At 35.1% G+C, this 497,308-nt stretch overlaps 89 protein-coding genes, 8 long non-coding RNA genes and 4 other non-coding genes across 148 annotated transcripts; 41 read left to right on the top strand and 60 right to left on the bottom strand.

The window, feature by feature from the left end:
• Window positions 1-5,204: 5,204 nt before the first annotated feature.
• On the bottom strand, window positions 5,205-6,786 carry LOC108862984 (putative F-box protein At3g17620). Its single transcript, XM_018637270.2, has one exon. The coding sequence runs from the start codon at window positions 6,669-6,671 to the stop codon at window positions 5,505-5,507; it is 1,167 nt and encodes a 388-aa protein (XP_018492772.2). The 5' UTR covers window positions 6,672-6,786; the 3' UTR covers window positions 5,205-5,504.
• A 932-nt stretch (window positions 6,787-7,718) lies between these two features.
• Window positions 7,719-9,264, top strand: LOC108863112 (uncharacterized). The gene is made up of 8 exons (XM_018637427.2): window positions 7,719-7,937; window positions 8,063-8,175; window positions 8,266-8,337; window positions 8,417-8,452; window positions 8,533-8,578; window positions 8,650-8,737; window positions 8,839-8,896; window positions 8,997-9,264. The coding sequence occupies exons 1-8, from the start codon at window positions 7,859-7,861 to the stop codon at window positions 9,045-9,047; spliced, it is 543 nt and encodes a 180-aa protein (XP_018492929.1). The 5' UTR covers window positions 7,719-7,858; the 3' UTR covers window positions 9,048-9,264.
• Window positions 9,141-11,528, bottom strand: LOC108863110 (O-fucosyltransferase 13). 2 transcript variants are annotated; one of them, XM_018637424.2, is made up of 6 exons: window positions 11,221-11,528; window positions 10,898-10,974; window positions 10,604-10,674; window positions 10,440-10,528; window positions 10,131-10,352; window positions 9,141-10,048 (listed from the first exon to the last, which is right to left on the bottom strand). In XM_018637424.2, exons 1-6 carry the CDS (start codon window positions 11,343-11,345, stop codon window positions 9,316-9,318), a joined length of 1,317 nt encoding a protein of 438 aa, XP_018492926.1. In that variant the 5' UTR covers window positions 11,346-11,528; the 3' UTR covers window positions 9,141-9,315. The 2 variants fall into 2 exon arrangements, with proteins under 2 accessions (XP_018492926.1, XP_018492927.1); XM_018637425.2 differs by having other exon boundaries at window positions 10,604-10,699; window positions 11,221-11,285.
• A 160-nt stretch (window positions 11,529-11,688) lies between these two features.
• Window positions 11,689-13,961, bottom strand: LOC108863111 (uncharacterized). The gene is made up of 11 exons (XM_018637426.2): window positions 13,811-13,961; window positions 13,395-13,599; window positions 13,287-13,300; window positions 13,140-13,190; window positions 12,896-12,965; window positions 12,743-12,809; window positions 12,586-12,653; window positions 12,376-12,499; window positions 12,211-12,250; window positions 12,053-12,120; window positions 11,689-11,948 (listed from the first exon to the last, which is right to left on the bottom strand). Exons 2-11 carry the CDS (start codon window positions 13,585-13,587, stop codon window positions 11,936-11,938), a joined length of 708 nt encoding a protein of 235 aa, XP_018492928.1. The 5' UTR covers window positions 13,588-13,599; window positions 13,811-13,961; the 3' UTR covers window positions 11,689-11,935.
• Window positions 13,962-24,659: 10,698 nt separating this feature from the next.
• On the bottom strand, window positions 24,660-26,930 carry LOC108856975 (uncharacterized). The gene is made up of 9 exons (XM_018630892.2): window positions 26,734-26,930; window positions 26,200-26,394; window positions 25,985-26,061; window positions 25,802-25,861; window positions 25,457-25,666; window positions 25,291-25,353; window positions 25,147-25,215; window positions 25,012-25,057; window positions 24,660-24,928 (listed from the first exon to the last, which is right to left on the bottom strand). Exons 1-9 carry the CDS (start codon window positions 26,741-26,743, stop codon window positions 24,858-24,860), a joined length of 801 nt encoding a protein of 266 aa, XP_018486394.1. The 5' UTR covers window positions 26,744-26,930; the 3' UTR covers window positions 24,660-24,857.
• A 4,446-nt stretch (window positions 26,931-31,376) lies between these two features.
• LOC108858053 (uncharacterized) lies at window positions 31,377-31,814 on the bottom strand. Its single transcript, XM_018632039.1, has one exon. It carries the CDS (start codon window positions 31,812-31,814, stop codon window positions 31,377-31,379), a length of 438 nt encoding a protein of 145 aa, XP_018487541.1.
• A 205-nt stretch (window positions 31,815-32,019) lies between these two features.
• Window positions 32,020-33,227, top strand: LOC130512805 (uncharacterized). Its single transcript, XR_008946410.1, has 4 exons — window positions 32,020-32,219; window positions 32,310-32,486; window positions 32,665-32,803; window positions 32,940-33,227. It is a non-coding gene; the product is annotated as an uncharacterized LOC130512805 (long non-coding RNA).
• Window positions 33,228-38,981: 5,754 nt separating this feature from the next.
• LOC108860928 (late embryogenesis abundant protein 29) lies at window positions 38,982-40,102 on the top strand. The gene is made up of 2 exons (XM_018634769.2): window positions 38,982-39,111; window positions 39,251-40,102. The coding sequence occupies exons 1-2, from the start codon at window positions 39,058-39,060 to the stop codon at window positions 39,851-39,853; spliced, it is 657 nt and encodes a 218-aa protein (XP_018490271.1). The 5' UTR covers window positions 38,982-39,057; the 3' UTR covers window positions 39,854-40,102.
• An 11,701-nt stretch (window positions 40,103-51,803) lies between these two features.
• LOC108805427 (monothiol glutaredoxin-S15, mitochondrial) lies at window positions 51,804-55,358 on the top strand. Of its 3 annotated transcripts, none has more exons than XM_018577475.2 (7): window positions 51,805-52,018; window positions 52,176-52,269; window positions 54,437-54,580; window positions 54,655-54,754; window positions 54,786-54,843; window positions 55,001-55,079; window positions 55,170-55,358. In XM_018577475.2, the coding sequence occupies exons 1-7, from the start codon at window positions 51,825-51,827 to the stop codon at window positions 55,224-55,226; spliced, it is 726 nt and encodes a 241-aa protein (XP_018432977.1). In that variant the 5' UTR covers window positions 51,805-51,824; the 3' UTR covers window positions 55,227-55,358. The 3 variants fall into 3 exon arrangements, with proteins under 3 accessions (XP_018432975.1, XP_018432977.1, XP_018432976.2); XM_018577474.2 differs by having other exon boundaries at window positions 51,809-52,018; window positions 54,655-54,712; XM_018577473.2 differs by lacking the exon at window positions 54,786-54,843 and having other exon boundaries at window positions 51,804-52,018.
• LOC108805426 (uncharacterized) lies at window positions 55,303-57,178 on the bottom strand. Its single transcript, XM_018577472.2, has 9 exons — window positions 57,024-57,178; window positions 56,772-56,883; window positions 56,614-56,650; window positions 56,471-56,540; window positions 56,275-56,379; window positions 56,024-56,174; window positions 55,856-55,938; window positions 55,683-55,776; window positions 55,303-55,601 (listed from the first exon to the last, which is right to left on the bottom strand). Exons 1-9 carry the CDS (start codon window positions 57,052-57,054, stop codon window positions 55,517-55,519), a joined length of 768 nt encoding a protein of 255 aa, XP_018432974.1. The 5' UTR covers window positions 57,055-57,178; the 3' UTR covers window positions 55,303-55,516.
• A 6,520-nt stretch (window positions 57,179-63,698) lies between these two features.
• LOC108863094 (cytochrome c oxidase subunit 5b-1, mitochondrial) lies at window positions 63,699-66,130 on the bottom strand. Its single transcript, XM_018637406.2, has 6 exons — window positions 65,824-66,130; window positions 65,472-65,560; window positions 65,241-65,291; window positions 64,353-64,419; window positions 64,124-64,203; window positions 63,699-63,982 (listed from the first exon to the last, which is right to left on the bottom strand). Exons 1-6 carry the CDS (start codon window positions 65,987-65,989, stop codon window positions 63,914-63,916), a joined length of 522 nt encoding a protein of 173 aa, XP_018492908.1. The 5' UTR covers window positions 65,990-66,130; the 3' UTR covers window positions 63,699-63,913.
• A 169-nt stretch (window positions 66,131-66,299) lies between these two features.
• LOC108863093 (cytochrome c oxidase subunit 5b-1, mitochondrial) lies at window positions 66,300-68,187 on the bottom strand. 2 transcript variants are annotated; one of them, XM_018637404.2, is made up of 6 exons: window positions 67,858-68,187; window positions 67,502-67,584; window positions 67,359-67,409; window positions 66,812-66,878; window positions 66,629-66,708; window positions 66,300-66,518 (listed from the first exon to the last, which is right to left on the bottom strand). In XM_018637404.2, the coding sequence occupies exons 1-6, from the start codon at window positions 68,027-68,029 to the stop codon at window positions 66,450-66,452; spliced, it is 522 nt and encodes a 173-aa protein (XP_018492906.1). In that variant the 5' UTR covers window positions 68,030-68,187; the 3' UTR covers window positions 66,300-66,449. The 2 variants fall into 2 exon arrangements, with proteins under 2 accessions (XP_018492906.1, XP_018492905.1); XM_018637403.2 differs by having other exon boundaries at window positions 67,502-67,587; window positions 67,858-68,186.
• A 962-nt stretch (window positions 68,188-69,149) lies between these two features.
• LOC108858052 (protein ANTI-SILENCING 1) lies at window positions 69,150-73,056 on the bottom strand. Of its 3 annotated transcripts, XM_057010540.1 has the most exons (12): window positions 72,848-73,056; window positions 71,999-72,371; window positions 71,755-71,923; window positions 71,516-71,671; window positions 71,173-71,423; window positions 70,974-71,000; window positions 70,665-70,757; window positions 70,183-70,261; window positions 69,974-70,064; window positions 69,790-69,892; window positions 69,560-69,676; window positions 69,150-69,480 (listed from the first exon to the last, which is right to left on the bottom strand). In XM_057010540.1, the coding sequence occupies exons 2-12, from the start codon at window positions 72,350-72,352 to the stop codon at window positions 69,418-69,420; spliced, it is 1,503 nt and encodes a 500-aa protein (XP_056866520.1). In that variant the 5' UTR covers window positions 72,353-72,371; window positions 72,848-73,056; the 3' UTR covers window positions 69,150-69,417. The 3 variants fall into 3 exon arrangements, 2 of the variants coding, with proteins under 2 accessions (XP_056866520.1, XP_056866519.1); XR_008946026.1 differs by lacking the exon at window positions 72,848-73,056 and having other exon boundaries at window positions 69,785-69,892; window positions 71,999-72,836; XM_057010539.1 differs by lacking the exon at window positions 72,848-73,056 and having other exon boundaries at window positions 71,999-72,836.
• A 448-nt stretch (window positions 73,057-73,504) lies between these two features.
• On the top strand, window positions 73,505-76,005 carry LOC108856624 (pentatricopeptide repeat-containing protein At3g15590, mitochondrial). The gene is made up of 3 exons (XM_018630474.2): window positions 73,505-73,622; window positions 73,788-73,835; window positions 73,974-76,005. Exons 2-3 carry the CDS (start codon window positions 73,807-73,809, stop codon window positions 75,775-75,777), a joined length of 1,833 nt encoding a protein of 610 aa, XP_018485976.2. The 5' UTR covers window positions 73,505-73,622; window positions 73,788-73,806; the 3' UTR covers window positions 75,778-76,005.
• A 1,840-nt stretch (window positions 76,006-77,845) lies between these two features.
• On the bottom strand, window positions 77,846-77,917 carry TRNAF-GAA (transfer RNA phenylalanine (anticodon GAA)). Its single transcript has one exon. It is a non-coding gene; the product is annotated as a tRNA-Phe (tRNA).
• A 46-nt stretch (window positions 77,918-77,963) lies between these two features.
• LOC108859200 (autophagy-related protein 8i) lies at window positions 77,964-79,014 on the top strand. The gene is made up of 5 exons (XM_018633074.2): window positions 77,964-78,100; window positions 78,204-78,259; window positions 78,376-78,428; window positions 78,530-78,648; window positions 78,737-79,014. The coding sequence occupies exons 1-5, from the start codon at window positions 78,064-78,066 to the stop codon at window positions 78,823-78,825; spliced, it is 354 nt and encodes a 117-aa protein (XP_018488576.1). The 5' UTR covers window positions 77,964-78,063; the 3' UTR covers window positions 78,826-79,014.
• A 1,788-nt stretch (window positions 79,015-80,802) lies between these two features.
• Window positions 80,803-82,986, top strand: LOC108863412 (coleoptile phototropism protein 1). The gene is made up of 2 exons (XM_018637832.2): window positions 80,803-81,736; window positions 82,294-82,986. The coding sequence occupies exons 1-2, from the start codon at window positions 80,966-80,968 to the stop codon at window positions 82,861-82,863; spliced, it is 1,341 nt and encodes a 446-aa protein (XP_018493334.2). The 5' UTR covers window positions 80,803-80,965; the 3' UTR covers window positions 82,864-82,986.
• On the bottom strand, window positions 82,825-85,642 carry LOC108863411 (uncharacterized). The gene is made up of 6 exons (XM_018637829.2): window positions 85,342-85,642; window positions 85,135-85,250; window positions 84,942-85,060; window positions 84,490-84,861; window positions 84,028-84,346; window positions 82,825-83,947 (listed from the first exon to the last, which is right to left on the bottom strand). The coding sequence occupies exons 1-6, from the start codon at window positions 85,498-85,500 to the stop codon at window positions 82,981-82,983; spliced, it is 2,052 nt and encodes a 683-aa protein (XP_018493331.1). The 5' UTR covers window positions 85,501-85,642; the 3' UTR covers window positions 82,825-82,980.
• Window positions 85,643-90,634: 4,992 nt separating this feature from the next.
• LOC108858049 (histone chaperone ASF1-like) lies at window positions 90,635-91,156 on the top strand. The gene has a single exon (XM_018632035.1). The coding sequence runs from the start codon at window positions 90,635-90,637 to the stop codon at window positions 91,154-91,156; it is 522 nt and encodes a 173-aa protein (XP_018487537.1).
• Window positions 91,157-91,541: 385 nt separating this feature from the next.
• On the bottom strand, window positions 91,542-92,060 carry LOC108858048 (uncharacterized). The gene has a single exon (XM_018632034.1). It carries the CDS (start codon window positions 92,058-92,060, stop codon window positions 91,542-91,544), a length of 519 nt encoding a protein of 172 aa, XP_018487536.1.
• A 4,056-nt stretch (window positions 92,061-96,116) lies between these two features.
• On the top strand, window positions 96,117-97,704 carry LOC108860859 (probable 2-oxoglutarate-dependent dioxygenase AOP1). Its single transcript, XM_018634710.2, has 3 exons — window positions 96,117-96,548; window positions 96,937-97,270; window positions 97,362-97,704. The coding sequence occupies exons 1-3, from the start codon at window positions 96,160-96,162 to the stop codon at window positions 97,608-97,610; spliced, it is 972 nt and encodes a 323-aa protein (XP_018490212.1). The 5' UTR covers window positions 96,117-96,159; the 3' UTR covers window positions 97,611-97,704.
• A 1,390-nt stretch (window positions 97,705-99,094) lies between these two features.
• LOC108859452 (auxin-responsive protein IAA19) lies at window positions 99,095-100,580 on the bottom strand. Of its 2 annotated transcripts, none has more exons than XM_018633356.2 (3): window positions 100,076-100,580; window positions 99,479-99,569; window positions 99,095-99,378 (listed from the first exon to the last, which is right to left on the bottom strand). In XM_018633356.2, the coding sequence occupies exons 1-3, from the start codon at window positions 100,476-100,478 to the stop codon at window positions 99,288-99,290; spliced, it is 585 nt and encodes a 194-aa protein (XP_018488858.1). In that variant the 5' UTR covers window positions 100,479-100,580; the 3' UTR covers window positions 99,095-99,287. The 2 variants fall into 2 exon arrangements, with proteins under 2 accessions (XP_018488858.1, XP_018488857.1); XM_018633355.2 differs by having other exon boundaries at window positions 99,479-99,572; window positions 100,076-100,579.
• A 6,683-nt stretch (window positions 100,581-107,263) lies between these two features.
• LOC130512646 (uncharacterized) lies at window positions 107,264-108,122 on the bottom strand. Its single transcript, XM_057010838.1, has 3 exons — window positions 107,937-108,122; window positions 107,512-107,582; window positions 107,264-107,426 (listed from the first exon to the last, which is right to left on the bottom strand). The coding sequence occupies exons 1-3, from the start codon at window positions 108,120-108,122 to the stop codon at window positions 107,264-107,266; spliced, it is 420 nt and encodes a 139-aa protein (XP_056866818.1).
• On the bottom strand, window positions 107,719-108,994 carry LOC130494706 (putative zinc finger CCCH domain-containing protein 9). 2 transcript variants are annotated; one of them, XM_057010256.1, is made up of 3 exons: window positions 108,688-108,994; window positions 108,403-108,498; window positions 107,719-108,352 (listed from the first exon to the last, which is right to left on the bottom strand). In XM_057010256.1, the coding sequence occupies exons 1-3, from the start codon at window positions 108,775-108,777 to the stop codon at window positions 108,287-108,289; spliced, it is 252 nt and encodes an 83-aa protein (XP_056866236.1). In that variant the 5' UTR covers window positions 108,778-108,994; the 3' UTR covers window positions 107,719-108,286. The 2 variants fall into 2 exon arrangements, with proteins under 2 accessions (XP_056866236.1, XP_056866235.1); XM_057010255.1 differs by having other exon boundaries at window positions 107,719-108,332.
• Window positions 108,995-111,798: 2,804 nt separating this feature from the next.
• LOC130512645 (uncharacterized) lies at window positions 111,799-112,269 on the bottom strand. Its single transcript, XM_057010836.1, has one exon. The coding sequence runs from the start codon at window positions 112,267-112,269 to the stop codon at window positions 111,799-111,801; it is 471 nt and encodes a 156-aa protein (XP_056866816.1).
• A 7,036-nt stretch (window positions 112,270-119,305) lies between these two features.
• On the bottom strand, window positions 119,306-119,815 carry LOC108860321 (uncharacterized). The gene has a single exon (XM_018634222.2). The coding sequence runs from the start codon at window positions 119,623-119,625 to the stop codon at window positions 119,419-119,421; it is 207 nt and encodes a 68-aa protein (XP_018489724.1). The 5' UTR covers window positions 119,626-119,815; the 3' UTR covers window positions 119,306-119,418.
• An 11,799-nt stretch (window positions 119,816-131,614) lies between these two features.
• Window positions 131,615-133,061, top strand: LOC108863086 (uncharacterized). Its single transcript, XM_018637393.2, has 2 exons — window positions 131,615-132,335; window positions 132,415-133,061. Exons 1-2 carry the CDS (start codon window positions 131,846-131,848, stop codon window positions 132,792-132,794), a joined length of 870 nt encoding a protein of 289 aa, XP_018492895.1. The 5' UTR covers window positions 131,615-131,845; the 3' UTR covers window positions 132,795-133,061.
• Window positions 133,062-133,537: 476 nt separating this feature from the next.
• Window positions 133,538-136,093, top strand: LOC108863084 (peptidyl-prolyl cis-trans isomerase CYP37, chloroplastic). Its single transcript, XM_018637391.2, has 11 exons — window positions 133,538-133,740; window positions 133,878-134,129; window positions 134,213-134,302; window positions 134,395-134,490; window positions 134,677-134,784; window positions 134,878-134,927; window positions 135,012-135,168; window positions 135,271-135,429; window positions 135,515-135,637; window positions 135,722-135,771; window positions 135,837-136,093. The coding sequence occupies exons 1-11, from the start codon at window positions 133,591-133,593 to the stop codon at window positions 135,964-135,966; spliced, it is 1,365 nt and encodes a 454-aa protein (XP_018492893.1). The 5' UTR covers window positions 133,538-133,590; the 3' UTR covers window positions 135,967-136,093.
• On the bottom strand, window positions 136,056-136,629 carry LOC108863087 (uncharacterized). Its single transcript, XM_018637394.2, has one exon. It carries the CDS (start codon window positions 136,454-136,456, stop codon window positions 136,136-136,138), a length of 321 nt encoding a protein of 106 aa, XP_018492896.1. The 5' UTR covers window positions 136,457-136,629; the 3' UTR covers window positions 136,056-136,135.
• Window positions 136,630-150,877: 14,248 nt separating this feature from the next.
• On the bottom strand, window positions 150,878-152,840 carry LOC108861541 (NAC transcription factor 56). Its single transcript, XM_018635424.2, is given in 4 exon segments — window positions 150,878-151,667; window positions 151,670-151,838; window positions 151,931-152,238; window positions 152,484-152,840. Coding segments are annotated over 4 exon segments (1,071 nt in total). The 5' UTR covers window positions 152,677-152,840; the 3' UTR covers window positions 150,878-151,266.
• A 6,492-nt stretch (window positions 152,841-159,332) lies between these two features.
• LOC130512616 (uncharacterized) lies at window positions 159,333-160,548 on the top strand. Its single transcript, XR_008946186.1, has 4 exons — window positions 159,333-159,585; window positions 159,700-159,759; window positions 160,100-160,128; window positions 160,266-160,548. It is a non-coding gene; the product is annotated as an uncharacterized LOC130512616 (long non-coding RNA).
• A 13,612-nt stretch (window positions 160,549-174,160) lies between these two features.
• Window positions 174,161-175,677, bottom strand: LOC108857458 (NAC domain-containing protein 55). Its single transcript, XM_018631445.2, has 3 exons — window positions 175,410-175,677; window positions 175,046-175,314; window positions 174,161-174,947 (listed from the first exon to the last, which is right to left on the bottom strand). Exons 1-3 carry the CDS (start codon window positions 175,588-175,590, stop codon window positions 174,396-174,398), a joined length of 1,002 nt encoding a protein of 333 aa, XP_018486947.1. The 5' UTR covers window positions 175,591-175,677; the 3' UTR covers window positions 174,161-174,395.
• Window positions 175,678-186,289: 10,612 nt separating this feature from the next.
• Window positions 186,290-187,628, bottom strand: LOC108860788 (uncharacterized). The gene is made up of 4 exons (XM_018634639.2): window positions 187,469-187,628; window positions 187,249-187,381; window positions 186,992-187,095; window positions 186,290-186,904 (listed from the first exon to the last, which is right to left on the bottom strand). The coding sequence occupies exons 1-4, from the start codon at window positions 187,558-187,560 to the stop codon at window positions 186,532-186,534; spliced, it is 702 nt and encodes a 233-aa protein (XP_018490141.2). The 5' UTR covers window positions 187,561-187,628; the 3' UTR covers window positions 186,290-186,531.
• Window positions 187,629-189,496: 1,868 nt separating this feature from the next.
• LOC108856822 (uncharacterized) lies at window positions 189,497-190,925 on the top strand. Its single transcript, XM_018630716.2, has 3 exons — window positions 189,497-189,824; window positions 190,127-190,332; window positions 190,418-190,925. The coding sequence occupies exons 1-3, from the start codon at window positions 189,735-189,737 to the stop codon at window positions 190,647-190,649; spliced, it is 528 nt and encodes a 175-aa protein (XP_018486218.2). The 5' UTR covers window positions 189,497-189,734; the 3' UTR covers window positions 190,650-190,925.
• Window positions 190,926-194,030: 3,105 nt separating this feature from the next.
• On the bottom strand, window positions 194,031-197,634 carry LOC108859437 (uncharacterized). 18 transcript variants are annotated; one of them, XR_008934359.1, is made up of 10 exons: window positions 197,289-197,632; window positions 196,835-197,127; window positions 196,653-196,728; window positions 196,089-196,119; window positions 195,907-196,010; window positions 195,728-195,821; window positions 195,555-195,613; window positions 195,012-195,115; window positions 194,415-194,925; window positions 194,031-194,300 (listed from the first exon to the last, which is right to left on the bottom strand). It is a non-coding gene; the product is annotated as an uncharacterized LOC108859437 (long non-coding RNA). The 18 variants fall into 18 exon arrangements; XR_008934354.1 differs by having other exon boundaries at window positions 195,907-195,996; XR_008934360.1 differs by having other exon boundaries at window positions 195,907-195,996; window positions 196,885-197,127.
• A 6,116-nt stretch (window positions 197,635-203,750) lies between these two features.
• On the top strand, window positions 203,751-207,207 carry LOC108861692 (uncharacterized). The gene is made up of 6 exons (XM_056986521.1): window positions 203,751-205,718; window positions 205,802-205,959; window positions 206,057-206,108; window positions 206,182-206,264; window positions 206,373-206,466; window positions 206,548-207,207. Exons 1-6 carry the CDS (start codon window positions 204,104-204,106, stop codon window positions 207,138-207,140), a joined length of 2,595 nt encoding a protein of 864 aa, XP_056842501.1. The 5' UTR covers window positions 203,751-204,103; the 3' UTR covers window positions 207,141-207,207.
• Window positions 207,208-207,482: 275 nt separating this feature from the next.
• On the top strand, window positions 207,483-209,418 carry LOC108861693 (ribosome biogenesis protein BRX1 homolog 1). The gene is made up of 8 exons (XM_018635623.2): window positions 207,483-207,763; window positions 207,848-207,989; window positions 208,203-208,281; window positions 208,362-208,486; window positions 208,573-208,674; window positions 208,784-208,852; window positions 208,942-209,040; window positions 209,155-209,418. The coding sequence occupies exons 1-8, from the start codon at window positions 207,552-207,554 to the stop codon at window positions 209,290-209,292; spliced, it is 966 nt and encodes a 321-aa protein (XP_018491125.1). The 5' UTR covers window positions 207,483-207,551; the 3' UTR covers window positions 209,293-209,418.
• A 689-nt stretch (window positions 209,419-210,107) lies between these two features.
• Window positions 210,108-211,157, bottom strand: LOC108861694 (stem-specific protein TSJT1). Its single transcript, XM_018635625.2, has 2 exons — window positions 210,511-211,157; window positions 210,108-210,417 (listed from the first exon to the last, which is right to left on the bottom strand). Exons 1-2 carry the CDS (start codon window positions 211,088-211,090, stop codon window positions 210,227-210,229), a joined length of 771 nt encoding a protein of 256 aa, XP_018491127.1. The 5' UTR covers window positions 211,091-211,157; the 3' UTR covers window positions 210,108-210,226.
• A 2,319-nt stretch (window positions 211,158-213,476) lies between these two features.
• Window positions 213,477-216,203, bottom strand: LOC108861571 (ultraviolet-B receptor UVR8). 2 transcript variants are annotated; one of them, XM_057011092.1, is made up of 6 exons: window positions 215,972-216,203; window positions 215,214-215,861; window positions 214,859-215,068; window positions 214,287-214,766; window positions 214,107-214,214; window positions 213,477-214,002 (listed from the first exon to the last, which is right to left on the bottom strand). In XM_057011092.1, the coding sequence occupies exons 2-6, from the start codon at window positions 215,550-215,552 to the stop codon at window positions 213,673-213,675; spliced, it is 1,467 nt and encodes a 488-aa protein (XP_056867072.1). In that variant the 5' UTR covers window positions 215,553-215,861; window positions 215,972-216,203; the 3' UTR covers window positions 213,477-213,672. The 2 variants fall into 2 exon arrangements, with proteins under 2 accessions (XP_056867072.1, XP_018490974.1); XM_018635472.2 differs by lacking the exon at window positions 215,972-216,203 and having other exon boundaries at window positions 215,214-215,964.
• Window positions 216,204-216,345: 142 nt separating this feature from the next.
• On the bottom strand, window positions 216,346-220,538 carry LOC108861570 (plant intracellular Ras-group-related LRR protein 6). Its single transcript, XM_018635471.2, has 21 exons — window positions 220,381-220,538; window positions 220,109-220,172; window positions 219,872-220,008; window positions 219,718-219,804; window positions 219,564-219,639; window positions 219,393-219,467; window positions 219,160-219,229; window positions 218,989-219,066; window positions 218,818-218,878; window positions 218,636-218,714; window positions 218,448-218,538; window positions 218,259-218,319; window positions 218,096-218,163; window positions 217,949-218,019; window positions 217,703-217,840; window positions 217,483-217,587; window positions 217,252-217,382; window positions 217,074-217,170; window positions 216,893-216,967; window positions 216,758-216,813; window positions 216,346-216,651 (listed from the first exon to the last, which is right to left on the bottom strand). Exons 1-21 carry the CDS (start codon window positions 220,443-220,445, stop codon window positions 216,579-216,581), a joined length of 1,758 nt encoding a protein of 585 aa, XP_018490973.1. The 5' UTR covers window positions 220,446-220,538; the 3' UTR covers window positions 216,346-216,578.
• A 150-nt stretch (window positions 220,539-220,688) lies between these two features.
• On the top strand, window positions 220,689-222,385 carry LOC130512779 (uncharacterized). Of its 2 annotated transcripts, XR_008946359.1 has the most exons (4): window positions 220,689-221,247; window positions 221,369-221,568; window positions 221,949-222,003; window positions 222,088-222,385. It is a non-coding gene; the product is annotated as an uncharacterized LOC130512779 (long non-coding RNA). The 2 variants fall into 2 exon arrangements; XR_008946360.1 differs by having other exon boundaries at window positions 220,689-221,568.
• Window positions 222,386-226,200: 3,815 nt separating this feature from the next.
• Window positions 226,201-227,631, bottom strand: LOC130494371 (uncharacterized). The gene has a single exon (XM_057011093.1). It carries the CDS (start codon window positions 227,607-227,609, stop codon window positions 226,392-226,394), a length of 1,218 nt encoding a protein of 405 aa, XP_056867073.1. The 5' UTR covers window positions 227,610-227,631; the 3' UTR covers window positions 226,201-226,391.
• Window positions 227,632-227,769: 138 nt separating this feature from the next.
• LOC108861572 (uncharacterized) lies at window positions 227,770-228,560 on the bottom strand. The gene is made up of 3 exons (XM_018635473.2): window positions 228,405-228,560; window positions 228,182-228,268; window positions 227,770-228,086 (listed from the first exon to the last, which is right to left on the bottom strand). Exons 2-3 carry the CDS (start codon window positions 228,258-228,260, stop codon window positions 227,977-227,979), a joined length of 189 nt encoding a protein of 62 aa, XP_018490975.2. The 5' UTR covers window positions 228,261-228,268; window positions 228,405-228,560; the 3' UTR covers window positions 227,770-227,976.
• Window positions 228,561-228,942: 382 nt separating this feature from the next.
• Window positions 228,943-232,983, top strand: LOC108861430 (putative nuclear RNA export factor SDE5). 5 transcript variants are annotated; one of them, XM_018635292.2, is made up of 12 exons: window positions 228,943-229,201; window positions 229,913-230,498; window positions 230,612-230,637; window positions 231,218-231,286; window positions 231,391-231,467; window positions 231,563-231,804; window positions 231,898-231,980; window positions 232,058-232,114; window positions 232,197-232,264; window positions 232,371-232,492; window positions 232,579-232,640; window positions 232,706-232,983. In XM_018635292.2, the coding sequence occupies exons 2-12, from the start codon at window positions 229,925-229,927 to the stop codon at window positions 232,829-232,831; spliced, it is 1,506 nt and encodes a 501-aa protein (XP_018490794.2). In that variant the 5' UTR covers window positions 228,943-229,201; window positions 229,913-229,924; the 3' UTR covers window positions 232,832-232,983. The 5 variants fall into 5 exon arrangements, with proteins under 5 accessions (XP_018490794.2, XP_018490795.2, XP_056867070.1 ...); XM_018635293.2 differs by having other exon boundaries at window positions 228,944-229,198; XM_057011090.1 differs by having other exon boundaries at window positions 228,946-229,198; window positions 229,913-231,133.
• LOC108861429 (choline transporter protein 1) lies at window positions 232,931-235,946 on the bottom strand. The gene is made up of 8 exons (XM_018635289.2): window positions 235,584-235,946; window positions 235,130-235,488; window positions 234,909-235,054; window positions 234,648-234,831; window positions 234,500-234,573; window positions 233,677-234,414; window positions 233,366-233,593; window positions 232,931-233,287 (listed from the first exon to the last, which is right to left on the bottom strand). The coding sequence occupies exons 1-8, from the start codon at window positions 235,763-235,765 to the stop codon at window positions 233,099-233,101; spliced, it is 2,100 nt and encodes a 699-aa protein (XP_018490791.2). The 5' UTR covers window positions 235,766-235,946; the 3' UTR covers window positions 232,931-233,098.
• Window positions 235,947-236,856: 910 nt separating this feature from the next.
• On the bottom strand, window positions 236,857-238,159 carry LOC108860557 (expansin-A12). The gene is made up of 3 exons (XM_018634423.2): window positions 237,975-238,159; window positions 237,576-237,885; window positions 236,857-237,394 (listed from the first exon to the last, which is right to left on the bottom strand). The coding sequence occupies exons 1-3, from the start codon at window positions 238,105-238,107 to the stop codon at window positions 237,082-237,084; spliced, it is 756 nt and encodes a 251-aa protein (XP_018489925.1). The 5' UTR covers window positions 238,108-238,159; the 3' UTR covers window positions 236,857-237,081.
• A 1,122-nt stretch (window positions 238,160-239,281) lies between these two features.
• Window positions 239,282-240,384, bottom strand: LOC108857039 (thioredoxin M4, chloroplastic). The gene is made up of 2 exons (XM_018630958.2): window positions 240,041-240,384; window positions 239,282-239,680 (listed from the first exon to the last, which is right to left on the bottom strand). The coding sequence occupies exons 1-2, from the start codon at window positions 240,288-240,290 to the stop codon at window positions 239,361-239,363; spliced, it is 570 nt and encodes a 189-aa protein (XP_018486460.2). The 5' UTR covers window positions 240,291-240,384; the 3' UTR covers window positions 239,282-239,360.
• A 642-nt stretch (window positions 240,385-241,026) lies between these two features.
• Window positions 241,027-243,204, bottom strand: LOC108859927 (uncharacterized). Its single transcript, XM_018633828.2, has 3 exons — window positions 242,827-243,204; window positions 242,229-242,491; window positions 241,027-242,155 (listed from the first exon to the last, which is right to left on the bottom strand). The coding sequence occupies exon 3, from the start codon at window positions 241,602-241,604 to the stop codon at window positions 241,140-241,142; it is 465 nt and encodes a 154-aa protein (XP_018489330.2). The 5' UTR covers window positions 241,605-242,155; window positions 242,229-242,491; window positions 242,827-243,204; the 3' UTR covers window positions 241,027-241,139.
• Window positions 243,205-243,488: 284 nt separating this feature from the next.
• Window positions 243,489-251,318, bottom strand: LOC108861432 (probable ubiquitin-conjugating enzyme E2 25). 2 transcript variants are annotated; one of them, XM_018635297.2, is made up of 8 exons: window positions 246,399-246,456; window positions 246,231-246,309; window positions 245,526-245,675; window positions 244,787-245,461; window positions 244,632-244,695; window positions 244,403-244,542; window positions 244,012-244,323; window positions 243,489-243,913 (listed from the first exon to the last, which is right to left on the bottom strand). In XM_018635297.2, exons 2-8 carry the CDS (start codon window positions 246,288-246,290, stop codon window positions 243,656-243,658), a joined length of 1,659 nt encoding a protein of 552 aa, XP_018490799.1. In that variant the 5' UTR covers window positions 246,291-246,309; window positions 246,399-246,456; the 3' UTR covers window positions 243,489-243,655. The 2 variants fall into 2 exon arrangements, with proteins under 2 accessions (XP_018490799.1, XP_056866928.1); XM_057010948.1 differs by lacking the exons at window positions 246,231-246,309; window positions 246,399-246,456 and adding an exon at window positions 251,071-251,318.
• Window positions 251,319-255,345: 4,027 nt separating this feature from the next.
• On the top strand, window positions 255,346-256,337 carry LOC108861422 (uncharacterized). Its single transcript, XM_018635283.2, has one exon. It carries the CDS (start codon window positions 255,401-255,403, stop codon window positions 256,220-256,222), a length of 822 nt encoding a protein of 273 aa, XP_018490785.1. The 5' UTR covers window positions 255,346-255,400; the 3' UTR covers window positions 256,223-256,337.
• Window positions 256,144-257,214, bottom strand: LOC108837378 (uncharacterized). 2 transcript variants are annotated; one of them, XM_057010949.1, is made up of 3 exons: window positions 256,959-257,214; window positions 256,410-256,848; window positions 256,144-256,280 (listed from the first exon to the last, which is right to left on the bottom strand). In XM_057010949.1, exons 2-3 carry the CDS (start codon window positions 256,832-256,834, stop codon window positions 256,277-256,279), a joined length of 429 nt encoding a protein of 142 aa, XP_056866929.1. In that variant the 5' UTR covers window positions 256,835-256,848; window positions 256,959-257,214; the 3' UTR covers window positions 256,144-256,276. The 2 variants fall into 2 exon arrangements, with proteins under 2 accessions (XP_056866929.1, XP_018465935.2); XM_018610433.2 differs by lacking the exon at window positions 256,144-256,280 and having other exon boundaries at window positions 256,306-256,848; window positions 256,959-257,213.
• A 5,041-nt stretch (window positions 257,215-262,255) lies between these two features.
• Window positions 262,256-262,327, bottom strand: TRNAK-UUU (transfer RNA lysine (anticodon UUU)). The gene has a single exon. It is a non-coding gene; the product is annotated as a tRNA-Lys (tRNA).
• Window positions 262,328-262,776: 449 nt separating this feature from the next.
• On the top strand, window positions 262,777-263,823 carry LOC108860299 (lectin-like protein At3g16530). Its single transcript, XM_018634197.2, has one exon. The coding sequence runs from the start codon at window positions 262,851-262,853 to the stop codon at window positions 263,679-263,681; it is 831 nt and encodes a 276-aa protein (XP_018489699.2). The 5' UTR covers window positions 262,777-262,850; the 3' UTR covers window positions 263,682-263,823.
• Window positions 263,824-266,238: 2,415 nt separating this feature from the next.
• LOC108857704 (lectin-like protein At3g16530) lies at window positions 266,239-267,276 on the top strand. Its single transcript, XM_018631715.2, has one exon. The coding sequence runs from the start codon at window positions 266,301-266,303 to the stop codon at window positions 267,129-267,131; it is 831 nt and encodes a 276-aa protein (XP_018487217.1). The 5' UTR covers window positions 266,239-266,300; the 3' UTR covers window positions 267,132-267,276.
• Window positions 267,277-269,659: 2,383 nt separating this feature from the next.
• LOC108857102 (lectin-like protein At3g16530) lies at window positions 269,660-270,696 on the top strand. The gene has a single exon (XM_018631033.2). It carries the CDS (start codon window positions 269,725-269,727, stop codon window positions 270,553-270,555), a length of 831 nt encoding a protein of 276 aa, XP_018486535.1. The 5' UTR covers window positions 269,660-269,724; the 3' UTR covers window positions 270,556-270,696.
• Window positions 270,697-285,851: 15,155 nt separating this feature from the next.
• On the top strand, window positions 285,852-289,628 carry LOC108862043 (protein SPA1-RELATED 3). Of its 2 annotated transcripts, XM_018636064.2 has the most exons (7): window positions 285,853-286,916; window positions 286,988-287,145; window positions 287,215-288,154; window positions 288,449-288,595; window positions 288,713-289,024; window positions 289,103-289,162; window positions 289,250-289,628. In XM_018636064.2, exons 1-7 carry the CDS (start codon window positions 286,302-286,304, stop codon window positions 289,439-289,441), a joined length of 2,424 nt encoding a protein of 807 aa, XP_018491566.1. In that variant the 5' UTR covers window positions 285,853-286,301; the 3' UTR covers window positions 289,442-289,628. The 2 variants fall into 2 exon arrangements, with proteins under 2 accessions (XP_018491567.1, XP_018491566.1); XM_018636065.2 differs by lacking the exons at window positions 289,103-289,162; window positions 289,250-289,628 and having other exon boundaries at window positions 285,852-286,916; window positions 288,449-288,613; window positions 288,713-288,851.
• On the bottom strand, window positions 289,603-292,562 carry LOC108862044 (beta-glucuronosyltransferase GlcAT14A). 2 transcript variants are annotated; one of them, XM_057010156.1, is made up of 6 exons: window positions 292,440-292,562; window positions 292,226-292,335; window positions 290,940-291,668; window positions 290,774-290,849; window positions 290,436-290,551; window positions 289,603-290,360 (listed from the first exon to the last, which is right to left on the bottom strand). In XM_057010156.1, the coding sequence occupies exons 3-6, from the start codon at window positions 291,517-291,519 to the stop codon at window positions 289,852-289,854; spliced, it is 1,281 nt and encodes a 426-aa protein (XP_056866136.1). In that variant the 5' UTR covers window positions 291,520-291,668; window positions 292,226-292,335; window positions 292,440-292,562; the 3' UTR covers window positions 289,603-289,851. The 2 variants fall into 2 exon arrangements, with proteins under 2 accessions (XP_056866136.1, XP_056866135.1); XM_057010155.1 differs by lacking the exon at window positions 292,440-292,562 and having other exon boundaries at window positions 292,226-292,381.
• A 5,798-nt stretch (window positions 292,563-298,360) lies between these two features.
• LOC108856743 (proton pump-interactor 2) lies at window positions 298,361-301,470 on the top strand. Of its 4 annotated transcripts, none has more exons than XM_018630619.2 (8): window positions 298,362-298,575; window positions 298,916-299,264; window positions 299,347-299,514; window positions 299,585-299,722; window positions 299,826-300,020; window positions 300,111-300,209; window positions 300,294-300,815; window positions 300,885-301,470. In XM_018630619.2, the coding sequence occupies exons 2-8, from the start codon at window positions 298,923-298,925 to the stop codon at window positions 301,179-301,181; spliced, it is 1,761 nt and encodes a 586-aa protein (XP_018486121.2). In that variant the 5' UTR covers window positions 298,362-298,575; window positions 298,916-298,922; the 3' UTR covers window positions 301,182-301,470. The 4 variants fall into 4 exon arrangements, with proteins under 4 accessions (XP_018486117.2, XP_018486121.2, XP_018486122.2 ...); XM_018630620.2 differs by having other exon boundaries at window positions 298,365-298,575; window positions 300,294-300,809; XM_018630615.2 differs by having other exon boundaries at window positions 298,361-298,575; window positions 300,294-301,470.
• A 7,761-nt stretch (window positions 301,471-309,231) lies between these two features.
• LOC130512470 (uncharacterized) lies at window positions 309,232-310,487 on the top strand. The gene is made up of 4 exons (XR_008946004.1): window positions 309,232-309,515; window positions 309,634-309,687; window positions 309,819-309,924; window positions 310,245-310,487. It is a non-coding gene; the product is annotated as an uncharacterized LOC130512470 (long non-coding RNA).
• A 5,511-nt stretch (window positions 310,488-315,998) lies between these two features.
• Window positions 315,999-316,991, top strand: LOC108857451 (VQ motif-containing protein 19). Its single transcript, XM_018631439.2, has one exon. It carries the CDS (start codon window positions 316,135-316,137, stop codon window positions 316,795-316,797), a length of 663 nt encoding a protein of 220 aa, XP_018486941.1. The 5' UTR covers window positions 315,999-316,134; the 3' UTR covers window positions 316,798-316,991.
• Window positions 316,992-317,810: 819 nt separating this feature from the next.
• Window positions 317,811-319,292, bottom strand: LOC108856791 (uncharacterized). Its single transcript, XM_018630677.2, has 4 exons — window positions 319,052-319,292; window positions 318,624-318,845; window positions 318,417-318,529; window positions 317,811-318,349 (listed from the first exon to the last, which is right to left on the bottom strand). The coding sequence occupies exons 1-4, from the start codon at window positions 319,235-319,237 to the stop codon at window positions 317,986-317,988; spliced, it is 885 nt and encodes a 294-aa protein (XP_018486179.1). The 5' UTR covers window positions 319,238-319,292; the 3' UTR covers window positions 317,811-317,985.
• A 145-nt stretch (window positions 319,293-319,437) lies between these two features.
• On the top strand, window positions 319,438-320,369 carry LOC108860151 (uncharacterized). Its single transcript, XM_018634057.2, has 2 exons — window positions 319,438-319,761; window positions 319,885-320,369. The coding sequence occupies exons 1-2, from the start codon at window positions 319,624-319,626 to the stop codon at window positions 320,209-320,211; spliced, it is 465 nt and encodes a 154-aa protein (XP_018489559.1). The 5' UTR covers window positions 319,438-319,623; the 3' UTR covers window positions 320,212-320,369.
• Window positions 320,370-321,583: 1,214 nt separating this feature from the next.
• LOC108861403 (probable protein phosphatase 2C 39) lies at window positions 321,584-325,482 on the bottom strand. The gene is made up of 6 exons (XM_018635258.2): window positions 325,324-325,482; window positions 324,794-325,048; window positions 324,421-324,697; window positions 324,189-324,343; window positions 323,960-324,109; window positions 321,584-321,834 (listed from the first exon to the last, which is right to left on the bottom strand). The coding sequence occupies exons 1-5, from the start codon at window positions 325,369-325,371 to the stop codon at window positions 323,972-323,974; spliced, it is 873 nt and encodes a 290-aa protein (XP_018490760.1). The 5' UTR covers window positions 325,372-325,482; the 3' UTR covers window positions 321,584-321,834; window positions 323,960-323,971.
• LOC108861404 (squamosa promoter-binding-like protein 5) lies at window positions 322,786-323,909 on the top strand. The gene is made up of 2 exons (XM_018635260.2): window positions 322,786-323,301; window positions 323,390-323,909. Exons 1-2 carry the CDS (start codon window positions 322,976-322,978, stop codon window positions 323,601-323,603), a joined length of 540 nt encoding a protein of 179 aa, XP_018490762.2. The 5' UTR covers window positions 322,786-322,975; the 3' UTR covers window positions 323,604-323,909.
• A 1,104-nt stretch (window positions 325,483-326,586) lies between the features above and the next one.
• Window positions 326,587-327,412, top strand: LOC108858047 (uncharacterized). The gene has a single exon (XM_018632033.2). The coding sequence runs from the start codon at window positions 326,597-326,599 to the stop codon at window positions 327,236-327,238; it is 642 nt and encodes a 213-aa protein (XP_018487535.2). The 5' UTR covers window positions 326,587-326,596; the 3' UTR covers window positions 327,239-327,412.
• A 632-nt stretch (window positions 327,413-328,044) lies between these two features.
• Window positions 328,045-330,531, bottom strand: LOC108859809 (protein RICE SALT SENSITIVE 3). Its single transcript, XM_018633719.2, has 7 exons — window positions 330,241-330,531; window positions 330,105-330,158; window positions 329,391-329,525; window positions 329,108-329,213; window positions 328,963-329,004; window positions 328,814-328,870; window positions 328,045-328,732 (listed from the first exon to the last, which is right to left on the bottom strand). Exons 1-7 carry the CDS (start codon window positions 330,417-330,419, stop codon window positions 328,208-328,210), a joined length of 1,098 nt encoding a protein of 365 aa, XP_018489221.1. The 5' UTR covers window positions 330,420-330,531; the 3' UTR covers window positions 328,045-328,207.
• Window positions 330,532-333,355: 2,824 nt separating this feature from the next.
• Window positions 333,356-338,769, top strand: LOC108856541 (uncharacterized). 3 transcript variants are annotated; one of them, XM_018630370.2, is made up of 21 exons: window positions 333,356-333,515; window positions 333,976-334,121; window positions 334,283-334,339; window positions 334,529-334,556; window positions 334,644-334,766; window positions 334,903-335,014; window positions 335,093-335,130; window positions 335,228-335,281; window positions 335,646-335,714; window positions 335,825-335,941; window positions 336,038-336,106; window positions 336,204-336,283; window positions 336,478-336,606; window positions 336,681-336,903; window positions 337,069-337,161; window positions 337,258-337,422; window positions 337,587-337,717; window positions 337,796-337,928; window positions 338,009-338,133; window positions 338,239-338,394; window positions 338,494-338,769. In XM_018630370.2, exons 2-21 carry the CDS (start codon window positions 334,027-334,029, stop codon window positions 338,522-338,524), a joined length of 2,028 nt encoding a protein of 675 aa, XP_018485872.2. In that variant the 5' UTR covers window positions 333,356-333,515; window positions 333,976-334,026; the 3' UTR covers window positions 338,525-338,769. The 3 variants fall into 3 exon arrangements, with proteins under 3 accessions (XP_018485872.2, XP_018485873.2, XP_018485874.2); XM_018630371.2 differs by having other exon boundaries at window positions 333,359-333,515; window positions 333,971-334,121; XM_018630372.2 differs by lacking the exon at window positions 333,356-333,515 and having other exon boundaries at window positions 334,534-334,556.
• A 2,032-nt stretch (window positions 338,770-340,801) lies between these two features.
• Window positions 340,802-341,912, bottom strand: LOC130512707 (ethylene-responsive transcription factor 4). The gene has a single exon (XM_057010952.1). It carries the CDS (start codon window positions 341,778-341,780, stop codon window positions 341,121-341,123), a length of 660 nt encoding a protein of 219 aa, XP_056866932.1. The 5' UTR covers window positions 341,781-341,912; the 3' UTR covers window positions 340,802-341,120.
• Window positions 341,913-345,947: 4,035 nt separating this feature from the next.
• LOC108862582 (putative pentatricopeptide repeat-containing protein At3g15200) lies at window positions 345,948-347,656 on the top strand. Its single transcript, XM_018636755.2, has one exon. The coding sequence runs from the start codon at window positions 346,011-346,013 to the stop codon at window positions 347,577-347,579; it is 1,569 nt and encodes a 522-aa protein (XP_018492257.1). The 5' UTR covers window positions 345,948-346,010; the 3' UTR covers window positions 347,580-347,656.
• Window positions 347,508-348,891, bottom strand: LOC108863344 (30S ribosomal protein S20, chloroplastic). The gene is made up of 3 exons (XM_018637737.2): window positions 348,620-348,891; window positions 348,388-348,548; window positions 347,508-347,923 (listed from the first exon to the last, which is right to left on the bottom strand). The coding sequence occupies exons 1-3, from the start codon at window positions 348,819-348,821 to the stop codon at window positions 347,666-347,668; spliced, it is 621 nt and encodes a 206-aa protein (XP_018493239.2). The 5' UTR covers window positions 348,822-348,891; the 3' UTR covers window positions 347,508-347,665.
• Window positions 348,892-349,060: 169 nt separating this feature from the next.
• LOC108863342 (uncharacterized) lies at window positions 349,061-352,960 on the bottom strand. Its single transcript, XM_018637736.2, has 17 exons — window positions 352,816-352,960; window positions 352,666-352,729; window positions 352,379-352,487; window positions 352,242-352,304; window positions 352,067-352,170; window positions 351,750-351,816; window positions 351,590-351,661; window positions 351,347-351,508; window positions 351,165-351,238; window positions 350,961-351,058; window positions 350,734-350,841; window positions 350,453-350,553; window positions 350,140-350,277; window positions 349,994-350,041; window positions 349,634-349,748; window positions 349,424-349,521; window positions 349,061-349,321 (listed from the first exon to the last, which is right to left on the bottom strand). Exons 1-17 carry the CDS (start codon window positions 352,868-352,870, stop codon window positions 349,235-349,237), a joined length of 1,563 nt encoding a protein of 520 aa, XP_018493238.2. The 5' UTR covers window positions 352,871-352,960; the 3' UTR covers window positions 349,061-349,234.
• Window positions 352,961-353,253: 293 nt separating this feature from the next.
• LOC108860434 (protein CUP-SHAPED COTYLEDON 1) lies at window positions 353,254-355,094 on the bottom strand. Its single transcript, XM_018634318.2, has 3 exons — window positions 354,728-355,094; window positions 354,001-354,284; window positions 353,254-353,865 (listed from the first exon to the last, which is right to left on the bottom strand). The coding sequence occupies exons 1-3, from the start codon at window positions 354,924-354,926 to the stop codon at window positions 353,431-353,433; spliced, it is 918 nt and encodes a 305-aa protein (XP_018489820.2). The 5' UTR covers window positions 354,927-355,094; the 3' UTR covers window positions 353,254-353,430.
• A 1,353-nt stretch (window positions 355,095-356,447) lies between these two features.
• LOC108862586 (E3 SUMO-protein ligase MMS21) lies at window positions 356,448-358,310 on the top strand. Its single transcript, XM_018636760.2, has 7 exons — window positions 356,448-356,612; window positions 356,889-356,960; window positions 357,061-357,171; window positions 357,261-357,371; window positions 357,501-357,640; window positions 357,764-357,846; window positions 357,941-358,310. Exons 1-7 carry the CDS (start codon window positions 356,523-356,525, stop codon window positions 358,081-358,083), a joined length of 750 nt encoding a protein of 249 aa, XP_018492262.2. The 5' UTR covers window positions 356,448-356,522; the 3' UTR covers window positions 358,084-358,310.
• Window positions 358,311-358,401: 91 nt separating this feature from the next.
• On the top strand, window positions 358,402-360,499 carry LOC108859440 (uncharacterized exonuclease domain-containing protein At3g15140). The gene is made up of 6 exons (XM_018633343.2): window positions 358,402-358,716; window positions 359,008-359,210; window positions 359,365-359,445; window positions 359,681-359,806; window positions 359,900-360,023; window positions 360,103-360,499. The coding sequence occupies exons 1-6, from the start codon at window positions 358,471-358,473 to the stop codon at window positions 360,301-360,303; spliced, it is 981 nt and encodes a 326-aa protein (XP_018488845.1). The 5' UTR covers window positions 358,402-358,470; the 3' UTR covers window positions 360,304-360,499.
• An 838-nt stretch (window positions 360,500-361,337) lies between these two features.
• LOC108859664 (uncharacterized) lies at window positions 361,338-362,702 on the top strand. Its single transcript, XM_018633573.2, has 2 exons — window positions 361,338-362,090; window positions 362,225-362,702. Exons 1-2 carry the CDS (start codon window positions 361,482-361,484, stop codon window positions 362,567-362,569), a joined length of 954 nt encoding a protein of 317 aa, XP_018489075.1. The 5' UTR covers window positions 361,338-361,481; the 3' UTR covers window positions 362,570-362,702.
• A 2,380-nt stretch (window positions 362,703-365,082) lies between these two features.
• Window positions 365,083-366,621, top strand: LOC108862826 (uncharacterized). The gene is made up of 4 exons (XM_018637076.2): window positions 365,083-365,504; window positions 365,586-365,816; window positions 366,235-366,260; window positions 366,335-366,621. Exons 1-4 carry the CDS (start codon window positions 365,121-365,123, stop codon window positions 366,540-366,542), a joined length of 849 nt encoding a protein of 282 aa, XP_018492578.1. The 5' UTR covers window positions 365,083-365,120; the 3' UTR covers window positions 366,543-366,621.
• A 91-nt stretch (window positions 366,622-366,712) lies between these two features.
• Window positions 366,713-369,030, bottom strand: LOC108862825 (uncharacterized). Its single transcript, XM_018637075.2, has one exon. The coding sequence runs from the start codon at window positions 368,887-368,889 to the stop codon at window positions 366,889-366,891; it is 2,001 nt and encodes a 666-aa protein (XP_018492577.1). The 5' UTR covers window positions 368,890-369,030; the 3' UTR covers window positions 366,713-366,888.
• A 4,262-nt stretch (window positions 369,031-373,292) lies between these two features.
• LOC108857711 (uncharacterized) lies at window positions 373,293-375,701 on the bottom strand. The gene is made up of 7 exons (XM_018631724.2): window positions 375,112-375,701; window positions 374,707-374,934; window positions 374,553-374,626; window positions 374,309-374,465; window positions 374,090-374,209; window positions 373,887-373,995; window positions 373,293-373,743 (listed from the first exon to the last, which is right to left on the bottom strand). Exons 1-7 carry the CDS (start codon window positions 375,343-375,345, stop codon window positions 373,565-373,567), a joined length of 1,101 nt encoding a protein of 366 aa, XP_018487226.1. The 5' UTR covers window positions 375,346-375,701; the 3' UTR covers window positions 373,293-373,564.
• Window positions 375,702-376,034: 333 nt separating this feature from the next.
• LOC108859486 (uncharacterized) lies at window positions 376,035-378,025 on the bottom strand. Its single transcript, XM_018633391.2, has 9 exons — window positions 377,912-378,025; window positions 377,739-377,820; window positions 377,580-377,658; window positions 377,307-377,388; window positions 377,060-377,168; window positions 376,856-376,944; window positions 376,706-376,770; window positions 376,540-376,618; window positions 376,035-376,447 (listed from the first exon to the last, which is right to left on the bottom strand). The coding sequence occupies exons 1-9, from the start codon at window positions 377,996-377,998 to the stop codon at window positions 376,295-376,297; spliced, it is 825 nt and encodes a 274-aa protein (XP_018488893.1). The 5' UTR covers window positions 377,999-378,025; the 3' UTR covers window positions 376,035-376,294.
• Window positions 378,026-379,433: 1,408 nt separating this feature from the next.
• On the bottom strand, window positions 379,434-381,146 carry LOC130512438 (uncharacterized). The gene is made up of 3 exons (XR_008945961.1): window positions 380,488-381,146; window positions 380,102-380,201; window positions 379,434-380,030 (listed from the first exon to the last, which is right to left on the bottom strand). It is a non-coding gene; the product is annotated as an uncharacterized LOC130512438 (long non-coding RNA).
• Window positions 379,805-379,878, top strand: TRNAI-UAU (transfer RNA isoleucine (anticodon UAU)). The gene has a single exon. It is a non-coding gene; the product is annotated as a tRNA-Ile (tRNA).
• Window positions 381,147-381,229: 83 nt separating the features above from the next.
• LOC108857377 (protein S40-7) lies at window positions 381,230-382,571 on the top strand. The gene is made up of 2 exons (XM_018631362.2): window positions 381,230-381,391; window positions 381,744-382,571. Exon 2 carries the CDS (start codon window positions 381,755-381,757, stop codon window positions 382,415-382,417), a length of 663 nt encoding a protein of 220 aa, XP_018486864.1. The 5' UTR covers window positions 381,230-381,391; window positions 381,744-381,754; the 3' UTR covers window positions 382,418-382,571.
• A 1,402-nt stretch (window positions 382,572-383,973) lies between these two features.
• LOC108856631 (transcription factor TCP4) lies at window positions 383,974-386,124 on the bottom strand. Its single transcript, XM_018630481.2, has 2 exons — window positions 384,458-386,124; window positions 383,974-384,365 (listed from the first exon to the last, which is right to left on the bottom strand). Exon 1 carries the CDS (start codon window positions 385,702-385,704, stop codon window positions 384,487-384,489), a length of 1,218 nt encoding a protein of 405 aa, XP_018485983.1. The 5' UTR covers window positions 385,705-386,124; the 3' UTR covers window positions 383,974-384,365; window positions 384,458-384,486.
• Window positions 386,125-394,262: 8,138 nt separating this feature from the next.
• On the bottom strand, window positions 394,263-396,305 carry LOC108862008 (multiple organellar RNA editing factor 8, chloroplastic/mitochondrial). The gene is made up of 4 exons (XM_018636012.2): window positions 395,865-396,305; window positions 395,604-395,701; window positions 395,445-395,510; window positions 394,263-395,111 (listed from the first exon to the last, which is right to left on the bottom strand). The coding sequence occupies exons 1-4, from the start codon at window positions 396,260-396,262 to the stop codon at window positions 394,492-394,494; spliced, it is 1,182 nt and encodes a 393-aa protein (XP_018491514.2). The 5' UTR covers window positions 396,263-396,305; the 3' UTR covers window positions 394,263-394,491.
• Window positions 396,306-400,066: 3,761 nt separating this feature from the next.
• LOC108835883 (protein DJ-1 homolog A) lies at window positions 400,067-402,459 on the bottom strand. Its single transcript, XM_018609106.2, has 8 exons — window positions 402,303-402,459; window positions 402,013-402,213; window positions 401,635-401,784; window positions 401,362-401,547; window positions 401,113-401,193; window positions 400,745-400,945; window positions 400,529-400,669; window positions 400,067-400,447 (listed from the first exon to the last, which is right to left on the bottom strand). Exons 1-8 carry the CDS (start codon window positions 402,321-402,323, stop codon window positions 400,250-400,252), a joined length of 1,179 nt encoding a protein of 392 aa, XP_018464608.1. The 5' UTR covers window positions 402,324-402,459; the 3' UTR covers window positions 400,067-400,249.
• Window positions 402,460-413,239: 10,780 nt separating this feature from the next.
• Window positions 413,240-418,196, top strand: LOC108863549 (increased DNA methylation 1). The gene is made up of 8 exons (XM_018638011.2): window positions 413,240-413,684; window positions 414,108-416,291; window positions 416,374-416,497; window positions 416,699-416,781; window positions 416,891-417,132; window positions 417,233-417,319; window positions 417,399-417,498; window positions 417,592-418,196. The coding sequence occupies exons 2-8, from the start codon at window positions 414,171-414,173 to the stop codon at window positions 418,150-418,152; spliced, it is 3,318 nt and encodes a 1,105-aa protein (XP_018493513.2). The 5' UTR covers window positions 413,240-413,684; window positions 414,108-414,170; the 3' UTR covers window positions 418,153-418,196.
• A 463-nt stretch (window positions 418,197-418,659) lies between these two features.
• LOC108857492 (probable beta-1,3-galactosyltransferase 14) lies at window positions 418,660-420,995 on the top strand. Its single transcript, XM_018631481.2, has 7 exons — window positions 418,660-419,192; window positions 419,398-419,550; window positions 419,661-419,743; window positions 419,840-419,939; window positions 420,053-420,166; window positions 420,344-420,486; window positions 420,585-420,995. Exons 1-7 carry the CDS (start codon window positions 418,846-418,848, stop codon window positions 420,671-420,673), a joined length of 1,029 nt encoding a protein of 342 aa, XP_018486983.1. The 5' UTR covers window positions 418,660-418,845; the 3' UTR covers window positions 420,674-420,995.
• Window positions 420,996-424,111: 3,116 nt separating this feature from the next.
• On the top strand, window positions 424,112-427,342 carry LOC108831928 (TPR repeat-containing thioredoxin TTL2). Its single transcript, XM_018605428.2, has 7 exons — window positions 424,112-425,473; window positions 425,548-425,743; window positions 425,817-426,001; window positions 426,069-426,402; window positions 426,479-426,683; window positions 426,762-426,868; window positions 426,946-427,342. Exons 1-7 carry the CDS (start codon window positions 424,431-424,433, stop codon window positions 427,096-427,098), a joined length of 2,223 nt encoding a protein of 740 aa, XP_018460930.2. The 5' UTR covers window positions 424,112-424,430; the 3' UTR covers window positions 427,099-427,342.
• A 395-nt stretch (window positions 427,343-427,737) lies between these two features.
• On the bottom strand, window positions 427,738-431,989 carry LOC108831926 (phosphoenolpyruvate carboxylase 3). Its single transcript, XM_056985607.1, has 11 exons — window positions 431,859-431,989; window positions 431,458-431,666; window positions 430,979-431,373; window positions 430,811-430,895; window positions 430,513-430,735; window positions 430,323-430,426; window positions 430,147-430,237; window positions 429,915-430,069; window positions 428,821-429,819; window positions 428,361-428,747; window positions 427,738-428,268 (listed from the first exon to the last, which is right to left on the bottom strand). Exons 2-11 carry the CDS (start codon window positions 431,623-431,625, stop codon window positions 427,972-427,974), a joined length of 2,904 nt encoding a protein of 967 aa, XP_056841587.1. The 5' UTR covers window positions 431,626-431,666; window positions 431,859-431,989; the 3' UTR covers window positions 427,738-427,971.
• Window positions 431,990-440,842: 8,853 nt separating this feature from the next.
• Window positions 440,843-442,897, bottom strand: LOC108856315 (uroporphyrinogen decarboxylase 1, chloroplastic). The gene is made up of 6 exons (XM_018630089.2): window positions 442,751-442,897; window positions 442,503-442,666; window positions 441,737-442,404; window positions 441,430-441,665; window positions 441,154-441,347; window positions 440,843-441,079 (listed from the first exon to the last, which is right to left on the bottom strand). The coding sequence occupies exons 1-5, from the start codon at window positions 442,771-442,773 to the stop codon at window positions 441,179-441,181; spliced, it is 1,260 nt and encodes a 419-aa protein (XP_018485591.1). The 5' UTR covers window positions 442,774-442,897; the 3' UTR covers window positions 440,843-441,079; window positions 441,154-441,178.
• A 2,049-nt stretch (window positions 442,898-444,946) lies between these two features.
• On the bottom strand, window positions 444,947-447,258 carry LOC108857110 (uncharacterized). Its single transcript, XM_018631042.2, has 8 exons — window positions 446,775-447,258; window positions 446,449-446,583; window positions 446,173-446,370; window positions 446,049-446,110; window positions 445,810-445,970; window positions 445,580-445,728; window positions 445,366-445,506; window positions 444,947-445,271 (listed from the first exon to the last, which is right to left on the bottom strand). The coding sequence occupies exons 1-8, from the start codon at window positions 447,117-447,119 to the stop codon at window positions 445,089-445,091; spliced, it is 1,374 nt and encodes a 457-aa protein (XP_018486544.1). The 5' UTR covers window positions 447,120-447,258; the 3' UTR covers window positions 444,947-445,088.
• Window positions 447,259-447,298: 40 nt separating this feature from the next.
• Window positions 447,299-449,427, top strand: LOC108862972 (uncharacterized). Its single transcript, XM_018637253.2, has one exon. It carries the CDS (start codon window positions 447,442-447,444, stop codon window positions 449,278-449,280), a length of 1,839 nt encoding a protein of 612 aa, XP_018492755.1. The 5' UTR covers window positions 447,299-447,441; the 3' UTR covers window positions 449,281-449,427.
• A 64-nt stretch (window positions 449,428-449,491) lies between these two features.
• On the bottom strand, window positions 449,492-453,927 carry LOC108862971 (polynucleotide 3'-phosphatase ZDP). The gene is given in 19 exon segments (XM_018637251.2): window positions 449,492-449,715; window positions 449,805-449,874; window positions 449,980-450,104; window positions 450,307-450,423; window positions 450,519-450,600; window positions 450,726-450,802; window positions 450,901-450,957; window positions 451,106-451,189; window positions 451,291-451,359; window positions 451,447-451,524; window positions 451,637-451,693; window positions 451,987-452,283; window positions 452,393-452,467; window positions 452,555-452,617; window positions 452,848-453,156; window positions 453,241-453,300; window positions 453,442-453,779; window positions 453,782-453,846; window positions 453,848-453,927. Coding segments are annotated over 19 exon segments (2,136 nt in total). The 5' UTR covers window positions 453,913-453,927; the 3' UTR covers window positions 449,492-449,667.
• Window positions 453,928-456,008: 2,081 nt separating this feature from the next.
• Window positions 456,009-457,376, bottom strand: LOC108860430 (protein DELAY OF GERMINATION 1). 2 transcript variants are annotated; one of them, XM_018634312.2, is made up of 2 exons: window positions 456,929-457,376; window positions 456,009-456,493 (listed from the first exon to the last, which is right to left on the bottom strand). In XM_018634312.2, the coding sequence occupies exons 1-2, from the start codon at window positions 457,333-457,335 to the stop codon at window positions 456,166-456,168; spliced, it is 735 nt and encodes a 244-aa protein (XP_018489814.1). In that variant the 5' UTR covers window positions 457,336-457,376; the 3' UTR covers window positions 456,009-456,165. The 2 variants fall into 2 exon arrangements, with proteins under 2 accessions (XP_018489814.1, XP_018489815.1); XM_018634313.2 differs by having other exon boundaries at window positions 456,009-456,472.
• Window positions 457,377-458,081: 705 nt separating this feature from the next.
• LOC108856184 (protein GRAVITROPIC IN THE LIGHT 1) lies at window positions 458,082-461,446 on the bottom strand. Of its 3 annotated transcripts, none has more exons than XM_018629927.2 (2): window positions 461,210-461,446; window positions 458,082-459,693 (listed from the first exon to the last, which is right to left on the bottom strand). In XM_018629927.2, the coding sequence occupies exon 2, from the start codon at window positions 459,691-459,693 to the stop codon at window positions 458,365-458,367; it is 1,329 nt and encodes a 442-aa protein (XP_018485429.1). In that variant the 5' UTR covers window positions 461,210-461,446; the 3' UTR covers window positions 458,082-458,364. The 3 variants fall into 3 exon arrangements, with proteins under 3 accessions (XP_018485429.1, XP_018485427.1, XP_018485428.1); XM_018629925.2 differs by lacking the exon at window positions 461,210-461,446 and adding an exon at window positions 459,824-461,182; XM_018629926.2 differs by lacking the exon at window positions 461,210-461,446 and adding an exon at window positions 459,841-461,182.
• Window positions 461,447-462,897: 1,451 nt separating this feature from the next.
• Window positions 462,898-466,000, top strand: LOC108862572 (uncharacterized). Of its 5 annotated transcripts, none has more exons than XR_008946278.1 (4): window positions 462,898-463,164; window positions 463,493-463,910; window positions 464,219-464,279; window positions 465,179-466,000. It is a non-coding gene; the product is annotated as an uncharacterized LOC108862572 (long non-coding RNA). The 5 variants fall into 5 exon arrangements; XR_008946277.1 differs by having other exon boundaries at window positions 463,375-463,910; XR_008946276.1 differs by lacking the exon at window positions 462,898-463,164 and adding an exon at window positions 463,171-463,447 and having other exon boundaries at window positions 463,547-463,910.
• On the bottom strand, window positions 464,390-464,461 carry TRNAC-GCA (transfer RNA cysteine (anticodon GCA)). Its single transcript has one exon. It is a non-coding gene; the product is annotated as a tRNA-Cys (tRNA).
• A 1,636-nt stretch (window positions 466,001-467,636) lies between the features above and the next one.
• LOC108862570 (protein trichome birefringence-like 41) lies at window positions 467,637-469,267 on the bottom strand. The gene is made up of 5 exons (XM_018636743.2): window positions 468,874-469,267; window positions 468,502-468,673; window positions 468,235-468,398; window positions 468,001-468,159; window positions 467,637-467,925 (listed from the first exon to the last, which is right to left on the bottom strand). Exons 1-5 carry the CDS (start codon window positions 469,119-469,121, stop codon window positions 467,637-467,639), a joined length of 1,032 nt encoding a protein of 343 aa, XP_018492245.1. The 5' UTR covers window positions 469,122-469,267.
• Window positions 469,268-469,947: 680 nt separating this feature from the next.
• LOC108862568 (probable leucine-rich repeat receptor-like serine/threonine-protein kinase At3g14840) lies at window positions 469,948-479,240 on the bottom strand. The gene is made up of 24 exons (XM_018636742.2): window positions 479,017-479,240; window positions 478,784-478,937; window positions 474,784-474,855; window positions 474,605-474,673; window positions 474,449-474,520; window positions 474,268-474,339; window positions 474,112-474,183; window positions 473,950-474,021; window positions 473,781-473,852; window positions 473,610-473,681; window positions 473,445-473,516; window positions 473,285-473,356; window positions 473,121-473,186; window positions 472,959-473,021; window positions 472,840-472,881; window positions 472,616-472,656; window positions 472,169-472,542; window positions 471,907-472,102; window positions 471,657-471,815; window positions 471,461-471,579; window positions 471,096-471,306; window positions 470,779-471,016; window positions 470,557-470,707; window positions 469,948-470,495 (listed from the first exon to the last, which is right to left on the bottom strand). Exons 1-24 carry the CDS (start codon window positions 479,105-479,107, stop codon window positions 470,079-470,081), a joined length of 3,039 nt encoding a protein of 1,012 aa, XP_018492244.1. The 5' UTR covers window positions 479,108-479,240; the 3' UTR covers window positions 469,948-470,078.
• Window positions 476,300-478,777, bottom strand: LOC130494813 (uncharacterized). Its single transcript, XR_008934252.1, has 2 exons — window positions 476,655-478,777; window positions 476,300-476,572 (listed from the first exon to the last, which is right to left on the bottom strand). It is a non-coding gene; the product is annotated as an uncharacterized LOC130494813 (long non-coding RNA).
• A 5,563-nt stretch (window positions 479,241-484,803) lies between the features above and the next one.
• Window positions 484,804-495,677, bottom strand: LOC108862571 (probable leucine-rich repeat receptor-like serine/threonine-protein kinase At3g14840). Its single transcript, XM_057011268.1, has 24 exons — window positions 495,457-495,677; window positions 495,191-495,365; window positions 492,819-492,890; window positions 492,645-492,713; window positions 492,487-492,558; window positions 492,294-492,365; window positions 492,136-492,207; window positions 491,979-492,050; window positions 489,907-489,978; window positions 489,735-489,806; window positions 489,586-489,657; window positions 488,911-488,982; window positions 488,616-488,681; window positions 488,467-488,529; window positions 488,357-488,398; window positions 487,711-487,751; window positions 487,252-487,625; window positions 486,721-486,916; window positions 486,459-486,626; window positions 486,257-486,375; window positions 485,967-486,177; window positions 485,655-485,892; window positions 485,430-485,580; window positions 484,804-485,335 (listed from the first exon to the last, which is right to left on the bottom strand). Exons 1-24 carry the CDS (start codon window positions 495,545-495,547, stop codon window positions 484,958-484,960), a joined length of 3,030 nt encoding a protein of 1,009 aa, XP_056867248.1. The 5' UTR covers window positions 495,548-495,677; the 3' UTR covers window positions 484,804-484,957.
• Between the last annotated feature and the right edge of the window lie 1,631 nt (window positions 495,678-497,308).

The raw sequence follows: 497,308 nt of genomic DNA, 5'->3' as shown, positions 1-497,308 counted from the left end.
TTTATGTGAAATGAAAAATAAACAATTTAAATTTTAAAATTTACTATATTTTTAAACATGTTTTTTCTTTTATTTTTGATATTGATATATTTATATCGTTTTACAAAAATATATATAAAATATTACTGATTCGTCCTTCTATTAAATTAGAAATATGACATATTGATATATAAATTTAGTCTAAATATTTTAATACAATTACTTAAATTTTTTACTGATCACAACACACCAATATGAAAATTATTTTTTTGTCTAATTTTTATGAGCCATAGACTGCTTCGTTGACTCTTAACCCTTTCTTATCTATTTCTCAGACACACACATGATCAAACTCTTAGAGACAGCTTTTCTCAGTTGGGATAAACCTTCACCAATACCGTGAGAGTCTGAGAAAAACGTGTCCCAACATCTTCTTCGCATTCTCCTCTCGCTTCTTTTCATAGTTTTTCCTAATCCCATTTCCGCCGCTCCAATTATCCATAAATTCACAGAACCCCCCACAGTTTTACAATTCTGCTGACTGCCCCATAATCGATCCCGGAGCTGACGACGATGACTTGTCGACCAAGCCAATATTCTGATCTCGTCGAGCTGTCCACGTGGCCATAAAACTCGACGCCGCCTACATTCGCGGCTCAGTCGCCGCCGCCCTCTCCGTCCTCCAACACTCCTCTTGCCTTGAAAACGTCATCTTCTACTTCGTAGCCTCTGCTTTCACCGACGCATCGTCTGTACGGTCCACCGTATCTGCCTCGTTCAGAGTCTACGTCTTCAACGTCTCCACCGTGATTTTCTGAGTTCCAAGCCACCTCACTTCTCCCAAAGGACAAAAACAAATCTCGGGAATGTATCTCATAATAGAAGTAACAGATCAAGCAAATAATTTGTGTAATCAATGAGTAAGAGAAAAAACATTACGAAAAAGAAGAAGGAAATCAAATCTTACAAATATAGAGAGGATATACATAGCTTATAAGGCCGTATGTGTAGTCATGGCAGAAACGTAACGCTTGCAATTTATGGAGAACATTCAAATTCTAAATTTTTAATCAGGAAACAACAAAAAATCCAAGCTTTGTTAAGATCTTAACAAAAATATTCTTTTGTTAGTTACACAATTGAAGGGGAACGATTTTTTAAAATAAATTGGCATTGCATTAAAAGAAAATTTAGAAAATACATAGTTTAATAAAAATCATAGCTTAAAAATATACCAGTGGCAGAATTTTGTAAATACTGTTGAAACAAAAGGGCACCTCAAAAAAGGGTTTTATGTTTTAATAGTATAGATTTTGTTCAGCTAAATAATATTAAAAACGTGGTTACACAAACCATATGTATGTGTATGCAGTTTAGTATGAAAATCTTTTGCAGAAAACAAAAAATATACATGTATATATTATTAAATTTCTTGATCAAAATACATATAATTGAAGTACATGCTAGGTTAGTATTAGATGAAATATGGTGGACTTGGTATATGATAATTTTGATGTCATATATTTGACCAACATGGTTTATATAATAGCAATCTACGTCATTGGATATATTGGATCTACTACAAAAAGATGCCATTGTATTTTTTGGTATGATAACACGAACTATAGAAGAACAAAACAAAGACATACATATAACAAGCAAGCTTGTTTATCTTGTTGCCCTACATTTCCCAATCGTTCCGGCCACTGTTATATATAAAATATAATACCAGTTCATGTAATGAAATCAATAATTATTTGATGCATACAAAACACTGTAACAATTATATATAAATATATCTAAATGTATCATGTAAATTTACGTATAAAATGACATATAATTTCATTTCTTAAACGAAAAATATAAATTTCATATTTATCTACTCTGGAAAAATGAATCTGAACTATTGAAGAAGAATCTTTTTGTTGATTCATTCTGTGTAAAAATATTTCTTCATAATATATTAAAAGCATCCATTTATTTAAGACTAAGGAATTAGCCAAATTAGGTGAAGAAATAACACAAAATAAGTTTTGGATATATCATTTTCCTAGATTTACCACAAAACTATATCCAAATTTTATAGGTTTAGATGTTATGCAATTTCATAGTAAAAATGAACTATAACAAAAATCTTTTAAACAATTTAGCTTATTAAAGATAGTAATATGTTGAAGAAAAGAAAAACAAAATAAAGATATTATGAATTCTTTTTTGGAAAAAGAATTAATATATTACAAAATTATAGATACAAAGGCAAACCTAGTGTAAGAATGATGAGAGAAGTTAGAACATTAAATGAAAATATAAGTGAACTTTTCATCCTTAGAAATTAAATGACTTGATTATGATTTTTTTTATCAGAAAATTGGTTGTGTTTCAATAATAGAAAAAACAAGAAAATATTGATATATATATAAGAAGTGAAATGTATCCTATATTACAATATATCTATTTTAAGCTATTTACCTCCTTTAATTTCGATTAAAGGAAGTGGTTTTGCATAATTCTAGATTCTTTTTCTTCTTTGATATTTTGATATGTTAATGAATTAGAATCGCTCATATTTTTCCAAAAATAGATATCTAGTTCATAATATACATAAGGCCGGGTAAAAATTAAGAAACATAAATATGATTTCTGTGAGGAAATGTTATTAATAAGAAAACAATTAAAATTCTTCTATATGTTAGGGTTAAAGTAGAAAGTTTTATAATATTACAGAAACATGAAGTAAATCAGGAATAAAATATTAAACATAGTGTTTTATTGAAAATTACTGCAGAAATATATTGTAGTACAAATCATAGTTTTAACTGCATGTTTGTGTGTCGAAAGCAGAAATATGTTTTTATTCTAATTAATTTTTTAGATTTTTTAGTTTTTTCAAAAATAAAAAGATTGTATGATAATGAATCTATTAACAAGGCTAGTTGTTGTAGTTTGGTATTATTATTATTTTTATCGATAATCTGTTACAATTATATGATTTACTTTTGGCTTATTATGGATTAAAATTTTTAATTTTATCATTCACATTAGAAAATTAAATACTTAAAGATTTTAAGTCTTAATATATTTTTATTATATGTTATAACTCTTAACTTGTTAGAAAAATTATTTTTTTTGTGTAAAAAACTTGAGAGAAATTGTTTCTTTTTTGTCAGGAACTTAAACATGTTCATATAAACTCTGCAAATCAAACTGGTAGCTCCACATTCATATGAACAATAAACATAAGTTATTTTCTTGCACTGAGTGCGAGACTGTTCACCTTTTAAATCTGCGTTGGTGGTATATAAATGAGCTATGCGCTGTTAAAACTTTTCTTCAAGATCTTTATGTCTTCTAAATAACTTGCAAATACCGGACATTCTTCTGGTCCTGAAACCATCTTCATCAACTGAAAACAATCCGTTGTAAAAGTAACAGTTAACTGTCTTAGATTTTTCATACATTTCATTTCCAAAATGAGAGTCTCTATTTCCGAGTGAAATGGCGACTGGCTCGCTCTTGTATTCCTCTCTCCCATTAAACCATCAAAATTTCTTAGTGCTGAGATATTGCATATTGGTTGAAACACAGCCACATTCATGATAATATTGAAAGTAATGTAAGTGAATAGTATAATCTTGCTTGTGTCTTGGTTCAGTGATTCACATATAATGGTATTAACATAACTTTTGTGAGATTTTTATTTCTCGTGCACACTTAACTTTTGTGATTGTTTACTAGTTTTATAGAATGGATTCCTAAACACTTGAAACAATAGCAGTTCTTAGTGCTGAGAATGTTAGGACATTACCGTTTGGGAATAGCTACTTCGACTTGATGATCTTTTGTGCACACAATGTTATAATTTGATAATTATGTAAACATTCTATGGTGTTGAACCCGTCATCCCAGCACTTGAGCCAAGCGCATGGGCGCTCTGAGTTCTTATGGATGTGTTCTTTCGGATTGTGTGGTGGTACCGAAGTGCTAAGTGTGGAGTTGTGGCTGATTCTCACCCTGTTTTTGTGCAGGTCATTGGCGTGTGGCTCTTAGGAGGCTTTTGCATCTGAATAAATGCTCGGTCTTGTTGATGCGGGCTTACTTGGCATCTTCAGTGGCTGTTGGTGGATGCTCAGGAAGTCTACCTCGAACTGTTTTCGGTTGATCCAATCATTAAAAGCGGATTATCGGGGAGGCTAAATTCTGACTTTTTAACTGTGTTTCTTCTTTTTGCGGTAATCGGTTGTGCATATTAGTTGAGACCTCCGGATAACGGCTTCTACTTGTTGTGTCTGTCAATATATTTGTCAAGATCGAGTGTGTATTTAGATTTTATTTTCTTTATATGTTCCTTATTACCATTGTAATTCTGTCAAAAATTGAAAAATTGGTGATAAAATCTTTAACTTTTTTAATAAAAAAACATTATATGGTGTTAAAAGTGGTTAGATTTAGTTTATTACTTTAACTATTTGTTTTGACTGGATAATCATGTAATAGACTAATGACCTTAAAGCTTATATAAACTTATGTTGATGTCATTGATGGATGTGAACTGTTGTTAAACTATTTTCTTTTTGTATTAATCAAGAAAGCTATAATAAACATAAAATTACTGCAAATTTACAACATATGTAAATTAAAAATGAACATATGTAAGAAATATGATTGAAAAATAATTAGTCATAAGCGAAACCTCTATAAATTAATAATGTTGGGACTACAACCGAACTATAATTTTTTATTAATTTATCGATATACTAATTGAATCAAAAGCTCAATTTGGAACTACGAAATCATATTAATTTTAAAAAAATTTAGTGTATATTAGTTTATCGAGTATTAATTTGAAGAAGTTATACTAGTCCCAACATTATTAATTTATAGAGGTTTCACTGTATTACAAAACTGATTTAAATTTTCTTAAAAGGTAAAATTGATTTAATTAGATATATTTTCTTTAAAAGGTATCCGCGAGTAATCTTAAAATTGTCAGGTTTTGTTTAAGTTCCGCATATTTGATATATGGTTTGTTTTGGGTTTTTCAAATTCAGCGTTTTTTTCTGGACGGTTATTTTCGGGTTCAGATCATTTTATCCATGACAGGATCCCTATGTAGCAAACACAAACAACTCGAAACAAAATGGTCTCCAAATCTTATAATTCTAAATCCCATCTTAAGCAAGATACACAAATTACAAATAAGCTACAAGAGAAATTAAGATACTAAATTGTCTAAAATACCATACATCAAGCCATTTATTCAGCAGGAGCATAGAGCACGAGTGTTTTGTTCTAAAAGATCCAGTCATACAAGAGAAAAATATACAAGCCAGACCCATTGGGATTGAGTCAAAAGATGAAACGTAAAAGCTAAGGATGTGGCATCGATCTCACCAATCTCTCAAGTCTTATCAAAGCATAGATTATAATACACACTGCTTTCCACTAAAATTAGTTTTGACAAACCATATATGCATTCGAAGATAATTAGAAGAGATCAAAAATATACTTGACTTCAACAAACCAGATCAATCTATGCCATTGGTTCTCATGAAGTTTGGTTTGATTTGCACTGAACTTGGAACATAGGAGCACGCATGCGGAAAGCCCTCTTTCCCTGTTGTAATCTTCCCGAGATCAACCTCTCCGAAGTAACTACTCTCTCCAAATCCAACGATGTAAGCAGTATTGCGAGTCGGTTTCTCCACATTTTTATCTTCATCAAAGACAACCACAGCTGCATTCTCCTCGTCTATGACGAAACTCCCACCAGTTGAAAAACGAAAACCACTCAATGGCGCCATATCAACCGCAGAGAACATGCTCCAAGACACAGCATTAGGCTCAACCTTAGTCGTAACCCAAACCTCCATCTCAAACGTCTCGCGATGCTGAAACAAAACCGCAAGCTTATCTTCCCCTTCCCCAACACTAGACATAATCACAGCATCGTCGGAGAAAGACTCAAACGGCAGAGGCAGACGCGGTCCGAATCTCTCTCTCGTAAAATCGAAACAGAGCAAGAAACCTACTCCTGCTGCCCTAGCATACCAGTACGTGTTTCCTTTCAATGAAACACCATGGTTATCGTAATCTATGTACCAGTCTGGACTAACATCAAGAACCCTCCAAGAACCAGAGTTCAACGCATAGATTTCGTGCACAAGACCAGCGAATCTCAAGATCTTATAGACGCGGTGGCACGACTTGCCTACCTCCTCGTACCCGAGAGCATGAGAGTACCAAAGCTTTCTGTGGCGAACAGATACAGGCTCAACGCAAATCCGATGTGTTTGGCCCGTGAAAGGGTTCCAAAGAGCGAGCCAAGAGTAGGCTTCGGTTGTGCATAGCAACAAACCGTCGCAGTGACACACTCGAGACACAACGACTTGGTATGAATCGTCAACGCTAATAAGCTTACCGGTAGTGTTTACCGTTGGATCAAGTCCTCTTTGGAGTTTGACCCTCATCAGATGAAGACTACAGTTCATCATCACGACCGTCAAAATCTCGCCTTTACTTGTTGATGCTGCTGCTGCTGTTCTCTGAGCAAGATGCTTGTTTGTAAAGGTTATGTTTTTGCATATAGTGTTCCAGTTTCTGCAAGTGCATCGGACTGATCTCATAGATGTCATCGGGACCCTTGAGAGAATCTCCTCAACTAGCTCCGTGGAAAGCTTGGACATCATCGTCATCGTGTCTTAAGATTGATGTTAACGCAGATTAAAGTTAGGTTTAATCTTAAGATTGCTCCCTTTTTGCTCTGCTTTTCCTCTGTTACAGATTCCTCTGCCGGCTGTTAATGAAACTGGGCCAATGATGGGCCTATCTGCTGTTGTGCCTGCTTACTAGTTACTGCTAACCTATCTGCTATTATGCTTACTACTAATCCTGCATTTCATGCCAGGACAAAATGTTATTTACACAATGAGATGATTGAAAGCAGAGCAGTTGCTTAGAAACCAGGGAAGTAACAACCATTTATTATTACATAAAGATAGGAAACAGATTATTAATTGGGGTAAATCATGTTCAAAGAGCGAGCCATGATGATGACAGAAGAAACCAAACCAAACCAAACCAAATAAAAATAGGTTGTACGGAAATAAACTATAGAGATTTTTTATCAACACAATCGCCAGATAGTCATCTTCCCTTGCTGTTGCTTGATCAGCTTCTTTAAAAACGTCCCATCTTTGGATAAAATGTTCCATTTTTTTGCAAGTAGATCGGATATTTGTCATTGCTCTTCAACTTTCTACAATGATTTTGATGTAACGCCCAAAATTAGAAAAGGGTTAACCTTTTCCACAAGGTATCGGATTTCCCGTATAATACTGGCCCAGTTATGGGCTTTAAATGGGCCAAAACAAAATATATACAACAACAAAAATATTGAGTGAGAAATGAATGTTCTGCATAGGCTGATCATGTTTAAACTTTGATTTGAACCAGATTTGTTTAAGTAAAAAACAATTGTCTGATTTATTTCCCTCAAGAACGGTAGCAGTAATAATGTTTCACAAGATCCTGCTTGATCTTTAGAAACAGTAGTTCAAGTCCGGACAAACCGGTTTGGTAAAAAAAGGTATAGATAGTCAAAGATCTAAACATTTTTAATAACTAAACCGGTTTGACTGCAATAAAGGTAGTAGTGAAAGATCTAAACACTTTTAATAACTAAACCGGTTTGACTGCAATGGTAAACCGATATATAAACCGATTTACTTCCAAAAACGCTCGTAAAGGAATCTGTTTCCGTTGTCCAAAAAAAAAAAAGGAATCTGTTTCCTTCTTCTCAACTGAAACTTCTTCAGCGGATCTGAATCATTTCGACTCAACATTTGAAGGGAAGGGAAGGGAAGGGAAAGAAGAATCAATCATGGGTTGGATCGGAGAAACAATGGATTCCATCAAATCAATCAAGATCCGTCAGCTTCTCACTCAGGCCGTCACCCTCGGTTCGTTCCCATATCTGCGTTTGAATTCTAGATCGTGATACATTGTTTTTGGATATGATGGTACATTGTTGTTGTCTTGATATGATGAATAAAGGGCGTTTACCTTTTTTAATTGGTGGTTGTAGGTATGATAGTGACGTCGGCATTGATAATATGGAAGGGGTTGATGTGTGTGACTGGCACTGAATCTCCAGTTGTTGTTGTTCTCTCTGGAAGCATGGAACCTGGCTTTCAGAGAGTTAGTGTTTGCTTCTTTTTTATTCCTTGCTATTGAAATTAATTTTTTTTTTTTTGTAATCAGTTTTGAGGGCAAAAATGTATGTGACAGGGGGATATATTGTTCTTGACCATGACCAAAGAGCCCATTAGAACAGGCGAGATTGTTGTTTTCAAAATTGATGTAAGTGGTGGGCGCTGCTTTGTGTTCGTGTGTGTGTGTGTGTTTGCCTCTCCTAATTGGTTTATGTTTCTTCTTTCAGGGTCGTGATATACCCATCGTCCATCGTGCAATCGAAGTAATGTTTTGTTTTTTTTTTCTCATTATCATCTCTGGAGACAAAAGTATTAAAGATATACTCCTTATGACACATTACAGGTTCATGAGAGGAAAACTACTGGAGCAGTTGATGTTCTAACAAAAGGTGCTACTTTTGTTACTACCCATTTACAGTAAACTGTGTATATTTCATGGATTAACCTTTGGATTTTCCAGGTGACAACAATGAGGTGGATGACATCGGTCTCTATGCTGATGGACAAATGTGGCTTCATCGTCACCATATAATGGGCAGAGCTGTTGCGTAAGTATACTCTAAAAAAGAAACCGCATGATCTCACACTGATGATGGTAGGATAAGGGCAATAGTAGTAAATGGTTTTCCTTTTTGTATTTTTTTTTCAGGTTCTTGCCTTATGTTGGATGGGTTACTATTATCATGACAGAAAAGCCTATCATCAAGGTACAATCTTCTTACACAGGCCTCTGCGATTATGTAATGTTTATGGTTTTTGATTAGAGATATGTATATATAATCTCTTGTTTATGTTCTCTTCTTTCAGTATATACTCATCGGTGCATTGGGTCTGCTCGTTATAACATCCAAAGACTGAGACAACAATACATAAAGACGGGTCTATGGTGTGGGGAAGTGGCTCCTGCAAGTGCAACCCTCGTCATCTTTTGAACTCATTCCTTAAACCAAAGAAACAAAACCAATTTTATGATTGAATTTTAGAATCTTATAACCCAAATTTAATAAATGTATTAAGTTTTGGTAAATTAGCAAAACGCTTTTATAACAATTCTTTTAAACAACATTGCCTGTGACTTCCCTTCCACTCAGTGCCCAAAAAAAAAACTATAACTTGTGTCTGAAAATTACAGCCTGAATTCACAGAAACAGTCAGGCAATGCAGACCCTCTGCCACTTTCAAAATCACTCTTGTGAACCTCCAAGAGACCTTTCTTCAGCTCTTCCTCTTCAAGTCCCTGAGAAGTCAGCTCAGCAAACGCCTTCCTACTCAGGAACAGAGTTTTATGCATCCCTCCATAAGCTCGCATCGCTGCAACCATCTTATCCATGTTTCCAAAGTAAGTAGCTACATAGGCATCGCTGTTGATGGAAACATAATAATCCAACGCAGCTTTTGTGTTCCCATGCATTCTCGTGAAATCTTCACGGTTCAGCAGAGCAGACTTGGTGAACACTTTTGTGTAAACGGATGTGAAACCTTCCATCTCCATCAGACCGTCTCCAGCTGCTAAGTATATGTTTGTGGCTGTTGGGATTCTCAGCGACTGAAACATCAAGGCGGTTTCGTTAGGAGTCAGAGGACACTTGCCTCGCTTTCTCCAGCTCTGAGCTAAATCTCCTGTCCATGGTTTTTTGTCTAGTCCAGCAGCTTTGATAGCGGCAAGCGAGGAAGGAGATAGGTTTGGGTATTCACAACGGCTGTATGCTACCATGTCAGGCTCAAACCTAAGGTGAAGTGACAGAAAAGGTTTGGGTATGGCATCTAAAAGCTCGAGAGCCTTCTTCTCCAAGGAGCTAGTGAGACGTAGAGCTGAGTAACAAGCTTGACAGAGCGTGGCTTTTGCGTATTGAGGGTACCTGAAACGTAACAAAACCAATGCTGAGAATAAGAAAGTATAAAAATTCCACAAAACGGAGACCACACCCCCATCCATGTTACCTGTCTCTGCGCTGGCTCATTGCAGGTGTTAAAGAAATGTAATGATGTTTTAATAACAGTGGGAGAATGCTTTCTCTGTAATCGAATTGACCTTTCCTTTTGCTGCAGTCTACTCTGAACGGCTCTTTGGATGCTACATCTGCAGGAAGATCCTTGGCAACTTTGATGAAGCCATTCATCTTTTGAATGAAGTAGTCTACATCAAACACATCTCCAAATCCACTGCATAAAAAAAATATCAATTTGTTAACAAGAGAGTAAGTAGACTAAAGACAAACTTAAAAAGATGTTAAGAGGTTATATACTTACCTTGACTCGTTCCAATAGGCAGCAACCTCAAATTTGGGTAAAACAAGTGTGGCATTTAATATACGGGCTATTCCAACACCATCACACAACTGCAAGAATCAATGAATACTTATGATGATAAAGTAAGAAATAACAGTTAAAAGTATATTGGTTCAAGAACTTACATCGCGTCGCATCTGATTGAGGCCGCCAAAGCAATCAATGCGGATGTATCCATTGGTTTTCGCAGGTAGAGCTGAACAAAAAACCAAAGCAGAGGTCTGCAATGAAAGCCGTTCAAAAGTATTCTTTTGGACTCAGAATAAAGAAACAGAGAAGTTCAGCCAAAAAAACAACAAGCAATGCCTTCCTTATATCTGAACAAAACCATCTAAAGCTACTACTAGTATATATTCACATTCAAGATCTAACACAGGAGTCGCTGCTACTTAAAAGGATAGAGAAAAAGGGAACCATACGAGTGAGATGAGCTTGTAACCACCATTTGCAAGGACGCCACTCTGCTAACCTCTTGACACTCCATATATCAAAATCACTGAAGCACAAGACATATATTCAAGTTATATATCTTCTACAAAAAAGATAAAACAGAGCCAAGAAAGCCACAAGTTCGAATATTTTTGGTCCTGTATCTGAATAAAGCTGGAAACTTTAAAGCTAGTTTTAGTATCATCCTGTACTACGCCTATCTAGATTCCGGATCCAATGATACACCCAGCTAAATATCTAACATTTCGAATTGATCTAAGCGTTTGTTGATCCAAGACCACGAGCCGCTTACAGCAAAGAAGCAGAGGAGATTGGAGTATTCACGAACTGAGGCGACGGAGATAGCAGGATCACGGCGAGGAGGAGAGAGAAAGTCAAGACCACGACGAAGAGTGGCTTCACTGGAAACGAAACCATTTGTTTTGATGCTTCGATATGACAAGACAAAGGAAGTTTTTTTTTTCAATTATGAAGTTTTGATTCGCCGTGTTCAAAAAAAAAAAGTTTGATTCGTTTTATTTTTGGTTATTTCAGTTGCTGTTTTGCAATGAGGTACAAACGCTACACAACCAAATCTGTCGGTAACCACAAGCTTCGATTTAGAAGATTTGGGCAACACAACACGACAATGGAGAGATGCTCCTTCTCCTTACAACCCACTTCAGGTTTTATTTTTTGAAATCTTAAATATCTTATATGCTTCTTCAAATTCTGAGACAATGACTGTGACTGAGAGTTTGCCATTGATCACATATCTAAGTTTTGATCAAAGCCCTCGCTTTTATTGAAAGACAGTAAGACACACATGTTTTAAGAGAAGCTGTAAAACTTATCCCTCACTTTGTAAATCTCTATATAGAATTTGTAACACCTTAATCAATGGAGGTGTTCACAGATTATGAGAACTTGAATAACATTTATAATAGCATCCTAATCTTTCTTTGAAACGCTTGTCAACATGATCCAATTTTAGCTTCTTCCTCCATAGAAGGCAGCATTTGATTATTTCATTTGTTGTCCCTGTAATAAAAAAAAAAAAGAAAGAAGAAGAGGACTGTGAAGCAAAGCTTATATAACCATCTGACATTTTATATATATATATATAAGGAGTTGGCTTTACTTACCTCTTGACAAAAGAATCATCCTCGGTGTTTATCACAATCTTTTCCCCTGCCTCCAGATAAGATGGTACCTAAGGAACCCAATGGCAGTTAGAGCTATCATAAAATAAAAGAATATGAATTGCTGCCTGCAACTTCTAAAAGGAAAGAGAGATTTATACTTGAATAGTAGAACCATTATCCAGGAGAGCTCTCTTGTAACTTCAGTTTGGAGAGAAAGACAATGGTACATTAACTTGTGAGAAATCAGTAAATATGTAAAGAGACATATACCAGAAAAAAAAGTGAAAAGCCTTTCCTGATCTTAAAGAAAAAAAAAAACATACCGAGGAGCTGAGGTCAAGCCTTTCATGGGAAGTTGTGTTTCTTGGATTGTGCATGTGACATGCTTAGGGACAGATGCAGATAAAGCTCTTCCATCATACAGCTGCAACTGTACTCTCATTTCCTCTGTCAAACATATGTTTAGCCACTATATAACATGCAAATGTTTTCTAGCAAAAAAAAAAAAAGTAGACTGATGTTGCTACACCAACCTTTCAAATATACAGCAGCTTTGCCAAATATGTCCAAGGGCACCTCAACTTGCTCAAACGTATCGGGCCTGTCGAATAAAAATTCATATTTTACAACTCATGGCCCTAAAAAAAATGTATAAAGTCTTCAAAACAGGTAAGGAGATTGCACACTTACTCAATCAGAAATGCAGTATCTCCTTCTGTATATAAACATGTGAAAGATTTCTCCTGAACAAAAACCTCTGCAGTAAATAATAGATTGATGCAAAAATCAATATCATATATAGTTATGCTAGGCTTTGAATGTTAACGGAATAAGCAAACATACTTTCAACGGACTCCTCAGCTCCAAACCGCAGGTTAAGTTTGCTCCCGTTGTCAACATCGCGAAGCTCTACCTGTTTCTCCGATACATCAAACTCTTGGTAAAATGGAACAAGTCGAGTAGCAAAGTCTAAGAAACAGAAAAAAAAAAAAAAACTAAAGAAACTATATCAAACACTAAGCCACACGCCTAATCAGCATGACATGTTCAACATGATAAAATGAGAACCATAGGGATACACACACACCTGTATGGAGGCTCCTCCTCTGCCTTGTTGTTTATGCTCTGATTCTACAACCTATAAAATAAAACACGAACAAAGATATATATAGATAATTCGTGGTGTTTCTCAATGCTTGTAAACATGATGAAACAATGTCCAAGCGAGACTAACCCGGAAAGTACGTCCTGTAAGTCCAACGTTCCATTCATTTAAAAACGAGTTAGATCACACCTATCAATAAACGTTCGGATGTTGTATAACGGGAAGAAAAAAAACAACCTGTTCGTTCAATAACGTTCCCTGGCCTTAACTGAATGGCGTTAACTTTAACGCCGCGGCTCTGAAGAGCAGACCACAGAGAACCAAGCGCAGGTGTGCATCCACCTGATGTCTCCACTGTGACCCCGTGACGGGCGCGTGATAACAGCGATCGTGTCAAATAATAAAGTGATCGACTCGATATCCCTCGCATTTTCCGTTATACCTGCAACAACAAAAAAAGAAACAAGCTTTCGTTTCAGACCAGTGTCTGGTTATAAACAACACTAAGCACAGAGTTTTGCAGTTTTTTTAGAAAGCTAAAAAAAAAAAGTAAAGCTTTTTTTCTTTCTCATAACCCTTTTTAGACTCGATAAGCTATTGAACTGAGAAAAGGAGAGAATAAGGCTCGGAAAAAGAGAGGATTTCTTTTTTACCAGTGGGAGAGGAAGATACAGATCAGTGAAGCGATGGAAATGCGAAACACGATTTGAGTTGAGGGAGACGGACGGCGGTGGAACTTGTAAACCGGAATAAACCCTCTCTTTGTTTGGGCAGAGAAAGCTCAAAGATGCAAACTTGTGTTACTGTGGGCGAGGCTTACATTTTTGGGCCGGAACGGGCTGAGCCAGCCCGAATTGACGCCCATGAAATGATTGTCAGGAGACTCGGGATAAACTTATTGAGGAAAAGTTTCGTTTTGTATTTCATTTTTTTTATTCTTTAACCGAAAAAGTTTGGCTCTCGTGTACATATTTATTTAGGAGTCGTTCTTGGGTTCACCCTTAGAGTAAACCTATAGATTCATACCCAACCAATAAAAATCATTCATTTCACAATTGATATCTTTTAAAAAAGAAAATAAAATATTGTCAAGTTATATTATGTTTTTAAAATAAATAAAATGAAAAAAAAAAAAATAATAGTAGTTAAAAAATGATTTAAAAAAAAATATTTTTAACATCATCAAAAAAAAAACCCTAAACCCTAAATCATAAACCCTAAACCCTTAAGTATACCCTAAATCTTTGGGTATACGCTAACCCTTGGGTATACATTAAACCCTTGTATAATCTTAAACTCTAAACCATAAACTCTAGTATATACAAAAAAATTAGATATTTTAATGCCATCATCGAAATACTAAACCCTAAACTCTAAACCTTAAACCCTTAGATAAATCATAAACACTTGGATAATCCTAAATTTTAAATAAAAAAACTAAACACTAAAACAATAAATCTTAAAAATACTAAAACCTTAATCTTAATTCTTAAACTCTTTTTAGGATTAAAGGTTTGGTATTTTTAAGATTTAGTGTTTAATTTTTTTAGTTTAGAGTTTAGAGTTTACGGTTTAGTGTTTTGATGACGGAATTAAAATATTTTAATTTTTTTTGTTGCATATATTACTATTTTTATTTATTTTTAACATTTTTTATTTTAAAAATATAATATAACTTGATAATATTTTGTTTCCTTTTATAAAAGATATCAATTGTGAAATGAGTGATTCCTATTGGTTGGGTGAACCTCTAGGTTCACTCTAGGGGTGAACCCAAGAATAAGTCTTTATTTAGGGACAAGACTTCGATTCACCCCTATGGTGAACCTTCAAATTCACCATCTCTCTAGTAACCAATCAAAGTGCCAACTAGATTAATGATTAAAAATATTAAATAATTTTTTCAAAAAACAAAATAATTAAAAAAACAAATAGTGTCAATTTTAATAATGCTAATATCACTATCTAATCTATAAACTCAAACTTTATACCCTAAATCCAAATTTTAAACTCTAAATTCTAAATTATAAACCCAAACTCTATACCGTAAACCCAAATTCTATACCCTAAACCCAAACTATAAATCATAAACCCAAAAACCTGAACTCTAAATCCAAAACGTAAATACAAAATCCAAACCCTATACCCTAAATATTTGGATTAATATTGATGTTGTTTTTTTGAAATTTAAGGTTAAGAATTAAATTTTGGATTTAGAGTTCATGGTTTGGGTTACGGTCTAGGGTTTGGGTTTAGGGTTTATGGTTTGGTTTTAGAGTGTAGGATTTGGGTTTAGGGTCTATGGTTTGAGTTTAGGATATAATTTTGGGTTTAAAGTTTAGATTTCTTGGTTTATGATTTATGGTTTGGGTTTAAGGTTTAAGATTTTTGTTTAGGGTATAGAGTTTGGGTTTAGGATATAGAGTTTGGGTTTATAATTTAAAATTTAGGGTTTAGAATTTGGATTTATGGTATATAGTTTGAGTTTATGGATTAAATAGTGACATTAGCATTATTAGATGTGATATTATTTATTTTTTTAATTATTTTATTATTAGTCTAGTTGACATTTTGATTGGTTATTATGAAGGTGGTGAATTTGAAGGTTCAGCATAAGGAGTGAACCCAAGTCTTGTCCAGTCAAGATCTAGTATTATGTTTAAATCAATATAAACTGACCTTCTATAACCCTAATCAGAAAGCCTAAAAATAATTTAACATCACAACTAGTTGTTGGTTTCGTCTGATCCTCTGAGATCATGCCGATTCCATGAACCCTAAACCGGTTGCTTGGAATAGAATCCCCTCTCAAATTGAATATGGGATTCAAGTCGATTTCTCATTGTCGATACTATATATATTGGAGTGTGGAAAACAACCATGCGGTGCAAACAGAAAACTTTCTTATTTTACCTAATAAACTTAAGTAAAGTTTTTCATCATCTAAATTGCCAATTTCAGTTTAGGTTATTAACAAAGTTGATTAGTACACCTTATTGAGTGTAGTTTTAAACTGGTGATCTATATGGTAAGGAACTAAGGATGGTTTCTAATGCTTTTTTATCTAAATCCTTAACCCTATGATTTAGTTCATATTGTGTGTGCTTTTTAACCATTCCGTGTTCTTGCTTAGTAATAAATTGCTTATTGTGTTACTTTGACATCTTTGCATCTTTACTTGTGTGCTTATTTTCTTTACGTATTTGGTCTCCATAAAATGAACGAAAATATACTGTATCACTGTTCGGCCCTGATTTTAAAATCTCGTAATGAATTTTGTTGGTCGCTGGTATATCATTTTCAAACTGTGCACTTCACCGTGCATTTTCACACTCATTAGTTACTAGAGTTTTAAAACTCTATTTCATCAGTTACAAATAATAAATAGGATTATGATAGTGTAAATTATGTTATGAACGTATGAGGCATGGATATAATGTACTGATGGTACACTACCAATCAAATAATATGTTATTAACCCATTGTATCTTAAAATGAAATTAATTTGATGAAGACAGTAATGAAATGATACCAGCTTTGCCAGCATTTGTGTCTTTAATCTTCAAATATATACATACCATGGAAGCTTTGTTTGCAAGGGATCACTCGCTCACATTTGTCTAGTTTGAAATATAAATGAAAGATTCGTGTGATCTAATAAAACAACTCTTCACACAAATAAAATAATAAGATACTTAAGATACTATGTAGTAAAAGTCAAGTTTTAGTGAGTTCTTATAAACTTTTTTCATACGAAGAATCATTCTTATTCTGTGTCCTTCAATTTGATTGTTCTTATGGTTTTAGTGTTTATGGTCTTTCTAATTTTTAAGTTCCATGTAATATTAATTTATTAAGTTAATTTAAAGAACATGTGAAAGGGATGTAATTTGTGTGCATAATAATTAATGAGATATGAAGAGTAAAAATCAAAACTTTGGTGCAATAAAAGCATCAAATTGATTGTTCATAGTGGTTGGTCTATTGATGGAAATGATAATATTGTCAATACTTGGTGAAGATGAGAATGATAAGGTAAAAATATCATTTTCAAAAAAAAAATTAATAACATTTTCGTGAATAATTTGAACTTCTAGAATGAATAAAGAAAATAAAATTTCAAAAAAACATGGGTTATTTTTGTATTTGACTTAAAATTTTAAGTCATATTTGAAAAAAAAACATTTTTTAATTTTATATATTATAAATACAAATGTTCTAGTAAAAGTTTCATATGAAAGCATTGAGTAAAAAGCATTTAGAGAACATTTGCATCTTCTAAATGCATCTTCTAAATGGTTTTCTAAATGCTAATCTAAATGTTTTTATAGTAATTGTTGATTGGTTTACTATTCTAATAGTGTGTCAAGTTATAGACCATGCGATCCGCAGACGAGCATATGAAATACATCATGTTACCAAGACTACTATTTTGGAAGCTTAATCGACAATCTTAGACGTTTTTGGTTTCATTAATTATAATGGTCAACATTAATTTGCAAGTTTAAATTATTTGATATGCTTTTGTGTAATTACCTTACTTTTCGACACCGAATGCTCATCGGACCATAAGTTTAGTTAGTCTGTATTTAGCCTATTACCTTATTTATCACACAAAAAATTTATAAATACTACACTTTGGCTCATTGAGTCTCTAGATCCAAAAAATGAATCATCTCACTATTTTTATGTTAGTTCTTGCTATGTATTCTTGTTTTAAAGAAAGTTCTGGATGTGCTCCAGGCACTACTCCAAACACTTTACGATTTAGAAACAAACTTGGACCTGCACATGTACTCAATGTACAATGCTGGTCTAACAGAGGCGAAAGCAAAGGTAGCAATTCTGTATTATTCAATGGCGAATACAGCTTTTCCGGTTGAGGAGAAAGGAAAAGGGAGAATAGTATGGAAATGTCAATTTAGGGATATAAAGAGTATGACTCGTGTTGTAATATGGAGAGCATATCGAGGAGCTGCCAATGTTCGATGTGGCGAGATACGCGAATATATAGCTGAACTTAAAGGCATTTCCTTAATGAAAAATAATAAACCTGCCAAAGAATTCTTTACCTGGGGTAAATAGTACATTTTTCTTATTCTTTTTTTTTTTTTCCCTCAAGTTTTTATTTAATAATAAAAAGGTCTAGCCCAAATGGCCGAAGCCCAAATACAACATAAACCAACAGAAAGCCCATAAACAGAGGGGCCAAGGACACTAACAAACGACCCATCGGCCCATTAAACCAAACCCGACGACGCTGGCTCGTTAAGATGACAAGGAGGCTGGATGTTGCCACGTGGATAGATCTGCAACGTAAGATTGCACGCGGTGCTCCGCCTCCACTTGAACATTCGTAACCCAATCAGCCGCCGGAAGGACCCACCAGAACCCTCGTTTCGCCGTAACTCAAAAGCCCGCAGAGTTCCCACCGAAACCAACTCTATTCATCCAACTCTCTTGCTTCATGTCGGAGAGCATCATCGTTCCTTGAGATCTCATCCGACACGGCGAAGCTTCCAAACCCTCGAGAGATAACTAGGAATCTCTCCCGCACCAAACCATAAACGAAACCTAAACGTTTTATTCTAAAAGGATACCTTAGCCGGCGACGTAAGACTATGGGAGTCTTCACTTCCCGGAAGCTAGATCCGACGTCGGTGAAGCTGAATAAACTTCCACCTCGCGGCGACAAGAACCGGCGGCGGCGGAGCTGTCAGAGCCTCCCCCTCCCGGATAGACGAGCAAACAAAAACAGACGATCCACTTCATCGCGACACCATCTCTATACGGCCGCGTCTTCCCTCCAGCAACAGAACCACCGCGTACAGTGACTGGTCAGAGCTCGGACAAGGCGACAGGACAGAGGAGACGGAGAAGGGAACAGATGTAGACGACTTGGATGGAAGGACAAGGGGCTCCGGCGGCGGCACGCACGCTCACGCGCCGGCCGCGCGCCGGACCCGAGGTTAGATCTCGATCTCTCTTCTCTCTCTTCTCTCTCTTCCCAGCACTACATTTTTCTTATTCATCTTCCTCTTTTAAGACTAGTATTTACAGTGTTCAAGAAAGCGCTAGGCGCTAAGCGGGCGGCGACCTAACGCCTAGCGCCTAGAACGACTAAGCGGATGCCTAAATTATTAGTTAAGCGGTCTAGGCGTGTATAAATTATAGCAATATATTAAATATATGTAATATTTTATATTTAATAATAGTAAAAACTATTATTTATATATGATAAAAATTATTTTCATAAGAATATATCTTATAATATATTAATTATTATAAATTATGAATAATAAATTATATATTATTTATTATTACAATATTATAATTATTTAGGCGGTTTAAAGAGTAATCGCCACGGTCTTATAACGCCTAGAACACTTATTACTTAGACTTGTGGTTTTAGATATATATATATATATATATATATATATATATATATATATATATATATATATATATATATATATATATATATATAATGTCTAGTCGGCATGGTTATTCTTGAATTGCATCTACTTGTTGAATTTCAACTATATTAATAGATTAAGTTATGATTAACTTTTTTATTTCATTTTTTGTTTGTTAAATTATTTGTCAAAATATTAAAATAAATACCCAAAATTTTTTTTGGGAAATACTTTTGAGAAATCATGTTATATAAGTAAAATATTAAGTTACTTTTAAAATTTATATATATTAAATTTATATAGTTTAATAAAAATATAAAAAGACTGTAAATGAAAATTATAATATAATAAAAATATTTTGCAAGAAAATAAGTAATATACTCAATATTCAGTAATATTAATTAAAAAGTATTTTTAGTTTATTAAAGATATTTTGATTTATGTTATCCAAATGATTTTTAATCATCTAAGAAAATAGATTGATATAAATAAAAATACTGCTTTTATAATATATATTATGAATGATATATATATATATTAGTTTTAAAATTTATAATGTATATTTTAATAACTTTTCATTATTGGAAAGGATATAAAGAAAAAAAGGAAACTTATTTTTTATATAATAGTTTTAATTTATTAAAGATAATTATGTAATTAACTATAGTAAGAATCAACATGAGCATGACAAGTTGGAAAATTATTTTTCAATTAAATATTACTAGATTTTTTTTTCATGCTGATTGATTCATGGATATAAATATTAATAAATTAAATGTATTATGTAACTGATTACAATTTTAATTTCAGATCATTTTTAATTCATATTAATAAAATTATTTGTTTTAATTAGATTGATCAATTTCATATTATATTGCATTTACTTATCCAAATTTATTTACAATATTATTTTTGTTCTATTTAAATATTGATTAATTTTGTTATTTGTATTTAAGTTGGCTGTTCTCTTAGATAAATAGGGTTTTTTTTATTTCTCTTCGCTCTTTTACACCACAATACAAGGAGAGGATGAGTACAAGCAAGAACAGAGCGTTGTTGGAGACGGAAGAGAGAGTTGCTAGTGACAGACGCCATCTATGAGTGTGTATCCAGAAAGGGTGCTGAGCGGTTTTGTGAGGCCTGAAAGTTATAAGAAATGGCGGGTTAGGACTTTAAGAGCCGGGTTTAAGCCGGAGGTGATAAGTAAAGATTTTTTGACTGTTAGTGATAATTATTGGATGTTTCAGGGATGGAAGAGAAGAGTTATCTATGCTTTCTCTTGCTTGGAAAACTGCAAGATAAGCTAACAGATAATCGTTTGAAAAATTGTTACTTGGCTTCATTTTTGTTTGCCAATGGTATTGTAGTAATTTGTTTGATCACATGAATGGTATTTGTAGTAATATTAATTGAAAGACAAAACTATTTCATCATATATCTGGAGCTAAAGAACACAAGCATAAAACAACCACCAACACCACCATGTGAATGATGATACAGACATGATTTACTAAAACATGTGAACTAAGGTTGCTGCTGCGCTTAGCTAATATTTGGTTTGAGGTTTTGGTGGCTTCAAAGAGCTCCAGTCCGCCTCCCTGTTCTTGGGTTTCTTGAAACCATCGCCTTGTCTGTTGCTCGGTGACGGTTTGTCACTGCTCCTCGCGGACTTGCTTGGATGGTTTGTTCCACATGCTGTTTCCTTTTCAAGTCACCACCATTTGTTTTCTAACCAAGGTCACTTTCTAACTAAAAATCTAACTAAATGACTTTACAGCCAAAAAAATTACGCTAACTAATATAATATATGTCATTTTTTGGTAGGATTTAACCCCAACCATTCATTTTATTTGTAGATTTAATGGTCAAAAATCAGAAGAAAAAAATAGGTCCCTCTATCTTTCTTCTTCGTTTTCTTTCTCCCAAATTCTCCATTTTCTAAAAAACTCAAATCTGTTTCTTCAGTTATTTTGTTCAAGTAAACTTTTATTAAATCACTATTTCCATTTCTCGATCTATCTTTTGAAATATGTCAAGGTGCATCTCCGATGGTGGTATGTATATGATGGCGATGTAAACAGCGAGATGGTGGCAACTTTGATATAAACGACAACAGAGACGTAAACGATGGCGAAGACGATGCAGAAGGCCAATTATCCACCATGAATTAGATTGTGAAAAATAAACACAAAGATAGTTCGAAAAAGGTTGTTTAGGCAAAATTGTTGTTTTTGATAGTTGAGACATATATTGTTCAGACATACATCCATGTAAATGTTTGTAAAAAGTATCTATGTAGATGTTTTGTAACTGGTGTACAAGTTGTGTACACGTGAACAGTCAATCATGTACACATAAATGTTAATGAATTCATTATCTATTGCAATGCCAAAATATTATTCATCTTTGTTTGTACACCGGTTCTTAGTATCCATGTAAATGTAGTGTAATTTGTGTACAAGTTATTTTTTAAACCAATGTACATGTAGAGCAAGATCATGTACATGCGGACAGTCAATTATGTACACATAAATATTAATAAATTTTATTATATATTGTGTCGCAAAAACACTATTCATCTTTGTTTGTACACCGGTTCTTAATGTCAATCTTTAAATTTTATGCACACCAAAACTATCCACCTATAATATATGTACAATTTCACAACAAACTTTAATGGGTTCATCACTTATCACATACAACTACTATTTTTTAATTCACCAACGATGTATATCAATGTACACATGTACAAATCACATGGTGTACACAACCAAACTGCTCACAAACACTATTCTTTCTACAAGGAAGCATGCTTTTATATTGAAAGAGATTATTGGATAACTTTTTATCATGTGTACACATGTAAAATTTTGTTTATTTTTTTATTTAGTTTATTTTTAATGTTTGAATACAAATTATAAATAGTATTTATTATATGTACATAATATCCGTAACAAAACTGTATGTAAAATAATTGTATATATAGACAGTGAAATACATGTGTACACATTGGCGGTGTTTGTAGTTCTAATATTTTGCTTCCATCTTGATCCAAATAAAGGTCTAGTTGTGAGTATTTCTGGTTTGTAAGGTGACCTCTATCTCTTGTGTCGAAGATATCTTGGTCCAATGTGACTTTTCCGTTGTTTTCGTAGAATACTTATACAAGTCTTATCTCATTATGTACAAAGATAATGAAGAAAACAAATCAAAGAACCATGGAGAAATTGCTCAAATGATGTATTAAATTTGCTGTTTTTTGTTAAACATGGGAGCATGCTTTCATCACTACTAGCTGCACAATATCATATATAATAGTATACATACATGTTATTATCCATGTGTACACCCATGAGCGTGTACATGCCATGTTTATTTTCAAATTTTTAGTAAGTGGCATTTTGGTAAATATGTCTTCGTCTTTCCCAAATTTTTAGAGTTTTCTGCAATAATTTTTGCGGCCGCCATTGATTTCTTTCTCTTTATCTTCCATTCTCTTACATTTTAATTGTATGGTACACTTCCAAATCGTAGTTTTATCATGTATAAAAAGATTCTTGACTTCATATTTCAAAAATAGTGAGTTTTTGTGAGATTTAGTCATTGTTGTTTGAGTTTAATTGTGCAACTAAAACACGGCCACCATGGCGGGATTTCGAACATCATAACCACCACGAGCTACTGTCACAACACAAGGGAGATGGATTGAAGAGCACGGTGTGTTGATTTCACGAAGAAAGAGAAGACGAACTGTGATGATTTTGCGATCGAGCTCGGAGGGTTATCGGCGGTCACGGAAGAGGACCAGGAAACACACCAAAAAGGAGTTGCGGCATAGATGATCTGAGATCGAGAAGTTGAAGAGTGAGATATGAAGAAGAAGCTTTTGAAACTTTTTGATTTTAAAATTTTGTTTGTCTACTTTTGAGAAGAAAAAGGTAATAAAATTTATAAAATTGTATGACCACTCTAGTTAGATAAAAAGATTCTAGTTGATAATAGTTGGTTTCTAGTCACAAAAACTATCTCATGAACATAAACTGCCCTAGAATGTTATTAAAATTTTAAAATTGATTTGGAGTGTAAAAAAAAACTCTTTATTTAGGATGGATGATTTCTATTTTACACTATATAGAGGACACATGGATTAATCTGTTTGGCCTTTCATTTCGTTATTCTTGATCTTAAATATTTCCTGAAGCATATATGTTTGACTAAATGAAGAGTTAGGCAGCTGTTTAGGCATAATTGTATTCTTTCATATGACTATCAAACTCATCTAAAAAGAAGATTATTCATAAGATATTAGATATAATAGGATGTCTTCATCACGGCAAATACTTTATATCTTATGTTGTCTTCATCACGGCACATAATCTAATCTTCTCGAGACTTCAAATTATCAGCTAAAGATTAAGACTAGTGTGACAATGAAGAAAAAGCACCTGAAATATAATCTTATAACTTTTAACAAAATGTTTTCAAAGAAAAACTAAAGACTAAGATTTCAAAAGTAGAATATAATTATACAGATAAATTAACGTGTTCTACAGAAACACATGCGTATCTTAGGTTTAGCATTATACATTAATGATTATCCTAATCCAAAAAGCTTATTCTATCAAACGTTCACTGTATCTAGAGCCATCTTCACACACACTTTATATAAGATATACACACACATACATATCTATATATAATGTTCATATGACTTATCATTTGAGTAAAACAAATAATAAGAACACAAGTCTTATTGCTGTAGAAACACCAGCAAGAAGCAAGCAACGTTTTACTCTCATCTAATGTCTACGTCTTACATATCATCAACCTACGAGCCAAGGAAAGCCGGAGAACATCCAAAGAGAGCGGGGGTGGTGGAGAATATTCCGGCGGCGAGGAAGCGGGCAGTGAAAGAACATGACATCAACGAAAGTGCCGAGGCATTTATAAAGAAATTCAGAAAGCAGCTTCTTCTCCAAACGGTTGGAATCAACTGTCAGTAACAGAATTGCTAGTAGAAATCATTGAACTATCTGTATCGTGTGTGTGTGTGTGTGTGGTGGCTATGTATTAAGAAAGAAAGAAAAAGTATCATATTGTTTTTTGTTTATATAAAAAAAAAAAGAAGAGAATAAAACAGTGTCTTGAGAAAGAACTTTCAGACAAGTAAAAAGACAAACAGAAACATGGGGACATGAATGAAGTTTTATTTGTTCTAAAGAAAAAACATACACAAGGCACAGTTTCACAACTCAAAAAACCAGCTCAGGTCTGGTTCTTAGTACTACTGAAGCTTCTTGATCCCAGGGAAGGAAGGAAGGATCGAGATGAGAGCATCATTGTATCCTACAGGCTCTGTTTTTGAATGAGTAAACAAGAAAAATTAATTAGGCAGAGAGTATTAGAAGAAGAAAGGTTAAAGAAGAAGAAAGACTTGCCTCCATCCTCTCGGAGTATTTTGACAACCTCGCCAGTAACATCAGACTGGAAGATTAACCAAGAAACAGAGTGAAGCAATGTTAACAGACTTGGTGAAAAGCAAAGAGATATAGATGATCAGAAATTCAAATAACCTCGATAGGGAATTGGCCACCGAGTTGTTCAATGTAGCAAAGAACTTGACCTTCTTTCACTTGGTCTTTCTGTCAAATGTAAACAAAAAGAGTAATGAGCGATTTCCCCATAAAACCAAACACTCTCTTTTTGCTCAATCTTACCTCTTTACATGACGAAGGAGTACGTTTACCCTTTATGGTTTTGGATCTCCTAAAGAACCCTACCTGCATATTATTACCACACACACCATTTAGAATTTAGGGCAGAGTTGTGACTGAAACTCACCTCTTTCATTTATTCAGCCTTTCAAGTTGTGTGGTCTCTTACTTTTGGAGATTGGAGAACCACCAAACCCTGATCAGCAGCTGAGGATGTTGGTTTTATGATAGCCAGTGAAGTAGAGGAAGCTGATCCATTCGAATCAACACTCTCCGTGGTTGCATTTGCAGAAACGGCAGCAGGAATGGGCTGAGGTTGTGGTGGGCTACTGTTGTTGTCAGCTAAGTTCCTTGCTACATATAGGCGGAAACCTCCTAGCTATTAGCATATGCAAATGAAAGACGTACAAGATATTAGATAAGAATCTTTTAAAAGAAGTTAGCTGAGACTTACTAATCAAAAAAAAAAGCAATAACATATCTACAGTTCAACTGAATGAGTAGAAGCCCTTACTTTCAGTTCAAACTCTGCAATTGATAAGGAGTCGCATATTTCAGTTACAAGAGCTTCCACCTACAAATTCGAATAAAGAAATTAAAACCAAATGTTTTTATTGTGCAAGTACATTCACATGTTCTACTAGCTCATCTCATCAAGATGTCATCTTAAAATTCACTGAAAAAAGCAAAATCCCACCTCAGAGGGCTTGGGAACGAGCTGAGCGTTCAACGGAGATGGCTTCGCCGTCTCAGCATCTTCTAATTCAACAGTAGCTGTGGATATAAGAATGCTAAATCAGAAAACATTAAAGGAGAAATATAAGGCACCCTCTATGCACAATGTGAGACACATCAACAAAGATAAAATGTGCATCTATCATAGAAGAAAGAGATAAAGATCATAAAACGTACCTGTAGATTCAGCAGGTGTGACAGTAGACACTTGGACAGCTTTCACAGATCCAAGAGTTGTCCTGAGACTCAAGTACTTAGCCGGCCTTTGACCAATCAACACTCTTTGATTGCATGGTATCTGTAAGCTTCCAGATCTTCTTACTCTACTGAGGTCTACTGCTGAGATTTTAATCTTAGGAACTCCTAGGCTACCTGAAATAGACACACACGCCAAAGATCTTTGAAATAATATTTAACAACACAAATCTCATGGCGGTGTTGCCTAACAAGTGTATTGATGGGATTTATAAGAAACGAAATTTGTCATTATTTAAATTACGTTACAGAGAGTGCAAATGACATTAATCAAATTAGATTAAAGGTAGCAACTTTGGATCACAATTCACACAACAGCATAATCAAATCTAATTTTACACGATGAAATTATTCATTCTAAGAGAACAGAAAACTATGAAGATCATCCGCAGTTTTGAATGTGAGAAACAAGAACTTGGTCTCGTGTTTAGACAAGACAGCAAAAGACAAACTTACAGGAAGCCATGGAGGCAATGGATTCGAGACAGAGAATGTAAGGCAGAGAGGGATTGAGATTATGAAACCGATGCCGATAACGATACGAACGAGGGAGTGATGAGAGAATGACAATCAAATCAAATCAAAACAAAATTGAGTTGAACGCCTCTGGTTGGTTTGGTTGGTTGGTTGGGTTCGCTCGTTCGATACAACCAGAGAGTGGTCTTTGACTCTTTGTACAGCTAAACACGAAAGACTAAACTTTTTGTTTTATTTGGGCTTTTCTAGCCCATCATAGCCCATGAATATTGTTTGTTTAAAAAAAAAAGCATCTATTCTATTAATTTTGCAGTGTGCCCTATTGATATATGTTGTGTCCATTTAAAAAAAAAACAAGAAAAACTATATATAACTGCTTAACATGTGCTTAACGTATCACGCTTCGTGGTGGTCATTGCTAAACGGGACCATATATGTATATCATATATATATCTACTTCTCCATGATTTAACCTAAAACTCCATTATTATTTCAGCTGTAGTCTTCCTTTGCCATCTAAGATCACCATCTCTCTCCCTCTCCATCATAAGCCGTGCACTCTGGAGGAGACATAGCGTAACCACCAAAGCACTAGAGAAACCATTCATCACTTCTGGTCACCGTCTTGATTTGGAGAGACACCCACTGCCGGAGAGGAAGCTTGCGCCACCAGAGACATCACGTCGTTTCAGAGACTAGCCTTTAGCATTGGATCTCCATGTTTGTTACTTTATATGGGACTCGGTTGGACTTGGAATTAGATTGGGAGAAGCGTGGAGATGTGTCAAGCGGAATTGGATCTAGAGATGCCGTATCTCTTCACCTCCACCGGCACCAATCCACCGACATGGCAGTTCAATAACCCACTACCTCCTATTTTTAAGGGCTACAGATATTGCAACCAAAACTTTAGAAAAAAATATTAATAACTGTTTAGAAATAAAGTTCAAAAATTAAATTGTAAAATGGTTATGGTGTAAGCAATGTTTTGAAACCAGATTGTTAAATTGCTAAATTAATTAATTTTGTTATATAATAATATATTAACAATTAAAAATACAATAAATATTTTATGATTCGGAAAACATCTCGAAAATATGCAACTTTAGTTTTCTTTAGCAACCTAAAGTTCTGTCCATATAAATATAATTGCTTAATCTTTAACTTTAACTTTATTGTAACTGCTTTTATATGCCTGTTATATATATATATATATATATATATATATATATATATAATTGCTTAACTTTTAACCTTATTGTAACTGCTTTTATATGTCCATATAAATATAATTGTTTAACCTTTGACTTTATTTAAAAAACACGCCAACAACTAACTGGTCGAAAAGAGTATTATTTGTTGTTTGTTGTTGGTTACCGTCTGAATTTTATAAAAATTATATTTCTTAAATATATAAAACAAAAATTTACCTATTCTTTTAAGTATGGATCATAAATTTGGTCCAACTATTTGAAAAATCGATTTGCGGGTGCGGTTTATGAATATTTTATGCGGGGTGAGTATGGGTTGGTGAATTTTGGATCGCGGCTACCCGTCGATCCGCAAACTATTTTTTAAATACAGGAATTTAATTTTTTAAATACAGGAATTTATAAATAATAACTTAAAATACCCAAAACGAAAATAAAAATTTGTTCCATAAATCATGTATAAATTTTTAATATAAATATATTTTATAATAATTAAATTAAATAATGATTTTTAAAATATATATAACCCGCAGATAACCGCAAAATTAAGCGGAGCGGGTGCCAATACAAAATTATTTGTTTGCGGGTTGTGTGGGATATAATTTTTAAACAAAACAAAACTGAAAACTCACGGGTTAGTGGGTCAGCATAGGCGAGTTCGACCCGCAATCCAGCCTTAACCGTGCGTATACAAGATCAATTTTTAAATTGCTATTATTTAATAAAATATATTTTGACTAAAATTTATACACAAATATGATTATAAAAAAATACAAACATAGTCAAAAAGAAAAAACAAATATCAAAGATTAAATTTAAAACAAAAAAAAAAGTACCCGCCCTTTTAAGGGCGGGTCAAAATCTAGTATATTCTAATTCTCCAGTATGATCTATTGATAAAAGGTTTTGTCCAACTTTTTTTTAGAATACTGATTTTTATCAACTGCATCTATTATATTAACACTAACCACGTTTTCTTTTTCTCTATAACGATTTTTTTTTCTATAAAAAACAGTTACTTTTCTTCCTGCATAAACCAGTTGGATTATTGGGTTTTGATCCTACAGATGATTTTTCATGATCATCCGATATAGAAACAAAAATATGATAACTTGGTGAATATAAATCGCACTGCTATACAGTATTTTTTATTGTTAACCATGGTTGTTTCTCTAAATCGTAATCATCAAAAAAAAATCTTTCTTTTTTTGGTTTCTAGAATTAAAATCCAGTATTATATGTTAAACCTGCAAGATTTAAACATAAAAATAAAAGAAAAACGTATAACAATCACAGATGAGTAGAACAAAAACAATGACGACTGTGAAATTATGTTCTGCAAAACCTAATTGGACTGGGAAGAAGATAAAAAATTTACATTAATGCCATTAGTAAAAAAAAAAAAAACAAGTTGAAAGTTTCGAACCCGTGAACTGTGAACGGGTGGGTGTATTGTTCCCACTAGGCCGCCAAAATTTTTACAGTTTGTGTTCCTAACTGGTTATAATATATATATATATATATATATATATATACATATTAATCATAATTTTTAAAAAAGCACTCAAAATTAATCGAGCAATGTCCAATTTTATATAGGAAACTGTTGACTTTATATATTTATGCAAATATGATGGTGGATAAAATTTATCCTATTTAACCTATTTAGTAGAATATAAAATCATGCACAAGTACAAAATTTATTATTATCAACCAAATTTAACCTATTTAGCATAAACAAATATTTTTTTAAAAAATTACATGCATCTCCTCATTTTGTAAACTATATCTTATTAAAGTTTCAAATGATATTGTAAGTACTTATAAACATCTACTAAATATATATTTTATAACCAGGTTTATTGGTTCAATCACGGGTCTTGATCAAGTATGAAAATTATATCTAATTCGTTTATAAACTACATATATACTCCACTAAAAAGAATTAATGTGTGAAAATGGCTATGAATAGTTATGCATCATCACAAATTTAATACAATTATCAAAATTTATTACTAATAATTAATATAAAAAAATTACACAAATACGATTACAAAGAAAAATACATATATGATAATTAAATTTATTTTTAAAAATGTAACACAAAAAATATATATGTCATTTTAAAAACGGGTCAGAATCACATCAATACTATTAAAACTAGATCATTTCCAATTGATAAATGTATGGTCCAATTATTTACAATTCACATTTTTTAATAATCAACTGACAGTATTTAACATATACAGTACATAATCTAGATTGATTTTGAATGATATTTAAATATAAAAATTATTTTTTTTCAAAAAAAACAAAAAAATATACCCGCCTTTTTAAAGGCGGGTCAAAATCTAGTAAATTATTAAATTTCCGCTTACCTCTTGAGTTTTTCAATCTTCTGTTTTTTTTTTCTTACCTTTTGTAACCAATTCTTTGTTAGATTAAATTTGGACGAAAATCTTAAACTAAAATTTCCAGAAGTTCATATAGCAAAGATATTAACACATGTTTTAGAACATTTTATCCAACGTTGTTTAAAAATATATATATGTAATATATTTATACTAAAGTCTAAATACACTTGGATGCATGCAAGAACGGAGAACCTTCATGCTAATTCTATCGAAAACAAATTTGAAGTCGGATTGTTTAATTACTTTTCTATAACATATTTGGTTGTATATATAAAATTCTACTTACTATTGCACATTACCACTCAATATAAGGTTGACAACTTGTAATAATATGACATCTTTTCATTCAAAAAAATAATATGACATCTAAGAGCATCATTATCTATTGTCCCTAAAAAAGTCTTTAGATTTTTTTTTTTTTTAGTTTTCTGTTTTTAAAAAAAAAAAAAAATGAACTATTCGTGGGCCACCACGTGTCGTGGGGCCCACAGAATAGTGCAGGGACACAATAAGGACACGTCTTAGCTAGCGATTTCTCATCTCTTTTTTTCTTGGTTCTTGTGTTTTTTGTGGGACCTACAACCTAAGAATTGCACTAAGAAGTACCGATAATCTTGGTTTAAAGTCTATTAACATATCTTTTTTAAAAAAGTGTACTAACATGAGAAACTCAGGTGATTGACTGATTGATATAGTATAGCGTAATATACAGTATTACCAGTCACCTGTTTTGACAAAATATATATAATATATATTACATATATACTATAGTCTACGTAGAAAAAGCTACACAACAAAAAGAACAAAAATGACAAGAAAAAGCAGCAACTCAAGCATGAAAATTCCAAACCTAAAACACTAATATAGTATCAAAATCATATTATTTTAATGTGATTTCAACACTAAAAAAGTTTCATCTTCGAAACACTATTTTTTTTTGGGTCAACTGCGAATTTTATAAAAGAGAAAGCAAAGAGGTTCAAGCCCAATACAAAGACTAGCCCAAAGAAATAAAGAAAGCAAGAGAGGCCTTAAGGGCCCGTTTAGCTAAGAAGTCAGCCTCTCTATTCTGAGAACGAGGGATTTGCTGAAAGTTGATAGAGACAAAGAAAGATGAGAGGCTCTTGATGTCCTGGAGAACGCCATAGAGTTCCGATATCTGACTTTTTGTTGAAATTACTCTGATGAGCGTTGCACAATCGGATCGGAGGGTGATGGAGGCCAACCCTAGATCCTTCGCTTTTTTGATTCCTTCATAGAGAGCAAGGGCTTCCGCCATAAGAGGGGAAGCGACATCCTCTATAACACCGGTTCCTGTTAGTGGGAAAGCCGAGTTCTCGTCTCTGATGATCCATGCGAAGCCTGCTCGTCGCGTTGTTGCATCCCACGCTGCATCGGTTGAGCCTGATGGAGACAGTGAAGCGGTTTCTGCCATTCGGTTACTGCCTCTGATTGATGAGGTGGGATTCTGGTTCGGTGGAGTCTGTTCTTGAGCGTGATCCCATTCCAAAGCTGCAGCGATCCCTTTCGTGACTACCTCCGAGGGAGGTGAAGTCTTATCCTCGAAAATTAGTTTGTTCCTAGCCGACCACAGAGCCCAACAGATTCAAGGAAGGATCGGGATTCTTATCCAGGCAAACCGAATCTCTGACGAGGGATATGATAGCTTTGACGTCTGTCTCGTTTGCAAGATGGAGTTGTGCGCGTAGTGGAATCCTACTCCAGACTTCCTTTGCGAATGGGAAATGAAAAAACATATGTAGTGGAGATTCAAGTTGCTTGCAGCGTGGACAAGGAGCAGCTGAGACCATTCCTCGACGTTGAAGTTCCGACCCCACCGGTAAGGCTCCTTGTATTAAAGCCCATAGGAATAGCTTAAGCTTTGGAGCCGTTTTAACAGCCCAAACCTCTTTTATCCAATTGAATTCAGGGGCGTTGGTGTTAATGATTGTTCCAGCTGGTGGGTGCGGGGGAAGATCACTCTGTGTCAGAGCTTTATAGCCAGACTTGGTGGTGTAGATACCTGACTGGAGGGGCAGCCAAATATAGGAGTCGTCAGCTCCTTCCTTACTTGGTTTGATGCAGCGGATTTGAGTAGTAAGCTCAGGTAGGAACTTGTTGATTCTACTTGTGTTCCATTTTAGATCATCAGTTAGGAGGTCTGAGACTCTCAAGTTTAGGGCCGCTTCATGGATTGGGCCATAGGGTTTTAGAGGGCTGGTTGTTGATATCCAAGAATCTCTCCAGACTCTTGTGTTCTGACCATTCCCTATGGCCTTTCCCAGGTTCTCTTTGAGCAAGTCTCGACCATGAAGAATGCTTCTCCAGCCGTGAGAGCAGACTGAAGGGACAAGAGCATCGAGAAAAGCCTTCTTGTGGCAGTACTTTCCGGTGAGGACGCGAGCTAGGAGGCAACCAGGTGAGGTAAGGATGCGCCAAGCAATCTTAGCTAAGAGTGCTTGATTGAACAGATGTATATCCCTCAGACCAAGTCCTCCACATGACTTTGGTTTTTTCAGTTTATCCCACGATAACCAACACATGTCCTTTTTGTCTGCAGATTTATCCCACCATAAGCGAGTGAGACAAGATTGTATCCTCTTGCAGAGGCTTCCTGGCAATTGAAAGCAAGACATAGCATAGGTGGGGATAGCTGTTAGAACCGCTTTCATCATCGTGAGCTTCCCTGCTCTTGATAAGAATCGAGTAGACCAGTTAGCAGCTCGTTGACGGATCCTATCGACTATAGAGGTAAATAAATCTTTCTTCTTTCTCCCAAAGTGTTCGGGGAGGCCTAAGTACTTCCCCACTCCTCCTTCTTTCTGTATTCCCAATATATCTTTTGCAATAGTCTTGATCTCTTGTGGTGTTTTTATAGAGAAAGTGATAGACGATTTGGAGATATTGACTTTCTGTCCGGAAGCTTTCTCGTAGTCTTTGAGGATTTGGATCAGTGAGTGGCAGCTAGTAGCAGAGGAATTACAAAACATCATGGTGTCATCGGCGAACAACAGATGATTGACTCGGGGACTGCCCCTCGCTACACGAACACCCTGAAGAGAGCCATCCAGTTCAGCTCTCCTGCATAACCCCGAAGAGAGCCATCTCTGAAACACTATTTAATTGTGACCGTTATGATATCACATGTAGTGGCGTCACTCAAAAACGTATGTGGTAGTATATACTTTTAGGAAAGCATTATATCATACTATCATCATTTGATTCAACGTGGTCAAGTATTTTCATTGGCTAGTTGTCACACGTATAACAAGGCTAAGTATATGTGGAGCTGAGTGCATAGTTCAAGGACTAAACCTCGAAGTTGTCCGATATTTCTATAAAATATTCAAAATTTTGATCAGCGAACTGGTAAAGAGTATTTTTATTGTATGTTTGATTGTTTTGTTGTGGATAATCTTGAAGCTTACTTGGATCCTAAGTTATAGGAAAGTGGAGATAGTTTAAGAGATAAGGACTCCGGTTCGGAGTTATCTAAATAGGTTTTCCTATTCTAATTGTGTTTGTGTTTATCCAATCTCTATATAAGATATGCAAGTGTGTTTGCATTCATTGTGAGATTTAGAGATTTGGTTTTGTGAGAGTTCAAGTTTTGAGTTAGTTTCTTGAGCTAATAAGAAGAAGGTTTTCTTAAAGTCTTTAAGTTTTATCGTGAGGTTACAACAATATTTGGTATCAGAGCCAAAGCGATTTGCAGATTCTGTCAACCATGGGAGACCTTTCAACCATAGTTAACAAACCAAAGGTACCTTCGTCTTCGACCATTAACTGTCCGATGCTGTCTGCAACAAACTATACGGTGTGGTCTATTAGGATGAAGATACTCCTTAAATTTCATGAAGTTTGGGAACTTGTAGAAACAGAGTCAGATGATAATAAGAAAAATAACATGGCGATAGCATTGATTTTTCAATCAGTCCCTGAGGTGCTTATTCTACAAGTAGGAGAGCTCGACACGGCGAAGAAAGTATGGGAGGCCATTAAATCCAGACATGTAGGAGCTGAGAGGGTGAGAGAAGCAAGATTGCAAACCTTAAGTGAAGAGTTTGATCGATTAAAGATGAAGGACAGTGATAAAATCGATGACTTTGTTGGCAAGTTATCAGAATTATCTTCTCGATCAGTCGCTCTAGGAGAAGCCATAGATGAAACAAAGCTGGTGAAGAAGTTTCTCAAGAGTTTACCGAGGAAGAAGTACATACATATGGTAGTTTCACTAGAGCAACTCCTCAACCTAAAAGAGACTAAGTTTGAGGATATAGTTGGGAGGATGAAAGCGTATGAGGAGAGAATTAGTGAAGAAGAAGAGGTCACACAAAGTGATCAAACTAAGCTAATGTACGCTAATTCTGATTCAGAAAGCACTCAGTCCTATGGAGAATATAGAGGCAGAGGTCGTGGAGGAAGGTATGGTAGAGGACGAGGTCGTGGAAGATTTGGAAGAGAAGTTGACTATTCAAAGATTACTTGTTTTCGGTGTGACAAAGTGGGTCACTTTGCAACGACTTGTCCTGACAGGCTCTTGAAACTGCAAGAAGCATATGAGGCAAAGAACGACGAGACACAAGAAGCTGATAAACTACTGCTTCACGAGATGGTTTTTCTAAACGAAAATAATGTGAAGCCGAAGGAGTTTGAATGTGATGGTGACAGTATCCGTGTGTGGTATCTTGATAATGGGGCAAGCAACCATATGACTGGTATAAGGGACTATTTCAAGTCATTGGATGAAAGTGTTACTGGAAAAGTTCGGTTCGGAGATGACTCGAGGGTTGATATCAAGGGCAAAGGCTCAATACTATTTGTGAGTCAGAACGGAGGACAGAAGATACTTGCTGATGTTTACTACATACCGGACTTAAAAAGTAACATCATTAGCCTTGGTCAAGCCACTGAAGCTGGATGTGAAGTAAGAATGAAAGAGGGAGATCTTACACTTCATGACAAAGAAGGAAATCTCATTGTCAAAGCTAAAAGATCAATGAATCGGTTATATAAGGTGCCAATGGATATTGTTCCCACTATTTGTTTTCAAGCTTCAGTTCTGAATGACTACAGCAGATGGCACGCACGCTTGGGACACTTAGGAGTAAACACATTGAAGACTATGATAAAGCATCAACTAACTATTGGTATACCTGAGTTGAGTATTGATAAAGAAACCTGCACTGCTTGTTTACTTGGGAAACAGACGAGACAGCCCTTCCCGAATGCAACATCTTACCGAGCAGAGAAAATACTTGAACTTGTTCATGGAGACATATGTGGTCCTATCACGCAACCAACTGCAGGAGGGTGTCGATACATATTTGTTTTAATTGATGATCATAGTCGCTATATGTGGTCTATCTTGCTGCAGGAAAAGAGTGAGGCGTTTGAGAAATTTAAAAGATTCAAAGTTGTCATAGAAGGAGAAACAAAAGAGAAAATCAGAACGTTCAGAACTGATAGAGGAGGAGATTCACTTCCAATGAGTTCAAGCAGTTCTGGCGAAATCTCAGGGATCACTCGACACCTCACTGCACCTTATTCTCCTCAGCATAATGGCGTGGTGGAACGTAGGAATAGGACCCTGCTAGAGATGATCATAAGCATTCTTAAGCACATGTCAGTTCCAAATTATCTGTGGGGAGAAGTTGCTCGACATTCAACATATTTGATCAACAGAATCTCTACTAGAAGCTTAGTATCACAGACGCCATACGAAGCATTCAAAGGAAAGAAGCCTAATGTTGATCATCTAAGAGTGTTTGGATGTTTAGGATTCGCAAAGCCTGCAAAGCAAAAGCACCTACGAAAGCTTGATGATCGTAGCAGAGTGCTTGTGAACCTAGGAACTGAACCTGGCTCTAAGGCCTATAGACTGATGGATCCTACGTCTCGGAAGGTAGTGGTGAGTCGTGATGTTGTTTTCGATGAGAGCAGAGGCTGGAAGTGGAAAACAACCGAAAACGAAGTAGTTGAGCAACCAGGGATGTTTAAAATCAGCTTTGGAGTCTATGGTAACAATGGTATTGAACGAGAAGAAGAAGTAATAACAGAAGAAGAACACAGAAAAAAAAAGTCGTCACAGGGGAAACAGAGGAAACAGAGGAAGACAATACAGAATTGCCTCTATCAGATACAGAGCAGGTACATGATTTACTGAGGCGATCAACAAGAGTCAGTAGGCCACCTAGCTACTTGGATGACTACATTTATATGGCTGAAGTAGAGGGTGAAAAGTTGCTTCTTCTTATCAACGATGAACCTTGGGACTTCAAGGAGGCTATTCAAGAACAAGTTTGGATTGATGCATGTGAGGCCGAGATTGACTCCATCGTAAGAAACAACACATGGGAGCTAGTTGAGTTGCCGGAAGGAGCAAAAGCCATTGGTCTTAAGTGGGTGTTTAAGATTAAAAGGAACTCTGATGGTACAACAAATAAACACAAATCAAGGCTTGTTGCAAAGGGATATATCCAGAGGCATGGAGTTGATTATGAAGAAGTATTTGCTCCTGTGGCACGTATTGAGACAGTGAGGTTCATCATTGGTTTAGCTGCGTCAAGAGGGTGGCAAGTTCATCATTTAGATGTCAAGACAGCGTTCTTGAACGGTGATCTCAAGGAGTGTGTTTATGTAACACAACCAGAGGGGTTCGTTATCAAAGGGAGCGAGAGTAAGGTCTACAAATTGAGAAAAGCACTTTACGGTTTAAAGCAGGCACCGCGTGCTTGAAATGAGAAGTTAAATAAAGTGCTTAAGGAGCTAGAGTTTTTCAAGTGCAGCAAGGAACCATCTTTGTATAGGATAAGAGAGAATCATGATTTACTGCTAGTGGCGGTATATGTAGACGACTTGCTCATCACCGGGTCCAAACTAGAGATGATAGAAGAGTTCAAAGCAGGAATGGCATCAAAGTTTGATATGAGTGATCTTGGCTTGCTTACCTATTATTTGGGAATCAAAGTCATACAGTTTGATGGAGGAATTACATTGAAACAAGAAAGCTACGCTAAGAGGATTTTGGAGGAAACAGGCATGACAGAGTGTAACTCTGTACAGATTCCTATGGATGCTGGCTTGAACTTTTCCAAAGCTCAGGAAGAAGGAATGTAGATGATAAGGAGTACAAAAGAGTAATTGGGTGTCTACGATATCTCTTACATACTCGTCCAGATATGGCATTCTCCGTTGGTGTTTTGAGCAGGTATATGCACGAACCTAAGGAGAGCCACAGTGCAGCATTGAAGCAGGTACTTCGGTATCTCAAGGGGACGTGTTCTTTTGGACTCACTTTCTTACGGACAGGCTGCTCTGAGTTGATCGGTTATTCAGACAGTTCACACAATGTGGACAAAGATGATGGACGAAGCACAACTGGTCACATGTTCTACTTGAACAACTGCCTGATTACTTGGTGCTCAGCAAAACAGGAGACTGTTGCTCTATCATCGTGCGAGGCTGAGTTCATGGCGGCTACTGAAGCGGCTAAACAGGCCATCTGGTTGCAGGAACTACTAGAGGAGGTAATCGAGACGCCAAGCAAGAAAGTGGTGATACGGTTGGATAACAAATCTGCAATTGCTCTTACAAAGAACCATGTGTTCCACGGACGGAGCAAGCATATACACAAGAGATACCATTTCATCAGGGAGTGCGTGGACAATGGACAGATACTAGTAGAACACATCGCTGGAACACTGCAGAAAGCCGACATCTTGACGAAAGCTTTGGTAGGATCAAGTTCAAGGAGATGCGTGAGCTTGTTGGTGTTCAAGACGTGAAGAACACTCACTTCAAGATTAAAGGGGTGAATGTTGTGGATAATCTTGAAGCTTACTTGGATCCTAAGTTAAAGGAAAGTGGAGATAGTTTAAGAGATAAGGACTCCAGTTCGGAGTTATCTAAATAGGTTTTCCTATTCTAATTGTGTTTGTGTTTATCCAATCTCTATATAAGATATGCAAGTGTGTTTGCATTCATTGTGAGATTTAGAGATTTAGTTTTGTGAAAATTCAAGTTTTGAGTTAGTTTCTTGAGCTAATAAGAAGAAGGTTTTTTTAAAGTCTTTAAGTTTTATCGTGAGGTTACAACATTATGTTTGACAAGACCTCAGAACATGCATGTGACAACTGATTGGCGGATCTAAAAAATATTTTAAATAAAGACAGATTATCATGTAGATTTGAATCTGGGTTGAGTGGGGGCAAATAATGATTTTTAGCTGATCTTGAATAACCTTATGCAGCTCTTGTTGTGTAACGTACATGTACACATCCGTCAGGGGATACAAATGATCAAACTGAACATAGCCATAATGATATTATACATGCGGCGCCACACTTATGGTATTGACACGTAGCAAGCATCTTTCAACTAACCATAACGTGTCGCAACCATACAGGATAACACGTACAAGATCGAGAAACCGCATACTAAACACTCGCAAAGTACAACACCCATACTCCTAATTTAATAGCTTTTAATCTCTACACACCACGCAGCTATACACGTATCTTCTATGCCAACACGTACCTTGTTCTCAAACCGACCAAGACACACTATAAATGTCTCGATGGTTTGAGGAGACAATACACAGTTTTTACACAGCAAACAACACTTAGAGAAAAAGCTTTAACTTTCATTTCATATTTGCACATTTGAAGAAAAGAAAAATGGCGTCTAACCAACAAAGCTACAAAGCTGGTGAAACAAGAGGCAAGACTCAGGTAATAAGAAGATATAATACGTCTACATGTCTGATCTATATATATATATATATATATATATATATATATATATATATATATATATATATATCTCATTCTCTTTACAAGTTCTAAAGATGATTTGGTTGTGTAATAATAGGAGAAGACAGGACAAGCTATGGGAGCGATGAGGGACAAGGCTGAGGAAGGCAAGGACAAGACATCTCAAACGGCCCAAACAGGCCAACAAAAGACTCACGAGACAGCCCAGGCAGCGAAAGACAAGACATCTCAAGCTGCCGAAACGACCCAGCAGAAGGGTCATGAGACAGCCCAGGCAGCGAAAGAGAAGACATCTCAAGCTGCCCAAACAACCCAGCAAAAGGCTCATGAGACGACCCAAGCAGCAAAAGACAAGACATCTCAAGCTGCCCAGACGGCCCAAGAAAAAGCCCGGGACACGAAGGATAAGACGGGGAGTTACATGTCCGAGACAGGAGAAGCCATAAAGCAGAAGGCTCAAGACGCTGCTCAGTACACGAAAGAGACGGCTGAAGCCGGTAGAGACAAGACCGGTGGGTTCTTGAGCCAGACCGGTGAGCATGTGAAGCAGGCGGCTATGGGTGCAGCTGATGCGGTGAAGCACACTTTTGGGATGGCTACGGAGGAAGAAGATAGAGAACATCATCCAGGCACGGCTACGACAACTACTGGTACTACTCGGACCACTGATCCCACTCATCATACTTATCAGAGGAAGTGAGAACAACAGGAGAACTATGTATGTGTTTTCTTTTGTTTCTATAATGTCATGTTTGGTCTTTTGAATTCACCTGTATTGGTTTGTAACTTATGTCGTGTCCTTGTGTGCTGTGATTCCGTTATGTATTATTTCTTTGTTGTAAAGGTGATCCTGTAGACTCTTCCAGCCAATAAGTTTAAATTTGATCCCATTAGAACTTTTGTGTCGTCCAATTTGTATTTTTGTTTTAATAAACAGTTATTAATACCGTACCACACTCCACTTTTATATAATGGAGCTCAAGCATTAGTAATGTAATGAAGCTAAAACTAATCAGTTCTACTAATCTTAGAAATTTCGGCACTTATTATATATCGTTCGATTTGTATGATTTGTTCGTTTCTTATTTTATACCAGAGTTTTTACCGCGTTCTTTGCCCATAAAATATATCTAATTTTAATATTAATTTAAAATGTTAAAAAAAGAAGATAACTCAATCTTGTTGATAAATAAATAAAAAGATTAACTCAATCCTTATAGTTTAAAATAAAGTAGTTAAGTTTATTTTGTGTTTATATTACATCATTTATTTGTTTTGATATTTATATCATTTTTGTTTTGATATAATATTTGATAAATTAGAGTGAAAGTTTTGTGAAAAATTATAAAATTCTGTTAGCTAGGAATATCAAAATTTTCTATTTAATATATTTTATATGTAGATTTTAGTAACCATATTAAAAATTAAATCTCAAATACATTATAATTTCTATTATTTACGTATATCAAATATTTTTTCATACATCAAACATCATCTGTTACTTTAAAAAAAAAAAAAAAATTCAAGAATAGGTAAATAACCTTCATTTCGTATAAATACATATATTTTCATAAACGGGTAATCATCTTAAATACTAAATCTGTAAATTTTGATGGTTAATAAAAGAGAAATTGCACCATATAGACAAACAAAAAACACCAATTAGGTAAATAACCAAAATTTTCTTCTCTCTATATTTCTCTTCCTATCTCTCTCTACTCTCATTCTAGAAATCTAATTATGATTTTTTTAGCTATTTCACAAATTCTCCCTTAATGAAAACTATTCAATAAATTTTAAACTTTTGAAACTGTAATTTATTTTCAATATTAAAATTTGTTAGGTATTTATTATCTTATAAATAGTTATTTATTTTAAAAATATAAAACTCGTAAGAGATACAGTATGAACGATTCCATGTTTAGGTTTAGATCATACTACACAAAATACTTTGGATAGATTGTATTACACATATGCATATATATTAGTCAATGGTATTGTGTAAAAAAGTTATAACCTTGCAATATTGTTTGTATGTAGAGTAGAAACTTTTTCATTATTCTTAAGTTAATTATTGAACAAATTTAAGATGAGTTGGAATAGGTAGAAACAAAATTGACAAAAAAAGAAGAAGAAGCTAGAAGGCCATTGGGAAAATTCCTTAAAAATACACAGACTGAATTTCTTTTGCTGAAAAAATACACGAACTTTTTTGGCTTCCCAAAAAATACACAAACTAATTTTGATTGTCCATAAAATACACGAACTTTTGAATTTTGAAGGTTTCACACCTCGATTTTAACGGTGTAAACAGTGACTAACAGAATAGTAAGACGTCGTTAGACGCCGTTAACTCTGATTAAAAAGTTCATGTATTTTATGGACAACCAAAATTAGTTCGTGTATTTTTCGGGAAGCCTAAAAAGTTCATGTATTTTTCAGCAAAGGAAATTTAGTATGTGTATTTTTAAGGAATTTTCAAATAGAGTTTGGATATTTCATATACTATTCAGAGGCTAAATATATGGACCCAATACATATCCAAAATTTTATATTTGTAAACTTTCGATTTGGTTTTGGACCAGATATTTTCGATCTGAAAAATCCAGATCCGGAAAAAACGGCCCAAACCCGATCCAAAGACCTGAAAAAAACACATTCTCTATCACATGATACAGGTCCGAGATTTTATATTTGTAAACTTTCGGTTTGATTTTGGACCGAATATTTTCAGGTCAGTTCTGATTCAAGTTTTTGAATCCGGCTAGACATTTTAGCCGGATTCAAAAACTTGAATCGGAACTGACCCAAAAATATTCTTGTCGGATTGAATCTATTCGTGTCGATTTTATTAGGCCCAGGTCTATTCAGATCATTTCTTTTTTGTTTCAATTCTTTCAAGTAGAAGAGTTTTGGATCCAACAAATATTTGTAAACTTTCGGTTTGGTTTTGGACCGAATATTTTCGGGTCAGTTTGAATCCAAGTTTTTGAATCCGGCTAAAATGTCAAGATTAGGTCTAGATATTTTAGCCGGATTCAAAAACTTGGATCGAAACTGATCCGAAAATATTCGGTCCAAAACCAAACCGAAAGTTTACAAATATAAAATTTTGGATCTGTATTGGGTCCAGATATTTAGCATCTGAATAGGATATAAAATATCCAAACTCCATTTGAAAATTTCTTAAAAATACATATACTAAATTTCCTTTGCTGAAAAAATACACGAACTTTTTAGACTTCCCAAAAAATACATAAACTAATTTTGGTTGTCCATAAAATACATGAACTTTTTATTCAGAGTTAACGGCGTCTAACGGCGTCTTAATATTCTGTTAGTCACTGTTTACACCGTTAAAATCGAGGTGTGAAACCTTTAAAATTCAAAAGTTCGTGTATTTTATGGACAATCAAAATTAGTTTATGTATTTTTTGGGAAGCCAAAAAAATTCGTGTATTCTTTCAGCAAAAGAAATTTAGTTTGTGTATTTTTAAGGAATTTTCCCAAGCCCATTAGAAATTTTTCAGAAATGGTAAAGACTTCTCAAAATGCATCAATTTGTATTCTCTGATCAATTTGTGATTCTCTAACGTAAACTGATTTTTATACAAACTTATTTTATAAAAGATTATTATAAATAAATGATAGGCAAATCTAAACAGTATATTGATAGACTAGGGGTAACAATTAAAAAAAAATCTTTGTAATACGATTTACTAAGCGTAATCACAATTCACAAGCTTTATACAATTTATTAAATTCATCATTTTTCATCTAATTATTTTTAATAAAAATATATTTATGCTGATTTCTATTTTTGGTTGACAGATATGATTTTTTAAGAATTTTTTGCTTTTAAAATTTAATGTTTTTCTTCATGGTAGTTAAATTATTATGTTGATTTACATAATATCATTCTAAATATCAGTTTATTACCTTATAGATATTTTTAATTTTGATAATTTAGATATTTATTTTCATTTTGTTTTAAACTATATGGAAGTTTTACTATTTCTAATATATAACTAAAATATTTTCATGTTAAATTTTTAAAGAGGTACATAAATAAATATCAATCTAACTTTTAGTTCACTTTTATCATATTAGTCTTTTCTACTAATTTATATTTTATTTGAGAAATATGATTGCTTAAAGATTTATGTCTTTCTAAGACACCATCTTCTCTTTTAGTTGTTTTTTTAATTCTTAAATTAATTTTATTTATACGGAAATTTGTTATATTTTAATATTTAAAATATTTCAGCAATAAGCTTTTTTAGTATTGTTAGGTATCTTATCTTTACCCAAAACGTTATGTTGAAAACCATCATTGTATATATTATGAAGGTTATGGACTAATGATAGAAAAATATATAAAATAAAAAAGTACGTTTTGTTTTATATACGAATGGAAGATTTTCAAAAAAAAAAAAAAAAAACTAAACAATCTGTTGAAGAAAAATTTAGCATTTTTCATAAGATCCATCAAATAGCAGGATTCGGTCCATTAACATTAAGAACCCAGTCAGAATCAGTTGGCTAACAGATTGATCGGCTTGAAGACTCATATTAGGGTTGGGCAAATAAACCGAACCCGAAAATCTGAACCAAATCCGATCCGATAAAAATGAATCCGAACCGATCTGAACCCGACATAAAAACCGAATGGATCTTGTTTTATAGTATTACGGGTTATGGGTATTATCCGAACCGAACCTGAATCTAAATGGATATCCGATAGAACCCGAAATATTCAAAACCCCAAAAAGATCTTGTACCAAATATGATCTCAATTCCTAATATGTATTCAAAATACATTAATATATGTTGAATATTTAAAATAATTATCTATTACATGAAGGTTGATGAGACTATTACATGAAGATTGATGGTTAAATGTGGCTATTGAATCTTGAAATATTTAGATTTAGATTTTGTTTTCACTAAACAATATTTTTCATGAGAACGTTGTTTTTCGTTTTATGCTTTCGTTTATTTGGTTTTCTTTTTATCAATAAATATGTTTCCTTTTTGTTTGATTTTGAATGATCACGGTTGATGTTCATTTCTTATTTTTAAATCGATTTTACTTATGTTTTGGTTACAAAAAGTTACAAATTAGGTATTTCAAACCCGGAGAACCGAATTTTTTTATGTTTTGGTTACAAAATAAGTAAAAATTAGATATTTTTAAACCGAAGACCCGATTGGGACCCAACCCCGAAAGTACATTGGGTTGTACCGGTTCTTGGAAGATTTACTAACCCCGACCCGAACCCGATAAAACCCGAACCGGTCCCGAACCGAATTTTTAAATAATCCGAATGGGGCTGATTTTGATAAACCCAAATAACCGAAACCCGATTGGATAAAACCGAAATCCGATTGGGACCCCGAATGCCCATACCTAACTCATATGATCAGTTTGGCTTTGCGTTCGATCAACCGATTGCATTAACATCGGTTCAACAAACTTTCATTTGGCTCAAAAGCTTATCAAAAGCTCATCAAGCACATAATAAGGCATAGATCTCTAAGGCGAGTTAGTCTTAGGGCGAACGAAGATTAGAAGAATCGAAGCTATAAAAATGACACAATAGAAAAAAGAATGAATCCGCAATTAGACACTAAAACACTGACGGCAAAGTCTAAAATTTAATCGATTAATCGATTTTTTTTTGTGTTTTCGCCAGTGCTTTGAACAAAGCTCCCGGATTTTTTTTCTTTTCCTTAATCACTTTGTAATCACATTTGTTATCACATACTGAACAAGAAAACGTCTTTATAAAAAACCACAATTGAATTTAGTTTCCTTTCATTTGATCTATCTAAACTCGGATTCAACTCAAGCAACTTTCAATAATCTTAGAAAATTCAATGATATTGTGTTCATCAAAGATCGTAACCTCCGTAAAACAATATTTTGATTATTTTCCAACTGATACATCCATCTCTATTATTAAAAGAGAAGTACACTTAGGAAATGTCCCTGAATTTTCAATGTTAATTACACTTACATGCCACTGAATCTATTAATAACATTCCTAAAAAATGCTTGTCTTAACCAGTTTATTAAATGCGTCTGTTTTACCTCTTTTTCAATAATGTTTGTCTTTTTCCCTTAATATTTTCCTTAAATAATTACACCTAATGACCAAAACAAACAATGGAAGTAATAAAGTTTACTTTCCCACCAAACCATTTGTCCTCTAATATCGACATCAAACCATATTTTATATTATGCTAATCCTGTCCTTTAGTTTATTTAACCTGCACCAACAGCAAAGTTATGTAAACTAAATGGATAACTAGAGTTTGACCCGCCCTTTCAAAGGGCAGATAAGATTTTTTTTTTATCATCATCCTATGTATTGATCTTCTTCGTTTGTTAAATGTTTGAGATTGGTCTAGTCAACAAATTTATTAACCCGTCTTTTTATTCATCAATATGTTTATATATAATGTTTGTTTTTTGATTTTGGTTTTAGGTTGTTTTACTTTTTGGATATCGAGTTCAGTTTGATTATAGTTTTTTCTTTTTTTGGTTCAAGAGATATATAAACCGTTCAGTTATTTATAAAAATAACTTAATATAATTATACTTGTGTTTACCCGACCCGGATCTATGGGCTTAGTTTTTTTTCCAAAGGTTTATTTACTGAAAATTAGAAATTTCATACATGTATTTTTATTAAAATTGTTTTTATAGATACATAAATTAAAATTAATAAATATAATTTGTTTAAAATAAAATAACTCATTTACAAAACCCGTCATTATTAATTTTACTTATATTTAAAACTGTAAATTATAGTAAAAAAATATTTTTAATTTTTATATTGATCAAAATTTATTTTATTATTATATAAATAAAATATAACTTCATTCAACCCGTATCATACTATATCGAATAATTTTTAATACTCAATTTAAATATGTAATTATTTCTTATTTTATATATCTTACTTTAATATTTTATTTTTAATACGTTGAAGTATGTGATAAATTCATGAATGTATGTTATTCTTTAATTTTATGATTTATAAAATAATAAATTTATTAAGTTACTTTATATTTATAGTTGATGTATTAATTTAATTATAAATATAAACATTATGGAATATATATTTTTATTCTATAGTGAAGAATTAATATTTGTTAATAATTTATTTAATATAAATTACGAATTTTATTATTTAAAAATAAATATAAAAAGAGTTTATGTTTACATCTTAAATAAAAAGACATTAAAATATTTTTTATAATAAAATCTTAGAAAAAGATACTTGACAATATCTTTTTAGATATCTTATTTTGAAAATATTATTTAGTTAGTTGTAAGAGAAAAATAGGAAGTTAAATCAATTCTATTTTACCAATCTTGAAATATTAATAGATATCTTTTAGAGTAGAAAAATATTATATGATAATAACTAATGAAATTATTTTAGTTGGACTGTTATGACTTTTTTTATAGTCCAAAAAATAGTCGATAAAAGTTTTCATGTTTTAATAGTATTGACTAGATTCTGATCCGCCCTTCAGAGTGCGGGTATATTTTTGTTTTTATTTTTTTTTAACAATTTAATTTTTATATTTGTATTCTAATCATATCTGTGTTTTTTTGTGTAATCATATTTGTGTATACTTTTTAAAAAATATATTAGTAAGAAGTTTTGATAATTGTATTGAATTTGTGATGTTGCATAACTATACACTTTACCAATTTTTGTTTAAATCGGATCTGGATCTGCAGTTAAACTGATAAACCAACAATCCGGTTTGTAATTTGTTTGTGTTTTAGAAAAAAAATATTAATTAATAATCCAGTATAACTCAAAACCGGTTGCCAGTTGAACAACTGGTTGAACTAATAAGTACTAGATTTTGACCCGCGCTTTCGAAGCGCGGAATATTTTACAATGAAAATTTCACTAATAACTTAACAAATATTTTGTAATTTAAAAAGTTGTATTTAAAATATTTTTGCATTTAAATCAGTGTTTTTAAATTCGACCCGATTGTGATTATACCGGTTAATCCAGAGATCTGACAATTCAATTTAGGTTTTTAAAATATTCATATTAAAAAATCACTAAAACCCGAGACTAACCGATTGAACTGATGAATGACCGATATGTAATCTAATTGGATTTAAATTGTAATAGTTTCATAATTTGTAGTCTTATAATCCAAATTTTATAGTTCATTATTTGCGATTTATGAAATTATAACGTTTCTACAAATTTTAAAGAGAAAATGATAGATATAAAATAACTAAGATTAATTATTGTATTGTTTGAAAACATTGATAGTAGTATAAAAATATATTTTGGAAACATTGATAGTAGTATAAAGAAATAAGTATATTGTTTGGAAACATGGATAGTAGTATAAGAAAAGTAACATTAGTGATTTAATGTAGGTTTAACTATAAAATATTAAATGTGTATTTAATTTAAAAACTTACAAAATAAATGTTAGGTCCAACAGAATGTTTCTGTTTTAATAAGATAGATTTTTTATTATTAACGCATATAATTTTTAGTTGTATTATTAGAATGTGTTTGTATTCTAATTTGGAAGTTATGCTTTTATTTTTGATAAAATAAGATTATACAATCTTGTGGATCATGAATCTATTAACAAAGTTAACTGTTGTGATTTGGCATTGGTTTATTTCGTTATCAATTATCTATTATAATATTATGTTTTATATTTAGATTATTTTAGATTTAAAATTTATTTTCTTATTCACATTAGACATTAATAATACTTAAAGATTTTCAGTTTATAATATAACTCGTAAACTGAAATTTTATACTGCTTGTTTAGGATATAACTCGTAAACACATAAGATGTTGCTAGATTTTGAAAGCGTGGGATTATTTTCAAAACATTTCAAAATTTATTTAATATAAATATGTATTCTTATACATTTAGATTTATAAATGAAACATTATATTGAGTATTTTAAAATCCGATCCGGCCCGCAGTTAAATTGACAAATTGTGTGGTCTCGTATGTAGTTTGGTTTAGTTTTCAAAAAAAAATATTATTTAAAAATCCTATAAAACCCGTAAAACAACTAAAACCCGGATCTGGCTACCGGTTGAACTGATATATGATCCAATATGAAATTGGTTTGAATTAAAATTATTTATAATAAATTAAATTTTCATCTTGTTATAAGGGTAACTAGATCTTGACCCGTGCGACCGCACGGGTATTTATTTTATGTTTTAAATTTTTTTTTGTATTAAATGATATATTTATATATTGATCATAAATTTAGATCGAAAACTAATTTTTTGCAGTTATAAGAAAAAAAAAATTTTAATAAAATGTTCTTATATAAGTTCAATTATCATAATTAAAATAGTATAGGTGTGGATCATAATGCTTTCGAATTCCAAATATTTGTTAAGAAAATAATCTCACTCGGTATTTAATTTTAAATTTTAATATGTGTGTACTAAATGTTATATTTGTAAATCATATTTTAATAATTTTGTGTTTAACGTAAAATGTATCACCGACACTGGAGATCACCTAAACAAATCTAAGATATATAGCAAACAAAGTTTTTGAATGATAAATATGATGCATTAGTTATAAAATTTGTAAGAAAAAAATAATTTTTAGACTTTTAACAAATTTGTGACATATAAAAATTAAGATTAAAATTGGTAAGAAAATGAAATGTAATATAATATTATATTTGATCTAACTGCTAATTTATTATAAATGAGATTACGTGTTCAATATTTTCAGATTGGATTTTGACAATTAGTTTTATAATTACTGTAGACTAATGAGAAAGTCAATGGAGAATATTTTTCGAAAATAAATAAGGTGATTATGTTTCTATATCTCGTAGTAGGGATGGGAGTTCGGATGTCCATTCGGGTTTGATTCAGGTCTCTTTGGGTTTTAGGTTTTCAGGGTAAAAGGTCTTAGCCTTGTTTGGGTATTTATAATTTCGGTTCATGTTCTGGTTCAGATAACTCATTTAAATTGTTTAAAAAATTAAAATTATTAAAATATAAAGTAAAATATATATAAAAAAATTGAATAATGTATGCCAAAAACTTAAACTTAATATAAAAATTGGTTTGGTTCGAATATTAAAAGATAGTGATGGCACAATAATTTTTCTACCATACCATATGCGATTTTTATTATCATTAAATGTGTTAAATTTAGAATTAGAAAATGTATTTATTAAACTGAAAAGACAGCAATTAATAAAACTATAAATAATTTCGAAATTGATTTAATAGAGAAGGAAAGTTAAATTTATATTTTGGACAACACATTAACTCAACTGAAAAAGACAAACATTAAAATAGGTAACTTAATTTATATTAGGACATCACATTAATTCAACTGAAAAACAAGCATTAAAATAGGTAGCTTATTTAATTTTCAGTGGCATAGTAGTGTAAATAACTTTGAAAACTTAGGGGCAATTTATAAGGGTACTTCTCTTTTAATAATATAGATAGATTAATATTCGAGAGAATGCATACTAAAAAGAAATATATTTGAGCATCAATAATTTGAATATGTTTATTACAATTTAATGGTTTATGTTTGTAAATATAATTTTCATTTATTTAGTTAGTTTACTTTTGTTATTCACATGTTATTAGATTTTTTGATGTTTTGTTTATGACTTATTTTAAATTTTAATTTAATTTCATTATTCGCATTAGAAATGTAAATATTTAGTATTCTTAATCTTTATATATATATATATATAATTATGTTTTACAACTAATTAAACCATTGATTCATACTCTCTTGCATCAACTTATGTTAATGTAATATTTTATGATATAATTGTGTTAATATATTTGTTGAATTAGTTAATATTTGATAAATATATTATATGTGTTTGAATAACCCGTAAAATATATTAATCCAAATGCAAAAAAAAAAACAATTTCTTCAAAACCGTCACTAAATACATAAAAATATAATTCTTATTAAATTAGATATACATATACATAAATATATATATATATATATAATAATATATTATTATATCTAATTTAATAAGAATTATATTTTTATGTATTTAGTGAGGGTTTGAAGAAATTGTTTTTTTTTTGCATTTGGATTAATATAGTTGTATATAAACGAATTAATAGACATATATAACTATTTACTACATTAATAAATAAAATATAATTTATTTTTATTGAAATTTCGTATTTATATAAATTAAATTCATTAATTTTAAAAAATAGATTAGTTAATTAATTCCTTAATTTTAGGCATGTTGTATATTTAATTGCAATTAATTTAGATATATGAATAGAAGTAATAGGAAATATAATTAAATTTTATATATGTATATATAAGAGGAATAATAGGACCAACCTAGACTTTTTTTGATAGTCCAAAAGTAGTTGATAAATATTGCTCATGTTTTAATAGTATTGATTTAACTCATCGAAAACAGATAAACTAACAAACATTTTTCATGACCATGCCAACGATATGAATAAGATCTTAATTCTTTCTTCCAATGTGACAAACTATTATATGCTAATTATTCTATTTCATATGTTATATTCTTTATTTATGTATATTTTCTCGCCACCAAAAATCTTCTTCAATGAATTCGAATTACACCTACAATCAAGGAACAATTAGTATATAATCTTAGCCTTTCCAGTTTCTAATCATATATAACCACTAAGTTTTAAATTAAATACAAATATATGATTAAACACAAAATTCAAACTAACAACTAGCAAATCTTGTGCCTTCCTATTTTTTTTTGGTTTTAATCATAACACACATTAAACAAAATCTTCTACTTAAAAATCCCAAATTTATTATTACATATAAATAAATATAAAATAATTTATTAATAAATTATTACTATATTGCTTTCATAATATAAGTCCAATTAATTGTAAATATTGGATTTTTTATGATGCACTGCGATATAATAGACGATTAAATCACAAAATATAATTACTCAAAGTAATAAATAAAAATTTAATTTTAAAATGTGATAGTAACAATTATGTAATACATTTTAATTTACACAAATATATATATATATATATATATATATATATATATATTATACTATTTTTACAAAGAAAAAATTTAAAGTGAAAACAAATATTTAGACGGTCTCGGGTTAAACTCTAGAAATAAACAATAACATTGCAAAATTATTTTTCTTTAACAAATTTATTTTAATATAAAATATAATTCCAAATATGTTTATATACTTTATGTGTATATAAATTTACTTAATTTTTTTAAGGATGCTAAGATTTTGGAAGTGGAAAAGATTATGATCTACCCCTATATTGTTTAGTTAGAAAATTTAAAATATCAGAATATTTTATTAAAATTTTAATTTTAATTTTTATTAAAACTGCATAAATTAAAATTCCAATCTTTATTTATGTTTAATATTACAAATATATCAATTAATATAAATAAAAACTAAGAATATAAAATAAATATCCGGTCGGGCGGGTCAAGGTCTAGTATACAGTTTTTATATTACAAAACCAGACAAAGTTTATTTGCCGTAAATCCGATAATGAATTTTGCTTAACCGGAGAAAACCGAACTAAAAACCACGATAGACGACACACCGTACTAGAAAACTGAAAACCTTAGGATTGTGAGTGATGACACGTGATCGTTTCGGTTCGGTTCACCCGAGTAAGAAGCGGTCCCGACACTTGCATAGAGCTGTTATTCCGAGACAGTGTAGCCAATTCTCGAGAGCCAGCAATTCCCTAAAAAGAGTAAAAAACTATCTTCTTCTCTGCTCCGTCCGTTCTCGTCGTCGTCGCAAGCTACGATTCTCCATTGCCAGTAGGTAAGATAAGCCTCCTCACGGTTCTCTTCCATCTTCTGAAAATTATGGTGAAAGTCATTAGCTTTCCTCTCTGACTTCTTCCCTTTCCCACCGTTGTTGATATTTTATCAGATCAAAAGCTCGCAACTTTTATTTTTTTTATTGTTGTGAATTGAAGAAATCTCTGCTTAGATTTAGAGATGGCGGCTGCTTTGTCCAGCAAGTTTCTTAAAGGAATCGCTAGCCTTCACTCTCTTCGTTCTACCAGATTGGTTAGTTTCTCTTTTCAAAACTCTTTCTTTCGATGTTATGTATCTGATGATGTTGCTCAATCGGGTTTCTCTTTTACAATCTCAAAATCCACTAAAAGGTTGTTTCTTTTTGTATGTTCTGCCTGTTTTGATTTTGGGGTTTTCAATTGATTTTACATGATAGTTGAATTTTACAAGGATATTCAAAGGTTTTGTTCATATGGTTTCTGTTTTTTTTTTTTTTAATCAATGTAAAATTTTATTCAAACAAAAACTTTTTTACAACTAGTGCAACATAAATGAAATTTCCAAAGACAAACAAAATTAAGGGTCTAACTGGTGACCACCTCGGGAATAATAGGAACAAAAAGGAAAAGAATTGATGGGAATAAAATTATGGGAATGATGAGGAACGGTTATTCCATATCAAATTTGGTGAGGAATAAATTTGTTCTTTAATTCTCTACAATAAAAGGAATGAGAAGGAATGAAAATGAATGACTATTCCTAATGAATGGTAAAATTTGTTAGGAACATTAAGGAATGCATTATTCCTCTTCATTCCTTGGTCACCAGTTAGACCCTAAAACTAACACTTTTTCTTCTCATCTTGCTAATCTCTTTAAAAGTCAATTACTTCAAACTTCAATTTTCCCTCTCAAGCTTGACCATATGAAACAAGTCAAGCTTGGAAATGCCATGGAGTTCTCTTCATTAAAACCCTCATTAGAGAAAACCCTATTGGGACAAAACTCTAATGGGAGGAGGGGGGGGGGGGAAAGAGTAAGAACCCCATGGCTAGGGAACAAATTGAAGTTATCCATAAAAGACTTTTAACCTTCAAAACTCTTATTGGAACCCATTCCAAATAACTCTCTTCAAGATTGCTCCAAATAAAACAGATGCTAGCTTGAATCCTCTTCTTTCTTGACACAAAACGAATCATGAGTTTTGCTGCGCACCAAACCAAGTCATCAGACCTTCCTCAAAATAGTCTCCTCTCCCCTTTAGTGATAGAAGCTTCAATCTCATGTTCTTGTCCACAATCTTTATCAGACACTCTGTATCTCTCGGTTTCTCTCCATGCCTGCGCGCATTTCTCTCCCACCAGATTACATATACTGTAGCTTGCAGTATATAGCGGAGAATAAAAGTCTTTATGGGTGATATCCATGATTTCGAAACTATAGTTATCAACTCACTCCATTCCACAGTGAACTCAGCTCTCATAAGCCCCTCCATCAGCTTTCTCCAAACCATCTCTGAGTATTTACACCCGAAGAAGAGATGAATACATGACTCCGAAGCTTCATTGCAAAGGACACAGTTTGTATTTATTGTGCTATTCCACTGCTGCATTCTATCTGCAGTTTGCAGTCTGCCTTTAATAGCCACCCACATAGTGAAAGCATATTTAAGTGTGGCTTGAGGAAACCAAATTCCCTTGTGCCACGTACAACTCTGTTTCACATTGCGAATCTGATTCCAAGTTTTGCTTGTTGAGAAATTATTCCTGAACTTCCCTTCCGCATGCTTCCATAACACAATGTCTTCATCATTTTCAGTTTCAAGCCTTCTGATTTCTTCTTCTATTTGGTTTAAGATATCAACTCTGTGATTTCTTCTTCTTCTCATTTTCTTTACTTCTGCAACTGAGTAATGATCAGGAACACCGAAATCAAGTGGACCTCTCTCTCCAAGTAAATCTTTTAAGATACCAAATTTGGACCATCTATCATACCAAAATGATGTATCTTCTCCATTGTGCACCTCCTTTTTTAGATACTGCTTTGCAAGATCTCTTAGCTTTAGTAACTTTCTCCATACCCAAGAACCTGAACTGGTATCTCCTTTAATAGACCAGAAAGAGCTTTTCCTTATCAAGTAGCACTGAACCCAACTAACCCACAAAGATTTCTCTGCCGTTAATCTCCATATGAGCTTCAGGCCATAAACTTTATTTAGTTCCTTCAAAGGGCGAAGTCCTAACCCTCCTTCTTCTTTTGGGAAACATATATCATGCCAACTTACTTTTGCTTTTGTTGTTTTAAGATCAGGCCCTGACCAAAGATAAGCTGAGCAAAGACTTTCAATCTCTTTCAAACAACTACTAGGTAGTCTAAAGGCTGCCATCCAGAAGTTTGCTAAGCTTGTAATGACGGATTTAACATATGGTTTCTGTTTGCAGGCATCTGCATCATATGTCAACCAAAATGGGATGATGAGATACTCCACTACAGTGCCCAGCGATTCAGACACGCATGATGATTTCAAGCCTACACAGAAAGTCCCTTCTGGTTCTACAGACTCGCTAAAGGATATCGTTGAAAATGTAAGCTGTGTGTTGTTTTGCAGCTGGTTAGAGTTGTTTGCTGATGGTGTTTTAGCTTTTTGGGTGTGTATTAGGATGTGAAGGAGAATCCTGTTATGATCTACATGAAAGGAGTTCCGGAAGCTCCTCAGTGTGGGTTTAGCTCATTAGCCGTTAGGGTTCTTCAACAATATAGTAAGTTTTTGATGTCTACTTTGTTTTGTAGATGAAAACAGAAACATTCTTGAAGATCAAGAATTGAAAAACGCTGTGAAATCCTTCAGGTAAGGGATTATGCTTCGTAATGAGAGAGCTGTATTTGCCATATTTGTTCTTCTGATAGTTACCTTCTTGTTCTGTCATGTGTTGTTCCTTAAAGCTTTGGCTAAAGCATTTCTTTACTAGTCCTGAATCTGATCCGTGAAACTTTCTTCTGTGCAGCCATTGGCCTACGTTTCCACAGATCTTTATCAAGGGAGAGTTTATTGGAGGCTCAGACATCATCCTTAACATGCACAAGGTAAACTAGTTTCACCAAGAGCATAATAATACCCTTATGTCTTATTGTATTTCCCCATTGTGTTTTCTTATGATCTCAAGTCAATTCCAGGAAGGTGAACTGGAGGAGAAGCTTAAAGATGTCTCTGGAAGCCAAAAGTCTCAATAAACTTCTAGAGGTTTTGATTTGATTTGACTTGAATGAAATTAATTTATGTTTTTGTGTTTGATGGACGGCAATAATGTCATAAGAAACTCATAATCTTTTGAATCTTGGTATGACCAAACCTTTATTCCATTATTTATAACCATGAATAGAAAAGCAGAAAACCCAGAAAACCAAAAAATAAATCACAAAACAGTTAAAACAGAAAGTGCCGTATACCCCAAGAAACCCATCCATTATATATAATATTTTCTAACACCATGTATAAATAGATATAGAGATGCTTTTGAAGCTTAACGCCATCCCTCAAGACCAAGCCTTGAAGCGAGCCAGTGAACCACCTCGTCCATTTCCTTTGGAACCGTGTAGTGACCTAGCCTATACAATCAAAATGAACCTCACAATCTCAGACCAAAATTGTAAAGCAGACTAAACTGATAACTTTGGTATACAAGTTACCCTTCATATGGTTTGAACACAACTTGTCTGAATCCAGCCATGGCAAGTGAATGCGCTGACTTTTCTCCAAATCTGTAAGGAACTACATCATCCGCTGCAACCAAAGAACATAACAAGAGGAAGTAAATTAGATTCCATCGAACTTAATATTGCAGAATGATGTGTGTACATACAAGTTCCATGAGCAAGTATAACTGGTATTGATGCAGCACGCCTTATAGCCTCATTAGAACATTCAATTTTGCTCCTTAAGCTTCTGCATTGTTATGTTAGGTTTTCAATATCTAGTCTATGTATAAACTAGTGACATGAAGGGGTTGAAGAGAATATCTAATAAATACCTCCAACCAGGAAGCCAACCACTAAGTCCTACAGTAGCTCTTAGGTTTATGGTATAAGGATGTCCGGATCCATAACGTCCAAGAGCATAGCACGTCGTGGAGTAGAGAGCTATTGCTGCACCCATACTGAAACCTCCAATCCCAACTTTGACTGAAACAAACAACATATAGCATTTTCAAGTTAAGCTAAAGACTGTGGATGGACTGTATTGAGGCTGGTGAGAGATATTTATCACTCTTGGTTGGCTTACCATCTGTTGGTTCAGTTGATAAGAGGTTAGCAATATGTGCAGCTGAAGCATCTAAGCCTTCTATATCATCATGAAGATCCTCAGAAATTTCCCCAACGTCGAACCCTGAGAAGCAAAGAGTTTGGTTGCTATCGTTTTCAGCCATCCCTTATAAAGAATGTTTTCTTGAAGTTTAATACAAGTTGAATGATCTTACATGCAGTGCAAGGGAAGCCGCCAAGAAGAGAAACAGGACGCGAAGGAGCAGTTGGACAGATCCATTTTATCTGTGACCATTCAATGAGAGTTCAATAATACAGAAAATTAACTTCCAAAATGTTGTTTTCATGGATCACTTACGTTTGGAAGAGGCAGGCTCTCCAAGAGCTGAGACGAGCTACATAGAGAACAGAGACAAAGTGAGATTCTGTTTATCAGAGGGACATTTTGTTTTGACCATAATGATCTGCCTCAAGAAACGGGCATTGATACAAGGCAAGTGAGAGAGTACTATATACCTTGAGCCATTGTCTCCAAGGCCGTGCAGCCAAACAATAGTAGCTTGGTGTTTTCCTTTAGGCCTTACAACATAGGTCCTTCCAAACTCATATCCTCTTGCACTTCTACTACCTACAAAGATTTTGCCAGAAACATATTAAAACTAAGTAATCACAAAAACAGAGGTTTTACTAGCACATAGTAATAAGCACTTCATAACTCAGCACCAGACACAACATAAACATAGAGTAAACAAGAAGTAGAAAACAAACCAGAACCCATGCTTTGATTAGAATAGCTCATTGTTGTTCAATAGACTCTTTTGTTTAACACTCAGGTTTGGAGACTTTGTACTAGTTTTTAGTGGAGAGTTTTTCAAATATCACAAAACACACACAAAATGATGGAAAATATAAGAGATGGTAAGGGAAGGGAAATACCTATTTATAGAGAAGTTTTGAGGTGATGTTGAGAGGAGAAGAGAAGGAATAAAAAGAAAAGATATGTGAATCTGAATCATTCACTGTAGGATGTTAAATGTGTACACCAGCTACACAAAAACTACTACTCATAGGGTAAGCATACATGCAAAATTTCTTTCTTTATATATTAAAAACAAAAGAAACAAATCTTTTTGGGAACAGAAGGAATCAAAATAAAAACCAGAGCAGAGGTAGCTGCAAAAAGAGAGAATCAATGCCTACTTGTGGGCAGTGGAGGAAAAATAAACTCTACCCCGTAAAAGAATATTAATTCTATATATTTAACATAAGTATATTACTAGATACATGAGGGTATAATCCAAAACTGAAAAAGAGAGAAGAAAAGGTAAAAGAAAAATCTTCTTGTTCAATCATTTGTTTAATGAAAGTGAGAAAATTGATGGATACCCATTAACCAGAAAGCTGAAACTTTCTCAGATAAAAGGATTAAAATTTCACAGTGGGACGAAGAGATTACATTTAAGGTTTTTTTAGGGTTCTTGGATTTGTAAAATCCAAAAGCACTGAGTGTCATGATGATGCGAAGGAAACATCAGTGACCAACCTGGACTTCATGTGCGGGAAGCAGTAAAATCAAAAAGCCTGTGGTCTTTTCTCATATCATTCAACGCTTCTTTCATTACCCTCTTTTGTTTGACACTGTAGAGGTATCATGGCCAACTATGTTCACCCACAGTCATTTTTCTTACTGTATAGATAAAACGATTTTATTTGACAACAGTTTAATGTTATACTAGATGCATTTGATAACCTAAACATTTACATATATATATGTGTGTGTAAATGGTTTATATATATGGCCGGCTCTTCTAATATAGTACTTGTACTTTTATAGGTTTAAACATGGGTTAAACATTTACATTTGTTGTTAACAAGTTTTTTCAATAACATGCACATGGCAGGAGACCCTAATGAAAACATTTGTTTTTAACTCCCAAAAATTTTGAAAAGTTATTCTTACGTAGATGGTTTCAAATTCTTAAAAATGTTTATAATCCCCAGAATTTCAGATCTGATCCTAAACATGCATCACAGATCGCATGCGTGTTTGAATATTGGACGGATAACACGTCAACGATAATAACATTACATTGATTTTGTTAAGAGTTTTTTCTTTTGTTAAAACTCAAAAAATATTGTTAAAAGTTTCTTCATCTCTTTAGTTAGCAATAATATAGCTGTTTATTTTATAAACCCGATCCGGTCAGTTACGAGAGGAACATATTTAATGCTACAGAGATGATTGGTTTCTATACTGTCTGATCCGAATTTGAAATATTTTCTGATTGATGTTAAGAGATAAACCTATAATTTTTTACAATCAATTATGTAAAACCACTTGGGACAAAACCCAGATCTAGACTGATCAAATAATGATAATTTAATTTTTTTAAAGAATTGAATCCATTATTGATGTTGGTACATGATAGGCTCCAAGAGATTGCCAAATTCAGCTGTTTTTAGACATTGCATTTTCTCTGTTTAGTAAGTTTGGTCCACTTGAATTATTTAGCGTTTAGTTTTCTGATCAGTGGGAATTTTCAAGGGTTGGAAATTTATTAAAATTTGCATTTTACACACGTGTTCTATTTTGGGTGAGGTTAATTAGTATTTGCATTCGTTTTATTAAGAAAAATAAATCAAAAAAAAAGAAAAACAACTTTAGTGGGAGTGACCTACTAGATGATAAAATCCCAATGGGTCTGACCGCCTGAGACTCTGAGCAATTCAATATATTTGAAACAGTGTAGCCGATCATATTCGAAATACTGTTTTATATTGCGATGAAACTGCCCACTGACTAAAAATCATGTATCAAAAAAAAAGAAGAAGACCTTGTCATATATAAAAAAGGTAGAATAGTGAACACTGAAAATGGACATGGTCAGATGGATATTGGATACGTCACGTAGCATACGCGTAACAATTGACTTTTGTCTCAGTTTCCATCTCTACCACAAAGATCTTCATAGATTTCATGGTATGATTACTATGTATCTTTCGTAAAGAAAATACCAACTGTTACCACTTAACGAATTATTAATTTTTAAATTGAATAGTATAATTTTATATTTCTGTTAAAGTGCACGCAAGTGTTTTATTTGAAACTTTAGTTAAACATTTACAACTTATTTAACAATTAAACATAATACGCGAATAATGCTCTTGGAGTTATGCATTAGTTAATTACGTTTGAACTGTTACTTCACATATTTCTTTGTAGTGACGGCATCAAATTACAAAACTTTTAACAAAGGTCAACTTTTGTAAGCAAACCATATTCTTGCGATCTTTTTTTCACTTGTATTTAGCTTTTGGTTAGTCAACTTTTAGTGACCCACCGCTTTCATTAAGAAAACAACTTCAATTGGTGGTGAATAGTCAACCAATATTAAAAAGTTGATTTAAAAGCATTTACATTACGATTTTCTTTATATATTGACATAATACAATGCAACGGATGCTTCCAGCACTACTATGAAGTTTGATCATTTTAAAATTAAGGAATATATACTGTGAAACTTAAAATCCTATTTTATTTTCATTTTTAAGTCTTTTTCTGAAACAATTAATTTGTAACAGCATGTTTTTCAGATAATTTTTGTATCACTTTCCCTTCATCAGTTATTATATAATTTATATGTACCAATTTAAATATTCCATTTCCTGTTAAAGTACAAATATTAATTATTATTATTGAGCACATCGACCAAAAAGACTTCATATATTCTTAAGGTCCGAATGTAAACAATGGTGGAATAACTACATCATAGTTTTAACAGTAACAGAAAAAAGAAATTGTTACTAACCGCAGTGAGCAGTAGTGCTGTATGTAAACATTCCAAGTCTTGATATTATTCGATCAGTTACAGTAAATGCCTGTGAGACGCGAGATGCCTTACTATAGGAGAATAGTTCTCTAAACAAAAAATTTAGGAGAATAGTATTTGTTACAAATATAGGAGGAAAGTTTGCATAGGTGTATATATATATATATATATATATAATCCAAACTGATTAGAAAGATAAAACTGAATGGTCCAAACTAGAACGCCTCAAAAGAAGATCTAGAAAAACTGCGACTTCAACTGCGATCCTGCCGTCTGATTAAACCCTAACTCCGGTCCGGCTGTTGCCGGTGCCGGAGGTCAATCTGTTCCTCTTTTTCCCTTTTTCCTTTGCTCTCTTCTCCCCTACCTTCCTCGTTGTCGATATGCAAGCGGTTCTGGGTGAGCGAAGACCTAAACGGAGATGCGATTGGTGCGTGACGGAGTCGGTCTTCGACTTCATCTGGAGCAGCGGCGAGGCTCACGAGGCGGTGGATGTTGAGGGAGTCGGCTCTTAGAGAGGTTGGATAAGTTGGATCTGGTTTTCAAGTTTCAGATTCCCGACGAATCAATCTCGACTACGACGCGTGGTTCAACAAGACGCCTCCTCCACTCTTGTTCTCATTACCATCTCGAAGGTGAGAGACTCGGAGGAGAAGACTGATGGCGAGTGGCCCAACCGGTGATTCCACATCCGTTGAATCAAAAATCAAGCTCTGGTTTGCGTTTTGGAGTTGAGATCTATCCTTCTTTTTGTTCTTGTCTATTCGTTTTGTGTGTCTAGGGAGTGAATCATAGATACTGAAGGTCCTGAGTTGGTTGTGGGTATGTGCCGCTGGTGTTGTTTGGGATTAACACACCTAGGCGTTGGTACCGTTTCCTTGGATTGTGTGGTTATCTATTGGTGATAAACGGTTGTGGTCAAAGGCTATGGGGTTGGTGGTTGACATATTCAATTGTAGTCTTATCTTCCAGTTGATGTGGGTGCTGTGATCTCTCGTCGGTTTGGTGTGTTACTGATTGCATTTGTTTTGGGAATCGGCGAGGCTTGTTTGAGGAGAGGTGTTTGACAGGCTTCTAATAAGGGGTAAAATGGGTGTGAGTGCGCTCTTACCATATCCGAAAGTTGTGTCGATCGTGAAACGGTCTCTCTTGTCGGGTTATGAAGTCTTGGTTCTTGGTTACTAGTGGGGTGATATCGTTCGGCAGGCCATAGGCGGCAGCGATATACCCGAGTTGAGAAGACAAAGGGTCTTCGGTTCTAGAAGTGGAAGGTATTGTTGGTTGGCCGAGGGCAACTTCGATATATCCAGATCACTGCATTTGCTATGTTGGAAGGTCTTCTACATTGGATTGTCCTATGTTGGTTTTTAGTTTGTCGTTTTTAATTGTCTTTTCTTAGTTCTAATTCGTGTGTTGGGTTCGTAAGTCGCCCCGATGTGGGTTCGTAAGTCGCCCCGATGTGGGTTTTGGTTGCCGCTTCCTATGGGCTCTTGATTCTGGGGCTATTTCGTTGTGCCGCCAGCTTTGTATGAATATTTGTGTTTAGTATGAATGAATTTCAATTTGGGAAAAAAAAAAATTAATCCAAACTGATTTCTGACTGGATGCACAAAGTGTAATTATTATTGACAATATTTGTGTATATGAAATTAGACTAAAACACACTATTTTGAAAAATATTATGGGAGCATGCGACACCCTCTCTCCTTACTAGCTTCTCCCATGTGTGTGTTCTGTGTACATTCCGAGTTACTGGATATCATAATCACTTATATAAACCGGGCTTCGTAGCCTGGTGGTAATGGAACCTCGGCTGAGGTGTCCGCCACCCAGCTTCGAAACCCGGCCACAGCGATTTAACATCCTTACTGCTGGGGCGCTGGACCCCTTCGGGGGATATTTGGGAAAGTGGCTGCCCAGACACCAGAGATATCAAAAAAAAAAAATAATCACTTATATAAACGTATGTGCATCGTCCTTAATAAGTTAATATGTTTTGCTTAGTAAAAACTAAAAACTAAAAAGCCTTCTCAATCAGGTAATAGCAACTAGCAGGTGAAAGGATTAGTGAAGGATGAAATGTCATGTTGCTGTATGGATAAGACATCGAATATGTTAACTGTAGGAGATAAAGTATTTTGACATAATTAATCATATTGCATTTATCTTTTTGCAGGCAAGTTACAAATTTTATAATTCTATAATTGGGGACAAATGGCATCTGATATCGTTACGATGGTGTAATTATATCCGCAAATAGTACTAGCCATAACTTTTCAGCACTTGCGATGTTATAAAATAAAGTAAGCGTCCAATAAACGGGTAGTCCTGTCTTGCTCCACAAATTTAACACTAGACTATGATGTATTATTGGTACTATTAATCACTATGATATTCAAATATAAAAACTACGTCGACAATTCTCCTTTTGTGATATTTATCTTTACTTTTGTTTAAAGACAATAATCTATCATGTACAACTCTTGAAATTTAACTATCCAGTATGCCAGTCTCCATCCATATAACAACAATTAACAATAGTATAAATATGAAAGGAATACTAAACACGTGTATATTAGTCAGCAAACAAAATATACGTGTTTAATTATTATTTAATTTGTTGAAAGCCCTTAAATGGAAAGGGAGCGAAATCGTCACATAATTGAATTCTAAAGGCATAATATGAATTTTCCACCATAGTAAATTAGTAATTTTACACAAGAAACTCTAATTTATATACAGAACACCTATAGTATGTAGAGTGTGCATGCTAAACTAAAAGCATATATGGATGTATATACTATACATGCATGCTGCATGCAGGTCTGACTCTGAAGAGGAGAGGGTTCGTAGCGAGGGCAACTGTGTCGAACATCAATATATCAATATATATAACTGTTATTTGGTGATTAGAAACGAATCTCAGAACTCCAACGTTCTTGTTTCTTTATAGTTTTTTTTTGTAAAAATTGTTTCTTTATAGTTTGTTTCCATTTTTAAAATATATATTCAAAAGACTCTTTTGAACAAACAAAACTAGAATATATTCCTCGGGCATTTTCCGAAAACTTTGTCCTTTTGTGGTTTTTATTTCTATTTTATAGCTATCTAGTGTTGTTTAGGTTCCTGCTTGGTCTTTTCATTGTGAACATATAATGATACGACAAAAAAACGGGGAAAGGCATATGAAATGAATAAGAACTGATGCAATTTTCAAATATCAACAATCTGCATATTTTCACTTTCGGTAAATCGAGTTCAATTAATTTGGTTTGGTATTTGTTTTTTCAGCCATTGAGAAGATAACTTAAGAAGAAAACGTTAGGAAATAATTCACAGATAGATGATTACAAAGAATATAAGAAATCGACAGATAGCTACCTAGCGAGAGAATAAAAGCGGCCTTGATGTTAACCTCCACCGGCCACCGCTCTTGCCCGCCGCATTTTTCAAATTTTTTTTATGTATAAAATAAAAAGTAACACGTAGGTGCATTGTATGAGTAATTAGCGTTAAACCAATTAATCAACAAGGTTGGAAGAATAAGGACAGGATCAAAACGTCCAATATGAAAAGACATGGAACCATAAAATTAAAAGGTGAAGAGTAAATATAATATGCAAAAGGCAAGAATGATTCTGATTCAAGAATTCTTACAAAAGTAAAACAACGGTGGTGAGAGTTTTGGCATTTCCGATAACGAAGTGCTGTTCCCAAGGGATCAAAAACAATTTCAACTGTGTTTCACCAGCAGCAATATGTTTTTTATTCCAGTCAAAAAATACTAAAAACAAAAAGCAAAACTCAGCCGCAAGGGAGAAGCCGGAATCAGTGGTGGTGCTCATCGTCTTCATCACCGTGACCATCAGGAGGCCCACCTGGACCAACCACTTCCAGCTGCAGCACATACATTTTAAACCAATTCAATAGTCAATCTAAAACGAGTTCTTGCTCTTAAATCATACATTTTACAGATTCGTCTGAGCTATGACTATTTATTTTACCATCTAGAGAAAGCTGATACGAGTTTTAGCTTACCTCAAAGTACTGAGTGCAGACCGGGCATTCAAAAGACTTTCCTTTCTCCAGCCAGAACCACACAACGTCGTGCTCATCCTCTGCAGTTGATCAGACCAAGTCAATGGTTAATAGATGTTTCAAACAATGAAAATCTTACACCATCAAAATTTTGCAACGAGGCAATAATAATAAAATGATAAAATCATCCACGTCATGATAATAAAGAGTGGAGGATGGATGAACATACCGCCTTCACCACCAGGGCATCCCACAATACGCTTGTCATAGTAAGACTTCACGATAGCAGGAGATTCCTGATGTAATACAATTTGGTAAGTGTGTATGTATCAGTAAGATGTATCAAATGGTAGCCAACCGAGATTGAATGCTGCTCACTCAAAAATGTAAAATGACATGGAAATAATAATAAATAAAAAGATCAAATGTCTCAATTGTGTTATTCAGCTATACAGATTGTGCAATCACCAGTCGTATAATCCTATGATTTTCAGTTACTCCAAGGAAGGATTCTTACGAACTAAGCTTCCATGATCCAAAAACACCATCAACATAAATTTTCATGATATGCAAAATTTTCGTCATCATCATCAACATAAGCATCATGGGCAGTTGACAATGGTAAACTAACAAACACAGCTTAAAGATTTGTTGAATGCACATTCAAATCCCATATATGATCCAAATCTACGCTAATGCCGTCACCCAGGGAACTAATACTAATTACACTAACAAAAAAAATCATGAAAACATGACAAGATAAATAAAAAGAGCTTGGTGTGACAACTAGAGATGATGAAAGCGAGTATCCTTAGTGCAAGTTGAATAATATAGGTGAGTAAACCAGCGGAACTCAGTTTAATTGGGATGAGAGATAAGTCACGAAGTATTTGATGATCTGGCTATTTGAGGTCAGTGAAACAACTAAAACCGGAGTTATATAGCCATTCATAACACTAGACTTAAGTGAAATGTTCTTGGTTTGTTTCAGTTATACAGCGGGCTCTGATGATGAGCGTAAACTCCTAAACTAAGGTGAAAATATTCAAAGTGAAAGTTACAGAGATATATTAAACAACTACCAAGTAGATTGGTTTTAATTATATACTAAACAAACCTTAGTTCCAAAAGGACCTTCAGGGAAGTCAATGTCGAGCAGCCTCCTCCCCTGCATCCAAGAAAACAATGAAAAAGGTAAAATTTGATTTAGTCAAAACTGAAGAGCACTATCGTAATGCCAGAAACATTCCAGTAGTCAAACATGATCACAGGTGTATTTGTGTCATAGTGTCACACTCATGTACATATGTGAAAATGCTTAGAGAGGCAAAACAGGAGGTATCATCACCTCAAGTTCAGCTTGAAGCTCCTCCTTTTCATGACCAGTTGCGATGGGCATAACATCCTCCACCTTCTTCTTCGCAACAACGGTCTCAACTGCAAAAGTACATGAGTCATTAAACTGTTCAATAGCAAATTAGGTAGACAGAGTCCAATACTAGAAGAGATCAGAAACTTTTAATGAGAGAGTATTAATTAAAACAAACCTACTTGCTTCTGTTTTGCAAATTCGCATTAATAATCTCAAGAGGTTTTATATATATATCCTTTAAATCTACGGCACACACACGAGGAAGAGATAACAGCGAGAATCTGAGTTTAAAGCTGAGATCTGAAATAAAAAAACAACGATTTATCACCTGATTCGGAGCTGAAATGGCGAGGGATAAGGGAAGAAGAAGCGGGATTGGCTGATCGGTAGAAGCCAACGGGTCTCACGGTGGTGGCTATAGATCGGCGAGGAGAAGCGGCGGCGACATCGGAAGCTAGGGTTTTGAGACCAGAGGAGACGATTCTTCTCCACATGATGATGATTGTGTGTTTGTGTCGTGAATCTCAGGTCACCCCTCCAACTCCAAGGATTAGCGAATCTCGAATCTCTTCTCACCGATGCTCTTTTTCTCAGTTGACCTCTGGGACAAACAAAATAATAATCTCCTCTCACTCTTTATCTCGTACGTGAGAAACTACGCACGTGTCAATCGCTTTTTCATGTTCGGTATAAATGGTAATGCTGCCTAGCCAGGGTTCGAACGTGAGAACCTTAATTAGGCATCTTCAATGTGTCAGCCTTTTTTTTTTTTTTATGATCTTAAACATAAATAGGCTATTGGACTTGTTCTCAAAGGAGTCGTTGCATTAAGTGTTGTTCTAAAACGATCAAAAACATTTTTCACCAACGGTGGAATTTTTTTATTCCAGTAAAAAATTGTAAAAATATATGAAACAGAAAGTAAAACACGCGGCTAAGTGAGAAGCTGTGGAATCAGTGGTGATGCTCATTTTCTTCATCACCGTGACCATCGGGAGGCCCACCTGGACCAACCACTTCTAGCTGCAACACATACATTTTAACCAATTCAATAATACTTCATAAATGGCTTTTGTCTCAGCCATGACTCTGTGTTTACCATTTAGAGAAAGCTGATACGAGTTTTAACTTACCTCAAAGTACTGAGTGCAGACCGGGCATTCAAAAGACTTCCCTTTCTCCAGCCAGAACCACACAACATCGTGTTCATCCTCTGCAGTTTCCAGTAGGAATGTCGATCAGACAACTCAGTCGTAGATAGTGTATCATTTGGTTTATTAGATACATGTATAATTCAATCAATGAGTTGAACTTACCGCCTTCACCACCAGGGCATCCCACAATTCGCTTGTCATAGTAGGACTTTACTATAGCAGGAGCTTCCTAAGGTAAGGTAAAATACAATTAGGTATCAATAAGATTTGACAAAATCTCAAGTGGTAGCCAAAACGACAAATGAATGCTACACTCTCAAGAGACGAATGACATGAAAATGTCAATTGTCTGATGCAGTATGAAAAATTACTACGCACTCATATACACCTAAATGATTTTAGTAATTCAGAAAAAGATACTGAGGAATGCTAAGCAATTGATTTTCACTATCTACCGACACTTGCACACGTTTCATGTGATGCAAATTTTCGTCACCGTCGATGGATATAAGCATCATAGGTAGTGGACCAAGGTAAACTGACAAACACACCAAACCCCATATACGATTCAAATCCAATAAAGAGCTTTATCCAATTACATTGTTCACAAGAATAAATATGACAAAAGTAATATCAAAACTAAGATTAAGAATAAGATAGACACAGTGACAGTCGCAAAGAATGTCTTATAAATAGAAATATAACTAACCTTAGTCCCAAAAGGACCTTCTGGGAAGTCAATGTCAAGCAGCCTCTTCCCCTGTTTTCAATATACGATTTATTCAACTAAATAATACAATATGTATCACAGTTTCTAACTCATAGAGAAAAAAAAAAAAGACGAGGAAGCACCTCAAGTTCAGCTAGAAGCTCCTCCTTCTCGTGTCCAGTTGCAATGGGCATAACATCCTCCACCTTCTTCTTCGCTATTGTCTCTACTGCAAAGTAAAAAAGGGTAATTAATTAACAGTCACTCACCACACCACGCTCTTGCACAGCTTCAATGGTATAAGAGAACAACAAAATCGACAAAGACGTCATAGTAATGACAGAATCTTTGGAGTAACAAGGACGTAAGCATTAGGAGAGAACAGTGAATCGATTGATACGATAATACGGCGAGAATTGCATCTAAATTCAGCATAAACTGAATCAGGAGGTGAGATCTGAAAACGTAGAGAAACTATAGGGCAATGATATATACCCACCTGATTCAGAGCTGAAACAGCGAGGGATGACGGAAGAAGAAGCGGGATTGGCGGCGTGATGGAAGCCAACGTGTTGTCTCGCGGTAGTGGTGGTTATGGATCGACGAGGAGAAGCAGCGGCGACATCGGCGGCTAGGGTTTTGAGATGAGAGGTGACGATTCTTCTCCACATGGTGTGATGAATGGTCGAGTAGGAGATTGTTTGTTTCGTGATCTCAGGTCACACCTCCGAGGATCCCGCTAACGCTTTTTTTTCTTGTTCTTATTCTTCGAGTCTCTTCCGCCGATGATTGGCTGCCTTTTTAGTGGCCGGCACTTTGGGAGAAATTGGAACTGGTCACTGTTACTTATCTTAACGCGTATACACATTACGCACGTGTCAAACAGTCAAACGACACATGATACGTTTTTTTTTGGCAACAACACATGATACGTATACAGTAATAGTGATGATTTTTATATATCCTAAATTAATGATCTAAATTATTATTCAAGAATTTTTTTTTTTACAAATTGTTTATATGCTACAACCTATACGAAAATAAAGTAACAAATTCAGTCTGAATTCATATTTAAAATAAATTATATGCTTAATAAACCACTAATAAAATAAAATTTATTGGTATATTCTAAGATATAATATTAAAATTAATTTTTTTTTTAACTTACACAGTTTAATTTATAAGATAACCAAATTTTGGGTGATATATATATGCTTATATGATTATGGTACTGTTATAGCAATTGATAATTGTAAGAGAAAATGTGGTAGTTTAAGATTTGGGTGTAGTTATACTTTCTTTTATATATGTATTAAAATATTTTTTTCAACAACAATGCATGAAAATATTCTACTGGTAAAAGATTTACGGATGTGAGTTTCGCTAGTTGGATTCAAATCATGGGCAATGAAAAATTTATATGCGCCAATTCTATCATCTGAGACTGAGACGGATGACCTTTCACGGTGATCCACATAGTGACCAGCGCAAGATAGATCTTTGGTCGCTTCGGTTTCTCGTCTGGACTAGGACACTCGGTTTCAAAAAAAAATGTATGAAAATATTTCATCATTAGACATATTATGATTATTTTCTTTAATCCTTCTTTCGCAATAAACTTCAGTATCCAATCTACTGTAGTATAAATTTTATTGTTTAACTTTAAACTTAACGTGTTTGTTTTCTCTCATTTTGATTGTTTTGGGTGTTTCATGATCAACGTTTGTTGGGTGTGTTCATATTAAAACAGCCAGAAAAGAAGAAAAAAACAATTTCAGAGGGGACTTGACTCATTAACTAACTATTTGCAAAGGTGGATGGTGGATATACTCAGGTTGTGTTTTCCTTTTGGCAATATACGACATCAAAAAGCTGCCAAATCGTTATGTACCCCCTATGTCCTAATTCCGAGATCAGCATCAGAGCTGGTGAGACTACTAAGTTAATGCCACCTAAAGACACAAAAGGGCATTAACTTAGGTTCCAAAAAACTTAACCCAAATTCGAACATATGATCTCTTTAATTATGCTGCTGAGACAATGGACTTGCATCTTACTCCTATCCTCTGACGCTCTTAGGGTGTTTTCTTCTGAAGATGATGTTAATTTCCTTGTCTTGTTCCTGTAATGGATGAAGAAAGAAACTAAAAAAGATTGTAATTGATGAAAGAACATGTGTGAAAAGAGAAGAAAGAAAATACCTCTAGTAACCTCTTCCACTTCCCTTCTGACTTTGCATGCAGAGCTTTCCATTCCACGGCTAACTCGTGTACAATGTGGTTTGGCTGCGTGCAGTGTGCTGTAGAAACGGCATTTCTCTTTTTAAACAAAAACAAAACTGTGTGAAGACCATGGTTTGCTACTTAGGAGTTTGGACAATGTTCGAAAAGAAAGAAAAAAAACGTTTGACAAGACTATTGCAACACCTTACTTTCGAAATTGACATCAGAGCCCTATCCACCAGCCTCTGATGTCCAGTAAAGCTTCCACATTCTCCGACTTCCTTTGGGAAATCTCTGCTACACACTAGAGGCCTGCACAAAAGTATCATATAAGTGAAGAAAAGGATTGATGAAGTTTTCACATCTGTGAGAGATAGAACATGACATAGTAACCTCTGATCATCTAACATCAGGCACCCTCTGGTTAACCGAGATATGGCATTATCAGCTGCCTTTTTGGTGTCAAATATCACGAGAGCTCTCCCTAATATGAAAATGCAGTTAGCTTTCTTGTCCTTGCCACTTATTTTTCTTTTTCTTTTTTAAATAATGTTGGAACTTACTTAATATACAGCAAAAAGGTAGGTTTGAAGCAGACATACCAATATGTGGGTTAGAGACAAGACTTGCTGGGATCATCTGGGCATCAACTCGTTCCTTGAAAGCGTACCTACAAAGATTCTGCACGTAACAATATAATCAAACGGCGATGAGTGTGTCACTGTATTTTGTAGTCTTTCATAATTATTTTGCTAAAACCATAATTTGATCTACAAGTTGATGGGATTGTGTTCTCAAAATTGTCTAGGATGCTGAAACAATAGTTCTCAAATATCATTCTAGAAAATATGGCAACAAATGCATACTATCGAGATTTCTATCTCAAAAGTCAAAACTAATTGATCGAGTGAGATTCCTAGTAAGCCACATCAAGATGAAAGCTCTTTTAGCAACATTCATCATGAACTAAATAACAATGGAATCATTTACATACCCATTTTTTCAGATCAACCTAAGATCATGGATGTAGTGATGTCATTTATATAATAGATCATGTCCTTATTTTCAATGTAGGATCACATACCTCCACCTCCATCGATGTGTATGATGGTTCCAGATTTTCAAACAAGACCAACCTTTCTGTTTCAATAGCTCCTTTTAGTTCCTCCTCAAAATTCTGGGTTATATGTATATAGCAGTGATAAATGAAAAAACCAGTGTTTAGTATATAGTTTTCTGTGAACTTCAATATTTCCTTGCCCTGGTTTCGTGTGATGAAAGCCATCAGCTTGTAAAACATTGTTTCAGATTCTTCTTAGACGCAAAAACATTATTGTAATACAGCTGGCCAACATAAGAGGAAAAGCCATAGTTAAGGTGTCAAAGAACTTACCGGTTTCTTGTACCAGCTGGTTCTACCCTGTAAGTCGGATAAAAGAAGAAAATAAATGTCACAAGTGAATACTAACTAAATTCAGACTATGAACAATCTATGTCATAAGAAGAAGTAACTAGTTCATTTAACAAAAGTGTGTTATGTACATTGTTAACGTTTCTCTTAGCTAATCCACTGAAACAGAGACAATTCTTACAATTGTCTGAGTTGGTGGAGCTTTGTCTACAAGAGGTGGATTTTTGGTGAATTTATTCTCTCTTGGTTCAGGGCAATAATCTGAATCTGGAGTATTGAGTAGAAGCTTCCTCCTTTTAGGTTTGTGATCACCTGATGAACCTGAAACAAGTGGACTCCCTGATGGTGTGGTTTTATTTTTCAGACCTCTTGACGTAATATCAGTACTGACAGGAGGGTATTTCTTCACATGTACACGATCAGCCAACAATTCTGGCAGAATGAAAGTTTAGTGTCAATCTGTTCTGTCTAATGCCCAACACATTAAGAGGCCAGAAAAGATAGTAAAAAAAAAAAGGAGCAACCTTTCTTAACTGGGCTTGTTCTACACGTCAGCTTTCCATCTCTGTCATAGTTTTTACCTAACCGCGACTCTGAACGAAAAGATTTCACCGGAGCTGCGCTTGAGTTTAGGCGTTTCTGAGGGTCCTTAGGTATTCTCTTGTTGAAGAAACTCTCCACTGCATTATTAGAGGCAGTTGTAAGTTAAAATTAGTTGTTGAACAACAAAGCTACGTAAGATCTTTTTTGTTCTAATCCAAACCTTTAATTCCAGCTATTGCATCAGCAAAATCCGCTGATATAATTTTCAGTTTTGTATCGAAGGTGCGGGAGAATACATAGCGAGCATCCCTAAGCTCCCTTCTTCCTGGTATTGGGTTCCTTCGGTCATCTGATAAGCACACAACACTGCATTTCCCCAAGATTGTATCCTTGCACACAAACAAAAACAGTCAAGACGCCTTTAGATATAGAGTAAAACCATATCATCAAATTCAAACTCTAACCACATCGTTGATATTGTAAACCCCAGGGTCATCACCACAAGCGAGAAACAACTCATCCCACTGCGGCACGTAATCTCTCAAGTAGCTACGGATGTCCATAGGTCGGAAAAACCAAAGGACCTTGACTTTCTTCTCACCAGCTGAAGTCTCGTACATCCTGATAAGCTTCCCGACGGAGGTCTCGCACTGACCTTGGATTTGGAAATAAGCACAGTCGAAGAGGCGGTACTCGATGTCCTCAAAGGTGAAGGATTCGTAAAAGCTGACGCTTTTATCCGTCCGTCCCACCGCTTTCTTAAGGCCCCACTTGAAGTCAGGGTGGTGTTCTCCACCCTCACCGTTTGGTTGCAGCATAGAGAGACAATCAATCCTCCTAGAGAGAAGACACTTAAACAAAGTTAGATACAACAAAAGTAAAATCAGAGAGTGCAAGTCCACGAAATAAACAATCATAAGGAACGGAACACTCAGCAACATTAAATCCTTAACTAAGGAAAAAAATAAACTTTTTACGAATTGATTTCGCAACACTCAAAAACGTTTCTCCCTACTAAAACCCTAGCCCCACGTTGATGAGCTGAACGGTACCCTCCGAAAGACACAGATTCTACAGCTCTACAAGATAACAATGTCGCAGAAATTGAAATCGGCTATTCTGCAGCCAAGCCGGCTCGATCAGGAAGCAGGATTCGACCTAGAAACCAAAATCTGTAAACAGTGACGGAGCAAGGAGATGGAACAGTGACGCAAAATCAGTAAAAGCATTGCGTGTGTACTGTACGGAAACAGCTAAAAGTTTCTTAAAAATCCACAGAGAAGCAGCGATTTCAAGAAGGAAGAGCTCCTCACCGGGAAGTTGGTGAGCGCCGATCAAAGTGAGATTGTGGAAAACGACGTGAAAACTAGGTAGATGAGCTTGGATAACCGTTTATTCCGGCGATTTTAGGTCACCGGAGAGACGACCGTTAAGGAGGAGGAGGAGGAGGAGAGAGCAAACATGGTTTTTTGGAGGTTTTGTTATGTACTGAGTGAGAGATATAAAAGAAAAAAAAAGCAGTGTGTGTTAGAGCGAAGGATGGTTCATGGAAATTTCTGGAATTACTTAATTACTAATTAATTTTCTGTAATTAGTAAGTTTTAATCCTCTTTCCAGAAACTCTGCAGCGTCTCTGTCTTTCCTTATATAAACATGGAGGAAGCTAAGCTATTTTGTTTGTTTTATTTAACTTTAACTAATCTCTTACTAATATATAGTACATAATTTATTAGCTCTACTTATGGATAATCTCCCCAAAGCTTGGCTTGATATTTTTTAAAAACCCACACACACAGAGAAGACCATTGGGTAATATGCATGACCTCTGTTTGAATAATTTCAACGAATATCATTCATTTGGTTACACTTTATTTCAAACATTTTTGTACATATAAGATTTTGGCACCAAAGATGCGCTTATTGGATTTGACCAATATGCCCTTTAACTACCTCACACGTTTGGAAAGGAAAATGAGCAACACTCAAAAGGGCTATAAACCCTAGCTGGCTAACTGGCATTAAACCCTAAAGTTTTTTTTGTCATATTACCACCGCTTCTCTCTCCGCCGGCTAAAACTCCGTCGTACTGTAAGCTAACCCCTCTCTCTCAAACGCCGTTTCCATTTCCGCGTTTCGCGTATCAGCCTCGATTTTAATTCACCAAGTTCTCTCTTTTTTTGTCGTTTAGTGTTTACTCTTCGAGAAATGGGTTTTTTAGATTTTTAGAGCTAACAGTGTCGAATTGTTTCTCAGGGTTGGTTGAAGGGAAGTTATGTATTCGATTTCGAAGATCCTGCAAAGGTAATAAAAATCTTCGTTTCTGTTTTTTTTTTTTTTTTACGAGTTTTTGTGTTCACCAGCTTTGTTTCTTTCTTTATTGTGTGATTTGATTGAAAGGTTTTATTTTTTGTTTTGTTTCTCTTAATTGTGTGTTTTTAGGAGCTCAAGATTTAGTCTTGCGCCTTCTTCGTTTGGTGCTGTTAGTAAGCTAGAGATATCAGTAGGTGACAAAGGAAGTGCTTCCAAATCACCTGGATTGATTTTTAGTAATGAATCACAACGTTTAATCAGTCGCTATTCCGCGAGAGATATGTTCTCGCGCTTCATCGGCATCAACAAGCTCTCTTCGGTTTCTGATGTTAAAGAAGAAAAGGAATCTGAACCAGAGGAGGCATTTCCTGTTTCTGGGGATGATGTAGCAGAGGGAGTTGTTGATGATGATGATGATGATTCTGTGTTCGATTCTGAGCTTGGTTGTGACATAGATGCGTGTGATGATGATGGTCTTGAAGTTGAAGTGGAGGATTCAAACAAGGGGAAAGCTAAAAAGACAAGAGCACGATGCGAGTTGTACGACTCCATTGTTGCTTATAAATCAGTTAGACATGTTCTTCAACAGTGGGTCAAAGAAGGCAAAGATCTGAGTCAATCCGAGGTTTCTCTCGCTGTTCACAACCTGCGTAAACGCAGATCCTACGCTATGTGTTTGCAGCTGTGGGAGTGGTTGCGAGCTAACACGCAGTTTGAGTTCACAGAGGCAAACTACGCCTCTCAACTGGATTTGGTGGCCAAGGTGCATAGTTTACAAAAAGCTGAAGCCTTTCTGAATGATATTCCAGAGTCTTTCAGAGGGGAAGTGGTGTACAGAACGCTCCTTGCGAATTGCGTGCTTAAACTCCACGTGAAAAGAGCCGAGGACCTTTTCGACAAGATGAGAGAGCTGAAGTTCCCAACGAGCGTGTTCGCCTGCAACCAGCTGCTTCTCCTCTACAGCAAGCACGACAGGAAGAAGATACCTGATGTTTTGTTACTGATGGAGAAAGAAAAGATCAAGCCAACTCGGGGAACTTATCAGTTCCTGATCAACAGCAAAGGTTTATCCGGGGACATAGCTGGAATGGACAAGCTAGTGGAGACGATGAAGGAAGAAGGTATTGTGCTAGATCCGGAGATACAGGCTACACTGGCTAGGTACTACATAAGTGCTGGGCTTAAAGAGCGAGCAGAGGTGGTTATGAAGGAGATAGAAGGGGAAGGGTTGAACCAAACTCCATGGGTGTGCCGTTCGTTGCTCCCTCTTTATGCAGACATAGGAGACAAGGAGAACGTGAGAAGGTTGAGTAGGTTTGTTGAGCAGACGTTGAGGTATGATAACTGCATCGCTGCTATCAAAGCGTGGGGAAAGCTGAAGGAGTTCGAAGAAGCAGAGTCTGTGTTTGATAAACTTGTGGAGAAGTACAAACTCGTCCCTATGCTGCCCTACTTTTCGCTCATGGAGATATACACCGAGAACAAGATGCTGACGAAAGGCAAAAACCTGGTTAAAAGAGTGGCGAGTGCAGGGGTCAAGATTGGCCCGTCGACGTGGCACGCGCTCGTGAAGCTATACATCAAAGCTGGAGAGGTTGGAAAAGCTGAGATGATACTGAGCAAGGCGACGAAGGATAACAAGATGAGGCCTTTGTTTATTTCGTACATGGCGATACTTGAGGAGTACGGGAGAAGAGGGGATGTTCATAACGCGGAGAAGGTTTTCATGAGGATGAAGAGAGCGGGGTATGCAGCTCAGCTGATGCAGTATGAGACTGTGCTCTTGGCTTATATCAATGCTAAAACTCCTGCTTATGGGATGAGTGAGAGGATGAAGGTGGATAATGTGTTCCCGAACAAGAGTCTGGCTGCGAAACTGGTTCGGGTTGATCCATTCAGAAAGAGTCCAGTGTCTGTTTTACTTGATGAATGAATGACCCTTAGCTAGTTATCTTGTGTTAAATTGAGCTTTGCTGAGTGTTTTTTTTTTAAAATTAATTATGCGAAGCTTAGGGGATAAGAAACAGAGGATTCGTTTTCCTTGAAATCAAAATTTCTTATCAAGTTGTGTTTGTGTAATTTATGTTTTGTGTTAATTGTATTCAAGACAACAAAAATTTAAGTCCTTGAAGACTGGTTCGTTGTTACTATCATCCTGGTTCATCGTTCTCTCTATTACTTTCTTTTGAATGCTTATGCACCTAGTGGTGGCTCTTCTTGTTTCGTTTGTTGCTTAATCCCCACGTCGTTTTGACTGGAAACTGAATTTTAATTTCTTTAATGACAAAAAAAAACAACAAAAATTAGAGATGTCGGAGTGTTCACGAGTTTGGAAAGAAGAGATTGACAGGAACTGGGCTGCTAAATATCTAAATATCTAATCTATTAATTTAGGGATTATCTACTATTCGAAATTCTCATTTAAATTTTGGACTCTTTCATAATTGTTGCTAGAATATATGATGTTTCCTATACAATGCAACCTACCAACTTAAATTAAACCAAATCTTAACCAACATAGATTAGTTAAACCTAACCAGTAATACTTTTATAATATTTTTGGTTAATCTCTTAATATAATTAGATCGGGTTTAGGTTCAGTCCATTCGGGTTTCGGGTTTTCGGGGTCAAAGATTTCAGCTCCATTCGGATATTTTTAAATTTCGGTTCGGGTTCGGTTCGGATCTTTACGGGTTCTGTTCGGGTTCGGATAACCCATTTAAAATGTTTTTAAATTTTCAAAATTTATTATATACTTTAAATTTTCAAAATCTATAAGAAAGATAATATATTACATATAAATTTTCATAACATATATGCCAAAATACCTTAATTTAACACATAAATTAGTTTTCTTTGAATATTTGGATAAAGAATCAATAGATATTTAACTATTTTGGTGTTTTCAGTATATTTTAGCTATTTTAAACATTTACTTTTGACTATTTGCATATATTTTCCGAGTATTTTGGAAAATTAAAAGGTATCTTATATATTTTTAATATTTTTAATATACATTATATATAAAAATAATGTATGTATTCAAGTATATAAATTTATTTCGGATACTTCAAAATATTTCGGTTTGGATAGGGTTCGGTTTCGGTTCTTTAAATACCGAAATTTTGAATCCGTTCGGATATTTAATCAATTTTGGTTCGGGTTCGGTGCTACTTTTTTGGATCGGGTTCGGTTCGGTTTTTCGGGTTCGAATTTTTTGCCCAGCCCTAATTAGATCATATAAAACTGAACCACTCTTAAATCAACGAGTTCTATATCATTCCAGACATAAGAGAAAAAATATCTGACTCATTTACAACGTAAACATACAAAGACCGTGTATGCTTATGCTCATTGATCTTCCAAAAACCAAATAATTGTGGCATAGACCAACATAGGCTCATGTTCGTATCACTAACTTTACTTACATATATTTACTCTTCACCTACATCATATCACAATATACACAGTTATACAAGAACATGATTTTTTTTTGTTCAAACAACCAAACAATGGTGGCATATGGTCAGTAGATTTTTTAAATATGTTTTTTTTATATATTACATTTTACGAGACTATGTGTATAAGTTTTTTTTTTGAAAAAAGACATAACTATGTGTATAAGTTAAAAGGTAAAAGGTGTGACAAGGCAAATTATTATACTAAAAATAAAAGAAGATTAAATACAAACTAATAACAAGTACAACACAAATTATAACATTATTAAATTCTATATATATTTAATAAAATATTATATATATGTCTAACCTATGTATATATATATAAATGTTACACAAAATATATATAATATTATATACACATATTATATATACCATATATTATTAATTGAAATTTGACAAATCAATTTCCGCTTTTTAGGGCGGGTCCTAATCTAGTTTAGATTTTTAATATTGAGAAGCAAACCAAATCGAATCAACTGAAACCAGCGTAACCTAAATAGAAAACCGGTTCAAAATTTTTTTTTAAAAAAATAGGCAATTTGCGGTGAGCGTGAACGAACACGCGACCTTCAGATCTTCAGTCTGACGCTCTCCCAACTGAGCTATCCCCGCTTTGATGTTTGCTTATAATGGTCGCTAAAATATATTTAAATTTTAAAACTTTTTAATCGTGTTGACTTTGTCTCTATCGATAAAAGGGTAAAACGCTGAAGCGGAACGAGGAAGAAATCGGTGTCCGCGGTGGTGTAGAGTGGAAGATGAAGATGAAATCATTCAAGGAAGAATTGACGTTGGGTTCGTGGCTATTTTATTCACGATCGATCTCGATCTGCTAATGGATTCTTCCTGGTTTATTGAAAATTACTAAATCGACCCCATCTCTATATTATCGTTGCAGATGAAAGGCTCGCGGAATCGAGGGAGATCATCGCCAAGTACCCTACTCGGATTCCTGTAAGTCTTATTCTAACCTTCTCGTCACTTATTCCGAAGATATTTATTTATTCATCATTCAATCCAATTCAATTAATCCTCTGAAATTATTTTTGGAATTCAAATGTTTTTTGCAGGTGATTGCTGAGAAGTATTCTAAAACCGATCTGCCTGCAATCGAGAAAAAGAAGTAAATTAATTTCAAATATGAACACTGTTTTTTTTTTTTTTTTTTTAATGTTGTGGTAGAGATGAGATGATGTTGGAGTGGTTTGTGTTTGAACTGTTTAGGTTTCTGGTTCCACGAGATATGTCGGTTGGACAATTCATATACATCTTGAGTGCTAGGTTGCACTTGTCTCCTGGCAAAGCCTTGTTCGTCTTCGTCAACAACACTCTCCCTCAAACTGGTGAGCGAGCGTTTCTTGCTTTCTCCTAAGGCTTTAGTTGTTATTTTATTAACCATCTCTCTCTCTCTCTCTCTCTCTCTATCTGCAGCTGCTCTGATGGACTCCGTCTACGAAACTTACAAAGACGAAGATGGATTCGTTTACATGTGCTACAGCAGTGAGAAAACCTTTGGTTGATTTGATACACCAAACCATGCTTGTACATATACACTTCTTTCTTCATAAGCTGTTCTTGTTTCACTACTTCATACGAGCTTGTAAGCTTATGTTGTTGAGTACTGCTTGTTTTTACCCCTTGAGACTTGGTTCATCTGTAAACAATTTCTACCATAATCGCAATTCCAATAAAGTATTTTTCCACCAAAACGCTCTCTTTGTCATCACTCTTCTTTTGTGTTCCCAGGGGAAGAGTTTTTGCACTTACCTTTGGAGTTCGTTAGTATGTTCTTGTCAGGCTTTCATTTTACATACATAAGAGTTTAAAAGATTTTGGTTTTCTAATGTAAAAGACTTGAGATGGTTCATGAAACTATGAACAAAAATAGGAAGAAGATGATAAAACACTGTGGAAGAAGGCAAGTGTAATTACTAGTATCAATCTTGTTCATGTTACATGAAACCAAAGCTCAAGGTACAGATTAACACTTCTTATCACCCAAGTCCAGGTCTCTCGTATGGTTCTATTTTCTGACCATGAATTCATGTGAGATGATCACACACACTCGCAAATCCCTAGCCTGAACAAGTACTCATCCTATCTTTTGGGCGATTTCTCTGACATTATTTGGGACAACTACGATAATGATCACAATGAGCTTGTACATTTTTTAACAATTATGGCTGAGGTTTTTCTGCCTAGATCCGACACCCCAGTCAGTCCATCCCTACCGCATCTTGCTGGCTTCAGCATACTCTTATTGTAGCAACTGCATACGTGAGTGCCCTGCAGAACATCTTCACTAAGGTGTCGCCAGGTAGGCAAGTACAGCTTGTTTGGTCCTTGCAAATATATTGTATCCCATTAGATGACTGCACAATGGTATCACCTTTACTATATATACATTGTTCAAGCCTTCAAAGTCTCACATTTATCATCATGGTTAATGCTTGTATATTTCTCTGTCGGGAATCCCAGCATTTGAACAACTACTTTGTAACAAACAAGTAAGTCAAGTTAGTGGGCCAAACCCCAAAGAACATCAAAGCCCAGACCATTCAACGAGACAAATCGGTCGGTGTGTCATCACAATCGTAATGTGAGTGTGCAATGAGAACAAAAAGAAAAGCTAGATAGAAAGAATCTTATTTCGCCATGTACGTATGGTTGCGATAAGACAAGCTGCATTATCACGATTATTCGAAAACGGGACCATTCATAAACCACATGGAGAGAAAGATACTACAATACAAAAGATCGAAACAGAGAGACTATGATTTATTTGTCCTTTTTAGCTCAATACATACTATAAGCTTATCTCGTTAGTTTCTTTTCACAGTCAAACTTGCAGTCATTCACGAATGTACTTCATGTGTTATAAACTGTTGAGTTCCTTTTTCACATACCCAAAACCGTAACTGTCTAAAAATTCGTTAAACAATGATCCCTTATAAAGTAATTCTCCACCAAACTTAATTTAAACGTTGAAGTTTAGTTGACACTAAAGCCGAAACCAAACAAATACTGTGAAAATCGTTTACTGTACCTGGTAATATATCGACATCACTAGCATACAATTACCATTATCGTCGTAGAGACACATCTATGCATTGATTATATTCCCTTTGTACTATATATTACATTATATATAATATATATATAATATCTGAGGCAAATCAAGAGGGGTTGATTTTGTCTTCATCCTTCTCTTATCTCTATCTTCCTCCACAGGCTCTCAATCCTCTAAACATAAGATCATGTACGTACTTTATCTTGCCGACCCAAAAAGAAAATACTTTTACAAAACTTTTTATCATTTTTAAATCATGTTTGATTTGTCGTGGGTTCCTTATGCATATACAATAGTAATTAGTGAATCAATATTAAAAAATGCAAAGTAATGGTACATTAATCCTTTATTTTTGTAACACTGGTACATTAATCCAAAACTTTGTTTTTTATTTAGGAGTCTTGCGCCAAGTCATGATTACGCTCTGTGAAGAGAGCCTTTCGAGCAAAAAAAAAACGAAAAATCATAGGAAAATGTAAAAAGACCATTCAATCAAACACTTTCTTGGAACTATTATATGGTCCCTTTTATAAGAAACCATTCTACCACAGTGAACTTCGAGCTCACGGTGGAACAGAACACGAATCTAAATGAAGAAATCCCCTTCGCCTGAACCCGTCACCATCTCCGGCAACCAACCGTCGCATCATGACCAAGAAAAGTTCACCGGAGAAGACATGGAGTACTACTCTTGTTTCGACGAAGCTTGTATCCAAGACATGAACTACTTCGTCAAGACCATCACCGGCATCAAATCCAAAGGCATCCGACCAGACCTCATCGGCTCCATCATCGCTCACTACGCTTCCAAATGGCTCCCCGATCTCTCCGGCAACGTCTCCGCCATCACCACACCACCACCACCACCACCACCACAGACGGAAAGCGTCACGGCCTCTGTAATGAAGAAACGTTTTTTCGTCGAAACCCTAATCGGAATCCTCCCGCCGGAGAAAGACTCCGTTCCCTGCAACTTCCTCCTCCGTCTCCTCAGGACGGCGAAGATGGTCGGAGCGAATCCTAACTACTTGACGGAGCTCGAGAACAGAGTGGCGTGGCAGCTGGACCAGGCCTCGCTCAAGGAGCTCATGATACCTTCCTTCAGCCACACGTCTAAGACTTTGCTCGACGTTGGGCTCGTGACTCGTCTCGTAAAGAAGTTCGTTGGATTGGATAGTGAAGGTGTTAAAACCGGTGCGGCTTTAGTTAAAGTGGCTAAGCTTGTTGACTCTTACTTGGCTGAAGCCGCCCTTGACGGTGGCTTGACTCTACCGGAGTTTGTTTCACTTATTGAAGCTCTCCCTAGCTATGCTCGTACCACGGAGGATGGCTTGTACCGTGCCATTGACACATACCTCAAGGTACTAGCATTAAGAAAAAATCAATTTAATAGCAGAAAATCAAAATTTTAATGACAAAATTAACATACACGAGAAACAAATTTCCAAATTAGTACTCCCTCTGTTTCATGATGTGTATGATGTTTTGGGTTAAAGCATCTCAAAGAAAAATCATCTTTCACTTAATCAATTACAAAAAGAAATTGCAAAATCTAACAGGTTAAACGGTTTTCTAAAGTTAAAAATTATATCGATTAGTCAAAATATCTTACATTTTGAAGAAACAAAAACATTATGAAAATGTTTATTAAAGATTAAAAAAACAAATATATATTTTATATTTGGATTTGGGTTTAAAGTTTAATATTTAGGCGCTGTGACTGAGATTATGTTTAAGAGTTAGAGTAATTTATTATTTTTTCTCTAATTAGATGGATGCCATTTTGGGACTTTTTTATCATTGGGTGCTAACTTTGAAAATTTTCAAAAGATTTATTTTAGAAATTTGCCATAGTATTTGAAGCTTTAAACTATGGAATGGAGATTAATTTCTTGAGACTCACTCAATTGAATGACAGGCTCATCCTCAGGTGTTGAAGCAAGAAAGGAAGGAACTCTGCAGACTCATTGATAGCAGAAAGCTCTCACCAGAAGCAGCTCTCCACGCAGCACAGAACGATCGTCTACCGGTGAGAGCAATCATCAGAGTGCTGTTCACCGAGCAGACAAAGCTAAGCCGTCACGTTGACTGGAGTGGTAGCTTGACGAGGAGTCCAACGAACCCTTCTGGCTCACATTACTTTGAGCAAGGCTCTGCAGGAGGAGCGAGGTGCTTGTCCAAACGCGAGATGAACGTTCAGCAAGCAGAGATAAAGAGGCTCAGAGAGGATGTGGCGAGGCTGCAGAGCGAGTGCAGTGCAATGCATCTGCAGGTTGAGAGGCTTTTGGAGAAGAAGAGTGGTGGGAGTAAAGGGTTTTTCAGGTGGAAGAGGCTAGGGTTAGCTCCTTCTATTAGAGGAAGTGTTAGCGTTGAAGAGATGAGGAACTGTGAGAATGGTGAAGGGTTTGAACCTCAGACTCCAGGGAATATGAAGACAAGGCTTGTCAAAGGAAGGACACCTTCTAGGTGGAGAAAATCAATGTCTTGAAAACTGAAAACAACACAACAAGCTGTTATTAATTATTATTACACATAGAGGAAGGAAGGAAGTCTTTTTTTTGTACACAAACCAAAACAAATCCATGTAATGAAAAAAAATGTTGGTTTAGAATTTGACAGCTCGTTTGATTGTTTGGAGAGATGACTTGATGAAGTTGTTCTTAACGAGGTATTCATTCTCATCGTCATGACCTGAAACAACTGGCTTCTTATTAAGTCCCATTTTCATTCCAAAGATGAGTGATGGAGATGATGGAATCCTTCTGAAAGCTCGTGCACTCTCTGATCTCTTCACCACTTTATCTCTGCCACTCTTCTTCTCTGGCGTTGTGTTCTTCAGATCAAAACTCATTCTGCTTCTACGTGAGCTTTCAGTTCTTGTTTCCTCCTCCACAGCATCTTCTTCATTGACTTTGTTAAGCAGAGGGAACTTGTGGTCTAGTCTCTCTATCATTTCATCAATCTTCTTGTTTCTTTCAGCTTGAAGATCCTGTGGATTGGTTTTGTTGTTGTTGTCAAGTAATATGTGGAGCCATTTCTCAACGTTTCCTTTCCCTCGCTCTCTCCTGCTTTCCTCATCTTCCTCAATCTCTTGTTCCTTGAAAACAGGAAATGCTCTGAAGCTTCTTCTGCTGCCTCTCTTCTCTTCCAACGCAACCAGAGACCTCTCAGACACCTCTTGAATCTTCTGCTCCTCTTCCACCTCTTCTATCTCCCCATGCTTCTTCTGAGTTTCAGCCTCAGAAGCTGCTGCTTTATGTTCTTCTCCAGAGCAAACTCTCAACTCCAAAGACGTTTCTTCGCTTGTTCCAGGAAGATGTAAAGACAACTTACTGTCTCTATCTTCTAGCAGCAAGTCATCTTCATCTTTCAGCAAAAATCTTGATCTTTTCCTTGCTTTCTCAAGTTCAGGCCTCACCTGATTCTGATTCTCCAGCTCCTCTCTTTCTTTAAACTTCTTGTGAAGTTCTTTCTCCGAACCATCACAAATCGCCTTCTGCGCCTCTAACCTCGCCATAAGTGCACTACTTGCAGCCTGGTTTAACCTCACTTGTTCCTTATACACAACACTCCTTCAAAAACAAAACAAAAGTTAAATAACAACACTAAGAAGCTAAACATATAGAGTAGAAGATCAAGAATCTCTTCTTACTGGTGCATGGCATCACGGATCATCTTCTCAAGTGTATTCCTATACGAGCATTGAGCTTCTGCCAATCTCCTTCCCTTTTCAGCTCTTCTTCTCCGCTTAATCAGCTCACTCTCCAGCTCCTGTATGGTTACCTGCTCTTCGCTGTTCTTTCTTTTCAAATCATTCATCTCTTCATCTAACTTCTTCATCTCAGCTCTCATATTCTGTGCTTCCTCTCGGTGTCTCAGTGAGTCCCTAGCAGCAACAATTGCTTGATACGGATTCTTCATCAAGTCTGGAGTCTCATTCTCTTTCATTGCACCCACTCTCATCTTCCTTGCTGCAGTTTAGCAATAAAGAACTAAGTATTTAAATATCTATAACCGGAAAAACCGAAAGCAATAGTATACTATTATTTGCGAAGTAATTTTTTAAAAGTCCCGCTAAATCACTTTGCAAATAATATATTATAGTACTACTAACCAGGTGTTTGACGATTGGGATCGAGAGACCTCAACACTAGTGAAGGGTCATAAGGTTCTCTTCTTGAAACAACAACCGCAGCTGAAGCAAGTCCACACTTCTCTTTTGATTCAACAAAATGCTGTGGGAAACTATGCGAGTCAACAGTTTGCGAGCCGTTAAGTTCCTCGCTTTCACCTTGTTTGAACAAGAATGAAAACGCTCTCCTCTTGAAATCGGAACTCGAAGCTGCGAAAATAGACAGGAACTGATTCACTGAGATGCCAACTTGAAGATCCCACCATGGTACTAGGAACTCGAGTTTGCCTTTTTTGTTCTTGCGTGCTTGCCATTGGACTATCCTTAAGTTGCTTGGTACTGTTAAACCTCCTCCTAGAAAAATTCAAAAAGCTTTTTTTAATTAATCAATCAGACAACAAAACAATAACCTTAAAAGATATAAAAATGTTTACTTGAGAGAGGGAACCAATGATCAAAACCCCAAGCGAGAGGAGAAGCTGAGTCAGCGTGGAAGTAAAGAACATTCCCATACGGATCAATCCGAATAACAGCCGGATCAAACCCAGCATTGCTACAAAAACAATATGACTCTAATGTTACTCATTGCAATTTGGTTCAATGTGTGATGAGAGACTAAGACCTTACCCTAGATGATTAAGTTGTTTCCATAGGAGACTTAAGAAGATCTTAGGTTTCGTTGTTGGTCTTGCTTTCGGATCAATTACAGGGAACATCTGATCTACTTCTCTGCATCTTGAACTCTTCAGAACAAATAGTACACACATCATTCGCATAACGGATAAGAGTTTATTTTCTGTTTTGGCTAATATGTATTGATTCGGATCATATTACCTCGTTGTGTTGCAGAATGTACGGCGTGAAGGTGAAAGGAGGACCGTTTCTGTACGGAGAAGCATCGAAGTCGCGACAGAGCTTTGCGTAAGATATCGGGTAGCCCTGAGCTTCCTCGATTACCATGTCTTCCTCCGTTATACCATAATCGCTCAACATCGTCGTTGCAAAGAGAGGACGAGATTAACTGTTTCTCTCTAGGGTTTGTGTTTTGACCCTAAAAGAAAGAAAGCAAAAAAAAAAACGGAAGCTTTTTGGGAATGTGAGTTCTGTTTCAGACAAGAAGAAGTATAAACTCAAACAACGGTCGGATTTTCTGTCCGTGAATTTTGATGACGACCGGTTACTTTTTTTTTATATTATTATTTGTTATATAAAATAATAAATTAGCTGTGAGAAAAGAGAAAATTTTAAAAAGGTCGTGCCAGGTAAACATGGGAACGGCTTGTGATTAACGGCTATATGCCACGTCGGATCCACGCTCCTCCTCTTTAATGTAACAAGCATATATGTTGTTGTTGGCTCTTTTATGACGTTGATGATGATGATGATGATATATCGCGTGAAAAAACGAAATTCAATAGTTTCACACCTACGGATCTTTTTGAGAATTTTAAGAAGATGAAATGAAAAGATGAAGTAGTTATTACATCTTTTAGTAATTTTACAACAAGTGGGAGTTCAAAAGAAAGGGCTTGTTTTGTCATAGGATTTAGCTTTGTATTAGCCACTTGTAGTTTTGATATAGTTGGCCCATTAAGGATGTGCACTTTATGTATTCAAGACCCCAAGTCTCTAATCAGTATCCATTGCCTAAGACCATGTAGAGTTGAAACTCATACAATGAGGATGTTGATAAATTGTGTTAATCTAAAGTGGTTTCAACATATGTGGTAAAGTTTCAACATGTTGATAAAATTTTATGTGGGCCAGTTTTGCCACATGTTGCAAATTGATTGGACATAAATATTGTGCAAATTTATTTGGTTTTTATTTTCACCTAACGAAAACTTATTTATTATATAATATTTTTATTTTTAAATAATAAAATTATATCAAAATTCTTAATTTTTTACAATCTATAAATAGAGACTACTCTTATTTTATTTGGATACAGAAAAACGTTATTTTTAGTATTCTTTAATGTTATAATTTTTTTTGTTAAATAAATCCTAATAATAACTTTTTTGAAAATTCAAAATTCTTCTTATTAAAAATTAGATTATTTTAATTTTTAAGTTAATTAGAATTAAAAATAGTATTAATATATTGGTATTATATTATAAAGATAAAAGTGTGAACTAAAAATGGTGGGGTAGGATGTTGAATTTTTTTAAACAAACTAATGTAGATGCTTAAAATGAAGTGGATGTTAAATAAATGAGGTGGAAGAAAGAAAAACTGATGTGGTAGTCAAAAAGAGAAAATAAGGGTGTTGATAATGAAAGTTGAAACCATTGTACATGGTCCAAGTGATAACTGTCATGTTTAGAAGATGTATTTTTTTGGTAATGCTTATGAAACCTATGGGACCACCCTTCTAGCAAAACTTATGTGGCTAATATGAATCTCAGTAGTCCTCAATACGCTTATTTATTAGAACATATACATGAGTTTTGCTTCTTAAACCAACAAGAGTAAGAAATATTGTGAAACTAAAAAAAAAGGGGGCATTTTGCTTAAATAAGTTAAGCATCAAAATTTGGTGAAGTGTCAGCCAGATAACAATGGAGTAAACGGAAACTAAGTAAACAAAAATAAAATTTAGACACTTTTAATTATTACTTTTAGTTATACAAGAGTATTCTGTTCTCCATCGAAATAGGTCCAGACTAACTTTGTGTTATCAATTTACATTTTGGTCCGTATGTTGATTATCTGTCTCTAGCGATACCAAAATTTTAATTCTCCAGTAGTCTAAATTCAAACCCTAATAGTTTCAGCATATTAAGCTTTGTCCTTAAATTAATAACCATTAACAAATGCACCGGTTAAACACTTTTAATTAATTTATACTAATTCCGAGTGATGAATGCCTTATTTTAGATAGTTATCTCTTAAGCACCGCATTTATACACTTATAAAAGGGCATTTTGCTTAAATGAATTAAGCATAAAAATGTGTTCAAATGTCAGCCAGATAAGAATGAAATAGACAGAAACTAAGTAAACAAAAATAAAATTTAAACACCTTCTAGTTTATTTGAATTATTTTTAACACATTACACGTTCGATCTTGTAAAAAAACCTATATATAGAAGTTTTTTTTTAAGATCAACTATATATAGAAGTTATAAGCGATTTAGCTTCTGTCACTTAACTTTGCGGATCGTGCACTTTTTCTAGGTATCATGCCTATCTATCAGCAGTTCGGCTGCACGGCAAAGAGATCGAACCGTGTGTTTTTGATAATAGCGTTAGCCATCGCTGGCCATGTGAGACGACTTGTATCCCATGTGCGGTGTACCGTTGTTTATTTTGTTTATATTCCACTTTGATCGAATCATCCACTTATTCTAATGAATACCACAATTTACACAAGGAGACATTATAATCTAAACAATGAAGGGACCTTTCCTTTATAATAAATAGAGTATTCAATTATTGACAAAACAAATTGATTTCATGACAGAAAGTTTAGGTAATTCAGTAGCTGTCCTAATGCGACAAAATCAGATAACAATGAAATACATATAATTAAAAAAAACAATACGTACTATTTTAAATTGGAATGAGGCAATGACATAAATATTTCACTAAAGAATAAAATAAAACATGGTATAAAAGTTTACAATATTTAATACTAATGATAATTCATATTGTTGTCATTTAAAATTCTCTAAAATAGCACTAAATTTTTTTATCACAAATATAGTACAGAAAGATAAAATGACCAAAATCTATTTTATTAAAAGAGAAAAAGTTTAAATAAATCTATCTATGAAAATTGTTTTGGACTCTTTCATTTAACTAATAGATACACTAGTTTACCTATTATTTCGACTAGCCTATTAAATCGATCTTTTTATGGACTGAAACAACGAAGACGTATGTGGTATAATCGTCTAATTGAGTATTTGTTGAAAGAAGGCTATAAAAACGATCCCATCAGTCTATGCATCTTTATAAAGAGATTTGAAAAAGGATATATTATAATTGCAATGTATGTTGATGATCTGAACATTATTGGAACTCCTGAAGAGATTTCACATACAATAGAATACTTGAAGAAAGATTTTGAGATGAAAAATCTAGAAAAAACAAAATTTTGTTTAGAACTACAAATTGAACACCTCAAGAATGAAATCTTAGTGCATCAAGAAACTTACACAGAAAAGGTGGTTAAACGATTTTCTATGGATCAAGCACATCTTTTGAGTAGTCCAATGGTTGTAAGATCACTCGATGTGAATAAAGATCTCTTCCACCCTAGAGAAAAGGATGAAGAAGTTCTTGGTCCTAAAGTACCATACTTAAGTGCAATAGGGGCATTAATGCACCTTGCCAATCATACGAGACCTGATATACCATTTGCAGTGAATCTATTGGCAAAGTTTAGTTCATGCTCAACTTGTAGGCATTGAAATGGGATAAAACATATACTTCGTTACCTCCAAGGTATGAAAGACATGGGTATATTCTTTCCTAAACCATCAACAGAAGATTTGATTAGTTTTGCAGATGTTGGGTACATGTCTGATCCACACAATGCTAGATCACAAAGAGGATGTGTTTACTTGTGGTGGAACTGCTATTTCTTGGCGTTCGATGAAGCAAACGATTGCAGCTACTTCTTCCAACCACGCAGAGATTTTAGCCATTCATGAAGCTAGTCGCGAGTGTGTATGGTTAAGATCAGTCATTCAACATATACGAGAAGATTGTGGTCTATCTACAGGGAAAGTAGCCCAACAGTCATGTATGAGGACAATGCTGCATGTATCGCTCTACTCAAAGATGAATACATCAAAGGAGACAGGATAAAGCATATTGTAACGAAATTCTTTTTCACTCATGATCTACAGAAGAATGGTGATGTTTGTGTCGTTCAAGTTCGTTCAAGCGACAATCTGGCTGACTTATTCACCAAGGCGTTATCCACTGCTACTTTCAAGAAGTTAGTTCATTTTATCAGATTACGTCGTCTCAAGGATCTTGACGTCTGTACATATGAGGGGAAGTAATTGCGCGTTGCACTCTTTTTCTCTTAACCATGGTTTTTGCTATTGGGTTTTTCTAGTGAGGTTTTTAATAAGGCAGCATCTTACAGCGCATAATAAACATCAAGGAAAAGTGTTATAATTACATTTATTGTGATGTCGATTATAGGAAGTCTTGCTCAAAAAGATTTACTTGTACTTGGTCTCTAAACTAAACCCTCATATTGTATCATTATATAAGGAGTACATTATTCATGGAATAAGACATTAATTCCTCTCTTCTCTTCTCTTCTATTTTTTACTCGAACAGGAAAATATACTTTTTGACTTTTTCTAGTTATGAAGAAGAATCCCATGAATTGGACCCTTTAGCAAATAACATGTGGCTAATACAAAGCTCCATAGTCATAATACTTATTTATTAGAAGAGAGAAGAGATACATAAATTTTGCAGTTAACCCAGAAAGGGTAACCGATGCAATATCTAAATAGGAAAAATCGTATTTTAAACCCTGAAGGTGACACATTCTAGCAGTTTAAACACTGAACCTTTTTCACTAGCACTTTAATACCTCAAACTAGAAAATTTGTCGAAACAAACCCTGAAGTCGTATCTCGTGATTTTTCTGGTTACCCTACTTGACGACACTGTTCACGGCGTTTACCTAGGCAAAATGCATGTCGTTTTGTTGATTAAAAATGACACCCTTGAAAACACAAAATAAAACAGGGTTTTCTAAATCAATTTGGGGATTAGGGTTCTAACGATTTTCGCAGAGAAGAACCCAAAATTGATGAGATCGAAGGAAAATGGAGTAAGTTTGTATTGATTCTTTACCTCTTCTACATCGTTTTTTTTTTCACTTCTTCTACTTCATTCTTTATCTCTTGGAAATTGCTAAAGACTCATTTTTTTATAACAGGGACTCTCAAGAAATCGAATTGAAGATTCATTATGGTGGTTCGATGAAGAAGATTGGTGAAGATTATGAGTATTTAGGTGAATTAGGGAGCAAAAACGTGGAATGAAAGATCGATGACATTGTGTGGGATATGTTTGTCGGTTTTTGCAGAGAAGAAGCGCTACTTATGGCACCACTTAGCTTGATTTGGTACAAAACAGAAAAATAGGAGATGAAGGAACTGCGGTATGTATATGATAGATACGATGAGGAGATGTGTCAGCTACGGTCTGCGAGCAAGTCAGGGATAGATGTTGTGGAAGTGTTTGTTGAACATGAATGCTCAGAACACATATCTGGTGTGATTGAGCTTAAGGACAACAAACAAGATGATGCAGAATGTCGTGATGAAGAGGAAGAACACAGTGAGAATGATGAAGTCGATAGACCTAAAGAAGACGACGAGCCAGAAGAATCAGAAGATGAGAATCCGGCTGAAAAAGAAACGGGTGAAGAAGATAATCCGACTGTGAATCCTCTTGACAATGAAGCTGGCAGTAACGAAAATTTGAATGATAATGACGAAGCTGGTGATGAAGTTGTCGTTGATGTAATAGATGGTGCTAGAGATGTTAGGTTTCTGTCTGTCTTTGAGGAAGGACAAAAAATAGTGCCAGATAAAGAAGCATATGGAAATGGTCTACAAGAAGAAGAAAAAGATGATGATAGTGAAGATGAGAGGGCACCAGAGTGATCTCATGACTTTGCTTGTCTTTTATTGGTTCAAAGACTTGATGTAGTTTATCTGTTTTTTTTTTCAAACGTTAAGGAACTCTGCTCTTTTGTTACTTGGAGCTTGTCTTTTGTTGTTTCAAAACGTAATGGAGCTTGACTATTGTTGTTTGGATTTTCATCACCTATGAAGTTTGTCTTTTGTTTTCTACTGTTTTTATTGTGACATATGTTTATTAGGTCATGAAACAAGCTAAAATAGATCATAAAGTAGTCTTAAATCTTGATAAGAAAACATGAAAAAGACTTGCACATGCATACAACAGTCTTAGCAACATGAAAGAAACTTACATAGTCTTACATAAAACTAAACAGTCTTAGCAACATGAAAGAAGATAACACAGACTTCAAATAACAACAATAGCCTTCTTCCACTTCGAGATGCCCATGAACACACCAATAACCACAGTGACTCCAATTGACGACGCGATAAGAGCATTACGATACACCATTCTCCTCTCGTTTAGAACCAAGACCTCTTTTTCCAGTGCTTCAACCTTCCTTTTATGAGCTTCACATGCTTCACATTCGAGGTCTGGAGTGAGGCCAATGCCTTCATTCTCAAGGCTGAGTGCTCTTACTTGGTTTCTCAGGTCCCTAATCTCATCTCTCTGTTGGTTCATGACATCTCTAGCAGCCAACAATGCAGTGTATTGCCACCCGTGTGGAGTCTTAACATCATACCAACGGAAGAAGTCACAAGACTCGTATCCAGTAGAAACCTTACGCCCTACGCATGTATAGAACCTCCTTCCAGGGTTGGTATCAGTCCAAGCTTGAATCACCTTTGTTTTACGGTTACAGTGACACAACACAATTTTTTCTCTTTTGTTGCCAATGGTAGAGGAACTTGAGCTTTGAGCCATCTACAAGATATATAACACCAATACAAACATGAATCTCACACTATCTGCCAAACATGAACGATTTCACACAATTTGGTGACTTGAGGAGCAGCTTAAGAATTTTCGAAATCAAAAAATTACAGAAACGTCTTACTGTTTTTGAACTTAGATACTTGATGAGATTACAGAAACGATTTACTGTTTTCGACTAGAGGATGAATCGAGGTAGAAAATCGTCTTTCACTTTTACTTCTTCTGGTTTCGTAAATTTATGAAATCCTAAATCCCCAAATCGATTTGGAAAGAAGAAAGGGACTGGTTAATTTTTTTTTACGGGTCCGTTTTTTAATAAACAAAACAGCACATCTTTTTATACAGTAAACGCCGTGAACAGTGTCGTCAAGTAGGGTAACCAGAAAAATCACGGGATATGACTTTGGGGTTTGTTTCGACAAATTTTCTAGTTTGAAGTATTAAAGTGCTAATGAAAAAGGTTCAGTGTTTAAACTGCTAGAATGTGTCACCTTCAGGGTTTAAAATGCGATTTTCCCTGTCTAAATATAATATTGTGACCGATGCAATATCTCTAGAGCTAAAGACACTACTGTGAAACTATGGAAAGTTGCTAAGGTTGGCTTACACAAGTGAGTCGGCAACACGTTGCATAAATAGGGCATTAAGAGCCGGGTGCGATGTGAGATGGTGGACCATTGTTTACTTCATCTAAATAGTCAACGTCTAATTGGTCGCCTGATTGGCCAGTTTTTCTTTTGATTGGCCACTCTTTTAGTCTTTACACAGCTAGACATTTTATTTAAATAAGTTAAGCAATTGCCACTTATCTAATTTCATTTTTTTCACTGGTTTCTGCTTAATTAACTCTTAGTTTAGTTGTATGTTTAATAGAACCCGTGGTTCATGGCATTTGACAATTACAAACTATGGCGTTGTACGTGTAGCCCATAAATTAAGTTAACTCTAAGAATTTCTCTCTAAACAATAGCGAAAAGCACGTCTTCTAAATCTTCATAATGTTCACATAAGACAAACACAAACTATACTCTTAGGGGGGGTTATTGGTAAAAGAATTTCAGAGAAGTTATTAAATTTTGAGATTCCATTGTTATTGGTTTATGAATTTTTAAAATCTGAGTAGAATCCATTGTTATTGGGGTAATGATTTTTAAATTTCACTCAAAATCCTTTGTTATTGGAAAAGTTTAGTTTTCATTGATTTTGATATTCTATTAAAATCTATTGTTATTGGGATGCAAATTTTCTTTGTTTTAACTCATAAGACTCAACTTTGAGAATATCATCTATACCCATAAGATTTTTGAAATCAATGTAATAAAATACACTCACATACAAAAACATACAAAATTAAAGAATGAAATAATACAAATCACAACTTTAGCATAATACAAATCACAACTTTAAAAAATAGAAAATAAATATTAAAATTTTTAAAAAAGTAAAAAAAATTAAAGTAGTTTTATTAAAACGTATTTTTAATTTCAAAATGAATTGAAAAAAAACAATTTGAAAAAAAATCATAACCTTTTATATAAAAAGTTAAAATTTTAAAAATATATTTCAAAATTATATTTCAAAATTATAAAAAAACATTTTATTTATTTATTATTTTGTATTATTTATATATTAAGAGGATATAATAGCATTTTGCCTCTTTAATGATTGAAATGATTATTTTCACTTTTTTGTACCACCATTAATTTATTACCTTAAAAGTTTAACAATCAATGGGATTCTATACACAAATTATGAAAATCTATGTGTAAAATTTATTAAATCTTGTTAACTTGTAAAATCCTCTCAACTATTAAAATCATCAAAATCCACAAAAAATCATGTTCCAATAACCCCCCCTTAATTGTTAGACGAAAATCCGTTACTCGATAGTTTGACTGAATATTTATTAATTAATTCTAATATACTAGAAGGTTTGGGTTTTGAAACTTGAAAAACGACTTATACAAATCAATGGAAAAATTTCTTATTAAGATGGTGATTCTATAAAATGAACGAAACCAACATCTGATGATATTTTCACCATGTTATTTTTTTTTGAGATCATCAGATGTTAGTTTCATTCATGTTTTACATATGAAAAAAATTATACAAACAAATATTTTAATACAGTTTACTAAGGTTCATTTTAAAATAATACCTAAATACAAATAAACCAACAATATTGGCAAAATATTTAGTATAAAAAAACTTGGATAGTGCCCACGTTTATGCCCTGGATGACATCAAAGTTTTATATTGGTTTATCGTCAGATGTTCAGCAGTCAAGCCATTGAGAATTAGGAGTAGGTATAACTTTCGGTACAATGCATCGTATTTTACGGATATCTAATTTTTTAATTTGTTTTGTTTCGAAAAAATAAAAATAGCTAGTATCCGGATATACAGAAAATTTACAGATATTTGTGAATATATTTATGGATATTTATGGATGTTTTATTCATTTTATAAATACAAATAAATTTGAAAAAACCATATAAATCTGTCTTCAAAAAAAATCTTTAACATATTACATAATATAAAATAAAGATTAGTGAAACTATATGTTTCATAAATTTTTAAAATTAATTAATTATCCTTATAAAACATAAAATTTTAGAAGATTATAGTTTTAATAAAGATTTTATATTCATTTTTAAATTTAATACTTTATTAGTAATTTTATAAGTAAAACTAATAAATTTACATGTTAAAATAATAGTTATATAAAACTATACATTTACATTTCTATATTTAATTATACATATATGTATATTTGTACAAAAGTCAGAGTGAATCGCATATCCAATTCTGAAATTTTTAATATTTTGTGTGTTTTTAATAGATATTGATATTTTATATTTTCTTTGATTCAAAATTTTATAGATATCCAGATTTTTCGGATCCAATCATAACTAATAACGAATCAGAATTAAGGAATAAAATTGCGTATTTAACAAACCGGTGTGGTTTAGTAGTATTAGGCATTGCTGTCCATGTGGGATGAATTGTGTCCCATGGGCGTTGTACCATTGTTTATTTTGTCTATATTCCACTCTCTTTTTGGTGTAATCTATATTCCACTTTGATAGGATTATCCACTAATTCTAATGAATACCACAAGCACAAGGAGACATTATAATCTAATTTATAAAGGGCATATTCTTAAAACAAAATGAGCATTTATTGACAAAGACAAATCGATTTCATGTCTGAACAAGTTTATGTAGCTAGCTGCCTAGCTGTAGCAGTTGTGACAGATAAAAAATACATTTAATAAAAAAGCTAGTTAAATTTCACTCAAGAATAAAATCAAAAATTGTAGAAAAGTTCACACCTTTTAATATTGATAACTTCGTTGTCATTTACTTGAATTTCGGCATGCTCATTGTTATCCTAATAAATAGAAATCAGTTGTAGGGTACCCTTGACTATACACTCTCCTTTTCTAAAAGATATATATTTTAAAGAAAAATTGTATTTTAAAAATCTATTTTTTGCATTTTCAGTGTATATTTTATTAAATAATTGTAAATTTTTAAAAACTTAGTTGCATTTATTTGATTTTTGTTAACTTAAAATTGTGGAAAGATATAATCACAAAAAACTTAAATTTAACGTGTTTTCTTAATATCTACTCCCTCCGTTCCTAAATATAAGATGTTTTAGATAAAACACGGTTATTAAGAAAATCACTTTTTATCTAAGAACTATTATTAAAGTTATAAATTAAAAATTATCTGACCAACTACAAAATAGAACTATTAAATTTGATTGGTTACACAGTTTTTGATAAAGTTAAAGTTACCTAGAAATATGAGAACATTTTACATATTGGAACAAAAAAATTATTCTAAACATCTTATATTTAGGAACAGAGGGAGTATGAAAATTCAAAAAATTTAGAAACGGGGAGAGTATTATCTAACAAGACCCGAGGTTCATGACATAAGAAAAACAACGGGTTGTACTCCATTGATTTGACTTTCTGTCTCTATATAACACGAAGCGAGTCTTTAAACCTGGACATATACAAAAGACAACATATACTATTAAAGAAAGATAATCACGATAAAAAGAAAAGAGGATAATGACGATACGTTCAAAACCCCAATGTCTTCCCGTTTCTCTCCCGGTCATTGACTTCTCGGTTCCAAACCTCAAACCGGAAACTCCCCAATGGGACTCGGTTAGAGCCCAAGTCCGAAAAGCGCTAGAAGATTTCGGATGTTTCGAGGCCTTGTTCGATGGAGCTTCAGTGGAGCTGCGTAAGGCTGTGTTCGAGGTCTCGCAGGAAGTTTTTGATTTGCCATTGAAGACCAAAATGAGTGCAAAGTCAGAGAATCGTAACACTGGATACTCTGGTCAGGTTCCGGGTATGCCTTTATTCGAAGGCATGGGATTTGACGACGTAGAAAATCCTGAGGTTGTCAATGACTTGACTCGCAAGGTTTGGCCTCAAGGGAACATCACATTCAGGTTCTCTTCTTTTTTTTTGGACAACTCAAGTTTATTTTTTTTGGACAACTCAGGTTCTCTTCTTATATAATCTTATCACCACTTTAATGCTTCCGAAGTTTTATCACAATTTAACATTCATTTACGGTAATATTTTTGAAAAGGTAAGTATAAATTAATTAATAAATAGATGACGTACAGAAAATATGTTGAAACTAAGTAATAAATAATGTCGACATATGGCATGGGTATATAATTGTTTATAAACTATATATATGTTGTTTTCATTTATACTTGTAAGAATATATATATATTATACATGTGATTTTCTTGATAATTTTAATCTTGTCAATACAGTTGTATTGTATTGATTCCTGATAAAGATACTTAAGTTTGCGATATATTTCAGCAATTCTGTTCATTCGTTTGCGGAGAAGTTAATTGAACTAAACGTGAAGGTGAGGACAATGGTCCTGGAAAGTTTCGGGCTCGAGAAATACGTAGAGGAGCATCTCAACTCAGCAAAGAACCGCTTTCAATTATTTAAATACAAAGGACTTGACGATAATACAGACGAGGATATAGGTATTGACACACACATCGATAGACATTTCCTCACCATACTTTGCCAAAATGACGTAGTAGATGGCTTGGAGATCAGAACAAAAGATGGGGAAGAATGGATCAAATCTAAGCCATCTCAAGACTCCTCTTTCATTGTTATGATTGGAGCTTCTCTTCATGTAAAACAATGTTTCCTTGACTCACAAGTTTCATCCGCTATAGTCGGTTTAATTATGTGATCAACACGTATATAACTTATACGAATTGCAGGTACTGTTGAATGGTAGGGTACATCCTCCGCTTCACCATGTGATTATAACCGGGAAAAAAGATCGGTATGTGGCTGGACTGTTCTTGCGTCCTAAAGAAGGACTTATCATAAATGCCCCTGAGGAGATTGTTGATGATGAACATCCTCGTCTTTATAAGCCTTTTAATTTTGAGGATTACTTTGAGTTTGCCTACAAAGACACCAAGAAGAGAGATCTGTCTGCTCTCAAGGCTTACTGTGCCCTTTAAAACTCCATTTGATCATTGTGCACTTGTTGATGTGCTCTTGAGTTGGCCTGTTGTTACCTTTACTTTGCCATGTTGACTCTTGTGATTGTAATAAACCCTAACTTTCAGAAATTCCATTATTATTATTTTTCAATCGGTTACATGAGAAGAAGAAATTTTAACATGATCCACCATATATTGCGAGAGTGGGTTGTGGACCACAACTTGTGGTCTAGTGGTATTTGGGACTCACTAATTAACTTTATTCTCTAGCTCTGAGCACCGATACAGATGTTGGTCTAGTTGTATTTGCTCTTGAGGATTTTTGAGCATTAGGACTTCCATTAAGGTGTTACTCACATTCCCAAAAGTTGGAGTGAGAGACTCAGACACGCCAAATCTGAATCTGAGATCACATAACACAATAGTCGAGGTAATGATATTCGGTGAAAGATGTATATATGCGAGCTGTTGATGAGTTGGAATGTGTTTTGGTCTCAATGAGTCCTAATGCAACTTGTTCTATTATGTAGAGAGGTATTATGCATAAAAATTAGAGGAATTAAAATGTATGGATCGATTATGGAAAGCCGGATTGTAGAGTGGCTTGTTTCTGAAATATGAAAGGTCACGGAGGGGAAATGAAACCCACTTGATTTTAGACTCTTTTAACTGACCAAGAAATCAGATTGGAGCTAAGTAGCAAGCATAAGTCAGTGGGAAAAAATGACGCATTTCCTTACAGTCAGTTCAATCATTGTCGCAATATGCTTCAACTAATCAGATGGACATACTAGTTTGGGCCCAAACAAAAGAGAAAATTGGGAGGGATGGGCTGATTTTCTTTTTGCTGTTTCTGGTATGCAGTGCACATGGCATTACCAATCAAAAACACAGATAGGTCATAGTTGTAAGTTGTAAGAGCACCTCCATCGGTAAGGATGGAGGCATTATCCAAAAAAATGTTAAATAAGAAAAAGTTGAAGTGAGAGAGAGTAAAAGGTTCTTTTCCACCAAATTTTCAGAAGCTCTCTGTATATCAGTAATGTCAAATTATTAGTAGTTGAGTTTTTCAAATAAAAATAAAATTAATTACATAAATAAAGTTTAGTTAGAATAATAATATAGAAGCTGTAAGAAGTTGCGGTGGAGCTCCAAACCCTACGGATTCGTCTCAGAATCTAAATATCATAATCATAAGTTTCTACAAGTCTTGAGTATATACTTTCTACAGAAAGACAATCAAAAAAAAAGAAAGAAAAAGGGTCACATGTCGACGTTGGGTATCATAGGCAAGCGAGTGGATCTTTTAATAGTTTTTTTTGGTAGAAACAGTTACAAATAAGAACAAGTTTAAACTAAAAATTAACAAATCTTAACTTTAAATGTGAATGCTTATAATTATATCAAGAAAAACGATAAAATGGAAACTGAAACGTAATATAAGCAGCCTGAACATAAGTTTGTTTCCTACATATAGATGGATCCGAAAATCCGAATAACGGTGAATTTCAAACAGAATAATCTCTTAATTCATAATCAAGAAACAAGTATTGTATATATATAGCTGTCTTTCTGAATATAATTATACAAACCAAAACATATATAACATGAATAGGAAAAATGTTCTAGAGGATCTTGATACTTAAAAAGGATAAATAATTAATCAGGTACTTGCTTCTTGTTCAGGACATCGTATCACTCGCCAACACCTCTAGGCTGCAGCCCAAACCCGGTAGCATCCGATCTTTTCATAATCCTCAACCTCTTGCATGACTCTATGAACATTCTGCAAAAATCAAAATATCCGAACTCATATAAATTTAAATTGTGACATATATAAGTTGTAATGAGATAGAATCTAAGTTAAAAGATATAAACATATATACCCCCATGGTACATCTCCCGCCAGCATCCAATCTCCATCTTTGTCTTCGTATATGGTAACGTAGTCGCAGTTATCACCATCTCTCAAGGTCACTGCTGCAAGTATAAATGTAAAATTTCATTGTGTTGTCCAATTTTCTAGTGTAAAATCTCTAGTTTGAGATTTGATTTTAACCCAAAACTAGAGTGAAATGTAAATGAATATATATTATCTGAAAACCTTGTATATATATATAACGGGTTTGGAGTTAAAGTCAAAAGCTGAAATTCACCAACAGAGATTTCTAGGACCATTCTCAGCTTAATCTGAAACTCTCATGATATAGTCATATAGAGGAGTTCAGCAACATTGGTAACACAACATATTAATTAACCTAGTTATTATAGTTTTTTGGTTATAAAAGATGTAACCTAGTTAAAATATGAAATTAACCTAGTTATAATAGTTACATCCCCACCTGTGTGCCTCCTTAATTATTTCTTGCATTAGTATGAAAACACTTTAGTTCCTAATCCGATCTCACGTAATATTTTTTGTTTCCTTCCACATAATCTAACCACTCAACTTTAAGTGAAAAAGAGATCATTAATTTACTAACCAATGCCACGGACACCAAAGAGCTTATCGAGAGCAAATGCTAAGTCATCATAGCCTTGGCTCGAACCAAGATCCATCTTCCTTAAGTAAGGCACACCATCCATGCTCACTTTCACATATCCTAACCCCACTTTTGTCGTCGACGCTTCCTTACAGTTATTCTTCCTCCGGTAAGAACAAACCGGCGGCCATCCCACCACCTGACTTTTCGCCGCGGGTGACTCATTAATTTTCTCCACGTCACCACCTGATGAAACGACACCGCTTTCATCACTGTTACTTCCAGAAGACGTCATTATCATCTCCGTGAAGCCTCTCTTCTTCAGCATCTTCTCCGTCACATCTCTACCCGGAAGACCCAATCTCAGCTCCGTTATCTCATGCTCAAATCCACCTTTTTCCATTTTTTACCTTCTATTTTTATTATACGTTATAATATAACTTGGATATATGAGAACTTTCTTCTCATACACACTTCTATTGTTGTAGTAATGGTTACTAGCGAGTAGCGAGTCGTGCTTTATATGTTGCTTCGTTGGTTCACACGATCAAACCGATAGAAACCAATCAGAGATCAACAGGTGGTGTCCTTTGATATCTAAAGTCTTCTTTTTCAGTTTTTGTGGGGAGACAAAGTGGGGCAAAGACAGGTCAACCGAGGATGCGGTGGTCGGTCACATGAGAGACATAAGCTTGGTGCTGTTTTATATTTTTCTACAAAATTAATTAAGACCGGCATTACAAAGTGGTTAAGGGAACAGATCCTACGGTTGTGAAATTTCTTGTGATTTTTCTCTGACCGTTGGATTGTTCGAAACCGAGTCAACATACCATGTGTGTTCCTTTTGTGAAGATTCTCGTTCTAACTAGTAAATCACAACTACTGTATAGTTTTTAAAATAAGTTGGTTATTTTATTGTGGAAAAGAATCATAAAGTTTAGTCTATTTATTCACATTCCTAATAAGAGCATAGAAATATTAAATTAAATCCTACCATTTTGGGATATGTTCGTTATATCTCCTTACTTTTTATTAACGACATTTAGCTTCATTATAACTAACTATAAGGTATTTCAGCAATGACTTTTATTGGTCACCGCTCGCATAAATCTCACATGTGGAGAGCCTAAACCAAATCACCAAATATACTTTCTATGCAATATATATACCAAATATAGTACGAGTTTAGTTTGTGTTTTTAGACTAGACTTAAGTAAACTGAATCTATTGGATTAGATCCGTTCAGTTAATACATATTTTGAACATCTATTGCAAATCTTGTTTGTCATCTGCATGTAAAATTTTTAAGACAACGACCATGTGTATTAACTTTGAGTTCATGCCATACCATTCTAAAGTTAGTCGCAAACCAATGACTTTGAGCGGAGTAAACTAGTTTAGGAATGAGTTCAAACTTAGCTAGACCCGCATTGTTGGGTCTAACTATCTTTAGCTCACCATACCAATAAGACACAAGCAGTAATGATGGGGTTTAGAGATGTAGGGACACGAGCAAAGAAAAGAATTGATCGACCGTGTGTATGTGTGTGGTTTCCCTCTTGTCTAGAAACTTTGATTGATTGATGAACAGCAACAGGTTGGGCCACGTGAAATTATATGAAATACAACCACATAAAGAGAGAGAGAGATGAGTCAATATTCCCATATTTCTAGTTTGTCTAGTTTAATGTTTCCAATGACTAACAAACGACATTTTGTATCACCAAGTTATTATTATAGATTTAGCATTGAGTATCCAAGTTCTATCGAAGTGAATTCAGCGGTGAACATGCCACTTCGTAAAGAGTTTTCTGCAAGGCCGACCACACTGGAGCACCCAAATCGGACTCCAATTGACGCATACACAAAAATTCACACAGCAAAATCTAACCTAAATATGTAGCGCGTTCACACAATTGGCCATGTAACAAGTTACACAGCACGGCCAAACATGCGGTTTTGTAGCATCAATGTGAACCCTTTTTTTTTTGGATAAAGCATCAATGTGATGTATGATGCTTTATTTCCCCCCGGACTCGAGAAACACCACCGCTTGCAATCTGGAAGTTTGCCACTCAACTTGGAGTGGAGTATATAACAAAAATAATGCTGTTAATATTAAAAATTCAAGTATATAATATAAATGTCTACTCGAGTTTTGATTGGAAAACTTTTATAGTGATTGTGACCTGTCTCATGTTTCTTATACGTTAGGTCATTATCCACGATAAATATTCTGTTGCTTATGTTTTCGGTTACTTAATATAATATCACAGTCTCAAGAGTCATAATTGTGTTCTAAATCTCTTATACACTCATAGCGTATCTTCCAACATATATATTAAGAGAGGTATAGTTTTGATTAAATGGACGACCAAAATAGAAAATAAATTGCAAGTATGTTCCCACGTCGATTAGCAGCGTAAGCTAAATTATGAAACCGCAAACGCTTTTCTGATTGTCAGTATTTTTATTACTTCAGTTCATATAAAGCTGACAAAATATAAATTACATGTCTACATTTAGGATCAGGAGATGTTTGGTTGAAAAGCATGAAGGGAGATTAAAAACACTTCACCATAATAAAATTTCAGGTAATAATTTAAGTAAGATATGACATAACAAATTAAAGGCAGGTATACTAATACTAGCAGGGCTGAATACTAGTAGTGCTAATGTTGATAAATTGATTCAGATAATCATCAGGCATTAAATCAAATTATCAAAACTTTGGAACTATATTAGTAAGTTTTAAGGAAGTTTCATCGGCAGTCTCTAAAAGAAAAGAGGAAAGAGACTGAATCGTTTCTCACGTACAGAAAGACTTACGAATAATTGAGATGTTTTTCATCTCTTTATTGATCCAAAAGTTTATTTTTTGTGAAAAATAGTTAAACATGTATCTATTAGACCTAACTTTCAGGTGGAAGATATACCATGCGAATAGACCATTTCATAGATATTCAAATGATGAGTCGAAAGTAATAATACATATATGTGTGGCTAAGGGGATTCAAACTTCAGATTCACTGTATCAGACTTTTTCTTAAGTGTCTCTGGCCTGATCCAATTCTTTTACTTTAAAAAAGTAATAATAAGATTAAAACGTGTGAGATACACTCTCAAGTCTGTCACGGATGCTTTTATAATTTCATTAAAAATATAAAACTTTAGTTTTCCATTAAAGTAGTTAAATGGAAGAATTGCTAATAGAAAGACTCCATCTTCAAAAATATCTATCATTTTGAAGTTCAAAAAAATATTATTCTTACAGTATCACTAAAAATGAAGTAAATTCATCAAATATAAAATGATCAGAAACCCTTTTTAAATATAAACACTGTCCGACAAATGGGCAACATGCTATAAAAGGAAAGCACGAGTGTTTAGCGGACGCTAGGCTCTACAATCGACCAGATATTTAATTAACTCAAATCTTATATTTTATTTTACGAATAGTCGTCGGATACTATGGAGGAAAAATATGTATTGCTAAGATATGTTACAATATTTCCATCCATAGTAGTATATTACTAAAGCGTATTTACCCAGAGAGAAAAACATTGAACGGCGTAGGATATAGAAAACTAGGGTTGGCCCGCCCTACGGGCGGGAAGTTATAACAAAAATATTTTATAATATACATTAATTTTTGAAATATTTAAAAAATCAGTGTAAATTGAAAACGATATTATGATATCATAAAAGAACACATAATGTTTAGAATTCTGAAACCATATTGTTATTTTTAATAAAATGTTTGTTCTATACGTTAGTTATTTCGGTGATATTTGTTTTTAGTTTTAGTTATCCCCTAGACTATATTTGAGAAGTGATTTTGCCACATGTCATCTCTACAATCAGTTTCACAAAAAAAATATGACATGGCTACTACAATTGATGACATGGCTTCCGAAAAATATGACATGGATTATTTCATTTAATGTTGATTTATATTTTTGGTAAACTTTTTAAAATATGGTAATAACTCATACCTTACATTTAATATTGATATTTATTTTTGGTAAACTTCTTTAAATAAGGTAATATCACATACATCATCTCTAAAATAAATATATTCATATATAACATTAAAATTTCGAAATTATATTTTATTTTATTTTCTATAATTATACAATTTGTATTGCCACATGTCCTTTCTACAATCAGTTTCATAAAAAAAATATGACATGGCTAATAAAATTGATGTCATGGCTTCCGAAAAATATGACATGGATTAATGTTGATTTATATTTTTGGTAAACTTTTTAGAATATGGTAATAACTCATACCTTACATTTAATATTGATATTTATTTTTGGTAAACTTCTTTAAATATGGTAATATCGCATACATCATCTCTAAAATAAATATATTCATATATAATATTAAAATTTCGAAATTATGGTTTATTTTATTTTCTATAATTATACAATTTGTATTGCCACATGTCCTCTCTACAATCAGTTTCACAAAAAAAATATGACATGGCTACTAAAATTGATGACATGGCTTCCGAAAAATATGACATGGATTATTTCATTTAATGTTGATTTATATTTTTGATTAACTTTTTAGAATTGGTAATAACTCATACCTTACATTTAATATTGATATTTATTTTTGGTAAACTTCTTTAAATATGGTAATATCGCATAAATCATCTCTAAAATAAATATATTCATATATAACATTAAAATTTCGAAATTATATTTTATTTTATTTTCTATAATTATACAATTTGTATCACTAAATCTTTAAAAAATTGCTACAATTTTTTAAAAAAATTGATTTCTAATCGTAAAATCATTAGATTCTTATATATCTACAGATTCTATAAATATTGTTAGTTCAAATTTTTGATAATTATACAATATATTTTTAAATAAAAAATCATTTTATTTTAATTTAATATTTAAATAAATAAAATCTATATTTAAATATCGGTAAAAATAATAAAATCTATAATATTTAATAAACTTTATTTTAAATATAAATTAATTGAAAACAATTTTACTGCACATGGTGCAGGAAAACACCTAGTATTGTTTGATTATATGTGTGAATTATAAATTTTCATGGGATCTTTGCAGAATGTAAGGAAATTGAATCTTAGAATCGTTGCATTTGGCTAAATTTATATATGGTACTTAAAATGGTTTGAAAGAAAGCAGTGTTCAGTTTTGATTTATGCTGGTAAGATAATTTTATTTGTTTCTTTTACTTTACGTTATAAATAATCATGTTTCATTTATGTATTTTTTGTCTTGTTGCTGTATTTTTTTTCTTTTTACCGAGTTCTTCCTAACTATGCAAATATTGATCTTTTTACTTCCATTTTTATAAAAGAATTATGGTAGAGTTCTTTTTCCCAATTATTATACTGTATAGATAAATGTCAACGTCATACAAAAATTATTGATGCTTGGCGAGATATTGTATCTACATGTCCGTGTTGTTATAATGTTTAGTTGCTCTTATTTTCTTGCTATAGGTTGTTTTTTTTGTTGCTTAATAGATTGTAGTAACTGAGCTAGTTATTGCTTAACCTACTATATATTTATTTTACAATTCATTCACTATGTTTGTGTACTTAACAGTGCTTTAGGGTGTGGGTTGTCAGTTGTTCTTTGATGGAGTGTTTTCAATGAGAAGTCTGTATTGGTGAATTACACGTCTATGGAATAAATTGTTTGATAATAAATTAATAACTTTTGCATATTTGAGTTTGATAATAAATTGTTTCAAAAATTTGCACCTAACGAAATCTATGGATATTTAATGAACATAGAACTGTAAAAGAAATTTGGAGAAAATGACGTGAAAAGTAATAGTTTGAGAACTCAGACATTGCTAGAATAACTATTTGCATTTAGGAATAGTTTGAAAATGACGTGAAAAATAATAGATCGATATTTACATTCTTAGCCAAAAATAATAATAGATTGAGAACTCAAACTTTCTTTTTGTTGCTTGAGTTGGGTTGTTTCTTTGTTTCTTTCAATTTCCAGTTGTAATAAGTTGCTTGCAACACTCAAAAGTTCAAAATGGTATAAATTTTAACATTTTACAAAAAAACACTCGAACATTGCTAGAAGGGAAAAAACTCTTGTTTAGCTACTTGGCTGTCTTTCTTTTGATGTTGGGCGAGAAGTTCTTTTATTTTTTTGGACTTTGTAGTTAACCAAGCAGCTAAGTCTGCAAACTTGTAACTCCCGTTATGAAACTCGAATTTCAAAAAAAAATTAGTTGCATTTAACAAAGTAAAAGAGTTTGTCTAGCTACCCGGTTTTCAGAAGTTTGGACACTACAACTTTGGGAACTTTCAAATTTCTCATTTCTCTGTGGAACTACAGCATGTGTCCAAACACGTTACTTAAAGGCTTTCTATCATGGAAACTTTATATACGAAGTGTACTTGAATCCAGAGATTAGGAACATGATTCCAAACCTGCAACTTGTCCATTTTTTAGTGTTGTGGTAAATGGGTTGTAATATATTTATCTTTTAACCATCGCCTTTTGCTCCATAGCCTTTGAAACAATAAAACATGGAGAACACAGAGAATCTTAGCTAAAGTGTTTGTGTATGTGTTTACTGAAGAAGTGGTTCAATAGCTCCCTCTATCTTCGCAAACCGTGAAGGTCCCGCTGACACATTCATGGATTGTTGCTCGTGTCGTGTAATTACTCTTTGTGGAAGGGTTGTCCGCTGTTAATTCTCTTCTCTTTTCTTTTTGTTCATCATCTCAAACAAAAGGCTGCACTGTGTTTGAGGCCAGACGTTGTTTGAGTTGTTCTCAGCTCTAGTCTGGGTGATGACTCTTGATATTAGCAACTGTTCTAATTTTTTATGAAGGTGATCTGCAGCATAATCAAATTCACTCTCACATCAACCGTATCCATGCAGAGTTGTAACAGTTTATAATTAGCTAAACTCCATTGACTAACCCAGAAATACAAACTTAAAACTTTGAAACCAAAGAATTTGGCTACCGTACCCGTGAAGTTGGATTGCAACTATTACACGCCTGATACTCATCTGCATGATTAATTTTAAACAAATGGTGACTCGGGAGGCGATAATTTCCATCCCAAAAAGTTAAAGATTAATAAAAACATGAGAAGTATGACAAATCCAGCAAGTCAACGTTTGTATTAGCTAAATCCATTAGCTGAACCTAAACTGCTAAGTCGGGATAAAGGCTGTTGTATCAGTAAGCTGGACAAACTTGATCTGTTCGTCAAAGCGAATAGAACCTGGTGATGCCAAAAGTTTGACGTGGCTATTGCTTCTTACGACATCAAATACGCTCAGTTCATTGACCCTCTGAACCAACGTCGACTGATAACTAAAAACCGATTCTCAGGTGGCTACTTTCGGAAAATGAATCACTAATAGACTTAAATTAACGAATGAATTTACAGAATAGTTACCTTTTCATCGAGGAAACCCGATCTACACCCATGAGCTCTCCACCCTTTTCACATTTGTAGCTTCCCAAAACCTAAGAATACGTGTTACGACGGTCTCTTATTGCAATGACCAACCTTCAGACCTGATAATTGGATCTTAGTGATCGCCATTCCTGGATATTTTCTGCTTGATATTTTGCACAACTATGATTTCACGAAGATTGTGAATTTGCTCTAGGATCTAGACATCTTATTATATAGTCAAATCACTTGATAGTGGATGTGAAAAATACGCATTGAAGAACATGTAGTGGAGTGAATTGATTGCCACCATGCATTAGGGAAAACTATGTGTATTTTTCACATCATCAATAAACCATCCATTAAGGAGACTGAAACTTATACTCAGCAAAAAGTGTAGATAATTTGCTTTCTTTCTTTCTTACCGGTGCATGAGGATGGTTGAATCGGCACTTAGGTCCATAGCTACACCGCCGAGTTTGTAGATATTGTCTACAATCTCTTGCACCTGGATAGGGACTCGGTTGCACCATTTCATGTCTCATCTGACTACTCTCAGGAAGATGTGGAGAAACTGGATAGGGACTCGGTTGCACCATGCCATATCTCATCTGATTTCGATGTACTAAAGAAAATAGACAACAGAGGATATCTTGAAACTAATAAGACACAGTAAAGTAATCTTTCTTTGTGTTTCCACTCACCGGTGGATGGTTGAATCTGCAACTTAGTCTAAAGCCACAACGACCGTTTTTTAGGTAATAGTAACTATCTCCTACACCGGTGCGAGCTGGATATTCACTCGTCTGAGTTGCATTCTCCTGAGAAAACCGTGTCGACACTTTTTTATCATAATGATAAAGAACAGAGCAGTGAGTTCTTGATCAGTACCTTTACCATCTTTTCTCCCGAGGATCTTGGATCTCTTTCTCGTCTCCGATCAGTCCTTCCATAAGATTCCCTCGTCCTCAAATCCGTAGCGTGTCCCTGAGAATCGAAATTAATAACAAATCATCAACCTTCGCAAGATGTAGATAGTTCAACTTTGTTTCCTTGGTGACTTTTACTTCTTCTATCATCGAATCTTTCTCTATATTACTATTATGAGGACTAACACCGAGTTCATTCATCGTATCAAAGAAGAGAGCAGATTATCGTTTAGATTCTTTATCTTACCTCTGTTTCTTCTATGGATGTCGACTCTGTTCTTGTATCAGTTTTTTTAGCCTCTTCGATTTCCATCACCGAGTTCTCTCCATCGCTCATTTCTGTTCTTTTCTATTGTCTCTGGAAATCAAATCGAAGAATGGGGGTGGGGGGGGGGGTTTGATTCTTTAAATCCAAGATTGTTTCCTTATTAACTTCATTTGTTTTTTTTTGTTTGACATCACTATGCGTTACTCTGCCAAACTAATTGCAGAGAAACAGATCCGTCGAGGGTGACGCCTGGTTTCACAAAAGAAAAAGTAACGCAGATTGTTGGTGGGCCCAGGGAAAACCCAGCATAAACAAAACTTACAATCTATTTCTCAAAGACACATATAGCTCAAGATACAGAGTTTCATTTAATCCTATGTGTCACGTTTGTAGAGCTTCAGTTTATGACCTGGCATCCCATGTGGACATCCCAGGAGAGATTAAAACTCTCTTTTATATATAAAGATGTATTTAAAGGACCAAACGAAAAGGGGGCTCTCTTCTTTTCGGTATGAACCAAAAGGAGGGCTTGCCTTGGCATATAAACCAAAGTTGATTTTGCCGACACATGTGCCGTTTCTGCTGTTATAGTTTTGATTACATCGTTGCCAAAAAAAAAGTTTTGATTACATAACTGTTCTATCTCTAACTATAGACATTGAGAAGACTATATATAATATAATATATATGAACATAGCATAATAGTCATCTATTGCAGAAAATACGAATCAAAGTACTCTTGTTTTCATCGAACCCGATACGAAGTAACGCAGTTCCTGATTCAAAAGCTTTATCGAGCCATTCCTTTGTCGTGTAACCTAAAGCAAAAAAAAGAAGGATATACATATTAGAGCAGCTGCAATGGCAGTCTCATGGGGCTCAGAATCATAGGTAATTTTTTAGAATTTTTTATTATTTTTTGTCCATTTTATTTAAAAAAACGGAACCAATCACGAATCACCATGTATTATAAGATCCGTGAATAGTGTGAGGATTCAGTAACAATTAATCTTTAATTAGGGATTTTATGGACACAATCTTAATAAAACATGGATCCCACCACATATCTTAATATTGTTTTGCTAAGGACTCTCCTCTAAAAGCCTCCATTGGAGCTGCCATTAAAGATTTCTGGTTTATACACACACACAAAAAATGAATGGTAGTTCAAGTCAATGTTTACATATTCAGTGGTTAAAATTTGTTACTCACCTCGCTGTTTATTTGCGATTTCCCACCAGATTTTGAACACACTGATCAATAGAAACACGGTCATAAATACAAAATACAAGAGTGTATTAGCCATTAATTAGCTGAATGTATGTCTTGCAGAAACCTTAGTGTATGTCTTCACTAATTACAACATTATTATCGATGATGCGTCGACCATATCAAAACTAATGTTTTTCTTACATTTGCCCCTCATTACACGATACAAAGACTTACTTTTTTGTACAAAGACTTCCTTATGTCTCACGTTGACGATGGAAACATAATTTTAGTTTTTTGTCCAGTGGACCTAATTTCAATTCTGCCAATAGCGTTGTCTTTGTCGGCCTACCAATGGCGTTTGAGAGAAAAATCGATATACATAAAAAGATAGATGTTTAAGAAGATTAATGTGAAATGATTTTATCATACTGATAGTTAATTGTAGGGGTGAACAAAAAGCTCAAACCGAACCGAACCGAACTGATCCAACCCAACAAAAGTTAAACCAAACTAAACCAAAACGTATTTTTTACATAAATCAATTGATTCATGTTTTACTCAACACAAATAGTTTAGTTTGGTTTTAAACCAAACCAAAACGATAATCCAAAAAGAAATTTATCCATTAATAAATACTATATATATAAAGTTTAGTTTTCCTTTTTTCTTAACTCCTATATTTTTTAAGTTCCCACATATGATGCAAATAGTATTATTATATATATATATATATATATATATATATTCTCTAATTTTTATTCTAATAAGTTCATCTGGAATTAATAAAGACCAAGGTAAAAATAAGTGCAAATAGTATTTTAGACTTAGTGAAAATCTGTTTTTAGTTGAACCATATTTATAAAAGAGATAAACTTAATATACATATTTTTAGGTTTTAGATCAATTGTTTTAGTAATAGATTTTTAGCTAACAAAGTTTTTATTTCACCCCTACTTTTTAGCTAATAAATTTTATAACCAAATCGAATCAAACCATAATAAAGTAAATCAAAATGAACTAAACCAAAACAAACTAAACCCAAACAAAACCCAAATCAAAAGTACTTCGATTTTGATTAGGTTGAGTTTTATAAAACTCAAATTAAACCGAATGTAAACCGAAATCAAAACTAAACCGATATGCCCACTCCTAGTTAATTGCTCGCTACTTTCACACATATGAATGACTTTAGATGAAATTGGGTTTCTTAAATAATTTTAGGGGGAATTAGTGGGAGTAGTATTTTTTTAGAGTTGGTTGATTCTAGAAGTCAAACGATTTATTAAATTTGTAAAGACTTCTAAAGAGTTTTTCATATTTTAAAAGTTTATGAAAATAATCTAGTTCAGAGATTTTAGAAATCTAAAATAAATATGCAAGATTCTTGAAGTTTTGTTTATAAGTAAAATATGTAAAATTCAATTCCCAGTAACATTATATTTGATGGATACTTAAAATTATTAAAAACTAAACTTTTTGAATAATAAAAAATTTTGTAAATCATTAGATAATCATCAAACCAATAACATTTGATTTGATTAAAATTCTTAGAATCCACCAACCAATAACAATAAAATTTGAGGATTTTAACAATTACTACAAATTCATATCCTACTAACAGCTCCTCACATTCGATTTGACGTTGTATGTGAAACGATATTTTAATTAAAAACTGAAACTATCATTCTTTTACTTATCTTTTTTAGTTGTAGTACATAAACAAATAACTTTAAACTTTATACTTGAGGCAATTAAATAAATAAAAAACTGTATAACGCGAAAGTAGTATATGCATAGTTTTCGTGTTTTTTTTTTTTTTTTGAAACACAACATATATTAATTCAAACTTGCAAGAGTTAGTTGATGGGCATTAAAGCCTCACCTACAACAAGACCCTGTTTTTGCTAAGCCATCAGCAGTAGAGTTCTTTTCTCTAGGAATCCAAACAAAGACAATAACTTCAAAAAGAGAGGATAAATCTAAAATGTCGGCCACAATGCCGTAAATCTCCAATGGAGCATCGCTGCCGTTGAGAGCTTTGATTAATTGGGTTGAATCAGACTCACACACCATTCTTCTACAACCCAAGATCGAGCTCTCCCTTACAGCATGTCTCATCGCCATAGCTTCTGCTATTAAAGCAGAGCTCACCACGTCACCTGTCGAGAACCTAGCAACACTCGTCGCCTCTGTTTTTATGATCCAGCCGAACCCCGCTAGTTGAGTAGAAGCTCTCCACGCAGCATCTGATTGCAGAGAATCACAGTTTTCAGGTACGATGGTCCTTGAGGGGATCTTTGTCTGTGTCTTTTGCGGTTTGTCTTGGGCGTTAGTCCATTCCTTTGCCATACGAATAGCCTTAGAGATAACTTCTTCCTCTGTACTCTATTTATCATTGAAACAGAGGCCATTTCTTGCGATCCACATTTGCCACAATATCTAAGGGGCCAAAGGTCCTGCTGCTAGACCCGTAGGCGGCAGACACATTTTATTGCACAAACTCGTCCATACTTCCGATAAATCTATTGATCCACTCACATCCACTACCGGAGCCACAGGGAGAGCTTCCCAGATTCTCCGAGCAAAAGGGCAGTGAAGGAAGAGATGATTTATAGATTCTGGTGGAAATCTATAAATCTTTCTTTCCTAGCTTCTCGTTCTGTTGGATCAGCGCTTTTAGTATATTAAACCATATATTCTCTCAATTCTACTCTTGCTTCATTAAGAACGTCCTCCGGGATGGGTACTTGGACGTTTTGTAGGGGAATCCCCCTGTCAGCAGAGTCCTGGAGGTTCTTTGATGCGCTTGAAGCTTCTTCTCTTATTTCTGGTGGTATCCTTCCCACCTCACGGTAATAGCTTCTAGATTTAGACTCAGAGACGTGGTGAGATATGGAGTTATCGCGGGTGGGTCGCGAAGCTTGGCCCTGATCATATCTTGCCCTCTCTTTTGCTTGAGATACTTGGCGATAAGAGCTTCTTTCTTGCCATACTTTGGATTGGTATCTGGGTGGTCTTTGAAAATTTGGGTCTCTACCCTCACGCTGATACCTTTGATTGTGTTTCCTCCCGATTCGAGGCTGAAAAACGGAAAGCTCCCTGGTTCTGTTCTGCTTCAGAGTAGGCATGTTTGCTTCTGTTTTCTTCATCTCTATGACCGATTGACCCTGCTCTTTCAGCTGTCTCTTCTAGTTTTGCCTTAGCTGCTCGATCCTCTGCTCTAGCCACTAGACATTCCTTAATTTCGTGGTTTAGTTTGAGACATTTAGTACAATGCTTGTCGAGTCGTTCATAGACTAAGGTAGTAGTTACTTCATCTCCGCTTGGAAATTCAACTACCGAAGTTTTTATGAGTGGCAGAAGTCCATCAATATGAACTCTCATTCTAACAGAATGATCGGAAATCTCCGATTTTTCATATCTCCCAATGTCTGCTCCTATACACTTAACAGTTGATTCAGTCCATAGGTGAACTGGGAGCCCTTGTACCTTAATTCAGAAGGGGATTAAGTATGGGAATCTTGGGGAAGTTGTTGGTTCCCATCTCTGTAAAATCACTAGCCAGTGGGCGTAGTGGTAAGGGCGTTGATCCAACACCGCTAGGAGATCTGACTCAAGCTCGAATTGAAATTGAAACAACCCGTTACCCAAGTCCGAACCAACTGGTTTGAACTCTGTCTTCCAATGTTTTGTGAAGAAAGAAATCAGAGACCACACTTTTTGAGCAGATCGGTTGGTTACTCGTCCAATGAGAGTAAGGGAATGTTTGCGGAGCATGTCTGAATTGTCAGGAAGTGGAACCTTTACACGAGCAGTTCGCGGAGGTTCCTGGAGCTCTAGGTCCAAACCTTTTCCTTTTTCGGAAGATGACAGTCTACGATGCGCCATTCTTGTTGAAAAATCTTTCTTCAGTATCACTCAACATGGAGTGGGACTAACTGGAATCTATGGAAATCAAATTTTCTTTTGCTTTAGGGAATTCCCCGAAGTCAGAAGAAAAGATTATGTGGATGTTGAGATGAAAGATTCGTCTGAGATTTTCTGTAGCAATCGCAGTGACCAGGATTCCCTAGTGAAAAGTTGAATCTTGAAAGTTTGAAGAAATACAAACACCAGAGGTCTGTTCTTCTTATTTGAGACGGTATTGTTCTGGTTGCAGGAGTAGTGAAGACCAGAAGGACCGGTTCTCTTCAAACTAGTATCATCGTCGGCCGGCGGAGAGCTGAAACGGCGGTCCCTCCGACGAAGTCGGGGGAAGAACCTGGCGTGTAATACTTCAAGACGACGTTTGGACCGGTGGATTCTTCTAAAAAGGGAAAACAATTCGGATTTGCTGCTCTGCTACTGGCTAGAGGACAGAAAGCAGGGAAAGTTGATCCTTGGAACTAGCGGGTAATATATTTTCTCGAACCTAGTGCCTGAAAGAGAAAAATGTCTGGATATCCGTAGTTCAGGGGAATTTTTTCACAATCATTCTCTTAACTTTCTGCGCATAGTTTTCGTGTTAAAAACTAAAGAGTACAAACTTGAACGGACTAGGCCAGAAAAAAAAGGAAGAAAGAGCCCAAAAATGCAACCAATTCCTCAAAAACGTGTGTTGGGTTTCTTTTCTCCTCATTTTCATGAGGATCAATGAAAACAATAAACTACAAAACCATTCAATAGTTTCTTTATCACAAAAAATTCAGTGTGTTAGGTTTGACACAAATATTGTCACCAGCCCAAAATCATTATGCCACATGTTATGTCTTGGTCAACTATTTAATTGTTAAAAAAAAAAAGCTTTTTAACATCGATTGTGATTGGTAAACTTTGGGAGTAAAGGAGAGTAAGTAAAATGGTGGAAATGAGAGGAAAAATAAAAAGGTGGAAAGAGAAAAGAAAAAAGAAAAAAATCAAAGTAAAATTATGTTACTCTTGTAAAATCTAGAGTAAAATTTTTCTGTTTGTTTACAGTAAGAAAAGTAAATAATAAAAGTATATTCTACTTGATTGGTAACTTTGGCACTAAAGATGTGATTGTATGGTTAATATAAAGTAAATATCTATGCTAATTTGAAGTTATTTTATGCGTCACTGAAACATCACCAATCAAGAGTTGAAAAATTGTTTTCTACTCTTTACTCTAGTTATTGATTTAGCTGAGAAAAATACACATTAACTTTTACTCTTTTTTTTTGCAGAGTAATGTATAATAATAGTTCATTGCTAACTGAATAGTTTTTATAAATGATAACTGAATATATATTAATGTATAATAATAGTTAATTGCTAATTACGAAATTAGTTGAAATATTTACATAATTTTTTTAAAAATTAAGATATTGTTAAAATATTTTTCAGCAGATTTTGTTAAAATAAATATTTATATTTACAATGAAAAGATATTATGATTAAAGTATCTTATATTATTAGATTTAATATTTACAATGAAAAGATATTATGATTAAAATATCTTATATATTAGATTTAATGAAATACATAAATAAGAAAATAAAATATAATTTATCATATTTAGCTCTATATAATAAATTTTATTACAATGATTGATCATGATTATACAATAGATTAAATAAGATTAAATTTCTATTTTGAATTTTATAAAATATATTAATGTATAATAATATTTAATAACTAATTCCGAAATTAGTGAAAATATTTACATATAATATTTGAAAACTAAGATCTTGTTAGAATCTTTTAAAAAGATCTGTTATGATTTTTAAAATATATATTTATATTTAAAATGAAAAGATATCACAGATATTATGTGATTAAAGTAGTTAAAAGATTATATATACTACTAGTTTTAATAAAATACATTTAATAGAAATTAAAAGATGTCCAAACTAAAAAATCACACATGAAAAAATCATGACTTATGTTTTAAAATATAAAAATTAATCTATTAATTTAAAATCATATCTAAGTGATGTGGGTCTTGCCTGTACAGGCGTTTGGTGTGGGTCTTGTACCGGCGTTTGGTGTGAGTCTTGCCTTTTTGTTTTAGATCCAAACCCCATTGCTATTTTTGAAACCTGAGAAGAGTATTCTCATTATGTTTAGACGTTTGCTTGATTTTGCTAATTCTTTATCACATTTTTGAAACCTTAGCTATTCTTTTAGCTTTAAGTTTTGGTAAAGCTGTTGGTTGTTGTTCCTGTTCAAAGGTTTTTACAACTTATAAGGATAACTAGAATTTGATCCGTGTCCTCGTACGGATGTTTGATTTAACTTGTGTTCAATGTAAATTCATAAACAGTTGGTTTTATAAATAAAAAATCTCATCTATATTTTTTATGTTTTGTAATTTACATGTAGAGTAAAATATATTAATTTATAATATAGATGTTTGATAATAATTTTTTATTTGTACATAATGTTATATTAAAATTTTATAATTTGATGCAATTTGATGTAATTGTACTATTTATATATTAACTTGTTCTTTTTAATTTATTTTAAAATGAAATAATATACTAAATTTTAAATTTTGTATTAATTTTCTATGAATTATTATTAGTTTTATGATATTTTGCTTTCTTGAAAATTGAATTCTCTATGTTTTTATATTTGACTAAAATAAATAAGGTAATACTATATTTAAACTTTTTTATAATATATATACTATATATTTCAGTTTGTATATTTATTTTCACCAACAACATCCATTGTAATTAATTAATTTAAATTGATTTTAAATGCAGTGATAATATTTTAACATATAATAAATACAAAAAGAAGTATTTAACTTATTGCGAATACAATGACTAAATGTATAAATAAAAAGAGTATTTAATCTGCTAATCATATTTCCAAATAATTCTCATTTATTTGTTATCCATGTTTAAAACAGTATAAAAATGTACTTTAATTTTAATAATATAAATAGATGTAAAATATTTTTTATGTTCATACGATTGTAGACTACGATGTAAAATAAAATTGAATCCTTTTAGTATGTAACAACTTTCATTGCGAATATGAGTAGCAATCTAATAAATTACCTGGCAACATATTTTCTGATGCATTTGCAGTCCGTTTCCGAATAGTTTCCTCTTCGAAAAACTTTTTTAATAGTTTGTGTCCCTTGTTGGAATTTAGTGAGCTCATGTCTAATTATATATTATCTGATTATTATGATATTATCCATTTTGGGTTTTAAAGGCAAAGTCCGCATAGATTTATTTTTGGACTTCATCCTAAAAGGCTTCGTACTAATTAGAGTTAGATATCTCTTTATGTATTAGACACTCATTGTCTAAGGACTACATTCATCTCGTGTCATCTTCTCTAGCGAATTTAGGATGCTTCATTTCCACAACATCACAGGTTACATGATTTCATGACTCGTTTCTGCCATAGACCTCATCTTCCACCTTGAAGGGTTCCGTTCCTACTCGAATGATATTTTGGTCTTCTTACAAATATTCGTCAAACCGTTCTAATACCAATTGTTGGGGTTTGTGAAAGTCCATGTCAAACTCTATATTAGTACAATATTGTTTACTTTATGCTTTAGAGGCAAAGCCCACATAGATCTATTTTTGGACTTCATCCAAAAAATTTCGTACTAATTAGAATTAGACATTTTTTATATATTAGATACTTTTTGTTTAATTCTCCAATCTGGGGCTTAGATTGCATTTCTCACCCCTTGCGACTCTTACAATTTTAATTTTTTTTGTATATTGTCTCTAACCTATATTGGCAATGTATTGATGCTCAAGATCAGACTCATGCTGTTTCTTTGTCTAGAACTGTGTGCTTTACGTTTACAGTTGAGTGGAACGAGGTGTTTTTTTAGGATCAAGAGAAGCACCCAGCTGAAGAAGTTTATGCTTGTGATTTGAAGTCATTCAAAGACCTCTTGCGGTTTATGCTTTATAAGTTATACTCAAGTCTCATGCTCCTCAAAAGAATAAGCTTCACGCTACTTCTCCTCCTTTTGTTGCTGATTCTTCTCAGCAGAAAAGATCAGACAAGTTTATGTATGAAGAAAAGCAATGGCATAGGAATTAGTCAGTTCAGAGATACAACAATTATAGTATTGTGGCAGCTAATTGGGAAGTAAAAGTCTGTCAATTTCAGTGAAATCTGACCACCTTAAACTATAGTATAAAACAATGTTTTTATATTGAAACACCTTATAGTTGTTTTTCTGTCAAACTTTATAGTTATTATATTTGTTAATGAATAAACACACAAAATATTATCGGCTGAATATGTATATATAGTAGTAAACAATACAATTTTATATATTATAATATTATGCTAGAAAAAGTGTACGTACTCCCAAATCTTTAACTAAAATAGAATATTATGTTTTAATAATTTAAAAGGTTACTTATTATTAATTTCAAAATCAAAGGAATATCCCTGCACTGACACAGACCAAACTCTAAATCCAGAAAATATAACCGAAGATACTATCCAAATCAATATCAAAATCAGAATTTTATATCCTTTTCAGATCTACGCGTTCCAGTTAAACATGAAATTTTATCGGATTCCTAACATTATTATTTGAACCAATCCAAAATTTTAAAATAACTATATTCAAACTAAACTCAAATTTATAAATAATCAAATGGTTATTATATTTCTTAAATCGAAAACCAAAACTTACAATCAAACCAAAACCAAACCAAAAAAATAAAATACAATTCAGACAAAACAAAATTTATAAAATGTTATCAAATGATAAAATTTTAATTAAACATAAATTATAAATATAAATTAGAGGTTGGTCCGTTCACCAGCAAGGGTATTTACTTTAATAAAATAGACATATAATATTTTTTAAAGAAAATTATATCTTGTATGTGAAATGAAATAATAATTTACATGAATTTGTGACTTTTAAATTTTGTATGTCACATTTTAAAAATCTGTTTAATTTTATTGTAAATTTGGTTAGAAAATAATTGTAACTTTGATAATTAATATAGTTATTAATTCGGTAACATAAATTTTAATCATTAAAAAATAAATGTCATTATAAAAATATAACAGTTTTAATAAAATAAATTTGTTACTCCTAGCTAAGATATGAGTTTGACTCAAAACTCATACCTATCTGACATCTATTGAGTTAGGGAATTTTAAATTTATAATATATATTGATATTTAGTTATTAAAGCATAATGTTGTTAAAATATTTTCGTGATCGCAGTGTTCAAAAAATAATCTTTTCATGCTTTTGGTAGATATTTTAGAAAATCAAGTTAGTTTTTAAAGTTATTGTGTTTATAGAATATTTTCTTAATTAGTTTGTTTTTGTTTTGGTAAAAAAGCCAATGACATAAGTTGTAACATTATTACAAAATTAAAGGGAAGTTCAAAAGTGTACTTCAGTTTTGATAGAAAAGATAATTTTTCGCAGTTGAGTGGATCAAATCTAATTACCATTATACGGCGGAATAAGCCCATTGTAAAAACCAGGCCAACAGACATTAAAACTGGAAAGAGGGATATAAAAAAGGTGTAAACACAATATCAACGGTAGGATTTAAGAACAGAGCCGCAAAAGCTGCAGACGATGGCTCTCCAAGATCTGCAATAAATAGGTATTAGACAAAACCTCGTTGAAGTCTTCATGTCAGCGATTCTTGCACCACGACCGCACCGAGAACACATTCCCGCCGCTGGTTTGCTTGCTTTCACCTTCCTCTTCTGGTCCACCAAGAAACAAAAACACACCATTCTCTTTCCTTCTTCAAATACTGAAATCAAAGACAGTGGATCTTGTAATCACACCGGTTTGTGATTAATCGGTCCTAAAAAGTTGTTGGTGTTTCTGAATGATCAGTTAGGTTGGAGATGTACAAAAAACGACATGATATTGCTTTAGTGATGCACACGTGTTTGGCCTAGAAGTTAGTATTTAAGAGTATGCGTCGGGACATTATATTATATAGAGAATTTGTATGATATTTTAACGAGTTTTGACGTGCGTACACATATGTACAACCCCCAACTCCTAACCGATTTCATCATTTTATTTTGTTATGCTTTATTATTTAATTTTGGGAGTGCTTCAGGCCTATAAAAAAACCTAGACTAATCTCCAAAACGTGATGCAATCCACTGATGGATTTCACTCTATGTATTTAGATGAGTCATAAAATAAATCTATATCCGCGTGATCATAAGGTGAAATGTAATGGATGCTTCAAATCCGGATTGTTTAGCAATTCCAAAGTTCGCCTATAAGTAGACCACCATCTCGTGGTTTTTATTTTATTATGTTTTTTGTTCAGATTATTATTAATTCCTATTTGCAATGAGTAATGAATTCTCTATATATATAGTTTTTGATTCTAACATATGATTGTGTACTTCGAAATAAAAAGAGTTGAATACTTCAATTATGCATCACTGAAGTATCATTGAGAAGAATCGAAAAATGATGCCTCACTGAATTGATTTATGTTGTTACGTGAATGTGAAGGCAGTATACGTCTCTGATGAATCAGTGGACTCTCGGCGCGTGGAAAAATATAGTTGGAAGTTGAGTATGTTCTTTTTTTTTTGAAACTTCAGGGTACGAAAAAGTTGAGTATGTCAGTTGTTTGCCTTCCATACCGGAAATTAAATATGGGCCGTGAGGAAGATATAAGTGGGCCTAAAATATATTCAACTTGAATTCTTTTAAAGTTGGGCTAGATTATAGTAAGCCCAAAGTCTTAGTTTTGCAATCACCGAATATGTAATTTCAAGGTTATGACACTTGCATCGTTTAAAGTCAAACGGATTGAACATAGTAAAACGATAGAACAAATATGTAAATTTATAATGTGTCAATGTTTTGTAGGTCTGCCCTACACTATTATAATTAGGAGCCTAATTATGTACTTAAATGCACGATACGATAAAATAAAATGAGCACGCTCTTGAAGCAAAATCACAACTCACAAGTAATTATGTACTAATGTGCACGATTAATCAAAACATAATGGTCACTTGTATAGTTGTATTTGACTATTGGATAATTTTGACGTCAAGACAAAAAAGCAGTGTTTTAAAAACTGGATTGGACCGGCCGGTCGAACCGGTCCGACCGTGACTTGCTGAAGAAGCCGAGTCCGGTTCGGTTTAAAACCCAGATTTGATAAAAACCAGTAAAATCGGCTGAAACCCGGTAAAACCGGTGACCTGGTTTAATTTTAAAACCCGGTTCTTAAAAATTAACATATAATTAAGTGTTTTTAATTATTACTAACTAAAATTTAATATTTTATAATTAGTGTTCAACTATCACTATTTAATTGATTTTTTATTTTTCTAAGGAAAAATGTGAAAAATATATTTTTGACTCTCATATACTATTTTTATTTTACCATATTCTTAAAATTTGAAATGTTTGTTGTAAAAATAAATAAATATTATTGTTTAACTGTAAATCATTTGTTTTTTTTTATTTTTAGTTTACATAGTAATTAGATTTATGTTTGTTGTTTATTTTGAGTTAATAAAAAAAATAGAGAAAGTATTATATGTATAAGTAAAATTTATATAGTATAAATATATAATTATATACATTTTTATATAAATAAAAAACCTGGTTCGACCGGTTGAACCGGTCTAACCAGTCAACCAGTAACTTCACCGAATCGGTGTCCGGTATGGTTTTCAAAACATTTTGTGTTAGGTAGTACTAAATCATAGTATACAAATGACAGAAATGATTAGATAAGTTGAGAGAGAGTAGAGCTACAAGTCAACGACGTGTTAGGTCGCGCTGCTTGCGTCCACCAACTAATCAGGTTGCAACTTCGTTAACTATTCTCTTGAAGACTTTTTAGATTATAATGTTTAGAATTTATAACGAATTAGTTTACACTTACAATATTATAGAGCCTAGAGCTGAGACTTATTATCTTGAGATCCGGATTTCAGATTGAAATCCGTCGAATCTGGAATTGGATCTTTGGATCCAAGTATCTGGATTTTTAAGTTCTAATATTCAGATATGATTAGAAATCGTTTCTGAAGTAGAAATATCTAAAATGTCTGAATCTAGATCTAAATAGTAAAATGTTGAATTTTTCCAATCTAAATTCAAATATGTTCATTTTTAAGAAGAAAAGAATGATTTTAGTAATCTCCCACGCTTTAACATTACAGATTGTTGCAAGATAAGAAAAATAGGTACGATAGAATTCCATCTTTTTGACAAAAGGATAATAGAGCTTAATCTATTTCAGTTTTCATATTTCTTTTTTATCACTGAGCAAAATAAAATATTTATTTTAGTACATATCTTAAAGAAAACTGAATATATCGAAAATATCATACTGAAGTATTGAACCCAAAAAAGGTTGATGTTAAATGGTGCAATACGAATCTATTTCATTCAAAAAAATATGAAACTATAGTTCTGGAAATTGTTATCCCTAGATATAAAAGAGTTCTTTTTCGGTCGAGATAATGTTGCACATTATATACAAAGTTACAAACCAAAAAGAAATGTCATTGACATTTTGATATGATTTAAGAAAATAACTTCACTAGGATATGAGGCATCCTGCATATGTGAACACAGAACACCGACACTTTGTCAATGGCGATCTTTTTATTTAAATATTCTTAGTATATCACCGCACTCCAGGATTAGTCCCGAGTTCCCCCGCACACCGCCGAACTATTTTCTCTTCAGAATTATTATTGTTTCTTTTTAATTAGCTTCAATTTCAACTGTTGAAACTTAAAACATTTAAACTGTTCGATGTATTCTGACAACCTCGTTGGCGAAAACAAAAATATACAAAATGAAAAGAAAAAAGGACCATCATGCACTTAATTAACTTAGTTTATAATGGATCATGAAACGTATGATATCTATAGTTTGACGTTAGTCTTTATACCATTGATATAAGTTCTTCCAAACTTATTTTCATGGACTCCGTTGGTTCAGCTGCTCTATAGCAGTTTGATTACTACGTCTCGGTGCATAATTTGTAATTCATACGAAGATCGCTGAGAGAACTTTAACCTGGTTTCTTTAGCCAAATCAACCAATTCCAGTTTTAGTCTTGTTAGTTATCACGGGAATCGATAATGATCTAGAGAAACATAAACGTCTCATGAACTCTCGTTAGTTATCACCTAAATAAACAATGACAAATGTAAATGTAAACTGATCGGCTCTGCCTAATTCAGCATCCGTGTTGCTGACTATTATATTTAGCTAAAGTTCGAATAGTGGGCACTTGTACGTGTGACAATAACAGTACGTACAAAGGTCCATACCGCAATTGTTTTTTTTTCTTTTATTTCTTTTACCTCTTCCAAAGAGAAGTACTGTTTTAAAACATACAATAGAAAAAGCTACGACAATCTGATATGAGCTAAAAAGAAGGAAACAAGAAACACATGTGAAGCAAACAATTTGGTGAGAGGGAGTTGAAGGCGAGAAGTCGAGACTCAAGCATCAAACAAACGAAACCAGAGCTGAAGATATGTTGCCGATCGATTAGAGGCAGGCTGAAGGAGGCGAGGGGTGACGAGAAGAATGATCACGATCATGACCTATTAACTTGGCCTTCAAAAGTGTTTTAACATCCTTAATGAGCATCTTAGCAGGCTTCCTGGCTGAAGTATGTAACCGTGAGTTTCTTTTTCGCCATAAGACATATGCTACTGCTTGGACTAAAAGATGACAGATGGTACGAACCCTGGGAATAGCTGACGGAGAAGGGAGCCAAGTGACAATTGCCTCAAAGTCTTGCGGAATAGAAATAAAAGCTTGGTTGAAAAAGAAGGAGAATATACCGCAATTGTTTTATATTGCATTGTCCTTTCTATTGATTTATATTTGTATTTTTAATGAAAAAATAACTCTAAGAATACCTCCAATAATAAGTTCTAACTCTAAGATTCTAAAAATACATATATGTATATATTATACATGTGTGTAATTTTTTTTTTTGATAACCGTGGGGGTTCTCAGGCGGTAAACTCAGACTAATCCCCACGAAGCCTTCTATCCAGACACACACAGTTATAGGCAGGAAGGTGGCCAAAACGACTCGAACCCAGGGCGGGTACTCCAGCTGGAGTTCCATTACTACTAGGCCAAGAACTCTTCGTTACATGTGTGTAATCATGGGTTGGAATTTCTGTAAATTTTATAAGTCCGTAATTATATACACATGTATAATATACATAGGTTTTAGATATTTTGAATTGAGTTTTTCGTAAAATTTAGAAACTTATAATTATATATATATATATACACACACATAGAACTTCTGATTAGGGAAGACTTGTTATCCAGAAAGAGCATTCAATAAAGCCAGTGGGGTAATGCTTCTCCCTTCTGTTTCCCATAGGACAAGACTTAGGTTCACCCCCTATGGTGAATCTTTAAATTCACCACCTTCCTAATAACGGGAGAATGACTTATTCCCCTACGAATTAGTTGCTCCCGGTTTTTTCACACACAAACTTTTAAGCCATGCCAAAAACCACACGAACAACGGAAATATTTCTTATTCCCTTATAAACTATTTATTTCCAGCTTTTTCACTCACAAAATTTTTAAACTTCGCCAAAAACCACATGAACTACGCTATTTTTTGAATTACATACACAAACTATCAATTTTAAGCTAATTCCCCCTTAAATCGTAAACTATGTTATTCAAACATTAACTTAGTTTATGACAGGTGTATAGCCGATTTAATTTAGGTTGATAAAAAAGATAATACATCATTTTGTTCTTTTTTGTCAACTGCTCTTCTTTTTCAAAAATCGTTTTACTCTTCATCATCAATTGAGAATAAAATTTATATATGTTGTAGAAGATAATGTTTTACATGATGCATAAAGAAAGAAGAGCAGCAATTACTAGTTTACCAATCCACTATGTTACTGCTCTTATTTCTTTATGCATCATGTAAAACGTTTAATCTTCTACAAAATAATAAATTTTATCCCCAATTGATGATGAAGAGTAAAACGATTTGAAGAAGAAGAGCATTTGAAAAAAAACGAAAAGAAAAAGAAAAAACCGATGTATTATCCTTTTTATCAACCCATATTAAACCGACTATCCATATGTCATAAACTAAGTTAATTTTTGAATAACACAATTTTACGATTTTAGAGAAATTAGCTTAAATTGATAGTTTGTGTATGTAATTCAAAAAATAGCGTAGTTCATGTGGTTTTTGGCAAAGTTTAAAAAAATGTATGTGAAAAAGCTGGAAATAATTAGTTAATAAGGGAATAAGCAATATTTCCGTTGTCTGTGTGGTTTTTGGCATGGCTTAAAAGTTCGTGTGTGAAAAAGCCGGGAACAACTAATTTGTAGGGGAATAAGCCATTTTCCCTCCTAATAACCAACCAAATTGTCAACTAGATTAATAATAAAAAAATTAAAAAATAAATAATATCATATTTAATAATGATAATGTCACTATTTAATCCATGAACTCAAATTCTATACCCTAAATCCAAATTCTAAATCCTAAATTTTAACTTATAAACCCAAACACTATACCCTCAACCCAAATCTTAAACCCTAAATCCAAACCATAAATCATAAACCAAAAAATCTAAACTCTAAACCCAAAACTATACCCTAAACTCAAACCCTAGACCCTAAACCCAAATCTTAGACTCTAAACCCAAACCATAAACCCTAAACCCAAACCGTAGACCCTAAACCCAAACCCTAGACTGTAACCCAAACCATGAACTCTAAATCCAAACTTTAATTCTTAACCTTAAATTTCAAAAGAACAACATCAATATTAATCTAAAATATTTAGGATATAGGGTTTGGGTTTTGTATTTATGTTTTGGGTTTAGAGTCTAGGATTTGGGTTTAGGGTATAGGTTTGGGTTTAGAGTTCAGGTTTTTGGGTTTATAATTTATGGTTTGGGTTTAGGGTATAGAGTTTGGGTTTATAATTTAGAATTTAGGATTTAGAATTTGGATTTAGGGTATAGAGTTTGAGTTTATGGATTAGATAGTGATATTAGCATTATTAAAATTGACACTATTTTTTTTTTTTGGTTTTGAAAAAATTATTTAATATTTTTTAATCATTAATCTAGTTGGCATTTTGGTTGGTTATTAAGGAGGTGGTGAATTTAAAGATTCACCATAGAGGGTGAACCCAAGTCTTGTCCTTTCCCATACTCATATTACGTTTGCTTACTATTCGTCAAACCATTGGACCCCAAATTTTAAAGTTTCATTTTTTTTTCTCCCTTACTTTTGCATAATATCTTCTGTAAGTGTGGCCATTGTAGACAAAATTCGTCAGAGAGCTATCAGCTACTCCTCAAGACAACTCTCATCTGCGGGCAAGCTTACTCTCCTCAAAAGTGTCCTTTCGGCAATGCCTAACCACACAATGAGCTGCTTCAAGCTACCCGTCAGCCTCTGCAAACGAATCCAGTCAACCCTCACCCGCTTCTGGTGGGACGATAAACCTGATGAGAGGAAAATGTCATGGGTCTCATGGAAAACTATGATCAAAGCAAAAAAAGACGGAGGACTTGGACTTCGAGATATACAATGCTTTAATGACGCAATGCTGGCAAAGCTCAGCTGGAAAATCCTTGTCTCCCCCGACTGTCTCCTTGCGCGAGTACTTAGAGGGAAGTACTTCCCTGATACAAACTTCCTTCAAGTAACTGTCGCTTCAAGCTCCTCCCATGGTTGGCGTGGAATCCTCATTGGAAGAGAACTCATCAAAAACCACATTGGCTGGGCAATTGGAAATGGAGAGGAAGTTAATGTGTGGAACGAGCCTTGGCTATCCACTTCAGAGTGGGAATCCCCTATTGGCCCGCCTACCAGTGAAGCACAATTCATAAAAGTGGCCTCGCTCTTCCTCCCAAACGAAAGAGACTGGGACTCAGGCAAAGTCCAACGCCTTCTCCCCCACCTGCATGACAAAATCTTAAGCATCAAAACAAGTAAACAGGGAGGCAAGGACAAGCGCATCTGGCTAAAGAAGAACACGGGAATCTACTCTACTAAGACGGGATACTATACAGCACTAGAAACTAAAAGGCAACAGGAAGGCTTCCCAACAATACCCAATCAAACGTGGCTGAGCGACGTATGGAAACTCTCCATCCCCCCAAAAATCAAGATGTTTCTATGGAAGCTTAAGCATGAGGCAATCCCCGTGAATGCAAGGCTTCACGCCAGACAAATCATACCATCTCCAAAATGCACTTTCTGTGATGAGGATGAAACTATACTGCATTTATTCTTTTGGTGCCCTTTTGCGAGACAAATTTGGCAGGAATCTCCCTTCACATCGAACCCGGTGATCGATCCCATCGGGAGCATTGGAGCTGGAATACAAGCAGTAATGAAGGCTATCCCGCTTCCACCAACAGGAGTCTCCTCTACCCATCTGGGAGCCTGGGTAATCTGGCTGATATGGATCTCGCGCAACCAAAAAATATTCCAGGATCGCATCTTCACAGCACCAGAAACAACCCTCAAGATCTTAACCAGAGCAAAGGAATGGCAAGAGGCCCAGAGAATCGAGACCCTCCTCAAACAACCTCGACCTCCTCCTCTGTTTATCCCCCCAAGCGATGCGATAATAACCAGATCTGATGCGGCTTGGAAGCCTGGAGTTTCTACCGCCGGTATAGCGTGGAGCTTCTACCACACAAATGGAGAGATTATTTCATCTCACACTAAAACCATCCCCTTCGTGATTTCGTCCCTTGTGGCAGAGGGACTAGCTTTGCGGGAAGCCATGGAACATGCATGGTCCATTGGATTGACGACCTTGATCTTTGAAACCGATTCTAAGCAGCTGGTGTCAGCAGTTGAAGGTGAATCGAACTTCTCCGATCTCCACGGAATCGTCTCCGACATTATCTCTCTATCAAATTCCTTTTTCTCTGTTTCTTTCAAGTATCGTAACCGTAGAAATCTTGGTCTTGAGGATAGCCTCGCCAAGCAATCTCTCGGTCTAGCTGTTCCTTTGGTTTAGTTGTACCAACTACATTTATTTCCCTTTAATGCAATTCCCCCCTTGACAAAAAAAAAATCTTCTGTAAGTGTGTGAATTATCAGCGGGAAGTATGCTTAAAAACACTCGCCAGTGATTTTCGTCAAACCATTGGACCCTAATTTTAGAAGTTTATTTTTTCCTTCTTTGCATAATAGCAGTATATGTTAATAATCAGCGGGATGCATGTTTGAAAACACTCACCGATGATTATATCTTACTTTTTATCCTTTTAAGACAATTAGTGCGTCGTCTATAATTACATCAAGATAAAAATATAAACATACTTTTGGATGGTTCTATTTTGAATTCGGTTCCAACTTACCTTTGGGTAATCTTGGTTTTGGAACATTTGAAACAAAAATAAGGTCGGTTCAATGTACGAGATTCGTTGATGACCCAGTCTGGAACTGAATCAATCTGTCATGTCAGCGATATTATCATATGATTTTTCCTGGTTTGTGTTCTTAAAAGGGCATGTGGAAAAAATATGATATGGAAAAAGAATCTCTAGTTGCTGCGTGATCGTAACAACAAGGGGTCTTTTCACGTAACAATGCCACGATTAACGGAGAATCAAATATTGACAAATCACACGTGCAGTGGCGGACTTACACTGTAGTTAGGGGGTGCAATTGACACCCCTAAAATATTGAAAATTTAAAAATTTGTATGTAAAAGATAGATAATAAACATATTTGACTATGTATGACCCCTCTAAATCTTAAAGTTATGGTGTAAATGACCCCTCTTTTTATGTCTAAATAACTATTTTCTGTATTTTAAATATATATTTTTGGAAATTTTATTTTGACCCCAGTAAAACAAAATCCTGGATCCGCCACTGCACACGTGTTGACCGGCAAGTGATGAGAGTGCCAAATGTATGGTTATATTTGATGATTGAATCTTACCATTAATCCTCAAAATCTCACGGATGGATGTTCTCTAGAAAGAAAATAAGTTCTGTAAGATCGTCGACAGTCTATCTAACACTGTCACATTCCCATATTATCCATTTTCGCACGACTTCGCAAAATGTATAAAATACTAATAACATGTGACTGAAAGTGTCCGAAGATATATATATATATTTATATTAAGATATTTGAATGTAAAAGAACAAATACAAAATATTTGTTGTTGTTATAATCTACCATAAATAAATATAAAAATAAAACTAAAATAAGAAAATATTTTTCGTTGAATTTCAAAGTACAACTAAAATAAGAAAATATATTTTATGTGATTAAAATTTTAAATTTTGATTTTTCTTTAACGAAAATAGTTATTTAGTTAATTTTTTAAAAAAATATTTTCTTTCTAAAAATAAATATAATATTTTTATAAATTTTTAATAGGATCTCGAAAAATTCATGACTGGTTCTAGTTTTAGTACTTAAAAATATAATTTTATATCTTTAGTATTGTTATTAGGGTTTTCTGTTTAGACTTATGAGTTTCTTCCTTCTATATTTGTATTGCAGATGCTTATATTCATACGTTTAATAGACTAATAAATACCATGTGAACATTTATATAATATAGTTTCAGTTATTAACCTATAAAACATGTAATTCTGTCATTTTCCAACTATACTGATTTACAATATATTGTCAATAATGGAACAAAGGAAAGAATATCATCAACAAGTCAAAACATACTGTCTGGTTGTTTTGAAGTTTCATCTGGTAGGTATATTAACACATCACTAACTAGCTAATGAACTTCTTTAACCTTTGAAATTTATATACTATATTAGATCCTATATACTATATTAGATCCTATCTACTAACACCGAGACAGACATTTAAATTTCTTTTTTCCCTTGCAAAAAAAAAGAGACATTGATAAATTTCGTTTATCAAAAAACGACATTTAAATTCCTTAAAAGGAACAAGAGTCCATGTACATAGAACAAGCGCGTCCGAGCTTTAAGATGAGAATTAGGGAAGGAGACAAAGTTTAAAGTATGTATGCTTCAAGATAATGTTTTTATTCTGTATATACAAATATTTCACTCTTATTAAATTGTAAGAATTTTTTTTTTTTTTTTTTAATTGTAAGAATTCTGACAGAGATTAAAAAAGATTTGTTATAAGATACGACGTGAGATTGGAATTCTAGTAGATATGTTTCTTATCATGCATGCACTGCGTTCCGAGATTCCAGATCGACTGCTGCAATGTTTCTCATAAAACTAATATCTAATCCTCTGAAAGCCAGATCTAATGCTTTTCAAGATATTTATATTTAAACTTCTCAAAATTCTAATATATACTGCAATCCGGAAAATTACTATAACTTTTTATTTCAACTTTCGTTTATTAAATAAATAAAAACTGTTGACAAAAATCATGAACCAACTCGTATGCGAAGATATGTTTATATCTGACAACTGTGATTAACGTTTTTAACTCTCGTGTCATAAGGTATTTTATTTACAAAATGAAGACGCAAAAATATTTTTTTTTGGGTTTATCCTTATGATGAACCTGGGTTCGTTACTACAATTATAACAATTAAAAACTTTTAAAATCATATTTTATTTATGAAAAAAAAATTGATCTTTCAAAACTTTAAACTCTAAATCTTAAACTCAAAATATTAAAACCTAAATTCCAAATCCCAAAATCATATATTTTAGGATTTAATATTTAATGTTTAGAGTTTAAATTCTAAGATATAGATTTTAGGATTTTGCTAACGATGTTTAAGATTTATGGTTTAAGATTTTGCTAATAGAATTAACAACATATTTTTTTAGTTTTTCAGCAATTAATACTTTTTTATTATTTATTACTTTTCACAAACAAAATATAATTTGACAACTTTTTATTCTCTGTTATTTTAGTAGTCAATTCATCATAGGGGTAAACACACAAAAAAACTATATCTAACGAAATTTTGCCAACAAAAATCTAGTGAGATAGGTTAATGAAACAATGATTTTAATGAGAAAATCTAAAGAGAAATTGCCAAAAATACCATTTTCATACTACCACTTTTCATGTTTACACTAATCACTTTTACCACTACTTTTAATGAAGTGTCTAGATTTAAAGGTTTAGGATTTAGGGTTTAGATTTGATGTTTTAGGGTTTAAGGTATATAGTTTAGAGTTTAGAGTTTAAGATTTAGGGTTTAGAGGTAAGGATTTAGGGTTTATAGTTTAGACTTTAGGGTTTAGGGTTTAGGATATTGAATTTAGGGTATATAGTTTAGGGTTTAGGGTTTAGAGTTGAAGATTTTGGGTTTAGGGTTTAGAATTGGAGGTTTAGGAATTAGAATTTGGGATTAGAATTTTGAAAAACATATAAAAACAAAGATATAAGAGTCTTTACCATTTTAATAAATAAGGTATTATTGAAAATGTGTCTTTAGTGGTGGTAAAGATGAATAATGATATCTTGAAAATGGTATTTTTGAAAATTCCCCAAATCTAAACTAGTACTAGTAAATAACAATAAACACTACATTCGAATATTGAAAGATCTACGTGCATTAGCAACATCCAAATTAAAAAAAGAAGCCTGGACTTATGGGGTTTCTGAAAATTCTGAATGAGAACCATGGTTTGAAAATGCAGAAACCGACAAGCACAGAGTGAAAAGAAAGCGCGTGAATATGGTAAAAAAGAACCAAAAAGTTTTTAAAAAATCCTTTCCATAATTCCTATTTATTTTTCTTCTTCCTCTGCTACATAAGCTCACTCTCCCACCATGTTATTGTGACGATACTCTTCCCACTTACCCTACATCATATCTTCATCGTCCTTGATCTCATTTACCACAGGAACTTCAAGATTTCTTTTAATTTAAATTCAAAAGTTTAAGACTCAAACTCCTGAGATCTGTTTGTTTCCGTTAAAGACAACTTGTTTTCATCGTTGTCTGATCATATCGGAATCTGGTAATTATATCAAAATGGGTAAAACCGCGGCGAACAGAGACTGGACCCAGATCTACGCCATATACGGCATTCAGCAGTGGCAGACGCTCGTCTTCCTCCTCTTCCACGCCTTCTTCTTCTCCCTCCTCTCCCTCCTCTTCCTCATCTACTTCGACCAGATTTGCTTCTTCCTCGACTCCTCCTTCTTCCCCTCCGGCGCCTCCAGGTTCACCGCCGGTTTCACCGGAGCCGTCACCGCTCTCTCCGCCGTCTGCCTCCTCTTCGCCGCCGCTAACTTCGTCTACTCCGACGTCCCGCTCCAGTACGAGATGGCTCAGCGCATGGTCGGCTCCGTCGGCGACTGGTCCTGCGTCAAAACGGCGTTAGATCTCGGCTGCGGACGCGGCATCTTGCTCAACGCCGTCGCGACGCAGCTTAAGAAAACCGGTAGCTCGGGTCGGGTCGTCGGGTTAGACCGCTCCAAACGCACCACTCTCTCCACTCTCCGCACCGCTAAACTCGAAGGTAAGTTAATTCTCTTTTTAACCTAAAGTTAATTAATGATTTTTACACTTTTACCGATTCGTATGTGTAATTTTTATAGGTGTGCAAGAGTATGTGACGTGCAGGGAAGGAGATGTCAGAACGCTGCCGTTTGGGGATAACTACTTCGACGTGGTGGTCTCGTCGGTGTTCGTGCACACGGTGGGGAAGGAGCACGGTCAGAAGTCGGTGGAGGCGGCGGCGGAGAGGATGAGGGTGCTAGGGGAGATAGTGAGAGTCGTGAAGCCAGGAGGTCTGTGCGTGGTTTGGGATCTCTTGCACGTGCCTGAGTACGTGCGGCGTCTCCAGGAGCTGAAGATGGAGGATATCCGAGTCTCTGAGCGAGTCACGGCGTTTATGGCCGGTAGCCACATCGTGACGTTCAGGAAACCGAGCGAACTCGTCGCTGGTCCACGTGAAGTTCGCCTCGATTGGAGATGATGACGTGGCTTTTTAAAAACGGCTTTGTGTCGATTCGTTTATATAGAAGACGGGACGTAGTTCAAGACCGGAAGGTCGAAACAGATAACTGTGATATATATTAATTGCGACTCTAATATAGAAAATCAAAAATGTGCTGAGTTAGCGTCTGGGGAGGCGAAGCGGAACCAGATGCTTCTTGTAGAGGCAGAAACGCTAAACGCGGTGTTTGCGTTTTGATCTTGTATTTATATACAATAATCCTAGTAATATATTTTGATGCTCTAATTTCTGCGTTAGCGTTTCAGACGCTGGTCAGTCAGTGGTCCGTTCAACGCCGTGGAGGGAAGTACCTAACTAATTAATGTACAATGAAAAAAGAAGAAAAGAAAAATCGACCATGTTGAATGTTGAGTGATTATCAAGAATGTCGTCTTGTTAATATATAGTTGGGGCATTAAATGTCTTGTCCTTTTATTTCACGTCGATGTGATCTCTATATCGGTCCCCTCCATATTATTTCAAATTTAAATCTAATAAATCCAGTTGGGCCACGATTGGGCCAAGCCTCTACTTTCCTTAAGTTCACGGCAAAGCGTACAACCATAAAAACGTCGAGCTGTTCAATTACCATGCAAAGGATCAGTGCCGTCTGTACTCTGAATAGTAGAACAACACGCCGTTTCTTGAATTTCAGTCAAGACCACGTGTATCCACACACATATCTCCACGTAAGCGTCTAGAAGATGAGGCGCGCCAAGTAAAAAAGCTCATCGTTTCTTCTTCCCCTATCCTTCCTTCTCTCTGTCATCCATCAATGGCTTCTCCGTTGTCTTCTACCGTCGTCTCACACCGGATTTTAGCTTTCCACCCTCCGCCTCTTAACCGCAGCTTTCTCTTCGTAAAACCCAAACTACCCTTCAGCCGCATGCGCCTGCATTCTCAAACCAGGAACTATGTCGATAAGGTCGGGTTCATAGCTCTAGAAAGATGTCACATTTAGGGTTTCTTTTTACTCTTCTCCATCTATGCCCTAGCATTATTGATGGGTTTGTGAGAAAGTTCCAAACTTTGGTTTCTGAATACTCTTTTTCAGCAGTGCAGGAACTTATACCTTCTTCGATTGATTCGAATTTGAACCCCTTTGAAGCCGGTTCAAAGAACCTCGAGAAACTGGTTGCGACGGTCCTGATACTCGGTCAAGTCTGGTCTCCGTTGCCCTTGTTTGGTCTAGACTCTGCTTACATCTCACCTGCAGAGGCCGTTCTTTATTCTCCGGACACGAAAGTTCCAAGAAGTGGGGAACTTGCACTGAGAAGAGCTATTCCTGCTAATCCCAACATGAAGACTATACAGGCTTGTCACTATTACTAGTAGACTCTTCACATTCTGTTATTTGTGGTGATTTGATTGATTTTGTTGTGCTGTGGTTTTCTTAGGCTTCGTTGGAAGATATATCTTATCTTCTGAGAATCCCTCAAAGAAAGCCATATGGTACCATGGAGAGCAATGTGAAGAAAGCTCTAAAGGTAAACTTTGTTACTCTTGTTGTTGTCTATTTTAGCTTTCTGTTTGGCACTGATTGGTTGCAAGTTTGAACTCCTTCACAAATATGTTTCAGGTGGCTATAGACGATAAGGATTCAATATTGGCTAGTATACCAGCAGAGTTGAGAGACAAGGGCTCAGAGCTGTATGCATCTCTGGTTGACGGCAAGGTAAACCGTTCTCAAGTTGATGGACTCTAATCTCTGTAGTTTCATTATTTTTTTTGGTGGAAAGATGATCTGATGGTGTTATAGACAAAACTAACTCATTGCAAATAAACTGTTCTTATGTTCTATAGCTTCATTTGGTTTTACTGTAAATAAGTATAAACCGTGTGTTGTTTTGTTTTTTGATAGGGTGGACTTCAAGCACTTATAGAATCAATTAGGTATCAAGATCCTGATAAAGTGTCCATTCGCCTGGCATCATCACTAGACACTGTTGCGGAGATGGAGTTATTGCAAGTATATACAATTTTCTGGCATATCTTCTGAGTAAGGTTGAAACGGCATTTAGCACAAGATTTAAGTTCCTGATGCTGAAAAGTGTTGTTGCAGGCATCTGGATTGTCATTTTTGCTTCCCCAGCAATACATGAACTACCCTAGGTGTGTCTCATTTTCTGTCTCCCTGAGTGAAAAATCCCTCTTATGAGCTGCAAATTAAACAGTTCTTTTATGTGGAAACTGTAGGTTAGCAGGAAGAGGGACTGTGGAAATCACCATTGAGAAACCTGATGGTTCCACATTTCAAGCTGAAGCTGGGGGAGATCAGAGAAAGAGTGCTACAATCCAGGTTGTTATAGATGGCTATTCAGCTCCATTAACAGCAGGGAATTTCGCTAAACTGGTAAGGTAGTTTCCTCTAACTTCAATCTTTAGTTAGCTACACACATCTTAAAACCTAAGAGACTGTACTCTTTTAGATCTTGAGAAACAAGCTGTTATTCAGGTAACAAGTGGTGCATATGATGGAACCAAACTCAACACGGTGAACCAAGCTGTTATTACAGAGGATGGGAGTGGTAAGGTGGAGAGTGTTAGTGTTCCATTGGAAGTTATGCCTTCTGGACAGTTCGAACCTCTCTACAGAACTCCATTGAGTGTCCAGGTATTTACAAAAATACCACATATCTATTCCCAAATTAAAACCCAAAAAGCTGACTTTTTTCTTTTTGCATTTTGACATTTGGAAGGATGGGGAGCTGCCAGTTCTTCCTTTATCAGTTTATGGAGCTGTTGCAATGGCTCACAGTGAAAACTCAGAGGATTACTCATCTCCTTACCAATTCTTCTTCTACCTATACGATAAAAGAAACGTAGGGATCTCACTCTTTAATCCCATCTGAGACTAAAGACAGTTAGCTTCTTTTTTTTTTAAAATCGTTTACTTTCTTGTGCAGTCTGGCTTAGGAGGTTTATCATTCGACGAAGGGCAGTTCTCGGTGTTCGGGTATGTGTTTTAAACCGTTTCTTATTCGATTTTGAAGTTGCTTATGTTTGGTACAAACTCTGCAGGTACACAACAGCAGGAAGAGACATTCTTGGGCAGATCAAGACAGGAGATATCATCAAATCCGCTAAACTAATCGAAGGCCAAGATCGTCTTATTTTGCCTGCTCAGAACAACAACAGTCCATCCACTTGATTCTTCTTCCTTTTAAGACTACAAACATGTTCTAAATACTTTCTTGTCCCATATCAGAGTTACAAGTTCCTTCTTTTACCGGATTGACATTACTGTAATAAAAAAAGTTCTCATTTTTATTTACAAATTACAATCAAACCCAAAAGAAAAAAAGATTCAATTTTTATGATCAAAGGAAAGACATTTTACAGAGACGGCTAGGTGTTGGCCGGAAATTCAACCACCGGAGATTCATCCGCCGGATAGGAGGCGTCAACGCTCTCCTAACCACCTCTCTGTTTCCGTCGCTCGCCTTCCGCATAAGCTTCTCATCGGTTGGCACCACAAACCCGTGGCGCACGCACTTGGCAGAGCCAGGCCGTCCTGAACACGTGCAAGGTTGTCGAACTCTCAGACTCGACACGTGACTCTTACGTCTGACCCGTGTCGTCTCTGATCTCTCGCGCATCTCTGCACCTTCTCCTGATGGAATCCTTCTCACAACCTGCATCACTTACTATTTACTAATGATATGATTATGATCTCTCTTACTTGCAGAAAACTGTGTGTTAATTTGTTATATGAAATTGTGTGTGTGAATGAGAGTTTTCTTCTGTGTTTTATATACTTTACGTGGAGTTGGGAGAAAACTATACACCATTGACTTTGTTACATTTTTTTGTGTGATGGATGGAGAGGTTGGTCTACTTTTCAAATTCTGCATGCTCCTCAATTTGTTCAAGTTTGACCAAATCAATTTCACCCAACAGGTCAACGGAAGAATACTTTTGAGAAAATTCAATACTTCATAGAAACATGCTTTTTGCCTAATTCTACTTATTTAATTATTTATTATTACTCCAAGTCCTAACTTGCATACTCTCTCACAAACGCCAAAAAGCTTTGCAATTTGATTTTTTGGGTTCATTCCACTCTCGACCACACTTAGAAGTTTTGTGAGGTCCATAAAGTTTCCAAACTCCCGCAAGAGGGTCCATGTGGTTTTGATAATTGATATTGTAACTTCTATCATTACTTGATGCAAAATGGGCCTTTGTACATCTTTGATCTTTGGATCTCTCTATAGTTTTTGTTTTCTTCCAAATGGTACAATTTTGTGGGTCATTCTAATTTAAGGTATTTGCATCCGTCTGTTCAGGGCAGTGGTAGGGGCAGAATGCAATTGTATAGATATCATTTGCAATTTTAGATGAATGCTAATTTTAATACAAATAAAACAAAAATAAAAGAAAACGCCTCTATATATTCGAATGTAATAGTTTTTTATTCAACATCTTGTTAAATATGTTAAACTAGTCGGACTAGTCGGACGGATGATTGAGTGGATTGGTCCATCCATATCTTAGATATTGTTTAGGATATTTTCCAATTTTTAAAATACATTTATTTTTAATGCGCATGGTTGAACTGTTTAGATCGGATTCTGATACCATATTAAGCTAAATAGACTTTCAATATGAAATTGATTGGTGATAAGTAGGTTGGTGATACAGCCTGGAAATCAGACTATATGAATTGATGAACTGAGGTTCAACCTGAAAACAAGAAGATAGATTTTTATGAGTTTTTATTAGTTTTTATGAAGCAAAACTGAAACAAATGGAAGATGAATAAGATGCTAATGATATGAAGAATAAATCAGAGTAAATAATCAAAGATAAAGGATAGATATGGTGGAATCAAGCTGCTGGATGTGTATCACTCTCAGCTTGATCAAATGATGGACTGAAGTGGATTTGCGGATGAAGGTTTGATTGAATCTCTCAACCAGATGGATGATGGACGAAATGGATTGAACAGACACCACAAAGCTCTGTGAAAGGAGACTTTGATAAGCCTGGTTGCTCAAGAGATGCTTCTCACAAACTCAAAAGACTTCAAACAATAGTTTTAAGAAAACTAGAAAACTTCATTTTCATTCATAAAATTCAAGGGTGATTTCTACAATGGACGTCTATGAGCTTATATAATGCTCAGATACAATGGTGATAAAGGTCTAAGAAGAAAAGAAAGGAAACAAATCAAAGACAAAGCAATAAATTGAAAAACTAGCCGTTGGAGCCTTTTGTGGGATTTTGGCTCCAAGTAAGAGATGTGTCTTTGCTTGAACCTGGACGGTTTGAGGGGATAAGAGAGCATTCTTGGGACCTTCTTGGATGCTGGTAAAGTGCTGATTTCGTGCCTGGTCTGAAGAGAAAAGAGCTGTTGGACATTAATGTCGGTTTTCTCCAAATAAGGCAAAATGGTGTAAATGAGGATCCTCCTGATCCAATGGGGGCTGGTGCATGGAATGAGCTCATAGAACTCCTTTGGCTTGTGCATAATATCTTCTGGATGCCTTGGTTTAGTCTGGTTGTCTTCTGGTCGGAATTGATTGGCTTGGAAATGATCAAACCGAAAGTTTGTCCAATCTTTCCATAAATAGCTCCGGTTTGATTTAAGTGAGTCTTCATTGAACCAATTGATCTCCTGGGTTCTGGTGTAGCTAAGGACTCCTGGAATACTTTCTGATTGGTTGGAATGATCTCCTGGACGCCAATGTCTGGTTTGAAGCTGATTGAACCGGTTAGCTTCCAATTGAGGCAAGTGTAGAACTGGTTTGACCGGTTCTGGCAAAGTGGGCATAACTCCTAATTTCCGTGGCCATTTCTCCTGATATTGGGCTTTCTGGAAAGATGAGAGATCCCTCTTGAATCCTATGATTGGCTTTGGTTCAGGCCGCTTCTTCATTGGGCTTGAATCTCCTTCAAAAGTCGGGTACTCGCAGATGGATGGGCTGGAGAACCTCCAGTTTGTAAAATCCATAACTCCTTGGTCCGATAAGATTTTCTGGAAATTCCAATTGGACTGGACTCCTTCTTGAGTGTAGAGTCCATTAAAATTTGTTTCACTCCAAAACTCCTTTTGGTTGTCGAGATATACGCCGTGGACTGGACCTATGTCGCTGGTATCTCCAAAGTGGCCGGTTTGGACTGCTTGGTTGACCTCTGGTTCAACCACTGGTTTGATGGCCGCATCATTCCCTCCCCCTTGTGAAGGTTTTGACCTCAAAACTGGATAACCTGATACACCACAATAGAGCAAGTCAGGTTTCATTCTCATTTGGGAGTTTAGAACCTTACCTTGATGATACAATTTTGGTTTGGTGTGGCATGATGCATCTGGTGGCTCTTCTTTGGACAGATAGGAAAGGATCACGCTTCTGCTATGTTTCTGGTCATTGCATCTCTTCTGGAGTGGATGGTCCTTCAGATTATTAGGGGCCATGTTTCTGGTCCTTCTTGGAGTTGATCTTCCTAGCAACACAAGATAATCTGGTGGGATATCTTTGAAGCTTTCTTCTTTGCAACCTGAAAATTTCTCAACTTTCTGGACAAAAAGCAAGTGCATTATATATGTGTTTGGACACTGATAAAAATAATTTGAAATTTCCAGACTTACTTTGATAGCTTCCACAAGTTGAAAAACGATTTTCTTCTTTGGGCAACATGTGTTGGCTTGCTGCCTTCTTTGCACCTTTTGTGTTTGGCTGATGTGAACTTCTACTTCTCTTATTCCTGGATCAAAATTTCTTGGCAAAAGCAAGTGCATCACATCTGGAAAATCAAGTGATAAAGACATTTTAAAATTGAGAATACTTTCCTTACCCATGCTGACTTTGAATGGCATTTGTTCAACATCTCTTTGAACTAGTTTCTGGACAGCATCTATTGACATCATGGTTAAGGCTTCTTCTTGCAAGATTTTACCACGATTTGGAGTGCCTTTTTCTTTGCTTATACCTGGGTCAAAACATCTTGGCAAAGACAAGTGTATTATACCAAAGTATTGGAATTTATAAACTGTTGAAAACCAAGAACAAAGAACCTTACTTTCATCTGTGGCAGCAAGAAATTGTATTTCTTTGTTTGGCTTGCTCTCACCTTGGTCTCCTGTACCTATTTCACTTTCCCTTGGACAAGACAAGTGCATTAATCTTATCATGGAAATAATAATAGCATTCTGATCCATAGTGAATTTTACCTCAGGTTTTGGCACTTGAACAATTCTTTGTTCAGATTTTGGTTTCCACTTGTGGTGTGGATTTTGATTGAGCTCATGGCCTGGCTCGGCCCTTGGCACTTCAGTAAGCACAGAGCTCTCATCTGGTATCCCTGTACCAAGAATATAAAAATTTAAACCAGTATCTAAAGGTGTTGTTAAACACTTACCTTGGTTTGATACTTTGATTACTGGTTTTGCTTCTTTAAGCAACAAATCATTTCTTCCAGCCTCACTTATGGCTTCCTCCTCTTTAGCAATGCCATGCTGGTAGACTAGATCTTCTCTTTTAAGTTCTTGCTCCTTAATTCCTGATACAATACCTTTTGACAAAGACAAGTGCATTATACAAGAATTTGGAAACAACAAATCAGATTGAACAAAACTATCACTCATTTTAAACAATTCAGTTTTAGTTTCTAGTGATGTTTCTTTCAATGCTTGTTTAGTGGGGCAAGTCACAGCAAAGTGTCCTCTTTTATGACATTTATAACATGTCTGATCTTTTAAATTTTTAAAGTTAGAAGACTTACCTTGGGTTGATGCCTCTTCTTTCTTTTGGTTTGGAATCTCCATTTTTCTTGGAAATAAATCATGGACAACTCTTGATTCCAACAAGGGTGTGGGGGTCATGTCTTTCTGGACCTCAAGACCTGTCTTAATATCCTTGGACAAAGACAAGTGACTCATACCAGTGGGAGATGATATATAAACCAATTTATCAAGTATAGGACTTACCATAGCCTTTACTTGAAGTACTGGTTTGTTTAGCTCTTCTTTGGGTCTGTTCAAGCTGTCTTGGCTGACGTTTTTACTTACCTCCATTACCTTTAGGATGTCACTTTTCTGGCCTAAGCAATGGACAATGGCGTGCCCCTGGTTTGGCTGAAAGTTGGTTTGTTGAGGTAAGCTTCTTTGATCCTCTTTGTGGACAGCTTCTCTTGCTTCTTGGGAACCATGAGTTGGATACCTCCTTGGGTACTGCTCCTTGATCTGAGATCTTGTATAACCTGGTGCAAACTCATACCTCATGGCTTTCTTAAGTGTTCCCCACGTTTTGATAGTTGGCTCCTTGTAAAACCATCTATCATCTACTTCTTGAACCCACCATTTAAAGGCATCTCCTTTTAGATGTTCAATGGCATAAGCTAGCCTTTCTTCCTTCAAGATGTTGTTGTAGTGAAACCATTCATCAAGGTTCCTCTCCCATCTAAGATAACCTCTTTTTCCTGAAAATTTAAAGAGTTCAACATTATTAGCAAAAGAGTTATAATCAAAATGAGAATTAACAACATTAAGTTTGGGGGTTTTAGAATTTGGATTTTTATTGATCCTTGAAGGATCTGGTGGCTTTGGCTCGACATAGACAGCCTCTGGTGCATCTCCAAATCTTCTTTCTCCTGGCTGTGGAAGTTGGCCTTGTGCCTTTCTTCTTTTCCTCAACTGAGCAAGATGTTCAACCTCTTGCAAAGCTGTCAAATGTTGGCTCTTCTTGGCCATCTGACTTGGTCCGTGTGTTCCTCCTACCATGGCTTCCTGAAAACACTCTCAAAGATCAAGTGAAGGATAGGGAAGTTCTGGTTTAGCAAAATAACAATGCAGCAATGCAAACTAATTTAAACAAAACCGATAAATATGCAAATATGAACCGAAATGAAATCAACTATGCAAAAATTATTTTTCTTTTGGTTTTCTGGATGCAATCTCGAAATAAAACAAATATGGAATGCTAATAACACAATGAAAGAAAAAAAAAATGGAAATAGAAACTAACAATGATTTTTTTGAATTTTCTTTGATATGCAACAATTAAAATGCAGATTTTTTTTTTGACTTTTTCAAATGGAAACAAATAAATGCAAACACCTTTTTCTTTTTTTTTTTTATAAACGCAAATATCAAAATGATGAAACAAATATGATATGAAACAATAACTAGGATGATTTTTTTTTTGAATTTTCAGATTTATATGCAATGCAAGAAGATATGGAAACAACTTAAAATGCAGATTTTTATTTTTTTTTTGAAATGAATGCACAAAATCTAAAAATGGCAAGGGGAGCTGGGCAATGAATGCAAACAAGCTAATGAAAAAAAATTGAATCCTAGATGATCTACACGAAAATAAACTTGTCTTCCTCTTTTTATAAAATTTTTTTTTGAATGCAACAAGAACACAAAAATGCAGAAACTGTTTTTATGGCTTTTGATTTATAAATGAAAAACAAATGCAAGCAAATATGAAATGCAAGGATAGATATCACCTTAGTGAGGAGCTTGAGCTCTGATACCAAATGATACAGCCTGGAAATCAGACTATATGAATTGATGAACTGAGGTTCAACCTGAAAACAAGAAGATAGATTTTTATGAGTTTTTATTAGTTTTTATGAAGCAAAACTGAAACAAATGGAAGATGAATAAGATGCTAATGATATGAAGAATAAATCAGAGTAAATAATCAAAGATAAAGGATAGATATGGTGGAATCAAGCTGCTGGATGTGTATCACTCTCAGCTTGATCAAATGATGGACTGAAGTGGATTTGCGGATGAAGGTTTGATTGAATCTCTCAACCAGATGGATGATGGACGAAATGGATTGAACAGACACCACAAAGCTCTGTGAAAGGAGACTTTGATAAGCCTGGTTGCTCAAGAGATGCTTCTCACAAACTCAAAAGACTTCAAACAATAGTTTTAAGAAAACTAGAAAACTTCATTTTCATTCATAAAATTCAAGGGTGATTTCTACAATGGACGTCTATGAGCTTATATAATGCTCAGATACAATGGTGATAAAGGTCTAAGAAGAAAAGAAAGGAAACAAATCAAAGACAAAGCAATAAATTGAAAAACTAGCAGTTGGAGCCTTTTGTGGGATTTTGGCTCCAAGTAAGAGATGTGTCTTTGCTTGAACCTGGACGGTTTGAGGGGATAAGAGAGCATTCTTGGGACCTTCTTGGATGCTGGTAAAGTGCTGATTTCGTGCCTGGTCTGAAGAGAAAAGAGCTGTTGGACATTAATGTCGGTTTTCTCCAAATAAGGCAAAATGGTGTAAATGAGGATCCTCCTGATCCAATGGGGGCTGGTGCATGGAATGAGCTCATAGAACTCCTTTGGCTTGTGCATAATATCTCCTGGATGCCTTGGTTTAGTCTGGTTGTCTTCTGGTCGGAATTGATTGGCTTGGAAATGATCAAACCGAAAGTTTGTCCAATCTTTCCATAAATAGCTCCGGTTTGATTTAAGTGAGTCTTCATTGAACCAATTGATCTCCTGGGTTCTGGTGTAGCTAAGGACTCCTGGAATACCTCTTGATTGGTTGGAATGATCTCCTGGACGCCAATGTCTGGTTTTAAGCTGATTGAACCGGTTAGCTTCCAATTGAGGCAAGTGTAGAACTGGTTTGACCGGTTCTGGCAAAGTGGGCATAACTCCTAATTTCCGTGGCCATTTCTCCTGATATTGGGCTTTCTGGAAAGATGAGAGATCCCTCTTGAATCCTATGATTGGCTTTGGTTCAGGCCGCTTCTTCATTGGGCTTGAATCTCCTTCAAAAGTCGGGTACTCGCAGATGGATGGGCTGGAGAACCTCCAGTTTGTAAAATCCATAACTCCTTGGTCCGGTAAGATTTTCTGGAAATTCCAATTGGACTGGACTCCTTCTTGAGTGTAGAGTCCATTAAAATTTGTTTCACTCCAAAACTCCTTTTGGTTGTCGAGATATACGCCGTGGACTGGACCTATGTCGCTGGTATCTCCAAAGTGGCCGGTTTGGACTGCTTGGTTGACCTCTGGTTCAACCACTGGTTTGATGGCCGCATCAGTTGGTTCATCTATTTTTTATATTGCTTAAGATTCTTTGCTATTTTTAATGTGAGATATTTATTTATCCATAATAAAATACAGCTGAAATTGCGAACAGAATAAGTGTTTTGTTATCCTACCATACGATAATAAATGATTCTATTAAATATGATTTTGGAGAGTCTAAAAATCCACTCCTGTCGTATCCAATAAAGAGTTGAAGACAGCGTTAGTTCATATTCCCCGATCTGTCCATATTTCATCCTTCCATTCATCTACACCAACCAAGCCTTATTTATCTTCATTAATATCTTATCCTTACTTTTTTAATCTACAAGTTTAATGTAACTAATCCACGTAAAAACTTCTAATCCACACATATATTTGTTTTTTGGTGTGGCGGTAGTAAAAATATCACAATTGTGTTTATGAAATCAATTACACTAATAAGATAATGCTGCTACTTTAATTAGTACTCTTTTGTCTTCACTTTTTATACTTTTTGCAAATGTTTTCAAACTGTTCTAGTTGTGTTTTCTTTTTGGTGAAATATATATATATATATATTGAATAACTAAGAGGTGATCCGGGTCTTAGACCCGATTAATTTCCTTTTTGATTGTTATGGTTGATTTTCATCTATGTTCAACCAGTCGAGCTTTGTAAAAAATCATGTTCCAAACAGCTAAATTTTCTGTCCCATATATTTAACCAACTCGTGTGGTTCCAATATAGCTTTGATAGTAATTGTTGGGTTTCTTAGATCGGGTACAACAGTTGGTAATAATGAAACATAGCGTAAACCCATCCTCTCAACGGAAATCGAACTAGGAGCATAACAGAACCGACTTCGAGTGGTTCCTAATGCACTGTTGGTTAAGGTGTGCAATTTGTTTTCCCATTGTAAACGCATTATAACAAAATGTATTTATTGGATTTGAGTTAATCTTGTAACGGCTGTTTTTCTTTTCTATAGATAGCTGTCTCCGATCTTCATTGTGCATTTTTCTTGCCTCTTACTTTTCCATCTTTCTCTCTTTTTCAGTTTTTTTTTTGTTTTTTTGAAACTAACTCTTTTTCAGTTTCTTACACAATCGTTTTTCTTTAAGAACCCATATGATGTGTGGAAGCAACGAGATATTGTTCATTGTTTCCCATGGAGATATAAGATAGGTATCTCAACTTTTCAACTGAGCATGAACGAAACTTTAGAAAAACAAAAGAGTATGGAAATGTATGGGAATTGGGAAGTGTAACCTGAAATAAATATTGTACTGTATGTTTTCCAAAATTAAATGCTAATGATGTCAAAATATCTGAAAGGCGGTTTGTACTTATTATCTAGAAGAGAATGTAATTAAAGGCGTTTTTAATTTCTTGGTTTAAAGATAATGATTTATTTTGCTGATGTAGAAGAATATGGTCCATCGGTGGCCCTTTCTTCTAGTAATCTTTTATGCATACAGCGGATACTCTTTTTCCATATCTATTCGTTCTCTTTTTCTTAAATACCCAATTTCTTGCTTTTTTTTAGAGTTCGTGGACGACTTGTTCTACGAAAAGGAAATGTAACAACTGTTATCTTCTAATCAATACGATCTTTGTTTGGTTTTAAAGCATATATCATATAGAAATTTTATAAAAGTGATTTTCTTCGTCTCCGAACTAAACAACTTTTAGTATACAAAGTTATTTTTTAAAATCAGAATATCTGTGGAAATTCCCTTAATCTAATGGTTTGACTAAATATTCATCAATGATTTTACATCCGGAAGTAGGGCGGTTCAATATGACAAAACCGAACCGTACCGAACCGAACCGAACCAAAATAGACATTATGGTTTGAAATTGGTACATACCATACAAACCGAATAGATGTAATTTTTTTCTAAAAACCGTAGGATTTGGATATAATTTGGTATATAACCGATAAAACCGAATAAACCGAATAAAACCGATCAAAAATAGAAACATGTAAATATGTATATATTTTATAACGACGTATGAAAATCATAAGTTAATTTGTTTGCTAATAACTATTACCGTATTTTTACAGTAATAAAGAAGTCATGATTTGTAAAACATTTGAAGTATAATTAAATAACAATTCATCGCAACCGATGCTTCTTATTTTTTAGTCTTTTTTTTGATTTTTTTGCTTTATTTTAGCATTGACTAAATTGAAATAAAGATTATAAATTTGATGGACAACAATTAGTAGAAATTCTTCACAACTTTTTTAATCTGTAAATGAACAGAGGTTTGTGTTCATTCGAAGAAACATGAATTTGATGAACGCTAAATATGGAAGTATAGAAAAACTTTCTTTAGTGCTTCGTGCTTAATCTGTTTTGTTTTTAGTTTTTTACTTTTATTCAAAATTTTGAGCTTTGATTTTAATTCTACATTTGATTATTTTATTAGATGGTATAAGCGTTTTTTATTTTTTGTTCTTTTATTTAAACATATAATATTTTTTTAATAAATGACTGTATTGACAACATGACTCTAAAATTCATATAATATGATCACAAAATAAAGAATTATGTTTTTTGGTATAAAACCGAATAAGCCGAAAACCGACAGTATATAAACCGAACCGAACCGAAGTAAACATGGATTTAGAATGGTAGTTGTATTTTACTAACCGAAATACTGAAAAACCGAAAAAACCAAACCGAAACCGAACCGATATCCGGATTGAACACCCCTATCCGGAAGTCTAGGATTCAAATCCTAGGTGTATCATCGAACATGGATCTCATTGGACGGTTCGGTATAACGCAGTCAAACGTGTATTATCATATGGTATGGTAGTAGAATTGTCGGCTGTAAAATTGCATATGTAATATTTTTCAGCATTGTAATAGTATAATTAATCAGATGTTAAAAAATCATAATATCTAAAAAATAATTTTGATTTTGAATTATGAAACCAAGATCCGGAATTTACCCAATTAAAAACATTTTATGAATGTATGTACATATAAGTTTTTGGATGTTTTTTATTGTGAATTCTTTTTTTATTGTAAATAAAACTCTCAAACTGCCATACTTCTATCTTACAAATATATAATTTAGTATGTATAGTTATTTTTTTGTTAATTGTTAATATTGTCTAATGTGATTGAAGCTAGCTCATTAGAACCAAGATATAAGTTTGGTTAAATGGATGTTGACGACATAAACAAAAGATTTGGACGGTATCTTCTTCAAATGGGCTTGATTTGGTGGTTTTGCCTTGGTAGTTTTTTCTCGTTTCGTACGCGTGCCATGAAACACTTTACGAGGACCACATGAGTCACGAGGTGCATTGCTTGAGAGAAAGACACCATTGCTCTGAAACAATATCGAACCTAGCAGCTGTATGCACCAGCCCACATAATGTGTGTATTAGGTTTGCCAGCTACGTGACGTCCGGATAAAAATCCGACCAATATTCCCCACGAATGTCAGGTTGCAGATATACACCTAAACTTGGATACGATCATTAAAGTAAGCCCTATATACCTTCATTCAGATATTAAGTTCAAAGGAGAGGGCTTGTGATCCTTAGAGACAATAACCCGCTATATAATATTTGTATGCTAATTACATCCTTAAACGTTGAAAGATCTTTAAAAGACATATTGTACATGTGTCCCGGCCGTAACTTGAAATTCCTTTTCCCAAGGATGTAGATTTCCTTACTCCTCAAGGGTCAAAAGGTTTACAAGAACTCAAAACGTAATCTCTAAATAAAGATGTCAATAATCATGTCCAAAGAAGACATTTTTAGAGCAATTTCCAAAGAATACTTACTGCTAATTAGCCATTATAATTGCATTTACAAAAAAAAGCTTTAAATCAAAACCTTTGATCAGTCATGACCTTTCCTGTATGGCATGCGGTTAATGGATTATAGTTGGCGATGTCTAACCAAAATCTAAGTCTAGCTAGGTTGATAAAAGAAAAAGTTGTGAGCAGAAGAAAATGACACCCATAATGTTCAAAAAAAAAACACTCACACCTGAACATATCTGGAAACAATCTTAACTAGGGGGTTGTTTGTTCAAATCATATTATTAATTATGATTCAGTAAACTACTACAGTTGACGTAAGATGAATATATCATTATCATAAGCTAGCTATCTTATAGTTATAGGTTATTTTTATTTACGTTTTAGACGTGATAGAAGCCTTTTAAGAATTAATGACAAGTATCGTAAGGAAAGAAAGTTACTAGAAAGTTTACAAAAAAAAGTTATTAGAAGGTTACTAGCTAACTAACTAGAGGTCACTAAAAATGACTCTAGCCGTTGTGTCAAGGATGTATATTTCGAATGATCGCCGGAATAAAACTAATATTATATACTAGGTCTGTTCGTTTTTCTGATGCGGCGTCAGTGTCTGCGGCCAATAATTAACAAAGAGGCGAGAAATTTTCTAACTGTGTTGTTGTATAGTTGTCGCCGTCGACTGCAATTGCTCATATTTTCCGTGTTTCTATTGCCGCTGCAAATTGCAGCGTCTCCCACTCAGGCATTACGTGTCGCTGGCGTCCAATTATTGCATTTTCTAATTCTCTAATTTTATTGGTTGCTGAGCTGTCATTAAAACTCCTTTGCATTTTCTGATCATCGTTGTTGACGCAATGCGTCCTGGAAACGAATGTGGTTTTGGGTTTAGACTATCATTATTGGAGGGACGAAGGGTAAGTCCCTTAACTAAGGACTTTTTATTTTTTTTTTCGGTAAAAAGTAAAGGCTGACTTTTAAATAAAGGTTTTTCCATTTTTTTTTCTATTCGGTCCAGCGTTTTCCCCCTTAAGGGCTTTGCCAAGGACCCTCTAATAATGATGGTCTAATACCTTCAGCCCGAACCTCTTGATAATTAAAAAAAAAACTAGCTAGCTAGATTATTAACATAACACATAAGCAACTTTTCTGTTTTAAGACAATATACTTAATCACGGGCTGACAATACAGTTTCTTACAAAACTGAGTATTCGTTTGGTGTGAATTTATTGATACACAATATATATATATATATATGTATATATATATATAGAAAATGAGAAGAAAAATCACAATCAACGTGAGATGGCCATTGTATAAACTATATTATATTTATAGCTTTACAAGCAATTATTGAAATTCCTTATCTACACTATGTAGTTGATGCTTATCATTACTTTTTATTAGTTCAGCAAGTTCAGGATGTTTCCAAATAAGATTGGTCTTCACTGTTTTTAATAATATAATGTATATGAATGTTGATATTTTTAATGTACACATTCATGGCCATTGGGTCGTTTCAAAAGAGTTGGATATAATTTATAAAGCAAATCATGGGCTTGACATAATAGATAAGTCTAGACAAACCACCAGGGTAATAATTGGTCTATATTATTAAAATAGAAGTACATTTTGAAAATGCCCATAAGTTTTTGAAGTTATTTATATTTGAATGCCACTGAGTAATAAATTAACTCCCCTTAATCATAGTTGTCTTTTCTGATTTATAAATGCATTTTCCTTAATTATAGTTGTCTTTATTGAACCTCTATTTAAATATGTTTGTCATTTTCCTATTTAAATAATTGATTTAAGAATTTAATGTATTTTCTTAATTTAAATAATAGATCTTCTTAATCAAATCTTTACGATAATAGATTTTGCCAATATACTTCGTTTTAACATATTAAATATTTTTAATATTTATTAGTATAAATAATAAAATAAAAAATCACACATCATAATCAATTTATATAACATATAAATAAAATATAAAATAATTAATCTATATATTATTTGTATAGTGGTTTCATAATATAAGTCTAATTAGTTATAGATATTGGATTTGTTTATATGATACAGTGTGATATGATAGACGATCAAAATCACAAAATACAATTATTCAACGTAATAAATAAAATTGTTATGTTTTAAAATGTTCTATTAATAATTATGTAATACATTTGAATTTACACATATAAATATATATATATATATATATATATATATATATATATATATATATATATATATATATATGTATATTATACCATTAGTACAAATAAAAAATTTAAAATGAAAGCAAATATCTATACGGTCACGGATCAAGTTCTAGAAATAAACAACAACAACGTTAAATTATTTTTCTTGAACAAATTTATTTTGATAAAAATTATAGTTCCAAATATATTTATATATCTCATGTATTTATAAATTTATTTTATTTGGGATGCTAAGATTTAAGAATTGGAAAAAATATGATTCACCTCTATATTATTTTAATTAAAAAAATTAATATTTTATATCATAATATTTTATTAACTTTTTAATTTTAATTTTTATTATAACTGCAAAAGTTAATTTTCAATCTGGATTTATGTGTAAATATTAAAAATTCATCATTTAATATAAACAAAAAACTAAAAACAGAAAATAAATACCCGCTTGATCGGGCGGGTCAAGATCTAGTTAAATTTTAAAATAACAAGTTTAAAAGTATATCATATCTTTCTCTAAAAGGATATCTAAAATACCATCTTCAAAATCTACATGCAAAATGACAACTAAAAATACATCATATATTTATCTAAAATGAAGAAGGAAACTGTTAAGTTCTTCAATTTAAATAGATTCATATAGATTTCGTAAACTAATGTGGTATCTCCGGATTTTATATGGACTCCGCATCTATTTGAAACTGTTAAATTCAAATAAATAAATAAAGAAAAAGAAATTTTTTTAAAAAAAGTTACATATAAAAACTTTATAATTTAGGGAGGGTTTTCATTTTGTTCGGTAAATATACAGTTCTTATATTTCTTTATCACCAATGTTTTAGTAAAGCTGATGAATAAATTAGTGACCGACTTAAATAGCGATAAATAATTCATTTTTAATTCTAATAATAGCTAATAAGAAATCTTCACTCAACATAAAATATATCTAATATTCTAATCTTCAAATCTGGTACTATTTTAAAAAAAAACAATTTTTATAAATATCTTAAATTTCTTTTGAAAAGATAACATTTAGAGACTCTTAAATTTATAAAACACAATCCACATGAAAAGTACACAGTTACACAGCTATTTTTATTTATTTTTTATGGTTTCCTTTTACAAAGAGAATACAATCTCAAATATAATTGAGATGACTAAATGCATCTATACAATATATTATTTAAACATCTAAGTATGTATATTTTTACATTTCAACATTTAAATCAAGAGAACAGTATACTCTTTCAATAATCCTATGTATGTATAAGATTTTTTGCCTCACATCTCCCCCTCTCTAAATGCCCTAGCTATGACCAATTAGTTAACCCAAAATATATACACAAATCTCAAACTACACAATGCAAATGACCCCACCAATCATAAAAACCGTACTCTGCAATTCGTCACTGTCACCGTAAATTTTTTTCACACCGGCGGCGAAACACATATTGATTTAAGATGAGTAAAAGTTTAAACCAGGTAATTGGTACGACGTCGTTCCGAATAACCCATCTCCTAACACACCAACTTGTTGTTGCATCAACGGTGGTGTCTCTTCCATCATCGAAGAAGACATGTTCGAACATTCTCCTCCTCCTGCTCCGCCATGAAAACGTTTTCTCTGAGATAAATCATGTTCCTCCTCCGCTAAAGGCCAAAAAGGCACCGGAAGAGCTCGTTTCAGGTTCGCCATCATCATCGGTCCAGAGGAGGAAGCAGGATTCAAACAGTTACCGACGGCGTCAGGATCACCATTAACAGAGCCAGCACCGTTGCTGCGGACTGCCATGTTGTTGTTGATCATGCCACTTCCTTCGTACAGACCGTGATGGCCGTCGGAGAAAATTCCGTAACCGCCGGGAAGAAGCTCGCTGATCTTGAGACATTATGGTGAAGTCCCGCCATAGATAACGGTGGAGGGATTTTCCTGAAGATGTAATCAATCATATCATGATCCTTATCGTTATCCACATGTCGACCGGAGTTGTTTTTCTTGTAGATGCGACATAGCACCCAATCATCAAGCTAATATAAGAATATTCCACAAAAAAATAATTAAAAATAAAATCATAAAGACAACATTAAGAAGAGTACACTAGTATGTTATTATTACATACCCGGAGGGAGTTTTTCTTGTTACCGAAGTCACAACCTGGTGGTCTGTTGTTTGGTTTGTTGTCTATGAGACGATACTCGTGCATGATCCAATCACTTTTAATACCTTTTGGAGGTTTGCCACTGTAGAAGACCAGTGCCTTCTTCACGCCGACCTTCTGGTTCCCGTCCGAGGCTAGCACCGGTTTGTCAGTACCCGTCGCTTTCCAGTACCCTGACGTCGCCGCTCTGTTCGGCCTAGCTCCGTTTGGATACTTCCGATCTCTAGGACTGAAGAAGTACCATTCTTGCTCACCAAACGATGCCTTGGCTATAAGAACAAACCAAACCAAAACAAAACAAAAAAGTTAGATCACACGTCAAAGAGAAATGATCTCCGGGGGAAGGAAGAAAAAACTCATATAAAAAGTTTTAGAATAAAAAGATGTAGAAACTTGGATGATGATTTATGATCGCTTATATGAAACTAATATTACATATTGTGATTTAAGGTTTGAAAAATTATAACCTCTTTGTATTAAAAAAACAATAAATAATGATGATGATCATACATACCTGGAAGTTCCCATGGATCAAATTTGTAGAGATCAACTTCAGCGATGATGGCGACAGGTAAAGGGGCGGAGGCGGCTTTGCGTTTGAGGTAGTGAACGACGAGCTCTTCATCGGTTGGATGAAACCGAAATCCTGGAGGAAGGTTAGGCTGAGGTGGTGGTGGAGGACCACCGGAAGAATCGGTGCTCTCCATGGCGAGTTCGTTCTCCGTTGTTAGTCTAGCACCGTGATCGGATGATTTGGTTGTGATGGTAGGAGAAGCTCATATAATATTTACTCTGAGATTCTTCCTCTCTTTTTTCTGTTAGATATTTTATTTTTGTGGGATAGGTGTGCTGAAAAATGCTTCACAGAGTCAGCGTTACCATTCTTTTAAATGGCCACATAAAACGCTAATTTGTGGGTTCTAATCGTATGTTTTTTCTTACATACACCCGCGGAGATTAGGGTAAAAAAACTAAAAATGCAAAGAAAACTTATATTTTGAAGAGTTTTACATTGATTCTTTGGTGAAAGATTTTTATCCAAAATATCTGATTTTTTATTTTTAAAAGTATTTTAAATATATATACCATCATATCCTTTAAAATGCATGTCTTAGTTTAACGCCAAAAATCAATTGATACATTAACAGATAGTTTTTGTAATTATGTTAAAGAGTTTCACATTAAAAGCCATATTATTTCATGTATATATATATCTTCGTGTTAAATTTACTATTATTAACACGATGCATGTACATAAATTTAGTTATTTGTTAAAAAATTCATGGAAGGATTGAGTATAAAGATTTATAGCCCATGCAAACGTTATGTAAATTTTTATGATGTATCATGAATCTAAAATACTGTAGCAATATGTGTTAATGTAGATAAGAAGTATGAAAAATCATCAATGATTTCATACAAAGGTATATACAATACAACTTAGTAATTAAACATAATTTTTTTTTTTTGAAACTGGCTTCAATTAAACATAATTAAGGCAATTGTATTAACACAATAGCAGGAGAATTTTTTTTTTTAACATTACCATACCTTAACTAGTTACTGAAATAATTTAGAGTCACATAATTCATGTTAGCGATGATCAAAAAGTACAATATTCCCCATATTTCAGCCGATTTTAGTGTGCTTTGGTTGCACTAAAGAATCTTAATGTGCGACAATGCGACACATATACAAAGCCTGACTAATCATGTCGAATCTGTGTAATTACAAGATTAACCAAATACTGAGGACATATTAGTCATTAGACTATATGATAACTATAATGTATCCCTATAATCTAAACATAGATATTTTGGCTGTGTTTAATATATGCTCGACATGGACGAACTACGACAATGGAGAGGAAGCTGTAATTAACGTCGAAAAACGAAATATGTTGCTATTTTCATTTTATATATAGTATCTGGTGACAAAAATTAATATATATTGATATACAAAAGATAGCAAGATTTATCGCTTTCTTCGTTAGTTGATGACAAATTACAATAACACATCAAAGTCCAATAATCGCTATATCTTGCTGTAATAAATAGTTATTTACGATAAAGTAATATCAAAAATGAAGAAAAATTGAAGAATTTTCTAATTTCATTTGTAAGCTGTAATAAAATTAGGTTAGTTTACCAAAAAAGGTTAGTTTATTTATTTTTCTGTGGCCTCCGTTACTTATTATTGTTCCAATGAAAATTCGACACGTGTGATTCCTAGTGGAAGAAATATACACACGTGGCAACCGAGACATGGGACCCATATTATCGCCACAAAAGGTAACAAATTAGTGACGTGGAAATAGATGGCCGGGTGGGTGTGGGGAAAAAGCTTTACGTTTCAGATGTCATATGTCACGCTTTTGATATTGAGATAATCGTTCAACCAGAAAAAAATAACAAAATTTAAATTTTAGGAAACAAACAAATCGACCCATTTCATGTGGTTTTTAGTTTCAATTATTTTATTGTTACTTTATTGAATATTTTCTTGATGTTTTAACGTCACATAAAATAGTTATAACTATGAATAGTTTGGTGGCGTGTAGTAACAAAGTCTGTCAATTTAACTTCTCTCTCTAGTATCCTCTAACTTCTCTCTAAGAGTTTTCAAAAAAAAAAATTGGGGTTAGAGGCCGGTGGTTCACCACCGCCGGTCACCTACTTTCTTTTGCTTTTTGTTTCTTTTGTGTAAATATTTCATGGCTCTTCGGCTTAGTCCGATCCTCCTTTCCGTCTGCGGACTGTTTCTTCGGTGTTATCCGATTTGAACTTTGCATGGCGATGTCTTTTGTATTGTTTTAAATAAACTTCACATACTCTCCAGACTAAATTCAGATTTCGGCTGTTTCTTTGGCCTTTCATCTTCTCCAATGGTCATCTTCAACCTCTATTACTTGATGAAATCTATCTTTGTTGTCATAGATCTAAGCAAAGTATTCAGAAGGGTTAGAGATTTGAGTTTTGCAGATTAACCTTCCTGGTTTTGATTCAACTTATGAAAAGCCGAAGTTTGCTTCAAGCAAATATTTTGGCAATAGTTGGTTCTAAATCAATCGAAGGTATTTGGAGTTCTTCATATCCAAAGGAAGAGATTGGAGATCGAAGGAGTAGAGGTGCGAAGGAGAGTATGGTCTCAGGTTCATTGAAAAGGTGTTTGATACAGAAAAGAGTTGAGAGAACATAGTCTTTTCGGTGGCCTCCGGTGAACGGCGTCGGCAGATAGTGGTTCACGGCATCGACGACCTCTTTCTGCATGAAAGACACGTGTTAACACACATAGCACTTAGATGAAGCTGCTAGAGTTTTCTAGAATTTGGGCTGTTCTTTCTATTGGGCTTTAAATATTATGTTTCTTTTGTTGGAGCCTTTCAATGTAACTGAAACCTTGTAAAAGTCTGCCGGCTCTTTCAAATGAATGAAAGTTTGTTGACAAAAAAAAAACTATGAATAGTTTTTTTAAAGATAACTATGTACATACTTGTTAGTTTCAAACTCCAATAATTGATTTATCAGATTCCTAAGAAGGGTTTTCGTATGACTTTTCTGTTTTGACATCTGACCCTGAGATTCTCACAAGATATATTTTTGGTAATAGTAGTAGACTAATAGTGCTCCTACTCCTCATGGTGTATCAAATTTGATTTACTTCCTCTATTTTTTTATAATCGTAGGGATCCGGCGACCGAGATCAACCGACTAATTTCACGAGACCCACATCAACCATATATTTTTACCATTTAAGGCAGCTTAGGTGGCCAGTAGGGATCGAACCGCAGATTCGCCGTATTAGAGTTATCCCTCAAACACCACTGACCTCCTCTGTTTTTGTTAATGAATGTTTAATGAAAATTATTTAACAAAGTTCTAATATTTTACATTTATTTATGTTATAGTTTACATATATCAAGTGAAGATTTATATAGGAAAATTAATTTTACAAATGAGGCCACCTTTAGTATCACAAACATTATTATAATTTTCAAAAATCCAAATTTTATAACTTATTGAGTCCCAAAGTAAATGTAATAATGTCATAAGTTTTAAAATCTTCAATAAAGATTATTTTATATATTTTTCTATAAACATTGCTATATAATTTCCTAAACAAAACAAAATATTACAAATATATGGTTGACTGAAAGGTATTACTATGTTATTTACGTCTACATGTTCACGTAGATGTTTTAAAAAAAATCTAAATACTTTTGCTAAAAATTTGATGTATATATTCAACAAATCTGTTATATTTTAAAAAATAATTAAGTGATAACATTAAATGGTGGTATTGGCTCTTTGGATACAAATTTTTAATTTGTCTCACAATCATTTTCTAATCAAACAAAGACAATCATATATCCCCCACTTTTGTCTTTTGGAGCACTTCGATTTAAAAATGAAAAATAAATAAACGAAAAATGTTCATCAAAGAAAACGAGAAATGTGATCACTTAATTAACAAATACGCGAAACTATTTCCAAGTGTTATCAACATATAACAATTTTGATGATAAAGATGCGAGATTTTTAACGATTTTATCGTCCAAGCACAATAACTTAAAAATGTACATGATAGGCATATATAAGACTGAAACGATGGATAGGACGAAAACACATGTTCAAACCCCTAATAAGTGAGATGCTAGGATGATTCGGACAAACGAGATTATTTCAAGAACATGTGTAGGTTGGTAAATTTCACCCTTCTATACGGTTTTTAATAAGGGTAAACCTAACTTAAAAATTTATTATGTCTTATGCTTTCCCCATTAAGAAAAACTATATGCAGAATAACGACCTACTTTCAAATGATCCAATGTGTAAGCTTTTGTAAAAATAGCTTTCAGTTCATCATGTGGTACAATACTTTTATGCCAGTTACAAAAATATCTACACCAACTTAAATTCCATATTTATACGGTCATATGTTACGTGACATGCCCAAACATCGACAATTATCAAACATTTTGATACTATTTTACCTTGCTTAAAATTAAAATATATATATTAGGTCATGTGATTTCAAGACTTCAAGTATTAGCTGACACTCTGCCAATGGTTTCACTTCCATAAACATATCTTATATAATAAAGTATATTTTTTTATCTCCATAAGGGGAAAAATGTCATGTGTCATCATCATTTAATTTTTTTTATATTGAGTCATTAAAATTATTTATATGCAAATTTATTTAATTAAGATGTTGAGACCCAATTCCAAAATTTTTGACAACCAACCCCAATATTTTACATACTTCTTTTTTTACTGTTATCGTGTATTCATATCAATGTTCCACCTGCAAAACTTTTACTGAATTATAACGTTCCGTGTCACTGAAACATGTTCATCAAGTCTGGCCATTAACTCTTTCATTGAAGATATCTCTCATGACGTTGATTTTAAAAACTTTTTCCCTAATTTCATAGATGCTAATAAATAGGAAAGCAAATAATTAAATTTTCCTGCTTCACCAGATTCAACCTTCTGCTTCTTTACACACATATACCGCCACAATGGTTTCATCCTACATCCTTCTTTCTAAGTTGAAGTTCGGTTGTTGCTTTCAGATGGTGGTTACACGTCTTTTCCGTCTCTGGAAAACATGCAATCTTAAGAAAGTAGAGGAGTTATGGGAGTTCACAAATACCATCAAGAAATCTTATAACGAATGCCAATAAAAATCTTACAAAAATGCAATTCATATAAAAAATATTCAACAACAAATAAAATATTTATATTCAAATAAAAAATAAAATACAATTTATAACGTTAAACTGTTAATCTTAAAACAACAAATGCAAAGTTATTGAAATTTAATATGTTTTACATCAGAGACTTTACTATTATATACAAAACATATTATTGAAAAACACAAACACAAAATATATTAACCTATAACCTATTACGATATAACATAATAAAACATTAAATAATGTTCTTAACAAATAGAGATGACCACATAATTACATCATCCAAAAAAATTTACTCAACAACAATAAATATCAAAAAAAAATTTAAAATTTAATACTAAGATTTAGGATTAAAAATACACTGTACCAACTTCGAATGTATCTTTACGATCAATATACATCTGATTGGTTAAATCGATATAGTCACAACTTCTTAATTTTGACAAATCCAGAGCGAGAAGAAACTAGCGGTTAATATAACACCTGTGATTATTTGAAATTATCATCATAAGCACCGCTCACAAAATATAATTCATAGAAATCAACCTAGAAAAGTCCAAAGCATCAAACTATTATAACACCTCCCCATCATCCCAATATACAAAACTAGGTCTGGGCATAAATCTCAAACCCGAACCCGATCCGAAGTAAGAATATCGGTTCAGTTATGGATCTAGCCAAAAACAAGATCAATTTCATTTACTTTGGGTTATCGGTTTGGTTCCATTTTAGCCGATAACTGAAGAGTAACCCAAGTTGAACTGAACAAATACAAAGCTGATAGTATAAAACGTGACAAAAAAATCATCTTATTCCAAATGAGATGACGCAAAATAAAAGATAAATAAAAATGCAGTTTATATAACTAGCATAGATTTATCAATTTAAGTTTTTAGACATCTTTACTATCATATCTAATTATTGATATATATATATATATATATATATATATATATAATGTGAAAAGTAATATTTTCACAACATAATATATATATGTATATATACATATAAATATATATGTATAAAGTCTAATTTAATATAATCATTGTAAGATGAAGTCCACATTTATACATTTTCTAAATCATAATTTAAATTAATAAGTTTCAATTAAATAATAAACAATTCAGCTATTACACTTTCGAACTCTCATGCATATATTTAAACTTAAATTTCTTTCATGGTAACTTTGAAAAGACTACAATCAAATTAATAAATTCCATAAAATCATATACATATTTTGTTTTCTAAAATACTGTTGAGAAATGTTCTAAATAATAAAACTATAGTCTAATCATAACAAAATTAGCAAAACCGGCGCGTAGCGCCGGCAAACCCGTAGTAGACATATACTATGCAGTTTTGTATTGTATTTACTGTCCTCTGTTTTTTACACTCATTAAAACTATACGGTTAGTATGTGCTGATGTCTTCTACTGTAATTAGATAGATCTATATGATGCCATCTTAGCGGAGCCAGCCAATGAGCCAAGACGCGCGATATCTAGACTCTCAATCGTTAACTACACCTTTTGAAATATATTTTTTGATACGAATTAGGTTTCTAGTCAATGGTCACTTAATATGTCTTAGACACATGCATCTAAACTATTAAAACTGAAGTACATTTAATACTTAACCCTGATTTTTCCTAAATATTTACCATTCTATGCTATTGGATTATCATTATACACAGTCGTTTTTAACTAAGGAAACTCTACCTAATAAATTAAACGTGTTCTTAAAGGGAGAGAAGCAATTACATTAAGGGTACTTTAGTACTTTGATTACATTAACCTAATATACTCTTATTTGATAGAACCTTGGCGATTAAAGGGAGAGAGGTGAGTGATGAAGATCGTGTTGTTTCCATTAACGGCGTCCTTATGTTCATCATCTTGCGGTTGGAGTCTTGGAGGTATCATAATGTTATTTTTTTGTTGATCCTAAGGAGGTGATTGCTGTCCCTTTTGTTGATGTTAAAGCTCATTAGTTTTCTGTTTGTCTTATCTCTGTTTGGTGTGTGTTGTAGCTTCTAAGACACTGGAAGAGATTAGACTCTGGAGATTTTTCCAATCTAGAACAATTTGAGGTACTTCTTTTACTGCGACTCCTCCATGCTTTTTAGCTCTGAAATTTCTATGCAAGTTTGAGTTTGCACCTCTTTTGCTTTGTCCTATGTTAAGGTTTCTTTGGTAGCAACATAAAGTTTTGTTACTTGGCATCCTATTGATTCTGGAAGACTAATGCTTCGTGTTGTTGTGTGCATGTTATATTTAGTGTAGGGTGCAGATATAAGTCTCTTTCAAAAGCTTTGTTCAACTTGAAGTAACTATATATTAGTCTGGTCAAACTCGTGTGGATATTGGCGTTTGAACAACACTTTTGTCATTTTCTGATAAATTTTGCTTTTCCTCCATGTTCTTTTACAGTGAAGGGGATGTGTTTTAAAAATGTAAAGGTGCGATGGAATACAATTCAGCAAACTTTGCATACTATCAACATTCAACAGTGTGCCATTTTAACTCAATTCTTTCTCTCTTTTGATATACCATTCCATGTTTCCGAAATAGTGTTCATTTTTGCTTGTAAGCACAGGTACGAGAAGAACTTGCGAAAAAGGATTTCGAAAATTTAAAGCAAGACAGTGCTGATATAGAACCACAAAACCATCCACAACAATAGCAGCCAAAAGTTTTCAGAAAACGCTTATAGCAGTTAACAACTTCAATCAGCTTTGAATGACCGTACTACTGAAATTTCAGCTAATGCGCTATCTTTGACAAATAGCTGTAATAAATTTTTAGTGCTTAAAGAAAAAGAAAAAGTTTTTAGTGCTTTGCTAAAAAAATATTTAATAAAATAGTTAAATATAAAACATATATAAACAATTACAAAAATGAGAAAAAACTTGCGCGGATCGATATAGTGGTCAAAATCTAATGGATATTGAAACAATTTTATATAGTCTTTAATAACTTGGTAAATGAATGTAGAATGTGTTTTTGCTTAAATTAATTTAGTTAAGAGCATTTTTTTTTTGCTAACTGCAAAAGCATTGTTTTAAAATAAATACTATCATTGTTGGTCAAAATTAAATGTAATAAAGTGGAAGGTTTTGTATAGTTGTAAACATGTCTTTTTATCTGGATTTAGTTTATGGTTCCAACATAAAAATACAATTAGCAAACCTATCACTTATATTTAAAAATTTTATGCAGTAAAAAAATAATTAGTTTATACATTTATTGTCAAAAATAATTTAAAATCAGTTATGAGTCAAATACAATACAAAATTTTGAAACAAATTTAAACCTCTACATATAAAAGTAAATAAATACTATTAATTATATGATTATTTATATGATGGACCAATGCAATTAATTATATGATGACATATATATGATACATAATAGTGATTAGGGCTGGGCGTTCAGAGATCCATTCCGGTTCGTTTCGGATCTATTTGGGTTTCGAGTTTTCGGAGTCAAAGATTTCAGCCCATTCATATATTTCTAAATTTCAGTTCAAGTTATGATTAGGATTAGGCGTTCAAGTATCCATTCAGATTCGTTTCGGATCTGTTTGAGTTTTGGGTTTCCGGGGTCAAAGATTTCAGTTCCATTCAGATATTTCTAAACTTCAGTTCGAATTATATTCGGATCTTTGCGGATTCAGTTCGGATTTGGATAACCCATTTAAATTATTTTTTAAAGTCATTATATTTTGAATTTCTTAAAATAAATAAACAAAATAATATATTGTATATAAATCTGAATAACATATGTCAAAATACCTAAACTTAACATATAAATTGATTTGGTTTAAATTTTGGATAAAAATCAATAATTATTTAAAATATTTTTGGTGTTTTCAGTGTACTTCCACTATGTTAGATATTTATATTTGAATATTTTAATATATTTTCAAGTATTTAAACCAACCTAAAAGTATCATATATATTCTGGATGTTTTTATATATATTAAAACTAAAAAATAATTAACATATATATTAGTATATAAATCTTTTCGAATACATTTTGATATCCAAAATATTTCGGTTCCTATTGGTTATGGTTTCAGTTGTCTAAATATCAAAATTTGAATAATTTGGATATTTAATCAATTTTGGTTCGAGTTTGGTATTATTCTTTCTGATCGTGATTGGTTCGGTTTTTCAAATTTGAATTTTTTTTATCCAACTTTGATATTGACATGAAAAATAAGTAGCAATATATTTTTGAAATATACACCCGCACGGGCGTGCGGGTCAAAATCTAGTGGTTCTTAAAACCTAACTCGAATGCTTTAAATGTTTTTATTTTCAACGTTTTGTTTAATTTGGATCCTATTTTCAAAAATCAAAAGGATATACTCTCGATCTGATTTGGATCCTATTTTCAAAAATCTAAAGGGTATACTCTCGATCTGATTTGGATCTTTGTTGTACTAATATATGAGGACAATTAGTCTGGTAAATGAGAATCTTCAAAGATAAATATATATAACGAGGCATATATCATAAATATTTTTCCGGTATATATTTTTTTTAACTGCTTGTACATGTAATTAAAGTGAACTTAGAGACTTTGTTATGGCAAAAGTATCGTTCTATAAGTGGGTTATGGTTCCTTCGGCTTTTGAAATGGTAAACCATTTTCCAAAAAGAGAATGTGAAAGTTTCGGTGACCACGCGTTGTGGAAATTTGGTGTGGTGCGGATTTGAACTTAGGTCTCTTGGAGATCCACATAATGCCTTGATTATCCGAGCACAGGCGCGTAGTTCCTTCAGTTTTTATAAAAGATATAATATTCTTTTAAGATTCTTTTCTTTCTTAATTCAGCGTTAACATTTGTTTTTATTCGTTTGTAAATTCACAAGAATAAAGTATAACAAGTGTAGAAAAAAAAAGGAGAATATACTAGAAAAAATAGGAGGTTAAATGAAGAATTACTAAAAATTGGGATAAATTTATTCAATCAACTTCCACACTATACGATAAAGGAGAGATATCTAAGCTTTCGATGGGGAAGGCTAAAGTTCTTCATCACCACACTGTACGTGTACGTTCAAATGAAGTAGAGATCATTGAATAGTCTCTGATTAGTTGTAGTTTAAGAAAAAAACAAATCGAATCATTAAATAAGTCAATATGAATCAACCACAAGACAAAAGAGATATACAGTAAACCCAATGTGCTTTAGATAAACCCGGCGTCCCCTTGAATGTTTCACCCAAAATCCCAACGTCGTGGTCCTGTTTTATCGTCTCACGCATACTTTCTTTTTGTCACGCATACATATAACAAATATTATCAATCAGTGTAAATAATTTTCTCCTAATAAATATATGCGTCTAGTTCTTACGATCAATATATAGAAAGTACATTTTCCCTGCATATATCTAAAGTATATGTTAAGCTTTTTTAATTAAAAACCCAAAACATTTTTTAAAAAAAATTAAAAATTAAACCCGAGTCTAAAACGCGGATGCCCAACTGATTTTTCAGCCGCCTAGGCACTCTACACAGGGGTTCCACAGTGAATAAACCCAAATCACGTATTTATTCGGACCCCAATAAATCGGTCGGTTAAACTGATTAATCGGTACTGTACCAATTTTTAACCATTTTATAACTGATTAATAAGCCAAAAATTTTAACTTTTCGCCAAGATTTTGGGTTCTTAAAGAAACCCAACTTGTAATATTACACACACAAACACAACTGTGAGTCTATTTATAAATCATCTAAGCAACATTTTTGCTTACGTTAGTCGATCTGGGAATTTAACCTTTTTAGATTTTTTGTATTTTTATTTATAAAGCATTGTGAACAAAATTACTTTTTTTATTGGCAGTTCAAAAAACATAAAGCGTGTTTTTTTTTGTTTGATTAGACCGTTGACAAAAAAAATTTGGTTCATTTCTTACCGATGAAATAAATATTTCTAACAAATCTGAGATGCGTGGTTTTGATGATACAATATATATATGAAATATTAGTTTAGTTTTTGTATTTGATTATTCGTAACTAGATAATATAAATTAATTTTAGAAATGATTTTCTTGTTAAAATTAAATATCTATACAGTTTTTAATAATAATATATAAACAAATTATCACACTATAATATGTTTTTACATTATATATTTAATTTTAAATATAAAATAAAATAATAATAACTAATCTCCAAGTATTTTTTAAATTATCTTCAATTTTTTGATAAATCGCTAGATTCATATAGAACGCGTTGCCTAACACATTTTAGAACTTGGCGTATAACTGATGTAAATCATACATTAACATTAGTTGACGTTAGATTAGCATATATTAATGGCCATGATTAATTATGCCTAAAGATAGAATCAATCAAGTTGATTAAGACATTGATCTGATGAGACTTTTCTTTAATTTTTTTCTATTTTTTGTTTGTAAGCTCAATAAGGAAAGTGATTAAGGACCTCCACAATTTTCTGTTTTGTTAAATATGATTAATGATCTTTTCAATACACCGGAAGGTCACAAAATCAACGGTTGGAACACTTTGAAAAGTTGTCTAGGTTTGATGTATATTATCTCAAATGTCATTGTTAAATATATAAGATATTGCATTGTAAAATTGCATGTACTTGATAATCTGAACTATTCTGAAGTGATGTGAGATTTTGAACAAGAATTTATCAAATTTAACTACTTAAATAATTTTAAGTTTAAGTAAAATTATATTTGGATTAAAACTGTACTTTTATCATTCCATTATTTTTATAAAAGCTTTATATACTTTGCTAAACAAATGATGGCGCATATGTCTGAAATTATATTTACTTTTTTTGAAAACGATAAACATGTATATAAATATTCCATAAATTTGAGAATATTAAATTTATAATTAAGACAATATCCTAATTTCTTTTTGTTCATTAAATATTTTTAGTGTCATTTTTTTCATCAATTCTATTTAAAAGATTACTTTAAAATAAAATTTAAAAAATTGTCACTTTGATAAGATTTTTAAAAAGAAAAACATTCTATTTTATAAATCTATTTATTTAGAATTTGAAAAAGAAAATAAAAATACTATCAGATATTTTTTTACGTTATTTGTTTAGGGGTTTAGAAAAGGAAAATTAATATCATAGAATCTTTAACAATTATCTTCTGTGTAGAAATTCCTAAAAACTAAATTAATAACAAATAGTTTTAAAATTAATATTTTTACAATTTGTATCACTACAATTCTTACAATTCATTTTTAATAATAAATTTTAATATCATGTTATATTCACATCCGTTTAAAAAATATTATTAAATATTTTTTTTACAATTCTCTTTACTTAGGACTTAAAACATATGATACAATTTTTTTTGTTTAGGATTTGTTTTAAATAAAACTACTATCAAACATTATTTTAAATTTTATTAAGATTTTAGAAAATAAAAATGAATATTTCAAATCTATATTTAGGTTTAAGCTTCCACATATTAATTTTACAAAACATAATAGTATTTACATGAAAAATAATATACGAGTATTTTCTTTTAATTTATTAATACAACTCAATTTTATATTATCTTTGGTACATCTTATAATGCTAACATAAATTTTTAATTATGATATTGTTGTCCTACATGTATGTGTGCATATGATGAATATGTGTTTGTATGTGTAATACAAAACATATAATTAATTAAACAGAATTTTTTTTATAAAAAACTAAGTTAGTTGTATAATTTTTCTAAAGAAAAACTAACTATAAAATAAGTATTTTCCTTTTTAAAAGTCAAAATAAAATAAAACTGTAAAAGTAATCATATTGTTCTTATAATTAACTAACTTTACTTTTTAATAGATAATTTGTGTTAAAAGATTATAAACAAAAAATAACATCAAATATTTCATCCAAAATTATTGTGACATGGGTCAATTAAAACAAAATTTGTGAATATGTCAATAAAACCTGTCATTATGTGAAAATAACTTCTTTTTTACTAAAAACCCTAAATAAAATATATTTGTAAAATATTTTATTCCTTTTTAATCTTAACTAAATAAGATTTCTTTTTATTTTTATTTTTAAATCCCGACCAGAGAGAATTTTATAGTAATTTAAAAATTTGATGATAAACATCATACTAAAAGTTATTGAATTAAATTTAAAAATTTATTTAATTAACAATAAAAACTGTAAAAATATTAGTGATATTGAAAAAATGAATTTTGAAAATGGCAACACTGAAAAATAGTTAATATTAACTGGAAATAATTATTTGATACTAATTTTATTTTCTAAATCCTAGACAAAATATAGTTGTAAAAGGTTATGTAATATTAATTTGTAAAAGAATATTTGATAATTGTTTTGCTTTTAAAAATATCCTAAACAAAAGAGATTTGTGTCATAGTTTTTTAAGTCCTAACCAAAAGAAAATTGTAAAAAGTTATCTGATAATATTTTTAAGATGAGAATTTGATGATAAACATGATACAAAAAGTTGTTTAACTAAAAAATAAGTTTAAAAATAGTGTTAATACAAATTGTCAAAATAGTAATTTTTTAAAAACAATTATTAGTAACTAGAGATAATTATTTAATAGCAATATAACTTTTCTGAACTTCTAAATAGAAGATAACTATAGAAGGTTATATGACAGTAATTTTCTTTTTCTAAAATCCTAAACAAAAATGTAAATGCGTGTTAATAGTATTTTATTTTTAATTGTACATAAAAAGGTGATTTATAAAATAGAATGTTTTTTTAAAAAAAAATCTAGTAAAAATAGAAAATTTAAAATTTATTTAATAAAACATTAACTTAGTACATAAGAAAGTGTAGTGTTTGTCATTGACTCAGATCGTTATTTAACTTTCAATTTTTTGTTTTATTCTAATTCTTATTTCGGATTGGATTCAATTTAAACTTTTAAGTATAGTATTTTCTCTATTTTTTGGTATAAAATTGATAACAATTCATCTATTTACCATAATTATACAATACAAATTTGAATTTGAATTTATGTGTGAAAATGAGTTTTTAATTATTAAATAAATTCTACACAGTATATAAAAATAATCATAAAACTATGATAAATAATTTATTAAAATAAAAAATCAAACAAAACTCATTGTAACGCATAGACTCATTTGGTAAATGGATTCCATAAACTTGAATCATAAGTCTACTTTTGGCCCACAGCCTAATACTGGTCCAATAAATTCCATAAACTTGAACAGTTTCTCATCAATAAAGGTTATTACTAATGTAAAATATATAGGGAAAATCGCTTAATACTGGTCTAATTAATTACTTTTTTCTTGTGAAACAACTAAATAACTTGTTCTTATCAAACAACTAAACACATATTTATAAGGATTTGACTGGTTTCTCCGCTACCACCCGTAAACACATATTTTGTGGTTAGTAGCAGTTGACAGCGTTTCAAAACAATCGTATAAACCGTTAAAAATTGCTTCAAATCGCTCCGAACCTCTTAAAATCAAAAGTTGGTTCCAATTAGCTTTTACGGTTGCAGGCGATTCTGGTTGGATAAATAAATATAAAATTATTTTTTTAAAAAAATAAATTAAAAAAATAGAATGTTATAAATAACAATATATCCACATTTTATATATTAATTTAAATTTACAAACAGTACCATAAATATTTTTTATAAAAACTTTAAACTAGCTTTTCATTAGAACTTTAAAATTAATATACTTATAAATATAAAGATATACACATATAAAATGAAACAAAATATTCTTTTAAAAATTTTAATATAATTTTCAAAAAAAATTATTACAATTATAACTTTCAACTTATTTTTTTGTCATCAACTTTCAACTGATTAAAAAAACAAATAAATAAACAAAATATTATTATTTATTATTATTATATTTTATCACAATGGTATATTTTTTATATTTTATAATGTTATAATATATTTATATTGGTAATTTATTATTAAACCGTTGTAACATTTCATAATCAACCTGTAACGCCCCGACCCGCCTACGGCTAATGGGCCACCCACGCCCGCTCTCTCGGCGTGGGTCCCATCCCATCCGACGGTCGGTCGTTAATTTCCCAAGGCTCGAAATCATTGTTTACTGACCCTGCAATCACCACCCGACCTTTTCTCGTGCTTTGGCCTCACTTACACGGTATCGCGAATCACTTCCCGATAGGTCACCCATCCTTCCACTACTCCAGCCCAAGCACGCTTAACACTGGAGTTCTAAACGGATGTGTGACGGAAAAGGTAAGTTAACTTTGATGACATAGGTAGCCAAATCAATTCTCTTAAGCCTTTCCGTATATCACAACTCGGGATGTTACAATTCACCCCCTCTCAAAGAACGCAACGTCCTCGTTGTGCCCTACGACAGGTCTCAAGACGCCTCTCAGTTCAGAACTGAGACGGCTAACCAGCTCTGATACCACTTGTAACGCCCCGACCCGCCTACGGCTAATGGGCCACCCACGCCCGCTCTCTCGGCCCGTGGGTCTCATCCCATCCGACGGTCGGTCGTTAATTTTCCATGGCTCGAAATCATTGTTTACTGACCCTACAATCACCACCCGACCTTTTCCCGTGCTTTGGCTTCACTTACACGGTATCGCGAATCACTTCCCGATAGGTCATCCATCCTTCCATTACTCCAGCCCAAGCACGCTTAACTCTGGAGTTCTAAACAGATGTGTGACGGAAAATGTAAGTCAACTTTTATGACATATGTAGCCAAATCAATTCTCTTAAGCCTTTCCGTATATCACAACTCGGGATGTTACACAACCAGTCACAAATATCTTTCAAATACAACAATTTTCAAACATTATACTAATCATACAAAATGCTAAATAATGCTAGAAACTGCAACTACTCGCATCCGCAAACTTTCGCAACTAGGGCTGGGCGTTCGGGTACCCATTCGGGTTTCGGTTCAGTCCATTCGGGTTTCGGGTTTTCGGGGTCAAAGATTTCAGCCCCATTCGGATATTTCTAAATTTCGGTTCGGGTTCGGTTCGGATCTTTGCGGGTTCGATTCGGGTTCGGATAACCCATTTAAAATGTTTTTAAATTTTTTAAATTCATTATATACTTTAAATTTTCAAAATCTATAAGAAAGATAATATATTACATATAAATTTTCATAACATATATGTCAAAATACCTTAATTTAACATATAAATTGATTTTCTTTGAATATTTGGATAAAGAATCAATAGATATTTAACTATTTTGGTGTTTTCAGTATACTTTAGCTATTTTAAACATTTACTTTTGACTATTTGCATATATTTTCCGAGTATTTTGGAAAACTTAAAGGTATCTTATATATTTTAATATTTTTAATATACATTATATATATAAATAATGTATATATTTAAGTATATAAATTTATTTCGGATACATTCGGATACCCAAAATATTTCGGTTCGGATCGGGTTTGGTTTCGGTTCTTTAAATACCGAAATTTTGAACCCGTTCGGATATTTAATCAATTTCGGTTCGGGTTCAGTGCTACTTTTTCGGATCGGATTCGGTTCGATTTTTCGGGTTCGGATTTTTTGCCCAGCCCTACTCGCAACAACAACCGCAACCACTGCGTTTGAACGAGTCGGGGCCTGATTAGTAATTATATGTGGCAGTGGTCGAACGAATGGTTGGTTGAACGGGCGAAAAAATCTTGAATTTGGACCATAAGTCGTTTCAAAGCAAAACAGATACAAAGTATTATACTCAAAAACTTTCGCTTTCAGGTGTATATACGATAGAATATGCTCTTCCAATAGGTTGCGTAGAGCTTCATCCAATAAAAGTCATACGATTTCTCTTTAATAATTTTCCCTTCAGAACTAAAAATAAACATTTAGCAGGAAAAAAAAAAACTAAAACTAAACCACTTCCAAAAATAGTAACAGATACCTTAATCCTCAAATGCCAATGAATTTTGATATCTTTATAATATTATTCGAAAAATCAGTTTTTTACGTGGCGTTCTTAAGTTGATTCTAAAATGGTTAATTATATATATAACCTTTAAAAGTTAGAAGTATTTCCTATATATGTCAATATTATGAGGTTTTGTTATATTCCTTTTTCTTAATAATATTTTCAATTTTAAATTTAGTTTATTATTTATCACAATTCATATAAAGATAAAATAGAAATATATTAAAAATTTTGAAATATAGAATATATATTACATGAATTCAAGCGAAAAATTAACAAACATATATATATATATATATATAACAAAAGAGCTAATTTCACCCATAATATAATTAATTTACTAAATAATCTTAAAACCGATCATATATCATTAAACATATCAAACTGATATAAATTCTAACACTCCAAATTAGAAGTTTAATTGAGTTGATAACATAGTATTATTTAATTTATATTTAGTTGTTATACATGTAAATTACAAAATGTTTTAAATTTATACATTAAGAGCATAAAATTAATCTAATATTATAAATTTCAGATCCATATATTTAAAAAAATTATTGGTTATCTGTTGTATAATCTCAAACCAAGGAAAACTTCATTTTTCTATTTGTTTTCTAAGACTACATATATAAAAGTATACATAAATTATAAATATATGTAAAAAACTTTTAACTAAATACAATTAACAAAATTAATCAAATATAGAATCAAGAAATTATGATTTAGTTCAAAATGAAAATATAAAATTTAGTTTACCTAAAATAACTAAACAAATCCAATTTTTATATCATAGTCATATGTTTAATTAAGATAATAACATAAATTAATCAAAATATTTTTTACTTATTTTTCCTACATGTGTATTCTAAACCAATCTAATTATAAAACTAAAGTAAAATATTAGAAAGTTATAATTTCTTTATATTAATTATAAACATTTATATGTGCATAGGCGTGGGAGAGTCACCTAGTATAAACTATATATAAGGACTACTATACATCAACCGTAATTATTATTATGTTAATTTTACATTTTTTTGTTAGCCATGTCGTGGTGGTCTAGTGTATCCACTAAAAGACAAATTGTCCTTACTTTAGATCAGGGATCGATTCTCCGCTAGTGTGAAATTATTAATTCTATATGTGGTCACGTAAATATAGATTTATTGCTTACAGTCCATATAAATAGTCGGAGAGATGGTCCATCTGTAGGTTGCACTTCACATTAGATATTAGCATGAGCTATTCCTTGGACGAGAGATAACCTCAAATTAATTAGAAAAAACTCTATTTGTTGTATTGATTTTGCCACCTTGATAATGAATTTGTGGATATAATTAAATTAGTTTGTGAATTAAGCTTAAACCTATTTATTCAAAAGACATGTACAGTAAAAATATAAATTAATAATATTGGAATTTTTTTTTAAAAAATTATATATTCCAAATATGTTTTATATATGTAAAATAAGAAAACTATTTAACTTTATAGAATATTTATTACTTAAATTTTATAGATAAAAATTTTATGTTTAAAATTTAATTTTAAAAATTTATAGAAGTATGAATTAAAAATGTCAATACATTTTTAGGTGCAATTTGAGAAATGTTTTGAAATATATTGATTTGGATACTAATTTTCAAAAATACAGTCAATCAAAAATATCCAAATTCTTCTAATGTTTAGATTTAGGGATTAGTAATTAATGTTTAAGTTTTACTATGAGAAATTAATTAAAATACCCTAAATTATCTACAACTTTTAAAAATACACTCAATCAAAAATACCATATATTTGCATTTAGGGTTTACTGATTATTGTTTAATGTTTACGTGTATAAATATTTTTAAAATTATTCTTAAACATTTGTAAATGAATAAATAGAGTCAATTGGATCTTTTAGTCATAAATTTAGGCTATTTATATAAATATATATTCTTTTAAGATAAATTTGAAAAGTGGTATCAAATTTATGGTAAAATTGAAATTCACCCGTTTAGTATTGAGAAATTGTTTAAAACCCTAATTTGTTTACCACCTTTTAAAATACATCCAATCAAAAATACTCTTTAACATTTGAATTCATGGTTTAATGATTATTTTAGAGTTTAGTATATAAAGGTGTGGTTAGATTTATAAACTTATAAAATGTTTATAATTTATTTTAATTATTTATAAATGATTTACCAGAATTCATTTAATTTTAAATCATAAATTTTTGAGGTATTCACGAAAATGGTTTTCTTTAAGAGTAAATTTGGAAAATAATATCGAACTTATAGTAAAATTGAAATTCATCTTTTAGTATTTAGGTATGAGGTGGTTTATAAACTTATATAAATAATTCTTAGACATTTATAAATGATTTAGAATGGTCATTTTTATATTTTCATAATAAATTTAAGGTATTTATGAAAATAATTTTCATTTAAAAGTAAATTTGAAAATGTGTCAAATTTGAGGTAAAGTTAGTATTCCCCCTTAAAATTAATACATTTGGAAATATCATAAAATTTAAAGAAAAACATTTCGCTGTTAAAAAACCTATACAATATATATTATATTTATATAGACTTTATATACATGAATTATTAATTTAGAATTATATCGATACAATATATCTAATTAAGTTTTCAAAAGTACATTTTTATTATTTTGTTGAACTGTGTTGTATTTTACAATAATTCATTGGAAATTTTCTATTTTCAATTTTCTTTTGGTACCATTTTTTCATGTTTACTTTTCATAGATGGATATTTTCACAAATACCTAAAGTACGAGGTTTCATTAAAGATGTAAAGGACCATTTTACCATATTTATCAATATATAAATATAAATAATAAAAATATTTTTCAATAGTTTTTGAATTACACGTTTTTAAATTTGAAATTTTGTAAATTGTTTTTAGGAATTTCTTTGTTTCATTTTTTTCTGTTTTGAATTATTTTTTGTAAAAATTGTTTTAGGAATTTTTTTGTTTCTTTTTTTAATTCTTTTTGAAATTCAAAATTTAATTTTGCAGCTATTTAAAATTTTAATTTTAATTTTTAAGTATTTATTTATTAAAATCCTAAATTCCACCCTTCGAAATCTCAATCCTCAAATCTAAATCCTAAGTCTAGATTAGTTAATTTTAGAGTTATAAGTGTTTATTTACTTCTTTAAAACTAAAAGTAAATTTGGTTAAGGTAAACATGAAAAATGATATGATATTTTAAACACCTTTTCTAATTTAATTTGGGACTTATGAAATTGATAAATTTATCAATTATTAGCTTATGGAGTTTTTACTATGCAATAGTTATTGATGATTTAAGAAGTGTTACAATAAATTGTATTCAACTATTCAAAGTCCACGAATTATTCAAGATTATATTCAACTTACTGGATATTCACAAGTGATTTTGTTGAATAGTATTTTTCATCTTTCACTAAATGTCCACTATTTTTAAACAAAAAATATATATATTAAGGAAAACACCCCTAGATTCATAAATTACCCTATTTCCATAAATTATAAATACTAGATAATTCACTATGAAAATGAGAAATCTGCTCAGAGGAGTAAAAAGCGCTGCTGTGTTTGAAACTTGTACGGTATGAATTGTTACTATTTTAGGAAAGAAATGATCCCAAACTGGTCAAATAAGCTGCACATGTTGATCCACACATGCAATTTCGGGAAACCCCTATCGTTCCAATCTTATCTCCATAATCCAATTGGTCTTTTAAATTTTCTTTTTAATTATATGGTCATCTAATAATTATAATCTGTAACCATCACTTTCCTATTCCTATTAAATAATACACATCCATTTAGACATTATTCAGTTTATCTAACAAATTTTGACACCTTTTAGTCTTTTCGATTACAGGCTACAGCTGTAACATGACAGTTTCAAGCATTGCGTCATGGTATATGTCATCATACATAAACGAGGGGAGGTAGAAAAAGAATCTACCGAGATCAAAATTTTACATATGCGAAATCACTCAACTAATAAAGGGGGCCAGGGACCGTTAGAATTTTTTTTTTTTGAAAATCAGGGACCATTAGAATTTAAACAATATTTTTTGGTAAAATGAATTTAAGCAATTAATCAATATATATATATAACAATTATTTCGATCAAAAAAAATATAACAATTATATACATATATTATATCAAATTCAAAAATTTACAGGGGTCAACTGACCCATGTGATCCTTCATCCTTCGCCACTGTGCACAACTATCTCGTGCGATATTGCATTAGGCCATATGCTTATATACACAAACTATACCAGTACTGGACTTTAGGCTATAACAACATCATCATTGATGAAACAAATAAATTTGGTCATGTACTTTGATATTTTGATATTTTGCTTACATATAGTTTATGTTGTCGACGTTAATAGTAAACGATGAACGGTATCGTTCTAACCCATGTTTGTTTTTAGTTACCGGTTCAATAATACATGTTATTATGCCGGGGGATATTATTGTTGTTTGTCATCAATGCATGATTACAAAGGGAAGAAACCAAATGTAGCAAAATCCTAATTTTATTATAAAAATATCAATTAATTAATAGTTTAATACAAATGATGAGAATCCAGCTAAAAAGTTTGCAAAAATGTATCTTTGAGGACAAATGACGACCAATATACAAGTGGAACCTAAGCTAACCCCCATGATTTCCAATTACACGCTATTAATCAATTAATCTGATTCGCACAAAAAAAAATATGTTTCTTTTTTGTTATTGCGTCACCATTACACAATCACATAAACCCGAAACCACCAGGTTGTTGACCCGAGTACCCGAACCCGTTAACCGGGTCAACATGGAAACCCTGATCAGGAGCCAACACGCCTGAGTTATTAAACCGAGGAATCCCCTCAGCATGTTGTTGCTTCGTCTTATCTTCTTCTTCGTTTGTCTTCACACCGTGTAAATAACCACCACCGTCGCCGTAACGGAGGCTTGGAACGTTATGACTCCGTCTAAGTTCCGGGACCGTGTTGTGTCCACCAAAATTAGTCCAGTCATAACTTGGCTCCCTTGCTAAATTAAGAAACCCGGTTTTCTGTTCGGTTAAAGCCGGTCTATGACTATAATGAGGAACCGCGTTTGATGAACCGGCGGCGTAACCCAAACTTCGGTTGTCTATCTCATGCAAGGACTCAAGAACGTCGTCGTAATGGTGAGATGAAGTTGAAGTCGACGAACCATTGTTGCTATATTCACTTGTAGTTGTCATTAGATTACCGTAAGCTTGTCTTTGCGCGCTTGATTGCTTCTTGTATATTCGGCATAGGACCCAATCATCAAGCTGGACAGTTAAAAAATGATCATTATAAAAAAATGTTCTTAATTTGGAATTAACAAAAAAAAAAATGCAATAAATTATTGTACTTTTATTTAGTTTACCTTGGTGCTTCCATTTCTGCGAGAGGGTTCGATAAGACGGTACTCATGCATGATCCAATTAGTTTTGGTGCCTTTTGGTGCTTTTCCAATGTAAAACACCAAAGCTTTCTTGATACCGACTCTTCTTCCCTCGGTCGAGATAACCTTATCCGTGCCGGTGGCTTTCCAATAACCCGATCCAGCAACCCTGTTGGGCCTCGACCCATTCGGATACTTCCTATCCCTAGGGCTGAAGAAATACCATTCTTTCTCCCCGAATAACGCCTTGCCTAAAATCAAACAACACAACTTAATTAGTTACTATAATACATCTAGGGAAACTATCTCTGTTTTAAACATAACCGAGCCGGTTAAGGTAACTTACTTGGTAAAACCCACGCGTCGAATTTGTAGAGATCAATCTCGGCTATGAGCTGGAGAGAGAAGTCGTGACCGGCGGCTTTTCTGCATAGATAATCAACCATCAGCTCTTCGTCCGTCGGGTAAAACCGGAAACCCGGTGGTAAGCTTAGCTGGGCTAACGGGTCAAGTTCTTGAATACCCATTTTTTAATATTTATCTTCCTCTAGTATAATAATATATCTTCACTTTCTTGATATTTTGTTGAACTTTTGAACCTCTGCTACTTGTGTCTGCGTATGTATATATATACACAAGGAGGTACAGAAGAGTCCAGCATCGCCGCCCAATCTTCGTTAACGTGCGGCCTCAATATGGGTCCCACCTTTGAGCTTATCATGACACGTGGAACAATTAGGGCGTCGTGATTTATGCGATCACTTGGGTTCGTTGAACCTATGCAAGAAAGTTGATTATACAATATTGGTTATTTAATTTAATACTTTCTGTGACTGTATAGTACCTCTGATATTTACAGTTTTCTTAAAATGTTTTTGTCAAAGGTTTCCCAATTATAGGTATATCAGTATTCGCACAAACTCCGAGTTATTGTACGTTCAAAAAATCAAAATTAGGTGATTGTTTAAGACTCGTGGTTTTCCTGTTATTTTACGCGGTAAATTTCTTTGAATGAGTCGCATAATACATCAATACGCCAATATATGAAAATTATCTAAACAATATTCTGCAAATAAAAAATACTATTCGTTTTTAATGGGTACGAGCCAATTTTTTTTTCAAGAAGTAAAGACACGTGTAAGTGAATGATGGGTGAGTTCACGGTAAACCTTTGTTCAATGAAGAAACAACTATCACAAAAAGGCACGTGTCTCTTGTTAATGGGATAAGTTAGGCAGGACATTTTCCTAGTCAAAAAGCGTTACAAATGAGAGAAAGACAGGAACAAAGACGAGCTGATGATTGATGATAATGCATAATCTCGATTTTTTCTATTAAATATTCAGAACTAATTAAACCAGATTGACTGTAAGTTTTATAGGCTGCACTGCAACAACAGATCACTTTGTGTATCTTCAACACGAGAGTATATATACTGCAAGTCTGCAGCAATTATCAAATAAGAAAATATTATATGCTTTTGTCGTGAGAAATGAAAATATAGGATTCAAACTACCTCTCTCTCTCTGATTTCCTTGCACGTGGTTTAAGAACACTTTTATCAGTTCCATTGATATTTTAATATGTGTATGTGGAAGTTGAAACATAAACTGTAACTATCAAAGTTTTATTTTAATTGATATCTTGTATTCACAAGTACATGATGCTGTAAATGATTCTAGGCTAATAAAGAATTAAGACTACCTCCATTGGGGTTCTTAATATATATATATATATATATATATATATATATATATATATATATATTATATGTATAAATAATTATAGGGTCCACAATTATTGTGAAACCCCATAAATAAGGGTTTTTATTGATTCTTAATTAAAGCTCTTTTTAAGAATTTTATCTTTAGGGTTCTACAAAATTTATGGACCCTACAATTGCTTATACATATATAATATATACATACATATACAATAAACCTCTATAAATTAATAATGTTGGGACTACACCAAAACTATATCTTTTTATTAATTTATAGAGATTATTAATTTATCGAGATACTAATTGAACCAAAAACTCAATTTAGGACTATGAAATTATATTAATTTATAGAGATATTAATCTATCGATTATTAATTTAAAGAGGTTATACTGTATATACATAACACATATATTAAAAACCTCAATGGAGAAAACTCCCAATAAAAGTAGTCTAAGAAACTGGGGTTTCTTTCACTCAATAGCTTTCGTGTCACGGGGCATCTAGTGTTAATTAACTGCATTGTATAGTTGCTCTTCAAATAAACATCTAATGGGTTGGTCAAAGTTGTTTTAGACTTTGTTATTCTCCTTTTCGCGATGAAGTCATGCATATATCATAACGTGTGTGTCATGCATATATCTTAATGTGTACACCCGGAAAATTAGGCCCAAAGAGAAAGTTGTACAAAAGACTTTGGTGACGTGGATTTCAACCTTTTACATGTGGGTTTAAGTAATGTTTGGTTGGATAAACAATTACAACACCAATATTCTGTGCGTTAATTTGTCAAAAAATTCCATACTTTTTACAATGCTCCAGTAAATATGAGTTGAATCTTGTTAGAGTATATAGAGATATACAGATATACCCTGTATATGATTAGGGTATTACTTGTATATCTCTATATAGTCTAACAAATCTATGATCGATGTTCTTTTTGTCAAGTAATTGGATCTGCGATGCTGCTTTACGTTTTTTTTCTACTATATAGAACTAGCTTATCTGAAACATGATATATGAGCTCCATCTATAATCACAATCCATGTTACACAATAGATGAGGAAATCCTGATGATAAAAACGATGAACGATTTTAAATCAAATCAGCCTAATCTGATGGCTTTAGCAAGTAATTACTCTAATATATAGTTAAGCTAAACAAAGAATCTCGTAAGATTACATGATTAAAATAACCTGTAAAATGTTCCATAATACTTTTCCACTATCATTTAAAACGCTAAGTATGATTTGACGAAAATGTTTTGGAGCTGGACCGATTTATGAAAAATTGTAATCCAAAATGAATTTATAAGGTTACAAAAGCAAAAATATTATACTGCTCAGTCCATATAATATTTCTTTCTAGGCTAGGGCTAGTTACAATGTAACCTTAAACTTGTATGTTTGATCACTATCTACTAAACTGTATGACTTGAAAAAATAATAGCTATACATTTTGTTTCTGTGTTTTAATAGCAAGCCTTTCTTTTAAAACAGAATTAAAACTAGTGTAGTACGCATGAAATTCACATTATTAGCCTGTGATAACAAACAACAAAGATTAATCAAAATTTTGATATATAGAAAAGGTAGTCCGATAAGAACATCAATTTAATATTCTATGCCCTATAAAGCTAATTAATATTCTCGTCAATTTGAAGATACATCTATCATATTGAGTACCAACTTGTGCATATTATACGTCTTTTCATATTCTTAAAAGAGAATAGAAACGAAAAAAGGAATCCGAAGATGAACATGAAGATGAATATTAGGTATCAACACTATCTTATATAAAACATGACTTTAAAATATAATTTTTGGAAAGGAAAAAATTATACAAACGTATATATAAGTTTTCACTAAGGAATATTGTAGGGTAGTGGTGATTTTAAATACTAGAAACCTATTTTATAACGCGAATTGGTTTTGTCAGGCAACGATGTCTTTTAGAAAGAAAGAGAAAGGTCTTTCAATAACATTTATATATATTGTTATTGGTTATGCTAATAGTGAAGGATTTGAAGCAACGAAATCTCATGTTTACTGATATGTGTAAGACATGTGGTGATAACAATAGTAGCTTTGAGCTGACAAAGGACGGCCCACGTTGTTCAATAACATCCGTTACGATACACATCAAAATCAAGCTGGAGGCTCCTGGAAAAGTATAGATAAGAAAAAAACGAAACATAGAATCTTTGACAGTTACTTTTATCAGATTCCTATTTTGGGGGAGTTAGAGATTACACGTCACTTGTTTATTTTTATTTTATTAGTGTCTTCTTCAAGTTTATATTTTGTAAAATATGGGCACTTAATAATTAGCAATATATATACTCCTATAAAGTATAAACGCCGTTGACATCTCGGATGCGGTGTTTGATATTAGTCTGGGAGGTGTCTATAGATTTTGAAGACCAGAAAAAATTACTCAACCCAGTATACTTTCAGGCCCTTTAGTTTGAATCAGCTGTTTTCAAATACAATTATCTATTATAGAGATTTGAAGTTCAAACTTTTAAAGAACATTTTATTGGCATTTGCATACCTAGGCCTGGGCATAAAATCCGGAATCCGAAATCCGAACCGAACCCGAACCAAAAAACCCGACCCGTTATCCGACCCGAAATATAAAAATATCCGAACGGGTCTTGTAAGATGGTATAAAAAATATCTGAACCCGAAGTGTTATTAACCGAACCCGAATGGATAACCCGAAACTAATAGTTAATATAAATATTTTGAAATATATATATATATATTAGTTATTAAATTTAATATGATATATAATAATAAATATTAACAATATTAAAAATGTTTTAAGTACACAATTAGTTATAAATAAGTAATTTATAATTTGTTCATTGGAATAACAAGTTTACTCTCTATAATATAATGTATATTGTTTACAAATAATGTTAGTTTTCATGCCTGATTTAACATTTTATTGTTATTTAGCAATTTTATATGTGATAGATTAGTTTTTATTAATTTAGTTGTTTTTTCTTTATGTTTTTCTTTAATTTTTTGTTTTTTTACTTTGGTTATATCCGAACCGAACCGATATAACCGAACGAACCCGAATGATATATGGTTACTTTATGGGTTTTAGGACGCAATATAATTTTTAACCGAACCCGAAGTGTTATTATCCGAACCCGACCCGTACTAATGAAAATTTTACTATGGGACCTAGGAGCGTAAACCCGAAAACCCGAAAATCCGAAAAATCCGACTCGAACGCCAACGGGTACCTGAACACCCAGGCCTACTGCATACCGCAGGTCTCTTTTTTTTTTTTTTTTTTTTTGAAACACATACCGCAGGTCTCTACAATTGGAATTTTATGGATGTTTAAATAATATAAAATGATATTGTACAATGTTACAAATATAATATGTGATGGCTCGCATGGGTTTAATGGCTCGCTTGAGTGGCCGTTTAGGGTTATAATATGTAGTTACAAGTTCAAACTTAATATCCCCTATATATTAAAGGAGAAGCATTTTAAGGCTTTCCTTAAACGATTTTGCATTTTTTAGACTTTCCTTAAACGATTTTGGTGAGAAATGCATGAGAAGGCTCGGATCCACGTGTCACTCTGTGAGGGAGTTTAAGAAAAATGGAACATTTAATTCTTTGCTTTGTTTCTTATTTGGATCCATAAGAAGAAACATAACCCATTTTTTTTTTCATTCATGCGAAACATTGTCAATGGATCCCGAGCAGCACATTGCCAATGGATCCGATTCATTCTTGCTGTCTTCTGCCAATGTTTTCATGCGAAACACTTTGAGGATTCTTGTGTGTCATTGCCAATGATTGAGTTTGTGTTTCATTGCCAATGGTTTCATGCGAAACACTTTGAGGATCCTTCAATCTCGACGATTCAAGGATCCGAGTCTTTCTTGTCGTCTTCTGTCGCGTCTTCTTGAGTTCGAGATCGATGAGGCAGCCCTTAGCGTAGACGAGGATGACAAAAGTTAGGGAGAACATACAACTGGCTTGAACTTCAGTTGTGAAGGCGAAATCGTATGAGTTTGCCGTTTGTAAACAGGGAGAGCTAAGGGACGAGCAAACAAGGAGAGCTATGAGAGAGCTAAGGGACGAGCAAACATCAGTCCGAGTATATTATATAAGTTGCGTTAAAGGACGAGCAAACAAGGAGAGCTATGGGAGAGCTAAGGGACGAGCAAACATCAGTCCCGAGTATATTATATAAGTTGCGTTAAGGGACGAGCAAACAAGGAGAGCTATGGGAGAGCTAAGGGACGAGCAAACATCAGTCCCGAGTATATTATATAAGTTGCGTTAAGGGTCGACGTATCTTAAACTCCATAAAAAAAATAAAACCCTTAGACATTTGATAATGCCGACGACGGTCTCATAATTTGACAAGGTGATTGCTCTGAAACTGGTAAAACGATCTTGAAAATAAGATATTACTCGGGTTTCAGTTTTCATTATATCTTACAAGACTATACTCGGGTTCGTTTGCTGCGTTGGTGATAAGCCATACGCGATTCAAAGGAAGTCTTGCATTGTGATCAAACATTTGCTGCTATGGTATAACAATAGTTTTGCGTTGTGCATGTAAAGTTGCTTGCGTTCAAAGGAAGGCTTGCGTTATGCATGTAACGTTGTATGCATCGAATTGAATCAGTAAAAAAAATATAAATTTTTGTTCTTGCTTACCATATTTACCTACTAAATATTTTTCTTGCTTACCAAGTCTCAAATATGTAAAAAAAGTTAAATATCTAAACTTCGACCTTATAAGATATCTATTTAACATAATCTAATTTTGCATTTACTTTCGTATTTCCTTTCTTATTAGCAATAATATTGCAACTATATAAACTAAAACACTATAATTACTTTATTAAAAACAGAGAGAGATGAAGCCGAGAGAGAGAGAGAGAGAGAGAGAGAGAGAGAGAGAGATTTGGTGTTTACGTTATACCAAAAGTTTACAGTTTAGTGTTTAGGATTTACCCAAAGGTTTAGGGTATATCCAAGAATTTAGGGTTTAGTGTTTGGATTTTTACCCCAAGGGTTTAAGCTTTGTCCAAAGGTTTAGGGTATAGTGTTTAGTGTTTATGATTTAATTTTTTCTGACGGTTTTAAAATTGTTAAAAAAATTTCATCTTTTGGCAGCTACTAATATTTTTCATTTATTTTAAAAACTTCACAAATTATTATTATTTATTTATTATATTTAAAAAAAACTGTACATTAATTGGCAAACTATGATTAGTTGGTAAAATCAACCTAAGAAAAATTCATGATAAAATATTAAACTAGATCCTATATAAATCAAAATTGTGGTAGCTAAAAGATAATCAATGAATTAAAAGAATGTTTACATTTTTATTTTCTCAAAAAAAAAAGGTTTACGATGAAGGGGATACCGAGAGAGAGAGAGAGAGAGAGAGAGAGAGAGAGAGAGAGAGAGAGAGAGAGAGGAGAGAGAGAGAGAGAGAGAGAGAGAGAGAGAGAGAGAGAGAGAGAGATTTAGTGTTTAGGGTATACCCAAGAGTTTACAGTTTAGTGTTTAGGATTTACCCAAGGGTTTAGGATATATCCAAGAATTTAGGGTTTAGTGTTTGGATTTTTACCCAAGGGTTTAAGTTTTGTCCAAGGGTTTAGGGTATAGTGTTTAATGTTTATGATTTACTCTTTTGTGACGATTTTAAATTGTTAAAAAAAATTCATCTTTTTGGCAGCTACTAATATTTTTCATTTATTTTAAAAACTTAACACAAATTATTATTATTTTATTTATTATATTTTATAAAACTGTACATTAATTGGCAAACTATGATTAGTTGGTAATTCACGCCAAGAAAAATTTCATGATAAAATATTAAAGTAGGAAACATTCCCATATAAAACAAATTGTGGTAGTTAAAAGATAATCGATGAATTAAAAGAATGTTTACATTTTTATATTTCTAAAAAAAAAAAGGTTTACGATGAGGGGATACCGAGAGAGAGAGAGAGAGAGAGAGAGAGAGAGAGAGAGAGAGAGAGAGAGAGAGAGAGAGAGAGATTTGGTGTTTACGTTATACCTAAAAATTTACAGTTTAGTGTTTAGGATTTACCCAAGGGTTTAGGGTATATCCAAGAATTTAGGGTTTAGTGTTTGGATTTTTACCCAAGGGTTTAAGCTTTGTCCAAAGGTTTAGGGTATAGTGTTTAGTGTTTATGATTTAATTTTTTCTGACGGTTTTAAAATTGTTAAAAAAATTCATCTTTTGGCAGCTACTAATATTTTTCATTTATTTTAAAAACTTCACAAATTATTATTATTTTATTTATTATATTTAAAAAAAACTGTACATTAATTGGCAAACTATGATTAGTTGGTAAATCACCTAAGAAAAATTCATGATAAAATATTAAACTAGATCCTATATAAATCAAAATTGTGGTAGCTAAAAGATAATCAATGAATTAAAAGAATGTTTACATTTTTATTTTTCTCAGAAAAAAAGGTTTACGATGAAGGGGATACCGAGAGAGAGAGAGAGAAGAGAGAGAGAGAGAGAGAGAGAGAGAGAGAGAGAGAGAGAGAGAGAGAGAGAGAGAGAGAGAGAGAGAGAGAGAGATTTAGTGTTTAGGGTATACCCAAGAGTTTACAGTTTAGTGTTTAGGATTTACCCAAGGGTTTAGGGTATATCCAAGAATTTAGGGTTTAGTGTTTGGATTTTTACCCAAGGGTTTAAGTTTTGTCCAAGGGTTTAGGGTATAGTGTTTAATGTTTATGATTTACTCTTTTGTGACGATTTTAAAATTGTTAAAAAAAATTCATCTTTTGGCAGCTACTAATATTTTTCATTTATTTAAAAACTTAACACAAATATTATTATTTTATTTATTATATTTTTATAAAACTGTACATTAATTGGCAAACTATGATTAGTTGGTAATTCACCCCAAGAAAAATTCATGATAAAATATTAAAGTAGGAAACATTCCCATATAAAACAAAATTGTGGTAGTTAAAGATAATCGATGAATTAAAAGAATGTTTACATTTTTATATTTCTAAAAAAAAAAGGTTTACGATGAGGGATACCGAGAGAGAGAGAGAGAGAGAGAGAGAGAGAGAGAGAGAGAGAGAGAAGAGAGAGAGAGAGAAAGAGAGAGAGAGAGAGAGAGAGAGAGAGAGAGAGAGATTTGGTGTTTACGTTATACCCAAAAATTTACAATTTAGTGTTTAGGATTTACCCAAGGGTTTAGGGTATATCCAAGAATTTAGGTTTTAGTGTTTGGATTTTTACCCAAGGGTTTAAGCTTTGTCCAAAGGTTTAGGGTATAGTGTTTAGTGTTTATGATTTAATTTTTCTGACGGTTTTAAAATTGTTAAAAAAATTTCATCTTTTGGCAGCTACTAATATTTTTCATTTATTTTAAAAACTTCACAAATTATTATTATTTTATTTATTATATTTAAAAAAATTGTACATTAATTGGCAAACTATGATTAGTTGGTAAATCACCTAAGAAAAATTCATGATAAAATATTAAACTAGATCCTATATAAATTAAATTGTGGTAGCTAAAAGATAATCAATGAATTAAAAGAATGTTTACATTTTTATTTTTCTCAAAAAAAAAAAGGTTTACGATGAAGGGGATACCGAGGAGAGAGAGAGAGAGAGAGAGAGAGAGAGAGAGAAGAGAGAGAGAGAGAGAGAGAGAGATTTAGTGTTTAGGGTATACCCAAGAGTTTACAGTTTAGTGTTTAGGATTTACCCAAGGGTTTAGGGTATATCCAAGAATTTAGGGTTTAGTGTTTGGATTTTTACCCAAGGGTTTAAGTTTTGTCCAAGGGTTTAGGGTATAGTGTTTAATGTTTATGATTTACTCTTTTGTGACGATTTTAAAATTGTTAAAAAAATTCATCTTTTGGCAGCTACTAATATTTTTTCATTTATTTTAAAACTTAACACAAATTATATATTATTTTATTTATTATATTTTATAAAACTGTACATTAATTGGCAAACTATGATTAGTTGGTAATTCACCCAAGAAAAATTCATGATAAAAATTAAGTAGGAAACATTCCCATATAAAAAAAATTGTGGTAGTTAAAAGATAATCGATGAATTAAAAGAATGTTTACATTTTTATATTTCTAAAAAAAAAGGTTTACGATGAGGGGATACCGAGAGAGAGAGAGAGAGAGAGAGAGAGAGAGAGAGAGAGAGAGAGAGAAGGAGAGAGAGAGAGAAGAGAGAGAGAGGAGAGAGAGAGAGAGAGAGAGAGAGAGAGAGAGAGAGATATACTACGATCCACTTATGCACTTATAATAATAAACATAACATGTAGTTATATGAAATTAGACATAATGATACATAGAGATTAAGAAAGAATTACAATCTACTTATATTTATACTAATAGCTAGACGGGTAATATATGAATCATATGAATGCCCGCACGCATGATATGATCGTAATTACCTTTTTATCCTTTTCAAAAAACTAAAATGTTTATCATGAGAGAGAAAGAGACTTATATGTGAATAAACCTAAATGAGTAAGATACAAAGATACAACGTGTGAGAAGTGATATAAGAGTGAAATATAATTATGATCCACTTAGCACTAATAATAATAGCTTATACATGCAAATATATAAATCATATCGATGCCCCGCACATGCATGATTATTATTTCATATTTCAAAGTATATGATAATAATTTAAAACCTCAAAGTATATTGAATTAAGTAATGTCTAAAATGCTTATAGTTTTGAACCACAAAAACTGAATGGAGAACAAAATTTAGTTTTAGTAATACATAAACATATGAATTGTATTTGAATAATACATATATTATATTAAATAATACATAAAACATCTGAAGACCCAAATTTAGTTTTAATAATACATAAAACATTTGATTAGAATATTAAATAATATTTATACATAAAACATAAGAATCGTATTAATGCCCGTGTGCGGGCATTAATACGATTCGTATGTTTTAAATAAAAATATGTTAAAATCTTTAATCTTATTTTTTAAAAACACTCATCAATACTGAAAATCTGAGAGAGAGAGAGAGAGAGAGAGAGAGAGAGAGAGAGAGAGAGAGAGAGAGAGAGAGAGAGAGAGAGAGAGAGAGAGAGAGAGAGAGAGAGAGAGAGAGAGAGAGACATAGAGAGAGAGAGCCATAGAGAGAGAGAGAGAGCCATAGAGAGAGAGAGAGCCATAGAGAGATAAACAAATTGAGTTCGAGAGTAAGATAAACACACAAAACCCAAATTCCAAACTATATATATATACTTTCTAATATTTTCGAAAAATTGCTTATCTAACCATCTCATTCCGCGCAAGGCGCGGGTTACTACCTAGTTACAATAGTATTTACAATGACAAACCAAATACCTTTTCAACACAATAATACATATACACACTGGCACACTGCGTCATCATACTTCTTATACGTTTAATCAGCAATAGCCACAAAATTTATGTCAAAGAAATCTTTCAACTCAATAGTTTCACTCGCAATAAGAACAAAAGATGATTCTAAATATAAACAATGTATGATATCGCCAGATAAGTTAAGCAAGACAGCATACTAGAGTTTTAGTGGAAACATCAAAACAAAACCACAAACACAATCAACCTTTTATCTCATGAAGGATGACTGATCTTTTCCTTTAGACTCTCTACGATTTGCGTGCAGAAACTTGTGATCATCCTTCATAACTCTCTTTTCTCCTTACAAACGTTTTTCGTTTCTCTTGCTTCGCCGATCAGAATCCGCAATGCCATGATTAGTACGTGGAGCTGAACCTTCCGTTATTAAATCCACGGATGTAATGAAGTTGGTTTGGTACTTTTGTGAAATACCCATTATGATCTCTGGACTAATTGCATCTTGCGGCATATTTGTGTCTAGAATCTTAACTATTTCTGAACTCACTAGGTTTCCTGGACGCAAATCTACAGAGTCTTTGTCAAACTTCTGCCCAAATCTTTGAACAAACAGGCTCCTTATGATTTGAAGCTCCTTAAGCTCGCCGATTCTTGATGCGGCAAATATCAGTCCGGCCATTGCTTCTTTCGTTTCATCCGCTAAGAGATGAACATCGCTGGCGAGAGAGAAACATAAGTAACGTTAGGTTCTGGAACTATTAAACTTTTTAAAAGAAACAGTGTGGTTATCAAGAACAAATTACCTTTGATGGATTAGAGGAGAAAAACTCTGTAGTATGGTTGTGCACAAGTACTTGACCTGATCATATGCCAATAGCCTTCTCTCATCTTCATAGAATTGCTTCGCCTACGATTTCAATTTTAAATTTTTTTTTTAAAAACAAGATATATTTAAGGGAACTTTAACAAAGAAGGCAAGTAGCGATCATCGAGATTATTCTCATACTGCTGTGTATATTGTGAAATAAGCAAATTTACATGGCGAGTAAGATTATATTACCTTAGGAAGTGCTTCACGAAAGCGGCCGTAAGGAACGAGTTGAGCTATATCGGACCGGGACTGTCGAGCCATACACTCTGTTCGTGTCCGTTGCACCTTGACAGAACATAGCAGATTCTGGATATGGAGTTTGCTACAAATAAGACATCATATTAGTTAAGGACTTGAACCAAAATCATATAATCATTACCTTGTAACGCAAGTAAACTTTGTTTCTTACCACTTTGAAGCTTTTTGCCATTTTGAAGAGCGAAACCAAACAGCAAAAACATTGCAATAGCATCCCGGTTCTGTGTTCTTGGCAAACATCATTCTTTTCCTCGTTGTGGAAGCTGAAGAGAGTCCTTCAAGAAAGATCGAGTAATGAGATGTTAATATCCTTAAAAGAAAATATATTATATATATATTACCCTTAAAAAGTGGTAATTAAAAAACCATTAGTATTAGGATATACTTGTGGTATTAAATCTGATGAGACCCGTCTTGTTTTCCAAAAGGGAATATGAAAATCCAAATGGATTTAATAAGGTTCCATGTTTAAAACTTTTAATAGATGATCCATCGACATTCGTAACTTCACTGATAAGAGGAACTCAAAAAGCATACCATGAGTTTCATCTACCTGCGGCAATTCAATCGTCGTTTGTTTGTTTTTTTCTCTTAAAATGAAGATATCAAATTTTAATTAGACGAATTAAAAAAAAAAATTAGACGAATTAATGAAATCTAACAATCGTCATAATCATATGATATACATCTATTCTATGATTTCTATCCAATTAAAAAGGAAACTAAATCAATCTACTCTTCAAAACAAACAAAAAGATTAAAGACTGTAGAAAACAAAATTTATTGACTGTATCTAAATCTTAACAGTTATAGAAACTAATGGTCCGATAGATGTATACATAGTAAGTTTTCTTTGTTTGGGTAAGCAAAATGGCTCCGATTGGTGATATGTTGAATTAGAGTTGAGTTACAATAAAAGTTATGATCTGATGTAATTCGCAGTAAAAATTATGTGGTATAAACGGTAGATTTATGTAGTGAGTTCGCAGTAAAAATATGAGTTATTATAATTTTAAAAATTTTGATTGGTAACATTTTTGATGTATAAATTGTAGTATGTATAATTTTACAAATAATGAATACAATAATAATAACGTTTTTTATAAATTTGATAAACTAATTTACAAAAACAAAATATATTATATTAAAAATGAAGGAAATATACTTTTTGTATATTCTAAAAATACCTATATATTTATATATAAAATTTTATGTTTGTAAATTTTTAGCCATTAAACAGAATTAGCAACTAAAATAATATGAATATTTTTGTTTTACTAATTCAAATAGAAATAATTGTTTATAAACATCTTTTGACTAGTGAGTAAATAAGTATTTAGGTTTTTTGAAAACATTTTATGAATTCCAACACCTTAACGTGAGATAGTGGGTGCATTAAAAAAATTTAAATTGTTAAAAACTAAAATAAACGTAGGATAACTAACATAACACAAAAAATTTCTTAACTCAACTTCTAATACATTGAATTTTGTTTGATGTTGAATTAAGAGTTGAGTTATCATCTTTTTCAAAGGGGTAAGTCAAAATTGTAACTCAATAATAACACACTCTAACTCAAGCATTAACTCAGAAAATTAAAACTAACTCATGATTGGTAACATTTTTGAGTTACACTCCTAAATCAAACTTAATCAACTCTAACTCATGTCACCAATCAAAGCCTAACTCATGATTGGTAACATTTTTGAGTTACACTCCTAAATCAAACTTAATCAACTCTAACTCATGTCACCAATCAAAGCCAATATAACTCTTTTTCTTTTCCTCAAGAGATATGAATTTTCTATTCGTGATCAGAGAGGCAAGCCCAATTATCGTAGCAATATGGGCCTTATATGAAGTATTATAAACCAATGCTATATCACAGAGTAAGAATATAAAAAAGGATGAAGATTAATGCGTGAAAAGGCTATCAATACTATTTAAGGGTGCTTAAAACCATAAGGAAGAAGACAAAGATCATCATTATGCGTGCAGTGACTAATTTAATTGCAAAGCGGAAGCGTATCGACCAACCAGCAATCTTTGTTGGTCTATATATTTATTGGCCATATTATCTGAAAAGACAACCGACAAACCGGAAGTACCAGTTGCCGGTAAAACCGACGCGTAGTATACAGCAGTCGCCAGCTGAGGCGGGTTAGATGTAAACCACTCAATTTTTTCTCGGTGAAAGAGACTGCGACCTCTTAACTAATCCATAGTATAATTTTTCTAAAACGTTACAAATCTTGCCGACTTTTCATTCTCTAATCATTCTTATAACTCCATTTGTTTTACTAAACAAACAACATTTATTGTCAATCTTGGTTGCTACCTTCAAAAGAAAGAAAGAAAGATCAACTCATCAGAAAGCTACTTTGAGAGAAAGAGAGTGAGCTCTGAGAAAATCACCAATGGCTTCGAAGCTTGTAGTCATAATTGTGTTCATCCTCGATCTCGTCGCCGTTGGTTTAGCCATTGCCGCCGAGCAGAGAAGAAGTGTCGTAAGTCCCATACCCTCTCTTCTTCGCACCTTACTTGATAGGTTGTGGTTTAGCTCATCTTGATTATTTCTCGACTAAGTAGTTCTTGAAACTTCACAGCCTTTGTTCGTTCCCTATTCAAGAAAGCGTTAAATGCCAAGTGTAATAGAGAACTGTATCATTTTTAGATGAATGATTTTAATTCATGACCTAGAATTTTCTGCAGAACTTAAAAATTCTTAATAGTATGAATTGGCGCTGCGGAGTTTTCTTGATGTTCTTTAACGCGGTTTATAAAAGAAAATAGGGCATTGTTTTGACAGGGGAAGGTTGTAACGGACACTGAGAAGACATATGAGTACTGCGTGTACGGCACGGACATTGCTACGAGCTATGGAGCTGGTGCATTCCTTCTCCTCTTTATAAGCCAAGTCCTTATTATGAGTGCTAGCCGCTGCTTCTGCTGTGGGAGGTCCCTAAACCCCGGCGGTTCAAGAGCTTGTGCCCTCCTTCTCTTCCTCATTTGCTGGTACCAACAAGTCTTCCCAATAGATAAAGTCTTTTACATTCAGATTGTGGTTTGATCATTTTTTATTACTGTTGTGTTGCTGCAGGGTATTCTTCCTGGTCGCTGAGGTATGTTTGCTTGCGGCATCAATCAGAAACGCGTACCACACGAAATACAGGAAGATGTGGAACATCGATAACCCGCCGAGCTGTGAAGTTATAAGGAAAGGAGTGTTTGCAGCCGGTGCTGCTTTTACCCTCTTCACCGCCATCGTCTCTCAGTTCTATTACGTTTGCTACTCTCGTGCTAGAGATGCTTACCAGAATCCGTCCTACTAAAAACATGTCATACTTTCACAGCAAGATACGTTTAGGCTTCGAGAGTTGGAAACCATATTCATGTGGGCAGTTGTGAGTTTGTTTAGTTTCAAGTGATACTACTTATCCGATGTGATGTTAAAAATTTGATGGTTTGTCTTGAGGATGATACATTGAGAAGTGATTGTTTCTTGTGACGTAGGTATATTTGTCGTGCGTCTCGTATAATGTATAAGGAGTAAAAAACATGCTTTTATATTTAAACAAAAAAACAGAGAAAACATGCTTTGTGAATCATTGTTTTTCTTATGGTAATGAGTAGTCGTTCTGGTTTTGCTTGTTTTAGGAATTGAACAAGGAATGAGATGTTTCAATTGGTGGAAGTAATGAGATTCATATCAGTCAAATCTTCTGCAGCTATCAATGCTTAATCTTTTTCTTCTTCTAATCTGTCTTATTTAATTCACTCATTTTTTTCTCATTATAAAGCTTTTGATATATTTGTTCTTCATTGATGCAAATACTTATCGGAATCTCCCTAGTGGAGGGAACTATCATGATGTCATTAGTGAAAAAGTGAACAGAATGTTTCGTTTGATAATCTTTTTCTACAAATCCCATTAGTTTCACCTTTTATTTACACTAGAGTCTTTGTAAATAATTTATGTTTAAGATGAGGTATTATAATAATATTAAGAATTATTTGGTACGTTTAATTAAGTTTTGATTGGATGTAGATCTTTTCAAAAGTTTTTTCGTAATTGGATATATAATTCTTTTAAAGAAATAGGTGAAAATAGATTTGGATGCACTTATTAATGCCGAATCATAATACATTATGTGGTGGGACAGGAAGAAAAGGAAAAGACAGACGTTGGATTTTTTTTTCTCAATAGCTTTGATTTGTCTTCATATTTTTTGTTTCGTTGAATAGGTAAAACTGCGGTTGAGATAATTCTTTGGTTGACACTGTATTCGTCTTTTGAAATGCTTGACGTATTTGATTAAATTGTCAAAGTAAAATCTCACTGTTAGAGATTCTCATCGTGCTATGCGCAGTTTATATATTTTAAAATTTGATATTTTTATGTCTAGGTGAAATGTTGCATTTTATATTATACTTAATTTTGTTTTTTAGTATAATTAATTTGAAATGTTTTTATTTTGGATGTGGATTAAATCATCTTGATTGGAAAATATATATCGTATCATAAATAAATGAATAGGAAGAAAATAATTCTCTAATAATGCACTGAAATATCATTAAAGATCATGTTATTAATGCGAATGTTCCGATAGAAAGATTATGTTATTAATGTAAAATCAATTTCTCAATACTGGAATAGATACTGTTTAATATGATTGCTGGTGTAAAATTGAATTTAGTAAACTTAATTTTAATAATCTGTAACATAAAATGAATTCCAAGTATATAAACTAAAATGTGGAGGTAGTTGACAAAAAAGAATAAGGGATTGGTCAAGCAAACCAAACTAAACATTGTTCTGATTTTTTTGTTTTAATTAAATTTTTCGGGCTACAGGTATATTTCAGTTTTAGTTTGGTTAAAATCATATAAATCAAAAAGTATACGATGGTTCTTGGTTTGTTTTTAGTTAAAGCAAAGTAAAAATAAATTAAAGATAGTAATGAGAAATTCTGATATGAGAATATAGATATTAAAATATGAGAATATTAAGTAAAAATTAAATAAAAAATAGTATATAAATAAAAATATTAAATTCTATTAACATAATATTTGATGTTATATTTCTTTGGATTCTTTATTTATCATATGGAAATGTTAACTTATGATTGGTTAATTTTTTGATATTGATACCATCGTCTTTCGCATAAAAGTTTGACATAAAAATTTGACATATCTGTTAGGACAAAATAGGGATTGTTTGATTTATTGTTGTTTCTTCCTTTTTTACTTTAGGATATTTTCTGTTTACTAAAATGAAAATGTTTTTTTATATATTATTATTCCTCAAATGCTATGTGATCATTTTTTAGTATTCTGCACATATTACTCATTATTCATGTTTTTTTCTATTTAAATTATTTCATAAACTTTTTCGTATTTGTGGTTTATGTTTGATTTGTGGTTAGTTTTTCAATTTTTGATGTTTTTTTGCCTAATGTTATCTTTTATAGATTCTAGTTTATTATGAATGAATGCTGAAAAACGATATATAGAAGTGGTGCGCTATTGATTATTTTTTTTGTTTTGTCTATAGTTAATTAATTTTAGGGAGTGTATTATTTTGATAGATATTAAGTGTATTAATTATTTTTCTTCAAATTTGTTTTTAAGGAACTGATACAACTATTAAACACAATTTAATTTGTTCAACTTTTATTTTAATTATTATTTAAATGGTTTGGTTTTAACTTTTATTTAGTTGTATTTTTATATTTTTAAGAAAATTTAATTTCCCCCAATTTTATTCTAATATTTCAATTCTTTTCTACATTATTTTCTCAATTTTATTACTTTCTAATTTTTAAATCAAGATAGCGAAAATTTATGCTATTTAAAAATAGTATTAAATAGTCATTCAGCTGAAGAAGACAAAAATACGTTAGAATAGGCTTTCTTCTCTTTGTCGTTAAACTCCTACTTTTTTATCTAGAATGATGTAATACTGTTTTCGTAATTAAAATTTTTGAAATGTGTTTTGTATTTTAATATGTCTTTTATCTAACTACACACAGAAGTTATATATATGTTATATGTCGTAAATATTAAATAGCGAATCCAAAATATTGGGAAGTAAATTTTGATTTATTTAAAAATTATATAATTAATATTTTAATTTAAAATATTAAAATTTTCAAGTTGTGATATTTTCTGGTAGAGAAAATAATTTAAAAATGAATTGTAGCTATACCATTAGAAACTTTGTTTTATATAATAGTCCAACATAGAAGCATTATAATATGATTATGGGATAAGAATTATAAATTAACACTATAGACATTTCTAAATTAAAATTATTATTTAATTGATGTTTATTTTATTAAGTTTGTGTATTACATAATTATATATATGGTTGTTTTTACATTAAAAACTATTATATTATTCAACCTAGAAATAGTCTAAAAATACAGATCGAAATATAACAACCAACAAATATTAAATTTCTATATATGTTATATTTCATAAATATAATGCATATCACAATATAATTTATTATTATTCTGAAATTTTGTTGCCTTCTTAATCTCCAAATATTTATAATATTATTTCTAAAATTTCACATACATGTACCTTAAAGAGAAACTTTTGTTATTCAAAGAGTTGGTCACATATATATTCAATTTTTTCTTACAACATGGTTCGTTAACGATCAAATAACTACAAACTTTCGGCTGTGTTTTATCAAACTTTGGCTGTAAAGAAAATGCATCTGTGTTTGATTATCAATATTTACTCTGCATACACACTTATTGGGGTGTGGGCAAAAGCAAAACTTTGTGTTTGATACATGATTTTAGGAATTTCTATTTGGCTAAAGGGCTATGCTCATCAGGCTATAGCAGAGGCAACAACATAGCAAAGCCGGATACAGCCACAGGTTAAACTATCGAGCTTATGCACCATTACAAAGAACGACATGCTGAGGCCTGCTGGGACCAGTTTTCGGGAAGATGCCAAGCGAAACCCTGCAAGAAAGTCGTAGAAAAAACAGCAAATTATGTCCGATGGAATTAGATTTTGACACACTTTTGGACATATACATGAAAGACAGCGTTATCTTCTTCCCAAGGGGAGCTTACCAAAGACCAAAGAGAAAAGAAAGGCAGAGCCAAGTCCTATGGTATCGCCAAGAACTCTCGTCTTTGGTGATTTAGTAAGGAAGTAGGCCAACATAGGTTTTCAGTTTAGAATCTTGTGTATCATGTGATCAATAACTTACAGGCGAAGAGGCAGCCTCCTAGAAGAAGAACAGCTGTTGGGACCGTGATAGATGATTTTAAATAGCTTAAAGCCATTCACAGCATTGCGATTTGTTAGTAGAATCAATTAGTTCGACTTAAAAATATTCCAGACTGTAATGTTGATACCATAACTTTTAATCAAATACTTTGACAAAACCCAGGAGACCTAGTAATAGAAATAAGATGGAACTCACGATATCAAATGAAGTATCAGAATGATGGCGACGGTGATGATGATGTTCATTTGAGTTTTTTTTCTCCTTACCTTTAGTTAGATCAAGCACTCGGCCTGTATTGTCCTTCTCTGGATCTCTTCCTTCATAGTTAGTCTTCTCTGTGCAAACTTTCCCTATAGTGAATAAGCAGTCGATTTTATAAAAGCTTTAGTTTGATACCATGTGTGTTTCAGTTAAAGGTTCTTCAGGGATTACTTACTGCCCAACTCCGGAAAACTCAATTGCTTTCGCCGAATTAGGTTGAACTGAGGGCGAGATCGTCTGGACATGAAGACAGAATCGATCTAGTCTGTCTATTGTTCCCTGTGATCAACAAAATATCAGAGCAGCCTCATAACAGTAGAAATAAATGTTCTCCTCTAATGCCTACCACATAGAAATATATGTCAAATATCTCGTGAAGTAAACTATGGCAACCTAAGTTCAACATTAGCATACAACATTAACTTTGAGAAACTCTCTAAAATTGTTTGCCTTCTCAGAGAAAAAAACGGTTTACAGCATGTGAGAGCTCAGAAAACTCACAGAAAGCGGTTGAATATATCATGAAATTTGTTTAAGCTCTAATGCATCACCAGACTATCATTTATGCATCGCTTCAATCATTGGTGTCCATAGCCAAACTCATTAACAAAACAAAATCAAAACTTGAATTTTGTCAAGAACCAGAAAACCACTCAAATCAAAGCGACCCCAAAGAATGAGTCAACAACAAAAGTGTCATCTAGCCTTCTTGTGTTACCTTTTTTCGGTAGCCATGTCTGCTTCGCAAGCCTGATTTTGGCTGGTTCCTTTGGATATCTGGGAAAATATTGAGATGGTTATTAATTAAGCAAATAAAATCAAGAAGGATGTCTCTTGATCAACACTTACAGATGAAGTACATAATTAAAAGAAAAAGATTGTTATTTGTACCTTGGAACCTTCTAGACCCTGGAGAGATTTTACTTTAAGAACAATATATTAGAAAATCAATATAACACAGCAAGTTAATAGACATCGAGCTCTCCTGAAACAACAACAACACAATGATACATGATATTTTTCTTCCATGTGCAAAAAGTAAAGCTCACGGGAGATGAAGAAAAACAAACCTCGTAGTGCAAGGAACTTGTCTCACACAGAGATAACTCTGCTTCTTCTAGCTCACTGCAATGGATAAATCTGAACTTACATTGTAGTCCCTGCATACACCAAGCTAGGATCGGTTGTCTTCTTCATCCTAAAGTATTATTTGTTCACTGGAACACAAATACTTCATCCTCATCTTACTTACTTTGTCTTTAGATCCGTCTTCCATAAATAACCTATCACATAAATAATTATTATGAAACATTTTAAATAAGATTTTGATGAAACACGTAAAGGATTGACTACAGAAATCTCAGAAAATCAATAAACAAAAGGATCATGCTACAAAGAGCAGAGAATTAATGTAAGAAAGTAAATCAAGTGGTTCATGTATCTGAAAGAAAGCGTCACATGTGAGAAAGTAAATCAAGTGGTTCATGTTACATGTAAAAGTGTAATGATAAATAGTTATTGGAAGGTAAATATAAGAATTTGTTTAAGTGAGAAAAATGAAGAAATTAAGAAGGGGTTGTTCAATGACCAACAACGAACTATATGCATGTCACAAGTAAAGGAAATACATTTTGACAAAGCAAGAGGTGTTTATTTCTATCAAATCCAATATAACCCGATTGCATATGGTGCCTACAAATATGCAGGTCTGATCATATACTAACCTGAGGATTCATGGCCGAGGGAAGCTAAGATTTTGCTCAGATCCAAATCAGAAGACCAAAAGGAAATAAAAACAGAGGAAAGAGGGTCTTACGGAGTGGGGAAGATGGGGGGAGACGTATACTCCGACGATTGGAGGACCACAGAATCCACCGCCACCATGACTTGACCTGTTGCACGGGATCAAAAGAATTTATACAATGAATTTCATATACTGATTTTACAGAACCCATACCTGCAACTTATAAGATAATAATCACATTATTAAGCTTTTACCTTATCAATTATAACAAAATAAGATAGGGAGAAGGGGAAGGCAAGATTACGTAGCTGTACTAAGCATCTGAGAGACTCAGAATAATCTTTATCCAGTTTCTGCAGCTCACATGTTTAGTACCAACCAGTTCCAACGAAAGCATGATTAAAAAAAATTGGGTTCAGATTGAAAGGAAGTTCGTGAATGAGAAAGATATGGAACCTGGTGGTGAAAAGCTTGACGGATTGATTCCAATACTTGATTGATTTCAACTAATCTCACAGGATCCAGTTCGAGATCTCTTTGTTAGACACTGTAAGAAGACATGGATCAAATATAAGAGAGAGAGTCAGGAATAATCTTACCATGTTTCTGCAACTCTGAACCTACTAAACAGCTCCAACGAATGCATCATAAATCTTCATGAGGGAAGATGCACGATATTGAGAGAGAGGAAACAAAAAGAGATGGAACCTGAATGATTAGGGGATGCGCATAGAAGCTTGCACACATGCTGATCCCAAATCCAGTGCTTTGTTTCTTCGCACTGATCGAATCCTTACGGATTAGCATGGAGCTGGAGGAAGAGAAAGGAAGCTGCTTGGCACGTTGGCTTGGTGATTAAATCTCAAACTTTTGCAAATCACTGGATCTATGTTGAATCGAAAAGAAGAAGAAAATTGCATGGGGAGGAAATGAAGAGATCAGTTAAAAATTGTTTATAGGGTAGGAAGAAGAAGAAGATTGACGGTGCAAATAAAAATTGATGGTTGGGTTTCTGTAACACTTTTTTTTAGAGAAGCGATGGATGTTGAGACGTTGATGTTTTTGATTTTGATTAATATTTAACAAAAATGACATGGCAGATTGAAGCTCCCTAATTGCATGATTTAATTTGCTGAGTTGGACACTCTCTCCTTTAAAAGTATTTGCCTTTTAGTATAGTATAGATTATAATATTATATTCACGAGCTTTTGATTTTTCAGTTTCAGCTACCATTTCAAACTTTTGAATTCGAACTTCCGGTAAATGGGTTTATTTTCAGGTTCATGATGGGTTGGGCTTTTATACCCATGAAAACATCTCTTTCTGGGTATCAAATGTGAAGTTTCAGCACTATTATGGGCCCAACTTGTAAGAGTAATTGCTGACTATCAAAGTAAATAGTGTATTGACATTTAGCAGCAAGGCGTTAAGCCTTAGGAATTAGGATATAGTTTTTCCTCTTTTTTTTTTTGTTGTTTAAATAAGATTTAGTTTCTCTTGGATTAGGATAGTATTACCATGCGAAATAAATAAAACAAAAAACAAATGTGGCACAACAACAATAATCCAACACATGCGTCATCATAGCACATGACACAAGTACATTGTGATATAGGATACCAATCTACCAACGTTATCAATAGCGTGTATTTAAAGTAATATAAGCGATTTTTTTTGTATACGCTAAAATTTTTGAATTATAACGGCCACGAGTAAATTTCAAACTTTTAGTTAACAAAAAGTAAAACCTTCTTTGGGGTGGGGGTTATATAAACTTATAACCATAATCTATCTATACATGCCTCCAAGCACAAACTCAATACTTACACATGCACGTTCGCATACATATTCACATCTAATCGTACGCTACATTGTGTGTATTTATCGCTTGTATCCACACATTACACGTACGTGGTTACGTATGTTTGTCATGTGGGAAAATGCGTTTTGCATTCTTTTATTGGTTAAATTTTAATTTTCAGAGGATCACCAGAGAGAAACTTAATGATTGCTCACACCCATTTGTCCTTTACGGAGTAGATCTCAGATACTTTCAAGCCACATTTTCCTCTGTACTTCCTCTTGATTTTATAATCAGTTTAACATCTTAAAACTGACGTAAGTGTCTTCTCGTATACTTGAGTAGTCACCTCCAAGTAATTTTAAAAACGACAATCCATTACCGTGACTTGTTAATTTAATGAACTGCCATATATTAAAAAAAAATACTGTAAACAATATAGCCACCAGAAGCCTCTTTGATGAGAAGGTGTAAACTGCATGTCGGTATATGTTTTTTCTCTGGATTGTCTTAATAAACAAATCAAAGCATATGTCGTATATATCCTGGATTGTATAGAGAAGGCTCGAAGCTCTTTTATATCCTCTAAAAGTTTTAAGTGATTCTGCATTACTCTTTTGTGATTTTGTAGGTACGTTAGACTATAGAGTCTTAATGCTTTAAAATTCACGTAAAAATCACATTTTGTATCCCCCATTATATATGCTTGCTGATTTCCACTTGGGTACAAATTTCAGTCATTGTAGAGGCCAAGCACAATATCAAGATTCTAGATATGATTTATAAGACCACACTCGAATCGTTTCGGAAATTAAGATAAGAAACATTATATGAAGTTTTATCTTATAAATGTAAGAAAATCAAAACCACTATATCATAATAGCATGTCTCTAGACAAGAAGTTAGACGTGTGCGTCTATTTCTATCCAAACAAGAAATATATGGTCAAATCCTACTTTTGCCCCAACACAACAAATTATACCATAAAGGGAATTATCTACGCAATTTTACATTTGTATCCGGTAAGAACACAAAAAGTCATTGAAATTTCGGACAATTGCAAAAAATAAGTAAAAAGAAAGTACGATAATTTTTGCTTGGTCATGATTTGTCTTCCCGTTTGTTAATAGTTAGGAGTGACCTCAACAATATTTGTGAAGGGCTTGGCTTTCACAAATATAGACACGTATTGAAAATATTTGCGAATGGCCTTGAGAATTCTATAGAGAACCCACAAGCTGCTATTGATCAGTCTATATATTGTTACGTGTGGATTTGTCCAAAAAAAATGTTACGTGGGGGAAAATAAACACATTTGAAATAGTGTAATTTAAAATGAATAATATATATAATGTTGATTAATTACACTCCATATGTTTCAACTTACGACAAGGAATGAATAAAGTTATGCCAACGAGCTCTAAACAGAGGTTGGTGGGTGAGAATGATTCGGACCATTTAATTCCTAACGGTTTTGCGTATCTTTATTGATAATAATTTTATGTTATTATTTTAACATAAATTAGTAAGACACCTCTTTACAAATTACAAAAGATAATAAGTTGTCGACTTTATTATCGTCTTTTCCTTTTCTTCGATAAGATGTGCCTGTAACCTATAATCTATGTGTAGTTTTTATCCTCCGAAGCTACTTGGATAGCTGAGCCTGTTTCTTTTTCTTTTACGAGAATATGTGAACGTGTTAAGTTCAGAAACACATAGTTCGATTCTCATTCGATTTAAAGTAGCCATATAGCATATATAAGTTTCCGTTTAAATTCAAACAAATTCGAGGAACAAACTTACCCAAATATATAATTTGTTTATAACGTTATCTGCCGGAAAACAGTCGTTTACAACGTTGTCATTAGGAAATCTTGTGTACTATAAGAGAATGATTATGTTTTACTAATTAAGTTTCGATAGCTAAAAGTATTATAAGTGAGGATCAAAGACAATCAATCATATGTGATTTCAGGTTTATTTTTTTTTGTTTCAAAGTAGTATTACTGCGATGTAATACTCGAGGGTTTGGGTTCTCTTTGACTATAAATGATCATAGGTATTTGGGTTATTTGAAACAACTCTCGGTTACAAACTTACAATACAAGTATTACTCAGTGGAAGAACAAAATAATAAGAAAATTAGCAGCTCAGTCAACAATCTACAACCTATGGAGACAGCGGAACAACTTCATCCACAACTAAGGCTTACTTCTTCCTGTCATGTTGCATAAGCTTATTGACAAGGAAGTAAGAAACTCGATCACTGCAAGAAAACACAGGAAGCAGTTTGGAAATCTGATGTCTTTGTGGCTTAGATAATGGTCCACCCCTTTGTCTATGTTCTTGTTTCACCTTGTTTTTATTCTTTTTTGCCAAGGTGTCTCAGTTTCTTTGATTTACAACTCTTGTAAAATCAAACTTTCATTTTTAATGATATTAACAGTTATGCAAAAAAAAAAAGAACAAAATAATAGGGAGAGGAAGAGGGACGTGGCTGATCTGAAGACACTGACAAGTTTTACTCTCTTCTTTTTGTGCACAAATATTTTTGTTGCTAATTTTTATTTCTTTACAATATCACCCTAATTATTTTTTTATTCAATTAATTATTTATCTATTGTCATGCCAGTTCCAGCTTTTGAATTTGACCCAAAGAAATGTCTCACTTTAACCACATCTATACAAACCAACAAGAATAGTTTTAGTTCTCTTTATCACCCTTAAAAATATCGATTTTTTCCTTTTACTTTGTTTTTTTCTCTTCAAATTTTATATAAAAATGTTGATAATGTTCTCGTAATGATGTATGGCCGAGAAGGTACTTTGTGACTGATTTGAAGTATGAAATGCTATGGCTTCAATGGCTGCCGGGATGAATCAGTCACAATTACAACTAATTTATCTACCAAGTAAGATAGTTCGAGATATTATTTAAATGTTGCACCTTCTATAGACTAAAAATGCTGCACCGAAGGTGAAAATGATTAAAACCTTAGTTTTGATGCAATTATATTTTATGGACCAATCACGCTGTTTACAATGGTTTCTATCGGTTATTTACCTGCACAAATTGTAGATCAGCAGATCTACAAAATTTGTAATGAATTAGTAAAAAAATGTAATTAAGGGTTTAGTAGGAAGTGGTAGATTTTTAGTAGTCAATAACCTTTTTTAGCTGATTTCGCTGCAATGAATGTGTACTATCAGAATTAACGCAACAGCATTCTGACTCTTTTACATTATCTTCTTAATGTTATGTCACTCGTTAGCTTTGATTTTTTCTGACATACCTATCCAGTTTGCCCGTTATTTAACTAATTTATCGAAGGTGTGCAGTTACTAAAAATAAATAATGTGAAACAATGTTGTAAATGTGTTAAACCAAGGGTCTGATTGGTACATGAGGGCAATTCAGAATAAAAATTAAAGGTAAAAAAGTGGAAAACAAGTTTACAAAAAAAAAGAGTGGAAAACAAAATGGTGGAGAAGAAAAAAACTTAAGTGATGTTATTTTAACAAAACAAAACTAATAAAACTATGAAAGACACAGTCGCGAGATGATCGCTAGGAGTCTTTTTTTGTGATTTGTTTATTTTTTGTTCACTTTTTTTGTGATTTGTTGTAAGTTGTAACCACGTTTTTCACCACTAACCTTTTTTGGTCTATAGACATAGTGCAACTCTACTACAAACATAAACACTGTAATGTAACATACTAGGGTCATTAGCATAAATAAAGTTGTGAAATTTCATAAAACGATCACATGCTTCACGTCAAATCTTCATACTGTTACTAATGTGATCGTATGAAATGATTTGGTGTCACAACAAACAAAATCATTTGATGTTTGTAGAACAAGATCTAAAATAAAAGTAAATCTGCTGGACATATATTGCTAAAGAGAAAAGGAAAACTAAACTAAACTAAACTAATAAGCCAGTAAGATCTAGGATTCCAATAAACCTCCACAACAAATCTACTCTCTCTCTCTCTCTCTCTAGTTTTTGTCGTTCACAGCTAAAGTTTAAACCCATAATAGAAAAATAATAATAATTACAGCTCGTGATTTGATATTTTTATGTCTATGTGTCTTAAACATGTTTATACTCGTGGTCGGTATATCATTAGTTGTCATATGTTTTTTTGTTTCTTTTTGTTAACGTTTGCTAAATGTTTAATCTCTTGGATTAGCATTCTATAAAATATTAATCAGTAAACCCACAAAAATGGTCCCGGGAGAGAGAGAGAGAGAGAAGAAACGGGATGTAATGTAAATAACGGTGGGACGGGAAATGTAGAGTAGGGAAGGGGCATGTGATTAGCTGTCCTCTCCTCTCTGCATTTACTCTTTGTGGGCCTTAGGCCCATTTCTCTTCCCTCACTCTTGTTTTTCACTATTTTTCTCATTTTAAATTATAATGTTCCAGTTTGTGAAAATAAACAAAGTTATAAAAACCTCGTATTATCACTAAAAAAATCAACTTTAAGCGTTGCTTATAGTTGTTATTTCATTGTATACTTTTGTGGGCCTCTGAAGCGAAAGATGTATAGATTGTGTTAATCATCATCTTCTTGAAAGTTTATGTGATTTGATATGTTGGATGGTTAAATCGGTTAATTGATGGTTTGGTTTTGTGATGTGATGCTCACACTTTGTAAGAGCTTTTATACTGTTTTATATACTACATCGATTTATTTAATATTAAAAACTCGAAAGTACTAGTCGTGATGCTTCATGTATGTAAATGTAACTAGATGGCCCTGTAAATCTGTGGGTTCAAAAATAATCCAGGAACATAACTGTAATAATTTTCTGAAGAATGTTTTCGACTTTAAACTTGCTTTTACGAGCTATCACAGTAACTATGTTGTGATTTAAGTTGCTAATTCACTAGTCTTCACAAACAGTTTACGCATATCAATAAAATAATAAAATATTTGTATAAAAACAAAAGAAATTATCTGAACCAGAAAACCAGCAAAACTAGTGTCGGCATTTTATCAGAATTGTTTTCTTTAAGAACACTTGCCGTATCATACATAAAAAAAATGTAATGAAAACACAATATTAAAATTTCTGTTAATAAATTGATGATCAAGGAAAACTTGAACAATGGCAGTATGCTACACGCCTTTCTTTTATTTAAACAGAAACTCTAAAACCAAATTTCAATTTATTATATGGTCTCTAAGCAAAAACATATGGCCACTAAAAGAATGTCAATTTAGAAATCATATATACCTTCTATATTGTCGGAAATTAAAATTATTAAATACCGAAAATCTAATCAAAAAAATTAATTAAACGAGTTTTCAGCGCCTACAAAGTGCAAAGAGGCAAACGAAATTAAAACAGAGAGAAGTGAGGAAAAAAAAAGTGAAAAAAAAAAAAAAAAACAAAAACAAAAGTTTGTTCTCTCTCTCTCTCCATTGATTTCTACACACAGCCATCTCCGAACCTCCAACACACCTCTCTCTCTCTCCCTTTGTTTGCCTTTCATCGGATCTGACTTCTTCCCGAAAACCCACAATCTGATTTCTTCGAATCCTTCAAAAACACGCTTTAATCTCCCCACCAACACACAAAGTTTCCATCTTTGACTTGACAAATTGTTATTAATTCCCCCCCAAAAAGTCCGCCGTTTCTGTTTGATCGAATCACCGGCGGAGGAATTTTCCGATGGGAATGCCTTCGCTGGCGTCTTCTTCAACACCATGAGCAACCGCCAAGAGGAAGAGGATGAAGAGGAGGAGCCCTTGTTCCACGACTCTCTTGATCGCTTACTCTCTTCCTCTTCTTGCTCTCCTTCCAACTCCGATTACGATTACGATTACGACTCCGAATCCTCCCCTCCGATCTCCTCCCATACTGACCCCCGCCACCCATTCCCCGTCCCTCGCTTTCCAATGACCGCTGCTTCAAGCCTCGACCTTTGGATCTCCGAGCCCGCTTCCGTCTCCGAGAGGCGTTCTAACCTCCTCACCGAAATGGGCCTCTCCCGCGAACCGGTTCGCTCCCGGTTAAAACCCGGTTCCAAAGAAGCCTCCTCCTCTGACATTTCTCGATCCATCTCGTGTAATCACCTGGTTCCCCGAGATCACCACGGAGACTGCTCGGAAACTGTCGGCGGCTCCTCCTCCGTCGCGAGATCGAAGTCGGATAATTCCATTAGCCAATGTAGTAGTCGTTATCCTCCGGGTAATAATAATTCATGTTCTTGTTTAGACAACGCTAAGCTTTCACATTCAGAGATGAGTTTAACAACAAGTTGCTCCAATGTGGGAACTAATCTAACTCATCCTCCCTTGCGGTTACAAGGAAGTAGTGAAACTGAGGAAGTTGAAGTGGAAGTGTGTTGTACTATTAAGAATCTAGACAACGGGAAACAGTTTGTGGTGAACGAGGTTCAACAAGACGGTGGTAGTACATGGAAACAGGTGAAAGAAGTGGGGACCGACACGCAGATGACAATGGAGGAGTTCGACATCTCTGTGGGACACTCTCCCATTGTTCAGGAGCTTATGAGAAGACAGAACGTGGAGGATTCTCATAACAACAACAACAACAACTGCGCATCAAATCAAACCAAGGATGATGAAGAAGAGAGTAAGGATGATAATAATAATAATACATCAAAGTCCTCCAAGAAGAAAGGAAGCTGGTTCAAGAGCATAAAGAGTGTTGTGACTGGTGGTGGTCACAGCAAAGAGAGGCGAAGCAGCGACGATAAAGACACGTCGTCAGAGCGAGGTGGTCGGAGGTCGAGCTCAGCTACGGATGATTCTCAGGAATCTTCTTTCCACGGGCCGGAGAGAGTCAGGGTTAGGCAGTATGGGAAATCGTCCAAGGAGCTCACGGCGATGTACAAGACGCAGGAGATTCAAGCGCATAACGGATCTGTCTGGAGCATTAAGTTTAGTTTGGACGGTAAGTATCTCGCCAGCGCTGGTGAGGATTGCATCATTCATGTTTGGCAAGTGGTTGAGGCTGAGAAGAGAGGAGAGTTGTTGCTGGATAGACCGGAGCTGTTGCTTTTGGCTAGTAGTAATGGATCTCCTGAACCAACTACTATGTTGTCACCGAGGAGAAGAGGGGGGAGGAGTTCCGTGAGTAGAAAGTCGTTGAGCTTAGAGAACATATATGTTCCGGATTCTGTTTTTGGTCTCTCGGACAAACCGTTTTGTTCCTTTCATGGACATCTGGATGATGTGCTTGACCTTGCTTGGTCCAAGTCTCAGGATTTGCTGTCTGCATCAATGGATAAAACAGTTCGTTTGTGGAGCTTGTCTAGTCAGACTTGCTTGAAAGTGTTCTCGCACAGTGATTACGGTTAGTATGTTTGCAACAATTACTGTTGGTTGCGTATCAATAATAACAATTTGATTGTTTGATCTTCTTATTGATTGGGACAGTGACTTGCATTCAATTCAATCCGGTTGATGATAGATACTTCATCAGCGGGTCGTTAGATGCAAAAGTTCGAGTATGGAGCATTCCGGATCGGCAAGTAGTAGACTGGTATGATCTTCATGAGATGGTCACTTCTGCTTGCTACACTCCAGACGGCCAGGTAAAACTATAGTATCTGCCAAGTAAATGGTTTGTAGTCAGTTTGGCTTTAAACAGTTCCCCTAATTTTCTAAAAAAATATTTACTGAAACTTGAAGGGCGCATTGGTTGGTTCATACAAAGGTAGCTGTCGTCTTTACAGTGCATCAGGTAAATGTGATTTTGTTTTCTTGCTGTTTCCTAACATTAAGTGACGGTTTGTTTTTTTTCTTCTTGTCACCAGATAACAAGCTGCAACAGAAAAGCCAGATAAATTTACAAAACAAGAAGAAGAAAGCTCATCAGAAAAAGATAACTGGTTTCCAGGTAATGACTAATGAGAGAGTCTCACTTCTTCAGGAGCACAAAAAAAAAAAAAAAAAAACTAGGGCACACTAAAAATTGCTTGCTTTTGTTTCATTTCGTTTACCATAGTTTGTGCCTGGAAGCTCATCTGAAGTGCTTGTCACATCATCCGACTCTCGGATCCGCGTTGTTGATGGGACTGATCTAGTCACCAAATTCAAAGGTTCAAGCTTTGTCTTCTGTTACTTCATGCGCAAGCAAAAGTATCATTCTTTTTTTTTGTTTTCCACTATTGATTTGACAGGGTTTCGAAACACGAGCAGCCAGATCTCTGCCTCAATCACAGCAGATGGGAAGTACGTAGTGTCAGCGAGCGAGGATTCAAACGTGTACATATGGAAGTACGAATCCCCTGCTTCTCGACCAAGCAAGAGCAACAACAACAAGAACAACGTCACAGTTACAAACTCGTACGAGCATTTCCACAGCCAAGACGTCTCTGCAGCCATCTCATGGCCCGGGATGGCGGCCTCAACAGCAGAGCCTTGGGGAACAACAACAAGAAACACCAACAACAACTTAGACGAAGTCTCCACAGCTAACCATCCACCCACACCTGTAGACCAGCCAGGGACTAGTACTCTGGACCGACTCAACAGTCCAAGAAACGGGATCATTTCGAGCGCGACGAACGGTTACTTCTTCGATAGAATGTCAGCGACTTGGCCTGAGGAGAAACTGATGTTTGGGAGGAACAGAAGTGGGAACCGTCTGAGTACGGATTTGTCTAATAACTCGGGGAACGTGTCGGCTTCTTGGGGGATGGTGATAGTCACTGCTGGTCTGAGAGGAGAGATTAGAGCGTTTCAGAACTTTGGTTTGCCCATAAGGATTTGATATTATTAAACAAAACAAAAAGTGTACAGAGTGGTAAAGAAAAAAAAATCGAGTGAGGTTTGTAATATTACTAGCGAGCTTCTTTTTTTTTCTTCATTCGATTTTTTTTTTTTAAACAGATTCGTTATCAAGAACATCGAGAGAGAAAGTATACTGATCTTTTGTAGAGTTTTACAGATACGAACAGGGAAGCTGTTTTTCTTTTCTTTTTGTCGTTAAATCTCAGGCCCATTGTAGACAAAAAAATCTCAGGCCCATTAAGGAAAGTTAGGCCCATCTTGTATTAGCGAAACGATGTCGTTTTCGTGATCGTGAAGTGAGTTAAAGGCAAGCTTGTCTTTTAGGTTTGACTCTGTCCTAAAACCCTAGAAAGAGTTTTAGCGCTGTTTCTGTTATAGAGAAAAAAAAAGAATGGGGAGGAAGAGAAAGCATAGCGAAGCAGAAGCGGCGGCGCCGGTGAAGGACGATTCTGCTCCAGAAAGACCTAAGAGAACTCTTTTGGGTTGGAAAGATAAGAAAGAAGATGTGGAGGAAGCTAAGGAAGCGGCTGCGTCTGTGTCTGTGCCTGGATTCAGGAATAAAGAGAAGGTTCTCGTTACTTGTTCCCGTCGGATTAGTTTCAGGTAAAGCGAGTTCTGATTTGATTTGTGTTTACTCGTTTGATGGTGTAGAAGAATCATAAAGTATCTGTTTTTTTGTTTGTGAAGGTACCGACATCTGATGTTGAACATAGTGTCACTTCTGCCTCATTGTAAGAAGGATAGTAAGGTTGAAGCTAAGAGCAGTAAAGGCGCGACCCTTAATGAGCTTGTTGAGCTTAAGGGCTCTTCTTCCTGCTTGTTCTTCGAGGTAAAGTTTCCATCTTTTTTTTTGGTAGTCTGATCTTCTTAAGAGGCTTTTATAATCAAGTTGGATACTTAGTAGATGGAACTGTCTAATCAAATTGGGTTCCCTTGTCCCTCTGCTCTTAACGTCAGTATGAATGGATTTGGTTGTATAGAATACTTAACTATAAAAAAAACTGAAGTTGTTGGTATATGTTTATTTTGTTTTGATGTTCAGTGTAGGAAGCATAAAGATCTTTACATGTGGATGGTCAAGTCTCCTAGTGGACCCTCTGTTAAGTTCTTGGTTAATGCTGGTAAATTTCTCAGAACTTAGCTTGTGGAGCTTATATCTTCTTGTTTGTCTTCGTTTTTATTAATTTTCCGTATGGTGAAGTTCACACAATGGAGGAGCTGAAACTCACTGGAAATCATCTGAAAGGGTCACGTCCTCTCTTGACCTTCTCATCTAACTTCGATAAAGATGTACACTGGAAACTCTTGAAAGAGATGTTAACACAGGTCATTATCCCATTTTTCATTCCCTTACGCTCCTTACTGGTTAGTTTTGGTTTTGTACATCATGACTAAATAGCTTTCTCTTACAGGTTTTTGGAATCCCCAAGGAGCACAGGAAGTCTAAACCTTACCATGACCATGTTTTTGCTTTCTCTATCGTCGATGACCATATCTGGTTCCGTAATTACCAGGTTGGTTCAAAGTCATCATCTCAGAGATCAAACTACATGACTTGCAGACTATATATATATATATATAATAATCCTTAGTCTATGTTTGTTTTTATCTTCTGTTTTGCAGATATCAGTACCTCATAATGAGGCAGACAAGGTTGCTCGTGGTGGTCTTGATAAAATGACCCTTGTCGAGGTCTGCCTATGACTGACTATTAGTAATAAAATAATTTGCGTGATTATTGATTAGTTAGTGTTTGATTGAAATAGAATTTTGTATGACAGGTTGGTCCAAGGTTTTGTTTAAACCCGATTAAGATCTTTGGAGGAAGCTTTGGAGGTCCAACCCTTTACGAGAACCCATTCTACGTATCTCCAAACCAGGTACTAGTGTGTTCTTTGTTCAGCTATGATGAGAACACATCTGCTTGATTCACATCTTATGATTTTTTTTGGGTCTGTGTCTTAATTTTTGTTTTCAATGTTATCCCACCTCAGATCCGAGCCTTGGAGAAAAGAAATAAAGCAGGGAAATTTGCAAAGAAGATCAAAGCAAAAACAAGGAGAAAGATGCATGAGCTTTCAAACCCGTTGGAGCCTGATGAATTTGCAGACATGTGGAAGGATGATGAATGATCAAGTTCCGTTGAGTTTTTCTTGTTGTAAACCCCTTCCAAATTCACAGAACGCTCACATTTTTATCTTTGTACTACTGTTCTCGACTCTGTTTTTCTCTCTCTTTTTATGGATCAAAAGGTAATATTTTTCTTGCAAATTAAAGAATTTTTAACAAGCAAAAAGAGTCCATCCAAAGCTCTTTGCAAAAACAGTAGCAAAATTATATGCGTATGATGAAACATCAAAAATCCACAGAAAAAAACATTTCCATGTCTTCACTGTTTCTTAATTCATATCGCATGAAAGTCAAATTCACAGAATCATCAACACATCGTCTTTTATACTGTTAGTGCTCAATAGTCTTACAAAAAGCTTATCAGCCTCCATACATAAATTCGATCATATGCACAATAGAACACAGCTTACCGACAATGGACCACGTAACAATGGACCGGACGTAATGTCAGACAATATACTTAAACGTAGCAGTCTCTTTTTACTATTCTATCTGCAACTTTGTTTTTACTTCTGTGATAGTAAACCAGTCCGAACTCACTGTGTCCTGCCAATGATGCATGGATCTCTTGAATTATGGGTTTCATTCTTGGCCAGATCTTCTCCTCTCCACTGATCATCTTCTTCATCACCAAAAAAAAAAAAAAAAAAAAATCTTCATCACCAGATAATCTGTTTCAAAATTTACATTTTTATAATCTTTCCTACTGTTGTTTTCGTCTGTCCCTCTTATGCCTCAAAAATTAATTATCTTTTTGTTTGGTTCTTTATCTATTTTTCTTGCAAATTGACAAGATGATTTGTAGCTCTTTGCAATGTAAGATGCAATTTAGTTTCTTTATTGATATGGCATCAAAGGTCTAATAATTACATAAAACAAAGCAGGTAAAAAGAAAGTGAGCAGAACAACTCAAGAGCTACAATCATAAGAAGAAAGTTAACGAGAGTTAGCAAGAGCCCAGTTAGCTTCACTTCCTCTCCTAGGAATGCCATTAACCTTAGAACAAGCATCCACTTTGAAATTAGCACCACACAACACACCTTCACTATCAATCCTCGGCATCGCCTTCATCTCGTTCCTCGGATGTTCAAAGCTCTTAAGCCCTGTCTCACTGTGAAACATACACCCTGCAAACACACAACAAACATCAACAAAACACTTCAGATCTCACATCTAATCTCAAATCTTGTTTCTTTAGTGTCTTTTTTTTTTTGACTCACCAGTAGGGAAAGGAGCAAACGATTTAGCACATCCTTGCTTTATGATCTTCACATCATCAGACATCACAACAGACCCATCACCGGAGATCCCCCAGTAAAGGCTCTCCCCTCCATCTGAGCTCAGAGCCGAGAAAACAGAGGAGCTCTGAGTATCGTACACCACGAAGGCGAAGCTTCCTTCTAAACCTCTGAGGACTTGATCAGCAGGGTAAGGACCACGGTCGCGGAGAGTTCGGTAGGCTTCGATCACGAACATGGCCTCGCTCGTGTTCTTCCCAGTGAGCCCGTACTGCCGGTTCAGCGTGCAGAGGTTGGTTAGCGTGCCGAGGAAGGTACAGTAGATCCCGTCTATCCCGCAGAACAGCCTCTTGCGGAGAGAGTTGCCGTGGGGGCGGGAGTAGGCTAAGACGGCGGAGGAGGAGTCGCCGAAGGTCATGGAGAAAGCGGTGTCCTCGTGGAGGGAGAGGAAGTCGGAGAGGGTTTCTCCGGGGAGTTTTGGGGATTTGCCGGTGGAGTGAGACGCCGGACTGTTGAGCTCTTCCGGTGGGTGAGCAAATGCTTTCTGGAATATTGCCAACATTTTGTTTCTGTTTGAATGTTTTGTTTCTTGTGATTGTGTTTTGTTGGTGAGGTGAGGAGATAGTGTTTGATGTAAGAGAATACTTATAGGAGGTGGATTACACGTGATGATGACTTGGATTTTTTTAGATTTGAGATAAGACTATCTTCCGACATGTCCGACGTGTTCTTATCCATTTCTTCCGCTTTTTATAAAATTATTCTGTATTTTACCATTTTGTCAAAATCTAGTAAATAAACAACTTGATTAAATCCAACGACTTATAGTCAATAAACAACTTCATAAACTCCAACGACTAATTGATTCGAACCTATCTTTGTAAATTGTAATGACGTGCCACGTTAGAAAAAAGTACTAATTTCTTATTTTTCGTTAACGTTAGAGAAGAAAAGAGTAGGCATGTTTTGATATATATATATATATTTCTGTTACACATTGTTTGTTATTGTAGTTAGGGGTAGACAAAAAATCCAAACCGAACGAAAACAAATCCGACCAAACCGAAGTTAAACTGACCTAAACCAAACCGTATTCTTTATATAACGGGTATAATTCATATTTTACTCGATCCGGATGGTTTGGTTTGGTTTGGGTTTAAACCGAACCAAACCGATAACCCAATATATTTTTATCTATGATATATATATTAGTTAAAGTTTTGTTTTTCGTCTTTTAACTTCCATATATTTTTAAAAATTCCAAATATGATTCAAATAATACTGTTGTGTATATTCTCTAATCCTAATATCTAAAAATTATACACAGAATAAAACCTAAAAATTATAAGCATCTAAATCGTAATTGTTTCGTTCTTTTTCAATATCCATTCTCTAAAATTAAAATTATGTAACAAAGTTATTGTTTGTTATTTTTAATTTTTAGATTCATTGTTTTTTGATTTTTAGTAATGGATTTTTTAGCTAATAAAATTTATATTCCCACTCTAGTAGTTCGCATACGCAAACTACACCAAACCAAACTAAACCATAATAAAATAAACCGAATTAAATCTAAACCAAAACGAACTAAACCCAAACCAAACTAAACCAAAGCTACTTGATTTTCATTGAGTTGAATTTTATAAAATCTAAATTAACCAAATCAAACTGAATCCAAAACTAAACTGATATGCCCGCCCTTAATTGTAGTCGTAGATTGATCTATTTTAAAATTTTCTCTATAGCAAACATATCAAGTAAGTATACTGTGTTTGTTATTGGCAACTAGCATTATTTTAAGTTTCAAATCATCCCTTTTATAGTACATATTTTTTTTTTAAATGTGTTATGAGAAATTATGTTTCTGTATAGAAGTAACGTTGAAAAGAAAAACAAACTGAAAGTGATAAAACTAAACGTATAAGTAGTCTAACATAATCAAAAGATTTAATGTGATTTATACTAATTGCATCCTCAATAACTCCCCTTTCCTTTTATGTATTTCGCCGCTGTAACGTCACCGACACAATTTATTATGAAGGGAATTTTTTTTTTTTTTTTTCACTTTGAAACACATTTGATTGAAACAAAGATGGATACAAAGCCAGAAAGGAAAATTAATCAATGTCTTGTGGATGTAAGGTTGGATCCACGTCATTCCCATCAATTACTCTTTTTTAGACTGCTCTTTGGAATTTTCCTTTTATTTTTTTGAATTTTCCATTTTAACACATCCAGAAGATTCCAAACAAAAAATATCTATTATGATACACAGCGAACTAGAACTACGAACCAAACCGAAATATTCTTCGACTACAAACATCAAATATCACCCGGTTTTGATCCGGTTCATACAAAAGCGAGCTAATTTATTTACCTACCTAACCTTGGATCAACAATGTCGACTATGAGAACGGCCACAATTGAGGAACATTCGAAATTCCAAGCAACCATCCACGGAGTGAGTCATGATCAAGCACCCGAAAAAATGCGACCACGTTGAGCGATCACAATCATACAAACATGAGCTAACTCGAGAAACATAGTGTGGTTCAACCGGTCCAGAGCACACTACTTTGTTCTGTTTTTAACATCAATTGAGAAACAGTGATCATCACCCTTCCATCCGATAACTTTTTGTTGTGTTTGCGCTATCATCAAGGATACAATAACCGCTAAACTATTCCGTTACTAGTCCCTAAGCCGAGCATAACTCTTTGTAACGGAGCTTCCAAAACACAGTACAATAAAACCTACTGGTCCACCGACGATTTTGGTAACCGACACTTTTTATTTTGATTTTTTTTTAGGAAATCGGCTTTATTATCTCATCTACCCATTTTCAACTCCTACAGCATATATTTAATGTAGGATTCGTATTTATGACATCCTCAGTTTATTGGACTATGTATTGTATGGAGGTAAAATTAAATCCATGCCATTCCTAATCAATCAACATTTGCACTCTATATTATTCATACTGGTATCTTCGATACACCAAACCGGAAATATCTTTGATACAGTCATGGACTTAAAAGAAAAGAAAAATCATCAAACAGATACAAATCATACAAAATACACTAACCGGTTAATCCGATCTAAATCCGGTTCATACAAACAGGCTTTGTTTATCCACCATTTGGATCAGCAAAGTCTGCTACGAGAACGGCCACAATGGAGAAAGATCTCAGTAGGTTCTAAGCATCCACGGAGCGAGTCGTGACCAAGCTGAGCTCTTTCGTTATCCCCAAACCCGAATATGCGACCACCTTGAGTCACCACAATGGTGTGATACAACCCTGTGCTTACTTGACACACACGGTGTGGCTTCAGACACTCCAACACTCTTGGCCTCAGGACTTTGTCGGAAACTCCCCTGTCCGGGAACCCAAGGCTTCCAAATCCCATCCACCCGAAACCATACAACAATCCACCTTCCACTAATACAAAAGTCTTCCTCTTTCTTGCACACACCTGCAAAAGCCGAAGTAGAGCCAATGATCACATATCAGTTCCTTCTCAAGAACTCTTAGAACACAGGAACAATCGTTGTGTTGTTTTACACGAAATGATCTAACCTGGACAGCGAGGCAGTTGTTGAGACTGACCAAAGCCTGAGGAATGATCTTATCGTTTTCATCTCCATGGCCTAGAGCACCACAGTAACCTTTCCCCCATGTGTATACCTAAGGGTTCAAAGATCAATCAAAACTAGTTTCTTCTGATTTCTCAAAGAGGGATGGAAACAAATAACTTACACGGCCATTGGAATCAAGTGCGACAGCGTGTTCATCGCCTGCAGAGACGCGGAGTATATGAATACCTTTTCTTTTAAAAGCCTGAACGACACGAGGCTGGTGCTCGTCCTGTTGCTCCCCATGACCTAGACAGAAACTAGATCCAGAGCCAAACGAGTACACCGAGCCATCTTGTGTTACAGCTAAAACATAGCTCGGTCCCGTTGAGATTTGCACCACAGGGCCAACGCTTTGAAGAAACTCAACAGCTTTGGGTACTGGTCTGTCCAAGGTATCGCCGTGACCAAGCTGCCCATGTGTGTTTGATCCGCATGTAAACACACGGCCATCCCTTGATAGAAACACAGTGAAATGCAGCCCAGCAGCCACCTGCTTACAAGGAGTTCCCTTCAAAGCCTCCACAAGCTTAGGCCTAAATATTGGACGGCTAATATCTAAATGACCACAGCAATGCGATGAATTATCCCCACATGTAAGAACCTGTGCAGAGGATTACAAGTGAGTATCACAAGCAAAAAAAAAACATACTCAACCGAACAGTTTTTTTTCTAATATAAAGAGAAGCAACCAACCTCTCCAGATTGCAATACAAAAGCAGAATGGTTCTGTGTGGCAGAGACTTGAGCCACTTGAGCAGAGAAGGGGAACTCCACAGGGGTAAACGCAACGCATTGAGTAGTTTCTGGGCCATGAGCAAGAACACCAGACAAACTCGAACCACAAGAGTAAACCTTTGAGTTGTGGATAAGCAACGTGTGATACCTTCCTGTTGTAACTTGCATCTGCACAAAGCATAGAAAGAAATGCATTTGTAACCTCCTAACTCTTAAAACCAAATCAACCCTGGAGTCCTATATACCACAAGCTATACACTCCTATCAGTTTCTCAACTATCACTAAGAGGCTAAGACTCAAATGGAAACTTACATGGCCTGCAGAGGTTTCAACCATATCTGAGGATTGCTCAACAGACTGTAAGAACCTCAAGAGACGCTTCCAGTTCCCCTCACAGTTCGCAAAGAGCTCCTTCTGAGTAGCCAAACCCATTCCCACGTAGACAGGATGCGCAGAGCAAAGCTGAGACGCGGCGTAATCAGCAAGCGACCTGAACTTCAAAGGGTACAATCCAAAGCTCCCTCCGAAGAGCTTAGAGGTGAGCTCCAGGCTGAGCAGATCAAACGCGTTAAGCCTTCCAGATGTCAACACCTCCAAGATCAAATGACAAGGAAGATCCTCAAACGAAACCACCCAGTTTCCGCCAGCCATAGTTTTTTCAAATCGAACGTATTAAAAGGACGAGACTTTATGAGAGAGAGGAGGATTCAAGCTATAAGGAACGTAAAGGTTGAGACTTTATTAAAGATTATAACAAAAGGTCAGATTTTGAGACGAAATCTAGAGCAGTTGAAGTAGCGTATGAAGAAGACGTTGGATGGTAGGAAGAGATAGGAGATCGAGTAGGAGAAGGGAGTTTTGGATGAGTGTTTCGCAGTTGGTCTATTCGAAGATCGAAAACTAATCATGAGAAAGGGGTCGGTCAGATGGCAAAGGGAATCAAATCCACCAGAATTATACCTGCAAAAAAACAGAGTACCAAAAACAGAGCAAATCCCTAATTCAACAAGAAAGGAGAAACAAACATTTGATGGAGAGAAGAAGAATGATGTGAATGCGTGAGAGCTTACCTGGAACGCAAAAGCTCTTGACTTTATTGCCACTAATAATAATCAACAAATGGAAACCAAAAAGTCTAAAAGGAGCTTTTTTATAGAAGAATGATGAAAGACGTGTGAAGGGGAATAATAGAAAAATCAGTGTCTTGCTTCTTAAGCTTCTTCTTTTGTGGCGATGCTTCCTCTCTGTCTGTCGTGGAGATAGATAGTTTGCAGAATCTTTTGGGGCTTTAATAACTCCTCGTCCTTGTACTGTTTTATTTGTTGGGAGTCTTGTCTAGTTTGTGGTTGAAAATCAGACGCCACATAAAAAACAGTTGAACATGTTGCCAAAAACTCTCAAGTTTACGAGGTTAGCATTTGACAATGAGGTTTGGAGAAATCAATAACCAACCAAGTCTTTTTCTATTGAAGTCACTGGAGACAAGAAGTACTTAAGGTTGTTGCACACCAAACAAAAGCAAAATCTCTTAAACACAAGTGGGTATCATTTCTCACCAACAAGAATCAATATCTCCCGGATGAATAGTATGGAGTTGGTTGGTCACACAAACATAAATGTTACAAACAATGAAACAACATTATATGAATATTGCCATGTTAATGTTGTAGAATTTTACTAAACTGGAATTCTGTCTTTCAGGTAGTTCAAGACTGCTTTTGTTCCTCTTTCTAGAATCGGTCTCCTGATGCTGTTTCAATAATGTTGGTGAAAAAGGAAAAAGAAAAGATAAATCAAACTGTTTTTTTTTTGGGTCTTATGTTGACTTTTTATGTTTAGTGAATAGAAGAAAATACCTTCTTAATGGGTTCCCATCAAGCCTTAGAACCTCAAGTGTTGGCTCAAGCAAACCCTAAGAAACAACACATGATTTTTTAATCAGTAATTTTTAATGCAGTTTTTATGTTCCAGATAAAAGAAAGGCGGTTTACTAGTTCTGGAGGAAGACTTGAAATGTTGTTGTTGGATATGTCCAGATGTTTGAGTGAAGTCATTTTCTTGACATCCTGCTTGAGAAAAAACAGAGCCAATGCAAAATAACATACATTATAAGAAGACATTGGTTAATTATCAAACTACAGATTCACAGAGAAGAGCTTATAGCAAATATACCTTGGGAATCGATTGAAGTGAGTTCTGGCTCAAGTCAAGGATAAGCAGGTTAGATAAGTTGAGGATATCCTCAGGGACTTCAGCCAGCTGGACTCGGCTGTCAAGTGAAGTATATCATCTTAAACTAGTGAACAGTACTAGATGGGCGATGCATAATGTAACGTATAAATAACCAAACCTCAAATAAAGCTCTTGTAGTAGTGGCAAGTAGGAAAACTTGGGATATTCTCCGATGCCAAAGGAAGCTGCATTACCACTTAGGTCGAGAATCTGAAGCCCGGAGACTGCTTGAAACCCATCCAGTGGAATCTTACAAGCAAATGAAAAAAAAGGAAGGTGATGGGTTAACGTCATCTTGGTGGAAGCTACAATCAACTCTTTTAAATCTTCTCTAGAAACATCACTATACCTGCTTCAGGGGATTATTATCCAACTTCAAGCACACAAGACCAGGAAGTGACTTTAAGACTGCACCGGGCCAGTCTTTCATCTTGTTCCTTGACAAAATTAAAGTCTGCAATTTACAGCGATAATATGAAATCTTTAGCAGCCAAGACAGGTTTTATGGCAGAGGCACATGTAGCATCTTATTTGTATATAGAATTAGTGTTTATGGAAAACCCATTTACCTGAAGGGAAACAGATGAAGAAAGCTGAGCAGGCAATTCCTCGATAGAGTTTTTAGAAAGATTAACTTTTGTGATTTCACCAGATTCCCAAACTTGTGAAGGGACAGCAGTCAAGTTGAGACTTTCCAGAGAAAGTTCCTGGAGTTGTGTGTAGCGTCAATTGATTAAGATCATGAATTGCTTGTTAATCTATTATGAACATGGAACTCGTGTTAGGATGGTGCTCAGATCTGTAATTTCACTTACCTTTGAAGATATGGACATCCGAGCTGCTGAAGCGATTACATTTTCCTTCGTCGGAGTGCTTGCACTGGCTTCTACAAATGGACAAACCTTTAACAGTTAGCCATAACACCTCTTAGATGAGAGAGAGTGATGGTTGGACCAAAGTACCTTCAGCATTAGAAAGACGGCTCCTAAGATACTTTAACAGAGCAGCTGTAGGACCATTTACTAACGTGCTGAAAGAGCCAAAAAACAAAAGAAATATCGGTCTCTTGAAGTAGCAAGCAATCAAACTAAGACCAAGGAAGCAAGAAACATGAGTAAAGAATACCTTCTAAGGGTTCTCAAAGGATTGCCAACAAGCACAAGCTTTTTCAGAGTAGTCATGTTTCCTATAAGAAAATGAGAGGACAAAAAGCATGATTGCTAATTGCTATTTCAATGCCGTCAAAAATGTTAAATTTTATTAACAAGCAGTGAATGCAAAAATTCACTAGTATAGTTTGTTTCCTTGTCGTACCGAGCTCAGGATGCAATCCTGTCAATGAATTATTTGAGAGATCAAGGTACGAGAGCTTCAATTTACATCCTCCAACTGGATATTCCTTGAGCTGAAAATCAGGAGTAACCACAGGGAGTGATTGTCACTAGATAAAGGATTAGAAAAATATATATAAAATGTCAGAAAACAAGAAATGAGGAGAATACCTGATTAGAACGAAGATCCAGTGTTCCTAGACGTGATAGATCTCCAATCTCTGCTGGTAGTGTAGATAGTGAGTTCATTCTGGAATAAAAGTACAGAGAGAGAGAGAGAGGAACGTAAGTAGTGAAAGTCTCTAATTAGATACCAAGCAAATCATTCTTAAAAAACAGTAGTAGAGAATGACCCCAAATAGAACTCCACGAGAGAGGAGCAACCGCCTATTGATGGTGGGACTGACGAGATTTCTGCATGAATCGAATAAGAAAACAACTCAGCAGCTACATAGAAGGACTAAGTTTGATTAATATTTGCTGCAACAAAAACAGAAACGTTTATATTCTCAGATTTTATTTACTGTTCTGATGAAGGTCAAGCCGGATAAGACGTGAAAGGCTTCCGATATTTTGTGGCAGATCAACCAACATATTCTTAGCTGCAGAGTGACAAGAATATTAATTAACATGTGCCCCCCACAATTTTTCCCCATGTGTAAGAAACGCAGAATAAAAACTGAAATATCATTTACATGCATTAAGTTCTGTAAGCATGGTCCACGATGCTATCTGCCTCTCAGCGAGAGCAGTGAGCTTGTTTCCCTGCAAATAGGTATAAAATTAAAAATTGGTAAAATCATCTTTCTCTACCCAAACATAGCCTTGAACGAAGTTGCGTTCTCATTATTTCACACTGCAATTGGATAACAGTGAAAGTGGAAAAAGATGCTAATCTAGAGAGAAGAAAACGACACCACACTCATACCTCCACATCAAGCTTGGATAATTTTGAACAGTTGGCCATGTCTTCATGCAAACTGGATATTTGATTATTTGAGGCCTGTGGATTGGATTATAGGAAGCACAATCATTGCCATAAAAAAAAACATATATAAGAGTAAAGGTAAAAGAAACATCAACTGATCCAAAAAGCAACCTTCAAATCTGATAAGTCTAAACATCTTCCAAGAGACTCTGGAAGTTCTTTAAGTCGATTGCTTGAACAGTCGAGTCTGAAGCAATCACAAGGGGAATTTTTAAATCAATTTATGAGCTGTGACTGCCCCCCTAATCTAATTACGATAACCTACTTGACAAGAGAAGTTGCAGAACCGATTTGCTCAGGAAGTTCTGAGATGGAGTTGAAGGACACATCCAACGACTTCATCGCCGTAAGCCTACGAATGAGAGCGTATTATTATCAAAAGCGAACACAATGAAGAAAGCTAAAGAAAAAACACTCACTCCCCAATGGCAGCAGGAAGATGAGAGAGTTTGTTGTGACTGACATTTAACACAACCAAACAAGCAAGGTTCTTAAGATCTTCTCTTAAGACCTCAATATCATTATGTGCCAAAATAAGCTTCTGTAAATCAACCGCCTGGAAAGGTGCAAGATGATGGAGGATACGTTAACATTTTCAAGAAATTTGATGACATAACAAAGAATGCATTAAAAAAGGATTTAAAAATTGATATCACCTCCCACCAGTTCTCTCCTTCTCCGGTTGTTTCCAGACATTGATACACCTCTGTAGGTACCTCCCTGAAAATATTGAAACCATCCTCTCATATCAATAAAAAAAGTGGTGAAAGGAAAAGACTTTGCAGCAGCTCTCATACACAAAAAGGGATCTCGTGACCGTACAAGATCTGATCCTTAAGCAACAGAGAGGATCAAAACCTTTTGAATTACAAAAGTACTCACAAGCCAAAAGAAAAGAAGAAAAACAATCGAAGCTAGTGGATCTAACCGGAGAGATCGATTGGAAAGGTTGAGCGAACCGGATGTTCGAGCTGCCTTGAGAATACGATCCATCACCAGACACACTCACCACTCTCTCTCTTTCTCTGATGTTCGTCTGTCTTTTTGTTTTTTTTTCGTCTCCGTCGCTAATGGATTTTATGAAACAGAGATCTAAAACGTTGTCGTTTTGAGAAGCTTAATTAAAATTAATAGTATGCTTTTTTTTTTGTGTCAACTAATAGTATGCTTTTTAATAAAACAAAATTCACAATATAATTCGTATTTTTCACTAGAATACAGCTTAGCTTGATTTATGGGCCGGCCAAAAAGACTAAACAAAAAGTATTGGTATCGTGAAGCCAAGTCATGTCTTTTGTAGTTTTGCTATAGTTGCTATAATGATGATGCCGAGAATGGTTGATCATCATGACCATGGCACGAGCGATGATCTTGCACTCACACTATATATCAATATTTGGCAATTCAGTTACAGTTTGCTTTCTTTAATTCTTAAGCAAATTTCACTTATTTAGAACTTTATATTTTGGTAACATTGGATTATTCAAAACCAAAATAGTGATATATCCTTATGAGTGATTTTACTAAACTTTGTGTTTCCATGGGACACTGAAAGCTTAGACGTTCATCTCGTTTGAAGTGGGAGCAAGAGCTTCTTCGGTCATGGTTCCTTTATCTGACATGTGATTGTCTTGTCCTGAAGTGAAAGGTTGACAATGGGTACAGCTTGGTGGTTGTTGGTATGTAGGTCGGTGGTAATATGGTTCGCTTGGGGTGCAACCACCGGTTTGTCTTCTGTCTTTTGTTGTTGAAGTCTGAGAAAGTTTAGTGCTGTTTGGTATTGGCGTATTCTTAGGTTATCTGATACGGACATTTGCTACTTTTTTGTCACTTCACACTTGTTTTTTTCTAATGCTAATAAGTTGTAGTCGGAAATATTGATTTGATGATTAACGTAGGGATTTTCTTGACTGCAGCTTTCTTAGGTTGTCTTTTTGGATTGATTGGTGTCCACTGATGATAAAGAAAATATGTTTCTGATCCTTATATGCTGAATTTCACCAGTATTAATATTGTTCGGAATTGGAATTTGAGGGAGCGAAAACAGCAGATTGGTTCCAGGAATTGTATGATGCTAGGTTCAGATGCAAGTGAAGTCCCTTGGAACCACAATAAGGTACTTAGGTGTCTAACCTGAAGTCCTTGAGCAAATAGTATTGTTGACTTGTATGATCCTTACATTAGAAATTCAAGAATCATACTACACTACTTGGTGATTCGTTGGACTTTGTATGATGCTTGCATCATACTACACTACACTGCACAGCAGATTGGTTCCAGGACTTGTATGATGCTTGCATTGCTATTGCTAGGTTATTAATGGTTTCGTTTGTATGTGAAATTTTAAACATGTAACTTTTTTTTACAACAAACATGAAACTAAAATTTAAATTATACTAATAGTTAACCAATTAGGCAAGGATGTTTTAAAATTTGAAATTACATTAAAAATAGTTAAACGAGTTTTGCTAATGACATCATGACATTTGCCTGTAGCAATTATTTTTATTTCATTGTGAAGTCGCCTAATGTTGTCAAGTTTGAACTCCAGGTTAATCCTCTTCTTCATCTCATTGTATAACTGAAATTGTTTGTTTTTTGTTACTGATGTTTGTTGTCGGGTGGTTTGAAACAGTTGTATCAAACTCGAGACGACAAGTAACTGTTGGATCTGCAGAGGGTACAAGGTCCTCAGTTCTTGTTCTTGAATCAATGTGCTGCCTTCCTTGCTCAACTCCGAGTCCTCTGAATAATTCAGTCCATCAGTAGACCTCTTCAAGAATAATCTTCCCACTTTTTTTTTCTCCTTCGTCTAAGAAATATTCAGAAAAAAATGAAAAGTGAACTTCTTTTACTATTTCTCTTTCTTTAGTATTCTATTTCGGTGCTCTACTATAAAACTCTTCTTTAAACTTAAATGTAAGAACGATGAACTCAATATATTGTATCTTTTGTATCTAGTACACAAACAGATAGATTATAGCATTGTATCTAGTAAGAACAATGAACTCAATATATTGTATCTAGTACACAAAAAAAAATATGGAGCAACTTTGTACATAACTTGTAGTTCATTCTTCGCTCCAGCCCATGCGAACCCGCTTGCCGGAGCCGTGGCTTGAGATAGAGCAGTATACGGAAACTCGCTTCGAGTCGTCGCTTGAGATGTCTCTGATGGCGTCGTCTGACATGAGTTCTGTCTCGGCTTCCTTCTTCGTTTCCTGCAAAAACAAAAGAACCAAATTACGAATAAAGAACCTAGATTGGTTGGTCACTTCACTTGTTAAAATCTTTACCTGTTGGGTTGGTAACTTGGAAGAGGCTCTTTGATTGTTCTACGTGATTTTCTCGTTTTCTTGGATACCAAGTTATCTTGTTTCTTTATAGTTGCTCTTCTCCTGTAAATCAAATATGTTAAAATTTTCAAAACACGTACGTAGTGACACACACATATATAGAAAGAGTTTGTGAAAATCGATTGATTGTAAACATTCGTTGCAGTTCTTCACGGTACTTGGCATCCGTTTCTTTGTTAGGAGGGTACTTAGGTAACGTAGATGGATCACAAGCGTAAGGTTTTGTATTCAAGTACTGGAATAACACATACGATCAAGTTGTGTCAGTTTTAAATCTATACATGTGTAATTAATAACATTCAATTTTGATTAACGTTTAGGTTTTTTTATTTTATTTCTCACCTCTGACATGAGAGCAGAGGAGGCAGTTCCTCGTTTCTCCGGATCAATAGAAAATAGATTCTCTGTTTTCGGAAACTCGTCAAATGTTTCTTTCAGATAACCTTCATATTGATTTTGTTGTCCAAACATCTTAGTTTGAGGATGAAGCTTGTTCTTTCTCCAAAGTTCTTCATCTGGTGATACACATAGTTTATAAATCTTTTGAAAGTCAGTAAAATGGATATGGAATAAGTAAGTTAGATCTATCTCTTTGGTCCAATTTTTGTGCAGGTTTTGTGCAGGTTTCTGCAGGTTTCGAAAATACCTTTGTCTTGCTAGTCTACATTTTTGGAAAGTCCTGCTTTGGGAGGTTCCCGCAAGAAGAAAGAGTTAACCATCCAAAGCCATTAAACTCGCTGGGAAAGAGGATGGTGCAAGTTAGCTCAGCATATTACCACACCGTATTCTTGTCTAGAGAGGGAAGACTCTATGGCTTTGGTGCTTGTGGAAATGGCGAACTTGGTCATGAAGCCCTTCGCAGCTCAGATTTCCAACAGTTACCAATTGACTTTGCTCTGAATTCTTATCCTCCGATTTGATCTGCTAGTGGAAATGGTCACGAAGCCCTTGGCTCAGAGTTCCAACACTTACAATTTGAATTTTCACTGAATTCTTCTTATACTATCTGCTAGTGTATTTTGGCTCCATTCTCATTTTCACATTGTAATAAATAAGCGTTGGATATTCTTTTTGAGAAACAATAAGCAGAGTTTATGAAACCACTTATAACCCTTAGTAAAACTCGTTTTTATAAAGTTTATAAATGAGTAATAAGAGGTTATAGATAGGCAAATGTTTATAAATTTCTTGAGTTATGTAGTAGATATTGCCAGAGGGCCCCCATGATCTAGAGAAATTGAAGAAGCTTGTGAAAAAATCAAAGTCTTGTTTGTAAAAATCAATCAATATCCTCCGGATTGGTCAATACATATGGAATTGGTCACACAAATAACAAATGTTACAAACATCTATATTCCCATGTTAATGTTTTAGAATCTACTAAACTGGAGGTTTGTCTTTAAGGTAGTTCAAGACTGCTTTTGTTCGTTCCTCTTTCCAGAATTGGTCTCCTGATGCTGTTTCAATAATTTTGGTGAAAAGGAAAAAGAAAATCAAACTTGTTGTTTGTATGATGAATGAATTGAGTTTTCATTTTTTAGTAGATAGAAGAAGAATACCTTCTTAATGGGTTCCCATCAAGCCTTAGAACCTCAAGTGTTGGCTCAAGTAGTCAAGAATAAGCAGGTTAGATAAGTTGAGGATATCTTCAGGGACTTCAGGCAGCTGGACTCGGCTGTCAAGTTAAGTATATCATCTTAAACTAGCGAACAGTAGTATTAGATGGGCAATGAATAATGTGACGTATAAAAACCAAACCTCAAATAAAGCTCTTGTAGAAGTGGCAAGTAGGAAAACTTGGGATGCTCTCCGATGCCCAAGGAAGCTGCATTACCACTTAGGTCGAGAATCTGAAGCCCAGAGACTGCTTGAAACCCATCCAGTGGAATCTTACAAGCAAATGAAAAAAAAAAAGAAGGAAGGTGATGGGTTAGCGTCAAGGTTTTATATCAAAGGCACATGTAGCATCATATTAGTGTTTATGGGAAACCCATTTACCTAAAGGGAAGCAGATGAAGAAAGCTGAGCAGGCAATTCCTCGATAGAGTTTTTAGAAAGATAACTTTCCTGATTTCACCAGACTCCCAAACTTGTGAAGGGACAGCAGTCAAGTTGAGACCTTCCAGAGAAAGTTCCTGGAGTTGTGTGTAGCGTCAATCGATTAAGCTCATGAATTGCTGTTATCTATTATGAACATGGATGGTTCTCAAATCTGTGATTTCACTAACCTTTGAAGATATGGACATACTAGCTGCTGAAGCGATTACATTTTCCTTGGTCGGAGTGCTTGCACTGGCTTCTACAAATGGAAACCTTTAACAGTTAGCCATGACACCTTTTAGATGAGAGTGAAAGAGAGAGTGTGATGGTTGGACCCGAGTACCTTCACCATTAGAAAGACGGCTCCTAAGATATACTTTAATAGAGCAGCTGTAGGACCATTTACTCAGGATGCAATCCTGTCAGTGAATTATTTGAGAGATCAAGGTACGTGAGCTTCAATTTACATCCTCCAACTGGATATTCCTTGAGCTTCAATTCACAATATAATTCGTACTAGATCTTGACCCGCGCTTTGGAAGCGCAAAATATTTTACGATGAAAAATTTCACTAATAACTTAACAAATATTTTGGTAATTTTTAAAAGTGTGTATTTAAAATATTTTTGTATTTAAATCAGTGTTTTTAAATTCAACCCGATTGTGATTATACCGGTTAATTCGGAGATCTGACAATTCAATTTAGGTTTTCAAAATATTCATATTAAAAAAATTACTAAAACCCGAGACTAACCGATAGAACTGTTGGATGACCGATATGTAATCTAATTTGATTTCAATTGGAATAATTTCATAATTTGTAATCTTATACTCCAAATTTTAAAGTTCATTATTTTACATTTTATGAAATTATGACGTTTCTACAAAATTTTAAAAAGAAAATGATAGATATAACATAAATAAGATTAATTATTGTATTATTTGGAAACATTGATAGTAGTATAAAAAATATATTGTTTGAAAACATTGATAATAGTATAAAGAAATAAATATATTGTTTGGAAACATAGATAGTAGTATAAAGAAAGAAATATTAATGATTTAATATAAGTTTAACTATAAAGTATAAAGGTGTATTTAATTTAAAAACTTACAAAATAAATGTTAGGTCCAATAGAATGTTTCTGTTTTAATAAGATAGATTTTTCCATTAGATTACAGCTTTAATTTGATTTAGTGGCCGGCCTAGTTAAACCAGAGAGGCAATCAAAAGACTAAACAAAAAGTATTGGTGTCGTGAAGCCAAGTCATGTCTTTTGTACTTTTGCTATAGTTGCTGTAATGATGATGCGGAGAATGGTTGATCATCATGACCATGGCACGAGCGATGATCTTGTACTCACACTATATATTAGGCAATTCAATTACATTTACAGTTGCTTCTTCTTTAATTCTTAAGTAAACTTCACTTATTTAAAACTTTACATTTCGGTAACATTAGATTATTCAAAGCCAAAATAGTGATATATATCCTTATGAGTGGTTTTATTAAACTTTGTGTTTCCATGGGACACTGAAAAGCTTAGACGTTCATCTCGTTTGGAGTGGGAGCAAGAGCTTCTTCGGTCATGGTTCCTTTGTCTGACATATGCTTGTCTTGCCCCGAAGTGAAAGGTTGACAATGGGTACAGCTTGGTGGTTGTTGGTATATAGGTGGGCGGTAATATGGTACGCTAGGGGTGCAACCACCGGTTTGGCATCCCCCAGAACCATAGCCAGGATTAACCCTGACTCCTGGAATCACAAAACCGGGAATCTGCGTGCCTGGAACCGTTATGGGAGGGATTGATATGCTTGGGACAACTACACTTGGCACACTACCACTAGAGCCACCTCCTATACCGATACCAATCCCTTCGCCTGAGCCACTACCCTCTCCAATGCCTTCACCATATCCGCTACCTGGAGCTCCAGTGATAGGACCGCAGTTCGGTTGGCCATACCCGGATCCTCTTCCTTCTCCATAGCCACTGCCTCCACTAGAGCCGATGCCTTCTCCATAGCCACCGCCACTTCCATAGCCCCTACCTACACCATACCCCATTGGCTTAACTGTGTGGTCAGGATCTTCTGGTTCACCCGGTTCGCCCGGCATGGACTGCTTTACATTGTGATCCAGCATTTTTTTAGGATCAGGTTCTTCTAGCTCACCCCACATGGATTGCAGTTTATGATCAGGCATGAACTTGGCCTCAGGCTCCTCTGGTTCACCCTGCATGGATTGCATTTTATGATCAGGCATGATCTTGTCCTCAGGCTCCTCTGGTTCACCAGGCATGGACTGCAGCTTACGGTCAGGCTTGACCTTGTCCTCAGGCTCTTCTGGTTCACCCGGCATGGACTGCAGCTTATGGTCAGGCATGACCTTGTCGTCAGGCTCTTCCGGTTCACCCGGCATGGACTGCAGCTTATGGTCAGGTTCTTCAGGCTCTTCTGGTATACCCGGCATGGACTGCAGCGTATGCGGCGTATGGTCAGGTTCTTCAGGCTCTTCTGGTACACCCGGCATGGACTGCAGCGTATGGCCAGGCTTGACTTTGTTCTCAGTTTCTACATTGAACAACGCATGATCTTGCTCCCTCAAACTAACCATCCCAGGCTTCACTACATGGTTCAGCTCTAGCTTGCTTGCCTCCATCATGGAGAGATCCTTAAGAACCCTGCGTGCCAAAGTTGAACTTAAAAAGAAGCATAGTAATAGGACGAATCCAAAGCATCTGCCTTGGTGTCCCTTTGCCATATTATTATTATTTTTTGTTTATCGTATGAAATAAACTGATCCTGCAGTATATTTTACAAATAGAGAATCTCTCATGGTTTTATAGGATGTTGATATTTTGAAGGAAAACACATAACGTGAAAGCAAAACAACATGAAAAAAGTGATACACAAACATAGCATGAGTCCAAGTAAGAGGCTTTATTCGATAACACAGATTGTATGTTGTTCAGGCAACTTAAACTCTTACAAGTTTTGAATTCGTTTCAGGAATTATTTGCCAACAAGAAATCGAATCAACAAAAAGATCTTTGGAGCAAGATGTTGTTATATAGCAATCTAAAAGAAAGAAGAAGGAAAAAAAAAAAACAACGCTCAGCTGAGAGGACTCAGAGAGTATCAGCAGCATCACCAGCTTGTGATTCAGCAGCTCTTAAACCTTCAGCCAAGGCACGTGCTCTGTTCTGAGTTTGTCTTTCCACAGCAACCATGTATAAACCTAAAAACAATATCATAAGGGGGCTGTCTCAAAACTCAAAAGCACTTCCGAGTTTGAGAAAAAACAAATGCAAAGGTGTAAGAAGGACACTATACCGACTGCACTTCCGAGAGCACAGCCCCAGAGAATCCTCATTGACCACTTGTCGCTGATTATTCCTCTCGACCCCATCATACTTTGCTCTGCAATAAACCCCACGTCAAAAAAGCTAATTTAAAAAAAAAAAGACTGAAACTTTATGACAGCAAAATATCAAAAGGAGCAGTTTTTCAGGTTGGGGGAACACTATGATGTATCGGACATTTTAGAGATAATTACTCGAAACGTAGATCTATAAAACTATTTTTGGGGGGACCAGAATTCGTCAGGCGAGCGGAGGAGTAAGAACGGATGAGAAGACGATCGATTTGACGGTGGGAGGAGGAAGGAAAATGAAACGAGAGGGGCTGATTTGTCAATACAAGACAAATATGTGCTTATTTTGATAATAATAAAACTACGGAGGATTACTCCATAATAAATAAAAACATAAAGGACTAGACTACATACTCATGCTTGAGAAAAATCACATTTTCGTCAATAATAACAACATCTCACATGTAAATGATACTTCTTTTGTGGTTGAATGAATGTATTATATGATATTTTTGACCGAATGTTTTACTTTTATCGTTATTGACAAAAATTATGAAACTCAAATGATTCTTTACTTTTTTTTAAATTCCACTCTATGAAAAGTGAAAAACTTCATTAATAATGTGTGAATCTCAAAAATATTTGAATTAAATTCTATTGGTGATTTGATTTTACAAATCATTGGGAAACATTAAACACGTATCTAATGGGAGTTTAATGTGTTAGTCAAGTTTCGGGGAAAAAGCTTTGACAACACTCCTCCTCTCATGCACTGGTCTACTTAAACATCGCTGGCAAACTTATCGCTCTAGTCTCTTCTTCTTCTTCTTCCCTTCTCTCCTCTCCAGTCCACTTCACAAGTATCGGTCTTAACCAATTGAGTTTGTCGATTGAATAGCCCTCTCTCTCTCCTCCCTTACGTCTCCGGCGGCTCAAAACCTTCCTCCGACCACCATCGATTCCTTGTGTTTCATCAGGTGGTAAGCGAGAACTCTTTACATTCTACTCTTTTCTCTTCGTATTGCTGATTGCTGCTTCAAAATGGATTGTCTCTGTAGCCTCCAAACTAATTCAGATTTGCTTCTCTATTAAAAAAATATATATATTCTTTTATTCCCTTCTTCTTCTCAATGTGCTGCTTTATGCTGTTTTTTTTTTCTTTTTTTTTTTTTTTAAAGTTTTCACATTCTTGGCTTTCTTACTTCTATGCGAAGTTTCCTTCTCATCTAATTTGCGCTGTGGTTACAGATGATAACGGAGTAAAAAAAAATCGTGTTTTTATTTTGTCCTGATATGTTTTGTCGTCACTGTGCCATTGATTTTTGCTTCGCCTGTGTTACATTACTTTAAAGCAGGTTTCTTTTCTTTTTTTTCCTACTTTGGTCGGAGAACATTATGCCCCTGCCAGGTGTTTGTTCGTCCAATGCAATTTTTTTTGGGTATTTCGAGCCAAGCGTATATTCAAAGTTTTCTTCTTTTTTTCTTGTTTCGGACATAATGACAAACCATGTTCTGCTTTTTAGTTACCCATTCAAAGCCGGTTATTAGGAACATAACTGAAACTGCATTATGTTTTTTGTGATGTTATGTAGACAACATTTATTTTTACTCAGCATTCTGCAATCATTACTACTATTGTTTTTACTTTTTTTTATATTAACGGAGCCATTCCTTTTGGGTATTTGAATTAGGAGGAGGAGACAATGTCGATGATTGCAAGCTCTTCCCACAGCGATCCAGATTCAAGAAGCTTGCAGGTCCTTCTCGATGCTTTTGGTTCTCGTTTCTCTCTCGATGACATTGCTGCTGCCTACTGCCAAGCTAGCCAGAATGTCCATGAAGCTGGCGAGATTCTCTTTGCCATGACTACTACCAAAGAGACGCCTCCTCGAAGTGACCAAGTCAAAACGAACGGAGCAACCTCAAAGCCAACTCATCATGTCTATGTTCCCAAGAAAGCTCAACCACAAGATGATACCAAAGCCAAAGTATGGAGGCCGAAGAAAAATACTGTCTCGGTTGGTACTGTTTCAAGTGTTATTGGAAAGGAGTATGCTAGAAGAACCGAGCCTACATCAAACGCTCGCCAAGAAGCAACTAAACCGATGAAGATAGACGCAAGGGATATTCCTGAAACTGAGATATGGAGTGAAGAAGAATTGCCAAAAAGCAATAAGGGAAAAGTAAGCAGAGCACCAACTGATGTTGAGGAATTTATTGCTAGTATGCTCGGAGAAGGCTTCCAAGCTAGCCCAGAGGTTATTCAACAGATTCTTGGTTAGCATTCTCCACTCTTCTTCTTTTTTTTTTACTTTTTAATGCTCGACATCAAATGGTACTTATGATCTTAAGCTGCTAAAATTTTATCTGACTTTTCACCAAACTATCAGGCGTTTGCGGATATGATGTGGTCAAGGTAAGCCAGTTCCCTTAGCTCTGAAGCAAGTAGTGTTTTTTTGTTTCTTTAATTTGCTTTTTCATTAGATACCTTCTGTCTTTATCTTTAATATTTGGTCAATTCTCTCGAATAAACCATTTTTTGTGTGTCTTAATACTATTTGCTGACTAAAGTTGGAGATAACATTGACTTTTCACTCTGATAAGAATTATTATTGAACTCTTCTAACTAAGAGATTTTGGTGTTGTTTTACTTTATGAATTAGACTGTTTTAGATTTTTTTTTCCTTTTTTGTAGGATTTAATAGATAGTTTAAGATTTATTTTTACATTAGGTTTATGATGTCCATAAAATAACCTTAACTTTTTAACTGGGGTTTAAAGGAAGCATAGCGTTACATCTTTCTTCTCTTTCTCCTCCGGAGACAAAAGCGCATTCACATTCCTACTGTCTCCAAATTTTATTCAACTTAATTGTTAGTAGTATCTCTAGAGCTCTTGAAAATATGGCTCCTGTAAGTTTTTAATAGGTCCTGCCTTATCTTTGTGCTGTAACTTCTTGAGTTGGCATCCGCTCTATATTCTTAACGATATTGCAGAGTACGGAGAAACTACTAGACTTGTCTGATACCAAGAAGCATGCTGATATTGGAATCTCTAATGAAGTTGTGAGCTTTTCTAATGACTTTCTGTTTGGTCTTTCTTATAGAATACCGTCTTCTTCTAAATATGACTCTGATTGGTTACTTGGTTTGTTCCTATGTTCTTAAAGACGTCAAAGGTTGATCCTCAAAGACATGAATCCATGCCCTGCAACCAAGTGGAAGAGCTGCAAGATTTTTCTCAGAGGTACACTTTTTCTAGTCAAATGTTTGTACAAAGCCCTTCCATTGCCGATCCTTTTGATATTTTTCCTCCTCAAACTTCTCTCTTTGATGATGCAGTGGTGAAGCAAGAGCCCTAACAGGTTCACAGCACGGAGGCAAGAACAATAACGGTCTTGAAAAGGAAGTCTTAGAAGCTTGGTTCTCTGGTGCTGAAAAACATGAAGAAGTACCAAAAATAACTAGGCGAATTAGAGAGAGGAGAGCAAGAGTTGCTGGTCCTCCTGTTTTTGAACCTCTGGAAGACCCTTTACAAGAGAGAGTAGTTACTGTGATACAATCGTCTAATACAGCTAAAGAAGGTAACCGTGACAGGAGTCTTTCATGTACGGTTTACCTCTCTCCTTCCTCGAGAGCTCGGCTATAAACTATCTACGTTTCTCTCTCTTTGATAGATGAAGATGACGAAAATGAATACAAGGCACATCGTAAAGCAGTGCACGAGAATTTGCAGGAGATGAAAGAATACTACGGAGCTGTAAGTCTTTTAGATAACAAGAATGTGGTTGCCATGATGTGATGGTTTGCATAACTAAAAGTCTTTCTCTTTGGCAGGCTGTAGAAGCATTCTCCAAAGGAGAACCCGAGCGAGCACACAGGCTCGTGGAGAAGGTACAATGTGGACAAGTGAAAGTGATCAATGTCTTCTTGGCGTTGTATATACTAACTCTGTGATATCTTCCACAATACATAGGGACACTTTTTCGGACAAAAAGCTAGGGAGGCAGATGACAAATCCATGGCAAAGATGCTTGAAGTCAAGTCAGTTAATTTCACAACTATTCATTTTCAGGCTTGTATTGTAATGTTATCTGCTCTTTACTCCATTGGAAAAGAAGTGTTGAGAAAATTCAAAACCATGCTGTAGGGAAGACGATGGTTCGGCTTACAAGGAAGACGAGGTCGTGACAGTAAATGTGAATGAACATGAACCAAGGGAAGCTCTTCGTCTTCTCAAGCTCCAACTTAGGAACTTCTCTGGCATTCCATGTAAGCCTTTAAAAATCCATTTCTCTAAACCTACTTTGTCTCTAACTGAAATGAATCTGGTCTGTTCTGTCTGTTTATTGATTCAGCTATCAAGTACCTCAGAGTCAAGTTGGGTGACAACAAGGAAGATTCCAAATGCAAACGAAGGGTAACTATCTTTTCTCATCTCTGAATAGAACTTTGAACTGATTCTGGTTTACTTTGTTTTCTTAGCTTACGGCAATTGCCAAGTTGCTTGCGGGAGAATCCATTGCTTGGTCTGAAGAAGATAATGGCCTCGTGATGATGATTCGTGTTGATGAGGTTATCGCTGAGAAGTTGAGTTTTGCCAAGAAATAAGAACACACCCATTAGTTCTAAATCTTTTGCTTCATTCTATCAAAATTTTGAGTGCTGTTTCAAACACTCCATTCGTTATGTAACCAAAACAAAGAAGCATTTTGGCAGAAATTTAATATTTTGGTTTCAGAATAGAAGAATCCTCAAAGCCATCTGACATTACAATATATGCTTATAATGTTTTTAGAGAGTAGAGATTCCATTCTTTAAAACCAATATAAACCGGCAACCCCCAAAGAAACAAAACTTATACAGTAAGGATCTCTATCAGTGGGTGAGTCTCTGAACCTCTTCCTCATTATTATCTAACGTTTCAAGTAGAAGTGATGGAGCGTGCTGAGCATTCCCTTGATTCTCCTCTGAGTCTTGACAGAAGGAGAGTATGATTGTGTCTATCGACATCTCAACCACCGCAAAGAACAGTGTAGCCACAACATACCCCAGAGCCCAACATGCCTGTTCATAGAGATGGAAAGTCATAATGAGTCTTTTTGTAACTACAATGAGTCTAGAGCGAGAAGAAAAGGTCTTTACCAAAACGGGTAGTAGAGGGGAGGAGACTTTGTTGTGAGAAGACCGATACTTGTGAGAATCCAACATGAGAAAGCCAAAGAGAGCACTGAAGAGACTCACACAAAGCTTCCCTAGAAACAATATAACATCTCCTATCACATTAACCTTGCCTATCCTCATAATGTTGTTTATGATCAGCTCTGTTGCTATTGCAGATGATTTACAGAAGCTTTTCCCTGTTATAGCAATCTGAAACAAAGACACCAATCAATCAAGAAATGAACTCTGTTTTGTTAAAAATGAAAAAAAAAAGATTTATGTTACCAACTTACCATTATGTAGGCATTGCGGTTAACCGATTTAATAGTCCACTCAACGCTTTTAAGACACCCACGCGATGTGTAATGACCCACTCTCCCAAGCCAGTGATCAGGTGTGGTCCCTCTTACTTTCGTTCTACGACGAATAGCTTCGAGTATGAACCGAACAGACTCCACAAAAGAGACAACCAGCGAACCAAGAGCCACAGATCCTAAGTTGTAGCGTGCAAGCCGCTTCATCGAGGCAAAAACAGGAAGAAAAGGTATCTCCGGCGACGCTGCTTCCCCTTGAGCCCAATAATAAGAAGCAACAGAGCCAGCAATCACCGTAGCAGAAGAAGCAACGAAGAACTGCGTGGCCCAGTAGCAACCAAACAGGTGGAAGAATATAGCGATGGTGATGTGAGGAGTGTAACGTATGCTGTAACCGCAGCAACGGTCACAGTTGACTTTCTTTAAAACGAGATCGTACGCGCAGCAGTTGGTGTTACTGCAGTTGTTCTGAACCACCTGACCGGAGCTGAAGAGATGGAGAGCTGCTGATAGCCAGAACATGTAGAATACGGCGAGCATTGCGTAGGGTATAGCAGGGAATATGATCAGAGCTTGCACTTCTCCTATTACTTTAGCAGCTACCTTGAGGACTGATGTTGCCATGAGGATACGGCGGATGATGGCGATTGAAGTGAGGATAGCAACAACTGAGATGAATGTCATCAGAATAGCGACTCCTCTGACATGAGTCAGCTCCTGCCAACAAGCAAAAGGTAAAATAAGTCTAGAGAAGTGGGACTAACGGTCTCATGATTTTAATGAACTTGAAAAGCAAACTTACTCGACCATATACATGAAAGTATGGGTCATGTTCACCGATGATAGGTGTAACAGCATCATTCCCAATCCATCCAGCTACAAAAAGAATACACACATGTTTGAGTCCATCCACATGACTTTTGAAACAACAGTAAGATAGTTGAACCAACCTTTCAAGTAATAGAAGATGGTGACCGATATTAAAAGCATGTTGAAGAGGACAACAGTTATCCACGGCATGGCGGCGACAAAATGCCTAATAAGGAGAAGCCAGACGATGGATAGAAACAGCGGGACAAGGCCTCCACACACAATCAATACTGGCCATGACTTGCCTATATCAGCTACATAACGCTGCGAGTTGAACCACCAAGAAACGATTTAGAACATTCTACATGTCAAGAGAGAAGAGGAATGAATCATTCTCTAACCTTTAGAACGGAGGCACGAGAGTTCAATGACCTTCTGATGGACTTGTCTATGATCATATCCTCTTGAATATTCACACCACCCATCTGCTGCCAGTGACGCAGTGATGAATTTGAAGCACGAGCTATATACTGACAGCTCCAATACACTACAAAGTTTAAAAGATTACAAACTCGTTACAAAACAGTAACAGAGAAAGACTGAAACTTTGTGCACTCTTTACCATTGACACTAGGGAAAATAATAGGGTAACAAGGACCCTGAAGCTGAAGAGAAGAGTTCCTCATCTCAGGAGTAAGAAACTCAAAGTAATCATAGTTCCTGTCCACCCAATCACCCATCTTGAGACGAATCTCGCCGTCAGGGTAGTCACAGACCCAGTTGAGAGTATCATCCGAAGGCGCAGGACAGTCCAAGAGACAGATACTCCTAGCGTTACCCAGCTTATGCTCCCCATCTTTCAACCCACTCTCATAAACTTGGTTTGGGTTTAACCAATATCTAAGCTCAAGTTTGGTTAGGTCACGGTGACGGTGCTTGCTACCACACACATTCCCTTCGTAGTCCAATCCATATGTGAGTCTGCAACATCACAAATCAAGAGATCATCATGCATATACCAAATCTACAAAGACAGAAGCTTTTGGCTGTGATGAAAAAAGGTGAAGTCTTTTTACCTTAATGGGTTACCTTGGTTGAAGCCAAAGCTGGAATTGACAATCATTGAGACCCAAAAGGCAATGAAGACGATGAGAAACGTTATGTCTCTGCACTTTCTGTTGTGTTTGATGATCCCATCCTTTTCACTCCCATCACTTGTAGTGTATCTTCCAATCACTGCTCCCAGAGGTCCTCTCATCTTTTTTTCTCTTCACTGTCTGAAAACTATCTAAGACCAAGAGATGGAATTTCGGAGAGAACAATACAGAGACAGAGAGAGAAAGACCTTTTACTAAAGACTAAAAGAGTGTCCTTCTCTCTCTTCTTCTTTCTTTCTCTCTCTTCTTCTTTCTTTCTCTCTCTGTGTTCATTGTTCAAGAAGAGTGTGAAAGCGTTGGAAGGGTATTGATGTCTTTTTGTTAAAAAGTTGTTTTCATTTTTTTAATGGCTCTTCTGTTCAATCTATCATATCCGTGGAACATGAAAAGAATCCATGTCTGATGGGCTTTGCATGTTTTTTGACCATTTTAAAAATCTTTGTTCTTCTGCTTTTTTGTGTAGATTTAAAACATACTTTTTTGTTCTTATTCCACACTGTGAGATCTGCAAACTGCAATTGTAACGTCAGTCGTTTGATTAAAGAATAATTCGTTCAGCTTTTTAGTTGTTTATAATAACAAGGTTAATGTTATTATGTTAATAAATTGATGGCAAAACAAAAGCTATGTGTAGAAGAACTTTACAGATATTTGGTTTTCACTTTCTTTGTAGATTATCATTCTTAAAAGCTTAATATAATCTGATGATGATAAGGAAAAAGTACAGGATATGGCTAAACGGTCATCTAATCTAATTATGTGAGATTAGTTAATTATTAAACACACAGAAAGCATATACAAATACAAGTTACAAAGAAAATGCAACATAAACAAAAGTTGATTTTACTGACTTTCTAACAAGTACTATTATTGATTTTGTATTTGAAAAATCAACTCCTCGAAAATGAGAAAAGGAGCAGAAAAAAAGCATGGGCCGGCTCATTGTTTTTTCCAAATTCGTATCGTATATTTATTTCTCTCTGTAATTGTATAAAATATCTCTGTTTTTTTATTTGTATACTTTTATAGGAAAAGAGTTATTTCTTTACCATCCCACATTTTTACTTGCTCTTCTCGTTTGTTTTGGTGAAGGTATCTAATTGTATTTAATTTATCAATGATCTTTTTGTCATCAAATTGGAAACCAATTAAAATGTTATTTCCATTAATATAGTTTCGGCAAAACTCTTGAAACCTTTTTGAGTAATGCTCATACATAGATAACAAACCAATACAAAAAAAATTAAGCATGTAATTATTTATTAGTAGTAATAAAAACCAAGATCAAAGGAACATTGCCCCAAAAAAAATCAAAGGGCAAAGCTCATAAATAAGCAAATAGTTGAAAATTAGCTCCACATTCGTTACAAAGATGAAAGAGCAACCAATAGGACATTGTCTTCACGAGGAGTTGCATTCAGAGAAACTGGCCTCGACCAGAGAAGGTTTGGCCGAACCACCAAGATGGAGGAACAACGTTTAGAAACGTCATCGTTTTGCGGTCAAGAAGAGTAACTCTGAATGAGAGTCTCTGTCCACGGAGATCGCCGGAGCTCTGCCAGTTGGCACCCCAATTACGAGTCATCTGAACCCAAGTCTTTGCCCTTGAGCCTCTCACAGCAACCGCTTTCACCGCACCGCTGCCGCCAACGTTTGAGAGTATTACCATGTTGAAGTTCCCTTGGCCTCTCATTGTGAACCTCACACCTCCTCTTCTTTTGCACCCAACACTATATAATTGTAAAAACAAAACCGAAATCTTTAAGAGATGTTGATATATTATTAGATATAAAATAATATCACATGATGTTATATTGTTTAAGTTTTATATGTTGCGAATATTATGTTGATATACAAACACAACATTATAATTTATCAAACATATTATACTAACATAACACAATATGTTACCGGCGGTAGAAGACGGGGACGATGCCCTCGTTGCCGCGACGAGCTATGCGGAAGAAAGCAGGCATGGACATATCGAAGTGGTGGCGAGGGAGATTGCACCAACCTCCATTGTTGTTCGAAGGACAGAAGTTTGTAGCCGTCACCGTCACGGCTGCTCCTCGGAGACACCACTTAGGATCCGCCCAATAGTCGCACCTCACTTGGTAGCAACCACCGCACGACTCGCCGTTTCTGAATAGCGCACCGCTTAGCGCCGCCGTATGGGCTCCGAATCCAGCGTGGTACGGATTGTCATACCCACAAGCTCCTCCTATACATCGAAATGAAGTTGTTTAGAGAAAAAGACTTTGATATACAAAACAAAAAGTAACAAACAAAAGTATATAATGGACTCTTTACCAAGTGAAGCAGGGCTATCATTAACACCATAATACGTTGCATGCGCCCTAATCCAACCATTAGAACACATCCCCACACTTAACGTACCAACCAATAAAATAACCGTTACCAAATATTTCCCCTTCATTTCCATGTATATTTTAGTAGATTGAGACAAAGAGAGATCGAAAGAAAATGTTTTAATTCAGAAGTGATTGCTTGATGGAGAAGGAAGCCTTTTGGACTCGTTTTATAAGGGATCGACTGGAAACTAACGCGTTTTGTCGGTGATTATTACGAGTTATTTCACTTACATGCACCACAATCTCATGCATGTGTTCGTTATCTTTCTTAGTTGGATACTTAATTTTTATATTACTCTTGAAAATTCTCTAATAATTGAATATAGGTCTAAACGCATGACAAATAATGCGTCTCCTTATTAAAAAAAAAAGAAGAAGCTAATTTCGTATATTGTGGTCAGTTTTGCTTATTTTGCTGAGCTAGTTTTGGTAACGTACGTCGATATATTCATAGATACAACGTATGTTATGTAACAATATTTTAGTTTTTACTACAGGATACCAATATGCGTAATACTGCAATATGTGTGAACGATTGGCACAGTTGGTTAGGATCTTTCAGAAAAGAGAAAAACATGTGTTAATGAAATATTAGATTAGCATAGCTGATGATCATATATGAGATCTAGCTAGCTGTATATTTAGATATTTTCAGGATTCAATTTCAATTGTCAACTGCTATCAGAGTTTTTCAGATCTAATTATTTAATTCAAATCATATTTTCCAACGCTTTAGTCTCTTATTTTTTTGGTCAGACGTTTTAGTCTATTGATTCAATTAATGCAAGTTCGCGAATTTCTGATATAAGATGACGTGTGAATATGTGATATCCAAAAGATGCATCCAGTTGATATATCATGCAGAAAACAAACGCGTCTTATCATCACCGTTTACTATATATAATACACATGTCATTGCACATAGTATACAAACTTACATAATTGGATTGATTAGAAATCGAAAATCAATCACACATAATATATTATGGACGTAAACCCGCGTGGCAATACTATAATGTCCTACGCAGTACACAGAATGAAACAGTACGGAAGCCTTACAAACTCAAACATATTTATGTATGTATAGGTTGTACGGTGAACTAGAGCAAAGGAAGAACAATGGCATGTGGTTGCACATGGAGTTGTGCTTCTCATCCGTTAAAGGCGTCGGTGGAGTAATTATTGTTCGTTATTCTTTTTTTTTTATAATACTAAACAAGACAAGTGTGCAAATGGAAACATAAATAGTCAAAAGAGACCTTATGAAGAATTATACAACACAGAAGACATGAGTGAAATTTGTTTTTTTTTTTGTTTTGTTTAGTTACTCGACCACGAATCTTTCTATAGTTTTCTCCAACGTCTCTTTAGGGACAGCTCCGATGATACTATCTTTCTTCTCACCGTCTTTGAATATGATCACCGTGGGAACGCTGCGTATACCGTAACGGTTGGCTGTGTTTGGGCACTCGTCGGTGTTGATTTTGTAGAATTTGAACTTGCCTGCGAAATCTTTGGCCAGTTGGTCAACAATGGGGTGAATCATACGGCAAGGTCCACACCACGGTGCCCAAAACTCGACCAGTACTGGTACGTCTGACTCGAGAACCTGTGTTTGCCATTCTGAATCAGAGATGTTTGGTACTGCACCACCAAAAACAAACCGGTTAAGTTAGGTATCATGGACATAGATAAGTAAAACAAAATTATAAGAGGGATTCAAAATTGTTTAAAACAAAATTTTGTTAAAATTATTATTAAATTGCATATAGCTTCCCAAATCTAATTATTTTTTTTTTTATTAAATTATAATCCCAAAATCTTAGGACAGCCATGGATTCAATCATGTGTTCGAAGAAGTTCAACTAGTTCGTGTAATAACGTAATAGTTATAGATTCACCATCAGTTTATTACCAAACAGCTTCAGATTATATTATATTACAAACGGTGAATTTTTTTTTAACACAGAATAAGAGGAGGTTAAAAAGTTAATAGTTGTATACCTTCGACGGCTGCGGCAGTGGTGTCCTGAGCCTCGCAGACGATTCTACCACCACGAGCAAATCGGGATCCGAGATTCGTAACAAAGCTAGCTGACTGAGTCACCGAACTCCGTCGGGAAGCTTTCAAACCTCTGAATTCCGGAATCCGCAGAGCGGAAACTGAGGGAGCCTTTGAAGCAGACGAAATCGAGGAAGTGATCGGGAGAGAAAACACGCGGGTAACGGTGACTGAATCGAGCAAGGAAGCCATTGAAAGCAGCGAGAGAGAAATTTGAGTGGTGGAGAGAGAGAGATGTTTAGTTTTTGTTGGCTGTTTGATATGAATGACCCCCGAGAAACCGATAGATAGCACACACATATGCCATGTGTTTGTTGATAATTTCTTTTTACGATTTTGTTTTTTTTCCGTCACGTCATTCTTGGTCCTATGTTATAACGACACCGTTTTTATAGGACTAAGTGACTAAGCATCGATTTTTCGACCGGCTATTTTAAAAAACCGATTCCGGTTAAAACAACATGTACCAAACCGGTTTTGGCATGAGCTTCAATTTTTTTGTTCTTTTTTCTGTTCAAAGCTTTCATAATACAGGTTTCTTTTGCTTTCGCGCACTTTTTAACTTTAGCACAACTTCGTTACTGCCGAAGATGCTAAAAGAAACTGTAAAGAATAAGAGATGTAATCGATGTTCGTAGCCAACCAAGAACTATATATGGACTTGAATGATGTGCATAGCTCCACCATATCTGGTGGCAGCAGTTGGTTCGACAATCGAACCATGAATAAACCTCGTTTTCTTCTCGGCACTCACTAAGAGCATTTAACATCTCAAAAGACCGTTTGTTGTAGTAGTTTCCGGTTAACAATATACAAGTACACACAAACCAGAAAAAACAGAGAACATGGCATCACAACTGAAGAAATCAGTCTTTTCTCTTTTTTTTTTTCTTTTCATTTCGCTAAAAAGAATGAAATCGTTATTTTTAAACGGAAATCTTTATTTCATCAAAAACATATAATTATTTTGCAAGTCTAACACATTAATCTCATAAAAAAAAGAAACAGATAAACATTTCGCAAATAATTGAGGGGCTTTTTTTACTTCTTCTTCTTGAATAGAACGGCCTTCTCTTCCTCATCACCATCATCATCATCTTCTTCGTCAGTATCGTCAAACTCCTCATCATCATCGTCCATATCAATATCATCAAACTCTTCCTCAACAAAATCTGTCTCCTGCTCCTCCTCCGAGGAAGAGCTGCCCTCGTTGTTGTTCACCACTCGCTTTCCCTGACCCGCTTCCATTTTCCCTCTTCTCACCACCGACACTGCCTCCTCATGAGTGAAGTAGGAACCGAAACCGGGTTGCATAACCGGAAATGGTTCAGCGAAAACCGGGTGTTGACTAGGCAGCCTCTGGTTTAACAGAAGCAGAGACCGAATGGCCGGTCCAGTGTTCTCCGTGAGATTGGCGGAGGAGGCACATCCACGGAAGAGTAAACTCGCCACTGATTTTCCGTCGCGGATGAGTAATCTCGCCGCTGATGATGAAGCTGAAGCCATGTTTGATCGTAGTTGGTTTGTTTGTAGTACGTGTGTGACTGTGAGTTTTCAGTGAAAAGGACGGCTAGTAATTATACACAGAGTGAAGGGTTTAGGGTTTTTCGTAGACTACACGTGGATGGTCCGATGAAGCTGATCCAGAAAATTATTCGCATAGACCGACACGTGTAGGTTACTTAGAGCAGCCTTAGAGCAACTCCATTGGTGAACCTCTTATATGTGATTCTTAGCATTTTATTTTAATTAATTTTGAAAAGTTAAGGAATTTTAATTTTTTGGGTGTCCATTGGTGAACTCCCAAAAAAAAACAAGCACCACGAGAACTCCCAAAAAATCATCTTACGGTCATCTCCTTGTTCTGAACACAAGTCACAAGAACCGCAACAAAGACTACGAACACAAGAAGCGATTTACATGGATCACCACTATTCTGTTTCTCCTGTCCAACAGTCACAATCCCTTCTGGTCTTTCACTTCCTTTTCCAAATTGAAGCATTGGACAAGTGAAGTACCCGTACACGATCCCAGCTACAAGTGCTCCCAGATTTGTCCTGTCATGGCTCACATGTTAGAACCAAAAAACACAGTACCTTTTTTTGATAAGATGAAATATTGGAAGCATACCAATCATCTATAGGACCGAAATGGCTTAATATGAGACCAATCCCTGTCATTACAATGGCCTTCTGAAACAAGTCCTCGTACTCATCTCCTTTGATCATCTCCTTGTTCTGAGATTGGTCCACAAGCCAAGCTCCTATTGTCCTTGCAGAGGAAAACATTTGTCCTGTTTCTATTCCCTGTTGAAGTTCTATGCTGAAAGACATGATCTTTACATGGGAATTCATGGTGAAGAGGGAACAGCGCCATCATAAAAAGCTCCAAATCTGTGTCATCATCATATCACAACATTCCCAAAAGAGAACTGAGTTGGTTTTAAACAAAAGATTGCACTTTTTAACACAAAGACGAGAAGAGCAGTTGAAAAAGCCTATATTGGATTCAAGAAAGGCTGTGATGAAGTAATATCTCACTTGGGCATTTAATCAAACAACATAAGGGCATAACTTTATTATTATTACTATTAGAGCAACAAGTACCAAAACCAGTTCTTAGAAATAAGAAATCGCTTCTCTTTCCGATAATTTTTTAAGATTACAAAGTCGAGAGAGGAACCATCGGGAAGAACCACAATTACAATCCAAGAAAGTGAAGGATTTACCTTGGGAGAGAAGAAAAGAAGAAGAAAGCTGAGCTTCTATTTGTGTTGCGCAGATCGTAAGATGATTGTGGTAGCTAGGAGGAATAAAAATTACGGGAGTTTCATTGGTGGACTCCCAAAAAAGAAGCTCCAGCAGTTGATTTAAACAGAGCCACACAAGAACAAGCACCAAGAGCTGATAAGATCATCTTCAAGATCAGAATCTTAGGAGAAGATGGAGTGATCGAGATGGGAGGAGGAAGAAAAACGATTGATTTCACCGACGAAGGAGAGAGAAAGGGCCTTCATTTCAACGTGCCACGTCATCTAGGACTCACCCCTTAAAGTTGTTAATTAAGAGGCACCTCTAACCATCCCAATTAATTATATTGTTTTTTTAATCAAAACTTGGTAAGAGGCTGGGCTATAAACCCTTTAAAAGCCAGCGATGGAGATGATCTTATCCCACAAACCCCAAGTGGGTTTCTAATTTCTCAAATTTTTTTATTTGGAATCCGCAAACAGTGCTTAAAATCCATCCAATTGTTTCTTCTCCTGCGTTTTTTTTGCTTGGTTTCTCCATTTTTTCTGGATCCTACATGTTAAAATCCCTTTACAAAAACTGCAATAATTCTGCCCTTAAAAACAGTTTTAAGTATCTTCATGTCTTGATTACGAAAATGAGTCTTGAAAGTTAGCATAATTATCTAATAAAAGTAACTATACAAATGAAATTGTATAAAAGTGACTTATCGATAAAGACATGTCAACTAAGTCCTCTGTTCTGATAAAGGGAAGAAAAAAAAAATGGAGCACAATATGAAAAAAACTCTACTCTCTTTGGTCTCTGCTACTGCTGCTCTTCTTCTTGTTCCGGTTCGAGACCAAGGACGCCTAGAAGAATGAACTCCTTTAACAGAAGCGTGTCCACAAAGTCACCCACATCTTTCATAAACCACTCAGAGCATCTCTCGCTACTCTCTTCCCCTTCTTTCACCTTTCCCCTCACCAAAGAGGCTACCGGAGCTCCGTTTCTATAAGCATAACACGCTTTCAACACGTCGTGAGCACAGCTGAGGAAATGCCCATACGAGAAGTCTTCAAAATACTGTCAATCAATTGAATTCAAAACCCACCACCACAACAGTTAATCTCGAGTTCTTTTTGTGTGAACAGTTGTAAAAAACGGATGAGTTTTTAGTTTACCTTGGGTGGTCTTCTCATGTTGTAAACCATAGTCTTCAGAGAAAGTAAGAATGTCTTCTCGCTGTAAGTTTTAGACCGGCTCTCCCCTGCTTGAGAACCCGCACTTCCCTCGTAGCCAGGTTCGTTGAAGTAAGGTTTTTGATTCAAGATTAGTCCTTGGATTGAGACAAGAACCTGTAGCATTGTAGACTCGTTGGGGATCCACTTCTCCGTCTGAACACCAGTCCAAGTGCCGAGAAGACTCAGGCACACTTTCCCACAGTCGTACAGATTTGGGTTGATTCTTAGCCCACCAGAGTGGTAATGAACCATCTGTTGTAATACCAAAAAGCAAAAAAAAAAACACATAAGAGAAGAAATATAGGTGACAACAAAAGTTAAATGGACTTACCGGTGGCACAGAAGGGTATGCATCAGGGAAGAAGATATCGAAAAAGAAGAGACCGTCATGGTAGGGAGTTCCATCAGCTCCAACAATTACAGCCCTCAAAAGATCCATCCTCGACTCATAAGCTCTGACAAATATCATCTCTGTTGTAGTAATAAACAAAAGAGAGAGTGTAAGGAAGTTGCTAACATCAAGCACTATAATAAGATAGTGTGTATAATATTACACTAACCTGGCAAATCATTCTCAAGAATTTTCCACTCTTCTTGGATCCTTTTGGCCCATTCCTTTGTATGCTGAAAGTAGGGACAAAAAAAATACTCAGTTCTTGAATTAAGAAAACGAAACAACATTAATTTGGTTAACTTATAGTTCATTGGTAGCAACCTGTTTGGAACTTGCTCCCTTAGCAGCATAATGGTGGTCCACCAAATCTTCCACGATGTCAAATTTCTTGAAAAACAAGTACTTGCCAAGATAATCCTCCATGTTTCTCTTAACTGTGGAAGTATTTGGAGCTGAGATAACCTCTTCCACTAGAGGCCGAGTGCTAGCAAAACCCAAATACCCTGAAGGTTTTTTCAACATCTGAAGCGATAAACCAGAAGAAGCTGAAGCTGGAGCTGGAGATGGAACCGGGGCCTCTCCCAATACGGTACCAGGAGTCTTAGGCCCAAGCTGAATGGAAGGATACTTCAAACCTGGTCCAGCGTATTTGAACCCATGGATTTTATGTGGCACTATTCCGTAAGCAGTGTTTGGAGTTAAATGGATTCCACTTCGTTTGCTGCCACTGCTGCTGCTGGTGGTAGCTATTGGTTTGCTGCTTCCACTTGGTTTAGCATCAGCTTCCGAGTTTGGAAGCCAGTCCATTGTCACTTCCACACCAGCTGGGATTTCCTTCTCCTTGGCATCAAAAAGGGCTTGGTACTTGGATACGTATTCATCAGCATGATCATCCTCTATCTCGTAGGCATAATGATCAAAATAGTCATCGTCGTCGTCTTGGTAGATCAAAGAATCAGGGTCTAGCAAACTATTTGATAATGGAGAGGATGATCCCTAAGGGAAACAATGTCAGCATTTAGGAGTTCGGACACTAACGAATCAAAAAAAAACAAGTTACCTCAAGCTGCTCATCGTCGTCAGATTGTATAGCCTTCCCTTTGTTCTTCTTATCAACATCGTTGTTGTTATTAACACCACCACCACCACCACCGTTTTGCATTTCGAATAGCTCCTCCTCCACACCATTATTGTCATCTGGAGTTGTGGCCTACAAGATAGTGAATGGTTCCACAAAACAAAAAATCAATTGAATAGCAAAGGCCTTTTTGATCACAAGATGAGAGATACGCTCAATTATTTGAGGAATTGCAGAGACAATTGCAAAATATACATTCCCAAAGGGAATCCATGTGAGTATAAAACATATGGTCACGGAAGAATAAAACACAAGTGTCACATTACAGAACAACAACTTAGTGACGGTTACAAGTGATCAGAACAGTAAACGACAAAAACACGATCCTTCCGAAAAAAAAAAAACCTCAAAATCAACGATCAGCAGAACCAATCCAACAGCCAATAGAAACCGCAAAACAGTGAATAATGCACGTGACTATAGTAAAAAAAAAAACTAAGGCGATGATGATCGCACATCACCCAGAGTCAGAGAGAATACACACTTGCCCAAATCAATTAAACTTCTTTTGGCATGAGAATTACGTAAACCAGTGAATTAGGGGTACACAGTTAAAAACAGATTTTACCATCTAGACAACCGAGATAAATCGGTGAAAAATTCAATTTGATAAAAGCATTCATTCACCTTGTTCGGCGTTATAGTTATCGAGCATGAAGCAACAGGATGAGCGATCTCGGGCTCCATTGAACACAATTGAGTTTGCCTCACAAAAACGGAAAACGAGAGAGAATTATCCTCCAACTTAGTGAAGAAGAAAGCGATCAGAGAATGAGAAAAGAGTTTTTTTTTTACCTTGGCGCCGCCGTATTATATACCAACACAGTCGGATTGCTCTCTCTAAAAGTTTTTACCAATCCTAATTAATAAAAAAATACCTAATTAAAAGCCTTTTTAATTGCTTATTTATTGTACGTTTTTCTTCAACAAGTCAATATAGAAAGTCTACGAATATAGGACCCACATTTAATCGGACGGTTATAATCTTATTTAGTACTGACAAGGATATGTTAACAGTGATAACCGATATTACACAAAACAACTCGGTTCATGACTTGGACCAAGGCTATGAATTTACAGTCGTGGGATGTAACGTTAAGAAAAAAGAAGCTTAGGTGAATCCAACAGACAGGAATTCTTCTACTGATTTCCAATTTATTGACTCAATTACAGAATAATAATTATTAATCATAGCAAATCAAATGGGTAGATTTTATAGTAAATATTTTGGGAAGAAATTATAATCTAGAGTTCTAGTCTTCTAGATACATAGAAGAGAAATCAATTATTGGATCATTATCTTTAAAGTTATAAAGTATACTAATCTATCGTCTTGCCGATGGATTAGCTAACTATGCGTTTTCTTTACAGTTTGGTTTTCATTATTTTGGGACTGTTCCCGAGCATGTTGCTCCTATTATGTCAGAGAGTTTGAATGCGGTTGTGAGACCTTGGCAAAATGGCCTCTTGTGTTTTTGATTTATGAATAAAAAGTAGGAGATGTTTCCCCTGCCGCCTACCAAAAAAAAATAAAGTATACTAGATCTTGACCCGCACTTTGAAATCGCGGAATATTTTACGATGAAAAATTTCACTAATAACTTAACAAATATTTTGGTAATTTTTAAAAGTGTGTATTTAAAATATTTTTGCATTTAAATCAGCATTTTTAAATTCAACCCGATTGTGATTATACCGGTTAATTCGGAGATCTGACAATTCAATTTAGGTTTTTAAAATATTCATATTAAAAAAATTACTAAAACCCGAGATTAACCGATTGAACTGTTGGATGACCGATATGTAATCTAATTTGATTTAAATTGTAATAATTTCATAATTTGTAATCTTATACTCCAAATTTTAAAGTTCATTATTTTACAATTTATGAAATTATGACGTTTCTACAAAATTTTAAAAAGAAAATGATAGATATAACATAACTAAGATTAATTATTGTATTGTTTGGAAACATTGATAGTAGTATAAAGAATATATTGTTTGGAAACATTGATAGTAGTATAAAGAAATAAATATATTGTTTGGAAACATAGATAGTAGTATAAAGAAAGAAACATTAATGATTTAATGTAAGTTTAACTATAAAGTATAAAGGTGTATTTAATTTAAAAACTTACAAAATAAATGTTAGGTCCAATAGAATGTTTCTGTTTTAATAAGATAGATATACTTATTTTGATTTTAGAAAAGAAGTAAGATAAATACTAAAGTATCATTAATTTAATTTTTTCACAGTAATAAAACCAGTAAATTCTTAATTGATAAAACCACTAATAGAAAGTTGTAATAAATGCTTTGACCAAAAAAAAAAAAAGAAAGTTGTAATAATAAATAATAAAACATGCTATTAACTAAAATATTAATATTTGTATGACATGTTATTATTTTTAAATGAATTTATGTTTATTTATATCATAACATCTCTTAAATAATAGATTTGGAATATATTTTATTGATCAGAAACAAAAGGCAAAACTAAATTTTGATAAAACTAAATTCTGATTTTTTAAAAAAATTTAAAGAGGGCAAAGGGTTATAGAAACTAAGACTTGTGTGGAGTTTTAGAATTTTACAAATTAAGAGGTTTTTTTAAGTTGAGTAGATTTGATAAATTGGTACCAAAGATTTTGTATAAATTATCATTGATTGTTATTAATTATTATGAATTTCCATATATAATTTTTTCTCCAAAGTTTTTATGCTAACATAATATATAGATATATAGATGTGTGTGTGTTTTCTAAAAAAAATATTCATGAAATATAGTTATTTGATTCTAAAATAGTTTTTTGATTTTAACAATGATTGTCTTAATCTTGTCTTGCTTGAATTTTGTTTATATTCTTATGTTTAATACAGAACTATGAATATTCTCATAAAGTGGTCTTAGTAATTTTGTTATAAGTTTCTTTTTATTATCATTCACTTAAAAATAAAATGTAATACAAAATTTTCATGTTTGTGTGTATGTGTGATTTTATTTCATAAATTTTAAGAATCTTATGAATATACATGGTATTTTTAAAGTTGACTATTATGAGTAAAACTAAGAAGGCTAAACTTTAATATAATTACAAAATCAATGAAATCTAAACTTTTGAATAACAAAAAATTTACATCAAATTTAAAAGTACATAAACCAATGACAAATGATTTTAATAACTTTTAAATTCCATATAAACCAATAATAATGGAACCTCTAAATTTTATAAATCAGTTAAAATTCATAAACTAATAATAATGAAATCTCTAAATTCTCTTAAAAATTATTGGGCTTTTGAAAAGAAGTTGGGCCTGAACAGATTACTTTACTTTATCGATAATCTAACGACGACCAGAAACGATGAGGCCCATTTATGAAGGAGCTCATAACTTAATAGAAATAGTAGAAGTTCTTTTGGATCATAAATAAACATGTGATGGTCTAAAATGCTTTCTCATCCAGTTAGAAGTAAGTTCTATTCTAGTTTTAACTTTTGACATACGTTGCCCAAAAAAAAAGTCTTTTAACATACAAAGAAACCCCCTAAACGATCTTATTCGTTCCTGTATCATTAGATAAATCGACCTCTAATGATTGTATTTGAGTACTATCAGGGGAAAAGATGAATTTGAGCACCACTTTCAAACCATACATATCCTTTTGGAATCTTTCGTTTTTTATGAATATTTCATTCAACCAGACAAATGATACTGATACCAATTAACTTCAACTCCAACTACGTAAGCTGGTGAATATATGTAGCTGTTTTACAACGCAAGCTAGATTGTATCAAATTAACATTGTTTGGAGATTTTATTTTATACATTACAAATAGAATAGTAAAACTGTAAAACCCTTAACAATCAAAATCTCAGCCACGGAGCTTACTGCAATACGGACCTGATTAGCATTTCATTCGCCAGCTCTTTCAATCTGGTTGCCTTCCACGTTTCTTCTGGGCATAACTAGTTGAAGCATTGACAAAGCCTCTGCCTAGACAAGATTGATTGGTCGATCAGCTTTCCGGGCATAAGTAAAATTCTGTACAATCACACATGTATCTTGGCTATCTCTTCATATCCCGTGATCTTTGGAAGTGTTCAGTTATATCCCCCGTGTATATCGCAATATCTTATCACGTACTCGTTCCAACAACTCATGCAGTGAAACGCTATTCTCTACAACAACATACAGTAAAGTTGTAACTAATGAAATATTTTATAGGAAAATTAATGTTAGTTTGATTATTTGTTCATCCATTATTCCAAATTGTTAAAAAGAAAAATAAGGAAATGGAGGAATAATGGAATAAATATAGTGGGGAAAAGTGTGAAATGGACACGAGAGGTCGGCAATGAAAGGCTTCTCTTCTCCATAACCCACAAAGATTCGGTTTTCACCATGATTGGAAGCGATTCTCCACTCTTCACCCGTCTATAAATTACATAGCAACCAAAGCTCTAATCACAAAGCAAAACAACAAAAAACACACACACAAGAAAAGAACTCAATTCAAGCTTTTTTTTTCAAGATCAAATCATGTCTACGTGCGGAAACTGCGACTGTGCTGACAAGACCCAGTGCGTGTAAGTTTCCTCTCTTTCTTCACGTCCCTGGAGAAAACTCTCAATATTTGTTTTATTACGACGGAAAATTCTAATCTTTCTCTTATGTTTCATTATTATTCTCTAGAATTAACATATGTTTTCTATATATTTCTGTAAACTGCAGGAAGAAGGGAACCAGCTACACCTTCGACATCGTCGAGACTCAGGAGAGGTAAAATTGTAGATGATGGACTTTTGGTGATGGTTATGCTTATGATTATTTTGATTTTGATTTTGTGTTGCAGCTACAAGGAAGCCATGATCATGGACGTTAATGATGCAGAAGAGAACGGGTGCCAATGCAAGTGTGGCTCCAGCTGCAGCTGCGTCAACTGCACTTGCTACCCTAATTAAAAAAAGCTCCTCCTACACACACATTTTAAAAGGGGCCATTTCTCTTTTCTTTTCCTCCTAAATGTAATATGAATAAAAGTTGATGTGATCACATCTATTGAGCTCGTATCTCTCTAATTACTATCCAGCATGGTGTGTGATGTAATGGTTTTGTGGTCCCTTATCCTCTAATACATCGTATTATCTACATATTACTTTCAGTTTTCTTGCCTCCATGCCCATAAATACTTAAAAAGAGTATATAGATACCAATCCAACAGCCAATAGAAACCGCAAAACAGTGAATAATGCACGTGATTATAGTAAAAAAACTAAGGCGATGATGATCGCACATCACCCAGTGAGAGAGAATACACAGTTGCCCAAATCAATTCAACTTCTTTCGGCATGAGAATTACGTAAACAAGTGAATTAGGGGTACACAGTTAAAACAGATTTTACCATCTAGACAACCGAGATAAATCGGTGAAAAAAATTCAATTTGATAAAAGCATTCATTCACCTTGTTCGGCGTTAGAGTTATCGAGCATGAAGCAACAGGATGAACAATCTCGGGCTCCATTGAACACAATTGAGTTTGCCTCACAAAAACGGAAAACGAGAGAGAATTTTCCTCCAACTTAGTGAAGAAGAAAGCGATCAGAGAATGAAAAAAGAAAAGAGTTTTTTACCTTGGCGCCGCCGTATTATATACCAACACAAAGTCGGATTTGCTCTCTCTCAAAGCTTTTACCAATCCTAATTAATAAAAAAGACCTAATTAAAAGCCTTTTTAATTGCTTATTTATTGTACGTTTCTTTTTTTGGTGTTTCAACAAGTCAATATAGAAAGTCTACGAATATGGGACCCACATTTAATCGGACGGTTATAGTCTTATTTTATACTGACAAAGATATGTTAACAACAGTGATAACCGAGATTACACAACACAACTCGGTTGATGACTTGGACGAAGGCTATGAATTTACAGTCGTGGGATGTAACGTTAAAAAAAAAAAAGCTTTAGGGTGAATCCAACAGACAGGAATTCTTCTACTGATTTCCAATTTATTGACTCAATTACAGAATAACACTCATTTCGTTTCATATCAATGTTTTGCCTTTATACATAAAGATTAAAAAAACTACATTTTTCTAAAAACGTATTTTAAAAATATAATTTTTAAATTAGTTAACCAATAATAAAAAAGACTTTACAATCTAATTAGTTAAACAGTTTCCAATAAAGTTAAAATTAATTTTAAAATCTTAAAACTTCGTATAATTTGAAACAAAATAATCTTTCTCAAACATCATATATTGAAACGGAGTGAGTAATTATTAATCATAGCAAATCAAATGAGTAGATTTTATAGTAATTATTTTGGAAAGAAATCATAATCTAGAGTTCTAGTCTTCTAGATACATAGAAAAGAAATCAATTATTGGATCATTATCTTTAAAATTATAAAGTATATATACTTATTTTGATTTTAGAAAAGAAGTAAGATAAATACTAAAGTATCATTAATTTAATTTTTCACTGTAATAAAACCAGTAAATTCTTAATTGATAAAACCACTAATAGGAAGTTGTAATAAATGCTTTGACCAAAAAGAAAAGAAAAGAAAGTTGTAATAAATGATAAAACATGCTATTAACTAAAATATTAATGTTTTTATGACATGTTATTATTTTAAATTGAATTTATGTTTATTTATATCATAACATCTCTTAAACAATAGATTTGGAATATATTTTATTGATCAGACACAAAAGGCAAAACTAAATTTTGATAAACCTAAATTCTGATTTCTTTTTAAGAGGTTTTTTAAGTTGAGTAGATTTGATAAACTGGTACCAAAGATTTTGTATAAATTATCATTGATTGTTATTAATTATTATGAATTTTCCATATATAATTTTATCTCCAAATTTCTTATTCTAACATACATATATATATATATATATATGTGTGTGTGTGTGTGTGTGTTTCTAAAAAAAAAACCTTTTCGTGAAATATACTTATTTGATTCTAAAATAATTTTTTGCTTTTTAATAATGATTGTCTTAATCTTGTCTTGCTTGATTTTGTTTATATTCTTATGTTTAATACAAAACTATGAATTTTCTCATAATGGGGTCTCTAGTAATTTTGTTATAAGTTTCTTTTTTTATCATTCACTTAAAAATAAAAATGTAATACAAAATTTTCATGTATGTGTGTATGTGTGCTTTTATTTCATAAATTTTAAGAATCTTATGAATATACATGGTATTTCTAAAGTTGACTATTATGAGTAAAACTAAGAAAGCTAAACTTTAATATAGTTACAAAATCAATGAAAGCTAAACTTTTTGAATAACAAAAAATTTACATAGAGTTTAAAAGTACATAAACCAATGACAAATGATTTTAATAAGACTTTTAAATTCCATAAACCAGTAATAATGGAACCTCTAAATTTTATAAATCAGTTAAAATTCATAAACTAATAATAATGAAATCTCTAAATTCTCCTAAAAAAAATGTATCGGGCTTTTGAAAAGAAGTTGGGCCTGAATAGATTACTTTACTTTATCGATAATCTAGCGACGAGCAGAAACGATGAGGCCCATTTATGAAGGAGCTCATAACTTGATAGAAATAGTAAGTTCTTTTGGATCATAAATAAACATAAGATGGTCTTTTTCTTTTCTGAACAAGAGATGATTTAAAATGCTTTTCTCATCCAGTTGGAAGTAAGTTCTATTCTACTTTTAACTTTTGACATCGTTGCCCAAAAAAAAAGCCTTTAACATACAAAGAAACCCCTAAAATTATCTTATTTGTTCCTGTATCGTTAGATAAATCGACCTCCAATGATTGTATTTGAGTACTCTTGGGGGAAAAGTTGAATTTGAGCACCACTTTTCAAACCATACATATCCTTTTGGAATCTTTCGTTTTTTTTTTAATGAATATTTCATTCAACCAGACAAATGATACTGATACTAATTAACTTCGACTCCAACTACGTAAGCTGGTGAATATATGTAGCTGTTTTACAACGCAAGCTAGATTGTATCAAATTAACATTGTTTGGAGATTTTCTTTTATACATTACAAATAGAATAGTAAAAGGGTAAAACCCTTAACAATCAAAATCTCAGCCACGGAGCTTACTGCAATGCTGACTTGATTAGCATTTCATTCGCCAGCTCTTTCAATCTGGTTGCCTTCCACGTTTCTTCTGGACATAACTAGTTGAAGCATTGACAAAGCCTCTGCCTAGACAAGATTGATTGGTCGATCAGCTTTCCGGGGATAAGTAAAATTCTGTACAATTACACATGTATCTTGGCAGTTTCTCTTCATATCCCGTGATCTTTGGAAGTATTCAATTATATCCCCCGTGTATATCGCAATATCTTATCATGTACTCGTTCCAACTCATGCAGTGAAACGCTATATTCTCTACATCAACATACAGTAAAAAGTTGTAACTAATGAAAGATTTTATAGGAAAATTAATGTTAGTTTGATTATTTGTTCATCCATTATTCCAAATTGTTAAAATGAAAAATAAGGAAATGGAGGAATAATGGAATAAATATAGTGGGGAAAAGTGTGAAATGGACACGAGAGGTCGGTAATGAAAGGCTTCTCTTCTCCATAACCCACAAAGATTCGGTTTTCACCATAATTGGAAGCGATTCTCCACTCTTTACCCATCTATAAATTACATAGCAACCAAAGCTCTAATCACAAAGCAAAACAACAAAAAAACACACACACAAGAAAAGAACTCAAAAACCTCTCAAGCTTTTTTTCCAAGATCAAATCATGTCTACGTGCGGAAACTGCGACTGTGCTGACAAGACCCAGTGCGTGTAAGTTTCCTCTCTTTCTTCACGTCACTCAAGAAAACTCTCAATATTTGTTTTATTACGACGGAAAATTCTAAACTTCCTTTGGTGGTCTTATTTGTTTCATTATTATTCTCTAGATCTTGATTAACATATGCTTTCTATTTCTGCATAAACTGCAGGAAGAAGGGAACCAGCTACACCTTGGACGTCGTCGAGACTCAGGAGAGGTAATTCTAGATGATGGTGTTACGGTTATGCACTTCTGGGTGATGGTTATGTTGATGATGATTTTGATTTTGCTTTGCAGCTACAAGGAAGCCATGGTCATGGACGTTGGTGCAGAAGAGAACGGGTGCCAATGCAAGTGTGGCTCTAGCTGCAGCTGCGTCAACTGCACTTGCTGCCCCAACTAAAAAAATAAAGCTCCTAAAATACACATTTAAAAGGGGACCATGTCTCTCTTTTCTCCTCCTTTTAACTAAAATGTAATATGAATAAAAGTTGATGTGAGCTCATATCTCTCTTATTACTTACTTTCTGGCATGGTGTGTGATGTAATGGTTCTATGTCCCCTTATCCTCTAATACATCATGTTATCTACATATTACTTTCAGTTTTCTTGCCTCCATGCCCATAAATACTTAAAAGAGTATAGATGCCATCTTGCTCCAAAAATTGAGGTTAGCTCATCTATATGAGCTCTTACGGTTGGCTTATCTAGTCCCTAGTATGATGTCATGTAATTAGTTTTAACCTCTATCATGTTATCATACATCACATGTATCTAGTAACACCTACAAGGGTGACAAGATACATTACACAGTACAAACACACAAACATCAAACTGAGTTATGGACTCATTTTTTTTCTAAATGGGCCCCAGGCCCATTATATATCTTTTCAAACGAAATCATCATAAGTGAAGAAAGGGTCGGGTCATCCCATTAATTCGACGACGCTGCGGCTGAGGAGGTGGTGGTGAGTCTATTGAAACCGCCGTATGAGAATCGCTGTGATGTTGTCTTCTCTGATTCCTCTACAACTTCCATCTCGGATGCAAACTCATCTCTGGTATATACTACCAAACGAAGTGAAGAGCGAGTCTCTACTAAAACACTACTCTGAGCTTCTCTCACAACCAGAGAAAGACCATGTCTTTCGGATGCAGAGCGATGACCTTAAGAAGAAGAATGCATTGCTTGCTCGTACCTTGGTCCGAACCACAGTTGCAAGATACCAGACAAACAACAACACAGTGGTTGATCCAAGATCCTTGAAGTTCAAGAAGAATGTGTACGGTAAGCCTGAAGTAGATTGGGATGTTCATGATCCAAAACTGCAATTCAACATCTCACACACGGATTCACTGATAGCCTGTGGAGTTACAGCGAACGTCCCCGTTGGTATTGATGTAGAAGACAAGACGAGGAAGATGAGACACGATGTGTTATCACTTGCAAAAAGATTTTACTCGTCTGAAGAAGTTAAGTTTCTGTCAAGTATAGCAGACACCGAGGCTCAGCGTGAGGAGTTTATTAAGCTATGGACTCTCAAAGAAGCTTATGTGAAAGCATCAGGGAAAGGCTTCTCTGCTTCACCTTTTAATACTTTCTCAATCACCAGGTCTGACGCTGGAAGCTACAGTCTTTGCGGCAAAGCAGAGGGATGGAAGTTTATGCTTCTGGACTTGGCTGCTTCGTCTCATTACGCTGCAATCTGCATTGGAGGAGAAGATAAAGACGAAGAAGGTATGAATGTGATTGTCCACAGAACCATCCCATTCGTTGAAGATGAACTTATATCCGACTGGAAACTGCTCTAGTTTACCGGGGCTTCTAGCTCTGGTGGTAAATGAGTTCCGTCACCTGGATTCGAATTATCTGTATAATTCAAAAAAAGAAACTGTAAGTGTTTTCACAACAAATTTATTTACAGAATCCAAATTTTTCACAATGGTTTTGATCTAAAGATTTCACTAAACAAACAAACAAAACACCAATCAATCATACTTCTCCCTCCAAGTATAAACAAGGAAGAAAACCCAAGAGACAGCCAAAGCAATATCTCCAAGAGCCTGCTTGGGGCATTCAAAGGCGAGATCTTCAATCTTCCACTCGAAGACAACTCTCCACAGAGCCATCAGCAGGTAGAGAATCACGGAGCCTCCGGCGAAGAAGCTGTGAAAGTCTCTGTCTTTCACGAATGAGACCATGAAAAGCACCAGACCGATGGCGAAGAGAAGCAGACCGGAGAAGGACTGGGAGATCTGGATAAGGAGCTCGTCGTGAGGGGTCGAGCCTTTGAGCTTGTTAGCTATGTCGCTTCCGTGGCCGAAGATGGAAGCTTTCTCTGCGTAGAACATCATCAGGGTTCCGCTCGTGAGTGCGATTACCGAGTGGAGTATACAAATTACGCGGAAGAGATGGGAGTTCATCGGTGTTTTCGAACCTGCGGAGATTAGTCAAACTTCATTAATAAGACATAGATGAAACTTAACAAAAATTGAATCTTTAGACAAGGGAACTAGGGAAGAGCTAAAAGGAACACGCTTCACTTGCATATAAAAGGTTTAATTTAAGCTTTGTCGGAAAATCAGTTGAGGAAAGCTACGGTTCTTGTGAGAGAGAGAGGTTTGGTCTGAATCAGAGATATTGAATCTGATAGTTTCTTCCACGATAAGGGAGCTTCTAGGAATTGTGTTTTTGATAAACCCTAATTTCGTGTTGATGCAAAAGAAGATGATTGACTTGATCTCTTTTTTGTCAGCGTTCTCTTTTTTTGTTCAACAGAAATTCAAACCCACCGTTTAAAGATTGCTTTCCGATTATAAATGGGAGATTATTATTTTTAATTAAATTTCTTTTAAAGAATTGCCCGGATTACAACAAAACTAAATAGACAGTAGAATTAATAAAAGAGAATCTCTTTATCAAATAATTCATATTAGTAATATTTTTATAAAAAATATACATGTTGCAAGTGAAATGTTTGTTAGAATATGATACAGATAAATTATAGCTATTGTGAATCCTACGAAATATATAAAGACATATGTTCAATTTTTATCATTATAATTATTTATTTTTTTATAATAAAATACTTCAGATTGCCAAGAAACAATAGAATAAAATATCAATAATATTTTTTTGAACTACTTTGTCAATAATTTCACTCGTTTATGATAAACCTTATCCATGACTCTTTTTTGGTAAAACTTGAATAATATTAATCACTAGAATCAACATCCTAGAACAAACAATAAAATATCGTTTACGAGAAGAAACAAGGGAATTACCTGATTTTAATCACAATCAAGGATAGTGACTTCTTAACATACAAGAACCAATGGATCTTTTCAACATTTCAACATTGTTCTTTTTTTGGGTATTAATGTCAGGAGTTTTACTTGACTTACGGTTTGTATTTTGACGTCACTGACGATCTGATAATCTCTAAAGGAATGCTATCAGCAAGAGCCCCAAGTTCGGATATATTAATAGTCTTCTCCTTTGCTAAGCTATTCAGTTTCTTATTCAAACTCCAATTTCTTTTCATCTATCTACACGGTGTAAGTGCAAAGACGACACAAACAATAGTACTGCAGAAGATAAATCAAGAGAGACAATACACAAGCAAACACCAATTGCTCTTATTAGAAATCGCCTTGTAAACCCTATTACAAGCTATGCTTAATCAGCTTTACACGTCTAGTGTTACACCCTAACACACGCCACTGAACAATTCCTAAGCAACCCTAGCTTATGTCTCTCCTCCGTCAAGTACTTCAGCCACTGCTTCAGCACGACCCAGAACCCTTCCAAGAGCTTCTCTCTCTCTATAAGATCAGCCCCCATGTCTCTGTCTCTCTACAGACGACTACATAGCTATCTTATACTAACTCCACGTTCCCGAAACCCTAGTCTCCAAGGAACCACAATATGGACATCTTCTATATCAATAAGTGCAACTTTCCTTTTCTTGGAATGCACTTATTCCTCTTCCTTTAAGTCATAAACTTGCTCCTCAAGTTTATTCCTCATTGCCTTTTCTCCAAGATATTCACTTGCTCTCCAAGTCTACACGACTCCAGCTCAGCACATTGACTCCACATGGTCTTCACCACTCACTACGACGTCTGCTTCAGCAACTACGTCAGCGACTACTTCAGGGCGGACATCTTTACATCAACAATCTCCCCCTTTTAGTTTTGTGTGCCGATCAAACACAACCTTCTTCTAGTTCAACAACCACGTTCCCCACCTGGAAACTTCCACGCTTATTGTGCTCTTCTCCCCACGAGATGTGCACCACACCATGCTTTTCTCCCCCATGAGACAAGCATCATCTACTTCAGGACGTCCATCACTATGCTCTTCTCCCCCATGAGATATGCACTCCTTGGACCAGAACGTCACCATTCTCCCCCTGCTTGATCGCATACTAAGCTAAAACAGATGCTTAGATGTCAAGCCTTACAGACAAACCCGTCTGCTACTCCATGCGTAATCATGATACAGCCTCTGCTGCAGCGGAATAGATTACACGTACTGCATCACGATCTGATGCACTTGTCGAGCTACCTCTCGACCAACTTCTGTTGAGGACCAGGCTTCCTTCATGCGTCGTCTCCTTGACCATGAACCTCTTCTCAACCACCCCGAGTGCCCTCTGCACTCGTTGCTATAGCCTTGGAGTGATTTCGCTATCACCCTCCTGAAGATTCTCTCGCATCATTTCCTGACGCACTTCAATCTCTTTCCCCTTTGTGCTACGGACAACTCTGTGTCCTAGCTCCAGACTTGATGCTTCTTGATCTTCCTCAAGATCACTCCTACCAGAGCTGCATCTATCTTCTGATGTCTTCTCCTTGATCTCATCAAGTAAGCCACTCTTGGCTACATACACCTCTTCAACCCTCTTGGGTTTAGTGAACGCCTTGTTCACCCTCTTGGCCATGTTTCTGCTTTTCTCACGAGCAAAACACTCCACCTTCTTGTGTCCAACCTTCCCACAGAACCAACAGCACACCCGATGTTGCTTCTTCTTTGGCTGACACAGTTGCTGATGCACCTATCAGCCTCCTTTCTCGTACCAGCTGCACGCCCATGCTTCAGACCCTCCTGTCTGGACTTCATGTTGCTGCATTGATGTACCACTTTCGGCTTGTTACCCACAGCTCCGCGCTGTAGTACTTCCTGCCGTACTCCTTGTCGCACGTCCCGACGTACTTCCTGACAAGCTTCTTTGGTTCCACTTTTTGATGTGCTCCCATGCACGAAATGTGACAGCCCCTTCTGTTGTACTTCTCCAGTAGCAACTTTCTTCACCTTGCTAACCTTCTGCTCAAGAGACTCATATTTCTCATTCACAGCCGCAAGTTCTTCACGAAGTTCTTCAAGCAGCTCGTTCTGCTTCAGAACCATATCCTCCAATCTCAGATTCTGATCCTTGACCCTCAACTACTTGTTAAGCAGCACGTGATACTTCTCATCAACTGTACTGAGATCTGAATCAGAGGATTTACTAGATCCCACCTTGCGTGCACCAAACGCAACCATATTCTTCAACACATTTTCATCTTCTTCAGACTCTGACTCATCAGACGACTGCGATGAAACTCTTTTTCCCTTTTTTGAGTTTGGACATTCACGCCGTGTGTGTCCAACACCTCTACACTCAGAGCACTTTAGCTCTCTTCGGCGTACCACCGGACAGTCAGCCCTTATATGACCAAATCCTTCACACACATAGCATCTGAGATTTCCTCTCCTTATGCCATTCCCACGATCACCTCCCTGGCGACCATATTGTTTCATCTCCTCAGGGTGATTCATCCTCTTTCCAAGAATCCTGACTATCCACCCCAAGGCATCTTCAACCTTCCGAAGTCTATCAACTTCTTTGTCAGCTACAAGGGCTATACTCCCTGGCGTACCTCCTGATGTAGACACCGAGCCACTGCTTATCTCCATCCCTTCCGCCTTCAGCATACCCACAACCTTGTCAAACTTGAGCTCATCCGTGTTTGCAGTCATATTTAGGACCGCCTTCTGAGCTCCAAACCTTGCTGGAAGACAGCGTAGCAACTTCTTCACCAGCTTCTTCTCCTTGTACTTCTTTCCAAGTACACATGCTTCATGCGCCATAGCACTGAGTTTGGCACTGAAGCTCGCCACCGTATCCGCATCTGACCACTTCAGATTCTCAAACTGCGACCCAAGATGATCCAGACTTGTCCTCTTGACACTGTCATCTCCTTCAAACGAATTCAGCAGGATCTCCCACACCTCTTTAGCTGAAGTACTCCCCTGAATCAGCTGGAACTGCTCTACTTCAACAGCTCCGAAAATCGTCGAAAGCGCCTTTGCATTAAATTTTGATGCATTGCGCTCTGCCTCTGACCAATCCTCCTTTCGCTTAGGCTTATTCCCATTTGCTGTGACTATGGTGGGCTCCTCCCAACCAGTCTCCATAGCTGTCCACGCATCTTCATTGATTCCTCGAATCAACTGCTTCATGAGCCTTCCAATGACTATACTGGTCCGCTTTCAACACGATTGCCTTCTGCACAGAAATAACCGTGTCCATCTTCACCTCTAGGATCACACCTGTAACTTAGGTGACCCGCTCTGATATCACTTGTAAGTGCAAAGACGACACAAACAATAGTACTGCAGAAGATAAATCAAGAGAGACAATACACAAGCAAACACCAATTGCTCTTATTAGAAATCGCCTTGTAAACCCTATTACAAGCTATGCTTAATCAGCTTTACACGTCTAGTGTTACACCCTAACACACGCCACTGAACAATTCCTAAGCAACCCTAGCTTATGTCTCTCCTCCGTCAAGTACTTCAGCCACTGCTTCAGCACGATCCAGAGCACCTCCAAGAGCTTCTCTCTCTCTCTATAAGATCAGCCTATGTGTCTCTGTCTCTCTACAGACGACTACATAGCTATCTTATACTAACTCCACGTTCCCGAAATCCTAGTCTCCAAGGAACAACAATATGGACATCTTCCATATCAATAAGTGCAACTTTCCTTTTCTTGGAATGCACTTATTCCTCTTCGTTTAAGTCATAAACTTGCTCCTCAAGTTTATTCCTCATTGCCTTTTCTCCAAGATACTCCCTTGCTCTCTAAGTCTACACGACTCCAGCTCAGCACCTTGACTCCACATGGTCTTCACCACTCACTACGACGTCTGCTTCAGCAACTACGTCAGCGACTACTTCAGGGCGGACATCTTTACATCAACACACGGTAACAAGTAGACCCCTTCTCTCATGAGACTAATAAGTAAGTACATCAATCATTAAAGAAGGTACCAAAATCGTAGAGAAGACAAACCTTTCTATAGCATCCATTGTACGCACATCATGAAAAGGGACTGCTAGCAAAAAGGTCAGCTCCTGGGAGCATCATCCACGAGAGTTCTTTTTTTTTCCTTTGAACTGGAGTCATAGATGGAATCCACACCTCTAACAAACTTCCTGAACCACAGGTTGGGTTGACCGGTTGAGCTCCCCCTTCATTATGGAACTGAAAAAGAGAAGGAACGCTAGTCTTAGTTGTCGAGCTCCTCTTCCTAATTCTCAAACTTGTTCAGTTAATTAATATTTGATGTCTTAGAATATCTCTAACCCATAACTATTTTTTGCACTATAATTCTCACAAAAATAGAGAATTTCTATTATAGAGTGAATAATTGGAACAAAACTTACTCTAAAACAGAATTATTCTATTTTGTGAGAATTATAGAGTAAAAAATAGGTTTGAATTGGAGATGGTCTTAGTTAAATGTATTTCTTCTTCTCTTTAATTTTGAAAAAAAAGTACAGATACAAACCGCCGTCTGTGGGGATCAAACCCACGGCCACGGGATTAAAAGTCACGCGCTCTACCACTGAGCTAAGACGGCCTCAGACGATTAGAGTTTCTTGTTAAATGTTCATAATAGTTGATATCACCAAATAAACTCTTGTATGAGGTATCCACGTACTGGAAAAGATACATCACGCATCAATCAAACAGGCGAAGAGTAATAATGAACAAGATGTCAATATCTTAGATTTATACATGAGTCATGAATTCACACAATGTTTCGTAGAGAAAGGGGACAAGAAAACTACGTAATAAAATCAATTATTACCAAAAAAACAATGACTATAATTAGCAAAAGGATAATGATGGTTCATTGATTGAAAGGCATCTTAGTAGGTCCAACTTCACTGCTAGGCCCTTGTGGCGGCGTCTGCAACGCGTCCACTTGGCTTAGTTTATTTGACCATTTTCGAACATTGCTTCCTTCAAGTTTGATTATTCAAACTCGATGGCTTACGTAAACTATTATATAAACACATTACCACCCTGAGATCTTTCATCATCAATCAATCAATCAATCTTCTCTCCACTTCAGTCTAATACAAAAAAAAACAAACACAATGCAGATTCACAAACTCTGTTTTATTGCTCTGTTCTTAGCTCAAGCAGCCTTTGCCGTTAAGTTCAACTTCAAAACCTTCGATGGAGACAACTTGATGTTCCTCGGAGACGCAGAGCTTGGTCCTGCCTCCGACGGTATAAACCGATCCGGAGCCTGGTCCATGACCCGTGACGAGAACCCATTCTCTCACGGCAAAGGTCTCTACATCAACCCCATCCCTTTCAAGCCTTCCAACGACTCTGCCCCTTACTCATTCGAAACCTCTTTCACTTTCTCCATCACTCCTCGCACCAAACCAAACTCCGGCCAAGGCCTCGCCTTCATCGTCGTCCCAACCGCCGATAACTCCGGCGCCTCAGGCGGTGGATTCCTCGGAATGCTCAACAGAACCAACAACGGGAACGCGGAGAACCACCTCTTCGCCGTCGAGTTCGACACTTTCCAGAACAAAGAGTTCCAAGACATTAGTGGCAACCACGTCGGGCTCAACATCAACTCCATGACTTCTAACGTCGCGGAGAAAGCTGGTTACTGGGTTCAGACAAGAGTCGGGAAGAGGAAAGTTTGGTCTTTTAAAGATGTGAACCTGAGTAGCGGAGAGAGGTTCACGGCTTGGGTTGAGTTCAGAAACAAAGACAACAGGATTACTATTACGCTCGCGCCTGAGAACATGAAGAAGCCTAAGAGACCTTTGATCCAAGGTCCGAGAGAGCTCAATGATGTTGTTCTTCAAAACAGTTACGTCGGTTTTGCTGGTTCAATGGGACGTGCCCCTGAGCGTCACGACATCTGGAGCTGGTCTTTCGAAAACGCCGCCAAGAACAACTAAACCGGTTTTGGCCATGAATAATTAAGGTTTACAACTTTAAACAAATAAAAAAGCCAAATCTGTGGCTTATTCTGTATTGTATTTTTTTCATGTTATTTGTACGTACTCTGAGATTATGAATAAAATAAACTTTATTTTTAAACTCATTTGTGTATAACTGGATGATCTTTCTTTGAAGCCTACCACCCTCAAAGCTCTTAACACAATGCCTTTTTAGGGATGAATTGTATACTATATATGCTTGAAGTCATGCCTAAAGATTTTGTTTGCCATAAACCAAACAATTTTTTCTATAATTTGAACTTTTATAATAATAATCATGAAGTTTAAGAATATAACGAACAAAATCATTTGTTGATTTATAGTTTAATCACTATAGAAATTTAAATATAGTTATAAACTATATTTGTATAAAAATTGATGTGCTTGGGAAATTGCCAAATAATCATAGTAAAATAATAGATAAAAATAAATTTATAAGAGAAATAGATTAAAATGAATAGATTATGTAAAGAAAATAATACATTGCTAAGTTTGCTAAACAATGTATTAGCATAATAAAATTGGTTATGCATATCCATTGCTAATTTTGCTAGACAATGAATTTATATGTGCTTGGAAAATTTTATTTAAAATGGTTTATTGGTTACAAATTTATTGGTTTTTAGCGGCCGGGAGCATGAGTTCAGAAACACAAATTGCAGAAACATAAGCAAACTTAGCAAAAACAAAAGCATTTCTTAGATCAATAAACCACAAATTCAAAACATTGTAAATATGCCATTTCCTTAGGTTTGATTTTAAATAAAGATGCTCTGAGCGAATGTGTCTGTTTTCCTTCAAGTAGGCGCAGCACTGCTTGAAGCCATATATTCAATTTCAATTTTTTTTTTTGTAAACTGTATATTCAGTTTCAAACTAAAATATAAATATAATAAACGGCGAATAATATAATATGCTTTCCCATGCAGGAGACTACAAACGTGGAGTGTCGTAGATACACGAGGTACGAATTTAAAAGTTGTTCCATTAAGAAATGGGACAAGAAATATAGATAACGAGATCAATTATTACCCCAACCCAATTATATAAGATAAACCACGTCCCTTGAAACACAGTAGGTCCGTTTCTTCGCAAGCCATGGTGCTGGTGGCATCTCTGCATCTTTAATTTGACAATTTGTTTGTTCTTTGAAAATTCGAGTTCGATGTCTTGCTATTAAACAGTTGCAATTTACAAAACTCTGTTTTACTTTTACTACTTTGTTTTTGAGCTATATCCGGGTTGGTTTGGTTTGGTTTGTTAGAGAGTGTTAAACCGAACCAAATCTTATATATATAATCTTTCTAGATTCATTGTTCGAATCTGGTAATCTTGTGTTCCACGTAAATATGGTCGGTTCTGGACCAACCCTAATAAAACATTTGCTTCAAACTGAAAAAAAATATATAGATGTAAATTTCCAAATTTAGAAAAAAAGATTAGGCCTCTAAATTATTTCTTTTAACTTGTTTACAGCCCTAAAATTTGAAAACCGGCCGTGCACATAAAAAACTTATTTGTATCTTTTATTATTGGATATCTGAGAAAAAGAGTTGTCGTTGGAAGCAAGAGCTCTATAAAACAAAAATATATTTTTTTAACCATGCGAGTGGTATGCGTTTCTTCCTGTTATCTGTAAATTCGAAGGTTCGAAATTACTTTTCGCAGATTTGTGGTGATTATTTTGAAGGATTTTTAGATCTAATACGGAGAAGCCTAGATCTACTGTTCGTGACCACTGATGACTTAACATGAGATGATCACAAATTCCTCTGGACACCTTCAGCGGGTACTCTGCCGAATAATACTCAGATTTTTGAAACGTTCATTAGGCGCTAGTCGAATTCTTAAATCTTGTGGGTTGTATACTCCATGCGCCATACAATATCTTTTTTTCTGTAAAAACACAACAAATCAACAATACAATAACTATATTACTTTTTCAAAAAAAAAAAGAATTCAAAAAAGTAACTATATTACTTATAAACAAAGTCAAACATATACTAACCGAAAACAACTATAAATGTTATAAACTAAAATAGTCATCAAAGTGTAGTTCTATTTATAGCATAAATCAAATCCAAACCTCAAATTTACGTATAAAATCATCTAATATTAAGAAAACTGTTTACAAAACGAAATTTAACAAACTATTGTATCCACGTACCGGAAAAAGACACATCCGAGGCGAAGAACAATGATCAACATGTCAACAGATGCATTAATGTTTCGTAGAGAAAGGAGACAATAATTCACGTAACAGAATCTGGTTATTACTACATACAAAACAATTACCAACATTAGCAAAACGAAAAGGATGGTTCACTGAAAGACATCTATCTAGTAGCCAAGTAGGCCAACTTCACTGTTAGGCCTTTGTGGCGGCGTTTGTGACGCGTCCACTTGGCTTAATTTATTTGACCATTTTCGAACATTGCTTCCTTCAAGTTTGATTATTCAAACTCGATGGCTTACGTAAACTATTATATAAACACATTACCACCCTGAGATCTTTCATCATCAATCAATCAATCAATCTTCTCTCCACTTCAGTCTAATACAAAAAAGGCACACACAATGCAGATTCACAAACTCTGTTTTCTTGCTCTGTTCTTAGCACAAGCAGCTTTCGCCGTTAAGTTCAACTTCAAAACCTTCGATGGAGACAACTTGATGTTCCTCGGAGACGCAGAGCTTGGTCCCTCCTCCGACGGTATAAACCGATCCGGAGCCTGGTCCATGACCCGTGACGAGAACCCATTCTCTCACGGCAAAGGTCTCTACATCAACCCCATCCCTTTCAAGCCTTCCAACGACTCTGCCCCTTACTCATTCGAAACCTCTTTCACTTTCTCCATCACTCCTCGCACCAAACCAAACTCCGGCCAAGGCCTCGCCTTCATCGTCGTCCCAACCGCCGATAACTCCGGCGCCTCAGGCGGTGGATTCCTCGGAATGCTCAACAAAACCAACAACGGGAATGCGGAAAACCACCTCTTCGCCGTCGAGTTCGACACTTTCCAGAACAAAGAGTTCCAAGACATTAGTGGTAACCACGTCGGGCTCAACATCAACTCCATGACTTCGAACGTCGCGGAGACAGCTGGTTACTGGGTACAGACGAGGGTCGGGAAGAGGAAGGTTTGGTCCTTTAAAGATGTGAACCTGAGTAGTGGAGAGAGGTTCACGGCTTGGGTTGAGTTCAGAAACAAAGACAATAGGATTACTATTACGCTCGCTCCTGAGAACATGAAGAAGCCTAAGAGACCTTTGATCCAAGGTCCCAGAGAGCTCAATGATGTTGTTCTCCAAAACAGTTACGTCGGTTTTGCTGGTTCCATGGGACGTGCCCCTGAGCGTCACGACATCTGGAGCTGGTCTTTCGAAAATGCCGCCAAAAACAACTAAACCGGTTTTGGCCATGAATAATTAAGGTTTACAACTTTAAACAAATAAAAAAGCCAAATCTATGGCTTACTCTGTATTGTATTTTTTTTCATGTTATTTGTACGTACTCTGAGATTATGAATAAAATAAACTTTATTTTTAAACTCATTTGTGTATAACTGGATGATCTTTCTTTGAAGCCTACCACCCTCAAAGCTCTTAACACAATGCCTTTTTAGGGATGAATTGTATACTATATATGCTTGAAGTCATGCCTAAAGATTTTGTTTGCCATAAACCAAACAATTTTTTCTATAATTTGAACTTTTATAATAATAATCATGAAGTTTAAGAATATAACGAACAAAATCATTTGTTGATTTATAGTTTAATCACTATAGAAATTTAAATATAGTTATAAACTATATTTGTATAAAAAATTGATGTGCTTGGGAAATTGTCAAATAATCATAGTAAAATAATAGATAAAAATAAATTTATAAGAGAAATAGATTAAAATGAATAGATTATGTAAAGAAAATAATACATTGCTAAGTTTGCTAAACAATGTATTAGCATAATAAAATTGGTTATGCATATCCATTGCTAATTTTGCTAGACAATGAATTTATATGTGCTTGGAAAATTTTATTTAAAATGGTTTATTGGTTACAAGTTTATTGGTTTTTAGCGGCCGGGAGCATGAGTTCAGAAACACAAATTGCAGAAACATAAGCAAACTTAGCAAAAACAAAAGCATTTCTTAGATCAATAAACCACAAATTCAAAACATTGTAAATATGCCATTTCCTTAGGTTTGATTTTAAATAAAGATGCTCTGAGCGAATGTGTCTGTTTTCCTTCAAGTAGGCGCAGCACTGCTTGAAGCCATATATTCAATTTCAAACTAAAATATAAATATAATAAACGGCGAATAATATAATATGCTTTCCCATGCAGGAGACTACAAACGTGGAGTGTCGTAGATACACGAGGTACGAATTTAAAAGTTGTTCCATTAAGAAATGGGACAAGAAATATAGATAACGAGATCAATTATTACCCCAACCCAATTATATAAGATAAACCACGTCCCTTGAAACACAATAGGTCCGTTTCTTCGCAAGCCATGGTGCTGGTGGCATCTCTGCATCTTTAATTTGACAATTTGTTTGTTCTTTGAAAATTCGAGTTCTATGTATTGCTATTAAACAGTTGCAAATTTACAAAACTCTGTTTTACTTTTACTACTTTGTTTTTGAGCTATATTCGGGTTGGTTTGGTTTGGTTTGTTAGTGAGTGTTAAACCGAACCAAATCTTATATATATAATCTTTCGAGATTCATTGTTCGAATCTGGTAATCTTGTGTTCCACGTAAATATGGTCGGTTCTGGACCAAACCTAATAAAACATTTGCTTCAAACTGAAAAAAAAATATATAGATGTAAATTTCCAAATTTATAAAAAAAGATTAGGCCTCTAAATTATTAAATTATTTCTTTTAACTTGTTTACAGCCCTAAAATTTGAAAACCGGCCATGCACATAAAAAACTTATTTGTATCTTTTATTATTGGATATCTGAGAAAAAGAGTTGTCGTTGGAAGCAAGAGCTCTATAAAACAAAAATATGTTTTTTAACCACGCGAGTGGTATGTGTTTCTTCCTGTTATCTGTAAGTTCGAGGGTTCGAAATTATTTTTCGCAGATTTGTGATGATTATTTTGAAAGACTTTTAGATCTAATACGGAGAAACCCAGATCTACTGTTCGTGATCACTGATGACTTAACATGGGATGATCACAAATTCCTCTGGATATCTTCAGCGGGTACTCTGCCGAATAATGCTCAGATTTTCGAAGCGGTCATTAGACGCTAGTCGAATTCATAAATCTTGTGGGTTGTATACTCCATGCGCCATACAATATCTTTTTTTCTGTAAAAAAAACAACAAATCAACAATACAATAACTATATTACTTTTAAAAAAAAAAGAATTCAAAAAAAGTAACTATATTACTTATAAACAAAGTCAAACATATACTAACCGAAAACAACTATAAATGTTATAAACTAAAATAGTCATCAAAGTGTAGTTCTATTTATAGCATAAATCAAATCCAAACCTCAAATTTACGTATAAAATCATCTAATATTAAGAAAACTGTTTACAAAACAAAATTTAACAAACTATTGTATCCACGTACCGGAAAAAGACACATCCGAGGCGAAGAACAATGATCAACATGTCAGATGCATTAATGTTTCGTAGAGAAAGGAGACAAGAATTCACGTAACAGAATCAGGTTATTACTACATACAAAACAATTACCAACATTAGCAAAACGATAAGGATGGTTCACTGAAAGACATCTATCTAGTAGCCAAGTAGGCCAACTTCACTGTTAGGCCTTTGTGGCGGCGTTTGTGACGCGTCCACTTGGCTTAATTTATTTGACCATTGTCGAACATTGCTTCCTTCAAGTTTGATTATTCAAACTCGATGGCTTACGTAAACTATTATATAAACACATTACCACCCTGAGATCTTTCATCATCAATCAATCAATCAATCTTTCTCTCCACTTCAGTCTAATACAAAAAAGGCACACACAATGCAGATTCACAAACTCTGTTTTCTTGCTCTGTTCTTAGCACAAGCAGCTTTCGCCGTTAAGTTCAACTTCAAAACCTTCGATGGAGACAACTTGATGTTCCTCGGAGACGCAGAGCTTGGTCCTGCCTCCGACGGTATAAACCGATCCGGAGCATGGTCCATGACCCGTGACGAGAACCCATTCTCTTACGGCAAAGGTCTCTACATCAACCCCATCCCTTTCAAGCCTTCCAACGACTCTGCCCCTTACTCATTCGAAACCTCTTTCACTTTCTCCATCACTCCTCGCACCAAACCAAACTCCGGCCAAGGCCTCGCCTTCATCGTCGTCCCGACCGCCGACAACTCCGGCGCTTCAGGCGGTGGATTCCTCGGAATACTCAACAAAACCAACAACGGGAATGCGGAGAACCACCTCTTCGCCGTCGAGTTCGACACTTTCCAGAACAAAGAGTTCCAAGACATTAGTGGCAACCACGTCGGGCTCAACATCAACTCCATGACTTCGAACGTCGCGGAGAAAGCTGGTTACTGGGTTCAGACAAGAGTCGGGAAGAGGAAAGTTTGGTCCTTTATAGATGTGAACCTGAGTAGTGGAGAGAGGTTCACGGCTTGGGTTGAGTTCAGAAACAGAGACAATAGGATTACTATTACCCTCGCGCCTGAGAACATGAAGAAGCCTAAGAGACCTTTGATCCAAGGTCCGAGAGAGCTCAATGATGTTGTTCTTCAAAACAGTTACGTCGGTTTTGCCGGTTCCATGGGACGTGCCCCTGAGCGTCACGACATCTGGAGCTGGTCTTTCGAAAACGCCGCCAAAAACAACTAACCGGTTTTGGCCATGAATAATTAAGGTTTTCAACTTTAAATAAATAAAAAAGCCAAATCTATGGCTTACTCTGTATTGTGTTTTTTTCATGTTATTTGTACGTACTCCAAGATTATGAATAAAATAAACTTTCTTTTTAAACTCATTTGTGTATAAACTGAGCCTACCACCCTCAATGCTCTTAACACAATGCCTTTTTAGGGATGAATTGTATACCGTATATGCTTGAAGTCATGCCCAAAGATTTTGTTTGCCATAAACCCTACAATTTTTTCTATAATTTAAACTTTTATAATTGTAATAATAATCATGAAGTTTAAGAATATAACGAACAAAATCATTTGTGTTATAATATCCATTATGTGGATGGACCATAACCAAGTACTTAACCAAGTACTAGACAAGTCCAACAAGTACAAGAGGAAGTGCAAGGAGGTTTACATCCGGTCTACATCGGTTCATCTACAAACCCGTCCGGGATCAGAAGACTCAGTCAACTTTGGAATCATCACCTTGACCAAGTCTTCTCTATGACATCAACGTAGTTAATGTAATTAATGTATTGATTTACTTCCTTGTAAAGCATTTGTAAACCCTTGTACAAACCACTATATAATGTGGTGTTTGCTAATGAGAAATACACACAACATTCCTCACAATTCACTCTCCACATTTCACACAGATTACAACACGTTATCAGCACGAATGTGCTCTCCACCTGAGAAGTTTCTCTCCACCGGAGCTCTCTTTTCCAGCCACAAAATTCTAAATCCAGGTGCAACTTTAAACCCCCGTATCTCTCAAACCCTGTGGAACCAGACGACGTTCCACCTATCAATCTGAAGCCCAAGACGAGAAGAATCCGTTGCCGAAGACGGCTTGTCGATCCGATCTCTGACGCGTCTTCAATCGCATAATCAATCCGCGCCGCCGACTCATGGTTTTTCCGGCGAGCTCCTCCACCGCTCTCTCAACTAGCTCATCCGTGGATCAGCTCTCTCTCATGGTGGTCCATTCAGATTCTTGTGGTGTAAAATGGTAAACTAATCTATCCAGAAAATCTAAGAACACCATTATATTTGAAAAGAAATCTAAGGATCTATATGAATCCATAATATTAATCTTGTTTCTATGATCCATTGATCCATAAGAAACTTGATTCTGAATTATGTTGAATCCATAAAAGTTATAATTCTCTAAAGGTTCTAAGTATCTCAAAAACATATTAAAATATCTAAAGATCTATATGAATCTTGATTATAAAATTCTTATAAAATAAAAAGTGAAATCCTAAATCCCCTTCCTGGTTTGCAAGCCATAAATCGGCTCTACCTTTCTTCTATATGATCCGGCCTTAAATCCGGATTTGTCTAAAGGATTGAAACCAATAATCAAACCTTTGTTCATTCGCATCACCAGCTGTTCCAGCAGGTTGTATAAGTCGTTTATCAATACCATCAAAACCCTTAAACCTCTTGCTTGGTTTTTCAACCAGCAAAATCGAAAATCCAAAGATCAAAACCATGAATCCAGTCAAACTCAAAATAAAATCGAAATTAAATCCCTTCATTGCATATCTTTGATATTGATGTTTACTTTGTAACTGTTAAAATTTTTATGATTTTTATAAATGCATATTTGATTTTAATAAATGCATATCTTTGACTGAAAATATTTATAAAAGTTTTATAACATATAGTCTTGTTTTTTAAAAAAATTGATATGTCATAAGATAGAATAAATATGCATGAAATCATTTGATCATATAGGTTGATAGCTAAATAATTGAACCAACCTTGAATAGATTTCATACTGAATATTGATCACATAATTTGATAGTTAATATTGATCTTTTATATGCTTGAAACTGATGATTAAATTATATAGTAATCTTGTTGCATACTTGATAGCATAAGTTTAGTAAAAAAAAATTGAATCATCTTGAACCAACTTTGAATGCAATTGTCATATTGGTTAAAATCTGACCATGCATAATTGTCATATTACTAAGACTGATTTTATGTTTGCATATCATTGAAAATCCTGATAATAGTTCATATAAATTAAAATGATTCATATTGCTTGCATCTAAATGGTTCACACTGCTTGCATATAATTAGACCAAATCGGTTTTCTTTTAAACTTAGCATGTTTGCTTTGATTGAAATTATAATCCTGTTTTAATCCGATCAAACATGGATAAGTAAGTTGTTAGATCATTCCCATATCATGAACTGATCATTTTCCATGCATCTTCTTGTCATATAGTTTTATTAAGAATTAAGCATGCTTGCTTTTATTAAAATATAAACCTTCCTTGAAACCAATTGATTGAAAATATAATTGAATTTGGTTTAGACGTTTGCTGAAAATTATAAATTTTCTTGTCTTGGTTTACCCGGTAAAGGGGGAAGGAATCAATTATTATTTTATGATCTTTGAAATCCAAATATTCTTCGGTTTTAGTTTCATTTTATGAAAATCAAGTATCCTCTTGCATTAAGAATCACATTTATATTATTTTGGTCCAATGCTTAGGACAGAACATCCGATTAGTTCTTGATCCATGCATTTATCTTTTGACCATTGTGATCCTGCTTGATCCTATAATAATGATTGATCCTTATTCAAAATTCTAAAGGACTTGGAAACCCTATATGAAATTATATACATATATATAATCAATCCAAATATAATTAAAAGGATCACTAGATGCAGTGATCAATTGATCATTGTCATACTAGAAAATGCTTAAAGCAAATAGATTATATGATTTGGGGGGAAGCATTATTGAAAATCATATACATTTGCTTGCATAAATTCTTGATGCTTGAAAGCAATGTTAAATATTCAGATATTGAAAATCATCTTGAAATCTAAATCATGGTGATTGAATCTAAAATTCTCACTTTTGAGATAGATACAAGGCGATTTTTTTAATCATACGCCATCACCTTACTGAAAGTCTCAATGATCATCTCACTATTGAGAATCCTCTGGACCTTTGGATAGAACTGAAATCCAGATATGATCACCATATAATGGTACTCTTACCAAAGGCCCTATATGATTTGAGGGACCTAAAGTCCCAAGACTATAAGTCTGTGGATGAGTATAACTCGGCTCTATTCATGATAGTCTCAAAGTTGAAACTGTGTGGAGAGACTATCACATATGCTGACATGTTAGAGAAGAAATTCTCTACATTCCACAAGCAATGTTTTGCTTCAGCAATAATACCGAGAAAAGGGTTCCTCAACATATGCAAATTTAATCTCTTGATTGTTGCTTGCTAAGCAAAACAATGAGTTACTCATGAGGAATAGTGAGATGAGGCCTCCTGGATTTTACGGCATTGCCTAAGGCATATACGGCCACAGAGCCATATGAAAGAGTCAAACCATGGCCATGTGAAAGGCCATGGAAGATGGCAAGGGTGTGCGTGGATATCACCCACAGTCACAACATTAGTCGAGGCCGAGGCCAAGGTTATCAACCTAGCCGTGGGTATAAGTCCGTGGAAATAAGTCCGAGTTTAAAAACCCAGGCCTCGACCAAACCTGCTTATCATCAGTATGGGATGAATAATCATTGGGCCAACCGATGTAAAACTCCCAAACACCTTATTGAACTCTACCAGGAGAGCATAAAGGGATAAAACCCTATGACCCATTGGGTCCATCTAGATGGTGCGAATAATTTCGACCATAAGAATAATGATCAACTAGAATACGAGACTTCATATTGCCTTAATAAAGGCCAATTAGATTTCAACATCATTTTACTTTGTCTTTGTTCTCTATAGTGGACCAAGCCACATTACATTAATAGACAAAAGATAATTTTCAAGGTCATGGCTAGTCCAACCTCATGATGCTTAAAGGCACACATCTAAAAATCTCTGATGCATTACATTCCACATAAATCAAAGTGGAATTTATCAAAGTTTCAAAGACATTTATATGAATGTTCTACATATTGAAACTATGGGCAAAGGAAAGAAAGAATTCCTTATGATTTATGAAAATGCCCAAGGCCAAAGGAAAAGTCCTAGAGACTACCTACTATATCTATAGGCCTTCTTTGAGCCAAGATAAATATGATTGTGGGTTAATACCCCAAATCACTTTCCAAAGAGTTCAGAGAAGCCGTTATAAGTATGGCACGACACGCTCGGCCATCTAGGCTCTATTATGATGCATAAAATACTCTTGAACTCAACTGGACATTCCTTGAAAGAAAGGAAAAGAAGTCCGACCAAGGCTTTGCCTAAAAGGCATTATATTCACCCTGTAAGACCCATTGAATTAAGAAGAAAATATGGTTTCCAACAATGGGCAAAAAAGAATAAGAGTACCTAAAATCGCCTACATGGTCGAGACTACATTCCCTATTGATCTAATGATCAATATGATAATAGGCAAATAGCCATGGCAATCATAATCATGTTTGATTGACCCACGAAACTTATCACTTAGATGGCATTACCATACATAGCCATCTGAATTATGATGCAAAGATTTTAAAGGGCACAAAAGCTATCCCATACGATCTCACGTTTGTGCAATTTATATCTATGCACAAGGAAATTTATTGTCCCAAGCACCACGAATTAGAGTATGTTCATGAGGGGGAGTGAGGACAAATCCCATGATACATGACCATACTAAAATTCGTGAAACATGGTACACAACCATATTTCATATTGGTTGAATTTATGATATTATGACCATTACCTATAAGGTTCAAAAGTCCATATGCTTGGGGACATCATGAGTTATAAAAGATTAACTTGCATCAGGCCATAGATATTATAGATGGCCATATAAGTGATAATTAACTTGCATCATTCCCACCTCAGACTAATACGGGTCATGAGTCCAGACATATATCATATTAAGATATTATGAATAAATCCACCACAAATATATGTGCCATCTAAGATCATATTATCTTAGAATCTCATAAGGAGGATTGGGAATATATGTTGGATATATATTATGAATATACTTTCTCCATAAAAGAAACCTTGAGCCAAATGGGTGATTTAATCATAGGCCAAGGAACAAGGATTACATAAAGTTTATGAATCCTAATATCCAACATTTGAAAGGAGAGAAGTAGTAAGCTGGTAAAGAATGGTATCAACCATCATTGTCTTGGCAAAGATCCTCGGATTAGAAAACATTTATAGACGTCCATATGCTACAATGATAGCAATATAAAATGCCAGACACATTGACCCGAGAAAGAATGACTATGTCATCCCAGCTTAGCACCACACGGTTTTGATGTCTTAAAGACACAACCAAGTTGCTACTGAGTTTATGACACGCCTGAAGCGTGGTAGACCAAAGATAAAAGACCTCGGAAATTAAAGAAAGGTGCAAAAAAGAAACCGAGGTCATAGACTTTCCAGACAAGGCCAAAATGGCTATGCCGACAGTATCAACTATGGGGGTTCGGGACGCCGGGTCTCATGGTACTGAAGGCATTGATAATGATGAGATCTCGTGAATTATTTGATGTCTGGAAGGAAACCATATATATATAAATGTGTCGACACATACATTCATAGAAAAAGCGCGAATATGTAGCACATGAATAATGAATCGAGGATCATGAACCCACACAAGAGTACTCATAATAATGAATAAAGAAAGAAACGTGGGGTTTCTAAAAGTGACTTAGAAAAGGCGTATTGAATTGGCCATGAATATGTAAACGCCATATGATGCCCAGTGAATAAATAAATCCTGAAAGAAGGATAAAATCGTGAGACAGACCAAGGGAGGTCTATATAATCCAAAGTGGTGGATAATACTACATATGTCACTACATATAATGCCTGGAAGAAATTCAAAAGATGTAGTATGTTATATATGACTCACTGGATGATAATAATATTATTGGTACCTAAAAGGTTTACCAAATATACTGAGCTCAGAATCATAAGATGAGAAAAGAAGTTCTCATGAACAGCATTTTCCTAAAGCTGTCAATGGACTGAATTAAATTGCTACATGTAAGCAAATAAAGAGTTCTATAAGAACAATTCAAATCAGTCCATAGAGGAATTTTAAATTCCTTGTGATATACTAACCAGCCTAAGATAGGTTAAATGGTTATTCATCAAACCTTAAAAGGTTATAGACCATCACCACCAATTAGCCAAATTTGGTAATACTTATGGTTGGTCAAAATTCTCAGCATGAACCAACCAAGCTGTGGTATGAATGAATAAGCTATCATAAAGATAAGCTATAAGATCAAAGTTCATTTTTGAACAAAAGGTGTAGGACCGCATTATGCATCCATATGCGACCCAACGGGTCCGACCATATTATAAGTTTGGTCCATGATAAAGCTGTAGTTCATGGATGTCATTAGACATAAATTTGAGGATCAATTAGATCAATTCTATGTCATGACCGTGTCCAGCCTAGATCAGTCCAATCGTCCATATATATATGTGTACGAATTGCCGGCACACTAAGATTGCCATTGTCTCAGATCAATCATTGATCATCTATGGACATATGTAAATAAGGATCATGATCTAACCGACATGACCTATGTATAAGGTTGTCTATGGCAAATAATATTATACTCATAAAGCTAAGGCATGTCCATAAGAGCTAAGTAGCTCATACTTGATATAATGATGATCCATATTATATAAAGGATCTAAAGTACTAGCTAACCAATATTATGGAAAGGCATATAAGAGTGATTTGGTCAAGGACCATAATCAAACGACCAGAGTATAAAATAGTACATTTTATCTAAAGTACTAAAGTGGTCAATATCAAAGAGGTACATTTTCTAAAGTACCATCAGGATTCTGAGAGACATGATATGTCCGAACAATACAAGATTGTTCAAGTAAGAATCCATGAACATCTATTCAGCAAGTGATGTTCAAATCAGGGGGAGTAGTATGTGTTGTACTCTTTTTCCTTAACTATGGTTTTATCCCAATGGGTTTTCCTAGTAAGGTTTTAATGAGGCAACATTAAGCATATTACGAACTCATATGGTTATGGCATCCAAGGGGGAGTGTTATAATATTCATTATGTGGATGGACCATAACCAAGTACTTAACCAAGTACTAGACAAGTCCAACAAGTACAAGAGGAAATGCAAGGAGGTTTACATCCGGTCTACATCGGTTCATCTACAAACCGGTCCGGGATCAGAAGACTCCGTCAACCTTGGAATTGATATTGGAAGTTTTCAATGCTCCCAAGTCAAATGATAGTATATAAAGGTTGTCGAACCACAGAGAACTAGTGATCTATAGCACCAAGAATACACAAACTATCTTAATCTAAGCATATATGAAGATGGATGATGGTAACAAGCTAAGATCCTAGAATATAAACAAAGGTGATCTCAAATCCTATCAAGAAATAAGTGCAAGAACTAAACTTTCAATCAAATGCTAAGGTAGAATCCATGGGACTAGGAACTTGACTTTGGGTGACTAAGATCCAAGCTAGAGTGGCAAGCTAACAATCAAACACTTCCTTAAGTCTAGAACACTCAAATAAACAAGCTCTATGGTCAAGAAGAATGTTCATTTGCTTTAATCAACTAGACACCAAAGGTCTTTGAGCCTAAAAGATCTAAGCAATCATTAGGGATGAGTCTATTAACTATCTAAACTCCCTTAACACAATGGTCTTTGTGTAAGGCAAGTTTAGAGCAAGCTCTACTTGGTTCAGACATTTCATCAAACACCTTGTGGGTGGGAAATGTCTAGAGCTCTAAATCAAAGAGGCCAACTTTAATCTAGCATTAAGGATAGTAGACAAGCAAGGAAACAATAGATCTAACACTAAACACCCTAGATCTTCACTTAATCACCCTAATCACCCTAGCCCATGAATTCAATGTGTGTCTACTCTCTAATCTCCATGGGAAACCTTAACTCTATGTGAGATTCAAGGCTAATCATGTTTATGAGAAGGAGAAACAAGATTTAAGATGAAGAACTTCCTTAAAATGATTAAAAGGTTCAAGCTTTTACAAGATGAAATAAAGTCTTGAGAGAAAATGAGATACATTAGGATTTTTGGGATCTAAAACTATATATAGAAAAGCAAATTTCGAGCTGGTTTAGTAAGATTAAACCGGAGTCAACCAAAGTCAACCGGACTAAACCGGGTCAACATTTCAAAATCTCGTGCACAGCGGTCTTCGCGTCCTCTCCACTTTGCCGCTGCAAAGTTCGCCATATTCCCAGCGGTTACCTTTGATCGCTGCATCATGTCGATATTAGACAGGGGCTTGGAGATAGAGCTCGCTGTGTTCTCTGTCAATTCCCAAGTCTCAGCTCGTGGTCGTCATGTTCGCCTTCATCGTCGTGGCCTGATCCGTACCGACTTCGTCTCTGTTCGTTGCTCCAATCATCAATCCCGACCGCCTCAGCTCTGCTCCAAGCCGCGACAGCACTACCTCGTCATCAATCTGAGCTCCGGTGATGGCATCAAGCTGCGTTCATCATTAAGTCACCGTACCTCCTCCGTCTTTCTCTACTCCGATTCCGTGCTCGGACTTACATGCCATGGTCTGCTCCACGAAGCCGTGGCCGTGCTCAATTCTGTCCGTGTGGTGCTCACAAAGGCTCGCCGTCATCAACCAGTCCGGCCAGAAGAAAGCTCGAGGAGAATCAATGGCCAACTCTTGGCTTTTTGCAACCAAGTCCCTGAAGTCTTGATTTATTTGTATACTGCCCTGAACTTTCATAACTGCAGAATAGACCTCTTGATTTGGCCCTAAACTTCCAATTGTGCACTTTAAACCCTGTGATATGCAAATGAACAATCTAATGCAATATATACTCCTAATATGCAACTCCATGACTATAATAAGCTAAAATGTGAATCTAAAAACCTATAAAAACATGAGATATCAACTCCCCCACACTAGTCCTTTACTTGTCCTCAAGTAAATTTTCAAAAACAATCAAGGAGAAGAGATATGAAAGTGGGAGCTCATCACCAAAAGAAACTCTTCTTAGCCATCAACATGATATCCTTATATAATCATACCAAATAGCAAGAGCAAAAGCTTTTTCTAACTTTAACTTCTCAAGGCCTATCCTACCTCCTTTGATCTCTACATTTTATCATCAAGTATCCACATACACACCAATCAACCAACTCTCACATTCATTAACCAAAATCATAAGTGAATTCTTGCAAATGGTCAAATGGTCCAAATCATTTGGTTAGGTAAGGAAAGACTTTAGTGAAAAATGAAACAAGAGGTTTAAAATGATCTTTCAAGGTGGTTTACTCTCAAAACAAAGTAGCTTTGACATTGCACATAATATATCTAAGAAAGGGATCAACTCATGCATACAATGCTCAATCTCCATTGTTCTACCCTTTTCCCAAACATAAAAATTACACCCTTATTCCCAATGCCAAACTCCATTCTCTTCACTCACCCAAAGATTCCCCAAAACACTCAAGAACACTTTCTTACTTAGAACTCTTTCTTTCTATTGATGTCTACTAGGGAATTTAACTCTTTTAAACACTTAATAGCTCATACTAACTTTTGCTAGCCCACTTTCTTTATTCTTTTTTTTTTCTTTTATTTATTATTATTTTTTTTTTAATTTGGGGGCCAAGACTTTCTTTACAAACTTGAGCTAGAACTTTCTTTTACTTATCCCTAGTGCCTTAATCTCTTTTGAGTTCTTAGAGTCTACCCTTTCTTTCACCACTTTTCACACTCTCAAGATCAAACTTTACAACACTCTCGTCCCATCCTAGAAGCTAGACAACATGAGTCTTAAAGCTAGCAAATAATGGAGACCAAGCATTGTCAATCCCAATACTCTCAACATTATGCACATGTAAAGCTTTCCAAAAAGACCTCACTCAACAATCAATGATGGTTTGAAAGGAGGGAAGGGTTTTAGGGAATGGACTACCACTTGAGTTTGTCAAAAAGATTGGCAAAATAGGTGAGACAACTCAAGTGTGTATAGCCATGACTTAGTACACAAAAGACCATAAGCAAGAAGCATTAAGTTCATTCAAGTCAAATAAGATTGGAGTTGGTTTCAAAGATGAGAAGTTTCAACAATCAATGAGTTTCAAGAGGAGTTTCAAGGCTCGAAGTCTACAAGTTTTCAAAAGAGTGCTCAAGCTACTTGCCATGATTACAAAGGGTATCAAATTGAGTACTTAGCATGAGCTCTTTACAAGGTTGACTCCCAATGCATGAATGCAACCTATATGCTTCTAGACTCAATCCTAAAGATGCAAATGATGCAACTGAATGCTTCTTAATTTTTTTTTTTAATGCAAATAAGAATGCAATGCATGAGACTCATGACAAGAAAACAAAACAGAAAACAATGTGAGATAGTAGACTCTCCCCCAAACTTACTTCACACAGTCCCTTGTGTGATAGTAAGCTCAAAGAAGAGATCTAAGAGAAAGAAATAAGCATGATAACTAAATATGTACAAGGTTGGAGTGGCACATACTTGGAGTTATAAGCTGAATTGGGTGGTAGAGGACCCTTGGCCTCAGAGTTGTTTCGCCGGTAGACATGGGCTGAAGTGGAAATGAAGATTTCTCTTATCTAGAGATAGACCCAACCTGAACAACCTCAACAATACTTATTAAACAACTTAAAAAGAAAGAAAGATAAAGAAATATATACAATGGATAAACATGGGATTTCCTCCCAAGTGAGCTTGTTTTAAGTCTCGAGCTTGACTTTGTGTGCATGCTAATCATAGGTATCAAAAGGCTGAGCCAATGCACCTTTGGTCCTTCTCCTACAAGAACAAGAAACCAAGTGCGCAGAGGAGCACACTACTGTCCATAGATAATAGACAGATTTTTCATCAAAGAGCTTCACTAAAGATGCATCATGAATCATGAGATGCTCTTTGAGGTTCAAATGGTCATGAGAATCAAATGCATTTGGTGGAAAGACAAAGTCAACTACAGGTTCAAACGAGGTCTTAACAAAGTAGTCAACTCTATCTCCATCAACTGAATAAAACACAATGTTCTCATTCTCATGAATGCTTTTAACAAGGGGATTTTCTATCTCAAGCAAAAGCTTGTCAACATCAAGCTCATCCCCTAAATCAGCTATCTCAAGAAGAGGTCTAGATTCATCAAACATAAAAAACTCAGATTCGAGATCAAATGAAGCACATAGATAGCTCTTGTCAAAACAAACTTCAATAAGATCTCGAGCAAGCTTTTCTATTCTCAACTCATCTAGTTTCCTAGTTTCACATATCATATCAAGACATTCATTGATGAGCACAAGAGAATCATGATCATGGGCAATGTTTTCACCACAAGGCAAGCATATTTTCTCAAATTGAAGTTCTAAAATGGAAATTTCTATACCTTCCAGCTGGAGTGGTGGAGCCCAATCCATTACCTCTTTAAGGTCATAGGCAACATTAAACTCATACTTTGTAACCTCCCTTCCTTCAAGCTCTGCTCGATCCTTAATAAGCTCCAACCGGATCCTTCGTGCTAGGGATGTCTTTGCCGAACCTGGGTACTCCTTCTGAAGCTCATATAACATCACAAGTTGTGCTGGTGTGAGTATACTTGCATCAAAGTCATCTTCAATGTGATATTCGAATGTGTCTTCCTCTTCTTGTGGCTCCTCATGGTAGCTTGAAGCCATCTCTACAGATAACAAAAGCTAGAAGAAAAGGTTAGTAACTGTACAAAAGCAAAACAAAGCAAGAAAATAAAGCTTAGTCTCAAGAAAGATTGAAATCTTAATGATAAATCTACTAGTTCCCCGGCAACGGCGCCAATTTGATATTGGAAGTTTTCAATGCTCCCAAGTCAAATGATAGTATATAAAGGTTGTCGAACCACAGAGAACTAGTGATCTATAGCACCAAGAATACACAAACTATCTTAATCTAAGCATATATGAAGATGGATGATGGTAACAAGCTAAGATCCTAGAATATAAACAAAGGTGATCTCAAATCCTATCAAGAAATAAGTGCAAGAACTAAACTTTCAATCAAATGCTAAGGTAGAATCCATGGGACTAGGAACTTGACTTTGGGTGACTAAGATCCAAGCTAGAGTGGCAAGCTAACAATCAAACACTTCCTTAAGTCTAGAACACTCAAATAAACAAGCTCTATGGTCAAGAAGAATGTTCATTTGCTTTAATCAACTAGACACCAAAGGTCTTTGAGCCTAAAAGATCTAAGCAATCATTAGGGATGAGTCTATTAACTATCTAAACTCCCTTAACACAATGGTCTTTGTGTAAGGCAAGTTTAGAGCAAGCTCTACTTGGTTCAGACATTTCATCAAACACCTTGTGGGTGGGAAATGTCTAGAGCTCTAAATCAAAGAGGCCAACTTTAATCTAGCATTAAGGATAGTAGACAAGCAAGGAAACAATAGATCTAACACTAAACACCCTAGATCTTCACTTAATCACCCTAATCACCCTAGCCCATGAATTCAATGTGTGTCTACTCTCTAATCTCCATGGGAAACCTTAACTCTATGTGAGATTCAAGGCTAATCATGTTTATGAGAAGGAGAAACAAGATTTAAGATGAAGAACTTCCTTAAAATGATTAAAAGGTTCAAGCTTTTACAAGATGAAATAAAGTCTTGAGAGAAAATGAGATACATTAGGATTTTTGGGATCTAAAACTATATATAGAAAAGCAAATTTCGAGCTGGTTTAGTAAGATTAAACCGGAGTCAACCAAAGTCAACCGGACTAAACCGGGTCAACATTTCAAAATCTCGTGCACAGCGGTCTTCGCGTCCTCTCCACTTTGCCGCTGCAAAGTTCGCCATATTCCCAGCGGTTACCTTTGATCGCTGCATCATGTCGATATTAGACAGGGGCTTGGAGATAGAGCTCGCTGTGTTCTCTGTCAATTCCCAAGTCTCAGCTCGTGGTCGTCATGTTCGCCTTCATCGTCGTGGCCTGATCCGTACCGACTTCGTCTCTGTTCGTTGCTCCAATCATCAATCCCGACCGCCTCAGCTCTGCTCCAAGCCGCGACAGCACTACCTCGTCATCAATCTGAGCTCCGGTGATGGCATCAAGCTGCGTTCATCATTAAGTCACCGTACCTCCTCCGTCTTTCTCTACTCCGATTCCGTGCTCGGACTTACATGCCATGGTCTGCTCCACGAAGCCGTGGCCGTGCTCAATTCTGTCCGTGTGGTGCTCACAAAGGCTCGCCGTCATCAACCAGTCCGGCCAGAAGAAAGCTCGAGGAGAATCAATGGCCAACTCTTGGCTTTTTGCAACCAAGTCCCTGAAGTCTTGATTTATTTGTATACTGCCCCGAACTTTCATAACTGCAGAATAGACCTCTTGATTTGGCCCTAAACTTCCAATTGTGCACTTTAAACCCTGTGATATGCAAATGAACAATCTAATGCAATATATACTCCTAATATGCAACTCCATGACTATAATAAGCTAAAATGTGAATCTAAAAACCTATAAAAACATGAGATATCAGGAATCATCACCTTGACCAAGTCTTCTCTATGACATCAATGTAGTCAATGTAATTAATGTATTGATTTACTTCCTTGTAAAACATTTGTAAACCCTTGTACAAACCACTATATAATGTGGTGTTTGCTAATGAGAAATACACACAACATTTCTCACAATTCACTCTCTACATTTCACACAGATTACAACAATTTGTTGATTTATAGTTTAATTACTATAGAAATTTAAATATAGTTATAAACTATATTTGTATAAAAAAATTTATGTGTTTGGAAAATTGTCAAATAAGCATAATAAAATAATAGATAAAGATAAATTTATAAGAGAAATAGATTAAAAATGAATAGATTATGTAAAGAAAATAATAGATTGCTAAGCTTACTAAACAATGTATTAGCATAATAAATTTGGTTATGCGTATCCATTTCTAATTTTGCTAGACAATGTATTTATGTGCTTGGATAATTTTATTTAAAATGGTTTATTGGTTACAAGTTTATTGGTTTTTTTGCGGCCGGAAGCATGAGTTCAGAAACACAAATTACAAAATAAGCAAAGTTAGCAAAAACAAAAGCATTTCTTATACCAATAAACCACAAATTTAAAACATTGTAAATATGCCATTTCCTTAGGTTTGGTTTTAAGTAAAGATGCTCTGAGCGAATGTGTGTTTTTTCCTTCAAGTAGGCACAGCACTGCTTGAAGCCATATATTCAATTTCAAACTAAAATATAAATATAATAAACGGCGAATTATAATATGCTTTCCCATGCAGAAGACTACAAACGTGGAGTGTCGTAGATACACGAGATATGAATTTAAAAGTTGTTCCATTAAGAAATGGGACAAGAAATATAGATAACGAGATCAATTATTCCCCAACCCAATTGTATAAGATAAACCACGTCCCTTGAAACACAGTAGGTCCGTTTCTTCGCAAGCCATGGTGCTGGTGGCATCTCCGCATCTGTAATTTGACAATTCGTTTTTTCTTTAAAAATTCGAGCTCGATGTCTTGCTCTTAAACAGTTGCAAATTTACGAAACTCTGTTTACTACTTTGTTTTGGGCTATATCCGGGTTGGTTTGGTTTGGTTTGTTAGCGAGTGTTAAACCGAGCCAAATCTATATACATAGTCTTTGGAGATTCATTGCTCTTTAAAAATCTGGTAATCTTGTGTTCTACATAAACATGGTCGGCTCTGGACCAAACCTTTATAAAACATTTGACTCAAATTGAAAAAAATTATATGGATATAAATTTCTAAATTCGTAAAAAATTAAGCTTCTAGATTATTAAATTCTCTTGTTAACTTGTTTTCAGTCCCAAATTTTCTCAGTCTTATCTTTTATTATTGGATATCAGAGAAAAAGAGTTGCCGTTGGAAGAAATAACCCTATAAGACCAAAAAAATATGTTTCTTTATTCCAGAGCAAAAGTTTGAAGATTTGACCCCCAATGTTTGCCTATATTTATACATTTCCCCCCAAGTAAATGTTCTCCTCCCTTTTTTTCTGTTATGTGATTCGTAAGGCCCTAGAGTAACCACGTTGCTTGCGTGTAAAGAGAGGATTATCAAAATCGAAAGAAAACCTGAGCACGAGAGAGAGATATCCCATTATTAAAAATATTTAAACAGCAACTCGACGACAACAGTGAATCGTTTCTTTCAGCAGTACTTTTTTGTTTTTATTCTAAAAGGCCGAGACTTTTTTATGAGGCCGAGAGAGAGAGAGAGAGTGTTTATAGCGTGGCTGCTTCTTGCTTTTCTCGAGTTAAAAACAGGAGAAGGAATTTAAAAAAAAAAAAACAGTGTTCGGTGTAGTATTGTAATGTGTGGTTCTGTTTCAATCTCGAAAAGATCATTTCTGGTTGGTTGGCCTCTCTCAGGTTCTTCTTATCTTCTCTCCTTCTCACTTTAGCTTTGCGGTACAGAAGCTTCCTTCCTTTTTTGGCCCTTTTTTTTATATGATCAAAAGTCTGCATTTTTATTTTGGTTATTTATATCTTTTGGTTGTTTTCCTCAAATGGGTTGAGTGTTCTTCCTTTTATTAGTCTTTTGTGGTTGGGATCACTCCAAAAGTGGCTTTGCATTCTCAGAGTCTTTTAAAGTTCTTTAAGCGATGAGCTTCTGAAACCGACATGGTTCCAGTTAGAGTTGAGAATCCAGACAACTCATTGGCTACTTGTCGGTTTCTAGTTAGTAGCTTTCCGTGGATGATAGATGGAAGGCTCTTCAAACTCCAACTCTAGAGGCTTCTTCAATACCTCTGGCGTTTCAGACAGGAACTCACCACCTACATCTCGTTCCAAGCCTTCTTCATATCATCATGTTGATGATGATTCTTTAGGGATCGATGACGACCCTTTTGTTAGATCCTTGGAATGGGGCGATGTCAGCTTGAGACAGTGGCTGGACAAGCCCGAACGCTCAGTGGACGTTTACGAGTGCTTGCACGTTTTCAGACAGATCGTGGAGATCGTGAGCGCGGCTCACTCTCAAGGCTTTGTTGTTCATAACGTTAGACCATCTTGCTTCGTCATGTCTTCGTTTAACCACGTCTCTTTCATCGAGTCCGCTTCTTGCTCTGACTCCGGGTCTGAGGACGGTCCTGTTAGCCACCAGAAGAAGAAGGAAGAGAAAGTATCCTACGACAAGATCTTGGAGAGACAGATCGAGAAGCTGGAGGAAGAAGAAGAGAAGAAGCAGAAGCAACGTTTCCCGATGAAACATGTGTTAGCGATGGAGACGAGTTGGTATACAAGCCCTGAAGAGGAGTTTGGTTCTCCGAGTACTTGTGCTTCGGATGTCTACCGTCTTGGGGTTCTTCTTTTCGAGGTTTGTGACATTGTTTTCTAACCAAATTATTAGAATAGAAATTCAAAGTCTCTGGTCTCTCTCTCTTGTAGCTGTTCTGTCCTGTGCCTTCGAGAGAAGAGAAGTCAAGAACTATGTCTAGTTTAAGACATCGTGTACTTCCGCCTCAGATACTGCTCAAATGTCCTAAAGAAGCTTCTTTCTGCTTGTGGCTACTTCATCCCGAGCCAAGTTGTCGACCATCAATGAGGTTTTGTTTTTGTGTGTTTTAGTCTCTGTCATCTTTTACTAAACGAGAAGATGTCTTTGTGGTGTGCAGTGACTTGATGCAGAGTGAGTTCATGACCGAACCAAGAGATAACCTGGAAGAACGTGAAGCAGCGATAGAGCTTAGGGACAAAATCGAGGAACAAGAGTCGTTGCTCGAGTTCTTGCTAATGATTCAACAGAGAAAGCAGGAGTCTGCGTATAGATTGCGCGACACCGTTTCACTTCTTTCTTCGGACATCGAGCAAGTTTCCAAGAGACAGTTGGTTTTGAAGAAAAAGGGAAGCTCACACTCTGATCTCAGCAGAGATCAGAGTTTGCTGAGCTTCCCTGAAGAGCCTACTAGTATGACGTTACTGGCTTCAAGAAAAAGGTTTAGACAAGTGAAGACTCCACCAGAGGAAACCGGCGCCAAAGCTGATGATGAGGAGAGTAGTCAAGGAAGAAGCACGTTTCTCGAAAGCTCCCGGTTGATGAGGAACTTCAAGAAGCTAGAAACTGTCTACTTTCTCACGAGGCGCAGGCAGCTGAAAGCTTCTGCTGCTGCTTCAGGGAAGTCGTTAACTAGACATTCACCGTTGAGTAGCGAAAATAGAAGCTCGGTAAGCAACCCTGCAGCAGCAGCACCCAAAGATTTCAACAGTAATGATAATTCGAGACAAGGCGGGTGGATAGATCCATTCCTTGAGGGTCTGTGCAGATACTTATCGTTCAGTAAGCTCAGAGTGAAAGCAGATTTGAAGCAAGGAGACTTGTTGAACTCTACCAACCTTGTTTGCTCCCTTGCGTTTGACCGAGATGGAGAGTTTTTCGCCACTGCTGGTGTCAACAAGAAGATCAAGATATTCGAGTGTGACTCCATCGTAAACAATAACCGGGACATTCACTATCCGGTTGCGGAGTTGGCTAGCCGGTCAAAGCTGAGCAGTGTGTGTTGGAACAGCTACATAAAGAGTCAGATTGCATCAAGTAACTTTGAAGGCGTGGTTCAGGTTAGTCTTTTTAGATTCAGCTTATTGTTTTTCAAGAACTTCGAGATCATGGCCGGTTTTGAGATTTTCCGGTCTTGAGATTTTGGGGGCTTGTGTCAATGTCTATGTAAAATTTCTTTTTTGCAAATTTTGGGTCTAAAAGTTTTTTTTTGGGGGGGGGGGGGGGAGGAGGGGGATTATTATATGTATGTAATTTTTTTCAAAAATTTTGAAAGCTTGTTGCAAATGTTTCACTTAGCATGGTTCAGAGCCGGTCTTGTTCAAGATTCATATGACAGCAGTTTGGTTTTTTAGATATGGGATGTTGCAAGAAGCCAATTGGTTACAGAGATGAAGGAGCACAAGAAGAGAGTATGGTCCATTGATATTTCATCAGCAGACCCTACTTTGCTGGCTAGTGGAAGCGATGATGGAACCGTTAAGCTATGGAGTATCAATCAGGCAATTCTATTTTGAAATGTCGGCTATTTGAAAACTGAACCTAGTTCATGTTTTAGTCCCTCTGGACATTATGATTTTAAGAGTTTTTTTTTTTGGTTTTGTAAAATTGTTTTTCAGGGCGTTAGCATTGGAACCATCAAGACAAAGGCTAATGTATGTTGTGTCCAGTTTCCATCAGACTCAGGACGGTCTTTAGCATTCGGTTCTGCAGATCACAAAGTGTATTACTATGATCTTAGGAACCCCAAGATTCCTCTGAGCACAATGATTGGTCATAGTAAGACAGTGAGTTATGTCAAGTTTGTGGATTCATCTACTCTTGTGTCTTCTTCTACTGATAACACACTAAAGCTTTGGGACTTATCCATGTCTGCCTCTGGTGTTAATGAAACCCCTCTTCATTCATTTGCTGGACACACTAATCTAAAGGTAACATTTGTTCAAAATGTGCTATCTAGACTCTTTTAGTCTCCAGTTTCTGAGGTATGTTCTTGGTATATGTTGCAGAACTTTGTTGGCTTATCGGTCTCTGATGGGTATATAGCTACTGGCTCAGAGACTAACGAGGTAAATGGTTAATGCCAAAACAGGACTTTTGACCGACATTGTCACTTTAAACTTGATTTTTTTCTTGTTGTGGTGGATCCATGGCAGGTTTTCGTGTACCACAAGGCATTCCCGATGCCGGTTATGTCGTACATGTTCAGCAACACTGACTCTACTTCTGGTCTAGAAGTTGATGATGCATCACAGTTCATATCGTCCATCTGCTGGCGAGGACAGTCGTCCACGTTAGTCGCTGCTAACTCCAATGGCAACATCAAGATTCTGGAAATGGTGACATGAAGAAGTCTCTGGTAAGAGATCTGTTTTGTTTGGAGTACTTACTATAGGATAAAACAAATTGTTACCAAAAAAAGAATAGGATTTGTGTATAGAAAGGGAGGATACAAATATTGAATCTTTGTATTTGTATACTTATGTTTATACAATGAAACACATCTCAATAAGAAAAAAAAGATTATAATTTTTATTTAGTTTGTGAAAAATGGCTTCAAACAATGGAAAAACTAATCTCCAATATGAGACTAGTAAGTTGTCGTGGTATACAAGGCATCCATCTACTCAATCAGAAAAACAATGTCTAAATAGTCTTTTTCTAAACCGAACTAAAGATTCTCTGGAACCCTATATGTGTATATATAATTATATATCGTAAGAAACAATCTCACTCTCGATTCCCATCCCCCTCGGATCTATTTACACTGATTAAGTCCTGTTTTAGCCTCGTTGACTAACCTGTCCACAAGTCCCTGAAGCCTCTGAGCTCCAGCACCAGGCTTAACGTTAGCCACATCACCGACCTGGGAGCACTTTGGTTTTTTCCCACCGCACCACCCACCTGGAGTAAACCCATCTTCACCGTTCCTCCTTCCCAGCAGCTCCTTATCTATCATGTCAAGCACTTGGTCGTCTCTTTTGAACTTCCTAGCGAAGGCAGCGCCGCTGGATATCATCTGAGACGTGTCGTTGAGCGACAGCACGTGAGGATGCTGCTGCGGGGGAGTGTCCCAGGAGATGTAGTGGAGGTCATGGTTGAGCGGGGTTTTCGAGAACTCGGGGACGTTGCAGATCACGGTTTGGAAGTAACCTTCGGGTGATGAGACGAAGTTGGTGTAGTACATTAGGAGAGTTCGTGGTAAGTTGTCCCATCCCCATATGCAGTACTCTACAAAGGGACGTGATAGAGCCATCCAAGCAGATCCTGTGACAACAAGAAGAGTTAGGAATCTCAACAGCAAACAATGGGAGGTTCAAAGACAGTTTTAGAGGGACTGACCGGTGAATAATTTAAACGCAGTTGGCAAACTTCGACGAGGTGTGACCCAGTATATATCTGATTTGTTCAACATGTAGAGTCCAGGATCGATCATTACTGGCATTGCTCGCTTCTCCCTTCACAAGTAAAACAAAACAACTCAGAACATTAAAGATAGGAATTACCATTTCGGCATCAGGACAGTGGATCAACACGCGGTAACACATGACTAGTCAACAGTGGATCAACACGCGGTAACACGTGGCTAGTCTTAACCACTTCTGTGGACCAGGATACCCTGTATAATTCAAAAAAAAAACAAAAGATAGGAAACTAAAGAAGGTGAAAAAAGAACTTACTCTTTCCAACCAAGATCGCTTGTGTGTTCGATAAAGTTGAGGTTCCGGTCCAGAGTCGAAAACGTATGAAGTAGATCTTCAAACACACACAGAGAGAAGGTTAATCAAAACACAAGACTCATTAATAAACAGAGAAACAAAAGCTTATTATTATTATTATTATTACCATCTTGGGTCACCAGGGGATAATCTGAAGCACTAAGATTAATAAACCAATCCCAGTTAGCGCTTCTCTTAAGCAAAACAGCACAGGCGTGAAGTGTGTTGGCCACCATGGTGGGTCCTCTATACGTGACAAGATTAGCCTTGGTGATCATAAAGACATTCCCGGTTCTAGTATACATAGGATCCTTATTAATCCGAGAAGCCAGGTCTAGTCTCTCATCAACGGGGGATTCAAGATCCAAGTGAACAACGTAGTGGTTCCTCGGATGGTACACCGCTCTGAGCGTTCTCCAGAGCTTCTCCACGTCCCCTTTGGACCCGGAGACGAGGTACGCGAAACGAGGAAGCTTGTCTTCAGGACGGTTTTTTTGTTGTTTAGCGACTTTGGACTCTGCGAAGTAGTCGAGTCTGGTTTGGTTCCTGGAGAGAGAGGAGGAAGGGATGAGGGAGAAGATGCCGTTGAATTTGCGGAGGGAAGAGACGAGGCCCATGTTGAAAGAGGTTGCGAGGAGAAAAACGCAGACGAGAGATGTGATGACGAGAGGGAACACCCATCTCTTCTCCACGTTTACGTACCCCATTGCAGTAGTGAACCTGTGATCATGAGACGACTAACAAGCCCTTCTGCAGAGAGAGAGAGACTAAGTGTGTATTTGATTCACAGCTCTTCTGGAAAGTCTGAATCTTTCAGAATAAGCAAACAAGGTTGAGTTCAGGAACGATCAGACACCTATCAGACAAAGACAGAGAGAGTGAAAAACCTTAGTAGAGTTTTTCAGAGCCACATAAATAGAAATAAGAAGATTTTACTAAAACACGCACACACATTTAAGGTTGCCAGATTCTCACGCATCATCAAAGATAATTTAATTAAGACGACAAGGCTCTCCACCCCATAAAAACATCTTCGGACCAAGGATTCATCATCAACCAATCAATCAATACCCCAATAGGACATCTCAGCAGCTAGATTAACCTCATATTAAGCAACTTTAAACAGCTATTTAAACCTCTCAAAAGTGACATTACTGATTTACAAAAAAAGGAATATTTTTAAAAACCCTTTTGTCGTAGATTATCCCTAATAGATCAAGTTTTTATTATCCATCGAACATTAAAGAAAAACTCACAAACCACCGACACCATCAGAATCTCGAAGCTGCGATTTAGATCTATTACACTACAGAACATACTTAACTCTCATCCCCACCAATAACAACACCATAAACAAATCTAGAGATTCAGAGATCGAGAAACGATAGAGAGATTAAATAAGATGAAAGAAACCTGTTTTGTTGCGTAGATGATGCTCTGTTTTAATCTCGATTCAGAGGAAGCTCTTTTAATGCGCTTTTGTTGTTGATGCTATACTTGTCCTCGAGAACACGGGAACACTACTGTGTGTGTGTAGTAAAGTTAATATAGGAAGCGATGAAGAGAGACAGTGAGAGATCTCAATAAACAAAAGAATAGAAAAATCAATCTTTACGATTTTTCTAACCTGGAAATTCGACGACGACCGTGTGTGATACTCTCATTCGTTGAAATATTCAATTTTTTTTAAGAATAAAAAAAAACAGAGAATTTTGCTTATTTAGCACTAAGTTTCGTTACTTTTGTCTCTGTTCCTTTATTAATGGAATCTAAACGATTTTTAAGTTTTTTTTAGTTTGATTAATTAAAAACGCAGAGAAGAAAAAGAAACCGTCTTTATTTATTCTCTACATCTCACTTATTTACACTGAGACCGTACGATTTTAAGCTAATCAAAGGATGACACGTAACCAGTCCCGCCAGCTCCAGTTGAAGAATTGGATAGTGTTGTGGATGTGCGCGTAGACGATTAGTCCTCTTGCCCTTTTTGTGACAAACATATATTTATTGCGTAGCCAGTGTAACAGACACGTATGGTGAGTGATAGCAACCCTAGCTTTCTTTATTTATACTTGAGAGTATCTAGTAACGAATTAATTGATATTTACCTATTTAACGTAATTATTTCCACTTAGTCTGATAAAGTTTTTTTTTCTTTGGAGTGAAATTTTCCATTAAATATTTACTAATATAAGAAAATATAAATAAAACAGTGTAAGTCGGAAAAAAAAATAAAAAATAAAACAGTGTAATATTCAAAGAAAATTGTTAACACAAGAATAGTTGCTTTTTAAGTAGGGACCAGAGCAAAAGTCTCCAGAAGTTTTTGCTTTCACATGTATAGCTGAATCATTTTTATTTTTTTTGGCATTTGAATGCGACATTTTTATAATAAAAAGTTAATGTATGTTTGTTGCGCTAATTACGTGGTAACGAGTAACGCGCTTAACTAATATCGCCAGGCGCGTAGAGTGGTCACGAGATCGTTAAGTCTCAATGGGCTTCTAGCAACTTAGAGTCCATGTACATTTCGACGTGGACTAAGGCCCATCTATTCAAAATCAATCGAGCATTCATTTTCAATCCATATTTTACGGGTTTCTTTTTGTCAACCTGACGGGATACTTTTGTCAAGAGAGGTTGAATTGTTTGCGCTGGTTCGTCCACTAGAAAGTATTTTTAATGAGCAAACGGAAACACATGTATAAGTCTTTTTCTTTTAATGTTAAATTTCAAACAAAAAGTGTTTTTACAATCAATGTAACTTCAGTACTACGAGTTTACAACAAAGGAGTTGAACTATTCTCAAGTGAAGCATTCCTCCAAGCCTCTGTCATAACTCATAAGTATGGCCATTCATACCCCGTAGTGACGTTAAGAGTTTCTTCAAGTCACAGAAAAGAGATTCATTGACGTTGTTTGTTTGTTAATGCACCTTTTTCCAGGCAAAAGCGATGGATGCAGTTTGTTTTGTTGAAATGAAGATGATAAGAGTTTGATGTGTGTTCGGTGAGAGAAAAACTATGTGCGATAGGATCTGCGAATTTCTCCAAAGGAAAAGATGACGCAGCTCTGAAAGAAACTTAACACACCAATGTCTACCGTTGTTGTCGTTTGTACAGCTTGTAAATAAGCGAATTCAAAGTACACGGACGATCATTTATATAAGGCAATTGTGTTGATCTCGTCCGTGTTTCTCTTAGGAGATGAGCATAAGATTACTATATATAGAGATAATAATCTTATTCAAAACATGAATTCTTCATTTTTAGGGCTACATTTAAAATTTATGATTATTCATCTTTGGTTTAAAAATTGCGATTATTGGAGAACTTTAAGGAGTTACAATACTAGTTGACTATCTATATTATTAAAAGAAGTAGAAAATAAAAATACCTATTAGTTTTACCACTTATTTAGATTAGAATGTCATTGAAATATTTATTAAACATATATATAAAGATGTTTGCTTTTCTAATTTAAATAATAGATTTAAGCATCTAATGTTTTTTTAAATAGTAGTTTTCACTAATCGAATATTAACCAAAATAAAATTCCAATATATTTTTACTAACAAATTAAATTTTCAATATTTTTTAGTAATAAATAATAAATTAAATTCACACATCATAAATAATTTATATAATATATACATAAAAATTGAATAATATATTCACAAAGTATAGGTATAATGTTTTCATATATATATATATATATATATATATATATATATATATATATATATATATAAGTCCAATTAGTTATAAGATTTTTTATATGATGCACTGTAATAGACGATTAAGTCACAAAATATGATTATTCAAAGTAATAAATAAAAAAATTATGTTTTAAAATGTTTTATTAACAATTATGTAATACATTTAAAATTTAAAATATATATTATATCAGTTAGTACAAACAAATTAAAGTGAAAACAAACATTTAGATGGTCATGGATAAAATTCTAGAAATACAAAATAACCGTGCATGATTATTTTTCTTTGAAAATATTTTAACAGAAATCATAATTCCAAATCTTTTTATATATTTTAAGAATTAATAAATGTATTTTATTTATTTTTAACGGGTGCTAAATTTTTTGAAGAGAATTATGATCCAACCCTTATACTATGTTAATTATGATAACTGAAATTTATATCAGAATATTTTATTAAATTTTAAATTTTTATTATAACTGTAAAATATAATTTTGATATAAATTTATACTTAAATATTACAAATACATCATTCAGTATAAAATTAAGAACATAAAATAAATATACGTACGATCACGCGGATCAAGATTTAGTTTCGTTTTAGGGCATCTCTAACCCCACTCTATTTTCTACACTAAACTCCATTATATAGTAAAATCTTCTCCAATTCCACTTTATTTCTCACTCTAAAGTAGTGCAATTCTATTTCTTACTCTATATTTCTATATTTGGAGTAACTCTATTTCTTACTCTATTATAGAGTGAAACTTTTTTATTTATATTTTAGTCCTTTTATTTTTCAATATTTTTATTCTGTAACTCTATTTATTTAATTTAGTTATGCTAATAACACATAAGTATGTTTAAAACATTATATATACATATAAACATTTAAAATTTATTATTATTAGCCAAAGAAAAAAGCACTAAAATTAAAAATAATTTTATAAGATAAAAACTCATTTCACAATCTGAAATTCGTTAATGATCATTTGTGAGAAAAATACACTAATGGAGATATTTAAGTTAAAATGTATTATGCTATTAGTATAATGTAACGGAATTGTTAATATAATAAATATTTGATATAGGTATATAATTTATTAAAACTGTGAAAAATAAAATGTAAAAGGTCAATTTGTATGTTTTATAAGTAAAAGCTATTAATCATAAAATTAGAAAAGAATATATTTAAAAATATTCCTTTTAGTATCAAATATAAAGTAAACAATTGGAGAATAATTCTATTTTATTTTAGAGTAACATTATTTTAGAGTGAAAACTATCCTAAAAATAATGTAAACAATTGGAGATGGTCTTATAGAGTTATACTTGACTTCTCTGCGTAAAAGATTTAGTTTTGTTTTATAGCGTTATACTTAATATCTCTGCGTAAAAGATTTAGTTTTGTTTTATAGCTTAACTTCTCTGCGTAACGTATGTATAGTTGTCCACTAAAAGACTGTAACCGATGACCAAAGACCACATAACTACAGGCTAAAACTCCTTTTGTTTTGTCCTTTATCCAAATACGATTAAATACTGTAACTAATATAGCAAATGAGACTGACTTTGCCTATGGATCCCATCAATAGAATAAGCACCAGAAGATTGGTTTATCAACCTTACTTAAAATGACAATATGAAATTTTGAATTCAATTATAAGCATTGAAAACATTACTGGTTTTGGTATGCGATAATGCAAGCAACCCATACAGACCAGTTAATGTTCTTTACTTGAAATGATTTTAAGAACCGAAATGAAAGCAATCACGTCATCGTAGTGAATCATCAGAAAACATCTAATCTATTAAAACAAAAATCTAAACTATTAAAACAGAAATACATATCAAAGTTAACCCTAACTTTTCTTTAATATTTACAATCTCATACCATGGAAAATAATAATGCTCATTCAATCGATCATTAAAGTTCTTTTCCACCTTTTTTTAATTTACATTCACAAATAAAATGCTCATTCCATATATATGATGATCTTAATAATTATTTGTTCATTTTTAAATTAGCTAATTCCTTAAACAGGTCCAATAATAAATTTGTGTACTCGGTTTAATATCCTGCTACGGCCATAATTTTCTTCATCTACATAGAAGGCAATGATTAATAATTTCACTGTTGTGTATATGTAATCACACGAAATGCAAAAAACATGAAATCGAAACAACACGGGATTCATTTGTGATTACATTCCAATGTACTATAGAACCTACAGAACGAACAATATCAAATAATTAATTTGAATTCGGTCTTGTGTATAGTAATAGAGTATTTACATATAATTATTAACCAAACCAAACCAAGACAAAAGTTATATACTAACCAAACCAAACAATCGTTTGGGAAAATAAAAATATATATCTAGAATCTTAATAGCTCAACCAAAAAATCATACTAAATTAACATTTTTTCTCAAAATATAAAGAACGTCATCATAACTAAATTTTTACATATTAACCATAATAATTTGACATATTTGAATAAAAAATTTCTATTTGTGACAAGAATCCAAAATAGTAAAAAAAGTTTTTATTTGTTTCTATAATCAATTAGACATAGACAATAGGATATCTTTTTAGTTAGAATTATTTTTCTCGGTATCAGATTTTTGGGGTTTTGAAATTATGTTTTATTCGGATATTATAAATTTTCATGTCGTTTCGAGTAGGGTCTTTCAAAGTCTAGATGAATTCGATTTTAATGTATAAAAACTTAGAAATATCCAAAAACGAATGTATCTGAAACAATATTGGATATTTATACTAAAATTAACCATATCGACTGATTCAATTCAAATATTTTGAATTCAAACTTCAAATAATTTTAAAATAACCATATTACATGATTTGATAGGGGTTTGATTCATATTTATAAGAACCTAAAAATATGTAAATATTTCCACAATTAATTATACGCTGACACATATAAAATATATAACATTAATCATAAAAAAATAAAAGATCAATTTATAAAAAAAATAACATCCCCACGGATGTGTGGATCATGCTCTAGTTGTATATAAGACCATCTTATTTATGTCAAGTGATGGTTAAAAACCCATGCTTTGTTAGCATTTATATTTATGATCCATAAGTTATTAGTGTAAGTAAATTATTTTCTAGTTAATAAAGAAAATACTGCTTCATAAGGAATGTTATTTGAGATTCTTACACATATTGAAAATTATTCAAAAGGTCAACTTTACTCTTTATTTATGCACCAAATATTTTTCTCTGATTAACTAAAAGTAAAAGGTAAACATTTAATTAAAAAATTTTATTTGAATATAACAGGACACTTTTTATAAAAAAATTAATTAGATATTTTTTTGGTGCACCAAACATAAATAAGATCTTTAAACTAATTATCTGTGTAATAGAAGGAAAACAATTTATATTGATAAAAGTCAACTCTCTTTCTTTTTCTTGCCAGAAATCTGATTGATAAGAATTCATGCAATATTTAGGACTTAGAAACAGTTAATGCCATATAAAGCAGTCAATAGTCAATTTATGTAATAAAAGTTGACTTCGGACTATCCAAAATCCTAACCACTACAGGGACAGATTTTTCTCTCTTTTTTTTTCTTCTTGTCACAATGTCATTAAAACTTACTAAATTGCCGGTCGAGAACAAATCACTTTAGTAAACGAAATCAATTAAAAAAGAACATATAAAGAAATATGAAAAGGTCTAAAACATTAAAACGTTTTACAAAATTGGTTAAGAATACAACAAAGAAACAAAATAAAAGAGAGAGAATCTATCTACATTTTCTTAAAATGAATTTAATAGGGTGAGCAAGAAAATCTTTATTTAAACAGAGTCATCAGAAGATAGAGTTTTGAAAGAAATAGCGAAAAGAGATATCTGTCTGATCTTCTTCTCTCTCCATTGACGACAGATAAAAGAACACAGAAGGAGGACTCGTCTCTTCTCTCCCTAAAAACTCAGATTCTTTTTCCTCTTCAGCCAAAACCCTGAGATTTTCTGGAAAATCTGTTCTTACACTCGTTTTCTTTTCTAAGGTAAATCCCCAAAACCTTTTTTTCGGTTAAAGTATTAAAGATTGATTTTTTTCTTAAATAGTCTTAAATATTTTTCCTCAATTCTACGCGTTTTTTTTTCTTTTATAAAAAAAATATCAGAGCTGAAAAATAATAATAATCTTGTGGAAATCTGATTTAGAGGACATATCTTCGTTGTGGATTGGGTGATTCACATCCTTTTATCTGATTCTCGTATGTTCTTTAAATCTTCTTTTACTTTGTTCTTTTGTCTGAAAAGATCTTTTTAAAAAGTTGTTTTTGTCGTGACAATGTGTCACACTTGTTCTTTATAGTGACTTTCCCTGTTCTTGTCTTTAAGGAAACAAATGGGTGCGCAAATTATATACTGTGATGGCTTCGAGGTGGTTCCTCCTCCTCCAGAGATGAACGACCTAATACTCTTCGGAAGCGACCAATCTGGTGGTGGTGGTGGTGGTGGCGATTCAAACTGCGGTGAATCAACAGTCACCACCGAAGAAGACTGTACTGTTTTCTCCGGCGATAGTTCAACGGGATGGCCTGAAACTAAGCTTTTCTCCTTCTACTTCGTCAAGCAACCGGTTTACGATGATCCCGACGTCAAATCCAAGATCAATGAAGCTGATTCCGAGATTTATCACTGTAATAAACGGAGAATGAATGTCTACAGTGCTCAGAAAACTCAAAGGGTAATAAAGACTTTTTTGTGATTTGTGTGGATATGATTATGTTTCCAAGTTTTTAATTTTTTTTTTTTTTTTGGGTTTGTAGGCTGAGGTTGCGTCTTTATATGCTCAAATGGAGAGCTTGGTTGCTAAATCGCAAGGATGTAAAGTGGTTTTGGAAGATAAGAAGAAGGAGTTTGATTCTCTGGTGGAAGGTCTACGGTGCTCTAGCAGTGAACATCTTTGCTTTTCAAAGGAGGAGCTTGACCATCTTGTAATGCACACTGTTTTCTTTTAAACCCATTCCTTGTAAATTGCTGATTGTTTCATTTTTGTGGATGTAGATATACACAGCACATCGCGTGATGGAACATGGAAGCATTGGTGTGGAGGAAGAAAATTGGCTGCTTAAAGAGACCGAGGAGACAATTAGAAGTGAGGACTCTCTTGCGCAGAAAGAAGCTTCCATACAACGTCTCAAGGTAAATCTCTAACGGAAGCTAACAAACTTTAAAGGGCTTTTTACCATGTAGTATATTCTAGTGATGTTAGAGTTTTTTATTTTATTTGTTGTTGTCGCATCAGTTATTGGCTGTGGAAATGAATGAAGTAAAGAAGGAGGCTGAAGCGATTACAAGGAACATTCAGCAGTTGAATGACAAAATAGGAAAGATTCAGAACAAGATCATGGTTTTGGATGCAGAAATGGGATACATACTTGAACAGAGAGACAAATCATTTGATAAGATTAAGATGCTGAGGATACAACGAGACAAAGGGGTAAAGATTTTTTTTTTTTTTTTTTGGTCTCTCTCTGTTAGTTGTGCTATCTCAAAGATCTAACAACATTGAGTTATGTTTGTTGGTTAGAATGCTGTGTTTTTCCAGAGCCTTGCTGCTATGAGGAAAGCTAAAGAACTGGCTGCTTCTGGAAATGTTAGAGACCTTGAACTGTACTCTAGCTCTGAGGTTTGTTTGTTTTTTTCAGGTTAATTGATTCCATGTATGAGACTTGAGAGAATCTAATCTTGTTTCTGTTTTTTTTATTTAAAGGTTGATAAATTCATGACTCGTTGGAACGATGACAAGGATTATAGAGATGACTACGTGAAAAGAACCTCGCACTCACTCGGTGAAAGAGAGCTCAGCCGAGATGGGAGGACGAGAGATACTGAAGGTGAAGCTCAGGCTGTTGTGGTTAAGACTAGAAAAGAAGGTATGGCTGTTCACAAGTCGAACAAAGAAGATTCAAGCTCAAACTCGTCTCGAGATGGAGATGTAATCACTGATAAACAAAGGAAAGAAGCGAGGAAGAAGAAGGCGATGGAGTTCAACAAGTCAAGTGCTGAGGAGAGTGATGTTATAGACTCGGAGTTCCCGGTGTACGAGAATCCCAAAAAGAAAGAAGAAGAAGAAGAAGAGGTGGATGAAGTAACATTGAAGGAGAGGAAACGAGAGGAGCAGCTAGAGAAAGCTCGGTCAGCTATGGAAAGGAAAAGGAAGCTGCAAGAGAAAGCTGCCGCTAAAGCTGCTATAAGGGCTCAAAAGGAAGCTGAAAAGAAGCTCAAGGCAAATGTTACGTTGTGTCATCATCACTTCTTGTTTCATTGGTCTCTTTCTAAATTCTTCGTTTTGTTTTGGCAGGAGTGTGAGAAGAAGGCGAAGAAGAGAGCTTCTGCGTCAAACTCTTCTGCTCTCCTCCAATCACAAGAGGCAATCAATGAGCTGGAGAAGGTTAGTACTATAGCAGTCTCAGGGAAAGAGAAACAGAAATCGATGTTTCCAAAGAGGAGTTTCAGGTACAAACACCGTGGAAGAGGAACCGAAGCTCTCCCTAAAGCTATCCTAAACCGTAGAAAGGCTCACAGATACTGGGTTTGGGGACTTTCATCTGCTGCACTTGCTCTTTCGCTCTTCCTCGGGTTTTTACTTTTACGGTGAAAATGAGCAAGGAAAGAGACAGTAAAAAAAGGGGTTTTTTACTTTTATCTAATTGGAGAATGATAGATATAGTGAGTGAAGGAGAAGCTTATTCGGGACTTTGGAAGGTAGTTTATAGTTCTTTTGAGCTTCATAACCTTAGATGTTGGTTAATATGTTTGTCTGTTTAGAGAGCTGTCTGAAAAAAAAAAAACATCCTATTTGTTAGTAGGAGCTTGTGAGCGTCCATGGAGACCTCCAGCTGTCTTTTTTAAGTGAATGGTTACATCTGTCAGCAAAGTTTAATCAAGTCCCTTCCAATAATAATATGTTTCAAATTTTTCAAAACTATATGGATAAATGAAAAAAAAATATTTGAAAAAAGGCAGAAATCAACATCAATCCTTTATCAACAACTTGTCGTCCTTTGAATCTAACTCTTCTTTGACTGCACAGTTAAAGAATCCATCGTGAACTTCCTCGAAGAGTTTTAGAAGATTCGCTCACCTTCCTCTCTTAGTATGATGGTCACACCTCGTTGGTTATGCCAGGGTGTTTGAAGCTGTGGTACTTAGTTTCTCTTGTGATGAGCCAAACATCAACAGTCTCGATGTCGTCCAGAGTCATGCATTAAAGCCTACATGAAAATAGTTTATTCTGTAATTATTAGGATAGTTGTTAGAGACACCGATTATCCCGTTGAGGTCTAATTCTGTATATTCAAAATCAGAGAATATACGAGGAAGCTTTAGGACTTCTTCTGATGTTTTACATTCTAAGACCACCCACAACGCGGAGTTCCTAACATCAAATCCCTAAAAAAATATATTAAATTATTGGCTTTTGTTGGTTTCCGTGCTGTTACTGATCCAAAAATCTGTAAATAAGGATTCATCTCAACTGTGGTTCGTCACTGTTTTATAGGCCATGTCGCACGTGGCGGTCTACAATTAGCTCTCTTTTATATTTTTTTTTAATGGGATGGAAAAAAATTAATAAAATAATAAAAAAATATTTGAAGGATTCCACGAACGATTTACCGTTGTGGATGCTCTAAGATGAGGAAGAGAATATTGCTTCAGAGAACTTTTATTTAGTTAGCTAAATGGTTTGGGTCTTTAATTCAAAATTAGTTGGCCATCTTCAATATGATTTTTTTTAAAAAAAATTGCCCATATGCTTAAGAAAAAATATATATTTTGTATAATGATGATTTTTAGCTGAATTTTTTTGAGCCGCGGAAGATAATTTCTTTGGCTTGCGTTTTTATGGCTAACGTTTCTCAGATAATCTCTCAAGAGTCTTTGTAGAAAGACAAAACGAACATATAATTGTGGCATAGCATATCAAATTTATTAGTCAACTAATAACTTGAATGTCTTTAGTCAGAATTATCTTTAGTCTTCTGATGGAAGCATATGGGGTTTAAATTAGGGAAAGTGCACTCTGGGATTAACAGATATTATATTTCATTCTGTAATCAAATGCCCTAGCATACTTTTATACAATGTGAATTTTCTGTATAATTCCATTTCTATCTTCCTGAACAATCGGCACAACCTACCGTAAAAAAAATTAAAAGTAATAATTATGAGAGTTCCAAAAGTAGTAGTGTAATCATTAGAGCGACACACATCTCAAAGTAACTTCTTCTCTATAATTTTTGAAGAAGGTGAAAAGTTTGCGGCCGAGATTTTGCAACCGCTATATCACGCCGGAGATCCCAGCTTCTTTTCAGTTTTCGTCACACCATCAACACCGGCTTTTGTTTCTGTTTCTGTTAGCTACGCATCACTCATTCCAGAAGCAACATGCAACTCCAAGAGTTTCGTCGAAGTTTTTTCCAATCATAGTGTGAGCATCTGTGAACAGAACTTCATAACCTTCTTGTAAGTTCTGTTTCGTCGATTCGTTTACCTCACTCCAAAATTGCATGTATTCCTCATTCTTTCTGCCCACTTGTTGAGAAGATATGGATAAGTCCGACTATTATGGAGATAGACTTGTATAGTTACTAGGAATATCTTGTGTATATCTCTATCTCGTGTATATCTCTAACGCATGTATATATAGATGGCGATTGCCAATGAATAAGATAACACAATTTACATAAAGCTTCTGCGTACTTTACATGGTATCAGAGCCTCTCTAGATTACAGTTTTTTCTTTTCCATCAGTGATGGCCCCAAAAGTTCATTCCCCATATGATTTAGCTTCGTCTGATAACCCTGGTGTCGCTATCTCCCCGGTGCAACTTACGGGAGAAAACTATGCTGAATGGGCCTTCGAGTTGGAGAACGCTCTTCGTGCCAAGAGAAAATCGGGTTTCATCGATGGTTCTCTAACCAAACCAGCGGAAGATTCGGCCGACTTGGAAGCATGGAATACGGTGAATTCCATGATTGTGGGGTGGATAATGACGTCGATCTCACCCACCGTGCGTTCAACCGTGACGTTTACATCGGATGCTCACAAGTTGTGGGAACAACTACGCCAACGGTTCTCGATTGGGAACTCTGTTCGTGCACATCAACTCCGTGCAGAACTGTCTGCGTGTAAACAAGACGGCATGAGCGTCTTGGAGTATTTTGGAAAGCTGTCTGCTCGATGGGAGGAGTTACTCACGTACAAACCGCTACCCAAGTGCACATGTTCTGCGATGACACAAATCACCAAGGAACATGAAGAAGGACGAGTACACCAGTTCCTCATGGGTCTCGATGAGGCATGGTTTGGCAACGTGGTGACAAATATCATCGCGATGGAGCCATTACCTGATCTTAACAATGTGTATCAACGTGTGGTGCGAGAGGAGCGACGATTGACTACTTCTCGATCAGAGACTAAGCAAGACACGGTTGGTTTCAGTGCCAAGACAGAAACAACTCCCTCGGTTGAGAGTGGTTTCAATGCAGCAGTGATGGCTAATCATCAGGCACTGAGTTGTTCTCATTGCAATCGCAGTGGCCATGAAAAGAAAGATTGCTGGCAGATCGTTGGGTTCCCGGAGTGGTGGCTAGAAAAGAATCAAGGTGACAGAGGAAACAGAGGTAACTCTCGAGGAAGAGGAGGTTCCTATCAAAGTCGTGGACGTGGACGAGGAGGTTCTTCTTATCAACAACCACGTTCCAATGCAGCTCAGGCAGCCACAACTTCTCCTTTTCCCAACTTCACTCCGGAACAGTGGGCGTCTCTGACTCAACTACTGGAGCAACAAAAGACAACACCCATTCCAGATCGTCTGAACAGTAATATTCAAACAGGAGAAGTGATACTCGATTCAGGAGCGTCGCACCACATGACTGGCGACATGTATATTCTTGAATCGATGATCACGATCCCTCCTTGTCCTATACATTTTGCTGATGGAAGCGTAGTATACGCTACCAAGTCTGGAAAGCTTTGTTTATCAAAGAAACTGGTTCTTGAGAATGTTCTTTATGTTCCAAACTTGAACTGCACGTTATTATCTGTTGCGAAGATATTAAAGCAAACTGGTTGCTTTGCTATGTTTACTGACACATTGTGTATCTTGCAGGACCGTTTTACGAGGACCCTGATTGGAGCCGGTGAGGTTCGTAATGGTGTGTATGTTTATCGGGATGTCACAGTAGTCAGAAGTCATCGTGTACGAGCTGCAGAAGATCAGGCATTATGGCACAGACGTCTAGGTCATCCGCTTATGGTGTTTTGGATTTTTTACCTTTCATTGTTGGTGTTAAGCACACTCCAGAGAAATTTGGTGGTTGTGAAATTTGTTTTAAGTCTAAACAGACTCGTGAGATTTTTTATGAAAGTTCTAATAAAGCATCAGAAGTTTTTGGTTTGATACACGTTGATCTATGGGGTCCTTATCGGATTCCTTCCTCTTGCGGTGCAACTTATTTTTTCACAATCGTTGATGATTTCTCTAGAGCAGTATGGATATACTTGTTGCTTGAGAAAAATGAAGTACGTACTGTTTTACCAAATTTATGTGCTCTGGTTCAGCGACAATTTAACAAGTTGGTCAACGTTGTTCGCTCAGACAATGGATCGGAGTTCATGTGTCTCTCTAAATACTTCAGTGAGAAGGGTATTATTTATCAAACATCATGTGTTGCGACGCCACAACAAAATGGAAGGGTTGAGAGGAAGCATAGACACATACTCAATGTGTCAAGATCTCTATTGTTTCAAGCAAAGCTACCCACAAAGTTCTGGGGAGAAAGTGTTCTCGCGGCTGCTCATGTTATCAATAGGACACATTCAAGTGTTCTAAAAGGCAAAACTCCTTATGAAAGTCTCTTTGGCGAGCCTCCATCTTATCACAGTATCAAGACCTTCGGCTGCCTCTGTTTTGCGCATCGATACACAAGGAAGAAAGATAAATTTGGTGAACTGAGCAGAAAATGCATCTTCCTTGGTTACCCATACGGCAAGAAGGGTTGGCAGCTTTATGATCTTCAAACAAAGGAAACGTTTATCTCACGCGATGTGGTGTTCGATGAGACTTGTTTTCCTTATGATGATGCGGCTACATAACAGCCCAGTCGTCTCCCTGTTCCTGCTCCTATTCACGCCGATGATGATAGTGTTGTTGATCACAACATATTACCAGAAGAACATATATCACCAGCTTCGGTTGCACAAGTTACTGACCAGCCTACCACCCAACCTGCTGCAGAAACCGAGTTACTTGGACGAGGTCATCGTCAGAAACAGCAGTCAGTTAAACTTAAGGATTTTGTCTCTTATAATGCGGTTGCTTCCCCCGATAAACATACCACGGACACACCTCTCATCGGCCCCATCTCAGTGGATTCTCCTACGGTCCAAGGTAACATCTTATATCCCATCCACTACTACACTTGTGATGATGTTTTCTCTGCCTATCACCATGTCTTCCTCACAGCTGTTCTTGCTGGTAAAGAACCCAAATCTTTTAAAGAAGCAATGGAAGATGAAAGATGGAGAAACTCGATGGGCCTAGAAATGACGTCTCTTGAAGAAAACCGGACCTGGGATGTAACGAATCTACCTCCAGGCAAGACAGCTCTCTCCTGCAAATGGATCCACAAAATTAAATATAATGCGGATGGTACAGAAGAGCGTCTTAAGTCAAGACTGGTTGTCTGCGGTAATCGTCAGGTTGAAGGGGAGGATTACGACGAGACGTTTGCCCCCGTTGTCAAGATAGCCACAGTTCGTGCCCTCTTTAAAGTTGTTGCTGTTAGAGGCTGGGAAGTGCATCAAATGGACGTACAAAATGCTTTTCTTCATGGAGATTTGGAAGAGGAGGTTTATATGAAGATGCCTCCAGGCTTTAAGGCAGATGATCCATCGAAAGTGTGCAAGCTTAGGAAGTCTCTTTACGGTCTAAAACAGGCTCCGCGGTGTTGGTTTGCCAAGCTTAGCAACGCTCTGTTACAGTTCGGGTTTGTACAGTCTCGTTCTGATTCATCACTGTTTACTTTTATCAAAGGTGATGACAGTTTGCGGGTCCTGATATATGTCGATGATCTCATCATCAGTTGCAGTAATCTAGATATGCTTGTCAAATTCAAAAAATATCTCGGTGAGTGTTTTAAGATGAAGGACCTTGGCAAAGCAAAGTACTTTCTTGGCATTGAAGTATCAAGAGGAAAGTCTGGCATTTTTCTTTCTCAAAGAAAATATGATTTGGACATTATTACTGACGCATGACTACTTGGGTGTCAACCGTTGTCTATTCCGATGGAACAACATCATTCTCTGTTATCAGACAAAGGACCATTGTATGAGCATCCTTATCAGTTCAGAAGACTAGTTGGTCGGCTTGTTTACCTCACAATTACTCGTCCATAATTGTGCTATGCAGTGCATGTTTTGTCTCAGGTGATGCACAAACCTACCAAGGCACACTGGGATGCTGCAGTCCGCGTTGTTCGTTATCTTAAGGGTACGCCTGGTCAAGGAATTATGCTTCATGCAGAAGGTCACTTGCGAACTCAAATTTACTGTGATGCTGCTTGGCAGTCTTGTCCTCTCACGCGTCGTTCCTTGTCTGCGTATGTTGTTCATCTTGGTGGTTCTCCGGTGGATTGGAAGACTAAGAAACAGGACACAGTTTCACACTCCTCCGCTGAAGCAGAATATAGGGCAATGGCAGATGGTCTCAAAGAGTTGCAATGGATGAAACGTTTACTGGTAGACTTGGGAGTACAACAAGATAGTCCGATGGACATGTTCTGTGATAATAAAGCAGCAATGCACATAGCCAAGAACCCAGTATTCCATGAGCGCACGAAACACATAGAGTCCGATTGTCATGCCGTAAGAGATGCAGTTCTGAGTCGTTTGATTGCTACAAAGTATGTCAGCACCACAGAGCAGCTAGCAGATATACTAACAAAGGCATTGGGTCGGGGAAGCTTCGATTACTTGTTGTCCAAGTTGGGTGTTTGCGACTTGCACTCACCAATTTGAAGGGGAGTGTTGAGAAGATATGGATAAGTCCGACTATTATGGAGATAGACTTGTATAGTTACTATTAATATCTTGTGTATATCTCTATCTCGTGTATATCTCTAACGCATGTATATATAGATGGCGATTGCCAATGAATAAGATAACACAGTTTACATAAAGCTTCTGCGTACTTTACACCACTTGTTGGACTATTATTCTCTGCACGCAATTGAAAGATTCATGCATTTGGAATTTACTATTCACCCACAAATTACTATTCTTTGTGATATCTTTTATTCTATTTCGTTTTCCGTATGATTTACTTTGTTCCTGATTTACTATTTTATTAGCATCTATGTTATTCCATTTTTATTTTTCTTATATCTGATTTGCTTCGTTTTCTAGTTTCCATTTTCTTCTTCTATGTTCTCTGCTCCATTCTATATTAATTTTACCTCTGATGCTATATATTCGTCGACAAGTTTACATGTTGTGATTTCCTTTAATATCAGGTTACAAATAAAAGATTAATTAAGCTGCCAAGTAGATTATTCGAAATTGGATTTGAGCCATTTGATTATATTTTCATTTATATGTAATGGTGTAATGTGTATATAAATGGAATAGATCGTACATATGAAATGGAATGTATGATCTTTACTATTTATGAAATAGAATGTATGATCTTTACTATTTATTTTATTCTATTCTTTTTGTGGAAAATCGAATAGAAATATGATTTTACAATTCATAAGCATACATTATTTTTTGTTGTATCATTGATATGAATCTTAGTTTATGCGTATTGATCTAAACTAAGCATTTAAAACTCAATTTTATCATTTCGTTAACCACATCCACATAAGTAAAGATCATACATTCCATTTCATATGCATTATAGACATTTCATAATTCACCACTATGTATTATATTATTTATTTTGTTTCATTCTATCTGGATTGAGTATTTATATTTGGGCTTAGGATTTGGTGATCATGGTTTAAGGTTTAATATTTAGAAGGTGGATAAGGTAAGGTTGGGGGTCATCATTAACTTTTTACATGATATTATAGACATTTCATAATTTCAGGAGTATGTAATATATTATTTATTTTGTTCCATTTTATTCGGGTTAGTTTATATTTGATTTTAGATTTTAGATTTGAGTTTTGGATTCAGTGATTATGATTTAGTATTTATAAGTTTTATGGTGAGATTGTGATAGGGATTTTTTAACACAATTGTGAGAGGGTTTGTTATTGAAAAGCTGGTATAATTTGTTATTTTGATGATATGAAATAGAACACTCTTGAACTTTCATATCATGTGTCTTTATTTTGATGATATGAAATTTTCAAATCATGTGCTAATGCATTCTTAGACTTGATATATATATGGGTCCCTATATATATATGTAAAGATATTTAACGCTTGGATTTAGATTTATGGATTTGGATTTATGATCTAGTATTTATGGATTTGAGGTGATTGGTTTACGATTTAGTATTTTGAGTTAGAGGTTTGTTAGAGCATCATTAACCGGGGCGCTTAACCAAAGTGCTTAGATTAATTTTGATTAAAAAAATAAGAAAATGAAGTTTAAAGAGAAAAGTCGACGCTTAATTAAGCCACAGAAACAACGACGCTTAGGGACACGCGTCATAACGACGATGTCTCTCTCTCTCTCATCTCTTTCTCTCTTTCGTATTCTTTCTCTCATCTCTATCGCTCTCACCAAAGGAAGAAGACGAAGGAGATCGATTTCGAAGGGGGTAGGTGTGTGAGAGGACAGAGAGGGGGATCGATAAGGCGGCAGCCGATGGGGAGCTAAGAGTATTCATCGTCTCTGGCGATAACATCGGCTCTCGTCTTATGTTCTCCCTCAAAAAGCTCTCTCCTTTACTCCTCTGTTTCCATAGTTGGAGGGTAAGCATCTGTGATTGAAGGAAACTGAAATCTCGTATATTTACTTCTAACAAAATTGTTTTTTTATACTGTAAGATTAGTGATGTGAAAATTTGTTTTTTTTTTGTTTCCCATGGAGGATTTGGCTGTAATGGGTTTGTGGGAGCTTTTGCCGCATCTTTATAAGTTCCGTGTGAGATGTTAAACTAAACTATAAGTTCCATGGAGGATTTGTCTGTAATGGATTTTGCTGTAATGGGTTTGTGGGAGCTTTTGCCGCATCTTTTGATTCTTTTATTTACTTCTCTGGTTTTGAGATTGCAGGTGAAGTTGAAGGAGACTATTGATGCTGCAGCTATGTTTAAGCCACACGTTGTTGTGACTGTTGATTGAAAGGGCTTCTCTTTTCGTCTACTTAAAGAGTTGAGAGGTAAACAACACTAAATTATTCTTTTTACGCTTGTAAGAGAGAATCAACGAGGTTTAAGCGAACACGGTCTGTTCAATAATGCTTTGCAATGAATTGTCTCTCTTATCATATCAGTATTAGAAAAACACGATTTGTTGAATTTTAACAAGTTTTACTCATGGTAAGCTTAATCCGACCGTAGTCTCTAGTATAATGCCCTTGTTGAAATCAAAATAATCAGCTTATTGTAAACATGATAATTAAAATATGTAATAACATGTGACTGTTCTCGTTTTCTTCGTCTCAAGTTTTTTCAAAACTGATTCATCTTCGTGTTTCAGGGCAAGACAGAATTAAAGAATGGAGCATTGGGAGTTTTCTTGTGTCACGGAGTGGAGGAAGTCTTGTAGTTTTCTGTCTTGTTGTCTTGTAGCATTGGGAGTAAACTAATAGTTTTCTGTCGTGGAGGAAGTCTTGTAGTTTCCAGTCACGTTTGATCACACACATATTCTCTCATTCTCAACCAACTGAGATCATCTTGTTTAAACATGTTTTTCATAAAATGTTTAATTCTTTTTTAAGAACTCTAAACTAAGCGACTTGCATTGGAGGTGGTAAATTTTAAAATCTCTTAGCTATGTCTCTTAACTCACTTTACTACTTAAAAACTATTAAAAAAATAGCTAAGCCACTCTAATAAGAGCTTTGGGATAATGATGCTCTTAGGATTCTCTTTATGTTTATAGTATTATACTATATTGATGGGATGAAGTAGAACAGTTAATTATCAAAGTTAAATCATACATGATAAGAATGCTGTTATGACCACGTGACATAAATCTTTATCCACATACGCGGAGTTTGGACATCATCTCTTTATCATTTATCACATATATATTAGAGTGACGTTGCTCTCTTCTCTTTCATTACATATGAACAGTTCACACAAATTATGGGTCAAGTAAGTTGGTCTCGATGTTATCTCTTTATCATTTTGTCACCGGTAACTTCAAGCAATAAAAGACAAAATCGGTAAAAATCAGAGCGCTAAGAGCATCTCCAAAAGATACTCTATAACTTCAAATACGAAGTTTTTTACTTTCCAAAAAAAAACTTCAAAACTTCAAATTTGAAGTTTTGGGCAGTGAAACTTCAAATATAGAGTGTCACTACTCAAAACTTTAAATTTGAAGTTTCATATTTTTATTTGTATTTTAGTCGTTATAATTACATATTACATTTATGATTCTTAAATATTTTGTCAATTAAATCATTTTAATCCTTAAAAAAATTATAACTCATAAATATTTCAAATTTTCCTTTACAATTTAAATTTTACACATAAAATTAAATAAAAACTTTAAAATAAAGACATAATTTTTAAAACTAGATTTACAAAACAACAATATTACAAAAAAAACTTAACAAATGCACTTATTAATCATATATAAAAATATTACAGAAAATAGTTTTTAGGATAATGTGATATTTTACTTGTACTTTGATATTTAATTGTGTATTCTATGTAAAATTTTATATAGTGTAACATTTTATGAATTAATATTTCTATAATATTTTAACATAAGTGATATTTATTTTTAAAGTTGTATGAATTTAAATTAAGTATGATAAACATAAGGACTTTAACATAAAATAACAATTATAGGGATCATAGTGCAAAATACAAAGAATTTTAAAGTTAGGTTTGAAGTTTTGCTTTTGGAGAATAACACTTAGAAACTTCAAATTTAGAGTTTTGCAAACTCTAAAATAGGGTGTCCTTTTGGAGATGCTCTAAATATTACCAATTTAGCTACGTCAAATTCAGAGCCATTCTCTTTTTTTTTTTTCGCCATCATATATTATTAAAGACACAAAAACCATATAGTAAACATACAAAGCCCAACAAGGCAACTCATAAACATAAAAACAACAAAGACCAACAAAGGCCAACAAGTATTCCAAGCCCAAAGAAGAGAATGAGCCCATCTCAACCACTCATCAACCACGTGTTTACACACGAAACAGAAAAAAGAGGCACGTGTCCAAGGGTTGAAACATCATCATCTCTTTCGTCTTGTCTCGCCGCCGGGACCTCAAGTCGGCACACCACCGGCATCGCAACAGAACACGAGCTACCATCGTCGTCATCAACAACACCTGACCAAAGAGAGTATGGACCACCGGAGAAAGCTGGGAACTTGACCACATCCACCGAAAAACCACATCCACCAACAATTAATGGAGTTTAGGAGATTCAGCAACTACCACATAAACATCTGATCTTTGGAGAGCTGCACTCAATTTGAAACGAGATCTCATCCACAGTCAGATCACCCACCACGAGAACTAAAACGACACACCGCTCGAGCACTTCCGAAGATACGATAGCCGGCGACCACAACTGAAAAAAAAAACAGCACGGCCCCAGAGACGAGAGCCAGTCATCCATCCTATGATAGGTGCGATACTGGAGCAAAAAAACGGACATGCAGCTCCAACGAGAGTACGGAGCCACCGATGACGAAACAGAAAATACATGACACGAAACGATATAAAACTATACAGACAAACAAGATAAAAGACAAATCCGGACCGACGACGTGTCTTAAGGAGCCCACCGTCGTCGGCCGGAAGCTGAACCAATTCGCTTTACTTCTCTGTCTGTAATTCTCTCTCAGCTCTCTCACTAGACTTCCTTAGTCGTCCGTCTTTTCAGAGCCATTCTCTTAGTTACACTTCAGATTTTAGCCATTTCACAAATTTTCCTTTTAAATTATCGTATTGTCGACAGTTTTTTTTTGTTTAGAAAAAAGTATTTAACTATGGGGAAATTTGGTCACGTAATCAACTCCATCCTCCTGCTTAATCCAAAATACATCACATTTTATTCCTAAGTTACTTACTTTTGTTTCAATATAATATTTCTTTTCTCAGTTCTCACTTGGCAATACTACAGGACATTTTACTATAGTGCTACTTGAGAAGTCATGCTGTTCATGCTTGAGTTGTCTCACACCGAAATCTATGCAAGCCTCGCACGTGTGCTGACGGCAGATGTACCACTAAACTCGGTTAGAGTCACATTCCCGTCAAGCTTGCTTGTATACTCTAATGTGTCAAAAACATGAAATTAACTTTTCTTTTCGGTATGAATTAACTTGGTATAAAATTTTATCCATAAAACAAAGAGAGTATACTCTAATGTTTTCACTCTACAGTGTCGTTCACTTCTCAGTTCTCACTTCCACCTCCTCCACAGACTCATTGCTTTACTTGAAGCATTACGGTGGCTAGTTGCTAAACCGCGTTGATCGGAAATTTCATCGAGCATGCATGATTAATAAAAATTCTTTAGAACGTGAAGAAATTTTCGTTATTTGAAGAAAAATACAAGTTATGTACTGTTAAATTGATCCAAGACAATGCGCACATGATATCTGGTAACTCTATATACAGTCTGTAGCCTAGATGCTATAGCTTCACTCTCGTGTTCTGATCTCGAGTTATTTATTTATTTCCTCACTTAATTAAACTATCAATAGTAGTACTACTATTACGGAGAAATATAGGGGTTACCATCCACTAGAGGGTCAGGAAAATATCCTTATGGGTCAGATTGGCCCAAAATGAAAATGCGACCAAGTTTATATCAAACAATTACAATAAGCTCGTATGTCTTTTTATTGTTTAGCTCGTATGTCTTTTATATACGAGTGGATATGCAAGAAATTGTTTTGCTTAATTGCTTTTCGTTTGTTAATGTTTGAACTTTAATTGACAACCCTATGCAGCTCTTGACCAAGTGGAAAATCCGACTGTGAATTCTGAGATGTTAACATGTTCTCGTTTGTCTTCTCTGTTTCATTAAACTAATATTTTCGTGTGGAAAAAGAAACTACATACTTTTTTTAAAAAAAAAGAAGGCTTCAAAGAAACTACATACTTTATCAATTGTTTTTGTGTGTTTAATTACTATTACAGACGGTTAAAATTGCTTGTAGACACTTGTGCTTGGATCTTTTTCATGCAGTGAACGATGGTGAATAGTTAAACATCACCAAACATCATCTATCAGACCCGAAAAAGAGATCAGAATCATTTATATAGATGCTCATACTCGTATGTTATTCTTTTGTAGCGGAATTTAGGTAAAATGGGATCATATTTATATATAGATGCTCTACTTGTATGTTATTCTTTTGTAGCGGAATTTAGGTAAAATGGGAACATATATGGTTTGAATGAAATGTGACGATGGTTTAACCTAGATATCCTGAAAATATGTTTTATTAGGTAGAATCTAACTACTTAATGATAATGACAATAAAACATTTCTTAGCCACTAATATAAGGCATCGTTAGCTTACCATGAAAACTTTGAATTTTACCTTTTCAGTTAATGGTGGATGAATGGTTAATTAATATAGTTAGTATTACGAATTCAATTTGAAGTGGTATGAATATATTCGAAAGCACATTAGCAACCAAAATAAGTAAAAGGAAAGAAAGTGGGAAACCAACTGTGGGTTAAGCAGCAAAGATACATCACCTTCTTTAATGTTTACTTATTTACATGAGCTCGTTTCTCGCTTTCATAGATAACACTAATTAATTATTGTCCCACCGTCTGATTATTGCAATTGACTTTCAACCACAGCTATGATAAAATATGATTTGCCTACATTGTTACCAAAAAAAGAATGTATCAATATAATCACAAATCTCGTTAACACTAGTTAATTCAGTAAGCAGACTAGAGAAGAGAAAAAGCTTTATTGAAAACGAACCAAACCGGTACTTCTACGAAATAAAACTGTGCCCAGACACGGTATGTACTACTATTTTCTATCAACATATATTATGCTTCTTATAGACAACTATATACTACTAATATTTAAAGTTCCGACCGGCCAAACCGAAGTTTACTCGTTCAACTAAGAGAAATAAACCGACGGTCAGACGACTTTTAGTTTATATACTTATCATTAGGGTTTGCGGCTCAATACATGCACGCCTATCGCATCTTTCTTTTTTCTTTGTTTCTAGAAAAAGCCAGTCTAAACTGAAACTTGCACAAAAGATTTTTGTTAGAATTAGGAAAAAATATTGACTAGAGTTATTCTAATCATAATGAATAAATACTAAATAAGTTTTTTCCTCTAATTTAGCCAAACGTCTAATTATGTGAACGAGTCGTAAGAGGAAGAAAAAAACAAATTCCAAATAATTGTTCCGTATATGTTTATGTATACGTTATTCAAACTTCGACTAGTTCATTATTTATTTATTTTTTACTTAAGCTATAATATCTCTATCTTTTCTTGTTGATTGATTGTATCATGGTCTTGTATATCTACCATATTTTTTAGTTGAAAAAGGTCTGCAATATGGCACACATATAAATTGTCCACTAAGAGAAAGAACTCGAAGTTTCTTTCATTTGTAATCACAAATCAAAAATTGATACGTCGATGTCACACTCACACGCATGACGCATACATTATGCGCAAACACAATATAGGTTATGTGTACTACTTTGATTGGTATATGGAACATTTCCTAGATACGATAGTCCTATATATTCACATATGTATCATGTATGGCATGCACATAAAGATATAACTCTGATAATTACGTCAGCCGAGAGGAACACTATGAATGAATATCTCCTTTTTATTTTGCAAAAAGAAAAGGCATTTATGTTGTCAACTTTTTCACACTTTTTTCATCTTGAAACTTTTGTAACATATATCAAATATAATTTGTTGCTCGATAAAGTTGAATTTCTAATAATACTTTTCAAAGTTATGCGAGCACTCTCTTAATAATGTGTAAATTATAATATCAGAGCCTAATAAAGACAAAGTTCTCTTCTTTTATCTAATTCACAATTTTTTTCCCTTTGTGCACTATGGTCTATGGCAGACAAATTCAAAGTAAGAATTAAAAAAACTGCCTAATAAAACATATTTTGATTCCCTGGACACAAATCCTCATGTCAACTTTTATCTGTCTATATTTTGTTGCAATAGTTTTATTTTTTTTAATAAAGAAAGATTCCAAAATTAAACAAAACAACCAATCCAACTTCTTTTATAATCCCAAAACCTCAAGAGGAGACCCTCCTCCATTTTTTAATTTCATCATTATCTTCTCTTTCACTCAAAACTCACACAGAAGACTTCTAGTTATATAGACTTTGGTGTGAGTTCTAAAGAGAAAACATAAATGGAGACAAAACCAGGAGATTCAAGAAACCCATCTTCCACTACTTCCTCTTCCATCATCAACGGATCTTTACATCACCACATCATAACCAGATCTGATCACTACCCAACAACCTTTGTCCAAGCAGACACTTCCTCTTTCAAACAAGTCGTCCAGATGCTCACCGGAAGCTCCTCCCCGAGATCCCCGGACTCGCCGCGTCCTCCTCCGTCTCCTTCCGGCAAGAGTACTTTCGTGATTCCGCCGATCAAAACGACACAGCCGAAGAAACAACACTCGGGAAACAAACTCTACGAGAGGAGATCGAACAGCAACAGCCTCATGATCAATACGCTCATGATCGGCGGCCGCGGTGGAAACGGCGCCGGAAGCCCAAGATTCTCGCCGAGAAACCAGGAGATTCTGTCGCCTAGCTGTCTCGACTTCCCGAAGCTCGCGCTTAACAGTCCCGTGACGCCGCTGAAGCACGGTGGCGACGGTCACGATCCGTTCGACAGGATGTCGCCATTGTCGGAGGAAGAGAGAGCGATCTCAGAGAAAGGTTATTACTTGCATAAGTCGCCCATTTCAACTCCGAGGGAAACGGAGCCGCAGCTTTTGCCGCTGTTTCCTGTTACTTCTCCGAGAGTATCGGCAGCTTCACCGGATAATTCAACTTCTTGAGGAGAGAGAGAGAGAGAGAGAAAGAGAGAGAGAGAGAGAGAGAGAGAGAGAGAGAGAGAGAATGTTTATAATTTTTACTACCACTGTAATTTTCATTTTTAACCCTGCTCTGCTTTTTAGTCCTTGCTTTTTTTACTGTTATCATGTCAATTAAAATTTCAAATAAAGAGAATATGAGAGGTCAAAGATAAGAAGATGCTCACGCATCACTATTAAAAATATAAAACATACGCAAGATTTACAATTAGATTTTTAAAATATAGTTCCTAATAAAAAAGAAAAACTATTAACGGACAATCTCAGAAGCAACCTATTGATAAACCTTTGAAGGGAGTTACCATTGAAGTTTGGTTTAAGATAGTAATAAACTAATGTAAAGGGTTTGTCATTTGCTATATTTGTTTTGTCAACTTAGATTTGTCTCTTTAGCTATAATTCATTGCATCATCAACATATATACAGTATATACTAAGTTATCATGTGTTTCTTTTCTATCATCTCTCCTAAACTGTCTACCAGTGGAAATTAACAATTTATACACAAAATAATTTCATTTTAGGTGGGGGAATGGTCCTGAAGACCGAAGATGGGATGACGACTTATGGTTCATTTGATAGTAACCGAGTCTTAATCCCCCTACATGCAGAGTTCCAAACTTTGCTGTGGGCCATGAAATCCTCCATTCAGCTGGACCATAGTTCTATAACTTTCGAGACTGACTGCCTCTAGCTTGTCAAACTACTCGAAGAAGATGAAGAAGACAAATGGCCATCTTTGTTGGCTGAATTTGATGAATTCCATCTTATTCATTCTATGTTTACTTTTTGCTCCATGTCTTTTATTCTTCGTTCTCTAAACTTCCGAGCCGATTGCCTTGTAAAAGAAGCTCGTGCTCGTGGTCACTCTTTCTCCCATGTAAACCCTCAACTATCAACCTGGATGGCTCTAACGGCCAACCCATTGGTAGTTTCTTAATAAAATATGGAGCTTTCGTTGTAAAAAAAAAAAAAAAATTCATTTTAGGTAACCCTTTATTATTCTTTCAATCTAAATTCGAGTATGCTGGACGCGATGACCAAGAAACATAAAAAGGAAAAAAAGAAAGAAACCAAACACAGTCGAGTAAAGCATTTACTGTTGCCAAATGTATCTTCATCATCTTTATTACAGATTTTGTGCTTTGCTTTATCAAAGCCGAGGAGATGGAGTAACAGGCTTCTTACGGTAGTCATAAACACCCATTCCTCGTTTCCTACCTAATCTTCCAGCATCAACGTACTGAACAAGAAGTGGACACGGTGCGTATTTCGAGTCCCCAAGCCCCTGGTGCAACACTTTCATTATCGACAAGCACACGTCTAGACCGATTAAATCCGCCAACTCCAGAGGCCCCATCGGCTGGTTTGTGCCGTGTTTCATCCCGCTGTCAATGTCTTCCTTAGTAGCCACCCCTGTGTAAAGTGTGTGGAACGCTTCGTTGATCATCGGCATGAGGATCCGGTTCACGATGAAGCCCGCGTAGTCCTGTGAACACACTGTTGTCTTGCCAAACCTGCAGTTAAGTTAGCTAGCTGTTAGTTAGTTACCGGTTTTATTATTATTAAAAAAAAAATCAAAACCTTTCAGCCAGAGATTTTGTAGCAACAAACGTCTCCTCTGAGGTATCCGCGCCGCGAATGATCTCAACCAGTTTCATTATAGGAGGAGGGTTCATAAAGTGCATTCCAATGACCTATATACGAAGAAGAAACACACACTATTTGAAAATGTTTGGACCTGATGATACTTATGAACAAGAACAAAGAGTATTATTTATTGTGACACACCTGGCTAGGTCTTTGTGTTGCGGAAGCAAGACGAGTAATGGAGATGGAACTTGTGTTGGAAGCTAGAATCGCAGAGCTCTTGGCTATACCATCTAAATCCTTGAACAGTTTCTTCTTAATCTCTTCCGACTCCAAAATGGCTTCCACGATGATATCAGCAGACCGCAAATCTTGGAGGTTTGATGTTAAACGTAGGCGACGCATAGCATCATCACCTACTTCCTGCCAATGTTACAAAACCACCCGACCCATTTTTAACTGTCCTAAATCCTGAAACACACTTTTGTCTGAAATCATAAGAAGAACTACAGAGAGTCTACTCCACATGATCGTTAATTAGCCCTAAGAAGCTAATATGCGTGATCTAAAATCAATGAAGCAACAATCTTTAATTGTGAAATCTAGATTCTAAGGAGGAAAGTTCTTGCCTTGGAGATTAGGCTTTTGGAGACGAGACGATTGATGGAGGAGGAGATAGCTGCGGTGGCTCGAGAGAGCGCGTCGCGATCAGCGTCCATGAGCCAGACGTCGAGGCCGTTCGTGGCGGCGAGCTGCGCGATTCCTGAACCCATCTGACCAGCACCCACTACTCCGACACACTTTATCTCCCCCATTTTCTCCGGGGCGATCGTTAGTCTCTTTGCAAACTCCAATGAAAGAGATAAAACTTTTGAGTGCCAGCTTTGATTGATTTCGTGAGAACTCTCTAATGGGCCACAATTAGAACGGCCCATTAGTATGGACAAGCCCATTAGAACGGCCCATTAAGATGGACAAGCTTTTTAGTCTTTTGTGAGTGGGTGTGCCGTTATGAGCGCGTGTCGAGACACGACGCATCAAGGTAGTAAAACGTGTCGTACTTTTTGTTTACGTGTCCTTGGCCTAGTCCTCCACCGTTCCGCAAGCTTTGGATCTTCACTAAGTTAAGTACTTCTTCATAAAGCAGTTTGAGGTAATGTGGGGAAAAGCAACAGATTAAGTGAGATCAAGAAAATTAACTATGCCGATTAGGCTTTCGATGAAGAGACTCACGACGCTGACCATTTCAAAAACTCATGGCGGAGATATCTCCGGTTATGTCCTCCGACACGCTACCACCCGGTTCGACCGCCTCTTCACCGCATTTAGGCAAACAGAGGTAAGTCCACAACTAGTATGATATATCATTTTGGGTTTCCACGTTGATAATGTATAGATCATTTTTATTTCTCGTTATAACTTTCATTGATACTAATTAAGACTCTTTTTTGTTGTTGTATAGAGCATGAGAGACCGTCACGACGATAGGTCCACAGCGAGTTACGTGACAGATAAGGCAAAGGAAGGGGTGAAGAAAGCGACGGATGCAGCTGTGAACGCAGGAGATAACATGAAGGATGCGATGGACGGGGCCTGGAAAGCGGCTAAGGAAACGGGTCAGAACATCAGCGAAGCCGTTGCGGGAGATGATGACAACGGCGACAGGATTCAAGAGGACAAGGTCGCGGTCGAGCTGAAGGATGTGAGGCAGCCTGTTGACACCACGGAGTATAGAGGTGTGGAGGATCTACATCATCAGCAAACCGACGGCGAGAATAAATCACCGTGAGAGAATGCGTGAGGGTGTCTATTGTCTTCTTCTTTTTTTCTTTTCTTATCGTTGTTGTTTGTTTCAATTATGAAGGAACCCGTTACTAGATTTGATTACATTTTGTTCTTATCAGTTAAAACGGGAAAATAACAAATCGTTTTGAAGTTTTGGGCAAAGTTTTTGCGCGGCATATCTCCAAAAACTGCATATATGTACAAAGATTAAATCATAATCTGTACATTTTTATTCATGAAGGGATAATAACGTGGGGTAGATGCGTGCAAGCAATGATAAAATTAAGTGTGTACGTAAACTGACAAATTTATAAACTGCAAAGTGATTAATGTTTGACACAGCTGGATAGCATAAATGGAGAAACAGATTCCCATATATGGAGAGACAAATTCCCTAGGTTCAACATCGCTATAACAAGTTGCCTACTGTTTACTCAAATAGTACTTTTAACAGTTTCAACTCTTCAAAAAAATGATCATGACACTTGTGTATCATTTATTTGTACACTAGATATAATTATCTCGCTTTCAATTATTTAAAATCGAGAAGACAGATTGCATTTTTTTTTGACATACTAGCACTATTGAGTTTACTAAATATTATCTACATTGTTTCAACCTTTCATAGTTTTCTAAGAGTATTTTTATGTTAAATCCTTCATACTATCATCTCGAGTTTTGGCATCTGTGGCAAATAAACAGAACTAATTCCCTTGGATATTTAGAAGACAAGTGGAACCGAAAACGAAATGAGGCATCTCTGATTATCTAGTGTTTTAGTAGTGGCTTAACGGATAGCTACTTGCGTTTTGTTTCCTAACGTCGAAGTGACAAAAATGCGGAGCTAGAGAAATTCGCCATGACTGAGAATGAAATATTCTCCACTTTCTTGGATTAATATAATAGCATCTCCTTTTTTCCTAAGGTTCGATTTTAGGAAATTATCTAATCCTTTGTAGGGGCCAAAACTTGAATTTGGCGCCCATCAGAAAGAGACGAGCATTAACTTATCATATTCGACCCTTTGTTCACTTTGTTCTTCACAACACTTAAAAAGAATCACATCTTGCTCACACAATAGCTTACAAAACGTTAGCAAAAACCATATAAAGTTCATCTATATATCATATTCTTTTAGTGTGTGCTAGAACATGTTTAATTTTGAGGACGGAGTAGAGAATAAAAGGGAGAGATGTGAGAAAGAAAAGGGACCTATTTTGTTATCTAAAAACAAGTGCAACCTTGCAAAATTCCCCCAAAAGCTCAGATGATAGATTCAAGACATGAGTACAGTTTAGCATGTGAAACCTTTTATGTCTTGTCTCTTTCACTACCCACTATTTTTAACTATTTATCTTTCGTACACTGCAGTAATGTATAGTAAAAAAAAGATACAATACAAAGAGAAGCAGAGAAAGCCTCAATTGTTGATTTTTATTCCCACAAAGAAACAGACAAAGGAGTCACAAAGTTTGCAAAAGAAAAGGAGTAAATAGAAGTAGTGATGATGACTGTATTTTACAGAGTAGGAAACGCCCATGCTTTGTTTCCTGTTTTGATTCCTTAGCTGTTCCAAACTACTCTTTACTTGTTTCAGTGACCAGTAAAGACATATGATCAATGGAATCTGCAGAGGTAAAAAACAAAACAAGGTAAGAGAAAAAAGGGTAAAAAGGATTTTTTCACTTTAGGGTCATAATTATTATGTGAAGAAAATCTATGTTGAGCAGCTAAACTTTAAACCTTAAACATCACAGATATCTATCAAAAATAATTCCAAGTGTCGTTGGAATTGACCTCCTATCTAAAGTGACATCACATATTTAATTTCCATCTTTTAATTTGTTATTTTACCCTCCCACAAAATAGAACCTTTGTAGGTGACAATGATAAAGAGAAAGTGTGCAAGCATCAACTAATTACGTTCATATAACATGGTCCAGGACATACATAATATTCATGCTGCCAACATCAAATACCAAGACGAGGCAAGTTACACCAAACACAAACTAGCATGTAGCAAAAAAAAAAGACAAATGTTTAAACTGAACAAAACCATCTTTTTCTCCAGTCCTAAGCTAATCTTAAATGCCTTGTCTATACGAGTCCAAACAACAGATGACCACTAGGGTTGCAAGCAGATGAATCCAATAGGCTACATCCACCACAAAGTATGTCACCATTTATTGGGATCTTTGTCTGTTTCTAGAGATAAAAAATAAAAGTTACATGGGAGGACCATGTGTAAATTATGATAATCCAGCTCTTCTATGTACTATATGTTCCACAGTTGCACAGCACTGGTCAGTAAGGATCATCCTTCATTACTAGAAGAACATCAATGCTATCTTAGAAGAAATTAATGGTTCCCAGTTAAAAGTCAAATAAATAAAGTGAAGTACAATAGATAGGTTGTACCAATTATTCATTTAATGAGAACAGGCCAAAATCACATAAGACCTTTTCACTGGTAATAACAAATTTTCCAATCAAAACTCTCAACTCTCTATTCTTTTGGGGGGGGGGGGAGGGGGGGGGGGGAGGGGGGGGGGAGGGGAGGAGTAAGCACATCACTGTATCAAGTACTTATTCTACCAGAGAAGCATCTAAGGACACAGTGGTCCATCTCCCAACTTTTCTTCCCCTTTTTAAACACTTCAACAAACACATTCATTCTAAACCCCAAGCCCATACATCAACACTGCTTAGTCTTAACCATAGCTTCAGCACCATCTTCTCAACATCACAGCTTAAAATCTTTACTAGAGATGGAGGGTCAGAGATCACGACAGTGGGGTTACTTGAAAGACAAGGCTATAGCCACCAACCTTGCTGAAGAAGAAATGGAGAATGGCATGGATGGAGAAGAGAATGATGGAGGTGATGAAGACAAAAGGAAGAGAGTGATGGAGAGAGCTAGAGGTCCTAGCACAGACCGTGTTCCCTTGCGGCTGTGCCTGGTCGATAGGTGCACGGCTAACCTAACTGAGGCCAAGCAGTATTACCGCAGACACAGAGTCTGTGAAGTTCATGCAAAGGCATCTTCTGCAACTGTTGCAGGAGTCAAGCAACGTTTTTGCCAACAATGCAGCAGGTACCATTCTTCCCTTCAAAATTATTTTCTACAAGTTAATCAAAGAAGTAGTCTGTTTTTCAAATTGATAGTTTTGGGGTTTAAGCAGGTTTCATGAGCTAGCAGAGTTTGATGAAACTAAAAGAAGTTGCCGGAGGCGCTTAGCTGGACACAATGAGAGGAGGAGGAAGATATCTGGTGACAGTTTCGGAGAAGGGTCAGGCCGGAGCGGGATTAGCTTGACCCAGACTCAAGAAAGAAGAAGGATAGACATGAAACTTCCTATGACCAACTCATCATTCAAGCGACCACAGATCAGATAAACAACACCAACACACCTGCCCGCTCCCTCTCTTCTGTCATCTACTTATGCTCTATATCTACAGTTCTCTTGTTATCCAAATAATGACATCTAAGTACCATGTCAAGAGAAGTGAATCGTGGTATTGAATCCTAGACAAATATTTAACTGCAAAATTCTAGTACCCTTTATGTTATCATGTTAAGGATGCCTATCCACAAACTCTTTTTTTTTTCTTGGTAAAATCTATCCACAAACTCTTGTATCCTCTAATTATGTTTATTTGTCTTGTATGATCCAATAAATGATTATGATGTGTTCTTTTACTCTCAAGTGATACAAGTCAACCCAAAAGAAGCAGAGAAGATTATAACTAACCTTAAACCGAGCTCACTGAAATTTAACTACGACCACTGAGATATCATCTGAGCTTTTTCTTGCCACAGCCTCTTCTGAGAGGTGCTTTGATGCAGATTTTGCATCTTTTATTCCCTTAATCGAATCAACCGCTTCTTGGTTCGACATGACCTATAAGATTTTGAATAATAAGTAATAACCATATATACAAGTGCCAAATGTTGAGAGTTGAGTATGATAGAACTAAAACCTTCCAAAGCCCATCACTTGCTAGGATAAGGAACTCTGCATCATCTTCAATGATCTCTACCGTAACATATGGTTCTGAACTCAAATGCATCTTCAAACTCTTATCACCAAAGGCCCTTGCCACAGCCAGTTGACCATCAACTCGAGGAACGTCCCCTGAGCTCAAGCATACACATGATCTAACATGAAGATCATCACATAATAATAACATAAAATGCATTCAAATTAGATACCAGGGAAGTTGGAAACGAATCCGCCTCTGTTCTCAATTTCATCCTTCTCCATGTTGGGCTCGTGATCAACTGAGAGTGGCTTGGCAACACCAGCTGTGCAAAGAACAGCTCTCGAGTCACCAACATTAGCAACCACCAGCTTCTGACAATTGATTAATATAGCTGTCACAGCAGTGGAACCACCTTTACCCAAATCAGATGCCTTGTCCAAAATCGTCGTGTCCGTTATGTAATAAGCTTTCTTGATCGCTTTCTCTGGTTCTTGCCAGAAATTTGGCTACAAGAAGAACATATATATATATATATATATATAAGTTTGAAAACGAGACTTGTTGTAGGCAGTTTTAGAGGAAACTATCAAATGCGTTAATACCTCGTTCAAGATGTTGTCAAACAAATGGGAGCATAAGTAGTCAGGGATCTCGTGGCTAAGGTGGCCATCGAAGATAGCGAAAAGGCCAAGCTCATTGTCATCAACTTGTTTGAATTTGGCAACCACGTAATCCTCCATCTCGTGAAAAGCTTTCCCTTTGACCAAGTGGAAACCATGCGTGATCTGCTTCGACATCTTGCTCTTGCCTTTCCCTGAATCTGCAGAAGTAGCAGACGCACCAAGCCCAACTTTCTCCTAGAGGTAATATAACAGAGACGAAGTTTCATATTAATTAGCAAACACATGTTTTTCCTCTGTTATCACTTTTAGTGTATCGTATCGGGATCAAAAACCTAACTCGACGTCATATAGAGACCATAATCATATTCCAACAAGCCTAAGTATATAACGGATACAGCGTTACATGCTACGTTCTGTACCAAAGCCATCATGTGACATGATCCGAGAAGAAGTATACTCAAATATAATGGCTAATATTATCGAATGTCGAAGTAACAACGAATCGATACCTTGACGGATTCCTTCATCTTGTGGAAAATTTCCTTACCGGCGGCCATGGCTCCAAGATGAAAACACGATTATATGATAATGTAATATGCAAAGAACAGGAGAAGCTATCTTTGTTTTGCGAGCGTAAGAGAGAGATAAGAGGGAGAGAGATAGTAAAACTGTGAGAGTAGCTGGGAAGATGACACGCAAGCCATTTGTTGCACTTGCATCGTCACCTTTCTCCGCCGCTTTGTTTGCGGCTATCATTGACGTCTTCGCGCCACGTATGACTTGTCCTTCTTTTTTTTTTTACCTAATAATAAACGGCGGAATAATGTTTCTAAATTCTTTTACAAAAAAAAAGTTTCTAAATGGGCTGATGAAAGCCCAAGGTTAGAGTGGACTTTTACTTTCATAACTATATACAGTATATCAATAAAATATAGCCTATAGTTTTAAATAATAAGAGAATAATCACTAGTGAATATAGTTTTCATAAAATATGATTAGCACTGAGATTAATGATGACAGGTACTGTTCTTTAATTAGGTCATGGTGTCTTAAAGAGTAAAGAGAACACTAAACAATTGGCTAATGGGAGACAAAAGCCACAGTGCGAGCTCTTTGTCGTTTATATGTGTTCTTTAGTTCTTCTGGTCTTTTAATTAAATCCTATCGGATAACTTATTAATCTCTGCAATTTTAAATGGTTTATCGTGTTATGTTACCAACAGTCACAGAGAATCTTTTTTATAGTCTGATTGGTGATAATGACTTCATTTCATAAGGTTGCATTGCTTTTGCTTTAACCCCCAAGCGTGTCTTTGGGAGACTTGTATCCGCTGCGTAAAACATGTGAGTGAGTGAGCTTTTATTATAAGGATAGCAAAGAAATTTATCAATTAAAAACAATTATACGACGTATAGTTAATTGTTTTTACAACGCAATTAGGTAACTTTAATAAACAAACATAAACTGATAAACAAATAGAAACGTTGATCGTTACTTTTTTTATTGTCGGCAATTAACCTGATGGTCACTTCAAATCTAGCATCGTTGAAAACTTAAAATATAGCGTCCAGGCTTTAATTTATCCGTGATCTGGTCGACAGACCTAGACAAGATCATTACAAACACCATCGCTTGACTTTGCTACTTCTATTCAAACTCTGACCTGGCAAGATCATATGATTCTCACTCCCCCCCCCCTTTTTTTTTACCACGTGTGTCTTCCCCTCTATTTAAACAAGTACACGATCATCACATACATCATACACACACACACCACCATAATGGAGAATCACGGGAGAGCCATTATAAACTCCAACGAGCAGCCACCGGAGTTCGAGTTCGGATCATTCACTCCATCTTCTCCATCACAAGACTCGTTCACGGAAAACTCTCCCGCCGATCACCTCTTCTTCAACGGCCGTCTCTTGCCACACGTTTTTCCAGCACCAAGCAATAACACCAAGTGGTCAATCTCGCGTATAACCAGTGAACACATCTCCCGGAGCACTAGCACGAATAGCCGGAGTAGTTTTGGTAGCAGTAGTAGTAGTAACAGCAGCTCAACTTCTTACTCTCCGAGAACGAGCAGCTTCAACGGTAACAACAACAACAGTACCATAAACCACAGGTCGTTGGATTTGAAACCTCCGACTAGTATATACGGAGAAACCGTAAACACGACGAAGATGGTGAAAACGTCTCTATACAGGTCGTATTCATCACAGCGGTGGCAGTATCTAACTCCTGCGCCGGTGAAAAGAAGTGGAGGGATAAGAGTTGGTGGCCGGAAGAAGAAAAAGGCGGCGAGGATTAGGAAGAAGGCGGAAGAGAGAAGAGGGAGTAGGGTGATGAAGTGGTGGAGAAGAATTTTAATGGCGGCGATTTTTACCTGTAGAGAGTGCCATGCATTGGAGGGAGCCTGAGAAAAGACTTGTGAAATTAAAACGTGTTTATTGGAAGCAAAGTATATCGAATGTTCAGGAATAAAATCTATATATTTGGGTTGTGTAGCTAATATTTTGGTTTGATATCACTAATTATGATGTATAAACAAAACTACAATCTATCTTTTAGTTCTTTGTAATTTATAACTTACGTACACATCATCGATCATCTAAACAACGCCCTCTTAGATTTTACAAAACCAATATTTTGTAGTAAGCCGTAAGAGTTATTCTTGGGTTCACCCCCTAGGGTGAACCTTTAGATTCACCAACCAATAGGATTCAAGTATTTTACATTTAATATCTTTTCAAAAAGTAAATAAAATATTGTTAAATTATATTATATTTTCAAATAAATAGCTAAAAATAAATAAAAATAGTTGTAGTTGCAAATTTTTTTTTTAACAAAAACTCTAAACCCAAAATACTAAACCCTAAACCCTAAATACTAAACCCTAAATCCTTGGGAAACCCTAAACCCTTGGGTAAATACTAAACCGTTGGATGAATCATAGTTTTAAAAATTAAAAAAACTTTTTTTTAATTATTACTGTTTTTGTTTATTTTTAGTTATTTATTTTAAAAACATAATATAATTTAACAAGATTTTGTTTCTTTTTTTTTAAAAGATATTAAATAAGAAATACTTGAATCCTATTGGTTGGTGAACCCAAGAATAAGTCGCCGTAAGCGTAGTTTTAAAACTAAATCTACCATCTCTCAACAAAATATGGTGATTTAAAATCATATATTATTTTAGAAATTGAAATGGTCAAGAAAGCTTTAAGAAATAAAAATGCAAACTGCTGAAAATAACTAAATAAAATAGTAGATTGTTTGAAAAAGGAGAGTAAACAACTATGTCCAACACAAGTGACAAAACCATAAAAACAAAAACATATAAAAGAAGCAAACTAAGTTCCTTACGAGAGTCATACACGAATATCATCACTCCAAGTAACTCATGTTTCGGTGGTGGCTATCAAGGCTCAAGAACTCACTCGGATTCGCATGACTCTCAGCGTTGCTCTGTTCCTGGCTCTGGTCCTGGTGGCTCTGATGCTCTGGTTTGTCACCTAAACCCTCCGAATCAAAGAGAAGCTTAGCGTTGACGTTGTTAGTCAATGCATTGAAGAAAGATAGCCCGGTGGGCCATTTCACGTCGGAGTCTTGTTCTTTGTTTTGATGTGGCATCACAGGGAAAGGCATGTGAGGCTGGTAGGCAGGCATAGAGGATTGAGCCATCATTGGTCGTTGGCTCGAGCCACTCCAGTTGTAGAGAGGAAGCTGAGAGGGTTGTAGTTGTTGTGTCTGCGGAGGAAGTATAGGGTGGTTCGAGCCCATGAGGGATGTATTTGAAGAAGAAGGGCTGCGGTTTGAGGAGAAGAGCTGAGAGAGGTAAAAGCCGGACTGGTAACCGAGTGATTCAAAGGTGTGTCTCATCCGAAGTACAAAGTGCAGATCTTCAGGTATCTGAGTAAAAACAGGCCGGTTTAGAGAACATTACCGATATACATCAAGTAAGAACTTTAGTTTACTGTGAATTATACTTACAATCTTGCAAGAACCTAGTTGTAGAAGGCCATGTCCAGCTTGGATAACAGCTATGGTCTGAATGTGCAATCAGAAACATCAAAAAAGATTACTTGAGGAACAAGAAACCAAATAACATTATACTATATGATTAGTGTACTTTATCTTACCTGGATTCCAGATTCAAACTGATCATTCCACTCTGAAGGAATCTGCATATTTGTAGAGATGGATCTCGCTAGGGTTACAAAATCTACAGATCCAAGTCTTAAGATACATAAATGTTCATTAATTGTATTTTTAAAATATACGTACAGCATCGAAGGAGCTTTGCCAGTAACTAGAGGCATTAGATTCTGATTCGGTTTGTTCCTTGAAAACCCATTTGTGGCATTTATCAGAAGCAACCTTCCCCATTAACCTGTTAACCAGCAAATATGATAGGAAAACCGGAGGATAAATACTTTCTACGTTTTGGTAAATAAAATAGTTTCTACTTTCTACATTTTGGTAAATTTGTTTGCAGTGATAATTAAGGTCAATATTTTTGTACATTCACACATCCAAATATGTAATTAAGGACCTACCAAATACCCACCCTTCGCCATAATTATATAACTGGATTGACATTTTGCTGAAAGATTTACGAACAGGATCTTCTCCTTCCATCTCTCCGTAGCAATCTCCTGATCCTCCTCTTCCTCTGCAGTATCCATCCTCCCACATCAACATCCTGCAGCCCCAGATGTCATTATACATAAAGCATATATATGCGTCTACATTTATTGGTCATATAATTAATTCATGTAGTTCATTCGCTAAAAAAAACTGTGTTATCAGACAAGATCGTCCTCTTTATATATAACCTATAGCTATGTCTTTTCTGCAGATCAATTACTCTTTTTTCTTCTAATTAAAGAGATCATATCTAAATAGTAAGTAAGAAAAGAAAAAGATAATACCAAAAAGAAAAAAAAAACATAAGGAAAGGTCACCAACATAACTGGAAAAGTTATATAGAGTCGCAAACATAACTACGTTATATATCATGTCTACATTAAATCTTGATGCAGCAACTTTTGGATTTTTTTTTTGAAAACTCGAGCCTATGGTAATGATGGTCTTATCTAGTTTCTTGTCGGATAATAGGTTTGTGAGAAAAGCTTCCGGCGACTAATTAAAACCGATAAACCACAAGTGGGAAACGTTGACCTAATTTTAATCATGTTCCAGAAAAGACTTAATTAACTAAATGTCTGCAAAGTCTTGACCATTGATTAATATAAATAAAACTATAACAAGTGTAACTTACAAGCTTCCATTGTCGTCGCCGACCTTGCAGCCGTTGCCACCGCCTCGAACTCTCCTGAGGAGCAAAACGTCATCGTTAAGAAAGAGAGAAGAGAAGAGAAGAGAAAAAAGTGAGAAGCAGATAAAGAAACACTTACGGACGGGGACGAATGGACCAGAAGACAGAATAAGTCCAGTCGGTGTTGAGACAAACGGTTCTTAGGGCTTCGTGTAGAGCCACCATCCCCAAAGCTTCTTTGCTCCTTTGTTGCTGCTGCTGATGGTTTTGATTATGATGATGATGATGATGCTGGTGATGAGGTTCCGAGCCCACCATCTATGTAATAAATATGTCGATTTGTATTATATGTGTGTGTTAAGTTTCTCCTCTCACTGAACTTTTTGTTCTTCTTTCTTACTTTTGCTCAAGCTCCAGACCGTGGGGATACTCTTTTATGTTTTATGTTCTAGTTTAAATTTTTTTAATTAAACTATTTATCTGATTTCCAAAAACCAACATGATGTTGTATTATTTTAGTTCTGACCACTTTGTTAGTATAATCTTTAATCTTGTGGCAACAAGATACGAATTTTTTGGAGTTTGGTATAGTTTACAACAAAATAATATATGATTAATTATTGATAACCAATTGAACTCAATGTTAAAGTTTCTTTGCATGAAAAAGTTTTTATCTCTTAGGCCAAGAAAGTCAAAATTACGTGAAATGTCTTCTTAGTGAAATCATTTTAATTCGCTTTATATTTCCTTTAATGGAATCCAATTATCAACAGCTGATTAATATAATTAACTAATGTATTGCTTTTCTGAAAGAGAAATAATCATATGGTTTTTGGAGTGGACAAACTGTTGTTGTTATGATTAAACTTGCAAACCAACCAAACAGAGCGAGTGCGTCTCTCTCTAAAATCGCTCCGACCTCTATCTAGAAAAAGAGAACCACTTCCGCCGCGATTGTGTTTTCCGGCCGACAGGTGGGCTTCCACAGCCACCGTCGGTCCGGCTTCTCTGTTTTTCTTTTTGTTTTTTCTTTTCTTCTCTCCGCCGTATCTTTTGGTGGATTGTTCTCCGGTCCCGGCGTCGTACTGTGTCTTGCGGTGGATGGCCGGCTTTTTGCCTCCGACGTGGCATCTACCTTTTGGTGAACGGTCGGCTATCGGTGCATGCGTCGTACGGTTTTTCATCTTCCGACGACGGTTTTAGTGGAGTTTTCCGGTGTTCCGGTTATGTTTAGGTAGTAGATGTGGCTTCACTTCCGGCTGAGAACTCGATGGATCGATGGGTCTCTTCGGGGAAGGAAGCGATGGGGTAGATGATGGCGACTTCGGTGGCTCTGGAAGAGATCTCGGGATTGTCCCCGACGACGCTCTCCGACGAAAAGAGTCCACGCGAAGATGGTGAAGGCGAAGGAGTCGGGTTTCTCGTTTCCGGCGTTCTTCGGTGTCCCGGTGAAGCGACGGTTAGCTCTCTCCGGTGGGGAATTTTGGCGGTGCAGACGTGGATAGATGCGCGACGCGTGGCCTCGTTTTGTGGAGGTTTCAACACGTGTCCCCTCAGTTCTTTTGTCTTGCCGCGTGTTTAGTACGCGTGATCTCAGGCTGCGTAGTGACCGCTTAGGGTTCGATCTTGGGTTGTTGTTGGGTTAGAATGCATTTGGGCCAATGTTTGGGCCTTTCTGGTTTTTTAATATATGGGATGTATGTTTGGATTCTATTTTATGGGCTTGATGTAATATGGGCTTAGTCCCTAAATAATATTTATAGACGGCAAAAAAAAAAAAACTTGCAAACCACACGACATTTTTGCTCGCTAAAAATTATAAAATGTTTTGTGTATACAGATAAAGTGATACTGATCAGTTTTCAATTTTCAAAAATAACAAACCATTCAACGATACTATTAAAGATACATTTTGGTTCTTTTCAAAGCCTGAAGAGAAAAGCTTTCAACCAATGCGTGTTGGCCCAGTGGTAAAGGAATTCCGGTTGGAGTGTCTGTTATGGGTTCGATCCGCATTGGCCATGAGAGAATTTATATGGGCTTCTTTCGTTCTCCAGACCACTTCGCGTAACCAGAGGTCACTAAGTGAACGTTTAAAAATTCCTGTAATTGTATGGGCATAAGCCCGGTGGACTAGTCGATCACGCTTAGTGGTCGGATACTGGGTTATAAAAAAAAAAAAGAGAAAAGCTTTCATTTTCGCTGTCGTCAAACTTGGGATTTGATTTAGGACCAATATTCATTTTACTCATATGTATGACACGCACGCAGATTAAGGGGGGAGAAGCACGACAAAGAGAATATATAGGAAGAAGAGATTTAAGAGTCACGTGCGCACGTGCTCATGTGTAAGAAGACCAAGAATGGTTTTGTCATCAATAATGGACCTGCGTTTGGTGAAGCGTGTGCATTATACGCATAATCGCATGTGGACAACAAAGACAAAGAAGGAGTAAAAACCGAAGTGCGTGAAAACTACACACCAGGTGATAGACGCGTGAGAAGTGTGAGTGATTGAAACTAAAAAAAATAGGAAACTCAAAACAGAGAGTTGGTCTGGTTTGCATCAGTCTGAACTTCTGACGAGTCTTTGCTCCGCATTGACCGGCCTTGTTCTTTACCATCTCTCTTTTCGTGCGACCCTTTTTTTTTTGCTAGGAATGGATTTACTGAATCTGTCAAATGATAGATGAGCGGTGATTAAAATATTTTATGGCGTTGAAAAAAATTAGATTTGTCATTTTAAAAACAAATCTGAAGGGATGAAATTTTTTTCCTGCTCAACTCCTTTTATGTTCCAATTTCTATTTAACTATATATATAATTCACACAAAATAAATAACATTTAACAAATTAATATACATTAGTTCGATAAATATTATATCTTTAGCTTAAACTTATATAACACAATTAATAAAATAATAAAATTAAGAATATATTATCACTAATATCATAAATTTATAATTATTTATAAGTTTTATATAAATGTAACTAAAGTTATATATTGTTTGGTTTATCTGAAATAAAATTATTTGTATTTTTTACTCCAAGCTTTCTTTCGGCTGGAATGAAGGACTCTTTACATGGGCCTGATTATCTAATGAATAAATGATTCCCAGGAAGTAAATGGGCTTTATTTGGACTTTTTTACGCTTTTAATTTGGGCCTCATTGTTACAATTGGCTGGACCCTGAGATGGGTCGATTCATGTGAATGAATTCTGGAAAAGAAAAAAAAACAGGAAGGAAAAATCAAAAACGAGAAATTATTATCAAATCAAGGAAGCTTCCTCTGACAGCCAGCCAACAAACAGTTTCTCTCGATCTCTTTCTTGTTGCTGCTCTCTGGAGAATAGAAAACGAAAGGTGAAAAGAGATCTGTAGTATTCGCCAGCCGTCTCTGTCGAATTATCAGGTAATTTGGATCGATCCTAAACTTTTTAAGAGAATTTTGATAAATGTAATCGAGGAAATTTTGTTCGGTATCGAATCAGTGACGATGTCACAACATTGCGTGTATGTTGCTGCTTTACAGTTTATTAGAGTAACGAATATAAGATTACTTGCGAAATGTTTGTCAGTCTCTTGGTCAGCTGTCACTTTGGTCCAATACCACCTAACGGCCGGAGCTTTGCGGGTTTTGTATGTCACCCCCTACATATATATATATATATATTATAATCTTTCTGTTTGCTTGGAGTAAAAGGTATATTCAGATTTTATTCAGGTTTACATAAAGATTTGTGTGTGTGTTGCTTTCTTTTGGTGGGTACTTGGAGAAGTTCTTGTGTGATGGAGTGGAAGCTAGTTGTAGGGTTGACTTTTTTTTGGGGGAGGGTTTAGCTGATTTGTGGGTATTTATTTTCTAAGTATAGTGTTTGCTGGAGGGTGGGGGAGAGAGGTTGCTTTCCTTGTATGTGGAGAAGATGGACGATGTTGTGGGTTTACAAGAGGCAGCTGGAGCCAGATTTAGCCAGGTTGAGTTAATCGGAAGAGGATCTTTTGGTGATGTCTATAAAGCGTAAGTTTCTATTACCGCTTTCAGTTTTTATGTAACTCCGGTTTGCAAAGCATTTTCATGCTTTCAAAAAAAAATCAAGAATTGGGTGCCAATATTAGTTTCTAAAGATTATTGAGGCTGCTATCTTATTTGTATGCTGAGCTGCTGTTGCTTCTTACCAGGTTTGATAAGGACCTCAACAAAGAAGTTGCAATCAAAGTTATCGACCTGGAAGAATCGTGAGTTCATTTTCCATTTTACTACTTTCCCTTTGTATTATCTATATGCATTTAAGCTTTTGGGTATTATAATGTTCAAAGATTATAGGACGATACTATTTCTCCAGCTTTCAATAGAAAAACAGATTTAGTATGTTTTCTATTCTCAGTGATCTTTCCTTACTAACCTTCTTAATTGATATCTGGCAGAGAAGATGAAATCGAAGATATCCAGAAGGTATCTTCTTGATTGACGTCAGTTTCTGTGGTTTAACATTTGTGCACAAAGATCTTCGTCCTCATTTTTTCTGTTTTTGACCCCCAGGAAATTTCGGTATTGTCACAATGTCGTTGCCCATATATTACCGAATACTATGGGTCTTACCTTCATCAGACCAAACTGTGGATCATCATGGAATATATGGCCGGTGGTTCTGTTGCTGATCTTGTATGTCAACTCGTTTCTTTGCAAATTGTAGTCAGGATTCTATTAATTAGGAAATATAGTTCTGTGTGATGATGCATGCACTGTGGAGAATCTTGTTCTCTACTTATAATCCTCAAAAGCAATCTCTCTTGTGCAGCTTCAGTCTGGTCACCCGTTGGATGAAACATCAATCGCTTGTATCACACGTGATCTGCTTCATGCTGTTGAATATCTGCATAGTGAGGGAAAGATCCACAGAGACATCAAAGGTCTTGTCTTGTGTTTATCATGTCTTCTGGTTTTCTGTGATCAAATGTGTTTTTAACTTTTTTTTCCTATCGTTGCAGCTGCTAATATTTTATTGACCGAGAATGGCGATGTTAAGGTGTTTCGTTTTAGCATTTTTTCATGACATTAAAATCTTCCATATGAGACTTTGCACGAACAGGGTCGTCAACTTGTTTTTTTTCACTCTGTATCAGGTCGCGGACTTTGGTGTGTCTGCACAACTAACACGGACAATATCAAGAAGGAAGGTGCTTACTTTATTATGCCATGATCTCTCTTAATTTTGTATATCTTTTATATTCCCACTATATGAAGGCCGGTAATGAAGATTCTGGTCTCCTTGTTTATGTTGCTGCTTGCATTGTGCGGTTTATATTCAGTCTATTTGCAAATTCCATTCCAGTAACTTATGTATAGCCTCGTATAGTAGAATCATGTGCATGTTTTATTGTGGGGAAGATGTAATGGTATAAGCAATGGTTCTGAAAGATGGGAAATGACAAAAATGCTCCTCTGGTAGTTTGTGCAAAGATCTTATCTATAGTTCTTGATGACTTAGAGTTTTCGCTCTTGATCTGGGGTTGCTTGCGCTAATATGTTAAAGAATGACAGACTTTTGTAGGAACACCATTTTGGATGGCACCAGAAGTGATTCAGAACTCAGAAGGATACAATGAGAAGGTATCGTGCCTTCACTTCTCCTAACTTGACATGTCTTTTGTATCTGTAGATGCTATATACTTGTTTCCTAGCATGTCTAGAATTGTTTCTGATGCTGGGACTGTTTTTAGGCAGATATATGGTCGCTCGGAATAACAGTTATCGAGATGGCAAAAGGAGAACCTCCCCTAGCTGACCTTCATCCAATGAGAGTGCTTTTTATCATTCCTCGGGAAAATCCTCCTCAGGTCACACATTTTTCTTCATAAATACGATAAAAATTTAATCAAGATTATCACTGCGGTTTCTCGATTGTGAAGTAACCTTCTTCCTATTCTATGCAGTTAGATGAGCATTTTTCCCGTCCGGTGAAGGAGTTTGTTTCATTATGCTTGAAAAAAGTCCCTGCTGAGGTACTTGCTAGCAATCCTGTAATCTTTGCTTTTTTTTATTTATTTCCCAGCAGTGGTAATATTTCAAGATCTCTTATACAAGACTTAACTCTTTCAGAGACCGAGTGCCAAAGAACTTATTAAACACAGATTTATTAAGAATGCTAAGAAAAGCCCTAAACTTCTTGAGAGGATAAGGTTTGTGTTTTTTTCTCTCTCTTCAACAGCTCTTCTTGCCTGTGGTTCAGTTTTGCTACTTTTCTTTTGTGATCGTATGTCAAAAGTAATGTTTAGATGGTTTTACCCGTACGTTTGTTTTGATCTTTTATATGCCAAAAGCAAATTCAGAATAAGCGCGATTGTTATTCTGTCTTTTTTTTTTCTCTTTGAAGAGAGCGACCAAAGTACCAAGTAAAAGAGGATGTAGAGACTCCTCGGAATGGTCCTAAAGCTCCATTTGAATCATCCGGTACTGTTAGAGTGGCTAGAGATGAGAGAAGCCAAGGAATATCTGGATCTAGGTTGGATGAAATCTGCCCTCGGGTTTTTTTTCGGTTTCTTGTTTTATAAAATATGTATTAACTTGTAGCTACAGTTTTCAGGGGAAAACTGTCAAAAACTCTGGGTGGGACTTCAGTATTGGGGGCTCTCAGGGTATTGGAACAGTTCGTGCTCTAAAACCTCCTCATGCAAGGGAGAGGCGCCAAGAAGTTCCTTCGACTCAGACTTCGCAAAGAGCAACAAGAGCTAGTGGTAGTCAGTTTTCACCCACTTCTGGTAGTACAGTTAACGACCATGAAGACGGCTTCCACGATGAGGTAAAGATCATTTGCTTCTTGTGTGCCAGATGCAGCCTGTCTCTATTTTTTTTGCTGTTACCACTGCACCTGGAAATTATTTTCTAAAGCATTCACATTAATGCATGTTTCATGTCATTTGATTAAATTTATTCTTATCAGTAGTATTTACGCTTCTAAATTCAGGAAGATTCATCGCTCAGTGGATCCGGAACTGTTGTCATAAGAACCCCAAAACGTTCTCAATCATCTTCAATATTCCGTGAACAAATCTCTGCGGTATAAAATCTCTGGCAGCCTTTGATACATCTTCTACAGAAATTCTGTTTTTTTTCAAGACAACTCGTATGAATGATTACCGGTTCTGCCTTGCAGTCTAGCAGCGGGTATGCATCTTTGGATGATGCTTCAACAAGTGGAACTGTTGTTGTCCGTGGACAGCACGATGACTATGCATCACCTCGTACCCCAAAATCTAGGCTAGGGAATCAAGAGAGAACTTCGAGTGCCTCAGAAGATAGCATTGCAAATCTCGCTGAGGTTGGTGAACTACTTTAACCTTATTATCCCTATGGGTTGTCTTATGTGAATCGTACTGGCTTTGGCCTTTGTCTTATGTAATGAATTTACATGCACCTTTGCACTGCTTTAGATATCTTCTTCTGGTCATCTGAATTATCATAGTTAATCAATTCTTCTCTCAGGCAAAGGCGGCACTTGACGCAGGTTTCAGAAGGGGAAATGCTAGAGAAAGACTTGGAATGAGGAGTAACAATAAGGATGCGAATGTTAACCGAAGAAGGGAACAGATGACAGAAGATTCTGACTATTCAAGGTACATCTTGATCATAGCGTATGCTTGTCACAGCATTTTTTCGTGGTCATTCCTAACATGAAGCTATAACCTATGCAGAAATTCCGGCGATAAGTCTGGTAAACAAAAAGCGATTCCAAAATCACAAGTGAGTGATGAAGAAGAAGAAGACCCCATATGGGATTCATTGCCTGCATCGTTGTCAGTTTTGCTCATACCGTCCCTAAAAGAGGTATTCATCGGTATTAGTTAAGATATAGGAGAAGACGCATATTATTCAAGAAGATCATGTATTCTGGTTTGTGGTGGTAGGCTCTTGGTGACGATTCAAAAGGGTCTATAGGACATGCAGTGTCGAGATCCCTCGTGGCAATGGAACGTGAAAACCCTGGTTCTTGTGAAGCTTTTGTTGCCAAGCTGATTGAACTTTTGGGAAGGTACACAAAACTTTATAAAAGACCACGGACACAAACACATGTTTTGTCATCTGATTGTGTATTATTATTACTACTTGAACTGATGACTCCTTAATTTATAAACAGTTCAAAAGAAGCCTCGGTGAAGGACTTGCAGGACATGGCGGTCCGTGTTTTCTCCAAGAGCGCACCCGTTGATGCGGAGAACAAAAGAAAACCAGCTAACAAGGAGTTTAGTTCCAACACAAATGTTAGCCCACTAGGCAGATTCTTACTCTCAAGGTTTGTTCGATGGATAATGATGATGTTGCATGAACAATGTCTTGGTGAAGATATGATTTTAAAGTTTGAATACTGGTTTCTTTGTGTTTGTCTCTGCAGATGGATAAGCCAGTCATCTCGTGATCTTTAATCTCCCATCCTGAGACTCAACAGCATATTATATAATTGAAATCATTGGTTTGTGTTTTTTTATTTTTTTTTCCTCATTCATTGATTTTAGTTATTTATGTGCATAATTTGGTTTAAAAGATGTATTTATAAGTTCTTTTTTCTTTCTTTCGTGTTTTACTTTTTATGTTTTAGTGATTTCGCAATGTTCTTTTCCGTGTTTTGAGGAGGAAGCACATATATATGGGTTTGCCTTTGTTGTTGTTATATTTTTCCGTTTCATTTTAGCTCTTGTTTTAGGTTAAATATACGGATTAAGAAAAATTTAACTTTTTATAATTCTAAAATAAAAACATTATTATCTTTATCTAATTATGTTTTAACCAATAAAAATAAATATAAAATATTGGTTATAAATTTTGTATTTTTCTTTTTTAAAAACATACTTATTTTGAAACAAAAAAAATTATTCTACAACTAAAATGCAACTGGACGAGTATTATTTATTTGAATGAATAGCTTTCAAGTTTGGCAAGTTATTAAAATTATAACAAAAATTGTATTATTCAATAGAAACATATTCCTTTCGTTTCAAAATGATACATATTCTAGAAAACAAATTTGTTTTTAAAAAATACATTTTTTATTTTTTCAATGTATTATTTAATGAAAAATTATCAATTTTAAAAAATTTAATAGTATTTATTAAATTTTTATTGGTTAAATTGTTTAATAAACATCACTAATTTTTTTTAACCAGAATTTGTAATCTGGTGGTGATTAACTTGAAGGCAAAATCTAAATACGGTGAAGCCACCATGATTCGAGTCTTGGCCACATAGAAATTAATATTTTGGCATCGCCAGAGACAAAAAACCGATACGTGGTAATACGTGCTAGTGTGAACCACTTCGGTGTGGCTATTATATCTCTATATAAAAATCAAATTTTGATATATAAGTGAGGAGTATGTATTACTAGTAGACATCATATTATTATACACACTTGCTGGTTACTAGGCTAACAAATTGCTCATTGCAAGGCTGGTGTAATAACGTGCTTCAACTTGATTAGAATGTTAATAACTAGTTTAGCAGATAATACAGTGGGTCTCTTTAATAATAGTTTGGGCCTTTGCCGGAGCCCACATTTATAAAAGCAAATGGCACCAAAACAACCCGTATGTACAACCCTACAAATGGCACCAAAGAGTCACGACCTGAACTGAATCTTACCTAAAGAAAAGAAAGTTGTCTGGTTTCTTCTTTCGAAACTTAAATAAGACATTCGCCTTTTTGTATTGTATACTTCCAAGTCATTATAATTAATTAACAACTTCGAAAAATCTATAATTATAAGCGGTTTCGTACTACATACAGATATTAAAGCGAGTATGAAATGTGAACAGAGTGTGAAGGACGGCGTCATTGTAAATGTCAAAAGTGGCCACCTGAAGCCTAATAACTCTCTTCCAAGTTTTATGAGAAATACGACAGTTCAGTCAGCTGACGTGACACATCACCCAACATGCCGTGGTTAACGGCGATTTAACGGTAACGGTAACCTTCTAAATTACGCTTTTCCTGTAATATATAATACGACTGTTGAATAAACCGTTTTAATTCCGTTTTTTTTATTAGTAAGTGAAACACAAATGGGGTGAACAATGCTTTTTCAGAAAACTTAAAAAATTAGTACTACGTCATAATAGACACTGACTTCCAAAAATTTTTAGTCGATGATTATGAAAGAAAGAAATAATTATGTTGACAAAAGGAAAAAAAAAAGAAAGAAAGAAATACTAGTTAAAAGGAGACACGAGTGCGTGTTACAGTTTGTATAAAAACTAAGATACGTAAAAGGAATAAGTGGTCCTCTGTTTGGTTGCAGAGTTCTAATAAGGTGTTTTCTATAAAGCACAACTAGCGACGTAAGTGAGTTGAGATTTCAAATATACGCTGCAGAAAAATGGGGCCAAATACAGCCGGCTGCGTGCCTGCTTAAACCTTCCACCCATTGTAAGAAACTCAGCTCTCTTTTTAATAATAGTCCTGCTTTTAATTTAGTTTCTTGCCTTTCAATTTCTTTCTTGTTTTATCATATTTCAACTGCCATTAGTATTTTGCAATTTTCACTAAACCACTGTCATAAGAAAACGACGCAATTGTAAACCTTAAATTTTTATTTTAATTTAACAACACAAAAAAGGCCAATAAAAGATGCTGGCTGGTTGATTAGATAGTACTTTGTAGTTCCAACTTCCAGGCAGTGATAATTTATCTATGAAATTAGATGAACATTACGAAGATTACCAAATTAATAATTGAAAATTTGGAATACAAATAACAAAAGAAAAACAAACTGGAGAGAAACAACATGGTGAAAAAACCAAGTCGCAAAAAAGCACACAACAAAAGTTCAGATCTTCGGTCATGTACATAACGATACATGTCAGCTAACATTATATATTTTCTCCCTCGACTAATATATTTTTCTTCTAAAAACCGATATAATTATTTTAGAGTGAGACGAAAAAAACTACGTGAAATTATTATCACAGCTGCAACGCAAAAAAAAAAAGCAGGCGCGTCGCAAATGATACAAAAACCGCCAAAAGCTCAGACCTGTTCCGCCGGAGGGAGCAAGTTTAGATCTAGATATAATGGCTGAGATCTCCTCTCCATGCCACCTTCGGAATCGACGACTGACGACGAATCAGAATCGCTATGGGCACCACAAGCCATCTTCGTAGATACATGCATCACCGGCGACCTAAACGCCGACGACAAAGGAAGCTGACCACGAACTCCGTTTCCGATTCCCATAAGGTCCAAAAAGTAGAGGGGACGCGCCGTCGGGATATGGTAACACGCGCCGCCGCCAAGACTAAGCTCAAGTTGCGGCTGAACAATCCCATCAGTCGCCGGTGTAACTGCCGCCGGAGGAGAAGCGTAGTCGAGGGTGCTGCTCTGGCTAGGGCTCCGCGCGAAACCGCCACCACCGGAGGTCAATTTCTCGTTCAGCTCAAGAAAATTCGGGAAATTAGTTTTCGCCTTTGCACCACGGAAATCACGCGCCGCCTTATCGTAAGCACGCGCCGCCTCCTCAGCGGTGTCGAAGGTACCAAGCCAGACGCGGGTTTTCTTACCGGGATCTCGGATCTCGGCGGCGTAACGGCCCCAAGGACGCTTCCTTACGCCTCTATAACGAATCTCCTTTGCATTATTGTGGATCGGGTTAGGAGTAACCGGGTCGGGTTTCAAACAAATCTTGGCCATAACGTAATAATCAGAGAGGGATAGAGAAAGAGAGAGGATGGATGGTGTGATAATTGAAGGTGGAAGGTTATTGTTTATATATAGATGAAGAGAGAGTAAAAGCGACGCTCCTTTTGGGGCGCTTTGTTGTGAACAGTCAAAGCCACAAATGCTTTTAGCGGCTTCTCTTACAGACAACAGCGGTTTTCATGGTTTTTCTTTCTAACCTCCACTTATCCTATGCCAGGTGTATGTGTGTCTGTTTCCTCCTTCGAGGACTATTGTTTTTTTTTACTGTCAACCCTTCGTTTTGTTTTTAGATTATTTTTTTTTTACCACCTAGCGTTTTAACATATTTTAGGAATTGGTAATTTGCTATTCAACATTTAAATGCCTTCTTTGAAAATAAAAGATATACTCTCAAAATTGCAGTGACTGAAATATCAATATTTTATATACATATTGTCACTATATCTTTTTATTTATTTGATGAGTATTAAACATTGATGCAATTAAACTATTCTGTTTCTGAAATCAAAACACTCTGTCTTTCTAAAAAAAACATTATATGTAACAATGTTTAATAGAAAACAGATTTTAATATAAATATATATGAAATTTACACATTTCAAGTATTCATAACGTAGTGTAATCTAGTTATTGAAAATCCTTTGTTTGTTTTTAATATTTTAAAATATAAGAGTAACATGTTTTTTAAAAATAAATAAATATAAGAGTTACATTCTTCGTTTTTGCTAAATTATGTGTAAGTTAATATATTGTTAACCTATATGATGCTATAAAAAGATACAAGGGTGATGGAATATATCAGAAGAAACCTGGACAATATATTACGCATTTAGTGGATATATGCGTTTGCTGCATTGCCACACAATAAATTCCCATATATATATATATATATATTGAAACTGTAAATTCCCTTATAATGCTCAGATTTTTCTGTTTTTGTTTTATATTTTGATCAAATGAATTGATATCTTGCTCCCATAGCAGAATTTGGGTCTGTGTAATTAAATAATCCTATATCGTGAACAGGAAATAATTAATATTGTTGATATATAATATGCAAAACAAAAAGATGATTCAAATCAAAGCTTAGAAATACTACTTTTTTTTGTCAACAGCTTAGAAATACTATCAAAGTTCACTACTCCCTCCGTTTCATAATAGTTGATGTTTTAGAATGATAATTTTGTTTCAAATTAGTTGAAGTTTTGAGATTTTAAGGTTACTTTAAAATGTTCAACCAATTAGATTTCACAGTCTTTTTTATTATTGGTTAATTGATATTAAAATTATATCTTTAAAATATTTTTTATTAAAAAATACAATTTTCTTAATTTTTGTGCACTATGGTAAAACATTAAGTATTATGAAACGGAGGGAGTATATAGCAAGCATAATATAAACAATAATAAATTTCTAAAACTTGGAAATAAATCAGAAACAGCACCTAAATAAACAGAGAAAAACATAACATGGCAACAACTCGACGACGCGCGGCGCAGCTTATAATCTGCGTTATGTACGTACGTGAATCTCACTGCTAGACGCAAGCTGATGGCGATCGCGTGTAAGAGCGTTTTATGTGTGACTTCTTCGACTCGGCTCCAATTCAAACTTGAGTTTGACTGCTTTTTACTTTTCATAAAAGATGTATAGCCGCCCCCCTCTGCCAAAAATATGTTTTTAGTAAACCAATCAGGCCCACCTGAGCACCAATTAAATAAAATAATTAATAAAAGCTGATTTGTTTTATGTAAGATCTGTATTGCCACGTGGTCAATACGAACGCGTGGAGAATGATCCAGAAAGGAGACAAAGAGGGAGAGTGTATGCGTCTGTTCATGGAGATTCTAACGGTGGTGGGGCCGCCGTTTGTTTTGTTTCCTAAAAGATGGTAATAACATTGACGGCAGGGAGACGTGTGACTAAGATTAAAGATTACTCACTTAATTAAATGTTAATTGTATTCTATGTTTTTTATTTAGAGACATCACGTATGTCGGCAGACAGACCATGGATAAAGGATTAAGTTTTTTTCGGGCCACATAATCTGCTGGATCTATATTCCTAAGCTCATTTACAACCCTACTTAATAATTTACACAAAAAAATACGATAATTTCATAACATTTTTAGTTTATATGAAATAAACATGAATTAAATTTATAAATATGGTATTCTTTTATTTATTACATTTGTTACTCAATTTTTCACTTACAAAATTAGAGTAAATTTAGTTTTACTAAAATTTATCTTATCTTAAAAAAAATAAAGTCTTACATTAAAGATGTTTTAAGAGCTAAAAAAGTATGGATACGATTTATTATCCGAGATTCTGATTCGATGAAAGATCTGATTTGAATCCGTTCCGAAAATTCGGATATCTATAGTGGCCGGATCCGAATCCGGATAGTAAAATGTTGGATCCATTTAAACCGAATCTGAATCCGAATTTCTTGATTTTTTAGTTCGGATATCCGGGTTCATAATCTTTATTGATAATTATTTTAAAAACATGAATATATATGTAAAAAATTAATTTTATTTATTATATTTTTATTTCTATACTAATATATATAAATTTTGTAATACTCCCTCCGTTTCAATATAGATGATGTTTTAGAAGAATTGTTTTGTTTCAATTTACATGAAGTTTTGAGATTTTAAGGTTACTTTAACTTTATTGGAAATTGTTCAACCAATTAGATTAATCTATTTTTTTTTAATAATTGGTCAACTGACTTTAAAATTATATATATAAAATACTTTTTTAGAGAAAAATAATTTTCTTAATCTTTGTGCATTGAGGCATAACATCAAGTATTATGAAACAGAGGGAGTAGTAAACATAGATATAATATAACTAAAAAATATTATATACTTTTATTTAAAATTATTGTTAATATTTTATATATTTAATATTATTTTTATTTATTTTAAGTATCCAAATCCGGATCCGGATATTCGCCAAATATTATAATTTTTAAGAGGATATTTGATATCCGGATATCCGAAAATCCCAAATCCAGATAAAGATAATAAAAACATGGATACGTCGGATAAGGATCTGAATCAGGATACCTTAAAATATCCTTGATATCCGATCCGCACTAAAAACCACTTTTTTCCTCCTTTTCATTTAAGTTATTTTTGTAGAGTAATTTTTTATGTCAAAATAAATGTTGTCGTTTTATAACATAAATGCAAAATTTATTAATTTTATATAGTATATGAGTTTCATATTTTCCTAATTTATCTTTTTATCAGTTAGAATATGGTTACATGTATAAGTGATAGTATATTTGTTTAGAAAATATATAAATTAAATATTTTTATTATTTATGCGCAAATCTAAAACAAATAAAGTATTTATTACTAATACTTGATTTAGTTTAATGTTTTTCTATAATTGAAAAATTAAAACAAATTATTATTGTACATGTGTAAAAAGTAGGTTTTATGGGAATCTATGAATAAAAAAATTTCACATATAAATTACTAAAATATTCTGTTTATGTTTTTTAAACAAAATTATCATTAACTTATTTATTTAACATAACTGACAAATAATAAATTAAATATCATAATTCAAAGAGTTATAGTATAACATAAAGTTAAAATTAAAAAAAAACTGAAAACATCATTTAGCTTAGAACAAAAAAAAAATTATCTAAAATGTAAAATTTATTTTAAAAAGAGAAATTGTCAAAAATATCATTTTCATAGTACCACTTTTCATGTTTACACTAACCACTTTTACCACTACTTTTAATGAAGGGTTTAGATTTAAATGTTTAGGATTTAGGGTTTAGATTTGATGTTTTAGGGTTTAAGGTATATAGGTTAGGGTTTAGAGTTGAGGATTTAGGGTTTATAGTTTAGACTTTAGGGTTTAGGGTTTAGGATATTGAATTTAGGGTATATAGTTTAGGGTTTAGGGTTTAGAGTTGAAAATTTTGGGTTTAGAGTTTAGAATTTAAAATTTGGGATTAGAATTTTGAAAAGCATATAAAAACAAAGATATAAGAGTCTTTACCATTTTAATAAATAAAGTATTTTTGAAAATGTGTTTTTAATGGTGGTAAAGATGAATAATGGTACCTTGAAAGTGGTATTTTTGAAAATTCACCTTTTAAAAATTGGGAGTATACATTGCTTCCAAGAAAAATCGAAACATAGAGAGCGTTTGTGTTCAAAAAAAAAAAAAAGAGAGAGTTTGTGAATAATGAGAGGGAAATATAAAACCGAAATCTTGTTCCAGCTACACAATGCTCTACGCCGGCGCCGGATTTCCACTTCCACATCCTCCGTCGCTCTTCTCCGTCTCTTTCCTCCGGAGAAACCGATTCATAACAACAACAACATCACCACCGTCTCTGGGTTTCGTTTCCTGGGTGTTAACCAATCCCTTCACACTCTTCCCGACAGAAACTCCACCGGACACGACAAGCAATCTGCTGTCGATGTTCACAACGTCCTAAAGAACCACCGCGGAAGCTCACCCGAAGAAATCGAGCGGATTCTCGATAAGTGCGGGATCGTGTTAACCGAAGGGTTGGTTTTGGAAGTGGTGAACCGGAACCGGTCTGATTGGAAACCAGCTTACGCACTTTCTCGACTGATCCTTAAGAAATCGATTGAGCTAACTAGCGCATCAGTGCACAACGAGATTCTCGACGTTCTTGGGAAAATGAGGCGCTTCGAAGAGTTCCACCAAGTGTTCGACGAAATGCCCGAGAGAGATGAGAAGACGTATGAAGTTTTGCTAAACCGATACGCTGCTGCTCATAGAGTAGACGAAGCTGTTAAGGTGTACGAGAGGAGGAGAGAGTTTGGGATAGAGGATGAATCGGTTGCGTTTCGTGGGTTGTTGATGTGGCTGTGTAGGTATAAGCATGTTGAGTTTGCGGAGACTTTGTTCTGTTCTCGTGGAAGAGAGTTTGATATCAAAACTATGAACATTGTTCTCAACGGGTGGTGTGTATTGGGGAACGTCCATGAAGCCAAGAGGTTTTGGAAAGATATCGTTGCTTCTAAATGCAGGCCGGATGTTGTTAGTTACGGGACGATGATCAATGCCTTGGCGAAGAAAGGGAAAGTAGGAAAGGCTATGGAGCTGTACAGGGGAATGTGGGAGACAGGAAGAGACCCGGATGTTAAAATCTGCAATAACGTTATTGATGCGTTGTGTTTCAAGAAGAGGATACCTGAGGCTCTTGGAGTATTCAAGGAGATGAGTGAGAAAGGTTGTTCTCCGAACGTTGTGACTTATAACTCGCTTTTGAAGCATCTCTGCAAGCTGAGGAGAACAGAGAAAGTTTGGGAGCTAGTGGAAGAGATGGAAGATAAAGGTGGGAGTTGTTCGCCTAACGATGTGACTTTCGGTTACTTGGTTAAGTATTCGCAGAGGCCTGAAGATGTTGAGGCGGTTTTGGAGAGGATGAGGAGGAACATGTGTGAGATGACGAGTGACTTGTACAATTTGATGTTTAGGCTGTATGTGCAATGGGGAGAAGAAGAGAAGGCAAGGGAGATATGGAATGAGATGGAGAGAAGTGGGTTAGGACCAGACCAAAGAACGTATACTGTTAGGATCCATGGTCTGCACACGAAGGGGAAAATAGGAGAAGCGTTGTTTATTTATCGAGAAATGATGTCAAGAGGAATGGTGCCAGAGCCAAGAACTGAGATCTTACTAAACCAGGTCAAGGCCAAGCCAAAAGAAGAAGAAGACAACAAGCTGAGGCTCAACAGTACAGAAGAAGAAACTGAAGTCGAAATGAATTATACATGAAATAAACATATTTGATTTTGAAAGCAATTTTCACATCTTTTTCAATATGATCTCTTATAAGAAAAACGAATTTTCCATTATCTCTGTCACGCAGCCATGGTCACAGCTTCTGTTGCTGCTGCTGCTGCTGTGTCTGGCACGTACCAACCGTGGTGGATCTCAACTGCCTTTTTCCTCCTAGCCAAGCGAGACTTCCTACGCGCACCAGTGTTCTTGTGTAGCGCTCTAACCTTCACTGCTTTGTCTATTGCAGAATAAGCCTCTCCGATGAGTTTCTCTACGGTAACAATCTCGTCAGGTTGCGCATCTGGTTTCTTCTTGAGCCCATCGAGTGCTTCCAAAACCTGTTCAATATGTCACAAATGAATTTATTCTCAATGTATGTATCGAAAGAGATGGACACAGATGTTGGAAAGAAGAAAAAAATACTTGCAAATCATGAGGATAATATTATGGTTTCTAAACTATCAACACTTTAAAAACCTCACTCAAGTTCTAACAAAACCATCTGATCCCCTCAACAGCTTCCACTTGAATAAATCAGTTGCACACAGTGATGACTAATCCACCTACACAAACTCGTCAGTCTTATAATGGTCCGTGTTGTCCAAACGATACTACAAGAAGTCCCAAGGAGAAACATTTCCTAATCACCTAACTAGTCACTAAAACTGCAGAGGAACAGCATTACAAGCTTATCAACAATCTTTATGCAGAGAGACGCTCAATTTTGTTTTTGTTTTTGTTTTTTGTTCTTAAAAAGCACAAGACTAGTATACACAAAGTGCAGAGGAAGTATGAGATGGACCTTCTTCATACGAGTACGGGCTTCAGATTTCTTAGACTTGTTGTAAACACGCCTCTTCTCGGCTTGGCGAGCTCTCTTTGCAGCTGAATCAGCTTTCTTCGTCGGAGCTGCTTCACACACAATCAATTGCCTCGCTGGATTCTTCTGCACCCATAGATTCCCTGCACAGAGACCCCCAAAAATTTCAGTGAAAACACAAAGAGGACGAACCAAATGCAAAGGCGGGGTTTACCGGAGGAGAAAGCGACACATTGAGAAACACTCTGAGAGAAGCCAAGGGAGGAGCAGACAGTCGCCGACGCACCACGACGAGTGGACAAGGAAGAAGAAGTTGGAGATGATGACGACGAAGAAGAAGCTCCCTTAAGAGAAAGGACTTTGAATTTGGAATTGAGGGTCGCACATGACGAAAGACACTGGACTATTGTCGCCATGGACACTTTTCTCTGCTCTCCTACACCGTAACTAGTAATTCGTCCCAGGCTCTGTATTCGTCGGACCTTGTGTTATCCAGACAGAGATAATGTCTATAACAGTTATTTACCTCTTTACCCCTTGTAGATGGACTAATCTTCCGTTTATAATCCGACGAGCCAAGGCCCATGACATTCAGTAACAGATACGTACCCGCTTATAATGCTTGTTTGTTGTTAACTTGTTATTAACGCCCGAGTTGAAACAAAAAGTTTTACTGTTGTTCAAGGTCAAAACAACATCCTAGTCGATTCTTGAAACTTGCTGTTTAGACAGAAAAGACGAACTAAAGTTGCTTATCGAACAACGGAGAAGAGGCACAGATCTGGTCCAAGTTTTAAAAAAAAAAAACTTTCGGTTTTTAGTTATGTCATTAGAACCCTTCGGCCATCATTACTTCTGGTCGTGCGTCTCTGTACTTCTTCGACATGTACGGTCCACTTCTAACAGCTTCTTGCAACTGCCACAACCAGAAAATATATCAATCATGTAAACAACATTCATAGAGAGATTCTACAAGCTTCCATCTTTCTATATATGTTTTGGGGAAAAAGATTCAAACCTTTTCACCAGTTTTTAGACGACGAGGGTCATCAACAAAGTTACTACACAAGAACGCTTCGTTAATTGATTTGCAGCAGTTATACCTCGCTTCCATTGCTGTGTCAACAATGTAAGATATGTTTGAGTCAGATCAAATAGGTTGAGGAAGAAGCCACTCAAATGGCAAAATGGGTGATGATGCGAGAGAGGAGTTTTTTGCTTAGTTTACCTATCTTTGCAGTTTCAGTGGTTGCATCCGTCACTATGTTTATTATCTCTTCTTTCGCCAAGATCTCCATCAGCCCCCATGGCCTAGCCACCAACGCTGCTAATGTTCTATAACCCTGAGGATTCATATTGTAAACAACACAAACAAAAGGTTTAGAGTTTCTTTGGGCAGCCCGTAACGCTCTTATCTTAGTGAAAATTAGATGACACGTATCTGAGTTTTGCGTAGAAGGAAAAGAGAAAAGTTCACTTTTAAATGAAATGTAGTGTGTGTGTGTGCGCGTGCATTATAAAATTTCCAACTAGGGAAACAAAGGGGGAAAAGATATGAAATATTAGATGATGAGGTTAATGGTTTTACCGCAAGACGCATCTCTGAGCTTTGTTGAAGAACTGAAAGGAATAAACCCTGCGATTTTGTGTGAAGAGCATAAAATTAGCTCATGCTATGGCTCACAACATAAACATACGTTGAGGAAGAAGAGGCAAAAGAGAAAATAAACTCACGGATGGGGTTAGTTTTGTGCTCTGTGCTGCAACATCGTATATTAAACATCTAAGGTTTTCTTCAGCTTTTTCATCAACTATTCTGCTGCTCTTCGGCCGTGTTTCACCCGCAATGTATGCTAGTGCGTGAAGGGCAGCCTGTACATGTCATTTACAAACAGTCATAAGATTTCCTTAATGTCTCATGAAACAGTTTTTCAATCATCGCGAGTTTTAAATTTAAAATTCTGAAACGGGAACAATTTAATATTAACATGTCTTCCAAAGAACATATAATTTTCAATTGATGAGAAGAAGAAGAAAAAACACTAACCAACTGTTTTCCTCCATGGGCATTGCGATCAAACGCAGAAGCAACAACGTGTCTTGCAGCTGGAGGTGTAGTCGAAAGGACTAGATTCGCTCCTTTCGTTGCTAACAGTTATTGTGAAAATATACACAAGTCAAACAAGATTACTACTGTAAGGGAAACAAATTTCTTGTCGGTCGCTCTTATATTTTCACAACTCTAAAATGTATGACCTATCTAGGTAATCACTTTTAGTAGTAGTAAGCTGGAACAAACGAAATTTCAAAGAAAACTGAGCTACTTACTTGATCCAATCTGACCAAGTGCATCAAGCGCAGCTTCATGTGCATCTGTATCATTCATCTCCGGTGACTCCAGGCTTGCATCAATAGCTGAAATTAACGCCTTCACACCTGGATTCGGGATAGAGGTGAAAGTTGTTCTTAGAATGCTAAAAAATTTCCTTCTTATGAAAGCATATTAAAAAAGAAACCAAGCAATCACACTCTTCTGCAAAAAAATAAAATCTTACAAGCTTCATCCACTGTATTGTAGATATTGTCCCTCGAGAGGAGCCTGCCACTTATCATCATTGCTCTCAACTTCAGAAAGAGATCCACTGATGTACCACTGTAAGCATTTTAAGATCCAAGAAAAAGGGTGAGCTGAAGCGAGCTTAATAGGTATCCAATTTCCTTTTATGTAAAACGGGTAAGATTTAACAGCATGCTTATACCTGATGATAGAACAAAACATCTGAATAAGTGATGTTTGTGGCACGAACGCTGAACTGTGCTCCACTTCCATTAACTTCAGCGTTACACATGCACAAACATTCAACACAATTCAAAATTTTCCTTTGAAATGTGGGGACAAATTTAAGAGACTCAATATTAATCTTGGACATAAGAAGCCAACCTCATAGTAGAGTTCCAGAACATTTAAGATCACAAGAGTGTCTTTAGTACCCTTCATTTCTGCCTCGAGTAAATCAAGAAGCCCTGAGTTCTTAACTGCTGACGCTACATGTGGAGAAATCGAGAAAAGCTTCACTATCAAAGACAAAACCCGGACACGTGCCTGAAAACAGTTAGAAAATAGTAAGAAGACGGCAATAAATGGAGCTTCATGGTAAAAACAGTTAATAAAGCAGTGCATTACCAGCGACGAACTCCTTGCAGCAAGGTTACCCAGGTGTGTAGCATCGTTGGTATCAGAAGGAAAAATTACCGACTGCGAAAGTAGAGGGTTTAGTTGGTGCAACTGTAATAGGCTATTACTAATAGCCACTGCACCAAAATGAAAACGTGTAAACACAAACCATTGCGTCTGGAAAGCGTGCTAGGCTCTTAATAGTCTCACTTGCAGTATGAGCCACTTCATCATCGCTGCAGAAACAAAAGAAAAAACATCAACGGTGAATTTTGAGGCGAAGCAACTACGTGGAGATACACACTAATGACTTCAATCTGATCCCGTAAGTAAAACCAATCCAAAGCCTGTAGAGTCTAGACAGTAATCGTTATGGTCCCAAACTACTTAGAACATGTATCTTCGGTCCACAGGTGGCTTTGACTAGAGTAATCTCATAGGAAAAGAGCACAGCGTTAATAAGAAAATATAGAACTATCTTCTTACCTTTTTATGATATACTCCAGCAGAAGAGGGTATATGCCATTGTTAACAATCAGCTGAACAGGAGAAACATCGTTTGCATCTGGATTCTCCAAGAGACAGGTGACCTTCAAAAGGATACTCCAGACATTAGGAAAACCACTAAAATATAGAGAAAGCGATACTTTCAGATACTTACAGTTTTGCAAGCCAGAGATTTCACCACTGCAGAATCTGCCTTGAGACCAGCTTGCAGAACAGGCTTTACAATACACCAGAAAATTAATTCAGTCTCCATGAACAACAATTCTACAAATAGTAAGTATTGAGTGTTACCATGTAGTGAGGAATGAGTGAAGCTCCATACTTAGTCTTGAAAACTCTTTCCAAGCAAGTTACTAGCGTCGTTTCAAAGCCTGGGATATCCGTTTCAGTTTGCAATGCACTGCACATACAAACATGTTCATCATATTGCGAACAGACATGTTCATCATCAGGATGATGATGATAAAAGATTAAAGAAACTAACTAAACCATAAACCCCAAAACCACAAGATCAGATTCAAACGGTTCAGATAAACAATGAAAACCAAAAGCTATGAGAAGTGAAGAGAAAAAATCACTTGAAAATAACGGGGAGAGGGAAGCGATCGAGGAACTCCTTAACCGAGGAGTCACCTTGAGGACCTGAAAATCGAAACGGTGATTTGGAATTTAGAGAACAATCGCACGATACGTGAAAAGAGATGATGCGTGTGGATTATTATAGTTACCGGGATAGTGTGCGAACTCGAAAGCAGCATCGAACAACTGGTTCACGTCTTCCATGGCGATTTCTTTTCTTTTCTTTTGCACCGAAACTTGTCGTTGCGAGCACAAGGAGAGAGACAAGAAGGACCTCTTGAGTTAGAGTCGAACGACGCGTGGCAGTTGGCTACAAACCTTTTACTAAGCCCAAGCCCTTTAAAAGCCCAATTCAAGTCGCAGGACTTTAAGCGATGTTTACAATCAAAAGCCCTTTAAAAAAAATAAGTGAGTTTTAATGGTTTAACTTCTTTACTAATTTACCGATTGTTGAAAACAATTATCAGGAAATTGAGAAGCTATGTACTGTACTGTATAAGATTTGTTAAAAAAAGGAAAAAAAGATTATCAGGTATTTTAGAATTTTAAAAGTTCGACGACACTCAATATTATGAAATTAGTTGCACCTTGCAAAGAAAACGAAATTAGGAAATTCAATGTACTTAACATAGAAACTCATGCATAAATATTACAAACACGAAAATAAACATAACGCGATAACGACACGAATCGAGACTAACACAAAGCCGCCATTAATTAAACGAAAGTTTTGTTCTCCTTGAGAAACGAATCTATGATGATCATCAGAGAGCAAACGGCCAGCTACTCACCGCGGCTCCACTGTACAGTTCGTACCACTGAGGGGGAAGAGGAAGAACCGTCGGAGGCAGAGAAGGTTGATTCAGCAAGAACGCTGCGTCGATATTGAGCTGTCCAGAAGATCCCGGACCCATAAACTGACCAAACCCCACGTCATCATCAATGCTGCGAGGTTGACGTGGCAGAGATGGTGGTGGAGCGGGAAGGTACGTAGGAAAGATCGCATCGGCATGAGATGCAGAGGAGGAGGTATTGGAGAAACAGGACACGTGCTCAGTCGCAAAGGTATCAATGACCGGAGCAATTACAGACCCGGCGGAAGAGGAGCAACTGACACCGGCGACGGAAGAAGAGAACAGCTTCGTCTCTCTACTGACTACGCTGCTTTTCAGACAAACTTTAGAGAGAACCCATTCGTCCTGTGTAAAAGTAAAATAAAGAAGCAAAACATTTTGATTGTATTGTATATACTTTCTCCAAAAAAAAAACATTTTGATTATATATAGACATATACTGAGATAAGAGTGAATATAGAGAAAGGGTTCGAAGGTTACCTTAGCGGAGGAAGTAATGTAATGGTAAGAGAATTTGCCGTCGAGGCGGTACTCGTGCATGACCCAACAGCTTTTCTCACCTTTTGGAGCTCTGCCTTTGTAAAAGACGAGAGTTTTCTTCATCCCGAGAAGCGATTTTGTCTTTGAGCTTTTGATCTCTCTGTCTTTGCCAGTTGCTTTCCAATAACCAGCTTCTGTTGCTCTGTTCGTTCTCAGTCCCCTTGGGTACTTCCTATCTCTTAGTGCGAAGAAGTACCACTCCTTCTCTCCCATCTTCGCTTTCTCTGCTCAACGAGGTTTTGCAAAGAGGACAACGTACGGTCAAACACTTTATACAAATAAAAAAATGTTTCAACTAAAACAAACAGAGAAACAAAATGCTTTATGATCATGCAAGTTTAGATATAGAGGTGAAAATTGGATTTCTTATCATCAGATTTCGTATAGTTATGTCAATAACTTAGCTAAGAACACGCTTTTCCTCTATATCTATGACCGATTCGGACAGGAGGAAAGTCTAAACTGCGGCAGTGATGGCTAATAAGTCTAAAGGTATGTAAAAACTGAGTAGAGTCTGACACTTAAAACCTAAAATGATGGTTTAAGATATGATTCCAGTCTCCAGATATATATAGGTTCGGTTACTCAGGTGCTGTAGAGTTTTTTTGAATAAGATAAGTAGAACAGAAAGTTTAGAGGTTTGATAGTGTTTTAGTGGGGTGCTTACCAGGAAGTTCCCAAGGCTCACACTTGTTGAGATCAACTTGAGAAATGGCCGCACATGAGAAATTGGAGTCAAGGACTTTCTTGAGGAGATAGTAAGTAATGAGCTCTTCATCAGTTGGATGAAACCTAAATCCAGGTGGCATTACGGTTCCATCTTCAAATCTTGATCTCTCCCAACCATTGAGCACATCAATATCCATTTTGGGCAACACAACAAGAGGAGGAAGCTCCAAAGCCAACAAAACCCTAGATTTTACCAAGTTTTTTTTTTTTTAAAGACGAAGGAAGAGGAAATAAAAAAGAGTCATTTTTAATGATCTGTGTTTCTTCTGTTCTACAAGCAACTGATGTGATATAACAGAAAAAAAACTCTCTGTCACTAGCTAAATCAGACAGAGTTGATGTGTACAATACACCACCCCAATCCAAATATATGTGTGTATATAAACATATATATATATATATGTATAATATGTTTGCGTGTGTATATACGCACGTAGTTGTTAAAATTGCTGAATTTTATTAAGATAATAATCTAGGAAAAATATATAATTGGGGCATTGTCTTGACAGCATGCATTGCGTGCATGGCCGTAAATCTCAGGGGAAATTCTACGTCAGCCAAAATATTTTTCTTTATAAAGATTCTATTAAAAGTAAATTACCTCTACTAGCCAACAATTTATACTTTATAGGATAATACTTGGATCTTTTGTCCGTTGAGCAGTCTGAGCTTTACCTAAATATTGGATTCTTCACTGTGCGTACTAAATATCTTCGAGACAACTTTTTTTACAAGAAATAAATACAAATTACAAAGAAAGAAAGGGGAGCATGGATGCATCAAATCTTAAGAAGCAATCAGATCCATACGAAACAAGAAACGGACGGAGAGGATTTAGACGCGTCGTATAAAAATTGAGAAGGATGGAATTGTCACAGGCTTTAAATCAACTCATATTTCCATCCTTTCTTTATTTTTCTTTCTCCCTTCTCCTCTGCTATTTTTCACCTCTATGCTTTTGCTTTCCCACTACAAATAACTCTACCTATGTATATTTCTATTTACTTTTTTTTTATCAACATTTCTATATTCTTTACACATCTAGTGGAGACAAAATAATATAATTACATATTGGTCATTTTATCCACATTTAGCTTCAGGTCGACACGTTAAGTTGATTATGAGAGATATTAACCACATGGGTTTCAATTTTGTAGATGATACATTTATATATTATTCAATAAGAAAATCATTCGAAAGAATATCACTGTCAACAACTGATTTTTTTTGGAGTGAGAAAGGAATTTATAGGAAGTCATAAATAATGCTAAAGAATCAATAATTGTGGATTGCTGTTTTTAGCAGAGCACACGAGAACAGAGATGTGCATAATTTGAACTGTGTTACACATTAGGACCGGCAGTGACGTACTGTATGTAGTATCTGTGGTGGATGAGCGATTCATGTCTGCCTCCCTCCTGCCTAAATCCCATGGCATTTTCCCATTCGGAAATTGTTAAAAATAAAGAAGATTTAACTCGGTGAGGGCAGAATAGGTAATCCGGAGGCTGTTTTGGGCCGCAGCCTTCAGGTTTAAGCCTAAAGTCATAGTTTTATGGGTAAGGTAATAAACAGCGGAACGACACCGTTTCGTATCCTTAGAGACAGCATATCATTTATAGTATCAGAAGACGGCACGCAGTTTTTCTCATCATCAAACCTCGAGTATTTTATAGTATTTTATACAGGCTCTCCTCCACCATTCTCCGTCTTCTCAGTCTCCCTCCAAAACTATGGCGTCGGCGTCCTCTTCAAACGCAGTCGCCGGAAGGCTTCGAAACGCATCGTTGGTTCTCGTATCCGATAACGATTCCACAATCTCTGTGAGTATTATTTTTTTCTCGTTCAAACCGCCTCCCTCTTATTTTCGCACAAAGTTCTTATTTTGGAATGTTGATTTCTGAGAAATTGAGAGGTAGAAAGCTTTAGGATGCTGATGGGTTTGTCTAGTTAGAATTTAAAAATAGATGCTTTTCTCATTGTTCTGATTTATCCTAACCAGGAATCAAAGTCGAGTCCTCTCGCTGTTGTTTCTCCTCTGAAGGGGCTTTTCGTCTTTTATATATTCATAGTTGAATGCTTACTTTGTGCGTTGCAAGGACATACGTAAAGCTGTGACTCTGATGAAGAACATTGCTGTTCAGTTGGAGAAAGATAACCAAACTGAGAAGGTGTGTGTATTTATCCAGTAAAGCTGTCACACTATGATTGTATATTGTCACCTTGAGGCGAAACTCTGTCCTTGATCTCTGTTTTTTGGGGGTTTAACAGGTTAAAGACCTTGAAAACTCTGTGGCTGTGCTGTTGGAATTGTATGGTGATTGTGCTCATCGTTCCTCAGCAATTCATTCTGTTGCTAATGGGTACCAGCCTGGGGAACAGGTATACACACTCCTCCTCCTTCATATTTTAATCTAAATGCTTGTTAGTTTTAGATGACGGCTTTCTGACTCTATAATGAATGAATGCAGTTAACTGACTTCAAAAAGTTGCTTGACGATGAGTTCACAAAGCTCAAGACTACAACTCCTTCAGTGACAGAAAATCATAATTTGATGCGACAGTTCAGGGAAGCAGTTTGGGTAATGCCATCTGTGATGTTCTATATCATAAGATCTATTTGGTCCTCAGTTAGCATGAATCGAATAGGTCAATAATCTGATTTCCTTTTTAAGTTCGGGGTTACTATTTTTTTTATTTTTTTGCTGCAGAACGTTCATCATGCAGGTCAACCAATGCCTGGAGACGACGAAGAGGACATTGTCATGACCAGTACTCAGTGCCCTTTCCTAAACGTGAAATGCCCTGTAAGCGGGAAGCCTCTCACTGAACTAGCAGATCCAGTTCGCAGGTACAATAAAGCTGTCATATTATTTTATCTTTCGTGTAGCAGTATAACTAATCACATTTTGTACTCTGGATAATTACATGAATGATAGATAGACTATTGTGACCGAGTCTTTTGTGGTTGCAGTATGGATTGCAAGCACGTCTACGACAAAGCCTCAATCATGCATTACATAGCCACCAATCCCAATGCGAAATGTCCTATAGCTGGTAAGATAGTGTGTTCTTATACACACATATCTCTCTTGTTCCTCCTCCATGCTGGTTTTTTGATTCCTATGGCACAATTGGTTGGAAACCTCAGGCTGCCGAGGTAAACTGAAGAACAACAAAGTGGTTTGTGATCCAATGCTCAAGTTTGAAATCGAGGAGCTGCGCACGATGAACAAACAATCTAATAGAGACGAAGTGATTGAAGACTTCACAAATGCAGACGATGAAGACTAGAAGAGATCAAAACATACATCCCCTTAGCAAAAGTTGAAACCCATATGTTTCATCAAGTTCGCAACATTCTAATTTATATTTTAATCTTATGTTAAAGTCCGCTACTTTTGGATGTAAATAGGCAGTGTCGCCCTTTGATTCAACTGCTTTGTGTTGGCTAAGTTTGGCTTCTTTCTTTGAGGGAGCTTATCTCATTTCGGTTTATATTAATCGGTTTGGTTTGGTTTGGTTTGGTTATGGTTAGAGTTTAATCAGTTCGGTTTTCATTTTTCAAATTCGATTTTGTTTCGGTTTATCATTATTAAACCTCGCAGTACCCGCCAATCATCATCTTCCTCGATCACTCGTAAAGGAGACACCTTTGGAGTTTGAAGGTATTCGACGAGAATGGCGTCTGCTCTCTCTGCATTTAGGGTTTCGCTATGTAGAGTTAGTACTTTCCGTGCTAGGCAGTTCTCTTATCCCGCGACGTCCGCTTTAGCCCACACCAAACGGATCATGTGCACCTCTTCGCAGCATTCTGTATCTTCTTCTGATATTTCTTCTTCTTCTTCTTCTTCGTTGATGGAAACAAATGAAACCTTGAGGTGGAGACCCATGTGCTTGTATTACACTCACGGCAAGTGCACAAAGGTCAACACTTTACCACCCTTCTCTCTCTCTCTTGTTAAATTGTGTGTTCGCTACAGAGGAATCAGCTAGTTAGTGCCCATGTGTTTCTTCTTTACTTCCTGCTCCGTCTGTTGTGCCAAAAAATAAGTTCTGTTATGATAAAGTTTGATCAACTATACAATGTCCACAACGTGTTCGATGGAATGTCTGAATGATTTTTTGGAACTTGTTTTCTAATTGTGGAGAGACTATAGTTTTGTGTCTCGATCGTTACTTGAATAAAATAATAAAAGCTTGTGTTGGTGACGTCAGATGGATGATCCAGCCCATTTGGAAGTATTCAACCACGATTGTTCCAAGGAACTTCCAGTGACCGCTGCTGATCTCGAGAGAAAGAAACCACAAGAATTCAACTTCTTCTTGGTTCTTGACTTGGAAGGCAAAGTTGAGATTCTTGAGTTTCCTGTTTTGATCGTTGACGCCAGAACCATGCAAGTCGTAGACTTGTTCCACAGGTTATTATTACTGCTTCCTAAGCAACTACTTTATGTATTGCTCACTAGGTCTTTGGGTGTTTGTATGGTTGAGTGTTTTGTGTCATTTCTTTATGAGTTTTATTGCTCATGGCTACAATGTGGTTGATTATTAGTTCTTTTTATACTTCATTAGGTTTGTGAGACCCACCAAAATGAGCGAGCAAGCGATTAACAAGTACATCGAAGGCAAGTATGGCGAAGTTGGTGTTGATCGGTATGCTACTTTAAATCTTACTTTGAGTGTAGATTTGGTGGGACGACTGTAATACTTGTTGTGTTTTCTGTATAGTTGCATTGATGTGATCCTTGCTACCAGAATGCTATAGCGAATTAGATATGATAATGCTAAGAGTTGGTTTAGAGTTACATGTAACTTCTGCAATAAACCTCTTCTTGTTTTATTTGGATTCTGAAACCGTCCCACTAACTCTGTCAAACTCGAATTGCAGAGTGTGGCATGACACAGCTATTCCATTTAAGCAAGTTGTTGAAGAGTTTGAAAGCTGGTTAGCTGAGCATGACTTGTGGGGTAAAGAAACAGACGGAACTCTGAATGATGCAGCTTTTGTAACCTGGTGAGAATGATTTATAAGAGATGAGAATCTTTGTGGTTCTCTCTGTTGTTTTTATAGCATCTTTTGGATACTGATGTAAGTTAGTGTTATCAGTGGAAACTGGGATATAAAGACAAAGATTCCCGAGCAATGCGTAGTGGCAAATATCAATCTTCCACAATATTTTATGGAATGGATCAATCTAAAAGACGTCTACTTGAACTTCTACGGACGTGAGGTAAGTTGGATATTACTACCATGTCTCATCCTTGTGTATGTTTATCATAAACTCATCAGTTGGTGGGTAAACATGACAGGCCAGAGGAATGGTGTCAATGATGAGGCAATGTGGAATAAGGCTCATGGGAAGCCACCATCTAGGCATTGATGACACGAAGAACATCACGAGAGTGGTGCAACGGATGCTCGCTGATGGTGCAGTATTCAATATCACCGCACGAAGGAGCAAGTCCAATACGAGAAACGTAGAGTTTCTGTTCAAGAACCGGATCAAGTAAGCAGCCCCAAGGAAAGATGACAGACCCAACAAGCTGTTGTATGATTACATAAACTACTTAGCCAAGTCTTTTGGGTAACGTTTTTTGCAAATTCACAGGTCATAAGAGCTGATATGTTATTGTATATCTGTTAAGACCACAACTTTATGTAAGATTTAGCGTTTGTTTTGGTTTATTAATACTCTCTCCTGAGATTTATTGCGATGTGATTGTTCTGACTTCTTTGGAGCAATCTTTTCTACATCATCATCGACAAATGTTCAGGTACGGAGCTAGTTTCATTATCTATAAGCCATCACTAATTAGCCTTAGCCACATGCCACGCAGTAAAGATTACGGCGGATAAACATAATTAATGTTAATCATATAGCATATGCAATGTAAGGCTATCATTGGGGAACAATGTAGGTGCAAAGCTCGAGAGACTTATTGCTTTTACATTACATGTATTTATTAGGTTACTATAGTTCTTAGCTGTCGCGTAGGAGGCGATGGAGAAGAAAGTATATATATAAATGAAAATTGTATTATTTTATAATTATACAGAAGCCAATTTGGTGCATATTAGAATATGAATCACATGGCATGTTGACTGTCATGACAGGGCTTATTATGCCGTTTCTCAGCAATCATGCCTTTCTTTGAAACCTTATTTTTCTTAGTTGTTGCCAGTCATCCTTTTGATCTCTTAATATATAGTTTTATTCTAATTATCCACTTATAGCACTTACTTTTTTTTCTTTGAAAAAAACTAATGGAGATCAGTTTCTGTATAGTACTAAAGAAATAACAAATTGATTTATTTTTATCGAGAATTCTTTTTTTTTTGTACAGATGCAATGTATATCTTGACTGCAAAATCTGAATTTAATTGGAAAATGAAAGAAACCAATATATTCGGAACAAATCTCAAATTCCCTTGTTGTTTTCATTCAAATTTCTTTGCTTTCTTTTTCTGGCTATGTAATAAAACAAAAAAAAATTGACTCCACAAAAACCATTAATAAATTAACATTTTTAGAAAACAAGTGCTGAATGGTTGCCCACATGGGCACGTCCTAATAAGTCTTCCTCTCCAGAATCTATGCTTCAAATACAAACCGAACAAAAGTGGGAGGAGAAGAAAGAAAGAACAAATACTTATCTCTTTTTGTTATCTTCTGTCTGAATATAAAAAAATGGATCCTACTTCGAATGATCATCAAGAGTTTGAACAAGTCGAAGCTATTGATGATCTTCTCGAAGATTTCTGGTTCTTTGATAACTTACTTGGCAGAAGATCAAGAATCTTGAGGTACTGTCATTCAGATCCTTACCCTTTTTCTCCTCCGTCTTCTTCTTATCTGAAACCTGATCAATCCCCGAGAACTGGAGATTCGGAGAAGAAGCTTCTAGAAGCTCCAACAGTGGGAGATTTGGTTCCACCGTTGTGTATAGTGAAAGAAGAAGGTGGGGGCGAGCCTGAGAAAATGAAAAAGATGAGAAGGCAGTTCTCTGAGAAGATTAGGGTTCAAGAACCAACTTACTTGCAGAAGAAGGTTCTAAAAAGTTCTAAAAAGAACAGAACCGGTAATACTAGTTGTAATAACAAGAGTGTCAAGTGTTCCCCGATGGGAGGGAGTTTGCAGAGAACTCAAACATTACCTACTTACATAGGAAGAGAAGATGATGTAAATGAGTTTCACGATCAAGAAGAGAGCGACGATTCGAGAATGGGATACTTGATCCGTGAAGCCATGGCAAGCTCTTCTTCCGAGTTTACTCCAACGAAACAGAATACTCCAAAGGTGGTCTCTTCTTTTCTTTTTATTTTTTTCTATTTTTTGGTATATGATTAGATTATTTTCTACTTTTCGAAGATCTCAATAATATATTTTCCTGTTGTGAATTTGACAATATTATTTTCAAAAAAATGGTGCAGATGTCAAGCATTCCAAGGCATAGACCACCGAGAAACTCGAGATCAGAGGATGCTATTATTCAAGAACTGGTCGTCAAGTCACAAGGAAGTAAAACGCTGCGTAAGACGTTGAGCAGCATCGATACTAAAGAGATTATGACGTTGAAGGAGTTGGAAATCACTGAACCGGAGAAGAAAGTAGTAAAAGATGAGGAAGAGCAGAGGAGGGCCGTGAAAATCCGGTCAGCAGCGGTGGTGGGACAGCCGATACCGGTTTGGATTCCAAAGGAGTCGAGAAGAGACATGAAAGCTCAAATCAAGTTTTGGGCTCGAACCGTCGCTAGTAATGTTCGACAAGAATGTTGACAATAACAAAATGATTCTCTATAAACATATAACTACATTTCTCATATTCTTTCGTTCCTTTTCTGTTCAAAAACATTTATCGATTACTTTATACCAAAAATAATGAAGCAAAACATGATAATGTGTTTGATTATTTGATGGCGAAAGCTTGGAATAATAATTTATACGAATTAGTGGATAAAACAATCAAGTTAAATCTTTTCTATTAAAAGAAAATTACCAAAAACTATACTGTACAAAAGTCTTATATATAACGATCATTTCCCTTTTATTAACTACTAGACATTAGTCTGCTCTACGGGCGAAAAAATTTAGGATAAAACTATTTTATATTAAAAATACATTTTAATTTTATAATTTTTTGAAAATATAATTTTTATTAAAAATAATAAATACAATATACTTTTGTTCTAAGATCAAATTGTAAATTATATTAAATTTTGTTGGTTTAATTTGAGAAAAACAACTAACATTGTTTTTGTTAGAAAACACAAAACTTTTAAATTTAAAAAATAGAAAAATGTAATGATCTATATTTTTCTATTTGATTTCTATTTCTATTTGATATAGTTGAATAAAATATAAAGTAAAAATAACTATTTTTTTTTAATTTCTAAGAGTATCAGATTTTAATATTATTTCAGCAACCAATTTTTTCACGATAATAAATTAATACACCCACTTCCAAACTAAATCAACTGTAATGCGATAAAATTATAAAAGCTAAATTTTAGAGTAATATAATAATAGTTTAGTTTCATAAACAATAAATAGTACATATTATGTAACACCAACTGATGTTTCATAATATATGTTTGTTTCACTTTATATTCGATTTTCAATTTATAGTGAAATTTTCTATAATTTTGAGTGTTTTACTAATTATGTTTTGTAAATAATTGTATTGTTTTTTGTAGAAATTAATATTCTGTTGATTGAGACTAAAAATACCTCAGACTGAGCCTAGTGGATATTCATGTTGCTTTCACATACCATGCTATGGTGGTTTACAATAAGCTCATGAAGTTTATAATATATTGTGTAGAATGGTATTTAGTTTTTTTTTTTTGGTAAAATGTTAAATTTTATACAAATTTTAAGATTTTTGACAGAAATTACAGGGACACAACAAAAAAAACAGAAAAAAGAAAAGAAACTACAAGCAAAGACTATGATGCAACAAATTTAAAGAGACAGAACCACAAAGAAAGAGCACACATTTTAGCAATTTAACCAGAAGATCTCTGATGAGGAAACATCGATTCCAAGCTTCCAAACCTGGAAATTTGTGTAGTTGCCACAGTTTCGAAAAACTGGAGTCTCCATCTTAGTTGCCACGAGCACCTCAGAGAAAGGCCCATCCTCAAAACCTTGAATGCAGAGAGTACCTACAGCTTCTCCGAAGACTAACACAAAAACGAAACCAAAACAACAACCATCAAACCACTGGCGGCACAGGAGCTTCTACACAAAAACGAATGGTATTTAGTTGCAGGTGGAAGATTAAAGTTTGAGGGAAACCGATTTAAACATAAGATGTAAGTATTGTATGCATATAAATTTACATATTCATCTTTTTCCTTAAGAATGCGGGGTAAATAATTTTTTTTTCCTCATTCTGGAATTTGCGTTGTGTTGGCAGCTTATGTGTTGAATTGTGGTCCAAAGAGAAACATGTCACAGTGCTAAATTCTTTTTTTTTTTTTCATTTTTCTTGTTTAATAAGTTTACGATGATAGTGTCATCGTTTCAGTTGATTTGGATAAAACCAATCTCAAATGGTGTTCAATCTTTATTAATTGTGGTTTTGATCATTTTTTAACAGTGGCTGTGTTTTTGTTACTGATTATTTTGTAGTTATCGGTGGACGGTGTAATTATTTACTCTTTTCAAGAATATGAAATCTTTGGTGGCCTTCATGCTTTTGTGGTTTGCCGATGTTTGGAACAAATCCAAACGGATTTGTTGTGGAAGTTTCGTCCATGTAGGAAGCCACCGTTATGTTATTACTTAAGATGAAGGAAAATTCATATCAAATCAGAGACGACGACATTAACCATATACGAACTCAAACGAAAAGTCTATTTAATTCATGGACAACGACTACAACAACATATATTCTCTTGCAGTGAGAGTGGAAGAGACGGATCGCGATGTAACATATAGATTGCATTTAGAACATAAAAACTATTTACACATAATGATTGAGAGCCAAGACCTTAGATCGTATAAGACCAAGTATGAAGATGGATAAAGTTAGCTAAGCATTAGATCCTACAAACATGTTAAGAAGCATCGTGTTGGTACTTTTATAATTTCATGTTGTTAACAATGTATGTTTTATGGAATATGTTCTATGTAGTTCGTTACTCTGAGTATGACATCAATAAAAGTAGATGCTATTAAAAAAAATGATCACATTTTAAAGGGAAAAAATAAATACATGTAATTTGATTAGGACTCTCTAAACGAAAGAGAGGCTTCGAGTAAGGATATTTGAGGACGTTCATACGGTAGAGATAAAAAAAAAAAATCTCGGAAGGCTAGGAAGATGTCAGTGTTGCAGAGCCACCAATGTCTCTTCTCCTTCTCTCCACCTCACCCTCTCCGTACGACGCGTCTCACCTCCCTCTATCGTCCACCGGAATCTCTCTCCCCGTTCCCTTCGCTCTCCGCTTTTACCCGGACCCGACCCGATAGAATCCGAGTATCCGCCGTCGAAGAAAACGCCGACGCACCGGAGGAGGTAGAAGAAGACGGTCCTGTCGAGCTTCCTCCGTCGGCCACGTCTCCGTTCTCGTCTACCAACTCAATCTTCGCCACTTCAGATGACCCTAGTCCTCTCCAGTTAGCCACCAGCGTAATGCTAACCGGCGCCATCACCATCTTCCTCTTCCGATCGATTCGACGGCGAGCTAAACGCTCCAAAGAGATGGTAAAAAAGTTTTCATCTTTCCTCTCGACCGTTACTCAATGAATCCGAAATTTGAAAGTTGTGTGAGAGAATTTATTGTAGACGTTCAGGTCGTCTGGAGTGACGAAGTCGTTGAAAGACGAAGCGATGGAGAAACTGAAAGCGATGGGGTCGGCTCCGATTGAGGAAGCTGGTGGTAAGTCGACGACTCCTTCCGCGGCTCAGGCGTTTCTTGGTGCGGTTTCAGCTGGTGTCATTGCTGTTATTCTCTATAAGTTCACTACCACCATTGAAGCAGGACTCAATCGCCAGACTTTTTCTGATAATTTCTCGGTATCCCTTCCCTTCCCTTCACTTTCTCATTGGTTTGTGTTAAACTTGCTGTTTCTGTCTTTATCTTTGCTTTGGTTTTTGGGTTTTTAGCAAGTTACGTTACCTTGTTTTCCAAGTATCATCATTGTCTCTCGTATCAGTAAAAAAAAAAGAAGTGGATAAAGGAGCATCATGGTCTCCTTTATCTTTAAACACCCACTCTTGAGAGATTACAGTATGGAATAAAGGCTCCCTATGCCCATGATTTTCTGAATTCAGTGCGCAGCTAGAACCTCTTTTTGTAATCTCTATATATATATTTTTCTGTCCGTACCCTGTTTATGTAAACTAAACTTAGCTAATACATTCATTGAGTGAAAAGACCTATTCTTGTTTGAAACCCTAAACTTCTACAATGTGTCTTCTATTCTCTTTGCAGGTTAGGCAAATCACGGTAACTGTAAGGTATTCTCTATTTTCATCTCTAAGTCATTTCTCGCAATTTCTTAGACCAAACACCTTCATTAACTCTCTTGCAGGACTATCATCAACGGTATATGCTATCTAGCAACCTTTGTTTTCGGTATCAATGCTGTCGGACTTCTCCTTTACTCTGGCCAGCTAGCCTTCAACGAAGAGTCTGATGAAGCCATGCAAAAGGCCACAACAGAGCCTGGAGACTCCTCAGGTAACAACAACAACAGTGAAGTAAATAAAAGCAGTGAGGACCAAAGTTCAGGCGATTAGTCCAGTCTTTGTACTATTGAAACATGTAATAATAATATCATATTCGTTATTATAAATAAAATGATTTTTAATTTGACTATCTTGTAACATTGTATCTGTTTGTTGGGAAGTGATTTGATGTTGTTAGTTTCGATGGGACATTATCGACCAGAAAGAAGAAGACATTAGACTAACGGACATAAAAAGGATACTGATTTTTATGAAAAAAAAACATTAGCATAAACGCAAGAAATTAATTGTGACTAAAACAAAAACAAATTTACAAACAAGGACAAATAATATTCTGAAATTACCATTACACCCCAAATAGTTTCTCTTATTCCCACTCAAGTCCCAATCCTTTCTTCTAGAACCCTACTCCGGCGCCGCCGCCGACTCCGACAGAAGCTTGAGGATGCGGCTCGAGCTTCCGATTTTTCCAGAAACAAGCTTCCGGAGCAAGCTTCGAAGCCGACTTCCTCGGCTCCGACTTGCAACGTGGCAACACTGGCGGCTCGTACGCCTTATTACCTCCGCCTACCTTCTGCTCTCTGACGGACGCAGCCGCAGTTAATAACGGCGGAGCCGCTGGATATGAGCAAGACGACCGCGGCGGCTGTAGGTGAACAGGTCGTTTATCGACCGAACGCCGGCGAGAGGATGCGTTGGAATCAACGGCGGTAACGATTCGTTTCTTCGGTTGTTGTTGATGATGGTGGTGATGATGTTCTCCGGTAGGTTCTGTTATCTTCTTGGCCGGAGGTCTTCCCGGTTGACATCTGACGAAATCTGTGGAGCAGACCCAAGTCTCCTTGGAGACTTCCATCGATAGCTTTGGCTCACACATCATTAGCAACAGACAATCCGGTAACACCTTATACGGCGTCGTCTTCTCCTCTTTCTCAGCTGTTTCATCACGTGCTTGATCTCCTCCTCTCATTATCATCACTTCCGGACTCGGGTCGGGTTCTCTGTTTCCTTGGTTGGATCTTTCTACGTTTGGTGTCACAGAGGCAGCAGCTAGCTCCTCCTCCTCTTCTTCTTCTTCTTCCATCTCAGCCGTTTGTTCCTCTTCTTCTTCTTCAATAGCGTTTATTAGATCGTCTTCGATGTGTTTGATAATCATAGCTTCAATCTCTTCCTCCTGTATCTTCGAAGCTTCTTCTTCTTCCTCCACAAGTTCTTCCTGTGTAGGACCTTCTGGTTCTGTAACTACAACTTCTCTCTCGACAATAGTCTCACCAGAAATCCATTTCTCACACAACTCGATCCGCTTCTTATCTTCCAAGTCAAGCACAAACCTCCTCCTCTCCTCATCTTCTTCCTCCTCCTCTTCTTCTCTTTCATACACACGATCATCAAGCGACATCTGCCTCTCTCGAACCCGGTTAGCTAAAGCCGCCACCTTAACCGGATCAGATCTACACCGCATCAACAGCAAAGCATTCTTCGGCGGAGAACAGAGGCTGTTAATCCCTCCAACTTCCTCCCTCTCCGTCTTCATCTCAATCTCTCTCAAATCAAGCCCCTCGAAAACATGTCTCCGGCGACTCCTCCTCCTCCTATCCTCCTCCGCCTCCTCTTCTCCTCCCCCACCAACCACAAGCTCAATCTCCCTCCTCTTCCCTCCCGTCTCCTCAACCGCCACAAACCACCGCGTGAACACCCCGCCGCACGAGCTTCCTCCTCCTCCGCCGCATCCGCCGCCACTGCATCCCCCACAGTTATTATTCTCACCTCGCCTTCGTCCGTCTCTATCGCCCGTGCAAGAAGATCTACACGGGGAGGAGAAGCAGTTAAGCTCGGAGCCAAACGATCTCAACGACTCGCAGATGGTCACGGGGAAATGAACCCAACGGTTCTCGCTCGCGTCGAAACGACACCCTCCCCTGTCGTTTTGGTCGGAGGACGATCTCCTGAAGCTAGTGCTCGTCTCCCCGCCTCCTTTCCTCCTAGATCTCGCTCTCATCTTCTTCTTCACATGCTTCCTCGTCTTCACCCTCACTTGACCGATACACGTCACCTTCGGAGACGACGGCTCTATGTTGTTACTGTTACTGTTACTGTTGTTATTCTCGTAGCCGGATCCAGATCTCTTCCGTCCTCCGTTGTTATTACCGAACATCGGAGAGTTGAGGACTCCTGCCGAAGCGTTCTTTATGCTGCCGCTGGTACGGAGACGACGGCTGAGAGAGGTGGTGAGACAGGCGGAGCGAGCTGGGCTGAGGGAAGAGAGGCGCATGGAGGAAGAAGAAGAGAAGCGAGATGTGAAGCAGATGAATAAATCAGTGGAAGTTGAGGATGAAGCGTTCCTGTTGCTGCTACTGTTAATACTTGAAGAACGGTGGGGTCTCTCAGTTTCCGCCATTGTTATCTTCTCTTTTTTTTTTACTGTGAGAGAGTGAAGTAGGCATGGACATTGGAGATGGTATAGTTTCAAGACTAAAGTGGTGTTCCGTTGTGAATTACTAAGTTACCCCTAAACCTGACTTAGGGAAAAGATTCGTTCTTCCTAAACATCGGTAACTAGCCTTGACTGATCTAGCTTGTTGCAGCCTTTAGCGGAAATGGTTAGTGAAAAGGGTGAATTAGTAATTTTCGGAAGTGGAAGTGTGTGGCCCATGAGAGTGAAATGAGTTAAAGGGTTCGTACATCTCTGCGGACTGTGAATACACACATGTGCACACAGTAAAGGTATTGGCTTTCCCGAAAACACAAACACTCAGACACGCATGTCTCTTGTGTGTATTTGCATGTATTGTTTTCGTTGTCTTCCTTTTTTTTTTTTACTTTTGGATTTTTGGTAAAATTAAATAATGCAAAGTTTTGTGTTTTGAAAAGATGTGACTTTTTGTGAAATTCAAAAGCTCTGAGATACTTTTTTCCTTGTAACTGAGATTATTTTGGACCCCATGGACCAAGTGTTTTTTCGTGATCTTTCTTTTTGAAAAAATATTTGCATGTCATATCATATTCATGTATTATATGCTTTTGGAAAAGTTGCGAATACTCAGTTTACAATTTAGTTGCAATATTAACAAAATAATGAAATAGAAACTTTGCACAACAAAAAAAGGAACACCTCGACCCAAAAAAACAAACAATACCAAACCACATCAACAGTTTGCCTGCAAATTGTAATATGTATTTATCTAGTATAGTAAATATGTATATGACAAACAGCTTTCTTTTTGTTATCTAGTGTGTTATGTTCTCTCATTCAAATCTCTCAATGATTATAACAGTTGCCGGATACACCAATGAATAATAATTTCAATTTGCATATTGGTTTGTACATAGTACGTTGATTGATGGGGGTGGTTAGAGATGTTAGGATTTATTCCACGTTATGGAAATCAAAATGGATCTTTGCGAGAACATATACATCTGTTCCTGGAAACCTCTTAGATGTAAAATTCAGTTCAAAAAAAAAAACCTCTTAGATGTTTATAAGTTAGGAAGATCAAGTGTTGGGATCTATTAGATACTTAAAGAATATTCCTGCTGTGTTTTTGCTCGAAATTATAATCATTTGAGATAATTGAGATTTACTCATCTATCGACGAAACATTTGGGATTACAAACGGGAAAATATTAGCTAACCAAAACGAATAAATTATAAAGCGAAATAAGGGGACAACGGCTTTTTTCGTGTTCATAATGATAAAAACAGTAGACCAGAAGTCCTAGTCACATGGTCTTGGCTAAATACGGTCGAATACAAATAATAGGGAAGATATCATCCTAATAAAATAATTAAAGAAGACAAACCTTTTTCAGTTTTTTTTGTTGGCTCAAATAAAGAAGAATTAAAAATATTATTACAGTAATTAAAAGCATTATAGAACCCAAAGCTTGCACGTGATCGGACTGCCCGGAGATAGGGTAATGAGTCGACATGGCCGTTGTTCTTCTTGTTTTTAGCTATAACTAGATCATGATCCGTGCATCCGCACGGGTTTATTTTTGATTCACATATTTTATATACACGTTGTATATTATTTAAGATTTATAATATAAAAAAGTTAAAATAACCCGGATTCAAAAAAATCAACCCGGACTATTCAAATACCTATTTAGATCTAAATGTTGAGGACTCGAAGAACTCATACCTGAAATGAACAGATTTATACCCGATCCAGTAAGCTAAATTCCAAACATAATATCTTTTGTTATATTTTTAATTCATTTTGTTGGGTTGGTGAGATTTACTATTTATTCCGAAGATTTTTGGCTAACTTAATGGTATATATTGGTAGGTTTCTTTTTTCTGAACAGGAAAAAAAATTGGTTTTTGATTAAATTTATCTTATATAACAAATTGTTGCTATACATAATTTTTATAAAAACTAATTTGTAACAGTAATATCATTTTTGTTATAAATTAGAATATTATGGTTAGTAGATGTATTATTAATAATCTATCTTATAGTATAATATGTTAGTGGATGTATCTAGTTTATAGTAAAATGTATGAAATATAAGGAAACATGCATAGTGGATAAAATAATAAGGTAAGAAGTGAAAAACTATGGTAATGATTGATATAATTATTTACAAAAAGCCATGTCTAATGTATGCACAGTAGATATAATAATAAGGTAAGAAGTGAAAAAAATAATGGTAATAGTTGATATTAATTATTTATAAAAAGACATGTCTAATAATAAGTAGATTAATATAACATTAATTACATAAGGTCCAACTTTAAAATCCACCTAGAAGAAGTTGTAATGTTTCTGTTTTAATAAGATAGATTATTACTACATCTTATGGAGTACCATTTAATCTAATTTTATTATACGCTCTTTTTTAATTTTCTTCTCGTGAAGTTGTCACTTTGCTCTCTTTCTTGTGGATGCATGAAACTAAGGGCACGTCGTGTCGCTTTTTGTAGCACTTAAAGAGTCGGACCCAGTCTCTTTTTAATAAATTTATGTTGTTCCAAAAATGGAGTATGGTCAAATAATTAGAGATATATGCTCTTGATAATGCAGTTTAAAAAGCAAATAGATGATTGCTAATCTGATTAGATAGATAAACTCATGCCAAAATGTGTTTCTACACTGCTTTTAAAGCTAACCTGCATTTTATCAATAGATACGCAACCAAACAAAATTTGAAATATATAGATCCTCGAATAAACCTTGATAAAAAAAACTTATAATCCCAAAGATTGTAAGAACTAAATATATAAAACTTCATGAATATAAAATGCGCATTTTTCATGTACATATACTAAGCTCCATTCAATTGATCCGTTTACGGAATATATTGGCGTGAGAAAATACGCGCGTAATGAACCGCGAAGTAACGGTCATAATAAACGAAAATAATGGAAGATAGGTGGGTGATGTGGCAGACATACTGAGAGAAGAAAAGAGTTTGACCAGACCATTAGAAAGACTAAAGGACCACACTACAAGCCATAACATTGCATTAACATGCTTTTACTTTTATTTAATTTATCAAACATACACCAATATCTCTTCCTAAATTTAAAATTATATCTGTACTATATGAGTATATAGTAAATAGTACTAAATACACACTTCATTGGCCTATCTTAAAGTTGTTTGTTACAAAGACAAATTTTGTAAAAATAGCGCATGACGTGCAGAAGCTATATATCATTACAAAAGTAACAGCAAATCCTAGATGAACCCATATCATTCTTTTTCTTACTAAAGAAGAGTGTAAATACGCAACGTAACAATCCGGTTCTGAAAAAGAACCAACATTGTTGTATACGAATATAACTATAATAAATGGCAAATTGACCACATAGACCTACGCAATTTAACTGGCAATAAGTTCGATGAAATTATAAACACGTGCTCATTGGTCCCCAACAAATAATAGAGTATGTAGAGTAGAACAGAGTATATAAATTTACTAGATCTTTAGAAGAAACTAAAGAACTGAAATAAATTACTTGGAAGACTTTTACGGACTTACTAATAAGTATAACAATGACATGTTACCTGAAAAGTTTTCCAAGGCTTGGACGGGAAAAAAGAAAGAATGTTTCCTTGTCCCACTGATGACGTTGCTACTTGCTAGCATTACTCGGTAAGAAGATAGTGGAGACCACGCGCAGAGTAGCGCGTGTGAAAAAGTAAAATTCGTTCGCTGATCTGGCAGAGGATACAGAAGTTTGACTGGACCATTACAGGACGAGAACAAGACAAAACATTCATTTAATAAGCTGTTTAACACCTGCCATGTTATGCTTTTAATGACCATAAAATTAACTATTAAGAGTATTTGAATCTTTTAATCAAGAAACTAAAAAGTAGAGTGCATGCTGCTATTATTGCTTTGTTCAATCATGTGATCAACTTTGGCTTCCGTCGCACAATTAGCAAATTATGTATGACTTATTTAGTTGAGATTGACATCTACGTTATATCGTATGGTTTAATAGTTCGAACCTTTATATCTTATAGTTCAAATCTCAGACTAAAATTAATGGTTTGTAAAAACTCACATGTGTATAATCCAGAAGATCATCAAACTCACATGTATACAGTTTTGGATTTCTCCGGTCATGTCAACTCTGGCTTCAAGTCACACATTTAGCAATTATGTATGATTTATTTAATTGAGTTTGACATCTACTTTATCTCATAGTTTAATACTTTACAACTTACATCTTAGTGTTTAAATCTCAGACTAAAAGTACTAGTTTCAAAGTTTGATAATCAGGAAGATCATCAAAATCCAGTACATTACAGTGATTGTTTTGTTGTTTGTTTGGAACATGCTGTGGATAGATCAATCTCAGCATTGATAAGATTCACATACAATAGATGACAACAACAGAAACACTAAAAGACAATGTCCGAATAAAAAGAAACCGTTGGGAAAGTCTATACAAAAACTTCATGTTCTTGATGTGAATCCTATGCCTGATAGATCTCATTTACAGAAAACTCAAGACGGAAAAACCATTTGTTTCTCTTTCGTGTAATTTCTAAAAAAAAAAAACTGCTAGAGAGCTCTGCAGGGTATTATTATCGTTACTCCTTTATGTATATAGTTCAGAGCTCTAGAACCACTTTACCCGGGACCAGCTTCTTCTCCTTGGCTTCATGAGCTGCTATAACTTCGGTTATCGGAAATGTCTTCTCCACTGGTATCTTTAGCTTTCCGGCTCCAACTAACCGCTGAATCTCAGCTAGACCTTCTGGATCAGCCCTCATATACGTCCACCAATAGTCTGTATTTTTCAGTTCATCACATTCAGATCTGAGTTACTTTTTCTTTCACTCTCAATAAGCTTAATGAGACAAGTCTTACTAAAAGAAATAGGTCCTGAAATACATAAGTGAGAGTAAAGCAGAAAGAGATTTTATCATATACCTATTCCATGAGAATACTGATATTGTATCTTTTTCTTTGCTAAGAGTGAAGTTGCAAGCGGAAGCCCAATTACAAAACCGTATCTGTCAGTCAATGATGCAGCCTCACCCTTCAACAGAGAATAAAAAAACACTTCTGTTAAGCAAATATCCAAATAGTAAAGGTAGCTCACAAGGCAGAGAGGTAAAAGAAATATTATATACCTGGAGAGTCATATAGTTACCACCCTTCCTCAAAAAGTTTACGCCTATTCTCTCGGTTTCAGGACGACCAATGGTATCCAACACGGCGTCAAACTTTCCTTTCACTGTCACCTCAATGTCCTGCCCGTGAAACAGATAGATTCAGGTTCATGAATCAGAACAATATAATCATGGCTCTACTTTTGGATCAACAGACAAATAAACAACTCATATCCTTACCTCGGTTAAGTAGTCAACAGCTTGCTCGGCACCAGCTGCTAGTATTCTATCTTTGGTCTGACCAACACAAGAAGCTGTAACATGGCAACCAGAGGCTACCCCCAGCTGGATTGCAGCAAAACCTACTGCTCCTCCTCCAAAAACTAATAGCCTTTGTCTGCAAAAAGAAAGGGCTTTTATGAACCTGCAGATAAACTCAGCTTCCTGCCACATGCAGACAATGAGATTTTCTCAAAAACCATACCCTTCGAGTATCCGAGCATTACTCTTCAAAGCACGCCAAGCAGTCAACGCTGCAAAAGGAATGGCACTCGCCTCCTACAAGAGAACAGCTGGAAACTCTTAACATAAAACAATCAAAATAGCTATAAAGGGAATATAGATTCTCCTTTACGTACCACATGAGAAACCGAGGATGGCTTTTCAGTAAGCTCCTCCTGAGAAAGTATCCCGTAATCAGTATAAGTACCTCTCAACGCAGTAGGATGCAACGCACCGAAAACTTCTTGCCCTACTTTAAACGACTTCACTGAGTTACCAATAGCTGCAACTTCACCACTGATATCACGTCCAATGATAACAGGTAGATGTGGTTGTATTACAGAACGCCCATACCCCGCTCGCATCTAACATCAGAAGAATCATAACACACCAATCTCACTACTCTTTACTCACACAGTATCATCATCATCAATGAGATATTTAACTTTCCAGATACGATTCAACATACGTAATAGATCCAATCTAACAGATGACACTAAGCAAAATGCAATCAACGCGGATCAAGCAGAGAAACAACTCACTCTGCAATCGAGAGGATTGACGGAGACGGCTTTCGCACGGACGAGGACCTCGTTCGGATTAAGATTCGGCACCGGAACGTTCTCCCGGAGCTCCAAAACCTCCGGACCGCCGAATCGTGGTAGCATCACTGCGCGGCAACCGGTGAAGATTCTCCGTAGGGAACTTAACCTCGCCGGACGACGGGACACGAATCCGGCCATAGAGCTACCGCGATATGATCTCGCCACTCGCATTTCTCCTCCTCCTCCGTCGTCGTCTTCTTCTTTTTCGTTGATGCGAAACGGAAATCTGCTTTCTTCTATTTTAAGACTTTAGTTTTTTTTTTTTAAACACAGAAACGGAAAGTTATGACGTGGCGGCATCAGCGTCCGCAGAGCGGGTTTGTTTTACTTTGACTGTACATGGAAGCTGTTGGTTTCCAATTTGTATCAACCCGGTTTGTTACAAACCGGAACCGATACGACCAGGATTTCATTAAACCAAACGGCTCAATGTGTGAATTCAGGGCCGGCTTAGCATGGACGGCTTAGCATGGAGAGCGGTCAGTGCGACCGCCCCAGAGCCCACCCCGATTTTTTTTTTGAATTTTTTTTAATGGCATATAGTTTCCTAAATTTAAATTTATGTAGTATTATAAAATGTGAGTACAAAAATTTAATAAAAACTCAAATAAAAACATGCATATTAGTTAACTTATACAAAAATAACTTAAATATATTTCAAATTAGTCATTTTATAGAGTCTAATTTTCTTTTTTTTAATATAGGGTCTAAATTTTTTTTTTTTTGCCCTAGGACCTTTAATAGTGTTGAGCCGGTCTTGTGTGAATTATTGAAAATTGAGCTGGAATCAGAGGAATGTCAGCTTGAATCAGTTGCAAAACAATTTAGTAATCATGCATATACTGAACAAAAAATGGAAGTGTACCGAACCAAAACCATTATCTAAAAACTAAAATAATACAAGTCCACATGAGAAAAAAGAGTATTTTGATAATACATGAGCTATTATGGTATAACAGCGTGATGAAACTTGTATACAACAAGGTGGTACATTGTGGGAACCTGATGCTAAGAAGTAAAGAGTGATACAAATCCCACATCAAAAATGGAAGTAGGCGAACAAAACTTTTTCAGCTGTTTTGATCAGTGTTTTTTTTTGCTTTAAGCTTGATTGATTGATTCAAACAATTGGGGAAGCCTGGTCTACTTTTACTTTCTTCTTAGGCTTACGCTTCTTTTGTTTCAGCCTCATCCGTGTCTGGTCCTTCACGTTTCTCTCCCACTCTCTTCTGTTCTTCTGGTAAAGCAGCATTGCAGCTCGTGCGTCATCAATCTGTCATGGAAAGAATAGTTAAGACTTGCGGGTATAAAAAGAACATGATAAAAAGTGGGGATCAACGATGTTTGTCAGATGTTCACACTTACAGGACAGTGCTCTCCGTTTTGAATGTCGGCCCCTAGAAACTCAGATGCTAGATGTTTCAGAGACTTTCTTGTTTTGTCCCTGTTTCAAAGATTTAGAGGTGGGTTCATTAGGACAAGAATCAATTAAGGGCAAAAGAGAAGAGAGGGGTTGCTGAGGTGCGAGTACTTGAGAAAGGGCTGATACTCTGCTGTGTCCCTTATATCTTTTTTCGGGTGAGTTAACAGTAAAACCTGTTGCAAAGTCTAGTTCTGTTAAAACTATGTATTAGCAACGTAATCAGATTCAAGATTTGTGAGGAAAAAAAAAACTACAAACCTTGAGATCGTTATGCAAGGCATGTCCCACGAGAATCTTTCCCTTGATCAACTCCGCCACTTTGGTCTGAGCCACTCGGAAATCTTTGGCTTAAGATTAAAAGAACAAAAAAAAAAAGAGGAAATTAAGATGAAAGTTCCAAACCTCTTAGCAGAGATTCCAATAATTTTGCACCCTAAAAGCAGAGGGAAAAGTAAAACCAACCCTTTCTTAAGTCTTTAGGTCGAATCCCACTAATATGCGTCCGGAAGTCAACAACACGTTCCACTGGACGGACAAACTCATCGTATAGAACATTTCCCCATTTGTTTACCTGTACAACAACAGAGGTGAAACAACCAGTCAGCTTCACATACAAGGAAAGACAGGTATAATCAACCATTTTGAAATGTCTATTCAATTATACAAAAAGAAAACAGGATACTTGGGGGTGGAAAAGGAAAGTATATACCAGGGTAACACGTCCAAGGGCGCTTTTGGTTCCTTGACTGACACCAACCATTTCACAGTCCATAGCCACTTCATCTGTCAAACTATCCCCACACGTTTGTAAGATTTAATATACACAGATGACAGGTTGCTCGAACAACGTATCCTTTTTTTTTTAATCAACACTGGTTAGAATGCTATAAAGTGTTGTCAATTATAGTGACTAGTAAGTCACAATCTAGCAATCAAAAGCATCTACTGAGAGAAAGACCACAAAGCTAAAAACATGACCCACCTGCAATCGTCATTAACCGGAGCTAAGGGATTAACCTTAAGAACATCCACCTCCGAATCAGGTCTCTCTTTCCGCTTCCCTGCAACAAGTTATAACCACTGAGAGAGAGAGACCAAACCATTGTTTAGACCCAGACTTCAAGTTCGAAACTTTCGGTACCTAATATGGACCTGGGATCATCTGAGTCGTCATTGTTTGAATATTTTCGATTTCCCGAGTTATTCGAATCAGATTTCAGCTTCTGCAATAACACAATGACGAGAAGAAGAAAACAAAATATCAATGGCTGAACAAGACAACGAAGGAGAGGTAAGAGGAAGAAAGAGACAAACTTGTTGGAGGAGTGACCAGTTAGGGTTTATCTGAACGGGTTTAGGGTTTTTCTTCTTCGGCTTTCTCTTCAGATCAGCAGAACTCATCTTTGCACGAACGAACTAGGCGGCTCAAGCGTAAGGTTTAAGAGTTAAGACCTATTAAAACTAAGGGTGGGAAAAAACTGAACCAAACCAAACGATCCAACAGAACCAAAATCGGTTCAAACCAAACCGAAGTATATGTTTAACCCATTTTAGTTTTGTGTCAACCAACTCAAATGGTTTGGTCGGTTGGTTCAGTTTATTTTATTGTGTACATGCAGCTACTCTTATTAGACACCATGATGGACTGCCTCGCTTTAGAGCATTTCCCACAGATGTATCATCCTCTTTAGCACAATTATTTTTCTATCCTCTAGTGTCAGTTTGTTCAAGAATGTTTATTCTTCAATATTGGTTGTTTCTGTTACTAGGAAGTTGCAGTTTTCGGGGAAGGAGACTTCTTCTACGATGTTTTTTTTCTTTGAAAATTTTTTCTACGATGTTGTTGATTATGTTGTTCATCATCGAGACATGCGCTTGGACATAGAGGACATGTCATATGAGGTGAGTCCACACGTACTCTCTACCAAATATCTAATCACATGAATTCACACACCGCATAGGTATTTAAAGAATTTACATTTGTGTCTTTTTATCTTATTAACATTCAAATCTCGGGTGGTACAGGAGCCTCTTGCTTTGAGCGACCATATTGGCACTGTAAATACTGGCTTGTCAGAAGAAGATGCTAAAGGTCTTCTGCAAAGAAGATTAACCTCTTTATCTTACAGAATCAACATGGAAGAAGCTCCATCTATCGACCTAGAAACAGATTACTGCACTCTATGCCAGGTAAAACCAAGAAATCTTGAGACTTCATCCTCCAAGCTTATGCAAACATTCCACACACGCTTTTTCCTGATTGGGAATTGACAGGAAACTACAAGAACCAAGATAAGATCGCAACGCTGGACTGCAAACACAAGTATCATGCAGAATGTTTGAAAAAGTGGTTAGTTATCAAGACCATTTGCCCAGTCTGTAAATCAGAGGCACTTGTGATGGAAAAGAAGGAATAATAAAGAGGTTTCTGCTGATTCAACCTAATAGACGTCATGGTTTTTTTCCAACAATGCTTATAAATATTAGTTTTATAAGAGAAACAGTAAATTTAAACTTATGGGCGCATAATTTGTATAACAGTCTAAACCTGAGACTAGCTTAGGGACTATGAAAATTGTATAGGCCTTTTTGGTTCTTTGTACATTTGATTGCCCCTCTGAAGATTGTTTTACTGCACCTGTAGCACCGTTAACTTTTTTAGTTCATAGATTGTCGAATATGCTATAGAGACATAGATAAAAACATTAGAAAGATCTGAGAAATTTTACACCAAAAGAAGAGCGAGAAGCCGAGAACTAAAAAATCAAAGTAAAAAGACAAGGGATAATCATCTCTATATCTTTTCCACAGATAACAAAAACTATATAGTAAGAAACTAATTGTTACCGAACAAATGGACATCAAGTTGAGCAGCATCTGAACCTTTATGTCCTTAAACCCTAAATTGATACTCTGTTCTGTAGGGAGAGTATCCGGATTAGCATCTCCGATATTCAAATCTTTTTTGGTTTGACACATCGGTATATATGAGAATGTAGTTGAGTGAAAGCATTATCCACGTTCAAAGCTTCTAGTGCAGATGTCTTCATGAATAATGTGTTATTTTTCTGAGCAAAATCTATGGCGTTGAATTCTTTGTACCAAGTGCTCAACAATACTAACATAGAATAACATAATTCATGAAAAAAAAGATAAGAGACGAGTGAGAATTGACAACAATAATATATGGATACTAACAAACAAGAAGCTCCCGTAGCTCAGTTGGTTAGAGCGTTGGTCTTATGAGCCGAAGGTCGCGGGTTCGAGCCCCGCCGGGAGCAATTTAAGACTTTTTACTTTTTTTTATCGACCCTTGTATTTTAGCAACTTCAACAATTCAACCCCAACAACTCAATAATAGCAAAATGACCCTTAAACTACCAGTTATTGCCGACTCTCGTCCTTTGTTTTGCTTAGTTTCCTCACACTAACCCTGCAATTTATTAAATTATCAGAAACAGCCAAACCTTGTAGTTGAAGAAAAAGATCAAACACCACCTTCACCTTTGGTTAAAATGTCAACCACCAATATGGGTTTATTCACCAGACAACTCCTCTTTCTCTCGCCATTTGCTTGCACCACTCATCATTAACCTTCTTGTGCCTTAAAAAGATTTTAACACATATTAAACACCACATCACACTATAACATAATCTGGTGAAAAACTTTTGCTATTCTGTATCGGCTTTATACTGATAGTCTTTGTTGTGGGATCTGGCTGGTTGGTTCATTCTCTCATTTGTTACGAAGGAACAAAAACAGAACAAAACAGATCGAGGCAACGTTAGTAAATACTAAATAGACTGTTTCATTCAAAACATGTTCTTTTCAAGGTACCTTCAGAAACATTCAAACCGATTAAATCAAACTCAGTTTTTACCACGCTTACCATAGAGATGGCTATTATTCACATTCAGAAGGTTTTCCAAGCATACTAGAACTATGGAACTGTTTTACTGCACCAATATTGGGGTTTCTTGAACTTTTGAGGCGAGAAAAAGACCATACAGATTACGACGAGGAACTTGTACAATATACAGAGTCAGATGCTTTTATTGTATATGACACAAGGTAGACTCCACCAAAAGATAGAAGAATCGGTCGAAGCTAAAGATCAAGCTGCACAAGCTAGAAGTTGATTGGTGTGGTGGTTTTGAAACAATGAAGGAGAATCTCGCTAGGATACAACATAAAGCTACAGTGAACCGTACTGATTGGTTTGCGTTTCTAGATACCTTGTACCTCAAGTAACTTTAGGGTTTTTGTTTTTGCAGCGGATAGCAAATGTTACACAGTATCTAGGTCAAGCTTTGTTTTTAACCTTGGCAAAGAAAACTAGGAATGGAGTTGGAAAGGACGGTAGATATAGCAGCTCGACCTTGAGAGATTAGGGTTCACTTCAATGCCAAGTCACTAAACCGATCAAACCAGCTAGGAAATCGGAAAAACTATCACCCAATGTTGATCACAAAGGAGACCACTGCTAAACCGGGTTTGCCAATCATAAAGGAAGCTGCAAGTTCATTAACGGTGACGGAAAATCCTCACCGTTATATCAGTCTTATAAATTAATCTAGTTGGGCTTACTCTATTGGGCCTTCGATACAATGAGAATGCGACATAACTAAAATTATAGAATCTGAATCAGGTCTTGTCGCTTTTCGTCTCTCTCTCTCTCTGTCTCCTCGTGTTCTCTTTCTCTGTCGCTGCTAAACATTCAGATCGCTAGCTAGCTAGCTCTGGTCGTGTGCATCTAATTTGCTGCTGTATACGTTCTTCTTCCAAGAATCGAGGTAATATTAATTCTTCTTGCATGATGATTACTTAAAATTCATCTGCTTTTATTTGATTCAACTTTCTTGTTTAGAGTTTTCTGGGAAAAAAAATGACTAAACTTTCTTGTTCACATCAAATTATTGTAAAAATCCCACGTCAGGGTTGAGTTTCTTTCAGTAAATCTCTAGAAAGATTTGATTGAAAACGACCTTTTCTAATTTTAAAAATCGAAACTTTTCAACCTTGGACCGATCTAGTTAAAGCTCCACACTTCTAGTTACGTGTTGTGTTTGTGTACATCTAGTCTTTAGTGGTGGTGGTGGAGACTATTGTCTGATTAAATTAAACCTAAGTTTCTCTGATTCGCAGTTTAACAAAAAATGAACAAGAGTCCACGCATCGATATCCCCTCCTCGTCTTCTCCAGCAGCTTCAGCTTCAGCAGATGGTGAGCTTAATGAAGACGACATCTTCTCAATCGACATAACTCACCCTCCTCCTCCTTCGTCCTCTCCTGCTCAACACACACCTGCTCGTCAGCTTCAGAGGAGCAAAAGCGGTTTGAAAAACGTGGAAGCTTCTGGTATCCTCGCTGCTCTTCCCGAGACTTCTGGGAAGAGTTACCTCAACCACGTCTTTCACCATAAGCCTGCATCTCTTCTCTCCACTTCACCTTCTTCATCTTCATCTTCGGCGGCTCGTGCCATTCCCTCAGCTCCTAAACCGCCTCAAGAGAGGCTTCCGTACACTGCTTCTTTTATAGGTGGAGGGAAGTATCCTCAGTCTGCTCCGGTTCAAGTGCCGGTAGCATCTTTGGCCATGATGAATCGTCATAAGGAGTTCAAGCTGACTGATGTGGTGGATGAGGATGAGGAGGAAGAAGAAGGCGAAATGCTTCCTCCGCATGAGATTGTAGCTCGGTCTTTGGCGCAGTCTTCTTACCTGTCATGCTCCGTGCTTGAAGGAGCAGGAAGAACACTTAAAGGGAGAGATCTCCGACAGGTGAGGAATGCTGTTTTCAGAAGAACCGGTTTCATTGATTGAGCTCTGTTTTTCACCGGAAGGACATTCTTTGATTTGTTACTTTGGCCACAGAAACTTTCCAATTGTACGTGTTCATATTATGTTGTGTCTACTTCATATCAAAGACGTTGATGTGATAACACATGTTGTGTTTATATAATTGTTTCATGCTTCACATGTTGATGGAACCACATAGCTTTAGAGATGTTCTTAGGTTTTGAGTTTCACATGTATTGAAGTTATCACATTGGTGAATCTCTAAATTAAATTGACTAGTCTTTAAGAGTCGTCATAGTCTTCTCTCAAAAGAAAAAAAAAGTGAATCACCTTTTTATGTTGTCAATGTGAATTTCTTCAATAAAAATTAAAGGCAATGATATCTTACAAGAAGTGAAAAGAGAGAGGGGACCATTCTTAAAGTGATAGCTCTTTTACAGTCTTGGCTCCATCTTCTTCTTCTTCAACATCACTCTCAAACCAGTTAGATATTTTTGAGGTTTAGTGTGAAATGTTTTACTTGGTCATATAACAGATACACCGTACTATGTTATCTACCTGTCTTAAATGACAAAATTACTGATGATATTATCAGTTGACAAACCAAAAAAAAAAAGAGGGAAGATATTGTAGATTGAATGGGGTTTTGAGTCATGAGACCTTAAAAGTAAAGATTCTCAGCCTTTCTATCTTTTGGTAGAAGGTACTTTATCATAATACCTCAACCTTCTCATTTGTTGTGGCTGGTGATGCATTTATTACATCTCATGAAAATTTACTGATGATATTATCAGTTGACAAACCAAAATAAAAAGAGGGAAGATATTGTAGATTGAATATGGTTTTGAGTCATGAGACCTTAAAAGGATTCTCAGCCTTTCTATCTTTTGGTAGAAGGTACTTAATCATAATATCTCAACCTTCTCATTTGTTGTGGCTGGTGACGTATTTATTACATCTCATGAAAAGGTGTTTGCTTTTTCTTTTACAAGTTGTAATTTAAATAGTTATCTGCTAGATGAATGTAAAATGAAAATCTGAATCTTGCATTTAAACACAAGTTTGTACTGTTGACTAACTTTGCAGAATCCAAAATTATTTGTATAAAGATGAATGATATGAGATGATGGGAGTAGTTTTGATCAACTTCCTACATTTAGACAAACATGGGCGGCTCTCTATACCTATCTCATGTCCCCATTCTTTTACTAAAGAAAGAAGACAACATCACATTCAAGTTTGGTGGATCTCCTCCTACCACTAAAGTAGGTGTGAGAGAGAGAACAATTAATGACATCAGATATAGAGATAACAATCCTTTTTATTACTCCTGATAAAATTTTTACTTGTGATTTAAGGAAACTGGCTAAATCCACATGATGCCCCAGAAGAAGCAACAATTCAAAACTTACTGTTCATTGAAAATGACTAACTTTTTTTATCATTGGATCCAAAAGAATAAGAGTGAGATATAAGAATCAACCTAACAATGATCCTATCTAAGTTTGAAGAGTGTATTTACCAACCTAAGTCTTTTAACAGTTTATAAGCTGAGAAAAGTAGCTAAACCCATATGAAAATAAAGAGAAAGTACAAGACTTTATTACATCATCCAGTAGAGTCACACACAACAAGAACAAGGAACATTTCTCAAGTATCTGGCTAGTGCAGTAACAAGAGGATGATGATACAACACACAACAAAAAGGGTTTTCAGACACAACACAACGACGGGAGCTAACCATAATTGAGCTACAGATCTAACTGGTGAAAAAGATGAAAATTACAAATGACAAGGTCAGGATACTGGAAGAGGAAGAACCTGAGGTTTTAGGACACATTTGGTCTTCTTTCTACACTCTTTCATCCTTTCCTTGCCTTTTTTTAACTTTCAAGCCATTGAATACAAACGCCTTCCCTGTTCCGAACAATCTAAGCCAAAGCTTTCAATGTGAATGAAAGCTTGACAAGCCCTGCAAAATGTTTTCTTTTTTTTTTAGTGCAACGAACAAGACAACTTCAAAAGTACTGAGCTTGAAGTAAAAAAGACAGAATTTGTAATAACCTGGAAGTAGAGGATAATTGTTTGGATTGTTAACGATGGCGAGAAATGGAGGAAGCAGATGACGGTTTGTTGGAGAGACCATCGTGCTGCTCCTCATCTTGACCCTGAAACCGTGCTGGTATGCGGAAACCACCGGAAGAGAATTCACCTTGGTGAACCGGAGGAGGAATATGGTGGTTGATGAGATCGCCGGTAAAGATGGATTGATGATGATGGTGGTGAGGATCAAACCAAGCACGGATCATGGGCGAGGTGTAACTGGACTGAAGGGGACCCCTCTGAGAATAAAGCTGACTTTGGCCGAGTACTGTCTGAAACGAAGGAGCTGGAGGAGCAAAGAGAAACCCTCCTCCTCCTCCTGTCTCCGTCGCTGCTCCTCCGCTGTTCCAAGCCACCAGTCTCTGAATTGACTGTTGCTCCCAACCACCCGTCGATGTGTCATACCCTAGCGGATTGCTCTGCCCGTAGAACATAACCGGCTCGGCGGTGGCGGCGGAAGGGGACTGGTGGTGGTGGTGGTGGAGGAGCGACGGTGGACCATCCGGGAAAGAGTGCAGCGAGAGACGGAGATCTTGGTTATGGCTATTAGTTCGAGAAAGCAAATCCGGCGGATGATGATGATGGTAGTTACTGTGCATAAGCTGGTTCGGAGGAGGAACCTCCGTTGAAGAGCCGACCACCGGGAAGAAGGACTTTATAGTGTCAGCAATCGAATCCGAATCCATCGACGGCGGGAGAAAACTCGACTCGTTACTCCGATGCTCCGCCACTCCCTCGAATCCACCGAACTGAAGCTGCTGCTGCGGAGGAGGAGGAGACGGCGGCGACGGAGGAGAGATTCGAGTTTTAGCGGCGGTTCTTCTCGGTTTAGCGTTTGCGGCGGCGATGCGCATTGCCTCGGCGGGGTTCCACGGCGGGAGCTGAGCGAGCTCGTCGATGGAAGCTTTGGCCTTTTTGATAAGCCAGTCGACGGCTTTGCTGGGCCTGTCGAAGCCGAGGCGGTCTTGGACGTCGTAGAACTGAATCGCCGTGTGAGCCGATAGCCTCACGCGCCGGTCACGTGGCCCTTTCGCCGTGCATACTTTGCTGTGCCGATCCTTCCTTCCCGTCGACCGAACAATGTGACCTCCCTGCACCTCCACTATCTCGCCGCAGCCGCCGTTCGCCGCCGCCTCGCGGTGCCTCATTGAAGAAGGCCCCGGAGGAGGGTGGAGGAAGTGGTGAGCTTCGTCGTCTTCGTCTGCCATTGGTTGAGCATATTGAGGAAGAAGGTCAGCGTCTTCGAGGAGGCGGCGACGGCGGAGAGGGCGGTCGTTAGACGGTGGGGAATCCAGAGTAGCTCAAAAAGGATGTAACTCACGCATACTTGCCTAAAAACCCTAAAAAGACAAAGAATGAAGAGGATTTATGAAAAAACTGAAAACTAACCCATGTCTGAATCTTTCTCTCTACTTGTCGTTTAAAGTCTCTATGTACTTGCTAGAAAAGAAAAAGCAAGAAGGAAGCAAGCGAGGTGAGATGGAGAGAGATGTGTAACTGACCAATCAAGAAATAAACCCCCAGAGAAAAAAAAGAAGCTTTTTTGATTAGTTTTGTTTCTCGGGAAAATTTAAAGAGGATGGATGGTAAAGTAAAATAAGAGGGGAGAGTGTTGTGGGTTGATGATGACCCAACTGGTAAGATGACAGTGTTTTTTTGCTCTTTCATTAAAGATCTCTCTTTCTCATCTCTTGTCTTCCCACATTCAGTTTTCCTTTTTTCTTAATATTTCATCTTTTTCTTTACTTTGTTTCTTTTTGGGTATCAAACTTTAATTGTTTCCCAAATTTATTCATCTCTTATTTTTTAATGATTTTAAGATAAAAAAAATAATATTTTTTTGGTAACGTACAAGCATATAATTTTTTTTGTTAACAAAATGAAAATTGTAAATAACTTTGCTAATTAAAATTATATATGCATATATAAGAAATAACTGTGAACTATACCGATGATATGTAAGGTCTAAGTGATAATCATCGCAATAATACCAACGATAAATAGAAAATGATATAAATAAAATAAATTTATATAAATTAAATGATTAAAATAATTATTTTTATCGAATTTAACGAAAAACAAATTTATTTATTTTTTACAATAAAAAGTAAAAAATAATAAAAATGAAAAACTATTCTTCGCGAAATGGTTAAATTTCCTAAAAATGCTAAGGAATGTTAATCACCAGTCATACACATAGTCATACGTTTGTCCAAAAATAATGTGTTAAAAATTACATGAATTATGTTTAACATCAATATATAAACTAATATGTATTTTGTTGCTTAGAATTTAGCATTGTCCGGCAATTTTATTTTATAAATAGATTATAACACATAACCAAATGATCAGAAATAAAATAAACACATAGATCAAATATTTAAAATGTAATGCTAATAATAATAAATATGTGGTAACATCCCCTATATATTAATAAAGAGACATTTAAAAATTTATAACATGTAGTTTGTAATAATTAAAAAAATGTTCTATTAAGTTGTCACATAATTGAATTTTAATTTTGCGTAGGTGATGGTTTGAGAATCAAAATTGAGAATTTTGTTGATCCAAAATTAAATTGCTAAGTAATGTTATATTATATATTATGTCTATTATAGACCATTCAGTTATCAAATTGAAATTTATTATCTATTTTTCCTTAAATGTAATCTACAGAATTACCTAATATGATTGATATATGTATAATAATTAATGATTTTAAATAATAAAGATTTGCTAATAATTTGTATACTTGCTATCATTTTCTAATTCTTTATTATTAAAATAAATTATACAATTACATTAAACATATAAAAAATTTAGATTTTTTCTGTATAGGTTGTATTTTGAATCTTTCAAAACGAGTATAAATTACTAAAACTGTTAAAAGTATCACATAAAATTTCGTGACCAAGGTTTCCATTTTTTATATAATAAGAACAATGATTGTAAAACCATATGAATAAGTAATTTTATCTTAATAGGTGTTTATGTTAATATATATATATATATACAATGATTATAAAACCATATGAATAAATAATTTTATCTTAATAGGTGTTTATGTTAATATATATATATTGTACATATATACATATTGTTTAAATTAAACTATACATCACATGAAAATACATATTTACATTTTGATATTTACAGTTATATTTTGATATTTGCATTGAACATATATTGAAAATTTAATATTTTAATTTTAGAATTTTCATTGTTTTTTAAATGTTTATGAATTATTGAAACCACTAAACATCCACATTAAAAAAAAATTCATTGGTGTAAAATTTATACACAAATATACAAATAATCATAAAATCATATAAGTAAAAACCTCATTTAATAAATATTATATTAAAAATATACTATATGTCTATGTTAATATCATTTAAATTTAATTATACATCATATATATAGATAGATAAGATTGATGTTTTGATATATTTATCCTAAAATGATTGCGAACAAACAAGAGTGGTTGTTTAATTTATATGCACACGCCAATTTATTATATAATAGCAAATGATTTCTTAGTTATTTAATATATAATTATTATTTCATAATATGCATAAAAACATAAAATAATAACAAATATAAAATATTTATTCTGCACATGATGCAGATTTTAATGTATCTCTTTAATAATTTTAAATCTTAAATATTTTTAAATCTCAGACAAAAATAAAAGAACAAAATGAGAATAAACTCCAAAATCAATATTTATATCGAAGAATAACCAAAATAAAAAAGCGCATAAAAAGAGAAAATTTTGAAGATATGATTGACACATGAAAGTAAACTTCTTATAAATATAATTAACTTTAAAATTGCTAAATTATGATATAAAACCGAGCAGGTATAGTTTCATTGTCATGTTAGATTTTTATGCGATAAGTGATTTTTTGACTTAAAATATTTTTAAAAATGAGATCAGCTCATCAGTAAATAAAATTATGTAGTTCAGAACAAAAATTTTAAGCAAATTGTGTAAGAGCCAAAAATATTAATCCGATCAAAAATATAAATTTTATTTTTTATATAATATTTCTTAAATAAATTTTATATAGATTTACCATGCACAAAGAGCATATCTTATCATGGTGTTAAAGTATCATTTGAAGTTGGCGGGTACAAGCTTACTATAATTTTTTGGCTATATAAATTTTATCAAAGATGTTAGTAACATAATAAGATATAATAGTTTAAGAATTTTATCATATAATTTCAAGTAATTTTAAATACATTATTTTATCTAGATTTATAGTTACGTAATAATGTATTGTTCGATGTAACTGATAATTATTATTTTTTATATAAATGATAGGCGAATCTATATTTTAAATGTATCATTATCCTATACTAAATAACTGGGAAAGAACAAGTTGATTCAATAAACGAATAAGTACCTAGAAGAAAAAACATATGGTGTTGGCTGGGTCAAGTATCAATTCAAGGTTTCGTGCATCTCCGGTTTCTTTTTAAAGGGTTGACTCACCCATAATATCATGGAACTATATGAAAAAGGCTCTTTGTTTGTTGATGCTCCACTTTCTCCACCTTTTTGTTTTAAAGAATCTCAATAGTTTATAACTAAAGCAGATTTTATTCGGAAAATCGGGACTTGATCACATACACACAAGGATTCAATGTAACGCTCGATCTTCGTATTAGTCTATACGCTTCGAAGTTCGAACACCTTTGCCTATGAATGAATTTTCATTTTTTATGCTCTTTGTTTTTGTTTTATCATGTCTTATATATATTCTTTTTTTTAACAAGTCTTATATATTCTATTAACTCTTATTTTTTTTTTTAAACTAAAAAAGGATTAAATCCGGGTCACTATTGGAACCAGATCTAACCCCCGGGGAGTCGCAAGCCTGCGGATGGACTCTTTCTCCTGGGCATTCAAATGGGTCCTAAAGCATAGACCCATATCCGCGTTAGGTGAACAGAACAATGTGACTTAGTTTCGCATAGCAGGAAGATCAAACCTGAAATATGTTGGCGTCCTAGACCCGTCCACTGCCATTTGACCACAGGGCCCGTTCTATTAACTCTTATTTGCTTCACATAAAACTAGAAAAGGATACAGAGAGATCCTCGTGTTTTGTTCTAACGTCCACTACTTCTTTGAGTTATTTCCTACATATTGCGACTTTTTTTTTTTGACAAAGATTTTACATATTGCAACTTGTTCAGATAATCCTTTTATCCCTAGCTTGAATTATATTTTGAATTATGAGAACAAGGTACGTAATAGACTAATTAATAAATGATAGTAAAAGACAATTTAGTGAACAAAAAAAAAGTAGAAGACAATTTAAGTTTCAGCGGAGATATATAATTCATATCTTACAAGTTCTATAATAATTGGTGGGACTCCATATTCCATAATGCTTCTTGAATCCCAACCAGCTGACTACAACTACAACTTTTGCACAACTATATATGGAGTAAGAATATATTTAGGTTAAAAAAGAATGACAACAAAACCTTATTACTGCACACAATTTTATAGTAACATTCTAAATTTGAATCTAATATAGTTATCAAGTCGTTGAATAGGTTAACTTTGGTTAACGGAACATCAAAGAAGTTGACGCTGCGTATATATCATCAGTCATCACCTTGTACTGTTTTATTAGTTGGAGGAAATAGTTAGACGGCGTTCTTTATAAAAATAAAATAAAAGTTATATACAGCATTATTTGTAGACTTTTAAACAGTTGCGTCTATATATAACTAATTCAAACACACCTACTTGAATGGAATAATATTCTGAAAGTGACATATTAGCATTATAAAAATGGTCGGTCGATTAATAAACCTAATACGAACACATATAAATAATTTTTCAAACAAAACAAATAGCAATGCTATATCTCAACATTAGTTAGGTTATTTTTTAGAGAATGAGGAGAATATATGTCGTCACCCCCACGGTTGCATATTAATTAACTAAAATCAAAGAAGCTTTCCACTTGGAAATTTGGAATTACAGTCAGAAATCGCAACATAGCAAAAGTATAATGATTTGACAAAAAAAAGGAGTAGAATGATAAATGATTATATCAAATGTTGATTCTGGGTGTTTATGTGAAATATAACTATCAAGCACAATAACGTCATAGTTACAAAATAAAATGATGCTTAATAGCGTACAACAAGGCAAGTAGCATGAAGGGATCCATTTTTCTTCGCAAGAATACAACAAGGCAAGTAGCATGAAGGGATCCATTTTTCTTCGCAAGAATAACAATTTCTCTTTTTTTTTTTGTTATTGTTGATAACATTTTATTTTGAAATGCTTCACTATTAAACTAATAGACACTTGGTGTATCTTTTATTTGTAATTTTACATTTACATTAATATTCTGTGTGCTCTGAGACTTTAGATCATTGGATGTTTGACAATATAGGTCTAAGATAGAATAATTCTTATTTAATATAGAATCTCAATAAATAAGTGTATATAAAATAAATTTAGCTGTTTAATCAAGTATCAAACCATCTATATTCAAATGAATCACAGATACAGCAGTCAACATGATGTCTATCCTACCATTCATATGTGTAAATATAGATTAAAATCTTCAGCAAAGTTATTATTACTGTTTTTTTGAATATCATGATTTTAGTTTGAGTCAAGAGTCTAAATTATTGATAATTCAAAAATGTCATGATCATATATTAAATTTAACTTATTTAATTTTAAATTTGATTTAAATATGTAGCTGATCACAATTTTGACTTACACCCTTTATACTTTTTTTTTGAAATAAGGGCAATAAATATTATATTAAAAATATATTATATATCTATGTTAATATCATTTAAATTTAATTATACATCATATATATAGATAGATAAGATTGATGTTTTGATATATTTATCCTAAAATGATTACGAAAAACTCATCTTTTATACTTTACGAACTCGAAACTTAAATAAAAAAATTATATATTTAAGAAATTGAGTCACAAAAGTTACTTTTACTTTTCATTTGCAAAATCCACTATACTTGATTTTTAACTTGCATAAACCAATAAGCTTAAGTTCAGTTTTCCTATCTCCTTCTTCTCACGTGCAAAATATATTTTAAATTTTGTACTTACAAAAGTTCAACAAATTGAGTTTTGTTATTTTCTATCTTCTTTTTATTTATTTGCATTAGTTTTATACATTGTTTTAAAATAACAGAACCTTTTATTTTTTATTTATATTTAAATAGGTTGATTGATTATTTGTTTTAGATAAATTTCACTATTTATATGTTTCTTTATTAAATTCTTTTATTATAAACCATACTAAAATTTATACATCAAAAAATTACCAGTCATAAATTTAATAAAATAATAATTTTTATTTTTATTGCAAACTTACCACGAAATTTAAAACTTTTACCATATAACTTTTAATACAAACTACATTGAATTACAAATTATAATTCTTTATGTTCTATTCTTTTGATGTTCATGATTAATGTACAGTTACACATACCAAAAAGATACAATTCTTGATAAAATTATATTTTGGTAATATAAAATATAAATTAACATTAACTCAACCAGTAAAATATAATACAATGTAATGTAACTGTAAAAAAATAAACATAATACTCATCTGTTTTACTGATATCATTATAAAATAAATTTTTTGTTATAAAATAAATATCGTTTTGCGATTTCAATACAATATTTTCTATCAGTTTATCTTTTTGCCTCTATTTGTATTAAAATAAACAATAAATGTATGCAATTCTAATGATTAAATAAGTATAAATTTGAACATTTAACTAGTTTTTTAATTTATGTTAAATTTCTAAAACGATAACTAATTCGTAATCTGAAAGAATATCAATTTTTTATCTACAACAATAATGTATTAACTATGCTTTGGTCGAGTGGTATATGGTGTTCCGTAATGACATTAAGGATCACGGTTTTAATTCATTGTCCTCAAATTATCCTAGCATATAGTCATATAACAAAGATATTTATTTTTTTTTTTGCGAACAACCGTATCTGATAAATGTTAGTTGTCAAGTACCCAAAAACTAATCGGTCGGGGGTCTCGGTCGACAAAAAAACAATACATTATTGTCTGTTTTACAACAACTTTTTTTTCTTAAACATGATATCAACGAAAATTAAAGAATATCATATATGTAACAATTCCACAACAAAACGATTTTTAAAAGATCAAACGATGAAAACAATATTATAAAAAAATAAGCTAAGTAACATATGTCGTGAAAATAACACAAAGACAACTCATCAAGGGGGAAGAAAAGACAGAGAGAAAGACAAACGGTGACGCTGGACTGGCACGTAGGACATGACATTGCTACTTAATAATGATGATGTGGCGACAGATGCCAAATGGCTCCACTATAAATTAACACTTCACCTACTTTACTCTTTGATTATCAAAGAAAATCACGATTTTACCCTTGACTGCCATTGTCGGATGTTATCGACCATAGTACCATTTGGATCAGTTCTATAAAAATCCATTTGTCATCATGTTTCATTTATTCTGAAAACATAAAATTTTGATTACATTTTACTTATTTCGGTGTCTGAATAAAATATTAAACACCTTTTCTTCCGTCCATTCGCTATCAGAAAATTATTTTGTTTTGTTCGATATTATTCGTCACGATCTGAGGGTCTCTATTCATTTACTACTCATATTTTTCAAAGTTGTTTTTTTTTTGATAATCGTATTTTTCAAAGTTGTTGTGTTTATCTTCTTCCAATACTACCTCAAATTTATTAATGCCGTTCTAGAGACCACGTTATAAACATTGATTATAGTTCAAGAAAGAAATATCTGCATCTCTAATAAAAAATAACATTAAGTTTATCTTGATAAAGAGCTTTTGTTTCATGTTTTTGTGATTCATTTGATCGTCAGTGTTTTTTTCTTACTGAAATTTGGTGATAAATGGTTTGTTTGAACATAAATTATTTCGCTTACAAGAAAATTAAAAAAAAGTGAGACTTTGAGAAGGGACATAATGTCCTTTCACTTTCTCACTTCTTTTGACATGTATTTACTTATCAAAGTGAAAAAAAAAACTCAAAAAGACAGAAGGGCTCGTGATCCAATAATACAAAACAAGTACACTTTCACCTGTTTGTAAATAAATATATACTGCAAGGCAGATAAAATGAACCTTACGTCCAAGAGATGCAATTATACGTTAGCAGAGATGTATTTACACACAAAAATGTAAATAATGAAAAAAACAATAATAAGATGGGAAGCGAGCAGTTTACAATGTTACGTGGACTTTTCAATAAGGATTTTTGGGCTGACATGTACAGATTTGGGCCGAACACACTCTGTTCTCGTTCAGATTCAGTCGTTGGATATCTAGTTATCATACCGTTTTGGACACAACCCTCTATGCAACTCGTGAAGTTTAAGATTAGCAGAAGATCCATTTTGAAGAGCTAACATGTTGGCTGAGATGCAGAGAGATTAATTATGGAAGAGGCAATGTGACAGGCTAACGTACCCAAACAACGAAGGAGCATTTAATCACCTGAAACTGCATAAAACGATCGAGCATCCATCGACTTGCAGTTATTTCCCCCGAACGCAGGTAAAAACACTGTCTGCAAAGGTTTCTAATGTAATTTTTAGCATCCACAATTACTTAAAATACAAAGACACAACGCATATACTACATTCCTGCTTGTATATAGAAGCAAAATCAGACGCTGAATGCTATATGAAATCACTTGAGAACTCTTAAGAGGATTAGGATATAAACTAAAAAAAAACAAACTCAATTTAACCGTGCCACAGTTACTCTGAGAGGTTATTCTCTTGACACAATACCAGACTGATAAAACACTGAAGACAAAAGGAGTTTCAAAGTCTAGCTATTGCACTCTCACTCACTTCCTCAGATTATCTATACATAGTCCAGAAATGCATGATTATAAGAAAACCCACGACTGCTTCAACTACTCTTAACCCTGGTACGGGTTCCCGCTGCCATCCCGGTTAGGTGGATAGTTGTTCTGGTACTGTGGCTGCTGCATTCCTCCATTCTGCTGCTGGTAGTTGTTGTTGTTACCTGACCATCCTGCATTTGGTGGACCTCCTCCCATGTTGTTCTGCGGTGGTGCTCCTCCGTAGTTCGGTGGTGGCGCTCCCCCATAGTTCGGTGGAGGTGCTCCTCCCATGTTGTTTTGTGGTGGCGCTCCTCCGTAGTTTGGTGGTGGTGGCCCTCCATAGTTCGGTGGTGGTGCTCCTCCATAGTTTGCTGGAGGTCTCTGTCCTCCCATGTTGTTCTGTGGTGGTGGTGGTCCTCCATAGTTTGGTGGAGGCCTCTGCCCTCCCATGTTGTTCTGTGGTGGTGGTCCGCCATAATTCTGGCCAGGGGGAGGAGGGCCTCCCATGGGAGGACGGTGGGGAGGAGGGCCTCCTGCCATGTTCTCTCTTCTCCTCTCAAAGTTTCTGCTCCTATCAAAGTTTTTCGGACGGTCGTTGCGCCTGTTTCTCTCATTGGCTCTAGCGTTGTTCCTTATCCATTCCTCGTGGTACTTAGGATCATAAGGAACCGCCTTCCCATCAATGAAAGGTTCTCCTGAAAGCCCATATGAAAAGAACCCATCAAGTTAAGATCACCACAAAGACGTATATTCTCAACAAAGCAACATCAAAAGCAAACTGTCTAAAAAAAATGATATCAATAAACCAAGTCTAAGATATGCAGCCAAACTTATCTCAAGGAGTTGAATAGAAGTCGACCAATGTGTCTATCTGATACAAAGATATGGAGCAAGAAACGAAGACTAACAACAGATACAGAGAGAACACATCCAATGATACAAAATAAGCGTTACCCTTATCAATAGTTCAGAACAAGCAAGTATAAATGGAATATCTTAGTTCTTCGTAAGTCACAACAAGCCTTTACCTCCGTAGTCTTTGTTCCTCACATCAAGGTAAGAGTCAGGAAGAACCCAGCGCACCTTTGGCAACTCTGTACCAGCGTTACAGAAATAAATTAGACGACTTTAAACACAGGAACGTGGAAAAAAAAGGAATAAAACCACAAAAAGGCAAATAATAATACCTTTAAGCTTGTGAGAAAGATCTTCAGACACAAGAGCCCCAAAGGCAAAGTAGCACCGAGTTGAAACAGAGTAGATCTTCATCCTCGCTTCTTCTTCACTACAAGATCCAAAACAAGACGTATCATATAAACCATTTCGAAATGATTCCAACTAACCTAAACACATCTTGTACTATATAGACTCATCCTAGTATATATAAACCTTAAACCCTAAACTTCCTGTAAGAACCAAAAAGGGTAATAAAGAGACAAACTTTCTACCTGCCAACGATCTGAGCTAGGGTTTTGATGTAGCTGTCGATGATCTCGTCTCTAGTAGGATCTCCCTCAGGCGGATCCACAACCACGAGCCAGTGCTCGAAATCGCAACCATCGAGCAGGATCGTCTCCTTTGGTGGCCTGTTGGACCAGTTGGGACTCGGATCGTTCAGAGAAGACGACGTGGCCTGCGACGAAAGACCTTTGACGGAGACGAATCCGCCGCGGAAAGCGGAGGACAAGGCGGCGACGAGGGGACGGGATCTGCTGAGCAGAGACGACGCCGCCGGGGCTTTGGCGAGGGGAGCGGATGATGAGGAGGCGAAGGATCGGGTGAAGAGAGAGGAGAGGGATTTCGCCGGGCGGCAGAGGATGGAGCGAGAGATGGAATGCGTCGCCATTGGAGGATACCAAAACCCTAGGAAATGTGACAGATGAAGACGAGGGTTTTGCGAAGGTTTAATAGTGGATATACTGATGCGAGGGTGTTTTCGGTATTTCAGAGTCGAGCAAAATATCAACGAGATGTTCGTTCGGTCATATCACATCCCCTTGATTTTAGCAGATGTAACAAAGAGGGCCCATATCTTTACAGAATATCCACTACTGATATTACTAGTTAGTTTGCTAATTTATTTGGTTAGTGTTATTTTTTTTATAAATTTATGGTTGTTGCAGTATGATTGGTTTCAAATTCACAGAGAAAATCAGTCCGTGACAGTTATTAGTAGTATAATGAATTTTTACACTAAATGTATATGCTTGCTAAAATATGCCACGAGAGGACAACCATCAGTCAAATGTTAATTCACCTCATATCTAAAACCTCTAGATCATCTATATACCAGTTCCATAATATAAAAAATAGCCATATTATCCATTAATTATGACCTGTGTAACCTGCTGAGAAATATATATTAAAATAAATATTAAAAAACAGTATGATAAATTGTGGCTATTATTGATACACATCTTTTTTCTTCTTCTTCCTCTTTTCACTAAATCTTTGTTTCTTCTTGGTACGTACAAACACACACCACTTTATTTCAAAGTAAGGAAGAAACAAAGATTCATGACTTATGAAATTGAATTTGGAGGAGAATATGGCACCGTATAGAATGAGGTGACATCATACTTTTTACTCTGTTTTTGTTTTTGCCTATACTCTGTTTCTGTTTTTATTTTTATATTGTGTTTATGTTTATGTTTTTATACTCTATTACAGTTACTGTTTCTGTTTTTATTCTGATTTTGTTTTTGTTTTAGTATTCCAATGGTGAAAAATAATGACGACGGACCGGTAGAAGAATCGTTGTGTCGGAAAAAAAGAAAGGAGACAAAGATGATCTTTGCATGGTGGTGAAGAATAACGATGGTGAACAAAGTGGAGGTGTATCAGCACGTTTGAAAAAAGAAGAATTGAAGAAGATGAACTCGTCGTCTATACTATATTCAATCAACGAAATAGTATACTATATATTCTTTAGTGTAGTTATTTATGCAAGGGTACCATACTATTCGTGACATATTTCTATACTATTTCATAAACATGTAATAATCTGGTTACTATGAATATTTCTCAGCATAGGGAAATTGTTTATATTTTGGATGTGGGTTGACATTTCCGGGTTAGGGTATAGTTTTATCATCTAAGTTGAGTTTCACTAACTCATCCTGGATTATTGAACGAGCCCGTACACTTTAAAAGTACTATACTATATGCACCATGTAGTATAGTATTATGAACCTGGTGAATGTCATTATTTGAAAACGGAGAAAACTGTTTATATCTTGGATTTGGGTTGATATTTCCAAGTTAGGGTTTAGTGTTATCATCTGGGTGAGGGTTTTACTAACTCACCCTCATTACTCTATTACTTGTATTAGTGATATGAACTCATCTATGTCGTAATGTCAGTCTATTCTATTCAATAATATAGTAGTACAACATCCATATAACCTTGCTACTAAAGTCCTCTGAATTATTGAATGAGAACTAAAGTTTAGTTTCCCGTACCTCTAAAGTAGTATACTATATCTACTATGTAGTATAGTATTATGAACCTGATGAATGTCATTATTTGAAAACGGAGAAAATTGTTTATATCTCGGATGTGGGTTGACATTTCCAGATTAGGGTTTAGTGTTATCATCTGGGGGGGTTTCACTAACTCACTCTTGTATACTATTTTGTTTATATGGACTAGAACACTCTGATTTGACTGTGTGAAGTATGAATAGTGTACAATAATATTGGCCACATTTCATTTTGTTAACATCATACGTATGTGCTTAATTTACCATATATCATTTTGCTATATCATCTCCAATAACACAAAGGGGTTTAAAAAAAAAAGAAAAAAATGGATTGACTTCATAAACCATCGTGTCACCTCTTTCTTCTTTTGATACTCGCAACTTGCACATGCAGAAAGTATAACCGGATAATATGAGACACAAATGATAGTTTTTTAATTATGTCAACATCAATGTCATGCACTTAATTTCCATTATGATTTTAATTATTAAGCAAATAAGCCTTTTAAGAATATGATTTGTTCCATATCTATACTATTATTTATGAAGTGATTTTGCTTATTTGTCGTATTCTCCATGATTTTAGGCAATTTTGCTTATTTGTCATGTTTTCTATAGTTTTAGGCTCATTTATCATATTTTATATAATTTTAGATAACATTGATTATATATTACGTTTTTCATAATTCAAGTCAATTTTGATTATTTATCATGTTCTTAATACTTTTGACTAATGAGTCATTAATTTAAATATGTACTATTATTTGAAACTTTATTAAATAAGTATTTTGAAAAGTAAATTTAATTATTTTTCCCATTTTCCATAATTTCTCATATTCTTCAAGATTTTAGGCTGAATCTTTAGTTTTAATAAATAATTTTAGTTAAACTGATTAAAATTTTGATATCTTTAATGAATAATTATATTATTCATTATTTACCTGATTACAAATTAATATTATAAAAATATTCCAGAAAAGAAATAGAAAACATGTTTGAAAAAGGAAAAGATAATTCCACATATTTATTTTGTGTTTATTTGCATCTTTTTTCTTATTTGTTAATTTTTTAATTAGTAGTATATATACACATATAATGATTAGATTTATTGTTATACTAATATATAAAAAATATTTTATAAAAGATAAGAGAAAATTATTTATAATTTCTTAAAAGTAATATACGTCATGGGATATTTCTTGAAAATTACAAAATTTATTAACAAGGTACATAAGCAATAGTTGATTAATATAAAATGTAAAGTTAGATTTGGTTTCACATTCTTGTGCTTTTGATTTATTTTGAGATTTTGTAGGTTTTGATAAAGCGAAAAAATTGGTTTAATTACATCACTTTATATTAATAATTCTATATTTGTTTATTTAATTAGATAACTGTTTATAAATTAATATAACAAAAACTGATTAAAGATAACAACATATTTTAAAATAAAAATATTGATGTTGTTAACCAAAATAATATTTTAAATCAATAAAAGTTAAAAAAAATCAAGAAAATAAAAGATTCATAAAATAGTACTCTCTCCGTTTCTAAAAGATTTATATTTTAGAGTTTTCACACTTATTAAGAAAACACGTAAAATTTTACCAATAATTCATTGTTTTCTGTGTTTAGCATTATAATGATTTTTAAACAATCAAAATTCAGTAAACACGATTAATGTTTTGAATTTTGCAATTTATTATTATTACATATATTAAAAATGTAAAATATGAATCTTTTAAAAACAATTTTTTTTTCTAAAACACATATTTTTTGGAAACGGATGGAATATAATTTTGTAATAGTACATTTCTTAATAAATATCTATAAATGAATTATGCCCGCAAGTGCGGGCTAAACACCTAGTGTTTATAAACTATGATCTGGTGATTTTCGGAGAATTATTTTGTTCAAATGATTAATGTTCATGTTTAATGTATTTTCACTGGAATTTAACTTAATAATTCGTTTTTTCGTCTATGAATTTATTAAAGCGTTTGAAACCGATCATTACAAACCAAAGCCTACAAGGATCACCATTCTTTCGGAGAAAAAACCCGGTGAGTTCACATATCTAACCACAATCCGTACTTTAGATTGAAGGTAATTTACGTCTTACAAAAGAGTTTGTTAACACTAGCAGAAGTTAATGATTCGACAAAAACTCAGTAGAATAACCTTTATTTATTCAATTATTAAAGACGTAAAATCCACACTCCATTCAGCCAAAAGCTCACATTACAAAGCCACTCATCATCAACAACAGAAAGATAAATAAAAAGGCCCTTTTATTAACGTCCCTTGCTCCCCTCCCCCCCCCCACACACACATTTTTCATACTTCAGAATTTACACAAGTGTTCCCTTGGCGAGCTGAAGCGCTTTCTCTCGCCCGTAAAACTTCTCAACGATAGCAAGTGCAAACTCCATAGCAGTCCCTGGAGCTCTGCTCGTTATCACATTCCCGTCCACAACAACTCTGTGCTCAACGTGGCTCTGGTCTGAAAGTTTGTCGCTCACCACTGGGTGGGTAGTTGCCTTCTTACCCTATACAAAAACATGTCTCAGTTTTAAGTAATATAACAACAAGAATGATATTAACGTTTTCACAATTCAACTACTGAATACCTTGAGTAAACCATGATGCTCAAAGACGTAAACAGGTGATGCGCAGATTCCTCCATATGGTTTGTTTGCTTCCGTTTGTTTCTTTAACATATTCACCAGTTTCTCGCAGCTTGCCAATCTTGGAGCACCTTTAAGACCTCCCTGAATGTGTTACATCAAAGTAGTTAGATTTTTATTTTTTTTACAATGAAAATCTTTGAAAGTAAGCACACTTACTGGCAACACAATCAGATCGAACGACTTCTCTGCAACCTCATCAAGAAGCACATCTGCAACTAGCTTACATTTGCGAGATCCTACCACTTCTAAACTGTTACCAACTGCAGCTATCACGACATTTGCTTTTACCCTCCTCAGGATATCTACAAGTGCAATAGCTTCGATCTCCTCAGAGTCCTCTGCAATGGGGACAAGAATCTGAAACAGGAAACCATTATCTTTCTGACTTTTGTAAACGACTATTGATAAAGAAAGACAAAAGCTTTACAACACAGCATGTTCCTAGGAATCTATTTGACCACAAAACAGAGACTGTCTTGGAATATGTTACATGACCAAGTAGAGAGGCCTATGAACATATCTACCTGTGGAGTATCTTCGAACGACCAGTTGGTTTGGTTAAGCTCGGTAAAGGTAAACTCCTCACCAGGATTAGGACGAACCAGCTGATATCAAGTAACAGAACAAGTAAGTCCAAGAGGAGACAACAAAGCAAAGTTTGAACACCATAGCTTAATTACTACTATATATATTGCTTCTAATGGAAACTAATCATTTAAGATCTGTGTCCGTGTCCAGATTCATGAAATAAAAGTTGAGAGAAAAAAGCATACCAAGATATTAGAGACTTCATCAGCTTTGTCTTTCCCAAACAACTGCTCAATAAGAGTGATGGAGAATTCAATGGTGGTTCCTGGTCCTCGACTTGTCACAATCCTTCCATCTATCTCCACTCTTGACTCACTAGCAGTTGCACAAGTAGCCGCAAGTTTCTCCATGAAAACAGGGTAACCCGTTGCCTGCAAAGTGACCCCAGGTTAATCCACAACAAGAACTGAAAACAATAAGTAACCGTTGTTTGGTGTTTGATCGCTTATGACTCTTACTGTTTTGCCCTCTAGAAGACCCCAAGTACCAAGAGCCAAAGCAGGAGCACAACAGATAGCTGCGTTGAGTCTTCCATCTGTGTCTTGTTTCTTCACCATGTTCTCTAATGGTTTGCAGTTCTTAAGAGTCTCGCCACCGGGAAGCCCTCCCTTTTTATCAATCATATAATCAAATACTAATATCAGCAAAACAACTCTGAAATATTTTTTAAAAAAACATTAAAGCAATTATTCTATGAACTAGTTTTTTTTTTTGGTGAAATTCTATGAACTAGTTTTATTCATGCATAAAAGAAATTAAAGCTTTGTACAACCAAAGTTATTTCCAGGGAGTATTGAATATCGCTAGTGGTAATTTGATTATAGAAACAAACTTACGGGGAGAACAATAAGGTCGAAAATAGAGTCGGTGATATCGGAGAGGAGAGTATCAGCGACCATCTTGATGCCATGACAAGCATCGACGCCAACTTTATCCTCGACAGACGCCACCGTCACATCAGCACCACCTCTCCGCAAGACGGTGATCATCGCCACCGCTTCTAGAGGCTCAGTACCGTGAGCAATAGGGATCATAACCTATTAGACAGCCTCTGATCATCAGATAAACTCCAAAATAATAATAAAAAATATCCGTTACGTCGAGGAGGGAACGAACGATGACGTACCGTTTTAGTAGATGAAGCCATAGTTTCTAAGATTCGAGCGAGAGAGAGAACTGTAGAGTCACGAAGATTGTATATTGAATAATGGAGTTGGAGTTTAGTGAAGAGGAAAGGAGTGTCACTTGTGGGGTTAAAATAGTGCGCTGCGACTAGTGACGACGCCACTTGCGACTTTACTTTCTATCATTTTGATCAAAAGATAGACGTACAAGTATGACGTGTGCAATGACGTAAGCACTGGGGAAAAACAGTTCGTGAAGACATGGCGCGTCTTGATTGGTAGTACGTGGCGATGGCTTTACTTTGAGTTTTACACGTCATCGTATTGGATAAAGCCTAATGGTCCCACTTTGCTTTCGAGTAAACTAAGACGGCGTGTGGTTGGCGGAAAAAAAAGGGCATTAGGACAACGAGATCACGTCCCGGTTCTTGATATAGTTCATGCACGTGTTGTTGTTGACACTTGTAGCAGAGTAAACCAGATGAATGTATGCATGAACCGGGATATTATTTTCTAAAATAGTGTTCAAAATGATTTGTGGTTGTGTTAGCGGGTCAACAAACTACCAACTCCCACTCTCTAAATAGCTTTCCAAACATTATTCGTTAATCAAAATGGATTATGACCACATGAAAATTATTGATCGGGCTAAAGATAGCGTTGTGCATGATTTTGTATGCACGAAGATATCATTATTTGGGGTTGGAGTGAATCTATTAACTCAAAGAAGAATCCAGGATCTTGCGGTCTTGCCTCGAAGCCTGTAGAATTGTCTTCCTTTCCCAGACCAGTTATGTATGGTTTGATCAGGATTTGAAACCCAAAAATCATAGTATTCATTTTATTTGAATATTTTCATGAGATATATATCTCAACTGGCATTTGGATGTTTAGTATATATCTTGAATTAATGGCCTACGAAGGTCTTTTGAATTAGTATTATTAGATGACAAAAGTATTCTGGATATAGATGATGATCTTAGTATTATGTCGTCTGATCATCCAGGACAAGTGTCATGGTAACCAATTGGATCACACAATAAAAGACAAAAAATATCATTCCACGTAATATCAATGCTAATAAACCAGATTAATTAAAAGTTCCACTCCACTTATTACTTTGATCATTGGAATGAATTTTCAGGAGGGGAAACAGCTATCTTTAACGACACATTGAAGCTCTAATAAATACTCAACAACATTAAGCTGTCTTATAAGAATAAAAGCTAAAGAGTTCTGTTTCTTTTTTTTTTTTTTGAGAAAAAAGAGTTCTGTTTCTTATTTTCTCAAATCCTCTGCTAATGTTATTAACTAATTTCTTTCAACATAAAATAAATTTTGTTTACAAAAAGAGAAGGAAGAAAAAGGTGAGACATTGAGAAGGGAAATTATCGTCTTTCGCTTTCTCACTTCTTTTGCCATGTATCACATTGAAATAAGAAAACTGAAAAACATAAAGCTCCAATAATACAAAACAAGTACAATTCACTTGTTTGTAGGCAGATAAAATGCAACTTATACCCAAGAGATGATGCAACTCATTTTTACGTATAACAGAGATGTAGGTTCTTATCTCTATTTTCTTTTAATCAGAATAAGAGCGCCACAAAATAAGCAAGACAAGACACAACGATCAGGTATCAAATATATACTACATTCTTGCTTTTATCTATAAGAAGAATCAGACGCGGAAATGCAATAAGATGTACTACATTCCTGCTCTCCACCCAAAACCAGACAAAACACTGAAGACAAAAAGGCGTTTAAGTCTTGCTACTGTACTCTCAATCACTTCATCAGATTATGTATACATGTCCAGAATGCATGATTAAAAGAAAACCTACGAATGGTTCCAACTACTTTAACCTTGGAATGGGTTCCCGCTGCCATCACGTTTAGGTGGATAGTTGTTCTGCTGCTGTGGCTGCTGCGTTCCACCACCCTGCTCCTGGTCGTTGTTGTTGTTTCCTGAACATCCTGCATTTGGTGGACCTTCTCCCCTGTTTTTCTGCGCTGGAGCTCCTGGTGCTTCTCCATAGTTTGGCTGAGGCCTTTGTTCTCCCGTGTTCGGTGGTGGTGGTCCCTCGTGCGAGTTTTGAAACTGCTTAAATGCTGCTAGCTCCTCATCTCCCAACAAATATCTCGCTAACGAATTCTCTTGCTCTTGATCATGTCCCGAAGTTTCCTGGTACGGGTTCCCGCTGCCATCCCGGTTAGGTGGATAGTTGTTCTGGTACTGTGGCTGCTGCATTCCACCACTCTGCTGCTGGTAGTTGTTGTTGTTACCTGACCATCTTGCATTTGGTGGACCTCCTCCCATGTTGTTCTGCGGTGGTGCTGCTCCTCCATAGCGGTGGTGGTGGACGGTCCTTGCGCATGTTTCTTTCATTTGCTCTAGCCTTGTTAGTAACCAGCGGCGGACCCAGCAAAAAAATATCTCTGGGGTTCAAAGGTGCTTTGGGAGAGATTCAAACTCTGGTTTGGGGGTTCAGAGATAGAGTTTCTTACCAACTGCGCTGAGATGTAACTGTGATATAGCTTACAAATAATAAGCTTTGTAGTTTTTGTGGTGTCAATTGAACCCACACCTCATCACGTGTGTCCGCCTCTGTTAGTAACATCTTTCTCATCAATGCAAGGTTTCCCTGAAAACCAATATTAAAACAAAAATATCAACTTAGGTCTCTGATTCGATAGCTTGAAAGATGTAAACTACTAAAAAAGTGATATCGCTAATCATAGACCAAGAATCAAAACACAGTGCAGAAATTCGAACTAGTCAACATGATCATCATTAACCCAAGTGGCCTAAGAGGGGGTGTTTAATTTTTTTTATTTTTTATTTTATTTTCTGTGTAATTAAAAAAAATTAAAAATAGAATCAATTGCCTGCTGTCACGTGTTAGTAGAACCCGCAAACAGTGCAAATGCTGGCACTTAAATAAGCAGTTGCTGCGCTGGTTGTTACATTTTTATGGGTCCATTATAGGACCCATAGACTATTATATTAATTTTAATAAGCATACTCCTCTTAAGCTACCCGTTAATGATGTTCTTATTGTTCTCTATGAAACAGACAGCACCATCCAAGCCCATGTGCTTGAGCAATTGAGTAACCAAGAGAGGCTCAAGTATCTCATCTTCCTTTTTCCAAGCCCTTTGCCATCTTGATACCCCATTTTTTTGTTCAATATATACCCAATGCCAGGATTATCTTTCTTTAGATTATCTTGTTGCTTCTCCAACTCATTCTATTCCTCGTGCAAGTTTTTCATAAACTGCTTAAAAGCTTTTAGCTCCTCTCCCAACAAATAACTCGCTGAAAACTCCTTTTGCTCTTCCTCTTCCTCTTGCTCTTTCTCTAGAGCCTGCGACACCAGCTTGTTTTGGCTTTGATCATGTCCCCACGAAGTCTTCTGGTTTTGGATCTTGCCACTGACCTCAAAATTCTCATCAGGACTAGCGTAATCATGTCTAAATCCCACCTCTGGGGCTCTGGTTTGAGTGGAACTATCCTTTTCACTTCAGATGGAACCCTTGTTTTCAACCTCTTGCAGGGAAGTGAAGCAGCTGGAGCCTCCTTGAATGCTGAAGAAGACTGGGGCCCAGTGCCGTCCCTGTTATTATAGAGGCCTAAAGCAAATTAAATATAAATGTGGCCCTTAGTTTTTAGTTTTTTACATTATACATTTCATTAAAAAAAATCACAGAACTAGAAGGAATTCACAATTAATTAAAGCTATTTTACTTGTTTGAAAGATTGTGCATTGACTTGTTAATTGTTACTCTTCTTTTAGATTTATAAATTTGTAAGATAGAGAAATGATTAGAAAAAGAATGGAGAAGAAAATGAAAATCAACAAACTGTAAAAAAAATAAGATCTGTAAAATAGAGTGAATGTTTAGAAATGTCGCCATTAGATTATTATCGAAGTTTGTTATGTGGCCTCAATTTTTGTAAAAAATTAAGTGGCCTAAAGCATTAGCTTTCTCTGGCTTATGAAAGAACCGGGTCTGCCGGGGCCTTTCCATACAGGACTTGGAATTGTGGTCAGCTGCACCACAGTTCTTACAAGCAACCAAAGTTCGTCTGTCGATCCTATCAGCGAAGAAACTCGAGTTTGACCTTGCGTTGGTGAAGGGATTCTCTCTATATTCCGTAGAGAAGCGGGATTCTTTCTTCTTCTTCTTCTGTGCAAGAAACAAGCAAGGGATATTGTGCCTCTATATAACAAAAGATCGAACCTTTCTAAAGGCCGAACCTTTCTAAAACAACCCTAAGAAAGATTGAACCTTCTAAACCATTAAAATCATCAGCCATTGAAATCGAACCAAGGATTTTCCTACTAAACCAAAGTAAACCAGTAAAGAAAACTTACATTGGGGTTTGTTTCTCCTCCACCATGGCAGTGAAGCAGGGATTTGAGCTTTGTTTGATGATGCAATTTGAGCCTAAAATAGATACACCATTGAAGGCCGACCTACAAAGTGAACCATAAAAAACTAAACCACATGAAGCTTGAATCTTTCTTTCTCTTTGATAAGATCATTTCTATTTGGCACTGGCAAAAGGATCTTCTTGATGTATTTTATAGAAAAACAAAACATCAAAACAAATAAAACTAAAAAGAAACAGAAAAAAACTTAGCACTAATGATAAAAATGAAGCTAAATCAAAATAAATACAAACTTAACTTTTAGACTGCATTAACAAGAAACTACTCATGATTTATATCATGATCCCTTTTACCAAATTCTTTTGTTTTACAGTTCATATTCCTCATCATCTTGCAATAACATATTTTGTGCATTTCTATAGGCCAACAACAAATTGAATTATGGTTGAAGACTTTTCTTTTCACCAAATATTTTTGCCTATGCTGCTTAAAGTTCTTTACAGGATTTAGTTTATGTTATTCTAAATTCTTTGTTTGTGTTTAAAACTCCATGCATTTACGTTAGAATAAATTGACCTTTTAAGACAAAGTTCTTATCGAGTTTTGTGAGTTTGGCAGTAACATCAATGATGAATATGTTTTGGTTCCTTTTTTTAATGTTTTGGTTCATATGCTGCTATGATTCTAGTTTGTTATATTTTGCTTCGTGTGATTGACATGCGATATACTTTGCTAAAGCTGATTGACCATAATGAATTCCAATATATCATACTTTTTTCATGTAGCAAATTTTTTTTTCTGTTTTAGCACAAAAAACCTTTTATGTATATAGAAAGTCGGAATCTTAACTTCATGTTTTATTTTATCTATGCAATTTTGCTATTAACAATGTTATTATTTTACAATAAAATATTTATCCCACTAACTAATTGAAAGACTATTTTATTTTCTTGACATAATGATGCTGAATTTTTTGTTCCACAAAACTGATACCAATTAAGTTGATTTTTTTAATTTTCAAATTGTAAATATATTGATTTTGTTCCCATCTATATTATTAAAATAGAAATATAAAATAAAATGTCAACTTTTATCATTTATTTATATTTGAATGCCATTAAGATATATATTGAACTTGTATTTATGTATGTTTGTCTTTTCCTAATATAGATAATACATTTAAGCATCTAATATCTTTTATTAATTTAAATAACAGATTTAAGCATCTAATATATTTTCATAATTTAAATAATAGATTTTCTTAATCGAATCTTAACCAAAATAGATTTTCAATAGATTTCCTAATAGATTTTGTATTAACGTACTAACTATTTTTCAATTTATTAATTAAAAATAATAAAGTAAAAAAAACACACATCCTAATAAATTTATATATAATAATATAAAGAATTGATTAAATGAGTAGATAGTTTTTTTTTAATATCTGTAAAATTTATTCAAAGAAAACTAACGTTTGTACATCAAACATATTTTTTTAGGTCTTTATGCCTTTTACATGAAAACCCAAGAACAGAGAGGTTAGAAAACACAGTTTACGCCCTCGAAGCAAACCAACGTTGCAACAAAGCTTCGTAGTTCCTGTGTCCCTTAGTTGATGCGGTCATACACCAATTACGAATTTGTTTAAACAAGGACTGAGAATATCAGGCACATATAGAATCAGCATATAAGACATTAATACCATATGAGTCTGAGAGAGGATCAAGTTGCTTTCGGGTACCCAAAAATTGAATCTTGACTGATCGTTCCACATGAAAACAAGTCCCCCCCACTGCTTCCGTTTGTTTTTGGGTAAACTAAGACGGCGTTTGGTTGGCGGGAAAAAAGGGTATTAGGACAACGAGATCACGTCCCGGTTCTTGATATAGTTCATGCACGTGTTGTTGTTTGTAGCAACTTGACACTTGTAGCAGAGTAAACCAGATGAATGTATGCATGAACCGGGATATTCTTTTCTAAATAGTGTTCGAATTGGTTTGTGGTTGTGTTAACGGGTCAAAAAAGTATCAACTCCCATTCTCTAAATAGCTTTCACACACTATTCGTTAACCAAAAAGGATTATGAGTGTGACTACATGAAAATTATTGATAGGGCTAAAGATCTTGCCTCAAAGCCGGTGGACTCGTCTTCCTTTTTTCGCCTGTACCAGTTATATATGGTTTGATCAGGATTCGAAACCCAAAAATCATAATATTCATTTTATTTTAATATTTTCATTAAATATATCTCAAATGACATTTGGATGTTTAGTATATATCTTGAATTAGTGGCGCCTACGAAGGTCGTTTGAATAGTATGTCGTCGGATCATCCAGGCCAAGTGTCATGGTTAACCAATTGGATCACAAAATAAAATACTATTTTCGTTATCCACTCTCAACCCAAAAGACAAAAAAATATCATTCCTCATAATCCAGACTAATGAAGATTAAAGACGGATATGATACCTTTGAGCACAAGATTTATAGACAATTTTTGTTTTGTGAAAAATTTATAGACAAAATTCATCTTAGATCAATGCTAATAAACCAGATTAATTAAAACTCCACTCCACTTATTACTTTGATCTTTTGAACTAATTTTTAGGAGGGGAAACAAATCGTAATGCTGATATTTAAAATGTTCAGTCTCAGTAAAAAAATCACAGTTTAAGCTTAAGGAGCAGTATGTTTTAATACAAAAACTATATTTAACGACGCATTGAATCTCTAATAAATACTTAGGCTCCGATCGGTAATCGTCGCTAATCACGGAATTGTAGAAATAATAGTTAAACCGTAGAAAAAATAATTAAGCGGCGGAAAAAATAAAACTTGCGGAGTGATGGAATACTCAAAATAATTCTTATGGCATTCACTCTGTTATGAGAAAAAATATCAGCAATTAAACTAATTATTACAAAATATGAAAATAACTAAAATTTTTTAGAAGTATTTTAGTTTTTATTATAAATATTTAATAATAAATTGACATTTTTTAATATTATGACATAAGTTATAGTATAACTTTGTTTACAAATACATCATATGAAATTTTTTGCTATTTATTAAAATTTTTAAAATGGTATTAGCTTATAATTTAATAAAATGAAAGTGTTAACTTTGTAAATAATTTATTAAAACTCACTATTTCATTTAATGAAAATGTATTTTTAGGTTTTTTTTCTATTCCGTAGCTTTTGTTGCTTAATTGATATTATTTTCTTTAGAATCTGTTTTGGAGTTGCTTAATTGATTTTTTTCCACATGCTTATCCTGAATCTTAGTGATACAAGCATCATTTTTCTTTAATTTGTTTGCATCTTAGTTTTAAAGTTAAACATCAATTTTTCATGTTAAATTTTAACATGCCTCAGGGACAACATGATTCTTTACCAGGGTATACACTGAGTCACTGACTTAAACATCTCAGAACTAGTCTTTTGATTCTGACCTATAACGTTGAATAGTAAACATTTCAATATGAATACTCAATGAATGGAGGAGGAGGTCCTATGGGAAGACAGTCAAAGTTGGATGGATGATCCTCCTTCTCTGACTCCAACTCCCAGACACTTACATTCTTTTGAGACTGTCCACTCCGCACAAAGTTGTCGTTGGGATCTCGTAGAGTTGTATCAAAGTAATGTTTATGCTTCTCCTCTTTGGGTTTGACTTCAATTTTCTTATGCTCTACTGCTTCAGGATTAAGCGGCTCTGAACGAGGCACCAGCTCGTGGTCGCTCCAAGCATGATTTGACTTCATGGTACAACGCTCCACAGTTCTTGCAAGAAGCCGCTTTTGAAATGGGAGTTCGTGTGTGGATCCTATTGGGGAAGAAGTTCAGGCAACTGGAACGAGCATTGGCGAAGGGATTGTCTTTATACACCATTGAAAAGCGTCCAGCGGGTCGAGATGTCCAGGATGACAATATTGTCTCATCATCTTGCAATAACATATTTTGTGCATTTCTGTAGGCCAACAACAAATTGAGTTATGGTTGAAGATTTTTCTTTTCACCAAATATTTTTGCTTATGCTGCTTAAAGTTCTTTACATGATTTTGTTTATGTTGCTTTAAATTCATTGTTTATGTTTAAAACTTTATGCATTTACGTTTTGAAAATTGACCTTTCAAGACAAAGTTCTCATCGAGTTTTGTGAGTTTGGGAGTAACATCAATGATGAATATGTTTTGGTTCTTATGCTGCTATGATTCTAGTTTGTTATATTTTGCTTCGTGTGATTGCCATGTGATATACTTTGCTTAAGCTGATTGACCATAACGAATTCCAATATATCATAATTTCTTTTGCCAAGATAATTTCTTTTATAATTCGTATTTTTTATGTAGCAAACATTTTTTTCTGTTTTAGAAAAACAAAAAAAAAACGTTTCTGTATATATTTCTTAGCTAGCAACAAATTGAATTGTGGTTGAAGATTTTTCTTCATTTTAGAAAGTCGGAATCTTAACTTCATATTTTATTTTATCTAATGCAATTTTGCTATTAACAATGTTATTTGTTTACTAATAATAAAATATTTACCCCACTAATTAATTGAAAGACTATTTTTTTTTCTTGACATAATGATGCTGAATTTGTTGTTCCACAAAATTGATACCAATTAAGTTGAATTTTTATTGTAAAATTGTATCCATATTAATTTTGTTTCCATTTATATTATTAAAACAGAAATACAAAATAAAAATGTCCATTTGTTTTATCATTTCTTTACATTTGAATTCCATTATGATATTTATTGAACTTATATTTATGTAAGTTTGTCTTTTCCTAATTTAGATAATATATTTAAGCATCTAATATATTTTATTAATTTAAATAAAAGATTTAAGAATCTAATATTTTTTCATAATTTAAATAATAGATTTCCTTAATCGAATCTTAACCAAATTAAATTTTCAATATATTTTCTAATAGATTTTGTATTAACATATTAAATATTTTTCAATTTATTAGTTATAAAAAATAAAGTAAAAAAGCACACATCCTAATAAATTTATATAATATATAAATAAAACATTAAATGATCCACCCACATATATAAATCTAATTAGTTATAAATATTAGATTTTTCTATATGATACATTGTAATATAATAGATGATTAAATCACAAAATATAAATATTCAAAATAATAAATAAAATTGTTATGTTTAAAATGTTATATTAACAATTTTGTAATACATTGAAATTTACAATTATATATATATATATAAAGAAAATTATAGTGAAAACAAAAATTCAGACGGTCACAGATCAAGTTAGGAATAAACAATAACAACGCGGAATTCTATTTTTTCAAAAAAAATATTTTAGTAGAAATTATAATTGCAAATATTTTTATATATTTTGAATATAATAATTTATTTTTAATTTTTTAAGGGTGCTAAAATTTAGGAACCGGAAAGAACTATCCTTATAAAGGTGGGCAAACAAAAAAAACAAAACGAACCAAACCAAACCAAACGGATCCAAACCAAAATATATGTCTAAGTCGTTTGGTTTAAAATTTTAAATATACTAATAATATTAAATTTAATATATTTAAATATTTAAAACTAAACAAAAAATATTTTTAATTAAATAAAAATAAGCGCAACTAAAATAAAATAAAAGAATATGAATCCTATATGTTAACATCAAAATCGAAAAATTACTTATGATATTTATCTTAGGTTTGAGAGCAATAATATAAAACTATTGGACTAAATTTTATATATTTTTATTATGAGTTTTAGCTTTATGTTTAAATATGAAGAAAATAGTGATTTAGTGTAAGTGATGATTTGTTTATGTTTTTATAAATTATATTTTTGTAACTAAACTAGAATAAAACTAAAAAAAATCAATTCTACTAAATGTGCAAACACAGACAAAACCAAATTAAAAAAGAACAAAATACAAACCAAACACAAACCAAACTAAAGTAAATAAAACCAAATCAAACACAAACCAAACCAAACTAATTTAAGATGATTATGATTAAATTTTGTTTTAGATTCAAATAAACCAAACTGAACCCTTAATAAAACTGAAATACCCACCCTGATCTCTATACTATTTAATTATGATAATTAAAATTTATATTAGAATATTTTATTTATTTTATTCTTTTGTTATAAAACTGCAAAATTTAGTTTTTGATTTAGATTTATGAACAAATATCACAAATACATAATTTACTAACAAAAAAAAATAGAAAATACTTTTTTAGTCTTTGATTAAAAACTATAAGAACGTTAGAAACCTGAAAATTAATATAACAACGTTTTTTTCTTCTTAAAATCGTCTGTAAATTAAATGGAAGATGTACCCCAAAAGAAAAACCATAGTCACCAACTAAAACGAAAGTCAAACAAGAAAATAGAGTTTTAATAAAGAAAATTGAGATTTTAATTCTGTATATAACCGTTCCGTTGACGGAGACAGAATCGTACGGTGAAAAATGAAGGCTCTCTGCCTTTTCCCATTATTAAAATAATAAAGATGAAGCCTTTTTGTTTAAACAGAAAGAAAATTAAAAAAAAAAGGAAAAGAGAGAGAGAATTAGCCAATGGTAAGTGGAGACTGTAGAAAGTGATAAATGCGGCAGATTTAGAGATGAAATCAGTTAATCGAATTCATTCCTTCGCAATTTTTAGGATTTCGGTTCTTCCGATATTTCAGAAAAGCTAACCAAACACAAATCAAAGAGACAAACAAAGTCGGAATTTTTTTTTTTTTTTGAGAGAGATCTAGGATAGAGAGAGAGAGAGAGTGTGTGTGAGAGAGTGAGTGCAGAGAACGTGAAATTGAAAAATGCGTTTCCCACTTGCTGAGAGAAGAGACAGAGAAGATTGGGGTTCGAGACTTTTCACGAGGCACTGAGACTTCTTTCGCATTCTTCGAGGAATACACCCCCAAATGTCAGATTCAGACAACCATTTGATCCTCCTCTGCTGATCCCTTCTTCTTCTGCATGCTGGTAACCTTATGCCCATTTTCCCCATTTTTTTCAGCTCTGGTTCTGTCTAAATTAGCCTTAGAAAGCATCTCAAATCTGGTCTCTATGGGTTTTTGACATTCTTAAAGATCTGGCCTTTCTGGGTCTCGGATCCCTATCTTGTTTTAAGTCTATGTGCATCTGCTCTGATTAGCTTGTTATAATCTTGTATGCTTGTTCTGTTGTTTTCATCCTCTCGTTTTTTTGTTTAATTCTGTGAAATTGATTGTAGGTTTCCAGTGTCATCTTGAAAGGAAATAAGTAGACTTGCTTTTTATATCTCACACTTAGGCCAAAATAGAAAATGACTTGTTTGATTCTTGTTTTTATCCAACTGTAATTTCCTTATCTTTGCTGCTAAAGTTCTGATTATGAATCTGTCACTATTACATTCTATAACCGCAGGTGACTACTACCTCCCTCCCCTTTATATAAGCTGAAATGGAAACATGCATTTAGTTTGTGAAGATGCTTCCTGAAGCTGAGGTCGACATGTCAGAAGATGATTGCTTTGAGGGGTCGTTTGAAGAGCATCAGATATTCAGAGAAGTTTTCTTTGCAAGTGATTCCGGAAAGGCTACTACTGCTACTAAAAGATGTCTCGTTACTGGAGCCATTAGCTTCGAGTGTGAGGACTCCAGTAAGAATGTCAACTCCTCTCTGAGTTCAAACAATGACAACTCCGTGGTCACAAGTGGACTAGAAGGCTCTGAGCCATCTTCTGCTTCCAAGGACGGTTCAGAAGTCAACACAAAAGCCAAAAGAGCCAAGCTCTCTGGTAACAAAGGATCGCCTTTTACTGGTTTGCCTGATTTCGCTAGAGATGTGATACCTCTCCGTTTAGTGGAATCATCTAGCAAGGGCGTCTCGACGAGCTCGTATTTGCTGAAGCAGAGCATGGAAAAGGGGAAAGAAGTTTATCTGAGTGGCATTGTCTCAGAAAACGTGAAAAAATGCGATGGAAAGGAGTTAAAGGCAATTGAGTCTCCTGTCTCTCAGGAGAGCTTCGCAACCAGAGTGTTCTCTACGCCTCATAATGACAAGTCTCAACTACAGTTGAAAGAGGGACCTAAAGTGTCTCCTAATGAGTTGAGCATCTCTGAGACTTGTCTGAAGATTGATCCTAAAGAGGACCCTCGTCCTCTTCTCTACAAGTATGTTTGCAAGTTGCTAGCTTCTTCCAGATGGAAAATCGAGAAGCGTCCAAGATCCAATAGTAAGTACTCGGAAACTGTGTACGTATCTTCGCAAGGACGGAAGTTTCGTGAGTTTGGGTCAGCTTGGAGATCACTTGGGGAGATCTTGCTAGCTGGTCATAAGTTAATGGAGACAGGTACTAAGAAATGGACAGGTATCAATGACTTTTGGTCTGATCTCTCGCTGACATTGTTGGACATTGAGGAGAACATGAAGCTATTAGATCTTGCTAACACGCGGGCGCTTTGGTGGAGTACCTTAGAGCCCTTTGTGACTGCTGTCTTCGTTGATAAGAAAGTTGGTTCTTTAAGAAAAGGGAATAAAGTTGAAGTTGCAAGGAACTCAGTTATAGACAAGTTTAAGCATGAGGATGCAAACTTGATCTCAGGCTGTCCTGAAAGTGTGCTGACAGTATCTGAGAGCAGTCTTCTTGTTTATGAAGAGAATGCTAACCAGGAGATTCGTTCTGATCTTGAGAGGAAAAATGCTTCTTCAAGACAAGAGAAGCAGAAGAACAGTGTTAGCAAGGTCGTTGAAGCTTCAAAGTTAATAGCAGAAGGCATCCATGAGAGTCTTATGAGGAAGAAGTTGCACGGAAGATCGAAAAAAGGATCCGAAGCTCCCTTGGACCCCAATAGCCTTGAATGCCAGGATAAAGATATGGGAAACATCCATATCATCTCAGAGGAAAATGGAGATAAAAGGTTGATGAATGATAAGATGAAGAATTCAAAGAAGAGAGGAAAAAAAGCTAGAAAGAACTGTAATAATCAAGATGATGACGTTATTAAAACCAAAGGTAAGGTTGTCTGTGCAATCAGATCAAGTCAGAAGAAGAAAAGAGCTGATAAATCATCAAAAGCTAGAACCAAGAAAAAGAATAATAAGGGAGGGTGCAGGCTACTTCCACGGAGCACGAGCAACGGGGAAAAGCAATTTGGTCAAGGGAACTGGTCTGCTTTAGGTCCAAGAACTGTGTTATCATGGTTGATAGCAACCAAAGTAATCTCTAGGGACGAAGTAATCCAGCTACGAGATCCAGATGATGATGATAACGTTGTGAAAACAGGCATCGTGACTAAAGATGGAGTGGTATGTACATGCTGCAACAAGACTGTATCGCTCTCTGAGTTCAAGAAACATGCCGGATTCGACCAGGGGTGTCCGTGTCTGAATCTATTCATGGGATCAGGAAAGCCGTTCGCTTCTTGTCAGCTGGAAGCTTGGTATGCTGAGTATAAGGCCAGAAGAAACGGATCGAGATCAGAGGAAGGGTATGATGGTGGTGATGATCCAAATGATGATTCTTGTGGAATTTGTGGTGATGGAGGTGAGCTGATCTGCTGTGATAATTGCCCTTCTACTTTCCATCAGGCTTGTTTAGCAATGAAGGTAACTTGTGGTTTATAAATTTTACAAATGTAAGTTGCAGGGAATTAGTAAATTACTTTTGCTCTTTTTTTTTTTAATTAAGGTGCTCCCTGAAGGCAGTTGGTATTGCTCAAGATGCACATGTTGGATATGCAGAGAGTTGGTTATTGATAATGCTCCTTCTGACCGCTCTCAGGATTTTAAGTGTTCTCAGTGTGCTCATAAATGTAATGACCTCTCCCACTCTTTCACCTGTTACAATTACATGATTACTTTCTATTTTCACGTGAAAAGGTGTTATCATGTTTGATATCATTCTTCTATCAGTCACAGTTGCAGATGTTGGTTAGGCTTAGCTCTTTGCAAAACCAGTTATATTGATAGGAAGTCTAGCATGGCTGATAACTATTACGTATTTTTTAAATCAGATCATGGAGTGTGTCTGAAAGATGTAAGTAAACGGAGAGAACCTTTTCCAGAAACCTACTTCTGTGGTAAAAGTTGCGAGAAGGTTAGTACTCATGCCTAGTTCTTGGTCTCTCTATATAACATGAGAAGTTGATACAGCTAGCAAGTTAGCAAATTATCTTAGTTTCTTAAGAAGTAGCTGTCATGCACAGGTGCACACTGGTCTCAGTTCTCGCGTTGGGGTCATATATCCAAATGCTGATGGTCTTTCTTGGACGGTTTTGAAATGTCTTCAAGAAGATGGAAAGGCTCATTCTGCACGAAGGTTGGCGCTGAAGGCTGAATGCAACTCGAAATTAGCTGTAGCTCTATCGATTATGGAGGAATGCTTTCTGTCTATGGTAGATGCAAGAACTGGTATCGACATGATACCTCATGTGCTATACAACTGGGGGTAACGTCCTCTTCTTACGTCATTTTTGCTATACATTTTTGACGATCTTCTGTTGAATCTTCTGAACCTTTTTTTCTGAATCTTCTGTTGCACTTGAAAGGTCGAAATTTGCGCGGTTAGACTTTGATGGGTTTTACACAGTGGTTGTGGAAAAGAACGATGTGATGATCTCAGTAGCATCCATCAGGTTTAGTAATATGAATTAAGTTTTCAACTGCACGCTCCAAGAAAGTGTAATTTCACATTTTGATTATAACCATCCATAGGGTGCATGGAGTAAGTGTTGCAGAGATGCCTCTTGTAGCTACATGCAGCAAGTATCGTCGTCAGGGAATGTGCAGAATCCTCGTGACTGCCATCGAAGAGGTAATAATATTTAAGATTTTCGACTTGTCATTGTTCTCGAGGCTCCATAGACTAATGTCACGCTTTTGCTCTGTCTGTTCGTTTTGGGTGCAGATGCTAATGTCTCTCAAAGTGGAGAATCTTGTTGTGGCAGCGTTGCCAAGTTTAGTGGAAACATGGACTGACGGTTTCGGCTTCAAAACCATGGATGATGAAGAACGCGATAATCTCAAAAGAATAAACCTGATGGTGTTCCCTGGGACAGTTCTTCTCAAGAAAACGCTATACGTTTGCACAAAACCCAACGCCGTGAAAGGTAAAGCCAACAAAGAAGCAGATGTACACAAAGCTGGGTTTCCAGAGGGATCAGATGATGAACCCCCCCTAGGCTTACTCGTGCCACTTGGAACCAACCAAACAGAACCAGCTTCAGAAGTGAAGACAGCCCAAGAGAGCAACACCAAAGAAGATTGTTTGGAGAAGGAACTGTCAAAGGTTTCATCAGAAGCAGAAGGAGAAGAAGTGAAGAAAAGAGATTCTTCATCCTCTGAAGCTGTGGAAGAAGTAAGGCAAGTTAGTAGTGTAGCAGTAGTAAATAATGTTAGTGATGATGAGATGTTGCTTTGTGTTGATGAACAACTTGACTCTGATAGCTCTCAAGAAGACTCTGATTAACATTAGGACTTCGATAAATAAAAAACACTACCACTTCCACTCTAGCTTTTTATTTATTTCATATTATAAAATCTTTAAAATCAACATTGGTGATGTGGAGTAGAAGCGAAGCAAATTAGCTTTCGTAAAGAAGACAAATTTCATTTGGACACAGAAGGTATGATTAAGACATTATCATGTGATCAAGACATCCTTTACAATTTCATTTGGACACACAGATTCATTTCTTTCTATTTAATCACTTTAAAACATTCTGCTAGAAAAGATCTGAAATCCTTGTTACAAAAGCTAATAAACAAAACAAAATAATGCTAGTAGAACTAGAACTTGCAAGTTGTAACCCTTTTTGATTAAATTACCAAGGCCAAAAACGCTTTCACCATGAATGCTATTTTGAATCTTGGTAGATGTTTATGATTTTTCAATCGAAACATTAATTAGTACGTTACTGACACTTAATTTTATATTTCTATTTTCTTAGCATCTGGTCAAATCACCTGCCTAACTTAATATTATCATCGGTAATCCTCTAAAACTGTTTAGATTCATTAATAACCTTCCTTCATATACACATAGAAGATCTCTTGATCTGAGAAAAACAGAAAGTCCAACGACCGTTAAAAACGAAATAAACCACCGAGAGCTTTCCGAGTAACTGGATCCGTTATCTGTCCGTTACAAAAAATAAAAGTCATGCCTTCTTCCCCGAGGCTGAAGCTCTTCCACGCGCGTACATCACCCTCCACGCGCCGATCGACGTCTCTGATCGTCCTCAGCTCTCTCGCGATCGGTCTATTCGGATTCATCTTCGGCCTCTCCGCCGTCGTTTTCCCGAGCCGGACGTGCCTCACGAACTCCCCTCCGAAGACGGTGCGAGTCGTCTGGAACGTCGCCGGTGGTAATGGTAATGGTCTCAGCGGCGGAGTCAAGAGGCACAAGGTGATGGGATTCGTCGGTATCCAGACCGGATTCGGATCAGCTGGCCGGAGACGAGCGCTCAGGAGCACGTGGATGCCGTCCAATCCTGAAGGGCTTCGACGGTACCGATTAGAATGATTTGAGATTTTAATTAGAGTTAAACCGAAAATTGTATAGCTGGTTTAGTATAAACCGGTTCCTCTGTATAATATATCTAATAATTTAGATAGCATTGTGTTAGATACGAATCTGAATCATTGATCATAATTTGATGTTATCTTCAGTGATCAAGAAGCATTTAAACTGAAAGATCACTGTTCTATGCAGCTTGGAGGAGTCAACAGGGTTGGCCATTAGGTTTATCATAGGCAAAACCAAAGATGAGGCGAAGATGGCTGAGCTTAGAAGGGAGATTGCAGAGTATGATGACTTTATACTGCTTGATATCGAGGAGGAGTACAGTAAGCTCCCATACAAAACGTTAGTTAAGAGAGTAAACACTTTCTCTGCATTCGAATCTTGTTTTTTTTGCTGGATGATAACATGAGAGATTGACTCTTTTTTTATATGTTTTTCTTGTTATTGTGTAGTTTGGCTTTCTTTAAAGCGGCATACGCTCTGTATGATTCAGAGTTCTATGTTAAAGCTGATGATGATATATATTTGAGGCCAGGTGATTGATTGATTGATCACATTCTCTCTGATTTTTTCACATGTCTTTAGGGTGGGTTCTGGATTTTATAAGGAGGTGTTATTATTTTCTTTGCAGATCGTTTGTCTTTGTTGTTGGCTAAAGAGAGGAGTCACTCGCAGACATACATTGGGTGCCTGAAAAAAGGTCCTGTTTTCACAGATCCAAAGCTAAAATGGTAAGGACAGGAATGAATGAACTAACCCAGCATGTGAACTCATGCTTTTCTTTTGAGAAATCATGATCATCTCGTGATTCCAGTATACTTGAAAATTGGTTCGAATCTTGCAGGTATGAACCTTTGGCAGATTTGCTGGGGAAAGAGTACTTTCTTCATGCTTATGGCCCCATTTATGCTCTTTCTGCTGATGTTGTCACCAGTTTGGTTGCCCTCAAGAATAACAGGCAAGACTATGTCTCCTCTGTTTTATTCCGTTTTGAAGTCACTATGAGTTATGTACTTCTATTAGGACTTTGGGTTCGCTCTTGTAGAGGTCTCTGTTCCTCGATACAGATTCTGAGTCTTTCGCCTGTTAAGCCGTTCTGTTTAATAAAGAGAGATGTTTTTTTTTCAAACTTCAGTTTTAGGATGTTTAGCAATGAGGACGTGACAATAGGTGCGTGGATGCTGGCCATGAACGTCAACCACGAGAACCACAAGACCCTTTGTGAACGAGAATGCTCACCCCACTCCATTGCTGTTTGGGATATACCAAAATGCTCAGGTTCGACACTCACATTTTTAGAAATGCAACCAGGTTTTGCGTAAGCATTTCTACGATAATTGATCACATCTTGGGTTTGACTATGTAACTGGTTGCAGGGCTTTGTAACCCAGAGAAAAGGATGTTGGAACTTCACAAGATAGAGAGCTGCTCAAAGAGTCCGACTTTGCCATCGGAAGATGACTGATCTTACTTCTCCTTTGATGGTCGAAGATCCGAGGCGACATTTCCGCCATTGAAGTTGCAGCTTCGCACAGATTGTACGAGACTTTCGTTCTTTTTTTTATTCACTTACTTTCTCCTCTGTACTTTAGGTGGCAATGCCAGAAAAGCGAGGAGAGTTGATCCTTCGCTTAAACGGCAATAGGGTTTATAAAATTAGGTCTAGTAAATTTTGGATGATTCCTTGTTGTACAAGTATAAGGTTGAACTAATTGCAATTTCGAACTCGCATTATCGATGAGGAATGAAAAAAAAAACGATACAGTGTTAATCGATTAAGCTTTTTTATCATAGTAGAAAACTAATCTATATTTGATGCTAATATTAGTGGATATAAGAAATGAAAAAAACTACGAGATTATATGATTCTAATTTCTAACGTATTGAATGATTTTAAAAATATTTTTAAATCATATAATTGTGTTTATTAGCTGTTATCATATTAAGGTTGACAAAAAAAAAGCTGTTATCATATTAAGAATAAACTTATTTTAGGGTCTCCAAAAATAATAAGTAAAATATAAGAAGCAGTAAATAGGATCTTTTACCCAACAAAAAAATCGGAATCTAACAAAAGATGTTCAAAAGCTATCAAAAAATTAAAATGAATCCATCCTTCACCAGTTGTTCAAATTTTTCTTTTGAATTTTGCATCTTTCATTTTTCTGTTGTCAGCATTTTGCCTTTTTCTATTCAGCATTAAGAAGAAAAAACATAACTAGATCTGCATTAACAAAAAGAAAACATCACTAACTAGTCGTTCGAGGTAAAAATATTTATGTATAGAGATACTCTCCTCATTTAGTTATTATGGTTAGTTGGCTAATTATACAATTTTTAGGTTAAATGGTCAGATTTCTCTTCTAGTAAGAGGTGAGAGAACAATAGAGAACAACATTTTAATCATTCAATACGTACACCGGTACACGTACTTACCTTCTGTCATGCCTTATTATCAGTGTCAACCAGAGACAGTGATGATTGATCTGGCGTCATAGTTAGGATTCCAACGTTGAGCTGACGAAGACATCCATCAAATTGTGTTTAAAGGTGTTTTGAACATGCCAAATTAGTTAGAACAAACACCATTATATTTGTTTGATGCAATTATAATGTTTACAAACCAAAAGTCTTTATGCCATCCATCTTTTTTTTTTTCAATTTCGTCTCTAAAAAGTTACAGAATACACAGGTACTCTTCGGTTTCAGTTATCTCGAAGTATAAGTAATCAACTAATTTTATCATACAAATCATTATATATGACGTTCATGTAAAACATTGTTCAAAAGTAAGAATACTTTATATCATTTCGTGTAACATTTCAATATAGATTAGTATGTATTCTGTTAGAAAAATTGTACAGTTCGACTCGGATGGAATATTATCGTGGCCAATCAAGTGCGTGCTTAATTAAATGTGCACGTACCTACTCTTACTACAAAATCTGGACACACTAATTACAACCACTAACATATAATCTGAAAATCAGAAGTAGGTCCATGCATGAACCTACCAAACAAGTTAATATTCATCGTCTATTATTTACCAATAGTGTTTTTGCATTTATCTTTACGCACCTCACAGCCGCAAGTATACAACTATAGGATTCTGTTTCTAGGAAACATACACCACGGACATGAATGTCTGCACGAACCTATTTTTGTGTATTGGTATCATGATTACTTTACTCGACTTATACATAACATTTAAAGTCTATACATGCAGAGCAACAAAGAAGTGTGATAAAAATGTGTGGTCAATTAAGGTACACCCTTTAAAATGAACCTTTAAATTCACCATATATCTAATAACCAATCAAAATGTCATATATATTAATGAATAAATAATTTTATTTTTTTTTAGAAAATTCCAAAGTAACTAAAAAAATAACGTCGATTTTAAAAATGCTGACGTCGCCAATTGTATTCTAAACTCTAAATCCAAATTGTTAATCCTAAACTCTAAATCCTAAACTCTATACCCAAATCTTATACCCTAATTTCAAATCCTAAATCTTAAACCTAAATCATAAACTCTAAATTCTAAACTCAAACCTAGACCTTAAACTCAAACTCTATATTTAATTAGGATTTGATATAGAATTTAAGTTTAGGGTCTAAGGTTTATGTTTAGGATTTAGAGTTTGAATTTGGGTTTAGAGTCAAGAGTTTGAATTTAAGGTTTAAAGTTTTGGTTTAAAATTTAGGATTTGGGTTTAGAACTTAGGATTAGAGTAAAAAAATTAAATTTATGATTTAGGATTTAAAGTTTGGATTTATGGTTTAGTGGGCAGCGTCAACGTCATTAAAATTGACGTTATTTTAAGTTATTTTAGATATTTTTTTAAAAAAATTAATATTTTATTCATTACTTTACATGATATTTTGATTGATTATTAAAGAAGTAATGAATTTAAAGGTTAACTTTAAGGATGAACCTAAATTTTGTTTTTAAACATCACACAGTTTGATATTAAAAGAAGAAAACAAAACAAAGATATTTACCAAAAAATTATGTTAAACATATGGTAAATCAACTTCTTTTTTTTTTTTATGGATATGCATGGTGGTATTATATTGGCTGTGTCCTTGCGAACTGGGGTTAATTAATTTAATTAAGACAATTGGTTAAGGTCTTAATGATACTGTTAATTAAGAAATACAAATGCATGCTTTTAGGAGCGTGCACGTCACTTACCATGGTACGCGAGTTAGCTTTTAGATACTGTAGGAAAAACGAGACAGTATAAAAGGAAGCCAAGACATCAGATTATTTTATAAATTTTAGGCACTTACAAATATTTATTGATAAAGACATTCCCACGAGATTGATAAACACAAGATACATGTAAAATAAAAATGAAATGTGTCTCTTCAGTGAAGTATCGAGAGTTTTTTTTTTTTTTTAAGTATTGAGAGTTTATTTTCTCATATCCCTTTAGATAAAATAAATACAGTGAGCTTATAAACTAAGAAGTTTTTAAATACTGTAATTAGTATAGCAGAGTATTGAGCGCAAACCACGAGGAGGATTCAGTCAAGACTTTGGATTTGAATATTAAAAAAAATAGCTATAACCAAATCTTAAATTAGATACTTCGTAAAAGTTTTAGATCATAGTGTACATTAGTTTTCATTTGACTAGGCAAAATCTTGTGAAAATCAATGATAAAAAAAAGACCTTTATCGCATTTTTCTCTCAGATTTAAATTTATTCGTACGGTGTAAGATTTTTCTTTAATTAAATTCTTCTTTTTCTTCGCTTTCGACAATTCTAAAGCGGAAGAAAAGAGAGAACAGTTAAAGAAACTAAATCAAATTAAATGAAATCTCACTTCTATTTTTGTGCGTGTGTCAAAGTCGATGTAGTAAATAAATAGAATATTAAAATTATTTGTTTTATTTTTTTGGTTTCACTCTGCTCTTCGTCTCCTTCCTCTCTTTCTTTCTCTGAAACTTTGTTTCTCTCACTCTCTAGAAATCACTCTCGCATTCATTCTTTTTTTTTCTGATCGCGAGATAGCCATCTTTCCTTTATCCCGTCGATGCATTGATCGGAGTATGTGATCGTAGTACAATCTTATTTGTCGTTTCTATCTTGTTTAGCCATTGATGGTGGTCGCTCTTGTTTTCTCTCCTTTTTAGAGAACCCATTGGGAAATTCGAGAACTTTAGACGATCAAAGCTATCTTTATAATTCCGTAATATTCTTTTAAGACAAAATGTTGAAGCCTATTAAACATGTGTCGGAACCTGACACTGTCGCCGATAAGCTACGCAGATCACTGAACATGACAAATAATAATAAACAAGACAATGCTCACGTCGAATTCGGATCGCCAATCACTCCGCTTCAGACACAACCGAGTGGACTCACCTCCGCGGCGACCACCACTTCCAACAGCAGTTTCAGTTCTAGCTCATCTGGATCGGTAACGGGTCGTTCCGGACACACTCATGTTTCGACGAAATCCGATTCCGTTCGGTCAAATCCCTCCGCCGTACAGTCTTCCAGGGCCACCGCTCCCTCCGCCGCTCAAACTTCTAAGACAAGCAATCCCTCCGCCGCTAAATCCTCCAAGTCCTCCGCCGCTCGATCCGGGTCTAGCATTAATCCCGCCGGCGCTAAAGCAGGGTCGAACCCGAGACCGGGACGGGTCTCTTCAGCGTCGGACTCGGCTCCGAGCACGAAACGATCGAGCAAAGGCTCTGCTCCGCCGCCGCCCCAGCCGGTCAAAGTCCTCCCCGGCGGGAATCTTTTCCCGTCCGGGAAGGTTCATATAACGGGAATGACACAAGGAGTGCCAAAACGCATGGTTCTTGGACCAGGCTCCAAGTCTTACGGATACGGTAGCGTCATGAGAGGAAACAGCTACTCCTCTTCAACGGTTGCGAAGCCACCGCCAACGACGACTTCTGGTTCTTCCTCCGGCGCACTTGTGATCTCCCGCTGCTCCAGCGGCGGCGGTGGTGGCGGCTCTGAGGTGGATACGTCGTGGAAGAGAGTGATGAACAGTCCGAATCCAGAGGAAGTAAAGAGACTCGGCAACGAGATGTTCAAGAAAGGTTGTTTCGGCGAGGCTTTGAAGTTTTACGACCGAGCGTTAGAGCTCTCGCCGAGTAATGCCACTTACCGTAGCAACCGAGCAGCTGCTTTGTCCGGTTTAGGTCGGATTGCCGAAGCTGTGGTTGAGTGTGAACTAGCTATCAAATTAGATCCAAGTTTTGCAAGGGCTCATCATCGTTTAGCCACATTGCTTCTTAGGTTATAAACTGAACTGCTTGATTAGATTCTTGATCAAGAAAAAGATATTGAGTCTTGTTTTTTTTTGGTTGCAGATTAGGTCAAGTTGATAATGCAGGGAAGCACTTTTTCTACGTGGAGGAACCATCAGATCCAATGGTGGTGAAGGTGCTTGAAGAAGTTGATAGACACTTGAACAAATGCGCAGATGCAAGAAGACGTGGCGAATGGAATATTGTTCTGACAGAAGTAAGTGCTGCTATGGAGTCTGGAGCTGATATGTCCCCTCAGGTATCTTCTTGTATTATTACCATTTGAAGAATCAGAATCAAATTTTTTTTAATATGTTAAAAAAAATCTGCAGCTAGCCATGTGTAAAGTTGAAGCACTAATGAAGCTCCTAAGGCTTGATGAGGCTCAGACAATACTAGCAGATTCTCCCAAAATAGAACTGTTACCATCATCTTTCACACAGATTCGGTTTTTCGATATGATCTCTGAAGCTTACTTATACTTTGTTAAATCTCAGATGGAGTTGGCTCTAGGAAGGTAAATATATTTATTGTTGTTTATGTTCATTAGTAAAAAGGCAGATGATGATGATGTATTCTTGCAGGTTTGAAAACGCGGTAACATTTATAGAGAAAGCTTCAGAGATGGATCCACGAAACTGTGAAATAGAAACGTTGATTAGAAACGTTAGAATGGTAGTTAGGGCGCGTGATCGTGGTAACGCTCTTTATGGCTCAGAAAGATACACTGAAGCCAGGGGAGCTTATGCGGAAGGTCTTAAGTTTGATCCTTACAACGCTACTCTGTTCGGTCATAGAGCAGATTGTTTCTTTAAAGTTGGGATGTGGGAGAGCTCGATAGAAGATTGTAGCCATGCATTGCTCATTCTACCTAGTTACACAAAGGCTCGTCGTCAAAGAGCTGCCTCATACGGCAAGGTAACTAACATCTATGACTTTGTTTTTCGCGTTTTACTTGCTCTAAGCTTTCTTCTTGTGGTTAAAAAAAATGTAGCTGGAGAGATGGGCTGAAGCAGTGAGCGATTATGAAACCTTGAGAAAGGAACTATCTTATGACAGAGAAATTGCTGAATCTTTGTTTCATGCTCAAGTTGCATTGAAGAAATCTCGTGGAGAAGTAGTTTTAAACATGGAGTTTGGAGGTGAAGTTGAGGAGGTTTTTAGCCTTGAAGAGTTAAAAGCTGCATTGACCCGTCCAGGTAAGTGATAAATTTAAAACTTGTCTGGTCTTTACAGAACTTTACTTGTTAACTTGTTGTATACTTCAATGGTGGCAGGGGTTTCCATTGTACTTTTTATGAAAATCTCTGATCAACAATGCAAAGACATATCTATCTTCATGGATGCACTATGTATTCGTTACCCATCTCTACACTTCCTCAAGGTTCAAAAAAAAAAAGCAAAAACTTTAAACATTATGTATGTGAACAAGTAAAAAACTTACTTGTGATGATTCAATAGGTGGAGATAGAGAAATGTCCTGGAGTGGGTGATGCAGAGAAAGTGAGAGTTGTGCCAACCTTCAAGATTTACAAAGTTGGGATTAGGATGAAGGAGATTGTGTGCCCAAGCAAGGAAGCACTGGAGATTTCAGTGAGACACTATGGCCTTTAAGCAAACTCTCAAAGATATTTACTTGGTTCATATGAAAAAAAAACAGCAAGAGGAAAATTTTGTCAATAATCTCTCAGAGTTAGGTAGAGTATTACTTTCTGATTTTGTTCGTTCATTGCTCGGTTATTAGAGATTAAATGTGTATATAGAGAAAATTTTGCTTAGGTGATGAAACCATAGAAAATAAACATCAGAGAGAGACATTCATTCATGTTGTCAAAACATTTTTGCCATGAATAAAAATATTCTTTCTGTAAAATATTTGTTGAATTACCGTTGTTCTTATTTATATCTTCAGTGAATAAAGTAAAAGGTGCCTGACTTAGATGATCAGAGTAAACTTACTGAACATTGTCATATTGAAAAAATGGTGATGGTTATTCATATGGCAATAACTGGATGGGGATGTTTCTTGCAACACACACAAGCTAAATGAGCGTACTAATTTCCTCTTAAGATTATTGTTTTAAGCTGGATAGAAAACCGTGTCGTTTCCTCGACGCACCTCCCTTATTTAACGGCCTAGTTCGATTACCACATTTCAAACTTATACGATATGCAAACTAAACGTTTTGTGGAAAAGTATCAACAACTCTGTAAGTGATTCTGGTATTGCAAGACAGAGGCCAGAGACAAAAAGACAAAAAATAAGATAAGATTTAAGATTGAACACTCTCAGAAACAGAGCAGTGTTGTGTTTAATACAATGAGAAGATTAAAACTTTTCTCAACGGTGTGGAAGCATAAAAGTAAACTGTAATCCAACCGTAACAACTTATTATTTTCGATTTCAAAGAAAGAGATTATTCTTAAAAAGAAAAAAAAAGAAAAGAGAGACTCAAAAGTCTGCTTTCTCTCGGTGACTCAACTCACTTAACCGGTGTTCTGCAGTCCTGCGGCAATACCCTTCATGGTTAAGATGAGCGTGTCCTCAAGCCCAGGCGCGTATTCACTCGTTGGGTTAAGCTTAACGAGCTCCTGTGCCGATTTACTTGATTGCAAGATCTCTTTGGAAATGTGTGGACGCAGGGTCACGTTGTAGTTTGGATCACGGATTCTCTTCAACGTATAGGCTTGGCAAACGTTGAGGGTTGTAATGTAAGAGTCACGCAGCCTAAGTCTCTGTTTCAAGTAAGGGTCTTCTTCAAGAAGATCTTTGTGTCCAGCAGTCTGCAACAAATGGAATTAAGTGAGGACTGCAACTGCAAGTAAACGAATGCGAAACAGAGTACTCTGTTTTATTTTTTGGCTTTTGTTTGTACCTGGAGGACGAGGGTCTTGGTTTCTTCAAAGTTGGTTCTGAGCTTCTCTCCAAAGGCCCATAAATCTTTTGAGACAAGAAGTTTGTCATACAATGCAGCGATCCCGGGGTCTCCCTTGGCGAACACCATCTCAATAAGATCGATGGTGACACGGAAAAACGGCCAGTGTTTGTACATATCTTGCAGCATGTGGAGGTTCCTCACATCCTTCTTGATTGCATACTTGAAAGCTGCTCCGAATCCTAACCATACAGGAAGATGGAATCTCGTTTGTGTCCAAGCAAAGATCCATGGGATTGCTCTGAGAGACTCGATCCCACCGCTAGGTTTTCGCTTTGACGGTCTGCTTCCAATGTTCATACGTCCATACTCCAGCTCAGGTGTAGCCTACACACCAAACCAACAGTTAAGTTACTTTCAAAAATATAAAACTTGGTTGAATGAATGAATGAATACTTACAAGGCGGAAGTACTCGACAAATCGAGGCTCTTGGAACACAACAGATCGATACTCCTCAGTTGCAACAACAGCCATTTGGTCAAGCAAAGCACGCCACTCTGGTTTTGGTGAAACAGGAGGGTTCATTCCATGCTCAAGAGTAGCAGCTGTGAAACGCTGAAGTGTTCTAAAACACAAGTGTTCCTCTCCAAATGATTGCTCAATGACTTCACCTTGAACCGTGACTCTGAATGAGCCATTAACTGTATCCGGTGGCTGAGACAATATAGCAAGATGGGTGGGACCACCTCCTCTTCCAACTGTGCCACCACGGCCATGGAACATAGTCAGCTTCACTCCATATTTCTTAGCAACCTTCACAAGCTCTTCTTGAGCTTTGTATAGCTCCCAAGCAGCTGAGAGACGCCCAGCGTCTTTCCCTGAATCCGAATAGCCAATCATAACCTCTTGTTTACCGTTAATACGGTTTTTGTACCAGTCTATTGAGAAAAGTCTCGAAACAGCAGCGGGTGCTGCTTCTAGATCAGCTAGCTTCTCAAAGAGTGGAACAACTCTAAGTGGCTTCTTCACGTGGCACTCGCGTTGCAAAAGCTCAACGGCTAGCACATCACTTGGTGAAGTTGCCATAGAGATAATGTAAGCTCCAAAGCAATCTGAAGGCAGTTCGGATATGACTTTGAACGTGTCCAGGACATCAGCAATTTCTTCGGTTTTGGGAAGATCAGGTCCAAAAAGTGGTCGCTTGCCGCTTAGTTCAGCTAGAAGCCATTCTTGCCGACGTTCTTCAGACCAGTCTCTATAAGAGGAACCGTCTAAGTGCTTGGTGATAGCATCCAAGACATCGGTGTGGCGTTCAGATTCTTGCCTAATGTCAAGCTTCACAAGGGAGAGTCCAAAGGTAGAGACTTGCCTCAAGAAATCAAGAAGGCTTCCATCAGCTATTGGGCGGTCACCACATGCACATAGTGATCGGTAACAAAGCTCAAGAGGCTCCAAGAACTGTGTAGTAGATAGAACAAATAACAGGTTTGTTAGAATCAGGCAACGACTTAGTAAAATAGACATTAAGCAGAGTATACATAGAGGTTTATTACCTCTTCCACATTGGTGAAAGTAGCTTCTGCAGGGATGTCAGAGATTCCGTTACTCAGCAACTGACGAGAGCGTTCACGTGTGTGATACAGCTTATCCCTCACATCACCAAGAATCACACGGTATGGTTCAGTTGGAGGAATGGTTTTCCAGAACTCTGCATTGAGTCAAAAGAAGAAGAAAATGACTTAAGAATTGCAAAAGCGCATTTGAATAGAGTTTTATGCTTCAAACCTATGTAATGTTTTGCAGCGTCTTTCCTTGAATTCCTGTGGATTTCATCAGCCTTGATACGGAACTCATCAGTGCAACGCCACATAGACAACTGCCAAGTAGAAAAAATAATGAATCAAAAGGATATTGTTGAAAGGAAACTGTAAAAGGCAGGAGATTTCAAAAGAGATCAAAACCTCAAACATGAGATTCTCAATTTGGTTATAGTAGAAATTGGCTGCCATCATTCTAGCCAGCAAGCACACATCTCTAGTGACCTCAGGTGTGACCCTCGGATTACCTGCAATTCAGGTAAGTTGGTGGTGAACAAGAGGAAACAAACAGCAGAGAAATTGGCTTATAAGTAATGTGAAAAAGCATTTATACCATCACGATCACCGCCCATCCATGAAGAGAACTGAATCAGTGGGGCATTGTAAGGAACACGTTCATCAATCCCAATGTTCTTCAGAGCTGTGTCCACACGGCGAAGGAACTTAGGGACACCGTTCCAGATTGTCTCATGGAAATAGCTCATTCCAGCTCTCATTTCATCTTGAGGGGTTGGAGGTGTTCTCCTAATCTCATCCGTGCGAAATGCAGCTTGAATCTACACAAAAAGTTAAAAGAGTTTAAAATAGGCCATTCTTTTGTATATATCATATCAATGAGGTTGAATTCATACCTCTCTTTGGAGAGCTTCATCTAGCTCCTGCTTGTCATCAGGAGTAATGTCCTTCGCATACAGCTGGGCAAGACAGTCTCTTATCCTGAGAAAAAAAACATTTCAATACAACAAAACCAAAAGAGCTGTATCACTCTCTCTCTCCACAGGAAGACAAAAGAAACAAACCTCCCATGCTTCTGAAGCAAAGATCTACGCACAGACTGAGTAGGATGAGCAGTCAACACCAAATCCACAGTCTGGTTCTTCAAAGCATCAAAGATCTCTTCAGGAGACTTACCAATAACACTAACAAGCCTCTTGAAAGTCTCTTCGATATCAGACTCAGTAGTGGCAGAGCTCTCATCAGCGAAATCACCCTTCTTCAGCTTCTTGATCCTGCGCCGGTAAGCAATCTGGACCTCCTCAGCCAAATTGGCTAAGTTAAGCATGTGGGAGAAGGCCTTGGCGATAACAATGGAGTCACCAGGATCCAAACTCGTTAACACACTCCCTAGCTCCTCAAGCTTCTTAGCCTCACGTTTGCCTTCGTACTCAGCAGAAAGCTCGTACAACTCTTGAACCTGTATTATGATTCATTATCATAATATATAAAAGGTTTGAACCTGTATCGATTCAATCAAAGGATAAAATCAAAGTTTTGGTACCGTTTCACGGAGATCCTCTCCGTGCAAGTCCTGGAGAATGTCGAGGAAACGATCGAGGAGAAGAGCGTCGTACTCGATGAGCTTATCGTCTTCGCTCACTTTAGCAGGAACCAGTTGACGAAGCTGCGCATCAATGGATGCCATCTTCTCTATGTTACGACCCGCCATTGATCAATCGCTCTCTCCACACTCTTCTTTTTTGAGTTCTTCTGTAATCATCAGATCGAAAATGAAACGTTTTTTTTATTTTTATTAAATGACAAATAAAACAAAATCTGTTGATCACTGACACAAAACTCGCCGATGGAATCGGGAATTCTGTAATTGACCAAAACTCACGGTTTTAAAAAATAATTAAACTTTTTTAAAAACAAGAGTTTTTGTGATTTGAGACAACGAACCTTTTAAGAAGACAACACCAAACTCTTTATGTTTGTCAGAACTATATGGTGGAATCAGATTCAGAGATGAGAGCTGATGAGAGCGTATACTCTGTTTATATAGAGGAAGTGCGATAGGCGTCAGATGCGCGCTTTGAAAGTGAAGTTTAACCTTTTTCATTATTTTATTTATTTTAAAATAAATGTTTTTTTTCTTTTATAATACTACCATTTATTGGAGTATTAGTTAATTTGTTTCTTAACACACTATCTAGTGAAAACAATATTCGTAAAGTCCATCTTATTTTTTTCTTGTAGTGAAAAGGAACAATACTGACGGATATTCTGCATCTATTTAAGTAATATTACAATCAGATTACATACCATAATGAAAGAATCTTTTCATTAACTCCATTCCGTTTCATACCGTAAACAAAAGTTTTTTACCGGATTTTTTTTCTTTTTTTTGAAAAAGGGCTTTCTATTGAATACTAGAAATTTTTTGTTACCGGATTTTTAATTTAGGATGAGTTACAATAGATGTTCTGAATAAAAAAAATTCATTAGTTTTGTAATTTGTTTAGTTGTATTGACCGTTAGAATTATAGATTACAAATTAAGAAAACGAATCTATAAGTGATAGTAGTTTGATTGATTGTTTAGATTTGAAATATAATGCAATCATAAAGTACTTTTATATTTAAGATTTTTTTTTTGATAATTCTGGTATCTGGGCAGCCACATTCCCAACTATCCTTCTGAAGAGGGTCCAGCGCCCCAACAGAAAGAATGTTAAATCCGTTGTGGCCAAAGCTCGAATCCAGGTGGCGGACAGTACAGTTGTACCTCTTTTACCACCAAACTACGAGCGCTTGGTTTATATTTAAGATTTACTAATCAATTACCTAATTGCTCTTGATTTCTTAAGTTCTTATATAACAAATTTCTTCCTTGGTTTACATAGTTGTAAAATGCATAACAGGAGTTATGGAATTACATTTAATAAGGTATCGTTTTTAGTCCTAGCTTTTGTGTGTTTTGGGTTAATTCTTAGCTTTGGTAGTAAAACATACAATAATTGATTTTTTAGCTTATAAACAGAAAAGAAGATCGTGTGAGTTCGTGCAGGCACCTTGTCTATGCACGAAGACGCAAACCCCGAATCTAATTTTCAGAGACGATCAAGTTGACTTTTTAAAAAGTTATCAAAATTTCAAGACCAAATAATTCATTTTATCCAGCTTATTATATACTACTACTTTTTGGTAAACCGGGAGGAGTTTGGACCAATGCTCTAATCTCCCATAATTTCGAGATCAGCGGGTGTTCATAGATAACATGGCGTAATGCATTTTTCCCAGCGAGAATCGAACTTAAAGTAACAATAAAATCAACTCTAGTCACTAAACCATTAGGCCAATACACCATTAATAATCTTATTATATACTTCTATTTTAAAGAACTTTCCAGTGTAGTTTATGTATTCTCATTGCTTAGAAATGGAATATTCTGAATTTCGAATCATTGAATTTGTCACTATAGTTGCCCAAAAAAAAAGAATTTGTCAATATAATTTCTATACAAGTCAACCAAGTTTGTGATTTTTATAAAATTGTTCTTGATATGTATCCAACTTGAGTTCTTGTCTATCCGTTAGAATATTCGGCTCAAATGTAATTCATGTTCTCCTCAATATTACACAATCAGATTCCATACGTTTCAAACTGCAAGATTAAAAAAATCGTTTCAAACTGTTGAAATATTAGAGGTTATCCTGTAAACTATTGCGGAATTTACAAAGTGTATAGTAAAGTTCATGAAACTTTTTAACAAGAAGACAAAAGTTTGTGAATTTTAAACAGTATCTCAGAAAATTGGCTCTCTTTTTCTTTGATAAAAGAAAATTGGCTCTTGGATAGACTGATGCGTTTCGAGCAGTTATCATTGACTCTTTTGTATTTTATTTATAGGTTTGATGAATTAGGGGTGGGCATTTTACCCGATACCCGAACCCGTACCCGAACCCGACCGAAAAAACCCGAACCGAAACCGAACCGAAGTAGCAAAATACCCGAACGGGTATTGAATTAGGAGAGATTGGATATCCGAACCCGAACGGGTAATACCCGAACCCGAATGGATATCCGAAGATAACCGAACATATGTATACTTAGGTATATATTCCTAGTTTACTTCTTTAATTTTATTCAAAATGTTTATTTTTATTATGCACATAGTTCAAAATTAGATAATTTACGTATAATTGGAAAAAAAGTGAAATTTTTACTCACTTAAAATGCATGTCAAGATTTTTATTTCATGCATTAACAAAAGTTACATCCAAAATTTAAAAATAATAATCAATTTATTATCTTTTATTTGTAAAATGTTATCTTCAAATTTATTAATCATTCGATTGTCAGAAAATAAAAAAAAATCAGTTAAGTGAAATTTATATTTTTTAAATACAAAAAAACTTGAGAAATGAAAATTTTAATATTTTTTTCCAAAATCTAAATATCCGAAAACCTGACCCAAAATACCCGAACCCGAACTAAAAATACCCGAACCCGACCCGAAGTAAAGAAATACCCGAACGGGTATTATACTCCTATACCGAAATACCCGAAAATCCGAAATACCCGATCCGAACCCGAACGGATACCCGAACGCCCACCCCTAGATGAATCATGCCGTCTTCTTAATTTGAAATTTAGCAATAATGCTGAATTAAATATAGCAACTTTCTATAGTTTATAGTCTTGTAGATCCCTCCATAGGTAAAAAATAGCAAGGTTCAGTTGGATAATATAATGAATGATATCTTCTTTATTTTGTCAACAATGAATGGACAGCAATAAAGTTACGCATAGTGATCTGGCGTAGCGTCGGTGATAATTGCGTTGACGTATTATATGATAGTTAAGATTATTTATCAGAACTCAGACCAAGCCAACAGTGAGCGAACCCTTAATAGTTAAAAAGTATAAATGGGATGATTCACGAAAGCAAACACGGCCAATAGTAATGACTAGGGTTACTTTTTTTTTTTTTGTCATCAATAAAACCATGATTCATATTCGTTCATAGACACGGCCAATAGTAATGACTAGGGTTACTTTTTTTTTTTTTGTCATCAATAAAACCATGAATCATATTCGTTCTAGACCGTTGTTTTCTAAAAGCATCCTCATTGGAAGCTTTTAAGCAAAGTTCACACAAATTCCAAGACAAAAAATAATAAAATAATCTCACCCACTTGAATCCATGTACGAAAAATTCTTCCGCATGAACTCCATCTTTAACTATTTCGTGGATTCCACGGTACGTGGCGGTCCACGATTAGTTCAATTATTATTATTTTTTTTTAGGAAAAAAAAACAAACAGAAACAAAAAAATAATATATTTTTTATGAACTCCCCTACAAACTCACTGATAGGCATGCTCTAACACTACATATTAGACTATCCATCTTTAGATTCTCCGTCCGAAACACATGATGATCTCTGAGTTGATAAAGTTTTTTTTTTAAGTTTTGATGTTTTCCAGATAACTTTGGCCATTCTTTTGGTTCTGAAACCATCTTTATTAATTGAGAATAATCCGTTGCAAATGTAATCCGAAACCGACGTAAGGTCATCATGCATTCCATTGCCTATATTAGTGTTTTCACTTCCGAGTGAACAGGTGAGAGACTTGGCCTGATGTTTCTTGCTTCCATCAACCCATCAAAATCCTAAATATACATATTTTATGATATAATTGATTTATTTTTATTTTATGTTATTTTTTTTCTTTTAGGTTATTGCACATTTAGTTTAATTTATATTGAGTTAAATGATTAAGATCGTGTAGTCTAGTGATAGTGGATAGGTTCATATACAAACACATTTCGGATTCAATTATCTTACAACGGAAAAATCACATTGTTCTATTTACCACGATTGTGGATCAGTTTATATGACTACCCAAAAATATTTGTCGTGGATTTCACTTCCCACCAAAAAATTAGGTTTATGTTTTCAATAGACCCATGAGATCTCTATTTTTACAAAAAAAAAAAAAATCTGAGTCAAATATTAATATATAGGTTTTCATTAGGTTTATTAATATTTTTGTTGGTTTGTTTTATATTTTGTGTTAAAGATGTTATTTTGGTATTATTATTTTATTTTATTATGATATTACAAAGAGTTGTTTATTTAATTTAAGGTTATATTTTATTTTTATTTTTTATTTTTCCTATGTTATTTTTAGTATAATTGACGGATCAAATCTAATAATCTATAAATATTTATAAAAAGAAATAGTGTGAAGCGAAATAAAACATAAACATTTTGTTTGAAACAGAAATATCATGATATTGTAAATTTTCTGGATACCCGCTCTATTTTATTTATATTATAAATTTTACACTCCTTTGACCAAAATAATAAATCTTTCTTTATACGTAATAATACGTTGCGATGTCATTTGACTTTTCATTATTTAATGTCATTTGACTTTGCATTATTTAAACTAGGAAACGAACCCGCGCAAATGCGCGGACATATAAATACTTTACTAAAACTTTAAATTATTTTTGAAATATTAATAATATATATCTAATATTTATATTTTGTACTTATTCATTTCTATTTCATTTATCTCACATATTTATCAACTCTTTTTATTATACACAAAATTTTCGAGATATATTATATATGTACATATTATATGATGAAAATAGAATGCTAAAATAGTTGAAAAGTTCTAAAAAAAAATATAATTTTAAAACAAGCATATAAATACTTTACTAAAAATATAAATTATTTTTTGAAATATTAATAATATATATCTAATATTTATATTTATTACTTATTCATTTCTATTTCATTTATCTCACATATTTATCAACTCTTTTTATCGTACACAAAATTGGCGAGATATATTATATATGTACATATTATATGATGAAAATAAAATGCTAAAATAGTTTAAAGTTCTCAAAAAAACAAAAACAAAAATTGTTAAACAAGCAAAAAAATATATTCATCTCTCTTTCTCTCTCAAGCTTTTCTCCATTTTAGGTCACATGGGTTATTATAATTCAATCGGATTCAAACCGGGTTCGAAAATTATATTTAACAATATTTTTAAATAATATGCATATTTTTAAAAAGATAGATCATATCAAATAAAATGTTCAATAGTCATAATGTTGATAAAAACTTAAAAATAACAACTAAAATGTAACAAAAGTAATAAAATAATTTAATAGTTCAAATATAAAATCAATATGAAAAACACATTTAAACTTTATCCTCCAGATCTTTATCACTTTATATCTTCATCACCTTTTAAAAACTTATATACACATTAGTTAAAAACCTATGTTTTGATATAAAACAAGTGTTTTGTTCTTTTATAAATTATACAAATTTCAAAAACATAAATATTTCAATTATTAAAGTTTTGAACATAAGTGAGAAGTAGACAAAAAAACAGTATCTTGACATGTAAAATAGTATTTGTGACTAGCAAAGACGTAAAAAAAAGACTATACTTTATTATTTTTTCAACTTATTTTTACTTTTTTTAAAAAGGAAAATTTAATTGTTTGATCAACAAAATTTTACTTTATATACGAACCAGGTTTTGACCGGTTCATTGTGTTGTCGATTCCTGGATTTTTGATGGTTAAACATAGAGTTTTAACTGGTTCAATTTTAGTTAGATTTTAACATTAATCCAATCCATATTGTTGTCCAGTTTATGATCGATTTGGTCCGAGTTTGGAAACACTGCCTTTGGGCTATCGTCTTTACCAGTGACATAAAAGGCAATCGTCTTATTGTGGTGGCTATTCATGGCCATTTTTCTTATAACATAGCCACAATGTTATTTGTAGCTAATTTCTACACATAGCAAGAGATTATATTTGTAGCTATATTGTCCACAATTACACACAATCGTGACTGCAGTTATTTTCACTTAATTGCCCCAAGATGTGTTGTGGCTAACTTATACAATTTAATAGAAAAATGTAATTTTATAAAATCAATAAAATAAAATAATTAAATAAAATAATTAAATAAAATACAAAAAATATAATTAAATTTGTTTGTAGTTACAAAATAAGATATACAAATATGAGGTTGTATATGTAACTCCACCTCCATTGTCACTGGCTCGATCTCCCCCATCATTATCAATAGCTTTGCCACCGTATAAGTGTCTCCTCGACCTCAGCTGATATGAGTCCTCTTTTCATTACAAAACCTATTTGAATCCACTACAATTTTTACAAGTAGAAAAGCATAAAACTAAACCATTCATAGCTAACTGCTGGTGCTAATGTTTTTTTCCTTGGAGTAAGCTTTTGTGTTCCCCTCCAATACATGCTTGGCGATGATAGAAGGATATGACAAGATCGAGAATGACTTATGACAAACACACATCACATATATAATAACAGTCTACAAGAAAGGTGAAGGACATGAGACATATGAGTCAAAGAAAATGCTTACAATAAAGAGAAAAGTAAAAGAAAAGGGCGACTTGCTTTTAGAGTTCAGGCGACACAAAATAGTATAGAGAAGAGCAAGTATAAAAGCTGAAAAGAATGTTTATGATTGTGTATCTTGTTTTGTCCTGCCCATTAGCATATAAACAGAAATTGAACCTTGAAGTTGAATACATGAGAGAAACATCCGAAGAAGTTTAACAATTGAGCAAAAAGAAACTCTATTTGTGTTTTCAAGGTTATGAGGCCCTGTTCGTTACTTGAATGCAGCGTCAGAGTCCAGCGACAAAAAATAACAAGCTTGAGAGTCTGGAGATCAATTTGATGCAGCGCGTTGTTTGTACGGTTGCCGCCGGGGATGTTGGTGGTAGTGTTTTCACCATTTTTATTTTCTGCTGTAATTTTCAGCGGCTCATACACATGTATTATGTGACGTAAGCGGCAGGTTTATGCATCCTCAAAATCATAATGTTAACCAGTTGCTGATTTGTCACTTTAAATCCTTTTATATTTGTGATCGCACGTTTTTGAGACTTCGTTCAAGCAACGAACAGGGCATAATTATAGAACATTAAGTATTACCGAAACCGCGAAACGTTGATAAAAAAACAAGAGTGCTTTTGTTAAAACCTTAAAACGAGATATAAAAAAAAAACTAAAAGAAAACACTCCATAAAGGAAACCTAAGTCGCTTCCTTAAACCTTAATTGATGTTGTCTTCTTCAGCAAATTTGGTATATGGGCCTGTTCGTTTCTCCATTTTTAATCTTCATTCAAATGATCCATTTGTATAATTCATTTAGATGATCCATCCAGATTTTAAAGATTGTTCGTTTTTCCATCTAGATGAGCCATCTAAATAAACCATTTGAATGAATTGTATGTTTGTTTCTCCATTTGTAATTTTCATTCAAATGAATTTGATATACAAATTACATATATACCCTTGTTTTGAATTAATCATATGTTTGATTAATTTTAAGTATACTAATTTTTATTATTTAGTATAAAATAGATTTACACTAAAATTATTTTAAAATTATTATTTTGACATTTATATTTTTTTTCATATAAGTTAATAAAAAAATATTTAAATTTGCATTTTGACATTCATAAATTCATAAATTTATAAGTTTCAAGATATTTAAATTTTAAAAATGAAAACCCACATAACATAATGTGATAATAAAGTTTCATTCCTCATCCTATTCCAAGAGATGATCCAATCAAAACCTGTCAAATGAGAGCAAAATGTTCACGTCAGAGAAAGCATTAAAACCCACATAACAAAAGCACAATGTTGAAACGAGAGCTAAGCACATGTTTAACAATACTATACAATCGAATATGTATAAACGAGAGTTAAGACAACCAAAACATACAATCTAAAGTTAAGTTTCAGACCAGCCAAGCATGTCAGTACACTTGATGCAAGAAACAAACAAAAAAAAAAGCTAATGAGACTCAGCAAACAAACTCGTGACTGATAATAAGATCCATCAACTGAGCAAATTGCTGGATCAGGTTCTCTGTTTATTCCAGCAATTCAACAAGACTACAAACATAACAAGCTAAGCAAATCAGAGAACTATCAAACTATGAGATTCTACTAGTGAGATAAGCTAAGCAAATCAGAGAACTATCAAACCCATCATTCATAATTCGAGTTTCTGAAACTGTCTTGAAAACTAAAACCCATCATTCATAATCAGAAAACTGTCTTGAAAACTAAAACCCAATGAGACTATACAAACCAATGAAGCTAAGTAATCTCAAGCAAGTGATGAACCATATGAAAAACCTAAAACTATGGTCAGTGGAACAGTGACGAATCAGACTCTATGAACAAACCCATCAACAAACAGATCAAAACCAAGCAAACCATCAATGTTTCAACTCAGAGATCTCTTTATGAACACACAAACTCCAGAGATATAGAGAGAGAGAGAGAGAGCGAGAGATACCTGAGAGAGAGAGAGACGCGGAGAGAGAGAGAGAGAGACACGGAGAGAGAGAGCTCAAGCTTTCAGGGCGATTTCATGGCGAGAGAGATCCGAAGAGAGAGATGCGGACAGAGAGATGCAGAGAGAGAGAGAGGAGGAGATAGAGACGGAGAGAGAGAGCTTAAACTTTCATGGCAATGGCGAAAGAGAGAGAGAGATATGTGGAGAGGTTTCGTCGTTCGACGGCAGGGGAGGAGATAGACTCAGGGATTTTAGGTTTGTAATTTCAGGATTTGGTGAGGGGCAAAATCGATTTTTACTTATTTTGACTGAACCTGATCCATTCAAATGCTTCAATTCGGTTCAGTCAACTGATTTTTGAAATTAAAACTAATTTTTCGAAAATCATTTAAATGGTCCATCCGAACGAGTTGTACTTTTTTATGTCTAAACGAACAAAAAATTCATCTCCATTCGAATGGATCATTTGAATGAAGAAACGAACAGCCCCTAGCTGGGAAATTACATTGAATAACCAAATCAGACCAAATCAAACTGAGATAAGAGGCGTTCTTTTTTTTTTTTCAGTTCATGATACAAAACAAGCTACTTGGTTTCACATAGAAGATACAACAAATAAAGATCGAGAAAACAAACAGGGAAAATTTTCAATGAGCAACTCAAGACACTGTTAAAGAGTTAAAAAACTAGGACAGTGTCGAATGTTCTCAAAGCAAGTCACTCACTCTAGGATAAGATTATGAGTCGGAAACAGAAAGATTTTCTCTGATTCCTGCACCAAAAAATTAAGATAATTCAAACATATATGTTCACAAAACTTAAAACAACAAAGGGACTTTGTCTAACCTGTCTATTCAACATTACTCTCCCCTCAGGCAACCAATTCAGATTCTGCAGGAACATGGTTTTGGAAAAACGTTTTGTAATCCAAACTCCTCGCGGTTTCAAAGAAATGAGCCACGGCTTCCTCTGGCGTCCCTACCAAGACACCGTGTCCTAAGTTGAGTATATGCCCTTTTGGTCCAGCACTCTTCACCACTCTTTAACAACAAAAACAAAGACATTTTTTTTCTTTCAGTTTCTTGAATTTGAATATAAAAGCACAAAATAACAACAACCTACCTTTGGATTTCTTCGGTTAAAGCAGGAAGCGGAGAGAATAGGTAAGCTGGATCAACGTTCCCCTGCACGCTAACATCGCTCCCCAGTCTCCTCCTCCCATCAGCCATATCTACAGTCCAGTCAAGTCCAATAACATCAGCTCCTGTTCCTTTCATCCGCTCAAGAAGTCCACCGTTTCCATTTATGTAGAAAACTATCGGCGTCTCTGGACATCTTCTCTTTACATCATGAATAATCTAAGCAAAAAAAGAAACTGTCAACCCAAAAAAAAAAAAGAGAATCTTTAAAGTCCTCAAGATTATATTACCTCCTCGATGTAAGGTTTGGACCAACGCTCCCACATCTCAGGAGTCAACTGTCCACCCCACGAATCAAATATCTGAATGCAGTGAGCTCCGTGCTCGACTTGGTACACAACATACTCCGTAATAGCTTTGGTCAAATGAGACAAGAGAGCTCTCAGCACATTAGGTGCAGTATGACACATACTCTTGATCACCGTATACGTCCGAGTCGTTCCTCCTTCAACTATATAAGTCGCTATCGTCCAAGGCGCTCCAACGAAACCCAAAACAGCAGCATTCCCTCCGACCTCTCCTCTCAGAATCTTTAACGAGTCTCCAACGAACCGAAGCTTGTCGAGATCGATAGGGTGCAGTTTCTTGAGATCATCTTCGGTTCTGATGGGAGACTGGATCACGGGGCCTCTGACTTCTTCGATGTCGAAAGGGACGCCGAAGGCGGGTAAGGGAGTGAGGATGTCTGAGAAGATGATGACGCCGTCTGGTTTGAATGCTTGCCAAGGCTGCAGAGAGATCTCAACGATGAGGTCAGTGTTCTCTGATCTCTCTCTGAAGGAAGGGTGCTTCTGAGCTAGCTTTTTGTAGACGGACATGTACCTTCCCGCTTGACGCATCATCCAAGCTGGTGGGCGGGACACTGCTTGCCCTTTAGCAGCTTTGACCAATAGTGGATCTGAATTTTCAAAGAAAAGATTCAATTGGAAACTTTATCTACTAAGAGACTCAAAAGGATGAATCTTTGAGAGATTGGATTAGAGTTAGATAACGAACCTGAGGATGAAGAGGAGGAGGAGGAGGAGGAAGCTATGACGAGGTTGCGAGGAGCGTTAGTGTGTCTTCTTGGATATGAAACTAACCCCACATTGATGGGACTTGAACGGAGCCCTATTGGTAACGATAAGCCCGAGGAGTAACATCTCGACGAGCTGCAGGCACTGTAATTCAAATTCTCCGATTAGATTTTTAGCTAAAAAATAAGAGAAAAAAATGGGAAAAAATCGAAACTTTATTTCACGGACCTGGTTGGGGATGATAAACTCATTCTCACACACAGAAGGAACCTGAAGTTCGAAGATCAAACTGCTGTCTGATTTTCACCGCTCGTGGTCTGGTGTTTCCTTATCGCCGAGAGAGAGATGCGATTGGAAGGTTTGACCTTTTTAAAGTCAATCATCTCGACGGCTGTACTGTAGCCACGTAGGATCTATCTGGATAATAGTGGGACCCACCTTCCGGATTTCCTTTGCTCTTTCGGTATAATTTCCGGTCCAATTTGGCGGTTCGGTTATACAGCGGTTTTTCAAATTTTTACCCTGCCATAGTACTGCAATTGGTTTACTATTGGATCTAAACGGTTCAGACACCAATTAAATCTGATATCTATGACTCTCACAAGTCAATAGTCTACTCTATTAAAACAGGAGTACAACAAAAAATAACCTAATTTTTTCATAATAATTACATAAATATGCCACATATTTTAAACTCTATCGTTTAACATATTTCATACTAAATACTTCGATTTTAATCAACGTTCCTAGCCTAATTTTTGAGTCATTTGCTTTGGAATAAAATAAAATGTTTTGAACTTATTATACATGAAGCCCATATTAAGATTATAACTTATGTTAAATATCAAACCAACAAACCTGTGTCAATTGTCTAATAAATTACTTAACCAATTACAAACTAAAAAATCAAATAATAAGTTTGAGAAAACATGAAATATAAGACTTTCTGAGATTTCACAGTTGAACATTACTTCATTTGGTCGCTCTTTATGAACCCATATAGTTTTGTGTAGGTTAAACCAGGCATCATATCCATACCAAAAGTATCGAACTTTAAAACTTTTGAGTTTTGAACAGAGGCAACAACTCAAGGAATCGAGAGGGAATGTTGAGAAGTGATTCCTTGGCATCAGTGAGGTTTTAAACGTGCGAGGTTATTTTTAAATATTGGCTCTTGCTGTTTTTTATATATAGAGTAGATATTGCATGTCTTGATGAAAGACATCTTGGGAGGATCTTCACAATAATATAGACAATACAAATATGTGGCTCTGTAATCATACAAGTAGAGAACCCAATAGCGCCTGTCACATTTCTTGAGAAATTTAGCGATTTTTAAATCTATCCAATATATATTAATTTAAGAGTGGGAATAATTCCATAATAAAAATTTATATGTCACATACATCCATATGTTTTTTTTTTAATTTGGTTTCATTATTTTTTGGTTTGTCCAAATAATGTATTTGTTTTAAAAATATAAATACAAAATTTGAATTGAATATAAAACTTTAAAACAAAATTTTAATAATCTTATTTAATATAACCAAATAAACTAAAAAAAAAAAGACAATGAAAAAACATAATCTCATAGTTTATAAACGAAGGCTATTAACATTGACAAAACACACCAATGTCAAACCTGAAAATTAAACATATGAAACTATAACATAATGAGTATAAGAAATTAAATTTAATCAGTTTTCAAAAATTAAAAATTTATGTCTATGAAAGACAAACATCAGCGCCGGCGCGCGGATCAAAAACTAGTTCAAATTAATTGTTTTATCAGTCTATTACTAAAGTATTTATTTGCAAAGTGATTAGCCTTACTTTCATGTTTCTTTCTCCAATAGCAAGAGCAAGGTCTCTAACTTCGGTCAAATATCAAGCCAACAAGAGTTGCCGATTAGATCCTCGAGCCGTGGATGCAGCTTCAGTGTTTTTCTTTGCAAACAGTTTCAAGCTTTGTCATCACAGAATGGTGCGGTTGAAGGCTAAGCTTTGTCATTACAGAATGGTGCAGTTGAAGCTAATGATATTCCCCAAGTAACATTCGTCACTAAGTTATTCTTCACCACCATAATTCCTGGCGTTTCTTGCTTGTTTTCATCAATCCATTGATTGCAACTCTGTGATCTCTCCACTTCACTTAATTAAAAGGAGAAAAAGAGAATATCACATCTTAACAATTATCTTTCTAGTTATCAGAAGCCATTATGTTAATTTCATAGACCATACAAACGTAGCAAAACTATCAGAAGCCATTATGTTAATTTCATAGACCAAACAATTATCTCTTTGTAGCTACGTTTTGGTATGTTAATTTCGTAAACCATACAAACGTAGCAAAACTATTTGTTGAATCTTTGAAGCAAAAAAATTACGATTTTATCACATAGACACTAACTACACATTAGAGAATCACTGCAACTTTCTTCTTGTTGATTAGAAAACAGATTATAGATCAATTTCTCTTGTAATCAGTTAGAGACTCCTCTTAGCTATGCACAACAAGTTTGAGTGTAAAAAAAATGAAGAAACCTATTGAAAACAAAACGGTTACTTAAGATAGAGATCGGTTGAGCATAGAGACTTGGCCGGAATCTCCATTGAGTAAGAAGACTTCAAGAGGAATGTAAGGAGAAGATGAAGAGTTTGATCCAAACCTATACGCAGGCTGCAACAGTTTGCTACCTTTCGCACACTGAATCGTTAGAAGACGTGGCCCCGTCCTCATCTGCCACACCTGGTTTCAAAGTTTCGTAGCAAGATCAAATCACACGCCATATAATCAAAAACAATTATATAATGTAATTGAGAGAGAGAAGACAAAAGGGTACCTCGATGATGCCTTTGCGTGGCGCGTGAATGGCTAAGCATAGACAGTAATCGCTTTTCACCGGCTCTGAGTGGAATACAGATTTGCCTTTATCTTTCTTGGCTAACATCTCCATGAACACGCAGCTAGCGTCACGATAACCCTAAAGACGAAGAAAAACTCTGTGAGCTCTCTTTAAGGAGAAAACAAAGTATGAAGAAGGATGCTAAACGAACCTTCCATAGACGGACAACAACTAGAGCTTGAGTGTCTAGCAGAAGTATACGACCAAGAGAATCTGTTATAGCAGCTAATGTCCCACTCGGGGATAACGTCAGCTTCTCTCCTTTCCTCGGGTAGTCCTTTATACACGTCAAGGATGATGCTGAGACCAACATTTTGGAAAAGGTTAAAGCCATAGACTGAATGTATTGCTTTAACAAAAGTCTTGTGAATGAAAATCTACCTCGAGCGAATGATTGAGTCTTGGTTTCTGGCTTTCGCTTCGGTGACTGATCATTACTTCTCCATATCAGTTTTGAAAAAGAAGCAATGGTTGAAGCAGCTGCAGGCACGACTTTTGATAGAATCGCTCCAACAAGCGATCTACCTCTATCTTCAGAGAGCCTTTGCAAAGAACATAATAACTCTAATCAAACAGAAGAACACCAAGAAAGTAACACATAGATCACTAATGTTACCAACCTGTAAGCCGAGATTACAGCATCCTCTCCAATGGTCACTGCACAGTAATAACGTTGACTTGACTGTCAAAGAATAAAAATCATCAACATTTATAAATCAAAAAAAAAAATCAAATAGACATCACCTGATGTTCCAGTAAAGGAGGAGGCATAATGCCAGTGATAGTAGCATCAACGCACACACCATTCTTATTAACATTCCATATCTGATAAGGTAATCGTTGGTGCAAACTCTCCGTATCTTCCCCCGGATCACCCTTTTTATTACTCTTTTGGTCCCAAAAGTTTGAATTTTTTTCTTGAAACCATTTCTGAAGCATACTCTACAAATCATTTTAAAAAAAAACTCTCAGAACTTAACAGTTCCCCATTACGTCAGAACTTTTTTTCCAACGCTTTACCTGAATGTTAGAGCCGTCAAAGCGAGCAATAATGCCAGGCAACACGATGCTGATCTCCTCAGAGGATGTCTCTTGCATCAAATCTTTCTTAGTTCCACGTACTCTTAGCTTCAATACACGGCTCGGATGCACCAACTGTAATACACGGCTCGAAACGAATAAAATTCGGATCAAATCAAATTTAACAGATAAAATGCCAATTAGGCTATGATGCACCAAGTGTTATATATATACACCCATAAGATGTAACCAAACTAAATGACTGTCTTTCGGACAACATTGTTTAAACCAAACAACGGTCTTAAAGTTACGAAATTCTTTTTTACCTGCTTATGAATCAGATCACCGGCGATAGAGTAAACCAGGAGATATCCACAGGAGGTACCGGCGACGACGACTCTGACGTCGTCGAACACTAACCACTCGATCGACGTGATCGATTCCGCCTCGATGGGAGACAGATCGGGTCTGATCTTGACGCGAGGGGAATCGGGATCAGCCCAATTCACGATCAGGATGAGGAATCGATTGGCGAGGGCTACAGAGTGGGAATCGAGCGCGGAGAGGAGGTTTGGATTGTTCACAAGCCACCCTTCTTTTCCCGCGCCGAGCTCGGTGAGCTCCTCGCACGCGATGCAGCCTAGTTCCGTCAGGTGTATCCTCTTCGCCATCGTGTAAGTTCTATCGGAGAAAATGAAAATAAAAAAGACAGGGATTTTTACTTCTTTAGTTAGTTAGTAATGAAATGATGGCTTGCGTGTCGGGCATCCACAAAACGGCATCGTATTAATAGGCAGCATACGCTTAAACGCTGTCATATTATACGCTTAAACGCCGCCGTTTCGAATGTTTTCATAGTCTTTCGTATTCTGCTTAAACGATGTTCATCGGCCGATCCTAAAACGCCGTCGTATTCGTCTGTGTACATTATCTTCGTTTCTAATCATCCCTGTCTGTCTCTGTCTGTCTCTTCGTTGATTCGCGAAGGAAGAAATGTTGGGGAAAGATTTATCCTTTTCTAAAACCCTAAACCCTAGCTTCTCCCTCTTCCCTCTCTCCACCCCTAAATCTCCACCCAACTCCTCCGCACGAAGAACCGTATCCGTCTCGCCCCTCACCAAGACGAACTCTCCGTTAAGCGTCAAAAGCTCCGACCTTTTCCTCCCAAAAGATGGCGGCTTCTTCCGGCGAGACGTTCGCGCACTAGCGGGGCGGAGCAAGAAGAAACCCGGAGGAGGCTCGTCGGGCGGGAGGATAGAAGGAGACTCGGACGCGAGGAAGCAGGCGAAGCGCAACGCTCGGGAGAAGTCGAAGAAGCTAGCGGAGTCTCTGTTCTACCGCCTCTACAACAACCCCGACAAGACTCGGACCAGCATCCTCAGCAGCCACCCGGACAAGTTCACGGAGGACGAGCTGGAGATGATCGGGCTCGGCTACGACAGGATGGTCCGGTTCATGGATAAGGACGACCCGAGATTACGCCATCCTCACGACTGGTTCAAGTACGGCGAGTTTGGTCCGTACTCGTGGCGTGGTGTTGTCGTTGGGGATCCGGTTCGAGGGACGATCTCTGACGAGTGTGTGACTATGATCGGGGAGGTGGATAATCACGAGGGGTTTGAGAAGATTGAGCAGCATGAGATGAATGTCGCGTTTCAGAAACGGGTCAAGGAGTTGGATTCGGGTGGGGTTGGTTTGAGGTATTTTTGGGTTTTCGTTAGGCATCCTAAGTGGAGGTTGAGTGAGTTGCCGTGGGAGCAGTGGACGTTGGTGAGTGAGGTTGTTGTGGAGGTGGATAAGAAGAAGAGGCTTGATAAGTGGAACTTGATGGGGAGGTTGGGGAACAAGTCGAGGTCTTTGATATGTAAGTGCGCGGCTTGGTTTAGGCCTGATATTGTCTATGTGAAGAAGCCTGTGTTTCAGTGTAGGTTCGAGCCTCAGGAGGATTTTTTCAACTCGATTATGCCTTATTTGAACCCTGTGACGGAGGCTGGGTACGTGTTTGAGGTGGAGGATGATGATGGTGGGGTGGAGTTTAGTACTTACTACGGTGGGTTGTGTAAGATGTTGAAGGTGAGGCAGACGGCTTTTGTGGATGATGTGGTGAAGGCTTATGAGAAGTGTAGCGATGAGAAGAAGTCTAGGGTTTTGAAGTTTTTGCTTGGGAACCATCCTGTTGAGCTTTTGCATCCGTATACGAAAGAGTGGAAAGCGAAGCTGGAGGAGATGGAGCTAGGGTGTGATGCTCCGGATGAGGAGGAGGATGAGGTGATTAATAGTGGGAGCTCGGAGAAGGCTGAGTTTTCTGAATGGGTTGAAGATGAAGGTGATGATAGCGAGATGGAGGAGGAAGAAGAAGAAGATGAAGATGATAACATGGTTGTGGATGTGGAAGGAAACGTGGAGGAAGACAGTTTTGAAAGTGAAGCAGATGAGGCTGATCCGGAAGAGGATGAGAGGTATTGGGAAGAGCAATTCAAGAAAGCGACAAGCAACGCAGAGAGGATGGAGAAGCTTGCGGAGATGAGCATGGCGGTGTCAGATAAGTTTTATGAGAAGCAGTTGAAGGCAATGGCGGAAAGAGAAGATGATGGAGAGATGGGATTGGGAGGAGATGAGTTGGAGATGAGAGGTAAGAAGGCGAAAGTGAAGCCAGAGGAATGGAAGACAGTAGGATATGGAAGGTGGATGAAGAAGATAAAGAAGAGTAGAATCCCACCTGAGCTCTTTCTTCGTGCTGCTGTTAGGCCCTTTGTTTACAGAAACCTTGTGAAAGAGATTGTTCTGACAAGACACGCCATTTTAGAAGGCGAGATTGGTCAGAAAGAGTGATAACAACCAGTTCAGGTCTTGTCTATTTTGATTATTAGAATGAAACGGCTGAAAGAATGATATGTATGTTACTAGAGCATGAAGAAGAGATTATCCAAGAACTTTCCAACCTCATGTAAAATTAATCGAAACATTTTTTGTTGTCAATGATTTGTTATGGTGCTTGGGCAAATACTTTCTTGGATCAGTAAGCTCTGTAACGCCTGATAAGTTGATGCTTAAATGGCAGTGCCATATACAAAAGAGTGTTAAGTTAAATACATCTAACCGTGTTATATAAAAAGACTGCTAGGTTAAATAAACACCGATGATAGTTTGATCACAGAAAGCATTCGTGTCTGACAAAACAGATAGCGAAATAACGCACAAGACTTGAGTTCCCTAACTTCAATCGATAAAGTACTCCTCCGGAGTAAAAAACTTCAATCCATTCGCCTGCAACCAAAGCAAGTAGCTGTCTATCAGGAAAGTAACGCAAATTATCTCGAGTATTGCTGAGATGCCTGATGTTTTGTAACAAATACCTGCGCAAATTTTATGTCTGCATCGCTGTGATCACCTTTTCTTCCGGCTGCATCCCCAACATAGAACGAACTGATGACAAAGAAGTTAGTACAAATGTCTGTAATCTTCCAGCCTTGCAAGAAGTTTCACAGGTAAATCCAAAAAAAATCAAGAGCAAGTTGGGAGGAAACTAACTTATCCATATCAATTTCAATTCCAGAGTTAAAATGCTTCTTCATGAGTTGCCACATTCCAGGCTTTGGTTTTCGGTAAAGGTCATCTTTACCACCAGAACTTGCGACTCCGCAGGCTATAAACACCTGCTTCCAGAACGAAACCATTAACAATCTTCAGATACCAACGTCAGCTTATGAGAACTTGCAAGACAGAACTAACTTAAACATAGGGCTTTTGTTTGCATCATAATTTCTTTTAATTATAATAACTAGAATTTGTTGAAGCAGTGCTCTTGAGAATATAAAATAACGTTTATTAATAATGAAAAACCAAACCGCACTTCACCTGGATGGGAACCTCCACGCGTTTGATAAAACCGTTGAGGCGTCCAATTTTTGAGTCCACAGCAGCTTGTCTTTTGTTTTTCCACCGGTCAATGTTGGACTCATTTGTGAAAATCACCTGATGGCCATTTAAAATCAGTATCTCTATTACGAACAAACTTAGGCAATTGAGTCACATGGCTTTAGAGGGAATTCAGAATGAAGATAAGGTACCAGCTTATAGCCTTCACTATAAAGACTTTGCAGTTTCTTGGGAATAGAAGGATACATAAGTGACCATGCATCTGCACCTACTCTGAGAAAGAGGTAAACGAAAATATTATGTATGTGATTGCCTTTCTGGAAATAATAGATGGTCACTGTAAGAGGTTGGAAACAGAGAAGAAGAGCAAAATTCTGAGTGACGGAGTGGCTTCTTACTTTTTCACAGATGTGTTTGCAAGGCATCCATCAAAATCAAATGCAGCTATCTTCTCTGAATCATTAAGACCATCATCCTGTTAAGATGCATCATATGAATTTATCGTTAAGACATAATACATTGTCTTATATTTACACTCGAAAAATAACATCATATCTAAAGATGATTTCTGACCCGCTCAAGGAATATTACAGTCTCAAATGCTTTCCACTTGGGTGATAGACTGGCATCCTGAAGGAAGAAAAAGACAGTATTAGCAGCAGAGATATAAAATCGGAAAATGAATACATATGCCACCACTGCCAAAGCGCCCCTAGGAACAAGATAAAGTTAACGGATAATACAGAACGTTAACCTAGTACACACTAAGACTGCCTACCCTGTACTTTTCCTTCACATCAGAAGCTGAAAGACAGATTTCTGCTTCAGCTACAACCTGAGAAGTTGACTCACTGGTATCCATCTGTATAAAGCAATGCTTAAAATCAGTTAGGAGAATCTCTACATAAAGAAGAGACTGGCAACCATTAGCAGGTGTTTGAATACATCTTATTGCTTGCATACCTTAGGTTTTCTAGTACTCGGTGGGTTCGCATTGGTTTGCACTTCATCTTCAACCACCATCTCCCCAACCTTCACAAAAACAATCAATTACAGAACAATGAAAATTCAACTTTTACAAAAATGTATTAGAAGACGTGATTAAAACTATCTAATAACCTGAGAATGTTTTCTTTTGTTCGTCTCCTCCGTTTGGTGGTAATCAGTTCCAGTCTCCTCCTTATCTTCGTCCATCTTCTGCAATCCCGCCAGGAAATGGAGTAAGAAGTTAATTCAGAGAGGCCTCAAATATTTAAGTTTCGTAAACGAAAGCAATTATGATGTATAAGGGTTTTGCTAGTAAACCTACCAAGGTCTTGTTCACGCATTTTTGGATCAGTTCCTTTAATGCATCTTGATCACCATTCTGTTATTTTGTAACAAATGAATCATACATAAAAAAAAAATGTATCAGCACGACTAAGGCTAGCTATGTGTTTGGGTGTTTATTCAACATGACACTGACAATGATATCATGCCATTGGTATATTTGAGAGTCAACGTGACAATTCTTATAATCAATATTCAATATGACACATCTATGTTCGAAACAACATTATCTGTTTCATTTTATGATACTAGTAACAAGAGGACATATGCAATCATCCAGAAGTTCTATCCCCTTAACTGAAAATTCTTAATCTATAAATACAGACTAACCTGCAGTGATGAAAATCCACCAATGTGATCTACAGAATCAACTGGATCTGATTCAACGGGAAAACAGCTCATGTGATGCCACTTTGTCATATCAAAACCCCGAGAGTCTCTGGTAACGATCCCCAATCTCAGTTCCTTTGCCGCAATCGGCTGAGAGCACTTCTTGCATGATGATCTGCTTGATTTCGCGTATTCAGCAACAACTTTTGAAGATGCAGAAGAACCTTTCTTCTCCTTAATTTTCTGCCCACTTAATTCATCTGATCCGGGCTTTTTAGTCTCTTCCTCCTCGTCAACCTGCTTTATTTGACCGATACAAGCAGTTAAGAAACAAAAGTAATTTAGTCTACATTCTAAATCCACATTACCAAACAAGAAGAAAACAAGCCTTTTGCCATCTAGTAACCTGAGAATGTTTTCTTTTGTTTGTCTCCTCCGTTAGTCCTTTATCAGCTACAGATTCATCGTTATCTTCTTCCATCTTTTGCAAACCCATCATGAAATGATATAAGAAGTTAGTACATAAACCACCTATAAACACGCTATCAAACAGGGTTTTTGCTAGTACATCTACAGAGGTCTTCTTCCCGCATTGTAGCACCAACTCCTTTAGTGCATCCTGGTCATCGCTCTGTTTAGCAAAACAAATGAAGCAGTTATGCAATATACGTCAGTACAAAGAAAGAATGGATGCCATTAATAAATTTGAAAATCGACGCGACAATGACATTGAAATCTTTGTGAAATAGAACTACCGGTATTATGTTATTATCTTCATTACCGAAGGACATACGCAGAACCATCCAAAAGTTATATCACCCTAACTATAAAAATATTCCAAATATGTAAATACAGACTAACCTGAAGTGATGAAAATCCACCAATGTCCTCTACAGAATCAATCGGAACTGATTCAAAGGAGAAACAGCTCATGTGATGCCATTTTGTCCTATCAAATCCCCGAGAGTCTCTGGTCGCCATCCCTAACCTCATTTCTTTTGCAGCAATCGTCTGAGAGCACTTCTTGCACGAAGACCTGCTTGATTTAGCATACTCAGCAAAAACGTTTGCAGAAGCAGAAGAACTTTTCGCCTCCTTAATCTTCTTCTCCCCACTGATCTCATCTGATCCAGGATGTTTAACCTCTTCTTCTTCCTTCTTCTCATCAACCTGCTTCGTTTCAACAGACACAAGCAGTTAAGAAAAGTAAAGTACTGTATATTTGCAAACGAGAGTGAACTATGTTTATCTTACTTCTTGAGCAGGCCCACCACACTGTTCCACCAGATTCGCCAAAGCATCCTGATCCTCTTTCTACAACCATTACACACATGCATTAACACAAATAACAAAAACAAGTGAAAGTCTATTAACAAAAAAAAAAACGTTTTCTTAAATTAAAATAAAATATTTTTTTTCTTATAAGTAAAAAACCTTTGGATGAGAAACCCTAACCTCTAAAGCGGATAAGCCTTTGACATCGTCGACGGAAGCAATCGGCACTGAATCGGTGGGGAAACAATCCAGATGGTGCCACCTGGTCATGTCGAAACCACCAGGTCCCTTGCTAATCAACCCTACCCTTAGGGTTTTCGAGGCGATGGCCTTCGAGCATGCCTTGCACGAGGATCGGTTCGACTTCGCGTACTCAGCTACGATCGGCATCTTCTTCTTCGCCGTTGTTCTCCAGATGTAACGATTGTAGAGATGCTTTCCTCCTCGTTGCTCTCGGAAGAGGGGACTGAAACAGTGGTTAATCGAAAGAAGGGAAGAAGAAGAGTGGGACTGATAGACGCGAAGCAGGTTAAAACCATTTGCCCATTGGGGGAGATTTCGAGAAAATTAGGGCTCCGGTCATATTCCCGCCATTTTGAAGTAGAAGAAGACTGTGGAATTGTAATTTACCCGGAATATAAGGACGTACATGTAAATTACATAATACTTCAAACAAGATTTTCTATTTAGGATTATTGGGCCGTATTTTTATTTATTGGGCCTTTTGAACGTTTAAAATCCATTAGCTGGCATACTTGGGTTGGTTTCAAATTTTTTTCATCGGGAGCTCGTTCTTTTTTTTACCAGGGGTGGTCAACTCTATGAACTTCTCACTATTGTAAGTCACACTTTACGTAACTATAATCCTTTTATTATTTTTCTTCTACTATAGGCGTTACATATAAAATATAAACTAGACCTTGACCCGCCCAACCGGACGGGTATTATTTTATGTTTTTAGTTTTTTTGTTATACTAAATGATATATTTATAATATTTAGACATAAATTTAGATTGGAAATTAATATTTATAGTTATAATAAAAATTAAGATTAAATGTTTAACAAAATATTTTGATATAAATTTTAAATTTTCTAATTAAAATAATATAGAGATTGGTCATAATTTTTTCCAATTCCAAAATCTTAACATTCTTTAAAAAAATATAAATAAATAAAATATAATTTTGCGCTGTTGTTGTTTATGTTTATAGTTTGACCCGTGGTCGTATAAATATTTGTTTTCACTAAATTTTTTCTTTGTGCTACTGATAATACATATAGATATATATATATGTATATATGTATTTGTGAATTATATGTATTACATTAATGTTAATATAACATTTTAAACAACAATTTATTTATTACTTAGATATGGAAAAAATATAAAGATAATTTATTATTCACCAAATTTTAGAAGTTAGCGTAATTATAGGATAAGTTTCTGTGTTTTATAGGTATATTAAATATCTGAGAGTGATTATAGGTTAGAACTTATTGTCAGCAAAGATATTTTGTTTAGATATTGAATTTATTTTGGCTAAAGAAAAAAATTTAATAATCATCTATTAGTATAGGTGATTTATCTCTATCATTGATTAAGTCATTAAAAATAAAATAAACAATTTCTTTCTTTATGAAGATGTTGTTTCCGATTTTTAAAGAAAAATCAGAGTGAAAAAAACATGCATTGTGGAAGCCCCCTTGGTCCAATGGTTTGACTAAGAGTTCATGTAATGCTTCTACACCCAGAGGTCTGGGGTTCAAACCCCAGAAAATACCAAATTATGCAGTTTATGGAGAAACGGATTACAGGAGATCTTCAGCTTGGTGCAGGGCGTACCATCGAACATGGATCTCATAGGACGGCTCGGAGAGGTGCAGTCAGGCGTGTATTCTCACAAGATGGTAGAATTGTCGGCTGTATAATCGTCTTTGTAATATTCTCATCATTGTAATATCATAATTAATCGATAATAATCGATCCAGACGTTCAAAAAAACATGCATTTAATAATCTGAAAAGATAAAAAAAAATTTAGGAATGTTAATTAATAGGTTCAGTGGCATGAAAGTGTAATTAGCATTGAAAACTCAGGGATATTTTCTAAGTGTACTTCTCTTTTAATAATAGAGATTAATTAATTCAAGTATAAACTTTTATGGTTAATTGACATTACATTACAAATGTTATTATAAGCAAAAAAAAACAAAAAAAATTACAAGAAGATGCAAGGGAAATCAAAAGTTATACACCAAGTACACTACGTATATACGAGTAGAGCTATGTCCTCTGATCGAACAAATATAAAATGGCTATGTCATCATCTTTGTTCTCGTCTTCCATTATTTGAATATAATACTTGTGAAGAAGAATCTCTTATTTTAATAGGGGCAAAAAGAGAAAGAATCTCTTGAAGTTTTAACTTACTCAACCACACAAAATGCTAGGAATCGACGCCGTGATACGAGGACGCGTAGCATACCAAGTGTCTTCATGCATGTCTTCGAGAGACATTACCACGCCACGTTCACTTCATGTCTTTTGTAATAATGTTCGCTGACCTTTTTTTCCTCATCCACTTGGTCTAAAGAAACCAACGATAACGTTATTGATTTTTTGTTTGACAAAGTAACAAAAACTTCAATTAGTCCCATCTAGTATTTCAAAGTAATCGGAAAAGGGTAACATTAATTAACAATAAGGAATAATTCGACTTATTGCAAAACATGTATGCATACATAAGTAAATAAAACAAAAGAGTTTTCCACATTTCATAACCATGTAAAAACCAAACTCAGTTTGGATGTAATAAAAACATGGTAAACACATATAATTATTGGTTAACAGCTATTAAATCCTCTCAACTCTCATTAGCTTTTTAAACCGTTTCAAGAAGCATTTTAGACATTGGAACTTCGACGACGGTCGTGGCTACTACCCCAACCAGAAACGCCGGTACGAAGCTCAGCAGCAGCAATGAGAAACTCGGCTTGTTGCAGCGGACTTAGGAGCTCCACCACACCTGTGATCGTTCTCAGTCGTAGATCATCGGCTCGATGAACGATCTCTCCTAGCCGTCGTATCCTCTGGTCGAGATCAGACACCGTCCCCATGACGAGATCGCTCGCGTCGTCTTGCCACTCCGATAACTCTTCCGTTATCGCATTCTCTTCCTTCACCGTCTCACATTGTAGCTCACTCACCGTCCTGCCTTTGACAAATTTAAACCTAAATATTAAAATTTAAATAATCAAAACGTATTTAGTTAGTTCGTATGCTTACACACAGAAAAAAACATACAAATAAAATTTTCAAAAATAATATTACACTACCAAAATAAACAAATTAATAATTAAAATATATGCTTTTTAATCTCTAATGTTTTATCACTCGATCGTGCAACCTGTTTTCAACACACAAAGAAAGAGAGAGAGAGTAAATAATCAAATTGCATATTACAATATACCTCTTATCTTAATTTTTTTTGTAAATTTTAATTTTAATTTAAGCTTCCAGAAAGTATTGTTTTGGTAAACACAGCTAGCTTATTTCACAAAAGTCAAGATATTTTGAAATATCTTTTCATAAAACAAAAACCATACATATTATACATTTTTAATTGGTACACTTAAGTATCTTCTTAATAAGGGTCCGGTAAATAACCTGAATTGAGAAGGAGATAGATCACTGAGATCACCGGTGCGAAACCCCCGGAGAATATCAACGATACGAGACTCAAACAAAATACTAGACTCGGTGTAAACCAGATGAAACAAGGTAGTTGGTCGCCAATCACCAACCCAATGGAGCGACCTTTCAAGAGCAGAAGACCAAGGAGCAGCCATAAGTCCGATCACATCTTTCTCCGTTGTGACCAACTTCGCCCTGTGGTACTCTCTACAAAGTTCCATAGCTCTCTCCACCGCTTCCTTCAGCCGTTGCTCGTCACCGGTAGCAGAGTTACGGTGGTGGTTTTGGACGGAGCGCAGGTGGTTGAGGTGGTGGTGTATCTGCTCTACCCATGAGTGTTGAAATTTCTTGAAGCTTTCTATCGCTGTCTCTTGGCTCATTCTTTTTTGGGTCCACCGTAGTGTTTGGGATGTGGCAGAACCATTTTATAATCTCTCATACATTATGCTTTTATAATGATTCTTTTTCACCGTCACCGACTTTGTTATTGTATTTAACGTATTACTTATTAGTTAGTCAAAAGAAAAGTAAAGTTCTATCGCGTTGAGAATTGATGGTTTATTTTTCTGGCAGAGTTACGTTACGTGTAAAACTGTATCCATGTTGTCAAAAAATTGTAAATGATTCAGGTGTAAATGTGAAAACCGAACTGGCTTGGTCGCAAGTTCTAATACCGTAGATTCTATACCAAATCCTAGACAAAATGACAGGTTTGAGATTCAGCATAGTGATAGTGTGATACTAACCGGATCAGTTTAAACAATCGAGAATAAACCGCATGCCTTACCCACCGAGCCTTGGACCCAGACGTCGTGGAGACATAAGATTCTTGGATAGGAGTACTTTTGGGCCCATGAGATCTATCAAAAATATATTGGACCCATCTGAAATCTAATTGTTATCTAACATATTTGGTCGGTGGATATTATATTGGACCCATCAGTCTTTATGATCCTATTATCATAACATATTTGGTCCGTGCTTCATTTTCATTTTTAGAAGATATCTCAATTCCACACATACAATATTTTATTTATTTTTAATCATGCTTTTTGACGCACTGATTGATATCATAATTCATATTACATAACTGCAAACATCATACACAACTTGAAAAATATAGCCATGACAATAATATCTCATATTATTACGAATTATTTACATAGGATAGAAGGATAGTGACGATATAACTAAATAATTGATGGAGGAGAACAGCTCAAAGATGCTTCTGTCTCTCTGATCAAAATATAAAACAAAAAAAAAGAGAGGCACAGACATAATCGCAACAGTCACAGACTTAATCCAACGGTCAGCAAATTTTTCTCCTCATTTATTTTCCTAAACCAAAAAAAACATCCCAACCACCTAAAATTACCATAACACCCCAGTAGGAATCTTACACCGTCCGATTACGGATCTTTATCAGATCCACAAGGCGTTGACTTGGAACGAGACAGGTAAACCTCGCACTGTATCGAAGTCTTCCCGATTCTAAACCCAGGAACCACAGTAAACGCAACTCTCGGCTCAGATTCCGACAACAACAAGCTCTCTTCCGACACGCTCCTCATGTACACTTCCGAGAACCTAGAACCCTCGGAAACTCGAAAGATCGAAGCTTCTTCGGGGTCGAAAGAGAACGCGAGGCAATGCAAGAGCCAAACCCGTCTCGCCATCTCCAAAAACGCGGCGCAGAAACTCGTCTCCGGAAACTCCCCGGCGGTGGAGACCTGGTTGTGTCCGAAGAACGCGAGCTCCATCCTCGGATGCACGAGCTGCAGATACTTCCCTCTGCAGAACCTCGAGAATCTCGACTTAGGCCGTGACGTGATATACTCTCTCGCTTTCACTGATCTGAGCTCACTGAACCTCTCGAAGAACATCTCTCTGCTGCTCTTACTCGATGATGATTCGGTTGAGAAGTAAGGTAGATGAAAGGCTTCGAACATTACTTTACAAACGAAATGCTCGAAGGCGAAACACGTGTGGTCTTGCTTGTAGTACAAGACTCCACTCTGTATCGAATCAGCTGCTGTAACGACGTCCCACCCCGCGAACCTCATCTGCTCGATCATTACTTTGACGAATCCTCTGATCGATTTGACTGTGTGGTGGAGGTAAGTAACGAAATGAGACGGACTGTTACGATCCAGTGGACCGCTTTGGTTAAGTAGTCTCTTCTCCATCGACTTGTTCTGAGACAACGATTCTTGAAACTTCTCTTTGAGGAAGATGATCTCAGAGTCTTTAAGCTTCAGCTGACACTCCATCTTCTTCCCCGTGATCTCGTAAGTCTTTAGCAAGCTTCTCAGCTCTTGAATCTCGGCGAGAGCTAGAGTTCTATCGGGGTAAGCATCGAACTCTTTCTTCAAGAAGCTCTGTTTGAGTTCAGACAATGTCTTCAGCTCCGAGACCACCAAGCCGTCTGCTCTCTGTATCCCAGCTGGATCGTACGGTGACTGAGCGTACTGCAGCTGCGCGTAAGCTGACTTTATGGAAGAGACCGTAGCGAATAGCTTTGCGAGAAGAGCTTCCATGGCGAGTCTTTTCTCGTACTCTTCCTCCAGCTTGTCGAATGACTCTGAAAGATTTGCAGCATTCTTCACTAAGTCTTTATCTACCTTGTCACCTTCTGGAACCACACCGGTTAGCTTTTTAATGTTGATAACTTTCACAAACGCGCGTCTCAGTTTTCCTTTTCCTGAAGTAACAACATCCAATGGCTTCACAGTCTCCATCTGCAAGATACACCACCAGTGTTTAGTTAAAGAAGGATAATGATAAGGAAGAAAGTTATGAATGTGACTTGTAATGGATGTCAATATCTAAATAAAAAAGGAAAAGTAAAAGCAAATTCAGATCTAGGACCATTAACGGATCTTCACTTTATAATTGAAGAGCAGATAAGGAGTTTGAAGAGATGATGATCTCACTAATGGCTAACACTACACTTTTTTGGTCATAAGAGAGAGATGTATGCATATACATTTATGTACATGAGTACACCGAGAGAGGGAGATACATGCCTACAATATCAAGTGGTCACAGATTGATCCAAAGTTGTGGGGACAATGTGGCTCATATATAAAAAGAAAATGTGTTTTTCTTTCAAGGAATAAACAATCAAGAAATGTCCAAGGAAGAAGAATAAAACAACTTGCGTGTGTAGTACCATTTTCTTTTCATGATCCGATCTACTTTTCTTTTTCTTTTTCATTTTTTTCTCATTAATGTTCTGAAAATCTTTTGCTTGCTATATATGTAGTGGGGCTATATAGTCAAAATATGCTGCTATGGAATCAAACAAATAACATAGAATAAAAATTGTACCCAAATGGGTTTATCTGCAGGAGAACACATGACACATGCAAATAATTCAACACACCCCCTCTGTTCTCATTTTCTATTTAACTTTTTTTTATTTTCCTGAGAAACAGTCAAGAAAAAGTGCAAAAGAGAATACAAAAAGAGCTAGTGAGTTTAAATACATATAGATACTCAAAGTTGTTTATGAGTTATCAATTATGGAACACTGAGAAAAAAAAGATCAGTGTAATTCAGGAATCATAATTGCTAAAGACCAAATCAGTTTTAAACTAGAATCCAAGGATCAAAAAGTGCCCCCACACACAAACACACACATGCTTGTATGTATTTGATTCTCTTGAATTGGTCATTTGATTCCACTCATTTGAAAAAGATAAAGGTAGGACAGTCTCTAAGCCTAATATAGCTACCTAACATTTTGTACAGTCAGTCACAGACTATACTACTCAACAAAACATTCATATTCTCTATTCCACTTAACCATATCACTTTTTGTTTAACCCAAAGATCTACTGAGTTGTGTTAATTAAAGAGTCAGTAAGTAACCTAGAAACGAATCTCACTATGTTTCTATGTTTTGTTTTGTTGTTGTTCTCGTTTCATTTTAGAGTGAATCTGAAGAAATGAACTGGAAAGAAACGACAGACCAACCTCTGCTTAGAACCCTGTCAATCATATGAAACTTCAAATCACTACCTACTGAATGATAAGAAAATTGATGAAAAGGATAGGAAACAAAGAACATAGAAAGAGAATGCAATACTCCTAATGTGCACGCAATGTGAATTCAAGAATCATGGCCTGGATTTTCACTGATTGTCTCAAGCATCGCAAGTTATTTATTGATTGAAAACGAGATAAACAAAACACTCCATCATTCAGAAAAAAAAAAACAAAACAAGAATGATCAGATGTTGATTAGCAAACCTGATCGAAGAAAATACACTCAACCCGGAAATATTCTCTCTGCTTTATCACACTACCTATCGACAATATGGGCAACAACAAAACAAGAAAGAGAGATAAAGATAGAGATTCCTTCACGGTTTCAAGACAAACCCGGAGCTCGAGAACGAGAAGAAGAAAAAGAAAAAGTGTAAAGCTTTCGAAGTTTTTAGAGAGAGAATAGTAGGAGGAGACTAAGTAAATGACAGAGAGAGGAGAGGCAGAGCGAGCCTTGGGAAGTTCAAAAGACTTAAGTTTCCGGATATACCCTCGTAACGTAAGAGATATTTACACCGACATTGACGCTTGACGCTGCGGAAACGTCGAAACGGAAAGGGTGTTGTTGGTAAGTATGCAGACAAATACAGATTTATGACATGTTTTAAAAACTGCTACTACGTACGTAGTCAGACAAAAACGCAAAATACCACACGGTTAGGAAAGTTGTTGTTGTTGCGTGAAGACCGGTCCGGCCGGTACGAGTGTGGTTCGAAAAGCAACACGTGGCAATTCAAGAGTGTAACGATCACACATTTGAATCGCTTTGCATAGCTCAAAGTTAATGGAAGCTCAATTTTGGAAAAAAATAGAGTAATTTTATAATAGAATTGAGTTTATTTCAATTATATTTTACTTTTAGAATAAAAATGGAATAATAGACAAAAAGAAATATATATAATCCATTACATAATTCAAAAATAGAATAGGATTAAAACATTTTTACTTCAGATTCCATTTTGAGATAATTTTTTTTTTGAAGAATATTTTGAGATAAATTTTACAAAAAACAATATGTAGGTTAGTTCTATTACCAAATAAAATATTTGCATACGTACATAACACAGAAGAGACTAAAAAGTAGCGCATCATTCCACAAACTGGTCATCAAATCTTAATAGTATTTTAATTTAAGAAAAGTCCAACTTGCATAAAGACAGCTTACTGGCAAGATTGGTTTTACACTAATTACGTGCGAAGAACAGAATAAATACAGACTACAGTTGTATGTCTTATCGATGGAAGCAAATCAAGGATGCTAATTGCCAAGTCCAAGGTTTGAATTATCTTTAAGAAGTCACTATAACTAAACAACTGTTAGTCCTTTTTTTTAATCACAAACAATTGTTAGTCTTATAATGGGTAATGTAAACTTACTCTTATAGCGGTAGCTATGCTGCATACTCTTCTGAGTTATGAATGCATGGAGTGGAGCTGGTAACGGAAAAAAGTTGCGACAACAGAATTTCAATATTCAAAAGGAAAACTGAGAGCGATGAGAGAGGCTACTACATGTAGGTTTCCCTTTAGATTACCCTTTATTTGATACTTTGATACAATAGAGTGGTTTTCTATTCTTTGAACAAAAAAAAGAGTGGTTTTCTATTCATACATATATATATATTGGGAGGTACTGTTGATTTACCTAGAAGACAATGGAGATATTGATGTGATTAGACAAATCGTAGAAGTGCTTCTGATCTGTTTCAGCTTTTTTTCATTCTTGTTTTCTAATTATTTTTGTCTTTTCTTCAGAACTTATAGTGGGTAAGCATTTAGCACCATCCAACGGGCGCATCCAAGGTAGGACCACTGATGGGCTCAGTAATGGGCCCTATAAAAAGGGTCTAGTAACAGAATCAGTATTAATGACCATTTCTTGAACACTAGTAACCAAACCACAAAGGTAATTACCACAAGAAAAGAACACAGTAACATTAGTACATTAATACTTTGGAAAAGAACTATTCCATCTCTACATTGGTTTGGTTTGATTCTGTCTAAGGTTTGATTCGAACATAGCTTGTACTTATGAGGCTACAAAAAAGAGATGGGAGAATCTCTCAGAGCTTTACTTGGTACTTTAAAGACTTTGTTTACTTTATTCATAGTCTTTACTCTTCTTCACAGCTTCTAAGCTCAAGCTGCTCCTCCTGCTGGTAAATTACCACTTTAGTTTTTGATTGATTTTTATAAATTTCTGATCAGCAGTGATTGATTTGGGTGCGTCTTCTCTGTTCACTCACTTTCTAGTCATAAGTTTAGTTCTATTTGGTAATTAAAATTGATAGCTAACTTATTCTTTATTCTTTTTATGAACTCGCTGTTGAGTTTGATGTCCTATTTGCTGTAAATGGAAACCATGTTAGTTGGTTAAGCACATGTCGTCGGTTCTCAAGTGGACTACAGGATCATCATCCTCTAAAACATCCTCCCAACCAGGTGATTTCTCAATTTGGTCTCATGTATTTGTTTCTCAACCTGCAGATACAAATGTTCTTGAGTTTGAGAATGGTTACTTGGTCGAAACCGTTGTGGAAGGAAACGAAATCGGTTTTCTTCCTTCTAGTTTCTGATGAGGGAGAGCTTTATGCTGATGGAAAACGTAGCGAGGCTCGTTTTAATCATCCTAAAAAGGAGTCACAATAAAGGGAATGTTTATGTCGCTGATAATTTGAATCTAGCCATCAGCAAAGATTGGAGATTCAGGCATGCAGAGTGTTCTTATATTTGAACAATTATCAGACTGAAATGATCTAAAGAGTCCTTTTTGAACATTTTCTTTAACAGGTGTCACTACTATAGCTGGAGGGAAACCATATGTAGCTCAGTAATAGTTAAAATTTTGATCAGTTCAACATGAGGAGCAGTAAGTATTGAACCTGAAACTCCATTTCGATTCTAGGTATGCAAATCATATCCTCATCATCTCCCTCTGAACATTGCTTTAGAATAGATTCCTTACGTTCTTGTAGTTTCAGAGGTAAAACCTATTTTACACAGATATAATAAAAAGGTTATAGAATTATCTTGTATTGTATAATAGCGAAGTATTTTTTACAAACTCTAATTTGCTTTTTTGTTGTTGTTAAAGAATTTGCTCTCGAATCCACAGCTTTTCTTCCAAAATCCACAGCTAATCACCAGAAGGAAAAAAAATACTTACTTTGGTAATAATATTTGTGGCTGATTGTTTCCTGCTACTTGTTGCAGGGTCAGTGAAAGCTGAAAGCAACACCAGCAAAGAGTTTTGAGACCATGGTCCTTTGTAAAGGTATGACACTTGTATCAAATAGTTGTAGCTACTCCAGAATTGTGTACAAACGAATATATTCAAGGGACTAACGGTAAAATACAGTTCCTATTGAACAAAAAACAAAATATAGGGCCCTACCGGGTTCGAACCGGTGACCTCTTGATCTGCAGTCAAATGCTCTACCACTGAGCTAAGGACCCTTTTTGTCGTTATCTGTGATAGTTCACATAACTTTTAGAATTTTTTACATCTAGACACACTTTATCACTTTTCAATTACACATAGAGATACAATCCACTTGTGACACACTTTGTTGTGTTTGAAAGACTTCTATACCCTTTGACCAGAAACTAAATTCTTCGTAGTCGTGAGCAAACTGAACAAAAAAAAAAAAAATCCAACACAAAAATTCCAATTTTCCAACTTTCATCTTAGAGCAGATGAAGATTAAAAACCCTAATCAATCTGAAATCCGATGACTGTTATTCCTCTTCATTTTATTTTGAGATACTAATTTATTGATGTCGCTGGTTGTCGCCGTCTTGATCTGTTCTCTCGAGTCCTCTCTGCATCTCCAAGCTCTTCTTACCTCTGGTTCCATCTCCCAGCCATGGAGAGCCATTGATAGTCATCATCTGTTTCTTCTCTCTCCTATCTCAAATCTCAATTTCAAAACCTCTTTTCCAAATCAATTAATTCTAATCTCTTTTCTCCACTGTTTTCTCGGGGAAAACCTCTCATTCTCTGTTTGTGCATCCACGCAACCAATAAATGGCATCGGGGAAAACCAGCGTTGAATACAATGTTGAGAGTTTTGTTGATTCTTTGATAAAGTTTGTGTCTTGAGAGTTTTGTTGATTCTTTGATAAAGCTTGTGTCTTTATTTATTAATTGAGCTGCGTGATGCGTTGTTGCAGTTTTTTCAAGGACTCGAGTGTGGAAGAAAGAGACCACGCTGAGATGTTGATGGAGTATCAGGTTCTTGGCCAATGGGTCAATAAAGAACAAGAATCATGGGTTTGTAAATTTTCTACTTTTTTTTTGCAGCAGCGGATATATCCATGTGGAAGAACAAGAGAGATGTATGGTGGTGCCACAGCCTCTTGGGTCCTCTTAGAGTTGATGGAGTAGCAGCTTCTCCCGAAATCAAACTCGAACCCCAGTCACCGCTGTGATACAAGCTCTGATCCACCTCTGCAATTTTAATGTCGTAGCTTCTAAACCGGTCACGACCTCCTTCACCACCTCTGAGTCTTCGAGCCGTGTTCAGCTCCTCCACGGGTGTCTGCTCTCAGCTCGTGATCCCATCTCCGTTATACCGTAACAGATTCACTGTCGTCTCTCCACGGTCGAAGATTAAAAGCTCCACCAACAATTGTGAATTTAAGCTCGTGATTCCTAGATTCTTTAGATCCAAAAGCAAGATCCGACTTTGAGGTTCGTTAAGTTAGTCGAAGCCCTGAACATAATTCCCCACAACAACCCTCACCCGTCCACAACATACCCGTCCACAACCCATCTGAACACAAGAACCCACCGGCACACAGCTTCCCCATCCACAACACCCCCGACCACGACTCTCTCGTCCAAAACAACTTATAATCTGTATGCTCTAAGTTTGTGTACTCCACCTTTGGTTTCTTTTTGTGTTGCGATCAACATAACACTTGTGCCGTTGTAAGATTTTGGAACGCTTAACTTTGAGCTTATCATTTTAATTTTTTTTTTCATTGTGTACACACCACCATCTACGTCCACATTTTAATCTCTGTAATCTCTTATGAAAAAACCTCTCAATCCCACTAGTTGTATCTGCGCAACTTGTATTGTAATTTTTGTTTTTAACATCAACCGTCGGATTGAAGGCTTAATAGTCAAGACACCAACCTAATTAATTGTAACTAAATCAAAAAACACCCGCTCTCCTCATAAGGGTATTTGTGTCTTTAAAACACTTTCTTTCCAAAAGAAAGTGTGCTACCAACAAGATGTGGCCTAGAGTGTGAACAAAAGACAAAAGTGCCTCATTATGTAACTCACTCTAACTTTTAGTTACTTAGAATTTCACCTGGAAAGCTAAGGTGCGCATGCAAAAACCAATGTGAATTCTCCATAGTTCTTTGGCTTACCAATATGATTCTTGATTCATATTCAGTTCCAATGTTATCTAACTAATGTAGACTTTGCTTGAAAATTTAGCAGTGGCATACGTACTTTGTTCGTAATGAAATTTTTAAATCTAAACGAATTCATAGTCTGCCTCTAATCAGTATCCGGTTTACTTGCTTGGACCACAAACCATCCCCTTTCTCAACCTGAGTACCTCTCTTTCATTTCACTCGTCGTATGCATATTTTCTATTCATTTGTTTCTTAGTAATTCGATTTATGGAATCCTATTTAGCCTTTAGAAAATGATCTTTATCTAATCTATTAATTTAGGGATTATCTACTATTTGAAGTTCTCATTTAAATTTTGGACTCTTTCATAGTTGTTGCTAGAATATATCATACCTCCTATACAATGTAACCTACCAATTTAAATTAAACCAAATCTTAACCAACATAGATTAGTTAAACCTAACCATTAACACTTTTATAATATTTTTGGTTAATCTCTTAATATAATTAGATCATATAAAACTGAATCACTCTTAAATCAACGAGTTCCATATCATTCCAGACATAAGAGAAAAAATATCCGACTCATTTACAACGTAAGCATACAAAGACCGTGTATGCTTATGCTCATTGATCTTCCAAAAACCAAATAATTGTGGCATAGACCAACATATGCTCATGTTCGTATCACTAACTTTACTTCCATATATTTATTTTTCACCTACATCATATCACAACATATACAGTTATGCAAGAACATGATTTTTTTTTGTTCAAACAACCAAATAATGGTGGCATATGGTTAGTAGATTTTTTAAATATGTTTTTTATATATTACATTTTACGAGACCATGTGTATAAGTTTTTTTTTTGAAAAAAAAGCATAACTATGTGTGTTAAAAGGTAAAATGTGTGACAAAGCAAATTATTATACTAGAAATGAAAGAAGATTAAATACAAACTAATAACAAGTACAACACAAATTATAACACTATTAAATTCTATATATATTTAATAAAATATTATATATATGTCTAATATGTATATATATATATATAAATGTTACACAAAATATATATAATATTATATACACATATTATATATACCATATATTATTAATTGAAATTTGACAAATCAATTTCCGCCCTTTAGGGCGGGTCCTAATCTAGTTATTTTATTAAGATTCAAATGTAGAATCAAACGCAATAACAAATATGTTATTAATGTTTTCTTTCGTTAAGTTTAAATGTTCTTACTAAAGCATATAATTGTAAAGAATCTCATTCCAAGTATCCGGTACGCCAGAGAGACACCAGTGGCTGCAATCATTGCGGCCGCCTAGACCGTAAATGGAAGGGTGACCATCTTTTCGAAGCAATGAAAGCATAGTAATGTCTAGCAAAGTCACCGGTTTGGTAATTTTCCCGAGTGCTCTCTTCAAAACTCCAACTTCTGGTGGCAATCCTCCTGGATAATTTGTCCCCAAAAGTGGTTCCTTCTGTCCCTCGCAACTATGTGCCGTTGGTTCACCCCATAGAGTTCCACTACCAAACAATCAAAATCAAAATTTTAAAATATCTGATTGATTACCGATTAAGAAATTGTGTATAACAACTTACTTGTAATGAGATGGTGAAATTCCTTGGAAAAATACTCTAGTTTTTCTAGTATCTACCACGGTATCGACCCATTTGCCCCACGTTCCAAGTGCGATTTCGAATGCCTCCATGCGGTCCATGTCTTTTGTAATGTTACGTCCTATTTGAATATAATCCCATCTGCCCAAAAACAATTCAGAACATAAACTTCTTGTGATCAATTTTAAGCCAAGAATAAGCAAAGTGAAGAATTACGATTTTCGGCTCCACCAATGCCAAGTGTTGAAAATCAGTGTATCCATTCCTAACCAATTCTTTCCATCGTTGATCGAATCAAGCTTCATCACGTTCCCAATCTTCTCACTCACAATATCTACCAAATACTCATTCCTATCAATCTTTATTTCAACTCCATACTCCTGAAAACATTAAGCATTTTATGGTTTAGTTTGGTTTAACTCATCCCGGTTTTCTATTTGAGAGACAAATTCTACATAACCAGAACAAGTGTATTATTATTACCTGGAATGTGAAGGTTGTGATAGTGCCTTGTGTGGTTATAGTATAGGGAGACTTGGGAACTGAAGAGTGAAGCATACATGTCAAAGACTGCCATTGGTTTAGGCTAAGAGAATCACCTACAAACATTATCTTCTTCCCTCTATTTTTCTGCAAAAAATCTACTCCATTGAACCTACACAACAAAACAATAGAATAACGGTGGCGTCTTAAGGCAAGTGTGATAAATGATAATTAACGTTAAAATTAAGAAATTTGGCGGCGGTGCGTGTGTGTGTGTGTGTGTTATATTCACAATGATACCTTTGATGAAAAACATCTAGAAGCAACAACAAATAAATAATTAAAAAGGTATTATAGATTAACTGATGATACCTTGCTAATTCGCAGCCGTGTGGTTGCCATCTGAAGGTAGGGTAGTCGAGATCGGGTCGTCCATTTTTCTTGCAAGCGAACTCGCGCCTTATGAATGGACACGTGGAGGGATCGTAGAGAGGGTAGGAAGCATCCTTCACCCACTGTCCCGTAAACATATCACATCCCTTTGCAAGAAGAGGAAGGAGGAGGAGCAGCGATAACACTAATGCAGAGCCATAGGAAATGACGTTATCCTGTAAACCCATTTCAGCACAGACGAGCGAGAGAAAAAGAGAAATTCAAATACTCAACTAGGATTTTATACACCCACGCATCTATATATTTATATTATGTGTATAATTTTGTTGTTTGCTTTTCTGAGTCAAATACATGAACTATAATGCCATATTCGTTTCGGTAAGAAATCTTTTTTTTTGGGTAAGAAATCTTGAAATCTTAAAAAAAAAATCTCGAAATCTAGCTAGTCTTAAGTGACATGAACTTTCTGAAATGTTTTTCCAGATGTTGTTTTAAATATATAGTAACATAATATTCACGGTCAACAAATTTAATGATATTACCTTTAGAGCAAAATTAAATCATGCTTTGATCGGTTTGTTCGCACCATAAATATTTGTGAATACGTTTCTTTGTGTTTTTCAGTTTAAAAGAATTTCAATTCGCAGGTGCCACCCCGTGAAAAAACTTATTGACCTACATATTAATATATTGAATCAATTCATTAATTTAGTTGAAAATAGTTTGGTATAGACCAATATTCTAAAGGGCAGTATAGATGGATCTTATTAAACCAATACAAGCCGTTCATTTGTGAACAGAGGTACAGATGTTGTAAGAACTACAACATTATTTTCGTATTACTTATATAATCCAAATTAACTGTTATGGTTAGCAATCAAACATAGTTCCATAGTGTCTCCATGTGGGGTTCATTAGGCTTCGGTCTAAACAGCCCTATAACTAATAAAAGAAACAATAATTTAGCTTCACTGGCACTATTTCATCTAAATTGTCTTGGACATGTTGATTCCCTTCAGCAAAAATATATCTCATATTATGCTTCAAGAAACATAACCTTCTAATTGTCTTAAATACAAATTTATCAAAATTCAAAAGTAATTTTTACAAAAAGGAAAACAAAAAGGAAACACGCAATTACTTGCTTCATAATGTTTTTTTTTTTCTTGGAACATAATGCATAACTAAACGGCCCTAGAGTTCCAATAAGCAGAATCCACCTTAAGAGGGTAAAGATCGCTGGGGTTGGCCGTGGACGTAGAAGACGACGTGAATGGTCCGTCGGTGCTGAAAGTATGATCCAACATATTCATCTCCTCTTCATTTATCATCGCGTAATGCTTCTTCATCGCCCTCATGCTCTCTTCGTCTTTCTCGTTTCCTTTGTTGAAGGAAGCTTCAAGAAGCTTGTCAACATTCACCGTGGAACTTCCTTCAAGTATGCTCACCACCGTAGACATCGACGGTCTTTCCGACGAAACTTGACTAGTGCAGAGGATCCCTATCTGGATCATGGTCATTGCTTCTTCTTTGTTGTAATCTGTTCCAAGCCTCGGGTCTACTACTTCCATCAGGTTGTTTTGCTCCCTTAGAACGTGTACCTTTGCAAATATATTGAGGATTCAGAGTCATCTTTTTGTTTCAGAAAAGATAATAACTTACCCAGTCAAGAAGATTGAAAGTCTCGACTCTGGAACGTGTAATCGTGTTGCTTCTTCCATGAACGATTTCTAGGGCCACAACTCCAAAACTATAGACGTCTGCTTTATCAGTCAAATGACCTTTCATGGCGTATTCTGGAGCCATGTATCCGCTGCATAAACAAGTTTGTTTTGGTTATAAAAAATCTACATATATAGAGCTTAAACTTCTTGTTTAACTCACTATGTTCCTGCGACTCGTGTGCTGATGTGTGTGTTTTCTTCTTCATCAAGCTTAGCTAGACCGAAATCAGAAATCTTTGCGTTGAGTTCCTTATCCAGCAAAACATTAGTGGCTTTGATGTCTCGGTGTACAATCTTGAGTCTTGATTCCTCATGAAGATAAGCTAGACCTCTTGCTATTCCAACGCAAATCTTCTGCCTAGTTGGCCAATCTAGCCTTATTTGAGTCTCTTGAGGACCTTTACGAAACAAAATAAATATTGTTAGTTTTTACTGACTAACATAGTGTTTTAATGCTTTCAGAAAGTGTGCACTAACCGAAAAGTGCTTGAGCGAGACTGTTGTTTTCTAAGTACTCGTAAACTAACAAAAGCTGGTCACCTTCGACGCAACATCCATATAGTTTAACCAAATGTGGATGTTGTAGGGCAGAAATCATAGCAATCTCGTTCAAGAACTCTCGGTTCCCTTGTTTTGATTTCGATGATAGCTGCTTTACAGCCATTACGGTTCCATCTGTCAATGTTCCCTGGATTCATACGATAGACAAAACCTTTAGACAACTACTCTCTCCGGAAATGGCAAAAAAGTTTATTTAAAAAGATAGGTACTTATGTGTTCAGTACATTTTATATGAACACCGTGGCCTCATAACAAAAAGTCAATTACATTATGATGCTAACCTTGTATACAGGACCAAAGCCACCTTCTCCGATCTTGTTTGCTGGATCAAAGTTTTTTGTAGCAACTTTGATTTGCCTCAACGAGAAGGAAGTTATCTGGAAATCCAAGTTCTTGAAATCTGTAAGTGAAAAGAATAAGAAGAAACATATTAAGTTTAGGAGTTTTAACTCAAATTCAATAATTATTGCTAACTACCTTTTTCCATCTGACTCTTGGGTCTTAAGCAACCTCTCCACCATAAGATACCACCGATTAAAAGCACAAGAAACACCGTCGAAGCAACTACAGTACCAACCAACATGGCAATAGAGTTTCCACCACTTCCAGTGCCAGCTTCCTTAGGTGGAATGAAATCTACAACAAGATCATTAAAGATAAAAGTCAACAAAATAAATAAATAAGTATGATCTCTATGTCAGATAGTTTCAAGTTTAGCAAAGTTTACTTGGATCTACAGATACAGCTGATATGAGAGCCCCATATACACCTCTTGTAGGAAGCCCTTGAGTTCCTTTGCCAGCCCAGAACAATCTTATTTCAAGTTTCCCATCTGTAATCATAACCGGGAAACTCTTAACCACAGCTCTTCCGACACCTTTTGCCTCATCTACTATATTGAAATCCTTAAGCTCAAGCTTTCCCTGCACATTGATTTAAATCATTTCAATCTTTTAAAACATTTTTTAGAAAAGTTTTAAGTAAGTTACCTGAACGTATACGTCAAAGAATCGTCTCCCCAGACTGCTAAATGTTTGGTTGCCAGTGAACATAATTTCAGCAAAGTGGAGACTAACATTGTAGTTTCCTTGTCCAAGACAAAATGCGTAGTAAGTGAGGGAAATGGCAGAGAGACGTGCATGTGTATAAAGACTAGGATCTGCTATCGTAAGCTCTGACTTATTTTCCCATAAGGTTTCTCCTTGGGGAGACCGCTCATCATCCAAGAAGAACCCCGTGTTGCTAGAAACCCAACCGTTTCTACTGTCGTAGAAGGTTGGTCTATTCGATGTATCAGCATCATATTTAGTGCCATTGAATGTAAGTTCAGTACCACCACAGTTTATATGAAGTCCATACAAAGCTTAAGAAATAACAAAAGTTAAATCAGATGCGTTGCTAGATTTTCAGCGATATGGTTTTGAGCAAAGACTTACTTTTGGGACATTTATAACTACTCAGACAGGAAACGTTTGAGCTGTAGAAAAACATAACAAAATAACAACAATATTCTAGTCAGTGTTAGAGAGAAGTAGCCATAGTCTTCGGTAAGAAAGATGAACTGAGTGTTGGTCTGACTGCTTTAAGTATGGTATAATATTTCCGTGATGTTAATGAGCAGGACGATTTTAAAACTTATGAGAAGAAAAGAAAGGCTTACTGGTTATTTTCCACTAAAGGGCTTGTGCTTGAAAACATATTCCTGTGAATGAAAAGAACCAAGAAAATGTAAGATATATATTGATATTTTAAGTTATGAATTTTTATTGTTCTTCTTACACAGTATTCTTATGACATTCTGTGGTTCTTAGATCATTGGTAAAGTCATTGTAAGTAAGATCACTGCAACATAAATTACCAAACAAAATGTTATTTGTGTCGCTACAAAAGATTGTCTTATATATATATATATATATATATATATCGTTGAAGAAAACTCACATCTTATCTCCTTTGTCTGCCATCCAACGTGGCACTTCTCCACTTAACATGTTACTTGTAAAATATCTTGAAGATTACAAAATAAAGTTCAACTGATCATTTAACTTTCATCCATAGATAGATTTTTTTAAAAAAAAGAAGAAGAGAGGAGCAGAGAGTCATACATGTTTTCTACGTCGAAAAGAGTTATATATGCTTCTGGAATGGGTCCACTTAGCTTATTAAAGCTAAGATCTCTGTAAAATGAGTCTCTCAATGTCATCTTGACTTTCTTTTCCTTTTCATATTTATTATGCTGGGCAAAGAATAAAGGAGTTTACTTACAAGAGTGTTAATGATGTGATCGGTCCAAGATACGCTGGTAACTCTCCTGTAAGATTGCAGTTCCTAAGAATCCTGTAAAGGACAGCGAGTGGAAGTAGAAGTTAAGCTCAAATAAAGTGGAAAGAAACTATTACTGAATTTGTTTAGTCTTAGACTCAAACTAACAATGTCTTCAACGATATCATGTTTTGTAGTGGCGGAATTGGAGACTCTGGTCCGCTCAGGTCACTGATCCTCCTACAAAACAAAATTAAGAAAAGAAACATTAAGTACTATTGTAATGAATCTACTAAAGGTGACAACAATGAATCACACAGGCAAAGTTGGTGTACTTACAAGTCTGTTAACTTAGTAAGAGAACCAATGGTACTAGGAATTGGTCCGACTAAACCACTTGCTTGAATAACCCTGTTGCATGCAACAAAACAACATTTCACTCTTTTGTAAGTCACCAACACCCATACAAGAAACGAAAGAATCTGATTACGCTAAAAGTACTGCTTACAATTTTCCAAGTTCTGTCCAGTTCTGGATCAAATCTGGTATAGTTCCAGTGAACCGGTTGTCACTTATACGGCTACAAATCAAGAGAATTATATATGTTAATATTCATATATATATATATATATATATACACGAAATAGAAGAATATTAGACTAAGTCTTACAAATCAGTCAATGTTGTAAGTTTGGAGAATGTACTTGGGATGTCACCACTCAAGTTGTTCGAGCTAAGAAGCCTACAAAGATAAACATAGCCTCAACACTAGTAAATTCTCTGAAAGTTTTGTAGATTGTAAAAGAACTTGGACAATGATTCTTACAGTCTTTGAATTTTTGGTAGATTCCCGAGCTCTGGAGGTAATTTACCTGAAATCTGGTTGAATTCCAAGAGTCTAAAAACACAAATGTTCCATAAAACAAATCAAGACATTGTACCGAAGTATGAATTATCTGAGACATTTACATTTTTAAAGAGAAAGTCGATCAAAGAAGTGTACTCACAAGGTCGTAAGGTTTGTGATGTTTCCAATCTCTTTGGGGATTGGACCAGTTATTCGGTTTCCAAGTAAGGAACTGCATTTCATCATCCAACAAATCAATCTACACATTCATGCAGATGTAAAGAGTATATGGACAGAGACAAGCACATATACATACAGCGTTTCAAGTGGCAAGGCTCCCCATTCGGGAGGAATCGAACCATTGAGAAAGTTTCTAGACAGATCACTGCAAAGAGAAAGAAAAGAGTATCAGTTAAGTTAGTTAATGAAAAACACAAGTTGTGGCAGATATTGTAATAAAGGGAGTGCTCTAGGGATAGCATTTGCTATTCTTACATCTCCCGTAGAAATGGAAGTCCTGCAAACTCTTTAGGAAGAGATCCATTAAGGTCTTGTCCCTTGATAACTCTGTCCAAGATTTAAGGGGAAAAAGAAAGAAGAGCTTTCAGATACCGTTTGCAAAATAAAGGCCCATTTCTTTTTCGCCCACTACTATTCATAACGAAAGTTAAAATAAGTATAATTTTTAAATATTATAAACCCGTGCCTTTGAAAGTGTGGGATTTGTCTCTTTTGAAATTTGTGGTCAAATTTCTTTAATTATAAGATTATGTATTTTTATATAAGATAATCTAAACTATTTACAATTTTATTGATTTTTTATATATTTAAAATATACTTATATGTTGGACATGATATGAAAAGATGTATTTATGATCATAGAAATCATGAGATTAAAAATTTCAAAATTTTATTCTTAATAATTAAATGTAATTTATTTGTTATTAGTAAATTTTTAATAAATGTAACCTATAATCTTTAAAAAGAAATCATTTTAATGGATACTGAAAAATACATTTTATACAAATGGGTCTCGAGGGTAAAAAATGGGGTTTGCATTTATTAAATAAACATGGTTAAATTTGTTTCCAGGAAAAAAAGACAGAAGTAAAATTTTAAGGTTTCATGATATTTTTTCGAACTTCTCCGATGATTTCATTCACGGGATAAACCGAGATAAGATTCTGATAACGTAAGTTATATTATATTATATTTGTATATGAACATATTATATATATTTAACTGTAAGTTAAAATTTGTATTGTTATTTTTCATATAATACTAGTTTTAAATTACCATGATTCTAATCATATTATTTGTATAAGTCATATAACAACCAATTGTTTTTCAAATTGGAACATTAATCTGTATAAGCCTTATTTTTGTGATGTAGGAAAAATATATGGCTGCAGAAGTATATTCCTGCTATCTTTATTTTTATATTTAATTTTTATAGCTACAACTGATACATTACAACAAAAAAATCTACAAACTAAATTTTACAGCACTTTTAAAGTGTTGTTTGTACTCGTAATTTTAATTAGACGGAATGAATTTTTTTAGTTTTTGTATTGTTTATACCTCTTGATTTAATTAGTAGAGGTGAATATTAAATTATGTTAATTTTCCTTTTTCCAGAGAACGCTAATTATAGGTTGACCCATTTGTTTCTTCTTTTCTCCAACTATAAATGTTTAAAGAGAAATTAGCATCTATATACAAGCATAACAGCTTAATTTGCATAGATGGAACTTCTACTAGTGGCCTAGTGGTCAAGGTTTAAAGGTTTCTACACCCAAGTTTGGGGTTCGAATCTCAGGCGACGCAATTTCTACACCAGGAAGTCTGGGTTTCAATTCCCGGAGAAGACGAATTATGCAGAATATTGGAGACAAATTTTACAAGAGATCTTCAGCATGGCGCAAGGAATACCGTCAGGAATGGATCTCATAGAGCGGCTCAGGGTGATGCAGTCAGACATGAATTCTCATAAGGCAGGTAGAATGGTCAGTTGTAATATCGTCTATGTAATATTTCTCATTGTTTCTAATAGTATAATAAACCCGACAAAAACAAAAGATGGAACTTCTACTATTCACATTTAATAATGGCGAAACTGTCCCTACTCCTAACTAAAACCTGTAGCCCAATTAGTACACCAAAAGGAGAAAGTAAAAACAACCTTTTGTTTCTTTCTCACTCTCCATCTTCTCACGAACACCTTCGACTATGTCCAGACCTCTAGGTCGTACGCCGGAGCTCCGAGAAGCTCGGTCTCCCCTTCCTCCAAGGAAAAATCAAACGTCTCCCAGATGGTTGCGAAACAGAGCTCCAATTAATATACAAACAGTTCAAAGCCTCTGTACCTCGTCGGTTCTGACCCTTCTATCGGTTCCGACCCTTCTGTCGCCAAAGACCTTAGCAATAGAGCCATGTTCCTAGCTCACGTCACTCGTTTTTACCGCAAGAAGCTCGCGGAGTTTCCAGCTCAAATGACTGATTTGCTCCGTACCTCGTGCCTTCGCGATGCCCTCAGGGCTGAGGAACCATGTCCCAAACAAACCTCGTTTCATCTGCTCCTGCAGCCATCTTCATCGTCCCTGATCACGGCCGCAATTACTGTTTATCACACCATTTTCACCCTGACCGCGATGCTTTCTCTCACAACAACAACAGAATCCAGCAGTGAATAATCAGATTTAATTGCTACGAGATCTGAGGGCTCTTCTTGATTTTGTTTTCTTGATAAAGTTTGATTTTTGGGTTTTTTTTATTTTTTTTTGGATTCTGATATCGCCTTTTGTGTATAAGTTTCATATTTTCTTCTTCGTCTTTGTGTAATTAGAATCATAGGATGATGAGTGATTGCAAGGTAGATACTCCTTCTTTGTTTTTTTTTGTCTGTATGCTCTAGCTCCCTCGGTCAAGTACTTCATCTTTATTACACAAACCACTTTGCTTTTGGTACCAAATCCATATTTTTGTGGATAGAGCGCATCAGCCACTGCGTCTCAGTTGATTTGCAGCATACTAGACTAACAATAATAATGTACGGATAATAGTGATTTTTTATACTTTTAGCCGACCATCGATTGAAAGTTATTATACCTTTAGCCAACCATTGATAAAAAAATTCAGCCAACAATAATGATATCCGGATAAATTATATATCTGACTTAACTTATTTAAGTTTGATTTTATAACGATAATCGGCTACTGATAGAAAAATCCAACTAACAATACTAATATACAGATAATTATTAAATTTAGCCGATCACTAATATAATAACCAGTTAAATATGTAAATTTCCAGATAAATTAGAATATAGCCGTGTTAATTTACGAAAAATATAAATAATCGCATTTTAAACGTATTTAATTACATATAAACTATAGTACTTGTATTTTGTCCGAAATAAAATCAAGAAAAATGAATACCAAAACATATGTTAGCCGGCTAAACTAATTCATATGCTATAAATTATCTTTCTCTTTCTATAAGGGTGACAGTGTCATTTTACTCTTTTCTCTCTCTATAATTTTATTGTTTTTCCATCCTTGCAAATTTTCTTATTATTTACTATTTTCTATGCAAATGACTCGTGTTTAAATGGGTTCGAGTGTTTTTCCATTTTTTACTTTTCTTGTTTCAATGATTTTTAACTGGTCTCATCATGAATATCAGAATATTCTAGCATAAAATTATAATTATAATATTAAACTATTGGCAAAATTTTAAGAGGGATTTTGCTTTAGTAGTATAGATTTAGATGAAAAATAATATGTAAAAATGGCTTTTAATTTTGCTATATTTATATTCACTTTTTGATGTTTGTTAAAGTCTATTTCTCAAAGAAGTTTTGTTTAAAGAAATTTTGTTGGTCGAAATTTTAGTTCATAAAAAAGTTGTGTTTACAAAGTCATTACGAGTAAACTATAATAAATATTTTTTACGAAAATTCATATATATTTAGTATATTACTTTGTCCAAATTGTGTGATTATACAATGGTGTTTTACAATTATTTTTCCTAATTTATTTGTAATATAAATAACATTCAAGCATATAATTCACATATTAAATTTAATTCATTCAAAATATGACTAGTCTGGACCACTTATGTGGAGCCAGAATAACCATGTATAATTTCAAAAAATAATTTAATTCCTTCAATATTCAAAGTTTTTATTCAGTATTATTATTGGTTATGGAAAAATATGAACCATCTAAATATTTATAAATTTAGGTTTTTTTTTTTTGCAAATGAAAATTAGGTTTGTTTCTAATTGGTTTTTCTGTTTTAGTTTATATGCTTTGGAAAATGAGATCTCGTACTTCAAAAAGCCTTCTTTATATATTTTTGGGAGAAAATTCGAACATGTGGAATGTCAAAAATCTTTTATTTATGCTTGATATTAAACCTGATCATGGAAATGGAAATTTTATAAACAAAGATAAATTTTTTTTTAAAGGGAATAAAGAGAGAGGAACGCACATGTTGGTGACATGGCAAACGGAGGAGGTGCAGTCACAAGTAACATTGTAAGGAGTTCTCCATCCTCCTACGGTTGAAGTGAGGTCGCATGGATCCACACTGAAATCCCAGTTATTTTGGTGTAACCCCTTCGCTACGGCTCTTAAAACGTCCACTGCGACACAGAAAACTAAATCATTATACTACTGACAAGTGACGAATACATACGTACACACAGATTGACATATGTATACCTTCATCTTTGGCTAACTTTTTAGAGGAAGCGAAACCGGAGAGGATGAGAGAGACGAGTACGTAAATGAAGATAAGTCGAGTGAAAGACATTTTCTTCTTCTTTTTCTAAGACTGTTATTAATTTGTTTGTGTGAGATAAGAAAAGATGCGATGAGAGTGAAGTATAAGAAGAAGGGGTTTGTGTATGTGACGACGAATTGGTAAGACTAGACTTTTACGCACAAAGACATTTGAGAATTAAAAGAGAGAAGGTGAGAGCACAAGAAGATAAACAAGTCAACATTGTTATTTAACAGGATACAGGATAAGAATAAGCAAACCTGGCCAGACTGAGAAATACCAAGGGCCCCAAAGCATTAAAATAATTAATTGCTATTGCTTCTTGCTCTGTAGATATTATTTCTTGAAATTCCGGCAGACGTCTTAATTTAGGTAGAAAAAAAAACAACTATGAAAAAGGTTGTTTAGTTTTATTTTCTTTTGAGACAGACATATGAGCGAATATAACTAGTCCACGATTGATTTAAAAAAAAACATTTGGTAATGTAGTAGATATGCATTTTGGAGTTTCATAAGAAAAATGATATCCAGTAAAAATATATTAAGCTGGAGACATAATATATTTTATTGGAACTGGGAAATATTATTATGTAATATTATTTTCTTTTGTTTCTAAAGTTTAATAATTTGAATAAATATTGCAAATCATATGTACACTACAAGGAATTCAAGGATTAATGGGAGTAAGGAATACACGGACAAGTTTATCCCCTCTTCATTCGGAGGTAGAAACTTTATTTTGGGCAATGGAATGTATGAGGAATCTACGGCTCCAAATGGTGACCAAGGGAATGTGTGGAAATAGCTAATTCCTTAACATTCCTTACAATTTACACCATTTACAAGGAATATTTGTTACCTATAATTCCTTAACATTCCTTAAGATTTAAGGAATAAAAGACTACGATTATTCCTTATCAAATTAGGAGAGGAATGAATTTTCCTTTTATTTTATTCCTTTTTGTTCCTTTTTTTCCTATTCCTTTTATTCCTTTCGTGGTTACCAGTGAGAGCCCGTTAATATCAAATCACTTTTGCAACAGATTGTTCTCAATTGGTGAAGATGGTTTCAGAACCGAGAAAATTGCCGGCTTTCGCAAGTTATTTGGAAGATATCAAGATATTGAGAGAAAGTTTCACAAGTTCGGAGATCATTCATGTACCGGAGAATACAAGAGCGGATGGTCTTACACGCAGTGCTACACAGCAAAACTCTTTCGTCGTCCACATGGATACAGAGTTTCCAGTTTGGTATACAGAGTCTAGATGAGTTTGTGTTATTGATGTCAAAAAAAACTTGGAGTTGTAATTATGTTTTGGTTGGCTGTATTTTAGTGTTAGAGCCCAAAAAATATTATATCAGTTATTTATTTCTTTATTGAATTATTATATCAGTATACTAAAAATGATAAAAACATATACTTAATAAATTATAATGATTTTAAACATAGATTTTTTATAAATAAATTTTAGTCATTAAATTTCTTATAAAATTGAATGGAATTAAATATGTATATATAGAGAAAAAGAAGAAAAATAAAAGAACAAGGACTGACAAAAAATAAGAAAGGTCAGAAAACAATTTCTAGAAAAGTCATTTCAAAACATATTCAAAAACAATATTAATAGTTTTGGTGAGGTCAGCTGATCGTGACGATGGCTAGGGGTGGAAAAAATATCCCTGAAATTTGATTTGATCCATTATTTGTTCCGATTTGATTCGAAAAATCCGAATATTTGTTTATGAATCGAAATAAATACTTAAATTCAATATCCGTCAAATAAGGAGCAATCACAAATACTTATTTAAAAAAAATATTCGATCTGATCCGTAATGTACATATGCATATACATGTATATAAAATTATATATAATTTAAATTTCTATATAGATTTTTAGTTATTTTATCTACTAAATTAATTATTTGGTCACCAAACTTTTTAGAAGAATGTAGTTTTGAAATAATTTGTAATGAAATATTTTTTTTTACTGGACGAATGAATCGAATTGTATATCCGGTAAAATATACTAATTTTCTGGATATCCGGAAGATTACGAATCGGATCGGATCAAAAAGTCGATTATTCATACGAAACATATCAGATCACGAATATTCTTAAAACTCTGGATATCTGTTGTTCTGTGTCCACCCTTGGCTCCACTCCTGTAGACCGTGACCACTGACTAGTATTGTTATTATCCCAAAACTGAAATATGTGAACCAAAGTTCAACACTTCAACCATTACTTAAGAATATTAAAAGAAAAGAAAAATGTTGAACTATCGCTTCCATAGTTATTCTCCTGAGCTTTGCTGTTTGGGCCTTCGGGTTTGTATATTTGGACTTTGGCCTGGTTTAATATAATTCAATCTGGAAAAAAGAAACTATCGTTTCTATAGTTCAAATAAATGCATTACTTTTTACGGTAAAATTTTAATTTATGTATATACTTGCGGTATTCCGGCGTTACGCGCCGGGTTCGTGTGTTTTATTTTTATTGAATTTTAAATTAAGTTTATGGTTTTAGTTAATAAAATATTTTCAAATATATGAAGATGCAAATATGTTGAAAAGAATGAAAAATTTCTGATATATTTGATAGTTGTTAGCGAGCGTAATATATCACTTTGTTTTAAAATTGGTTAGGTGAAAGAAGAATCTCATAAATAGTTTTCACTGATCGATTCAATAAATCATCCTAATTACGTGAAAGAATCTAACTACCTATATAGTTTTTATTTGAAATATTTAATTTTATCCAAATTACCAGATATTTAATATGAAAACTAAAATAATCTATTTTTTATCTGAATTATCCAAAATTAACCAAACATCAGAACCAAGCCGGAACCGAACTGGAACAAATATAATCAGTTTACAAAAAAACAAAAAATAATCAGAATAATTAGTTAGATAATTGAACAGTTTCTATATTTCTATAAACTGAATGTCTACTTATATTGTGCGGCTGGTGCTGTTGTGGAAGTTGTGTACATGTGATTGAGGACGAGTGTGTGGGGTAAGGAAGTTACATGTGGCCAAGTTATGGGATGTTGTAGCATGGAAGTCTGTGAGTGTCAGTGACCAATTATTGTTGTTTATTTGTGTTTGTAATATTTGACTCTCGGACGTGGAAACATTATGTGTGTTGTCTTCCGTTCATGGTAGTCCAGACCTGTTATTATTGATGATATAATTTCTCCAGATACAGCCTAGGTTTTCTTTTTCTAATCACATAGAGTGTTGGTTGTAATGGTTGTGTTTTGTTTTTGATGTGATCAAATAATAGTGATTGTAAAAGCTCTGGAGCCTATGTTTTAATTACCAAGTTAAAGAGAAAAGTGTAGATATTACGGAAGAGTTCATTCTCTTTAAATATACAATTAACATGCATCTTTGACTACTGTTGGTTGGCCTACATCTCTCTTCCTTAAAGCCTTGATATTTTTAGACATATCCCTTGAGTCACTCCAGAAAGAGCAACATATAGTTGTTCATGACTGAATACACTCCTAGGTGGATTAAGTATGACTTCTTTGAGAATTTGACCTCGTCTTGTATTCATTGTCATTGAGGTATTGTGGCCCTGCTTCTCCTCGTCTACGTACCAGTCACCAATCCCTTTCTCACCTTTTGCTGTTAAATAAGCAGGTCCTATCCCGTAGCTGCATAATAAAAACACAACGATTTCCAGTGTAAGAAAACATGGTGGCTAAGGAGGCAAAATGAAAATATAAGAAGAATAGGCAAGAAGCTACAAATTTTGTGTAGTGAAATAAGCAAATAATAGAGAGCAAAAGTACGAATACTATAAAACCATTGGATGTTATTTTTACAGCTCTTGCTTTTGAATATGTGGGTCTGCAACATAAATGCACATAACTCTCTCTTAGTCTGTCTAACTGTCCATGCCTTCAGAATCAAGTAGGGTTAAGGGAAAAACATAGAATCTTTAACTGTTTCTGAAGTAGATGAGAGTGTGTAACTCTACCAAGCTCGACTTGCCATCTGCACATTCCTGTGAATTAGAATACGAAAAGTCTGGTTATAAAAGGAAAATGATCATACGACAGTTGAAGAGTAGTGATTTTTCCTAGTCGATGAGGTAGATATGACAAGACAAGAGCTTAAGTTCCAAACCAAATCAGGATGCTGCAAAATGTCGAAAGTTAACAATTTTGTCTGGAATTTAGAGATGCTGGAAAATAATAAGCCTTGCTATCAGAAACATAACACACAGCAAGTAACATGTGTACAAAGACATCTAGAACCAGATAAAGAAGTTAAGTTATATAGGATTTAACAGTCAAAAACAAAAGGAAAGAAAGAACAATATCTCACTTACCAGCATATAACCATATGAAGATATTCTGGAGGACAAAGATCCCCCGCTACAGAAGTACACAGTCTGAATAGTAATAAATTTAAATGGTTAGAGATGTTGATATACTGTTAAAGTCACCAACAATTTAACAATTGAAGCATCATGGAAGTGTTCTCCAGCATCAAAAGTGATAAATCTTAACGAATTAATTGGAATAAGAAACCAGCGAACCTTCCCATCAATGAGAAGCATATCAAAATCAATTACCTCGCCCCCTTTCAATACTTTTCAGGTCTCCTAAAATGGAAGGAGTATGATCCGAACAATCTGTCTGCATCGGCCTATATTGAACTCTGAAAAATGAATTGAGAAGTCACCATGATCGAGAGGTTTCTGTGAGATAGAACACGCAATCTGATTTGGAGAAGTCGCCATGAACGAACTCGTTTGAGCTTTCCTCCTTTCGTGACGTTGGGTGCTTTCCAGAAACGCAGGAGACGCATCATAACAGTATGGTCAGATTTCAAATCGGAAAGAATGATCTTGGATGACAAATCGAATACAATGACGCGCGTGGAGTTGACTCAAAGAGAACGACGCCGAGAGTAGACGCAACGCGTGATACCCACAATCCACTGTGGTTGGGACATGTGTCCCCATTTGCCCCTCTCACAAAGATGTCGTGGATAGCCTGAGAAAGCAGATTTCCCAACTTTATTGTATTAGATTGGTATATGTTGATTCATTTGTCTAATTATTATTATTATAATACATTTTGTTTTTAAGTCATCCCTCTAAACAGAACTATCTGGTTAATTAAATGTATTTAAGTTAAAGTAGTTGAAAAATGCTTTATTATCCGAAAGTAATTTTGATATGGTACTGTAAATGAAGTCAAAACAAGGGAAAAAATTGTGTAGTGATTATATAATATTAAACAAGAATTCTAAGGTTTCTAAAGACTAATATATGGATCGTCGGTGAGCTACAAGTGATATCAGATCACAGTAGACTGCTGTCCCGATCCTGGTGCTTCTTGTGTGCAACAAAAATGATGTACTCTATAAAATGAGAGTGATTGTAATATTCCGATTTATTGTATATAAAGTAGCTTAAATGAGATTATATTCTGAAAAGTAAAAGTCCAGTCATACATCAAATGCAAGGGGATAAGACAAAAAAATGTTAACAGAAGTAATTGTCCAACTCGTATCGTATCACTTCATGTAAATTGTTTTTGACCTTTTGATCCTCTTAAGCAAAAATATCTCTTTTATTATGTTTTTCGTAACAAACACCTATTCAGCTTTCTATCCAAAACTGTCAGCGAATCGATTGCCAAACCGGTGTTATGGATCGGACATGAATAAAAGGAGACAGCATAAGAAACAATATGTAATTGTCTTATATAAAATGTACTTATAACCCAGAATTACAAAAAAGGAAAACATACAATTTTTTGTTGTCGGCAAACATGAGAGATAATTATTTGTTCTGTAATTATTATAATTTTGTTTTGCAAAATCATAATAAATAACTAAACTCTAGAGTTCCATTAAGCAGCATCAAGCTTAAGAGGGTAAAGATCGCTGGCGTTGGCCTTGGCCGAGGACGTAGAAGACGACGTGAATGTTCCGTCGGTGCTGCTATTCTGATCCGTCAACGCGTAATGCTTCTTCATTGCCCTCATGCTCTCTTCGTCTTTCTCGTTGACTCTGTTTAACGAAGCTTCAAGAAGCTTTCCAACATCCAATGTGGAGTCTCCTTCGAGCATACTCACCACCGTCGACATTGGCGGTCTTTCCGAGGGAACCTTACTGGTGCAGAGGACCCCTATCTGGATCATAGTCATTGCTTCTTCTCTGTTGTAATCTGTTCCAAGCCTCGGGTCAACTACTTCCATCAGTTTGTCTTGCTCCCTTAGAACGTGTACCTTTGGAAAAATATTATCATTGAGAGAGTCATGAATTTTGCTTCAGAAATGTGTTTAGGGTTTTAGGTTTTAGAGGTGAAAAGATAAAACTTACCCAGTCAAGAAGGTTGAAAGTATCAACTATGGTACGTCTGATTGTGTTGCTTCTTCCATGAACGATTTCTAAAGCAACGACGCCGAAACTGTAGACATCTGCTTTATCTGTCAAATGACCTCTCATGGCGTATTCTGGAGCCATGTATCCGCTGCATAAACAAGCTCTTGCTTTGGTTATAAAGTAAACAGAGCTTCTTTATCAGAGATTGATTGATTGACTCACTATGTTCCTGCTATTCGTGTGCTGATGTGTGTGTTTTCTTCTTCATCAAGCTTAGCAAGACCAAAATCCGAAATCTTTGGATTTAGTTCCTTGTCCAGCAAGATATTAGTGGCTTTGATGTCTCTGTGTACAATCTTGAGTCTTGATTCCTCATGAAGATAAGCTAGACCTCTTGCTATTCCAACGCAAATCTTCTGCCTAGTTGGCCAATCTAGTCTTATTTGAGTCTCTTGAGGACCTTAACAAAATAGTTATTGTTAGTTTTTACTGACTAACATAATGTTTTAATGCTTTTAGAAAGTGTGCACTAACCGAAAAGTGCTTGAGCGAGACTGTTGTTTTCTAAGTACTCATAAACTAACAAGAGTTGGTCACCTTCGACACAACATCCATATAGTTTAACCAAATGTGGATGCTGTAGAGCAAAAATCATAGCAATCTCGTTCAAGAACTCTCTGTTCCCTTGTTTTGATTTCGATGATAGCTGCTTCACCGCCATTACGGTTCCATCTGTCAACGTTCCCTGCATTCATACAATAGACAAACCTTTATCATCTTTCTTTTTTTTTCATACAAAAAGTCAATTACATTATGATGCTAACCTTGTGTACAGGACCGAAGCCACCTTCTCCGATCTTGTTTGCTGGATCAAAGTTGTCAGTAGCAACTTTAATTTGCCTCAACGAGAAGGAACTTATCTGGAAATCCAAGTTCTTGAAATCTGTAGGTGAAGAAGATACATCATTAAGTTTGAGAAGAAACAGAGACTTTTTAACTCAAAATCAATTAAGTATTGCTAACTACCTTTTTCCATCTGACTCTTGGGTCTTAAGCAACCTCTCCACCATAAGATACCGCCAATTAAGAGCACAAGAAACACCGTTGAAACGACTACAGCACCAACCACTGTGCCAATAGAGCTTCCACCACCATTTCCACTTCCAGTGCGAGCTTCCTTTTGTGGAAGGAAATCTACATCAATATTCAAAATGATATATAAAACACAAATAAACACCAAATAAATGTGATCTCTCTGTCAGATAGTTTCAAATTTAGCAAAGTTTACTCTGATTTACAGATATAGCCGATATGAGAGAACCATATACACCTCTCACAGGAACAACTTGAGTTCCTTTACTAGCCCAGAACAATCTTATCTCCAGTTTACCATTTCTAATCATGACCGGGAAACTCTTAACCACAGCTCTTCCAGCACCGTTGGCCTCATCTACTATATTGAAATCCTTAACCGCAAGTTTTCCCTGCACATTACCACACACGAAACTAATTTAAGCATTACAATTTGTTGATTCTAGAAGTGGCTTAAATCTCAGTGCACCATGTCACATTCGTTGGACCTGACAAAATATGTTTAAATGATGTCTTTTAGGATTAGAAAACGTACCTTAATAAATAAGAATGTTTTAAAGAATTAAAAATCGATTTTTTAAGGGAGTATAAATACGGTCTGGTCTGTCGGGTTGTAAATTATTTATCTCAATCTGTTTTGTCTGTGTTCTTGTTTACTCCGTTCTTGATTCATGTTTGTTCAGAACTCACAATGTTTTCAATCATTTTTAGAGGTATAAGTAATTACCTGAACATATATGTCAAAGAACCGTCTGCCCAAACTGCTAAATGTTTGGTCACCATTGAACATAATTTCAGCAAAGTGGAGATCAACAGTATAGTTTCCTTCTCCAAGACAAAATGCGTAGTATATGAGCGAAAGGGCAGAGAGACGGGCATGTGTGTAAAGACTAGGATCTGCTATCTTAAGTTCTGACGTATTTGCCCATAAGGTTACTCCTTTGAAAGACCGATCATCATCCACGAAGTTCCCGGTGTTGCTAGAAACCCAACCGTTTCTACTGTCGTAGAAGACTGCTCCATCCGATGTATCAGCATCATACTTAGTCCCATTGATTGTAAGTTCAGTGCCACCACAGTTTATATGAAGGCCATAGAAAGCTAAGAAACAAGTATTAACAACAAAAGATAAATCAGATGTGCTGCTAGATTTTTCTGTAAAGTATATATAGCTTCATATACTTACTTTTGGGACATATATAGCTGCTCAGACAAGAAACGTTTGAGCTAGCAAAACACAAAAACATAATATCAATAGTGTTAGTTTACCTAAGACATCTCCAATCTATAACACTATTTTAGTGTCAAACCATAGTATTTTAGTTTAGTTTCAACACTAAACAAAATTTATTTTCCAACCACATCACCAAATTTCATGCTAAAAATTATTTTTATGTTATTATATTATATTATAACTTTATTATTATTTAATATTTAAAATATGAATATTAATCATTATATAATGATATTGCAGAACAATACATTACAAGAAAAATATTTGTTAGACAAAATATTTGATATTTAAATAAATTACTAATAATATAGTATAAATAAATTTATTATTTTATATGTATATATTTTTATTTGTTTTTATTCGTATACTTTATTATTTTACTATTTATTTGTATATTTTATTAATAAAAATATGTGAACGGTGTTTAATACGGTGAATAGTTTCACAAGAATTTTGTTAGCCATAAAAGTATTACACTAAAATAATGTGACATTTAGTGTTGGGTAGAAGAGGTTATTGTGTAAAATAGCACTAAAATAAAATTTAAGTATTGAGTTGGAGATGAATTCAAAATTTATGAGAAGAAAAAAAGACTTACTAGGTATATGCCACCAAAGGGTTTGTGCTTGAAAACATATTCCTGTGAATTAAAGATAAGATTTATTGTCTTTACAAGGCACAAAATAATTGAATTTTTATGGTTCTTACACAGCATTCTTCTGACATTCTGCGGTTCTTAGATTATTGGGAAAGTTATTGTAATTAAGATCACTGTGATATAAATAACCAAATAAAATGTTATTGGGGTGTGTCACTACAAAGAGTTGTGTTATATAAATATCGTGAAGAAAACTCACATCATATCTCCAACGTCTACCATCCAAATTGGTACTTCCCCATTTAACATGTTACTTGTAAAATATCTGGAAGATTAGAAAACAAAGTTCAACGCATTTAGCTTTCATCCACCGATAAATTTTAACAAAAACAAGAAGAGCAGAGAGTCGTCGGGTCGTTCGTAGTCAATTGGTTACTGAGCTCTGCCTTCGGGCCCTGACGTGAGGGGTTCGACCCCTCCTTATCTCAGTTTGAGGATTAAAGGTCTAAAGTGACCAAATTGACAAAAAAAAAAAGAAGAGCAGAGAGTCATACATGTTATCTGCGTCGGAAAGAGCGCTATATTCTACTGGAATTGGCCCGCTTAGTTTATTAAAGCTAAGATCTCTGCGAAATAAGTTTCACAATGTCAGCTTGGATTAATCTTTTCACATTTTACGCTTGTTACTGTAGTGAACACTGAGTTTTAAAAGCTGAAAAGGAAAATTCCTTAAACTGTCTATATACCAATTGTGAAATATTACATGAAAGTACGTAGTACAAGAACTGTTATAGGAAGCGAAATTGTGTAGCTAATCTGAAGATTGGAATTAGAACGGGCCAATAACTGAATGGAAATTTATCAAGAGAAATTTTCCAAAAGGCTTTAAAATTTTTTAGAAATTTTCGTAGGAAAAAAAAAACAAAAACCTAAGGTTGATCACGAAACCTTAAACATAAAGGTTTTAGGGTTCAATATAGTGGAAACAAAACATAAGGGCTAAAGGGGTAGGTATTCTTGAGTTGTGTAGAAATCTTTGAAACGTGTCATGCTAGTGTTTATGTAAATAACTTAAAAAGGAGACACTAATACATTTTTTCTTTGTTAAAAGAAACCTTCATTATTATTCTGCTCACATTAAAGAAATATAGTAGTTGTAAGTCTTACTCTCTATATCAGATTCATCTTGCCCTTTCAACAATGTCCAATGAAGAAAAGAGTTTACTTACAATAGTTTTAAAGTTATGAGCAGTCCAAGATACGCAGGTAACTCTCCTGTAAGGTTGCAATTCCTAAGAATCCTGACAAACAACGGAGTTAAGCACGCAGGTGGGAAGAAACTATTACTAATTTTGTTCAATCTTATACTCAAACTCACAATGTCTTTATCGATGTCATGTTTTGTAGTGGCGGAAATGGAGATCCTGGTCCGCCCAATTCACTGATTCTCCTACGAAAATATTGAAAAAGAAACAATAATTATCTTTAATAGTGAATCAACTAAAGATGACAACAAGGAATCACATACACAAATTAAGTCGTGTACTTACAAGTTTCGTAACTTCTTGAGAGAACTTATGGTATTAGGAATCGGTCCGACAAAACCACTTGCTTGAATGGCTCTGTAGCATGCAACAAACCAACATTCCACTCCTTTATAAGTCATCAATACCGATATGAGAAATGACAATGATGCAGCGAAAATACATTTAATATTCTCGGTTATGTATATCTAAATAACTATATTATTTATTTTAATAGTTATCTTGATTTGTTAGAACTATTTTAAATAGTTTTAATAGTTTTAAAGTTATTTGTTTTCATATAACTATGTTCTTTATGCATATAGTTGTATTTAGTTACCAACGTTAAGTTGGCTTAATGGTAAAGGAGTTGTGGCTGTAACTTCCGCCACATCAATGAGAAAACCTTTGTTTCCGGTAGATATTTGGATCTCAATGCATCTATGAATGATTTCACTTTCAAATATTTCAGACTGAATAAGATTTTTTTGCATCTATCTAGCGTCTGTATATCAGTTAGTATTGGAGGTAATGTTCTTTAAATTCTTAACAAAGACTGATAATGAATGTCATTTTGATTGGTAATTGCTATACTTTTGAGGACAATTTTTTTGTCGAAAAAAATACGTTAAGATCTATCGAGAAATTTACGGTGATCCGATCTATGATATATATATATATATATATATATATATATATAAAGAAAGTTCTTATGAGAATCAACATAAATCGGATCAGAAAGTTCAACACAAAGTTTACGGCTCAGAAAATTCTTATGAGAATCTGAACCGTGTAAACTTTGTGTGGAAAAAAATATATCAAGAGTTCAAATATAAACAAATCCTTACAAAAATCGTGGAAATTTATATGGTTTCTGTGACAAGAACGCAACTCAGAGATTCAAAGATGAATCATTCTTGGCCAACTAGATCTGATGCGGCGAAATATTTGAAATATTCAAAATATCTTTATTATTCTCAGTTATATATCTAGATAATTATTTTGTTTATTATAATAGTTATCTTAGTTAGTTAGAATATCTATACTATTAAAACAAAATCCATAATAGAATTCTGTACTTACCCTTTAGAATTACATGCCATTCCCTTTTTAGAATTTTTTAATTAATTTCTACAATTATAACGTCAACCAATAGGAAACAAGAGTTTTAAGACCAATCACAATCCATTCTTCTTTTATCATTCTCGATCGAACTCTCTCATTAACATAGCGAGGCCCAATTATTATTGTGTGTTTGAGTCAGAGTTTTGGATAGGTTTTTTTGGCAAACAATTGTGTTTTTTCTTTCAAAACACATTTTGGTTGTTAACTATTTGTAAACAGAAATATTTAATTGGTTATATAATGCTGAGTCACATATAAAATATTGTCAAATGTATTTTTATTATTAAAGTTATATCCAGGTTTATAACACTAAAATAATTTTAAAATAATAGAATAGTTTTAAATAGACCAATTATACTATTTTGATTCTCATATATATATATATATATATATATATATATATATATATATATATATATATATATTTTATAGAACTTAGATAAATTTAGGCAACTAACAATATTAAAATTATATGTGTTAATATATGTTATGTACGGATTATATACAGATCGTCTGGTCTACTTATTTGATAACAAGCTGAGTCAGGTATGAAAAACATTATTTGATACTCGAAAACATTGTAATAGATTAATTTGAAAATTATTTATTTCTAATAAAATAGATTATAGACCTATGCATATTTTATCAAAATCATCAACAGAAAATGTCCGCGCTTTGAAAACGTGGATTAAAATCTAGTTATCTTTAATAACTTTAACAGTTAGTAGAGTTATTTGGTTTTGTTTATAAGTATGCTCTTTATGTCTACAGTTCTGTTCAATTGTTCATTATTAAAAAGAAATTAAAGAGTTTTTGATAAACACTGAGAAAATATTTTTAATCCTTTTGGTAGATCTATGGATCTTAAGAATCTACAAATATATTGATTCTTAACTATTATTAGACTAATAATATTCTTTGCATCTATCTATCTGCCACTTACATTAGATGATTAAGCTGAAAGAATTGCTTACAGATTTTCAAGATATGTCCAATTCTGGATGAAATCTGGAATGGTACCGATGAACTGGTTGTCACTTATACGGCTACAAGTCAAAAGAATATATACAAAGTCAGAATTTACAGCAAGATATGCATTACAAAATAGAAGAAAAACAGATGAATACTTACAAATCAGTCAATGTTGTAAGTTTGGAGAATGTACTTGGGATGCCTCCGCTCAGATAGTTCGAGCTAAGAAAGCTACAAAAGATAAACGGAGCCCTAAACACAAGTAAATTATTTGCATGTTGTGTAGATTATGAATGAGCTTGGACAATGATTTTTACATTCTTTCAATGTTTGGTAAATTCCCGAGTTCTTGAGGTATTTTCCCTGAAATCTGGTTAAGTTCCAAGATACTAAAAACCCAAAATGTTCCACAAAACAAATCAAAAAGCTGAATCATTGTATTCACCAAAATAGGAGTTATCTGAAACATTTACATTTGTGGAGAGATAAGGACCGAGGAAGTCTACTCACAGGTTATTAAGGGTTGTAATGTTTCCAATCTCTTTTGGGATTGGACCACTTATCCGATTCCCAAGCAGTGAACTGCATTTCATCATCCAACAAACCAATCTACACACTGATACGCAGATGTAAAGTCTATATGAACAGATCTACAAATGTACACATACACGTTTACAAGTGGCAAAGCTCCCCATTCGGGAGGAATGGAACCGCTGAGATAGTTTCTAGACAGATCACTGCAAAGAGAAAAAAAGAGTGACACTTAAATTAGTTATAAAAAATACCGGTAGTTGCAGATTTTGTAATATAGGGAGTGTTCGAGGGACTATTCGGCTTCTTACATCTCCTCAAGAAAAGGAAGTCCTGCAAACTCTCTAGGAAGAGATCCTTGAAGGTTTTGTGTCTTTAGAACTCTGTCCAAGATTTACGAGAAGAAAGAAAGAAAAACTTTCAAAATACGGTTTGCAAAATGTTAAATTCAGGTTTATCATGAACTTCTAATTTAAAACCAATTGGTAATTAATGAACTAATCCTAATATTTTATATACTAGTTAATGTCCCTTAGAATTTATGGTGGAAAAAATAATATCCCTAATACCCCTTCTCGAGATGATGGTTCTTATCGACCAGAAGTCTCGGAACTTTAAGACAGTTTTACTCGGTCGAACGAGTTAATTACGACCTATAACCCGGTCGAAAATGATTAATATTAATTAATGGTTTAAAGTATTTAGGACATGAGCTCTGATACCATGTTAGATTCGGATTTCGTATATGCTTTCAACTTAGAATTAATTAGTAATTAGTGGATTTACTTTAAATCTTTATATTAGTTAATGTCATTTACAATTTTCTATGTAGGATACAATATCCTAATACGAAAATATAGGCTCATTATGTTTTTGGGCCAATTACATTCAGCAGGAAAGCTAAATAACCCTGTAGTTTTTAGATTCTGACGCGTCATTAGAGGCCAGGTCGGGCCTGCTTCGTAACTTGTCTACCTTCAAGCATCTAAACCACCTTTATAATTCTACTATCAAATGAAACATTTTAGTTTTTTTTTCCTAAGGTCTTTTTGTGACAAAAAACTTGAAAATAGTATATTTTGGAGAATCCATTAAACAATTTTGGCATTTTAAGTAAAGAAGAATATTTTTTTTATAAATTATAATTAATTTTATAGTTATTTCCATGAAAAGTAACTATATGTTTGGATAGAATAACATGTTTTTTAATACTCTAATAAGCATTCTAGTAATAATACATATCATAATTCATAGGATATTTATCATAATTCATATGTTACAATGTTTCTCAACTAGAATATAAATGATAAGTGTACTGAATCACGAGAAATATCCTACAATAATACTAAAAAGTATTTTTGCCACCAAATAGCCATCAAATGTCAAAATGACCACAAAAAAATTCATAAAGGAGGTAAAAAACATTTCTACTGTTGGTTAACCAAACTTAAAGCTTAGATCGATGAAGTCAGTTTAGGGTATGGATACTAGAGTTCAGAATTTAAGATTTATGCCTCTATGGCATAAACCTTAAAATAATATTTTCGAAAATATATACAGAAACAATATTCTAAAGACAAAATGTCAAAAAAACAAAAAAATTCAAATAAAAATCAAAAAATAATTAAAAAAATAATTAAAAAAAAAACTGAGAACGAAAATTTGAGTGGTTTTTTAAAATTAAAAATTTGATTTTTATTTTTAACATAGAGAATACGGTACAAATGTCTTTTATCACTTTAATGAAAATATATTGTGGAATTTTTTTCTTGTATGTTTTTTTATCATTAAAAAATTTAGGTCTTTTTGCAAAATTTGCCAATAGATAAATTTAAATTATTTCTTTAACTATTTGGGATTCAGTTTTTCGGTTATCATTGGTTTTTGTTTTTTTTTTGTTTTGTTCAAATATATTGAAAATGAAAATATCTAAACACACAAAAGAAAACACAAAAAGGAAAACAATCAAAAGACATATACCATACCCTTTGTGTGTTTTTTGGCCAAAAGAACACACACACACACAAAAGAAATTTATTTAAAAGATAAATAACAACCATTTATACTCTTACTCTATACAAAATATATATATATATATAAATAATAAAAATCTTTTCAATATTCTAAACTTTATTTTTCCATTTTTTTTAGAAATATATATTTTGAAATCTAAATTTTTTGAAATATTTTTAAAAGTTTAAATGTAAAACCGTTCTTAAAACTTCACTCTTAAAATTTAAATAGAAGTTCTGAATAGTTAATCCTATGAGTATAAATATCTTTTAACTCTTTAATAAATATATTTTGGTCATTTTGATCATTTTGATCATTTTTGTTATATTTGTGATAAAAAAATTTAGTATTATCATATACTCCTAAACAAACAGTTTGAATTATAAAATATGGTTTATTTTAGTTTGGATCCTTTTAAATTTTGATTTGAGTTGAGTCCAGATGATTTGAAACTGGCTAATATCTATTAAACATCAGGTCCAATTTATTCTGATTCGGTTTTGATTTTTGAATAGTTTTCGTAACTCAAAGAAAACTACCTAATAATTCTGGATATTCAGATAAAATATAGTAGTTAGGATAAAATATTATATAATTCGAAAGATTCATATAAATATATTTGGTAATTAGATTTATTTTGTGTAATAACAATTGTAATAAAGAAACGAACATGCTGGTGACGTGGCAAACGGAGGAAGAGCAGTTACAGGTAACGCCGTCTTCGAAGCCCTTGCCGGCGTTGGGATTTCTCCAACCTCCTACGGTCGAAGTGACATCGCATGGATCCACACTGAAATTCCACTTATTTTGTTGTAAGCCCTTCGCTACGGCTCTTAAAACGTCCACTGCGACAGAAAAAAACTAACATCATTATACCACTGACGAGTGACGAGTACATACGTAACGTAGACCAATGATTAATATACATATATATACCTTCATCTCTGGCTAACTTTTGAGGATAAACGAAGCTGGGGAAGATGAGAGAGATGAGTACGTAAATTGAAATGAGTCGACTTAACGACATTTCTTCTTGTTCTTTTTCAGACTGTTACTAATTTGTTTGTATGAGAGAAGAGAAGATGCGATTCGTGATGTATAAAAAGGGGTTTCTGCATGTGGGCTAGGAATGGAGAAGACTTGCACAATCTCTAATGTCTTCTTCTTCTTCTTCTTGTTATTATTATTATTATTATTATTTTCTTCAAAACCAACTTTCATTTCCCGATGAATGAATACATGATTTCAATCATAATAAACTTTGACCCAACATACAAACAACAAGATCTAGATTCCTAACGATAAAAATAATACAAACAATTTAGATCAAGCAGAACAACAAGTACATATTAAGCGGATCGTGCATGAAAGATGAAGATTAAGCAGATCATACAAGCATATCAAACAATTATTATAATTTAGAATGATAAAACAGTTCAAATAAAATAAAATATATATATTTAAATAATAAAAATTAAAATAAAATGTATCAAAACGCATAATATAAAATATAATACATAAACAACAATAAATATTGCACTAATATCATTTTATTGCAATTTTGAAAATCAAATTATGAAAACATTAAATTTTAATGATATATATATATATAGTATACATATTTAAATTATATAACTATATTTTTCATAATACATATTATAATTAAACACATATAATATAAATATAATAATTTAAAAAATATAAAATTAGATAACAAAAATAGAAGAGAAATACATGGTCAACCATAGTTTTTATATTGTTAAAGTTGTAACTAAAATATAATTAAAATATTGTATTTATTAAAATAGATAAATATATTCTAAAATTGATTATTTACATATCTCTCTTAAACTCTAGCAAATGTTAGCAGGTGAGATTTACAAGGAGACCTCCACCTTTAATATGTTCTGAATGACAAAAACGCCAATGACGATTTAAGTGCAGGAGAACTGCATTTGTCTTATCCTTTCATTCAAATACCTAGAGGTTTGAATGCAACGCAAAAAGAAAAAAAAAAAGCGAAAAAAGCAGAACCCGAAGTGATGCAGTTCTAACTATATTTATTGCCCATTCACCCATTAAAAAAAAAGAAAAAATATTTAAAAATTAATAAACTGTTTGCAAACCATTTTATGTGTTAAGAAAACTGTATTGCATGAAAGAAAGAAAAGAGGCCGAGCGAAAAACAGATGTTCAATGGGCAATTTATTTTATCTATAGATACTACACTACACACAACTTTATTTATATATTATCTATTAAAATTGATTAATATTTTAATATAAATTAGTTTAATAAATTTATGCATATACATTCAAATTTAACTGCATAAAATTATAAATGGTAAATGTTACTTATATTTACTTAATATCAATAAAATATCAAACATACTTTTTGTTCTTACAATAACATATATAAAATTGACAGTATTAGTGATACAGTTGAATCAAATGGTAAGAAGAACCCAAAATCAAATACAGATACAAAAATAAGAGCAAAACAAGAAAACTCTTTATAAAATATTTGTAATGGTTTTGAATTTTCATATAATTACAATTTCACTATACATAATAAAATGATGATATTTATTGATATACTAGGTGTTTTCCTGCACCATGTGCAGAAATAAAAGTTTTATAATATAATTTATTTTAAAATACAAATTTTATTAATTTTTTATTTTGTTAATTTTTGATTTTATTATTTGCTTACAATATATAATCTTAATTTAATCATATGTAAAACTTTAAGATTAAAAAAAATATTTTTATTCAATGTATATTTAGTA

Source organism: Raphanus sativus, chromosome 5 (genome assembly GCF_000801105.2).
Source record: "Raphanus sativus cultivar WK10039 chromosome 5, ASM80110v3, whole genome shotgun sequence".
NCBI classification, from domain to species: domain Eukaryota; kingdom Viridiplantae; phylum Streptophyta; class Magnoliopsida; order Brassicales; family Brassicaceae; genus Raphanus; species Raphanus sativus.
This window is presented reverse-complemented; position numbering and strand designations above follow the sequence as displayed.

Coding starts and splice junctions, on each gene's coding strand:
- LOC108861692 (XM_056986521.1), top strand. CDS start 204,104: ATGAGCAACCGCCAAGAGGAAGAGGATGAAGAGGAGGAGCCCTTGTTC. Junction 205,719..205,801: donor GTTCTCGCACAGTGATTACG/GTTAGTATGTTT, acceptor TGATTGGGACAG/TGACTTGCATTCAATTCAAT. Junction 206,109..206,181: donor TCGTCTTTACAGTGCATCAG/GTAAATGTGATT, acceptor TCTTGTCACCAG/ATAACAAGCTGCAACAGAAA.
- LOC108857110 (XM_018631042.2), bottom strand. CDS start 447,119: ATGGCGAAGAGGATACACCTGACGGAACTAGGCTGCATCGCGTGCGAG. Junction 445,507..445,579: donor TTGTTGTCCGTCTATGGAAG/GTTCGTTTAGCA, acceptor CTTCGTCTTTAG/GGTTATCGTGACGCTAGCTG. Junction 445,272..445,365: donor CACGCAAAGGCATCATCGAG/GTACCCTTTTGT, acceptor CTTTGAAACCAG/GTGTGGCAGATGAGGACGGG.
- LOC108861403 (XM_018635258.2), bottom strand. CDS start 325,371: ATGGCCGCCGGTAAGGAAATTTTCCACAAGATGAAGGAATCCGTCAAG. Junction 325,049..325,323: donor AGATGAAGGAATCCGTCAAG/GTATCGATTCGT, acceptor TATTACCTCTAG/GAGAAAGTTGGGCTTGGTGC. Junction 324,344..324,420: donor ATTCGTTTCCAACTTCCCTG/GTATCTAATTTG, acceptor GCTTGAGCTCAG/GGGACGTTCCTCGAGTTGAT.
- LOC130512707 (XM_057010952.1), bottom strand. CDS start 341,780: ATGGCCAAGATTTGTTTGAAACCCGACCCGGTTACTCCTAACCCGATC.
- LOC108862568 (XM_018636742.2), bottom strand. CDS start 479,107: ATGTCTTTCACTCGACTTATCTTCATTTACGTACTCGTCTCTCTCATC. Junction 472,657..472,839: donor CCTTTAGTGGAAAATAACCA/GTAAGCCTTTCT, acceptor GTTTTTCTACAG/CTCAAACGTTTCCTGTCTGA. Junction 471,307..471,460: donor GCTTTGGTCCTGTATACAAG/GTTAGCATCATA, acceptor GTATGAATCCAG/GGAACATTGACAGATGGAAC.
- LOC130512646 (XM_057010838.1), bottom strand. CDS start 108,122: ATGAGATATGGCATGGTGCAACCGAGTCCCTATCCAGTTTCTCCACAT. Junction 107,583..107,936: donor TCAACCATCCTCATGCACCG/GTAAGAAAGAAA, acceptor ACGTATTCTTAG/GTTTTGGGAAGCTACAAATG. Junction 107,427..107,511: donor CGGGTTTCCTCGATGAAAAG/GTAACTATTCTG, acceptor ATCGGTTTTTAG/TTATCAGTCGACGTTGGTTC.
- LOC108861430 (XM_018635292.2), top strand. CDS start 229,925: ATGTCGATGATTGCAAGCTCTTCCCACAGCGATCCAGATTCAAGAAGC. Junction 231,287..231,390: donor TTGGAATCTCTAATGAAGTT/GTGAGCTTTTCT, acceptor ATGTTCTTAAAG/ACGTCAAAGGTTGATCCTCA. Junction 232,265..232,370: donor GCAAAGATGCTTGAAGTCAA/GTCAGTTAATTT, acceptor ACCATGCTGTAG/GGAAGACGATGGTTCGGCTT.
- LOC108861404 (XM_018635260.2), top strand. CDS start 322,976: ATGGAGGGTCAGAGATCACGACAGTGGGGTTACTTGAAAGACAAGGCT. Junction 323,302..323,389: donor TTTTGCCAACAATGCAGCAG/GTACCATTCTTC, acceptor GGGTTTAAGCAG/GTTTCATGAGCTAGCAGAGT.
- LOC108862571 (XM_057011268.1), bottom strand. CDS start 495,547: ATGTCGTTAAGTCGACTCATTTCAATTTACGTACTCATCTCTCTCATC. Junction 486,917..487,251: donor TCTTTGACATATATGTTCAG/GTAATTACTTAT, acceptor GGTAATGTGCAG/GGAAAACTTGCGGTTAAGGA. Junction 486,376..486,458: donor CAAGAGTCAGATGGAAAAAG/GTAGTTAGCAAT, acceptor CTTCACCTACAG/ATTTCAAGAACTTGGATTTC.
- LOC108863111 (XM_018637426.2), bottom strand. CDS start 13,587: ATGCGAGGGATATCGAGTCGATCACTTTATTATTTGACACGATCGCTG. Junction 12,810..12,895: donor AGCTGAGGAGTCCGTTGAAA/GTATGTTTGCTT, acceptor TATTTACTGCAG/AGGTTTTTGTTCAGGAGAAA. Junction 12,251..12,375: donor GGCTTGACCTCAGCTCCTCG/GTATGTTTTTTT, acceptor TCCAAACTGAAG/TTACAAGAGAGCTCTCCTGG.
- LOC108857492 (XM_018631481.2), top strand. CDS start 418,846: ATGCCTTCTTCCCCGAGGCTGAAGCTCTTCCACGCGCGTACATCACCC. Junction 419,193..419,397: donor AATCCTGAAGGGCTTCGACG/GTACCGATTAGA, acceptor TGTTCTATGCAG/CTTGGAGGAGTCAACAGGGT. Junction 420,487..420,584: donor GGATATACCAAAATGCTCAG/GTTCGACACTCA, acceptor AACTGGTTGCAG/GGCTTTGTAACCCAGAGAAA.
- LOC108861432 (XM_057010948.1), bottom strand. CDS start 251,130: ATGGAGCCCGAGATTGTTCATCCTGTTGCTTCATGCTCGATAACTCTA. Junction 244,543..244,631: donor TCTTGAGAATGATTTGCCAG/GTTAGTGTAATA, acceptor TTACTACAACAG/AGATGATATTTGTCAGAGCT. Junction 244,324..244,402: donor CATACCCTTCTGTGCCACCG/GTAAGTCCATTT, acceptor GTATTACAACAG/ATGGTTCATTACCACTCTGG.
- LOC108862008 (XM_018636012.2), bottom strand. CDS start 396,262: ATGGCGACGCATTCCATCTCTCGCTCCATCCTCTGCCGCCCGGCGAAA. Junction 395,702..395,864: donor CTAGCTCAGATCGTTGGCAG/GTAGAAAGTTTG, acceptor TGGATCTTGTAG/TGAAGAAGAAGCGAGGATGA. Junction 395,511..395,603: donor TCTTTCTCACAAGCTTAAAG/GTATTATTATTT, acceptor ACGCTGGTACAG/AGTTGCCAAAGGTGCGCTGG.
- LOC108858047 (XM_018632033.2), top strand. CDS start 326,597: ATGGAGAATCACGGGAGAGCCATTATAAACTCCAACGAGCAGCCACCG.
- LOC108861422 (XM_018635283.2), top strand. CDS start 255,401: ATGAGAATCGCTGTGATGTTGTCTTCTCTGATTCCTCTACAACTTCCA.
- LOC108862825 (XM_018637075.2), bottom strand. CDS start 368,889: ATGGCGGAAACTGAGAGACCCCACCGTTCTTCAAGTATTAACAGTAGC.
- LOC108862582 (XM_018636755.2), top strand. CDS start 346,011: ATGAGAGGGAAATATAAAACCGAAATCTTGTTCCAGCTACACAATGCT.
- LOC108860299 (XM_018634197.2), top strand. CDS start 262,851: ATGCAGATTCACAAACTCTGTTTTATTGCTCTGTTCTTAGCTCAAGCA.
- LOC108857039 (XM_018630958.2), bottom strand. CDS start 240,290: ATGGCTTCCTTGCTCGATTCAGTCACCGTTACCCGCGTGTTTTCTCTC. Junction 239,681..240,040: donor CACTGCCGCAGCCGTCGAAG/GTATACAACTAT, acceptor TTGGTGGTGCAG/TACCAAACATCTCTGATTCA.
- LOC108860151 (XM_018634057.2), top strand. CDS start 319,624: ATGCCGATTAGGCTTTCGATGAAGAGACTCACGACGCTGACCATTTCA. Junction 319,762..319,884: donor CCGCATTTAGGCAAACAGAG/GTAAGTCCACAA, acceptor GTTGTTGTATAG/AGCATGAGAGACCGTCACGA.
- LOC108863094 (XM_018637406.2), bottom strand. CDS start 65,989: ATGTGGAGAAGAATCGTCTCCTCTGGTCTCAAAACCCTAGCTTCCGAT. Junction 65,292..65,471: donor AGCTTCAAGCTGAACTTGAG/GTGATGATACCT, acceptor TCTTGGATGCAG/GGGAGGAGGCTGCTCGACAT. Junction 63,983..64,123: donor TCTGCACTCAGTACTTTGAG/GTAAGCTAAAAC, acceptor TATGTGCTGCAG/CTGGAAGTGGTTGGTCCAGG.
- LOC130512645 (XM_057010836.1), bottom strand. CDS start 112,269: ATGGCAAAGGAATGGACTAACGCCCAAGACAAACCGCAAAAGACACAG.
- LOC108860321 (XM_018634222.2), bottom strand. CDS start 119,625: ATGGTGTGTTTTTGTTTCTTGGTGGACCAGAAGAGGAAGGTGAAAGCA.
- LOC108857377 (XM_018631362.2), top strand. CDS start 381,755: ATGAACAAGAGTCCACGCATCGATATCCCCTCCTCGTCTTCTCCAGCA.
- LOC108863087 (XM_018637394.2), bottom strand. CDS start 136,456: ATGCAGGTTGTGAGAAGGATTCCATCAGGAGAAGGTGCAGAGATGCGC.
- LOC108863411 (XM_018637829.2), bottom strand. CDS start 85,500: ATGTTGAGCGATTATGGTATAACGGAGGAAGACATGGTAATCGAGGAA. Junction 85,251..85,341: donor ACATTCTGCAACACAACGAG/GTAATATGATCC, acceptor TTTGTTCTGAAG/AGTTCAAGATGCAGAGAAGT. Junction 84,862..84,941: donor TCATTGGTTCCCTCTCTCAA/GTAAACATTTTT, acceptor GAATTTTTCTAG/GAGGAGGTTTAACAGTACCA.
- LOC108858049 (XM_018632035.1), top strand. CDS start 90,635: ATGAAGGAACTGCGGTATGTATATGATAGATACGATGAGGAGATGTGT.
- LOC108858052 (XM_057010539.1), bottom strand. CDS start 72,475: ATGTTGCTGAGTGTTCCGTTCCTTATGATTGTTTATTTCGTGGACTTG. Junction 71,924..71,998: donor TTTACAATATCAACGATGTG/GTTAGAGTTTGA, acceptor TTTGTGTGCAAG/GATACAATCTTGGGGAAATG. Junction 69,893..69,973: donor CTGATGTTAGATGATCAGAG/GTTACTATGTCA, acceptor ACTTTTGTGCAG/GCCTCTAGTGTGTAGCAGAG.
- LOC108863110 (XM_018637424.2), bottom strand. CDS start 11,345: ATGGTTTCGTTTCCAGTGAAGCCACTCTTCGTCGTGGTCTTGACTTTC. Junction 10,529..10,603: donor TCAATCAGATGCGACGCGAT/GTAAGTTCTTGA, acceptor TGATTCTTGCAG/TTGTGTGATGGTGTTGGAAT. Junction 10,049..10,130: donor ATGAGCCAGCGCAGAGACAG/GTAACATGGATG, acceptor GTTACGTTTCAG/GTACCCTCAATACGCAAAAG.
- LOC108860859 (XM_018634710.2), top strand. CDS start 96,160: ATGACGATACGTTCAAAACCCCAATGTCTTCCCGTTTCTCTCCCGGTC. Junction 96,549..96,936: donor CAAGGGAACATCACATTCAG/GTTCTCTTCTTT, acceptor GATATATTTCAG/CAATTCTGTTCATTCGTTTG. Junction 97,271..97,361: donor TGATTGGAGCTTCTCTTCAT/GTAAAACAATGT, acceptor TACGAATTGCAG/GTACTGTTGAATGGTAGGGT.
- LOC108861572 (XM_018635473.2), bottom strand. CDS start 228,260: ATGATGGGGTCGAGAGGAATAATCAGCGACAAGTGGTCAATGAGGATT. Junction 228,087..228,181: donor TGCTCTCGGAAGTGCAGTCG/GTATAGTGTCCT, acceptor TATTGTTTTTAG/GTTTATACATGGTTGCTGTG.
- LOC108863412 (XM_018637832.2), top strand. CDS start 80,966: ATGAAGAAATCCCCTTCGCCTGAACCCGTCACCATCTCCGGCAACCAA. Junction 81,737..82,293: donor CCATTGACACATACCTCAAG/GTACTAGCATTA, acceptor ATTGAATGACAG/GCTCATCCTCAGGTGTTGAA.
- LOC108857458 (XM_018631445.2), bottom strand. CDS start 175,590: ATGGGTATTCAAGAACTTGACCCGTTAGCCCAGCTAAGCTTACCACCG. Junction 175,315..175,409: donor CGACGCGTGGGTTTTACCAA/GTAAGTTACCTT, acceptor GTTTGATTTTAG/GCAAGGCGTTATTCGGGGAG. Junction 174,948..175,045: donor GCAGAAATGGAAGCACCAAG/GTAAACTAAATA, acceptor TTAACTGTCCAG/CTTGATGATTGGGTCCTATG.
- LOC108862972 (XM_018637253.2), top strand. CDS start 447,442: ATGTTGGGGAAAGATTTATCCTTTTCTAAAACCCTAAACCCTAGCTTC.
- LOC108859440 (XM_018633343.2), top strand. CDS start 358,471: ATGGCGTCTGCTCTCTCTGCATTTAGGGTTTCGCTATGTAGAGTTAGT. Junction 358,717..359,007: donor CTCACGGCAAGTGCACAAAG/GTCAACACTTTA, acceptor TGGTGACGTCAG/ATGGATGATCCAGCCCATTT. Junction 360,024..360,102: donor TGAACTTCTACGGACGTGAG/GTAAGTTGGATA, acceptor TAAACATGACAG/GCCAGAGGAATGGTGTCAAT.
- LOC108862586 (XM_018636760.2), top strand. CDS start 356,523: ATGGCGTCGGCGTCCTCTTCAAACGCAGTCGCCGGAAGGCTTCGAAAC. Junction 356,613..356,888: donor ATAACGATTCCACAATCTCT/GTGAGTATTATT, acceptor GTGCGTTGCAAG/GACATACGTAAAGCTGTGAC. Junction 357,847..357,940: donor TGCGAAATGTCCTATAGCTG/GTAAGATAGTGT, acceptor TGGAAACCTCAG/GCTGCCGAGGTAAACTGAAG.
- LOC108860557 (XM_018634423.2), bottom strand. CDS start 238,107: ATGGAAATGAAGGGGAAATATTTGGTAACGGTTATTTTATTGGTTGGT. Junction 237,886..237,974: donor TGATAGCCCTGCTTCACTTG/GTAAAGAGTCCA, acceptor TTCGATGTATAG/GAGGAGCTTGTGGGTATGAC. Junction 237,395..237,575: donor GTCCCCGTCTTCTACCGCCG/GTAACATATTGT, acceptor ACAATTATATAG/TGTTGGGTGCAAAAGAAGAG.
- LOC108859486 (XM_018633391.2), bottom strand. CDS start 377,998: ATGAGTTCTGCTGATCTGAAGAGAAAGCCGAAGAAGAAAAACCCTAAA. Junction 377,389..377,579: donor CCGGTTAATGACGATTGCAG/GTGGGTCATGTT, acceptor GTGTGGGGATAG/TTTGACAGATGAAGTGGCTA. Junction 376,448..376,539: donor AAAACGGAGAGCACTGTCCT/GTAAGTGTGAAC, acceptor TTTCCATGACAG/ATTGATGACGCACGAGCTGC.
- LOC108863342 (XM_018637736.2), bottom strand. CDS start 352,870: ATGGAAGACGTGAACCAGTTGTTCGATGCTGCTTTCGAGTTCGCACAC. Junction 351,662..351,749: donor CACGCTTTCCAGACGCAATG/GTTTGTGTTTAC, acceptor CTACTTTCGCAG/TCGGTAATTTTTCCTTCTGA. Junction 349,522..349,633: donor CACTGAAACTGCAAAGATAG/GTAAACTAAGCA, acceptor TTGTTGACACAG/CAATGGAAGCGAGGTATAAC.
- LOC108860788 (XM_018634639.2), bottom strand. CDS start 187,560: ATGATGTTTGCCAAGAACACAGAACCGGGATGCTATTGCAATGTTTTT. Junction 187,382..187,468: donor TGGCAAAAAGCTTCAAAGTG/GTAAGAAACAAA, acceptor TCTTATTTGTAG/CAAACTCCATATCCAGAATC. Junction 187,096..187,248: donor TTCGTGAAGCACTTCCTAAG/GTAATATAATCT, acceptor TTGAAATCGTAG/GCGAAGCAATTCTATGAAGA.
- LOC108863093 (XM_018637403.2), bottom strand. CDS start 68,029: ATGTGGAGAAGAATCGTCACCTCTCATCTCAAAACCCTAGCCGCCGAT. Junction 67,410..67,501: donor AGCTTCTAGCTGAACTTGAG/GTGCTTCCTCGT, acceptor TATTGAAAACAG/GGGAAGAGGCTGCTTGACAT. Junction 66,519..66,628: donor TCTGCACTCAGTACTTTGAG/GTAAGTTAAAAC, acceptor TATGTGTTGCAG/CTAGAAGTGGTTGGTCCAGG.
- LOC108860434 (XM_018634318.2), bottom strand. CDS start 354,926: ATGGATATTGATGTGCTCAATGGTTGGGAGAGATCAAGATTTGAAGAT. Junction 354,285..354,727: donor TGAGCCTTGGGAACTTCCTG/GTAAGCACCCCA, acceptor CTCGTTGAGCAG/AGAAAGCGAAGATGGGAGAG. Junction 353,866..354,000: donor ACATTACTTCCTCCGCTAAG/GTAACCTTCGAA, acceptor ACTTTTACACAG/GACGAATGGGTTCTCTCTAA.
- LOC108856631 (XM_018630481.2), bottom strand. CDS start 385,704: ATGGCAGACGAAGACGACGAAGCTCACCACTTCCTCCACCCTCCTCCG.
- LOC108837378 (XM_018610433.2), bottom strand. CDS start 256,834: ATGAACTCCCATCTCTTCCGCGTAATTTGTATACTCCACTCGGTAATC.
- LOC108858053 (XM_018632039.1), bottom strand. CDS start 31,814: ATGGCAGAAACCGCTTCACTGTCTCCATCAGGCTCAACCGATGCAGCG.
- LOC108856541 (XM_018630370.2), top strand. CDS start 334,027: ATGGACGATGTTGTGGGTTTACAAGAGGCAGCTGGAGCCAGATTTAGC. Junction 334,557..334,643: donor AAATCGAAGATATCCAGAAG/GTATCTTCTTGA, acceptor TTTGACCCCCAG/GAAATTTCGGTATTGTCACA. Junction 336,107..336,203: donor TGAAAAAAGTCCCTGCTGAG/GTACTTGCTAGC, acceptor TAACTCTTTCAG/AGACCGAGTGCCAAAGAACT.
- LOC108859927 (XM_018633828.2), bottom strand. CDS start 241,604: ATGGCTTCAGCTTCATCATCAGCGGCGAGATTACTCATCCGCGACGGA.
- LOC108859200 (XM_018633074.2), top strand. CDS start 78,064: ATGAAGATGAAATCATTCAAGGAAGAATTGACGTTGG. Junction 78,101..78,203: donor CAAGGAAGAATTGACGTTGG/GTTCGTGGCTAT, acceptor TTATCGTTGCAG/ATGAAAGGCTCGCGGAATCG. Junction 78,429..78,529: donor CCTGCAATCGAGAAAAAGAA/GTAAATTAATTT, acceptor TGAACTGTTTAG/GTTTCTGGTTCCACGAGATA.
- LOC108858048 (XM_018632034.1), bottom strand. CDS start 92,060: ATGGCTCAAAGCTCAAGTTCCTCTACCATTGGCAACAAAAGAGAAAAA.
- LOC108861429 (XM_018635289.2), bottom strand. CDS start 235,765: ATGAGAGGACCTCTGGGAGCAGTGATTGGAAGATACACTACAAGTGAT. Junction 234,574..234,647: donor CATCTTCTATTACTTGAAAG/GTTGGTTCAACT, acceptor TTCTTTTTGTAG/CTGGATGGATTGGGAATGAT. Junction 234,415..234,499: donor ACTTTCATGTATATGGTCGA/GTAAGTTTGCTT, acceptor GCTTGTTGGCAG/GAGCTGACTCATGTCAGAGG.
- LOC108860430 (XM_018634312.2), bottom strand. CDS start 457,335: ATGAGCCAAGAGACAGCGATAGAAAGCTTCAAGAAATTTCAACACTCA. Junction 456,494..456,928: donor CTATCTCCTTCTCAATTCAG/GTTATTTACCGG, acceptor TTTAATATTTAG/GTTTAAATTTGTCAAAGGCA.
- LOC108859452 (XM_018633355.2), bottom strand. CDS start 100,478: ATGGAAAAAGGTGGATTTGAGCATGAGATAACGGAGCTGAGATTGGGT. Junction 99,573..100,075: donor CTTTGGTGTCCGTGGCATTG/GTTAGTAAATTA, acceptor TTATACTTGCAG/CAGTGACCTTGAGAGATGGT. Junction 99,379..99,478: donor GCGGGAGATGTACCATGGGG/GTATATATGTTT, acceptor TGATTTTTGCAG/AATGTTCATAGAGTCATGCA.
- LOC108861571 (XM_057011092.1), bottom strand. CDS start 215,552: ATGGCTGGCGGAAACTGGGTGGTTTCGTTTGAGGATCTTCCTTGTCAT. Junction 214,767..214,858: donor TTGTATTGCAATCTGGAGAG/GTTGGTTGCTTC, acceptor TCCTCTGCACAG/GTTCTTACATGTGGGGATAA. Junction 214,215..214,286: donor CACTTGATTCCAATGGCCGT/GTAAGTTATTTG, acceptor TTGAACCCTTAG/GTATACACATGGGGGAAAGG.
- LOC108856791 (XM_018630677.2), bottom strand. CDS start 319,237: ATGGGGGAGATAAAGTGTGTCGGAGTAGTGGGTGCTGGTCAGATGGGT. Junction 318,530..318,623: donor CAACACAAAGACCTAGCCAG/GTGTGTCACAAT, acceptor CTTCGTATATAG/GTCATTGGAATGCACTTTAT. Junction 318,350..318,416: donor ACAAAATCTCTGGCTGAAAG/GTTTTGATTTTT, acceptor ACTTAACTGCAG/GTTTGGCAAGACAACAGTGT.
- LOC108831928 (XM_018605428.2), top strand. CDS start 424,431: ATGTTGAAGCCTATTAAACATGTGTCGGAACCTGACACTGTCGCCGAT. Junction 426,002..426,068: donor ATGGAGTTGGCTCTAGGAAG/GTAAATATATTT, acceptor GTATTCTTGCAG/GTTTGAAAACGCGGTAACAT. Junction 426,403..426,478: donor GAGCTGCCTCATACGGCAAG/GTAACTAACATC, acceptor AAAAAAATGTAG/CTGGAGAGATGGGCTGAAGC.
- LOC108856975 (XM_018630892.2), bottom strand. Junction 26,062..26,199: donor CACACCTGCTGAATCTACAG/GTACGTTTTATG, acceptor TTATATCCACAG/CTACTGTTGAATTAGAAGAT. Junction 25,354..25,456: donor TGGTTCTCCAATCTCCAAAA/GTAAGAGACCAC, acceptor AATAATATGCAG/GTAGGGTTCTTTAGGAGATC.
- LOC130494706 (XM_057010255.1), bottom strand. CDS start 108,777: ATGAGCGATGGAGAGAACTCGGTGATGGAAATCGAAGAGGCTAAAAAA. Junction 108,499..108,687: donor CATCCATAGAAGAAACAGAG/GTAAGATAAAGA, acceptor TTCGATTCTCAG/GGACACGCTACGGATTTGAG. Junction 108,333..108,402: donor CGGGAGAAAAGATGGTAAAG/GTACTGATCAAG, acceptor CGGTTTTCTCAG/GAGAATGCAACTCAGACGAG.
- LOC108860928 (XM_018634769.2), top strand. CDS start 39,058: ATGGCGTCTAACCAACAAAGCTACAAAGCTGGTGAAACAAGAGGCAAG. Junction 39,112..39,250: donor AAACAAGAGGCAAGACTCAG/GTAATAAGAAGA, acceptor GTGTAATAATAG/GAGAAGACAGGACAAGCTAT.
- LOC108857102 (XM_018631033.2), top strand. CDS start 269,725: ATGCAGATTCACAAACTCTGTTTTCTTGCTCTGTTCTTAGCACAAGCA.
- LOC108863086 (XM_018637393.2), top strand. CDS start 131,846: ATGGGTAAAACCGCGGCGAACAGAGACTGGACCCAGATCTACGCCATA. Junction 132,336..132,414: donor CCGCACCGCTAAACTCGAAG/GTAAGTTAATTC, acceptor TAATTTTTATAG/GTGTGCAAGAGTATGTGACG.
- LOC108862044 (XM_057010156.1), bottom strand. CDS start 291,519: ATGGGGTACGTAAACGTGGAGAAGAGATGGGTGTTCCCTCTCGTCATC. Junction 290,850..290,939: donor TCCCCTGGTGACCCAAGATG/GTAATAATAATA, acceptor GTGTGTTTGAAG/ATCTACTTCATACGTTTTCG. Junction 290,552..290,773: donor AGCGATCTTGGTTGGAAAGA/GTAAGTTCTTTT, acceptor TTACTTGTGAAG/GGAGAAGCGAGCAATGCCAG.
- LOC108831926 (XM_056985607.1), bottom strand. CDS start 431,625: ATGGCGGGTCGTAACATAGAGAAGATGGCATCCATTGATGCGCAGCTT. Junction 431,374..431,457: donor GAGAGGATCTCCGTGAAACG/GTACCAAAACTT, acceptor ATCATAATACAG/GTTCAAGAGTTGTACGAGCT. Junction 430,070..430,146: donor CGCTGCAAAACATTACATAG/GTTTGAAGCATA, acceptor GACTCAATGCAG/AGTTCTGGAAAACCATTCCT.
- LOC108857711 (XM_018631724.2), bottom strand. CDS start 375,345: ATGCGAGTGGCGAGATCATATCGCGGTAGCTCTATGGCCGGATTCGTG. Junction 374,935..375,111: donor TCAATCCTCTCGATTGCAGA/GTGAGTTGTTTC, acceptor TTCTGATGTTAG/ATGCGAGCGGGGTATGGGCG. Junction 373,744..373,886: donor TCAGTATTCTCATGGAATAG/GTATATGATAAA, acceptor TGAAAAATACAG/ACTATTGGTGGACGTATATG.
- LOC108857451 (XM_018631439.2), top strand. CDS start 316,135: ATGGAGACAAAACCAGGAGATTCAAGAAACCCATCTTCCACTACTTCC.
- LOC108856743 (XM_018630615.2), top strand. CDS start 298,923: ATGGGTGCGCAAATTATATACTGTGATGGCTTCGAGGTGGTTCCTCCT. Junction 300,021..300,110: donor GGATACAACGAGACAAAGGG/GTAAAGATTTTT, acceptor TTTGTTGGTTAG/AATGCTGTGTTTTTCCAGAG. Junction 300,210..300,293: donor AACTGTACTCTAGCTCTGAG/GTTTGTTTGTTT, acceptor TTTTATTTAAAG/GTTGATAAATTCATGACTCG.
- LOC108861694 (XM_018635625.2), bottom strand. CDS start 211,090: ATGTTGGCAATATTCCAGAAAGCATTTGCTCACCCACCGGAAGAGCTC. Junction 210,418..210,510: donor GTTTGCTCCTTTCCCTACTG/GTGAGTCAAAAA, acceptor GTGTGTTTGCAG/GGTGTATGTTTCACAGTGAG.
- LOC108856624 (XM_018630474.2), top strand. CDS start 73,807: ATGTATTCGATTTCGAAGATCCTGCAAAG. Junction 73,836..73,973: donor ATTTCGAAGATCCTGCAAAG/GTAATAAAAATC, acceptor GTGTGTTTTTAG/GAGCTCAAGATTTAGTCTTG.
- LOC108862043 (XM_018636064.2), top strand. CDS start 286,302: ATGGAAGGCTCTTCAAACTCCAACTCTAGAGGCTTCTTCAATACCTCT. Junction 289,025..289,102: donor CTGGACACACTAATCTAAAG/GTAACATTTGTT, acceptor TATATGTTGCAG/AACTTTGTTGGCTTATCGGT. Junction 289,163..289,249: donor CTGGCTCAGAGACTAACGAG/GTAAATGGTTAA, acceptor GATCCATGGCAG/GTTTTCGTGTACCACAAGGC.
- LOC108863344 (XM_018637737.2), bottom strand. CDS start 348,821: ATGGCGACAATAGTCCAGTGTCTTTCGTCATGTGCGACCCTCAATTCC. Junction 348,549..348,619: donor ATGTGTCGCTTTCTCCTCCG/GTAAACCCCGCC, acceptor GTCTCTGTGCAG/GGAATCTATGGGTGCAGAAG. Junction 347,924..348,387: donor CCCGTACTCGTATGAAGAAG/GTCCATCTCATA, acceptor CATATTGAACAG/GTTTTGGAAGCACTCGATGG.
- LOC108859664 (XM_018633573.2), top strand. CDS start 361,482: ATGGATCCTACTTCGAATGATCATCAAGAGTTTGAACAAGTCGAAGCT. Junction 362,091..362,224: donor CGAAACAGAATACTCCAAAG/GTGGTCTCTTCT, acceptor AAAATGGTGCAG/ATGTCAAGCATTCCAAGGCA.
- LOC108861693 (XM_018635623.2), top strand. CDS start 207,552: ATGGGGAGGAAGAGAAAGCATAGCGAAGCAGAAGCGGCGGCGCCGGTG. Junction 207,990..208,202: donor CTTCCTGCTTGTTCTTCGAG/GTAAAGTTTCCA, acceptor TTTGATGTTCAG/TGTAGGAAGCATAAAGATCT. Junction 208,675..208,783: donor TCTGGTTCCGTAATTACCAG/GTTGGTTCAAAG, acceptor TCTGTTTTGCAG/ATATCAGTACCTCATAATGA.
- LOC108857704 (XM_018631715.2), top strand. CDS start 266,301: ATGCAGATTCACAAACTCTGTTTTCTTGCTCTGTTCTTAGCACAAGCA.
- LOC108862570 (XM_018636743.2), bottom strand. CDS start 469,121: ATGGGTTTACAGGATAACGTCATTTCCTATGGCTCTGCATTAGTGTTA. Junction 468,674..468,873: donor CACGGCTGCGAATTAGCAAG/GTATCATCAGTT, acceptor TTTGTTGTGTAG/GTTCAATGGAGTAGATTTTT. Junction 468,399..468,501: donor TCACAACCTTCACATTCCAG/GTAATAATAATA, acceptor TAATGTTTTCAG/GAGTATGGAGTTGAAATAAA.
- LOC108862984 (XM_018637270.2), bottom strand. CDS start 6,671: ATGACGATGATGTCCAAGCTTTCCACGGAGCTAGTTGAGGAGATTCTC.
- LOC130494371 (XM_057011093.1), bottom strand. CDS start 227,609: ATGGCAAAGGGACACCAAGGCAGATGCTTTGGATTCGTCCTATTACTA.
- LOC108805426 (XM_018577472.2), bottom strand. CDS start 57,054: ATGAGCTATTCTAATCAAAGCATGGGTTCTG. Junction 56,175..56,274: donor ATCAACTGAACCAACAGATG/GTAAGCCAACCA, acceptor TGTTTGTTTCAG/TCAAAGTTGGGATTGGAGGT. Junction 55,939..56,023: donor GGTTGGCTTCCTGGTTGGAG/GTATTTATTAGA, acceptor ATAACAATGCAG/AAGCTTAAGGAGCAAAATTG.
- LOC108856315 (XM_018630089.2), bottom strand. CDS start 442,773: ATGAGTTTATCATCCCCAACCAG. Junction 442,667..442,750: donor AGTTTATCATCCCCAACCAG/GTCCGTGAAATA, acceptor TTTGAATTACAG/TGCCTGCAGCTCGTCGAGAT. Junction 442,405..442,502: donor CTCCTCCTCTTCATCCTCAG/GTTCGTTATCTA, acceptor TTGAAAATTCAG/ATCCACTATTGGTCAAAGCT.
- LOC108863084 (XM_018637391.2), top strand. CDS start 133,591: ATGGCTTCTCCGTTGTCTTCTACCGTCGTCTCACACCGGATTTTAGCT. Junction 134,303..134,394: donor ATGTGAAGAAAGCTCTAAAG/GTAAACTTTGTT, acceptor AATATGTTTCAG/GTGGCTATAGACGATAAGGA. Junction 135,169..135,270: donor CAGGGAATTTCGCTAAACTG/GTAAGGTAGTTT, acceptor GCTGTTATTCAG/GTAACAAGTGGTGCATATGA.
- LOC108856822 (XM_018630716.2), top strand. CDS start 189,735: ATGGCTTCGAAGCTTGTAGTCATAATTGTGTTCATCCTCGATCTCGTC. Junction 189,825..190,126: donor CCGAGCAGAGAAGAAGTGTC/GTAAGTCCCATA, acceptor TTGTTTTGACAG/GGGAAGGTTGTAACGGACAC. Junction 190,333..190,417: donor CTTCTCTTCCTCATTTGCTG/GTACCAACAAGT, acceptor GTGTTGCTGCAG/GGTATTCTTCCTGGTCGCTG.
- LOC108805427 (XM_018577475.2), top strand. CDS start 51,825: ATGACACGTGATCGTTTCGGTTCGGTTCACCCGAGTAAGAAGCGGTCC. Junction 52,019..52,175: donor CGATTCTCCATTGCCAGTAG/GTAAGATAAGCC, acceptor TGTGAATTGAAG/AAATCTCTGCTTAGATTTAG. Junction 52,270..54,436: donor CTCTTCGTTCTACCAGATTG/GTTAGTTTCTCT, acceptor TTCTGTTTGCAG/GCATCTGCATCATATGTCAA.
- LOC108859809 (XM_018633719.2), bottom strand. CDS start 330,419: ATGGTGGGCTCGGAACCTCATCACCAGCATCATCATCATCATCATAAT. Junction 329,526..330,104: donor GGCGACGACAATGGAAGCTT/GTAAGTTACACT, acceptor CTGGGGCTGCAG/GATGTTGATGTGGGAGGATG. Junction 329,005..329,107: donor GGCAAAGCTCCTTCGATGCT/GTACGTATATTT, acceptor ACAAATATGCAG/ATTCCTTCAGAGTGGAATGA.
- LOC108835883 (XM_018609106.2), bottom strand. CDS start 402,323: ATGGCTTCATCTACTAAAACG. Junction 401,548..401,634: donor GTCTTCTAGAGGGCAAAACA/GTAAGAGTCATA, acceptor GTCACTTTGCAG/GCAACGGGTTACCCTGTTTT. Junction 400,448..400,528: donor AGCATCATGGTTTACTCAAG/GTATTCAGTAGT, acceptor GTTTTTGTATAG/GGTAAGAAGGCAACTACCCA.
- LOC108861570 (XM_018635471.2), bottom strand. CDS start 220,445: ATGGATCGTATTCTCAAGGCAGCTCGAACATCCGGTTCGCTCAACCTT. Junction 218,539..218,635: donor TGGATCTTCGTTCTAATCAG/GTATTCTCCTCA, acceptor CCTGATTTTCAG/CTCAAGGAATATCCAGTTGG. Junction 218,320..218,447: donor AGGATTGCATCCTGAGCTCG/GTACGACAAGGA, acceptor ATTTTCTTATAG/GAAACATGACTACTCTGAAA.
- LOC108863549 (XM_018638011.2), top strand. CDS start 414,171: ATGCTTCCTGAAGCTGAGGTCGACATGTCAGAAGATGATTGCTTTGAG. Junction 417,133..417,232: donor CATGTGCTATACAACTGGGG/GTAACGTCCTCT, acceptor TGCACTTGAAAG/GTCGAAATTTGCGCGGTTAG. Junction 417,499..417,591: donor TCGTGACTGCCATCGAAGAG/GTAATAATATTT, acceptor TTTTGGGTGCAG/ATGCTAATGTCTCTCAAAGT.
- LOC108862826 (XM_018637076.2), top strand. CDS start 365,121: ATGTCAGTGTTGCAGAGCCACCAATGTCTCTTCTCCTTCTCTCCACCT. Junction 365,505..365,585: donor CTAAACGCTCCAAAGAGATG/GTAAAAAAGTTT, acceptor AATTTATTGTAG/ACGTTCAGGTCGTCTGGAGT. Junction 366,261..366,334: donor CAAATCACGGTAACTGTAAG/GTATTCTCTATT, acceptor ACTCTCTTGCAG/GACTATCATCAACGGTATAT.
- LOC108863112 (XM_018637427.2), top strand. CDS start 7,859: ATGGGTTGGATCGGAGAAACAATGGATTCCATCAAATCAATCAAGATC. Junction 8,338..8,416: donor TTGTTGTTTTCAAAATTGAT/GTAAGTGGTGGG, acceptor TTCTTCTTTCAG/GGTCGTGATATACCCATCGT. Junction 8,897..8,996: donor CAGAAAAGCCTATCATCAAG/GTACAATCTTCT, acceptor CTCTTCTTTCAG/TATATACTCATCGGTGCATT.